Source organism: Sparus aurata, chromosome 22 (assembly GCF_900880675.1).
Source record: "Sparus aurata chromosome 22, fSpaAur1.1, whole genome shotgun sequence".
In the NCBI taxonomy this organism is placed as follows: domain Eukaryota; kingdom Metazoa; phylum Chordata; class Actinopteri; order Spariformes; family Sparidae; genus Sparus; species Sparus aurata.
Genome location: NC_044208.1, coordinates 24,317,601 through 24,876,817, shown reverse-complemented (window position 1 = coordinate 24,876,817; position 559,217 = coordinate 24,317,601). Strand labels below are relative to the sequence as shown.

The following is a 559,217-nucleotide window of genomic DNA, read 5'->3' as shown; positions in this document are numbered from 1 at the left end:
GACAAAGAGAGACCTGAGAGCACCCTGTAATATTCTTTTTTGACATAAACTTTTATAAGCTTTTCGCTTATTCATCAAAGTGTATTAATATTGAACGTGTCATCAGTCCAAATTGTATCAAATTCACCTTCTCCTCAGCCATCCTTCTCTATTGTTACCAGGCTGCATGTGTGATGATACACACACACACACACACACACTGATTTTATTTCTCCTTGTAATAAGTAAACTATCCACTCTGATCCCAATGTTGCCAAGACACAGAGTTATAATGTCAAGCACTTTCAATCACTTAAACCAAAATCCAAGCACTTTTCAGACCTTTAAAACACAACATTGAAATTCAAGCACTTTCAAGGATTTCAAGCAGCCGTACGAACCCTGAGCTTCAGCTTTCAACCAGCATTAGGAACTATTTGAATGTACAAACTTGTGTAAATTGTACTAATTTTCACCAGGTTGTTAGGAAGATGCTTGATTTGAATTTTTGAACATCTGGCACACTATAACCTAATATGCCTATAAAAGACTTCACAGCATTAACTTGCTTTGGGTCTAAGGACATTTTGCAATTGCATTTATTGTAATTTTTTTATGATAAAGCCTGAATTTTAGCTTGAGGTACATTGAAAGTGCTCAAATTTAGCCCTAAAAAAAATGACAAACCTTTTTAAATACAAGATAATCTGGAAGTAATGGTATGTAAGAACTTGTATTTTCCTTTGCAAGTTAAGTGACATCCAACATATATGTGCTTGTAAAATTATTAGTTAACCCTGATGACATGAAACACAGAAAACCATTCCATACTTAAGTCTCTGAAACAGGTTTATTTTACATTTACATGCAAAAGAAAAAGAAAAATACAGAGAATAAGGTTTCAGGGTGTCTCATATATACATTATTGACAAGCCGCCACATTTGGGCCAAAACATAAGACATTGTAATAACTGGTCATCGTTTCCTGTAACGTGATGAGACAAAGTAGAAACAGAACAGTGCAGTCCACATATCATTTTAACTTGAATCTTAACAAGGCCGTTGATTCTTTTCTCCCCCTCTGTCCTTTAAATGAAACGCATGCTGGCCAACGTTCGGCAGTTAATCCACAGCCACAAGCTCGATCTCGAAAATCAGCTTTGCGTTGGGTGGAATTCTGGAAGAGTTGGAGTTAAGGAAGGGACAGCTGTCGATGCGAATGACTGTAAACACATTATGAGCACTGACGATCAAATGAGCTTCAGCCACACAGAACTGACCAGCTGAAAAGTCCGCCGACTAAACTCAACTGAACACAAACACATATTTACACGACATGCCTCAACTCAGCCAAAGAAAAGGATACTTGTTTTCAGGGACACCCTTCCTTCCATAGGCCCACTCTGGTTCAATCTCCAATCGAGCCGTTTCACCCTTGCTCATCGTCATGATGGCCTCATCCCACTGTGAGAAACAAAGGATCAGTGTTGATGACATACTGTGAAACGGAAACAAGTTTGGCGAAACAGAACAAAAAAAAACATCATTACTCACTCCTCTGATGACTCTGCCCAAGCCAGCTTTGAAGCTCAGTGGTTTAGTTTGCCTTTTCTTTCTTGCCGCTGCAGAGAGAGAAGAGGGCAGGTTCAAACCCGAAGATCATTCAAGACGATTGCTATTGGCATTTACGACAAACACTGAATGGTTTCAAGTGGTAAACAAACTAGCTCGGCATTCTCAAGAATTGAATTGTTCATTTGTCATACCTGCGGGGATATTGGTGTCAAAGACAGTCCCGTCCTCCAGGGAACCAGTGTACCAGCAGCTCACAGTTTCGCCTTTCTTCGGAAAGTTTACCTTGTCACCTTTCTTCAGTACCGACTTGGTGTACTTGGGCGGACCCTGTGAAAAGCAGGAGCAGCAGAAGTGTGTAAGTGTGCACGGCCATAAATGGAAAATAAACTGCCAACAATGACAACATCGGCAAAAGTCGACACCCTGGAGCTGTACCTCGTCCACAACCTCTTTGACTTCTTTGGGTTTTTCTTCAATTTTGACAGCTTTGACCTGCTCGGTCACTTCTTCGATTGGTTCTGTGCCTTTAAACCGCTGCAAGTGACACAAAGAGAAAGAAATTAACATACAGGGCAGCACGATATGCCTCAAAAAGTGATACTGCAATTACGATATAATTCATGATTATTATAGATAATTAAATTGTACATCACAATTTACAAAGTCATTGAAAAGTAGTAAAATCAACATGATGTGGCATTTCTCCAGGTCTCTGCCAAACAAACATGATTTATTACACCTGGAGAAGAGGCTTTGCAGGCCAGAGCATCACTGCAGCACTACAGATTTTCATTAAAAATAAATAAAATAACTGCAGTTCTCACGATTTGGATATTGCACTTAGTCCTACTGCGATTTGGATTATTTTTCACATCACTGTGCAGCCCTAATGTGCACTTTTAAATGAGTTTACGAGCCAAAACTGGGCCACAATGTTCAACATCAGACATAATTATCATCACTTACTTTGCTCTCGAACAGCTGATTGTAGGCAATAACCAGTTGTTCTTTCTTTGCTGTTTTGGCAACATTCTTGATGTTTCCCAGCAGCTTGTGCTCATTGAGGAACTGAAAGGGAAGGTGGAAAAAAAGAGGGAAAACCATGAGAGCTAAATTTGTTTATCCAGCTTCTGCGTCACTTTCTAATTTTGGCTACAGCTAATATTTCACACAGTAAGCAGGCAGCGATTTCGGATGAAATAACGAGCTGTGGCGCACATGCTACTTCTGCAACACTCTTTTTTGTATTAGTATCACTCTGCATCGCCGCACACGGTGCCTAGCTGGATGCTAACACACACCATCCTTTCTTAGGTAGCTCCCCCTAGCTAACAACGCAGAATGCTGCAGCTCGAAAGTACGCATCAGCACTTCCACCTACAAATATTCAGACCAACACCACAAAGGGAATAACGCCAATAAACATACCGACTTGGCTGCATTGTCCTGAATGAACTTTATGAGGTCTTTTTTGGGCAAATCATCACTTTTGAGCTGCTCATCGCTCCACTCTCGTGTGGGTTCATCCGCCATTTTGAGAGGCGAACTGGTGAACTTTGACTGCCGTGACGTATATCAAACGTTTGGGTTCGGTCATGAATATTTATAATACGTATTTTATTTATATATTATATGTATTTCAATTAAACGTATTAACTGACAGGTGAAATATGCGACTATTTGACTTGTGGGAAAACGTGCAAAGGCTGAAAAAACCATTCAGCCTCGTCTAAATCAATCAATAATCATTAAATTAATGAGATATGGACACATTATTAAATATTACTCTATTAATGTGCTTATGGTTACAATTATAGACCCTGTTATCAGACAGTTACAGCCCTCTAATGTGTCCTGCTACTTAGTGGACACTACTGGTACTACTGTTATCAAATACAGATTTATTAAAAAACAGACAATTTACCAAATGTTTTCACTCATGAGTGGAAGAAAAGTAGTTCAGATGTATTATTATTATTATTATTATTATTATTATTGTTATTATTCTTTTTCATCATCCAAAATCTCCAAAGAAGAAATACATCTGATTATAACACAATTAAGAACACATACATCACTTGTTTTGCTCTGTGTAATAGTAGATACAACATATTATATATTTTCAGTGGCTGATGAGGCCTTACATAATTTGAAACTGTTGTACCTGGATCAATACAACAAAAAAACTGGGTTCAACTGTGGAATCATCTCATCAATATATGAAGGAACAGAATGAATGAGAAGGTTGAGTAAATCAAACACATAAGCATCATTTCAAGCCAACTTTGTCTGCTTAGTCTGACATATGAATTTTACTGGAGATAAATGTTTGGAGAATATCTCCTGACAGAGACAAAATGAATGCAGTAAGTCCGGCCCTGAGTCATACGTCACATCTGGTTTATCTGGCAGATCCTTATTTGCACTGCAGAGAGCAGCTTTTCTTTCCTCTGGCCATCGATGTTGGTTTATTCAAAAAAAAGTAGCCAGGAGAAAAAATTGATTGTGTGAGCTGATGTGTGATACGGCTGAAGAGGAAACTAAGTCTCCCTGTTCTTTTGTACTTTACAAATTATGATGATTTACGAGGTGGAGTTCATTTTCCATGTGACGGCTCGACGAAACCCTGAAATATCCACATGAATCGACGAGAACAAGTTGGAATGGTTGTTGAGTTTTGATGTGTTTGATGTCCAAAAAAAGTTGCGACCATAGTTCCTCGACTTTCTCTGTCATTTGTAAATGTACACTGACTGTGTTCGTGGCTCGTTTAATTTGGACTTGTTGGCCCGTGTCAGCTGGGCAGACTGACATGCAGCATGACGCAACAATAACAATTTAATTCCCACAATAGAATAAAGTCCCACGTCATCTGACCCCCTCTAACCACCGGAACAGCTGTATAACATCTTTACGATCTGAAATCTAATAATAATCCCAGACACTACAAAACATCTCTTAGTCACATTAGCACCACCTTCTGACGGAGTTCTTCTTTGGCCTCTTCTTCCACCCAAACAGTTTTCTGTTTTCCACATTTTTACGAGGGCATAGCTACATCGATAGTCAACTTCCTCTGAAGTATTTGAACATGTTGACTTTCATGTCTTGGTCTTTACACAACTGTCAAGAATCAAGTTTTCCAAGAACAAGTTGCAATCGTCAACATGCGTCAGCGTGCCTGAGGACACGGTGTTGATTCACCTTTACAATCTATTCTGAAATGATTGGATCCAGTGTTGGAATGTAACTAAGTACATCTACATTCCAGCTATAATCACACTTTACTTGAGTATTTAAATGTAATGCAACTTGTTACGTTTCCCCAGAAAACAAAACCAAAGCAAACTGGTCCCTCTGTGTCCAAAAGGTGGCGGTGGGAATAAAACACACAGCCACCCGCTGATTCTATTAACGTGACAGACGAATATAAAACGTTCGACCCAAAAACCAAATAAAGGTGAAGTGGGAGCCACTGAAACAAAATGTACAGAAACGGGCCAAAAGAAAGAAAAAACCTCAAACACACTCGACCCCGACAGAAAACGCAGAGAGCCGACTGATGGTGTCGACTCCCTGAAAACACACAACCATCTGCAGCCCCCTCCTTATGTAACCTCCCAGCTGACTGACTGCAGACACCTGAGGGAGAACATCACAGGTGCACCCGGCAGCTTCGGACCACCTGTGACCTAGATCCCGAGAAATCCCTGTTCACATCAGGACGTTTGGGGAATCTCTGATCCGTCAGTAACAAACTTGAAACTTCGACTCCACCAAACCTAAGAGGCCTTTTACTAAGTAACTTTGATGCCTGTTCCATAAATAACATTGCATGAAAGTACAAACATTAAAAAACCCAAATCTAGTGATACATGATACATCTGCAGCCAGTGGCGTGCACAGTCTTTTTGAAGGGCAGGGGCAAAAAGAAGTGCACTTTAGCGCACGTTTTGGCTCCCAAGAGGGCAGTTTATCATGTTTTAACCAGCCAAGGGGGCAGTTTAGAGTGTTTTGCCAACCAAGAGGGCACTTTGGCACGCTTTTTTGGCTCCCAAGAGGGCACTTTGGCGCACATTTTGGCTCCCAGGAGGGCACTTTAGTGCGCGTTTGTCAACAATTGGGCCACGAAGGGGGGCGACTGTACCCCCCTGCCCCCCCCTTGTGCACATCACTGTCTGTAGCTGTACTGAACATGAGCCGTTACATACACACAGGTTACCACAGCGAGCGCCTCCTGTTGCCTCTCTCGGAGTTATCACGTCTGTGTTACATCACCCGGCCTCTCTGTCATCATCTCCCCCTTCATCCGTGAGAGATCCATCCAGCATCCGTCCCTCATCGTACTGACTCTGTCTGCTTCTGTCCATCAATAACCTTTAAAAAGCCGCCGCTTCACTTGGAACGGGTAACAACAGCGGTAACTCTGTGAAGGAGGAGCTCGCGAGGAGGAGGAGAGGGGCGAGTTGGCTTCAGAACAGTTGGAATTGTTTTACACTCAGTACCTGATGTGCAAGAATGAGCAAAATGTGCCTCCTCTGCCTTTTTGGTGTCGTGATGTTTTCTCGCCAGTGTTTCTCTGTGCACAGTACAACAAGTGACAAAGAGCTTGTGGTTATCACTTGGCCACTGGGCCTACTTTAAACCCCTCTCTGTCTAAACTCCCTCTTTGATTGTCATGCCGCCGGCGTGATGTTTGCTTTTGCATTTCTGGAGCGACGAGCGTGTCTCTCTCTGTCTGTCTCTCTCTCTCTCTGTGTGTTTACCGGCGCCCGGATGAGACTGGCATCACAGGAAGTTTTCCGGAAGAAAAAGAAAAGGCGATTGAGGATTGTGTCTGGGCGTACCGTGGTCGTGATGAAGTACTTCTCAGGAATGCAAAGCTGAGGAGCTTAAATGAGCTCACATATCAAGCCAGGGAGGAATTCAATTTGATGCAGCTCCTGAGAGCTCTTCACATCCACAGGTTACACAAACAGGCGGCACACATTCTCCGAGATGCGCCTCTCAGCACAGATGGCAAACAATATAATCCTCAAGTAATGTTTGCAGAACTATGTCCTCAGATACACTCGATTCAAACACAGGGGCTGTCAGTCAGAGTTTACAGCGGGCTTTGTTTGGGCATCTGGGGCTCACTTTGATGCAGTGCATATACAGTTTAAGCAAAATCAGTCACTTTGTGTTGGGGACACGAGAGCGTCAACGTTTTAGGCAATATGATGGCCACATTCCATGTAGAGGAGCCGGTTCACTCACGCTTACTGGGACACGTCACAGAATCAAGCCGCTGCCAAAGTTTTTTGGTCGCACCTGAGCTTTTCCTGCCCGAACCCAACCTCTGCCCTCACTGGAAGAGTTCCCGCTGTCAGATCATTTAGTACATGGTCACTTTCCAAAAGCCCGAATTTCTGCAGACTTCGCCCAAGGGAGCTACCCACAGTTCATAGGGTTGCGCTGGTAAAAACAGGGATACCAGGGCCAAATGCTTAAATGGCACACAGCTATCATAACTTTCTTTCTATTCTCATATCTAGACATCTATCTGTAAACATTTAAAGTTAATTTCATGCTAAAAAATCCTAATATATTTAGGGAACTGCACTTTTTTTCTTCTCATCTATCTATATCTATCTATCTATCTATCTATCTGGGTCACTGCTTTTCTCGTCTGCTTGCAGTTCCACCGTTTGGCCTCCAGGGGGCACTATGTACAAGCCTTTGGTTGCGGGTGAAGCCGCTTTTCTGTCCCACATTTACAAAAAAAAAAAAAAGATTGATATTTTTCAATATATGAGCTTTACAACGAGGCCTGACAGCAGGGAAAATGGTCATGATTCACCCTGTTGAGAAGCGCAACAATAATAAATACAGCGTGAATAAATAACAGGTGCGCGGTGAGAGGTTACTAAAAAAAAAAAAAAAAAATACAACTAAAAAAATAGGTTTGCAATGTCGCCGTGCCCACAGAGCCAATAAATCAGCGTCTGGCTGGATGGTGTTAATGTAGTGTTTGTGGTTAAAGCACCTTGTGTTGCGCATGTGTTTTTACGCCTGTGCAAAAAGTAGTGGGAGTCGTTCTGTCAGCGTTCGGTTCGGTTTTGGCTTTTCTTTGAGAAAATCAGCAAACGCTAACTTAATCATACCCCGTGGCTGCACCCACTTGAAGTGACTCGCGCGTCGTTTTCGGTGACGCGTGCGTGTGCGCGCGCCTATCACAAATTCAATTAATGAGCTTTTCATTGAAATGTTGTTTACCAGCGAACTCTGCTGCAAGAACAGGAGGGAGATATCGAGCAAGGCCACACATCATGTAACAGCATGGAAAAAAAAAAAAAAAAAAAAGACCCATTCATTCGCAGGCCATGAGCTTCCTTCTGAGCCTTCGCTTAAATCCGTTTAGCAACAAACACCCCGAGGGTACTTGTGATTAATTTTACAAGTTTAAAAAAAGGAAAAAGAGAGCAGCGGCAGGGAGAGCCGTCGAGGTCAGACGGCCGGTCATTTGTGTTATCATCCATGTAATTACTCGTAAAACTGTGCCCGGGGAACCAACACCAGAATCCAGCCCCCTTTAACGCCGGCGCACGGGCCTTGGAGATATCACCCACCCATGCTCGAGCCAGGGTGCTGCTCCGCTCCTGAAGCATTTTTCCACAATTCCCCTGCCCCCTCCCCACCTCCCTTCTACTCACAGCAGAAGAATTAAAGGCTTTCATAATGGAAATCATCTCTCGGTGGCCTTGGTCCACTGTGGATAATGTGTTTTCTGCTCCGAGCCTAATAAGCTTCCCCCTTAAGCCATATGGCGAGCTGAGTTCACCTGCCTGCGCCCCGGGCTGTGAGAGCACATCTTTAGCTTCCTATGGAATATGAATTTATATGCCGCGGCTCAAACCAGCAGCACACTTCATGCGATGCAGGCAGAGCACCTCTGGGCTCGGGAAAGGCGCGATAGGTCAGCGGGTTGAAAACTCCACCAACATCTGGCAGCGGGGAAAGTTGGAAGCCGCTGCCTCGCTCCATAAAACTTCCACCTATAACTGCGTCTCCAGGGAGGCCGGTAAAGGTTGGATTAAAGTGCGGTACAGCAGGTGGGTCGGTCAACAGGGAGCGTGGAATATCTCGTAATCACGCTCCTGGTATCATCATGCAGCGAGGAGCTCTCCATCCTACAAGCTGCAGCAGGCTTTGGAACATTTCCAATCTAGAGCTTAGCCTGCAGATCTGTAGTCTCAGTACTAGCCCACGCCTGCCCTGTCAGATCTAATCTCTTGGCTGCATGCCGTGAAATGGGGCTTATTAAGAGTTTAACTGAGATCAGCCCAGCCCCCCCGATCTGAGGCGCGCGGAGGGAAAAAGGGGAAAAACCGCTCACCTGAAAAATCTCAAAATCACAAGAACCGGGTGGCATACGGGGTCGACATCAGCCACCACGGGCTTTGCTGTACGCCACCACGACGCGCCGTCTCCCTGCTGTCTCCGGGATGCATCATCTGTTAACGGCTAATTGGAAAAACCAAAAAGAAGAGATGGATGTGAGGTTTCAACTGGAAGCCGTCCCAGTATGATATCTCACAGGGCTTAGAGGGACAGACTTGTGAGCCACATGCTCCCCGAAACTCTTGTCTCCTCACATTACTCTCACGCTGTCTGCTTGCATTTAAAAGGGTGAGAGATTCAGATTCATGGCCGCACGCTCGGTGCAAATTATACATTTAAAACGCTTAATTAAAACTTCATCGGCAGCTCTGTGCGGGGTGACCACAGCTCATCTTTTCCGTTGTTCTTAGACCTTAAAAAAAGCTGTTAGAATACAGTTAGTATAGCAGAGGACGGATGGCCCTGATATATTCTCTCCTGCTATTACTTCACTTTTACTGTTGCTTAGACCGTCTCCAGACTTTATACAGCCGGAATTCAGAACTGCTGAATGAAATTGTGCACAATAGAGCAATTACATTGCACGCAAAAAAAAATGATGCGGCCTGAATGAAGTTATAAGCCGCGCTTGTGGCTCTGCTTTAGGGACGCCAGTGTCTGTCAGGTCGAAATATCTCAGAAGCGGCTGGACGGATGGCCGTGACACTTTGTAGAGACATTCGTTGCTCCCAGATGGCGAGCTCGAGTGACTTTGGTGATTATCTGACTCTTCCTCTCGCATATTTCTTGGTTTTAAATGTAGGGAATTTCGAAGCTGACACCTTCTAACCAAGGCACCTGTATTTGACAACCTGGGGAATGAGATATCCAGTCGACTATCTTCCTCCAGAATCGCCTTCCCGACATAGAAAGTGAAATTTCTCAACGGCTATCGGATGGACCGCTGGAAAATGTGGTACCAACATCCATCCAGGAAGTCTGCCCACACTTTTGTTTTTGACCAGATCTCTCCAGCACTACTTATATTCCCATCAGCCTGAACTGTATTTCGTATTTACTACTATTTAGTAACTAAAATCATTAACTTGGTCAACAGCAGCATCTTATATTTTGTTCCAGTCGACGCTGAAGGAAGTTGAAATGTCCAAATTCCGACCTTTAAGCGCAACCTGGTCACCAGGATATAATATTAAAGCCGTTAATGTTTCTACAAACCACAGATATCTCCAAGGCCGACATTTGTATCAAAGGTAGCATCTCATGTTCACATTATATGCTAATTAGCTGACTCTCACATCGGGAGCTGGAGGGGACCGTGTGGGCGACCACAGTTTGACTCTGTGGGGAGATTTACCACCATTTTTGTGGCGACCAAAAGACTATTTTGAACCACACCATAATGTTTCCCAAAACTCAGATGGTTTTGGTGCCAAACCCTAGAAATAGAACATTTAACCTAAACAAACGCAAAGTTCAGACCTGTTAAGTCTTGTCCGTAGCAGACACGCACGACTTTGCGACAAGTGTTCAGATGTTGACTGTTTATTGCGGGTGAATTGAAGAGATTTTGACCTCATTTGTCTGATTTGAAGGTTTGTTGTGTTAACAGAATACATGTTGTGTGGCTGTTGATGATGTTTAGTAGTCAGGGAGACTGAATAGCCTACATTCATATCACAAACCGCACACAGTTTATCATCGTCGATATCTGTGTCAACACTGGACTAATTTGATTCGACCTACTGAAGTATAAAACGACACATAAACTTCCGGCAAGTAGAATGTGAGGATTCTCAAAATGCCATCCGCGCAGCAGTGCAGCCATGACTGACTAAATATCTGACGGATGAAGAATGTGTTTTTATTTCTTTCCTCCGTCTTCGACTTTTAGTGTTTCAAACGTGTTTGTGTTTGAGAGCGACGGGTCTGCTCGGATGATTTATACACAACAGCGAACTGACACGATGCTGATTTACATGAAAATACTGTATATGTAAAACGGAGGCCGGCCCGCCAACGGAGATAACAGAACGCCTGTGTAGCATTTTAATGGGCCGCCCTGTCATAATTAAAGGCGATTGAAGACCACGTGGAAAACTCATGTAAGTGGGGAAATCAGATCTAATGGGAAGTGAGCGTTTCTGTCAGGGCTGCTGGAAAAACCGTCCGACTTGATGGCGGCTTTTTGTCCGCCGCAGCTCATCACGGACGAGCCCGTGTTTGACTTGCCGAAGCAGGAAAAGCACATGTGTAACCAGCACCGTTAACAATGGCTCCTTTTCCATTCAATATCTCATTCAGTGGCGTCAGCGAGTGAGCGTGCACAATACCAGAGCCCTGGAACCGGCTCACCTAATTGAAATGCAGCCGTCGTTAATGTTTTCACTTCCATCTTTGCTCTCCCTGCTTTCAGAAGTCGATATGTCGAGAAACACAACTTCCGTCACCGGGAAACCGTTTTAATGCCTTAGGTTCCTCGCAAAATGTCATTTAAAGAACAAATAAGTAGTAAAAAACAAAACAAATTCACGTACACGTTAAACAAACTCGACTCCTGCAGTGACGTTTTTCCCGGGTTCTTCCCCGGCCACGCAGCCTGAGATCGAGGGCCCCATCCCCCGCAGACACAGCCATCATCCAGGCTCCTCTCCCCCTACATTCATCTCTAAACACAGCTTTGGTTTGTGTTCATCAACCTTGGTTGCAAGGTCCCCACGCGTGTGTCCCCCCCAGCAGGAAACCTCAGGATGGAGATGGCTGATGCGTTCCGATGGTGGAGGGAACGCCGAGTGCACAAAAGGTTTTGAGTCAGAGGCAGAACTAAGTGACGTTGAAAGGCACATGTCAAGACTGCGCCGCCCGGATTATGAGCCTTTCCGTCTCCGCCGAGTTTGATTTGAATGTGACATGTGCACAGCGTGATGGAAGAGCGAGTGTTTTCTAATTCCAGGAAACAGAGGATGAGGAAATTGCCACATTTGTTACTTCGAATCACAACACCGATTTCAATATTTCCGATTTGTTTCACCTTTTGAAAATACGCCGGTTTTCACGGCTTCGTTTTTTTCTTTTTCGTTTCGAACCGCAGAGTTTTTTTTGTGGGGGAATATATTTCATGGCGATGCAGGCCCGCTTAAACATGTTAGCGGTACCCGTTTTTTTCATCTAGCCGCGCGTGCACAAAGGTGATTCACTCCCCGTATAAAGGCATAAATCATTCAAACCTTTCAGATAACATTCCAGCAAAAATGTTGTTTCTTCTGTTACAAAAAAAAGGATGGCGAACCCTTTTTCTTATCGGGAGGTCGAGTAAAACACTGAGCAATTTTGCTCTACTTACACCGAGCAAACTGTGTTTTCAAACTCGGGATGTGGTAACTTCTTTTTTCCCCTCCGCGTTTGTTCAGAGATTGCATTGCATTTTAGAGCAATCCCCGACTTTTTACAAGAACACGGACACGCACGGGCTTACGTGGCGTGCGTGAGGGTTTTTTTTTTTTCTTCTCGTGTAATTGAAAATGGGGTTTGCGTTCAGTAGATGGAATTCCATCTTCCTGCCTTTCGGTTCCATCACCGGGATGAAGCAGGTCTCACCTCGGCTGCCATGTAAAATACATCATGACTGCCGAGAGAAGGAGACTTATTGATAACAGAACATGTTTCTTTTACTTAGTATTTATGAAACGCCTCGTGAAGGTTATTCCTGAGGCAGAATCTACCTCTCGGCGGGGTGAAAAGCATAACAGGAAAGATGGGCGAACATGCGACAGATAGTGTCACGGAAGTCACGAACCCATTATGTTGTCTGCAAATAAAATTGTACTCCGCGGACAGCCCGGGCCTGAGAACGTCATTTTTCTTTCTCTTCCCTCCCTGAGTGTACATGCATGGGCCTGAATGCATACTTTGGAGAAGGATGAGACAAAATCGGGGTGGAATTTCAGGGATGAAGTGCTGTGTGTTAAATCCTGCTCACGCTCATCCTGTACGCACCTGGTGCAAAAAAACAAAAAACAACAACCACGGGACATTAAAGCACAACGGCTATGAAAGAGGTGACCAGTCATTTTGCTCCTGCCTCGTCCTCTCCAGCCAGCTGAGCCACTCAGCCCCGGAGTTTGATCAGTATGTGGAGCCTGACGCGGACGAGGCACCACGCAACGAACATGAAAGGCTCAGCAAACATCCAGGCACTGGCACGCTAACATACACACACACACGTACGTTTTTTCTCTTTCATGTGTCAGTCTCTCACAACCTTTCATTGCTCTGTTTTGGTCAAAAAGGCTCAAAACACAAAAACCAACAATGCACACACACTCCGGCGGTCCCCCTCCCCACCCCGCTCCAAGAGTCCCATTCATCTCAATAATGGAGAGGAGGAAAGTGCCGGCGCAAGATTGTCGGTGGCACCTCCACCAGCCTTGCATTTTTGAAGGTGCCAGCCAATCTGTCTATCCGACAAAATTCGTGAAGGCGCCACTTTTAAAGCGGAGGAGGAGGAAAAGGTCATGTTTGAATAATGAATCCGCGCGGTGGAATGAACTGCGGCCCCGGTGTCTGTCTGAGTTTTTGCAAATTTTTACTTCAGGTGGGCGAGGCAGCGACCACAGATCCAATATGGATCGAAGAACGACGAGCTAGAACTTGAGGAAAAACTGCTCAGACAAGGAGCGAGGGAGAGAAAACACACACACACACACACACACACACACATCACAAACGTATTAAAATATGATTTATGTCCTCCGGTGGCCTCAACATGCCAGACAGAAGAAAAATAAAGACGGAGAGAAATGGCGGTGATGAAGATGACTGCGATATTATGGCATTGTTCACCAGTATTAGCAGAAGGTCACACTCTGTCCTGACCAAAAAAAAAAAAAAAAAAAAGCTATTATCTGGAAGGGTGAGACGGTCCACTGGGGCCCGGGTCTCATCAGTATAAAGGACAGAGGGTGAGGCTGCAGACGGCAGATACAGTAGACAGGTCGAGGCGTCCCGAGACGGTAATAACAGCCCATACAGGTGGAGATGGGTGTCGTTAGGGATGGGCAAGGCTGTCTGGCATCTGCTTTTCTGGCGCCGACGGAGACAATACAATTAATTTAGGGCCGTGTCATCGGTTGCTCCTGTATATCTTGTGTTAAAGCCGCAGCAGACTCTGGATCTGCAGCCGTATGTGTGTACCCTTGTTCACAAAAAATATGTACCAAGTTAATTAGTTTATCGGTATTGACTTGTGTGTCCGTAATGAGACGGCTCTAGTCTATCGGGCGGTGGTGCTTCGATGCTTTAACTATCGATTGTTCCTCGAAGATTTGTCGCGCGGCGCCCGCAAAATACAGATTGCAAGCTGCATTTCAAAGACTCTCTCGGAGACGCGCTACAGGACGGACACGGCTATAGAGAACAGCCGGCGAATCACACATCCAGCAGACACACAAAGCAAACATCAGCATTCACTTGCAGCTGAGTTCTGGTCACTGAGTTTTCCTCTTAGCGCTGGTCTAGTTTCCATTAAAGTCTCATCATGCTTATTTTCATGTCCATGCTTTTATTTAGGGTGTCTGCTAGAAAGTTCACAAGCTTTGATGTGCAAAAAAACATATTATTTTCCCCATACTGTCCATTACTGCAGCATGTCTCTGTCTGAACGCTCTGTTGTCACTCCTGTCTCTTTAAGGTCCCGGCTCTGAAAAGCCCAGTCAGCTCTGATTGGTCGGCTCTCACAGGCCTGAGCAGGCTCGGTTCTTTGTGTTTCAGCTCCGGCTCTGTTGGTGCTTTTGCAGCCAGGACTCTGCTGTAGGTCGGTGACTGTTTACTCGTAACATCGCAACCACACAGAAGTCCTGAAGGTGTGTTTAAAGGCACAGTTTTCTGAATACGGGCTGCGTGCATTTCTCTTTTGACTGAGCGTTTTGATACTTTCACAGCGCAGCGTACAATCGATGTATCGCAGCCGTCTTTTACTTTTAACAGCCGTCATCTGTGAGCCAAAAACGAGGCCGAGAGCAGCGAGAGCGAACCAAAACATTAAAGCTGCAGGCTGTAAAACCAAAACACGAGCTGAAAGACACTAAAGAGCCGCGGAGAGCTGCGATCCTGTGACACCTTTTCACATTACAGGCAGTCATTGGATTTATTGGCAATATAAAAATATTGATTAGAGCGGCTGTAAAGTCGCTCAGCTGCAGACGCCTCATCTGAACTGAATGTAAAAAAAACCAAGACTCAAGCAAACTGTGGATTTGTGGAAGTGCAGGAAGCAGTGAAGAATTACTTCAGATGGATTACTATTAGACAAACCGGCTTTTAAGTTATGTATTTAATTAACCGTACTTGAATCTACATGAACACTACATTACAAATATATATATATATATATTGTTCCGCCAACCACTGAGTGAACTGCACGACATTTCATACTGAAAACATCGTCCGTGAGTCACTCAGGTCCCAAGATGCATCTATTCATCACAGCAGTATGCTGGAGTTTAATATACAGCACACACTTGAGAGGAGGTAAGCATGAAAATTAATTATAATCAGCAACCTGCAGAATCGAGTGTTGGCCTCTTGTGGACAAAAGCATCTGCTGACGAGGGAGTGAATCTATATATATGCTCGAATTAAAATACAGGCAGAGAAGAAATTAATACACGGTGACGCCTTCAGGCTCCAGCCACGACATCATCACTCACGCGCGCTGGCGGGACCTCGCACACTGCGCGCACTAAGCGTCTTGGCGTGATGTTTGATCGAGCCGAGGTGCCGCACGTACGGCGGTGAGAACAGCAGATTACATCATGCTGCGAGCGCACAGTTTCCATGAGTTAGCAGGTGAAATCATCATCCGTTTGACTTTAACTGCTTGTCTTTGCACGATCCTTTACCGAGGTATCGGAGTGATAAAACAGAGTGATGCAATTTTGTGTGCGAACCTCCCCCCCCCCCCCTGCAGGAATAATAAAGTGAAGGCAGGATGAAGTTCTGCTTTTAAGGCTTGACCCTGCTCCCTGGTGATACTGCATTCAGCCAGACAAGACTACAGCTCATCCTAATTATTTCTAACTGATGGGCCAATCCATCAAGAGAGACAGCCTAAAAGAGGGGAAGGGCGGAGGAGGAGGAAGTGGAGGGAAACAGGGAAGGACGGTAAGAGCTCACGCTGAGACTCGACCGTTCTGTAGGATCTCTCTTATTGCTTTTCTGTCCTCACTTTCCCAGAGTCGTCTCACGCGCTCCACGCGAAAACGTGCCCTCTTCAGTGTTCCTGTAATGTATATTTGGCAAAGCGCGGGGCCAAGTCGATAACACAAATACGCGGGGTTGTCATCCTCGTGCTTTATAATGCAGTGGCGAGCGATCTTCTGTCCGAACGAGTCGATGTGAATCCAGAGAACCTATTTAGCTTTATTCCTCATATGAGGATTCCATGACAAATGTCCTCGGTCCAGGCACATCGGGTCATTAAATTCAGATTTATAAGATTGATATCAATACTTATCAAAACACTAACGCCCCCTTATGCCATCAAAGGCCCCGGGCGCCCATTCTTCCCTCATGAAGGGAGAGACGGATAGGCCCGGAGAACGGACAAGAGCGAGAGAAAGAGAAAAGGGGGGGCGATGGAGAAGGAAAAAAAATGTCCTCAGCCACAGCAGCTGAGTGTGATTCAGCATCGTGGCATTAGCTGACGTCTCCTGATAACAATGGTAAGGGATTAATCAGTATTCCGCGCGTAGCTCAGGGCTGCACTAGTCCTTTATCACAGCAGCAACTGCGGTCTTCCTCTAAAGGTAAGGTTAAAATGGAGATTACGCTTTGTTCCCGCTCACCTCCTCTAATGAACCTTATCTCCCCTCCACTACCCATCTCTTCATTCTGTCTCGCTCAGCGCACCTCCTGCCCTCCCTCTCCTCGGTCTCGGGAGGAAAACAAAGGAGCGCTCTCTCCGTTTTCTGTGTCTCCTTTTAAGCGCGATGGGCCAGTCACCCTGTTGTCTCCTTCATTTCCGCTCCGAGTCATTCACATTGAGGCGTTTACACTTCTGGGCTGCTTAGAGTCCGTCCCGTCCGGCGCCTAAACAATTTGTCAGAACCCTCTAACCATGGACACATTTTGCTCATAATGCTTAAAATTGCTTTTGCCGCTTTAATCCAAAGAAGAAGAAAAAAAAAAGGCCAAAAAATAAAATTCACCGCTGCAAACGAGGATGCACTAATGCCTGCACTTGAGGAGGAAATCAATTTACTCTGACTAATTAAAACATGTTGTTGCGAGTCCAACGCTACCCGTCTCACATGCAGAGAGACAAACTAATTCACACGAATTCCGCCGCAGTTATAGAAAAATTGCAGAGAAGAACACCTGAAGGTGAAGAGATAATTCGCTCGCACTCGAACAGTTTAACCTTTTAGCATCTTGAAGAATCAGGAGTCGCAGCGGCTCTTTGTAGGCTCAAACGTGGCCTAATTAGAATGTCTGTTTACTAAATGGAGATTTTAGGCATCAAATTAAACACTTAAAATAATGCTAGCAGCTGGTTTTCACACAGAAATGAGGTGTTACGAAAATATTTAGGAGCTGCTACGTGTAATTGCTGCACTGACAACTAACGTTAGCGCGCTAACATTATACCTGTTAGAGGGAACAGAGGTTAATACGGTGGATCTATCTGACTCGACATCTGATCAAAATGCTGTTTAACGATAATGTAATCTACAAAGACTTTAAATTGCACGTCAAAGGCAAAAAATGTAAACGTGATGCTAATAAAATGATAAAGGGGCTAAAAAGTGTCAGTTCGGCTCTTTCAGTTGGATGTAACTCATTCTAAAATGCAAACTAACTCATGAAAACACAGAATTATTCATCTACACATTATAAAGATGCATTTAGGACTACAAAATTAAAGTTGCTGTGAGCGTTGTTGTCGTTTTAGCTAACTTCCTGTCTGTTTTGCAGTTAGAAATCCCCTCCCTCCTCTCTGCGTCAAACAGGAGGAGGCTTCTCTCCGTCCACGAGCAGACAGTTCTCTGTCCTGAGTGGATAAAGTGTGCATGGATACCAGAAAATGTCTTTTCTCGTTTACTACATGAGCAGAGGAGAGAGGAGGGACGCGGGTTACAGTCCAAACACTCGATAACAGCGATTACTGATGTAATTGTTCCGTACGGCGGCGTCAAGCGTAACTTCAACAAGTTTTTCTTCACGATCATCTCAGTTACACCGAGATAGTTCCCGGCGTATAATACCTGACCTTTGCTCATTTGTCTCCTCTTGTTTTCACTCACTGAAGGCTGAATCACACGGCGGTGAAACAAGCAGCAACCTTTCCGCCCGAGCAGGAGGCAGAGGTACGTGACACGGTGACGGCACATCGGGCCCCTTCAACTTGAAGAGCTCTCGGAGTGCCGTTTGTACATGAAGGTGGCATCTTTCAGCACGTCGACTCTGTGATCCTCTCCAACATCAACGGGATGAAGAGGAGTCGCGATGATTCACGCCGGCGCTGCCTTTATAGGGTTTCGCTTTGAGAGGAAAAGTGGCAAAGTGAAGAAGCACCAACATGTATACAGATAAAATCCAACCGCTGTATGTTAATATGAGATCCACTGAAATGCCCACTTTAACAATACGTAACAGATGGATTGTATGTGTACTTATCGTAATTATGTGATTAGAGTTGTTTTCAAAGCGACTTTGAGTTCGTATCTCTGCTGAGTGGACGAAATGTGTTATTGTGGTGCGCCCGGCGACGTCAAAAGCAGAGATGTAAGAGGGGTAATTTGTCAAAGTGTCCTCAAATATCAGCGAATGTTGTCATTTGCCAAATATCTATCATTGGGCTCGTCGATACCAAAACACTTTCTCCCCTCTTTGGAGGCCTCGTGCAACCTTTTCTTATCTTCTTAACTCTCAAAATGAGAGCGCTGGCGGAGAGCGGCTCACTGGATGATGAGGCAGTTTGGGACCGTTTCAGTTTCTCAGTGGTTTCCCTTTGCAGGAGTTCTCATCACGTCGCATTCAACGTTTCTCCATTCAGCTGAGGAATTCTCCTCATCAGCCTCTGAACCGCGTTCTCGCATCTCAAGCGACAAGAACAGGTGTGATGTGAATTCAACGCCGCGGCTAAAAAGAGAGCGGCAACTAGAAGATCAGGGACGTGCCAGAACACCTTTCTGCTTTAAAATCACCAGTTTTTGATGTCACATTCATCAGCCTACATCTGGAACAATGCTTCAGTCTCAACTGTGGACATTCTGTAAACATGTACTTTGGATCCTGACCCAGTAATGTGGTCAAAATACTGTGATTACAGAAACTGTGAACGGCGCTGGACTGCTATCGACATATTTTCCTGGCTGTCAAAGTATAGGACCGAATGTTTAGAGACATAATAATGATAATAATCAGAATTTAGACCTACTGTAAGTAAATGGCAGTAAATACTATCAGGCAGGCCAAATGTGGCCCCTTCCCAGATCGAAGGTGCATTTCTTTTCCTGTTCTCGATGCGGTTCTAAAAAGCAGTATCAAATCCTGGCGGGCTGCAGGACGGGAGCCACACGATGCTCCACTTTTCTAAATTTAATGATGGAGCAAGCGACTGTGGGGAAAGCTAGATTATTCAATCTCATCCCCAGGTCATCAAATATCAATGCATTGGGTCGCTTTGGTGTTTCACATCCTGGGATTGAGACTCAACTATCAACCGTGTTTCCTCCAGAATCGCCGACATGCACTCACGTCCTTGAGCAGAGAAGCTTTGGATTGCAGCACACACAGAGCGAGTGCGAATTAATTTTCTGCTCTGGACACCATTACTCCATCGCTGACATATTAATGTTAATGATCTCATACATGTAACCTTTAAAGCGAGCCAGCAGGGTTTTTTTTTCCTGGCCACTTTGGGGCAGCAGACACTCTGATCTTGTGGCGAACCCAATTTACACATCTCGCACGCACAGATGTCACGTTTTACGGCCACCGGATGAATATTAGACAAATATTCGGTCATGTTTTAGCGTTCACCAACTCCTGCCTGCTCAGTGCTCGTGTACGTTCGCATGCTAGACGCTAACCACGTCTGTTGACCCTACAAATTTAGAAATGAAAACGGTCTGGGGCTGTGAAATAAAAAGAGGTGAGCCTTCAAGACTCGAGGCTACGAAGAAACATAACAAAGCTGCATTTCAGACCACACTGTCGTCGGTTGAGTTGCACTGGGAGTCATGTAAGCACAAGGTTTTGACATGGAAGAAGAATGTGTAGAATTAAAAGACACACCGCTGCATTGATTTTGATGCTTTTTCTTCCCCCTTTGGTCCCATCGGGAGTCCGACAGCGTTGCAGGAGCGCGATGCCAAATGGGTCGACTATCATAAACTCGCTGGCAGCTGAAGCATCTACGTAAAAGTCCCGTTTTGGGGAAATCTGTAGAGGAGGATGGTGTCATTCCCTCAGCTCTTTTCTGCTCTGCTTTTAAAAGTCACTGGTTATATCGCCAGAACCTCGTCTGCCATTTACTCTTTCGATTTCTAACCCGCCTTTCGTCGGGGCTTCACAGGGTGTCGGTAAAGTTTCTCTTATGTGCAGCCGTAGACCTGAGCGTTCAATTTGCATTAAATGAAAAGAAGGGAAAAAAAAGAAAGAGTGCCGCTTCGGCTTCAAGGGACGCATCTTTCATACGTGCACTATTGTTCACGCTGAATCTTTGTGAAAAATGCTCGAGCCATTTCTCTGCATGGATGCCCTTTTCTAAACCAACAGGCTTTAGATGAATTCTAAATCACTCAATGTGCTTCACTCTCCACTTTCTCTCCGTCTCCCCCTCTCTCTCTCTCTCTCTCTCAGACCACTCAGATCCAGAGCTGGCATGATAAATCTGTATGCACATCTGCCAAACCATCCCTGTCTCCTCTCCCCCCCCTCCTCCCTGTTCTAACTCCACTCCCCTCCTCCTCCACCCTCCTCCTCCTCCTCCTCCTCCTTCCATCTCTCAGTCCCAGACTCATTTGATTTGGGGTGTAATTGCGGGTGCAGATCTGTGGCAGGGTGTGGAGAGGAGCGATTGCTGTGCTCCACTGAGTGCTGAGGATGAGATAGAAGAGAACAGTGCCCAGGAGACTCCATGCTGCTGTAGCTGGTTACCTAGACTTCGTACCTAGCTCCAAGAACGCTACAGCGCCAACGGGAAGCCGAGGGTCGGCTCTGCCAGTTTAAGTCTCTCTGTGTTGGCTTCCCTCTGTCTTGTTCCGTCGTTCACACTTGACTCTCTCCCCTGTGGTCGCTTTCTTATTCTCCTTTCACCTGTCTCTCCCATTCTCAATGTCCTATTTTTGTTTGTCTTCATCAACTCTATCTATCTATCTATCTATCTATCTATCTATCTATCTATCTATCTATCTATCTATCCTTTAAGTATCATATTTCTTTCTGTCTCTCTCTTCCACACTCTTTCCACAAGCATGCATTTTCAATTCGATGTGGACTTAGTTCCTGCAGATTTATCCTTGCCCGGGCTCGAGTCACCAATTACCACGCCAGGTGCTTCCACATTTTCGATTTCACATTCACTTGGCTAGAAAAGTAAACCCAAACACGTGTGAATGAATATTGCAGACGAGCGGCGGGGACGATTTCTTCTTCTTTTTTTTCTCCCCGAGCGCGCGGCCCGTCAGGGAGGCAGTCAACCTCGGACGCGTTTTACTCGGGAAAGCCGACATGTTTTTGTGATCAGCCGTGGAGCCTCTTCGTGCAATGGGAGCTCGAAGGTTTGCTATGGTGATTTTTTTTTTTTTTGCTTTCATTATAGTAGATGGTACGGTGGCCCTGAAGGTCCAAACACTAAAGCATTTCTGGAAACACAACATTACAGAAAACGCTAAACTAAGGCTACGTTTACACGATGACGGTCTGAACAGAAGACGCAAATGTGGCGTCGCGTCTTCGCTTTTTATTCCGCGTTTAGACGAGCGTTTTCTGGAGGAAATCTGCGTGCATACGGTGGCGCAAAAGTGTGTGGAATTCGATTGGGTATGCATGCCAGGCGGCTAGGTGGTGCTTTGATACACTATCACACAACTCCGCCACGTCTGAGCGAAGGCGTAGAATCTTCCTTCTTCTCTAATGTGCGCCGCGAAAACCAAAACATGGCTACCGCAGGTAATTACAGATCCTTCTCTGTTCAGTAACACTATCTGTACATATCCGGTACATTTCGTGTAAAGACTCCTGTCCGTTTATTAGAGCCGCCAGAGCAGCTTGAAGGTCCAATGCATGGAAATAATCCGACATGTTTGTTTATTTCCCTGTACTGGCGCATGTATGTAACGTAAACGCGTACGCGACGTGAGCAGATCTGAGCAGAGTTTTGCGGTGGAGCGTATTCAACTTTTCCACTCTGGAGGTTGGTTTGAGACTTTTGCGTTTTTAAGCCCCAAAAACGGCGTCACCGTGTAAACGAAAGGCACTTCCGATAAAATATTTTGTCGCTTTTACCCGCAAGCGTCCTCGTGTAGACGGGGTCTAAGTGTTTCCTGAAATGCCCTGCAATGCTGCTGTGATTTGGCCTTCAGGGCCACCGTAGCACCACTTCAAAACTCTTAACAATCTCTTTGGTGCAAGCTAGTAATCAAGTCCCTCAAACGGCATAATTACCCCAACAGCCGACTGTTAAAGCCCATCAGCCTCCTGTGGTTCCATGCCAACGTATTAAACAGAGGTATAGCCTGTAATTATAGTCAGGACAGATAGTGTAAGAAGTGGAAAGCCTATGGACAGAGGAAAATATTAAGCCAGGTCCCCTGTGAGTTACGACCCCAGCAATTAAGTCCCAACATGCTACAGTACATAGCGATCAGATACACTGGGTTATAGGGCTTAATTGCATGGCATTGACAGGCGAAGCTCTCCTCAAATTGGCTCCCATAAGAAATTAACCGCTGCCGCGTGTGATAAATATTCTGAGTGAGTCTATTTTGGTATGGCGGATATACAGACTCAGCTCCCTGCTCTCTGTCGCGGCCTTGAGAGCCCCACAGAAGACACTCAGGAGGGAAAAAGATTTTGAGTCCGCGAGCGGTTGATCCACAGGACACTCCAGGCCTTCACAGGAAATGATTTATTCAGGAAGTAAGTGTAGCAGCGGGCCATGGGGCCTCCCCGGCCATCATTTAGGTGCATGCGCCCGCTTCATTTATCCTCCCCCTTTTATTGATTAATTCATGGCCCTGATTAAATTTTCACAAGTTGCCAATTGTCCTTCACAACGTCTGACTCCCCTGTCGATCTGGAGCCGGTGGGGACGACCGCCCTCTTGAAACTGGGTGAAAAAGACGCCGCTGCCCGAGAACGTTGACTTCCTCACCACAGACGGGAGCCGGTCTGAAAGATCCCCTCCTCCCGCTCTGAATATTTTACAAATTGCAGCCCATTATAATCTTTCCTCTTTTTTTGGTCAGCCAGTGAGAGATTACTTAAATATTGATGATATGGTAATTCGTCAATAATTGCATGCTGCTGGGATAACTGCCCACATATGGGCAAAAAAAAAAAGAGAGTGTCAATTAAGCCGTCAATCATTTCTCATTTAAGAGAGTGCCGTGATTCTGCATTAGTCGAAGGTGTTTCACGGTAAGTTTGGAATTAACAAAGGAGTGGAGTGAAACGTCTGATATCCAATCTCCGTCGCAGAGATTTACCTCATTATTCGTCAGACCTTGAAGAAGTTCTAGCAGTAAAAAAATAATTTTGGAGGCAGATGCAAGCGGAAAGATGTCTTAAACTAATTATGCGGCTAGCAGCCATATTTCCTAGTGAGAAATCTCTAAGAAAAGCTGTGATTTAAGATGTAAATTAGAGTTGGGTGGCAGAGCTACTCACCTTAATACGGTTAATGACCATGTTTCCAGACAAAAAATAGAGCAGAAATGTTACGGGTTTGACAAAAAAGTGTGCTCTGAAAGTCAAAGAGAGAGAGAGAGGGAGAAAGAAAAGATGAGCATTGTAAGTTAACAAAGTTTCCACAAAGTAACAGCTGAATTATCTGACACGCTTTGGCTCTGTCTGCTGAACTCCTGCTACTTTCCCTTTCATGTCCCACTTCTCTCAAGGCTATGACATATAAAGCAAGAAAACCCTCCTGACTATGAGAAATCACTTTCATTTCTTTGCAATAATAGAGTCAAAACCTACAATTATTCCCTACAATTTTCTACCTGATTACCTGAGACGCAGCAGTGCACTCTCTCTCTCTCACACACACACACACACACACACACGTGCACACACACACACACACAGTCACAGAGAGAGAAAAGAGAGCAGCTACGCTAACTTTGCTACCGGGATAGAATTTGTATCGCCACGGCAATAGATCAGGCTCATTCCCATAACAAGATGATACGACTCTGTGCTGCATCATGCCCACGCATATCTGGATGTGACTAAAGAGAATGTGTGTGTGTGTGTGTGTGTGTGTGTGTGTGGTGGAATTATCAGGAGGCCATGACACAATAATTCTCAATAACTGGCAGTTAAATATGAATAAAAAAAAGATTATACCGGTAATGTTATTCAGCAGATTTAATTGAAATGGACAAGATTAGATAAGATAGGCAACATTTCACAAAAGGAATCAAAAAAGAAAAAAAAAAAGAAAAGAAGGAAACGTCTCACCAGCAGGTCCACTCAACAGCTGTTCTGAAGCTTTTGATCATATCGCGTGATCTCCCGCAGAAGACACAGTGGTCCAGTCGTCATGGAAATATGGATTTTCACGTTTAAATTGTTCTATGAGGCACTTTGAAGACATGTCATCTTTAAAGTGTGGGTTTAAAGTTCTAGTCTGACCTCGGAAACTGCAGCTGACAAAAACAATTAAAAGTCTCTGGGCGCTGCTATTGGACCTGGGCTTGACATTGATCAAGAGTCAAGAGAAGCATTTTTCAGTATCAGTTTGAACCGAAGATCATCTTAAGGAGAATCAAACCGGCTGCAACACCCGTCGATATGCTCATGTTCTGACCCATTACTCAAAAAAGTAATATATTACACATTACTCTCAAAAATAGTAATGCCTTACATTACATGATTACTCACTGAAGATAGTAATTAGTTACATTACTCGTTACATTCATGTTGCTCCACGGTTCCTTAGCAACAAGCTTTGTGTGTGTGCGTGCTGTCTCTGTAGGTGCTTCCGGGTGCTTCGTTAAGTTTGAGGTGGTGTTAGCAGCGGTGGAGAGAAGTTTCCAACACGGACAAAGTGTGCACCTTACAGTCAAGTTATTTTCCTTACGTTCAACAAATTCAAAGTAATGTTTGTCTCCCCAACCGGCAAAAGAGGCTTTACGCAGCGGGGGGACTTCAGGCAAGTCGCATGCAGCAGCATGTTCTGCTCGCGTTGTTGATGCTGCGATAGTTATCCCATCTCCCCTCGCGGGTGGCGACTAACCAATCGGTGATGGTGAAAGATACCTCCTGCCAAACGCCAACCAATCACTGTTCCATTATCGATGAAAACAACAACAGCTTTGCTAGTGTTGACAGGAATCATTGGAACTGGGTTACAGTGATCCGCATCTTAAAAAAAATCACTGGACCAGGGCCAGAAAACGTGGTACCAGTGGATCATTTTTACTTCCCACCTCTCTTTTTCATTCACATTCAAGAAAACACTGTCCTTATCACACACCCAGATGATACGGAGCAACATTTGTGGTCATTTAGACTCTGAAGTCCAGTATTCACTCTCTTTTAGCTCTGTTTTGGTTGCCACCGACGCTCTAGCTACCCGGTCGATCTCACCGGATGTGGACTGCTGCTATAAAATCTGCCAGTAGCTAATTCTGTAGCTTATATACTTGATGTTGTGTGAATCCACATGAAAAACCTTTGAACTAACAACCTGTCCGCTAATAAATGGCAAATTACTCGAACTGGTACGGACCAAACCAAGCTAGCAGCTCTTACCTTTCCTCCCCCCCCCCAAGCACGGATTCAGCGAGCAAATGTTCCGTCGAAACAAGTTCTCTTTAATACAAAACAACCACCTGCTGCTGCTGCCGGAGAACATGTTGATGAAAGAAAGCCAGAAAACTCAAAAGAAAAATCGAAAATAGACTAAAAAGCTTCGAGGAGCCGATGGGAGCTTTAGAGTTGGATGAAGAAGTTCTCTGTGGGTTTGTCACAACGAGGCTTTTTTTTTTTTTTTTTTACATTATCATAGCTTTAACACGGCCTCATGCATTATATGTGTTTTCCATAGACCATATAATAGACATAGACACTATAAAACTGTGCGTTTCTATGGCTAGGGGAAGTGTGTCACATCAAAATCCAGGCCAAGTATGTTAAACAACCCCTCTCCTGTTCACAGAAGGCACAGCATGGGAGCTGTCGGACGGGTGTTTAATAACTGAAGTGTTATCCAAACCGCAACCCTAAAATTAGTCACCACGTTCAGTTGCCATGGAGAGTATCAGACAGGCTTTGTCTGTGTGTCAGGGAGAAGCATAAATCCCACAGCCCCGCGATAAAAGCTGCAAGATTAGAGACACGGGGAATGTGCTGAATGCATCTTTTCTATCTCCCCTTTGTTCACTGCTCACTTTGTTGTTCTGTCCTTTCTCACTTCCCCTCATTCCAATTTCTTTCCTCTTACCACCTGACTGGAGGGAAAAATGGACTCTTCTCGCCGCCGCTCTCAGCCTTGTAGCTCTGTTTTTTTTTTTAATGCGTCATAGCGCCCTCCTGTATGAGCGCCGTCCTCACTTTCTTCCTTTTTTTTTTTCTCGCCTTCCTTCGGTTCCTCTCAGACGAAGGGGTTGCACAAAGCCGCCCCTCCTGAAGGCACCATCCCACTGTAAACGAATGAGTCTGTCACACCGCAAACAATCTGCATTCATCATGTCTTATCTGCCTGGGCCTCCGTGGCAGCAGTCATGATACCCCCGGGCAGAGCGAATGCATTCGGGCCCCGTGGCTCGCGGGGTCAAGGTCTGAGGCTCAGGGAAATAGTGCGAGCTCAAGGCTTATTTGGCGAGCCGGTGTTGGATTTAAGCATCAGGCTGTGAAGGAGGGAGGGGGGGACAGGCGGCTTGCCTTATCCTTGATCCTGGATAACGTTCCTTCTCTCTCTCTTTTTTTTTGTATTTGTCCGGGCATGGTTTGCTGACCATGCATGCTCTTTTTCTAGCTTCGGATTCGTGCAGTTTTGCGGGAGCACGTACGAACATCTGGCGAGATAATAGGATAACCAGAGCCTTAAACCTAAACATAAACAGGTTTAAGTGCCTTGCTTGAGGGCTTATCATAATTAATAGCTGAGATGAGCGGGGAGAGAGTGTTGCTTAATCATTTTTTCTCCCCTCCCTTAATTTGTCCTCCGGTTGCAGGATTCACTCTGGAGCAATTCCAGCCACATCTACTTTAAAACCACGCCGCATTCATGCTGCTGATCCTCGACAAAGTTTGGACTCCGAGAAGCTGCATTTTTTGCAATCAGTGTTTACGGCTACCAATTCCTGGGTGAAATATTATTCCGGCGAGGCATCATCAATCAAACAACACTTAAACGCGGACTCACTGCGAGTTGTCGAAGTAATTACCGCGGACAGAAACGCGCAACGCCGCTGCTGTAAACAAAAGCAGAATCACGGAGATTGTATTGATGGATTCGGTGATGAACATACGTTTAGACTGTCAAACGGCGCTTGTCAATACCAGCGGGATGGCTGATGGAGTTTCGGGACTTTACTGAATCCAATAAAGCGTTTGGGACCTGATGTGAATCTGAGTTTCAAAGCTAATGCTAATGTTGCACCAGCAGAATAACAAAAATATACGTGAAAAGCTGAACTGCAAAGTCTTTTCTCTTCTCCTTCAATGTGAGCTTCATCGAGATGCAGTTTCGGCGTTAAAGTCTTGACTACATGTTGGCCTCGAACTGCTAATGACAACAGGAAGAGTGTTTATGAGCGCCGCGTTTGAATGATGGCGGCAGGTTTGAAGGTCAGAGCTGCGGCGTTGACCGAGCAACAGAGTCACTGACTCCACCTGCTGCCTGCCCGGCAGACCTCTGGGCTACCTATCACTCACACACCCGGCGGACGGCTGCACCCTGGGTGACTGGACTACACCTCCCAGCTAGCCACTCCATCACCGCGGACAGTGCTCATGGGAGCGTGGGCAGAGGGCACGTTGGAGGTCGTAGTCGAGTGCACGGCCCGGCTGTTCCATCATGGGACGGGTGTGTGTGTGTGTGTGTGGGGTGGGCGGAGAGGTCAGGGGTCACGTGGACTCTTCTTTTGACGGACCGGGACCTGCGCGGCGATGATGAAGACGTAACATGGCAGAGAGAGCACGCGACACATGACAACTGCTGGTGCGATAATTAGAAAAACTGTGATGGATGTACGCAGCTGATCATAAACAGCACGCGCCAACACATATGTTTATGTTTATGTAATTGCTAATGGTAGACGCCAGCAGACTGCAGTTGTGGCGGCATGCTTTCTAATTAAAATCCCATCTCTGTGTTCCCTCTTCCAGTCGCTCATCCCTCAAACAAAAAAGGCAGATGTGTGTTGGGGAGCAGAAAAGAATAAATCTCTCAACTATAGTACACTCCGCAAATCAATTTTTCATTTTCCCCTCTTTTGCCTCTGAGTGAATTATATATAATATCCTTGACGTACCAAGCAGGAGTTAATATAAGGGCACTGGTTGTGCTGTGATTATTTCTATAGCTTGTGTGTCTGTGTGTGTGTGTGTGTGTGTGTTTTTCATCCTTCAAACCGCTGAGGGGAAGTTTGTCGCTGCAGGGGCCGTCATGCAGCACCACACCAGGAGCCTCCGCTTCCCCCGGCTGTATGCAAAGATACACACAAGTTAACAAGCGCCGCGAACAACGCTCCAAACAAATTCAGTTAACCTGAATTTTAATTCAATTTGGCCTTTGACTGAGTCTCTCATGCTGCAGGTTTTGTTTTTTGTTTTTTTTTGCCCAGCTGCACGTGCATAACTATGAGAAAGGTAGGGCTCGAAAAAAAAAAAAAAGCCTCCTTTTGTTATTTCGGCTCATTGTGCTCCCTGCTGCGATGTGAAAGGATTCACAGATGGATGCAACGCGAATAACAATTAATACAGATAATAGCAATGACCACTAGAGTTGCTCCCTGCACTTACAGTGGCATTAGAGTGTTTTGTATCCGCTCGTCATGTTGGTCTCCATAATGAGGCGGACACTATCTACAAAGCACTGGCCTTTAAACAGATTTTCATTTCACCCCCAAAACAAGCGCCGCGCTGCAGCTCGCGCGCACCGTCTGTGGCTGTCGACAGTGAAACGCGCTGTTATTGACTGATAGGGACACTGCTCCGCTAATGCACATTTAATTGTGTGAGCCATTACGACGCCGGAATATTTCAATTACATACGTGCATTACACTTTCCTTGGAGGAACAGCTCAGTGTTTAATTTGATTCCATATAATTACTGTAAAATGAATTTTAATTGTTATATCCAATCCTAAAATAAATTGGCATATATTCTCTGCTCCCCGCAGTGTCGGTGACTTTTCCATTTGGATTCGAACCATCACAATCGGACAACATTTGGCTAAACGCAGATAATGGAGTCCATCTAGATGACTCTGTTTAAGGGAAAGCATGGAGACAGACAGTCGGGCCTCTATTAACCCACCTTAGTGCAGAATCTAGCCCAGCGGAAGTATCATCGCTGAGGGGTGAAGTCTCTCGTAAGCAGAGTGGATGTAAATGCAGAAACGAACATTTTTGCGTAACCAAAATCAGACCGACCCTAATTTGCCGTGTTGCTTCTCTATTCACAGCTTTTGAGTTTCACAGCAGCCCGAACATCTGCCGTATTTATTACAGCTGGCTGCCTATTTCTGCTGCGAAATGACATTGGCACCTGGGTCTGTGCGGCTCACTATGAAAATTTCACCATGAGAAGATGAAATACACGCTCTCTATCTCTCCGCCTCGGTCTCTTTTTTCTTTTGTCGATGGCTTCTGTTGTCCGAGTGGATCCAGCAGGTTCCGCTGGGTAGAGATGAGCTTCCCCTGTTCGAAAATCAGGAGACACAGCCGCCTCATAATTAGATTTGCTTTCTGTGTGGCGCCAGTCCCTTCAATCTAATCTATTTATGCATTCCCTCTTTCAGGCCTCATTGAGATTCTATCGCCTTGTATTTGTACCCCGCCTGTCAAAACGGCCTTCTTTTCTCCACAATTTTGGGCTCATTTCACTGGCGGAGATGGGCGATGATTGCCCGCTGGTCTCATCGCAAATGCAATGTGCTGGAACTTAAGAGGCTTCTCTTCTCTCTTTAGAAGACTGGACTGAGCGTGTCTGTGTGTGTGTGTGTCTGTGTGTGTGAGTGTGTGTCTGTGTGTGTGTCTGTGTGTGTGCGTGTGCATGTTTGTTTAGCAGGATGAGACATATGCTTGGCTGTGGGATGTGTTTGTGTATCTGTGTACGTGTGCTGATATCCTTCTGTCTCTATAGTACTGGTGCTGGCATCAATAAATAGTGTGTACGCAAGTATGTATGTATGTGTGTGTGTGTGTGTGTGTGGCAGAGTAGCAGGGTTGTGGAGGCAGCAGGGAGGAGAAGGTGGAGTGTTAACGTAAGATTAACTTTATTGATCCCTAGGAGGCAGGATTGGTTTCTGTAGGGGCCAAACAATAGTCTATGGATGAAAATGCAATAAACTGAACATGAAGATGGGTACCGCTGAACCAAAATAGATCTCTTCTTGGCTTAAATTAACTCTCAAATAACAGATTCATGGAGTTCTCACAGTGGTCACTCGCTGTGCAGAGTCCTCCACTCAGACATGCTCCAGTTTTTCACCCTGCTTGCCAAAGAAGTCCTCTAACGAGTATCTATCATGTCTTTTCTCACAATCTTAAACATGAAATTAAAGTGAGACAATGTAACTTTTAGCACTGTGTATATAAATTATAAAGTCAACAAGCCTTATCAGTCAAACTGTTGAAAGTTTGCACAAAATCGAAAGCATCAAAATGTGAATCTGGTGCGTTTCCATAAACTGTTTCGAGCGACTGAACTGGGCGACGTGAAGCATGGTTTCATCAGAGGATGACGCGGTGTAGGCTACGTGCTGGCATGCTATTTACTAACCATATGGTCAGTGGTGTTAATGGGTTGTGTCTGTGTTTTTCTTGTGGTTGGTTTGTAAAACAGATACAGTGATACAGCGGTTTATGAGCTGTAGTTTCCCCAGTAAACACACCGACCTATTTGCCTGTTGCAGCTGCAGTGTCTCTCGGCTCGTTCGGTAAAGCTGACAGGACGGCGACAGCCCACCTTCTCACCGAACATCTGACCTGTTGGCTCTACCTAACGAGCCCGGCGACACTTTTGTAGTGACCCGAGATGTGAAGCAACAGACCATGAAGGAGGCCGAACAGGTCGGTGTGTTTACAGGGATAACTACAGCTCATAAACTGCTGTATCAGAACCAGCATGGAACCCGACATACACTACGAGTTAACAGTTTGAGTCAAGCGTACAGAATGCAACCAACGAAGGCAACCAGTCAGAAGTGGAATGGGGTGGGTTTTGCAAGAAAACCAATAAGATCCATGAAAAACACTTCCATCTACAATTTGCAAATATTAGATCAAATTAAACACCATAAGCAACTGGTCGTACCAAACCAAGAAAAAAATAAGACTGCTGCAGCAAACCCTCCTGAGTGTTGACTTGAACAAAGGTGTCTCTGTTTGCTCATGAATTAATTCAGCCTTTTATTTGTAAGAGGAAGAATGAGCTGTTTATTTAAAAGTTGCTTTGTTTTAAGCAGATGTTGTAGTTACACAGGAGACACGGTTTGCTTTGGGCTATGCAAACAGAAAAGTGCAATGATCACTTTGCCAAGTTACGAGCGCAAGAGGGCATTATCCACTGACATGATTGGAATCACAGGTGGAAGTAGCAGAGTTTGTGTGTGCGTGAACGAGCCAGAGTGCGTCTCTTAAGTGGCTGCATGCTCGAGTTGCTGTGTACATTGTTCACATGAGAAGGAGAAAGCCTCAAAGCAAATAGGATCCAGGTGACTTGAGGCGTTTTGGGCTGTCTCAAGTGCTTCACTGCGTGTCTGTCAGCTATGAAACCAGTCGCAGTTTGTTGCCAATCCTATCAGCGTGAATGGCAATGTCCCCAGAAGGGCATGGCAAAGCTTCAGTACATCCGAACAATAAATTACCCCGATAACAACAATGAATGTTTTTCCTGACAAGTCGCTCGCTATTTTATCATTGTCCAGCTGACACCATCTCCACTGCCAAGATGACATTGGTCCGCATTCAACCCAAATCAGGCTTTTGTGGTGAAGCCATCTGCACTGGAGGACATGAAAAGGCAAGGAAACTGTGACTGAAGGTTAAAGAACAACCGGTGTGATCCACCCAACATGTAGCAGGTGTTTTCATTAAAGGTGAAAAAACAAGAAGTCTTGCACAGAGGTTTGGATATAACTGCAGCACAGAGGTTCAGCTGTGTTTCACTGGCGTATGTATCAAAACCTGTACTATGTTTTATAAGATAAAAGAAAAGACAGACAGCAATGCACACACATTGATTTATGAATAGAACTGGATACAAAATGCAAAGATGGCGCCAATTCAGCCCAATAAGTATCGCCCGTCTGGTGCATATTCTGCAAAATGATTTTCTATCTTTCTGGTTATACAGCCGTCTGAAAATGCACAGCGTTGTTTCTGCTTCCGGCCACGTCCACGAGTTCACAGCTCTGCCGGCAGACTTTACATTGTGATGATGCCGCTGGTTTTAAAGTTTATTTTCCTTGGCTCAAGGACAGTTTGAAAATATGAAACCTCCATGGAACAAAAATGAATCATAGACTCATAATCAACCTTGTTTTTTGTTTGAGGTGTCATGTCGACAGTTTCACACATCTCTCTTTTATAATAGCGCTCTGTGGGGAAAATACTTTTTGGTGCCGCGGGGGAATCTTAAGCTGCAATTGCTTGAGTGGCCACAGGGCAGAAAATTGTCGCAGCTGTGTGCAGGTTTAAATGTGCACATCTGAGACCCCAACCTAACCCCATGGACCGGACCTGAAGCCATGAGAGGAACATGCTGAAAGAGACACAAAGGCAGCACCCCATTATCAAAATAACAGTAAAATTGTTAAGAAATAGGTTCAGCATGTAACTTACTATAAAACTAAAAATTGTCATTTGCACATCTGTCTGTCTGGGGACTAAACTAATGCGATACATCATGTTAATCAGTGAGCTCACGTGTTGCAAATGTATTTTTGAACTTGTGATTCGGTCGAACCAGCTGTTTCCTGCCTCCACTCTGTGTGCTGAACTAAGCTAATCACCTCTCAACTTTTGCTCAATATTTAGAGCACAGTTGTGAGAGTATTAAACAATCTGCTCCTCTAAAATTTGATCTTCCAAGATAGAAGGAAATATTCCTTATATGTAACATCCGCCGCTAGCGGTCTGTCAATCGAAACAAAGATGTAACTCGATGTTGTTGTGAAGTAGTGCGGGATCGTGGATTTGCCGTCTTCTCTGTCAGACAACTATACTTGCAGATAAGAATCTATCTGATGTATCGAAATATTATTCATTTTAAATGCAGTCATGACTTCCTTTTTCATTCTCTGATATATCACCTGATGTTTCTCTGGAAGTCAAAGTGAAAAACGACCAAAGAAAACGCAGCGTTTCCTCGAATAAAAGAAGCATTTGGAATAATATAAGTAGCCTGCACAACTCAGAAATAATACCTATTGAATCGTCGAGGTAGACTACATGGGTTTGACTTGATTGTGTTTTAACGCTAATATTTAGGACATACTGTATAGAGCAATATATATATATATATAAAAAGGTAAATTTAATTGGTTTCTCTAAATTATCTGTAGGGTTCGAGCCCCCCCCCGGGACCCTGAAAAGGATAAGCGGTTTCAGATGATGGATGGACGGATGATTATAGCTATTTGTTAGCAACTTGATTAGGTTATTGTGCAAAAACTCAACGTGGAGGTTTGAGCAATTAAAAACGGGACGGCTACACGTTTCAGGTCATTTGAAAGATTAACTCAAATGCTTTAGGAATGGAAAATTAATTAGTGACTCATTTATCACCTCCCCCCCCCCAAAAAACCGACTAGCTAATATCAGTCTGCCTTTAAGCAAGACTCATAACCGCAGAGTATAAACACAGCCAGTCAGTGGAGAGCAGCACGATGCTGCGACTAAAATGCAAAAATCCCCTTTACTGAATTTGAAATGTCAGACGCTGCTGTAAATGTTCACTCAACCTTCCCTGCTGGATCCAAGCGGTGGAAAAAAGCTGAGCATTCTATAGCAGCTATGCTAATTGACTGCGTTGAGTAAAAGCTAGTCAGTATGACAGTCTGCGTCTGTGATGCTTGTTTCCTGTGTGCATTCAGATCTCTTGGGCATGTAATGCAGCTCCGCTTCCTGAGAGCTGCAAGCAGCAGCACTGTTCAGCTGGTGACACCATTACAGTGAGTGATGGTCTGTCTGACAGCGGCTTCTGTCACCACTTGCAGGAGGAGTCAACGAACTGAACAGTCTCTCAGCGACGGAGGAGCGCTGCTTGTTGCCAGAGGGATAAACACTGTCACTGGTTGCTTTTAATTTTACTCTGTCTAGTTGAGCATTTGTCAGCTGAACCGCATGATTGTGGTTTCCAAAGCATTTCAGTCCACTATTTGACAAAGCATTCACTTCCTGTTATCCAACTGTGAGGGCTTTTTTTCTGGTGATTTCCTGGCTTCCCCGACTCGTCGAGTTACGTTTGGATGCCATGAAGTGTTCCTGTCTCAGATATGATAAATACAATATTCTCATCTGGCTGTTTGAATGCATTCGCGCAGACACGTTTATGTGTGCGGCTGCACGGCTTACCTCTGCGACATATCCGAAGTTCACGGGAGCACCTTGAACTTGCACCTCACAATACTTTGCAAATAAGATTAGAGCAATTTAATTAGGCAGAAAGCCACAGTAATAAAGCCATTAAATTAGTCGCTGGTGCAGGGCAACAGTGGCAAGGAATCCCACTAATTAACCTGTGTCTGTTAGACTGTTGCAGCCCAGCTTGTCATAATGACGAAGGCTTGATGCTGCAACGACCCAAATGTCCTGACCTTGTCCGAAGCACTTAATTTCTCATCTAGTTGCAAAATTGGCCGAGTTCATTAGCGTAGCCATAAAAAACGAGAAACATCATCCTGTTTTTTCCCACTGGACGTTTGATGGGTGTAAAAAGGAAATGGTTAAAGCAAGACGACTTCACATGAACCAATCGGTCTTAGCTTAGCTGATTGTTTTCTGCTTCCATCCTAATAAAGAATTAATTTGAACATTTATTTAAAAGAGATGTAGTCAGTTTTTTTTCCCCTTTCCTTTGTGTTTATACATGTCTATGCATGTAAAAGATCTTCAAATTGAAAAATGTAAAAGTCCACACTGACAGAGGCCCCCCTCTCCCACAGAAAGCACTGCTCCTTAAACGCCTCGTCAATAGTCCCGCCTTTAGTTCTGAGACTTTGTGACATCATAGTACGTTATCACGTGACACACTTGGAAATTAATGCATAGCGGCCATTTGGACTCATAAGAATTTGATTTAGCACGGATGCTCTTGTTGTATTTGGGGTTGCTGGCTCAGGCGTGTGTGAGCTGACCAATCAGAGCAGAGTATTTGAGAAGGGGGGCCTTTAAGAGACAGGAGCTAAAACAGAGCGTTTCAGATGGAGGGGAAAACAGAGCTGCAGACCTGGAAGGTATGAAAAAAAAACAGTGTTTTTTGAGCACCAAAGCATGTAAAGCTACTCTTGCCGTAAACCAAAATAAAATTATGAACCTGAAAATGAAAATAATGAGGGTCCTTAAAGTTTAAACATAATTTAATCTGAGGTGTAAAATGATATCTGAGTTTGGTTCACCGGCGCAGATAATCGTGGACTTGAACTGATGTTTATTTCCTCCTTTTCTGCAGCAGACACAACCTTAAAATCACCTCTTTGCTCTGTGATGCAGAATAGAAACATCATATTTTCCTTTATTTAGTGAAGCTGCCTGAGGTTCAGCCAGCCGTTTTTCTTCTATATCAGTTTCTGGTACTTGACCCACAGCCGTGCCCAAAGCAGCGCCAGCAAGAGTCATAAAAACGAGAGTGTAAAAATAATTCCCGGCTCAAAGTCAAAGCTGAGCTCGATTGCGGAAATAACATCTTGTGACTCATCACCTCGTGAACTCCCATCTACATCCTATCAGACAGAAAAACACTTGAAAGTCATTCTTTTCACTCTCAGATGGCTTATTGAAAACAAGAAATTAATTACGTCTACCTGTCCACTTTTTCCTTACACTGCAGCTAGAGGGCAAGCTAGCATAGAAAACCATGTTAGTGTGCGTCTCAGAGGGACGAGGGTTAAGCTGTGCTACTTTCAGTGGTACCAAAAGCCTGTATGTCAACATGTTATCTTCATATGATATAAATAAAGGAGGTTCTGCACACTTGCAGAGGGGTAATCCACTGTGCGTCGCTATTTATTGATATAACTCTAACAAAAGTAGAGGAACACAGGGTGATGCTTTTCTCTATTTTTTAAATGAGAAGCGGTGCACCCTTCAGATTATCTGACAACTCGTCCTGATGTCTTATCTCTGAGGCTTACATTCACAGATATGCACTTGCACGCAAAGCCCCTGCAAGAGTCAGCAAGACATAAAACATGACATCTTAAGGATTTAACATGAAGGTCTGAGCAGCTCTGGATGTTTCTGTTGGTCTTTGACACGGTATCCGTTTTGGGTGGGTAGTGCTTCTGGCACGCGTTGGCTGACTGCAGCACCCACGGGACTTTGCCTAGCCCCTGGCATTGTCATTCTTCATTGATCAGAGGGGAGAGGCTAACAAGGTCTCCAGGCTACATGCTGCTCTCTGCCTGCTGTTAGAAACCTGCTCCTACTGCTCAATCTGGGGCTTTAGCAGGTTTCTTGTGCTAAATCGAGACACCGTCTTATTCAGGACCTTAAGGGAAATTACGGTTAATGGCAGTTTGGGTCTCGTTTTTTTGTCGATATAATCATTTGTTCCATCAGTTCTGATTATATACTCACAAAGTTAGATGCTGAGATGTGGGTAAGCAGCAACAATGTTAGAGAGGAAGTCTGATAGGAAAAACAATTGGAATAGAAAACAAATGAAAAGTATAACCCCACCAGGACGTCAACTGTTTTTGGCATTGCTACCATCGCCATCTTGTTTTTCTTGTTCTTGTTTGGACAGGAGGGTAGAGCTGGGGAGGATGTCATGATGGGATCTGACCTGACCTCTGAACCTAAGAACACACCTTGGTCACGACTTGCCAATCACAAAGTGGTCCGGCCCGAAAGGATACGCTGCTTCATCGCCGTCTCACAAAATGAACATCATGCTGTGCCGAAGAGGACTTGTATCTAGGGACTGAGGCCATAAACTCATTAGGGGACTGTCTAATGAGGCAACAAATCAAGTGAGAAGTAGGACCATTTTCTCATAAGCTTACATACAATCGGACTTCTTTTTGAAACCAGTTGAGTTCGTACTGAAGTACTGTACTCCAAAGCACCTCTGTGTTGGCTGCACTCTTCAGACTCTTCAGAGGCGACATCCATATTTTATTCAGCCAGTGTTTTTAATGTTTCATCACAGTTCTCAGTGTAATTTTCCTGTGCAGTGACGGATTACAACCAACTTCCGCGCTCGCTTTTCGGTTGTGCTTCCAGATAAAGATGTAAAGATCATCTGGTTCAACTGCCACAGTCACAGAGGTACAGTAGTAGTTGAAATCTCCCCGTATAAAATGAGATTACCCTTCAGGACCCCGATCATCAGTAGTCATGGCATTTCTGTAAACAGATGTGACTGAACATTTCCAATATGCCGTCTTCGGCTGTGATGATTTCTCTTGGGTAACCATGGCAATCCTGATATTATCACAGTGCCGTTTATCTGATGGAAACGGAAATGCACGGACACTCACATTTCATTCACAACTTTGCTCTACTAATGAAGTCATTAAATAAAAAAAGACAGCGGCTTCAATTTCCTGACTACTAGCAGTGCTTTACAGGCTAATATTAGCAACTAGGACATCAACAAATAGACCAGTAGCGATTGTTTTATGATTGTTATCAGGAAAAGAACCGTAATAGATTGAATAGAACAACAGAGTTCTTATAACCATCAGTTTGAAGGGTGCCTCTGAAAAACCTCTGGTTGTAGGGTCATCAGGACACGCCGCCCCTTCAGACGGGTACAGCTACGTGGTCGGGGCGAGGGCCGTGTTGGGATTCGGCCTCCTTTTCAGTTTCTTGCTCTGTCGTAGTTTAAACGCCGGCAAAGTGTTCTCTACTAAAGCAAAATGACCATTAGCAAGGGGTACGTTGCCATTATGGATTTAAGCGAAGTTATGTACAGAGCATAGCTCATTAGATTGTCTTCCGCGCCATCAAAATCCAGTGTGGTGATCCCGGCCCTCTTACCCGCAACCTGCATAACAATCAGCCCTTTCTGTGACCTACTCTGCCGACCCGCCGCTTGCCCTCTCTCTGCCTGCTTCCTCATTAGTGGCTGGCTCTCAATGAGGAAAATCCATTAGTAATCCTACTCTCTCACACAGCGTGAATCTGGATTTTTCCACTTTTTCTTTTTTTACGAGCATTCACTCAATCAGCCTCTGCTTTCTCTCTAATTTGCATGCACACCAGCGAGGCGCACTTTTCACGCCGGCATGTTTTTAATTTTTGCAGCCACTATCTATTCTTATTCCTGGCATTCTGTCCGTCTCTCTCTCTCTCTCTCTTCTTGCCATTATTCCCTCTCTTCCTCCACATGTCTGTGAAATACCCAGAGAGCACACATACACGCTCCCTCCCACGCACTCCTCCTCTGGCGTGCGGTTGCACCGGAGCCGGGTGAAATCGTGGTCAGATGCCTCCGCCGCTTGGATCTAAATTGGCCAGTCCTGAACTCCGAGCTTCAGAGGATGGCCTGTGGTAACAAGCGGAAAGAGGTGAAGCCCCAACAATGCGCAGCGCCAATCATTCATTAAGTTTGCGGGGGGGAACTTTTGCTGCTCTCAGGACGAGGAGGAGGAGGAGGACTGTATAATCAGGCGCGTCCTGAATATTCAAAAGTACATATGTCTCACGTGAATATATTTATGTCATATATTTACGCAACGAGTGGAAGCGATTGCGGTATCCGAGTACACAGATGGCTGAGAGGCACGACTCGGGGAAGTCAGAACATTTTCAGCACGGGGAGAATAAGAGTGAGTCTAAAAAAGAACGCACTTAAATTACAGATAAGATGAGCATTTGCAGCCTGAAGACACAGATACGTTCAGCACTGGGAAAAGAAAAACTTATAACAAAGAAATGCTGCCTGCTTGGATGACACGAACCAGACGGGGTAATCATACAATTAATCTGTTTTGCTACCTGTATCATCCTCGAAGCTATACATGATACAAACCAGACCGAATTACACCAATTAGGTTGCTGTGGCAGATCTAGGCGCTCTTCATCTTCCGCCCCCTAATTAGTTATTTTTGAGCCGCGATTTCTCCTAATTGAAAACGTCAGGAAAATGCGTTTAGCGACGGTGCGGCGTGAGAACAGCGGTCGGAGGTGAGAAACGAATTAGCTCTGATGAGGAGGCGTGTGCGTGGCGTGTACCGTGTGTGGGCGCGAGTTGGGGAGTGGCTTCTTGGAAACGCAACACCTTCGACTGGAACTAATGGACTCTGTTTGTGGATCGTTTTGCACGTTAAGCCCGGTAATTACATTTGTGTATACTTAACATTACTGCTGACAAGTCTCTAAAAGCAGGCCATAGATTTTCAGATTGATTTCCTTCATCCTGGCGACCGCAAGTTTCCATATTTCTCAGTTCACTGTGACTCACTCCCTGGTTGCCTTCTAAATGGACCAATAAGGCTGTTACCAAACTAATTATAAGATCCTCTAAGAAAGAGGAAGTACGCTGGCTTATTAACGCCATGATCTTCTACTTCTACTGTTCTGATATTCAGCTTTTGTTGTAGATGTTATGGTGAGGTTATATTTTAGGACCCAAATGCAGACACACACACACACAGGAGGCAGGAAATGGGGGAAACAAAAAAGCGTTTTTTTTTTACAAAAGCTTAATAAATACTGAAAAAAACAGGAGCAGAAAAAAAACAAAATGACTCACGAGGACAAAAACAGAGTAGCAACTAACAGCTCAAACAAAGTGCAAAGAAGAAATGAAGTACAAATCAAAACGAGAAGTAAGAACCCAAAACCCAAAACATACCAGAAGGGAGACAGGAGGAACGACAGACCAAGACGGGGAAACAAGGAACGACGGAGGACATCACAAAACAAACTGACAAAGACCAAATACAGACACACTAATCACAAGACGAGGAACAGGCGAGGTGAGTGAGGAGGGAAGAGGACGGGTGAGGTAACGAAGGGAAAAACACAGAGCGAAGAACACACGGGAGAAACTGAAAAGGAAGAAGAGACACACAAGGGCATGGATTCAAGATAAAACAGGAAACATAACAACAAGGACACTGAATCATAACAGCAGATGTTTGGTTAAGGTTGGACAATTAAATGTATTTGGTACAGGTTAGGGGTTCATGGTTTAAAGAAACCAATGTCAATCGTTAAGCTAGCCTGCATCCAGAGCTCTGAACTGCTGCTCACGTCTCGGATTTGTTCGGTGGTTAGAATAGTTCTCGTGTTATGGCCACTGATGACGATCTCCATCAGTTGGTAAAACAACTGACCAATCAGAGTTTGGTAGATTAAGACAGGGGACAGATGGTTTGTTCACAGAAAAGGCACTTTCAAAATAAACTTGGCAGCTGATTGGATGAACCGCATGTCTATTGCCAGCTATCGGCTAACTTCAGCCAATCAGCTCAACGGTAAGAAAGCGCTGTCGTTGGTCAATCACACTCTTATCAAAGCCAGTCGAGAGAAGAGCGAAAACGTCTTTTGCATCAACAGTGGAATGGAATCAATCGCTCTGTTAAAACAGATGCCATAGCAGCATTAACGCTAACCTCTCCAGGAGCCGCCATTGTTGTCTTCACGTGTCACTTCCCTCACTAGTAGCCGCATCTAAACGACTCTCACAGCCGCCGTCTCTAAGCTAGCAGTGGCTCCTCAAGGGCGCACGGCGAGGTCGTGATCGCGCAATCGCTGGCTTTCAGTTTCAACGCTCTCGCCACCATTTCAGCTCATTACAGCCATCACAGGAAAATACAAAAAGCATGAAAGGAAATCATTCCTGTTTCATTTTTTAGTGCCAGTAAATCTTTTTCCAGCACAATGTTTCAATGCCAGTGTTCCTTGTTCAGTTCAGGTTTCGTTTTCAATGCCAAACTTTAATTTCACTTTTCCCAGCATCAGTGGGGTGGACGTGTCACTGGCGACAGACTGGTTAGTGCAAAACAAAACAAACAGGGTAATGGGAAAACACACACAAAGAAACAAGCAATCTTTTCTGATTATCAGGCTAACACTAACTGGAGTCTCCCCAGAGTTAAATTCAGATAGTTTGTAGAGGTAATGTCAATATTTTAGTGGAAAATGAGTCGGAGGATATTATAAAATGAGTCGGAAGATATTACAGCCGTATCTGAACAGAGTAAATTTTCCTCATACCAACAAAAGGCCAGATAAGGCTGCGAGGAGGTTCATTCCAGCTGTCACTTCAGCTGTGCTAACATATCGACTACGCCTCGACCTAACCTTGTCATTCTCCCCCTTGTGCCCACCACAGTTGGCCCCCCTCCCGTTTTACACTCTCAGGGGTTAAACGCACGCAGCCTTTATTCAATCTCGCTCTTGATCATGCAGATAATGACTTTAGGGAGCTGGTTAGGCCGAGGGACACGAGGAGGCTCTGTACGCATGACAGCCAGCAGACGGGATAAAGAGACCGCTGGCCTCGCCAGGATGACAAGCTGAAGGCGCCCGTATTCAGCATATAGTGAAAGCTCAGGTCCAATTCAAGGAGAACGTGGGCAGACTGTGCGTTTGGACATGTGAGGATTTACAGTGAAGCAGCGTGTGTTAAAAACTGCGTGTGGAGGCTGCAGGAGAGACATTTTTGCTGAACTCTCATTGTGCCATGTGTAATATTCACAAACACAGCCCCGGGGCAAGGTCAAGACTCCTTTTAGTGTTGTAACAAAAAAAAAAAAATCTGAAATAAGCAGTCCCGCTGTAGAGTAAACAGCGCTGCAGCCGTCCTAGATTGTGCATACTGTACTCGTGTAGTACTGTACACGCTGTGAGCGCATGAATAGTAATGGAGGTCATCTCCTATAAAAGTCACGACCGGGCAGAATTGTTCTGACACACACTTGTGTTAACTCCAAAATGTCAGAGCAAATTTACTCCTTCTCCCCCCCCCCCCACGTCTCCCTTTATTTCATGCCCTCTTTCTCTCCGCGGCTCCCTTTTTTTTTTTTTCTTGCTTGCACAGGAAATTTAGCGGCGATGCTCGGTTCTCCAGAGGCAACGCAATTTCCCTTTCTCCTCGCACCCCCTCGAGTCCTCCCAGTCAACATCTCTCTCACTCTAAATTACAGCTAGGTGGTGTCAGTGGCCTCGCCGTCATTACCGGTCGCAATCACGAGAGGGGAGAAGAAGTGGACGGTAACGTATGCACGCGGCGAGGAAGTGGCTGTCGAGGAGGGTGCGACACATGCAAATCGAGGCCTCGTTTTGACCCGAGTCCGAGCTGTTTCGAGACGGCGTTTCTTTTCTTTACTTCTGAAATGAAGTGGAGCACCACTTGAGTGGGACTTCAGTGGAAATGAAAGTTACCGTCTTATTTTTTTTTTGCGTACCCGTCCTCTCTTGTAGTAGAACCACTCTGCGTCTGAGATTTTACAGCCACTTACACACCCACCTTTGCCTCTCTGCTCCTCAGACGGAAACGACGAAGCGCTGGTGGCGTTCCGTGTTTTTCTTATCGTCCACAACCAAACACTCCTCACAAGTATATTTTACCCGAAGGCCTCATATAGCGAACAGAGCCACGACAACACATGAGTCACAGCGTTGCCCTGCGTGACTCGTTCCTCCATTATGATAAACATGCCGTGCTGAATTGTTGTTTTACATTCAAAAGCTCCTACTGAGGATTTCAAATGGAGATTCAATTGTCTGTTATGGCATCATCACCTTAATTAATAAAAAAAGAAAAAAGAAAATAAATAATCACCTAAGCACATCCCCAGTTTGAATAAAAGGATTAGAGAATTAAATGGAGCACATGCAGAATTATAGTACTTTTTAATTATTTCATTTGTTCTGGGTGCTGTTAGATTGCCGGATGCTGGGTTGGACCGAGCCACCGAGTTCTGGGAGCGAGACTACGAAATCAACGATGTGTTGACGCGGCCACAAATCTCTCCGCTGTTTATTCAAAGCAAGTTGCCCCAGTTTGCAGATCGTGTCCGTAACCACAGTCTACATCGGGCGCGACTGGCTGGAAAGAACCGACAGCAGAATATTCAAATTATCGCACATTTTTGGCATTATTGATCATCCAGCATACAGAGGGCAAAATGAGCACACAAGTAAGATTATTGTAGTGCATCTGGCAGCACCCGGGGTCAGGTTAGTCACTCAGAGTTGCATCAACGCATTGTTGGCTTTGGGCTTTTTTTCTGTGATTTGTTGACAATAAGGCAAAACAGAATAACCTCACAAGAAACAGGTCATGAGATCAGACATCAACATCATCATCGTCATCGTCATCGCCACCTCGGAGTGACGTGCACCCAGGGGACGTGTGTGCTTAATCCAAGACACAAGATGTGGTCATGCATGGTTGACACAGATACGCCGCGTTCCGTACGGGCCCGGAGAGCGCAGCGACGCGTTCCCCGGGAGAAGCCCGGTTTGCCGTGCAGATGGCCGCAGCTGTGGCACATTGGCATACGCTCCGTTCTGCTCTGGGTGACCCTCCCCTGTGCCGGCCGGCGTAAAACACTGCAGCTGTGGTGAACCACTGCCACACACTCTCGCTCTCCGATGCTCTTTAGCTCACACACACACACACACACTCAGACGAACAAGCTCTCGGTCTCTGGGGACGTATATCTTCATCTGTGAATTCAGAGGGAAAAACAAACCGCCATCAGAAAGCAACATATGGCCCGCTTCTGATGGAACACCTCTCCTGGGCTCTAACTGATACAGTAACGCGGATGGGCCCAGTGGCTTGAATGTTTTTCGCGACCGCTGTTTTGAGCTTTATTCGACAATTATATCAAGACTCTCGCTTGCACAATTTTCAGTTTTGCACCGTTGTTTATTTTTCTCGCGAGGATGATGTGGCTCCTGCCTTTGCCAGGTTTGAATCCCAAGGACAATTGGAAAAGATGAATTCAGCGGCATAGCGAATCACAAAACCCCCTTTTTTATTTATGCATGTAGGTCGGCGAACAACGAATTCTTGTTTAAGCGTAACCTTGGAGGAGTGCATTTTTTTCCTCTTGAGTGGGAAGGGGAGGAGATAAAAAAGTGACGTTCAGGCGAAACAAAAATACTCTGCACTGAGGGGAAATATTAAGACAGTGATAAACAACAAAACACACATCAAAATAACAGCAGACTGGCAGCGAAACATGGCGGCGGAATAAAATGAAAGCGGGAGGAATAATGAGAAAGGATTATGAAATAAATAATTGCGAGGCAAAAAAACAACAGAACAGCAGGAGACTAAAATCATTAAAAAAGAAAACCCTGAAATAAGTAAACTGGGGAAAACAATGCCACAGGCATGAGACCAATATTCACATTCTGTTTTGCAGCACACTCAATGAAATGTGCAAATGAAGACACAGAGTGGTATTTAAATCCTCACTCAATATTGAAAACTGTTTCCCTCCGTCTACAAACATTACTGCCGCGGAATACCTAAAGGCGCTGATGGACACCGACGCCGACAACACCTTGTGCATCCGATGTGCTCCAATTTTTTACGAAGAAGCAAATTGAATTTCCGGACTTTGCCGCACTTTTACAAACAAGAGGAGGTTGTGTCACGACAGGGAGCGAGAGGTGGTCTGATATGCAGACGAGCGTCTCGTAAGGAACATGTACAAACTCACATTTCTCTTTCTGGTTGCCTGAAAACAACAGTTGTGTCCCGACCTGATCACCACCGAAAGCGCTGGAAACAAAATGTTATACAGCCGCGATTTATTACTTGGTATAAAACACAATTCGGTCAAAGATGAGTTCTGGCTCGCAGTCGACGTTCCAATTTGTTCCATTCAACCAACAGACCTCACTGTTGTGAGGAGTTTTATTTGAAACTGACGATTTGGGATAAAGAGAGATAGTAGGGCACAAATAGTCTCGGGGCTAAGAGTCACATAAGGGCAGAAAATTAGGAGAGATATACGACTGCGTTAATGGATTTGTTGACAATAACGACGACATAAAAACAATGCCGACGTCGCCCCTTCAGAGGAGAGGAGTCACGTATATTTAAGCATCCAACTCATTCTGGTTTTATGGACCTACGTTTGTGCACCGGGACAATAAAACAATAAAACCAAACCATGAAAATTAGCTTCAGGATTTATGTTTGCCAACCCATGAGGTAATTTGCCTTATATCGCTGTTAATCTGAACCACAGCGTAGCATAAATGTATAAATATAACACTGAGGAACTGCGATTTACGCTACTCTTGGTTATCGCTTCTAGAGCCTTGAAAGTGCAGCTGAGTTATTATGATGCTTCACTTCTTACGCTAGTCTCACCTCTCCGGGAACTTGTGGATAGTTTGAAAAAAAAGGGAATTCATCATTGCCGCGCTAGACTGCAACCAAACCGCGAAGCCAAATGAGTCGCGTTTGTCATCCTCGACAGCTAGCGGACTTTCAAGATGAAATAACGAGTAGATTAGCCGCGCTGTGTTCGAATCAGCGAGAGAGGAACGACAGAAACAAACCTGTTGGTATTTTACCAACTTTTCTTGGCAAGGAGGATGGATTATATACGCAAAAAAGGCACAAAGGAGGACGCTACTAAATTAGTTGAGACACAGTTTTGGTTTCACAACTTCTAAATTAACATAAATGTATTAATAGCCGGGTTTGGGTTCAACATTTCTTTTTAAATAATAGATAACTCTGGCTTGATTCTGGGGTTGTAAGTTTTCAGAGTATTTCTGGGTTCTGGCTTCTGGTTTGGAGTATTTTTTTTATTTTTTTTTGTATTTTTTTTTTTGTAAAGCAATGAAGACCTCAAAATCAAAGCGCAGCTCACATGAAACAACCTGGCTTTTCCTTTCTTGACTATCAACACGCGCCTCGGTGTGTGTGTGTGTGTGTGTGTGAACTGACGGCATTATTTACTGCCGGTTTTCAGCTGAAATCAACCTCCTCAAAATGCCTCTCAAGCAAACGGGAATCTGCAGAAAGTAAAGAAAAAAAACCAAAAGTCAAACAATGAATCCGTACGAAAGAAGATGTCTCATGTTTTACGTAACGCAGAGGTGTGAGAAAAGGACAAGATCTTAAATAAAAAAGTGCAAACAGTGTAGTTTTGCCATGGAAACAAGATGTTCTGTTTTTTTTTTTTTTTCCTCCTCTACTCCAAGTAGTGGAGCTAACATTACTGTTTTAGTAGTGCTGGTTCAATACTGTGGTATGTAGCCTACATACGGCGTTTCATCTGACATGAAAAATTTAGAACATGTGTTATATCACCATCAGACCCACAGAGACATGAATATCAAAGCACATTCTCTTGGTTTTGTTTCGTAACAACCCCGTGTGATTCTCTTTCTACCTCTCCCCTCACCTGCTCTGACGCAACATATGAATTGCGTACTGTACTTGAACCTCGCGTGTCCAAGGCGATGATCAATGGTGAAGCAATGGCATCAGACTAAAAAAAAAAAAAAACAGCGCTGAAACCCTCCTCTCCCTCTCCGCCGTCATCTCCTTCCAGCTCCCAAATGAACACAGATGCCTCCTAATAGATTCTGCTAACTCAAAGACCATCTCTGGTGTAGCCAAGACAACACAGCTCATGATATATTCCCTCTTGATATTTTAAAACAAGTGGGACGAGCAGAGGGATTGTCTGGGCTCTCTTATCTGACTTCTGAGAGCCTTCATCTATTCCCCCCCCCTCACCCTTCCTTCCTCCCACCTTGCTCTCCCTCTTGCCTCCTCCTGCTCTCCTGATCGTCACAGCGATTACGCGGAGCGATGAAGGGGGGGGGCGTACGCTCTGCAGGGATAACGATGTGGGCTAGCTTCAACCTCCCCTCTCTACATATTCACCAAACCCCCCCGACGCTGTTCTTAGATCAGCCTATTTGTTATACACAGGTTTTTTTTCCCCCCGTTGTGCCAAGAGATGCTAAGAGAGACAAACTCCTTGTTTGATTAGTGCCAGTGTTGCCATGTCTCAGTTCGCCTCTGACAGCCTGTGGGGATGTGTGTGTGCGTGGCGGTGTGTTGGCCCACATTAGGTGCACCCAGTCTGCAGCGATGTTTGTGTGTTTACACCGGATGGATGTGCAAATTGGCAACTCTTCGTTTGTTGTGTGTGAACTCCATTTGCTCTCTAAAGGCTGGAACAACAATGAACACCTACAGAAGGTGTTGAGCATTTACTGCCTTCATGCAGCGTACTGGTGTGTATTTGTGGGGTTAAGGAGGTTTGATTTGTGGCTGCCCTTTTGTCCTTGGCGCCCCCATAAATGTCGATTATTGGGAACGCCCCATGTCTATAAACAGTTGAATGTGATTGGCCTGAAGCAAAATAAACATATAACCCGATCTGCCCATCCATGTCTAGGTGCCCCATTGACAAATGTGTACATATAAGACTGCTTTATATGTTTGCTTCCTACCCATCTTATCTAAATATTTGCAGTGTGCTTCATGCAGATCCTGATGAAGGCTGCCAGTGTTCATTTTGGCTGCCGTTTCAGATTCAGTCTTGAGACAAAATGCTTATAAGTTTTAGTCACGTTTTAGTCTTTTTAATCGACAAAAACTCAAATAGTCTTTTATAAGTTTAAGTCATTCAATTAGACAAATAAGCCTCTGCATAATCAGCAGCTTCATGTTTTTCAAACATGCCAGACAGTTTGTTCAGGCTGCCATTAATATTTCTACTTGGCCTCAGAGCTAAAAAAAATCTTAGAAATAACACTTTGACTGGATGCCTCGTTTTCCCAAATACAGCAATTAGCATTAGCTTTTGGCTAAATTACCATTTAGACACATTTTCTTGGTATGTTTCACTCAAACAACAGGCAAATATATGATAAAACAATTAATTTGTCCGACCAAAACCTGTTCCTGACAAGTTATTACATTAATTGCATAGCCCTGCTTTATTCACAAAGCTCTGAAGCTACCAAACTGACATTAGCCAAAACATTAACCCATCCAACGTTAGCTAAAACCTTAATCCAGCCAACATAAACTAAAACGTTAATCCAGCCAACGTTAGCTTTAACATTAATTCAGCCAACGTTAGCTTTAACATAAATCCAGCCAACGTTAGCTTTAACATTAATCCAGTCAACGTTAGCTGAAGCCACTCACAAGCTTTGAAGCTACCAAACTGACATTAGCTAACACATTAACACAACCAGGCTAATTTATTAATTAATTTGTGATCGACATTTTTGGGAAAATTCATACATTGACACAGCTGACTGCCCGGCAACACCAACTTAACGTTAGCTAATATAAATGCTTTGTTAACATTAAGACTTACAGTTAAATTAGCTATGTGTGGAACGTCTTCAGCTGTCTCTTCATGCTGTTATGAAGATATATATCTTATATGCATATTTTTTATTATCAAAGATCGTTAATGAGCATTTTTCGTCATAGTTTTTCTGAATGAATTTAACACTAAAGGCCACAAGCCGAGCATCGTAGCCACAACATTAAAATCAGTTGTTCTGCCACCATTGCTGCTTGAGCGTTGACCTCTCTGTCCTTGGAGAAAGCTAGAGGTCGAAGGAGAGAGCTTAAGTCCATAAACAGGTATCAGTCACACAAGCCACGTTCACATGTACAACAGGAATGAGATTAAAATTTGATTGAGTCGATAATGCATGTGAGAGAGAGTCCATGTCAACACCATTCTCTGATTGCATTAATTAGACCTTGCTCTTAATCTATCATCAGTAAAATATGCACAGTGCACAGAGTCCCGCTCCGTTTATAGACACGGCACACACTTTTCTTGAATTGTGATGAAGTTCTACATGATATCTGGAGATAAAGATTGGAATCCAACTGCAAGTAGCTAATCGGACATGACTTTTTGCGATGTAGATGTAAATAAATATAGGCCAAAATGTGTCTCGAAGTGTAGCCATCACCTCTCCTAAAGCATTGTGGGACTCGTGCTTTCAAAATTCAGAACGTGTTTATCTAAATCGACGTAAGATAAACAACAGGAGTGACAAACTCCATTACCTGACGTCTTTAATGTGCTATATTAAGGCTCGATGTTTCGACGCCCCGTAGGCTGCTGCTTATTTTTAGACTTTGAGCTCTGACCTGAAGACCGCCTGTCTGAGCTGATGTCCACGTGTCAATCACTTCCAATTACTGACAAAATTCAGCGCTACGTTACATGAAAAGCCAAAAAATATCCCTTAAAATGCACTTGTAAAGGGTGTTTAGTCAAAGAAACGGACCGTATTGAAAACAGATTCAGACGTTTTTCTTTGCTTTTTATCCGTCACTCACAGCTCAGACACAGACACAGTGGGAATATGGGCTCTGACTGATCAATTGACAGCTATTGACCTACAGTCAGTCACGAATTATCGACAAATTCCCCGCGTCAGTCGTCACAAACAATTTGCCGATCCCTGTTGAGACCGTTTGACCGATAGCCAATCATAGAGCGTGGCATCTAATCGTTATAACGTTCAGGTGCAACCGGTTTTCCTCACAGGAACCAAAATAAACAGAACATGATTAATGGCATTATGCGAATCATTAGTTAATATGGCTTATTCCTCTGTTAAGTTTACATGCCGCCACAGAAAAATGGACCAAAATAGTCCGTACAGTAGCTTTTTAAAACAAACTTTCTATTTCTATGTATTTTCCATTTAAAGCAACATACTGACATCCGTGCAGCAGCGAGGGGAAATAATATCTTCGTGTCATCTCAGCATCATTAAATACTTTCATGCAGCAACTCCAGCTTTTGCATTAATATAGATGGCGTACAGTAAACAAACAATTGAAAACGAATCATGTTCAAGACAAAGGAACAGAAAGTATGAACACAAACTGAAACCAAAATGGATTGCGACTCTTACGAGAGGGTTTTCAAAGACTCACTTCTGCTCAAATTTCTTGCTTTAAAGCTTTTGTCTCCAAATAAAACACACACTCGACCAAATAGACTCAAAGCTGCAGAGTAGAAAAACCTCCACCACTTAACAGCATGCATGCACACTTAACCTCACACACACACACGCGCGCACACACACACACACACACACACACACACACACACACACACACACACACACACACGCGCGCACACACATCTCAGCAGCCAGTGTTCCCTGCTTTGCATAAACCAATAATGTAATGGAGAGAGAGCCATTCCCTGATGAACACACTTATGAATAATTTAAAATAATACAGCTGAAAACCATTTCAAACTTTTAAACTCACTCCAATCACACATTTAAAAAAAAAAAAAAAAGTCCATAAAGAAACGTAATGTCAGTCAATAGACGTAATGTTGCAGAATCATTGTACAAATAAGATGAGTTGCTCGCATTTACATCCGATTGAATTCAATGAGAGCTCAGGCTGAGCCGGTTTGATTTTTGCTGTGATGGATTGCAGAGGAGCCCGCTAAGCACTCGGTGCTGCTCAGCATAGTGAGTTCGCTTCATTTGTGCTGTTCCAGCTTCCCCTTCAAGCCTCGGGGGTGAGGTGACCGCTGCAACCAGATAGCGGGACACATTAAAGAATCTTATTTTTGCACGGTGCACATGTATGTGCTGCAAGCGGCATGTAGATAGAGGTGTAGATAAATAACTCTCTGTGCGGCTGCCAACCAGAGCTAAAAACAGCGAAGGTTGGCACCGGAGATGCCTCGGGGAGCTCACAGTCAGCACTATCAAGTCATGAGGGTGGTCTATTCCTGACCTGCTGGCCACTGTTAAATGATGGAGTGCTCACTGGGGCCTTTGTTGAAAGAGAAACTGCAAACAGTAACAAATCAATCCTCTTTTTAATCCAGCATCCAGGAAAAGTTAGAACATGTCTGTCATTTTTAGTAAACGCTGAATTATTTGAAATGTTTCAATATCCAGTTATTGTAAATTCCACCTCTGTGCTTAAACAGACATAAAACATAATTACGCTCAGGCACAATTAAGTAAACTTGCATCAGACAGAATTAGCGCCGTGCAACAGTTTTGTTTTTTTACTACCAAGGATACAAAGGGTGACCTGGATAAAATGTTATGTCAGGAACATGTTGTGCTATTGATGACAGCACCAATAATCAAACTACATTTGCGTCTTAAACAAAGAATTTGTTGGACAAACTGGAAACAAAAAGATTCTTCTCCGTCAGGTTGTATATTGCAACCAACTGAACACCCCTCATCTCACCCTCACAGAGAGCCTGTGTTTGGTTTGTCTGCACCGGGCTACCGTAGAAACATGGCAATGGAGTACAAATGATAAGAGGTAATACTTTATTATAAGGGCACACAACACATCCTTAAGTACTGCATGACGAATGAGTGAGTCATGCTGATTTAATAACACATGCATTAATTTAGGATGTACTATGAATGCCATTAATAAATCATGGTGTCACTATCAGTTTACGTGCTTGGTTAATTCTTAACGGATCATCAATTAATGAATGTAAATTCACAGTTTGCAGTGGTGCTATCAAATGAGGAGGAACGCAGCTACGTGGAAGGCGACATTTTAGACACGTGCATTCGATTTGCAGAACCGTACCTGGTCTCAGGGAAACAGAGCTGTCGTTAGCATGTAGCTACATGAGGATAATTCACGTGAGAGCACAAACACAGCTTCATTTGTCTGTGAAAGGAGGAGATGATCCAATTCATGAGCCTGAAATGTATAATGTTTCTGTTTAACTAGATTCCAGCTCATTGTTCACGTGTGAGCGGAACAGTGGCTCAACATTCAGTCATTGATTTATATGGATGTTGTCAAGGTGAAAAGAGCCACTGATAGTATTAAAGCCTTTGTTAAAGACTGGGACACAACTCAACAGTTATTGAGTGGCAGTCCAGTCTGACTATAAAATTCTGGGAATTAAACGTGTTTCATATTCTGCTGAAGGTTCTTTTCTTTTCTTTTTTTTTTTTACACCAAAGCCAAAAAGTAAATCAGCCTTGAGACTTTTAAGAGAGATTCAAATGAAATATTTTATTACCAGTTACCTGTGTTTTATCGCTCAGTTACGTGCACCGCAGACACTCACCAGCTCTGTTTCATGCATTTTCAAAAGCTGAAAATTATTTGGGGCTAATCTAAGAAGCATGTGTGAAAAAATAAACGTTTAAAAGACAGTTTTTGTTCAATCAAATGCAGCTCCAGAAACATCCCAGGACCACTGACCTGATCATTTATGCACAAAATGTCCAGTTCTTTGCCCTTATTCTGTAAAAGACGACAATCTGTCGAAGTTGTTGTTAATGAAAATGAATCATCCACTTACATTCTCCTTTACATGCAGGCGTGCAAACTCAATACGATAATTAACATAATCTAACGCGGCGTTTATCACGGCTGGAGCCACTTGTGCCGATTCGCGTCTTTTCAGGATTCCAATCGGTGGCGGTCTCGTTTGAGTGTGCGAACACAGCCTCCCTCTGTCTTTCCATCAACCGCCATATTTTAAAAGGTCAGCGCTGCGATATTTACGTGCGTCCAAAAACCGCTTGATACCTCTAAGTCTTTGAAAGCGGACCAGAAATGTGGGCATGCATCTCTCCCCCTGTCAGTGTTGGCTGGTTTAAGGCCTAATTCTGAATATCTGAACTCTCTTTTCTTATCTAATCTCACGTTGTGACAATTCTGTGCTTCTGCTGTGGCACAAAGACCACTTGGTTATAGTTAAAAAAACCTGCTTTGGTCGCCTCAAACATGGCTGCAGTTCTTAAACACCCAGTTCTGTCGCCACAAACTGGACATTTTCCAGTTGTCTCCTTAGAAAGCAATCTGGAATAAAGGATGATGTAAACTGACACGTCTTCATCCGTCACATTAGTCCAGACGCTAATTTATGAGTCATCTTAAATGTCAGCGACCTCGATGTAGCACCCACTCAGGCGGTTAGAAAGAATGACAAACTGCACACCACTCAATAATCTGATATCACCCCCTTTTTTTTGTGCTGTCCAAGAAACTGTTCAAATGACCTGGCACTCTCGAGGGGGACACTTAATCTCAAAAAGCTGTGTTGAGTCCAAAATTTCTCCTGGGCTCACTCCAAACCGGGAGGGGGGATGGTGGCTTGGACCGAGATAACTTTTAAATTCCGTGTGATCCTTGAAAAGTTTTCTTCTGGCAGGGGGTGGCGGAGCTTATGGGATGTGGTTGTTGATGTTGATGTGCCTGAATAAACTGTGATCTGGTTTGTTATGTTTGGAATTCACCTCCAGATTTCAGCCCCACATCCTTCTTGTACATGAGTTCCTCTTCCTCTGCACTGCCTCCGTACGTGATATCTGTCTGTCTCCGTCTGACTGCATCCTCATTTACAAAATATCGATTATGAACTACCCTCAGCTGTCCCCCTAATATGCAGAAATTAAACAAGTTATTGGACAAGACACTGTTTTCTTTCCCTTCCTCTGTATTTGCAGCTGCGCTGATCCTGTTCTTGTCTTGGTCCTACAACACGGACATCCTGCTGTTTGTCTCTCCGTTCTATCTGATCCGATCAACAGGTTCAACAAAGCTGAGAGAGTTTGAGGGGGAAAATGTCAATAAAGCAGAGTCTGAACAGTCCAGAGAAGATGTCTAATCTTAGGCACAGTAAGTAAAAACACCTGTGTGGGTACGAGTGTCATGTGAACACCGAATGGGAAAGGATTCAAATCTTCTTGTGGAATTTGCAGTAGTTTGTCATTAATTAATTATGGATTCCAAATACTTATAACTTTAAGCTTGAAGCGACTTTGCTAGCCGGAGATGCAAAATAATGGGGAGGAAATTATGAAGTAATTATGAAATGTAATTAGAAGTCTAATTAGAAAACGTGGCGGCTGTTTGGTTTCTGTTCCCCTCCACGGCGGCTGGCTCGGGTTTATCAGGGACGATTCATTAAGAAAGTGGTCAATATGTAGATCCGCCGATATCTGAGGATTAATCATCGCACGAGCCGTCATTAACACAACCTCAGAATCTGTTATTGAGCTTTTTTTGATGCGGAAAATTTACACCATGCGAATTTGGATCGTCTTGTTTTTCACTATCTCTGCCGTCAAGCCGGATTTTTTTTCCTAAAAATAACGAAGGTCAAATTACGGCACAAAGGAAGCTTCCCCCCCCCGGCGGCTATCTCCAGGAAAACTGTGGAAACTCTACACTGCAAACGAGGCTCGAACGCTGAGATGAAGAGCGATTGAAACGAAGGTGAAAGCAGAGGGAATGGACGGATGCTCACTTGATGGAGAGCGCTGGTGTTGTGTCAAAGTTTGTGCTTCCTATTACCAACGTGACTCGAGACGCTTCAAAACCAACGTTCTCTCAACTAGACCAGGAAGTAACAAAGCCTTCCTGGTCACTAAAACAACCAGGTGTTTTACTATAGCAGCGACTGCAATTTCTAGGTCAAATTGGAAACGTATTATTGGTAGCTACTCCCAGTTTCTGCGTACTGTATTGTGTTAGGTGTCACTATTGATTGATGAGCAAACTACCTTATTTTTCCTTTGGTTCCGGTGAAAAAAGCGTTCAAAAATGTTGACAGTTTCTGTGCTTGAAAAACATATCGGCACCAATTTCCAAAGCTTCTCCTTCACAATGTTTGATGCTCTCTTCAAAGTGAGGTCGATCTGGTTGTTGAAGGGGTTCGAGAGGAAAAAAAAAAAATCACGTGCCACATCAGTACAATCTGCCCCTCAACCATCTGTCATCTGCCTCTTTCCAAAGCATCATCTAGCCTCTCTTTGACCGGCTGCCCTGCCGTACGGTGGGCTGGTCCGGTGGGACACAATGGAGGTCGTATCTGGAAGGGACAGTACATCAGCTGGACGCTAATCGGCTGACTCACCTTCACAATGCTCCCCTCTGGGATGGGCCAGAGGACTAGCGAAGGGGAAAGGCGGAGGGAAATCAGACTGTGAGCGATTAGGTTAATGAAAGAGGGAAATGGAGTGAAAGGACAGGAAAAGGTGGCCCTAAGGCAAATAAGTTTAGAGGAGAGCCGAACCGATCGCTGTGACGGCTTCAGAGCGCGGCGTCGGGACACTGATTGGCATAGAAGAAATAAGAGCCGGGATGCACTGTCAGCGGGTGAAAGAATTACTTTAAATGTCCTATTTTAAGAACCTCCCATTTCTATCAAGCGCCGGAAGGTCAATGAAAGCAGCGACATCACACAGCAGTCTTCGTTTTACAGCTGTCTGGTTTTACTGACTAACTGTACGTTAACCGAAAATCTCCAATAAAGTCTCCTTTTAAAAATTCCACATGGCTGGTTTTTATGTAGAAGCACAACAGTCTGAGCCAAAAGCCTGAAGTGAGCTGCGGCGGAGACGTGCGTCCAGTCAGATGACACTGAGGCGCCGCAGAGGACGATGATTTATGATCGTTATTCATATATTTGTTGGCTGGAAATGTCGCTTACGCTCTGGTGGTCGTAAATTTAGCAGCCCCAAAGTGTAAAAACACTCCATTGGTAGCAAAGGTCACGAGGTGTCTTGTTTAGGTTCAGAAGGTTTAAGAGTAAAATGTAGTTAAAGGGGCAATATGTAAGAATTTTAGGTATATGTGTGTGTATATAGCAGTTTATGTATGAGATATCTACATTTGTAAGCATGCTAACTAGCTAGCCCCAGCCGTTCAGGCCAAAGCTCTTACGTACTAGCAATGTAAACACTGAGGCCGAAGACATACATGCTTTTAACAACGTGTCTGGTTGCTGCCTCATGTATTCTGTTTGGAGCGTTGGCCGTGCACGTCCTTGGAAATTAACGCTACCAAAGGCAAGTTGCAATATGCACACGAATGTAAGGAGCAGCCTAGCACCGGTATGAGGATGTGGCAGGGTCTGGAGTCAATAAGCATCGTCAGCGGCGGCAAGGACAACACTTGGACGCCAAGGTGTCGTGTGCCATCTTGTGATATCCTCCAGTAGTATATGTAAGTATGTGAACAGCTACGCTCATCAGGCAGCCAGTCGTCTACATGAACATGTGGTGCAACAGCTAGAAATTCTCCGGCCCAACAGTCTCCTGGTCCCTCAGCTCCCAGTCGGAACAGCTAACTGAGCTAACTAGCTCGGGGCAGCTACAGCCGGGCAGCAGTTAGCAGCTGAATTTCACGGATGACCAGTCCTTACATATTGCAACTTCAAAGATTAGTCGATGGTTTTATATTTCAGCCGGGTTTTAATAAATAAACTTGAATAGAACGTAGAATAGCAAACGATGTCTGTAGCTTGGAGCTAGAATTAATGAGGCAGGTTGCTACACCGGAGTAACAAAACAGTTTACCTGATGTAAGGAAATACTTACAAGTTGATTTCCGATGAAAACAGGTTTGTATATTCTAGCTGCACAGACCAATTATTCACTTAAAAAATACATAAAACTTTAAGGACTCGGTTACAGACTAGAGTAAAATAACTCAACATCATTATTCAGAACATATTGTTACAAACCGATTTACTTAAAACAAGAATCATTTGATAAATTTAGGTCAACCCAAATCATAAGACAACCCAATAGGAAGAGTTAAAGAGTTAAATCACACAAGTATTGATCAATAATCGCTTGAAATATGAATAATGATGTGAATATGTGATGTGAATACTGTGTGTCAGTTCACAGCATATCAGCAGCATATAATCCACCTCTGGCGTGATGCTGCATGTCAAGTAAATAAAGCTTCACACGTGCTTTCGACAGCTTTTAAAGAACATTTTTGGACTAAGGAGAAGTGACAGTGATGATTATTGAGATTTGCACCTTTGAATTAATGTGTGAGTTTGGCCCCGGGACATGCTCCTGGTCGTGTCTTTGAAATGTGCTGCACGTTAACAGGCGTGTTTCCAGGAAGAGGCCTGCACCGAGGAACAGATTGGAAATTCTCGGTACTGGGGTGTTAAATAATGTTTAAATCGAGTCAGTCTGGTGGACTAAATTTGAATTATTTTTTGTTATAAATTCCCCCGTTGCTCCGCTTCCACAAAAGAAGACAATGGAGAAGAAAGAAATTGGAAAATGATGACACTAATAACTTCATCATAAGCTTATTTAGCCCATTGTTACTACATCAGTCAAGCTCGAAATTCTTAGTAATTTATGTGAACAATGGGTCCTGGCACTCTGGGACGGACTGAAACGTGCTTTTCATTTCTACGAGGCATCCTGTCGATTCTCTGAAATGACTAATCTTGCTCGCACACATTACCTGCCTAGCTAATTAAGCTAATGTAGCTTCATGAGGATAAAAAACATGGGGCTGTTTAAAATGAATAAATAAATACATAAATATTGCAATCCCTCAAACTAATGTAGTTAGGCTTACCTGATGATATCCTTGGCTTTTAAAGCAACACTTGGCTACAGCTTGAGGCGCTAAGCTAATGAGAATGCTAATGATAGCTTAGGTAAGAACAGACACACAAGGCTGCAAACACATCAGATGCTTAAAAAAAGAGCACTTCTTTCAGGTATGTAGGAATTTTGCATTAAAACATCATGTTATGCATTTTATCAAGTTGTGCACTCACATTACAAGTGTTCACTTAAGGTAACAGTGCATTTATTTCGTCACCTGTTGCTACTTCCAGGATTGGAAATTCAGCAAACGAGACTGCGAAACACTAAATATTACCTCGTCTGTGAACATCTGCGCAGTCATTTAGATTTAGCCCAGCCCTCCACACAACACTCTGCAAATGTCTTTAGTTTTGTTTCGATAGAGAGCCCCCTGGTGGAAGAAGTGAGACAACATTTAAATGCAATAAACAACTCTAATTTCTGCCTCTTGGTGTCTCTAAACGACAAAATCCAGAGTTTGCTTATGTTGTAAAGTGGTGTTGGATTATGGGAGTCGTTTTTGTTATTGCTAAACAACCACCATCACTCACTAACTATGTGACATACGTAAAACAAATATCATTTTCTCCTCCTTGTTCTTCATGTTGGCTCCGTCTCTTTCACGGTTTTCTTTCAGAGTGAAACTCGACTCTGCGAGATCCAGCTTGTTTCTAAGGCAAGTAAACAGCGAGTGGCTAAAATGTATTCCGGGCATTCATTATTTAGTTAAATGTCATGTCTGCACTTCAACCAGCTGCACAAGCAAGAATGTGGTACCTCAATTCTCCATTTAAATTCTAGGAACTATGTGGTTTCTCTTTAAATAATATAAAAAAAAATCCCCTTGCACAGCTTGCTTTTTTTTCCCATGTTGGATAAAAGCTTCACTCCAGGCATCCAGAAAAAAAGGACAATCTTGTTTGAATTCAGTGTAGGTGATGAGGTCTATTTGATTGCCAGTCCTGTCACCTTCGCTGAAGCCTCGGAGCATTGTTGAGATTGGGCCTGTCACTGCGCGGGTATTGGAAAAGCATTTATTTTGGTGATGTACTCCCACCATTGCTCTGTATGTGCCAATTTATCTCAAGGACTGGTCCCTTCAGATTATGCTGGGCTCCTCAGGACATCCCGGAATTCAGCGGGCGAGGACAAACAAAACAAAACCAACTCTCCATTTTCCTCTCGGTGCTAATGCGTTCAACAGACAAACAAACAAAAAGATATCTCGGAAACAAGAGGAGCCACACTCCAGGAGATGTGCTTATCGATTTTAAGAGAACTCTTCCTTCCAGAATGTAGAGCACGTCTAGGCATGTACGTGAACAAAACCTCTGAAATCCTCTCTCTCCACCCACCGACATCTTCCTTCTGAGCAAAGACAAAAAAAAAACAAGCTAAACAAGCGCTACTCAAATAAAGCCCAGAGGACCTCAAACCATCTGGACTGGAAAATGTGTACAAGCTGTAGACAAATAGCCGAGGAACAAACTTCCGTTTCCTCTGCGTGCTCTCATGAAATGTTTAAAAAAAAAGAAAAATTCACCTCACATTGCGGCGCTGACCCGACCCTCACCCGCAGATCCCCAACTCATCACAGCCCGACTCGGCAGCAGCTCCCCTGTTGTCCAGGAGACGGGAAAGTGTCTCGGCAACGACCTTTTGATCTGTGAGGAAAAACTCAGGCGTTCACAACCCAAACAACGCGTGTCGAGGTCGGCCTCGGAGGTTACGGACGGAGAGGAGCTGGCTGCTTAATGTCAGAGATGTTGAGATGAAGATGGAGAAGGAAGACGGGGAATTTCTTTGACCGAGAAAGGCAGAGTAACAGAACTCGTCTCTCTCCCTCTGTGTGTTTGTCTCGTCTCTCCTGGGTGCATGAATACTCTGCCGCCTCCTCTGTTTGTGTTTGTGTGGCCTGTCTGCCTTTTCCAGATCGACACGGTTCGGAGACGGTGGCGAGGCTCATGTGTTTCACAGTCTACAAAAAGGAATCTGAACTTTTGACATGATCGATTCTGCATGTATCAGCATCGAGGGTTTAGAAGCCCAACGGAGTCGATTACAGCAGCCCGGTCAGTCTGACTGATAGATACTCATCCAGCGTCACTTCTAGTTCAGCAGTATCAGGAAGAAGCAAAGTCTAAGTTAGGGGGAAGTTACAGGGAAATGTGTGACCAAGACTGAAGAGTGATTTGCATTTAATTCATTTGGGAATGACAGAAATGATATATTATTGATGGGACGTGACGTGAGGTGAGTTACTTCCCTTATGTAACTTACTTATGTGACATACAAGACTGAAAGTAGTTTAATCCTAACAAAGGATGTTTCGGATCCTTTTTTTGTGCCTAAACCAAACTAAAGCAGACTTACGACAAAAAGTCATAGTATGTGAAGTGTTTGTCGGCAAGCTTTTATTTTGAAAGGCCCAGGATATTGCATAATTCCTCTGACTTGACGTCACACGCACAACTTGCCAAGAAAGCGTCACAGTTTAAAGCTCAGCATGCTACTGAATTTGACCCGTCTGTGGGTGAGAACTTGGATATTACCCAGCGCAGACGTACAAGAACCAACCCAGTAAAATGCGTCAGTATCCGTCCTCGTGACGAAGAAAAATCCTCCCAGGTGAGCTGAGTGAATTTTATTCATTCAAGGTAATAATCTCTTTGAAGACCTCTCTAACTCTTGATCGAAAACATTGATCCGTTTTCCAATGAATAATAAATATATCAACCTCTGAACCCGCATCAGTTTCAGTCTTAAATTAAAGATGTCCTGGTAGTTGAGTTGGTTGAACAGATACAGATTACGATGCGCTCGCTCATCCCTGAGAACATCTACTGCATGTCACAGCGTCCCGGGTCCCAGCGGAGGCTCTCAGGACAGAACGTACTGATTTTGAGGCAAATTGTGATTCGCGATTGCGGCCAGAATCAATAAAATAGTCTGGAACATAAAGACGAATCCACAAAAGAGTTTGCAAGATTTTCCTTTCCTCTCCGGATTCTTTCTGATTTCTTCTGGCCTTACTTTTCTCCCCCCGGGCTCCGCTGAGGGGGCGGCAGGCAGCGAGTTAGGGCCACTCTACCCCCGGCACCCTCTCGGTGCACATTCACAAGAGTGTGAAATATAATTGGACACCTGCACCCAAGGAGCACCAAAAATAGCACTCCGTGTTTACACCAGAGCTCGGAGGAGGGAGAGCAGCACAGCGAGAGTATCACTGTTAGTCTTTGTTAGAGTCGAGGTTTTTTTTTTTCCTTCCATCGCGGTCGTGTGATTTGCCCGGCACTGAAATACAAATCCGTCCCAAGTTTCCTGAAAGCAAAATGGAATTTCAAGTGCTTTTTGGTGTCTTTGTAAATTCTGGAGCACGCACTAATGTCGACACAAATCTCTCAGGCCAGACTACTTGGCCTGAATTTGGTTTAGCGCGGCTCATTCAGGGGGAATTTTCCAGTACAATACGAGGATTAATTCCTTCAGAGGGAGAATAGTTTGCTCTTAAGTGAGAGAGCCGGCCATGGTACACTGCTTTTCCGCCCACTCGTTTTCTCTCACCCCTTGTCCTCCATCCTCCTTTTTTTTGGTTTTAAATGATCCCTGGTTTCCCCCTTAGTGAACCGTGATTTTCAATAATCTAACTTTATCTGAACACTGTCAGCGGAGGACAGAGAAGAGAAAGACTTTATCTTTTCAAACGCCGAGGAAGGCAGCGTGCGCTGAAAGCAGCCGAGCACGGCTGCATCCGTCCACATGCCCCGCTATTTACAGTTCTCTGCTGATCAATAGGCGCTGCAGGCAGTGAAAACCTCACTGAACCAGATCTACATCTCCACCTTTTACCCCGGGGACCTGGAGAAGGATTGTAGCGCACAATTAAAATTTCACACTTGACTGCCTTCCACAGACCGTCAATATAGGGAAAATGAATAACAGCAAAGTTTGCAGTAAACATGAAGTTAAAGGGGACTAATAACTTGTAAGGAACTGATACAGGAACAAGAGGTGATTAGTGAAGACAAAGCAGCTACAGCAGGCGAGTGTCTCTCCGAGGCGATACTTAGCCCAATGCTAACGCTCTTATGTAATAAATATATAGTTATCAAATGGCTGGAAGGTGTCCTGAAGTCTTTAGTCCAGTGGTTTAACATTTGCTGTCACGTCACTACCCTCCTCTTCCTCCTGACTTATAAACATGTGATCCCAACGTGCAAAACCAGGCTGACAACAAACTGTGTTACAGCTACAGCGATCCGAAGTGTTTTGATTTCTTTTTTTAAAGGTCTAATTTGCAAGAAAGCTGATTTTTGAATCTCATTACCAACTCGTCAAATACCTGACGCTTAGGTCATCCCGAACTGTCAGTATTTGATGAGCTGCATGAGACTCAAAAATTGCCTTTCTTACAAAATTGGACATTTAAGCTCTTATTAATTGTGTCTTATTAATTGTGTTGATCCGGCACAACAGGTAGATAACATAACACAAACAGCTCAGAATGCTACACGATGCAAAGACAATGATTCAAAACATTCATCCTTCGTCTTTGGGCAATAGAGGCTCCATAGCAACCACCATAGCAACAACAAATAATGAAGCATTTCAGCTGTTTTTCTGGCGAGACCTGGATACACCATCGCAATAACTCACAAGCTAAAGATCATACACATTTGAGGAATTAGGATTAGGAAACTAGAATATAAATATATCTGTTGAAATATTTGAATGCCGAAAAAAATACTGTATTTTCAACTGGTAATGAAAGAAACTTCAAGGTCACCCGACATGGAAACAGAAAAGGATTTTATAGCCTTCTTGTGAAAGTAATCCTTCTTGTGCTGTGGATGAATATATATTAAAGCATCCATGTTTTGCATGAAAGTACAATATCAACTTTTTATTCTGGGGATCGTCTGAGTAGGAGATCGTCGGTGAGATTCATCGTCTGGGGACCAAGAATGTCTGAACCCAACTTTGTGTCAATTCATCCACTAATTTGACAACATGTTTCACAAAATAGATTGAAAATAACCAAATCAACAAGCAATACATCCAGTATTTTGAGGAAATGTCCCTAGAAACCAAAAAAACTGGTTCTGTGCACTGCACAGCCTTGAATTCTGGTATTCTCTATTCTCAGTTGTTTTTCTTCACCCAGCTGAGGGTTTAGTCCTCTGGGAGGAAAGCTGGCACAGGATGGCTGCTTTGTTCTCCACACGACATGACAAAATGAAAGCCCCGCGGCGAACTAAGTCGTGCCTTTCTGGCCAAAAACAAAACGAATGCCATGTCACACGCAGTGACACATATCCCCTCGTTTTGAAGGCAGATATCAAATCCATTTGACCAGCTTGATAAATATCAAATCACATAAAAACAACAAAAAAAACACATGACACAGCGTTAGCGGTCCAGTACAGCTCCACAGCAAACCGTGACAGAAACAAACAAAATATAAGCAATTCAATTTCCTGAGTTGTCAGCCTTTTTTTTGGTCGGGGTAAAAAGTAGTTCACGATGCTGTGGGGCGGATTCTTTTCTCGAAAGGAATCGAAAGACCTTATCAACCTGTTAAGCGGAACCGGAGATCTTGCAGAACTTGTCAAAGACTTGGCATCGGTACATTTTTCAAGCGTTTTCCAGTCGACTCACATAGAGACGAAGGTTCAGCCACGCACGGAAATATGAGAGTAGAAAGATTTCTTGCTCCTGAAAAATTGCCAATTTTCACATCTATCTATCTATCTATCTATCTATCTATCTATCTATCGTGTGTTTTGGCAGATGCAATCGCAGAAGGAGATAATTGCTTCGTCCAACTTGACGTCCTCATGCTGAGAGCTACTCCACGTCCTGTGTCCTGTCCTTCAAAAGGACACTTGTGTTACATCAAAACCACAAGCGGTGAGTGCGGATGAAAAGAGGAGGCGGAAATTATGGATCGGAGTTTAAGATACTTGTCGAATTTCGGCACTTTCACATTTTCTTTAAGACATCTGAACGGACGCTTTTCTGACAGGAGTGGGGTTGACTTGAAAAACATAATTCCTGTGGGTATTACTCTTAAAAATATTTCCATCTCACTTAAATTTGGAAGACATAACAGGTTCTTGTCATCTGAATTTGTTGTTTTTCTGTCGCCCGCAGGGTGAAATAGCTTTTTTAAAGCTCCTCTAATCAATATTTTTGTCTGAACAATAGATCAAATCACAATGTGTAATGGAAAAGGAAGGAGTCGTTTGATGAAACCTATAAATATTTATCGCCTGACTCTGCAGTTTGTTTCCAATTCATGGAGATATTTGTCATTGTTGTCCTACAACTTTGCTGTTAAGCTTAAAAAAGCTCCGACAAATCCTCCGTACACTTCTGCCCAGCAGCACACAGCAGACAGACAGACAGACGGACTTCGTGACTTGCTGGTGAACAAAGTTGAGCATTTGGCCGCTGAACAGACAGATATTTCACTCAGGAGTTGGTGGAGACCAAAACAGAGCTAACAGGGGACTGAAAGTTGGACCTACGTTCATCAGATGAACACCTCTACATGAATCCTAATGTTTCTGTTTGTATAACCGAGCAAGTGTTTGTCATAAAAGTTGTTAACTTATGATGCATCACTACAGCTTGTTCCTGCTCCCAGGTGGCCTTCAGTTGTTAACTGTACTACGAGGAGTCTTAAAACCGTCTACATGACCTACATAAACAAATGAGACCATCTGCAAGAAGACTGGCTATTTCTGAAAAATGATTACAGTTATTCTAAATGTCTATCATCGAGTTGGATTCTGACATATTCGGGTTGGATGAGTCACAAAAATAAAAACATTTTCTCTCGCGTCTCACAGCCGGAGGTGCGAAGCTGCTCTGTAGTTTGGTACGCTACTAAAACCAAATTTACTTTGTTACCCCATCTTGTATTAATCTCACATAGCCCCAAGTAGATACATAAACTCATCGCCATGAATCCTGCAAACAGCTGTGTTTACAAAATAAAAAAAAAATAGTATTAAGAATGTGTTGCCTTTTTTCTTTCAATCGCTTCAAAGCAGTTCAATCCCTCATACGGCGTTTGTCCACAGGGGGCGCCAGAATCCAGAAAACACGAGCTGCCACATAGCTGCTTTAAAGCAACACTATGCAACTATTTTATCTTTAAATAACAGCTTCAAAATCATTATGTTGGTTCAGTGTCTTGTAACAAGGCCCCCCCTGTCACTGTGGCAGGTGCCAAATTACACAAAATGGCAATTTCTACAAAATGCTGCTTTAAAGCTGAAAGCTTACCTTGAACCTTGAACTCCAACTATCATCGCTGCATTTTGTATTCATTATTTTATAAGTACACTTTCTCTGTACATCATTAGTACTGATAGAGAAAACCCGACCACAGGTGATTCACAAGTTTTCGTTATTTCCTTGGAAACAGGAAAATAAAGGTTTTCAAATCTATTTTGAGAATATAACGATTATGATTATTAACTGAACTTGGCGACTTACGGTACAGATACAGTACAGATTGTAAGACTCTACTTTACTGTTAATTGGCTGACATCAAGTGATCATGGTCAGGGTGCCAGCTGTCAAACTTTTCGACCTACTTTTTGTTTAGAAGTCATGTGACTTCATTGCGCTGTTGAATGACTCATCTGTTGGTACCTTGGCGGCGCTCAACCAGCCTCTCTCAAACATCGTGTCAAATAAAAGGAAAAGAACACTAAATTTTTTCGTGCCAAATCAAATCTGGGTCCACTTGATGCGACGCTCCAAGCCGGGCATAATTCCTGGGCGCGTAGTTAATGGCGTGACCGCTCATAACAGCGGCGAGATAAGGGAGCAGTGGGGGTGGATCCTTGTGGCACTGTGTAATCAGGACGTGGTGATGAGAAAAGGTCATTTGTGCTAATGCAACATTTTTTATTCTATGAGAAAGACGTCAGCGCTGATAGATGATCCAAAGGTCGCCCGTGTCATCACGCCCATTCTGTCCTGCGGGGTGATGCAAAACAGATCTGATGACTGCCCTCCACACTCCACACTCCATCAGAGAACCGGAGAGCGAACAGCTCATCTGGTGGGCGGATATAAGGGCCTGGGTGGGGCTCGCTCGCTCACATGATGAACAACCTTGCCTGCAACCTTACTCAGGATGTTAACTCACTGACGGAGATTTGCAGAACCCGAGCACAGACGAGTTGAGGGAATCCGGTGCGTTCAGGGCTCAGTTGTTTCCACCTCGCTGACGTGGAAGACGTACCTGAAGCAGATTTATGCTCTTTTGATCTGTATCAGCAACTCTAACAGTAATGAAAAAGCTTGTGTCCTCACAGCCCGACACGCTGCTCGGATAAACACACAATTCATTCTGAGCAAATGAATCACCTACTTGATATGCGCAGGAGCAGTAATCATTATCTCGCTAGCTCATAAGTATTATACTCATAGCCTACCAGTAAACAAAGCTTATGAAATCCCTTTTTGTCAATTAGCTCTTTGAGAAATGATCCAGAAAGAAAAAAAATAAATAAATAAATGTGATGGACGTGACGAGATAAATTAAAAAGCGAATCTTCGTTCTTATGTCTCGCAAATCCATTGTTTTTTTTTGTTTTCTCAGGAAGGAAGGAAACTATACGTTGAGAGCAGAAGACACGACGGGAAGAGCTCTCTGCCAACAACACGCTGAGGGGAATATTTACTCTGACGAGCAGAATTAGACGTCTCATTTAAACTGACTCGTAGAATCAACAGCAAAATGAATGTGAGAGAAAGAAGAGAGCTCACCGGAACTTTGAGAAACTTTCTGCTCAGAGGAAGCGGCTCACGCTGTACCCATGAGGGAACTACGTGTAAAACCACCCCAGGAGGTGATTCATCATGAGATCGTATTACAATACAGAAACACGAGAGCTGAGGCTCATTGTCACCGTAATTGAATTAGGCTAAGATCAGCAGAAGTTCAGAATATCTCCGTCTATCGTTTAATCACCTGGGAGGGTGAAACTGAAACAATGAGGCCGTGCGGGCTGTGAAGGTGCTCTGGATCAGTCCGGCGTTAGCAATGCAGAACTGCAGAACTGCAGAAGTAATCCCCTCAGAGATGGAACTGAAGTGCACATGTGGAAAAGGTGACCACGGCGCTGTTTAGGCACTGTTTGGCTCCCCCTTTGTACATCCATCTCGTCGTCCACAACTCAAACAAGATCTGATGTCTTCCTCCCATGATGTGCGCTCTTATCACACGACACAGATGTCTGAGCGGACGCCAGCGGGGCTCAGAGTCTGTGATGAGAACTCCTAGTTATGCGCGGTGGCACCCGGTGAGAAGCGCTGGCTTTTCCGAAGGGCAGACAGATAAATTATTCAGCCTGAAGTTTTGCATCAACACGGCTCAGATGGCAGCACATGAGAGGGATTAATTCATGCAACATCCATGAGAGGGCGAGGAGAAGTCTCGGAGCCGTGAGCTGAGTGAGAGGTGCTCGTACGTCGGTGGAGAGGCGAATCACTGCTCATAATGGAAGAATTGCTAATTGAAGAGTTGCTGCAGACTGTGACATCTTTGTATTCCAGATGCAGGTGGTGATGAAAACAACAAACGCAGTGTTAGCTACAGTCTCATCTGCTTCTACTAACTTATATTGTGTTCTGTTGTGTGGAAACTTTTGAATCTTATTTCAAAAACAATATCTTGGGTTCATTAAGTTGGAAACAGAAATGCACCGAGGGGAAAAAAAAGTGTCCAAGCTGATGAATTAAATAGGATCCCAGCGGTGTGGTTCATTTCTTACTGTTATATATATAAAATGCTAATTCTCAGGGTTCATCTTTTTATTTTGAGTTACTACTAGAATAGCTTTACATGATTTAATGCTCATAAAACACATCGGTTTCCTTCTGCCGTCCAGGTCTGCAGCTCTGTATTCCCCTGTCTCTTTAAGGCCCCGCCCCCTCCTGAATACACAGTCTCCTCTGATTGGTCAGCTCACACACGCCTGAGCCAGCACTGCTAACAACAACAGAACAGCTGTGCTAAATCAATTCTCACGTGCCGAACTAGGCATACATTATGCAAATGAGTGACATGGTGACGTAGTGTGATGTCACAAAGTCACAGAATTGAAGGCGGGACTACTGACGAGGCATTTCAGGAGCCGTGTTTTCTGCGGGACAGATGAGCTTCTGTTGGTGTTGCCTTTTGAACCTTTAAGATCTTTTACATGCATATGATTCTATATAAAACCCCTAAAAGAAGCTAAACAAAAAAGGACACTAACACAAATTTGTTCGAGCACAACACATGTTGATTGCGAATAAACGAGGAGTGTTCCTTTATTGGCGATGTGTCGGCGCTGCTCGGGACACAGACGCGGGCCGCCTCATGTTTGCCTGAACGACTTTGACAAAGCCGGCGTGACTGAATAGATATTGTTTGACTGACACGGGGAGCCCTGTCAGAGGAGCATTAGCAGACCATTAGCATTCCGTGACATTTTCCCATCCGTCCAGAAAGCAGAGGTGGCCCTGTAAACAAAGTGCTGTTGCGGTGCATGGCAAGGAGAAAAGGGAATAGAATGTAATGTAAAATGGCATTGTTCAGTGGATGAGATACCAGGTGTGCATTCTAATGCGGATCTACAGGCCAACCTCTGGCTGGCGGAAACAGAGGAGGGAGGCGATAAGGGAGTGGACGGATGGGACATGCAGCAGGGTAATTGAAAGTGCTCGGGATTTTAAAGGCCAAATGCTACCAGGGGTTATCAGCCGCAGAAACAATCTGAATTTTATATGGGAGTAACTTATTATCCGGACAAAAAAGGAGGTTTGTCACGCTTCGCAGAGGGCACGCCGGATAAAACAAGATCATAAAGGCCACAAGCAAACTTTGGAGAGCCTTTACAGCACTGTAAAATTACTTTGAGCACCTTGTGTGCAGGAACAATGTTTGGATTATATACTCGGCACCCCTTTGGAATAAATGCGCTCCAGTTACCAGCAGCCGATCCCTTCACAGTAATTGTCCGTGTAATGAAACTCCATAATGTGGTGTTAATGTTGTTATTTCTTGTTTTTTTTCGTGAATCTGCACGGGGCTAAAAAAAAAAAGAGATCGCTGCTCGGATATCAGTAAAGAGGCTTACATCATCGCTTGTGTTACCACACAGGGCAAAACAAACCTGATAATACGGGCCGGGAGCTGCAGCACGGTGTGTTTCTGATCGACCATCCGCGAGCTACAAATTCCCACAACAGCGCCTGGGGAGGGAGGGGAAGACAGACTGAATGCCAAGAACATATATTGTTGGGACAAATAAAGGGTTTTCTTCACATGAGGATGCTGGACGCGATCACGTATGTGCGCGCCCACGCAACCTACACCAACGCACGCCGCCGTAGCGCTCTCTCTTAAATCGGTGGGCAGCCGTAGGAAAGCCCCAAGGCCAACGAGAGAGTGATGACAAAATCTGCATCTCAGAAAACAATAACACTCTCTGGCTGTTCCCTTGGGGCACACAGCTGAAAAAAAAAAAAAGCACAACTGGCAGATTCCTCCGCACGCTCATAAAAACAGCTCCCCTTTCAGCAGTATGGACACAGCTTGGCCTTGGGGGAAAACCGACTGCTGTATATGGTTTTGATTGCCTTCGAGCCCCGACAGCAGGGCTTGCAGTGTGTGGGAAAAGCCAAAGCGGTGTAAACGCATCGACCTGGCATGCATTACTGTATTTGTCTGCATTGTGTGAACAGCCGATTGCAGCCTGTTTTTTTTCCACAGCCTTTTAAAATTAGTTCCATATATTCATAGTTAGGAAATAGTAGAGAAGCAATATAAGGATGTAAAGAAGAAATATAGGGATGTATGAAGATATTCACTTAATTGCTGCGCTGCATGAGAAACAGTGATCTCATGTTTAAGAGACAGGAGACAAAATGAGCTTAGCTTAGCATTAAGAGTGAGTGCAGGTAGAACACGTGTAAAATTCAGATGTTTCACGAATAGTCTGTGGTTGTTAAATCTATAGGCTGCTCACTCTGAAGTGGTTTTAACAGAGAGTTACGTGTCGTCACTCAGTGTGTTTACATGCACAGCTTAGTCAGATACATGCTGGAGTAATGCGACTATCAATCGAATAATCTGGGTGCTTTAATTCGACTATGAGAAATCCGATCCGGTCCGATTTTAGTCAGACTAAGGTGTATACATGCGTCTTAGAAATCCCATCATAGTCAGACTAACCCAGTAATTCGGGTTTCTTGAGTGTCATGTAAACGCACTGACTATTTCTTGGCGGGTGGGTGCGCTGACTTCCTGGCATCTTGTTGTGACCAGGAGGCCGGGCGGATGGAAATGACTAGACTGGATAAAATGTCTTAAATAGCGAGTATAAAACCTGCTGTGTAAATCCACCATGATGTCAGCGATTGGTTTGCGGACTTCCAGTTTGAAGACTTGAGTTTGGCGTTTGAGCCGCTGCCGTCTTTGTTTGCTTGGAACCAGCAGAGACCACATTTGTTCGAGAGATTGACGTGTGTTTCCATGAAGTCCAACAAACATGTTGAAAGCATTTCTGTCCTCATTAAACATTTACCGTGTCAATAAGTGTGTTTACATGGTGCCTAATATTCCACTAAAAATCTGAATCAAAATGTCAATCAGAAGAGAGTGATCTGATCTGAGGTGGTGTAAACCTTTGATAATCCATTCAATGGGAAAATATTAGTGCCAATCAACCATGTAAACACCGAAACCAATCGTTTCTATCTGGTTGATGAAAATAACCTGTTTGCCTCATGCGGTGGAAACAGGTGACGATGCTTCCTGGAGGGACGGAGACAAGGCGGTACCAAAACAGAACTGGTCTGTCGTCAAATACAACTTTCTTGTAGGATATCTTAAAAGATTTAACGATTGTTGATCACAAGAAATCCACAAAACCACTGATGCAATCAAAATGTGATGGCCCGGCCGTCTATTACAAGTCTACAAGTCGAGGTGGAAAAAAGTGGTTCAGATCCAGCCAGAGTGTGAAGTCTGACATCTTTATATTTCCCTTTTTTCTGTTACATTTCCAGCAGATTATTTCTTCTGATGAAACGCTTTGGAGCATCTAAACACACGTCCAGTCGATCACTTCATCTAGCATCCATGTAAACAGTTAAAGGTGCAAAATGTGAGATTTCTTTTGTTAAAACATGCAGATATTAACCAGAAACAACAGCTTTGATGTTGTGTCGCAGACTATTAAAATTAGCATGCTAACCAGTTAGCCACTTCGTACATTAAGAGGTGATAGTCTGATAGCAAACAGCACCAACACATCTCTGGTGCTTTGAGCTCCCAGTCGGGTTGCTAACTGAGCTCACTGGATAACTGCAGCTACTATTAGCAGCAGCAGTTAGCGGTTACTCTTATTGCACCCTTAAGTTTGAACCATTGCTTCATAGTGCTATTCCCCAGAAACCTTTAAATTCAATGTGTTATTGTCACTGTGAGTGATATTGAGTCTTCATCACACCACTTTTTTCTGGCCAGGTGATTATTTAGAAGTTAAATATTAAAGTTTGTTGGTTTCCCCCTTTATATTTTGCATATCAAAGAGGCAGAGTGCACAGGAAAAAAACTAAATGGAAAGTCATTCCTGGCTGTGTACAGTAGCTTCTCCTCAGGTTGCCACTCTATAAGCTGTCTCAGTCGGGAGGCCCCTGCTGGCTAACCTTTGGATGACTTTCAAGTCCCCCCCGTACACCATTGTTATTCCTCCGTCTTTCCCTCAGATGTTCTTTTCTTGCCACAATCACTCACATGCTCTCAACTCTGAGAGGCGTGCGAGCGTTGCTAGCTCCTCAGAAGAACAACAAGCCGGGGAGTCCTGTCAAAAGGACAATTTGCACAACACAAAAGCTTTTGTTTCCGGCCCTTTGACTGGGAGACAGGTGGTCACTGTGGAAATAAGTTGGCGTTCCCTTTGAAAAGCTACAGGGACAAAGGTGTCAAGTACAGGGGAGCCGCAGAAAAACAAGAGGATTTGTGTTGAGGCACAAGGCGTATAATACGGAATGCTTTATACTCACACTACGCGACGGAAAATGTATTCGACACGGCACATAAAATATTCCTTTTCTTTATTTTTTCATTAGTTGCAGGTATGGCACAAAAAAAATGGGTGATAAATCCAAAGAAATACAGTGAAAAAGAAGCCTGATCATATATAAATATAGAGCACATAACAGAGAAGAGTGACAGGTCATCATTACAGGGTGTCGGCACAGAACAAGATAAATAACATCACTGAAACACAGCTTTCTCAACAACCTTATTACAGCATCAAATCTCATTGTTTTCCGGGGGTCTTTTCAAGAGCAGGGGGGGGGGCGGTGAAGTCTCCACGGCGGCGGACGTCTCCATCCTGTCATCCTGCACAGTCGGCTGCACTGATGGTAAAATAACCGGTAAAAAGCGCTCGCCTTGCTCCTGCCTGGCCTGCACTTTGCGACCAGAGCAGAGGAAAAAGAGAAAGGAGAGGAAAACGCCATCGAGAAAAAAGTAAGAGTCGCCAAAATTTCACTTCCAACGGCAGAGACGGTGAGGTACCAAGAGGTGGCAGTTTCCCCCACTGGTAAAGATGTCACGCTGAACAGCCGCGCCATCAAATAACGACACACTGCTTCTTTCCCCTGACAGACTAAAATGAGATCTCCGAAATGTGTCTCCCTCTTCCAGTTATTTAGCGAGACTGCAGTCAGCCTCCTGTCGAGAAGTCACTCACTGCTGCCTAGCCGCCGTGAGAAAGTGAGAGAAACTCACTGCATTAAGACGGCAATTTCACTCTTGAAACACATTCAGCGCAGGGGTAATGCTTCAGCTTTAGTGCGGCAGACATTTTGTTCCTGTTCGAGTGCTTTGTGCGAACACTTTCCTGAATGCCAAATTCACAGTGAAAGCCAAATCTGTCGGTGATGGTCGTGCCTAACCTCCCCCACCCCCCCCCTCCCAAAAAAACCCCTTCTCTCTCCTTCTTGGCACCAATTGTCTTTGCTGAATCAATACCAAGAAAGCAGGGTGTGTGTAGTGATAATGGGGCTACCGGCTGCAATTATGTCATGCTAGTGGAACTCAATAATTATTCAGGGGGAGCGAAAATAGCGCGATGAATGGCACAATGTGACAAAGCCCTTCTTAGGTTGAACAGAGAATGAGAACGTTTCCACTCTGAAAGAAATGTTGGGACTGTTCCTTTTTTTTTCCAAACACCCTCGAAGCCACTTGGTATTAAGCATTTAAATACACGGTGAGAATAATAAGTCGTTAAGTGGGTAAATGTAAAAATTACAGCTGGATTACTTTAAAAAACACCTTGAGAAACTCCCGTCGACTTGGAGGAACTTTCTTCTTCTTTTCGACAGTACAAGGTATGCACTTTCTAAGAAATTAAGGCAATACTTTGATTTAAATTACATTTTTCCCACATAGCAACTGGTCATGGTCCTACTCACATGGCTAGGTTTAATCAAGTTTAGCAAAGAACCTGGGAAATTGTTTCAACATGCAGCATGTTGCAGCAATTATGTTCAATCTGCAGCCCGCACAAGCCCCGACAGAACACCTCCAGAAATGCTACAGCACCTCCATTTTAATGCTATTAATGTGAGCGCCGGGTACAATCATGCACAGCCGCATAATTCACTTGTGCATTCATCAGTGCACAAAAGAAATAACGGATTTTTAAATAATCCAGGACAGACCGAATTGAACACAAGTCCGTGTTTGTTCCCTTGGTACCACAGCACCTTTCCATTTCCATTTCAGTTCAATTAAGACCAACATGTACCGTTTTTTGTCGCACAAGGGCAGCGAGTCGAATGTGTCATTTTATCAGTAAAGGAAGGTGAAACTGCACTCCTGAAGGAATCTGTGTGCCGCAGACTGCTCCCTCCTCCCACCTACCAAACGGTTATTGCCTTTTCTATGCAATAAAGATCGACTTGTGTCGTTTGTTTACAAAGGAAAAAGGCAATTTCTAGTGTATACTGCGGCCAGCACAATGTAATGCAACGCGATTCAGCTGACCCAAACACCTTGTTTATAATGTGCTGTATTTGTCAAAAACTACAAGGCTGAGCTCTTTACTTGTTCTTTTCCCTGTGTTGACTGAATTCTGTGCTGCATTTTCTGAATTCACCTGCGAGGGTTTTTAATGTGGTTGCATCATATTGAAAAGGTGCCCTAAAACCTTTCCAATCTCATTTACATTTACTGCGCGGAGCGAAAAAAAAAAACAACATCACAAAGTACAGCTTCAAAAATGACTACAGAGGTAAATTAACCCCTTTTCTGACACAGCAGCAACAACAAAGGAACTGAAGATTCATGCAAATGGTTACATGGTGTGATTTTGGTGAAAACGGCTCTGCTGGGAGAACGAGTCCTCCTCTTAATAAACATAAATATTAATGTTGAGACTTTGTTTAATTAATGACAGCAGAAAAATAGCACATGGTGAGGTTTTTTTTGGGGGGGTGGAGTAGTGAGCTGTTCACCTGCATGACATCCCAGTTACTTCTCAATCTGTCCTCACATGCGTCCAAATACAACATAACAAATGTTAGGTGACGTAGTGTAAAGAGTGAGGCAGCAGGGTGGAGGATGGAGGTGTAGGATGGGTCTAACACATGATGTTCCCACCAGGAGGCCGCTGTTCCTGTCTAATGTGAAACCAAAAGTCAATGCTAACTTGTTTTAACTTACGACTTAACATTTAAAGGTGCACTATGTGAGAATTGGCCTTTTGTCAAATTCATACTCAAAGGCTGCATATCACCAGAGTAACCACTAACTGCTGCTAGCTGTAGCTGACGTTAGCTAGTTAGCTCAGTTATCTGTGCGGCTAGTAGACGGGACTCTGTTGCTGGACTGTTGGTGGACCAGGACCGGGCGCGGCTAGCATGCTAATTTCAGTAGATATCTCTGCAAACCCTATTCGTTTACATTCTGTTGATTATCCATTTAATTTTTAATGTTTTCAAGAAAAATTTGAACATATTGCACCTTTAACTTTAACCTCACCGTGACAATGAAAGTGAGCTGACTATGGTTCCGCTCTTAATGAGGAAGGAAGAAAGGATTGGCGTGGCACCTGCATGCAAAATCAAAGTGTATCGTGTTATTCTGTATGCAGATTGATGAGACTGGGCTTTGCATGAATATGATTGGATGTTGCTCGTCAGCTGACGTCCACACAGCTGGAGATGAAGCCCTTGATTTGAGCATGACTGCTGCACTAACGCTGCTCTGCTCTGTGGTGTTCATCACCAGGCAGTTTGCATTAGATTGCAGCACAATTCTTGCAGGCCTGATAATAAATAAAAGAAACAGAGCCCTTTAACTTTTATGTTATCGTGACACTGTTTCAAGGACTGAACAAAATAGATTCTAAGAAAGGTCTACCCAGAGGAAAGGAGAAAAAAAAACACTGCTGTCATTTTGTTTTTGTAACCCTCTATTAAAATTTATGGCACCATCACCGCAGCTGGAGAAAAAACTCTTGTATGAGTGTCAAACTAAAGTGGCTGCTTTGAGAAACATCTGATACTGTGTGTGCTGTTGTTGGGGGGGGGAAACAAATGTCTTGGGCACCGGGTGACAACAAACCACTTGGCACACGTGGACACATTCAGCTCCAGAAAAACAAACTAATCAGCAGCCGCAAACGCCTCAAACCTCATTAGTTTATGAACACTTCACACCTTCCGCAGCCACAGGAGCCTCTAATCATCAAAATGAAGTCGGTAAAGACGTGTGCGAAAAAGAAAACTGTCACACAACACTGTTTACATATTCAAAAACTGTTAATCCCCTCCAATTGTACTTTGAAGTAGCTTAGAGGACTTTTATCTATAAATGGAGCAGAGTTGAGTGTGTAAGCCACTCGCCAGGCTCACATCCCTCACAGGGTGTGTGAATTGCACAGAAATGGAAATCAAGAATACGGGCGAGGGCTGTAATACCATGGAAACAAGCTGATTCACTCTTATGTCCAATTTCCGCCACGACTCTGGGAGAAATTAGACAATATATTCCTTCGCACAGAGGAATATTTTGCAGACATGTATGAATATACCCAGAATTTAGTAATGTACACCAGAAAAGTCGGGTCTGCTATAGTTTTTTTGACAGGCTTTTACTGATATAATTCCAACATACACCAAAGAAATAGTCATTCTGTTACTTCAGAGCAGTGAATTTGACACTTTGGGTAAATCCTCTCACGCTCTTTTGGCGAGAGTGAGACGAGCAGATTGATACCATACATAAGTGTGTGATGAATATATGCTAATTGCAGGTTAGCTTAGCATAACAACTGAAAAAAAAGGTAAACAGCTAGCTTGGCTCTGCCCGAAGCTATAAAAGCACTTCTAAAACTCACTGTTGAACACATTATATATTGTTTGCTTGATGTTTTATGTGCCGGACTATTTCGCGGCTGACAGCAGTGACTTCCATAACCTCCGCTAACTGCAAGCTTGTGATGCTAACCAAACTCAAGTTACTCAAACTTCAATTTATTGTTTTTATACCTGAAGTTTCGTATGAGTGAAACAAGCATAACATAAGCTGTTAATGAGTGAGCTTCAGAGGTGATAGCAGCCAGATGTTGTTACCTTCACACTTGTTTTCAGTCTTTATGCTAAGCTAACCAGCTTTCAGCAAACAAAAAAACAGCCCAAAATGTGAAGCTAATACTTCAAAACGTTTGACCTCGACACCAGGCGTTCATTTTAATCCAGCTGTAATTTTTAATCATTCATGTACTTTGAGGTGTAATAACTAATACAAGAGGATTCCCGTCATGGATCGACCAAGTGATCGGGGTGTAAAAAGGAACAACCACCAAAATATCTTAAGGAACTCATATCCATATTTTGTAACAGTGACTTCTGCACGGGGCACTTTGGCACTTTTCTTTACCTACTATACCACAAGGAGGATATAGCGACTAGCTAATGGATATTTTTATCTGAGCTTATATATATTTTTTTTCTTCCTGGAAATCGTGTCAAAGTCTGTGTCAAAGTCAGACGAACTTCATGTTCTTGATGTGTCCAAAACAACCTATGAAAGTCTGAAAGTTCTCATCATCAAAAGCAAACACACACACAAAAAAAACATATGTTTTTAGTAAAACCGTACATCTAGTAAGACTGTAAGAAAAGAACTCCCCCCAGAACTCCATTTACATTCATTGTGATCTGGGCCTTATGGAAATAAAACCACAGAAATGAAATAAAAAATAAAACAAACAACAGAAATGGCTAAAAGCAGATAGTAGCTGTGATCATGTCTCTGTAACATACAGACCATAATGATATTGTAAGGATGCCCTGAAATGCTTCATCATTTTGCTCTGTTTTGCTTTAGCATATTTATCTTCTTTACATGTTTCTTACACACTTAATTGTACACAGCTTTATGTTCACACATGTACATGACCCACTCAGACCAACCCAGGCGTTCACTGATAGAGAGGCTACATATGCTGAACAACCACAACACCAAACCGAACTCCCTCCGCTTTAAACTCCAGTCTGCATTCGTCAAGATGTCATGATTTCTCCCGACTGGAGTGTCTCTCCTCGTGTTCTTTAGTGTTCTGGTTGCAATATAAATATGAATGTCACGGGTAGAAAATGATCAGCTTGCTGTTAAACATGGACTTTGAGTGTTTTTGAAAAAAGCCAGTGGGAGTAGGTCACATATGTGCAGAGAAATATAAAATGGATTCTATATGTTGAGACCTTTAAACTGTATGTTGTGCTTCCTGTACTCCAAACATAAAACATTTATCATAAACCTTTGAATAGAGCTTCTTTAACATTTACAAGTTATACAGTTACCAAATTGGTTTTACTTCTTATGCTTCCATCAGCTTTGATACTTAAGCAATGCAAAGGGAGACAACAAGAAGAGAAAGGAAGTTAAGTCATCTTCAACGGAAAAAATAAGAAACAAGACACAAGTCCTCAAAACATTTTGTCATAACCAACAATGAACGGAATTTTTCATTTTCTTATTTTCTCTTTTTTACAATACATTTTTTAAAAACCCCGCTGGTTAAGGTTATGGTCTCAGGTAGATCTTCCACAGTCAATCTTCACAGTTTGTGTAAAAGCAGAGAAACATTCTCGCTAGAGTAATAAAATATCATGACTATTATTATGGTCATTATTATCTTTTATTCTCGTATTGTTCCATATAAATGGTTGGAGGACGGGGCCGAGGCGGATCACCCGAATGAAGAGCCTGCAGTCCCGAAGTTCCTGCTCTCCTCCCTGTACAACGCAATGTTTTATTCAGCAGTTGTTCTTTTTCTTTTGTTAAAAAAATGCTCGCCCGCAGGGAAGGAGAATTGTGGGAAGAGAGAGTGGGGTATATTCGTTCGGCGAAGTGTCTTTATCCTCCCGTATGATCTTAAACTGTCTTTCATCAAAAAAGAATCCAGAGCCGCACTTTTTTTTTCCCCGCTGTTTTTGATCCAAACTGTTTCCAAACCTGGTGTCTGCCGGCGCTGCCCTCACATTGAACTACGCACGTGGGCATCGGCATAGGCTTAGGCGCATGCACACACACAAACACACACACACACTCGCACGCACACACACACACACACACGCACACACAGACAAACACTCAGACAACGGTCCCATCAGGAGTTAAATCCGGGTGTAGCACAACCCCCATTCTCCCCCTCTGAACACGCATGCCCTCCCATCAGCACTTGTGGGGCAAAAGAAACATGTAGAAAATAGCCCATCAGAGGAAACATGAACGGAGATGTGTCCGATGTTGATTAACACCCAGGCTCACGATTCGGTTTGTAATCTGAAGGCACTTTGTTTCATGGCAGAAAGTAAAGTGGCTTCTGTTCCACAGGCGGGCCGCTGACTGAGTCTTCGAGTCGGGCCCTTCGCTACCTGTTCTTCCTCACCCTCCACTCTTCCTCCCCCCCCTTAAACGTGCCTCCTCTCCGCTCCATTTCCAACCTCCCCTTCTCGTTTCATTTCATCTCCGACTTCCCTCTCCCCTCCGGTCCAGCTGTCTACACCTTCGCTGTTTTCTTCTGCGTCTTTTTTTTTTTTTTTTTCTTTCCTTTTTTCGTTTGTTCTGCCACCATACCATCGGTTGGCCACTTGGACTCGTGAGCACAGTGTTAAAAAGATACATAGGCAGCTACAGGGGGGAGTAAGCAGACAGAACTAAATGTTGCTAGAGTCCATGTTATTCTACAGTACAGCACCAAGCAGATAAAGAAATGCCAGGGTGTGACGTGAGGCTGGGCCAGAGTGAAAAACAAGTGTCGGTGATTGGCATCTGGTGCAAGAAAGATGAAGGTAAAGATACACAGAGAAAGGTCTGATTCCGTGTGTTTGTAAGCGGGGAAATGTGATTTCCTCTTCAAAAAGTCAGCAGTGTCTATATTCCGCTGCCTTCCAAAGATATTTTCATAACTTCTTAAAATTGTTCTTGTGCTTTACAAACTGTCCTCCCTCGACGCTTGTGAACTCTCTCACCAAAGTCCAGGCTGTTTTCATCGCCCACCTGCCTTTGTGCTCGTAAAGATGTCCCGAGTCCTGCACCGAGGGATGTTTTTCTGTAAAAGAGGTCTCTTTAAAAAATTAGCGCATCTTCTTTATTACTTTTTGTGTAACGTTTTTTATCACTATTTTTCTCTCTCGCTCATGGATTTCGGTCCCTCCGTGGTCCGTCAGGGGTCCCCTGCTGCTTTCAGGATGCATGAATCTTTGGTGACTGGATGCCGAGGGTATAGTTCACAGACGGTGGGTCTGAATATTTGCCTCTGAGATGACAGAGAGAAGGGTCACCTCTGACCTTCCAGGAGGGTCATCACCATGGTGATGCATAGCAGCCATATATGGGAGGATGTGGACGGAGCCGTGGCGCTGAGATCTGCATCGGAAGGAACAGAAGATGGTAGCTGTTGGTTTTAAATGGTCCAGTCAATGAAATACAACAAACAGGTACACAAACTGTACAGAGCCAAGTGTGTTAAAGGAATAGTTCGCCAGTTTGGGTGATATGCTTCATCACTCTCCATAAATATGGAGCTAAAGACAGCAGCAGGTTAGCTTAGCTTAGCATAAAAACTGAAGATAGGTGCAGCAGCTGGTCTGTGTCTGTCCACAGATACGAAAACTGTAGTGTGAAGATGTCAGCTGGGATTTTACTCTCTGGGTTTTGTGCTGGATTATTTCTATGCTGGACACAGTAACTCCCTGGAGTCTCGACTGGTTGCCTGTCAGACTCACGCTCCAGAAAGTCACTGCTCCCAGCCAAGAAATAGTTGTTCACTAAAATCATCCGTGTTTTCTTACACTTTATGTACAAATTAAACAAACAAGATATAAAGGGATTAATTAGTGAGCTTCAGGCAGGCAGATTTTGTTACCTTTGGACTGATCCAGGTTGTTTTTAGTCTTAAAGCTAAGCTAGGCTAACTACCACCTGGCTCCAGTCACACTATACAGAGCAGGGGTGTCACGATTCTCTGATTGGATTTGTATTTATTTAACATTTATTGGTTTAATGTGAGGACAACTGTAAAATTCATTTTCATTTATCCTTTACACAGAAAAGCTACATGGTATCAAGTCCGATACAACCACCATATTTCTGTTTTGATGTAGCACACTGAGGCCGTATGCTCAAAGCTGAATAATGTATTTTGAATGTAATAACAGTAACTTATTTCACAAGTCAAACATAATGGAACATAATGTTACCAAAGCCAAGAATCACTAGATGGCAGAAGGGTACTGTGACTGTCTGGTGCTGTACGACATGTTTCTGTATTTTAGGCAGTGTGTCCTCTCAGAGTTGCCGTAGGGCTGCTGTAAGGTGGGTGGGGGGGGGTGCCGGATGGGGAATAGCAGCTCCTGCTCATGATTTCAAAGACTGATATTCAAATCTACAATCTGAATCGTGACACCCCCATCACTGAGAGGCATTAGATAACTGTGACACACTTTTTAAGGACTTCCTAGAAAGACGGCGTGTTTGCTCCAACTCACTGTGACAGACACGTTACACCTGTACTGATAACACTTCACTTGCTTCCCGTACAGTAGACGACACCTTTATTTCAGGCATTCTTACATAAAACCATTTGTAAACACAGCTGTTACTAATGACATTAACGAAGGTTCCGCTCTATTTAGGTACAGAGCCTTAATTAATGTGATTAGCAACACCTGTGTTTACCTGCTATTTTGTGCCAAAATGGCGACCGTGAAAAAGGCTTATTGATTTCAAGGTATCACCGTCTATTAATAAGACCCTGAAAATAAATCTCGGATCTCTCAGATCATCAAGCGCGCGTCTCCTGCCTCCTCCTACCACGAGTTTAAACTGAATCAAAAAATTCTGTTCTCTGGAACAAACTGCCCGCTGACCTGAGATCTGCCTTTTAAAAGCAATCATAAAAATGTTGCTTTTCTCTCAGGCTCAGTGCGAGTCTGTGTGATCAGTATGTGCGTAGGAGCAGGACAAAACACTGTATTTTATCTAAGTCTGTGCGTTGAATGTGTTCTTGAGAGATTATTTTATTTATTTGGAGGATTTTAAAATGTGTTTTTTGTCTCATTTGTGTCATGTTTTCTATGTTTTACCGTAAAACGCATCGAGGTCACCTGCGTATGAAATGTGCTACACATGATTGACACGTGGTTGATTTGATTATTACTTTTCCCCCCCTACATCACAAAGTCCTGCAGGACTCATCACTTGGGATTGAATTGATTATTCCTGACATCTTGTCCTCAGCATGGACTCCTGTGACACTAAAACAAATTAGCGTTGTTGCTTTGAATCATAATGGATCCAAATGATGAATAATCGTGCAGTGAGGACACGTCTTGCAGACAAAGGTCTCTGATTTTAATTCTCCTTTTAGATTCTCCTTGGTCCTAACAACACTTATCTGTGCTTTGCTCTCCTTGAATAACCCTCTTTTACCTGAGTGAGTGTGTGAAACATTAAAATAGATTACCCTGATTCATCTGTGGCATGTTTAAAGGGATGTCTAGGTATAAGAAGCCTCTGGAAATAATGTTCCTCCGACCACAAATGGCAGAAATAATCAAACGAACAGCATTTGTCGGCCCTGCCAGTGTCACCTCGTCAATTGCAGGCCATTTTCTGTGTCCTGTTTTATGTTTTTACCTTCTGTTTGTTCCTGCGGCGCAATTATAGTGCTCCACTCAGCCGGCATAGCTATCATTCATGTGATTACAACACTGTTGCTAAGGCAACTGTGTTTTTTCCCCCCACGAGATGGTAGTTGAATGCTGGCAACTGTCTAAGATTAGATCCCCTCTCTTGAATCTCGACTTGGTCGGGGAGAGGTGTAGTGAGAGCCCGGAGCTCAGATAAGAGGGACACGAGAGGGGTGCGCGGTGCTACTCACTGGGCGGTGGGTCTCGACACTCTCCTTCCTCCAGCGTGACATCATCGATGGCGATGTCTCCCTCGATGCCTGGTCCCCTGATACCCTCGAGTACCACCTGCAGAGAGGAAAAGCAAGCGTGTCTTTTAAATGTTCAGCCTTGACAGAGCTGAAAAACAAGAAAATTAGCAGCGCCGTGAGATAAAATCTCGAGGTAAGCACACAGCGTAATCTTGCTAAATTGGCCCTCATGAAATATATCAGCAGGTGGCAGGTGTTTGTTTCCGTTTCTAATGTCACAAATTTAAAGATTTGTGAATGCTTGTGGTTGGAGTGGGAACACACACACACACGGGCAAAAAAAACAACACACAACGGAAGTGCAGCTGAAGCTATAATTACTTTCCACAACTGCAGCCATAAAAATGATGGAGAATATTGCAGCTCTGTATTCGCCACTCACACAGATTAGGCCTCCTGATGGCAAAGCGTGAGTGATATTGCTTTCTCAACGGCAAACGCTGTCTATGGATCCCGTCCACTCCTCTGCTTAATATCGAGGCTTGTGGAGTGCTACATCAATATGCAGCCCCCAAGGAAACTAATACTTCACCATACAAACACAGTCAGAGAGAGAAAATAGAGGGCAACAAGGGGAACGCCGCTGCGTATTGGATTGATTAAGTTTTTTGCTCTCACCTGGAAGGATGCTGTCGGGTGGATGCTTACTTTGGCCTGCTTCCAGCGTTCACCTTGGTTACCGCTTAGCGACCACGCGGGGCCCTCCGAGGTTGTTTGGCCCTTCTGCTTAAGGAAGGCGTTTAGTGTTCCTGCAAGACGGAGAGAGACGCATAGAGGTCAGCGCTCGCAAACATGATTAAAATAAATGTATAAAAATTTGTACTGTCAGTGGTTTCCAAGCTCCAGGCAGTGAAGCCACAGCCGAGCACAGATTGTACGCTACTAAAAACAAGATAAATATGTAAAAAAAAAAAGAAGCTGAATAACAATTAAGTAATTGCACATGGCACTACATCGTAGGCTCTTTTCTGTCCTCGAAAACAAAATACTCGTATTTCACTTAAAGTAGGTCATCAGCACTCAAACTAACCAGTTTGTCAGCCTCACGTCTGAACATTCAGCAGTGCGTGAAATCTGTGTGAGAAGTGCGGCAGAGAGATCTGTCTGAATTTTATTTATTTGATAAGTAAGCCCAAAGAAATCCAACCCGGGGAAAAAAAAAAAAAAAGTTTCTGTTTACTTTTTGTTTTGTTTTTTCGTCTGTGCACGCCCACGCCGTCACCTGTGTGCTCTCCTTTCTCTCCCGCTCTCCCTCGTTATCTGACTCATATCAAGGTTTATTTGTTTTTTTTCAGAGAATAAAAAGAGACATGTGAAGATGAGAGAATAGAAAAGCAGACTCCGGAGCAAACCAAGAGAGAAGGTTGAGCGCCCCTGATCTCACCGATCCATCCGGTTTATGAGTGATGACAGAATGATTTAGGACAGAAAAGTGACATTTTTTCATATTCCAAAGGAATAAAACTCCACCAGCTTGAATCGGAAGTACAATATCTCCTCGGTTCATACGTCTTGAGTGTCGAACCCTAATCACTTTAATCAAGAACATCGCCGCAGGGAGGAACTCAGTGGCTTTAGCAGATTATAGAAAAGATCATGACGAAAGTGTGGCCACAAAAAAACCTTGCAGCGACACCGAGACAGACTCTTAATGCTTAAATATGGATGCACGCTATTACTGGAAAAAATTAACAAATTCTCAGGAAGAAGAAAATCAGAAGTCATTAAAGACCCTACATTATATAAGGGTATACATTTCACATAAATCTAATTCACCAGTGGTTAAAGATGTATTAACCCCCACAGGTCCTACTGGTGAATTAGTTATGAGCCCGACTTTAGAATGTGGAACATATCCTGAGATAAAAAGACTTAAAGAAGTACTTCAAAAAGGGCTGTGATAGAAGTTCTTCCTCAAAAGGTAGAAAACCAGAACACATTGTGCCGCACCGGACCAAGAAACACGCCCACCCTCTGATGGGTGATAAGTTGGATGGTGCTTAGTTTGGGCTCATCGTCAAAATTGAAACAGAAATCAGCTCTGCAGTCAGCTGGCAAAAAACGATATCGTACGTAGCGGCCATATGTTGAAAAATCAAACTTTAAAGGTTGCTTTAAGGTTGCTGACCACGGGCCTGTAATGTACACAGACAAAAGAAGGTATCGTCCATTCACAGTTTGGTTTTCATGGTTTATTTTCAAAAAAAGCACCCAGAAATAAAGAAATCACACATCCTGCATGCTTCTCCTGCTCTGCTAACAGACCACAGGTCCACCCAGGTGCATCAAGGTGCACCACACTGTGCATAACTGGGCAAACTCAATGTGCAAAATAAGGAGATGATGAAACTCGCAGAAGAAAATACTCTAAACTCGCCTCTAAAAAAGATCAAACCAAAAATAGTACTTGTTATCAGCAAAGTTATAACTAAAGACTAAAAACAAACAAACTGCTACACAGCTACAGTTTAATCCCTTTTTTTTTTTTTTTTTTTTAGGTGAGAAGTCAAAGCAGCGTAGCACCAGAGTCTTTTGTTTTGGTGAGATGCCCTTGGAGGAAGGAGAGAGAGAGAGAGAGTGGCGGTTCTCTATCTTGATCAGTCTGAACTCTTTGTGTCGGTGTGTGCAGGCATACAATAATGGAAAAGTACAATCTGCAGTTTAATCTAGAGTTATGTGGACACTATTAACAGTTGTAGTTTTGCAGTTTGTCACATAAAAATAGGGTGTATTTAGTAAGTGTTATTAAAGGAACGACTATCCTTGTGTCACACCATATAAAGCTCCTACTGAGCAAAGCATTTAAAGATTGTAATGCACGTACGACAACCTCTGTAGTTCCTGTCATCGAACAATTACAGGGTCATTGAGGGAAAAATCCTACTCCAACTAAACGGCCTGGAAGTCGAAAAAGCCGTTAATATGCGCTCTATACTTACTAATATACCCTAAATCTTATGTGCTGTACACACACTACACAAGTAGTTGGTAGTGGGGGGACAACAATGAAACTAGATCTTGACTCATGAGCTTAATATTCATCTCTGTCTCCTCACATTTCAAATTTATGTATTCCTCTGCATTCGAGGCCGAGTCGAGCCGTAGCAAAGGTTAAACTCAGGTCATGTGAATTGATACATTTATTAAACTGGGGTTGTGCAAGTGATGATAAATTATTCTCTAGCTTCCTATTAATCCAAATTAATTATCTCTAATGGGCGATGTGTGATGAGAATTTTCGGCAGGTGTAAATACTTCTCCCCGTGGGGAAAGAGTTTCTCCTCATTCATCATCAGTTTCAAACTGTTTCTGCTTCCTTCTACTGCCGGACTTTCTGCAGAGGAGAAGACGTCACGCCGCTGAAACTGATGCTCCCGGTGGAAATGCAATATCGCAGATCCATTCCGGCTGAATTCATATATAAGCCTCACAATGACGTAGAAATACAGGCTGTTATTGAGATAGAACAGACCATATACCAGGTCTGAATTGGAGACTCCCCTCGGTGGGACCTCTTGTCTGGCCCCTGGCTTTGATATAAAACTGTCAGATGATGACACCGAGTGCAACCACTTTACCCCCTTCTCCAAACACACCGATTGTGTTAGTTTTTCCTTCGCCATGCAGGAGAGGGAGAGAGAGAGAGAGCAGTATGTATCCGTCAGCCGCGGTCCAGCAGCAGGAGCGGCATCCAAAGGCCTAAATCAGGTTAGCATTGACACCATGGCGAAGCCCAGCAGGACCACCGCTCTGAAGTCAAGTGAATTTCACACGTATGGAGAGCGGCGCCCCCTTTGCGTTGACACAAGCAGGCAAACAACAACAGCAGCAGCAGCGACTGAGGATGCAACCTCTGCTTTTGGAGGCCTCCTTGCCTCAGCCAGGTGCCTCATTACCTTTAAGTTCCCCTTTGGAAAAAAAAAACTGCGAGGAACCTAGAGAGAGCTGTGCCGTTACGTCCCCGTCTATATTCTCTCATCAGCAGCGTGCGCGCTTTCTCCCGACGACAGCACAATCTCCAGTGAGAGATGAGCTCTAGTACAGAACATGACCCGCGGTTTCATCTCCCATTGAAGTGTTTAGGATGTAGGAGGATTCTTGCTGAGCTGGCTGGCTTACGTTTTTCTTTGAACTCATCGCGATGTAGGTGGTTATGTCAGTGTCATCACATCTCGAGCAAAGGCGCGTGCTGTATATTCTTTGGAGTACCTTTCTTTCTTTCCTTTTTTTTTTTTTTTCCTTGACAGGAATACCTGTGGCAGACACTTGTGAAATTTAAAAAGATCTGAGAAGAGAAGGATGCGGAAAAAAAAAAGTGAGAAATAGCTCCTGGAAATGTTTCAATTATGTAGTGAGGACAAGAGAGAGGGGGGGGTGGCGAGGTGCAGTACCACCCTCCTTGCTAATGAAAGGACGACTCTGTTGCTTCTCGGAAGGTCAGGCTTAAAACAGACTTGCTTGGAGTGGTTTGCTGGAGACTTAATCCTATAAACAAATGCGACACGGACTCCAAAGGCAAACTTTGATGTGCGGCTTCAGTAATTAACTGTGACCTTGTCTCAGGTATCCCCCCGCTAGCTAACTACGGAGGAGTTTCTTTGAGCCCGTGCCACTATTGGCATCAGCGTGCAGGCGAAACTCCTTATCGACTGATTCTGGCCTACAGCGCTGCCGTGCCGCGACTGTGACTCACCTCGGCAGCACAGTCCCCAAAAAGCATCAAACTCGCAGGATTTTCAGGACAGAGCCGCGCTACGTCTCCTGGCTTCATGACTCACCGCTCAGAACACCAAAAAAAAAAAGCCTTCAAATAAACAAAAACGACAAAGTTCTCTGCCATAAGGGGACATGTGCAATATACGTAAACATGCATTATGTGGACCATTTGTCAGAAGCATTCACCTCTCTGGGTTGGAAAATACCAAAAACCAACATTCTTGAGCTCAGGGGCGAATTTCTCTTGCAGCCGCAGAGGCAGAATACTAAATGGAGCGTAGCTATGGAGGATCTGAGCTGGGTTTCAAGTCCTTGACATTTAGCCCATTCATCATAACACGCCACAGTCTGGGCATGGGCTTCACCACAGACGGGGAGGGCAGGGAAGAGAGGGTCTGGCTGGCGATCAATTTGAGCAAATTGGAAATGTCACGGCCTACTCAACCTCGGCAGGGAGCCGGAGGAGCTCTCATCTCCCCGCTGAGTCGCCCCCCGACACCTCTATCCTTATATTCTCTCCCCCTCTCCGCGCCTCCACCTCTCCAGATGTTTGCTCCGGCCCCCCCACCTGGATACTTCCTGCTTGGCCTTTCCACTCCGGGCAGCTCAAAAGTAGCCTGGATAATTGCCAGACTCCGTGTTGTCAAGTCAATGTTAAACGTAAAAGGGTCAGTTAGAAATATAAAATTATGACCAAAGTTACAGGGGTATGTATCGGCAGAAATGCAATATAATGTTCCTGATCATGTTTTAATTTGTATATAATCACGTGAAATAAGAATTAATATGTTTATGTTATATAAGAAGAAGCCTTTTATATCTACAAAGAGTTAGAGATTCCAAAATACGATGAAGGTAGATGAAATGTTATATTCACAACAGTCCGCTCGGAGTATTCATAGTGACTTTTGGGGATTAAACTGAATAACCAGGAGAGCTCACCAGGTGGACTTCAGTGATCAGATATGTTGAGAAAATGGAAAAAAGGCTCATTTACAAAAGTATAAAAACAAACATCCGACACTTATTTCTGTAGTTTACCTCCAGCTGAGGTATTGACGTCTACTACAATGCTGTTTCCAAAAAAGTCTGGATGTTTTGGATGTTGTGTACAACATCAACAAAACAGAATGTGATAATTAATCCTTTCTCTAATCAACTCAGTTTAAAACAGCAATGAGTCACTATGTTTAATTTTCACTTCACCAGCTTCATGGATTTTTTTTTAAATAATAAGTTGGGACCGAGGCAACAAAAGGCTGATAACGTTGTAGGACGCTTCAAAAACACCCGTTTGGAAGATTTCCACAGGTGAACAGGTTCATTGGTGACAGGTGACGGTATCACGATCGGGTATGAACGAGGCATCGTCAAAAGATTTTACATTTATCGCGGCGTTTTTAACTTCATTGGGAGTTGGGGCTGTATTAATGCAAATAAGAGTCACTCAACAAACTTCAAAGGCAAATACTAAAAGTTGGGATGGCGTAAGAGTCAGGGAAGAAAACATAGCTGATTAAAAAGAATAAAAGCAAATAAAAGCCAGCGGGCTAAATAAAAAAATAAAAATAAAACAAAGAGAGAAAGAAGAAGAGAGGAAGCCGTGCGAGGTTGGAGTTGGAGCAGCAGGTCCAGCAGCAGCTCCGAGCCGAGCAGGTGGAGGGTGGAGATGGCGCTGATGCCACCGACTTCTCACTAGAATACCGAGGTAAATGCTGCCAAATGCTCGCTGTAAACATCTAATCAAAAGAGAGAGGAGCGCAGTCGCCAGCCTGTCGTGATTTCACAGTTTACTGAACGTCGAGTGCGAGTCAAACGAGCACAGAGGCGACGCTCCCCGTCCCTCTCTGACTGTATTCACCATCGCTGCTCTTTTCCCGTCGCCACTTTATTTTGCTACTCTGTTATTTTTGCATTCTTTTATTTGTTTCTTGTTGACCAGAATACATTTTTATTGAAGCCGTATTTTTCGTTACGTGGATATTTTTTTGAACTCTCTTTTGTCAGGTGTCACTGTGTTCTTTTCTTTAGGCCTTGAAAACATATACAGCTTTTTATTCAGAGCGACGAGGTCACACGCACGGACAAAAATAAAGATGCCAAAGTTTGAACAGGGTCGGTTATGTTACATGAGAGATTTCTGTATTTTCTGTTTTCTTTCTTTGCTTTCTTTCGCTGGTTTGAAGTCGGCGGGCCGCGGTTGAAAAAGGTGATGACATGTACTTTCATGCGCAAATCAGGATTCACTGATATTTTAATTTAGAAGCTAATGAAAGCTGGTGGGTTGTTCGGTCACTGTCAATCAAATCAGATCAAACAAAACAAACCCAGTCTTGATGAAGCAGCTCATCTCTTGGTAAATAAAGCTTTAACTTTGATTGCTGCTCAGTCTGTCATAAATATTTAATGTTAGTGCGGCTTTAAAGCTCCTTTGTGAAGCATTTGAACATTTCACACTTTGGCAGATCTTATCTGTAAGATGCAAAAAACACTGACTGGTAGAAGGAAATGTACTGCTTGCTCATCACTGTGCGTTTCAGCCTTAAATGTCACACAAACTGTGCCACAACGCTGCTGTGCTTACAATCTATGTCCACACTTTGCTTTCCATGTGAACGGATCACTAAGAAATGGGCTCCAAGTGTGATTTCACAGACCTGCAGTCCAGACTCTCGATCATGGATGCCAGATTAGTGTTGCCAAAACTGTAGAGTCAGTACTGCCAATGTCAAAGGTGCTTGTACACACCGCAAGACACCTTCAGTTTGCTGTAAGCGGTGCCCATGGTGGATAAGAATGTGACACATCCGGTGGTCGGGGCCTTGAAGATACAATATGTAACATTTCTGCATTAAAATGTCAAAAAATGTCAAGTTTGTTTCAATTTGGTCACCTGGAAATGTCCGATGAGTCAGAGGATGAAAGTGGGCGAACCTGACTCAACGTACCGGAATGAAACGTTCAAACATTAACTTGTCCGTGAAAATTTCTACCAGAGTCATGTCAGATAGACTTTCATTACTAATGGTGGTTGCCAACAACTCCCATAATCCCACAGTAGTACTTCACAACATCATCTTTTGATTGCCTATTAACAGCCCACAATATGATTCACCTACACACATCGGTGCCGGACAGATGACGGCTGATAAAAAGACTCCCCAGTTTCAAATGCACCAACGCAGGAACAACCATGCATGACTGTAGAAGCCAGTACGGGAGATGCCCGTAGTTTGGGAGGCTTTCAAGTGGCTTAAATTGGGCCAATTATCTGGAGAGTCTCTAAACCTTGGAATCTTGTTGTGGAAGATTTTTTATGAGACATATTGGGCAGCGGTGTAAACGACCACCACGGTGCATTGCTATCTGATCATTTAAACCACTTGTCGAGGTGGTGTCGGACACTTTTGAGCACATGTGTTTTGCAGGACATGATGGTCGTTATGGTGACAGGACGCAAGCTGACGTCATCTGTGAAACAAACAAGAAGAAGCCACAACAATAGGCAGAATGTATTACACGCTGAGTGATCTCCATTTGGTTGACTGTAATGCAAATTATGTGTTTTGGCTCTCTTACCCGCCACACTAAGCAGCAAATGTTGGTGAACACACTGCCCGTTTCAACGGATTAACTGCAGTCTCCTTCAGAGGAAAGACTTTAAGAAATTGCACAATTTCAAGAATTTTAAGAAAACAAGCAAAGCTAATTCTCGATCATTTGTGTCTTTGTGTGAATTCAGCGTGAAATGCAAAACATTAAGTTTTTTCTCTCCTTGTTAAAAGTCAGTTTGTCACGGCATCACTGCACCAGCCTGCTTCAGTAGCAGCTGTTTCTACTGATTTCATCATTTACAATCAATTTATGAGACAATTTTGATGATAAACATGGAAAATGTACAGATAGAGTAACTCATTTCTTTCTTGTCGCATGTTCAGAAAGCCCCCAGACTCCAAAACTGAGAAACTCAGAGAAACTTTGTAAACTTTGTTAAACACTGTCTCTGACAAATTCTTAATTATTTGGGCCTCCTTGTAAATTCGACATATGTTATACATGAAGTTTTGTCCTTCTTTGTGTCCAGCTGTCCCAGCGAGTCAGATCACCAGAGACAGATGCTAATGACTATGGCTGGGTATCACCAGGTACCTCGCGATACGATACTATCACGATATTTTGTCCACGATAACGATAATCTCACGATACAGCGATTCTGCGATAATCGATATATTGCAAGAAATTTCATCACGATATCTGTGTCACTGAAGAAATTCAGAATTTATTGACTGCACTGAATCCATTTCACAGGAATTACAAAACATTGTCAATCAATTTCACATGAATGACAGCCAAGTAAACAAAGAGTATATTGCACAGTGTCTCTTCTTAACACACACAATGACTACAACTATCATTAAATATCTATATGTGTGGGTTTCAGAGCTACTTAAACCATTTTTTAAATTTTATTTGGTTGTATACCTATGTTTGAATAAAGATAAAGCTGTCCTCCGAAGAGGGTGGTGGTGGTGGGCCAAAAAAAAAAACAAAACATTTTTTTTTTTTTACATTTTTAAATATCGATATTTGGCACCAGTGTATCAATAACATACCTTAAGACGAAATATCGCGATATATCGTAGTATCGATATTTTGGCACACCCCTACTAATGACAGTTATATAAACATAATCATTGACTATTTTTTCTAAGAACCAGATAACATGGGTTTAAACTACTGCAGAATCCCTATAAAATCAAAATGCATCTTATCTGTGGCCGTGAAAAACAGACACTGTGCTGACAAATTTGAGAAACCTTGTTTTATACTTTTTAATTAAATGCAGAACTACCTTTTGGCTATTACTGTAAACACTTAATATAGTGCTTTGAATGGAAACCATGGCGCCTAAACCTCATCCAAGCCCCGATGACACCATGCTGACCCTGCAACCCCACCCAGCCCTGCCCCTCCTCCACCTTATGAACCGGTGCAGTGGCTAATGATACAGGGTGAGGGCCGAGCTAGAGAAGTCGCCACTAGAGGCCTTCGACAACGTATAAGCCTGCTGTTTTTGTGCTTGAGATCCAATCTTGCTCAACACTCCCAAATACACAAGCACACAAACAGCATTCGCTCAGAGGAGAAGTGCTTTTTGGTCGGCTGATTGGGTCCCCGGTGTGGGGAGCCTGAGAGTCAGACGTAAGCCACAGAGTGCTCCTTCAGTCGCTCTGCCATCTTCAAACAGGCCATACGAGGTTGTTATCTACATTCAGAGAGACATGTAAGAGCTAATGCCCGGGATTTGCGCACACACCTTTGAAGGGGGTTTGTTGCAAAAAAAACAAGATTTTCTTTTTGCTTGAAACATCTGACAGCTGCACTTAGAAAATTTTAGCAGGGAAGCACAGAACTCCGTGGGGGCTCGCAAGTTCCCTCGCAATGACTGAAATTCTGATGCTTACAGGAGAAAGCTCTGCCGTTCTCCCTTTTTTAGTTTCGGCGTGACTCGTGTGTGTCCAAAGGAAATGTCGGACAGTTCTCACGAATCGGACGGACTTTCTTTGGTAGATGAAATGTGTTGCAGTGTTTCCTTATTGACTGTAATGTAATTACAGACTGCACAGAACAGTTAAGAGCATCAACATACTCTTCTAATATTTCCATGAACAATTCAGCAACGAATATAGAGGCAGATGATCTTTTCGGCTGTGGATGTAATGTATGGCAGATTAAAACCAGGAACAACACAGACCTTGGGACAGTGAAGCACACGAGGAATGAGACTCACCTATGTGTTTTCCATACATGTGGTAGAAGAAGCCGAAGCAGTAGGCAGGAGGGTTGGTGATACCGTAAGGGTTTTTAGGAGCTACGTTGAAAAACGGGCTCACAAGCCGAGCTTGGTCGCCTTCCTTTCGTGGTCTCGATGTCTCGATGTACATGTAGAAACCTTGAAACACAGGGACACGAAAAGTAAACATAAAGCATACGTATAGATACAAGGAAGAATCATCTTAATATACCATTCACAATCTGGAGGTTGCAACTTTTACTAATTCAAAGCAGAAATTTACTTTTTCTTTATCACAGCCTCAGTTGTATTCTGTAGATTTGGTCATCCTTCATATTAGTTTTGCTAACAATGAACTCACCAAGTCAAGGATGACAAGCATTCAGATGAGTAAGCAGGTTTCAAACACTTGAGCCAGATTATCTAAAGTGTTTATTTTGAGGTGAAAATGAGGATGACTGCACCCTCAGCTGCTAATAATAGATCATTGCACATGAGAGCTCGCCGTTTAAATGTAGGTTAAACTGACAGTTTGGGTTATTGTTTGTCAGTTTGCCTTTGCTTTCTCATCCAAAAAGGTCTGGCTGACATGGAGGTTTGTTTGGAACTTGTCTCACTGCTCACGTTTTTGCCCTGTTATCACAGATTTCTTTGTTAACATAACTTACAGTGCATATTTAGAGAATCTGTTCTGGAGTTGGATATACATTTTTGGAAACTTGTGCTAGTTCTTTAAAGTAGTTGCAGTTTTTATGCGATCGCTGGTTGAATCAAATGACCTTTTTCAGATTTTTATGCATTTGCTGTCATGTTGATGTATTAGGTCTGATGTGAATCCACTGCAGACACATATTACTAGTTACATAGATACCGCCTGAAGTCCTTACAAAAATATGTTTTCATCTTGTCAAAAGTGTCCACTGTTTACTGTATTATCTGAATGTGCCTTGTGGATATCCTCAGGACACAAAACAAAGTCATTCTCAGTGAGAAACTGCCCAAACAGTGGATGTACTCTTTGAAAAATATGAGAGTTTCCGTCAGACAGTGTTCAGAATCCCTCGGCTGCTTTATGGCTGCCTGCTGATACACCAACAAATTATTTGTCACTGTAAAGACGGGGGAAAGCGAGGCTTCCTCAGTCATGCTCAGTTGCTTTTTTCGACCAGTCAGTGATGGCATGATGGAAATGAAACCTTCCATATCAGAGATAAGAAGCAGGCCTTTCTTCGAAGGACAGTTCCCCTCTTACTAATAGCTATAACCGGGGGGCAAATCGAGACGATAACAATGGGGTTAGAATCCTGCTCCCACAGTCATGGACAGCTGCGGTGACGGCAGCGAGTCAAACAGCCCTCTGATTGTGTCTGAGCCACATAATCTGAGGCCAGTGTCTGCCCCGCCACAGGCGCAGAGGAGGGAGCTGGTGAGCGGCTCCACGCCCCTCCAGCCAAAATCAAATGGAATATCTCCCCCAGTTGAATCTTGTATCAGATAATTATACGTAAAGAGGAATGGGGCTGGTAATGAAATGCTGGACGTTTTGAAACCATTAGGTGATTAAAGCTGATGCATTATTTACTGCTTCAGCTGCTGCTGGTGCCACAGCACCATAATGGGCGCTTAATTCCACCACAGATACCTTCCTCTGATGAATTCCTACAAATCTAATTTGGTGGTTCTTTATTTATTTAGCTCTTGAAGATTGGGAACCGGCACATGTTTCTAACATATACTAAATACTGTGCAGATTCCTCCGGCTCGGGTAACCACGGGAAAAAAAAGACAACAGAGAGTCAGTGACAAGATAATCTTGAAAATAAATGATGAAGGCTGCTCATTGTTAGATTGTGCTGCATCAAGTCATCGGTGACACAATGAGCACAGCTGAAAATCATCTATAATGCAGCCGGGAACACTTGAGTCTCTCCAACTTATTTCAACATTTCAAAAGAAGTGGAACTTTTAGTGGGATGTTTGCAGTTTTCGTAAACAAATTACGACACGTTCATGATGCAGGGGTACTTACTTTACATCTTTCCGCATGATGAGGGAATAACATGATGGCACACTGCATGTATTCATGCATGGATTACATAAGGAATAACAGAGTGGTGTCCATTATAATGTGTGCCTTCAACCAACGTGTTTCCGATCCAGAGAGCAGCTTTAGTGTTGACAGCTGGATAAAAATAACCGCTACGACAACTGTGGTTTTTTTTTTCTCTCCCCCCATTGGTGCATCACTTTCATCCCAAGCTGAGAAATTCAACTAAATAACTTGCTCACTTGTCAGTTGTTAGTTCGCTTTATTATCTACCGTTACATGACGTGCATCCATCCATATATATCTGCTCTCTATACAGAAATATTCCAGTCCTTTCAATATGTGTCATTTGAACGTACAGAGAGACGCTGCGACTGACACAGAGACGAACTCTGATGCTGTCTGAGGTTCTGACGTGTTCATCGTGACGGCTGTGGAGCTGCAAAAAGACTACAAAGGAATCAGATTACTTAAGTAGAATGAAATGCATCGCCCTATTGGAGGGGGAACGTTTCTCTGTCCTCACTTTAAATATCGGCGGTTTACACAAATCTGGTGAAGCAACTCACAACACGCACTCCTCCTCCTCATCCTCCCTATACTACAACAACAACAGTCTAATATAGTAAAACAACAAGATTAGACTTTTCTTCTCTAACATGCTTATAATGGAAAAACACACTTGGATAAACAATGAAAAGGTTGGATTTGCATGTTTTGCTTTTGTAAAAGGTAGCAAGAAACTTGTATTTTTTGGTTGAATCCGGCAGCTCCTGTGGACAAACGCAGTGTGATCACCACTCCCTCCTGTTGTACAGACTTTTATCTGACTGCCGTGTGCATTTTCTTTTTTTTGCAAGAGTAAAAAAAAAGGATGCAATTTATTTTTTTCTTTTCTGAACACAGGTGTTTGCAGGATGAATAGTGATGAGGTAATGTCTATGTACGATTAATGGCTGTAATATGAGGATGGTGAAACGAAGAAAAACTTGAAGTGCCGTGAACACATCTGGGATACATGTCATCCAGATGCGGTTGCTCAGGAATGGTCATTTTGCTGATCTTGACCTGAAATCACACTCACCCTGCTTAGAACCACTGCGGTCAGCACTGGGCCCGGTGTTGGGTGTGTACTTGGTGTCGCGGGTGGCAGCACTGTGCCGCGTCCAATCAAAATCATCGTTCTTGTCCTGGGTGAACATGCAGATGGGCTCCTCTTCAAAGCTGCAGTGGAACTCTCCTGGAGAGCGACAGAGCAGAACCAGGCCTTAACATGCACTTCATTATACGAGAGGCTACAGTAGAAAGTTATGCACCGCCTAGACGATACGGAATGTGTGCGGTGTGACACCTACTGTATATTTATGAGGTTTCCTGGAGTGTGTCTGAGTGTCTGTGTGTCTCAGGGGGGTATACAACAGCAAAGTCCTAATTACACCACCCGATCGGGTGAACAGAATTTCTAAATTAAGATGTGACCTCTCGCTGACTGGTGGAGACGTCAATGAGAGTGTTTGGTTTGTCTCTGACAACGAAGTGCAGCTTGGTTCAGTTCAGAGAGGAAGTCTCTGCAGAGAAGAAAACACCCAATGGCAGTGTGTGTGCGTGTTCGAGTGTGTGTGAGCGTGTGTGTGTGTGTGTACGAATTGGCTATTCGAAGCTATACCATCACAGCCCACGACTGAGACATGGTGGATTGCATTTAATAAACACACACCCACACACAATTCCTCAGTAAATAATATCAGAACACAAAAAATGTTATATAAAAGAGGGTGGAAACACTAAACGGTGGCTTTTCTTTGAAGGTATTAACGCTTTTCTTGGCTCTCTGTGCATAAAGAGGGAATCTGCTGAGCTGCTAATGATTCTGAACAGCTCTCGTTTTTTCCATGATCGAAAGTAAAAATGAGTTGATTGTCCTTGGGTGTTTTGTAAAGTCTCAGCAGCAGTAATCAGTTTTAAAAATGGACGCCGCCTCCCTCTCTCTTTATCACTCTCCATCTCCTCTACAGTGGGTGTGCAGGTGGAGATATTAGGCGCCCCCCCCTCCCCTCCTTGCCCTCCTCTCCCCCCTCCTCGCTCTCGCTTCTCCTCCGTTGCTCTCCACGCCCCTTTGACTGCAATTTTTAAACCAGCGGAGTGTGCAGGGAGCGAATGAAACTGTAGGTTTTCGTCACCCTTTTGGGAAAAAAAAAGTATAGAGGTAATTGCAACTCCAGCACGAGGTTACGATGGGTCACATGTAGGGGGAATGTCTACCAGCAGATACGCTAATGAATAGACTGAGAATGAAGTGCGTGGAGCGCTAACCCACTCAGTTTAATGAAGGGATAGCGGCGGGATCAGAAGTGTCAAAACCTCCATTTAATCCGTGTAACAAAAACACAAACAACTAACCGGAGGACATGTTGCTGCTCTTTGCATGTCCTCAAAGAGATGGTAAAAAAGGGAGCATTTAGATTCAGGATGCAGGCATGTGTTCTGATAAATATTCATTGATTTATTTAAACGTAGCTGGGAGCATTTTGGAGTGGCGACCTTGAGGGGAGCAGAATCTGCAGCTTTTTACTCAGGTAATGGAGGTAACATGGACTAGAGGTAGGAGTGTGGGTGGATGGACCGAAAGAGGGCAATGATGCCGCGAAAGAAATAGAAAGTGAGAGCAAGAGAGAAAGAAGAGCTGGTTGAGTGGGAGAGCGAAGGAAAGGGGGCCGGGTTGCGGGCACTCTTGACTCTTCTCCTCACAGGCATGCAGATTTAAACGGAGGTCTGTCTCTCGGCGCGAGACACTAACGCCCCCGTCCACTGTGAGCTAAACTAAACGTTTTCGCCTTCTGCGCCCGGGAGAGATAGGAGGATTTGGAGGGAGGGGGGGGAGAGAGGAGGCGTGCAGGTAAGATAGCTTCCTTGAGGGATTTGGATAATGATGTTGGTGATTAGGATGTTTGTTATTATGTTGGCAATGTTTGTGTGAACACCCACCAAAATATATATCTATATGAATAAATAAGCCACAATGCACAACAGCACACTGCAGCACAGCAAACAATGATTAAGTGCGGATTCTCAAGGCGTGCATAATGTGAATTTGCAAAGTTTCAACAAAGAAGCGCATCATAAATGGGACTAAACATTAAAGAATAGAAACACACACTGCACAAACGCATGCATAAGTAATGCTCACAAAGCACAACGAGCAAAAGCACTCACGCACACACACGCACGCACACACACATGCAAGTACACTCCATGTCCTGCAGATATTTTCAAACTCTCAACATGTCAAAAAAGCCAGATGCAGCAGGACTCCTGAAGTCGTATTCATCATACTTCATTTAGTTCTACTTAAGAACACTTAGAAGGATCTTTCAGTGCAGTGTGACAGGTTGAGAGCCAGATCTCGACAGGACGTGCCGTTACTTTCAGTCTCCCCACTGTTCTCACAGACTGTGTTACGACAAGATGAGTTCGCTGTCTGGCGAGACATGCTCAGTGAGGTGCACATTACTTACTCAGGTGAGGGTTGATGGGAGCTGTGAAAGAGAGAGGCCGGGGACAGTCATTAGTACAGAATATCTTGGCTGTCTGTCAATACATGAAAAAACTAAAAAAGTGTTATCCGGCTGTTCGAATGTTTTGCGTGCTCCACTACAGCTTATACAGAATACAACACAAGGATGCACACGGACGCCGCTGTTTCTAACCTTTCATCCTGCTGCCAGCTACCAATTAGGCACAGAGCTAATAAAAGTCTACATATATAGAACTTGCGCACTTTGCTCGGTGTAGAAGTAAATGAAAGAGGCCCGTGGGAAGGTTGGAAATATTGTCCTGTGATATTAAAACACTGGAAGCGTATTAGGAGTGTGCGAGCTCTGCTGCTCTCCCAGCGTACAAACAAAAAGTAAACACTCGGCTAAAGAGGAAGTGAACCGCCGACACACACGCAATGCGATGATTATTGAGCAGACGGGAGGAGAGATGTCTGGGATTTAAAGTGGAAAAGGTGACAGCAGTCGTTCTCTGTCTGTTATCAAATGTAAAAGACAAGAGGGATTAGGAAGACCAGCCTGACCACATTAATAAGCTTATAGCGAAACTGCTTATCATTATTGCCATTTACCGGCATTGCTGATGTTCTTGTTCAAGGTGACTTCCACTTAGAGCACTAAGCCCGTTTTATACTTGCATTTAGAAGCCAATAAATCATAAAAATGAGTAATTATCACCGGCAGTTGTCCGCTAATCACTTTTTCTGACACATCCTTGACTCTTTCTGTGTTTTCAACACGGCCATTACAGAAACTCTTAGATCAAACACTGATGACTTGAGTCCATGCAAGGCTTCTTTTACATTCTGCCCACCTAACCGCGGTTCAATGCCTCCCTCATTGATAATTTAAGAGGCTAGTGCCGCAGCAAACACAGAAAGGTCAAGGGTATCACACGGAGTTGCAACGAGCCAGTTAGTCGGCACTTCACTTTTTGCAGAGTAAATACCATTTAACCTGTCAAGAAGATTCATGAGCATTTTCATGATCGATTGCTGACCGGCTGAATAGATGCGATACATCAGCTTTACCACAAAACTACGTTGCGGCGTGATTTATGAAACCTTGCCGTTCATGTGGGGAATTGATTTTAATCCAACCAATTAAAGTGAGTAATAACAAATCATTCCTACAAAGGAAAACATGTACTGAAGAGTGTGGAGGCACCGCAGGGCTGGTGGTATTGCTCTTTTATAAAGCAGGAACGCAAGTAGAGATTTCTGTTTATTGCTCTGCGGTTCATGGAAATGCATGTCCACTTGTTCGCTTACAGTGTGGGGGGAGAGAGAAATAATCACAGAGACACACACAGAGGGAAAGAGAGAGAGAACAAACCATTGCATTTCCAATTAAATCATATAAAACATTCAGTGAGCTGCAATGCTGCAGCTGAAGCCTCACCGTAAGGAGGGGGGTGGGGGCACGAGTGTGGAATGAACACGCTGCACACACTCACTGTACAAAAGCGTTTATATATTTTTTTGTGTTACCGAATGTGAAAGTACCTGCATCTAAACACCATGAATTTAGACCGGACTGCACAGAGCGAAGCTGATGAAATGAAAGACTCTGCAGAGAGGGAGGAAATCATCCGGGCTGTTGCAATGAAAATGCTTTAAATGACAACTTCCAGCCTCAGGCCCGTGAAACGGATGCTGAGTCTTCTGACAAAACTCTGTTCTTTCAGCCCACCTCCTGCTCGTCGGCTCCTTTCCCTCTCAACATCCCATTTCCTTAAACTTTCCTCACCCCCTCCCAAATGATTCCCGCTGCCCCCCTCCTCCTCCTCCTCCTCCTCCTCCTCCTCCTCCTCCTCCTCCTCCTCCTTCAAGACCACAGTTATGAAAATATGTTTTATTGTCATGTTTTTTTTTACCTGCAGCTTCCCCAGGCTGACTCAAGGTGCCTCAGTCCAGATAAATCTGTCTGCTCGAGCAATGTCTCTACCCCCACTGAGGAAATCAAGCTGAGCACAGACTAGGCCCACAGGCTACTTTACTACTGCTGTGCGTGTGCATACTCTAAAACACACACACACACACGCACCCACCTACACACACACACCTACACACACACACACACACACGCACACCATTTAGTTTCCAATTCAGATGACTGTTTTGGATATGAGTAAACAAACAACACATAACATAAATAATGAGATCTATTATTTACTCAACCATTAAGAAAGATTCTCTATAGATACTCTTCACTCCTGAAACATTAGTGGACCTCAGACACTCTCTTCAGAATGCATGTTGTTAAAGCATAGTGTGAAAAGCCCTCAAGGAAGCTGCAAAGGCTTCAAAAAACACCTCTGATTTCTTTCTTAACGCCACAGCACTCTACTCTCCCCTCGAGCTAAAGAAGCCTCAAATAATGATCGAGGATGAAATGTAATGTTGATGCTCCTCGAGATAAACAGTCCCCATTAATGCAGTGAAGTGAAGTGAGCTTTCAGTGCAGCTTGTTGGAAACTTTTGTTATGACAGGTCGTGCCCTTGACCCACGTAATGTGTGCATGCCCTCCTCCTCTCTGGTTTCAGGACAAAACAAACTGCTGCTTGATGCTTGAGTGCCTTCCATCCAAATTGCCTAATTTTGATTGAAACACAAAGTGAGCTCATTGACCGCCAAAGGACAGCGGTCCACAGAGGCCGTTTCAGATACAAACACTGACTTCATCTTGGCAGGATTCCCTGTTCACTGGCTTGCGGCTGTATTACGAAGCAGCAGACAATTCCATGGCGGCAGCCAAGTTTTCTCATAGACATCAGCAGCCCAGCTTCTTTTTTTTTTTTACTGACCTCATGTAGTCCATGCTACCCAAGATTCTCATCCATCATGTTTAGGGGGTCTGGGTGGGTGCCATGACGTTCTGAGAAAGCCCTGTCATGGCTTCAACCATCAGTTGGAGTAATAACAGCATGGACAAATGTAATTCTGCAATCTTCCCCTCATGTCTCTGTCAAAAATAACACGGGCGACATCACGCCATTGTGCCCCTCAATCAAATCATTGCTGCCTAACAGAGGATGTAAATGCTTTGCAGTAACACACACAACCCCACGGACACAGCCAGCCCATGTCCAACAATTTCCTCTGTGTTATCCTCATCTGCATCAGTGTGCATGGGACACACTGATGCAAGCGCGTCCTTAATGGACTTCCACATGGATTAGCTTTGCTGTGGTTTAAATAGTAGGTAGTGGATCGAGACAAAAATGAGGGAGGAATAACAGCAAATTGCCTATTTCAGAGGGAGAGTTAGATGAGAAGATGGATACTCCTGCCATGTCTTCACATTAAATATGAAGCTGAAGCTGGAGCCAGAGGGGGCATATGTATGTTCTCAAGGTCCTATGTGCCTATGATTCCATGCTACCAGGGTCTTATGTTCCCTGGTTCAATATGTCAACACACATTAATCATCCTATTGTGTCTGGGCCATGTAACCCTAACCCAGAGCTTGGGAAAACATTCAGTATGCTGAACTGGGAACATAAGAGCCTGCAAGGCCTGGGACCATGGGAACATAAGAGCCTGGTAACATAGGACCTGGGAACATAAGAGCCTGGTAACATAGGACCTGGGAACATAAGAGCCTGGCAACATAGACCCTGGCAACATAGACCCTGGGAACATAAGACACTGGCAACATAGACCCTGGGAACATAAGAGCCTGGCAACATAGACCCTGGGAACATAAGACACTGGCAACATAGGCCTTTGGAACATAAGAGACTGGGAATATATTACCTGGGAACATACGACACTGGCAACATAGGACCCTGGGAACACAAGACAGTGGCAACATAGACCCTGGGAACACAAGACAGTGGCAACATAGACCCTGGGAACATAAGAAACTGGCAACACCGGCCTTTGGAACATAAGAGACTGGCAACACAAGACACTGGCAACATAGGCCTTTGGAACATAAGAGACTGGGAATATATTACCTGGGAACATACGACACTGGCAACATAGGACCCTGGGAACACAAGACAGTGGCAACATAGACCCTGGGAACATAGGCCATTAGAACATAGACCCTGGGAACACAAGACCCTCGGAATGTAGGAATTACTCAGAGCCAGCAGCTGGTTAGCTTAGCTTAGCACAAAGAGTTCAAACCGAGGGGAGATACAGCTAACTATATTCCGACTATCATTCCTCTGAAGATAACTAATAAACAAATGAGGTTTCTGGACTGCAACACATTCTGATCTTAGATTTAACTTACTCTAGATCTTACTATGACCAATTGCGTCTCCTTGTGTGAGTTAAGAAATGTGGCCGGTGTGCGGGCTTACATGTCCAGGGGTCCAGAAGTCATTAGTCAGCTGTCTGTTAAAAGTAGCGAGAAGGCCAGGCCATCCTAAAGTACTAAAACTGAGTTTGACTCTCAGGCCAGATGGTGGGAGATGCCTAAATGTCTAGGTTCCCGTAGAGGAGTGAAAGCAGAGTTAGGTGATTTACGGGAGATGAGCTGGGAAACAGGTCAACTCCTCTTTCAGTCTATTGGATAGATGGACCCCCAATTTACCAAAGTGACCAATTAGAAGAAGTAGGTAGGTACAGGCGAAGGGACTCTAAAAGGCCCACGCAAGTAGAGAAGGGTGGTGGTCACTTGTAGAGGATATCTGATAGAGCAGAGGGCAAAGCATTGGGCAGAACTTTGCCAGGATTTGAGAAAACCCGGTTCGGACGCAGGCTTGAGATCTGTTTCAATAAAGATTGCTCTATTATTCCACTCGGCCTTGCCTCTGCAGTATTCTTTCATCGGCAAACTATACACCGACACCTTCGATGAAGACAGCCCAGAAACCACACATATTTTTTGTCTTTACTTTGATTGAACACAAATGTAAAAGCAAAGGCAGCCTCCTGTAACAGTTCCCAGGCTAGCATGTTTCCTCTTGTGTGCTAAGCCTAGCTAACTTGCAGGTAACTGTCTCCTTAAATTTGGACAAACAGACATGACAGTGTCATCAATCTTCTCCTCTACACAGCAATTGAGTGTATTTCCCAAAATGGTTAACTGTTCCTTAAGACAGTTCTCCTGAACACAAGAATACAGGGAGAAGATAGCAGCTACATTATATTTACAGTCCACTATGTAAAGGTGGACATGATGCAATCATTTTTCAGTATTTTATCACACCTCCTTCAGCAAACCTATGTTACAAGCTTGGGGCCAAGGTTTTCAAACACACATAAATTATGAAATATAACCCATTCAGAAACTGTTTCACCGAGTTATCTGGTAAACGCAGAGTTGAGACTGAGGCCAACAAAAGCTCTGACAGGGATTACACTGAACCGCCACTGGCTGAACGGTAACCCCAACACCTCGGCTCATCAGATCTCAGTATTTAACGTAAGATTTAGTGGGCTTTGACTTGAGGACAGACATCTCACAGTTTATGTCACTACGAGCTGCATAAAAATGGAAAATTAAAAAAACTGCAGTGTTTTCCCAACGACAGGTTTTCAACATTAAATCCTCCGTCTTGGAGGGAAACCGATAGAGAGAAAGTGGAGCGCTGTGAGGAAGCATCAAACAGATGCTGAGTTTGTCACTGCAGCAAAATTCAAAAGAGTATCTTTGGAGCTTGGTGACACAACCATCCTTCATCCTATAGCTAGGGACACTGTAACCGCTTTTGTGTTTTCTTGCCAACTCGCAGAAAAGCTGCTACCATCGGCTTTATGTTCATCAAAATGATCGCTTGGCCTTTTGGGCAATGATGAACAAACTACTTCGATTTTAAGGCCTTATGTTAAAACTTCCCAGAAGGACAGCAATACATATCCTAACAGGTAAAAAAAACAGGATATTAGTCATATTTCTTTAGTTTGCAGCTTGTTTCTACACACCCACATTCATATTCAGGGTCATGGGGAGCTCTAGTGAAAGACAGGAAGCACCGTGTTCGCCACTGCACAGTGAGCATACACACACTAATAGATGTGCAAACACAGAGGAACAAAAACTCACATTCACACCTGAAGGTTATCTGGACGCATAACTTCTTATGTGTTTTTAACAGGAGGAAACCAAAGCAAACATGGGATAAATGTGCAAACTGAAGGCTGAAGGCAAATACAAGCTCACAAGCAACTGCTGCAGCTCTGATGATAACCATCACTGACTGGTAATCCACAGCACTTTGCCACTTTCAGTTGTGTTCTGTTCAACTATTTGATTGTATTTAAAAGTTACATTTTTGTCACACACTCACAGATTATGAGGCTGTACTATAACGGTATATCAATTTGCTATAATAATGAGAATAAATGAGTAAAAATTTGAGTTCCTGAGTCCTCTGACTGCCAGTTAACAAATGTGCAGAGTGGTGCATTTCTTTGCACACCTGAGAATGGAAAAAAATGAAACCTCAGACAATCAAAGACCTTAAAAAATGGAAGCCGGGTTACTTCTAATGAATCTGGGATACTGTGGAGCTCAAACAGCCTGTTCAGGTCTCTGGAGCACTGCCTGCTATTCACATACTGTAAGTGTGTCTTTAGCTTAAGTGACAAAGTGTAAAATCAGAGAGACTCAAACAAGCAGCAGAAGATTTGGAGACAAGCCAAGACAAGCTTTTGCTGTTAACACACAAAAAAATTAACCTCAGTGTTTCATATCAATGAAAAATGTAACAAAATCGCCATCGACTGTGAACTTTTTCAAATGTCGGGGCTAGCTACTGTAGACTTCACCAATACACAGCATTGTGTTTTGCATTATTTTTGGGTTGCTGCCGTTTTGTGGAGTAGCTCCTCTAATTCCTTTGTGCACTGAATTGTGGGAGAAAAGTGCACAAGTGTCAACAGTGCACTCAAAAATCAAGGCTATTCATCATTTCACACTAGCTGTTGCCAGTCTACTAATTTTGTCACTTTTTCAGCTTAAACACATTTTGAGATTTATTATGCAGTACAGATTTGGGGCAAAGGCAAATAAATTGAGCTTTGTATTAGCTGACTGGCCTCACAATCATCGGCTGATTCACCAGCTGCAAAATGTTTTCCACTAAGTTCAGCTGATTAATAGGTAGATAAGTGAGCTTCTCAATATCACATTATCTAAGCAGAGATAGAATAAAGCCCAGATGTAAACTGATTTATTATGACCACATATAGCATAATTCAGTTGACCATAAACTTGCCAGTTCCCCACTGAGTGTGAAAGGAAGGCGACGACAGAGCTGATCGCGGACTGTATTTCACACGTCTGTCAGGACGCGCTACCGGACACGTTCTCAGAGCAGAGTGGTTCTGCTCAGTTTTGCATTAGACAGCTACAGTGACGCCGGGCTGTGTGTGGGAGAACAGAGCAGCCCTAGAGTGATAATTAGTCCAGTCTCTTGTTGGGCAGCCAATTCGCACATCAGCACTGGCTCTCCTTTTTCCTTTTTCACTTATATATATATATTTTTTTAACTTTCTTCCTCTGTGTCTTCTTTTTTTTCTCCCCCAGTCCCAACTTGGCTGCCTCCACCTCTCCTTCCATGCCTCTCTCTGTCTTAATAAGCCTCCGTTCTCTTCAGTTCACCTCCACTGAATTCAATTTGATTGAGTTCAGCAGAATTCAATTCAAGGTTTAGAGGGGAGCCCACACAATATCACGCACACGCTACAAAACTGAGATCAGAGAAAGTTTATCTGCCTCTCTCTTCCTCTTTTTCCGAATTCTCTTTTCTCCAGCCGTGATGAGCTGCAGTAAAACTGAATAATTCACCATTGCAGCAGATCCGCTCAGGAAACCTCAGCAGTCAGTGTTCGACAGAAAAACAGTCAGACAGTTTGTTTCTGAAAATGCACATCTCAAGCACCTGTGCATCTGTTCACTGGCACTGCTGGGCCGACAGTGGATACTAATGTAGCTTTTGTATTTCAGCAAGGAGGATGCACCTCCATTTGCGAGGAGCTATTTCATTCTGTAGAGAAAATACCTTGTGATTTGATGTTTTCTTATTGCCTATTGACAGACTGGCATGCCATGCAATGCAGTGCACATCATCTTTGAGATGTCCTTCTGCCTGCTATTCTATGACTAGAGCCCTGATTCAAAACTTCAACCAAATTATACAATATAACAGCAGTAAACATGTTATTGTCCTCTCGGGTTCGCACACTGGGATTCTATTTTGCGAGAAAGGCTATGTGGGGGTTTGGCGAGGCCATGGACCTTTAAAAATACCTGTAATATGAAATCGAAAAAGGCTTTTTGTTAAATGAAAAACATCCCTGGAGACAAACCACATCCTCTGGTGAAAAAAAAAGACGGAAAGGGAATCACACACACAAAAAATACATTGTTTTGAGGGAAAACTCAGGAAAGCGAAACATGACTCATCTTTGACCTGCTCTGTCTGGTCTTATGAACCAAAACTGCATTTTTGAGTCATCTGATGCTTTGATGTCATGGTGGTCTCTCATGCACGGAAACAACACGTTAGCTTTTGCCCCGGGGCTGGGACAGACTTAACTCAGCCAAAGAAAAGGTCATGAGGAGGAGACGGTTAGTCAGTTGATCAGCATTCATTCAAACTGGCAAAGAAGCGAAGCAAGCTGATTTCAAGCTGTCGTCTCCTGACTGAATGTGTTGAGATCTGATTCAAATATTATAATGAATCCTTCCTCATACATGATACAATGAATGATGGGAATCACAATCGCGGGGATGGTGATACCAGACTGAACTTGATGAACATGTGTCAGGACACAGACGCACAAACTCTAGAGACTAATTCTGAGTTAGCTGAAGGATGACATCACAAGCTGTAGTTGTAATTCATCCACCTGTGCAACCTCAAGATTAAAGAGAGTGCATCTCTCCTGCGTCTCCCCCCTGCCCGGGTTTCTCTACATTTCTCCTCAAAATAAGCCATATCTCTTGAGTTAATGCACAGCACTCACCGCTGTAGGTGACGATCCGGATGGTGGAGTCGCCCTCTCCGAAACGCGTGATGGGTGTGAGACGCACCTCGTAGGATTCAGGCTTTATGAGCTCGGTCAGGTTGTGTGTCATGAGCTCTCCTTTGTTGATTGCCACATCCACGGGGATCTCCTGCTCCCACCAGCGCTGCAGCCCCATCTGGACAGGAAGAGGAACCACAAGAAGTTTAGATTATTAAAATCAGAAGACACATAGAAGTTCCCTAAACACAAACACAGACAATTTATGCAGAATCTAAAGCATCAACAGCCTGATACTAGACATGTGTATTATGTATAAATTTGACCCATTGGTTTCAGTAAGTTGAGGTACAACATTATCCTATAACCTATTAGTCATTGTATATCGTTTTTGCTCCACTACTGTTCTGATGTAAAAGCTTTTTTGTTTCACATTACACTGACAACACACTGAAGACAAGTTACGTCCCTCCAGCATCGACCGATATGACCAAACCCTCTGTAACAGACGACAGAATTAGGTTTTCAGCTGTAAAAGCTAATTTAATTGATAAAGGAAGTCTAAAGACTGCAGGCTAAGACTCTTCTCGTAAGTTGTTTTTATCAGACACTGTTTTCATTGTTTGAAAGTCTGGGAAAAAAACACTGCGAGTTAACTTCGGCTCTCAAGGTTAATCAGGCTTGTGTTCGGTTTGGACCCAAAGGGCAAATGTTGGCAAACACTAGAACAATGATGTCATGAAACTAGAACTTCCTGATCATCTCAAAGACCATCTTTGTAGGGTTTGAATCACTCATGCCCACCGGAATAGAAGAAAATTAAATACCATTCAATACCAGCGTGAGAATCTGCTCCATATGTTCTGTATTGGCAGCAATTTCAATACATCACAATGCACATTTGATTGCACACTAAATGAAACATACTCCCGGCACTATCATCAACATGTTTTATATCAACAATGAATCAACTGACTACTTGCATGTAAACATAGCTGCAGATAGACTTTGTAAATGGTTAACAAATACTGTGTAGTTCCTTGTGTATAATCTATTTTATACCCTTCACAGATCACCTTATATCACATTCATATTTCGATCATGTTTGTTACCGATAAAAAACACGCACACACACATTGAGATGCATGCACGCACATTCTTATCATGTCTTCTCAGATATTGAGCGAGGCCTGTCGGCGTTCAGTCTGGCCTCGAGTAACCTCCAAGGAAGAACCCTGGCAGATGTTTCATGTTCCCACTTCTAGTTAAGCACGCACACGGAGTCATTCGATTGCTTAAGTGTGGTGCAATCGCCTTGTTTACGCCAAAAAGAATGAGTCACAAGTACAAATCCCCTCAAACGCCGCATGTTGCTGTTCTACACTCAAGAACTCATGAAACTCGTGATACTCGTCAGCTGTGAACTGAGTTAAATTGACGGGTGTCTAAAAGTGGGAGAATGTCCCCGTTGGTTAGTTATGCAGTGTTATCAAGCGGTCTCTTGTTGTGACACTGTGGAGCACTGAGCTGCGACAGAACCAATTATTTCCCTCAGGAGACGGTTTGAGACCAAAGATGAACCCTGACACCTGAACTCCAGATGTTCTCATTATATCAAGGACCAAACTGGAAATCAGTCACCTATAAAAAGGCACCAAGCCAACTTGCAGTCTTTTAACACTGAATCATAACAATCGAATCCTTCAATTCTCAATTGCATACTTTATTTTTTGTAGCTGTTTGTGATGCTATGTCCAACATAAACTTAACTAAAAGTATGTGTCAGACAATTGGACTCGAGTCATAGAGACTCGACTCGAGTCGGACTCGAGTCGCAAATTTGACGACTTGCAACTCGACTCGGACTTAAGGGTAAAAACTTGAGACTCGACTTGACTTGGAAGACAATGACTTCAGACTCGACTCGACTTGAGACAAGCTGACTCGGACGACTTGTAGCATGTTGTTTTTTTCATGTAGGCTATGTTTTTTTCCATGGGATATCATGTTAAAATGACCGGCAGGGCGGTCGTGAGCATCAACGTTACGCCACTCACCAGAGCAGTCGTGAACGCCACGCTATAAAAGGAGGAACGCTCAATGCAAGATATGCGACGCTAAAATCAACGACAAAGAGGGAACGACGTCAAACTTTATCCGCCACTTAAAGACAGCGCATGAAGCCAAGTAAGTGAAACCAAGCTAACACTATTCGATGTTGGTGTTGGTGATATATCGGTCGATCGTGTTTTGAACATTGTTGCTATAAGACAAACAATTACACTCACCACCGTCGCGAACGTTGATATGGGCTACTGTGACTTGACTTGACTTGACATAACCTTGTGACTCGACTTGACTTGACTTGCCCACAACAGAGAAACTTGAGACTTGCTTGAGACTTGGACCAAATGACTTGCTACTCGCTTCGGACTCGGATCGGAGGGACTCGTACAGTTGTCTGGTATGAGTGCAAGTAGAGAGCATGAACAGTACAAAGGACATTCTTGCTCTTGGGGAACATATTGACCACAGCAAGTCTGCATCCCCTACACCATGTTGTGTCCCATCAGAGAGCTAACTTTGTTTATAGATATTTGTATGATCTGACCAACATTAAATGCTACACAACAGGAAAACAATTGATTTTTCTTTTTTTTTTATCTCTGTAAGGTGTTCACAGCTAGCTGCTCATTGGCGACATTTACTTTTGAGGCAGCTTTCAGCCCCTGAATTTGATGACTGCCATTAGCGAGCAGCAGAGATTTTCTCATATTTGCTGAGAGAAAATTCCCTGATTCATTCCTCCCTTTAAAAGATATGCCTCAGTCGGCATTACTGTAATGCAATACAGGCATTTTGCTCGTACACTACGGACATAACCTTTCCCGCTCCGTGCTCGATTGTCTTGAAAGTTTTTTTTTCTTTAATCATGCTCTACAAAGTTGTGCTGTTTCTACGGAGACCTTCAACCGACAGCAATCTTTTATATCTCGTCCTCGCACAATGCAGAGCGCGCGAGCGAACCCGTCTATGGGTGACTAAGCTCAGGTATCACACAAAAAATTAGCTCACGCTTTTCATGTCTTGCGATACGATACGGCCGCTCGGAAGAAAATTCAAAGAAACAAAACGAGGGGCTTGTTGCTGCATTTGCTGGGGGCAGAGAGAAGAAAAGTAGGGTACATCTTATCCTTGAGAATCACTTTAAGGGGAAGAGCAGCACAAAGACAAGTTACAGCTTCTGCATCACAATTAGTGACTTTACGTGCCCTTCTCAGTCAAAGGAAACGAGGAAGCGTGGTGCTAGCGGGAGAGACAGAGATAGAGTGAATGAAGGTGTGAAAGCAGTGAAGCAGAGTCAGTGTATGTGTGTGTGTGTTTGTGTGTGAACAATACTAATTAAGTAATTACTTAGAGCCTGGATGATCCACAATTATGGGGTGCAAGTTTTCATCGCCATTAGTTTGCAGGTAAATAGAGTGTTTTGTCTGCCATTGGTAATTGCGGACGGAGCAGCTGTCCCTGCCTATCCTTTGAACAGTTTTTTGCCATCATCTAAAGTACAAAAGGCAGGGCAGCTAATTGCGATAAATTACACAGTGTTCTTCCCTAAGTGTATGTATGTGTGTTTAAACACTCTGGAAGGAGAACGTGTCTTTTTAAGAATATTTGATATTTAAAAAAATAGAGTGAGAAAGTAACCTTTTTTTATGCAAATGATGACAAAAACGGTAAACCTGCTGTCCACAGCTCGAGACGCACAACTGTGTGAGAAATCACTTTCTGTTTTGTTCATTTTTCGGCTGTATAGATTGTGTCTGCAGAGCGGTGCAGAGGGGCTGCAGGTGATGGGCTTCTTCTCTGTGTCGGCGGCAATTGGCAGTTGCAAGATTGACAAGCTACACATGACAAACTACATTATGTTTAGTTGTGGTGCACCTGTCCTCATTAATGTACTTTGCAGAGGGGGATTTGTTAAAGGACACACACACACACACACACACAAAAAGCAAAGGCGACGATGTGAACTGACGGCTTTGACCATCTGATCGCTGTGTTTTTGTTTCCTGACGCCATGAAGAGGAAGGTAGGCACAGCGTAATTAAAGTGGCCACAGCACTCGTTAGCGCAATACTCATGTTGGTACTTTAACGATTAGTCAATTAATTGATTAGTCTAGACTAGCATGATGATGGTTCATCTAATTTACTTTTTGGACTCTTGGTTTGATTGAAGAAGCAATTTTAAGACGTCAGGTTGTGATCTGGGGAAATTGTGATGAGCAATTGACAATGACATTGATCGTTAATGAAAACTGGAATGGCACTCCAGTTGATTGCATAACTCCACCAAGGCCCAACAGTTCCCCTTTAATTCAATCATACCTAATCCAATATCAAACGTGCTAGCCCTGTATCACTCTAAATCTTAAACGATCCACAACTGCTTAAGCATAACTTAAGCTCACCAGGATCTGCATCGAATTGTGCTCACCCGTAAATACTGAATAAGCTGAGTTTATTTTAAATTCCAGGTATTATTCTCTGAGAAATTAAGGAAAGTGTTGCAAAGCGTCTAATCTTGCAATGTTAATGAAAGTGAGATAAAAATCCTGCATTGAGACCGATCCCTCATCCAAATTGAGTGGAAATTCATTCAGTAGTTATTGTGTAATCCTGCTTATACACCAACCAACCTTTGCGAGGTAATATTTGTATTCGTAGCGCAACATCTTGAAAAGAAAAACACATTAGCCCACTTTTTCATCTTTCCCGGAGGAAATAAAACGAACCTAAACACAAACCAACATATCCCGTTTTGTTTGCGTATGAATTTGTGTTTGCTTTATTCTGATTTCTTCAAGTTTTGTCCCATTTATCGAGCATGAGTTTGTCTGAGGTTGCGCTTGTGTTATAAAATAGGCACCAGCTACATAATACATGCCTAACAATCACCGGCTTAGTCATCAAGTGCTTGGAGAACCAACTAACCGGGAACGTCTAGACCTATTCATGCTTGTGTGCAGTATGGCCATTATGACCCTCTATTTTCTACAGTCTGTCTATATGCTTCTTGTACTATTCTATTCTGGTTTTGTAGATGTAACCGAGGCTTTGTTCATGTCTGTGTTTGGTGATTATTCGCTCCCTTAAAAACTAAAACTAAACCAATCTATGTAACCATTTTTCTAGAAGTGATATTGTCCATTTGTTTATATTATATTTGATAAAACACAATTTATTTTAATTATAGAAAATCTCAGGAACAAATGAATTAAGATTTGGGTAAAATATTGAATAGTGTCCCAATTAAGCTCTAATGAAATAAGCAGTCTGTGAGTCCAAATTGGTACTTTACGTCTATTTAAATTGAGTGTTATTACTTTGTAAAATGAGTACAATGTTCTTCGTGCTTTAGTGTGAGAGAAAGCCCTTCATTTGCCTCAGGAAAAAAAACACATTACAACAGATTCAATGCCAGATTGTAAAGGGAGGACCCCGTCACTTGGAGGATGAGGATGTCTTGGGGTTTGTGTCTCATCTCGTTATTGTCCCTGCACCACTGTGCTCCGTTGCTTATGTTAGGTGGTGTATTGCTGTGAGCATGAATAAAATGTATTTATGTGTGCAGCTGTATATCAGTTTTAGAGAACAGTGTCTAATCGGGAAAATAATCTGTGTGTGTGTATGTGTGTGTGTTAGGCCTTGAATGCTCGTCTTGGCAAACGCCGCCTCGAGCTCCAAATAACAACCGGAAGAATATAGTTCCATTTTCCTCATATCATAAAGGAATTGTGCTAAAAGGTGCATATCAAATCAAACTCAAAATCGTGATTGAGAGAAAACGTCCAACTTTTCAGACATTTTGAACCATACATACACACTTCCTGCCTGTATGGATTCTGCACCTTTGTTTTCATTCCCATTAATGTTCACTGAATCACCGCGTCTGCGCTCAATTACAGTTTCTGTTTACATCCCATTACCTTTCTTTCTCCGCATTTTCCCCACAGAGGCAGAGAGCCATATTGATTTAATTTCATTTGATTGTGGTGGTTCAGGGTTTTATTTTTCAATTTTTTCAACTTCAAAAAAAACAGCAGGATTGATCAAAGCGATAGCGGGGGCCGAGCGAAAACACAGGCGTAATCAAAGTGATGGTGTAATCTTAGACGAGATGATCTAATGTAGATTGCCTGCATGTAATTAGTATGGCTCCTATTGATCTTGCTCGCACACCCCTGACTTGACAGATCAATTGAAACAGACGCGGGAGGAGGTGGAGGAGGAGGAGGCTGAAGAAGCAGCTCCAAGACCGCAAGACGTAGGTTGAAAAAGTTATCTAACTGGGGGGGGGATGGAGACGGGCAATCAAGCCCCTGGACAGCAGTGAAGGTTTTCTACAGTATCAAAACAAGGGCAGGTGTCACACCTTCCCTCTGGATCCTTGACAGGTGCGCTGATTTGTGTTTTGTGATTCTCGCCCGTGCATGCCTTTCAGCTAGAGCTTCGCTTCCATCTCCCGTTCTGCCAGACTGTCTCTCACAAGGTTACTGGACGGTATCACAAAGCAATCCATTACAGAGGCATAAGGTCCACCAGCTCTAAGTATTAATTCAAAGGTAGCGGGAGAAAATGATAATTCCAAGGGAATGGCAGGGGGAGCTGCTGCCGCTGGATCTATAAATAGATCGAAGTGGTGTAGACCACGTGCCGAGGTTTTCTTTACTGCACCACTTTTCCACAGTCAGGCCTGGGGTGTCTCTGCATTTATTTATATACATAAGGAGCCTCTCTCCTCCCACTCGTTTATCTCTTGTGCTCCCTCATTTCTTGCTCACTGCCTCTTTCCTGTCTCAACTGGAAGACATCTAAAAAACAAAATCTCATCATCAGTCCAAATCAATTCTCCATCAATCACAGAGGGCACACAGTTTAGCAAATCCCGTGAAGAAGTTTGCAAAATCGTGAATGAATCTCTTTTCATCTGAGACGATACGGGAGATGTTGTTATGCCAGGCAGGAAGGAAATAATGGTCACAGAATGTACCCCTCTTGAGATATCGAGGCAAGAAGGTGGCGAGAAATTAATTTGCCCCAAAAAACAATAATTGTCTGCTAAAATAGACTGTGAGGTTGCGATGTTCTCTTTTTTTTTGGATAGACAAATGCGGAAAAAGGTTGAAATGTTAATGCGATTTCTGAATTAACTGTGGGCTTCGTTCTAGCGCGGATGCAGACATAATAATCTATCAACAACAAAAAAATGTGCGCGGGGACTAGCTGAAAATGGGAAAAAGCAAATGTATATTCCTGGCAAGTTTTCAGACACAGGCCTGGCGAGCGCAAACAAAAACGCGGGGCTCTACGAGCGCAGCATCATTTATTACCGAGCAGACCAAGTGAGATAGTCGACAGAAAAATCATTGCGCTACACAAACATAACTGGTTTAGAATGTGTTTTTCAAGCTCCGATTCCTTGAGGGTGTAGTGTGAAACAAACATGAAATTATATTATTTATTGCAAACACAACTGTCAGGGTACGCTCACTAATTCGGTGCAGAACGTAGATAGATGTAGAAAACTGCAGCATGTGTTATATATATTTCACGAACCCGAAGCTTTAACCTGAAAATCTGCGGCGGTAATGGAGCGAGTTCACTCAAGAGTTGGTTCGTTTAAAACGTTGTGTAAAGTGACGGTGGTGCCACACCTGCTGCTGGAAGAGTAAAAGAGAAAAAACTGAAATGAAATGAAATGTGCTGCACACTGCCATGGGGAGAAAGAGAAAGAGAGTGAGAGTGAGAGAGAGAGAGAGAGAGGAAGGTACACATTGATTGGCAAAGAAAGAAAAATCTAACCATGCCATCCATCAATGCTGCAAGCCTGTCATCTGTGGAGTTTACTTGAGAAGCAGGGAAAACAGGAGCTATGCTTGCTCTTGCTCTCTGCGGGGTTTCCCCTCCACTCCTCTGACTGAGCTTCTGATGGAGAGCGAAAAACAGAAGCAATTCGCCGAAACCACAGAACTCATTGAAACGACTGAACCTGACAGGTTCTTAGTCATCCTGCCCGGCCCCGCACAGGCTCATTCACATCCTCAAAAACTGCCGAATAAGACAGACAATGAATCGAGAGGCGTAAGATTTGGCGCTGTCAAACGGAATAAAACAAGCAGGCGCAAGCTGTGCAAACACTTCTATAACATGCTCAAATTGGCAATAAGAGAGGCTTTTATTGCCCCGTAGCACAAAATGACTCTAATTCATCTATGAGGGGTCGAAAAAGTGGCTGACCAATAGCGATGACTCAAACTTTATTGTAGCAGGCGCCAACGTTTAAGGCTTTAGAAACTTATCTTCTGGTCTGCAACAAAAGAGCTCTGTGGGACTGAACTTTTCAGGGCAACAAGCATCTGAATGATGCAACTATACGTTAAACGGAAAAGAGGAGAAAAAATCGAGGTTGAGAGTTCAGACTGACAACATGCACACAGGGGATCATTTTAAAACGAAGATTTTTCTGTGCATTTTGGCATTTGAGGCTGCTGAAAATGGTAGTCTAGGGAAACTTCCAGTGTGAAGCTAGAAACTAGATTTTTGGAAATGAAGGCGATGTAGTGCACCCTGTAGTATGTGTTATGGTATTGTGGAGCATTGTTGATCTTACTTATTGCCTGTTTCAGAAGACAAACACGGAAAATGAAAATAAAAGGATGGAAAAGAAGGACAAAAACAGCTGCTATAAATGTTTTTAAAAATAGCACCTATCAAGAGGACGAGCCATCATGTCTCCCTGTCTCAATCATAGCATTTTCAGTATCCAAGCAACCAACCACCGAGTGGCCATATGAAAATGTTTTCAGGTGTGGTAGTATGGATGGAAATAATGGATAATGGACGGGGATTGTTTGCAAAAATACCTGTGTACATGCAGACCAGGCCTTAGTCATCCTACCTGTCTGATGCCTAGTCTGTAGGCAACAATGCGGTCCACGGCGTTGGGGTTCATCTGGGTCCACTGCAGCTTGAAGCCGTAGACTCTGGGCCGGTTCTGCCACAGGGGGCTGTAGGTGTCGTAGTAGAACTCCGGAGGGTAGGCCTTTCCTGGAGAGAGAGCAGATTAAACACTTATTGTACTTCCACAGAATTGAGGCACTTCGTAGCAGTTTCTGGTAGACTCTACAGCCAAGCTTCAAAAACACTGATTATATCTTTCCACAGCTTCCTTCAGAGCCACGTCAGTACAGTCACGTCCTCATACGTTACATCATCCGGGTTGTTCGTTCCGTGGCTACTCATGATGCTGAATGGAGCTTTTTGCGATGTCACATGCCATAAAAACCTGTCAGATGCTAATCCTACTAATCTTGCAGATGTCGGGCCATGGAGACTTTTTATTAATGCTTTATTAACACATTTATTGTTCCTTTAGGTGCACCGATATAGGTCAGGATGTAATCTTTGTTTAAGTTATAGCAAAATTTCAATTTGTTCAATCATATGCAAAAGTTAACTCTGTCTTTGAAGCAGTAGTTATAACAATCTTGTATAAGGAACCTATTTCTATTTTAACATTTCTCCATCAAAGCTTGAACCCAAACACACTGAAAGAGTTCTGGTCGAAACAGAGGCCAGAACCGCCCCCGCAGAGGACATTATACAACAGCTTTTCCAGTATTACAAGCCCTGATTGGTTTCCTGTTCCTGACATGTGAAACTGGTGAAGGGTCCCTTTATTTCTGGCCCTGTGGACTGAATAGTCCCATTATGAACAATCTCTTCTTATTATGCATTTGAATGAATAGTGACATAACATCATAACCTGAGACACGATGAAGGTCACTTATGAACGAGGAAGTTTAATGCCCTAGCGAGCATCCCGCTGAAGTGGCTGCGCAAGCTCGACGCTTCAAGGGCGGAAATAACAAACCTTTTCAAATCAATCTGGGATCTCTGTGTTTCCAGAGACTTGAATTTGCTGCGTGGAGCCATATTATGAGGTTTTCCATTCAGGTATTTTGTTACGTCTGAACAAAAAGTCCCCATCTCAGTCACATGTTGAGTAGAAGGCTGCCACGCTGTTTTGCTGCGAAGCTCAGGAAGCGTTTTGTGGACGACAAAACTTCACCTGACTTTCCATCGATATGGGAGGGTGAGGATAGTAATAAGTGAATTTTTCATTTTTTGGTTGAACTAATCCTTTAAGCAGCCCCATTACAGCTGTACCGCTGTCTCACAGTGTCTACCGCACTCGTTCGTGTATGTTTTAGCCGTAAAACCACAGTTTGTAGAAGGAATCACATGACAGATCTCGGGAAAAAGAGCTGATAAAGTTTTTGCATGATTTTGAAAAAATGGCTTAATGTTTTTATTTTTTAAAGGTCAGTGTAACCGGGTGTGTAAATAAGATAAGAATCATGACAGCACTTTAATTGCTGTTATTACAATTATTTTGACATCACAATTACTTGCTCGCATCGGCACACAAGCTGTGTTCTGCTGCAGTGGATTGTTTTTCACAGGCATTTTTCATTATACTCCAGTGTAAATGTTTCATTTGTTAACATAGCGAGACTTCTTTAAAGCAAAAAAAAAAAAAGAAAAAGAAAAAGCGTGCTGCATTAGCATGACAAAGATGCACACTGTCTTTCATCTTCACTGTGTTCTGGTTGCTCTATTTTTTCCATGTGACAAGATATTCCTTGAAGCTCCTACTGTAACGTATGAATTTTTCCTCGAGGATCATTAAAATTTCATTGCATGTTACGTGACATACAGTACTTTCATAGCGCTGAATCAAAGCATGCACCAGATTGTAGCATGTCTCATGAATATAATCCCACATTGTTAAGTGTCAATCCCACGTTATGGGAGATCCACTCCGGGTGCTAGACACCTGTTCACTCACACAAATAATTTGACACTGCTGGGTTTTGACTACCACAGAGATCACCTCAAATATTTTCTTTCAGTTACACTGTTTGCTTTCTTTGAATCTGTGAGGATTCATTTTTCCGCAGCGATTGTGCCGTTACCTGATTGAATCTTTGAAGTTTCCCCCGTTCGGTTTTACAGTCTGCAAAGTGATCCCTGACAGCTAAAAGAGGGAGCTGACGGAATATTGTATTTCAATCAAGATCAAGAAACAAGCTTACAGGATGACCTTCCAGGCATAGAACAGTAATACACCCCCGTCCCTCTGATATTTGGGCTTGTTTATTGAACGATGACAATACCCAGGGCAGCTGCTTTTTTAATAGCCACGGAGAAGACAGTAGGGCAGCCATTGTTAGCTCGAAACAAAAGCAGCAGCGGTGGGACTTGGTGCGACTGTGCAGTCATGCCGTGTATGTCAAGCAACTGAACCCACCTGTCAAGTGAGTTTATGTTATTGATTAGTTATAATGGTGTTCTTCCACTAAACAGTGCTGTGAGCCTCAGTGTGAGCAGATCCTAGAACCGTTATGAGTCGCTTTGTTTGATTCTACACATGACGCTGAGGAGCAGGGACATGGGAAGTGCGTCACAGGTGGTTAATTGATTTAATTACACAATTGTAAATGGTGCGCTAGCTTGATGTATTTGCATGAATTTGAATGAATTAGAATAAATGATATCTACCACTTATCAGCTACAATTTGACGAGGATGACGAGGTGGAGAAATTTCCCAGACTCCCTAAAAAAATCACTCAACTTTGTGAGTTGCTGAGTTAGAAGGAACTTGATAACTGTTTTGAATTGCTGTCTAGGACAAATTATGTCTTATCTGGGCCTTCTTGTAAATTCGGCAAATGTTATATTAAAATATAAGTTGCACACTGAATACTAAAATAAGTATAGTCATCCACATATTCAACAGTAATGAATGAGCTTGTGGCTGAGTGCCACAGATGTGGTAACTAAGTCATTAAAGTACTGAGATACAGACGACACATTGTTGTTTTTTGTCTTTCAATGGGATTTGTTGACAATAAGACAAATATAGAATAAATCCGGCCTAATCCTTTAAAGACAATTCACATGAGGTTAGCAGAAGCCAATCAGTGCTCGGGGAATCTGACTGAGTGCTCTCTCAGCTGCGTAATCATGCCACATTAGCTAAGTGATGTAAGATGCCAAGAGTATACATTGTCTTGGGATGAAATCCATACCGTGATGTGGAGCAAACACCTGCTGAATCTACAGGAGAAATCATAACACACGGGCGAATTTCAGATATAATCATTCAAACTAACTGAGGTGTATTTGTAGGAGGAAAACAACACAATCAGTGGTTTCTTTCAGCGTCCGACTGGTTTGATCAATTCTCATAATCGTCCATGAAAATAAGTCAGAATCAACACGGAGGGCATTTATTCTGCTTTTTGGAAAATAAATCAGCTTAATGATGCTCGGGGCAGCCGACTGCAGATCACTCGGCCTTTACATGGATGAAGCTATTTAAAATACAATATTGTAATCTGATGGAAAGGAACGCTCGTTCATCAGCCAGATACAATCATTCTAGAGAGAAAAACAACAAGCCAGAGCAAGAAAACACCGTTAATAATTAAACAATGTAATTCACTTTTAAATGTTTTTATGTTTGGGGTAAGAAATTCACATCACGAGGTTGACATGTTGAAGGCAAGTCGAATATTTCCGTCGGATAACCGAAGATGACGTCACGCAAACTGCCTCCGCGGCTCGCCGAGATGCTAATGCAATAAAAACAATGCAAGGACAAATAATGTCTGCACCTCACTTGGCAGCTCTTCTCTATATAGAGCCAGCTGTGTTTACAGCACACTGTACAGTAAATGTTACGTAAGCCAGCCTGGCACATACTGTCGGCTTCGTTCATGCAGTTCATCCCGTACAGTGAGGCAAGAGGCTGTAATTTGCTGCAGAGCAAAGGCAGGGAGGGATAATTAAACTGCCTCACGTTGTATGTTTTCACAAGATTCCCACACTGACTCTACTCGAGCAACACGCTGAAAGGAATCTCTCCGTACGAGCGAGTACGGTGCCTTCAGGAGTCTTAAAAACACTACACTCATTTAGCAAAGGCGCTTTCAAGTATTCTATTACAATAGTCGTGTGTTATTTTGAAATAAATCTTAGAAGATGCATTTCTTAGACCACATCTACAAATGAAGCACGGACACTCGCACATACTCTTGTTTTTCGAACACTCAGTGTAATGTAGTGGAGCAAACCCTCCAAAATAAAACGTCACGTGTGGTGAAGCGCATTACCTAACCCACTTAGACTCCTTGAAACAGATAACCCTGGGTGGGAGACATCAAACATAAAGTACAGAGGGCTTAATTGATTATTTTGAAATCCTGTTTATAACAGCAGAACCAATGCACTGACTAATAACAGCTCTGTGAAACCCCTTCAGGCAAGAAGTTGACCTTGTTTGCAGACTTCCCTACTCATTTTTTTAAGGGTTTGAGAAACACGTTTCCTTCTTCAAGAAAACACTTTGTCCCAACATATGGCGAGCCTCGCTATACGGTGCTGGGCCGATGTGTGACGTGTGACTTCTGCGGCAGAATTCATGCTTTACATATGGATGCGCAGCTGGCGGAGACTAACCCAACAACGCCGCAGTAGCAGCAACTGACTGCAGGGAGAAGACATTAGAAGACTCGGTGGTATTTGCCTGGTTGTGTCCTCCTGGGACTTAAAATGAAATCTCTCTGGATTTCTTTTTCTTTAAGGGCAACGACAGTGAACTTGTAACGAGTCACTTCCACCCATTCCTCCTGCCTCCTCGTCTAATTCACTTGAGAAAAAACAAACAAAAGTAACCCCCCCGATAGATTTCTAATCGTTGATCATATTAAGTGGGATTGAATTTTGTTTGTCCTGACCGGCTGTGACTCCCGATGTTTATCCTTCTTGGCCAGCACAATAGTGCGGCTGCTCTGGAGTGACTAATCTTATGATATTGTATCGACATAAAAAGGAGCAGAACACCGGAACATACGCCAGAAAGAAAAACAGAAAAAAAAAAAAACAGCAGAACAGATTGTGTCTGTCCTTCAGGCCTGACAGACTTCCAGCCTGATCACAGATAACATTATTCATATGCTGCCTTTTCACTCTGACCACGCAACGTCAGTCATTACTACATACAGGATCCGTCAATGTCAGCGTGTCTCTGTGAGCTGTGGAAAGTATTCAACATCATCCGCCGTTTACAGCGGCGGGGGAAGTTCAACCAAAGTGAACTTGGCACAATAAAGGCAGATAGCCGAGTTACTAAAAGCCGCGTCTGTTCACTGCAAACCAAGACTGATAAGGCTTTAAACCCCCGAGATAGAGGAGTGTGCCTGTTTGAAAGGTAAAATCAATTCAGTTTCTTGCTTTTTACTTGAAGATATGAAAAATGATAAAGACGAAAATAACACACGCATCAGCTTGTGCTACTCTTGCTTAAAAAAAAACCCCCGAGAGGCCTATTTTAAAACACACCTCAAAGAGCCAAACAAACATACAAAAAACAAATCAAGACGACAGGAATGTTACTAGAAACAGATGATGGATTAAATAATAATATATCAAAATAGATGTGCGATATTGGAAGTGTGTGTGTCTGTGTGTGTCCCACGAAGACAAATACGGTTTTTCCTCCTGAAACATATGCAGATGAGCTCATCACAGCCAACTTTTGGCTTCGTTTTCCACAATGTGATTGCTGCATCATTAGGAACAATGGCTACGAAAAAAGGGAAACTGGGACCATACGAGCTCATCGTTATGTCGAATCTGAATTCATTTTGTGAGCAAACTCACAAAACCCCCGCAGATGATGAATATGTGAACACTGTCCCTGAGAATTTTCTTCTTCTAATTCATGACCGGCTGCCAAAAGTAGGAATTAAAACGTGGGAGGAATGAGGAACATTGTTTTCCCCCTTTTCTCTGTGAATTTTTCAGAATTCGGGCAAAACACTGCAGGATGCTTTGTCTGAAGGACGAGTCACTGACGAGAGAAGAGGAAGGGAGAAGCGGGGAATTACTTTAATTCACTTTATTAGAAATCTCATTTTGGCAGTGATTACACAAATTAGATGCCTCAAAGCAGTAATCGACTGATTTTACACGTGAAGTTCAGTTTACTCAATAAACATCTGAGGAGGGTTTAAAAGTAACCTTGGTTTTAGGGCTGTGTGATGTGGTCTTCAAATAATACTGATAGCTTTAGGGTATATTGCGATAGGCAGTATAAATCTCAATTACGGGAAATCTCCTCAAAAGCACTTGATTAACGTTGGGACTGGGTGACGGAATCAAATATCACAATATTTTGACTATAAACCCTGAAACTGATATTGTGACAATGTCTTAGGTTTTAAGTTATATTGGTAATTTCACAAAATATATCAAGATTAGGTTTTTTGATTAAAAATCATAAGTAATTTGGATATAATATATCCCTCTGGAGCACATTTCTACTGGCCATTTCTTTGCAAAGCTGATTTGAGAGCTTCATTGAGGTTTAAGATTTAACTTAAAAGGTAGAAGCAGTAGAATTTGTTCGAGCTGTTCATAAACGCACCAAATTAATCTCTCATCTCTGATTCCTAGAACATCAAATACTAACATTTTGGACGAAGTGTCTTAAATAATCGATAATGCGTTAAAACTAAAGAAATGAGCCTGTTGTGAAAAATGTAAGGAGTAAAAGTAAAGATATGTGTGTCAGAATGTGGGGAGAAAAAGTACAAATTTGAAAGTTGTCCAAAAAATAAATACTTGGTGGTAAAGTACAGATACTTGGAGAATTTATGTCAGTACAGTAACAAAGTATTCATACTTCAATATCTCCCACTTCTGGTGTTCTGTGACCGGTGTTTCACCCGATCACCGCCTCATCAGCACAGATTGACAACCTCAGGACAGGAACTACAGTAAACGCAGACTTGTGCCTGAATCGACGGCTGCATCAGACTGGGATGAAATCAAAGGAAAACAAAAAAGCAGCACAAAGACGGTCAAAATATTTTTTTGCCTTCACTCTCACTCTCGCAACCCTTCAGAGGAGCAAGATTTCAGCATTGTTGAAAAAGCCATGTTCCCCGTGACAGAGGAGTCTGAGCCAAGACTCGGTGGTACACATTACATCCCTCCGAGGGGTCCCTCCCCTGGCACAATTTAATGGCCAACTTGGCCATTACAGCCGACTCACAGTTTCCACAGATGTCCCAATGGCTTGGCACATGGGCATCCATGCACATGCACACACACGCTGCTCTGGCACAGTGCACTTTATGAGGCGACAGCGTTCATATAAGCCACAGAATGGCCTCGTGCCCGACTTTGGTGAGTTTGCATGTGTCTGTCGGCATGGCAGCATGTATGTTTTTCATGGTATGTTGACTGGACAAGTGGATTTAATGGCTTCACGCCAGAAGTCCAGACTGATATGTTTGTTACACATCAGCACAGCACAGGAGGAGGAGGTGGTGAGGAGTGGTGAGAAATACCAGGGGTCCACCTGTCTTCAAACCACGATACTACCTTAACTGCTCGAGCCAGAACAAATATTTCATTAGCTCCATCTTGAAGTGAAGCCCACAAATTCATAGAGAGGAGCTGATATCAACTCCCCCTCCAGTAGATTATTTATTTCAGCCACAATACAGAACAGCGTTGATCTCGTGTTGTGGTTATTGAGTTTCAGTGTAGAATAACAGAAATCTTAAAGAATATGAGCTGGAGTTAAGGGAACGGGGCAAGCCAGATTTCACGGATGACGGCAGGAACCAAAGTGGATTTTCTGCACCATGCTTCTGCACTCAGGGGGTTACTAAAAGAGCCTCCATACCTTTGGCAACCACTGAGTCCAGATGGTGGGAATCTGGAGCACTGGGCGGGAGGAAACAGAGCGATGGCGGGAGAGGGAGAGAGAGAGGGGGAAGGAGGGATGGAGGATGAAAGGGAACGAAGGGGAGTGGAGGTGGGAAGATGGAGCAATAGGCAGGCAAACCCCAGCCCTGTTGAGAAAAACAAATGGCTGGAGGGGACTATGTGCTTCTGTCTATGTGCTCTACCTGCTTCACCGGGGACGACTGATTTATAACACAAACACACGGGAGGAGGGGTGTCCAGCTCTTTCTCCAGGCAAACTGGAGAGACGGAGGGCGCGAGAGAGACATTTCAAATGAGAAAGATGAACAACGAGGGGGGCAAGCAAACATGGCCAAAGCGAGAGGGAAAGAGCAAGGGAGGAGATGGAAAAATCAAGTGCAGAAAGGGAAGGCTTGGAGGACGGCAATGGATGGCGAGAAACAGGCAGTATCGGAGAGGAGAGCAACCTAAGTGGCAGAGGATCAAAGTGACAAATGCTCCTCCTGTGACCCTGCAGCTCCCGTCTCTAATGGGAGGTCTGGGAGATTGAAACCTTGGCCTGAGTTCCCGCGGTCACTCGGCGCGGCCAAACTAATTCGGTCCTGTCATAACAACCAACTAGGAGATGGACACTTGCAGCTCTTGATGAAAACGAAAAGGATAAAAAAAAAAAAAGGAGGCGATCTCTAAAATAAAGCGGCGAGGGGCCAAGTGCGTATTATCTGAAAGAACAGGTTTACTACAGGAGACGGAGAAAAAGCCACCGTGATTGACTGTCCCCATTTAGGAGGATCTGCCAAATTTATTTTTTCCCTTTCACTCTTCTTTTAAATTAATTATCCATCATCCATTGCCCGCAAGACAGTGACAGAGATGGTTAAATGTGTGAGGAGGTAATTTTAGCTGTCCAAAAAAAAAAAAGAAAAAAAAAAAAAAACCTCAGCGAAGACTCTAATTACAAACTGGAGTGCATATTGAAGAAGATGTTGACATGCAGAAGAGATGAAATGGCTGCCAAAAAAAACACAGCTTCAACACCACCACCAATATGTGCAGGATAATGAAACAGGGCGTGTGTACGGTAGGCTTCCTTAAAAAGTTGAATGGCAACTGTCCATAGTTTAGTAACTGCAACGAGGCGCGGAATGTCTTTAAAACTTTGGATTTCTCTACGTTGAAGTGGCACACATGGGGCTCCAGCGCAAGGGCCTTATTTAGACTAAACCTGTCCTCCTGCGAAAGAAAGCCTCTGCAGAAGATCGCATCCTGCTGGGACCCTAAACCGTTCACTTAAGAGCGCAGTTTGTGTGTCCTCCTACGCCACTATTCAACTCTGCGCTAATCGCCTCAACGCCTGATTCGGTCCGAATGAGGCCTGAGAGATATACTTTGCATTTGAAGGAGTTTGGAGGGTGTCTTCTTTTCTTTTCAGGAAACAAAAAAGAAGAGGGAGGCTGAAGAAACCGTGTGTTTTGTCTGCTTTAACGTGAGCTGCATGAGTTAGCATGTTTGGCTGACTACGTGGGGTTACTACCCGAAGTAGTCAAGGCCGACAGGAAAGTGATTAATACATATAAAGTGCGACAAACTGTTTAATAAAGCTCAAAATAGCACATCTGTTGTGTAGAAGCTGCCCAGGTGCTGCTTTCAGAGTTGAGGCTAATGTCAGCCGCCCTGATCCGCTCTTAGATCTATTAGATTCAAGGATGTTTACAGTCCAGCAACCTCTTCCAAACTCATTATCCAAGACGGCGTGACTTTCACCAAACAACATCAGTTAGTCATCACCCTAAAAGCTTTTTCTTTGTAACATTAAAAATGAAAAAGACTGAAAATACAAACAATAAAGCATAAACCCAATCTGTCGTGTTTGTCCAAGATAAACAGGGCTGCGTTATGTTTTGCAATCAGAAGCTGCTTTCATACCAGTGAAAAACAATATCAAGATAAGATGATGTGCAAGAATAGAAGGTAAGTGTCGCAAAGGGGGCCGGGGGAACACGATAATTCCATGAAAAAAGACTGAAATGATGCGCTCTCTTTACCTGTAACCTGGAAGGTGCATTTGCCTGCTCCGGCCTCATTAATGACATTGCAGGTGTACTCCCCCCAGCCGTCTCGGTTCAGGCTGCGTATGGTGTACTCCGTCTCATCTCTCTGGGCATCAAAGGCTCCGGCGTGGAGTAGCCGGTTTGATAGAAGCCACTCGAATCGCAGCACGCGGGAAGGGTGGGCTCGCAGCACCCTGCAGGTCATCACCACAGGCCTCCCCAGGCCCTGACGCATCTCCATGTAAACTGGCTCCACCGTCGGAGGGTCTGAGTGGGAGACAGATGGGCTCAGTTGAGTTCAGCTGACATTTGATAGGGAAAGTGTGCCAAGGATGAAAGTGCGCTGGGAATATGAAGGTTTCGGATAAAGAGGGCAAAGAAAAGAGAAAAAGAGAGAGTGAGTGGGAGAAGGATGCGTCAACATCTCTATGAGGCGGACGCTGTTCAGGCGAGGGCCGTCTCGGTCAGACTCGGTTATCTCTGAACCTATAGAGATGCTTAAAGAGAAAGAATATCTGAAATACAGAAAAGACAGTTAGTATACTGAGTCTAGAAGAGTAATATATGAGATGAATAAATAAATGCATTTAAAAATACAGACAAGGACGAGTTATGAAAAAGTGAAATACAAAAGGGAAACGGCTGAGAGCAATTATACAAAAGCAAACCCAAGACCCGAAAAGAAAAAAGCAGCTTTTGGAAGGACAACCAACCCATATTCAAAACATGCACACACACTGAACAGGAAGAGAAACATTTTTGAGAAAAAAGCCTCAAATTGCGACATGAACGGGAGCTGAGCAGGGCGAAAAAAGGGTCAGATTTAAGCATATTGTAAATAAGCTGAAAACAATCAGCCCTGCAGAGTCAATACGCCGCGGCAATGACTGAAAAAATGACGAGGGAAAACAATAGTGGGGAGAGAGAAGATCAATTTTGCAGAGAAACTAGAACAATGTTCTGAACGAAATCAGTCACGCTTGGTGGAAAATTGGCAACAGGATGATGAAGTGCACCTCAAGCTTTCAAAATGGAAAATTAATAACTTATTTGAGTATCTGACAGGCTTCACCTCCTCCCACACAGACAACCTGCCGGTGAATTATTTAGCCAAGTCCTCTCGGAGCGAAGTGAGCGGCTGAATGTGACCTCGGCGCGAGCTGAACCCTCCCTCTGCAACGTGTAATTTTATATTTCAGCCATTTTTGAATATGGATGCGATCAGAAGAGGTGTGTGCAGGACAGAATGTGTGCAAAATGCTTCCGCGTCAAAGCGCTGAAATGTTTATGAATAATTTCCACATCTTAAGCATCTATGCTGTTGACATGCTCATACAGATGCTTGACGGAAGTCACTGGCGGGGCTTGAAAAACAACGGCGAATACGTCGGAGAGCAGACAGAATGACACAGAGCCTCTTAATTGCCTGGAATTTGCATAATTCCTGACAGAGAAAAGGGGAGGCGGGTAGCTGTAGCCAGGCTGGGGATGTTACTTTTTAAAATGTAATATGTTACAGATCACCGATTACCTGATTGAAACCGTAATCTGCAACATAATCTTCTACATTATTCACACACTGTAATATAATCTAATTACAGAGCCTTCCAAACTCGATAGGATATGCAATTAAATGAACAGTTTATCAAAATTTACAGCATATAATTTGATAACACTATTAACGTCATTATCTAGAACCTAAATCAGCCAATTTTTTTTTTTTTTATAAAAGATGCTTATAAGCTAAATCTCTTCATGGAATCTAATAAATACTCGTCTGTTTTCCAGAATATTTTGCCTCGTTTTTCGGAGAGCTGAACTCTAGCTTGTTTTTCCGTTGCACATAATTGAATTAACCTCAGCCAGGTCTGTAGAGCGGGGCAGGTCCTCCAGGCCACAGAGGCGAGCTGGGAATTTGGGGCTGTAAACATCGTACCGTATGCCAAAGAATGCGGCAGCGTATAACAATCCAAAGGGGGATTTTTACCTCCTCGCCCTCAGTGCTCATTATCACACATCGCACACGAAAAACCAGGAATTTCGCACAGCAGCTACTGTGATTTATTGGCACGCCATTTGGTCAAGATAATGACCGGCTGAAATGTGAGAAATAATACATCGTTACACGTGGAGGGTAAACACAAATCTTTCAAGAAAGTTTGGCCTGAAAGGAAGAAGCCTATAGCGCGCCTCCTTCACCTGGTGCTGCTCGCAAGGTGGAGAGCAAAGTGGCTTTCATCTTCTCGAAATGAGCAATCAGTTCTACCCTTCAAATGAGCCTTGCCTGGGCTTTTTTCCCCCAAACCCGATGCCTTATCTCCGACTCCAAAAGAAGGGTCTGAATCTCTACTTATCACATTAAAATTGTAGGTTTAGTGTGTGGCGGTGAATCACAGCCCAGCTCCACAGCCTCCCTGAGTGGCACTAGACCAAATTGCAGTAAGTGCATTTCCATTGACACAGAAAGACAAATGAAGACAGGGTTTGGGTCTGCAGCAAATGAAAAAAGAATAAAAAAAAAATAAATCTCTTATATAACCAAAACATCCTTTAAACAAGGGCACATGCATCATCTTCCCCCCCCCCCCCCCCCCCGTGCATCTCCTGTGAAACAGCTGCCCAGAGAACATGAGGAGAAAGGAGCTAAAAGGTCTTGTGTGATATTCCCTGAGCAGTGCTCTCCATGGTTAGCGTAGCAGCGAGGGCGAAGAGGGCTCGGCGTTGCTGTAAGTCACAGGCTGAGGGAAAACCCTGAGCAGCGGCGGAGATGTAATCCATCATCAGTCACCGGTGGATACCTTGACAGTAATGTGGTGAAAAACAACATTTAGGAGCACAGAGGCCTCTTCCCTACGGTCCATACAGGCCGCCAATCCACAGGGGGGGGGGGGCGGACAGAACAAAGACACGGGCATACATGGGGGAAATACGCGTGTCTTTTCGAGTGTGTGGAAAAGCCGAAGTGAATTTGTGCGCATGCGTGCACCTGCAATTCCCGAGCAACTTGCTTGACTGGTTTAGAATAAACTTCAGCTTCAATCAGAACGGCTTTCATTTTTCTTCCATGTGCTTCGGGTGAATGCATCAGGAGAAGGACATGCAACTCCTGTGGGCCAGCCCGCCAGAGTAGACTGTACTGTACGCTCTGTGCATACACACATGAAGGGTGTATATGCGATTCCATTCCTCCTATATGGTTGGATGTCCATTTAGTTTCTCCTTCATCATTTTTTCATCCTTAAGGCGACAGCGTGTTTTCCCTCATGGCTCGGTGGGTGGCAGAGGGGGCAGGAGCACCTCAGACCTTTTCTCTTCAGTCAAAGTAGAGAAATTCAATAAAACGAGCACGATTTTGAAACGCGTTGGGGAAGCTGTTTATAGAAAAATTGCAAGAGTGAAAGAATATTATCCTTTTTACCTATATTTAAATTAATACAGTACAGAAAAAAAGATGTTAAATGTTCAAACTGATAAACGTAGTTGTCTTTTATTAATATGCACTCAGTGTAAACTTAATGCACGAAACGCGTTTCAACAAAGGTGCGACAGGGACATGTTTACCACTCTGTTACATCCGCTTTTCTTTACACTCAGTAAGTGTTTGGGAACGTTTTGAAAATTGAATTCTTTTCAGTTGCCTGCTTGATATATGACTTCAGGTGCCCAACTGTTTGTGGTCTCTGTGTTCATAAAGCTTGATGAAAGACAGAACTGGACCTCGGCGAGTCAGTGTCTGCAGTACTCGCACCCTTTTACAAGGAAGCCTTGCTGTTGTGACACTTGCAGAAAGTGGCTTGGCATGGCCTCGCTGTAACAAGCAGGGATGTCCCTGAAAAAAAAACAACAAATCGTCGTCTGGATGGCAGCATATGTTGTACACTTCAGCAATAATGGTGCCTTCACACTCTCACAGATGTGCAAGTAACCAATGCCATGGGCACGAACACACCTCTATACTATCACAGATGCTGGCTTTTGAACTATCTGCCGGTGACAATCTGGTTGGTCCGTTTCCTCTTTAGCTCCATGGACATGCTGTCCGTAGTTTCCAGAAACAATCTGAAATACGGACTCGTCAAAGCACAAGGCATTTTTTCACTTAGAGTCAGGCTGTGTGAGATAAGCTCGTTACCAGAAAAACTGGCAGACTGTTGATTATATTACTGATTTTTAATGCGGTGCCGTCTGCGAGAGATCGAGGGTCACAGGCATTTCATGTTGGTTTTTCGGTCAGTGCGCAGATTTATCTGGATTCTCTTAATCTTCTAATGATGATGGACTGTAGATGGTGAAATCCCTACATTTCTTGCAAAACTGTTGGACCATTTGCCCACACGTTTCTTTTTGAAAGTGGTGAACCATGCCCTATCTATGAATGTGAAGAACTGAGCTTTTCCAGAATGCCCCTTTATGACACAACCACTATACTCTCACCTGAGTGACTTTCCCAGTCTTTTGTTGCTTCTGTCCCACCTTGTGTGAAATGTGTTGCTGGCATTCAGAATGAGCATATATTTACAGAAATGCATTAAGTTGAGGAGGTAAAACAAGTTGTCTTTGGACTTTTTTCAACTGAGTATACATCAAAAAAGATTAGCTAATTATCACACATAAGTGTAAATAAAACGTGCTGTAAAAACAGATGTTACGCAAATTTTTTTTTTGTAGCTTTCTCCGCCACGAATTTAGAAACATAAATAAAAAAAAACCCAGGCTACTGTTGGGAATTTACATTTTGAATAATATTGTGCAAAATGTAATAACAGTTTACCCAGTTTAACCCCCTTTGATGGGTCACAAGGTGAATGTCATGGTCATGAGATGACTGAAGTGAAAAACATTCTGACATTTCTATAAAGTTTCTGGACATCAATGTTTGCTTTGACTCGAAATATCCGATGATTCACCTCTCTTGACTTCATACATTTAACTGAATAAAATCATTTGAGAAGTTTTAAAGGTAATTCACACTCCGACGGAACTGCGAGCAACTAATACAAGCCAAACAAGTCGAGAACGGCTGATATAATGTTATACAGCGAATTATGTTCTATGTCATGTAAATGTGGCGCTTAAAAATTTATATTTCCCTCTGAAATGTACCAGAGGACAATCATAAATAAGCATTAAATGGAAATCCTTAACAATACCTCAATGTTATTCTTGACTACAATACTTTCTTAGGTACTTCCCACCACTGTTGGACCATTTATTGATTGTCTTTTGACACGTGTTGGATTACCGCGTGACAAGCCAGCGCTCCATTCAGAAATCTGTCACGTTTTTTTTTCACACAACAGCCTTGAAGCAGCTGCACGTGGGAGTATAAAAGAAAAAAACAAACAAACCAGGAGCCTTGTTTTAGGATGGAAGCAAAAGCATTCTTGTGGGAGAAATAACCTTTGTAGCATAACATGCTCCAATATCAAGTCTTGATAGAAGAACTAACATTCATTAGGAAGTCAAACAGATATATACAGAATATGAAATGATAACCCGGATTCAACTGATTTATAATGAGTCCCTGTGTTGAATAATGTAGGGAATCGCTGCTCCGCATCGGCGCGCCCTCCTTCCCCCTCGCGCTGCAGCCGCTGCAATCAAACAATGAACTTAAGCACCATCTGCATTACCATATTGTTATTAAAACTTGAAGATAATTTATGAACTTAAACATACAATTAATGATAATCAATGGAGACTCATCAGTGCGAGGAGTGGCCCGTTGATCCGATAAAAGGTTTTGCTCAGTCACTGACCAAGTTATGAATTATTCTGTCTGAGCCGTGTGCAGCCTTATGTTTACAACCTACACATTCGCTGACCTTTTTTCCTGCCGTGGATTTGATACGGCTGATCAATTCAATATTGTTCCGTGAGAAAAAAAAAAAAGAAAAAACGGTTATTAAAATTTCATCCCCAAATGCGGTGTGTGAGCCCCGCTGTAATGCGAAAGATTAATTTGCTGGCGTTAGGCTAATGTGAAGCGCTCTAATATGATTCACATTAGAGTGGGCCTCGGGGGCCAGCATTGCAGACCTTCTTGATGCAGAGAGGAAAATTAATTAAAAACAATAATCGTGTAATTCTTCCCATTACTTTGGCCCAGACGGTAGCTCTTTATCCCTGTGTGTCTTTTTGATGTACGTCAGATAGCGAGTCGCTCGCTCGCGGGGACGACGGCGCGGTTGCATCAGGCAGGTGTCACGGACGACGTGCGGAGGAACAGACGGGAAAGCCTGGATGAAAGATTCCCGCGCATCTGGGCTCAAGTAGAGCTTGATAACTCTCACTTTGACAGACAGTGGTATCTAGGACAGGAGACCACTCTATACCTCCTTCTTCCGTCTATTTCTCTCTCTTTCTTCACTCCCTCTCTCAAGCCCCTGGATCATGCCAAGTCAGTTTGACTAAGAACATTAGGGTGTCACAGCTTGGGATTTGGCGTTTGCAATTCTATTAGAGCAACGACTCTAAAGGCAGACGTCTTCCATTCCCTCTACCTCTCCTCCCGGCGTCGCCTCTGCCAGCCAACAGATGCAGGTTTTTACATATCAAAGCTGTTGACTTGCCAGAGTCGTTCCTTCACGCCTCTAATGCTCTTTGCTTCAGAGGACTGTACCTCGGTCCCTTGATCAAGTTACTAAACGCGGCTTTGCACATGGCTCACCACCAAAGGCGGGCGGCTCACGCTGGGACCTGGAAATGCAGGCGAGAAAAAGCATCTCAGAGGGATTGGCTTGTGCTTACACACCACGAGACAGGCCAAGAGAAAGAGGGGCGGGGGCATACCGACGCTCGCGCTGAGCAAACAACAAAAGCGGGGTCGGATTGTGTTAATAAAGTAAATTCTCAAGCTGAGGAACAGACGGGCAAAGGTCTGTGTGTTTGGCGAACGCACCGGAGTCAACAGTGTGCATTGATGTGTACACACGGCGGACACATTTTTCTCAATATACCCAAATTGCGTCTAAGCAGACTAACAACTCAAGTGCGGATTTGTTTGTGCTTTTTAAAACTCGGGCTTTGATGCCAACTATGAATAAGTAACTACAGTCTGACGAGGAAACAGAACTGGCTCTGAAGTGAGAACATGGCAGAATGATTGATTTATCAACACCAAAGCCCTAACAACTCTGATTCATTATGTGCTGCGCTTTGAAGATGGAGAACAGATGAAAGTGCTGTACGACATCAAGATCTGCTTCGCGAGAGAGGTGCTTTATTAAAATAATACTACATGATGAGAAATAATTACGCTCTCCGAATACTCGCGTTGAAAGGAGGAGACTTATCGGGAGTGAACCGACGCGCTCCACTCGGTGGCGTTTTTCCATCCAGTGACGCAACCGCATGCCATGGCAGATCTTTTCTGAGAAAAAGGAACAGATTTAATGGCATGAGTCTTTCACCTAAGGCCTCGGAGTCTCAAGTCTCTTTGCCCTTTTGCCTCCTGAGGCATGTCTTCTCCATCTGAGTGTCACTAACAACAATCACTTGCTGTAAGTTACCCCTGTCCACTGTCGCTGAGATGGAGAGGAGGGTGGTTGTGTGTGTGCGTTTGGGGTGTGTGTGGTGATAAAAGATGACCAAAGAGAGAAATCTTGCCTATAAACGGCCCATTAAAACAATGTGGACATTCACAGGAGTTATGCGTTATGCTGCATAGGAATTATTTTAGTGTTCATTGTACATTCAGCAGATCGCTAAGGCCACCTGAATTTATAGTCTGAAGGTCCTTTTCCCTTCTCTCCTCCGTTATATCAGACAACAGAGCAATTTCTGATTCTATATACCAGACAGTTTTACATTTCTTTTACCTGCTCTTATTCTTATTCCCTTTCTGTTCTCTCATCTTCGCGATAACACTTCATTAAATTTGACTGAGGGGGCCTTGGTATGAGACATCTTGACTTCCCTCCTCCTCCTCTACACATTACTCCTTCTGCTTCACCCCGGAGCCAGTGAACACAAGTCTGCAGCTCATTTATGAACAATGTGGTGACAGATACTTTGCGGCTGTATTTCACTGTTAACAGTTTTTCTACTACGGCAAACTGTCTTATCTGCGTTTCATGAATAATGCACATCAACAGAGGGAAAGTTGGGACTAGGGAGCAGAATTGATCACATGTGTTTTGACTATACCGTTTTGTCTTTTAACTTTGATTCTGCACCAGATGCAGGACGGCGTCGCGTTGTTTCAAATGGCATCTGCTGCTTGTGATCAACGGGCACCAACACTTTATGAATAATCAGACCTGTTTTATAATGTAACATACTGCACGAAGGACTGACAGACCTGGAAGAAAAAGACAGACTTCTTCTCCAACAGTCTGACAAACATTTCATCTCATTTCGTTCATTACACTGAGCACAGTTTTCGTGACATGTGCTCATTATTACGTAATAAACTAATAATGCCAAATGGAATTATTCATTGAATATATATCATATTGCATAAGTGAAAATGTGAAAAATGTGTTTCATGCTGATGTATGTTGTTGTTTCAGCTTACGTCCTGTCCGTTTGGCAGTTAGCAATCTCCTCCGTCCGCTCTACGTCTGCACATTAGCATGGAGAGGTAATCTCCAGACATAGCAGCCAACAGGAGGAACCTGCTCTCTTTATGGAGCTCTCTCCTGATTGGATAAAGTAGGCAGGGATACCAGAACATTTCTTATCTCTTTTACTGCACGAGCAGGGAGAGAACAGACTTTGGTTACTGACCAAACACTCACCAAACAGTGATTACTGTTGGCTGCTTTTTAGGAGGAAGGATAAAGAATATTTTGTGTCTTTGTGCGGTGGTCATGTATGAGCAGCAGATAAATAACCAACTTTGACGAAATCAGAATGATTAAATATTCAATAATAACGTCGACTGTCAAATAAATACAAGCTTTTTCGTGCACCGCAGAGAATTTCACGCTTCACAGATGCGAGTTACTGTCGCAAAATTGATTCATTGCCTATAGGCAGAGAGAAAGCAGAGATAAGAGCCATAAGTGACACACTTTGGTTCACGTGCCTCGCAGACATTGGCACACCAGCCTGTGTGGGACTCGAACGTGACGTGGCTGCATGCAGTGGACGGTCTGCCATAATGTGTTAGTTGTGAAAGAAAATAAACAATAAATAATCTGCTATGTATGTTTGTGTTTCCTGCCCAACGTCATAGAGTAATTACATATTATAAATGACATATGTATTTTTGAATGTGTTGCATTTTTTCCGTGATTTAGGCTTGAGGACACTTTATTCTCTTTATCGTCAACAAGAATAACAACACTTAACTCATCTTATTTCTAATAACAGTTCTAATTATCATATTCGAGGATAGCCATTAACATCAGGCGACGGGAACGTTACGGGTGCATTTACATTTGTGTGAATGTTGATTCATGTACACTGTCCCTTGTAAAAAAATAAAGCATCCGAGAAGGAACCCCCCAGAAAGACCTTTTATTCTGGGCAGACGCTGAATAAATGTGTTGGTTATTTGTCGCTGATTTGCAGATGAAGCAGTAACACGTGATGTTCCTGCAACAGCAAGGGGGGAAAAAAGAAAGAGATTTTCACAATCGCTGCCTAATTGAAGCTGTTGACCAAAAAGCGTCTGGACAGTTTGTGCCTATTTGCTTTTTTTTCCTACTCTAATTGTGCTGCCCTGAGAAAAAATAGCACACAGACTACAGTGTGTGCCCCTGCTGCTTCCCAAATGGAGGGTAAGATCACTTTGACCTATTGCTGCTTGTGGCAGTAAACTGCTCTCTGCTGAGAGGGAGCAGCATCATCCATTCTTCACCTTTGGAGCAACGGAGGGCGGGATGTACATGTGCGTTAATATTTCATGTGGACTACTATACATCTGGTTGATTTTTTTAATGTAGCTGAAACAATTCGTCACTGTCACAACACGCCCTCTTTACATGAGGCAGTAGATCCACAAAGTGTTTCTAATTAATGAAGGGAATCTTAGAGTCCAAATCGTTTTGTTTACTTTTAAGTGTCAGCATCGGTGCGTAGCAAAGCCACTAACCTTTGATACGGGCCTGTCATCGCCGCATAATCATAATCAATTCAACCAAAAAAAAAATGTAACACGGTCTTCTTCAAAGCGCATCAAAACTTCGTTAATTCTCTTAACACAGCGCAGTGGGTAACAGCTAAGCTGAAACGTGGATGCCATAGCAAACAGTGCAGAAAAAAAACTGGAGACGGAATCGTGCGCTAATCCTCGTCGGCGAGAACAGAACGGGGGCTGCTCTTGTGCCTCTTCAATCAAAATATTGGATGTGGGTGTGTCAAGTTCAGCTTGAATCAAAACCCTGCTGTGCTGCGGCCGTAATTCTGTTTTATTGTTCGCACTTTGAAAGTTGCTGGATTGCGAGTCCAACGGGGAAGACACTTCAAAAATAGCAGTCAGCATGGAGCGTGTTAATTGCCTTTTGTGTCAGAGTAGTTCCAAAGTGACACACTGCACTGCTGCACAGGTTCTTTCTCGATTAGGGTGAATTGAGATGGAAGAACGTATGGATTAACTAAGTAGGCCAGGAGGAGAACAATGCGACTGTGGCTAAGAGACTCAGTTGATCCATTTCCTATAATCACTTGCCAGAGAATGGTAGCATCCTACATGGCTTGCTTTCATTTCCTTCCTATCCATCTTCCGGCCCCCTTTTTTTTTTCTTCCGGCAGGGAGAAACATCTCGAGCTCTTGAATGAGTGACAACGCTTTGAATCCCTGACGTTCATTCGAAAATTTCCATTCAAATCTCCATAAATGAATACAAAATGATTACTAGCGGGAATAAATTAGCCGCTCGCTAATTAGCCGTTAAGCCATCTTTGAATGTCACATCTTAAGGAGTGGAAGAGGCTTCTCAATGAGCGGCAGTGGCAGGGGGTCTAAGTCCCGGGGATATGGCACACAGTCTTTAGGTCTTCTCTGACACACACACACACACACTCACTCACACAAAGACAGACAGACCCTAATAAGTGTGGACACCAGTATCGAGAGCTTTGTTCCTCTGTTAATATTAGTTCTGCTCAGCTCACACTCGGCAGATAAAGTCCTCCCCTTAGTGTAAGAGGTGGAGTCGGAGCTGTTTCCTCTCAGACCTGACTGAGGGTACCAGGGGATCCGACTAATTTTACAGCCTTCAGAAAGAAAATTGGATGGGCGTGGAGGAAAAGAAATGGGAGAATTTTGGTCACACTGGACCAAAACACATAAAGATTAATTACTCTGCATACGGAGAAAGAACATCACAGAAACAATGAAGCGCCAGACATCGATATACACGCGTTATATCACTGCTACAAGTTATACCACGACAATTCAACATGTATATACACACAGACAAAAATACCCACAGTCTGTCTACTCACATTGTACGATCAGCTCCACCACGGCCTCCCGGGGTTTCACGTTGAAGCCATTATACTGGCTGGTCTGGCAGCGGTACGAGCCCGTCATCTCCCTGGACACATTAACAATACGCAGCACGCCGTCATAGCTCTCCATCTGCATGCTGCCATCCGGCATCGGCGCCTCCTTATCGGCTCGAGACCACAGGATGATGGGCTTGGGTTTCCCTGAAACAAGGCACTCCAGCTCCACTGTGTCACCCTCGCGGGCCACCAGAGGGGACTTGCCCCGGGGTACTGTCAGGTTGGGGGGAACTAAGAAAGAGAAAAACAGAGGAGGGACTGATATGGGGCTCTAGAAAGTCAGCAGGCGGGGTAAGAGGAAATGGTCGACTGGGGGAAGAAGTGGCGTGGAGGGTATGGGGTGGAGCGAAAAGGAGCATCCAAGTAGCAATGGCAATGAAGCTGAGTCTCAGCCACATACACAGCTTGTATGGAAGGACCATGCGGACATTAGCAGCGGCAATGGCTAACAGCTGGGACTGGACAATCGGAGCATGTACTTTTAGTCAAATCATCATGGAGGGCAGCGGCAAGGAAGTTCAATGCAATCAAGCAAATGGCAAACAATGAACAATGCAATGAAGAGCTGACAAGCAGATGCACCGTGTGACTATAACAGAAAAAGATAAACAATCGCTCTTTCTGAACAAAATGTTCCAGGTACTGAGGAGCCAAAGGAAATAAACACAGGATCGAAACCAGGAAGTGAAGTCAGTCAATCTTGCTGTTACCCACTGCTTCCAGTCTGGATGCTAAGCTAAGCTAGTTCTTGATTCAGTTGTTACGTTGATCTCCGCTCCATTTCCCTATTCTCTCGCATTCAAGCCTCCTCTACTTTACTGTACAGGTGTCGTAAGAGCAATGATTTTCATGTTTGATCTAAGCTGATATCAACATATGAATGCAGAATCTGTGGGCAAGAGAAAATAGTTTTTGGCACCGGAAGCGTTGGGTACATGCAGGTGAAGAGTCAGCCTGGAGAGCAAAAGAGGCAGAACGCATAGGCTGGAAATGTAATGTCTGAACCCATCGACTCCATCATGTGATGATTTAGCTTTTTATTAATAATATATTTCAACTCCTCTCTTGCATTTAAAGGTGCTCTAAACTATGACAATGGCACATGGAAGAGGAAGTCTTGGCCCAGATATCCTGGCTAAGTGGAAAACCCAGAGACATCTTCCGTTGCCCCCAGAGTAATCATCGTCTGAAGACAACTGATGGATTACGGGAATGTGTTGTATCAATCTGTTAGGTTCAGCACTCTAAACTGTTTGATCAAAAAGTACTACTGTGTTGCCACCAAGGCCACCGAGAAACACCCTAAAACCCAACATACTGACATCCTATGACTTCTGATGAAGAAATGCCTCCAGAAAATGAAAAGAACACACTTCACAGTTGTCACCACAGCAAGATTCCGTGACATAATGAACCCTTTCTTCTTTTCTGGTTTCCTTGGTTGCCACCAGGAACTACGGCTGAAAAACTCAATTGAATTCATGGTCCCTCCAGTTGAAATGGACTTAAGTTTCCTAAAATAGCTGCTGGACTCCTGGAACAGTTCCTGCGGTGAAACAGGGGCTATAAGTCACTAAATAAGAAGGTAATAGAATCCACCATAAATTCTACCAATAAACAAAACCTACCTAATCTTCCTACGCAACTATATTACATTACAGTTCTACGATGCCATCGTCTTTGTCACCATTGCCACTACAATCATCAGCATTACAGCATTATCATCATCATCACATTCTCAGCCCTGCCTCAACACGCTACTATTTTTCCAAGATGACTTTCACCACCCATCATTACGACATTCATAATTCTGGGCACCACCACAATCACTTGCATCATTACCATCACTCTCGACAGCGCTTTACTTCTCCGCACTCCTCCTCACGCAGCTACTCAATTTCAGCACAGCGTCGTATAATTCAGAGCGTTTACAGCAGAACCCTCCCAAAGGTGATATAGCATTATTGCTGGCCGTGTAAGAAAATATGACCCAATAAATATTTTGCCTTTGTTTAACCGACATTTTAAAGCCTGGCTGAAAGTGAACAATGAATAATAAAAGAAGTGCGATGTGCCAAATTGCGCGACACGTTTGCAGGTTTCCTTGAGTGTGCCAGTGTGTGTGTGTGCGCCGCTGTGGGTATTTATTCTATGTTTGGAAAGCAGGAAAACTAGCAGGTTGTATCAGGCACTCTGGTTCCCCATCAGGCATGCTGGCCAAGTAAATTTGTTTAATTAGTAAACCTGGCAAATTGCACCGGCTCCTAGAGTGCTGTGTGTGTGTGTTTGTGTGTTCCTGTATTTTTGTGCAAGTCCAAACCATCAGCAGACTCCGAGACTATTTTGTAGCACGGCTCCCAAAAATAGTTTACAGCCAGCGAGCTGAGGAGTGAAAATCTTCTCAGCAGTGATGAAACCGTGTCATGCTTCCCTGATGATTTTCGAATCACTGTCATTCTGCCCAAACAATGCTGCAGCTGGAATGAAGTCAAGCCACATTGAAGTTTCATGGTGATGAAATCACCAGCAATCTCCAGAAACGAAACAGAGTCCAGCTATATTTCTTTTGACCCCGTTTCTGGATGAGAGGTAACACTCCCACTGCCAGCTCAATTCTGCAACCGTCGGCTAATCTTTTGGTCCTTAAAGTGAGTCGACAGGTATGAACTTATTCAAAAGCGCTCAAACTGTTGTGTGTAAAACTGGATGTGAATTATAGATCAGAAAAAAAAGAGGAAAGGTTGGACATGCAGCCCTTATTCGAGGGATGTGCCAAGCCAAAACTCACTCATGCTTTCTTCGGTGTATAATCCACTGAAAAGAAGAATTGTTGAATTTTCATTACTTTAGAATGAGCCTTTTATATCTAGAGTGAGTACTCATCTATGGAGTCTGGCATGTTGCGTCACCATCTTTCTACAGCAGCCCAGAATGGACAAACCAAACACTTGCGTCCGAGAGGGCTTTTCACACTATTTAGCACCCATTTAGGTTCTCCTACATGCTTGGAAAGGGAGGGTGAGGGGAGAGGTATTCAGTTGGTTTTAAATCTGCAACCTCACCACTAAATCTTACACACTGGTCCTATAGAAATGATAAAATACCAACTGTAAAATGTTCTACCTTTGATCTACCAGGTTATGCATTGAAACATCAATTCTTAGGAAGAAGTAAGAGTTGGTCTAAACATTTTGAAAAGCAATAAATGGGGCACTTTCACAGAATCGCCTCAGTAAACTCTTTCCCAAGAGTCTTCAGCCTGTTATGTTTCTGGCAACTTGAGGCAAGCAGAAAGTGTAAACACAACACAGACCAAATCACTTTAGGTTGATATGGCAAGTTGTCAATGGCCTATTTACATATCCAGCAGATATGTTTTAAAATGTTGTGTTTCTGGCCATCAAGTTCAGCATTCATTATCCTTTTTAACTCTTTAGGTTTGCACTAACTCCTGAAGGAAATGTCTGGCACTCGCAGAGCGACATGCTGCACATTGGGCGTGAGATAGACTGCTGGTAGACCTTCCACCACCTGCATGTTACCATTATAAAATCCTGTCGCTATGGGACACAACAATAACAACCTCAGAGCTAGTAACCTGCACGTTTAAAATGGCAAGTTACCCGAACCACAACCTGGAGCCAAAACAAGCTAACCTCTTGCAGGGATTGATAGCCAGGGCTCACCTGTGCTTGTGCAAGTTCAACCCGACACTATTTTGCAGAGGCACTGTTGCTGCATCCTGAGTCTAGAGCTGCCCAAGACAAATGTGATTGTTTTAAAGAAATACAACCGAGCCAGAGATTTTTTTTTCCTGTAGAGTCACTAGCTAGTTGCTAAATTTGTCTGTCCGCCGTTTATTTCTGATCAGGTAGTGGTGATTATGTTTCTCAAAATTAATTTAAGTAAAGCTGCTTCTGCTTCTGTAAACTGTGCTGATAAGAGTGAGAGTGAAACGTAACTTTTAAGTTGCGGGCTATGAAACCAATGCAGTGTGATTAAAGACACTAAAACGCTGTAGTTGGGTGATAATTACTTGGGATTTAGTCTTCATGGGGGACATCCTTTCAAACACACATTTTATCCACTGTTAATATGAAAATATCGATCGCGCCAGCGCTAACCCAATTCTAGTCTATATATGATATACTGTACTGATTAATCGTTGTATTATTCCTGCCTTCTCAACAATTAAACAGTAAAGCTGCTAATTGGCAAGTTCAACAGTCATCTATATCATTTTGTGTAAGTAGTGCAGAAACATGTTGGTGTCATTAGCATTGGCTAATGAAGACTGGTCATTCACAGATAAGTCTTGGCAACGCCGTTTGGCAGCAAAGGAGCAGCAAAAATGATCTCTGCAAGAGACAATGACAGCAGACGCTCATTTCACTCTCATACATTTACTGATTGGTATTCACACAATGTCTCCACTGAGGCAGCCAGGTGTCAAGAGCTGACATATTTCTTTCCGCAGCATATTTTCTCCACTTTTCCGGACGTTTCCTTGGTCCGAACAGTGAAATGGTGAATTGACAGCGGCGGCATAGGAGGAGAGCAGCGGCAAGCATCCATTAGCGAGTGGAGGAGAGGTGTACTCACCGAGTTGCCATCATTACACCTGGCCTCTCCACAGCCCGGATTAGGCAATTACAGATGTCTGCCTATTGGGTTTGGCAGCACAAATAATGGCTATCAGCTGCCATTGTCTCGCTGTGCACCATTGTGGAAACGCAAACAGCCATACATGCACGCAGACACATATCGCTCTCCCTTTGCTCACTCTGTATCTCATTCTTCCTCCCGCTCCCGCTCTCTAAGCGAACACCCTGCCTCTGTGTGTGAGACTGACCACTGAGATGCTCAGCGTGGCAGATAGCCCGCTACTGGTCTTCACTGTGCTCTCATTGTGCCAGAGCCATCCAAATGCCAGTGATGCCTGCAGGGCATGCCCGCTGTGCGCGTATGCTTGTATAGTGTGCACTTATGTGGTTTTATGTCTCTGCATGTGCGCGTGTGTGTGTGTGTGTAGCTGAGTGTTTCTCCTCTCGCCCACGGGTGACACCCTGCTGTGATCCTGCCTCAGTTCCTCAATGGAAATGCTTCTCGTTGTTGTTGACTGTAGGCACAGCGTGTATGTGTGTGTGTTTTGTAGGTTTAAATTGGGGACTGGACCTTCTTGTTTGGCCTCAGTGGTGCTGCACATCTCCTGGGTCTCAGTTGGAATGATCCTCCAAGTGTGGAGGCTGATTGCTGGAGCCTTTCGGTGCAATGCGAGCCGACTGCAGAACGTGGAAATATCTGGCACTTTGCATTTTCTTACAGCGATGGGAGCCAGAGTGGTGTTTTTGAGAATAAACAACATTCCCGCTGCCCCCTTTTTCGGGTAAGTGCTGTGACATCACTCCCCATCACCATGGCAACACAGCACTCTCTCCACTACTGCAACTCCTGCAGAGTGTGTCTGTACGTGTGAGAGTGTGTGTTTAGACAGCTTGAGGCCAATGAATTGGTCACAATGTGACAGGACTCTCTGCTCCTCTGGGGACTGAGAGAAGAGTCCCAGAGGTCCACTGTGAACACATTTGTGAATCTGTGTGTGTTTGTGTGAGAGAGCTGCATCCATACCCAGAGTTGTTGAAGTGTAATAAATATCCACAGAAGTGTTAAAATTGGCTTAGTGCAGTGATAGACTGCAGCGACACACTGCTGAACACATTGACATAGTACTGCGTGTGTGTTTTTGAGCTCTAAGCTGTTCCCCCGAGATCTTATAACTTATCTTGCGATCAATCACACCAACGCCTCATGAATTCATATGGCTTTCAATACCAAATCTCTGGTGGGTTGCAGTTGAATTTGTGGCCACACTGCTCTCTGTAATGGTACCATTATGTTTTCCTAACATTTAACCAACCAGGCAGGGTAAAATTAATGGCCACTGCCCATTTTTAGAAACACACAAATACACGCCTCCAGTGCCACCACTTTCTCTGCTGCTAAGTACTGAGCACCTCCCCTGGAAGGACCAAAGTTTATGTACATCGCTCAAGGGACTTGGGCAGTAGTTAATGAGGGAGGGAAGTGTGTTTCTTATTCATGTTTCCCTCCCAGATTTGCCATCCCAGCTGGACAGGGAGGTGATTTCCCAGATGGCCACCTCTATAAAGCATCTCTTCAGGTGGCGCCGTTGGGGCTGGATGCAGGTACGGTGGGCATAATGTGCTGAGTTGTCAAGTCTTATTAACATATTTTATGTGCTTTACAATATACCTACAACTGCAACGACCACTACACTTCTGCCTGCCACCGTTTGATTTCTCAGACCTCCATAAATGTTTGTGTTTACAGACTCCAGCGTTGTTTTACACTGGCTGGTTCAGCATTTTCAGTCTCCCCCAGAAACATCACAGGTGTTGTTCTGACACGTGCTGCCAGGTGGTTATGTGCCTATCATTCTAGAAGTGGCACAGCAGTGGCATCTACTGTTGTCATATGGCAGATTTCCCAGGACAGTGGCCCAGCTTTGGGACAGCTGTTCGGCCCCAGTTCATCCCAGTTTACAGCTCACTGGGCCTGTTTCCGGACCTTTATTGGCTTATTAATCAAATGCTGTGATCTACTGCCCTCAGATGTCATTATTTTAGTCCAGTTTGCAGTTCCCCACTTAATTTTGCATCTCAGTGATCAGAGATATTTAATTTTAATTTTCTCACATAGTCTTCGTCATTAGCCTTTTCAGTGAATGGACTGGGCCGTAAGTAATTCATGTCGCTTTTCTCCGCGTTTCAATTTTACTTTTAAGTAAAGTATAGTCAAAGTAAGTAAAAGTATAGTCAGAGTCGTCTTTCTGTGGCAAAAACTAATCACCTGGGACCACATTAGCTGATATCAGAGGTGAGACATACATCATAACCAATGACAGGCTGGCCATCTGGAGCGCCCAGTGGGCTGTTTGACAACTGGGGCTGACGCATGGAAAGATACGTATTTTTCATAAACCGAGCTGCCGCTTGAATGAAGATAACCAAGTGCTGTGTGGCTGACTAGCCCAGGTGAGTGATGTGTCTGTTGATGGGTATCACATCTGTGAGCTCCTCTCTCAAAAACTATTACTTTTGGTCCATTCCAACTTGACCCGGGCCCTGCTCCTCTGTTTGGTGAATCAATTTAAAACAACAGGATAGATAGTGGAGAGATGGACAAACAAAAAGACTGAGGAGAAGAAAGAAGAGATTGGAGTCCTTTGAGACTGATGTGGCCAAATGTTTTTTTTTTAATTACAAATTATTCATTTGGTGCCATTATCAGTCAACCATCTGAGCATAGTGATCTTAAAGGAACTGACAGCAGAGGGCAGAGAGAGAGCAGCTCACAGATACCAGTATGACTGCTGGTCAAGGTTTTGCAGCCAAAGAAGAAGACAGTATGGATAAGATGAGCAAAGTTTGAGTAAGTTCTGACCAGCTACTTACATCAGGTTCCTTTTGCTGAAACAATTTGAACTAAAACTTCCCTTTTTGTAAACTGATTAATCACTGACTTGATGGGGCGGGACATAAAGAAAGGTTGACTTACAGTAAACTTTCGTCTGCGTAAATAGTTCTGATTACTGGAGTTAGTGCTTAAGGAGTAACGAGTATTTAAGGAAGGAACTCAACCCATAAAATGTATACATCTTGGTTATACATTTCTTAAACTGCTTTATTGTCCAACTGGAATTAATATTTGTCTTATATTAGGACATATAGTGAACTGTTATATGACATTCTAAGAAATATATTTACAATATAGAATAAGCATATTAATATTATACTAACAAGAAATGATAACATTTCAATTATACTTTTTTTCAAATGAAAAATAAATGTGAAAAGGCGACATGTATATTGCACTTTTATCCAAAGTGCTTTACAATGATCTGCAGCCAGCAAAATCAATAGTTGTAAGCTGGAAACGAGGAGACTGATTTTATCTTCCACTGCTTGAAATCAAGAACCATTTGTTTGACAGCCACTGAGGATTTTGAGCAATAAATCCACCTCTGCTGCTGTCAGCCACATACCGTGTGGAATTGGAAAGCTTGACAGGTGTAGCAGAAGTGACATAGATAGGATGAAGCAAATGGTCAGTTAAAAAAAAAACAAAAAAAACAGATCAGATTTCTTTCCACATCGTGAAAATTGCAATTGGACACATAGCAAAAGTAGGATACACTGCTTACGGAAGGTTTTTTTTCTCATATTCTTCAATGTGTTTTCAGTCAGTCTGTTTGACCAGCTGGACAACCAAAACCCCAAAAAGCGAACTGACATTTGACCGATAAAGAACAACATCCTGCGAAAACTCCCCATGTCCGAAACCTGAAGGAATACAGCAGAGAACAGCTTGTTTCCACCCACACTGACCAAACAGCAGTTGAACTTCAGCACCCTGTAGGTGAGTCAGGAGGCAGACCAGGTTTCTCTTTATCGAGGTCAGTGAATCCGCTGCTGAAACAAGCACATCAGTCCAGTCAACAGCCAGCGGTCATGCCGTCCCTATTAGAGTCACATGTGGTACGGTCACTCGGATGATGGCACCTCATGACGAATCAGAGTCAAACAGACAACGGGACGTTTGGAAGGAGGACAGACAGACACGGGCAGGCCTGCTGCGAGCCCCGGATGACTCAGGTTCAATTGAGGAAAGAAAAAAGAAAAAAGAGCCTGTACTTTGCGTTTATTAAACCCGCTCATTTTTTAATCAACTGAGCACTTAATTGATTTGCTTAATTCATTAACCGCAGTGATTCTCGAGATTGACAGAAACACTGGGTGGTGCCAGAGTTTCAGGTGTGAGCCGGATGCTAATTGAGGGGCTCATCATGAAAGGATTTATCTCCCTCGCGAGAAGAGAACGGTGACTTTCAATCCCAACACTTACTTTCATCAATCAGAGCGAGGATGAGCTACTGACATGTGCTGCTGCTAACGTGCATCACCAGAGACGGTTCTTGCTGCAGACAGCAATTTTTGTTTTGAACTGCAGAATCCGGTGTACTGCTTATAGTAATGAAACAGCAAATACAATAAGCAGGTATCAGCTCTGGAGATCAGGAACTGGATTTAAATGTCACAAATCCTTCTGTAATAACTCTACATAATATTCAAATGTTATCTCTAAGAAAGTCCCGGTGGAAGATCCAGGAGCTGCGCCAGGGGCAAACTCGGGATGTTTTGAGTAGCATTTCTGTGCTAAAATAATAATGATATTGTCAAAATAAAAACAGTTACGCACATATCATATTCCTTGTCTGCATCAGGTTGCTGTGGTCTTGGAAACTGTCTACTTTTAAGTTCCCATTCGGCGACTACTGCAGTGTGATAAGCTTCAGCATAGTCAGGCAGCTAGGGAGGGACGTGTCTCTGCTACTGGAGTCTGCAGTAGCCAGTAGGGCTTAATGTGAGTAACGCCCATCTGCTTCGGAGCCATCCAGTAGCAGACTCAGGATGTTTGAGCGAAACAAACAAACAAAGGGTACCACATATATGTGGGGGCACCAGTCGTCATATACTTATAACGAGGAGACAACCACGTTTTGTCCACTGGGAGGGCATCCTACTTAATCATGATTTTATCTACCATAGGGGCACTTTCGCAGCATTTTTCTAACATGAGGGCACCAGGTATCACTTATCAGTCCACCGACTCTGTCCAGACTGGTGACCAGTTCCACCCAAAATCATTTTCTTTATTTATTAAGTTGTGTTTTTGTCCAGTAATTCATGAAGCCCCATCCCCAGAAACACAGCAGTGTCCTTTTCATACATCCAAGGCACAAAACAACTTCCTGTGCCATCGTTGAGCCTGATACAGACGGATAGACGAGATGCAGAGCCAGACAAATGTAATCAAACAGTTCATGGGAACTTTAAACCCAGACCTCCTGCCTCACACCAGGTCCCGCTTTGTGAAGTGTGTCCCCTGTGTGGCCCCTGACAGTTACCAAAAATCACTGATCACAGCATCCGATGGAAATCCACATCGACACACCCACTAAACACACATTTAACACGCAGACTGACGAGAGGATTAATCAGCTGCTTCCTGTTAGAAGTTTACGGGGTGTTTAATGTTTTACACTAATGCTCGTAACTCTTCTCAGCTCTTCCTGTGTCTTTTGCTTCTTAATCCTGACAGCATCCAAAGAGGCGGTCTGTGGCCTCGTTTCCTGACCGCGCTCATAAATAAGCATCGGCCCCGTAATCTCTGGGAGTCCTGACGAGGAAAAAGAAGATGCTTATTTAATGAGCGCGTAAAGATAGTAAATATTAGGGCTGTTTTGCAAAAAGGGACGAAATCATGAAGGCTGTTGGAATCAATGCTCATCAAAAGTTGAAAGAATGGAGCATAATAAATATTCTCTTTTATAAAGTCGCGCTGCGGGCTGGGGCAAAGCCTCGGTTTGGAATCTGGAACTGGAGCCAATGCTGGAACAGCCAGCAAGCTCCAAACTGTTCAGACTAGAGACACTTTAGGCTCAATCGCTTTCCAACCACTTCCCCAGCACGAAACCCTGGCAGACCTGCAGCGTAATCTCCTCTAAACGCTTTTATTAAGACTTCTAATTGCAGCCCGGGCTCCCTCCCTTCAGGAGTAAGGGCAGAGGAACAAAAACAGGGCTTATTCACCCCAAAACAGGCTGCAGGCACATGGCAAAGCAGAGGCACAAGGCTCTTTTGTACACAGCTGCTATACTGTGCTGCTCAGCGTAGACACTTTCTCTGATTCGTGGCATTAACCTGAGTGGAGCACACACACATAACAGGCATTCTCCAGGAAAACAGCCCAGTCACATCCTGGTAAAGCAGGAGGAATTGTAACCGGCAGAAGCAAAATTCAATATATTATTCCCTATGACAGAAACAGCTCTATGACAATGCAACACTTTCATAATATTTCATGCCGGCACATCTGACTGGAACAATGAAAGCTTAAGAAGCAATCACATCTAAGCCTTAAGGAAACCTTTCATTTCATATGATCACAATAGAGTCAGTCATTTCCTCGGTTATTTCCTCACTCAGACAGCCGTATTCCTTTTGCACATTAAAGGGTGTGTGTTCATGCATCCGCATCGCCCAGGCACTCCAAAAGAAGAGACTGCACTACTTAAAAGATAATGAGGAAACAATCTTGGCAGGTGCGATTGATCCCACTGTTTTATAGCGCAGGGATTATCAAAGGATTATCTAACAATAATTATGCGCCGAAGGTCGACACACCGCTTTCATGTTCACGCTGTGAGTGGCAGCGAGGTGTGTGTGCCACAGAAAGAAAAAGCACAAGTCGGCGAGGAGGAGGTAAGGGTGCCGGGGTGTGTAAATGTGCCTGACGATGTGTGCGCACGCATGCATGAGAAGTTGAAAAAGGGGAAGTAAAGCTGGCTGTGAACTCAAAAACACAAGTTTTTCAAAAACAAGCCCACACGTCACTTATCAGTCCCCAACACACGGCGGAGAATTCAAAGCAAAAAAACAAGAGTTCTCCCGCGCCACTGGCAACGCCGACCCGTGGGAATCCCCCACACGGAACATCTGGAAATCTGGGATGAGAGAGCGGTGAGCAGGAGACTCCCAACTGCCGAGTCTCTGCAGGCGTGGAGTCGATTGAGTCACACCCCTCTGTGGAGCTGACAGGCGATGAAGTAATGTGCGGTGACACCGGAGCATTACCGCGTATTTGCCGCTCATTGATTGACCTTACACTGGAGATTACAGATAAAGACGCGGCGTGTTATCGCTCTGTCTGCCTAACCACCGCATTTCCTGGTTATTGTGCAACCTGCTGGAAGTGCAAACTGTATTGTAAACTGTACTAATGGTGCTAAATGCAGCAATCCTCTTAAAGCCGGGCTCCCTTTTTGTTGCCCTGTGAAGACTTTCCAGGCTTCTTTCTTAAAAAAGTCTGACACACAGAGGGCTGATTGATGTTACAATCTGAAACAATAGACAGAAAAACACGTTCGACAGGCATATTTTGTCTTTTAGAGATCAAACGCTGATTCTATTATCCGAGCACCTACGTCTCGCCGCCTTTTTCCGAGTGACTGGTACAATGGAGCAGCGTCGAACGGCTGCTGTAACGCCGCTCTGTTTCAAGGAGACTGCTCGGCATGCCATGACTGAAACTAAAATGATGCGGTTCAGAAGACAAGGTGGACTGGTATGTTGTGTTATTAACATGCTGCACACACGTATACAAACGTTAGTGGTGGAAGCAGCTAATTAGATGGCGGGACAATGGATGTTTAGTCTCTGATTAGTAAGACTGATGGAGTCAGCTCTGGTTCACAGAGATCGAGCGATGGTGCTGGCGCTGTGATGCAACTGTCTGTAACTAGAAATTGCAGGAGGAGACGGTGGTTCTTGAACATCTCTCAGTCTGGGACAGATTACTGGAGTTTAGTCAGGCACTCAACAACAGCCTAAAGAAGACACACAAGCTTTCTAATCCTGCGGAGACGTTCCAGGGAGAGGGCTTAAAGGGTCGCTTCACCCAAATCACACACACGCAAAGAAATCCGGCCAGATATTTTTGCTTATATCTGCTTAAGTTTTGATATTTTGAGTTTTTGAAGCCTTTCATACTTAGCAGCACAATGGCGGCGAATTGAGTTTTTGATATCAAAGCGCTAAGAAAGCAGATAAAAATACAGTGCTTATTCGCCATAACTGTCCCTGTTAGTCTGGATATACACAGACCTCACAGTCAACTGTAATTTTATTTCATTATTCAACTATTTTATGACAGGCAGAAATATTTTCAAAAATTAAAACCTTGAGCAGATAGACCAAAAAAATCTCTGCTGTGATTTATACCATAAGAGATACGTGTGAAAAGTTACATCAAGGGTGAGCTGATCATTTAAACGGAAAATCAGCTTTTCTTACAACTTGGTCTTATTTAACATTATTGCTACCATCACTGTACTAAACTGCTTAAATATGGGTCACCTCTACTGTAAACATACAAAGATTACCTGTTAAACTTTTTGTTTTTTTTCCTTCATCAAGATCTTGAAAGGTCCAAACCCACAGACGCTCCTCTCTCCCACAGAAAACACTGCTCCTGAAACGCTCCGTCAGTAGTCCCGCCTTTAATTCTGTCACATTGTGACATCACGCTACATCACCATGTCACACATTTGCATAAAGTAGATGCATAAAACTAGAGACTAGTTTGGCGTGAAATGATTGATTTGTCACAGCTGATGTGTTGTTGTTGTTGTTTAGAGTGGTTTGAACAACCTGACACAATAAAAAAATTGATATTAAAACAAGACTTTTTTTCATTTTTCATTAAAAGAAATTGATGTCCCAAGACTTATAGTTCAAAAAACACCGTCACGATCCTTTTTTCTTTGCTTTGTCTATATCAATTTCCTTCTAAGATCTTCTCAATCATTTGCGTAAGTCCAAAGTGAAACATCGTCTTTCACTCTCTGTGTGCGTGCTGAATGTGTCGAGGGAGGCGTGTAGATGCGTCGCTGACACAAAGGGGTGTGAGGCTCACCAGTTGTGGAAGAGATGTTGACGTCGATGCTGATCTCGGGGATGCCTCCACCCTTCAGCGCAGCCACACAGGTGTAGGTGCCAAAGTCGGTGAACTTCAGGTCTATGATGTCCAGGTTGGTGGTCCCGGGGGAGATGTCGGGGTCCGTCTGGGTGATGACCATTCGCTCCGAGCTCCGCAGGGCACGGCCGTTCTTCAGCCAGCTGAAAGTCAGCTCCTCTGGTGGGGTCGCCTCCACCTGGGATATTCAGCATGTTGTTATTTGTGTTGCAGTGATAAGTAACTATTACTTATTATGTTAAGCATACATGTAAAAGTCATATACTAGTTACTAGTGAATTTACTAATTGTCAAAAGTCTAGTCTAAAGTTGAATTAACTGTAATTTACTGTTTATTCATGACGGTTACAATAAAATGTCACCCGTGTGTGTGCTCACTCTACCTGGCAAGATATCTTGACCTCCCGTCCAATCTGGATGTTGTCGTCGTTGTGGTAGGGGTCCGGGGTGATCCAGAACCGGCCCTTCTTCAAAGCTGTGAAGAGATAATCCATCTGATGAGAACTAAACCGACATTTATACACTTGTTCCTTCAGCAAGTCTGCAGCAGCATTTACTGCAGGTTATAGCTCCGCTTGTCATATTGATGCGATTTCTGAGATGTGATCCCAAAAACAGGATTTCATAGATTTTTCAAGTGTTTCAACTTTTTTTTCAGCGTCCTCCGTTTGGGCCGTAAATCGCTGTGATACATCTCTGCGTAATGAATCGGAAATGTGACCGTGATCCTCGGACCTGCCCTGCTTTCGCACATTTAAAAGATTCGTATGTTTGTCATTTTACATCTTTGTATAACAAGAAAGAAAATTGTATTCCCTTTGAAAAATGAGATTATATAGATGGATTCATAAATAATGAGTCAAAAATAAACTGTTCTTTATTTCTGAGAGCAGGGAATGAGTCACAGCCTTGTTGAACGCACATAAAGACTGGATTGTGGCATTCAGCAGCCCATTTCTTGGTCATCCAGATGTGTCACTTTGGTTTCAGGGTTGTCATGAAAGAGTTCTCAAAGTGGCCGAGCTGAGAACTAAGCAGATGAAGCAGAATGCATTTGTTTAGAGCCCTGAACCTGCAGCATTCAAGCAGGTTCGTGGCACACACTCACACAAACTCAACTGCAGACACACACACTGTGAAATTGGAAAGATACCTAACAAAATATCCACCATTTCTAATCCAATTTGGTTTGCAAACTCCATTTTCAAAGCCTAGCTTCTCTGAATGGAAAAAAAAAAAGAAGATGATTTCATTATAATGCATGCTGTATTGGTTCCAAACCCTGCGTCTTCTGTTCAATTCATCTCCTCAGCAAAAAAAAAACAGAAGAGCAAAAAAAAAAAAAAGCTGACGGCACCATGGAAATCTTTTCATCTCGCAATTCCCAAGTGACATTATCATATTCAGTTTGGTAAAGGGGAAAACGAAAACAAAACCTGCGTGTCAGATTTAAACACAGGAAATTGAATGTGCAAAACACTGTGATGCCTGCCGAGCTGCACAGTGGGGGGGGGGGGGTGGTAGACGAGTGACACACGCCTCCTTGACATGATCTCTCTCCACGCCTTTGAAATCAGTGTCGGCAGGCAGAGAATCCTATTTCTGACGCGTGTCAGATACCAATATTACAATCATGTCAACGCTCTCACGGATTCTCGCAAACACCGCTGAGCATTCTGTATTCCCTCTTATATCCTGTGCATTCTTATTCTGCACGGCACCGACTATCAGTCGTGTTGTATATAATTTAATAGTGGCATGGAAAAGTGCGGCAATTAGTATAATATTGTGTGCCGTGTGTACACTATCTGTGACCTTTATGGAAATGAAGATAATACAAAGCATTACCCGCAACCCACGTTCATTTCTCATCTGCCTCTGCGCTGCATCACTGTGTACATCTACTACGTACACACCGTGATTCAATTTCCTTAAAGCCAACATGCAGAGTATTGGGTTAATGAGACAATGCGAAGTCCACGGAGGATTCCATTAAGTGAGTATATCTGGGAGCGCAGCTGTCCTTCAATCATACATGTCAGGCAGCGGAAAACAGCCCGAGACAGAGTTGTAGTCCTATCTTGACAGTTTGAAAAGGCTTTTGTGTCTCAGCGACATCCTCGGCGGAGTTGGTAGCTGCTTCTTAAGAAAGCATTATCTCATACACACGCGCGTATTTCCACACATCTGTGTGAGTCATTGTGCTGTCACAGGTGACAGCGGATAAACATTTGGATTAACTGCCTCTTCCTCTACACATTCCTCTGCCGCGAGTACATTCCTCTCCCCAACTCAAGAAACTCTAACGCGACCAGCCACTTAACAGCCCCGATCCGGCTCTGCTTTACTGCTCGGGCCAGGTTTAATCTTGTTTACGAAGTTGTCTGTCAGACAGACAAACGCAAGTCACCCTCCTTGGTTGTTTATAGTTTTTTCTATTTGTAGTCAATATCGTGAAACACCACGGGGATCGTATGCAGCTAGACATTTAATTGTACGCGTTCTGGGGAAAAAAAGCGGTGTGTTATGTAAGGCTGAATAATTTTCCAAAGCGCTGTTGACTCTCATTGTTCTTGCATGACAACAGGTGTTGTATACGTCTGTAAATAATGTATGTGAATGCCTCATTACGGAATAACTTACGATAGAGTGCTTACAACGGTTCAAGTTAAAATTACAGTGTGTAGTGAAATGTAATCGTATTTGGTGGTTTTGGTAATTATGTGTTTCGTAGTTGTGAGCACATTGAACAATTTAAGACGATCTAAGAAACAACATAAAACACAATAACCAAAGAAAATAACAATGTAGGCACTGGGGAAATATATCAAAACAACTTTTACTTCACTCAAATAAGTTATGGAGAATTAAAGATGTGTTTTTATGATTTAACATTCAGAAATCTTTTGGTTCAATATGTTTTGTGTGTTTATTCAGTAAACGCTGATGGAGGTACATGACAGATTTTAGTATCTTTTTTAAATTCATAACACAATTTAGCTACTTTTATAATTTCTTATGGTTAAAAAGCCACTTACATGACTTATTAGCTGAGGCTGTGCAGGTATTATTGTTATTAAGTGACATATGATGTTAAATTACATAAAAGTACGCAAAAATACCAATGTAATCATGACAGGGGAAACCCACGCAAACACAGTGAGAACACACTGCTCCAGCAGGAACTTGAACCCAGGACCTCGGTACTGATCCAGCGTGCTGATTTACTTGATGGAGCTGATAGTTTTGAGCAGAAGCTGGTCGGCCGCTTCAATCAACCTCCAGGTATTTAGTTGAAGGGTCTCATGTAAGATGAAGAGAGAATAAAGACGCATGGCTGAACTGCTGCGCTTCTAAAGCAGCAGATAATGTTCGCAATTCTATTTAGTTTTATTGCCGTGTTTATAGTTCTTTGGGATAACTTTGATTTGCCTAAATTGAATTTACAGTCAACTCAAACATTCAGAATGACACCCCCCCCCCCCTTACTCATTTACCTTCAAACAAGTCATCCATTATCACATTTCCATCACCATTACTGATAAAATCTCAACCGCCTTCCAAACTACAAGCCAGAGGTAAATATAGCTTACATTTGCTAATTTGGGAGGCTGCTGCTCCAGATAGGCATGAATTTAAAATATGCTTCAGAGGCGAATATTAACCTGCAGTTAATGTTACAACACACCCATGTTATCAGCAGGAAACAGAAAGATGGGGCCGCTGAACAGAATTGGGCCTTCTCGGCCAAATGAAATTCTGGCGCTGTGTAGATACACTTCACTGACCACAGGATGTGACGAGTCCGGCTGCCCCGTGGCCTCCACGATCGTATCACGGTACAATGTGGACCGTGTGCACTCGGGATGGGATGGCTCAGCATGCCATCGCAGCACATGAGAGAACAAACAGGGCTCTGATGTGTTACATCATTTACCTTCTTCTCCATCCATTTCTAACTGTCTGGTAACCACTTCCTATCCCTTATATATATAAAAAACTGTTTACTGACCAGCCAGATTGAAGTTGACACACACAAAGTTACATCAGCTGGTACAAATTAAACTAAACTAAGTCTACTTTGAGCCTTTCACTGAACCAACATTATTTATAACCTGAATTATTCAACCGTTCCAACTATTGAAGTTGAAAGAAGATTAATGAATACATCACAGACCTTCATATCATAACCTTGCTAATAAAAACGTTAAGCTCACACGGCAGCAAGCGCGAAGGTCTACCTCTTACTGCAGGCACATCAGAAACAGATCTTTGAGCCATGCTATCTGCACTATTATGTTAATTTGATCAGATTGGATCTGCATCTGTACTGACGTAGGCATCAGTAACTACGTACGCTGCTGACGAGGCTCTGAGCCACCCCTGTCACTCTGGATTTGACATTGTTGTTGTTGTGTGTCATGTTGTGGATTTGAGCAGTCAGAGCATCCAGACTGAGACGCATCTGACACAGATTTTGGGTTGGTGGTCCAAACAAGGCCTAAGTGATATAAAGGATTTTTTGCAGCTGGATGTTGTGGTACCGGTGCCGGAACAAAAGTATAAAAAGATGGACCACATAATTAAAAGGAGTAAAAGTATTATTCATCTACCTGCATATGTATGATCAGCAAGGGCTGGACTGATTACTGACATGAGGGAAGAAGAGATTACAGTCCACGCTGACCCTCGCCGCTCATGCTGCACTTTTTAATATCTATGATAATACCAGCCCACCAAGAGAGACTTGGTTTATTATCATACCAATCAGAACATGTCACCGCCCAGCATCAGAGCCAACATCAATTTTATTTTCATTAAAAAAAAAACACCACAGTGTCCGAATGTCTGCAACCACCTCTTTTCCTTCTTTGTGTTTAATGTTGTGCTCAGATTTCGATTTCGATTCCACAGCCACAGATCTTAACTAGTAGTTAAGTAGAAATGTGATTAGATGTTGATGGCCACTTGTTCGTCCCCTACTCCCCTCCCAGACGCCTGGTGACTCAGCCTTCCCTCATTTCCACACGGAGCTGCAGTGCAAGTCAAACTAGCCAGTGCTGCATATGTGCACTCATGCATATTTCAGTTTTGGTTCCCCTCCCTGCCGCCTCCACATTCAAACCTCTCCTCCTGCAATTTTATCTGACCATAAATATTGAATAGCAAGTAGGCATTCCTGTAAATCGACTACATTTGTGTACAAGAGAGATAAGTGGGCATTACTTCCCCTGGTTGTAGTAAATTTTGCTGGACAGCTGCAGTGACTAAAATGGTGCCTGTTCCCTTATGCATGGAGGCGAAGCTAAAACTGGAGGTATTCTGAAAGGGACTGTGGTGAGTGTGTGAGGTGTGAAGTGCAGAGTTGGGAGCCTTTATCGGGTGATGGTGCACTGTCACTCTTGCTTTCCCATTTCTGATAACCAATTCATGGAAAAAGTCACATGAATCTTTAAGGAGGGCTCCGCCTGGAAACAGAACTTTCCCATTTCCCATATCTGAGAGTAAACAGTGTTTGACGGACCGCTATGCGCTGAGAGATCCGAACAAGTTGGCCCGATTAGTCAGCGTCAACCTTGACAGGCCAGGCAACATTTGAGAACTTTTCCATGCTAAACTGTCCTGTTCGTGAAGAAGAAGGGACACAAACAGTTACGGTGCCACGAGAGTTTCCTTTAAGATCTTCATAGTGATATCGGACATCTGGTTACCCAACTTCCTGTTGGAAGTCAGAGGCTTGAAAGACTGATGTGACCTCCGTGGGCTCCGTAACCAGGAGCTCATATGTGAGCGATTTAGTCTATCACTTATTGTTTTGTATTTGTATAGCTTAACAATGCTGCTTCACACACAGGGTTTCCAAGAGAAAAAATGGGTGCTGGACCAGGTGTCCAAAAATGTTTAAATGTCCTGGACAATAGGGTGAAAATCCAGTCAAATGTTATCTGTTTTTACTCAACAATCCACTGTGTGCACTGATGTCATACCAGTCCAGAACATCTATTTGACCACCTGGAATTGAGACACTTATCACTTATCTTTCTCCAGAATCACTCTCTCTATTTTAAATAGAATTCAAATTGTGCTGTGATGTATTTATTTTCCACAGACATTATGTCGGGCTTCAGTAGATGGCCTTATCATTTCCTGATAGCGGATAGTACCTTTGCATTGTTGTGTCCTTACAGTGGAAAGCCAGACGCATGACTCATCTAATACATTCAATGGTAACAAATGGGAAGAGAGAGAATTAAAAGAGGTACTGTGGCAGTACTGAGCTCTGAAGTTCACATCAGGAGAGAGTTCACCTGGATTTAATTGACTCGTACTTCCGGATCATCCAGGTGTAAAAAAAAAGAAACCCCAAAGACATTGATTAATATACAGTCCAGCCAGTAAACGCTGTTAGTAGAAATCCCGTCAGTGGAAAGAAAACCTAAAGGTTTGCATCAAAGCGCAGAAGACCACAGAAACGCTGATGGCGCGTACATGATTTCCTTTGGTTGAGTGTGTTTGTGTTTTCTGCTGTTGACTTGTAAACTACATTCAAAAGAACAAATGGATTATTTAAGAATTACAGGTGACCGCAGTCAACTGATGATTCATTTGTGCACTTTGGTAATTGATGGTATTGCACACATACGTTGCTGTACAGTCTAAGAATGTTACGCAGCATTTGATGGAACAGCGTGGTGGTTTTATTCGCCTTTCAGGGGCATCACAGCAATGACACTGTGATCGTTATGATATTTGCCTGGTATGATCTACAGAGCTAAGTAGTTAGCAAATTATATGGTGTTTAAGCAGGCCTATGAACAGTATAATTTTATGGTAAGCATTTAAGAATGGTGGCCATAATGATTACATTTAAGATTAGATGTGTCCGTGAATCAATAATGGTTTATTTTGACTTGTTGTTTGCGTAAAGTACCAATAGCTGATGGGATGTGATGTATACTGAGAGAAGAAGAAATGAACCCACATGCAATTGTTTGGTTATAATGGCAGTGGCCATTACTAATATGAGTAATTTTCTCTTTCTTTATGTTTTTTTTTTTTCCAAACGGCTGTGGACTGGGAGAAACATCGACGAATACAAAAGAAGACGTTTCTCACTGTGTCCGAGTTTAGGCAGCCAATGAGGCACAAAAGCCCAAATAACTCGCCTTCGACTGTTACAACACAATTCTAAATTACACACATTAATTTATACGATTTTACAAGTGGATGTGTGTACAGTAGGAACTAGTGCGTCTCTATGTAAGTATGTAACGTTGGATGTAGGGGGGGCGCAATATCATCAACACCTTTGCGATGCACATATAGGTCTGTACTAAACATCAACCTTTGTTTCTGAAGATCACATCATGCGGTCTTATTCAGCGGATAGAGTTTGGAGATGGATTTGTTGACACGAGCGCTCAAAACCATCTCCAGGACTGGCGAGGGACGTCTTATGATGATTGCAATACTTAAAATGTAATTAAGTGAAACCAAAATAAATAAATAAATACATGTCATTGATTTTTATTTCAAACACTGAATTCTACTCCACACCAGCACTAGTAAATGTGGGCAGTGATGCAGTGGATAGCAACATCTTTTCAGGACTCAGGGACCGGCTGGAAGTGCAATTAGCTGCTAATTAGGGGCTGCATCCGAATCTGAATTGTTCATTACATGTCTTTTCTCAGGTTTTTGCCTCCTAGACTCAATTTTAAGCATCTCCATCATTTTCCGTGAAGTATGAGAAATAAAAAAAAAAAAGTGTCAGTCCTGCTCATAGTTCAGTAATGAAATCCTAGAGCACAACAAAGCTTTTCTCTCCTGCCTGCCTCCCGAAAGAACAGTGGTGACGATGACGGATAGGTGGCAGAGGAAGTGGAGCGAGCATCTGGTTCAAACAAAGTTTATCTGACATCAGTAACATCCAGGAACTGAGAGCATTAATGCAGCAAATGGATAAAAAAAACTACTTCTCTATTTCGATTAGCTGGTTCTGTACTAATATTATTCTGAGACATAACGAGCGGTACAAATTGTTGATATCTCGTGTTGCTGTGTGTGCAATTACAAAGCTTTAAAAAAAGGTTTGACTCATCAATGATTCAGGGGTTAAGTCAGGGCCAGTTTCTTTTCATGCAGAAATTTAGTGTCAGATCTGCAGCACAACAGCGACAAAGCCGATCCTCAGAGTGTTGTACTGTATCAGTATTCACACATTGATTAGTCTTTACACCCCTACGACTGACATGCTCTCAAAAAGCTCTGGGATATGGTCAGGAATTGAGCTAATGCACGTTCGCCGTTATGTAGCACAATGTTCAATTTGTTTCACTAGTTGCCAACTGAAGCGGGGAATCATCGGCGCAATAAGCAAAACACACATCTCGGGATCAAAAATAATGCAGCCTTACTTTGAAAACCATCGGCAGTATCACAGGCGCTGGGGCATGAAACACAAGTCAACATACGCACAAACAAATTCTACATGAATTATTGATGGATCTTGGAAGCTGGCTTCCTTTTATCACCATCAGAGCCTCCTGTCATTGAACTTTGACTATGGCAACATGCACAAGGAGTAAAAAAAAACATTCACTTACAGGACCTCCTTTTCTTCACGGTAATATTGGGAGAAGGAAAAACAGGTTCTGCCTGTGCTTACATTTGCATTACATGCCTCCTGTTTCCTTTCTCTGCCTGGGAGATTGCACGCGGTTCAATGATGATATTCAAGGCTTTCTTATCGATCGTTACCATACATATTAAAGTGTTCGCATGCTCCTTACTTATTTATTTTTTTCACCACCAAAAGTGGTGCCATTGCCTACAGCGAGCCTGTATGATTCTCCATAGCTTTAATAGCCTGTGGGAATAATGGGTGGCCTGTACATGAAGAGCGCAGATAATCACACAAAGAGAAAAGCCCCGGTTGAGGCCTTCTTCTACAGAGAGCTCATGTCACACGGCAGGATTACAATGCCACCTCTAGGGAGCTTCTTAGCAGGGCAAAAGTACACGCAGCCCTCACATATTGACTATGACACGCACGTCGTAGGCTCATAATGACAAAGACACAATGGCACGACTTATGCGCACACACACAAATGCAGCAACACTGCAAGAAAAAAAGACATTTGAATGTGTTTCCTCCCCCCCCCACCACCACTCTCTCCGGTGCATTCTCCCTGCCTTTGTCTGATAGAGAAGAAAGACGCGTCTCATTCTGCTCCCACTCTGAATCATTATCCTCCTGTCTTCCCATCAGTCCATCTCATTTTTCAGTCGGACCTGTCTGTCTGTCTCTCAGCAGGCGTCACACTGTGCTCTCCATTCTTTCTCGCAGAGAATATCAGCATGTGAAGGCGAGCCCGTCTCTCGGAGCCAGATGGATGTCTCCTCTAACCGCCACTCTGCTCTGCCTCATCCACTCAAGGTTAAACACAAAAAAAAGGACAGAGGGCATTAGCGTGGCTCAAAACACCAGGCATTCACACGCGCCCTGGCGTAGACACGCGGTCGTGCCCGCCATCCAAACACCTTTCATTTTCCTATGAACACTCTGTGCATCTTCACACCGGCGCGGCCACCCTCCCATGCATCAGCATATTTACAGTACCATGGCCACTCACACGTGCCCGTTCTTTAGAGGGAAATGAGCCCTAAACGCTGCTCTCGACCTTGAGGCCGACCTCCGGCTTTAATTTATGTTGAAAAGCATTCACGGGCGCTGAATGCACAAACAACACAGGTACGTGGACATGTACCTGCACAGTTAAATATGGGAGGCCGTTTAGGGTGAAAACATTGAAATATGTGCACATACACACTGAAATACATGCACATACACACTGAAAATGTTCACACACACACAATGACAATGTGCACGTACCCATTGAAAACGTGCACACACACATTGACAATGTGCACACATTGAAATATTTGCACATACACTGACATGATGTGCACACACGCACTGAATATTTCCACACCCTACCACCTTCTCAAACAGCGGGATATAGGCTACTTGTGTGTGTGTGTGTGTGTGTGTGTGTGTGTGTGTGGGTGGGTATCTGAGTGTGCGAGTAAAATGTCAGTGCGCCCGGAAGTTGTTTCAATGTAACCGGAAGGCACCGCCATCTTGGACCGCTACTTAATAAGATTAATAAGATTTATGAGCAGGTGATGTGCCTTGTAGTGACAGATTGTGGATCTAGGCAACCATATTATGCACAATTAATCACGTGCTCACAGATTTAGGAATAATAATAATAATAATAATAGTAGCCTATATCCCGCTGTTTGAGAAGGTGGTAGGGTGTGGAAATTTTCAGTGCGTGTGTGCAAATCATGTCAACGTATGTGCAAGTATTTCAATGTGTGCACATTGTCAATGTGTGTGTGAACATTTTCAGTGTGTATGTGCACATATTTCAATGTTTTCACCCTAAACGGCCTCCCATAGTTAAACACATACAAATACACCCAATCACTCACTCTCATACACACACGCACACACACACAATCACTCACTCACACACACACACGCACACACAATCACTCACTCACACACACACACAATCACTCACTCACACACACACGCACACAATCACTCACTCACACACACACACACACACACAATCACTCACTCACTCACACACACACACACACAATCACTCACTCACTCACACACAATCACTCACTCACTCACACACACACACACACACACACACACACACACAATCACTCACACACACTCACACACAATCACTCACTCACACACACACACAATCACACATTCACACACTCACACTCACACACACACACACACACACACACACACACACACACACACACACACACAATCACTCACTCACTCACAGTCTTTAGGGCCGCAGCCCAAGAGACAGGCCTGCCTGTGCCAGTTCTGGCCATCCAGCCATTAAATCTGGCATTCATGAATGGAAATATATTCAGCTTTCGACCAGAATTTATTCCAAAGCAAATTTGATAAGGGTCATTCACATGTTGATTCACATGCTGACAGCCAGGTTTTTACAAGGCACGTCATGATTGTTTTCTCCACACCAAACAGCCTAAATATAAGCAGCGGGGAGCTCACACACAAAAAAGATTGCATTTTTGCTTCTCTATAAATACCAGCAAGCCTCCAATCAGAGTTACAAAGCGTGGATTGTAGCTAGCGTCTTTATGCTTCAGTGTGTACATGCGTGTGGGTGTGCGGAGTCAGTCGTGTCGACGTTAGCAGGTCGAAGTGATGGATGTCTTGGGTGTAAAAGCTTCACACCTGAATTTGTCAGGAGCTCCTGGAGGAATTGTCGAGAAAATCCGACGACAACACAGCAGCGTTTGATTTTTGAATCTTTTGAAAGCTACTGCTATGCTCATTTCTCCACATCACACAGGGGGAAAACACATTGCTTTAGCAGGAAGACAGGAAGCACATGCACATGAGTCTGCTCGTGTGTGTGTGTGCAGGGAGTCGGGGAAAACAGAATGCCAGGCCGGCTGCCCATTTCAACACCATCCACAGACAGTTCCGTCTCAATTCACCAACTCTCCGTTTGAGAGCTGCCGACTCGCATTTGATACCAAACAGAAGAGAGGAAGAAACAACCAGCGCGGACTATTTTTGCATTGTCGCAGCAGATACATCACAAACTGGTGTGTTTGTGGAGGACTGAATGGACCGAAGCAGTAAGGGGAAACAGGGTATTCACCTGCATTTGACGACGTGTTGCGGACCCTTAATCCATAAAAAGGATCTTGTCAGCAGGGTGATGTGATGCCAGTAGCCTGCTGGGCTGGCTGTGGAGAAGGCCAAGCCCTGGAAGCCAGTCTGGCTGGTAGGACAGTATGGCCAGAGAAACTACCATCTGCTGGGGAGAGATGTGTGTTTTCACACACACAGCCCCCTTTGGCAACAGCAGTTTGAGAGGGCTTCTCAAGGACTGAAGAGGAGGGTGAACACGCTGAGGCAGGCATCGATGAGGCCACAGGATGACCCTGCATAACATGCAGAACCAAGCCAGTGTAGGCTGAAATAAATCAATTGGTATTTCATGTACACATGCAGGATTTTCACATGGATATCAACACAAACGCACACACTCTCAGGCAGTGTTTTCTTCACAAGTGCGACAATTCCAATTTCAAACTTTTCATGGCCACACATACACACATCATCAGCAATCTGCAGAGCATTTCTGCATTCTCCATTCAAAACCATTAAATCAAACTGTATTGGAATTAAAATATTCTGAAAATTAAAGCAACAGGCACATGAATATACATGAAGATGTATACAGACAGGCAGTCTCTCCTCCTGTTGCCTCCTTTTCCTGCACACACCCGACACACACACACACACACACACACACACAAACACAAAAACAAACGCACACAGAAATAAAAGAACAACTAAAGGTCTGCCTGTGCTCTCGCCTCAAGCCTGGCTTATCCTCTTTCAATTTTCTTTTTCTCCTCACTTCAAAGTATCACAACAGTAAAAAGTTGCCAGCGGAGTGACTGTGCCGTCACCAAAAAGAAATAGGCAATTCTTACACGCAACGTGACATTCATTTTCATTTCAAACTTGGCCAGCCAGAGTGGCAGCGATATGTGAGAAGTGCAGGAGAACAGAGCACAATGTTTTATCTTAATGTGTACATGGTTAGATTATAACACAATGTGTTTGGAAGGAGATACAGTACATTCCATTCAAGTGCCACGACTCAGTTATACAGTTTGCTGTGCGGAGTCAATCCTGTTATTCCAAAGTGTTTATTGTGTGAGGGCTGGTTTTGTTAAAAAAAAAAAAAAAAGTTCTTTACTGATACCTTGACTTTTTGTTTGATGCTTTTCTGATACAAAATCTGTAAAATCCATCTTGAACAAATAGAAAATTACATTTAATCAAAGTTCAACGACCTGAGACGGGGACAAACTGTATTTACCCTGCGCACTTATCTTGACCTGCATAACCAATGTTGTATTTAACTACATAAAAAATATGAATAACTGTCAGAGGGAACATTAATGTCAGATAGAAAACCAGCAGTATGCCACTGTAACGTCCAGTCTAACTAAGAGGAAGAAAAACAGGGAATAACTGTGTGGATGATGGTTGTGAAACTGGGAAATGGTGGCAAAGACCTCTTACTTTCTCTGTGATATTAGCAGCCAGGCAGGCCAGGTCTGACAACTATCCAACGTGTCATCTTCAGGGTGAGTTCTCTCCAGTTACCTGCTGGTCTCTAAGTAGCACTGGGTCCCCTGTAAGATACACTCTACACCTTGGCTCCATCTGCACTCCACAGCCAAAAATGTGGCTTTAAATTGTGTTTTTTATGATTATTTTTATCACTGGCTCTCTGACGCTGATGAGATCTACCCCTTAGGTATTGGAATTTACTATTGATGTGATTCGAGTGGTGCCCTAAAAGTATAAAAGTTCAGTACCAGGCCCTGTTCACGTGTAATTTCAGCAAAGTGTCAAGAAGACAGGTTCAAATCCATTATCGCCACTTCAACCTCACCCTGTTAACTCCACTTTTACTGCTTTCACTTGGAGGGTTTTTCTATTTTCAGGACCATCTCAAAACCAGTTAACAGAGAGTGGAAGTGGTCTGTACAATACACTGTAAACTCTGACAGTGCACCTGCGCTACTTGACACAGCAAAGTCCTCGTCTATAATGATCAGGGCTGATATATTTGGTTATTATCACAGATAAATCTGTTTGACTGTGTATTCCAGCCAATAAGTCACAAGATATTTTCACAAAAGATATTTTGGGATATGTCATCTCTCAACTAAAGAGGAAGTTAAATCTTCAAGGGCGAAATGCCTCCATCATTTCATATAGTGGTCATAATTCTCTAAGTAAAACGTTTGGGATCCTGTAAACATGTTCATTCATCTGCTAAACCCACTTCATAAACTGAAGCACACATGTTGGGAGAATGCGGCAGTAATCATGAATAATGTTCGTCTGTCTCGCAGCTTTCCAATATTAGTTTGGTCACGCCTCACAAGTCTGCATTCTGTACGCCGCCTTTTTATGTTGGCTAAGGACAAAAATAACAGCGAGGGGAGAAGTTAAAATCAAAGCCGAAAAACATCACTTTGTTTCTAAATCCAAACATCTAATAGCATCTGTGCTGATGGAAATTTCCAGCAAATGGTTGAAAATATAGCACCCTACGGGGCCCGCTGCATATAGAAAGACGCTTTAAGAGTGTGTTCATGCATCATGACACTGGGTAAAATTAGTAAGAAGAGATCAGAGGCAAGAGCAAACAATGGAGAAGTCGTCGCAGATGCATCACAGACACAGTTTGGTTCTGAAAAAGCGGGTTGTCAGACAGAATATAACCAACGGGACCATGAGCATGTCGGGCATGAAGCTCTGCGCCTCTCCATTACTTCCACTTTTCATGGCTGCCGCACTGCTCAATATGCAGCCAGTTCTTCAAGAAACAGATCAAATTCATGATATACTTCTACGTCTATCAAAGTACATTCATACCACCCACCCATGTTGATCCCCAAATTGCATTTGCCTCAGTGACAGCTCATCAGACTCAGGAGAGCGACCCTGGTGTCACGCTGAGATGTGTGATAACGTGTTGACGTCTGTCCCAGAGCTAATTTACAAAGATAAAAAAAAAAAGAAAAAGAAAAAAGACTGTCATGCTTTTAACTTTTAGAGCTTTCGTAGCTTCTATAAGACTTGGCTCAAATTTATTTTGACACCAGTGATGCTTTGTTGGGTTAATTAGACGTCATTTGTACCCACTCAGTTTGTTCTAGGTGACTACTTAATAATAACTGTAGATCCCCCCAGCAGCACAGCGAACAATGACTGTAATTTCTTTTGTCACATATTGATGAATCATGTAGCATATTTCGTTTTAGCGCGCCTAGATTTCTTTGGTTTAGATTGTTTTCAGCCCTAATTCACACTTCACGATGAGTGAGTTAATTTGCTAGGGACGGCGCTTCTTGTCAGTTTAATTTCTTTAGCCACCTCCTCTGTCTGATATCTTTGTCTTCTAACACCTGCACTAGACTCCTGAGTGGCACAGACGTCACTCTATTGGCTTCTAGGCTTTAGGAGAAAAATACAATGCTACTGATCGATGCTCATCACTCGATAGGCTTTTATCACGTAATGGAACTGTGTTGATCCGTGGAGATGCTCCCCTCCGATGTGGTTTGGATCGCATTTTAACCACAGATTTACTGCGTCATTTAAAATATCAAAGTGTGAGATACAGTTTCACTGTCGTCATCATTTCTACAGGACAGATGCGTGCTGTGTTTTACTGGGATTTTAATCGTAAACACGGCTCATAAGATTTGGAAGTTTATTGCAACTTCCACAATACCCGCTGCCTTCCTTCCCTTTGACGCTTCAGTTCCGGCTGCACACCGCGAAGCAGCTAGAGTCTCTTCGCCTGTCTCTGACTCAGTGGCCTTCAGTGTTGCTAGGCTATTACTCATAACATCCCACAGATATAGCCTTAAGGTGTGATTTAAAAAAAAAAAAAAAGAGTGAACAATGATATTATTAGGGTGAGGTTAAGGAGCAGAGAAGTTGTCTTAGGCTTTTATATCTGGAATGATGGAGAAAGAAAGTTCAGAAGCAAAGATCTTTGTTTGTTTTTCATGCAGCTCTCTGCTGCCCGACCAATCAATCGTTATGGATCCTGCGTGGCATTTAGTCAAGCAGAATAATACATATCCGTCTTGTTTCACTTTTAACAAGTGCCATTAATGCTCTGCAGCCTTAAAATGAGTAAAAATACACATTTTCGTCCTACCTGTAGTTTTATTTATAGAGTCAGACTGTTTTGGAGTTTTTGAGCTATCAGCGATGGAGATCATGCCGGATTTATTTTCTTCTGCGTGTCACAAGACCGAGTTTATCGTCCATGAGTAGGTGCATGCTTCCTTCTGCATATTGATGTGCTTGGAGGGTGTAGTTTGGTAGAAAGAGAGAAGTTCAAAAGAGTTTCTGTGGATTATCTTGATTAACCAGGTCATGATTTCTGGAGAAAGACATCACCTTTGAGTTTCTCTAAATGTTATTGTTATTGCACTTAGCCCTAGCCCACCGCAAGCCAGGTGCCATCTAGTTCAATTATACTCCAGAGAAGGCGGACATCTCTACGACCGACACTCAGCCACGTACACCAAATCAATCTACATGGATGAATAGCTCCTCAGGTACTCTTTAATTGTGACACGTCGGTGTGATTGTATTCATATCTAAGGAAGGTGGTGATTTTTGATCTTTTTTTTTTTCATGATATTTTGCCAAGATCCCATGAGAACCGCTGTCAGCTCCAGACGTATGACACATCGATGAGAGCGTTATATTTATTGCTTGCGCTGAGTGCGGCCCTGACTTATTCGCTGCCATGGGACACCTGACACCTTCTCTTTGATGTAAGCCTCTCGATTCTTAAGTCCTCAATGATATGGGCACTTTCACAATACAGAGAGCGGTTTTTATCTGTCAGGGGGGGCCATCAGAAATGATTTGCTGATGATTTGATTTTCATCCCGGGGAGTGTGTGGCTGCATAAATAAATGCCTCCAAACAGACTGAGCACTGAGGCGACCTGATGATGGAGCTGTGGCATAATCTCTGAGATGAGAGGAGGAAACTCTTTGAGGAAACTTTCCGAGCCAATCTGCTAAACTCTGATTCAAATGTGTCCCAATTGTGAGCGGGTGATGCTCCTCAGGAAAGTTTAAGATTCGAATTTGGATCATCGCATGAATGCCGTTTTTTTTTTTTTTTGTCAAGACTTCACTAATTGAAGCGTCTTTTCATTCACCTGCAAGAGGTTTGTGCAGTTTCACATTCAGGGCACTGGGATCCTCTTGTTATGTCACTGATGAAAGTCACCCTTAATCCTCGCGCTTAGTAACAGCAGTCGATTTAAGAATATAAAAAGTCGATTTCCTCGTGCATCCCGTCTCACATCAAAACAGCTTTTCCTTACAGATGGTAAAATTGCCTGTTTTGAGTATTAACCTTCAAAGCCAATCCTTTTTTTTTTTTCTGTGCAGTTTACTGTTAATATTAAAAAGCCTAATCATAAGTGCACTTCATCCTCTGCGTATTCACATTTATTGAGATCTGCCAATATGGCAAGTACGCAAAAAAAAGCGGTACTTTGATAACAGTTATTTTCTGTAATGAGCAACAGGAAGATCAGATGCTCTTCCGCCTCCTGTGCCACTCAGGTGAAGAGCAGCTTGGAGAAAAAAAAAATTGAAAACCCAGATAATTAGCCAAACAGGCAGCAAAGTCCCTGGCCCTGCTGCTTTTAATAAACTGGTGCTAACCACTCTGTGAGCCACTGCATTTTAATTAATGGTTTCACACTTTTCCTGAAAAATTAGTGTATATAAACAAACTTTAAACTAAAACATTGCTATATTGTTGCAAAATGTGATATATTATATATTATATATATATAATATTGTTGCATTTTGAAATAAAAATGTTGATGATAAAATCATATATATCTCTCATTTCACAATAACGTGTTGAGTTTTGATATTTTACTACATTATTTCACAACTAGCACAATTATAATGTTGCGTTTTTTTAGCTTTTGTAATTCTTAACGCTTTGTGCGGCTGCATACGCGTGTTTGTGCCGTCATGCCTCCTCACCTCGCACCACGATGGTAGTGGACTTCTTGGCTGGGTTCCCCACGTTGTTGCTGGCCACGCAGCTGTAGACCCCCGCCTCGTCTGAGCTGATGGCCGGGAGAGTGAGCGTGCCCCCCTTCACCACGCTCCTCTGTGGCAAGCTGTCATTACTGCTCACCCAAGTGAGAGTCGGGGGCGGCTCTCCGCCCGTGGTGATGCACACCAAGGATACCGTCTGGCCGGGATTCACTACGATAGGATCCTCCACCAGCAGCTTGATGGACGGCGAGGCTGTGGAGGGAGAGCGCGTAGAGTCTGATTAGAAAGACTGGCAGAAGATGGACAACTTTGGCAGATGTGTCAGTCGAGAGACTGCGCACCATTTCCATCTTTCCGTCTCCATGTCTGTTCTACTTTTATTAAGACGCCTTTTGTAGAAGTGGCTGTTTTATATTGCAGTCTACTCGAAATAATATCAAATTCACCTCTAAAACTGTCATTTCGGGTATTATATGCTTGTAAAATTAAAATAGTCATAGAATACCTGTCTTATTGGTGAGTCTGAAGATAACACTGCGGTCAGGGATCCCACACACATTCCTGACGGAGGCGATGCAGCTGTAGTTGGCGTAGTCCTGAGGACGCAGGTTCTTCAGCTTCAAAATCTTCGTTTCCCCCTGCAGCTCAGACCAAACCAACACTGGTATGCAAATGTGTGCAAAAATATCAACATAATCAAGTAAAAGAAATGCAAGAAAACTAGGTACAGGGAAGGAGATGACAAAGGCCAAACAGCTCCAAAGAAAGGTCAAAGAAATGAATATGTATACTGTTTTAATGAAGCCAAAATGAGAGAAAAGGTAGTCGAGTTCAAGCGTATAAGTGTAAAATCACTATAAAAAAGGATGCTGGTATATTCCAGGGAAATTAATGTGTCAACTTGCTCAATACCAACGCGCAGATTACTCTCCAGTCAATGGCCTCGCGGTAATTTCAACCATACAGCCGCAGAAATATGGATGGGCTCGGTGGGAGATCCCTCTACAGAAGCGGCTATCTCACTGAGAATGTGTTTATTAGATTCCAGCCGGGCCCGTCAACCGAGAGCCCCGCCCGGAGGGCTACGATGAGGATGTAAACCTTTGATCTGCCTGACTCCACTGTGTGGGTGTTGGGTTGGCGGAGGACGCGGCAGATTAAAACATGAGTCAGCCACATGCTGCGCCAGTCCACACAACATGACAATCACTCACGTCTATCAAGCGCTTTCATATCCAGTGAGGCTCATGGGTAACTTAATTGTATTAGATCAGCCACGAACCCCACACTCCCACTTCCTTTCTCTCTCTGTCACCTCCTCTGCTTTGGAGCAGATATCAGGAGATGAAGTCCGCAGTGTTCGGAGTGCAAGCTTTAGTCACAGCGGGTGGGTAGGGGGGGGCGTTGATCGGAAGGAAAATCTATTTTAGAAAATGCAAGGGGCAGAGAAAGGAATGGAAAGGACAAACACATTAAAAGGAATTGCACTGGGGGATTGATGGCCATATTGATGGAAAGATTGAACGCTAAAGTACACAGGAGCTTCAGGAACGGTACTTGTGGCCGACGGGAAAGGGCAAATACAATTTGGAGGAACCTATTGTCCCTGTCAGGTGAAAAAAGCACTTCTCCACTTTTGAGGGATTGAATTCTCATCTTTGGGGAAGAGCGATTCAAAACTAGCTTGATCAACTTAAAATGCATGGCGGCAGAAAAGGAAAAGGAGGACATTTCTCATGCTAGCAGCAGGAACATTGGTTGGTTGACTACATGAGGGCCAGAGAAGTGAGCGCCGAACAAAAGGAAAATATCAAAATTGACATAAATGTGATAAGTAACTCAAAGGGGATGATGAGCAATACGGTGCTACCTCGGTATTTAAATGGTTACCTCCTCAAGCACCTAGACAAAGCACTCAGAGAGACCATCACACCGCAAGGAAACATCATAAACATCACAACATATCGATTGCTATAAAGGTGTGAGAATCTGACGAGAGATGAGAAATGGCTCCATTATATCTTCGATAATTGGGCTATTCTCTGGCACCTTGTGGGTAAAATTATGGAGAGAGAGGTGAAGGAGAGAGAAACAGACAGCAGAGAGGACAGGGGATTCTTTCTTCAATAAAAGCACAGCTCAGGGCCGCACTTAATAACAAACCTGTTCTTTGTGCAGATTTTGAAATGCCACCAGTGCATTTTTTTTGGTATCAATGGGAATATAAAATACATTCGGTGGACTGAAAAGGGTGTCCGGGAACGAAGAATAATGGAGGGACGGAGGTAAAGAGACGGACTTAATTCACAAATCTGCCTGGCTAAAATGGAGGCCCGGCCGCTCTCTAATGGACTCAACTTGTGCCCGTGGGCTCGATTTCGGTCAGTTATGAATATGCGACTGAATTGTCTGAGTGTGTTTCAGGCAAGTTCAGACATATTGTCGAAATATAATGTTATTAGCCATTTATATGAGCAAATTACTAGGAGTTTAGTCAGGATTTATTTGGGGTTGGACTCAGACAAAGTTAATCTCTGGGTCTGGGTTGCGCTCGAAATTTCCAGACCCAATTAAAAGCTTTAATAGAGGGCAGGATGAAGGAGCGAGGGAAGGAGAAAAGAGCTATAAGGAGCAGGATGGAGAAGGGAAGAGTGTCTGATGAGGCCCAGTTGTGCAGCTTCTTCAGCCTACTTCGCCCACTCCATTAGTCCCCAGCCATCTTTCTTCATTTGGCCAAACATCAATTTCACTTCCTTTTTTCTCCCCTCTCTCTGTATCTTAAGCTGCTTTTCCTCTCCCGTGTGTATTTTTCTCTTTCTCATAGGATTTTCCCAATTCCCTCCGCCGGCCAATTCAACATACAAATCGCGTTCAGCCCAGTCAATTCAAAAAGCTACAATTCCGTTACTAGTGACAGGACAATCTCAAACCGGTCTTTGTCGGCTGCACAAGATCCTTTTTAGAACAAGAGCTTCTCAATTTTCAAATTGTAAGGAAAATCCAACCGAGTGTGCAGAGAGCCCCATCCTTCTGTGTCCGCAGTTTCCTCGTACGCCTGTAATTATGTGAAATCAGGTTTGTGAAACTCATAGAGGCTAATGGGTAGAACTCTTTCTCACCCATAGCACAGCAAGGGAGGGTGTCATGGTTTGGAGTGGGGTTTGGGAACAAAACAAAACATAACATAACACAGTCTCAACGTTACTAACTCATCAAATACAGCAGCCTGGTAAGTGGCCCAACACTTCAAAGTTTGGTGCTGTAGGTAACCATCAATAGTCACTTCTTGGAAGGTCCCTTTGGCTCGGTAGTATAAAGAGAGAGAGAAGTCCAATCAGGGGCAGTCGGGGTGGTGACTTACCCTCCAGACAACAGGGTTGCCCCATGTGAGTTAGTGATTCTAATTTTAATTTATGTAATTCAAGTAACATACGTAAATGACATTACGTTACTTGTGTTACATGATCGACATATAAGACAGAATGTTAGATATCATCTATAACCCAAAGTATGATCTTTTCCTAAACCTAACCTAGCGGGTTTGGTGCCTAAACTTACAGAGCCGCAGCCGTCTGACCACGTTAACAATATTCCAATATCATAGTATGTGAACTGTTTGTCAGCAAGTCTCATCGGATGTTGTATATTAGGTACTATCGTTAAATTGACAGCAGAGTCCCTTCATTTTGGAAGTCTAACTTGGTATCGTTTCTTACTTATGAGGAATTTCAAATCCAAAACTGATGCTAGATGTGTAGGTAAAGGGATTTAGTTTGAAGCTCAGTGCCACTGACCAAGCTGCCATGTTTGATGAGGAGTGAGAATGTTGTTGGCTGGAACATAAGGCGAATAAAAAGCAGCACAGGTAGGTGATATGGCCAAAATCCTCTGGCGTGATACATTTAAAGTTTCATCACAGTAACAGCATATATCACAAATCACGACTTCTGGATACATTCTACTGACGCACAGTAAATACGTCATCGACACCCAACGCTAAGTAGCAACACTGTTATTACAGTATTTCAATTTGCAGCTTTTCACCTTGTAACAGGATGTTTGTGCTGATTCATTAATTAGCGACTGAGGCTTACTCATTCCTCGCTGTGAAAACGCAGGAGGAGAGTGTACTGTGACAACATGTTGTTGCACTTCTTTTCTTCGTTGTCAGAAGAGGCTGATGAAGGTCGGCATTTACATACTTGCAGTGTCTGTTTAAGGCCCTGCAGTATGTAGAACATGATCCCACACATGATGCATTAAAATGTTGATAACAGACTTTTATTCCTGCGTGACTGCCTTCACTTCCTGTATCTAATGACTGAAACATTAACAAAACACAAAAATAGCTTTACACACATAAATTAACCATGAATCATAGTTACTAATTAATCATAGTTACTTGCAAACAGTGTATTACAAACACACTCTCATAGTGAGAGATCACTGTGTCAGAAGTTAACGAATTCCAACGCTGCTCTGTTGCTAAAACTGTTAGCTTCTTTCCCTTCTGTTCTCAACTAGTTGTGAAAGCCTCTCTTAATATGAGAGACCACTGTCTGAAAAATGCTTCAGCAAATATGGCCCCTGATGAACGCATCTTTTGTTACGCATTCAAAAGATTATTATGGTTGTTGTACACGCTTCCATTCTGTATCAGCCCATTTATCCTTCCTTTGTAGTCGGCAGTCGGAGGGCAATGGATGCATGTCTTCATGACAACCGGCATAAAGCGCCATTGAAGCAGACCTATAAGTCCTCGGCTTTCATGTTTGCCTGGTAACAGCTATAGGCCTTTACCCTCAAATAAAACAATACATCTTTCTTTGCAGCTACCGCTCCCTCTGATTCAATACTTTCATCCCTGTCATGTTGCGGCCGTCTTACCTGAGTGAAAAACGGCTCGTAGATCTCCACTCCCTTATCCGAGCCTTGCGTCAGGACCTCTCTCCCGCGATGCCAGCTGTAGCGGACGGGCGGGTTGGAGTTGGCCACACAGCGCAGAAACACAGTCCTCTCGTAGTAGAACTGCTCCTTAGCTTCTCCTATACTCTGGTGCACCGTCACCACCGGGTCATCGAGATCTGTGAGAGGGAGCGCAGAGACAGAGGAGGAAGCTATCAACAAACACTTTTCCACGAGTTGTTCAGTTGACAAAAAGACGTCTCGGATCACTCGGTCACCACAGACCACATTTCAGACATTAACATATATATATACCGGGCTATGATAACAGTAGTTAATACAATCACAATCTTCCAGGGTCCACGGTTGTCACTGTGGTTAAAGATCTGACCGAAAGGGTCAGAATTCTCATTGCATTAGCAGAGCCAGCTATCAGCATGCACGCTGGGGTCGATGTGTGAGAGGAGGTGCGACGCCCTCTGCCTGAACTACTTAAGTCAATAGGATGCAGCCCAAGGGCACATTGACTTCCCCAGTCAATGAGCGAGCCGCTGTGTGTTCCAAGTCACACTCCATTGAGAGCTTCAAACATGAGCGGGGATGACAAATACTGTGCGCAAAATGATGTTTGATGTCCGTCACTTCAAAGAATAACGTTTGGCTGGCCTTCCGCTCCGATTTAGGCACTCTGTGATTTGACACATCTGTTACTCTCCCCCATTTCCCGGCAGATCTGAGGGAAGTTTTACCCCAAACGCTAGACAGTTGGTTATTTGAGAAAGTGCTTGTGGTTGATTAAATGGATTCAAAGTTAATCATCTTACCCAGCTATCGCATTAAGCCTTGGCAAATGGTGTTCATCATAGCTGTGGTGTCTTTTAGCATGCTAATACTCGCCTTTTAGATTATGTCCATTTGCACGCTCAAAGAACGAGGGGAGCTAGCTGTTTCCCTTTCATCTCTGTCCGAGATGCAATCAGTTTTTAACACGAGCGAAAAAAGGCAATTTAAGGGAGAGGATGAGAGAAGCTAATGCAAGTTATCCCTCGCGCTAAAATACGCACTGATAAAGGCTGACCTTTTGCATATGAAGGGGGAAGTGATTGAGTGTATTAATGAGTGAGTTAATGTATCAGTGAGTGAGCAACAAGGTGGATGATTGAGTGATCGAGAGAGCCGCTGTGCGGGTATGTGGGTGAGGGAGTGCAAGCAGCTTACTGTAAATGAATACCCAAATGTTTAATGATTATAGGCCTCCAGAGAAAAACTACAAATGCCTTAGGTGTTATTAATGGATGAATTCATTGCTTTTAATTCAGTAGCGGTGGCCCGGCCCCTGGATTTGCTGAGGATCAGGTCCTAATCAAGGCGCCTGTGGGCCACAGTGCACAGCATCCAGCCTCGACGACGCACCAGCCAGAGAATGCTGATTCCTCAGTTTCATTAAAGACATGTTCTGCCCTACAGCCCCTTAATCAAAATCTAGCAGCGGTCAATACTTCATCCAGGATCCATTACAGTGTCTCAGGTAAGAGCAATTACCTTTGGGGGGCTGGGGGGAAAACAGGGGAGGGGAGTGACAGTGCTCCGGAGAAGACAGAGCGATTGCGGTGCCATTTTAGAGGAGCAGATTGCTCTAAGTAAATACACTGATTCATTATAGAGAGGAGGGGGGGGGGGGGGGGGGGGAGAGCATGAATCCTACATCTTATCTCCGACTCTACCCAGCGTCCCCCCTCATCTGTTTCCTGCTTCAAACAGTCAATTTACCGACTGTGGCAGAAATGGAGTGATTCATTGACAGCGCTATCTACCTTTGGGATAACACGTGTCTTTGAACGTCGGAACCCGAAAGGAGGTTGTCTTTTTCGCTTTCCCTCGCGGTGGCAAGAGTGCGAGGGCGCATTTCTGTATGTTTGTGCATTAGGTAAGGAGCGGCCGGGGCTATTAATAGGGCCGCAATGATATGCAGAGAGGAAGTGTATGCTAGGAGCGCAAAGAGATAAATATGGAAATATGGAAATGTACGCACTGGATTAAAATTTGATGAATTTCAAACAAAATTCCACCTCCACCATCAGTCTTTCTCCCGTAAGGATGTTTGCGTGCGTGCGCGTGCGAGTGCGTGTGCGTGTCACTCTTGTGCAATTAGCTTCTGAAGTCACGCTCGACTGATTGTGAAGCTTAAATCCCCGAGCCCAGAGGAAAACTGCGGTGTACAGGCCGCCTGCGCCAGAGTTGTTAGGGTTTGTAATTGCAGGTTTATGGGTTCACAGGCCGGTAAATCTGCCCATGTACAGCTAAACGCTCCAGCGCGCTAACCTTAGCATCACTCCCGCTCACTCCCACCAACCATGACGAGACTCAAAGCTCTGGGTTCCCCTGATATTAAGACGCGAGGGTGGGACAGCGTGACATACGAGTGTGCAAACGCATCGGCGTGGGAGAGTCAAAGGGTCGAAACAAAAAAAAAAGGTTAACATCCAGTTCACCATCAATCGTTTTGTTCCTCTCAGGTAAGAACAAAACCTGAAGATGTTGATACTCCCGTTTGAATAGCAGATGGCGCATTTTCCACTCTACAGGCCTACCAAAAACATTTGTTGGACAAATAGGCACAAGTGCGTGGTATGGATGAAAGAGAAGATAAAGATTAAAGAAGGTGCTTCATTATCACATCAAACCTTAGCTCCTGCCTTTCATGTCCCCCCCAGCTCCCACTCCCCCCCGCAAAAGGCAGACACCTGCAGACAAAACTCACACACGTTACCTCATCCACCGACCCACACCCGAGCCCGAGCCACCCAAGCACACTCGCACACACCGACGTCCTCGTACAGACCTTTTTGGGGGGCTGTCTCTCCGCTGTTAATCTAATGCGAGTTTCCCTTTCCTTTTTTTTTCTCGGCTTTGATGTCTTTCACACTCTCCGCCTGATCCGCCGGAGTCACCTGGGAAGAGGGCACCTATCGGGCTCCCAGGCTGTCAGCCATGAGCGACAGAGGCCCTGCGATTAATTTAACCTAATCACCGTCCCAGCTTGATTACCAGCGGGAGCCGCTGACCCGAATGCCATTTGTGCTGGCGTCTTTTAATGAGTAAAAACAGCCCCGTTATGTCAAATATAAGCAGTTTGCTTTTTATTTGTGCCAGAAGAACAACAAGAGACAGCAGGAGAGAGAGAAAGGACCGTGGTCGAAAACAGAGACAAAAGGAGGGTCGAGAGCATGTTAAAACTTCTAATTTGCTGCTATCCAGATGCGAGGTTAATGAGGTGATGATGCTGTATAGCAGCTGTCTCCTGCACTTACTCCAAATAAGGGTGAATTGCTCTCTTTGTAGTGGATTTTTTTTTTTTTTTTTGGGGGTCGAAATATGAGCATGAGGCATAAGCGATTAGAGAAGTTATTACTTGGCGGCCTGCCCTGTGAAGGACTTCACCTTCAAGCCTCTTTTTTAAAAAAAATTTTGGGAGAAGATGGAGTTTAAAAGCGAATCCTAAAAAAAGGCAGAGCCACCTCCACATAAATAGGAGGCGATAAGAGACAAATTCATTTTTCAGCTCTTTAGACATTCTCCATTAAACGTCCATCAGAGGTAACTGTTCATGTAGGCTTTGTTTGGATTTTTTTTAAAAATACCACTCGGAGCCAATTTTAAATAAAAGCGTCAGATAAATAAAGGCATTTCGATAATAGGGAGTGAGGATTAAACAGGAGATGCAATGTGTGAGGTATTTGCGCCGCTGATGCAGAATGCGTGGGACTGATGTGCTGTAAGGGGACCTAAAATCGCTAACAATATCCCACATCAGTTTTACCACGTGTAAACACACTGCATCAAATAAGACAGCACAAATAAAACATGATGCGGATATAATACCGGATGGTGTGCTATGATGCATTTCATTTACGCGGGTCTAAAGGTTAATAAGCCGTGTTGGTGATGTATGACATCCATCTCTCGCGGAGGCCTCTGACGGAATATGTGAATCCGCCATGTAATTTACTGTCAGAACATTTCCTTTTTCCTCCATCTCTCAACCCCCTGGCAACGATGACCTCTATCTCGTGGCCACACTCCACAATAACTAGCTGCTGCTAGTTGCATGTATTTGGTGTCAGCTGTTGCTCCACACGTATATGCGATCGCGGTGGCGGATGGATGTGTTCGGAGGGAGGTGGGCGAGGGGACAGTGCATCTATTTCCGCAGTAAGACCACTCTGTTGATGGTGCCTGTGTAACAGAGATATCTCAGCAAACTGAATATCATTCTCCGAGACGTGAGATACGAGAGCAGTCGGCTTCGTGTGCTGTCGGGGGGATAGAGGAGGGAGAGGATAGGATCCAGGGAGAGGCTCATTCAGTGTGTGTGATATCTGAATGTGGCAGGGTAATACACATTTTATGTTGAGAAAAAAAACATAAACAGTGACTGGACACGTCGTATAACAGGGGAGCTAATCTCGACACGCAATTTAAATGGCAACGTACGCACCACTGATGGACTACCTCTCGGCCAGAGGCAGTGACCTCCTGGATTTTCTGCTTCCTGCGCTGGGAAGCTCAAAGTGACAACAACACTCCAGGAGGACCTTGCTCCAACGAACAATTATGTTCATCGTTGATTAATATGTCAAGTGCTGTCTCGAGTAATCAATTAGTGGTTCGGTCTACAAAAAGGCAGAAAAAGGTGAAAAATGTAAGTCAGTGTTTCTGAAGTGCGAAGACGACATCCTATAATGCCTTGTTGTGTCCACAACACAAAGATATTCAGTTTACTGTCATATAGCAGTTAAGCAACTAGGAAAAAAAACACATTTAAGAAGCTGGATCACTCGAACTGATGAATCAATTATCCCGTGTTGGTGATTACTTCACGGGTTGACAACGAATCAGTTAATCTTGCCGCTCCAATTGTTTTTCTATATGGATGAACAAATGACGAGCAACATGATAATCAGCGAGCCTTTAAGGTTGTTGTTGGTGGATTTTGTCAGCGTTTGACTGAACCAAGCTAACTGGTACCCCCCTGTTTCCATACCTTGTGCTAAGCTAAGCTAACCGGGCAGCGACTGAAGCTTCACATTCATTGTACAGACATGACAGCGAGTGGTATCAATGTTGTCATCGAACTCTCGGCAAGCAAGCAAATAAATGTAAATCTCTACCTTGAAATAATATGATGGGTTACAAAGTAGAATCACTGCATGTCAGTGTTATTAACAGTATGTTCCATGTTGTATTGCTAATAATACTGCAAGCATCTACTTATATTAATCTCTTTTATTGTAAAAAATGTATTAATTTGTATTGATTTTCATATTAGACACAAGCCAAACCTCTGACTATTCACATGTTATAATGTTTAACAATCTGGTTTTGACATAAGATGAGAATACTTAAGCGCTTCAGCTAATATTTTTGATCTTATTTATTCTAGTTGTATATGTCTTTGATGATTAAAAGCTGATTATATTGAAATGTTTTCATAATGTTGGTTTCATGGTTATCTCTAATATGATTGTGAGTCATCACTGGAAAAGGATGTTACGGTCGCAGAGGTGAAATCCTGTCATTATAGCGCAGCACTGAAGGCATTCAACTTCCTGTTGTTTTTTTCACGTTTCACTAATGATGATTAAATACGAGCCGCTCAAAGCAAAAGCAGTGGCACACAGAGATAACACTGTGCAAACGTTGCTCACATGCTTTTGAAAACACACCTAATTAGCTCCTTCTATAATGAAATGAATGTCACCGGCATTTACCATTTCTGAATAAGAAAATATCTAAAAACAGAACAAACACTAAAAAATGAATCAGTGTTTTTGCTCTGGTTACACCGATAGAATAATAATAATCATGAATATCTGAAACCTTGTGTCACATTAATAAAACATTGCAGATTTATTAGGTTAGGTGGCTTTGTGTGTGTGTGCGTGTGTGTGTGTGTGAGTCAGTCAGACAAAATTCATTACACCTTATAACTCCCCATCCAGGCTTTAATATTTCAAGTTCGGAATTTAAATGTTATCAGTGGGTCAGTTCCTGGGGTTAGAAACAACTGTTTTAATGCTCTGTACAGGGGCGAACCTTTAAGACGGGGTGTTTTTGTATTAAGGCTTCTCTCCAGTCTCTGCCAGGAACACAGCGAGGGGGAGCTTGGACAAGTTGGGTTAAGGTTTGTAAAGGGCAACTCACCAACCCCTGCCATGGCTGCTGTTTGGCATGCCTCTGTGGTGCTGTGTCTAACACGTCCTGAATTATTCATCATGCTTTTTTTTCCACATTCCTGCTTTAACTTGAACTTAAATTTCTTCCGGAGGAGGGTTCAGAAAGCTTTCTTTCCCCTCTCTTTTTCTCTATTAAATCTTCTTTACTTGACTTCCCTACTCCCTTACACACACACACAAACACACACTAAAAACTTTTTCTCTCATCATTATAGGATGTGCATTGAGCATCTCAGTAACGCTAACTAACTCTCTCTCTGAGGCCACAGTCATCAGGCCTAGTTAAGTTTAATTACTGGCAATTAAAGGTAGCAGTGCAGAAAGGAACCAATGGAGCGACGGTGAACAATACAGCGTGCTACACCGCTGGTAGAAGCCTAAATGGATATAGAGGACAATGGTCTCGTTAGTGCTGCAAGACGAGAATCTAATGTATAGTAAAGTGGGCCCGTCCCCTCCAGCGACCGACTGCTAATGTGTTAAGATCAGAAATGATTCAGACAATATGCATGAATCTAAAAAGCCTTTTATTTGTGTTGTAAACAAACCTCCAGAGCTTTAAATATAGACTTTTGATTGCTCTCATTCCCTTGAAGTCAAAACTATGCAAATCGAAGATATTTAAGCTCAAAGAGTGGGTGATGTTTCCCTCCAGCCAGATGAAGTCATCCTGCACTTTAAGTGTGCTGTTTAAACGGCTGCTTTAAGAGCCGGAGCGGCCCACTTAGGGCTGCTGCACCTCCATCTTCCTCAGTGGCAGTGCTTTTCCAATTATGCTGTCTTCGGAGGAACACTGGGAGTCTGTAGGTGTGTGCACAATCGGTGTGTGTGCGTGCACATGGAGGATGTGTGTGATAAATGGCGGGGCAGACGTCAGCAGCCCCACAGCAGAGCCTGCAACCCCTCACTTCCTCCCAGTGATGGAGATGAGGAAATAATGAGGCCCAATTCGGCTGTGTGTGTGTGTGAGCGTGTTTGTGTGTTTGTGTTTGTGTGTGTGTGGTGGGGGTTGAGGAGTAATGAATCTCCTCTTCATCCTCTCGCCTTAGACAGTGGCGTCTGCCTCAGCCCATCTCCTCTCTAATTCATCTCCCTAGAAAACAAACAGGCCACAGAGCACTGATCTAAACAACGACGTCTAGAAAGCCACCATTAGGGTCGCAGGCAAAGCTCCAGTGACATGATGGAGTCCTTTTCTGGTTTCAGCCTAATGACCGTCTCCTTTTTAGGGTCTGCACAAAGAGCAGTTGGGAGATCTTTCCTGAATGATGATTAGAAAGCACTTTCGCTACCTGTAATAACAGTATTAGCAGCATAACCATGCAAAATTAACACTAATGTGCATTTTAATGGCTTACAAGGGATGTGATGGGTGAAGGAGGTGTAACAACCTGTTGTGTTGTTGTGTGTTAGAAAATAACAAGATGTCATTCATTATTGAGCCGCCTCCTTCTCGACAGCAGGCAGGCTTCCAGGAGGCCGATGCTTGTTTGACCACCACTGGCGCCACGTCTGATGTACCAGCGCGCTGCATTTCTTTAACGACACCATCGCAGCCGAAATTAGCATTTAAACATCCTGGCAGACTGTGAATCTCCAGCGGTGATCTCATTCTGTACCAGCGGGCGTGGACATCACGAACTTACCAAAGAAATCGTATATTTAGAGACAGCACTGCCCTTGTTGGTCATTAAAAGATGAACCGCAATTTGACTGGTTCACACTTAATGAGATCTCTTTCTGACGCTCCGTCCTGATTCATCTGACATTACATAATTCTAAAGGGAGAGATGAGGACATTTGTGTGTGTTTTATGCACGCCGCCAAGTTCTGTGACGTAATGTGTTATAAAATGATTACGGAGTCTCTTTATGCTCTCCATCACCCTCCATCAGTAAACAACCATTTCATTTCTCGTCTCTTTGGTCTTCTTTCATAGTAGCACCGAAACACCAAAGCTCGGCGTGATATTTGTTTAAACAACATCCTTCAACCGATTCTCGCCTCAGACCATTTCAAGACTTCTACCCTCCCGAGACTTCTTCAAACAATATTATCATTCACAGGCAGCCAGTAAATACTTTTTTTGCTCAATACATTTTCTGGTTTTATGAACGAGCGGAGCTCGGAGATCGATATAATCATTATTCTTCATGAGTCACGGAGTATAGTGGGATCTTGTAATTGGGGTATTGTTTTATATATATAAAAGTGCTGCGGAAAAATGATAAATACTAACTAGCTGCCAGCACATCATCTTTGGCCTTTCCTCGCCCTGAGAGGAAATGCTAAAAAAACACAAAAAACAGATAAGAATGAAATACTGCACAAGATAATCACATTAGCATACGCAAAACAAACACAGTGTGGTGTGTTTTAAGCCCCTGATGGGGAGAAAAACAGAGGCAAGAGATGAGGCTGACTCCACCGCTCTGATTAAGGGCCCCTACCAAGAGCAAGTCCTTGAAAGAGTAATGGGCAGTCGTGAACTGGCTTTACCTCCATTAACCAAACCAGCAAACATTTACATAATGTACACATAATGTGCTGATTCATTCTGTCCTGATTCAAACAAGGCTCAGATAACTCACCGTGGCTGTATCACACCATTCATCACATCAGGTCATTTACATCCAAAAGCACTTAAGAGGTACTGCAAATATATCTTTGTCTACATACATTATGGGATCTTTTCAGAAGATTGTATAATACATCATCTCGTATCACAGGATCGCATTATTCTGAGACACCAAGATGGCGGTCCTCAGCCTCTCTTGCTCTGTTTTCAGCTCGTCAATAGATGATGAAGAGGCCATGTGAGGTTTTCTGTTGCTTGAATTCAATTTTAAAGAGCACGGAAACAAATGTCCCTCAAACAGCGATGATCCAAACATCACTCAGTAAGAGGAACGATGCACGGCAGGTCTATCACACATCAGATTTCTCTACGTGTCAGAGCAGTGTGAATAGGGCTGAATTGAGAGTGAAAGGTGGTGTATTCTTTTAGCCTTCTAAAACAAACTATATACAAGCACAAAAGTGTAAGGATTTAATTTAAAAATGTGTTTATCTGCTCTCATGTAAATTGAAGACGTAAGCCTACCCAGCATACTAGCTTACTGACAGTGGTAACTGAGTGTTACTTCAAAGACTAAGGAGCTAAAATGTGCCATTTACAAACATTTTGGTTGAAAACATAAAAGAATAAACTTATATAATCAACATTTTTGCAATATTATATAGATGTCATTCATCAAAACTACTTCCAGAGATATCTACTGAAGTTAGCGTGCTAACCAGCTAGCCCGGCCTGTCACAATCCAAAGCTCCTGAACTAGCGGTGTAAACAACAACAATACTCCCACTAGCTTCAGGGCTAACTGAGCTAAATAGCTAATGGCGGCTACAGTTAGCATCATTTTGGTGATATGCTGCCCCCCAGTGATTTGGAATATGAATTTGACAGGTGGCCAATTCTTACAGTATTTCCCCATCCACTATGTTTGCTAAGTATTTCCCTTTGCATGCATGACCAAACGGCAGACCACAGTCGGGGCATGGTTCTATCCAGACCTGTGACCAAAGTGACGAGCTGAGAGCTAATGATTTTATTTGATTGACATAGGGGTAGGCTATTGGATTGCAATGTAGACATTATGAGGTTCAGACCTTTGCTGGGAGGACATCTGAGTAAAGTGTTTGAAAGCTAAGCTAACAGTCTGATCTCATATTCCCCCTTACACATACATACAGTATAATACAAGGATTAATGCGCTATACAGAAATACAAGAACAACACTATTTTTTCTTTTGGCCTCAGACATGCTGCTCCTCAGATGGAAACCAGCCAACCTCGCTAATTTTAGATATGCAACTGATAAAATCTGCTAGTGACAGTTGTATTTTACGCCTCATCAAGGGGCCAGTGGATGCAGCGTATCTTATTTTGTCAATGAAACTGTCAAAATAAAAGCTTACCATGATTTGAAGATGGCCCACAAGTTAACAATTATTTCTTCCTTCAATCTGAGTCATAACTCAACCTATTGAACCTGCCTCCAGCACCTGCTTCATCCAACTGAAACCACTAATCAATAGGCTCCCCTGAGATCCCCCTCCCACACACTTTCCTCTGCATATAGCCAAATATATTGCCTAGTCACTTTAACGTAGGCTCTCTGCAAATACCAATAATGAAGAGACGCAGGAATTAATAGTTCAAGCATCAGCCTGAGTCAATAGTTGATCTTTATCACACTGTTTTGCGTTTCTGTGAGTCACTGTTTCTTAAAAAACCCTCTGCTTCTCTTGCTTTTTACATATTTACTCAGGCACCTGACGGCAGGGGCTGCTGAAATTGGACACCTGATGAGATAGGAAGCGCCAGTTACACTGACCGACTGGATAAACCGAAGCCAGCATGGCCACTAAACAAACACCATCAGCCGCTGTTTGGTCTCTGAGCTCCTTCATGAACTCCATCGATGGAAGGCAAACATAAAGCAGACACACTTCCCCAAGTCTGCCTCACACCACATGCTGCTGCACAGCGTTGCACAGCTGAGGAGGCGTATGCCAAGACAAGTTAAGCCTTTGACGTGTGTGTGTGTGAGTCAGGACCTCACCGGTGGAGAGTGTGTTCATGCATAAGCATGTGCTTGAACCCAATGGGCAGCCTCTATTTTCGTTCCCTCTCACGCGCGTGAGCACACATAGAAATGGACGCACACATTCGCACATCTCACATCTAGATGGACGCCACTGTTGCCAAAAAATGATTCAAGATCAGGCTCTTGCCCATGTGCTCACAAACACACACAAACACACGGCCACCTCATTAAAATTCTCTGGCTTGTGCACCAGCAGTGTGGAGTAAGGGCTTTGTAAGTCCTTCCAGAGATAACACAGAGAAAGCAGACTATTGTCTCATTCTAATCCTTCTTTTGAAGGAATGTAGTGAGAATATCAGGGAAGAGTGAGGATGTGTGAGAAAGCCGACGATATATCCACAGTCCGGTGGCTTGTTTTCTCACAATATATGCATCACCTGATTCTTACCAGTTCACAGCTCCTGACAAACTGGCACAGACAACCTTAATATCATCTGCACAACATTAGCATACGGACATATTTCCTGAGAACTCAGGGAAACTTGGCTGCATGCTTTTCTTTCTTTCCCACACTCCATCTCTGTGTCCTCAATTTATTCAGTTTTGCCAGTCTTGTTCAGACCATTTTTAAAGTGAGTTTAAAAGTGCTCCTTTATCACAACCAGTACAGTAACTGCTGACCTGGACTGAGCAGGTTTAAGGTGCAGCAATTTCCATTTGTCCATCTGCTGAAATCATTCAGTTTCGCTCTCTCCGAGTTAATTCTACAACCTGCAGGCTACGTTGGGCACCAATGGCCGACTTGAATTATTGTCTGTCACCTAGAAGCTGCGAAGTTGCAACTAACAATTCCTTTCTTTAGCTATTAGCCTGTCAACCTTTCTTCAGCGAATTAATTAAAATTAATTTTGTCCAACCAATACATTCATTCAAAATTATATGAAACACAGAAAAGCTGAAATTCCTCCAATTGTGTGAAGAGAAGGAACATCCTTGATTCCCGAATGAATTAAAAGTATCTTGCTGTTTTTTGGAGGAGGGAGACCTTTTTTTCCTCGGAGGAAGGTTTTTTTTATTCAAATACGGAAATATCAAATATTTCTGAGTTTGTATTATCAACTTATCAATATTGTGAATATGAACCTTTCAGAGTTTCTTTTCAAAAGCTACATAGTGCACCTTTAATTTTTTTGGTTTTGTATGCATTCTAAAACTGGTGAATGAAGCCAAGAGTAAGGCTGCATGATCTGGTCAAGACAGTCATATTACAATTCCGATATGAATCATAATTTGTGACAATGATTATTTTTACATTGCGGTTTTAATTTTCACTGAAAGACTATTAAAATCATGACGATCAGAGATATTTGTTCGATCTGTACCAAAAAAACGTTTGAAGAAAACAACCTGTGCATCTCTGCTGCACTACAGTACTTCATTATAAAGGTGTTTTGCCTCATGTTTACCTTTATAAAAAAAAATGCAGCTTCTGCTATTTAGTTATTACACTGATTTGATAACTCGTTGTGGGAAAAGTTTTGCAAATGCAGTAAAATTTGCTTGGATCCTCCAGTACAAAGGAATATTTCATGCGACTGAACTTTTCCCCAACAGTAGTTTTTGTGGTCGGCGGACATTTTTTTTCCTCTTGGTCGCCTCCTTTGCCAAATCTCTTCTAAATATATTGTGCTGGCCGTTGGTCAGTGAACTAGTCTGAGCCTGCAATAAGCTGCCCCTGCAGAACTCTTAAGCCCTCCTCAATCAGCCACTCAATGAAACATTAGATGCTGCGGCAAAATTAATTCAGCCGAAATTAAATGAAAACACTGAAAGGACTCCCCTGTAGGAAAAAGAGGTGAGCATCTTAAGCTTCAGATCGATCAGTGTAGGAGTTGGGCAAGGTTCTTTATTAACTTTGCAGAGGCCCTTCCCCGCAGACCGAACCCGCCGACAAACACAACTGAAGCGTCAGCAGGTATAAAATGTGCTTAGATGGACTTCTGAGCTTTGTAAATACGTTAGCTTTGAGCTGGCTATATAGCTAATATCAGCTCCACTGGGCCGCGGAGGTCAGTTATTAACTGTAATTATCTCTCTCTGTTTTCATCTGCTGCTCACAGGCAACTCTGGAAAACTTTCACAGCCTGTCTGTCTGACTGTCTGTCTGTCTGTATGTCTCTGTGTTTGCATTTGTTCATCCTTATTTCCTTCATTTAATTTCTTTGAACAGAGTCAAGCAGGCTGCGGCTGCTTTTATGAAGAAGGATGGGGGGGGGGGAGACTTCTGAAGCACACTTTGATCTAATAGAGGTGCACATATGAATATGATCTCTCATGCTTAGTTTTTAAATTGAAAACAAGACCCTTGATTCCAGGAAGCAGAGGCAGATACATGGTATCAAATGAAAAAACCAAGGAAGAGACTTTAGAGAGATCATTCAAGCTTTAAGCCTCTTAATGTAAAACAAGCTGGAGAGCATCTTCCCCTTTGTCAGGAATGGCGCCGTGTGTTTTTCCTCTTCTTTTCTTATGTAAACAGAGTGATGTGAACAGACACACACACACATGCAAGACACATCTGCAAGAGACAGCGAACATAATTCAAGGTGTTGTTGTCGGGAGGTCCGGCTCCCAAACAGCAATTTTAATACTAATTAAAAAATTGTTGCTGCAAACCACTAAAAATAGCATGTACTGCAGAGGCCCATCAATTAAATTCACCCCCGGGGGACGGCTATAACATTGCTCAGGAGGAAATTATGTGATTTTGCCGGTTGTGCAACATAACACAATGCCAGCTAATGAAGTACAGGCGTACTGTGTTACAAGGCCGGCTGCAAGGACATCACTGGGAGAACAATGTGAAGCGCTACAGTGCAAAAAAGATATTATATTCATCTTGATTTGATTAATTAAGCATTTCAAGGTTTTTTTTTCCCTTCTAAATGTTTCACTACTTGCCCTTTAGTGATGCATTTGCATGGAAGGACAAAAAGATCTGCTAGATTCTACAGCTATATAATGACACTTTATTATTATTCCAATACTATTATTGTGTTTTAAATGATATTTTATGCTACATTCAGGTATTTCATTCTATGTCTGTACATGGCAATACATATTTAATAGCACGGCTGCGTCGATACACTCCTGAACTCCCCTTTCGATATTACTATCATGATACAGAGTTGCCGATTTGATATCTAACATTAATTTTAGGTATTGTGATTCAGTAATAAGATTTATTGTGTTTCTTTTTTTCTTTTTTTCCACACAAGACCATGGATGAAAAGTTCAATCATATACTTCTAGATGTTATAAATCATGGGCAATTTTTCCAAAAACAATGCACATCACCTGTCACTTTTATTTCAGCAGCATCACAGGATATGTATATTGGATTTGTGCTGCCCTCTCCTGGCACGCAACGTCTTCAAATCTTAAGCTTTGGAGTTTTGACCCTTTTGAGGTTGCTGTAGTTGGCCAGTGTGGTGGAGTGTTGAAGCTGCAGAACAGCAGATTAAGTTAACAATAAATAAGCTTGTTTCCACAGAGCATATGAAATACTGAATATGAGATCATTTGTAAAGCACTTAATAGAGAATTCCGATGATGAGTTAGCATCGCTCTAACGGACAAAGCACTAATTATACGAAATTGATTCAGGAATCGTAAAAGGAATCACAATATCACTGTTTTCCCACCCCGATTTTAAAGCATTGCATTATTAAAGTATTGTGTATTGTGTGTATATGACATATGCCGCTAATAGATATTATGATTTTTACATTTTTTCCTCGCATTTTAGCACGACTCACTTTCATAATCTTAAGTGTTAAATGTGTACATTTCATATGCTTTTTAATTTCAATTCTTCTTCAACATTTTTTTGCTGTTAATTTCTAAGATCTAAGATCAATAAATTCTTATATTAACAGCAATACTTCAAATACACAGTTTTGCATTGTTAATGTACTATGAAATAAATACGCAATAAATATGTTTTTAACAGCACGACAACTCAAACTTATGTCCTCAAAATGCCAGATGACGAAGCTCAGTGAAAATCTGCGCACTCTGATTATCCTCACGTCTGGCTCCGGTGTGCTATCTGGCTTCATTTCCACATCTGCTCCTCCAGCTCTTTAGAGCAGCCAAGGTGAAATGGTGCACAGAGGGAACAAGGCACTGACTGTCAGCTGCTGAGACGCGTTCAGCCTTTGCTCTGCTGCTCCACTAAGGCTTTCTAAACAAGGTTCAATTCCACAACCTCCGCCAGCGTCAGTCCAAATAAACAGATACAAGGATGTGGCTCACACACCGAGGGGCAGGAATAAGCCAGAGACAGGAAAGAAAATATGGGCAGAGAAAAAGAATAGAGCAGAGGCCCATAACTGCCTGAGTGTAACTCACAAAACTGCAGAGAGAGGCCAGGGTTACCACTCAAAGATGCATCAAATAAATGCAGGTTTTTACTGGAAAGGTATCATGGACTGGAGAGGGCTCAAGCGCAGCTTATTTACTGCAAACATGTTCTGCTCCACTACCTCTTTCTTTCCTCTGCGACTATAAATTGGATGTTTGGCAACAAATTAAGGGCAGAGAGGTCATCAATTTTCAAAGAGATAGCCTTTTTTACTTTGCAGCTTGGCATAAAAAGGAAGCAGGGATTGAGTGCTCCTGAAAGAGCGGTGAAAAATTCAGCAGGAGGGTTGGAGATCTTTCAGAGCCACCGTAATCGTGATTCCAAACGTATCTCAGCAGAATCTTTTGAAGCCGAACAAGTACAATACACCCACATATTAAACGCTGGAACTCCCACTTGTCGGAGGTTTTCTGAGGGTCCGTCTTTGATGAAAGGGCAGCAACTCCCCTGTCTCGCCACCGTTCGACCGCTCGCGAGGTGAAATAGGACAATCGATGCTGAATCAATAAAAGCGATGGCACTAGATTGCTGTTGTCTTTGATGAATGCTAATGAGCCCTCGCTGTTTGTCGTACAGATACTTTAAAAATAAAGAGGTTGCACTCACGGTCGATGACTGTGTCGGGATAATGAAAGTGTTTTAGCTTCATTAACAGTCTCAGGGGAGCGCAGGGGTCTCTTCGGATGCTCTACCTCCAAATAACTAAATTCAAACAGCAGAAATATGAAACGTTTCTGAGCTGGGCTGTAAGGTTGTAATGCTGTTACACGCTGATCAGCACTAATTGCTGTGCTGCAGCTGTCTGTGCCCACAGTGATATTTGTCTGTATTTGAGACATTTAAATAATTCTGGTCAAATTTAGAAAGTAATACTCCAGAACCTGTTTCATTTCACAAAATAATTTCATTCCTTTGACTTTAATGGAATGCAGAGTAATACATATGGACTGGTAGCAATTTAAAAAGCTAACTGAGCTGGCAGCTGCACTATTCTGTGTTTTACTACACTGTTAAGAGACTGACTTTATTGCATATTCAGAGCAGTAAATAGAAACCTTTTCAGGGTCATGGCTCTCTGGAATGTGTCCTAGCAGAGAATTAAGCAGGAGGCAGAGCGACACCGTGGCCACTTATTCCCATGGTAACACACATACAGAATCTGATGGTCTCGCCTTTGGGCAACATTTTACGCTTCACTCGGATGTCTTTGTGAACTTGTAAGAAACACATACTAACAAAAGGGAAAAAACACGAAACTCCACGCAGTAACAGCCAAGGCAGGAAAGAAAAACAGCTACGACCTTGTTACTGTGAAACAACAGGGGCAATTATGTTTGGTAAATCTTGTGTAAAATGTTTAGTTAGCCTTGCTTTCTAAATGACAAATGAAAAAATACCCGTTTTTAGGATGGAGGATTTAGAAAGGATTTTTAGAGGAGAGTAGACGCCCACCCTGATAGAGTTGATGTCAGGAAATCCAATGCCATTCACTGACTTGCAAAGGTAGCGACCGTGAAGCAACAGAGGACAATTACGCTTTAGTTAATCTCTTCGTCTTTCTTTCCAACCGACAAAAAACATCCATAAACTGCTCTAAACCAATTTCGAGGATCTAACACACTTACAGTAGACGTCCACCCTGATGGACTTGATGGCAGGAGATCCGAGGCCGTTCTCAGCCTTGCAGTAGTAGCGACCTCCCTGGGTCCTCAGGATCTTTGCGATGTGCAACGTCTCGTTGAACACGCTGGAGTCCTGGAAGCGGTCCGACACGCTGCCGGCTGTCTTGGTCCATCGAATCTGGAAATGAACAAATTGAGGAAATGACTCCACTTTCAGATTCGAGCGTTCGTCTTCTGTGGTAATGTGCATGTGATAGAGTAAAGGGTCAAACACAAACACAACTTTGGTTGGCACAGTAAGTAAATGTAAAGATTCTGTACAGTAATTTCATGCTACCATCGGTTCAAATGATCACTTCATGCATATTTTTTCAAATTAAAAGCCATCTGGAAAATAAAGGTATTATGCCCTTTGAGCCAGTGGATGGCTTTTAATTTGAAATGTGTATGAGGCAGTTTCAAATGATGGCCTTTCTGCATCTCAAAATAATGCCGTAATGCTGTACGTGTTTGCCATATTGGCTTGTGTTCTTGACAGGATTCAGTATTTTAGAGACGACTAAAGAAGAAGATCCTACTGTCACAGCGCAAAGGAGGACTTGAGAGCTAAAAAGTCTTCCGCTAACTTCCCTCTTCACTCTCCTCCACACAAGACTGACCTCCGTGTGGCTTTCTCAGCATGAGTACCTTTCACTAACTGATGAGACCCAGTTAGCCCATGGCATTGAGGTGTAATGAAAGGTGAAATGGTGTTACTCTCCAACATGAGGTTGTAATTGACTCTCCATCATCTGCCTCTCCTGTCCTCATTAAAGCATACAGCATGAACAGGTACTGTGACAACTCTGGCCTGGGGGCCACACAGCCAGAACTACGGAGCATGAAGCTCCATTCAATCCCTCATCCTAAGTAAGCCGCAGATGGACTGGCTTTGCCTGCAGAGCCTCACATATCTCTGTCTAAGCAGAGGAGGCTATGAATTAGAATCCAATATCGCCACACTGTATGGCGTGGCATCATCTTGGATACTGATAACATCCCATTTTACAGTGATAGCATCAGATGTAACAGGGATATCATCGCACCGAGGGATTGGGTGCTATCTTGGGATATTGCCGCTGTGCTGCTGTAGCTGTGGGGTTACACCCGTGTCGACTCTAGCCCGGGGTTACGACAGCTTGAAGTTTGGTCATTTTCCAACCGACGGGGGAAAGGGTGGGTGGCCCAAAAACCTGATAATGGCGCCCTGTTCCAGGGGCTTTTTTAGGAGCTTGGGGCGAGAGGATGACAAGGCCAGGAAGACTCACGCAGCAAAAGTTTATCAGAGGAGTTTCAGATTCTCGGTCTTGCTCGGGGTGTTACTGTTCAGCGTGGCGGCAATAAATTAGCTACCCTTAAACTCAAAGACTGTGTGTGCTGTCTCTTTTCTATATCACCAACCTCCTCTTCTTTGAAAAAAGTCTGCAGCCGGGCTCTGCCTCTCTCGCATCCCTTTGTACAGCCTTTAAGTCGATACATTACCATTAAAAATAAATGCCTCTAAATTAATACACTGCACAGAGAAGGCTTCACTCAGCCTGTTTCAGATGCATCAAGAGACATTGAGAGAAAGCACTCCAGGAAAAAGACCCAGCTCAGCAACTGATCGATGCTAAAGTAGAAAATCTGGGGCCTTATTATAACAGTCGAGGACATCATGAGTTCAGCAAAACAGGGCCTCAAGTTAAATAAGTTATGATTATAAATTAGATGGAGCAAAGTTTTTGAATTCTGTGTCGCTCTCCTGCAGCGCTCTCGATCCCCTCATGCAAATACAAAGCAAGCTGGCTTATGGCGACCTCAGCAGAATTCAATATTCTCCCAGCTTATACCCCCAGTCATTTCCTATGCCTTTTGTGTAAAGAGCTTTGAGTTTCAGGAAAGCGCAGTATCAATAAGTGCATTGTCAGAGTGACACTAAGAAGTGGGTATTCAAATAACTCCTCATACTTTCAAAAAGAAAAGTGGCGCCTGTTTGTTTCTCGGGGGCAGCAGACCACGTTATTGGTGAGCTTTCAACTCTTTCCGTGCCCTCGAGCTATTTTCATTCCTCCCCTCCTTTGACTTTCTACATCTGAGCACCTCTACCCGCAGGGGGAGTCCTGAAGTGTGCCTGGTGAGAACGGTTTGACCCTCTTCACTCTCCTTAGCACAATGCAAATACTCTTGATCTGAGAGGAGCTGGCGGATTTGAGCAATATGATAATTGCTCCTCCTAGCCCACTGACAGCCTGGCTCAGTGTTTGTTGGCTATTTTTTTCGCAGCAGTCCTCAGCTGAGACTCAGGAGGTGGCCGCAAGTAAACGCTGGGGATTAAGTCAAACTGCCCATAACGCCGTTTTATGGCAAACATGTATTATTCCTGTCGGTCTTTTGCAATTACATGCTTATTTTATCAGAGTGAAACGAAGATTGGGTCTGGTTATCATGTTTCACAGCGTTGTGCACTGGCGTTTGGCAGAGCATCAAAAACACCACTTAGTTCCACAAGGAAAAGAAAAGCCAACGCCATAATAACACCATTAAAAAGTATCAGACATCCCAATAGAAAGATCAACATTTGCTCACAAGGAAAGCAGAAGCTCGTCCAGATTAGTATCCAACTGAAAATCCCAGCAGTGTTTGAGACCACACATGCTGCGATGTCACGGCAAGACCTAATTAAAATGCGCCCAGTGTCTGTTGTTATGCAGGGATCATATGCTGGAGCACGCGTCCTCGGTGAATCTCCCATAATGCCTGCTGTGACGTTTCGCTCTCCCTAACTACAGACTGGTTTCTAATTGCTTGCCATCTTTTTTTTTTTTTTTTTTCCCCCCCTTTCTTTTTTCTTAGCCGCTGATGGTGGGTCTGTGCCGCTCAGTGGTGCAGCCAAGTGTGGCTGAGCATGACAATCAAGCGATCAGAAGAAGCGACGGGGGGTCCGGATCACAAATTGTGAGTGCGCGGACTCTACAGGTCTTTATTCAAACATACTGACCCTTGCAAAATCGGATGACGATATAAACCGGTCCTTGATGTTGGGAAAAAAATAAAAATAAAAAACAGGATAAAAATGTAATAAATCTGCCTCTATTTGTCTTGTCGTTCAACCACATACAAATGTTTGAGAGCTGCAATTAAAGTCGCTCGATGACATCTGAGCGTAAATGACTGCGGGTGCAACAAGGAGGGTGAAGTTCAAGGGGAAACTCTGAGACGGTGCCCATTCTGGTACCGCCGTCTGTATGGCGAACAGAACATAAAAAGAGAAGGTTAAATCGTGTTCGCAAAAAAGCACCATCTGCTGCAGACACCAGCACTGTAGGCTAACTGTCATGGGAGCATCCAAAACAGATCACATACTCCAATTGGTCTGTATAAAGCGAAATGTCCCAGGGCCTGAGGTCAGCTTATTTGTACTCGCTGACCCGTGGCGCCGCGAGTTGAATCTGGCCGGCCAATAATTGAAACAAAAAAAAAAAAAAGAAAGGTGTTTGCAATGTGGTGTTGCTGGCTATTGGAGCCTGGTACTCAAACAAAGTACTGTGGACATAATGGATGGAGGCCAGGGCAGGGGAGACGGGGGCAGATGGCTTCATCATCGGGGACTCTTTGATGTCTATTCGTGGCATCAAAGACGATGAACGAAAGCGGGAGAACAGTGGCCATGAAAGTATGAACAGATAAAGCTGTACATGTATGTATGTGGTGCTCTGACACAGAGACAAAGAGAGAGTGATAAAGACAAAGGGGCTTTGTATCTCATGCAGGCCAGGCTGAATGTAATATTCATTTTTTCAGATTTGATTTATTCATTACTTTTCAAATTAACAGTTTAATCCTTTGATCTATGAAATGTCAAGAATTCAGTGAAAAATGCTCATCACTAGTCTCCCAGAAAGCCCAGGAGACGTCTTTAAATTGCAGTGGTATTCAATTTCCATTTAGATAAAACACCAACAAATCCTCCCGCCTGAGAGGCTGTAACCTGCTAGAGCTCGGCAGTTGGGCCTGATAGATGACTCATTTATCAAAGATCTGATACATTCACAATAACATGTTCATTAATTTATTGATCGACTAATCATTTCGGCACTAAATAGAGGGAGAAGAGGAAGCGAGACTGTAGGAGCAGCACCAGCATCCTTTTTTTGTTTCATCCTTCAACTGTCAAAGTTCATTTTCCACCGACTCAACTAATTCTTCACTACTTCTACTTCTTTTACTGTAAGTGCGCGATAAAATGAAAAGGGTTTTTAATTTGCTTGCCATGACATTTGGTTGAGACGTCCATGTTTCCCCACAGGATGAATAAAGGTTGCATCACCATCAAGTGAAGAGATTTTCAAATATCTATAATTATATATATACACCTAAATACGTCTTTTAAGGATTTCTGCCACACTGATTTTTAGTTATTAGATGCAAAAATCTTCATAATATCCCATTCATTTCTACCTAGGGATGTTTTAACTACCAATCAATGAAATCAATTATTGCATGATGTCACATGACATGGAAGCTATCGAAGAAATACTGCATTTTCATGATAAATATCATATAAAATAGAATAAGCAGTAAAATGTAATCAAAAGAGGTGTGTTATTCAGAGCAACATTGGTATTCGATCCAACTGAATCGTAACCTTGTGAATCAGAATGATTCTGGATATCAGCGGTGATACTCAGCTCTAACATCAAGCCTGCAAAACCAATGACATCAGCCATCAGAACTGAAGTCGAACTTGACGTTTCGAAGCAGGGAAATCACAGATGGAGTTTCAATAAACGCGATGATGGCTGCATCCTATTCAATTTAGCTTGTTCAAGGTCTACGATAATGTGCGTGCTCGCTCACTGGGACACTTAACAGAATGGAGCCATTGTTAGTATTATTGGTCGCACCTGTGCCTTTCCTGTTTCGAGAAATCAAAATGCTGTGAAAATGGAAAAATTAGCAAATGCTAGCATGCTAACAATGACGACTACGTTGAGGAACATTGTAAACAACAATGTGACTATTGGCATGCTGACCTTAGCTTTTAGCCCCACAGAGCAGATGGCATAGATGAAGAACCGTAGTCTTGTTTGATAATTGGCATAAAAGATGAAATTATCATCAAAATTCTTTATCAAATCTTTGTCGATCGATTATTTGTTTGAGAAATGCATGAAAAGAAGCAAAGGCGCAGGGAAACTGACATGCTGGTGTTATACACAGATGGAAAGCAGAGCGAGAGACCGGCCCTGGCAGCAACTGAGATCTCTGTCTCATCCTCCTCCTCAGAGAGCCAAGTTCCACAAATCCTTCCAGTGACCTCTAGCATTATACATCTAGGAGAATTTGACTTCATCACTCCCCCAAGCCTGCCAGATGCCAACAGTCCCAGTCTTCCCGCAAAGCCCACAGCAACACCTTGAAATGCCAAACCCACAAGGCACAGTGAAAAAGCACATATTACACGGTGTGCCGGTGACTGACAGGAACATATATTTCTTTGACAATTAAATGGGAACGGAGGCAAGTGTTGCTGCTGCCACATGCGCGTGTGTGTCTGTGTGTGAGGCTGGACACATGTAAGCTTTTATTATTAGAAAAGCCTGTTTTTTTTTTTTCCCTCCGAGGTGGGCGGGCGGGCGGATGTGCACGGCGCTGACAGTGAGGCCCACTGTGAGGAAGCTGCTGCCTGGTTGGACGCAATCCAGAGACTCCATCAGCGAGAGGGCCTGAGGGGGCGTCTATGTAATTTAAGAAGTGTGCATATTGATAGACACGTGAGGAATTAAGCGGTGGCGAAATTGCCAACCGTGGCCCCATTTACTCTGTGGTTGGTCCTTTGTGGTGCTGATGCTGGACTTGGCACAACAACACCATCGCTCTGTGCATTATCGTGCGAGCTAGTAGCATCTCGGAGTCGGGGAGAGAGACTGAAATCTGGACATAAATGGTGAAAAAAGCAATTTTGTGATTTGCTAATGCAGAACTAATTGAAGCCATTTACAGTGATTGAGTAGCGGGATGGGGCCCCCTGTGATATTGTGGTGCAGATGGAGAGTCTGGTTTAAGTAACTGCTGGTATGAAGGGTTTTCAAGGAGACAAAAATCCAGAATGATTTCACAGGGAGACTATTTTTCCCACTAATCTTAGGTGGAGATCATAGGTGTTGAAAATAAAGGTCAGTGGTTACGTGTGAGGGGGATCTGGGGATCGGGGTTGGAGGTATATGTGAATTAGTGAGGATGTTTCCTGTACAGCACACGGACCTCATAGTTGTCACCTTGGTAGCAGCTAATGGGGATCCGAATAAACCTGCAGACAGTCGGACTCACAGCCCCTCATCAAATAATGGCGTGGCATATTGGCTATAATGATGATATGTTGAGTAACAACATCATCCAGCCTGCCTACATTGGTATCCAAGCATGGTTGGTCCTCACACGGTCCATAGTGACAATATTTGGTCATTCTCTAGTAGATAAGTCAAAACATGCTACACTAGCTCTGGTTTATAAAAACCTGAGTCTAAAGCAGTTTTAGTTTGTCCTTGGTCACGATAAGCCGTCCCCAAGCACCTGATGTAAGTGGTTCTTTGTTCTAGACCAGCAAAGTGTTGATGCTGCTCTGAAAACCAATTTTTCTGGCCCGAGAGTCAGTTCTTGGCTGGCGAAATGAAGAAGAAGAAGAAGTAGTCCCACAGAAGGCCCTGGCTCTGAACCAGCACCTGAACTGCCTCGGTCAAAGGTGGCATAAAGCATTTTTCTATGAATTTTTCTTGTCACATATTTAAATTGAAAGTCTACCATGTGCATCAGATATACAGAAATAAGACAAAACCCAAATATCTGCCTTATAAAAAATATGTACTCTGTGATAGGAATACTTGTTTTGGAACTTGTACGGAGCAAACGTAGCAAACATTTTTGCAGTATCAAGTTCTATGTGTGTGCAAGTACAGTATGACTGTGTGCATAGGGGGCAAATAGACTACTAAAAAATTGTCATGCCATTAATCAAAACAGGACGGATTGAAAGTAGCTGCTACGTTTGCAGAGAGTACAGATCACTTTTTTCTCCACATATGCTCTTGAAAGATGAAGAACGTCGACTCAATTAAAATTTGGAAATTTGGGGTGAAGAAAGACTCCGAACATGTTCTAAGGGATTAATATTTAATTCTAATGAAAAAGACGAGCTGTTTCTGCTGCGTTAACTTGGCGGGGATGGTTTTTTTTTTTCCGATGAGGTCGCATACGCTCGTGTTATTTCCACCAACATCACAAAAGCAGCCTACGGTCCTCTGCCACCCCAGATAACCTCCTCGGCTTCCGAAACCACTCAGAGTGAGCGTGCGCGTCCCCCTCCTCTCTAGGTCCCATGCCACTACCAGAGGGGGACGAAGCTGACACATCCCGAGGTCCGCAGAGACACAGCCGAGACCCGCCGTGCCAGGGGATCTGCGTGAGTCCCATAATGACTCGGTTTCAAAGGAGATCCTGCCTCTCCTGCCACAGCCATGCGGGGCTTTTGATCTCCCACACTCCTCTTCCCCCTCCTCTCCTCCTACCCTCGCTCTGCTCTGTTTTTCAGAAATTCTAATAAAGAGGAAAGACAAGAGATGATGAGTCTGAAGTTGCCCCCCCCCCCCCCCCCAAAAAACCGATGACAGAAGGAGATGAACGGCGCGTCTGAACCTCCCGCTAATTTAAGAGGCCTCACCTTTTCAATTGAAATATAAAAATCAATACGCTCTTTTGCTTTGGCATCCAGAGGGGAAGTGTACAAACTAATGGCCCCGTCTATCGATCAAAAGGAGGATTATATTAATTAATGTAAATGTGCTCCGGTCCTGTCCGGAGACGGTGCTGAAATCTGTGCAATTTGTGTTACCGAGCAAATTGGAGGCAACATTCGATAAGTGTTGGAAAGGTTACGGTGTGCAAATCCTGCCCGGATTAATATGAGAACAAAATGTGATGGTCAGGTGTATTGTGGCAGAGCTGACATTTATACCTGCACAGAACAAGTTGGTCGGTATTTTGTCTAAGCAACGAGACGGGATCTTGTTTCTTGGTTCATTCTTGCTTTTATCTATTCAGAAAAAAAAAGAGGTGTTTTCTTAATGAGTTCAGATCATAGCAGTAAATTAAAGAGTGAGGGGTGAAAACTCTCTCTCAGATGCAGAGGACCCACGTGCATTTGCATGACCCAGAGTCTTTTCCGCGGTGGCCTGCTTCTGGCTCGTTACAGTCGTGTTTTGGCAGATGTTTTTGTTTCCGTGTTCTCATTAGACTCGGAAGCTTTCATTATCAACATGCAGGTGCACAATGCAACCTAAACCATCAATAATTAAAGGATTAAACTTTTAAGCTGGTTTAGTGCAGGGGTACGTGGTGTGCCACTCAATGACGCTTATGCAGAATTAAAAGGAAAAGCTGCTGAAGGGAGAGCGAGGACAGGAGGAGCAGACAGGAAGGAGAGACGGGCTATAAAATTAGCATCTTGTCCTTGTGCAGCTATTTTCGTTCATGTGTCAGCGAAGGACGGGCGAAAAAGGTTTTGAGTTCCTTACCTGTGGTCGAGGATGCCCCGTCACCAGACAGGTGAGCTCCAGGGTTTCTCCCTCTCTGATGGTGTAGACTCTCTCCGTGTGCCTCTCCTCCTCAACATTGCAGGCATGCCCTGAGTGTATAATGCGGACAGTCGGAGGGGCTGCGGAGGAAAACAGAAAAAAAGAGAAAGCCCAAACCATGTTAGCATTCTGGTCATTTCTGAAGGAATGAGTAGTTTAGCACAACAGATGGCGTATTGATTAAGAGGTTGTCTCGATGAAAACAAGCATTGTGGTCACGTTTGTGCCGCACACAACACACCAAAAGGCTTTTGTTCAAGGAGAGAAGAGAAAAAGAATTGAGACTTTTATAGCATCCTTTCCGGTTTAGCTTTCAAACGCTGCTAGTATATCAAATACAAAGTGGAGGAAAGGTACTTTGGCAAAGTGTTTCACTGCCAAACAATGTTATGTATTAACAAGTAACTTGTGAAAGGAGCACTTTCACAGACGTGGTACTAATAGGGCTGCAAAGTGTGTTGTCATTCTTTTCAAAAGCTCTAAGGGCACAATGCACAATTTAAACAAATCGGTCATCCCACCACCAAAGAACAAAAACAAAAAATACAATTGCCGCCACACAGTTTAATATTCCTGAGCCGTGGTGTTGACTAACAGGCAGAACATATTTAGCCAGATATTATGATGTAACGGTGCATTCATCCTCTGACCTTCTAGATATCAAATGTAGTAACTTCATCAGTTTATCTTATTAGACGTTTGCTGAATTTTATCAGAAGTATCATATGACTGGCAAAAAATGTGCTTTGTGAGGTCACAGTAACCTTGACCTCTTGCCATCAAATTCTAACCAGTTTCATCTTTGAGTCCAAGTGTAAATTGGTACCAAATATGAAGACATTCACTCAAGGCCTCCTTGAGATAGGACATTTTCCATTCATGTATGTGAATATGCATCAGAAATCATCCCAACTAAGAAATATTTACTACTTCAGGAGTGTAATTATCGTGACAGTCCTCAAAAGGCCCACACGTTCATTCCATTTATTTGCCATTTTGAGACTAAATTTGACCTTGTGAGCATCATTAGTGGTTTTCTGATGCACCTTGGTCCTGGTCACACTATCTTGAAAAAGACAGATTATGGCAGAAGCGGTAACCAATCAGTATCTCTCCACATTGATTCAAAGTGACACTCAATTTGCATCCTAACCAAATTAGCCAGTGTGCGCAGCAATAATGCAAATGCAGTGTCAAGTAGATGACTGACTGTGAACAACTGATGCCGGGCCGCAAAACAAGTCATTTCTCTCGCTCTCTCCGTCCCCCTCACTCTCCCCAGTATCAGAATTAATTTCACAACTCAGTGTAATTACATGCCAGAAGGGTTCCATTACAAAATCTTATATATGTATATGCACTGTGCAAAAAGAGGATTATTATCCAAAATGGATCATTAATATCATGAAAACACTGACTACAAAAAAGGAATAATTATCTTATAAGTAAATGTCTTTAGATGATTTTAATATACTTTCACAAAAATTTCCATATTACCCTAAAATAACTCTGTCATTGAGAGTGGGTGTCCATGTTTAAATTGGTGGAAATCTCATTTTGGAAAAGAAACTCATCATTTAGCACATTCATTTTAGCACATAATCCTAATGTAATGCAATTAGGGATATAAAAATGGCAGGAAACTGTGATATGGGCGAATTAAACTCAGTATTCTGTTGCATGGGCACTGGAAAAACTCTAGACTACCCACAGCTGTCTGCTCACAGCTGTAACGGCTGCACTGGTGTGTCTCTCTGCCATTAGATGACCCCTGTGAACAATAAGGGACATTTCAATATGTCCACGGCTCGGCATGCAATGGGACAGAAGCTGAGGGAGTTAAACTGAAGGGAGGAACGAGTCATCTTAGGTAAACGTTCAGTTCCACTGAGCCGTAAAAGCGCAGTTGCATGTAACCGACCCCTGACAATACTAGCATCTGTTAAGCATTTACTCCTCTCCAACTTACATGATTAGTGAAGAGGTTTGGGATGGGATGATTTAGAGGGAGCGGATGCGGGATGTGATTAGGAGGAGGAGTACAAACTGGTGGAAAAGAAAGAAAAAAAAAAGAAAAGAAAGTCGAGCAGAAATCACAGCGAGTTGCAGACTGCAGCTCGCCTTTCATGTTGGAGGAGCCGCTTCCTGTGCGGGCCCCTCTCTCTCTCGGCAGACTCACGCCCGGCAGCAGACTCACTTCTACCTCTACGCAGGCTGCAATGCTAATGAGCGTGGCGACACTCCTCCCTAACGCTGCATTGGGAGTCTCAGCCAGAGTGTACCCTTAGCCACGCGCTAACCGCTCGTCCCCTCCCCTGTTGCCGGCCATGCTGTTTGTCTTATTCAGCTCGTTAGCTTAGTCTTGCTCGCCGAAAAAACGCTAGGTAGATTGATGAGCGCCGGTCCTAACTGGCTACTCATAATGCCTCGTTGGACTATTCTTGCTCTTACCCTTCATTCTCTCTCTCTAGCTGGAGATGAATACACTGGTGGTGAATTCCATAGGGGCGGATAAGGGATTGAGGAATAGGCTCAGTGTAAGGGAGCTTCACGCAAGGCTGCCACTTGAAACAAAAAAAAAAAAGGCTTAGAAACAAGACCCCAGGGCGCTAGCCTGAACAAAGTACTAATGCCATTTACTCCAATGAGCCAGTATCTCTGCAGCATACTATCAGTCCTGGAGGAAAGTAGGGAAACACCCGTAATTAATGATCTTCAACTGCTATAGCTGCTACTGCAACGGCTACACACACACATAAACACACACTCGTTCTTCGCGCAGACAACACTGAGCTCGCAGCGACAAAAGCAAATAACCCTCTCTTAAGCGAACATAATGAGCCCCATAATGTTCTCGCAGTCGCACACATATCCTCGCACGGCTTAGACCTGCTTTCTCAGATCACATGGCCTAGAGCATGAACCAAAATGGCTGTCATTACTACACAATTCCTTGTTTGTTTAGTTTTCATGAAAAGCCGCTTGATATGTGACAGTAACTACTCATAGAATATTCAGAAAAAGACATCTGAGAGCGAATGAGGAGACGTTAATGCAGTGGGACGCGCATAAAGTGAGATGTCAATGTGCTGTCGGGTTTCAGATAAAAGATGTCCGAGCAAAGAGGAGAAAAGGCTTTGAAAATATCTCAGCAGGCCAGACGCAGCTGGTTTATACCCCTTCACATCTTCACTGCGGCTCATACAAGTTCACCATGTGGACAAGAATCTGTCTTGTTCATTTGGTGCACTGTTCTTTAAGTCAGTGCACCAAACAAATTAAAGGACAACTTCGGTCGATTTAAACATGCAGCTTCATTGCTCAAGCTACCCTTGACTTGCCAGTACCGAAGACGCGAACACATTTGGTCCAACCATTACATTCGTTCAAGGAGCTCTGTAATGGTTGGACCAAATGTTTTCGCGTCTTCGGTACTGGCAAGTCAAGGGTAGCTTGAGCAATGAAGCTGCATGTTTAAATCGACCGAAGTTCTCCTTTAAGTGGAAAACAAGTGAAGTACAGGACAGTGTTAGAACACGGCCTGGTTTGTTTTAGGCACAAAACCCCACTCGGTTAGGGTTAGGAAAAGATTATGCTCTGGCTTAAATTACCTGTTTTGGTGATCACAAACATGGCTACGGTTGTCCCGAGGTTACAAACGCTTGGTTTAGTTGCCACAAGGCTGGAAAGTTCTCCAACAAAAAAATATCCAGCGGTGCAACACTCAACAAATGTTCAAATGCAGTCTCAAACAGTGGTCACTGGCTTGGCGGCCTTCTCACATTCTGATACAAAAATCAGGTAGTAACATAACTGTGTAAGTGTAAACAAAATAAATTGTAAAAAAGTAAAATTTTTGCCTCATAAAACAAGTGTGAAAGTATAAAGGAGCATAAAATGGAAACACTGATGAACGTACCAGTACCTCAGTATTGAACTTGAGGTAAATTATTTGTGGAATTGTTTCATTCAATCACTTGTTATTCAAAATGTGGACACTCGACACAATATTTACTGTAAACACATTGTGGTTCTAAATATTGATTATCAGCCTCCGTCATTACTACTAACAGGTATCAGTACTGAAAACACCATCATCGGTCAATCCCTAACCAGTTTGTTAGTAATGTTTTCTTGTTTCTTTTTTAAAATTTGTACTGTTTTGCTTTAATTTAAAATTGTGTATCTCCCAGTAGAGGGGCCAGGCTAAGGCTAAGGTTTTACCCTGGCAGCCTATAATAAATAAGTTAATCTTATTTCAATTTAACAAGACACTGACAGAAGAATCGACATTATTCGACTCGCTACACTTGTGCCTCATACATTTCCAAAATCAACAAAAGTTTGACTTCACACACAGAGCTGTGTGCTGCTCCATCCTGGATTTCAAACCAATCCTCAGTGGTGGAAGAACTATTCAGATCCTTTTCATAAAAGTAAAATGATCTGCTATGAGTCCTGCATTCGTAATTATGCTTAAAGGTGCCCGATGGAGTTTTCTTGTAAACAAACAAAAGTTATGTTTGCATCATTGGTACACGATACAAACAAATCGGGGACCCACTCATCTAAATATCCCTCAATAATTAAAAGTCCATGGAGGGCCTGTATGCAGAAACAAAGAAGCGTTGCCAGCTTAATGTACTGAAAGTATCCACACTAGAAGGATTCACAATGTAGGACGGCCCCATTCAGAGCGTAAACAAACAGTATATTATATAAATGGATTATTTTTACTAATGCCTCAGTGTATAAGCACCATTTCAACATTGTAACTGGTTCATCAAACGGAGTTAATTTGAACTATTTTATGTTCTGTTGTTGGGTAGTTTAAATTATAATAAAGCATCTGATGTTATAAAATGACCATATGTTCAAGCAAACTTCCGTAACTAGTTGTTCTTAAGTACAGTACTTTTGCAAAAATGAATTACTATTCGAGGAGACACACAGCAGATCCTCCCCCAGCAGTCCCTGCAATCTCTTTGGATAATCAGAGGCATCGTTCAAGTTACCACATGCACAGGCTTAAAGCCAATAAATCAATTATCAACTTTTCTAAAAGCACCTCCTTCTATCTCCTAACCCTCCAGAGCAAAAGTACAAGATGTTAAATGAGTGAGTGGTCATGTGTCATGTTGAGCAGCAGAGCAGAGGTCATTTGGGAGCAATGAGCTGAAAAAAACAATTCTGCTGGTGGCACATTTGGATGTTAATTAGCCGCTTTTTTCTGATCTCGTTTTTTTTTCCTCCTGCCAGTTGGGGAATTGGCACTGGCATAAAAAGCACATCTGCCACTCGCACTGATGTGAGAAGTGCAAAAGAGTGCAGGGAAGAAAATCAATGCTAAATATTGAGCTGATCTTTGCAGTCAAACTAATGCAGAATTACTCTGAAATCACTTGTGTATACTGCGCGACAAGCGCTGGTGATTAAACCGTGCTGTTGCAAATGTTGAGCCATGTGAACCTGTGGGTTAAGATGGATATTTGCATAAATGTGCATCTCAGGCTGCAGTGTCACTCCCCCGCACTTCTCCCGCCCACCCAACCATCTGCAGGCACACACAAACTCTCACTCACACACACAGCCTCCTGATAGCGTTACGTTTAAAAAAGGGGAGTGCAGGAGCTGCCGGCATGGAGCAGGAATCTCAGACGTGCCCCTCTTTTTTTATTCAATTATTTCATTTCCACAACAGTGACGTCATTTCTCTCTGCAGAAACACACTACAGGGACAGAAAAGTAAGAGATGGAGGTGAATAACAGACTTAGTTTAGTGCTCTCTCTGCATCTTAAGTCGGTGCACGCCTGTGTGTGTGTTCCTCGAGTTGTTTTTTCGAGTGTGCATTATGTCATTGTGTGTTGAATGAGCAGCTCCCACTGGAGTGCCGAGCCTTCCTTTGGCCTCAGTTGAGGGAGATGGAGACAGCTTTATCCACTACCGCCAATGGAGATTAAATTGGATTTGGCTAAAAGCAGACTTGTCACCACGGTTCTGGAGTGCCTGAGTGGCAGAGGGGATTCTTGGCAATGGTGGGGATTCTAAATTTGACAAACAAATGAATGGGGAAAAAAACCTCAAACAGCTGGTGCTCGTTGTCGCTGTGGGCTTAATGTCCTCAGACCAACCCCTCAGGACCACTAACCATATCCTTCTAGTTTTCTGGGCTCCACAATCACCTTCTCAGAATAGGAAAAGCCAGATAGTGATAAACAAGAGAGACCGAGGCACCGAAGGAGAAAAAGAAAAAACATATGCAATATGCATAATGTCACAATTTAAATGAGAATAGTTTTTGTTATCACACGAAACTCATTATGAATTCTCTGCCAGGTCCACCAGAAATAAACCTCTAGGTGGTTACAAAAGGGACAAAAGTCAATTTCAGCTGTGTGATAAAACTGCACAATGCCAAAATAAAAAAGCTTAGTAATAACATATTAACAAAATAAATAGGTTCAGTATTATTAGCCTGTTTGAAAAAAATAAAGGCAGACAAAGTCATTTCAGATGTTGCAAGAAATGAAATTGGGTCCAGAAAACATGGTCACCCCCTGCCCATCAATACCACTTATTACATATGATAGCTGCAATTGTTAAGTCATAACGAACACATGTTCAACCCATTCAAACCAGATTGCTGTCCCAGGTTGTCAGGTGTTATCACAAGACAAAACACACATCAGTGCTTGATCTAATATTTACAACAGACTGAGTAGAGACAAAGAGCTGTCAATGTCAAAATGGTTTGTACATGAGTGTCAACCTGCTACAACTAGGAAGTGTTTCTGTCTGCATTTTGCTTTTCTTGATGAAATATCAGAGTCACACTGCGTAAGTGTTTGTGTGTAACATGGCAGAAGGAGTCATGAAGAAAGAAGCTAAGTGACTCTTTGATTTCAGTGACACAGTGATAACAATCTAAAGTTGGCTAGCGTTGGTTACAGTAAGTTTCCGGTCATACCAGAAGAAATAAGACTCTGGTGGCACAACTTCACTCTAAAACATTATTCAAAAGATTACATTTAAACTTTAAGCCAGAAATAATTGGTTTTTTTTTCGTTTTGTTTTTTATCTCTAGCTTTATAATTAGCTTTCAACACAAAACTTACATACTGTTAAAACAGGTTTTTTTTAGCAAGCCTCCTTTAAATTAAAGGTGACCCGGCCTTTTCTGTCCTGGCTGCTCAGTTTTGGAATGACTTCCTGCAGGAGGATACAGAAGCTCACACACTCACAGGTGGAAATTATAGGGGGTCCGGACCCTTATACAGCTAACATCAATGTAAACTGTATAATAATATGCATTTAAAATACATAATTTAGACACATAACAATGTGCCTTTCAGTGTTTGAAGTACGGGGAACCCCAGTCATATACCTCACACTGGTTTGGTCCACTGCCTTCCAACCCTGCGCAGCCTCCCAGCAGATTCTCTGGGACTGTGTTGCTGCTGGAGGCTCTGGTAAGCAGCTACTGTGCAAAACTTAAAATAAAAGATGTGTCTGACATTTTTATTGATTTTCACCACCCAATGGAACAAAACCCATTTAGTTATAACCAGACCACATTATGTTCAGTCTGTTGAATCTTGATCTTAATAAATGTTACTACTACTGCTACTTTCGGCAGCTATGGTGTTGGTGCTTGAAAGGTATTTGTATGGTATTTGTTTTATGCTTATTGTCCCTTCTTAAAAGGGAAATGGAATACCTGCCCTTGAACACAGTAGCCATTTTTATACTGGGCAGCAAGCCGCCAATTTGGCCGTCCTTTTTGCAGCTAGGTCCACAGATTTAGACAGAGGGTGGTAAATCGGGGGTCTGATTTGGTCCGCCAATTTGCCGCTTCGGAGGGTACAGTTATTTCCACCTCCATTGCCATCTAAATCCGGGATGTCAATGTGCCGACAATTGTGTGAAATGGGCGGAAGTGTCGATGACGTGCACTGTTGTGCTACCCACAGCCTGGGAGTTTTAAAACCAGGAAACAGCTGATCACAGCAGTCAGTCCATCACTTCATCCGCAGACATCAAGCGTCCCCTCGGTCTCTGTAGCTGTTTGGTTGTGTCTGCTTGTTGTTGTAGCGGCAAGCTACGAACGGTCGCTACATTCAAATTAAAAGCCCCCTGCAAAGAACCCAGTTCTAAACTCCAAGCTCTTATTTTGAAGACAAATTCGTTGTCACTATTCACTGCCCAACTCCGTGCTTCACGTCACGTCACATGTTTATGTCCACCCCAGTGGCGGCCAAATGGCGGTTTTTGGAAAAGGAGGAATATCACACCTCCCTTTTAGATAGACAGGGCGGCACATTACCGCCTTTACCTTGCAGCAAATGTGCCGCCTTTTCTATCTAAAACGGGTTAGTGTCTCTTCTTTGATCTCAGTATTCTAGATACTTGCTTTTTACTGACCGAACTGTTTATGTTGTTGTCTTTACTGTTTGTTTGATCATCTTTCATTGCATTTTTATCTATAATTAGAATTCCTTATATCATCGTTGTTTATGTGCATCTAAAGCTCTTCGCAATTTGTTTTGAAAACCGATCTATAAACAGAGGTATTATTACTATTACATAAGCCCTGCTTTGGTCTTCACCAACTCCCGGCGGCTAATTTTGTCCGTCTGTTATTTGATGCTGGGAGGACAGCATCAACTGGGTTTATTAGAGCTTTTTCAATAAAATTAGCTGCCTGCTGCTGGTGGAAACAAGCTTGAAGAGAGCATTGGGACTCAACCAAAACAGTAGAGTTTCGGGTCATAAAGCCAAAATAATGAGCCAACTAAAACTCCTCACAGAGCCGACCATGTCTGTCACTACCTGCGAGTCTTTTCACAGTGCACCAGGGATGCAACTAACAACTTCAATCTGTGTTGATTAACCTGGATGTACTGATTAATTGATTGGCTCTATAAATACGTTGAATGTCTTGTTCCATCAACAACCCAACTATATTCAATTTACTGTCAAAAGAGGAGTAAAGATACCAGAAAGTATTCACGTCTTAACAACCAAATAATACACTATCAAAATAGACTTTGTTACAAGGTAATGGTTATTCTACGATAAATCCAAAGTGATCATAGAGAGGGTATTGAAAAAAAAGACTGATGTCATCTTTCCCCTTTCATACCACAGCTGAGCACACTCCACCATATCCAATTTGAACACGAGTTATGGTTGAAGACCGGGGTTGGCAGTGTCCTCTCAGGTGAAGCAGAACACTGGCATTTGTAAAAATCAGTGTGAATTCACTGGATTTTAACTCCGAGAACGGATAAACACGATCCATTGCCAGAGGCGTCACACTCTGGATTCTATTATTTTCGATGCTTCCCCCCTGCCTTACACTTTAGAAACTGTGTGAGCTTACAACACACCCGGCCCTCCCTACTGTATAATTGAGAAGCAACTCATCCGCGGGGTCATCCATGTGTGTAAGGCCTTGAAATGGTTTGCCGACAGCACATGCATATTATTACATCAGGGGTTGTCAGAGCGTATTGATTACACACTGTAATGCACTTGCATGCACTCCTCGGCCTACACTGTTATTGTAAATGAGACTCCGTATAGATCCGGCTTCGCACTATCAGCACAGATCATCTATCACACGGTGCGTACCCCGGGCTGCAGAACACAGACATTCAGACGGTGCAGAGTCTGCAGCATCACAGAAAACACAACATTTTCTTGGAGCTCAGCAGAAAAGGACCGACAGCCATTATTGCGATCAAGAGGGACATGTCAGGTGGTCCTTTTTTGTGGCACAGGCTTACTGTCATAAATCGGGTACTTGAGGAGAGATAGCTCATTAACACAGCAGAGGGGTTTTGTTTGTCATATCGTTCCAACAGACAAGGAAACACCGCAAGAGCACAAGACAAACCATGCACAGATGTGGCTCGCAGTCCTGCTATTTATAGAAAAACAGACGTGCACACACGCAGTAACGCAAACACATACCCATGTGCACGCACACACACCTTGTTGCTATAAAATTAGGCCATTGTAAATCTGCCAATGCACTGCTGAGAAGGAGAAAGAGAGAAGAGAGAGGATGAGGTGAGGAGATTTAGAGGACAGATTCATCTTTGCTCCCACATCTCGGCGCTGCACAGCAGGGGTTATGGACCTTGACTGCATACAGCTGCATCCATTATGTTCGTGCAAGCTTTATGTCATGCAAACTCGCACTGAGGGGAAATGACACAAAAACGAGCTGAGCGTCATCTGATGTATTACTTTAGAAGGCCGTTAGCAGATACTTGTTCTTTTACTCCAAATAAAAAACGTGTGAAGTTAACAGAGCAGAATATCAGGCAAAAACGCTGTGAGAAGCACTTTGGAGTTGGGCTTGGAGCGCTGCTGTGATGGCACTGTCTCTGTCCATGGTGCTGAAGCATTCAGCAGTTGTTATTTTAACCATGCAGGGAGAGCCCGCTGCAAAAAAACCACAGCTACGCCTGCTGCTGCCTACACAAATGTAAGCATCAGACCGACCAAACCGAACTGGCAGGAGTTATCGAATACAACACTGTAGCCTTATTCCACTCCGGCATATGCTATGGATAGACCAATTAGTTATCAAGGAAACCAATAACCAATACTTGGAACGTTTATACATTATAGCTCAGAGCATTAAGTACATCATCTTGGGTTCAATGACCCTTTTACTGTAACATCGCACTTTGTGCATGTACCCTTAAATATACAAGCTCTGCTTTGAGTAGCTGTCTGACCTTTTTATACTGAGATAAAATTATAGACCTTTTCCACAGCAGGCCTTGTGACTTAGCAGGAAAGGCCCAGGTGTAACTAATAATGCTAATTAGTGCTCTGTTCCAAGTGAGTCAGCCTTCATAATGCCACGGTCTGGATTTAGCTCACTTATTGTTATTAATTACACCTGTGCTTTTGCTGCTATGACATCTCAAAAATGTCTTCTTTGAAATGCAGCATTTATCTTTATGCTTCTCCACCGTAATATGATGTAATTATGATTAAAACGTCTTTCTGGAAGTATAATTTGAAAGATTATCAGGCTTCTCCTACTAAAATAGCATCTCATTTTAAGAGCTGTTTTTATTAAGTTTAATATAGCTTCATCAAATGTTATGCAGGAAAAAAAGGTGTAGAGCTACACAAACTACATAAAAGGTATCTGCCAAGTTTGCCCGAACATGTGTTGTAAACCCAGTCCAATCTGTTTGACTGAACATTGCTTGTTTTTGTCTGAAACGGGTAGAGATGTTGGAAGCTGTTGTTGACTAAGGGATGAATGTATTGGTGAGGCACAAACAAACGCTTTACACATTACCTACTGCAGCAGAAACAGAATGCTTTAGCAGTACTAAAACCTCTCTGCTATCCTCTGATCTAATGCTCATGTCGATAAGGTGCAGACGTGTGTTATAGGTCCAATAAAGTCAACATGAGCAGAGACCACTGACCACGTCCTTGGCTCGAGTCAGCCGGTACAGGTTTTATGAGAAGTAAACTTAAAGGCCTTTACGAGGACATGATAATGGTAAATGCACTCTCTCATTAAAATGAAGTTTAGCGTTGTCTGCTAGCTCGTGGTATTATTAAGAAAAGGTCGTCAAGCTGTAGGTGTTTGCCTACCGACGACAGCACACAGTCAAACACTCACAGCACGACAGCCAGAGTAAGTTAAGTAAGCCTTTGTGGGTTTTTCCAATCCCATTCTACCAGTCTCTCCATTCACTGTGCCATTTTGGCATAGTGGGGCCTGTTGTTGCAGTTTGATTTCCCTAAACAACACTAATCGGACATCTGTAGGGAAGGATAAAGCCCAGATTGGCTGAAACCATGCAGCAGTTCTCTGTCGATAGGCCCAACTCTGGCCAACACTCACACGATTGGCTGACGCGAGGCGGCAGCTTTCTTTATGGTTGGCTAGTAGAGGGCCAGCAACAGCTCACCGAGGATAGAGTATCTGGCAACTCTCTGAAGATTGGGTGCTTCCCGCCAAGAAACTGTCTTATGATTGGCTGTAGCGACACCAGAGTGAACTGATTGTCCTATCAATGCCCACAGCGCAGGCTGGCTGACGCAACTGCCTGCTGGCTAGCTTTGCAATATGCAGCTATCCATAACACCTCCAGGGGGCATATGTCCATGTCTGTGTGTGTGTGTGTGTGTGTGTGTCTGTGTGTCTGTGTGCGTGAGACTGTATACCATCCATAACTTTTCCATTGGGGAGGTGTGCAGCTAAGCCCTGCCAGCAGGCTCTAACACCTCATTATTCTAAGCCAGGCAGGAAATGGGTTTTAGAGATCTCTCACTGAGCTGTGCTCTTGGAAATGAGGGCTACAGGTCTCCCAGTATCAGCAGCACAGACCCAGGAAATGCCTATTTAGTTCATGTTCGCCACACTGCAGCACTCCACCAAAAATCAGGCCCAGTTGACTAGGCACGTAGTGTAGTATCACAAAAACACAAACTGTTTCAGTCTTGTGCAAATTAATATGGGTCTGAGGGTTTTTGAGATTTAATGAATTTGAAATTTTCCACTGAGTCTTGTTAACTGAAGGGTGCTTATTCAATGTGATGTTAAATACAGCTCAGCAAAATGATGAAGATGAAAAATAGCAGCGTCTAAAGCCTCATTAGGGGATTTTCTACATTTGGGGTGAAAAAACTAAGTAAGTAAGCTCATGTAGACCGACTGAGGCATTTAAGGAAGGAGGCAAAAAGAGGCGGGAGGGGGAAGATGCTTAAGAGACAGAAGAAAGAGAAAGGTTAAATTTTAACCACAATAAATAAAGAGTGTTAACAATGTGGGATTATTTGTCAACAACAGACATGATGTGGCGTTTTGTCATCACATATTTTGTCATATACGCTAATTTATTTATTCATTCATATAAAATGAAAATCACTAACAAACAAAATAGGTAAATAATCATTCTTAAAAGATTAGTTTAACATCAAGCTGCTCTGACATTACTTTAGGTCTAATACTTCCAATAATTTTACTTTAGGTAACATTAACTCAGGATCTGAAGAGCCACTCCATTAAAGTGTGTGTTGGCAGAAAAAAATACCATTTGTATGGTGTCAATGTTTCCCTGACTCCACAAGTATTCACATCAAAACGTGCCAAAACGGTTCCCCAACCAACCAGACCAGGGGTCGGTGAAAAACATCTTAATAAACGTTACAATGCAGATAAGACCTCTGCACTGTTGTTATTTGACACAAAGGGGTGTGTGCTAACGCTGATCACATGCACCACCCATTAGCTTGGGTGTGACTAAGCCATACAAACAGCAGAACACCACCTTTATTCACTGTTTACCCAGTAGAGGCTTACAGTTGTGTACCTGCAAACAGAGGACTTACGTCATGTTATTTACAAGTCCAAATTCTTCACAACACAGTTTACTCCAAGATCAGGAGAGTCAACATCCAACCATGAGGAGTGGTATTTCTTAAAACCCCATTTTAAACCCCAATTACAGAAAGTTTCAACATTAAACATAAATAAATCCTTTTTCCCCGTTTCAGATACAACCATAAGTCTATCCTACCTGTTACCGATTCACCTGTTTACCTGTGGAATACTGGCATATTGTTCTACACTTTACACTGATGGGAATGTTTTCAGGTTTAATGGTATTTGATCATTGAGCAGAAGTATTGGACAAATGATCACCAATTGATCTAAAACCAAATGAGTTCCAAGAGACAATAAGAAGAATGGAACTAGACAGAATGATCTGGAATCCTAGAATAATTTCTAAATCTATTTAAAAAAAGAAGTCCAGCAGTGCAGCACTTCTATTCATAAGATTTAGGCTACTTACAAAAAAGCAAACTTTTATTAAGTATATTATTTATTGGGCACCATATAATCTCCTGGCTCTCACTGACTCACATATCGACTGATCTGGATCTTCATATCCTGGGCTTTCATGGATCATTGCTCTCTTCTGTCCTGCCCTCTCCTTACATCTGTACGTTTGTACAATTTGAATCTTTATACATTCTGATATGTTTTGAGAAGAGCAGAGGATGCTGTCACTGTCACTGACGCAATGTGATTGTGATTTAGGGCTGTATAGATAAAACTGATTTGATTTGATGATCATAGATTGTAAAATTAGATTTTTAAGGGACAGACAAGGATAACGACCACAAAACAAGCTTTCCTGGCTATGATGAAGACGTGTTTGAGAAGAATAAACTTTTAAAATGTTAGATTGATATAAAGTTAACTACAACTTAAAGTAATTATATCATCTACAGTGAAATGCAGATAGGATGGTTTGTTTCAGAGGCTGTAGCCCAGAGGTGGAGGGAAATAGGCAACCGTTTCTCTAACATCATCAACTCCAGACGGGCGGGCGAGGGGGAAAGCGTGGGTGGGCAAAGTGGATGAGTCAGACTCTTCTCTCCTTTAACATCATTTTTGAGGGATCCTTGAGGAAGGGGCATATTGGGTTAGTGGCAACCAATAAAAGTGTTTCATCCCTGAAAATGCCAATAATACCCCTAAATAACCCAATACCTGAATGAGTTGAAGACAGTTTGCTCGAGTCGACCCTTTTTGATCAACTACAGACCTTGAAAGATGAAAACAAATGCAGGTTAAGATGTTCTCCTGTTCACTTCATCTTCTGTTTTTTTTTTTTTACTTCACTGCTATTTTCTCTCAGGACAAAAACCTTTTATAGTATAATTTCACCAAATCCAAACTCCTGACGCCTCATTCATCAAAACCTAAATTATACCCCGACCGAGCGACTGGATTGTGGCTTAATCAATTGCATTTCCACAATAATACACCTGATTTAATTTACTATTCGCATAGCTCTTACAAGTCTGGTAATTCGCGCCAATTAAGAAGGCGTTCATATCCAGTGTATTTGTTCCTGTTTGTCTGGATGTCAATTAGTATGAGCAAGATGTTTACATTCTCACATTGACTCCGCAAAGACACACAGAGAGGAGACAGACAGAGAGCAGCTTATAGTCTTCAAAGATTTCGTAGAAGACAAAAAAACAAACAAATAAATCCTAACGCTGTAAAGGGGAAAAAAAACAACATTTTACCCGCAGACATTAGATGAGAAATTAGTCAGCTTGTGGGGAAACAACAGGAGGAAATATCCGGCTTATTTGAAGCCTCGCTTGTAAAGAAAAACACAAAATGAGTCAGATCACGGCGGATGGCTGAAAAACGAAAACAAGTGTACAAAACAGTTAATTGTTATTTTGACATGCGGAGCGAAAAAAGGCGAGCGAAGGGGAGGGTAAGTAGGGCATCTGTGTGGGGTAGGACCGCGAGAGGGGAAGGAGCCGTGAGTGAGTAAGAAGCAGCGGAGCAGGCTAATGCGTTTCCATGTCACAGGGCGGTTATCGTGGCAGCGGACTTCCTGGCACACACTCCCACTGAACACCAGTGCAGCCATTCCAAATGTTAAGCACATTGTTTAATAGTCCATTACGTAAATTGATATTGCTCATTGACTGTTGTCCTTGGCTGCCCACATAGTGTCAGAGAAAGAGACAGAGATGTACTGCAGCAGACTGGAGGGATAAACGGGGGGGGACGCCATCGCTGTTGTTTGGCGTTCAGGAACGACGTGCCAAAACTTCCCATCAGCTTCACTTCCTCCGAATACTTTTTTTAAAGACTCAATAAATCAAAGTAATACATTTGCCACTAATGATCATTTTGGCAATCTGCAGTGTAAACTTTGGATAAATCATTTAGTTTAATGTGATGTCTTCAAGCAATATGTCTTCTTTGGAAAGGCTTGAATCAGACAGTGTTTATCTAGGTTGAAAAAAGATTGATCAAATATTAAGACCGCTGCCACCTGATGTCCTGGTGATTGACTAATCAACTGATTGTTTCAGCTCTATTCAGTTTACTTCCATACGAGACAAAGGAACAGCAAAGGCTCAGGCTGGAGAAGCTGGGACCAGTGAATGTTGACTCAAATGACGAATTAAATCACAAATCCCACCATCAGGTAATAGTCAGAGCTCTAATATAACACTACACTGCAAAATTGCAGAGTTACAGAGGAGTTATTTCATCTCTTGTTTGGTTCATTCAACTCCAATATGAGTTATTCCGCAAAAACTCCTGGTGTTGTTACAGGGAGTCAAACACCCGTTGATTTTCAGCATTTTGAAAAATGTCATCAATATTTCGCAGAGCCCAATGACATCTTCAAATTGCTTCTTTTTTTCCAAACAAAACCAAAACAGTCCAAAACCCAAAAACTCAAGGACAGGCAGCGAATCTGTACAGATTCATTAACCACGTAATGAATGCCCCCGTTTTAAGGTTCTTTTTCCAAAACGACATACCGAAATTAAAAGCATGACAGCTCCCACATAGTTTGAGACTCAGGGATGTGCTTGGTACCATTGGAAAGGTAACACCCTCAAGTTTTTTCTAGAAGTGTAAGTGTAGGTGTGATTCTATGACATACTGACACAGAGTTACAGAGGCTGGAACACAGGTTTTGGTTTTCGTCCAATTCAAATGTCAATAAACTGACTAAGATATAAGGGTTCAGGTATGTCTATGGACACAGCAGACACAATTAGGCCATAGCCACAGGTCTCAGCTTGCTACACTCAAAATTTGAAGTCAGAAGCCAAAAAAAATGATTTTTCACAATTTTCTTTCTAAAGGCATGTCTGTACGTTTTGCTTGGGTCCTATTTTTCCAAGAGCGCCTACTGAGATTCAAAGGCTTATAACTTGAGAACCCCTTTACCTAGAAACATAAACTTGGTCTCAAATGAAAGCATAAACCCTGCAGGGTTTCTTGCTGGTTCGACACTTGTAGCTAGTTTTGGGTAAAATGACATGGATATTCCCATTCTATGGACTCTTGGCGAACTATGAAAAAAAAAATTGTGGCATGACGTTGTAGCTGTGGAAAAAGGGAACACTCCGAAGGTGTGTAGGCATTCTTGCGGTAGAAGGCTCTTTCTAATGTTGTGTCATGGTGAGTTTAGAAGGCTATTACATGGTCTGGAAATAACTTTTTTGGGCTTAAAATAATCACGACAGTCTCAGCTTTCCAATATTGAGTATATAATGTTAAGATCTGATGCTTAAAACTATTAGCAAAAAAACGATTAGTTTTTACGAAGGGTGTTCGTTTAGTGAAGGGTGTTCCTATGTAGGAACGGTGTTCCTTAAGTGGTTAAGATCGTGGAACTAGCAAATGTTTGCATTTGTGCGACCCCGACAATAAAAAAATGTGTTGAATTACAGATAAAAAGAACAATCAAGTGTTGTTCCCTGCTCATTTTGAAATATCTGCATGATCATAGTTTATGTATAAGTCAATTGAACCCATGAAAAAGGGAGACTGAAGTAGGACAAGCTATACTTGAGACTGTGCTGTATACAATATACTATAGTCGTACCCTGACAAGTTAGGGTTTCCTGAAGCTTCTCCTCTGCCTCACAAACTGCAGACGTTTGAGGAGAAATTGAAAAATCTTTGTTGGGAGCACTAGACTGACATCCAATTGAATAAGATCTACTTCCCCCCGCAGTTAGAGAGGTATTAGGAATAAAGCTCAACCGAATGGATGGGTCATACATCATTGAGCATTACTCGTGCTGCTCCTGTGCCTCTAAAACACAAATTGGATTACCTGTGCACCCACGCGGATCACCCGAATTCGACAAGCACAGGACCATACAGGCAACACTCACACACATACACACACAGGAACATATAGACGTGCATGTGTAGACTGCATGATGCAAACATTGTAAAGCTGTACAAACCTATAGGGTTTTACTGGGCTGCAGTAAAGGGAGTTCACACATACAGCACCTGCAGTTCATCTCTCTTTAGGACAAACACACACACACACACACACACACACACTAGTGCAATTTTTGTTCCCTGATAATAAATGCCACATTATTGTGATGTACAGCGGAGGACCACGTCGTATAAAGGTTGCCGTGATGGAATCTCCGTTTGAAGCTGCCGGCCTTGACATGCGGAATCAGATCCTAAAACTGTTTATGGCGCTTTGAAGCCAGACAGCATCCCTCTTCTCTTGTAAACAATCCACTGGAAGCTGATGATTTATAAGCCAGGCGTCCAATAAATCTGAATACTCATCTCTCTAAACAACCCATTTCTGGATTTGGAGATTTTAGATGCCTGTTTTTTTCCGTTAATCACAGTCTGGGGGGGCCAAGGCCCGGCCGCTCCATCGAAGATCACCACAGATGCAGCAGCAGCAGCAGCAGCAGCAACAGCGGTGACTCAATAATAAATCCACGACTTTACAGCCAGTCACTAATTGAGTCATTATTAAACAACACATTTTTAAATGGAGCCGCACAATAATGCAGTGGGTCGCCTGCAGTGTAAACTAAAAAGCTCTAAAGGGCTGTAAAGGCCACAGTGGCTGTTTATCCCTGATAGTATCTTTAGTGCTGCAGTTGTTTGTAATGAAGCTCTTTGGTGCCAAAATTTGGATCAAAAAGCAAGTTTGTTCCGATACCAACGCTTCAGTAAGCCGTTTTTTTGGCATAATAAAACACACATTTTCTAGCTGGAACAAAAAACAGAGCAGTGTGGGGAGTAACAGCACGGCAGCTCCAAACCAGAGAGATGTTCAAAGCGGTGGAGCAGCTCCCCCCAGGAACCAACAGGAATCTAATAAGAAGCTTGATTTTTTATTCAAAATGTTAAAAACACTTTTTGAAAACTCATGTAACGAATTTAAGAGATGCCGATATTAAAATATGGTTTGACCAAGATGTTAAGGAGTTAAAAAAAGAAACTACAGAGCCAGCAAATAATTATATATTCATAGTATTAATGCAGCTGTGGAGGATGTTGTTGGAGATTGAGATTGGAGAGAGAGGGGAAGATGGATGTAATCAAACCTGGGTGAACAGGTCTACCACAATATTACCTTTTCAATGTTATCATTATATAGTCAAACTAAACATTTATTAATGTAAACTTAAAAACTAAGAGGAACCTCTTTATGTTTATTTTAGACAGGACAGGATTATTTTAATTATAGATTCATCTGCCGATTATTCTCTTGATTAATTAAATAAAATGTCATGTGAATGTGGCAGAGACTAAACTAACATCCTTAAATGTCTTGTTTTGTCCAACAATCAATCAAAAACACAACAATAATGATCTACACCTGACATAAAACAACAAATCAACTCATATATGAGAAGTTGAAACCGGCAAGTATTTGGCATTTTTTCTTAAAAAAAGACTGAAACGACTGAACAGTTTTCTAAATAGTCAATTAGCTAATCCATTAGGCTAACTGCTCAGCTCTAATTTCAAAACACAACATTCATTCTTTAGTACTGAAACAGTGTTTTTAAATTGCCATTTTTAAGGAAAGGAGGATTTAAGGCTGAATACACATCAATGCCTGTAAATCTATAATACGGCCACGGCGCTGTTTGTTTCAGAGGGTGTATCTGTTATTTTTGGAATAAAACTTTGGGACAGGCCCAGATCTCATGAGCGAACCCCCCGCTGGTTAAGAAGGCCATCTGAAATCTGATGCTAAGCGAGCCGACAGCAGCCCGTTTTCACTGTAATCCGCCAGAATAAGATTATCCTTGTATAGCGACAGTGTTCCAAGGGTGGGGAGGGCAGTCCCATCAGCTGTGTGTCTAAGACAGAGCCCATTGAACACCTACTGCTAATCTCTGTATAAACACACACCCTGACAGCACTAAATAAAAGCTCGGCCCCGACTGGACTTCAGCATCAGTCCTCGGTGAGACCAGTGAAGTCTTCGAAAGCGTCAACTCAAGCGTTCAGCACCTTCAGACAAAAAAATGGACCTGAGAACAACAGTTTCTCTTCTTCTGCTGCTGCTTCTGGGCCTCTGTAGCGCTCAAGTAAGAGATAATCCTTCATATATACTGTACTAGAACAGCCTGTGTGCAGTGTATGTATGTAATGAATGAAAAGTTATGTCCCACATAATGGCTGTCTATCTTGGTCCAGATCATTGCATTAGACTGAGTTTAAAATACCGTAAAATTGAGTAAGTGCTTTGTGGTTTTTTTTCCATTTTTTCCCCACAGGATCACGGCGCTGATAATGGTAAGTGACCAAATCTAAGTGCATCTCTTTGCAGCCGTGTCTAACAGACCAGATCGAACAGATATAACACTGTCTGTCAGTGTGAAAACACAGTTGTATAACTTGTGCTTTGCTTCCATTGATTAGAGATCTCGGTGGAGAAGTCTGACATGGAGGACGTTGGCGATACTATTCTGAGGATGAACAATGGTGAGTTTTCAAGAGAGATATTACAAGGAAAGCTCAACATCAGTTTCTCACAGAATTGGCGCAACTGCTCTGTGTAATAGAACCCATTTATTATATATGAAACACATTTCTGACACACACAGAAATGGCTTGATGTTCTGACAGATCAAAATGCGTTTTTCTTCCCAATAGGATCTAGTGATTTTCTGCTGGAAGGAGACGTGGTTCTTCCAAAAACCAGGAATGCTATGAAGTGCTTAAATAAAGCGTTCAGCTGCCTGTGGCCGAAGTCTGCCAACGGGAATGTGGAAATCCCTTTCCTTTTAAGCAGAAAATATGGTGGGTTTGACCTTTTAAGGTACCGCATCACTGGAAGCGGATACCGCATATTAACATGTCTCTTTCACACACTGACTGGACCATTTCACTGATGAAGTACTTTCTCCACAATTTCAGATGCCAGTGAGAAGCATACGATCGTACAGGCCTTGAAGGACTTTGAAACTAAAACCTGCATCCGCTTCGTTCATCGCGCAGCTCAGAGGGCGTACTTGAGCATTGAACCGAGATATGGGTGAGTCGAAAACGCGGTCTCGCACGTGAAGGGAAAAAACTGGAGAGAAAACTGTATAATTCCAACATTAACAGTGAACTTGCTTTATTTCACCTCAACATATCCATCTAAGAGCCAGGGGAATCAGGTTTTGCGCACTGGATAACAAACAGAGTGTCAGTGCGAGGATGCCCTCCTCTGAAAAACAACTTTCTCAATCAAAAGTCTTTGAGCTGCTGTAATGCAGACGGACATTTGATGCTACACGCAGGCATGGGTGGATTACTGGACAGACACAGGCCTTGGAGCCAGGCATCAAGGGGGCCCCTGGGCCTGAGCCTCTGTCTGAAGTGACAAGCCATGTTGAAAAGTCACAGATCTCAGTTCATAAGTAGTTCATCTTTGAATATTTACATGGCTTTAATGATGTGTCCTCCGCTGCTGCACAGCATACTAAAGCTACAGTAGCGTATTATTCAAATAAACAGTAACATTAGCGAAGCTGTTTGAATCAGTTTGACCGGAGAACTTCTCCGGCTTCCTCTGGTGATTTCTTTTAATATTTTGTGTATGGCAGTCCAGTTTAAATATAGCACATCTGCGCATAGGAGTGGAAACAAAGCGACTACAAAGGGGGTGCAAAATTGACCACGATGAGACACAAAACAGCTACAAAGAGATGCAAAATGACTACGGTACACAACAACACCAGAGGTTACAAAACAACCACAAATTCACATAGAACTTCACACAGCCCCAAAACTACAAAGGGACGCAAAACAACCACAAAGAAACATAACAACTACAAAGAGGAAATGGCTACAAAGACACAGCCGTGTTGTTTATACTCATTTTGCATCCCTTTCAGTCTGGAGGTTATGCTCCTATAGAGGAAGGGTGGAGGCGCAAGGTTTTCAATATCCGTCCACACAGGTTAATGCTCCAACCTGCATTAAGCTTTAACTACAGCCCAAAGTGCTTTTTTAATCCAGCCCTCTCCCCTGCAGTCGGTCAAAATGCTACCCAAGCATTTGCAGGTCCTCTCTGTAACCTCTCCGCCGTGAAAACAGCAAACAATCCGAGCCGAGCATCAGCTCACAACAAGAGCTTTAAAACCCAATGAAAGAGTTGGTAAACTGCAGGTTTAGATCCACGACAGCTGTTTTTTTTTTCCTGTTTGCACAAATAATGCATCTGTAGTTTACTCAGCTCCAAGCGACGCCAACAGCGATTAAAACATCATCGTAAAGCTCATTATTAAAGCATTTCCACACAACGTGGCTGAAAACGTAAATAGCATTTATTTATTAATGAACTGTCAAGTTTCGTGTGGCGACTTAATGTTCTCCGTCTCTCTTTCACTGTCATCTACACTATCAGCTGCGCCTCTTTGCTAGGTCGTACCGGAGACAAGCAGGTGCTGTCACTGCAGAGGTATGGCTGCGTGAGTCACGGCATCATCCAGCACGAAACTCTGCACGCACTGGGTTTCTACCATGAACACACCAGGAGCGACCGCGACCAGTACATCAAAATCAACTGGGACAACATCAATCCACGTAGGAGTCGATGCCGATTACGATTGATTGATTCAAATTGATATAGTCTGATTCTGACTGACTTTTTCTTTGCAACCAGATTTTACCTTGAACTTCAAAAAGCAGGACACAAATAATCTCAACACTCCGTATGACTACTCCTCTATTATGCACTACGGAAGGTAAGGAAGGACAAAAAGGTCTTGAAATAAGCCCATGTTTAATCAACTGTATTCCAATTTCCTGAATTATTCTTTTTTTTTTTCATTCCCATTGTTTAAATCCGCAGAACTGCCTTTGGAACACGAAGATCAGAAACCATCATTCCCATCCCTGACACCTCTGTTGTCATTGGGAAAAGGGACGGTCTGTCCAAAATTGACATCTTGAGGGTCAACAAGCTCTACAAGTGCTGGCGCTACATGGGATAGAAGATTACGGCAGAATGTTTTAAATTTTCACATGATACCTGTGACAATAAAGTAGTTATTGCATCAATTTCTTTGTCTTTTGTCATTTGAAGAGTATTAATTGTGCGCTCTATGGAAACAGGTAGATCTGTGTTCAAAGCAGCTGTCCAATTTGCTTCGATTTAGATTCTGAGCATTTTTGTATAAAACTTAGAAATGTCATGCTTATTTTCACATTTATGATTTCATTTTGGGGGTACCACTCGAACACGTTTACATGCTTTAACACTCAAAAAAAACATCACTTTCAGTCTCAGCAGAGCCGGGCCTCTGTCTGAAACGCCTTTTTAGCTCCCGTCTCTTTAAGGCCCCACCTCCTGTATACCCAGCTTGTTCTGATTGGTCGGCTCAGGCAAACATCCGGTTGGCGCTGTCCTGTTTTTTTTTAGCTTGCATGCATGTATATCATGTGTGAGCTGGTGATTTAGTCTGATGTCATGGTGTCAATTAGATGCAGAACTTCTGAGGAGGCGTTTAAAGCACTTCGGGAGAGAGGAGCTCCCGTTGGCTTGTGGCTTGACTTTTTTAGGATTCAAGACATTTTACATTTACAAGAACCTGTAATTACATATTAAGGGAAAGGCAAAAAATGCAATAGGTCTCCTTTAATCTGTCTCCTGCAAGCCCCCTAACTTTATCAGGGGGGAAAACTTAACTTACCAAAAACTTAAGAAGTTCTGACTCACTCTGTGTGAGTATGCTTTACAGTATGTACATCCACCAGTGAACAAAATAAGCCCGCAGGATTATGCTTGACTTTATTTCTTTTCTCCTAAATGTAATTTGTTTTCTTACTTCTCTTACTTATGTTTATTTATAAGAAAAAAACTTTATCGATTTTTCGCGCACGCTGTAAAATCCTGCCGCGCATAAAAAAATGTTTTATATTTGCTTTTATTGCTACATGCTTTCCTATTGCGCCGCATTACTGTCGGTACGAAACTGAAAAGTTGGGAAATGCTGGCAAAGGACAAAGAGATGAATTGAATTAGATGGGGAAAAAAAAGAAGAAAAAAAAGACTGTGGGGCAAATATGTGGCAATATCCTCATAATTGAGTTCATTTCCATTTCTGCTCCAAGTAATTAAGTTTGGGATTTGTACACTGGTTTAGTGTACAGCGTTTTATCAGGGTGAATCTGCACTGCAATGTATTCATCCAGCCAAACTCTGCGGGGCTGCCTCTCTGCGGAAAGGCATAGATGTGGCACAACCGAAAGATAAACCCCCTCCTCGTACTACTCCTGAACCCTGCAGAGACATTAGTTTCTCACTTGGCCACATCCCACACTCCTTCTTGAATGCGTTTTTTTTTTTTCTCTTTCTTTCACACTTTGAAATCCTACGCAGTGTTTTCTTCTGCATCACACCAGCGAGAGAGAGAGAGAGAGAGGGAGAAAGAGAGAGAGGGAGAAGTGTTGGGTGAGGAAGGAGTGGTGCGGGAGTGTCAGGGTGAGATAGGGGAGGAGCATGCCCCGGAGAGAGAACGGATTCTTATCGAGCAATTAAGCCTCCACTCATTATGTATGAACGCACCGACAATCATGACAGCGTTGCATGTATTTTCTCCGGTGTTCTGGCTTAAATGCAGCTAAACAAGCCCACGGCACGGACACAGTGCTCCGAGAGAAGCCAGCGAATCTGTATAGTTCAGATGGACACGGGGGCCTTTAATGTTTCATAAAGTAGTTTCAGTTCCTATCAATCGTTCCGCACATGAAATATTCAAAAAAATCTTCTTGTTTATTGAAATATTTAACGCTCCGGGCTCTGTTCACGCTCCAAGAAGCGGCGAGAGACTTTCTCGGGCCGCCTCTAAATTGAAGTATTTCTGCAAATCCTGATTAAATTAAGATTACCACTGAGAGGCAGGGATCCCACGACTCGAGTACAAACAGGCCACCAAAGGAACACAACAAAATCGGCGAACGTTTCGATCAAAGTGTCCAATGAGAGTCGTCCTTCTCTGAAATGTGTGGCTGACGTAAACTGAAGCACATCCAATGGAATATTTCATCTTTCCTCTGATTGTTGAAGTGTGACTCTGTTTTTTTTTTCCCTGTAGTTATTGAAACCTTTTAAAAGTTAAAAATATGAAAATGGAACCCTGATCTACAGCGTGTCTCTGTTTTATACTATTTTAGTATTACAAACTGTTATCTGATAACAGCTTTAAAGCATTGTCTGCAAGGCTTTTACAGATGCTCTTTGACCATACTTTAAAGGGCAGTGTGTTTATGACCGGCAGGGTCTCCTGAAGGATGTCCGTTCTAATGAGAGCAGGCCGAGCGGAGCCAAATGCGGTCTGATCTGTGATGTCACTGGTAATATGCTGGCAGGCCGTAACCGCTGGCTGGCTGAGCGGCGTTATTAAAACAGATCAGTGTACCTGCCTCTCTTCAAACATGATAAGCTTCAGCACACAGCTCTCCTCAGTTCACTGCCTAATACCCACCAATAGGAAATTAAAATGTTCCCTACAAGTGGTGCTACCATCTCAGCCGGTGCAGCCTTAGAGACTGTCTGTTCTGTGAGCAAGGTCTGGTGGGCAGGTTTCAGAATTTCCTGGAAAAAAAAACAGTCTTTCAAAAAAAAAGACCCTTTTAAACTGTGAGTGCTTTTAAAAGGATATTTTACAATAACACATTCCTACCGATCCACAAAATGATCGCACTCATGAGTCAGTCATCTGAACGCTCTCGGGGAAAATCACTGTCTCCAAGGTCCATCGTCAATTAACGTCACTAAATCCTTACACACTTTTAATGGCGCCACTTTGCCAAAATGCAAGCAAAAATAGACTTAACATGGCTCAAGTTAGGGGATTTGATATTTGTTGTTTTGTTGTTATTTTTGTAGGTTATTAACAGTATGTACCAGTAGATAGAACATCATGGACTGTCTCTCTCTCTCTCCCCCTGCCAGTGTTTCCCATACATAGACTTTGAGGGCTGTACATTTGGTGGCCCTTTAACATTTTTTATTTATTTTGTTCCAAGTCTGAGAGAACAGACAGAACAGGTGAGTAGACTAAAGTAGTTTGTGAGTAACAAGAAATAACCCTCTCGGCTGGGAAAGGAAAATCTCTGGCCGATGTATAATGTAAACTAGGGCTGGGTATCACCAGGTACCTCGCGATACGATACTATCACGATATTTTGCCCACGATAACGATAATATCACGATACAGCGATTCTGCGATAATCGATACATTGCAAAAAATTTCATCCACGATACATCACGATATCTGTGTCACTGAAGAAATTAATAATTTATTGACTGCACTGAATCCATTTCACAGGAATTACAAAACATTGTCAATCAATTTCACATGAATGACAGCCAAGTAAACAAAGAGTATATTGCACAGTGACTGTTCTTAACACACATACTGACTACAACTGTCATTAAATATCTATATGTGTGGGTTTCAGAGCTACTTAAACCATTTTTTTAATTTTATTTGGTTGTATACCTATGTTTGAATAAAGATAAAGCTGTCCTCCGAAGAGGGGTGGTGGGCCAAAAAAAATAAATAAAAATGTTAAAAAAAAAAAAAAAAAAAAAGTTTAAAAAATTTTTTTATTTTTTTTTTAAATCTTTTTTTTTTAACATTTTTAAATATCGATATTTGGCACCAGTGTATCGATAACGTACCTCAAGACGAAATATCGCGATATATCGTAGAATCGATATTTTGGCACACCCCTAATGTAAACGGCCACACTGTTTCAGGAACAGTGATGTATGACGTTTTAGGAGACGACCTATTCAGCCAGTGAGGTGCGGGGAAGTGTTGCTCAAGTTTTAGTCCACATGGGAATCGGCTCCCATCAGCTTATGTCCCCAAAAGCACATATTGAATAATGTATTTTCTGACAGTAAGATTCAGAACGTCCCATGCTTTTTATTCCTGGAGCACTCACAGCCCACTCTTTTTATTCAGATATGTGCGCAACTCAATTTCAAATCACGTAAAAAAAGCTTTTAAAACATCAAAAAAAATCATACAACTCATAAGCAAATTGATGGCATTTCCAGACCAAGCTATCTTGAAAATAATCGATGACGTGCCCGCAAAGAAAGAGAGTAAAAGCAAAGTTATAGAGTCTTTTGGCAAAATAAGAAATCCCTCTTTTTGTTTTGTTGCCATCACTTTTGCAGCAGCTCAGCAAAAAGAAAACAGTGTCTGGGGAAACACAAAAAGAGAGTTTTGTACAATAAAAAACAGTGAGAAGTGTTGTTGAAGTGGCTGAGTTGCGGGATGCATTTTTCGCACGGCGCTTTGGACTTCATCCCGACTCTTTTGTATCAAAATTGCATCAGAAAAGGGATCTCATCATGGGAAGAACGAATGAAAACACCATCTGTTTTCTTTTGCAAATGTACATATGGGCATGTATGCATTGACATCCTTTAAGACAGAATGTGTATTAAGCTGAATAAATAACATACGGCAGCTTCTTCCTGAATATATTCTAAAAACCTGATAAAAAACGGAATTTCGAGGGGGGAAAAAACAGATATGCTACAGAACATTTGACTGTGCAATCTGTGCTGTGCTTCTGCTTTCAAAGCCTCCTGGGTCACAAGCAAGTCAGCTGCTGAAAAGTGTCCCTTTTGAGGGAGATGAAAGCGGCCCTCGCCCCCCCCAAAAAAACCTAGTAAATTTAGTTAAGGAGGCAATCAAAAGAAATAACAGATTGGCATACAAATTCAGCGAGTCTTTGTTGTTGCCCTGCCGGACCCAGTGGAAACAATTAGCGGGCTGAGAGATCGAAGGCAGGCGAACTCTAACATTTGCTATTGTTGAAGCGTTCGTGAAGTTTCATTTAACTTCTCCTCTGCAGATCTGAGGAGGCGGAGGAGCCACATATACGAGCTTCTGAGACGTCTGAACCGAGAATAGCATGCTGACAAGTTACTGTCTGTTGTCACCGCATTCTCAAAACTCATAAATATTTCATGCGTTGTGTTCGCCGACGCTGACGTCGCGGTTGACGCTGCTTTACTCGGACAAGAGACAGAAAAGCGCGCGAGATCTATTAACCTATGTTTTATTTAGAGGCCACGTGGCGTCCTCTTTGCCTGCGTTTGTCAGAGAGAAATTATCTTTTAAAAAGGCCTTTGTAAAATGTGTAAATCAGACTGAGGCATTAGTCTACAATCCCTCTGAGCTGTGTTCGTGGAGCCGCACCGCATCTCTGTTTGTCAGCGCTGAGGAATTGCAGCTGTCTAGAATGACGCGGTCCCATTAGTGACGGAATCCGAGCTGAGACGGAGCCAGACAGAAAGCCGCTGTGGGGACAAGATGATAACAAGGTACTCATTGGAGATGTGAGGGATGGTGTTTGTGCATCGCTCTGTGTGTGATGAGAATGGGGCAGGAGGAGGAGATGGAGGGGTTAAGATAAAGAAAGAGAGTGAGAAGGCGTGAAGAATGAAAAAGAGGGGGGGGGGGGGAACGGATGGCGGAGATAAGATGAGACAAATAGAGAAGGGAACAATGAGACTCGGGGAGCAAGAGGGAGTGACTGGGACAGTAATCAGGGGATGGCAACACCAAAGCGGGCCAATCAAAGCGGACACTGAGGCAAGAGAGAGTTTGGCGAGAGACGGAGAGAGACACGGACGGCCAATAGCCAGAGCCCTGAGAGACTGGCAGGTTTATTCACAGGGAGTTACTGATCTCTCGTGCTGCAGATTGTCTCACCGCTGAGGTAAGCTGTGTGTAACGGAGCCGGATAAGGACGCAGGCATGCCACAAGGCCAAGGGCCGCACAGGAAATCACTACAACAGGCTGTGATCTCACACTCAGGGATGAAGCCCCTCGCCGTACATTAAGCTGTGCATAATGAGCAGGCAACGCAAAACTATCCATACAATCAACGGGGTCGAACTACAGTTTGTTAGCCGTCTCTTCTTATTATTGGAAGCTAAACGCGAAGCAGCTAACAGTGTCGCTGCTTTGGGAAAATTAATTAAACAGCAAGGTGATAATAGGTGCTGTAGGCCAGCTGCTGCCATGTCACCTTTCTTTGGCTTTTTACAGTTTACTGAACAAAAACACCCGGCGAGACTGACACTCTGCCATGTTGGTTCTCAGTTTAGTCGGGCAGCTGTGATTTATAATGCTTCACTTCAGCTCACCAAGTTTGAACTAGGCTACCAATTAAAGCAGTGTTTACTGCACTTAAAAGCAGGTCGAGACCAACCTGACAGGGAGCACAGGAGCCACTAATGGGCTGGGATGGGTATAACTGGGAACAGAATGTGATAATGTGCTGATCCTTTTTGAAAATCGAGAACAGTACAAAGAGAATTTATTTAATGTATTACCTCGTCAGCGTCAACTTTTTTTGTTTTGCCAGTGACATGTTGCAGTGTAGGGACAGGGGCAAGAATAATAATGATGTTCCAAACTGCTTTTTGAGCATTATTATTATCATGCCACAGGTAAACAGGTATCCTACAGAGGCTCAGTTGTTGGGGCAAGGTGCACCACTTTGTGAAACACATGACTATAAAAAGGTTATTACTACATGGACTCAGAAACACAGTGCTGCAACTCTTTCGCACAACAGCATCCACGTCATTTGACTTCTGCAGGAGTTGGGACTGTGTAGCTTCTTCAGGGGCGCAACTGTCAATTTTCTGTTGGAGAGGAGACTGGAGGGACTCGGGTAGAGCTGGAGTATCAATACTGCGAAAATGAGGGTTGGAACCTCACCAAATATTCAGTGACACTACGTTTTAGTTGCTCTGTACAAACGCCAAGCTCCAAATGTTCTGCTCACATGCACACAGAACAGGACAAAAACCCAAAAGGAACCAAAAATGTGATTCTGATGCACCGATTAGGCTGGTAATAAAAAAAAAAAAGGCATCCACATTGGAGCCAGCTTGTAACGCTTTATAATAACCATCAACCATCAATGGTACATTTATAGTTACTTAAACTTAAGTTATGTATCATTTATCAATCACGGTTATTGTAAAGCTTTACCAAAATGTGGCTGACTGCAGGTATAACTTGACCTTACAGCAACAAAACATGCGATAAAACAGCGTTAACATCTGCCTGAATTAGATGAGTCATCTCTATACGTGCATCAAAGAGACGACGCTGTCAAGAGTGACACGCAGGTGCTCAGGAGCGTATGTTCTCTAAGTGCCGAATGCTAAAAGAGCATGCTATATGTGAGCGGCGTATCGGTGCATTTGAACGCGCATACTAAAGGTGGGATTGTATAATTAATGCTATAAAAATATAATTGCAACCTTGCAATGTGGCAATTATATGAGGTAATTACACAGGTTGTATGGATCTGACTTCTATGAGCAGCCGAGTGGATGACAGCTTCCGATCCCCATGAAGTCTTGCAGGGCCCTTTATTTCATGTTATATTAATAGCACCTCTCTCGCTTTCATACGCAGGAAGCCTTGTCTTACAGCTTCAGCTAATTATCATGGCGGTGGGCTGTACTTCACTCTCTTTGTCCTTGGTGGACTTGCCAATGCACCCAGGTGGATTGTGATCGTCAGGCAGCTGCTTCTGATTGTCTGTTGATTATGCATCCTCTTTTTTTTTTTTTTTTTTTTTTTTCGGTGAGCATGCTTAATTAAGTTTTTGGTGATGGCTCCCAAATCACTTTTAAGCTGATAACATAGATCATCAAACTGGTTTGATCACAGCAGAGTCGTATCATGAGCGGAGACAAAAAAATCGAATGAGACGGGCAGACAATGACGAAATGACAAAATGATGAAGCACTAAGACATGATACATCATTAATACATGTACTAATTCATTATTACATTACATTATATAATAATCCAGCATTACAGAGTGATCCCCAAAGGTACGCCGTGTACTTCTTGTAAGTTTTGTGCATTTAGAATTCGAGCGCTCCCAGATATAGACAAAAAGGGGATATTATGTTCTTTTTTTTTTCTTTTTTTTAAAATCTAAACGTTTCTTCTTTCTCTGTTTACAACGTAATGTTCCTAGGAGGACATGTTATCCCTGCAGAGATGTGTTGCACATTTAAGATATTTTTAACTTAGTATACTTGTGTATCATCCAATTAAAGCCACAATTAATGCAGCAGCATTGTGCTTCTAGGAAAATGTGAGTCTTAACGCAAATGACAAACAAACAGCCAGGATCAAAAAGTGGGTAAACCATTGGAAAAACCAGAGCACAGAAAAAGGTCCAAAGTCTCTGATTGGGCTTTAAAAATGTAATTTCTTTGAAATTCACTTTGACGGCGCGTTTGCGGGCTGATTGTGTTGCCCCACACATACTCTCGCCCGCCAATGTACTCCCATCATCCTGCCGCAGACAATTGGAAAATGTAATTTCTTCTCGTTGGATGAATGGGTTGGAGAGCACATGATCGTCTGCTCGGGCGATGTATGCCTCTGTCTTGGAGCAAAACACACTGTTCGCAAGGACAAGCTAAATTAGCAGAAAGGTCAAGCTGTGCGCAGCAGAGATGGAGGCCTTTATAAGAGCACTTTTTCAGCCTCACAATGGTTGTCCAGACAGTTTCTGAGTACTATATGGCTATTGAAGCAATTACATTTTCATGGAGTGGACGAATAAGATTTTTATTCCTTTCATGTCATCCATTAGTTTGTGTTGAGCACGTGTCTCAAGCACATTGAGCCGACCTGAATTGTCGTACATTCCCCTTTCCACTTGAAAATATATGGTCCCATTCAGGAAGAAACTCCTAAGTAGGCTTCTTGTGTCTGGCCTCTGCCTTTGGCCTCATCGGTCTTTTTGTAGCAACCAAAGAATTTCTGCTTGTAAAAAGGGAAAAAAAAAAAAAAAATCCATTTGATCTGCGTTTGTGAAGTGGTTGGCACTAATGTGCTCGTGAGTTGTTAACCAACCACCGATAAATTCAAAAAAGGAAACCTCTCTGCTCCAGCAAAGGGAATGACAAAAGTGTGCAGTGTTGTGGGTACGCCCTAATGCTCCCGGTTCATCGCATCTGACACAAACCGGAACAAAGGAGCCCATAGTTCTTCCAGCAGCCCTTGACAGCAGAACAGGCAGGAGCAGTAAATAGAAGCAGGCAAGCATGTTAGCCTGTAGTCCACACATGCAGCGGGGATACAGTTGATGTGCTCCGAGGCTGCGGCTCCCTCCTGCAGCACCGTGTGCTGAAAAATGGTGATGGCGGTGCTGGTGCAGCACAACAATACACAGGCTCATTAGTGTTTTCTTCAGTTCACCAGTTCTGATTATTAAGCCTTTCATCACATCTTCAAGTGTGTGTGTGTGTGTGTGTGTGTGTGTGTGTGTGTGTGTGTGTGTGTGTGTGTGTGTGTGTTGTTACTTCCTGTGAGTTTGCATATGCGCTCAAACGTGAAAATGCCAACGTAGAGGTAGCCTCCTCGCCTGACTCAAAGTGAGGATGTTTGCAGTCTTCTTTCTTCTACGCAGTTATCTTTGACTGGCAGTCATGTGTCTTATGCCGGATTGTTGAAATGGGTTTACAGTTTTGACACATCTTCATTTTAGAAGTCAAGCTTCGGATTTTCTAGTTTACGTGGTTCAAACCATCTTTTATCTGGGTAGCTTCCATGTTGAGCAGGCAGTAACACCAGTTAGTACAAGAACATCATTGAAAATAAAGCACATTTTTTTTCCCTTCCCATAACTAACTTGACGTGTTGTGAGCCAGTATGACGCCTCATGCGGTGAGGGGCTCATTAGACCGTGAAATTAAGCTATGTTACCTAACCTTGTGTAAACATTTTCAGAGAGAAAAGGCAGAAAAATGAAGAGACAGAAAGAGAAAAAAAGCTACAGTACCAAGACAAATACTCATAATGAAAGGACACAAAAACTCATAGAGTCTTTATTCTTACGGCCCCTCGAAGGCTTTGACACTTGAACATTAATAACATTGTTTTGGGGGCATTTCTGGCAACAGCTGATTCTTCCGTTTTCTCTGGAAACAAGACTATAAAGACCTTGACCTCCGCTTATCTCTTTCAAAACACAACAGGACTTTTATTCTTATCACTCCTCCAAATGCTGCAGTTTTTACCTTTAGCCGGGATTCTCAAGATGATACTCAACCGGTGACTCAAGACATTATTTCGCTCTCATCAGTAAAATCGATGTAAATAATACATTACAAGGGTTAGATGAGTGGACTGATAACACTCATATGCCATGAGCTGATTGTTAATAGCTTAGCTTACAATAAAGAATAGTAATGGGGGGAGCAGCCAGTGAAACTTGGTCTAAATGGTACAAATGTGCCTACTGTAGCACTAAATCTCAGTAACAATCCTGTTTTGGGCTAGACTACTTCTTGGCCAGGAGAAGAGACCCCTGGGAGTGTTGTCAGCACAGAAGTCACCACACCCGGCCAAGAAATAGTCTGGCAGATAGTCATTTAAACATTTTAGCTTCTGAAAATATTGAACGAGTAAGAGATAACATGTCAGTGGGGGAACTCTCTGTTTTGTTAGATAGACCCTGGCTAGCCATTTCCCATAGTTTTCAGTCTTTACGGCGAGCTAAGCTAACTGCTTCTTGGTTAATCGCTTCATATTTAGCGCAAGACGTAATAATCTTCTCATCCATCTCTCTGGAATAAAGAGAGTATTGCATTGTATTTCCTACAACACAAAAAAATTTTTTTGATAATTTCCTGATCAAACCTGTCAAGAACAACCCTCTGAAATGCTCTGACTTTACGATTCTTACTTACATTTATCATACAGCAGCACCCAATACCTAAACAGCTCTGCATTTATAGCTAGAATATGTCCGAATTGTTGGCCGTTTCTCAAATCTTAAATGTTTACACAAAATCTTTTTTCAAAGCTGTCCCTGCCTGCATCATCGCGTGACAGAAATGTCATTTTTATTTAATTCTTTTAACATCCTATTATAATCCCACAAGGGAAATTCTTTTTTTCCCACTCACATTACACACACAGGCACGCACACACACACACACGCAATGTATGGAAGAGATTAGTGAAGGGGCTGCCACACTGGCTACAGCGCCGACGAGCAGTGTTAGGGGTCGGTGTCTTGCTCAAGGGCACCTTGGCAATGCCCAGGATGTGAACTAGCATTCTCCAACTACTAGTCCACATCATACTTTTTTTGGTCCGAGTGGGACTTGAACCAGCGACCTTCGAGTCCCCTTGCCAAGTCCCTGAGCTATTGCCGCCGCAAACTAAAAAGGGGGTTATTTTCATGTGCAGGCAAGTAAATCAAACCTCTGCGTTACAGAAAAAAATGAATGGGAATAAGTGACTGCCAAATAGAAAGGAAGTCTATTTAACAACTTCTAGGAGTGTGTTATACTTATAAGTGGCTGCAGAAATGTTGAGTATGTGTGATTAGAAGTGATTAATGTGAAAAAACCATTAGCAAGGTCCTTCAATCATACCCAGCAAGCTACGAGGAGACAGCTTTGTAACCTCCACGCCACCAGACTTGAAGGCTACATACACGAGGAACTGTATCCAAGCTGAATGAGCTCTGTGTCACAAACACCGACAGTCCTTGCACACCAACATGCTTGTGTGGGAGTTGTATCTGACCTGAGCGAGTAATAAACTTCCACCCCGACTTATTGTGCACTTCTAGGTCTTACGTACTGCAGAGCAAAAAAAACTGCAACATTTTGGAAGTGGTTGTGCGAGGGGTGTAGCAAGGTAATAAAAAAACACAGTGTTGCTCCATGGAGTGTAAAATGGGAGGGTTTGGCGGTGTGCAGAAAGGGAGGACAGCAGGGGAGAGGAGAAGGAGCGCGGGTCGCTGGGGTAATTCAGCTCTGATCGCAGTGCACCGTCGTCAAGCCCGGGGAGGGAGGCCCATGCATCACACTGTGGCCGTGTCCGGAGTGCACTCTTATGATTGATCACCTCACCACCCTGCTTTAATTTAAAGTCAATGGCATCTATAGATACCTGTCAGAGAGGAGCAACCTGTAATGTCTCCTCACAGGCCAGAAACCCCCTCAGTTCTCCAGGCTGAGGAGCCGCCAAACAGCGAGCGGGAGCTTTCGCAGCCCGGGAACAAAAGGAAGAGAAAGGGAGCGAGCCTGGTAATCAGTCACCCAGCTGTTTTATTTCTGGCAGCTGTGACAGAAAGTGTAAGGTGTTCACCGGTGATTTGAGTCCAAGATGGATGGCGGCAGGTGAAACCCAACGCAAGCATAATGGAGGTAAATCAGAGTTGTTATCCAATATCTACAACTTATGACTACATTATGTCATTTATTATCTCGGTTTTAACCTTCAGAGGAGGCTAACCAAACTGGCCAGAGTTTTTTCGTTGGCATTGTCGAACTAATTCATCTCTCGCAGCAGGTTTCTTCTACTCTTACATGCACTTTTGTCGCTGCCAGCTATGATTTAAATTGCTCCCCGTGTTCCTTTATTTTTCACCTTAATCTTAATACCAGAGGGAGTGGCAGAAAGACATATAGGGGGTTTTACAGATGACAAATGAGATAAGCGTATAGTAGTTCCCTCTGTACCTGGCAAGTCTGCAACTTTCTGTATTACAAATGACAGCAGGCCTCCCACGGACATCAGATCAGACCCATTAAATGATTCATATCCTTCGCCAATTACATTTTATTTTTGGCAACGAGCTTACGGGCCGTCTAAATCATCGAAAAAAGGAACAAGGAGGCGATACTGACTTACTCGAGTGCCAAATTACATCCTTTGATTTAAGATCATTTCAATTATTTTTCTAAGGAAGGTGGCAAAATCGTTTGCTTTCCTCTCGTATCATACTCATTCATAATACAAAGATGAATAAAAAAAAAATAATCAATTAAGTCTCTGTCAAACAGGTGTTGCAAGAAAAATGTTCTTTTCACTCGCTCATCTTTGCACCATCCCCTTCTCCTCTAAACAAGGCCTGGTTTTGTCCTGTGGAATCCATCACTATCATTGAAGAAGACCCTCAGGGTCCCTGCTGGCAAAACTGTATCCTGATGCGCCGTCCCTGACCTCCACTCTTGCATTTATAATGCACTGGGACCTTGCACCGGAGGGCATGACAGACACCTGCGGGGAATCAGGAAGCAAGTAGCCTGGAGCAAAAAACACACAAATATCTGACATCTTTTCAAGTGTAAAGGTTATGGAGTATGGGAGCTACATATCTACTCATACACCTGGGAGACCTTTAGTATGGATCCGTATGGATGTGTAGGACCTCTGGATTTTACTGTGAATGCTCCTGCATTTGTGCACGTGTGTGTTCACAGATGCACACGGTGTCTGCTACAGTACAGATTGCAATCGGCCGTTAAACTAAGGAATCCTTCTTCCTCCACAGATTATTTCATAACCTTTCTATTTTGTATTCCCTGAGGTTCATCTAGCGACCCCTCGAACAGGTTCTGACCACCATGATGGGAAACAACCCAAGATTTTTATGGAGAACGTTAATCAAAAAAAATATCATTTCATTAAGCTTTCACCTTTATCTAATATACCCTTTAAATTTGGTCTTACAGAGAGGAACTAAATCTTTTGTCTGCATCATACAGAGGGACATCACATGTTCCACTTGAGCAAACTCAAACTGACTACACCCAGTGCAGGGGAGGAGCATATGCCCATTTAATGTTAATTTCACGCACAGTAAACTGTGTCTGATTGTGCCATGTCACCCTGTTGCTGCGCGTGCATACCTGCGCATGTGTACAGGCGGTATGTATGTGCAGGCCGCAGAGAATCTACTTTTTGTTGGCTTCACTCCATTTCACTCCGTCATTCAGATAAGCATCTTTGCCCTGATCATCCATCCAAAAAACACAGAGGGGGGTAAATCAATGTCCAGCCATAAACCACTGCTTCCTGACATGCCTTCACAATTAAAGTTTTTGGAGCGATGGAGCATATGTGGAAGTGGCATTGCAGGATAATTGCAACATGGCTTTCATTCAACCGGATTTGCATGATTTGAATGATCAGATGTCCACTGAAGGGCTTGAATATCACCCAACCATCTTTGTATCGTGGGATGAAGATGGCCGTTTAATCTGCCTCTCTCGGTCAAGCCCGGTTTTTCCAATTGGTCTGCTCTGAGAAAATGCCCAAGAATTAAGTAATTTACCAATAAATAAACACATAATTCTTGATTAGCTCGAAAACCAACTTGCCGTTAAATTGGCTCATTTGGGATTGGCGCCCAGCATCTCTGGCACGCAGGAGGGGATATGAGATGAAAAGGACTCACGGAAATCCAAGACCGGACCATCACACCCACATCCAATACTACGCCCACCGACCAGCTTCTCATGATTTTCAGTAATCCTTTTGATTGCCATCGCGCAAACAGGTTCCACCAAAAAGCATCCTGCTACCCCGGAAGGCAAGTCTCTTCCCTGCAAGGACACTTCTGCTTCTCCAATTATGGCCCACATTGCCACATGCATATTAAAGCGTTTGACCTGATCGACCATCCAAGCAACCAACAGAATGACTCATAATTGCTTGAGGGTGCAGCTAAAATCATTGTGAAACTGAAGTGAAACAAACCAGATTAATGAGACATTTAAATGCCATTTAATGCACCAATTGTGCATTTTTTTTTTTTTTTTCATGCGGGCTTAACCAACTCCAACACTAAACCAAAAGACATGCCTCACAATGAGAAGCTGCTAATTATATTGTCAGCAAATTGCACATTTCTTCTTACACAGCGGCGGGCCGTGACATACAGTACAGAAGCACGCTGTGACATGCAGAGACATAAAAAGGCAACCATGTAAAGATATCTCAAGCCAAGCCTTGCCACTGTGAACCATTTTAACGCTGCCATCTTGACGGGAACTCTTCCAGCGGGAGAATTTTACACTCAGCTTAGTTTGCAGATCATAAAGGCTTTTATTGCCTCGCGCGTTGCAGTTCATCGCCATGCAAAGAACTGAATGTGAGCCTATTTGCATGTACATTACATGTCAAGCTTGAGAGCGTCCAAGCCAAACTGTTTCCTGCTCTGTACTTAACGGCCCACTCCACGCCACGGGCATGACAGAGCTTCTCTAATAGTCCGTGCTTAGTCAAAGTAGGCATCCCTGAAATGTGAAAATCAATCATGGATGACAGCTCATTTGGGCTATCTACCGAGGGAAGGCAGGGTGAGGGAATAAAAGGTTAGAAATTCCAATTACACAGTTGATGACCATCCGCTCCATGGATATGTGTAACCTCTGGCTGACGTTTGTTGACGCCTCCATCCACTTGTATAATGAGCAAACTGTGGGCATCACTTACTCAGAGTTTAGAAATCAGAAGAACAGCGAGTGTTGTGAAGAAGATCCAGGTGCTCCTGCAGAGCACTCGGTACGGTAAGAGATGAGATCAGAGAGGCATTATCTCGCTGCCACACTGAGAAGGGCAAATTATCCCATATTTCTGGTTGAACCTGACTAACTTTAGCTGATTAGAATAATTAGAGAGCAGCATGCTATACTGTCAAACACCTGTCGAAAGCAATATACTGCTAACAGTCCATTTTAGTGTGCGGCGCCTGAGACAAAAGTTCAAATTTAAATGCCAACAACAAATCAAAAGATGAGATCACCATGCCCCAGACTGACAGCGGCTTACATGACCCATTTAACCTTCTTTGCATGGCGTGCAAACCACACAATCTGTTCATTGGCCCTCCTGTCACCCGTGGACGGAGCTCCACAGCGGCCTGGCTATGGAGTCAAACTGCTCAAAACTAATATAATTTTCGTCTGGGCAATCTAATAAAACACAAGGGCCATTTTCCCTCTTTCCCGTCCCTCCTGCCCCCTTTCCATATATCCGGGCGGAACAGCTATGATTCATAAGAGATGCGGTGGCGGCTCTCAGTATGCGATGAGCGAAAGGCACCTTGGGGAATTTTATGATCCATGACGAAGCGTCCAGGATCATTTTGGATGTATGCATGTGTCACTGCATATTAATAATGGCCTCTGTCTCATGAAAAGCGCCAGCACACCTTCAAAGGAGATAATTTAATCTTCTCCCCGCTGAGCCTCCTCTCTTCTCACGCGCGCTTGCTAATACTTTGCCTTCCGAGTCCCAGTCAAAGGAGCCATCGCTTACATTGTGCACCTTGGCTTTAGGATAATAAAAAGAAGAAACAGGAAATGATAGAGGAAGTCAAGCCGACCATGAGGAGGAAATAAGCCGCAGATTCAGAACACCGCCGAGGAAGATAAACACAGAGCCGATGGAGGATCTCTTTTCTTCTCTTTACGTATGCAAATTGAGTGGTCATATAACATTACCAAGGAGCGGGTTGTTGAGGAAATTGACTTTTTACCTTTCTGGGCTATCTATCCACCGCTGAGAATCATGTGCAGCCACTAAAAATTTTGCTCATTAAAAATTACCATCCTGCGGTGCTCCCCTTTCCCTTCCTTTCCCTTCTGTCCCCATTTTTTGCACAGTAAGCTCGCAAACAAGCGAAAAAAGAAAAAGGCAGGGCACTCCTAAGTGAGCTCCATGTGCCCTTTATCTCACAGAAAGATCTCATTCTCTTTTAAGAGCCGGCGCCCCGCGGTGAAGCCAACAAATGAGGAGAGCATTGTCGGATCCCTGCACTTGTTTACGGGACACCATGGCGAGCATCGTCAAAGCCCGGGCTCATACTCATTATTCAGTGACTGCACAGCATACAGAAAGCTACCGCGCTCAGTGAAAGTCAACCACGCGGAGCCTCGCTTTTGATATACAACGCTGGGTCGATCTAATAATTGCATGTAAAATCAAAGTTGATGCGTAATACCCTCACGCGTCCCCCGTTTTACTGTCATACATGTTGTGGTGAGACACAGCTGACCTCCGTCCAGCGAAACCCGTCGTAAAAGACCTTCCATTATGTAAATGGATTCCCCGAGATATATACTGTTTACCGATGAGATGATCGCGGCATTAAGGCTGCAACACATTAGCGCGCATAATGACATACTGCTGTTAACAATAGGGTAATGTCAACTGATGATGTAAGTGCATTAAGAAGACTCGTAAAACCTTTTGAGAAGAGCCATTTATAGTCCATCTAGAGAGTATTCGACCGGAGGAAGAAAAAAAAAAAACACAGCAGAGTCAACGTCAAATATCAAACACAACATGGCACGGAATCGCAAATGAATGCAAATCTGGGCTAAATCCTTTCAAATGCTGCAAAGAACACTTAGCATATTAACACAAGAGCTTGATCTCTTGATCTTGACGGGTGTTGACTTAAATAAGTTTTAAAAGCTTTGCAGTGCAGCGTGTATAACCGTCGCCTTTGTGCACTCCTGAATGTCGGTGATTACTAATAGCTGCTTACTTTTCCCCCCCCCCCTGTATCGAGAATACGGTCCATTAATGTTCATCTTTATCTTTTTACAGCATTTGGAGTTCAGATTTCACAGAGAGTGCCAATGTATCTGTGTGGGAGTGGGGGGGGGGGGCAACCACTTAAAATGAATGTGAGGAACAAAACAGAGTATTATATGTTAAGGATTTCTGGGCGAAGGCGGCTGGGTTGCATTGGCGTAGTCGGGATTACGGGGCTAAAAACAAGCTGAGGAAAACACGAAGAAAGCCTTGCAAATATTAGGAAAAGATTTACACACAGCCTCCCACAAAAACTGCTATTATCGTGAACAGAGGCAGTAATCTACACATGTATATTCAATGAGGCCTGGGACATGAAGAACACGCTGCTATAAATCCGATTTATCTTTAACTCTATGTGGGAGACAAATGCCCAGTGGAGGAGTGTGGTGGAATCGGCATCTCGTGGCCGTTATCCGCCACAGGTGTCACTGCAGCGCGGGGAAGGATCGGGAAGGCTACAGACACAGTGAGAGCTGCAGTCAAGCCAGGTGTGTATCGGGGACCTCCAGTCACACCAGGAGGATCGGAGATGCGTATGGAACGCGCACAGTGGCTTCCTGCTCTTCTAATGAGTGAGAACTTTAATTATCTAGCGTTAAGCCAACATAAGCCGATTGACTAATACATATCCACGCTTCAGAGGCTTCAGAATGCCACAACAAGGCTCCTTACAAGATCTTATTGAAGAGTGAATATGAACTCAAATTTAATGATCTGGTTTTCCATACATCAAGTGGGTTATGAAACTTTAATGATATGAGATTTCCTCCTCATTATACGTGTATCACATCTGATTAAAGCGAACTCTTAAGATGTAATGTCATTTATTTTATTACACAAGCAATATCTATACAGAGAAAGACAGTTTTAGTTTTAGAAAAGTGTAGGTCTTTGTGCTGTGAATTATTAATGATAGCATACATAACAAGTGAAACTGGCTCAATTAAACATGGTAGATATGCATTTTATACTGTCCTGTATCTTTTATATCTTTTTTCACATTTAAGCATCATGAAAATCTTTAACAAAAAACTTCACACTGTACACACACCACAGAATACTACAGAAACATCTGGCAATAAACATTTGAAGTGATTTTCCAAAACGAGCACTTTATCACGATATATATCCAACGTTGCCATTTTTATACTTGACAGAGACATTTATTTATTTATATTGCTTAATTCTAATTACAAAGTTTAAGTGTCTTTCCAAAGAAATTCCAACTTCTATTTCTGTGCTCACTGTTGCAGCGGTGCGTCTGTGAGCATGCATTTATATTCCATGAATTAATGAGTTTCAGCCCATTAGATCATCAGACAGGGCAGTGAGCAATTTCCACATGCTGCTCCCCCTTTTGGCTTTTTTATCATCATGGCTGACTCCCACTTCCGTTGCATCACGTAACCTCGTAACATGTACAACAAAGCCACTTCATGACGAAACAAATGAGTCAGAGGCCTTCTCCCTCTCGTCTTCTCTGCATGGGTGTGTGTGTGCGAGAGAGAGCGAGGGAATGCAGGGGAGTGAAACATGACCAGAAACAGAAATCAACCCCATGCAAGCGTGACCCTTTCTATGGATGTGTGAATGAACTGCACGGTTCGGAGAGTGCTTTTTCATTCACCTTCATCCCCCTCGGTAAACCGTGTTTGTGGCAATGGCGAAATCCCCTGCCGTCTTTAAGGTTTCTCTCTGTCGCCACAGTCTCACCTCCCCTCAAGAGCGTGGAGGAGGTGAGAGGGAGAAAGCCTAAGCTGTCATCACAGTTTAGATCAGTGTCTTGCCTCCACCCCCGCTGCCTCCCGTTGCCCTCCACCCAAACCTCCAGCAACGTATTACGCAACTTCAAAAACAAGGTCACGGAAATATCCAGAGAGAAATCAAAGAAGATAAACAGGAAAAGGAAGGAAAGGAAGACCCTCTTCCTCCTCGATCTCTTTCTGCGTGCACCCGTTGCAGTGTGCGATTCGGCGGGGGGTCGGTCCACTGGAAGCAGAGAGCTCGCAGCACCAAACGCATACCAATGTCCTCAGACACACATTCAGACCCATGCACAAGCACGACGCTGACACGCATGCATATCAGACGCCGACAGCTCTAGAGATCGTGATAGCTTCAACAACACATGGTCCATCCTGTCACTGGGTCCATGATGTGAGGTGCATCATTATCAAGACTTGCTCTCGCCCGCCGTTAAATTTCCCTAAACAAGGCGTGCTCTTAAAATAGAAACCTCATTCTGACCCCCTCTTTGTCATGCATTATTAATAAGGCTTCTAGTTAGAAAACGATCCCTTGTGAGCTAAAGCGACGTCACACATTACTCCTGCGTTGCACTGGGGATTATCGAGAGCAACTACTGCGAGGCGGAAGAAAGACATGCGTAACTATGAGCCAGCTATATAAAACACTGGGGCAGAGGTAGAATTTTATAATGCTCCGTCGGTCAAGGAAATTGTAAAGTTTACAGCAATGCTAGCAGTTTCTGTGAGGCTGTCCTTGGTCAAAGTGGTGCTTTGAGCTAAATGCTAACATGCAAATTAGGCAAATTTACTGTATTTCCTCTGCTACCAGACAAAATTGAAATTAAACCAATGATTCAGATAACCGGATCCGATAATCAGTCAGGGCGAAGATTCATCCATCCCCATAAACAAGCAGATTACTGTAATGACGGCCCTTTGACTCTTTCTAGGCTAACGGACTCCTCGATAATGAAAAACAAGCTAGCTGCAGCCTCAAAACTGAAAACTAACGGGTCTTGGAATCTCACATGAAAAAAAGGAGCAATCAGAAGACATCTAACATGGTTCTGGGAAATTTTAACAACATTTTTTCAGAATATCCCGACATTCTATATAGATTAAAATCCACAGATCAAAAGGTAACGTATTGTGGTTGCGGTGATAGAATATACCAACGATGAAATGTTCACATGCTATGTCGTCTGTTTCCATCCATCATCACAAACACAGCAGCTCACATCGGAATGAATATTTAGTATGATAATGTGACACTATACAAATCAGTTAATTGCTGATTCTCCTGGTTGTTTACATGCTAATGTTGTCGTGTCGGCTTGCAGCCATGTTTTTTTTTGGTTTTTTTTAACATTTGCTGAAGCTGTTCGTCATTCTCAAACAGGGCTAATTAAATTCAGACAGACTCAACATTATGCTTGGGTTTAGGTACATCTCCACCCATCAGGGATAATTCAACACTCTTGATACTTCTGAGCACCTGCCCCAGAGCTGTATCAGCTCCACGAGAGAACCTCCCACATTAATTGTCGCTGAAAAATCAACAATCATTGGCTGGGAAAACTGGCGGTGAGCGGGCTTTGTTCGTCCCCAGCTGTCTGTCCCCCCCTACGAGTGCCACGCATGTGTGCGATCATGTCATTACATGTTAATGGGCCCTCCTCTGATGCTACAGCGGACTGGAGAGACGGAGGCTGTGAAGGAGAGAACAGGGAACCATTTGATGTTTGCCAGTTGAAAGAATAAGCCTTACTTTGGGTTGCGCTTTCCAACAGAGGCATGCTGGGATTGAAAGAGCGCTTGCCCAGGGCTAAAGGGGATTTTTGGTGGGCGTCACACATCCAATTACCTCGGCAGCATCGCTGAAATCCACAGGGGATGCACGCGCAAACAGACACATACACACATTCGCCTACGCACACGCTGACATGTAAGACACCCACTGCAGGAGGCTCTTACCGCAGAGGGGGCGCAGCCAAATTTCACTCTTCTGCTCCTGCTGGATCGCCTGCTATGGAATTCATGAATATTATCAGCATGTGTTGATATGTGCCTTACGATATAAATATGGATAGCAATATGGAAACACCATCCAGGTTCCACCCTCTTCGGAGAGCATTATTAATGCATTCAGAGAAGCTATTACCAGATTTGCATGGGCTCTTCTGATGAGCCAGGAAGGATCCACTGATGTGTTGAGGTTTATTGGTGCATTTCAAAGCTGTTTTGAAGATCCTCTGTTCTGTGGCTGGGGTTTCTAGCTGCCTAATATCCCCACCAACAAACTTTAATAACGACACGGTCCCACATCAGCACGCCAAACACGTAGAACCAACCAATCCAAGCTCATTTGAAACACAACATCCTGGAATTAATGCATTCAGACTTTTTTTCTCTACCCTTTTTTTTCCCACTTCCTCCTACACAGGTTAATAACTTTAATATTTCTTCTTTCCTTAAAACACGGGGCCTGAAGGGCCAATGGGAAATCACACCTCACCAGACATTACTATGAAATCGATTCGGTGGTACAGTTTTAATTATACAAGATTCGTCATTTCTTTTAATAACTTGATGAAATGGCCCGGAGCCCCGCTTCTTCCTTATTGAAGCTGATAAATCTCAGATATCTGTGTGGTGCGAAATCACCTGTGCCACCAGGGGCAAGATGGCTCTAGTTTGGTTAATACACCCACAATATAAACACATTTAAACCTAAAGGTGGGTATTTAAATGAGTTTTGGTCATAGCTTGTGCCAAACTTCAAATCTAAGGGAATATGGGCCACAGATAATGTTTCATAAGTCACATTTTTTAAAGTTAGTTTTCAAGCTATGTGCAATTTTTCTCCTCTCAACAAGGACTGGGCAAGATATAAATTATCATGTCAGACTATATGTCTTTAGATTTTGGATACAGTTTGACATAATGTTGTCCTCTCCTGGGCTTGAAGGCTACGTCAGCGCTTCCCACAGTGTATTTGTGATGGGCGTCGCTTTAACTGTCCACATTAATGCACACGCACTTTGCTTGCCTCGACTTCCTGTTTCCCTCACCTTTCAGTTTTCTCTCTACCGGCAACGTTATCTGCTTTCTTCGTCAGCAAAACCAACGTGCACTAAATGACATCACAACAACGACGGTTAGTTCGTGCAGAAAAACAGCTTACGTAGGACGGCGATAAATAGGAGACGTGTGCGAATAAAGTATGTGATTGACAGAGGACGGGAGGGGAAGAGCGATTGTCCGGTAGTTAATCAATCAATACCTGGGCGGACCACCCAACTAAAATATAAAGTACATTAACAGTATTACAGTAATGATGTTATTGTCTGAACTTAACAGACAGCTCTACTTGTTGTAATACCTTCCTTTCCCCTCTCAGTAGTAGATCTAAATTACTGATGATTATTTATGAACAATTTCATTGTTTTAAAATGTTGTTAAAGTACCAATAGTCCAATAATATTGTCACGTTATCTATATCTAGGAATCTTGTCAAACACAATGTGATATTTTATTTTGTCATCCAGTCCTTTGTATCACAATATGGCCAAGAATTATATAACATAGAGATATATAAGAGATATTCTGAGGCCAGATCGCTCAGCCTGCATCTTAACCCAGAACAAGCAACCCCGAGTTATACAAGCAACAGATGCATTCAGTGAGTAAATACTGGCGTTCTTTAAGCCGTTCTCTCAAGGACTGGCACAGCAGTTCCCAAACAATCAACTATCAATCAGTTACTGCCCTGCAATTTCACATAATCAACCGTACACCCAACTGAGCTTGGAGAGAAAAATGCAGAGCCTGGCTGTTGGCTCAAGAAAAAAGTTAATTTTCTGCTTCACACAGAAAGCTTTGATTTGAAATTTAAGAACAGTCGCATAAAAACTCGACTCCATTTCCATTTCGGCAACCTTCTCAAGGTAATCACGCCAATATGGGGTCACTGGAGAGGTCAACTCAGCTCTTTCCCTTTTATTAAGATGCTTTAACTGCTTCGAGACGATGCCGCTCTTTGAGGCTTTCGGTACACACCCAGAAAGGAAGGCGTAATATTATTGCGTGCAAGAGAAAAAAACAGTTTTAAGGACACAGGGAAATAAAATGGAAGGCAATGGGGGAGAAGCAGAAGTAATGAAAGAGGGCAGGAGGTCAGCTCTAGCTGTGAATGTGGCATTTGAGGAGGCCCCCTACAGGCTTCAGTCATCTTCAGATGAAACACATCTAACCGACATGAGAGAAGAGTGGAAAGGATTCAAAGTGTGTCTCTCTGTGTGCACATGCATGTGAGTTTGGGCACAGTTTCAATGTTATATGTATCACGGTCACGCCGTTGGAATACATCATCTTAACACATTAACTCACTGCATTGCGCACAGCATGACAAGATAGAATGAAGTGAGAATTCATTAAGTAAAAGCAGCAGATTTCTTACCAGAAGTCACATTTGCAACACCAGTTTGGAATTAACCCGACAGTTGATCTGTGTTTAACAAGCAAAGTCCTAATTTGGTAAAAACTGATGTTACTGTAAGAATGTCACTGTAATGATTTGATTCGACGATGAAAACATCTGGACGCAAAACATAAAAAGCGACAGACTCAAAGGGAAGGAAATACGTGCAGTGGATAGCTGATGCGAGCCTTTGTTGGGGCCAGTGGAAATCGAAGCAATTCAAGTGAGAATTTCACTGAAGGCGCAAAAGCGTGGGCTGATTCTTCCGCTGTTTGTGGCGAGGGAGAAGCTCTCCAAAAGGATGCACGCCTCACGCTGTGTAGGCACGTATAGGCCGGGTCATCAGCTCACGGGAGTGTTAAAACCGAAGGGCTGAAGCATGACTTTCTAAGATGACGCACCAGACTGCGAGGTGCAATACGCAAGACTTGGCACGTTGCTCTCAAGAAAGGGATGCATGGCGAACTCCATATATCACTATATATGGTGTACAAATATAACTCCAGGTAAAACGGTTATGAAGTGCAAAGCTTGTGCTGCTGCAGTCTGAACACAGGCAAGCAGAGAGTCAGCAGACAATCAGACCTGGGCGAGAACTCCAACATCTGCATTAAACCTCACTCTGAGATTTCTTCCCCCACTTAGGGAAATCTCAGTGGAGAGAAGCGCTTCGCCTACTCCAGATAACTCTGCTTTGCTTTGCTATAGGAAGCCATTAACTGACAGTACACGGCTTGAGGTTATCCCCATGGGTGTAACAAGCCTCTGGGATACACTGTGTCTGGCAGAGGGAAGATGAAGAGAGCGCATGACGCTAAAGAGATTAGCTGTTACATTGTGAATTTTCTGTTAGAAGAATAAGGTTTAAGAGACTATTGAGGGATGCACAGGAAGCCAAATAATGCAACAACAAAAAAAAGCAGCTCAGCAGAGAGCGAGAGATCCCTTTAAAAAATACCGGCTAGGAGGTTTAGTGAGTGTAAAAGCGCGTGTAATGACTACGCTGCATGTTCGCAGGCTCTTTGAGGCATCCGTGATGTTCCTCACTCGAGACGTGCTGATGTGTGGACGCGGTGATAAATCACATCGCTAAGTTAATATCTCAGCAAAGTGATGCCCTAGATAGATGGGAAAAAAAACACTTGCGCATACAGAAAACGGGTATACATGCGCTCTCTCACACACACACACACACACACACTCAAACTGTATGTTCATCTGTGAGGAAATTTCACTCTGCAGTTTCAGTCTCCTTTTGCCAGAAGGGGAGGTTTCGAGAGAAAGCGAGGGAAAAAAATAAGCCATGGATATTTGTTTTTTCCAGCCAATTTGGGGGGGATGGCAGGGAGAGGTGGGGAGGTCTGGATATGATGGGAGTCAGGGGTGTCTGTCTCCTTGTGGCTGCTCCCCTTGCTGCCTGGCGTTGGTTCTGAAGCTGGAGAATACTGAAGGCATCATTGTCAACACGTTTACATCGCCACTGTTCCTGCCTGTCAGAGACGCTTAAGCGTTCCTCGCTACAAAGATAAGTAGGCCCCTTCCTGCAGTCGCCTCACAGCAATGAGATGCTGGTTATTTTTGCAGAGACACATTCAGCAGTCTCCCCCCCCCCCCCATATATACCCGAAACCTTCTTCCCCCTCCCCAAACAGCAAATCTCATCTGCTCTCGTGCACAATTGTAAGGCTGCTGCGAGGAGCTTGCGTTTCTGCAATCACTTCACATTTGTTTCAGCGATTGATTTCCTGGCATGTGAGGGGAAGGAGAGAATGAGCGAGTGGGTAGGCAGCGAGGGAGGGAGGGAGGGAGAGGGAGGAGCGAGCAGAGGGAGGCAACAGGGAAGTCAGAGGATGTGCAATGCCAGGCTCACATACTGTCACCATGACAACAGACATCACTTCACAGGAGCAGCACTTAGGATGCCTGTGTGGGCTGAAGTGACATAGTTGAAGGTTGGCATTAGCCTCTTGTGGGTGCCACAACATACCAATCCTCTAACGGCTTTGCTTTTTTTTTTTGTTGTTGTTGCTTGGTTTCCGCCACAGCGCCGCTAAAAACGCGCCCCGTTGCTCTTACCAGCTACCTATTGGGATTGCTGAGTGATTTGTACTTTTACGTGTGCGAATGCGGGCCCTGCCAGTTTGGCTTAACAAAGACAATCCAATTGACTGAAGTGCGAAAAGGGAAGACGGGAGGGGAAGACATTCATATTCAATGATCCCCTTTCATCATTCGCGTCACTTTGAAGCTGGCTAGCATGTATAATTCTCTGTGATTTGAAGTGATGCCAATCATGGAAATGATAACTTGAGAAATGGAAAACACGCCACAGGCACTTAAAAGGATCCATCTTAGCAGCCAATTCTGCTGTTCATTAAGAAAAATCTGTATCACTTCATGAGGGTATACAATTGATGTTTTCAGATACAAAACTAAACCATGACTCGGCAGGATCTTATGCATGTATTAATGGGTTATATAATACCAGTTTAATATTAATAAATGATCGACTTTATGTAACGATTTAGCACCTTACGAACACTCAATCCAAAAAATGCATTTTAGCACAGTCAAATCATACATTAATTAGCATGTCATTACGGTATATTTGATATAAACCAGGCACAGGGATATAAATACAGGTGTCTCTGTGCAAACACCTGTTACTGCTCTTGTCAACATGCTGCATTTATACCTCACTCGCTGCAGTATTTATGAGCTGGCCAAACTGAAATGCAGTTGCATAATGAAAGCATGAACTAGCTGGATGGTGGCACTTCAGCTAATATCTTATGAGATGTTAATGAATGCACGACATAGAGGTTAGTTAATGACGGTAAAATTGTAAATTGAGCAGAAAATGAAAAACTCTAAAATGAAAAACAAACAGCAGCATATAAATGGAAGATGTCTACAGGGTTAAGTTTTTACTGTTTTATGTGCAATTAAATTTTTTTTTGTTAAATTGATAACCACAGAGTCTGCAAATCATGGAGGTGGTCAGTTTTTGTTTTTGGTTTAATGATGTGATGTTGGTACAAGTATAGTCAGTCAGGTTTTTAATTTCCTGTACTTTACTCGTGTGCTGCCAGTTAATGCCACTTCATGCTTCTACTTCCCTGCACCTGAGAGGGAAATGTTGTACTTTTGAACCCACTGCGTTAATCTGAAAGCTGTAACCACTTGTTAGATTGCACACTCACACAGGTGTTATCAATTACTCTGGCTAATTAGACCTCACCAGGTGCACTGGGTGGAGCGATGCTGGGAGTGACATGATGGCACCCAACTGGATGCACCACCAACAGCCATCAAAAGGTATAAAAACTTCTACAAAAGAGGCGCAGGTCTTTAAGCTTGTACATAAAAAATAATATGATCACTTTATGAAATATGTTGCATGATTAATGTCTACTGATTAAAGTTCCTCTTCACTGAGAAATGTGGTTTTTTTTTTCTTCCCATTCTGACAACTGAATCATCAGAGCTCCAGGGCACCACTGCTTTTGTCGCATGTGCAACCACAAATCTGTGTGACCACATTTTTTTGTCGCGCCTCTGCACCTGAGATTTCCGGGAGAATTGTCAAGTCTGCCTCAATACATGTGTGGAGTGGATCTTGAAACTACCAGATCATATCATTACTTATTTTGCATTAAATTCAAGGCAGCAGCAGTCTCTCGTCTACTGTTAAGAAAACTGGAGCTAATTTGAACAATGAGATTCAGTGTTCCTTAAATAGTGTCCTGTCAGTCAGAGCAGTCAGAGATCTCAGTGGATGTTAATCACCATCTGCTGACTATGCAGTACGTACCATTATGCTAATGTTGTGACTGTGAATTAGTCATGAAACCTATTTTCTTGTCTGTTTTAATTTATTAGGATAGTGTGCAGGATAGAGCAGACAGGAAATGATGGAGATGTTGTGTTGACCTCTGCACCAACTGGACGCCCTCCTTACTGATATATTTCATCGTTCAAGCGTAACAGTAGTGTGTATCCCGCCCCCCCAACAAAACTTTAGGCTATGAATTGCTGATTAACGTTGCTACAAATGATAAGGACGAGAACCAACAGCAACATAGTATTACAGCTCCACAGTGTAAATGTGTTTGTATGCTCTTATGTTAAACACAGACAGGAATGGAACGGAAAGGAGGCCGGATGTAATGCTAGCAGGAGTCTTATCCCAAGGATCCACGTCTGCTATGGGTCACACTCCAGCTACACAACCGCAATTGACCAGTTTGGCTTCTTAAAGCAAGATACCGTAGCTGTAATTTATTGCAGTTGGACCACATGTCTGTCAATAGGAGGAAATGAGCACTATTACAAGAGATGAAAACACTACAGATAAAAAAAGAACGCCTTCGCCGCCGCACAAGGTAATATTAGCAGGACCCCGGTTGACATTTAAGATTTAAATCTCGTTTTTTAATGATCCGGATGATGAACGGCCACTTCATTACAATGTCAGCAGACAAAGGGAGAAATATCAATTCCGGTTCAGTGCGGGTGAGAGGCCAAACCAGACTTCATTACAAGTGCAGAATTACTTTTGTTTCTAAATAAACCGGGGCAAAGAGGCTGGGTCTAGTCATGCACCGGAACACGACTTAATGAATGAATGACAACAAGATCATTAGCAGCAGCTTTCTGTCCTCAGCACTGTGCGGAGCTGGACGACTAGCTCAGGGTTTGGGGATGTGGGCTTAACAGTTGAAGCAGCCAGCCAGGTTACAATAAGCTTCTTTGGTCAGCAGAGGGGATTTGGCCTTGAATGATCCAGAGGTAAATTGTGTTCCTGAACTCATCCAAATCCGCACAGTCGAAGGAAAAAAAGTATTACAGTCGTTCATGGTGTGTGCAAACTCGCCAAAGCTACATTATACTTTCCACTTTGTTACTTTTGAACACAAATCATCAGAAAATATGAAACTGTGTATAATAACTGAGTGAACATCGACTCTGAAAAGTATATTCCGTTCACCACAGCGGTGCACAACTCCATCTCTGCTTTGTACTATGAATACGCAAAAAAAAGGGATGGATTTGATTATTTTCCTGTGCAAAGGAGGCTGCAGTAGCTGACAGTGCTGTTAAAAAAATCCCAATTACAACCCTAAAGCTCACAGCTCCGTTTTTCCGTCTCACCTACTGCCAAACTACACACAGCTACATCTTTCAAAACAGCTAAAGGGAGCAGAGAGAGGGCAAAACTAAGAGTGGCATCCTTCCAGTGCGGAGTGTCACCCTGCAACACACACACACACACACACACACACACACACACAGAGACACACACCTTGCATAAAACACAAGCAACGTGACCTTTTGGCTTCACAGCCACACAGGATGTTGCAGGGATAAAATTAAGGTGGCACTTATGAGACTTTACACATATGAGAAGTGTGACTCATTTCTTGTGTGGCTGGAGGTGGAGCCTTCTGAAGTCTGAGAAAATAACACTGACGACGATGTGATTTAAAGTACACAGAGAGGAAGAAAGAGCGAGGAGAAGAAGTGCAGCACACTGTTCTCATGCTAATGATGACTAGACCGGAGAGATGAACATGCCATCGTTGGCGTGGATGGACTCTTTAGCTTGTCTTAATCTCAGGTGGGAAATCATCGGTTGTCTCAGTGGTATTGGCTGACAAAAAAAGAAAAAAAATAGTGCATCCCTAACAAAAAGTTATGATACCCTGGCCTGAGTTGCTTCGTTATTGTCCGTGTGCAACACTAACTTGGTGATGTCTCCCTCCGATGTGAACTTGGATAAAATCTGACATCCGGTTTCCAAAATTCACCATACTGAACAAAGAGCCGACTCACTTTAATACCCAATACAATGCGATTAAAGTAACACTGTCACAGATTATGCGGCGAATACAGAGCACAGCAGGAGCGCTTCAGACTCTAAGTTCAAACATTGTCTCTGCGGTGTATATTCAGTGCCAGTCTCAGGGGACTCGGCCCAAAGAGAACTGACATTCGGTATGATTAAGTTGATGCTATCTGAAGCCCCACCCAGGGGTATGTAATAATCCCCAATGTGCACCTCACACAGTTTCCACTGCGACGAATCATTTCTACTGCACCGTACCCTGCTGTATATCCTCATTTGCCTCTGATTGAAGCACATACGCCGTAGACGTCCGTCCTCTCTTCTGGTCCCCCGAGGGAACGGGACAGGGAGACAGGCGGAGGGGAGAGAGAGACAGGCAGGGAGACGGGGACTGAGAGTGGGAGGGAGGAGAAGAGATAGAGTTATCCGTGGTCTCATTACGGTGGGAAATGTGAGGGTCCCGATCCAAGGGAATGATGAAGGACTCTGTGGAGGAGGCCTCTGAGAACCAACAAAGACGGCTTTAGTTTCACTGGCAGAATGCATTTGCATAGCTTAGAAGCCAAAGCGTCTGAACCGGGGCTCATGAAAAGGAACCCAGGCAATTGGTTGGACTTCAATGCAAACGAGAGAGAGAGCGAGAGACAGAAGAGAGAGAGAGAGAGAGAGGGGGGGGGAGAGAGGAGCGTTGGTGGCGGAAAAAGCAGTGGGAACTTTTTTCTCTTCGGTAGCGTCGCACAAAAACGAGATCGGGGAACATCTGCACATCCCATGGAGGTTGTCGCCGACTGACTTTGATGCAAAGAGAACATACTGAAGGCGGTACATCTCCAGATAAAGTAACAAGCAGAAAAACACTTCCACCCTATCATACAAGTCATGTTCCATTGAAGGCGTCTGATATTATTATTTAGCGCCGTTCGGTCGTCAGCAACATCGGAGGGAAAAAAAAACGCCACGTAGGAACATGAAGAAGGTTTGTAGGTGCGTCCATTCGCTCCGATGGAAGAGTTTGCCCAGCGGAGGTCCGGAGAGCAACAAAGAGATGAGCAGAGGTCAGGATAATAGAGCAGTCTCCTGCAGAAGGGTGTGTGTGTGTGTGTGTGTGGTGATGAGGAAAGAGAGACACATACTCAAGGGGAAGGATGAGGGGGGAAAAAAGAAAGAGCGGAGCAGATGTTGTACTTTATGGTGTCTCTCTTTTTCCCTCTGTGGCCTGGAGTCATGGAGGGATGACTAGCCTTCATCAATCCTCTTTAATGACTCTGGCAGCACCACTTAACGCACTAGTATGTGATTTCTTCATTACCACGTCGTGATTCCGCCAATTTAACTTGGCGGCGGTGACGTATAACGACGCTCGGGGATACAAAAATGATCGGCGGAAGTCTCATTTTTGCAAACTGGCCTATTCATCTGCTCTCGGGTCGATGTCTGGGGAAGGGACGAGATGATGCGGTACGACCGGAGCAAAGAATTCAAGCTTTGCCCTCGGTAGAAACCTCTCGTGAAACTCGCCCACTTCGAGTTGCTGCCAACCGTTACGTGTTATCCTCTCAACAGGCCTCGTTTTATTCAGCCACACGCCCACTGCTCTTCACCTGTGGTGCATGACACTCCATCTCACCGCCCCCTCCCTCCATCCCTCCCTCCTTCACGTGTCAAAACCTTCAGAGAATACAATGGGAGGCGACCGACGTGCATGCTAATGTTTTGCCCCCCATCAATAATAAAAGCTGACTTTTGAACCCTGCCAATAATTTTAACTCACACCGGCTCCCTAGAGGTGTTCCTATGCTTTAAACATGAGGCGGCGTTACAGGCGCGCCGTTTGAAGAAGAGTGAGATACAAGTTTGAGTGCGTAAACGTGCATCGAGTCCATCTCCTGTCACAGTAGAATATACAGCAGCGACATCGGCAAGAAAGCCGGACCTATGTAAATTCTTACTAAGGCACACTTGCTGTAGGATAGGTGAAGGGAAAAAAAGGGGGGGTGAATGCGCTCACATGCATAAGACAGTTAAACCCTCAAACAATTCCATCTGCTACATCTGCCTGTCTCTTCTTCTTCTGCTGCTGCTGCTGCTCTTGCCCTACCAGTCCACACATACCTCTATAGCAACGCCACATATCAAGCATTATGGGATATGATTTCCTCTAATGAGCTTGCATCTTCATCCGCACGCTCGCGCTGAAAGCGTGGACAGCTCGCTCGTGCCGACAATCCGCAGCTTTGATCTGACGTTCATGCGATTGGTGTTGATGGTTAGCGTCATGCCCGTTCCTCCCTGAAATCTCTCTTGGAGAGACCAATTTGGGAGATAAGGTTATCGACAGTGATTCCTCCAGACACCGATGTTTTATTGGGGGGTTGTGCCCTCTGGCTGAACGCATAACTGGAGGAATTTGCCAGAACTCCAAAACAACAACAACGCCTACGTACAGATCCTACACCGCCTGCGGGGCGCTTGGAGGTTTGTAGATTAGGTGTAATTAAGAGTATGCTGTGTTTTTTCGAGGCGTTTTTTACGGTGAAACATCTCTGCAGCAGATGTCAGAGGGAGAGACGTGGTGATCTGGGCGACTGTGCTCATACGCTACAGCTGCCGAGACATGTGCGGTGATTGATTGTCTTGTTCATCCTTCTCCCTGTGGAGCAAAAGAATAGATAAAATCCTGGCGCACCATTGGTCAGGTGCAGCACCGTCGACTGTTCCCGTCATGCTCGCACAGTAACCTTTCAGTGCTACATCATCTCCATGTACGCACACATCCACACACATGAACGACGGCGACAAAAAGACCTTTTTAAGTGCTTGGCGTCGGCCTCTGAAGCACACCAACCCACATCTTTACTTGACCCCGTGTTCTCCCTGCACGACCTCAGCCGACAGGTCAGGGCTGTGCAGCTCAAGGTTTTTCTCCTTTAGCCACATGTGCGCATGAATCATTATTTCTTCTTCATCTTCTGCTGCTGCTGGTGCTGCTGCGAGCATGACGGTTCATATGAGACATCATCTGTGCCACTGGTTGCACAAGCAGGCAGGGTAAGAGACAGAAACGTGTGCATGGGAGGGAGAGACGGAGCGACTCAGACAGACAGACAGACGGACGGAAGAGGTAGGCAGATAATAATTCATGACTGTGCATACTAAATGCCACTGCCTCAGACACACACATTACAGCCCGCACGGTGACATTCAACAATACATATAAGGCAAGAGCCCCGTCGACCTTTTGAATGGTAATTAGCGTTGATTTCATGTCTGAGAGGCCACATGCATCAAGACTGAATCTACCAGAGTTCCAGTGTGATAATCTACGACTGCACAACACTAAATTTAGCCTGCGCACCGACCATCATGACTGATGGATTGGATGAGAAAAGGGGGGCTGTGCATGATTGGCTACGCGCGCGCTTTGCTGTATAACCTCAGGGTTTGTGGCAACATTTGGAGCCTCTCGCTCAAACGTGACATTCAGAGCTGGTTCGTCACCCTCACATGAGTTCATGTGGCGTGTCTTTTTTAAAAGCAAAATCATACGAGTGTGTGAGTCGAGGTGGTGGGTTCATGTGCGACCACCGTTTCACAAGGTCATGATCACGTTTGGTTTCAGCAGGGGGAAAGCAAAAATAAAAAATAAAAAAAAAAATTGCACACACTCACCGTACACTCCTTGGCAACGGATGCCCTCCACGATGAGCGCCAGCAGCCCCAAAACACAGATAATTAGATCCATCCTGTTCACGTTAATCTCTGCATATCCAGCTCTCAATGGCAAGAAGTCCTTTCCGGGGCGGTGTGGCTGAGGTGCATAGACACACAGCGCGGCTCCGATCCACGCGTCGATTAATGTATAGTCTGGCTTGTTAAAAAAAAAAAAAAAAAAAAGGTTTGTACGCCCCGCAGGAGGCAACACACAGACACGCGCACGCACACACACACGCACACACACTCAGGTGGTTTTGATGTCCACTGCCATGTAAGGGGGAGAAGAAGAAGAAGAAAAAAAAAACCGCGGGGCGCTCGCGGCACCGGAGACGCCGCGCGGTGAGAGGGGTGCGGGGACGCAGGCGGGCGCGGGGGAGTGGGCTGCAGAAAGCCCGGCCTTGGAACAAACAGCAACCTCCTCTCGAGTCCAGGTGAGGTGCGCTCCGCTGGTGACTTCAGCGGAGACCCCCGAGGCGGCACACGGACGGGGCGCGCTGATGCTGTCGACTGGAGGCAGACGGCGGCTCGGTACCCACGGGCATAGCTCCTCTCATCCAGCTGTGGTTCACGGCTCGCTCCGCGGATGCTGCTGCTGCTGCTGCGTTGACTGCATGCTGTCAAACGGAGCCATCACCTCTGCCTCACACACGCACACAGACACACACGCGCGCACAGTCAAATTCTCACTGTTTTCACCCTCGGGTGCTGCGAAGTCGTCAAGCTGCCGATGTGGAGACGGGCGGTCACATCACGACTGCGCCCCGACGCCGCGCACTCGACTCATCTTCTCCCGGTGGCCAATGACAAGGGGAGGGTCCAGTCCGGCGGACGGCTCCTCCACAGCTCCTCGCCGATGCCTTCTTTTTTTTTTTTTTTTTTGCCCGCTTGTCTCCCGCGTTATGAGACCACTCGCTAATGGATTTCACGCGACGGTGGGAGCCGGATGTGCCCCGCCGTGGAGCCTAGTTGAGCATCGGTCACGTTGCGCAATACGTGCTACGGAGACCGAGTGGCACCGCAACCGGTCTGTGGCTACGTCAAGAGGTGCGTGGCTTCCAGCGCTCATCTGTATGGGAGGCTTCGCTCGGCGTCAGGAAAGGCATGAGAGGCGCAGCTGCTGGATGCTGAGAGAGAGGGAGAGGGAGAGAGAGAGCGGGGAGAGAGGAGAGAGGAGAGAGGGGAGGGACGGAGGGGGGGAGGGAGACCATTGGAATTCAGGGGATCGAGCTCTGACAGACCTTTGCAATCAACACCAAACACACAGTCTATAGTCCTGTCTGCTCATGTTTCATCAGACAGACAGGATGAGATGCTGTCTGTCATGTAGCGCGCATCTGCTGCATCACATTCCTGTGGCTTGAAACAGTGAGATGTCTCTTTTAATAGTACACACACACACACACACACACACACACACACACACACTGATGCTGCCACAGGCCTACATATTCTTGCCAACTTTTTCAGCTATACGTGACTTTTAAAGTTTTGAAGAGGTGCAGCTAAGTGGTTCCCAAATGGGGTCCCAGGTTTTGCCCTCGGGGGTCCTGCTGGCACTTCTGTGGGGCTAACTGCAAAAATTATGAAATCCATTTCATTATGTCCAATCTTGCCCGTTTTCAGTAGGCTAGTAAAACCCTCCAATTAAAACTGTGTAAGAGGGATCTGCTCTGACCACAGGTCTCACCCCACCATCATCCTCCGAGGTTCAGTCCTGACTCAATGCTCATTCAGACCATTTCAAAGCAGAATCAACACTATAGCATGTGAATGAGACCACTTTACTCTGTTTCCCCGTTGAAGTGTTTGGTAATGTTAATACGGGGAGGATCTCAAAGTTGGACTAAAGCTGTTTCCTAGCAACACAATTTTAATTAAAGGGTTTTTAATTAGCATAATATTCTCCCCAACAGAGGCAAATATTATACGTTTGGGACGAATGGAGACGAATGTCAAGAGTCACAGTTTGATTCCTGATCAAACGTACAGCGTGACGGCACGCAGCTCTAGCCTCGACACATTAGGTCTCCCTGTGATGTCGAATAATGTAGTTTGGTAGAGAGTCATTGTTCATTTAGTACTTTTAATATGAAACCCCCCCAAAAAAATCTCATCAAAGACACCATATTCAGACTGATTTTTCCTGTTTAGTCACTCAAATTGAGATTTAGCTTAACGTATTCCCCCAAAAATGTAATTCATCTACCAATCATCCTGTACATCAAGTTTTAGAAAATAATTATCAATACATTACAGAACAGAAGCACCACCTGAAGCACAGACCCTGTCCTCAGAGGGCCTCAGCAGGGGATCAGATGCAGAGGGGACTGCTGGAGTTCTGGTGGCTGGGTTTGGCGCCCTCTACAGGACTTTGTCAAACAGATCCATAATCATTCGGCCATAGGTGGTTATACCCAGAGTTTGTGGCCAGGCTATAAATATAACTGTAAAGGTGAAATAAAGATGGAACCGCACCGCGTGATGCACTGTTATTGAGCCGATCTGTCGATACGTGATCCTTGGAGCCAGGACCAGACATCTGAACAGAGGAGTAAAATAAATTCAGCAGAGTTAATATTTGATATTGGCTATTTTAAATTTAATTTCACAATCTAAATGATTAATCCCGTCCGTCCCTTTTATACTGTCATTAGTGCAGTGCCCCTTGAAAGCCTGAGCAGCGGAGCGGTGTAGATGGCGACTCGTGTTTTAAAAAAAAAAAATGTTTCAGATCTTATTGTCCGCCAACGACCATTTAATCTCAAGAGCTCTTTAATTGTATCTACTCTAATTCCAGGCATTTAACCGTCTCTTGCGTTGTCATTTCACTCCTCCCCTGTGGGAGTAAACATCTCTGTCCTGTTTTTTTTTCCCCACTCAAGAGTCAGACAAAGGGTGATTTTCATTGCCAGAAAAAAAAAAAAAACCCATTCAACACTGAGTGTCCACTTGAGGATGAATTCTGGCTGAAGGCTGTTTGGTAACAGTTTTAGACGGGTATATAAACCAGCTGAATGTCCTGACAAGTAATGACATGTGTGACGCGAGTTTATCCCTCCCGCCGGCGTGTTCGTATCATTACTGGACCTTTGCATCGCCTTTCCAATATGGACTGGAGCAGGAGACCACCAGAGAGCTCAGAATTTAAGTCCCCATCTGTCTGTCGTGGATATTGTGCTCTCAGATTTTCCTCCACTCGCTCAGTCGTCTTCTCCCCTTCATCAGAATTCTTTGTATTCTTTTATCCAAGATGCCTAATGGTACCGTGCGCTTAGGAAGCACATTGTGAGTAGAGAGTCTCCATGTAGCATCATGAGGGGGGGGTTATAAATATAATATGCCCCTCACTAGTTGGAGCCGGATGACATTTTACTAAATGTATTCAGTCGTACAGTGCAGGAGGTGTTGGATATGGTATGAAACAAGACAATCTGGCATTTGGGGGGAGGCCTCAGCGGGTTTCGCGTTCATCGTCAAACGCAGGGCCAGGGTCAGCCGGAGTGTGAGAGGAAGAACAAGAGGGGGTTATGGCTTTGGTAGTCTGACAGTACTCTGCTCTGGTTGGCATCACACATGAGAAAATCTCAAATGGAACAACAGAAATGTTTCCATCTCGCTGCCTTAAAAAGTCATATAACAGCAAGTGGCTACCTGTGGAAACTGATGACTGTAGCTCAAAGCTTGTCAAGCAATGCTCACTTTTTTTTTTTTCATTTTGTCCCCTTTTGTGGTTCGGTTCCTGTTGCTTCATTTAAATCGCCGGCGTCACTGTTTGAACGTGTCATTTGAAGCGAATGATTACTTTAAACTTCTATCTTGTGACAAAGAGCCATGTCATTTGGCAACCCGGGGGAATTTGTTTGATAGAAGTGACACAGGCCTGAACGTTCCCCATTTAAAAAAAGACTTTTAACTGCAATTACCTTTTCCCTCTGAACGATCTGAAGACTCATTAAGCGTGGTGTTGAAAAATTGCAACATCCAGGGCACGAGCACCCACAGGGGTGGGGGGGGGTACAGGAAATACAATTTTGGCCGTCACTCAAAAAAATTGCACATGCCCGACTTCCTGCCAACCACGGCACGCATATTAGCAACAGCATACACACTGGCAGGACACGACCAAGCCCCCCGGTGTGCCACCGTTGACGAATGTTTCACTTAGAAATTAGGTCACCTCCGAGCTGGCAGGAAGAATTTAGGAGGGCCCAAATTTTAAAGTAGGCACATGATTTAGTTTGTCCGTGTCATGATTCGTTTACCGAGCGGTAATGCCTTGCATGTGGCTTATCTGAGAGCAGCTGGAGGGAAGAGAGCCGGTGGGTCAAAACGCATCCAACAAGAACCCTCACGACTCCTCTTCCAGGCTGCACTTGAAAACGATGCAGGGCGATCCTTACTCCATTGAAAAATGTTTGCAGCCATGAGTTAACGCACACTTGATCTGCCGATTCTCCCTGAAAGCCACAAAATAACCTCCTTTTATGTCGACGGCGCCATCTAGATCACATCTGTTCTTTATGCTCCTCCACGTGAAAAGAGCTGACTCCGTTTAGATTCAGCGTGTTTAATTTTCTGTCGAGGGAAGCAGCATCTTCAGCACGCTCTTTTAGCATGGACTAGTGTTAGATCTCGTGCTGAGACAGGTTTTAGCCAGACAGAAAAAGACAAAAGGCAGCTCTGACAGGCATGACGCATGTTTCTATTCTACAAATGTTTCCTCAGACACCCTCCCTCCCCGTTTTTTTCCCTGGGTAGCGGCACTTTGACACTCTCGGTATTCACGGCAGCAGGAAGCCTGTCGGCACTATTTACACACATAACTGGGGTGAAAAGAGGTAGATTTCACAATGAGGTGCAGCGGTTTGTGTCAGCTGGTATCAAGATGCCGTCGGAATCCAGAAAACCGCAGCCCTTTGTGATGGTCCCCAGTGTGATATCGGGGGTCGGTCTCCACAGAGGTTGAATTGTCAACGAATCCATTGAAGTGGTGTGAAGTTACCTGCACATTTCAAGCCTTTGTAAAACTTGCGAACGCCGTGTGAAAAGTGCAAAGCTGAAAACTGTCGTTTTGCGACTCAAAGCGATCGACTTTATCCGTTAACTTTTTAATGACGGTCTTCGGCATCATAATCTGATTAAAGGCTCAGTTCACTCATCTGCATCTGGAAAACCTTTTGTCTCTCCTAATTGAACTGTGCTGCAGCTGTCTATTTTTAACACAAGGGGACTTCCTATTGGCTTATTGATCAGCTGCTGTCCCGAGTGATTTGCCCCGACTCAGACTGATTCTCTCAGGGCTATTTTGGTGAGACAGCATATATAGTTTGCATGGCTTCTAAACAAGCTGTGTGATCCTACTTCACTAATTAAATGGCCCAATGTTTGACATCATGCACAGTGTACTAGTTCACTTCAGAAAGGTTATAAAGCAGGAAATCAGCTAAATGGACATTTGAAGATGATCAGAGGATGAATCTAAAAGAAAACATGCTGCAGCAGATTTTTTCTACACATTGTTGTCACAGGAACGGCAGATTGCTCAAACACAATCTGCTCAGTCACAATAATATTGAATAATTTATCTCTCGTGTCAATATTTTTCAGTAACATTCTGTAAAACCCTTCCTGCTGGGCATTTATGTAAAGAAAAAATAACTCAAATAAATGGTTTATAAGATATATACCACATTTTGATGTCTTCAGAATGTATAAACCAACAACTGTAACTCCTGTGAAGCATCTGGAACAGATGTATAATCATTTAATGATCAACCCTTCATACAAATACAAATCCTTCACACTATTATTTCTTTGCCCAGCCAAGAGTATTGCAAGAGATAACACTACTCCTAATTTTACAGTCATTAATCCAAGAAGAATGTCACAATATCAGGTTTTCACTAGACTTTCACATGGCCACAAGAATCCAGGATATCAGTATTATCACTCCTTTTCTCAAATGAATACCACTTGTGATAAGAGGATAGGGAGAAGCATTTACACTTCATGACTGGTGAGAAGGCAACACAATGAAGTGAGAGAAAAAAGCCCCCCAACATCTGCCATCAATACAGTGTCAAATGAAACCGGATCCACTGCCGGGGAACAGGAGACAGAGAGTTTGTGTGCGACACACTGCGATGCACTAATGTTTGCTGCCACTTGCTTTTCTTTTCTCCTCCACCGACTCAAACAGTGTTTACTGACCTGAAGCCCCAGCTCTCTCCCACGTCTTTGACACTGCCTAACAGTTAACAAGGAGAGAGAAAGTATGTCCGGCGCTGTGATAATTTAGCTTCAACAACACAACTCCAGTATTATCATACATGCATGCTGTATGAGCGTTAATAACCAAATATATTAATCTTAAATATCACCGTTATCGCCAACACCCGTGATTTTTGACACCCCTGAATCCAAGTAATGCTGCGTTACTGTGTTGCCAGACTGAGATTTGCTTTTGTTTCTTGCAATAATTGAGCAATCCTATGATGACATGTACGCGCGCTAGGTCATGTTGGCTACCGGCCAAAACTAAACGAAGGCTGGAGGCTGAGAGCGAGAAAGAGAGAGACGTACTTTCAACAAGTCATCTCATTATTTTTAGTTTGTCTCAGTCAAAGATGCACAGAAACACTGTCATCCATTGTTAACTTTGTGCGAGCAGCAAAATGCTTTCAGTCACCAAAGATACGACATCTAATTCATTGAAGCATTTCAGAAAAAGAAATGAGGGAAAAAGAAAGTGACACTGACAGGAAGGACTCTGCAGCCAGTGATGCATGTGCACCTGCTCAACAAAAGAAACTGGAATTCAGGGCTGGAGTGGACGAGAGCTACACAAGCTCATTGCTGGGTGTATCACACAGGAGATGTTACCTATTTCCACAGCTTCAATCTCATTCTTCACCCTCATTTCGATGCGCTGTGTAGAAAATACGCACGGAGAGACATTTCAAGCTGCCGCGGAGAAAGATGTTGGCCGGCCACCTCGACAGAGAATAGGCAGTGATGGGATCAAATCCGAAGGCCACACTCTGAGAGGTCGACTTCGTTTGCAGCGCAGATGACATCTGGACAGCCAACAACGGAAGTGTTCTGGGTGTTAACAGTTCACTGGATCAGCAGCTCCAGACTGGAGCACAGCAGGGCCACCATAACATGTAGGCAGACACCCATTTTTAGTTATTGGCACAGAGATGGAGCAAATTCATTCATCATATGGACTGCTTGGCAAAATTGTAGCCACTGTGAGACCCCCACATCGCAGGTGTGCACTGTATACAATTATTACAGTTATACGCATTTAGTTTCATCACAACATGTAGAGGAAGTCGGGCTGAAGAAAGCCTCCGGTGCCGTCATTCACAAGCTCAAATTCCTTTTCCAGGTACGTTGCGGGAATCTCTTCGACGGTGCTCTTCACTGTCAAGGAGACCAAATTCCTTCATGAAGCCGCTTACAGCAGCACCAGACATATTATGAGCTGTTGTTATAGAACTTTATTATCAAGCCACCAACTCAAGGACACTTTCCTTGTAAGACAACCTCTCAAGGACAACAGCTGGGCTCCCACGTGTCTTTGTGAAGGTATGCCTGTATTCCTAAACCTCTTATCTTTTTGGTTAATCTGTTTGGGCGGATTAAATGCATCGCACTATTCACGAGCAGAGGAAGCCAATCTTACCGCAGTGTTTGTTTTGGAGTTATTAAAACAAAAGTAGTGGTCAAAATAATGATTTTCATCACAGCGACAGAGGAATTAAAAACCAACAAAGGGGTCAATAAATCGCCTGAAACGAAACTGAGTTGAGACTCTGAATTAGATATTTTATGGAGTGTTATAATTTCTAACACCACATGCAACAAAATGGTATGCTTCTGCTTAAACATGCAGCATACAATGTCAAAAATAAAGTGATACCTCTGTTTCCATTCTTATACGAATATAGATATAAAAATTGAAATTATAAAATGTTTAGTTTTTTCTTGCTATTACAACATAAATGTTAAGAAACAATGGTTACAATAAGTAATATTTTTGTTATACTATGTCAGCGTATTGATGAATATATGTGTATGTTGTTTTATTAAGAAAAATATCTATGTATCAAAATTAGCTGCATTGGCCAAGTATGTTTAAAAGAGAACTTCGGTCGATTTAAACATGCAGCTTCATTGCTCAAGCTACCCTTGACTTGCCAGTACCGAAAACGCGAAAACATTTGGTCCAACCATTACAGAGCTCCGTGAACGGAGATTTAGCATTGAACGCTAACAGCATGGGGTCAGAACTTTACACTGGGTTTTAAGCGTCTTAACATGCTCCACATCTCACACCAAAAGTTATGCAACATCAGCAGACACCTTACAACACAGCACTGTAGCGTTTATGACTCAAAATGAATAAAAAAGTAGTTAAAACAGTGTGTTTGTGCAAGGAGCTACTTACCTGTTTGTTGACATCCGCGTCTTCCGGTAGCTAGACCAAACTAGCATATCCATCGAGTGTGCACTTAACAGGCTTAACAGGCTATTGTAAGGCTCATGGCTCATGACAGGCTGTAACATGGACATGTACATTATGAACATAAACACGAAAATGCTGGAATACGTTTCCGTCTCCGCCAGTGAGGGAGTAAGCGCACGCTCGACGGATTGACTAGTTTGGTCTAGCTACCGGAACACGCGGATGTCAACAAACAGGTAAGTAGCTCCTTGCACAAACACACTGTTTTAACTACTTTTTCATTCATTTTGAGTCATACACGCTACAGTGCTGTGTGCTAAGGTGTCTGCTGATGTTGCATAACTTTTGGTGCGAGATGTTGAGCATGATAAGACGCTTAAAACACAGTGTAAAGTTCTGACCCCATGCTGTTAGCGTTCAATGCTAAATCTGCGTTCACGGAGCTCTGTAATGGTTGGACCAAATGTGTTTGCGTCTTCGGTACTGGCAAGTCAAGGGTAGCTTGAGCAATGAAGCTGCATTTTTAAATCGACCGAAGTTCTCCTTTAAGTGTAGTGGCTCAGAAAGCACTTTCAAGAATAATGTTGAGAAAGTCATGTATGTATACATATTTTGTAACACCATCACAGTGTCCTTTTGTGAAGAGAGAAAGACCTTGAAGAATAGAACTGGCATTACAATGAGACACTGAGTGGATTTGTTTTTTCACATGGCGGCTGTTATGCACTGCAGTGCATTTCCGCTGCGGTGCTAATCACAAATACCATGATCTAAGCAAGCACAATCAGGCTCCCAATTTAAACCCCTTCAACTGCATAGAAAATGTGATTTCCAGTTTAGTATGCAGCGCTACTTGGCTCAGTGTCTGAGAATGTAATTATCTCTCGGTAAAGAAGGTAAAGTGAAGCCCATGTTAGCCTTCGTGTCCTTGGCTGCACCGGGGCAGGAAAATAAATCTTCAGAACTGATCTCATTCCGGGTACATTCATTACGCGGTACACATTGCACTCGACAGACAGTAAATTACATTACTAACCCTTCTTAAAATTGCAGGTAAAGAGTGACAGTGAGGAAATCCTTATTCAAAAGTAAACTTCAAGCATTGGTTTGTATCTCTGCAGGCCTTGAATCAGCGCGAAATTACACACCAGTCCAACCTCAACCACTCGAAGGGCCATTAGTAATCACTGTTTGTACCTGTGTGAGTGTACAAACACATGCAGATAATTGGGTGTTTCGTAAGAAAGATACCATTAGGGTGTAATTATTTTCTTTATCTGCAGCAGATCCTGTGCCTGATTCTGTGAGTAAAGCCTCATTGTGAATCAGAGCTCTTTCTGGAAACCACAGCAGGGCCGGCGGGCGACAGCAGAAAGCAATGAAGTATGGGTAAAGTGGTGTGTGTGAATGAAATACAAATGCCACTCCATTCAGCAGGACAGAGTTTGCCATAGATATACAACCGAATGAAAAAAGGGCCACAATCACTTTAGGCTGAGTTGCGAGCAAACAAATTAATTATTTATAAACAATGAATATTGCATATTGCTCTCAAAATTGTTGTTGCCTCTCCTTCATAAGCCAGCCGATTTGATTTACAGGGCTGGATATTCACTTCCACCGAAGCTGAATTCTAATCACATCTTCTTACGTCAGCACACGTAAAACGGGAGAAGCAGCCAACGTGGAGTTGATGGTCGTGACGCGAAACATGAAAAATGGATAGTGTATGCATTTTTTAAAAACATACCCATGTTAATCATTTGTTTTTTTATTTCCGTGACATGCAACATAAACACGGTCCCTCCGGCACACTGGAGAAAGAGTGTTTTTCACGTCGAACCGAGTCATGTTTATGTTCCTATCATCAATGGCCGATAAACAATGTTTCTCCGGCGGCGGCGCATCATGTTGTGTCCCTTATTTTCACCCAACATTGCCTTCTGATGTGCCCACTTTACAAAGTAATCGAGTGGTCAAACAAAGCTTGAAACAGCCGCTGTGTTACATTGGCTCTTCTATTTTGCACCGCGGTTCAGATGTAGGGTAATAATGGCTCTGCCATCTGCTCACCCGGTTGTCCTTTAAATTGTCTTTTTTTTCCTCTTTTTGCTATTGGCTTAAAACAAAAACCTGAGTGCACGCTGCTGTTTATGCCTGGCAAGCACTCACTCTGGATTTAAAGGTACCACCACCAACAAAAGATCATTTTGAAAATATGAGTGCACACATGGGTGCTAGAGGCTGATTTCACCTGTTTTTATAAAGCTTTAGAGAAGTCAGCTACACTGATTCAAAGCATTTATCCTTTTAAAATGAAAAATACATGAATAATATGCAACATCACTACAAATGTAAATAAAAAGAATCTTTTCCTGTGTACAAATAATACTTTTCTGCTTTTATTCTGTATGTGCCATTACAGACGACGTTTTCTCTTTCTGCTCTCCAGGGTCGGGGGCAGCAGCCTGAACAGGTCACCGGTCTATCACAATGCTAACACATATAGACAGACCACCCCATTCTCACCTACATTAATTTACTGTTTCCACTTCACCTAACCTGAATGTGTCTGGACTGACTGAGGCGAACTCAACACTCAGAGGAGAACATGTTTACTCCACACAGACAGAATCCAGCTTGACAGGGCGGGTTCAGATCCAGGGCCACTGATTCTTCCATCTGTCACTTAATGCTCATTTCGATGGAAGCAGACACACGTAGGAGTCACAAAGACAATACTGGCTCCGAATGGATCACAACATTTTTGCCCTGGTAGCTCTCGTTCCGAGTGTTCGCTAACAGTTAAAAAAACTTCCAAGTTCAAATTTGTTTAATCACTTCTTTAACCTACATTTATCAGCTATTTTGGCTACTCTGGGGCGGCACGACAAGGTAAAGATGATGTGACGAGCCTTAAAGGAGAACTTCGGTCGATTTAAACATGCAGCTTCATTGCTCAAGCTACCCTTGACTTGCCAGTACCGAAAACGCGAACAAATTTGGTCCAACCATTACAGAGCTCCGTGAACGGAGACTTAGCATTGAACGCTAACAGCATGGGGTCAGAACTTTACACTGTGTTTTAAGCGTCTTAACATGCTCCACATCTCACACCAAAAGTTATGCAACATCAGCAGACACCTTACAACACAGCACTGTAGCGTGTATGACTCAAAATGAATAAAAAAGTAGTTAAAACAGTGTGTTTGTGCAAGCAGCCACGTACCTGTTTGTTGACATCCGCGTGTTCCGGTAGCTAGACCAAACTAGTATATCCATCGAGCGTGCACTTAACAGGCTTAACAGGCTATTGTAAGGCTCATGGCTCATGACAGGCTGTAACATGGACATGTACATTATGAACAGAAACACGAAAATGCTGGATTACGTTTCCGTCTCCGCCAGTGAGGGAGTAAGTGCACGCTTGACGGATCGACTAGTTTGGTCTAGCTACCGGAAGACACGGATGTCAACAAACAGGTAAGTAGCTCCTTGCACAAACACACTGTTTAAACTACTTTTTTATTCAGTTTGAGTCATACACGCTACAGTGCTGTGTGCTAAGGTGTCTGCTGATGTTGCATACCTTTTGGTGTGAGACGTGGAGCATGTTAAGACGCTTAAAACACAGTGTAAAGTTCTGACCCCATGCTGTTAGCGTTCAATGCTAAGTCTCTGTTCAAGGAGCTCTGTAATGGTTGGACCAAATTTGTTCGCGTCTTCGGTACTGGCAAGTCAACGGTAGCTTGAGCAATGAAGCTGCATGTTTAAATCGACGAAGTTCTCCTTTAAGCAAACTGTTACCAACATTACCAGTCATTTGCAGTCAGTTTCTGGTCACCAGGTCAAATATTTTCTCTCCTTCCAACTTTTGAGAAGAATATCTGGCTCTTTGGTTGCTGATTTGCTTTTTGGTGGTGAGTAGGTGACATCTAGCATCAAACAGCTGCAGTCAATGATGCTGATGAGAACGAACCAAACATTCAAGTTAAATGATGAAAAAAACTGAACAATAAGCTCAAAGATATTATAACGACTCTTTAAGTTATAGTTTCGGTCTTTTGATGTTGGGTTGCACGAGATACTTATCCCTAGTCGGTGTGTTACCTGCAGTGCAGTCGATGACTGTCATCTCGCCGCTGGTGTGGAGAAGCAGCCAGCAGCACTGGCAGGCAGCAGGGCTTTGTACTGTGAAATTGTACCAGTCTGTCTTTTCACCACCTTAAATAAATCCCACCTGCCCGTACGTAAGAATACAAATGTTTTACGGTTGAGGGTGTCCTTAAGTACCTCATACAACCCCAAATCAAAAGACCCAAACTATCCCTTTAGAGCTGTGGGGACCTACAGAGTAGAGTGATAATTCTCAGTGGGATCGTAACTGATAATAACATTAACAGGAGCAGCTTTAATCTAGAGATGCGTGATATATATATCAGGCCAGATAATGGCCAACCAGCAGTGATATTTTAAAAAGAGCTCATATTACAAAACCAAATTGCCTTCATTGCCTTAACAAGGGCTGCATCTACACACAGTGTTACCTCCGAATACGTGATGGTAAGCACTGTTAAAGTTGGTTTTGCAATCCGTCAATCAACAAGAAGGAGGAGGAGGAAGACAAGCAGGAGAGGAAAAGAAGCTGAGCACACCGATGTGGTACTCATGATGTCCGACTCCTGCACTATGTAGAGCCACACAGCGCAGACTGGACAGCCAAACATGTGGTCACCGATGCGACTGCAGTCTGAAAAAACGTGTTCCGCAACGGTTCAGCGAGAAGGAGAAAAGTCTAGTTTTAACACAACAAATTCTATTAGAGCCATGTATTATTAAACCACCCATCTTTGCTCAACACGTCTTTGCCTTTCTTACCCTAGGGTGTGCAAAAACTAAATATTAGAAACTTTTTAAAACACAACAAAGTGAAATTATCAATGATCCCACTGGCTCAAATAAGTCCATATGGTGCATCCCTACTTTTAGCCTTTTAGCCTTTTCACACATAAATTAAAGGAATATAAACTTCAAACTGCTTAATTCATCTTTTTTTATTTTTTTTTTTATTTCCCTGCACAAAGAGAGACTGATTTCGGGATCAATGTGAACTGATAAACACAAACATACTTGGCTTGTCTGGACTTCACATCAGTCAAACGTTGCTGCAGGACTGGCGTGACAGCAGCAGCCAAAATGTATCCAGGGAGACAGAGCCCGGGGGGATCGTCACTTTGCAATGTGTCATGAAATTTTAGAGGTGAGATACTGCTCACTTTGTGGCAGGTGACGGATAAGCTTTAGACCAGGTCCACTCCTTATTTTTTCTTATGTGAAATGCTTTGCTGTCTGTGGACCTTGGCTGTAAAGTGATTGGTTAAAGAGAACCGTTGTTCATTTAACACACTGTCTTCATTTATGTTGCAACACTCAGCTCAGTGACACCATTGGTCAAAGTCTTGTTACACCAATTTGAGTTTGGATAACCTCCAATAAATACTACAACTACTGATAATATTTTAACATAAACGCCATATGTGTGTGATACAATTCATCCATTAGTGATAAACAACAAGTGCATGGGTATGCTCATTTCCATGCCTTTGTTCATGTACTATCAGAAATCTGGCAGCGTTTGCTGATTTTTGCAGATCTACCTTACTCAACCTTCAGTTAAAGTGGGCTTTTGGAGGAGCCACATGAGCCTGCTTTAATGTGCTCAGCCAACATCTCAAATATTCATGATGTTGTACGCTCCACAGTAACAGAGAACTGGTTAAGCGAGGCTGCGGAAACCTCATCACACAGCATCTTCTCTCAGACCACGTCTGAAAATCTAAATCTTCACCCAAAGCAACACCTGGGATGTGATCTGCTTTTTGGTGTGCATAGCTGAAAAAAAAAGGCGAAGTAATTTTTAATTCAGCAACAAACTTTGCTCATTCAGCTTGTATTCCCTGTGTTCTGTGTCTACCGTGGCTGTTTCTAACTGTGTCCAAGCAACTGAGATGTAATTTTCATGATAACAGACATTTGTGTGAGCGTCAGGTGAATCCTCACTGATCCCAGGACTGTAAATCTTCCTGCGGAGCTCACTGGGAAATTAGATTTAATCTTTTCCCAGATGTTAATTCAAATTGCATCTCAGATTAAGCTAGCATTGTTTTTCGCATCACTTCATCCGGATGTTGTTGCAAGCGTGCGCACGTACCACACAACATGGATGTTGAAACAAACTAAAATTAACTGAATCTGGAGGTGGATCAGGTGGGATGATGGAATTCAATCACGTCTGTCTTCCCTGTATAAGCATGTACTTACTTCCTATCATCATTCATCACATTTCCAAGCTGTCACTTAATTGCTGGGCAGGCATCCAACACTGTAGACTTATATGTAGCTAATAGATGTAAAATGAGAACAGACACCGGTGGCTGCATAAAGGGGATACCAAGGCAAAAAGTTGTTACAGCATAGGATTTGGCAGCTTGACAGCCTGCGCCATAATCAAGTGTGACTCTTCACAAACTGATTACTTTGATTCTTTCATGCCTTTTAACATGAGAAGCGCTAAAAGGACGACATGTACCTTCACTTCATGTAACACTAGACAGAAATATCAGAGCATGTCCGTGAAGATTAATCAGCAGCAGAGGTGCATCGTGGGCTTAAAAGTGCAGATGTGCGAGCTTGTTTGTGAGTGTGTGGGAGTGTACTTTCACTCTGGAGAGAAAGTGTGCCTGTGTGTGTGTGTGTGTGTGTGTGTGTGTCAGAGGGGTTAAGGGGGAGGGGTCGGGTGTCTGGGGTATGTGTGTCGACATGATAGCGTGTCTCTTGGGAGCACAGCCAAGCAGAACTGTGATATGTGGTGGGGGGGCCTAATTATGGTGTGCTGCCCTCAGCACTGCTGACCGAACACTTCTAATGGGACATGCAGGTGCCAAAGAACATGAGAAAACGCAAGGAGGGCTGCTTAATAAATAGATAATCACACCGTTTCCCCCCCTTCTCCTCCTCCTCCTCCTCCTCCTCCTCCTCCTCTCTTGATCCTGCTCAGACTAGGCTTCATTAAAGAGCACGAGCAGCATTACTCTCGCTATAGGAAGCTGACCGCATTGACACCTGAATGTGTTTCCCTCGTTGAATTGTTCTGTTGTCATCATAAATGATTCTAAAAACAGTGTGGTGCTGGGGATGTGAGCACGCGCCCGGATGAGAGGATGGGTTAAGGAGGCATTCTGCAATGAATAACACTCACCGTCTGCATACAAATCGGCGCGAGAGGCCGACAACAGATTTAACATCTCAGTGAGCGGGTGAAGATGGTGCAAGCTGGCAGCTCCCATCTTCTCCCTCTCCCTCTTCCCTCTCCCCGTCTTCACTCAGCCGGCCTCCCTGGTGATGATGGCGGTGGCTGCCGAGGAGCGGTGGTGATGGCAGTTCCAGCTGGCGCCCCGTTGGAAGGGCAGGTTGGGAGGGCAGCCAGCACGAACTGTCAGAGGCCTGCCAGAGCCGCGGAGGGGCCGGGGCGCTCTCTGTTCTGCTTAACACGATGCATTAACAGGGAACACACACACACAAACACACACGCGCACACACACACACATACATACAGCAGATGTTTACAGTATCACTATACAGCACATACAGTCTCCAGCGACGTATCCTGTAACCATCAGTTAAAGCCTCCTCGCTACATGCTCACTCACTGATAGCAGAGTCGCATCAGGATTTAGAAAAATATTCAGACCAAAATTAAAGTTGTGCAGCCCTTTGATTAGTTTTAAAGTTATAACTTTGGAGAACTTTGACCTGTGAATTTGTGCCGTTGACTCACAAGCTGCTCTGACACTGCAGTTTTGGTTTTTTTTGGGAAACACAGAATGAGAGAGGACAAGGGCTGTCCTACATACTACTTGACGAGCTTTGAAGCTTCAGTGAGAATTTCCTGCAACTAGTTAAAGGTTCTGTGGGAGGGTGGAGGGGAGGGGCACACACCACACTTTCCTCAAACTTGCAGTCATTATTTGCTTTTATACTTGTCTATCACTGTAATTAAGAGTCTACTGAGGGATGAGGACAGGAGGGGAGGACGGCAACTCAAAAGTCAGCACGACGGGCAAGTTTTCAGACAAAATTCAAGGCAATACAGGAACTATAATTTCCTTTTTCGTCTTTTTGTAGCCAACAAAAGTCCCCTTCCCATTCACAAAAAAAGTCAAAAAAACAAACCCTGAAGCATTCAAAGACGGATTTGGACGTCAATAACCATGGCAACAGTGGAAAGCTTCAAAGCTGCATGATGTGGTACAAAAGCAATCGCACTGTAGACTTAAGACTTTTATTCATCCCACATCTGGGAAATTCACTTGTTACAGTAGCAGTTAGACAGACATATAATAAGTACAAGACTTAAATAAAAAAGGAGAAAGATACAAAATAAAAAGGACTATATGCTTTGTGCATTATATACAGGAAAAAGAGGCAATGTGCATTGTGTACAGGATTATTTTGATTTATATTCCAATTGCCAAATAATTCACAATTAACAGGAATGTTTTTGCATCACAAAAAAAAACTCATTTGACATTTGTTGCCTGCGCCAAACAAACATGTTTTCTTACATCTGAAGGACAGGATTTGTAAGCCAGCGAATCTCTGCAGCCCTACAATACTATTGTGATACTATTATGATGCTGTCTTGTCAAAACATTTTAACTCTATTCAAAATTTCCAACTTCTGCAATATGTGTATTGCACTTGGCCATATTCAAATTTAAAATAACTCATGCTGCTAATTTTTGGCCTGCGAGATCTAATGCATAACACTCTGTTCTCACCTCTGTGCAAACCTTGACACGTACGACTTAATGTTGTCTTCTAGTCAATATGAGAGTTTACCTGTTTACTGTTTTTTTCCCTCACTGCCTTCGGAAAACCTCAAGATAGAATATTTTTCAAAAGTTACCATATTAGTTGTTTCCTATCATCTAGTTTCATATAAATTCGCTGTTAAATACATAGCAACAAAACTTACCACAACCTGCTGTCGTCACTACATCACAAAGTTTTCAGCACCGACTATGTTGCAAGATCAAATTACCCTGTTCCACTTTTTGGTGTAATTCATCCTAATTTATACCTCATTCTAATTAAGTATTGCGCAAATGTGCCCTGCGGTTTTCACTGAGTTTGTGACCGAAATCTGTGTGTAATCAGCCCATTGCGCACTCAGCTCCTGGTACTAAACCTCCAACACAAACTGAACTACGCTTTTAGTTCAGAGGTGGGATTTTTATGGTTTTTTTTTGCAAAACAGATTGGCACGGACATAAACCTGTCTGTCTTTCTGTCATGTACTCTGTCTGTCCGCTCCTGTCTGTCAACTGTCTCGTCTGTCTGTCACTCCGTCTCTCCACTCATTAACAGGGTTGTGTCTAGTGAGGCTCAGCGGACATTACATGCACCATCTATTTGCCAGATGTTATTGCTTACACGGTGGCGATTTTAAAGGTGCTGTGACAATTTCATTAACTTGGGGGAAATCAGATTCTTTCCCAGAGACGGAGAAAATGGAGAGGCAAAAGGGGGGGGATCTGAAACGACGTTACATTGGCAAGATGGGGGAGGAATACATCACCGAGGAATTACTGAGCACAATAGACACGGCAGAGCCATTCTCCTCTATTTTAATGAGATATGCCCAGCTCAGGCTACCTGCAGTCCTGTAGGTAAATGAAAACGAGCCGGGATGACATGCTGAATTGTTACTGACAAGAGCCTTGATCTGTTAGCGATGCGGCTGATTTTCCTTCCAGCCCCAGTATGGATTCAAATTTTCAAATTGAGAGTTGTCAGGTGATATCAGATGTATCCCGTATCAGGAGCATATTGTGCCCACAGAGTCGGCTGAATCACCGTAGGGTTTGAGAGGAGAGAGATTGTGCTGAAGCGCCACGGTCACATGGTTAATGGGGTTTCATTGAAAGCACAAGACGAGGGGTGATGGCCCTCCCTGATCACATTAGTCACATATCGATCAAGCTCCTCTGTCTGCTCGGTAAAAGGTGAACATACGAGACGTAATCCTGTTAGCAGCTCTTTCCCCAAAACACTTGCCCAGATCGAGAGGCATCTGTGATAAGGCTTTCTTATCTGCTTACATCTAAGGTTTCGCTAGAAGAGCTGTTTACAAGCTGCTTTTACTCATCATGCATCTGAATTCACAATACGCTGTTATTTTTTTTTTTTCTTCCTGAGGATCAGAAATGCCCAAAAAAAAAAAGTTGTTGTCTGTGTCTTTATCACTTTTAGAGTCTGTATCTTATCTGTACACACACCTACAGCACACATACATGCGGCGGTGGAGTTATTACAAGCCGCATGTGCACACACGCATATATAAAGTGTACATAAAGAGAAAGTCCTCGACAGCAGGGTGCGATTGCTGAAACAGATGAAGAGATAAAGGGGATTCATCAAAAAGCACGACGCTTAAACTCAGTGGCCAGTGATGCATAATTCATCGCTGATCAAATTTGACAAGTTCTTATCTTCCAGTTTGAGGTTTGTTGTGGAACAATGCTGCGACTTTTCTTTCCCCTTTTTTTTTTTTTTTTTTCCTTTTTCATTTTACGGCTGCATTGTCTCAGGCTGCTGCGAGAGTGCGAGTAGTCTAATTTCCATTTTTGCACTCGGGCTACATTAGCATACATTCCTCCATGCAGTAGAGCAGGAGGGAGCGGGGGGCAACTGGGGTCCTCATCAGATAGGATTAAAGAAGAGAGTCTGCTGGAGCAGAACAGATTTAGGCAGAGACAGGCAGAGATAGCGGGGAAGGGAGAGAAGAGGTGTACATGAGGGATGGCGAGGAAGGGACAGAGAACTAGCTAGACCATGAAACATGAGTCTTCGACCTAGCACATGGCTCCTCTGCAGTACATCTGAACCAGTTATTAGATGGTATTTGGGTCTCTTAGTGAAAAGCTGCGTCTGCTCAGAACTAGATCTTTCTTCATTGTTAAAATCAGTACCACAAAAGTCCATTCTCTCACCCAGAGTCACCCCATCACATCAGTTCATATCAGACCTTGCAGCTGAAAGGGTACAGGAGGTGATATTCTGCTTGCGTGATTTAACGTCAGATTTGTTCTTAGTACAATGTCGGTTTGCCCTTGTAAGGTACATTTGCAAAAATGATTTTCTGCTGCAACTCAAAAACACAGGCAATTTAAGCTGCACTCATACGATGCCAGACAAAGATATTTCATAGCGTTCAAAGGCAATGGGCTGTACAGTGGCAGACAGATGAGTTTTCACACTCAGGATGACTGATTTGGATGCTGACAGTCACACGGGCTTGAGCCAAGATGAATAGCCAACAATTTAAAGGATAATTCAGAGTTTTTATTTCCCCAGTTTCTGCCATCGCGGCACTTCGGTCGAATGTTGTCAGCTACGAAAGTTCTACCTTTTCCTCTGGTCCACAGGGACCCTTGTGCAAGTCAATCAAAATATAAAGCTATCAAAACCTATCCTCTTTCAAAATGGTTCTTGGTATGATATTTATAACTGAAGTAACTGTACATGATTAGATTTCCCCTAAACTCCATTGTATTTTAGTATAGTCTGGCAGTCCAGCCATCCCTATCTTGTTTTTTTGGAGCCAGAAGTGGCCATATTTGGTTCAGAGGGTGGAGCTTGGTAGTGTATCCTGATGGAGGACATCCCTTGGTGGTGTCAATCAAAAGGTAGATGCACTCTAAAGCATACACTCCTTTATCATCTTTTAATCTCACTGGAACAAAATGTACATCATGCTGTATGGAAGAAGACTTGAACCCGTTAGGAAACTGTTTGCTGAGGTATTAAATCAAATGAGAAGTAGGGTCATTTTCTGACAGCTCCATAGATATTTCATAGAGTCAATGATCCTGCAGCCTTGATCGAAACATGATGTTTTGATCACATGGAAACCAGTGGTTGAAAATAGGGGTGGGTGATGGGAAAGTCTGACCCCTGTCTTTGTTCAAGGGTGGCACTTTTGACATCTTCTAAGTCGATGCCATGTTCATTCAGTGGCCAGATTCACTAAGAGAGTGGTGTCGCGCGAATATGTGCAGCGATTCTCAATGACTTTGTGGCTACAATCTGCGTGTATTCAGATCATTACACAGTCAGCTCTTGAACTGAGCCTGACCTCCAGACACATTCTGCAAGAGAAGGAGAGCTCACTGGCATAGTTCAGTGGTGGGAATACTATGAAATCACAAAGCTCATACAGGAATGATAATATAGTGATCTTTATTCCAAAAATATTCGCCCATAAAACGACGACATGGTATGGTTTTGGTACAACTATATAATGCCAATAAGAGTCTCCCATAAGAGAGTTTGTTTGTTACAGTATAATCAGATATTGTGTTCAATGGTTACTAATCTATTTTCTACATTCTGAGAGTCATTTAGTTGAAGCTCTATAGTTTTATAAGTGCACGCGTTTTCAAATAACTGAATTTTGAATATATTAGCAATGTGATTACTTTATGTCTAATGAGATTTCTGCAGTATGAAGTATTGTTTCTCTTCCCAACAGACCCTTTTCTTGTAAATCCAATCTTTCCACGCAGAAGTAAATGTATGAGTATCAGTCAACACAGCAGAAAACATAATCATTCTCTGTGAACATGTCTCCTGCTATTATTCTGCTCTTATTATCTCTCTTAGTGACGCTCCCTTAAATGCAAAAAAGGAGAGAGGCACCCAAAGACGTGATTTCCATATGCCCTCCTCACTTTTGAAAATCCTATTTTTATCTCACTCGCTTTTTACAGTTTCATAAATAAAACATTATTTATTGAGTTTAAAGGCTAATCGTTGACACTGTAAAAGGAAGATGGAACGTTTTGTCAAACATCTTTCATGTCATGTGATTATTTGGTTAGTCCATTAAAGTGTGGTAGTTAACAGTATGTGGCTTTTTTGAATACCATATATATACTCTTTATGTATTGTAGGATTATATACATATATTTTTATGTATTGTAGGATTATATAGGATTTATTATATAAAATATATATTGGTGAATCTTTATAATCCATCAGAAAATGTGCAATAAAATAATATATTTAGATTTGAAGAAAATGTGAGACTTTAAAAGGTGGTCCAAACACATTTTCATCATTCATTTTATTTATTTATTTAATTTATTTAATTTATTTAATATATACAATTTGTATTGTCATCATTATCAGTGTTGTTGAAATTAAAGCCAACAGATACGGACAATAAAACTGAATTGCTTTCATGCATTTTATTTTCTGGTGTGCATAAACTACAGGTTTAACTTCTTTTTTTAAACACAAAAATTTGAAATTATTGGTAAGCTTTCTCTTTATCGGCCATGAGAAGCAGGCAAGTATCGGTATTGAATGAAAAAGATCCATATCTAGCATCCCTAACACAAAGCCTCTACCTCTTGCGGTAACTTAAGAAGGTTGAATTCCAAGTCTTTTCAACTTTTACACAGAAGCAGTAGAAATCATCCTGACTGGAAACCTCACAATATGGCATGGTTTGTGCACGGCCCAGGACAGAAAGGCTCAACAGTGGATTATAAAAAAATGCCCAGAGCATCACTGGTACCCGTTTACCTCTGTAGCCTCTATGCCGCAACCAGTCAGAACCAAATCATCGTGAATTCCAGGAACCAAAGGTTTTCCAGCATAACAGTGGATTGTGAAAAGATGATCAATGTTTTTCACTTCACATTTCAGTGGTTTTTACTGTTGTGGCTACATGGTTGATACAAAAAAGGATTTTGTGCAGATTCTGAAAGTGTCAATAGGAGAGTTCATTCCAATCATACAGTAATCGATCCAATCAGTGAGGTTTTTTTTGTGAAACTGAATATGTATGGCCTTCGAAGACCAATATATGAAGAAACAAATATGTGCAAACAGTTACATTTGCTCATGCTTTCCTCAAATCAAATCATGTCACAAACTTTTCTGACTGCACGAGGGTCTTGATAGTAAATAATTTACAAAAGCATCACAGCCAATGAATAGCACAAGAGATTTTTCCCTGAACCCTTCACAGATGGGCAAAAAAACAGACTTTGATGTTAATATGCCATTTGGATTGCCGTGATAACACACACACAGAGGGGTTACAAGCAAGTGTGATAGCCTTTGCTTCCTTCAAGACTAGGATTATTAGTATGTTGTTTAATAGTAAGATAAGACTAGTGAGTTTGTGTGCAAGCATCACAGAAACGGTGGGACTGACAGGGTTAATTCCATAAAAAAACGTGTGGGTTTTTTTTGCTACTCCTTGCACACTATTCCTGCAGCAGCATGCACAAAAGAGTGCAAAGAGGAAAGACACAAATGGATGAGTGATCAGCAAAGCCTTTGAGTTTGTAGAAATCAGAGTGAGAAACCCAGCAGTAGCTGAGGGGCAGGTGGGGAATCCAACGCTTCATATTGAACGTCCTTAAAAGATGCTCGGTTGATGCTCAATACTTCTCTTAACATCAAGCAAATACAGACTGTACAAAGCGTTCCAGATAAATTGCCCTCCATTTTAACCCAGCATTTCAAAGATTTTTTTTTTTTTTTTTTTTTTCAGAAAGGTGTCGACCATTTCATCTCCAACCATCCATCTTGGAAACAAAATAAGAAATACAGAAGCTCAGCTAAATTCAGTCAGTCTGGCTACAGCGCGATTTTGTTTACTCCGCAATATCAAACGGACATCAAACAATAATTCTTTGGTGACAGAGCACAGCGAGCTCCATTGAGTGATGAATATTGCATTCATGACAAGTAGTTTTCCAGCAGTGATTCATTGCCATATTTATGAGGTCAGCGATTACAACACTATAGGCTGCAGGCATCATGTGGCTTTACATGATGTTGTGCCACCCATCCAGTACATTCATGGCCCTGGTTCCTGTCTGTCTTAACCTTCACCATCACTCATCAGTGCAGGTCCATGCACACTCTCTCTCTCTCTCTCTCTCTCTGAAGAGCTCACACACACCCCTCCATGATTAATTCACCATCTCATTCCGCCGCTCCAACTGGATCTGTTGGGCGCATCAATTATGGACCTGTGCGTTTGTGTGTGAAAGTTTGTTGGTCTGACGCACCTGGATCGGACAAGACCATCTGAAAAATGGTCAGCGTTGTGGTGTGTGTGGTAGAGAGATGAGAAGAATCTGACAGGATTTAATTTAATGCAAAAACTTAAAATATCTGCTCTGAAGTATTCCTCAGAGCAGCTGCGGCACCTGTAGATGTAAAGATGTAGTATTTATTTACCGTATGTAAATATAGAAATTTAAAGACAGAAAGACATTCAAAAACAAACAAACCACATCATTGAACTTAGAAGTAATGATTTCATCATAACAACTTAATTGTGTCTGACTAGAAACTGTTGATTCTTGTTGCAGTATGTTGCAGATCTGTAGCCCACTGTGTTGGGAGATATGAGATCACTGTATTCAAGCAGTTTAAACTCTTCGCAACTAAACTCAAAGTTGATCAAACTGCTTGTTTTCCATGTAAGACATGTCTCCCACTTTGTGTGTCGACTCTTTAAATCCGTCGGATGCCGAATCTAGGTGTTTGTTCAAAAATATTTTCTTACGACGCTGTTGTTAAACCTTGACTGTGCCTCTTAAATGAAAGAGTTTTAATATGTAACCAATATCTTTCCATTTTAAAAACATAAGATATGCAAACAGACCCATTTGCTTCGAGCAACGCAAGCTTAATCTTTTAAGTCTTATTTTCCTAATTAGTGAAAAAACTAAATGTCCACAATCTCTGTCAGGTTAATTAAATTATGTAGATCACTAATGGAAAACACTGCCGTTACTTACATACCATCTTGCATTTGTTGAAAAATTATTTGAATTAAGTTTCAATTAGAAAGTTTAGTCATCAGCCAAAGTTTACTCAAGATACTTGAAAAATACTGTTTTGCTAGACCTCGCTATCATGGTTGGAAAGGTTAATTTAACATACAGTTAATTATTACCTGTTAAAAATGAAGTCTGTAACCAAGTGGCACAATATTAAAGTCATTTAACTCACTACAATGCCAAATATTCAAATAAACACAAGAGAAAATAAATAACTTTAACTGTACTGTGATATGTCAATGTTCTCTGCTTTACAGGCAGTTCAAGCATTTTTTCACCAGCGGCCATGATGAATGATGAATGAAATGGCAGCTGTAAGATTAGCTACGGTTTAACTTGAGGCTGCAAACTTTTCGACGGAGGAGAGGGAGAGGACACGGCTGCAATACGTGCCGTTGATTCTTGTTCGCTTGTGTGCCGTCAGTCTTCTCTATTTGCACCGTTATCAGTTATACATTTGAGAAAATGGACATGAGAGCAGCATAAAAGTGTGAGCTATCTTTGACGATTTAAAAAATCTGTGGTTTAGATATATTAAATAAGTACAAAAGCTGTTGCATTGAAGAAATGTATCAACAGGTTTTAAATACAATAAATAGACTTTCTATGCTTTCATTGGAGGAAAACAGCAGTGCATTTATTGTATTTATTGTTCCAAAACGTTAGACTCAGACGACAGAATAGTGTAAAAGATCTGACTAACAGACATCACCGTGAACTTCCCCAGTCGATTAATACTTTCTGTTCACCAGCATGAAAACATGTTGTAGAAGTAAAAAAAGGGAAAAAAAAACCTCACAATGGACCGGTGTATAAAAACAATGTCTTTGCCTGCCGTCTCTGGCCTTCAGATGCGGTGGCGGGCGAAGTGAAAGACGCTGGGACCTTGCTGAAATTAATCTACGCTTTCTGGCACAAAAGAAAAACACAGGCATTTGCAGTTGGTATAATACACCCACTGTAGCTATAATGGTGTTACACCCACAAGCAAAGACTTGCCCTGTGGCCAAGGACTCTCCATCTTTGCCAGGTGAGATAATCCCATGGAGGGTATTCATCAGATTGAAAGAGACAAGACTTCACTCCATCTTTCCATCACAGCGGTTCTAACTGGGAGCCTCGCTTTTACCAAGAGCCGGGGGGGCGAGGAAGTCTGTTCAACTTTTAAGTCAACTCTTCAGCTCTTGCGATGGGATCTAAATTAACATTGCTTTGTGAGGTGCAAGGCATATGGTTTTTGAGAAAGGGGATTTATGAAGAAGCTACCGGCGCGGAAGCTTTATACCGGACAGTTTGCATTTGAGCCGTTACGCTCAGTTGAAAACTTATTTCTCGCGGCATCAGCTCTTAGAAACACCAGGGAAATCCTGGCGGTACGGAGCTCTACGACGAGCGGGATTTCATCTTGGCAGGGAGAGTTTTAGGTTTAGTGACCGGTACTTTTAATGCAGTGACAGCAGCAATATAATGAGTCCTGAAGATTGCTGATTCCTCTTTAATGTGCCCCACACAGGAAATCACCAAAACTCTAGCTGCTCATTATCCACATGGCTGAACATAAAAATTCTCTACGTTGATATGAGTTGTAGGAGCACGAGAACATACGCAGACATGCATGCGCCCGCACGCACACACAAGCACACAAATAGACCTCACCCCTCTACCCACTCTTTTCCATCTTATATTTCCAGGATGACTGAGCTTACCGCATTCCCCCACAGAGCCCTTCTCCAAACTTGCAGAGTGCTTGAGCAAACACTGTGTACCGGGCCAATTAAAACTCCTGTGGCGTGGGCGAAGGGGTATGGCACCATGGGATGGATAGATGGGGCGTAACGACCCATTTGGGTAATGACCATCTTTTTCCCTCACCCTCCCTCCTCCTTATATACACCTCTCCTTCATCTCCTCCCCTCTTTTGTATTTCTGCTCTCCCCCCCCCCCCCTCACTCCTTTCTCTCTCTCTATCCATGTTGATTGTCTGTCACTCCCTCGGTGCTCCTGGGAGCCGCTAATTGCACCTCTTGCACTCCCCCGCTTCCCCTCGTGTCATAGGATTCCGATTGTTGCGGGTACTCACTTTAAGCGATCAATGGCGCAAGTTGCTAAACAGCCCCGCACAGAGCTGACTGCCGGGAAGGCGGCCGTGGTCGATGCGAGGCGCTTTATGCGGCGTGTTGTTTATGCATGTCAGAGGAGCCTTCGCACAATGCATCACACGCCACACATCACCTTCAGCTGGAGCGCTCTGTTAGGCAAAGAGCGGAATTTTGAAAGTAAGCCCCTCCATCCTGATAATGAAGATAACCCAAATGTGAAAAAAAAAGGCTAAAATAAGTTGAAAGTACGAATCGATCCAAGGGCATAAACACTTATTCTTCAGTGTGGAAGAGGCTTAAATGGAAAGTTTAAACCTTTTCAAATCACATGAAAGGATGACATCTTCTTATGTGTCGCTGTCAGGTGTCATGGCGGTTCCAGCTGACAGTCTTGCAGCATACTCCGGAACAAACAGTGAGTCGGCATAAAGGAATAATGACAGAATGTGACAAATTATCACTCTCAACTTGTCAATCATCCACACCCAGGGGATGTTTGTTGTGACACAAATAGCAGCAGTAAACTTAGTCACAGGGAAGATGACATTTGCAAAGGTTTGGGTTACGTCCTTCGCATGCAAGGAGCTGTTTTTATTCCACCAGCTCTCTTGTGTGTATTAAAAAACGGTGGAATGCTCTCTCAGAGGATCGAGGCCACGTTTCACACAAAAGGGAGCGGATTGGTGATAATGATGTCTCGTTATCATCCATTCACCCTCACATTCTAGCGCAGACACATCCGACCGCATGCAAAACAAACACCGCCGATGATTGCGTTCACATTACAAAAGTGCATTATAGTTCGTCTCCTCCAAGTCTTTATTTTGGCAAAATGTCTGCTTCAAGACGCCTCCTGGCGCATCGCTAAAAACAAGAAGGGATCTTTTTGGAGTTAAACACATTGCAGTTGTGAAAGAGCTGTCACAAATGATCTGCTAATGTGATTACAGAGTGATACCCCTGAGCGCCGAATGTGAACAGTTGAAGAGGAAGCGAGGAGGAAGAGCGTTTTTTTAAAGTCGGATGATGTTTGGCAAAACGCTTTGACATGGCAAGGAAAAAAAAACAACAAATGAGAGCAGGGTGAGAGCAAACGTCTTTCAGCACAGAGTGATTTGCTAACATCGTGACTTTAAAAACCCCCGACAAAATGAAAAATGATCACAGCGGAGACATGCTGCTCTACCTCTCCCTCTGCTCACTCGTCCTCACTGCAGTCCTACTGTAAAGGCTGACATTATCATCGCCTAATTATGCTCTACGTCTCTCATCAGTTTTAAATCTAATCATGTAGAAAATTAATATTTCAAAATCATATTTTCTGAGCAATATTCAACTCTATTCATGTTTGCTAATGAGAGAGGCGTAGATACCCTAGACAGGCTGATGTACTCTTTAATTATCCCCTTCTTGCCTTCTCCCTACATTACACAAGATCACTTCACTGACCAAAGCATGGAGCACAGTTCGTTTGTGCGAATTAGAGCCAAAATTGAATCAGAAGCTGGTATCTGTTTGGTTTAATGTAAAGGAAGGATCCAATTACAGCACATACAAACAGAGTTGAGGTTGTGTATCAGAGCAACCCGCAGTATCATGAACATATCAATGTATTTTGAGGATTTTGTGTCCCGTCATGTAAACTTTGTTGCCTCCGGAATGAGAAAATGTAATAACAAATACATTTGTAGAGTTATAAAAGGCAAATAGAAAAGACCTGCAGCGTCATTAGGAGGTTGGAAATAATCACGGTGTGTTTGGCTGATCATGCGTACCAAATGCAGATCAAGCTAATTGTTAAGGGAGTTGATTCCGATCACCCGTTAATGACACTAACCGTTCAGCTAGGTGCGTGAGGTTCAAAGAAAAAGTCGTGTTCAAACTCTGTATGCAGATAAGAAGAAGGCAGTGGGTGTCATTAACCTGAGTGTGATGGTTCAAGAACCTGCTAGTTTACAAGCATCAACCCAGCTGAGGTTTTGTTGTAAGTTGTAATTTGAACTTGTAAAACTGCACTTAACGGAAAATTATGGTTTAAAATGTGGGTCCTTTCATAGTTTTTTGTCATTTTTACGAGTTATAATAACATAGTAAAAACCTACCGGATCAGGTTTGGGGCCAATATCAATATCATCAAGCAGACTGAATATCACCCATCCATTAAATACAGTTTCTTCATCTATGCCAAATTGCAGTGTGAAAAAATATGTCTGCTATCAGTAGTTTATTATTTTTTAAGGGTAAGTCCAGCAATTTTACACATTAAAGTGTGTTAAAAGGTTTTGGGGAAAACTACTGCATATGTGAAGAAGTAGTATAAAAGCCTTTTGTGGTTCCAGAGGAAACTGCACAAAATCTGATAATATGCCTCTGGTAACCTAGATTAGTGGCTAAATTGCATTGTGGGTATTGTAGGCACCTGGATGAAGAATAAAAAAAGGCAATATCTCTGGTAACGCTGTAGCAATTTCAATATTTCTTTAAACTGTCCATAAGGAAACCAACAGTGATATAGGAGTGCAATCCTAGACCGGTGGATTGTTTTTCAAAGCCTGGAACTTACATTACCCACAATGCCACTTAGTCACTGAGTGACATCACTGCAGGATGTTTATTAGAATACATGAAGCTTCCTCTGGAGCCACAAAAGGCTTTATACTACTTTTTCATATGTGCAGCAGTGCTCCACAAGACCTGTAAACACACTTTTAATGTGTGGATTTTGTAGAGTTAACCTTTTTTCAAGGCAGGTTGTTTCTGTAGCACTACAGCCATCCCACACAGTTCAACACAGTGTGCTACACCAATTTTATATAAGAGAAATAGAGAGCACTCAGAGGGCACTGGCAGACTAATTTGCAAGTGTGTATTAGTCTGATCCCGCTGAGTTAATTTAGACATGACCAAAATGTCTCTGTACCCAGTTGGATAGCATGACCTACAACCAATCAAAGCAACAAAACATGACCGACAATCAATCATCAGAGCAAAGACACATGTGACGATTGCCGAGTGACATCTGCAAGTTGAGGCAGTTCCTGGTATGTTTACAAGCAAGCAAAAATAGTCTGAAAGGTTCTCAATTTGCATCGAAACAATACATTAAAATGTGTTTCTGTACCCTGGCAGGAAATGTGCCCAGACAATAATCTCAAGGAAATCTGTCAGCACATGAGGGTGACCAGACATATCTGGCAAATGAAAACAAACGAGTGAGCCCATAAACGAGCTGGTAACAAAAAGTTTCATTGGAAAACTGTTAGAATCTGGACACTTGGAGTCTGTGCAAAACAATGTTTTCTTACATCTGAAGGACAAGATTTATCTTTGTAATTAGCTTTATCAAAACATTGCAGCTTCTGTGATTTAGGCATTGCACTTGATCATATTGTCCTTTCTATGATATTTTTATTAAGTGTTCTGCCAAAACTTGGATTGGTTTGGGCAGATATTTTAAATTGTGGTATCATAATGCATTTCTACATCCAAGTAATCACGAAGCTCTGGGAACATGACGACATTTTTACAAATTTAGCTCAACTGGGTGACAAACACAAATGCACAGATGGTCCAAGTTAGGGCCGACTATCTAACCCACTTTAATAAAAGGTAAAAACAACGGTGATTGTACCCAAAATGTTGGTAATAATCCCTCACTGGACAGGAATACTGTGTGCAGAGTGGAACCAGAACTTTAAGTCTTTAAATTGGATGCTATTCAATGTGCAGTGTGGAATGTAATTTCACCGTTTGCCTTTGTTCCTCTTCCAAAAATAATTTTGGCTAACCTGGGGGTTTGTTTAAACCTGTCTGCTCCCTATTTCTTGCCCAAACTTCATTTCAGGAGCATAGACATATTCCAAGATCTTAGCAATTAACTTGGTGAGCACACCCATATTATAACCAAAAGGAATGACTGCTGAAGTTATAATAATAGAACTGGAATCTACCTTTGAAGCCAGTCCAGCCTGAAAAATGGTCTTATCTGATAACTGATGCTGCTTTTTTTAAGTGATTACTTTGCTCTAATTAACAGGAACACCTTCTACTTCAACCTCTATGACCAAGTCATTTTGCAGCTTCCTTTCTGATAATTTCTAGTATGAACTATTGGAAGTTTCACCCGAACGATAGATGAATGAACTCTCAAAACGTCCCCTTATATTAATGAGCTGTACAACAAAATGCATGTAACTCCTCTTTGTGCCCTTTCTACAGTACAAATCAGCTAAATGGGCAAATACCGTGCGGTCACCTTGCCAGGGTTTGCTGACATGGTGGTTTGTAGCCTTTCTAATAGGTCCAAGTCGTGAATATACATTGGTTTCCTGGAAACACTGTCACACTCGAAAACCTTTGCCTTGCCAGCATCACACTTTTGTCAAATTGTTTTTACAGAAGACATTCATGGATGTTTGCAAGTGTGACGTTCCTTCAGTGGAAACATCAATCATGTGTAGTAACAAGCCAGAAACAATGAGTAGAATTTAATTACTTTAAGGTTTCAGGACCTGCAGGGAATCAGGACCTTTCTTTAACAGGTAATCAGAGAAGATTATACTTCAGAACCAGCGTCTTCATGTCACCATTGCTTTAGCATTGAAGGTAGGTGATTCAGGCCAGGTGTAATTCCTCCCTCCGTCCTCTCCTGGTAATTAGATAATGCTTCACTTCTGCTGGCATCTCACACTTGATGAACGCAGTCCTGGGAGATTACTTCTCCACAGCAGCAGACAGGCTGGATTACCTAGACAAATTAATGGCTCTATAATTTGATTTTCCCAGGATTGCAATGCCTAAGCGACTCCAGCAGAGAGCAACGGTCTGAATCAGCCCTGCTGTGTGGTGGCATTAGCTAATCACATCTGCATGCTAAAGAGACCACTGGGCCACAGGGAAACAAAAGGCTCCACAGAGGTAGGAAATGGGAACGAATGTCTCCTGGAAATGATCGGTTGGTTGAACCAGCAGGGTCCTTGGCTCAGAGGTGCGACTCGAGGTTTAACCGAACAAGGTTCACACCGAAGGAGGCAAGAGGCAACGTAAGAGGTAAATCTGTTGTAGAGGGAAGAAGGACAGTGCACTCTGGGTGATCACTCGGCCCTGCCAGAGTGTCTGTTGCGCCTGAGATCAGCCTGCAAACACTTGTCAAGTGTTTCTGTTGTTAACCATTAACTCCATTAGAGAGCCACAGATGTGCACACAGTACAGCGTAAACACAAGCAACTAAATCCTCAGCTGAACTGACACCTTTTCTCTGCTATGTGTTGCTGAATACAAGCTGTTTTCCCCTTGCTTTACAGACACAAGGTTTACAGCACGAGTGCATCAACTTCCCAAAATAAAAGCATTAGCTTCCCAAAATAAAAGCCATACATACTATATGTGTATACCTTCTATGACCCACACTGTTGTACAGACTGTTGCAAGCCCATGAAAACAATGACATTATATAGAATTGGTGTTTTGCTGGTTCACAGTGCTAATAAAAGTTGCAATGGCAGCTCTACCACTTGCACAAGTCCCAATGGCATGTAATTAAACTGTCTCATCAGGGAATCCTAGGCCTAATGAGCATCTCACATTTCAACAAGTAAACTGCTGCTGCGGAACAGTTGTGAGCTCAGGCAACCGTTCCCAATCCATTCCCGGGGGTAATTCTCTCTGAATGAGAGTTTTGCAATTTACTTGGAAATAATTTGGCTTCTCTGAAGCCCGCTTCATTCTTTGTATGTGTGCGTTCCATATGACTGATGGCTGAGCTCTGAGTGACTGACGCTGACTGACAGCCAATCAGGGAGGCAGCTTTGCCCGTCCAGGAAGTCCCATGTGTGCTGACAGCGCAGATTCGATCGGCCTCCTGCACAAGGTTTGTTTGCACGCCGCCCACGTACCGATGCACTCAGAGACGATGGCTTATCAACACCTAAAACGGGCTAGCCTTGCAAAGTGTTTGTGTTTCTTATGTAACAACAACAGTATCTTGTGTAAGCGTTTAGTATGGCCACTCTCACTGAAGTGTGCAAAAAGCTTTAATCCCCATGGCAACGGAAATGATTTGGAAGCATGGGGCTATATTCATCTCTGTGAACATGGTGCTGTAAGTGTCATTATGCAAGCATAAAATTTCAGCTTCATACAGGCACCGACCCATCAGGGGCTGGATTCCAAAATTCATGTCGCTGCTTCTTTGTTCTTCTCTGGCCCATGTGTATTCATGGTTAATCAAATGCAAATAACTTCTTTTAGTAAAAGCCTTCATGCATGCAAACAACACATTAAAAGATGGCTCATCTTTTTTTTTTTAATCATCAGTGTCGTGTGGCTTTATGATAGCTGTTTACACATGTGCTTTAGGTGGGAGACTTGCTTTAAACTAATGCACATCTCAGCTTTTATTTAAAAACTAGCCTGACGTTATTTCAAAGAATGTAAGCAGGGAAATAGTATGCCACACCCCTGCAACAATTTCTTCCTGAAAAACCTCTTGTGCAGACACTAGAGCAGGACTGGCAAATCACAACAGCACGTCCCCAACAAAGTCTAGCTGTCAGTGGGACACCACCAATATCAATGAGAAAAGCACAGGTGTTATCCTCGAGACCTCCATCAGTCAGTGATCAGCAAGCCTCTTCATCCTGGCACACAGTGTGCTCTGGGGAGACCTCTGCTGACATTCTCCTTCTTCTGTGGTTCACAACACTGAATTGTGGCCATTTGATCTCTGCATATTCCCTAAGGCACAAAACGGCTCTGGCATTTGCAGACAACGAGCCAACGAGGAGCGCTGTGCCACACAGCAGTAAGGAGGGTCAGGATGTCTGGACAGAGCAGGGATGGCACTGCAAGCCTCCTAAATACTCAGATACGAACAGGGAGGAAGAAAAGAAGAAGCGGAACGAGTGCAGATGAAGCCGCCAGCAGAGCTCCAGCAGACATGAAAGGAAAGAGCGTCACTCAGGGGCTTTGGTTGGAAAATGTTCATAGATAAGAGCAGCTAGAAAGTGCATGCAATAGTTGGTGGGCTTGGCATAGCATTTGTTTTCTGGAATCAACTTACATTGTATCTGAAAGAAGATTGAAGATTTTGTTGGGTGCGAAAAACCTGCATTTAGTGATTCTCCAGCCACATGAGGGCTGCTCAACGAGCTGGAAACATAACATAATACAGGGTTCGTACACATTTTTCAAGGTCAAATTCAAGCACTTTTCAAGCACTTTTAAGGGTCATTTTTAAGATTTTTCAGCACCTTATTGCTAGCGTAAAATACGTATCTAAAGAAATATATATACTTGTGATTTTTTTCTTCACTTTTTATCACAATTATGTACAATATATTATGCTTTAAACATCTAAAATGATATTTCATAACAGCAAAAACTTCAGAAATTAATTATCCAGTCCGATCCCAATTTTGTGAAAGACACAGTTATAATGTCAAGCACTTTCAAGCACTTAAACTAAAATCCAAGCACTTTTCAGACCTTGAAAACACAACACTGAAATTCAAGCACTTTCAAGGATTTCAAGCACCCGTACGAACCCTGATAATATCACCTTATATAGTTGCTATGGCAAATGTTTGCCTAACAGCCGCCTCGTCTAGCAGATAAGGAGAACTTTACCATTCATTTGAATTTATTTTCATGCTTGTGTCTACTGATGAATGCTTCCATCTTATTATTGCTCTTGTGTGGTGTGCATCATTTCCTGCCAGGGATATATAGCTGCAAAATGCTTCACTATGTTCATCAGCTAGTTGCTAACTACGTCTGTAGTTTGGTCCCATCTGCGAGTGAACCAAACCAGGAAAGTTGTCGGCCATAAAACCAAAACGATTACGCTATAAAGCTTCAGAGTGACGAGGGGAACTGCAGAGTACGATGATATTTCTCTGGGGGTTTATCACTACAGTCAACCCCTTTCATATTTAAATAGTCATTTAATACCAGCCACATTAAACTGATAAATTGGATAAGGGTGTGTCAGGCTGCGACCGGCAGCTGTACAGGTCCCTCAAAAGTGTCCCCACTCTTCAGCAGCCACAAATTCACCCTAGGAGGCTGAGATTTGGGATGGAGGTCAAGTGTGTGTGCGTGTGTGTTTCTGTTCATGCCACTTTGCTAAAAGAGGGTGTGATAGTGGGAATGGCCAATTACAAGATGGGGCATAATACATACACACACACGAACGCACCAGCACCAGTTTGCCACATTTGTTTGCAACATATTGCAAATTCACACTTGTTTATTATCAGCTTTACTCACAGTGGTGGAAAGCAACAAACTGGATTTGCTTAAGCTTTGGACTGAACTACAGTTTAGAGATACTATTTGCATGAGTTGTCCACTTAGTTCTGCTTCATTCTTCCCGGACATTTCTACTTTACAGCTGTAGTTAGTTCTTACTTCAGAGATTAACATTTTATAGGCTCATCTTATTAAACATAGTGTATATAATATACCCAACAGAATAATGAAGTAGCCAGTCTTCTCGCAGATAGCCTCATCTGCTTATATACTGTAGGCCATATAGAGGGATTAGTATGAAATTGAGACCAGTTAAAAGTTAACTGTGGTGTGTTTAAGTGTAGGATCCAAATACTTCTTTTTGTGATTAGAAACTAGTCGTTCAAAGGGTGTTTTCTCCATTCACTGAAGTAACCATTGTCGTAAAAAGACTTCTCTTTTCTCGGTTGGTCCAAAAGATTTCAAAGATCAAAAAGTCACCAGGAGTCTTCAAGGCTGAGTGCAGTAGGACTTTATTTGCCGGCAAAAAAGAACGGGATCAGACACAGACAGAATCCGTGAAAAAACCAAACTGACCCGAGGCTCAAAGCCCCGAACATCCTCTTTTAAAACACAGAAAAGTGGGTGTGTCCGTTCGGACAACATGGCCTCAACCAGTCATTATTCAGCTTAATTTCTGCTGACACTGTTATTTCTCCATGGAAAAATACCATATTTCTTATGGAAAATCCCCGTACCTCTAGTGGAAAAACCCTGTACTACCTTCTGCGCTTGTGCGAAGATTGGCATACGTGCAGAACTGCATGTCGACCAGTTGCACCTCGCCTCGCTTTGTTTTTTTACATTGGGGCTTTCTCTGCGCCGCTATCACCGGCTCTTAGAAACTCTGGCCTTGAGGCCTTCAGGTTTTTGATATTTCACTCCCCTCCTTGATATATCCCATTATATCTGACCACTCTTGGCACTGCATTTTTAAACATAATCAAAGTGTTACATATTTGGTTATATGACCCAATTCTTAGATCTGTTGTTATATTTTCACACTTCACATCATCTGACTATAGCAGCTTTAAACAGTAGATGCACTTTTCAGTCACCTGGTGCCCAGTAGTATGTTTCAGCAACTCTTTCACACTTGTTACCCTTTGTTTCTTACTTTTATCATTATAACAGTTATTATCAGTTACCATTAGTCACTATTTACTAACTGTGGTTATTTTATACTGACCACTATCTACTAACTATGGTTATTTTACACTACACCATCACGTGACCAATAAAACAGAATATAGAAACTACTATAGAAAATTCGAATTGCAAACTTTTCCCTTTTCATTTATCAAGATGTGCAATTGTCATTATATGATGCACACAGTCCACCATCCTGGTCGAAGTTGGCAGATTCAAGATGTGCTGATTAATTCACAACAGAAGCTCATACACTGAGTGACATGCAAGAAAGCAGTCAACCTTAACCAGAAGCTGTTGGTAGGTGCCACTGTATGACCCGTGTACCAGGCTCTACTACTGCTTGGGCTCACTGTAGTGTGAATGGGACCATATGCCAGGTATTTTTTCCATTTGGAATAGTGAATGTGAAGTTTTTTTTAATGCACCTAAGGTTGTTTAGTTTAATCTTAAAAGTGTATACAATGAGAAAAACTAGACAAGCTGTTTCATTGCACTCAGAAATTAAATTACTGTAGATGTTATCATAATATGTTAATTGTAAAGTTAACATTGTGTGCATTCCTTCTTCTGACCTTAAAGGAATGAACAATTCCTCAACAACCAGAGAGACATTTCAACAATTCTGGCCATGTCAATGTGTGAAGCATCTTATAGGCCAAAGATAATTATTCATAATGTTCGGCTAGTTTATGATTATTCAGCCCATCACAGTACAGTCACACACCGCATTGTCACACATCACATCACCCACCACCAAAATTAATTTGTCAACCTGTGGGAAACACTGACTTCACACTTCATTCTTCTTTGTCAATCATTGTTACCTCCTCTAATCTCTCCATTAATATTATCCCACTTTCCTCCATTATCCTATCAGATTAAAAGCTAATATGGAACTCCCTCCTGGTTCACACCATTCTTCTCGAGTAAGCGAATACAACCACTCACCTCACTTACCCACACGGGACTCAATTACCGAATAGCATGGTCTTTATAAACCCAATTAGCTGCACCTGAAGTATGTTGCATCCAGATCCTATTCTGATGCCATCACACAAGCAACATCCTTCTCCACCTACAGCAGGATTTAGACTCTGTCCACCGTTATGGCGAGTTATGTTGCTTGCCTCGCTCCCATTATCAAGAATAAAACACAGGTTGATTCAATATTACATTACGTTTCATTAAGTATTGACATCTATAAATTGCTCTCTGCAGAAGTGAACTCCTTTAGCAACACGCTGTACTTTGCCCTATTACAGCAAACCATGAACACCGTCTGCACTGTCTGAGAAAGTCTTTGAATCTTTCAGAGGAAAAATATCTTGTCCTGTCTCAAAAGCAATAAAATACAGTACAGTCTCACAGTTTTAAATCAGTCCACCGGTATGTCTGACACTTTGGCAGACACATCATCTCGAGGTGAAAATACCACTGGGACTGATATCAAAGCTCGGCGATGATACTTGGCAGGTCTTTCCACAATTAGAAAACTCTGTGACTCCTCAGCATTTCTAGCATCTGTAAGGAGCAACATCAGCACCGCCGTTGTTTGAAATTTTGACCCCAAAAGGCAGCGAGTCAAGGCACACGCCGCGCAAAAAACTTCACCACCTTACATCTAAAAAATGGGGGGGGAAAAAAATAATCGAGAAGAACATATTATTCTTGCTAAGCTTCGAGGAGAATTGGTCTGTCCAAAATGCATTACTGCATCAGCTCACTGAAAGAAGCGTGATGAATATCTTTCCAATGTGTGAGGGAAAAAAGAATTTCTATTAGCAAGCTGTTCAGATAACCTAGTAGGAGAAAAAAAAAAATCGTCCAGCTGGCTGAGTGTAAAGCTCTGGTCTCTTTTGTGTCTCCTGCTCGCTCACATTCGCTCTCCTCTGAGGTGTACTGTTCAATCAGCCTCCATTAGTAAATTAGATGTTATCCTCCCTGACTGGATCGATAAATTAACACATAACAAGATGTTGGACCATGATTTGCATTACTGGCCCTGACAGCATGTTACAAACTAATTATTTCTGAGGGACCCCTCGCTCTGCGTGTGACAATGTGGTAAATGGAGCCGAGACATTTCTATGACTCGCGAAATGCCCAAAGAGCTAATACAAAGAAATCAAACCTTAACGACGTTAAAATCAAGCTACAAGACATTGAGTCCGCAAAGGGAAAGCCAAGGGCGCCAATACTGGAATAAAGACATCTTCATTAGAACAGATCATCCTATTTTCGCTCCCTGTACTCTCTTGAACTGTTTTATCGGCTTAATAAAAATAGGATATAAAAAAGCATTTTGCACTTTTATTTCCTTTCATGTTTTTATTACACGGGCCTATTGATTTTTCTAAAACTGTTTTTATTTCCAATACGGCTCAGTGAATATCTTCATGTCTTTTCATTTGAGTTTCACTGTATATTCAGGGTGTAGGCTAAAGTTGAATACAGAAAATGACAACTGTTGAAATGTCATTTAGATTAAGGAAATGCCCTGAAAGAGCAGCATGTGTGGGCCTGTATAGCTGGGCAGAGGAAACAGATACCATAGCAACAGTTAATATGTTTTCCCCCATGAATGATGACATGTCTGGGACAATCACTAACTTATGTGTCACCTCTACATATTAGCTCATGAAATATAAATTGTGCCCTTTTAATTTTTTACACCATCTCCCAGGGAGCAAGAACTGAAAGAGATCGCAGAAGAATTTATTGCCTTCATTTTGTCCTCAAAGTTATGATATTGTTGTTTAGTCATGGAGTTGCAAGCTCAATTTTCGAGAATGTTCCAACATCCGAGATCAGATCGTCAGCTCCTGAAAAGCACTGCACTGTAGAAATACTGTATATTAGAGGAAAATCTACTTCGGAGACAAGGAGGCTCTCACAAATTCATGGTGTTTGTGAAAGAAACTGATATGTTACGCTGTGCAACTACAGAGCTAAAACATTTGTTGAGTAAAATGTTTGGACAAGTATTTGTTAAAGCTACAGTTCAATTAGTTTTCTCTGTGAGGCGCACAGTTGCCAGCTCCATAAACCGCACTGTGTTCGTCATGAAATAGGCTGTCGTTATTAAAAAGGGGAACAAAATCTGTTTACAGGTCTTTGGGACGACTACTGCAGGTGTGAAAAAAGTGTATAAAAGGCTTTTGTGGCCCCTGAAGGAGCCGTGTGAAGTCTGTTGGATTGCCTCAAGCAAAATGAAAAAATCTTGGATGTTTTTGACAAAGAACTATTTTGCAACTTTTTTGATGATTGATTTCACTGATTTTCAAACAAAAATAGATAAAGAGTCTCCCGTTCATGGTTCGTTTTACTTGACTGTGAACTGTGAGTATCTTTGGGTTTGAGAGGTGTGGTCTGACATAAGGAGGACTTCACCTTTATGTCTGAGAGGTTGGGCATTTAATCCTTATTTTTTTTACTATTTGGAGACCAACAGCAATTACCAACTGAACAATAACTATTAGTTGCAGCAATATAAAAAGATTATATCTCTGGTTCTGCGGCATCAGTTTTGATGATTCATTTAACTGTCCAGCAAGGTACGGGGGAGCAATGCTGGAGATGAGTGATCAACACAAACTCAATCTACAAGAATCTGTTTATATGTCTGTCTATCTGTCTGTGCACAGAGGGTTGAGATCAAAATGAAGGCCGAGTTCAAAAATGGCCACAATTGAAGCAAAGGCTCTGGAAGAAGGGAGAAGGGGCCATTAGCTCCCAACTTAGTTGTGCATCACTGGAATGATTGGAAATGGGATTCAATCAACTCTAGCCAAGCAAGTACAGGTGTGCAATTGAGATAAAAATGAAGACCAAGTTTGAAGACGGGTGTGTTGTGGCATGTATGATTCCACCCCAAGATGGTCTTTAATTTACAAAACTGTAAATTAATTTCACATCAACAGGCTTGGATGATGATTGCCCTAAAACAATCCTCAGGAAAAAAAAAACACAAGAACAGCAAATCTGACCTATTTTATAAGTTTCAAAACAAGTAAATAAATGCAATCTCTGTCCACAGGGATCATGTGAAAGAAAGTGGATTGTACAACCATACAGCAATTAAGGTCAACTGAGAGAATATAAATAGACCTGGTGTACTCTTTTCACACTGTTGAATAAATGGGCATAAATTAATAAATATGCCTTACAGACTGTTGCTTTAACTCACAAATGAGCCCAGTTTGTGGCAACACAATCGTTAAAACAGCAAATTAAAAAAGAAAAAAACACGAAACTGAAAACTAGACTCAATCTGTGCTGCACTTTGCTGCAAGCAACAAAAAACACTGTAATCGGCTGTTACGTCAATATCATCGTGTATCCTTACTACACATTTAACAAAACACATCTGCAAACAACTAAACAGGGCATCCTCTATGATTTGGATATTGCACTTGGCCATATTGCAATAATACTTTGTAAATTCTGCAGCCCTAGTGGCAGGCCAGCATTTTTTCTTAGGATGAACACTGACTGCTTAGAGAGAAGTGAGGAGACTGACATACAGAAAGGGTTAGAACTGGGAGTGTGTGGTAGAAAAGATTGAGGTGGAGAAAGGGCTTCAGAGATATGTGGGAGAGGGCTTTTGTTTGACTGCCAGCAGCTGTAGGGGAAGAAAAAAGGGGATTGCTATATTAGAGGGGGAGAAAAGAAAACCTGTAAGCAAAAGGTATAAAGTGTCTGCCCTTATAAAGTTAGAGAGTGGGAGAAGGACACAGTTGACGGAGAGAGGGAGAAAGAGAAGAGAGAGAGAGAGAGAGAGAGAGAGAGGGGATAGAGGAAGGGATTGAAAACTGGAACAGAGAGGTAAAGGGGGAGGGAGACACCAGAGAGTCTCAGGCAGAGAGTAAAGAATGTGGGATTGGCTGGTCGGGTAAAGGGAGCTTTGGTCCCTATAAAGTCACATTACTGCAGGCTCATAACGCAGGGAAGCTGCTGCCTCCACAGATATGAGCAGTGGCTTTGGTACATGAATAATTCAGCCCGCGAGAAAGGACACAGGGATCCGCGGATACAGTGGCATACGGATGGGCCTTTGCAGAGGCCCTGAGAGACGCAACGCAGCAGGAGAGAGCACAAGTTAATCCACATCACCATAAGATCTGATCTTACACACCCATGAAATCAGAGCCCGTGGAAGAAAAAACACCATCCATCCATGCACCTCTTCTTCCTCACTCTCCGTATTGCACGAAAAACTCATTAGGCGGTGCGAATTGCGCATCATGTTTTACAACAGGTTTGTTAGCATGTAAATGCATGCAAAGCCCCAGTGTGGGAGAGACGCTTTTTTATTAATCCGGAGAGGAGAGAGTTAATGTGAGAGTTCCTCGGCGTGCATTAGATAGCGGCTGTACTAATGGGAGGCAGGCTGCTAGGAACCTGGCCGACAGGGATTAGATAGAGAAGTGATCACAGGGAAGACTTCATCAGAAATGCTGAGGCACCAGGCAGCTCATTACCACTGTAGCAGCACAGCCCCAGCCCAGTGGTCCTGCTTCTGCTCGCTGCAGCACCACAAACACACACACACACGATGGAAATACAGTATTGATGCAAAAACACTGGGAGGCTTCCATACAATTAAACCTACTATTTATGCACAAACACACACATGTAAGCGTTACAAGCAGCGCTGGTCCCATTCATAATGAAAAGTGCACATTACGCCTTTATGTACAGTACTGAAGACTCTTGCCCTCTGATCCCCGTAGCACTAAAGCTGTGCTCAGATACAAACAGGCACTAAAAAAGATCTAAAGCACACGAAACATCATCCCAAGCAGACTTCAAACACACACACACACAATTCATATTTCACAATGTGAACAAAAAGAAATTAACGCTGCTTCAAAATATATCAAAACACATTTTCAGGACTCTGAGGAGACAACAAACACAAAAACAGCTTTTTTTGTATGTATGTGTGTGTGTGTGTGCGTGATTTTGAAACTGCTCTCAGGAACTATGGCTTCTTGTTTGAAGGGGCATATCGGCGTTATCAAGTTTTCTGCTTTGCTCTAGTGGCCAGTGATGGCTTCTCATCTACCTCTCGCAGTTCTGGTTCCATCCATTGCCTCAGCAGAAACAGTGAATTGAGCCGGAGTTACATCATACAGCAGCTTCACATCGAGCACTACCTAAGCACTTACAGCATTCTCTGAGAGACTGTATTTTTATATTTTTATTAAATCGACCTAGGAGTTAGCTCTACCTGAATCTTTTTATTCAAAGTAAGAAGTAACCTTCTTTATTAACTTCTTTTTTTTTACACATTTTCGTTGTCAGTGCAGTGGTGATTTAGAGAGACTTTTTAAAGGATGTTTCTCAGTAAACTTACCAACCCACATAATGTCAAGTTATCAATCTCTTTCAATTTCAAAAGAAACTAGTCATTACTTATCTAGCAGTCTCACATAGCCAGACCTGTCTCCAGAGAGCTTGTGTTGTAGAAAGGTCTGGCAGCACCAATTCTCATTTCAGTTGAGGGAGAAGAAAAAAAAAAAAACACCCCGGCTTGTTTTCATATCTTTAAACCAATCACAATCATCTAAGGTGGTCTGAAGTGGGCTGACTGTCAGACAACCCACTACTTTAGTCCAGATAAAAAATATCTCAAAATGCATTAGAGGAGTTGTCATGAAATCCATGGCCATCCATCCTTTCCAAAGAGAAATTCTAATTACTTTGGTTATACTTTGACTTTATCTTAAGTGCCACCAGCCAGACACATTTTTGGTTGTTAATGAAAAATCTCAAGAATACTGGGAGGATTGCTGGGAAATTTCAAGGCCCCCAGATCCCCTTACTTTTCATCCACAGCCATAATCCGATAAAAAAAATTCAATTTGTCAAATATTTTCATTCGTGCTAAAATGAATGACATTCAGATTACTATCAGCTGTACTTTGTGTCCTTATTTTGTTTCGTGTCCTTTGCATTAAGCAGTAAATACAATGTTTATCATCATTTCAACATTTCTGGTGCCAGATATTTTGTGCCAGCTCTATTGTAGTCTATGGGAGATGTATGTACAAGCAGACTAAAACCCAACGTATTTACATCGTTTGACGTTTGATAAAGGAATGCACGTACAAAATAAAAGGACAGACTTCAGATAGAGTGATAACTAATGACTGATTTTTTGCAAATGGGATACTAGTTGGCGTTGGCCTTCAAGTATCATCCAAACGCGGTTATGAAAATTCCTTCTTTTCATTTCGATATATAGTTATGGCGAGATTAGGGATACTTGCCATTCTTTAGCTTGTAGATTCATTGCTCAGCGGTCACTGTTGTTGTTTCCTGTATAGATGGAGAATGCTGATGGACATAGTTGCCCAATTGCAGGCTTATTCCAACAGTGCGACTACGTATAGAAAGCTGCGAGTGAACATAGTTTTATCCATCAGATGTCTGACTAACAAAGACCGACCCAGAAACAGCGGGGCATGATTGCATCTATTTTACATAAACACCTTTTACATTTGCGAAATGATAATTTGTTTCCATTCTGTGACACCCAAGACAGGATGGAGACAACAGGATGTTTATCTTTGAACGCCCCACAGCCAGCAAACACTTTTGTCTGTTCCGGATGACAACAGGTTCATCATGGCAATTGCCCATCTCCTGCTCAAAAGACGAAATGACTGCCAAAGAGAAGTGATGGCGGGGGTTGTGCTGTGCGAGAGGGTTCACAAGAGACAGCTTAGCACTGATGTGGCAGAGGGGGATTGGCGAAGGCATTGTGCGACGGAGAAGAGGGATCTTTTTCTGCTGTTGTTTTGACAGACTTTCATATTTTCGGCTATGCTTCTCCATTAGGGAGGCCAATAAGAACAAATGTGTTAGCCTTTATTACATACACAGACACACAGAAAACCACCCAGAACAGACAGTAGACATTAGCCATCATGTTTGTCACAACGTGGCCCGACAGATTGTGGGTATAAAACGATCACAGTCTGTAAGACAACAGATCCGGACTGAGAAGTCAGTTGCAATGCGTGTGATAAATAAAGACAGATGGATCAAACAAGTGAGAGAAATGTTAGCTTTAAACAAACAGCAGCAGAACAAAATTGGAACAAAAAGGTCCAGTCCAACTAATCTTTGGTTGTTTGAAGACATTCAGAGTCGCAATCGCAAATGTACAGCTTCCCAAATCTACATTATGTCAGCACGAGATTTTACCAAGAACATTTCATTAGCAGCATGGCTCCAAGAATGGCACCGTCTGTCAGTCAGTCAGTCAGTCAGTCAGTTACTTCGGTCCAGTTAAAAATATCTCAAAATGTATTAGATGAATTGCCATGAAATCCATGGCCATCCGTCCATTCCCAAGAGGAATTCTAATTACTTTGGTTATCCATTGACTTTTTTCTCCAGTGCCACCGGCCAGATGCATTTCTGGTTGTTAATGAAATATTTCAAACTATTGGGTGGATTGCTGGGAAATGTCAAGGCGCCCAGAATATGAATTCTAATATTTTTGATCTCCTGACTTTTCATCTACTGCCAGCATCAGATAAAAAATTCAATTTGTCAAATATTTTTATGTATGACTAAATACCTAAAGAACTAACAACATTCCCCTCAGCATCATTTGTTCTTTTGTGTTAAGTGCTAATAAGAAAATATCACCAAGCTCAAACACAGGTCAACTTCATACCTGCTGAAAAATTATATGTTGGCACATTAGCAAGCTGATGTTTGCATTAAGCTCGAAGCAACGTTGTGCCAAAGTACTGCCTCACTGTAGACTCTAGTTTAAAGTGGAAACTGTTTTAGCACACAGAGCCATCCAAAGTTTAATTGACCTGTTGTGCTTATTTATGGCTGCTAAACCAAGAGTGGGTAAATGCTGTTTATGGGAGGGATTTGGCGATGGTAAGTTGTTTTGACTTTATGGAGTCTTCAGTGACCATTGTGTCTTGTGCCTCATACACCTGTTGTTTTTTCCCCAACATAATCTTGCAGGCTGTGTCAATATAAGCGACTACTTTGATGTGCATAAGGGCACAGATGTTATCATCTTTGTTCTGCAGCAGCCTGCTGTGGCTGTGTGTGATTTAATAAAGTTAACCACACTGGATCTGGCATGCATTACTCGATGTGTGTCACTCAAATTAGGGACTGCAGATGGAAAACATACCTGTCACCTTCAGATGTCTGTAAAAGGAGTTGATCAGCTGAACAGGAAAGAGAATGAGGGATGCTGATAAGAATAGACATGAATTCTTTACCCTGCCTTCCAAGCATTATTGCCATAATTGCTATGAAATTGTATTTTTGCCATGCATTTCGATGTGTCTACCAGTTGATGAATGTATTGTGAGAATGAAACTGACAAGCTAAATATGCATGGAGAGGGTTTGTGTTATTTTGGTGGGTTCTGTGTAAGTACGTTTCCACCAATTAAAGTGAGGAAAATCGCACAGAACACAGTTGCTGCCTGTTTGTTGACCTTTTGACCTGGACCAAGAAGGCATGCAGCTCATGCTGCAAAATGACACCAGCACTGTAGTGAAGTGCCAACAATGCACCCCGCTGCGCTGCTTTTCATGGTGACTCACCAAAATGCCAAATAGATGCAGGCGGGGGAGAGACCTGGCTGCTCCAGACAAATACTGCTTCAATGGTTCAAAGTTGCGCCTTGTGTTACACAACAGGTTAAAATAGAACCCTTAGCCTCAGAGGGATTAAATGGCACTGACAAAAAAAGAGAGAAAATAATAACTTCTTAAAATTAAGAAGCGGCAAAAGATGCAGGTTAAATGCAGCCAAGGACTGTTCAAGCTCTGTTTCAGAAGGTAGCATTTCAATTTCCTGACAGCTTAAACGTACTGTAAGATGGACCTAATTTTCTTCTTCAATTAACTCTTGCTAAATTATTGTGGGGTTGTGATCATCTTTAAACTATATTAAGAAGTAATTGAATAACAGAAAATTTGTTCCAGGGTCTGATTATGAGGGTAATTGTACCTGGAGATCCTGCACATCGATATAAGGCAGAAATCAGCAGCTGGAGTTACTAAAAAGCGCAAACTGATCTTGAGTCCATGGAGGTGCGAATTAAGTTTACACATCTCACTTTCACCTCTAAAAACAAGTCACATTTTCTGTTTTCTTGTTTATTGCCATTGTTTGTTACATCCCGCACCAGCGCTATAAATCCATAGGGATGTCCTCGTAGCGTGACCGTGTTAAATAAAAACCTGAAAGCTACGCCCAGAGAGGCGGCCTGCTGTCAGCGATTTCTGCTTGACATGCAGAAGGCGAAGGAAGGGAAGAAACTGGGGAAATTTAGCCGAAGCAATCCTCGATCACAAATTCAGTGAATCATTAATGTATCATATTGCAGTCAAGACTGCTTTCCATTTCAATTCATTCTTATTTAGACACCTCGTTTCATGTGAAAATAATCACAAAAATAACCAAAAGCAGACATAATCATATTCATAACCGCAGTAGTGAGCTGGATTGAGGGGGGACCTGCGTTGCTTCGTGGCAGAGCTGAAGGGAACCGCCTGCGTTCACCTCGTGTTGCTTTAACATTTCATCACTTTTTTGACTTTGTTGTGTCGGCTAAAGAAAAACTAAAATTTGATATCTAGGTGTAAACAGAGAGGTCACAAGTCATTTCATTGAAACTGATGAGCCACTACATTAAAACCACTAACATTTAAATTGTCCAACATTAATAATCTCGGATCAATGCAATGTTCTGCTTGGAAACCATGGGTCCTAACATTCACGTGGATGCCACTTGACACACATTACCCACCCAAGCGCCGGTACACCCCCCCATGACAGTGGCACTCCCACATGGCTGTGCCCCACCAGCAGGCGAATACGCCCTGCCACACTGCAAAAACTGCTCAGGAAAGAAAGGTCAAGGCATCAACTTGGCCTCTGAATTCCCCAGATCCCCAATCAAACTCAGAATTTGTGGAACATGCTGGAACAATTGCAATCCATGAAAAACTCACTGTGGATCCGACTTGGCTCTGACCTCTCGAGGCGTGAACAGAGATCCCCTGGGAGTGTCTCGTGGAGTCTGCCACCAAGGCACTGGCAGTCGATCCTTTGAGGCCTGTGCGCTTCGAGGTGGCGTCAATGGATTAGACTAGGTCCAATCCATCCCGTAGATGCTCGATCAAATTGGGATCTGGGGAATTTGGTTGACCCTTCAGCTTTCTTTCCTGCTCCTGGGGCAATTCTTAAAAAGTAACTACGTAGTGGCAAGGTGCACTGTCCTGCTAGGGAACTACAGCCATCAGGGAGTACCATTGCCATTTGGTGCATGTAAAGGCATCTGCATGAATTGCAGGGCACAAAGGTTCCCCAGAACACTGCATTATAATGAGTTGATCAATGTTACTAACGTTACCATACAGGTCTGTCCTTTAAGTGTTGTGGCTTGTCAGTGTATGATGTCAATAAAATGTCAGCTACTGAGATTTTTCAAGGCATCCAACTTCAAATTGATCAAAACAACTGTGATGGGATTTACCCACGCACCACCACTCCACCATTTTCCTACACTGGAACCTCTCATTGCACAAAGTCGTGCAAGACATCACCTGTCCGTAAAAATGCTGGCCAGAGCACAAATGAATTCAGACTCGTGCGCAATCGGGGAATGATACACATTAAAGTGACAGAGGGACAATGTCACTGTTTGCAGCTGTTCAAACATGTCATCTACTCACTTGTTGGGAGCTTCCCATGTAATTACACAGCTGTCACACTGTAATCACTCTAATCTCTGGTGAATCACAAGGAAATAGCAGGGGCCACTCACTCATTGAGAGGCATGCCTCCTCTTCATCTGCCATGTGTTTGTTTTATAAACCTGGAGAGATAATCTCCTTGTCTGTGATGGGATGAAAAATATACATTTCATCACTGGCATTCTGAGAAGAAGTAAATGTAAACACAGCCACTGCCAGTGACAGCTTGTGCGAGATCACACACACACACGGAACAAAATGTTAGCATAGGGATCAGCAGTTCTATGCAAGGTGTCTTCCAGGGATTGTTAATCTCGTGAATTAACCTGTTGTCAGCTTGAGTTAGTGCAGTGTCCACGTGTTGATGGTTGAGAGACTTCGCGCAGTGCTGACCATGAAAGAAGCGAGCTGTCAAGTTGTGTCAATTAAATGCCAGCTGATGTCCTGAAGTTCAAAAGCGAAGGCATTAAAATGGAAATGATTGCTGTCATATGCCTTGGAGTTAAATAACAACTCACAGTCTGACAAGCACATCTGCAAAATTTTAAATGTATATGATGATGTCTTTGAATCCCCATTCCAGTATATTTTGGGCATTTTTATGATATTTAACATTTTTCTGGGACATTTCCTGACTATATAAATGAGCCACACGGTCCACCAAATGAGACAACTTACTTTTGTGCTCGAACTTTAAATATATTGGCTGGGACAATTACCTCCGTATCTACGTGTCATACGTCACGCTTCAAACTTGCTCAGGCACACTGAGTAAATCTGTTTGAGAAACAGTAGTGCTCAAGTGTATATGGTGTCAAAAGAGTAGCATGGCTCCTTTAATACAGTAAATCAACTGAATGGAAATGAAATCGCAACTATAAAACACATTTCAGCCAAAACATATGTTTTCATTTATCCAATAAGTGATATCCACACGTATATGGCTCAACCCATGAGACTTCACAAGCAGAGCAAAGCCCACAAGGATAATGGACAGAATCCATCCCGTGAAGCTGGTCCATCATTGCGTCCGTGCCTACCTCCGGTCTATAGTCAAAACAGTGTGCATTAGAGCAGAGTCTTAAATCGTCCCAAAGCCTCAGGAACATCCTCAATTATCGCCATTCTCACCATCTGGATGGAGAAACCCCAGAGTGGCTACTTCCTGCCTGACTGTTAACTGCTGACTAATGAGCAGGAAACTGGCCAGACCAGAACCAACTACAAACGGACTGAGATGAATTGAACTTTTTGGTTGAGGATCTTCATGGTTTGACCCTGAACTATTTTGCTATGGGAATTAAATATCCTAAATCATGCTGTGTGTATTTTGTTTTTGCTGAGGGGTTCATGAGCAAGGTTTTAATGAGGTCTGACAAAGCTGTTGACTGTCAGACTGCTACAACAGCAGCAGACGTTTAGAACCACGGATGTGTACTCCATAGTTATTTTAAAAAAAGATTATTAATAGCTGTAGTTTTCAATCTTGCCGTACCTGCAGGTAATTACAGACATCATAGCTTCAGTTCTTATTGAAAAATGCTCTTTTTGTGAATGCAGTATGTTTGTCAAGTTTTGTATGACAAACCCACATGGAGCCTTAAGAAGATTATGAAAAGACGTAGATGCGGATGTAGATTAACCATGGTTTATTCTGTCTAAGTTCTAAATTCTGTCTTCAGTGGTTAAAATCTTAAATATAAACACGCTCATATCCGTGCTTTATGTACACAGGAGGTTATTGGTTACACACAAAGAACAGCATCAAAATCTAGCGTGAGAGAGCGAGTTCGTGAGGTAAAAAAACTGTGATCTTGATGCTCAAAATACATCAGGAGGTCGATTTTCAATAAATTGCATTGTTCTCTTTATAGAAGCCAAGAATGGCCGTGCTTGCAATTGTTTTTTTAATGTGGTTATCCTGAGATCACAAGTACATTATTTTGTTATCTCCACATAACAAAGCTTGTGTTGTCTTGATAATGGGTACATTTATCTCGTTATGGGCTGATTTCTTAAGATAACAAGATAATTTGTCACGAGAAAATGACTTGTTTGGACCAAGACATACAAACACTGCTCTGTGTGGTGGGTTTGAGTTTTAAAGCACACTGAATGAACTTATTCTGAACTTTTACCATCTGTTGTAGGAAGGTTTTCACACGATTTGATACGATGTTGTTTTTACATCATGGCCAATTACTGTAAAAAGACAGGCTCGCATTGAAGCAGATATGTTACTGTCAAGATACTACGACTGTCACGATTCTGCACCAGTGTTTTCTCTACATTAAATCAACTCAAGATTAGAATTATAATCTAGATAACAAGAAAAAGAAAAACAATACACAAACAACCATAAGGCCAACAGGGATGTGGGACTTGTTACAAACACCATAACCTCCTACTACTACTGCAACAAAACAATTACAGAGTAAACACTGATCTGAACACACTGGTGGGTGTATGAATGGAATAAATAAATCACCTTTATGGCATGGTTCTGGTTTTTGGGTAGTCATTTCCCGTTGTATCTTGGAGATTCAACCTCATGTGTGTTGTTGTGACTTTTTACTGCTTGCTTTTGTCCCTTTCATGCCTTTGTCTGTGGAGAGCAGGCTTTCATTTGTTCAAAAAACATTCTGTATTTGGAGTTTGTCTTTTTTTCTTCACTCTTTGTCAGTTTGTCTGTTTTCCCCCATCAGTCCTGTGTCTCTCCTGCATTCTCTGTGCACTGGTCCTGTCTCCACGTGTTTTCTCTGTGTTTCTGTCTGTGTTCCCAGTGCTTCATTGGACTCTACAATATTTCATTGTTGTATGAAACAGTTTTCGGATTTGCCCCAGCCTGCGTCTTCGTTTTATGCTGTCTGCCAGTGTGTTCTTTACATCCTAACACTTTCGTTCTCTTGCAATATTGGTTAATTATTTGATTATCTCAAGCTAACAAAGCTCTTAAGATAAGCAGCACAGCCATTCTCGTCTTCCATGCGATAGCTTATATGGTCAAATTTAATCAGTACATCATGATATCTTTCTATTATCAATTTGTGAAAGAAGGCAACTGCATATTCTATGTGGCAAAACACAAAAACAACCTTAATGCTGCTCAGTATGTATTGAGTTTGCAGATAGATTGCCAGTGGCAATGCGGAGAATGAAGATATTTTTGATGGTCTTACTCTAGGAATGTTCTGCAGAGGAGAGGATTAAACGATGGTGAGGGTTTTAAGGCCACACACCTCCAGGGCCTTGAAGAAGTTAATCAAATGTTTTGGGGAAGTTTATTTATATGTGCTGGTGCGATGTATGCATTGGGAATGGTAATGTCATTCCAAACAACCCATGGCTGTGTGAGCACAACTTACTTTTTTACAGCTGGTATTCCCCATACATTTGTATAATTTCACTCCTCACCATTGAAAAAAAGCATACTCTTCAAAGGGGGTTGTATAAATTGATTGGGTAAGAGCTCTTTCTATTCCCCACCACAGCAATATGAACACCAGTGCTGTGCATCAGAAATAGACATTCTTTTCATAAGTGTGGAGGGAGGAAGTGGGGGGTAGAGGAGAGAAAAAAAAAATGCATGTATTCAAACTGGAGGCCTCGCTGAATTGATGGGCACCAGGCGTGGAGCTTTTCTGCGGGGAAATAATTTGCATAATGGGAAAGTGGTTGGAGTTGGAGCCGAGAGCTCTCCTCTTGTGGGGACAGTCAGTGAAGTGGAAGGGGAGAGCTCCTATCAGACAGAAGGCCAATACCAAGGTGCTCCGAGAGGGAGATGTGTGCTTTTGATATGCTCTTTTGCCTCCTGTCATCTGCAAAACAATTTACCAACAATCTCTCCGGCAGCCAATATGTACCTCGTGTGCTTGCTTTTGAAAAGACTGTAGCAGAATTGCTCCGTCTTCATTCCGCTAATGAATCTCACACAATATCTTCCAGTCAACTTGCTATGATAAAGAAAAAAAGAAAAAGATAAAAAGAAGGCCAATTGATTTGGAAAATTGAAATCCAGCCAAATTTAATTTGTGAACGCTGCATCTGTGGAAACTGAAGCAAACTTAAGCTCCAATCTAACACACAGGCTCACTCTATTACACAGTAAAACTCTGCTCACACTTCGTGCTCAGTCAACCATAGCTCCAAATAGTGATCCATAGCCGGTCCTGCTGTAATAAATACACAAGACCCTAATTTTAGAAACAGTCCGTCGCTATATCGAAGGGCTAATATTTGTGCACATACATTAGAGTGGTGCTTATGAAAAATAGCTTGAAAGATATGGTGGATACGAAGGACAAAAGCATATAGACTGCAGCGCTGAAAATGTGTCTTACTGCATGATTTATAGCCCTTTGGCTGTTTTATGCAGTCTTATGATGTATGTGTGCACTTACCAGAAAGGAGGTATGTAGTGTAGGCTAGGAATTGAGGATCGAAGTGAATGATGCTTCAGTCATGCATTTTTCAATGGTTTTGGAGGTGCCTGGTGGTTTGCTGTTGCCTGGAAAGAATATCAACAACAGCTTTGCAGATGCAGGGAGGGAAGTGGAAGAAGAGCTTATACATTCTACCAGGATTTGTAGTAAGGATATTTCTGCTGCTCACAATATTTCTTGCAGTGTGACACACTTGCAATGCAAGTATTTGGGGATTTGAATCCAAACCATGACATCCACTATTTGTCTAAAGTTATACCTTGTGTTTTAAAATGACAGCTGGCGTTCAACTGTTGACTGCTGAATATTAATAACATAAAGCCTGCCAGCTAGTTGAGGCAGAGAACCTGAGTGGTGCTGCATTTTGAATCAGCTGAAGCTTAATTCACATCTCAGCTGACTACTGATACATAATGCATTTAATATCAGAGTTATGTTTTCAGTTATGTGTTTGCGGCTAAATGCGGGTTGTTTTTATGTTTGGCAGTAATTGCTAGGTACAGTCTGAGATTAGAGGTATATTTTGAAATATGGATGAGATGCTGCCATTCTGCTTGTTGACACCTCGATGACAAGCACATTCACTCAGCATGCAACACCGTGTTGTTGCACAGTGACTGGGTACATTTAATGGCACTGAATAGTTTTGCATTCTCTCAATTTATTACAGAGACCAACACTGTCTGGTGTTGGCAAATGACTTTCTGTTGATTTAAAGGGGAAAATAAGGAGCTAAATTCAGTTGACCTGAGCACTCCAGTTTGTTTCCTAATGCCTGTTTTAATCAGCAGCTGTTTGGTTCTCCAACTTTAATCAGCATAATTACTTTAGACTCAAACGTCCTAACTGCTGACAAACAAATGGACAATATATGCTCAGCAGAAGGTGCTGAATATTAGGCTGCACTTAATTTCCTGCCTCACTCTGGATATCAGGTGAACTCACATTAAGGAGAGAAGCAGGATATCTGACTGAGACGGCTTTGATGTTCAGGTTCAGGATGTAAGTTTTGGGCATCCTTAAAGGAAAGGGTGTGACTATTGATCTGTAAACTGCAATACGCAACTAAAGCTCTTCATCTAATCAATTCATTTATGGCTACATCATCTCTCTTGCATGATTTAAAATTGATCTGGCAACACAGAAGCATTGAAAATGTCTACATTATTATAGGGGCTTCAGCTGACAAAACTGGTGTTTGGCAATTGTACAACATACTAGCAGCATGTGGCTAGCTAGCAGAAGCCCCAGGATAGTAGATTAGTAAGTGGTGCTTTGCTTATGTCTTGATATGATGTACTAGAGCTGGAAGTTGTGCCACTATAATACTCAGATCGACATCCACAGGAGAAAACTTTGATCAGTAACAAGTCGCTGCAGCTCATTATCGTTAGCTGATGTTTTTATAGCCTGCAGAACAAGGCTCCGTTTTGATCCGCTGTCCTTATATGCCCTGTTAAAGTTACAGCATTACCCTACTAATACAAACTCAACGCTTTCTATATCAATTTCTTAACAAGCAGAAATCTACGGAAAAAATATCAATGCAATCATTTCCGAAATACATAACATGTTTTTACCTAACGAAATATTCTGTTTAAATATGTGTTTAATGGCAAAAACAATATTTTCACTATGGTAAAACAAAGTTTGCTCTCAGATTTCCACAAGCACCTGACAGCGTGGTCAAACAGTAATCTAACAACATGAGAAATAACATCTATCGGACAACATCGGACTCCCAGGCGGCTGGCAGCCAATCAGATGGGAGGGGGAAATCGAAGCGGCTTTAACTGTAAGTCTCATATCAAACACATATTTGGCAACGCTGATGACAATAATCTAAAAAAGAACTGTATTAATCCCAAAGCAATTGTGCTGGAGATTGCTCAAAAAATGTACAGTACAATTGGAAAAACAATAACAACCAGTAACAACCAGTAGTTTCCCTGGGTCAGGGTCACACACTGGGACCAGTTAAGACAATAAAGAGCGTGAAATATGAAAATAACAGCACTCCAATAATGTAGGGCAGCACAGCGAGCACCACAGCTACAGTCCACTAATCTGACACTGTACTTACTGTACAAGTGAATGCTACAGCGCCGATGTTCATCTCAGTGAAGCAACATGTCATTCAGCGCAACAGTGTGACTCAGCGAGGTCTATTGCACAAAGGGAAAAAGACATCAGACCTTGGATACGCAGAATATTAATTGGATTTGTTGTCAATGTTAAAAAAATAAAACATTTCCAACCTTACCTTTCAATAATATAGAGTAAAGGAGATATAGCATTTACATGTATTGTGTAAGATATACACGCTGTAAATAAAATGTACAGCTCTATTGCTGCAAGGACTTGAGCAGTTTTCACATTCAAAACACATGTTGTGAATCTGAGCACCCTGAGACTAGCAATTCAGCCCCCCCCCCCCCCTTTTTTATAAGGAGGCCACTGCCTTCCACAGGATGGTCTGCACATGCTTGGCCTTGGCCTTGGGGTGTGTGAGCGAATGTGTGTGCTTGTTAAATACTGATGTTCACTCAATAATTATGTCCAGAGCAGAAAGAAATGCACTTGAAACATATAATAAAGGCTTGTCACTCAGCATTAGAAATAACACTGAAAGAATAAATATAATGTATAGATTTTGCCTACCATAAAAGCATTTCTGTCACCTTATATATCAGATCATATATTTTGATATGCTCCCTTCCCTACGGTATACTGTGTGTACCTGCAGAGTTTGACAGCTCTTTGCATTCTATGCGTCACCACAGAAAATGTCACGTTACTTGACATTAACACAGAAGGACGTCAGGCCCACTGTTGACTAATATGCAGAGACAAAATCACAGTGATGACGGCAAGGAAAGGACGATACTGTATGCACTTAGCAAGGCAGGTTTATTTGTGTGGCATATATAATAATACATGAAGGCAATTAAAAATGCTTAAGTTACACATGGAAATAAAAAAGAAGAACAGCATCAAACAATTAAATACAAAAGTAGCACTAGCAATAGCAATAGTTCTCTAACACACTGGAAGCCAGTGAAGAGATCTGAGATCTAAACTAAGCTGCTGGAAATTAAAGTATGGATTATTCTGTATTTGATTTGCAGACTTTGTAATTGATTTGATTGAGTCCAAGATAACACCAAGATTTCTGACATGCAATTTTTAGGATTTCAGTTTGAGATGAGCTCTGCCTTTCAGCATTCGTTCTTTTGCACCAAAGACAATTATCTTTGTTTTGCTAGTATTCAGTGAGAGAAAGTTCAGGCACATCTATCATTTATTCGTTTAGTTCCCTAGCAGAGAGAATCTATGAGACGGTAATTACTTGGTGACCAAGCAAGGTAAATTTGGGTGCATAATTATTATAATGAAATGTTAAATAGAAGATGACCGCGGAGGATTGAGCCTTGGTCTTGCAGCAGTCATAATCCTTACAGACATAATGTTTTCATTGATGAATAATTAATGTTATATGTCCAGTTTATAGGTATAGTCACAAATACTGTTCAGCAACCTTTTATATTGGTTGTTTATGACTACTTTTCAGTTTAAATGACACAGAAGCTCATGTAAGTTGCTCATCTGAGTTTCACTGACAGTCTACCCATTACCCACCACACATTTGTCAATAATTATGATATGGAGCCTTCAGTGAATGGAAACGACTGCTTGATTTTTATTTCTGGCATTTCACGGCGAGCAAACATTAAACGTAACACATACTACCTGTATGATGTTCTTACAAAACACGTGACTCATTTTTGCTGCAGTCTTGTTCTATAACAGATCATTTGTGGTACTATTTATAGAGTGGCTGCCAGTTGCTCAGCCCAAGACATACAAAGGTTTGAGTTGCCATGGCCGAGTATTGTGTTGTGTTTACAGATCAGGAGTGTGGTGTCTCTCGGTGTGGCTGACAGTGAAGTGCCACCTCCTGCTCACGTCACTCAGTCTGCTGTAAAAGGGTTTGAGTTGTTGCACAGTGCTTTTCTTGTGACTGGACAAAATGTATGTCGTTCTGCTTTGCTAAGATCAAAAAGTGGGTTAACTGTCAAACGCAAAAAGTGAAAAGTGTAACCGTCTTCTGTCAATTTCGTCTTCTGGTTTCCTGTTTTTATTTTTGAAATTTTACTCTCCTCTCGTTTCAGGTAACTTGCCCCTTCCCCTTGTGTTTTTCCCACCAGTCGGATCGTCTTCCCCGCCCTGATTGTTTCCACCTGTTCCCCATTACCGTGTGTATATATGGTCTGCATGTCCCTTTGTCCGTGCCAGTTCATCTTGTCTTGTGTAGCAGAGAACCAGCTCCGTGCCATCATCATGTAAAAATTTGTCAGCGTTTGTTCCATGCCCCGTCTCGTCAGGTTTTTTGCATGTTTGTTATCTTTAGCCCTTGTTTTTGTTAGCAGGTTTTCCCTAATATGAGTGGTTTTTCGTTTATTAGCTGTTGTAGCGTTTTTTCCTCCTTGTGAGTGATTTTCAGTTGCACTTTAATAATAAAAGATTTGTTTATTTTTCACTTTGTCTCCCGAGTCGTGTGTTTGGGTTCAAGTCCTAGTTCAGTTGTGACAGACAGTAATGATGAACATGAGGCAAGAATGTCCACAAAAGCTTCTGCTCAAAGAAAAACAAAGTTATGCTTACTGCTCGACACTGTTGATGACTTCTTTTGATAATGTTGTTTTGGCAGCTGTGGGTCAGCAGGTAGAGCAGTTCGTACACCAATCTCAGGGTTGGAGGTTCAATCCCCAGCTCCCCCTGACCACATATCCTTGAGTATCCTTGATTAACACACTGATCTGAAAGTCTACTTGGTGTGAATGTGGGTGAATGAGAGGCAAAATTGCATATATATGAATGCAGTCTTTTGCATTTGTTTTCTTTTAAAAGTTGATTCACTTGCCGGTTTGCGTCTGTGGTCGATAAAGTTTTTTTTAAAAACACAGATGCAAACCGAAAAGGCTTTCCCACAACCTGTCAATAGCAGAAATTATGCTATTGAAACCAGCTCACCACTGGACGATGTGAGATAAAGTTTGAGCTTTTTGGTCTTAAATAAGATTTCTCCCCACATGGAGGTCCATCAGGCAGGGATTTTGTGCCTTGGTCAAGGACACACCGGCGGGGCAGTTTCTTGACACACATGCTCGTCCACACTGTCTTTGCAGAATAACGTTTCATTTCTGAATACTAAGAAAACTGCAAGGTAATTCTTAATGATCACTCATACATCCAACCTTTCATTTCAACTCCTGCTCTCTCCTGCTCCCCTCTGTACACCTACAGATATATATAGACAGAAGGATACTGTATATATTCTGAGCAAGACATGCCCACAGCAGTAGTACAGTGGCTAAGTATTAATTCACCACTTTCTTTCCCCAACAGCCACATGAGAGATTTGGAGTCTAATGATTTCTGCTGCAGTAGCAGAATAATAGGATCTTTCTTCATGCCACCCTTTGAAGTCAAAGAGCCAGATCGTCAGGGTAAAGACTGCCACTTATGATGTGCCTTAGGTACAAATGAGAGGCATTAGTTTGCTGGACCCTCACATGAATAGCAATAGCTTGCTTTATGGACTGGACTTAGCCTGCCAGTCACTTGCCTGTTTCCTAAAATGGCCAGAGTGTTTAACATCAAAGGTATCAAAGGTTTTACCATCTAGACTAGTGTAAAATGTCCTTTAAGTCATTGAAATTATCAAACAATTTTTAAATGCCTACCAGACATTTACCTAGTTCTCTCCACTGAAGTCTCTGGTTGACTGGTTGCAGCCCAGTCGCCAGGATGAAATGTTGGCAGTTACCATTTCTAAATAAACAACTAATACGTTTACAATTGTATTCCATGTACCATATTAACATTTGATACATGTTATATCACATTTACATTACATGTTTATGACTAGACTTCTGTATCAATAGGTGGAGGAGATGGTGGTGAAGGTATAGGCAAGATGAATGCCAGTGACCGCAGTTTGAGACCTTGCTTCAGCATTTGTGATCTTGATACCACCGGATATTTTTTGAGGTGACCTTGGGACAAATTCCAGCCATGTATGTGGCTACAAAAAAGAGATTGTTGTGCCAGCTGTGTTTGTAGCAACCAAAACGGGTGTTTGATCTCTTTTTAACCTGAATCATAATTAAAACAGATTCAATCAAAAAAAATGTCAGAAAAGAAAAACATAAATGTTATTAATGCACACAACATACCTCATACAATCATGTGAGCGAGCTAACCTAAAAGAACGCTTAATCATATGTAAATTGTGCAGCAAACTACTCAGCTCACTGCATTTTATTGAAACATATTGGCAAACTTTCTGTATAAATAGCAGAAAAAGTGTACAGACTTTCAAGAGCCACAATGGATTGTTCGCCGACATACCCTCCACCTCAGAAAGCACTAGAGAAATTGCACAGGGTGCTCCTGCAGACTGGTTTATACAGGGCACTAAAGGCGGTCCTACATGTTTTTGCAGGCATTGTTATTGCGAGTACAGCAGCCCGTTTAGCAGTAGTGACATTAGTTATTCATTCCCATTTCTTTTGTTTCTCTTTGGGATTGTGAAAACTCTCATAAATATAAAACCCCATGACCAGTGAAATCTCCCTGTCACAATAAAGGAGAAATCAAAGTGAGTCCCACCTTCAGGTTGCCTGTTCTTTGATTCAGTATTTCTAAAGCTGAAGCTGGGCTGAATCATACAGAGATTTGTGTGCGCTTTCAAGCACATTTTTCGAGCCAGGCGGTTGGAAGATCTTTGAATTAAGTTCATTAAAAAAGGAAATGTATGAAATCTCTAATGTTAGTGTGAAAAATGTTTGAATGTGATGTCCATCGTGAGTTATTACATAAGTGAATGTTTTCAACACAGTATCCAAGGTGCAGTTTTCATTTCATACTTTTTTAATTACTGTCTGATTATTTAGTCTTAACTGAATAATTATTAATGTGGACAATTTATAATGTAGACAACACATCAGTAATGGCATGCATTCTTAATTTACTGATCATTACTACTTACTATATCATTGCTCATCTGTAATGATCATGTTGTCTGTGCTGTTAAGCAGAATCTCCTTCTGATAAGAAGAAAAACATTAGTTTGTTCGTAATTTACTGTATTGTAGTTCAAGTCATGTTTTATTGTTGTATCTCCGGAGTGTTGACGTCCATGCTGAAGAGAACAGTATGGTGTGATCTCTTTGGTCTATCACCTCGTGTGACATGTGCAGTGAGTCTGCAAATATCACAAAATTGTGTAAGTCATAGTGTGATATGAGCTTAAATGCTACAAGCAAGGTGATAAAATCCTCAACCACATGATATGTCATTTTATATAAGGACATCAGAAAATACTGTAATGTTGTACATCGTTTGTCAAGATCAATGCAAAAGCTTTTTTTCTGCAAGAATAAAATATAATAAGCTATACATTTTTCCAGATTGTTCGAAGATTGTGTATAAACTCTTGTTTTAAAGTATAAAAACACTGTGGGGACGTATAAAGCTCATACATCATATCTCCACATGACAGTGTGCACTGGAGCGGTAAACCCTGCTACCAGACACAAGCACACGGTGTATCTAAAAACTATTGTTCCATTACTGACAGCAGTCCAGGGATCAGGGTTCTGCACTCAACTAAAACAAAACTTCAGGCATTTACTTGAAGCATTTTATTAAGCACGTTATCATAAGATTGCTTCATTGCACTGCATATTAAATCACAACTAAATAACACATGTATTGATGGGCTACAGCTTTTGATTACTTCCATTGCTGACTGCTCTGTTTGATTAACTGCTTATAGCTCATCCTCCTTCTCAACGGGCTTCTCCATGTGCTTAGTCATAGCTCTCAATGGCATGCGACTTCCATTTCGAGGTGCAGTTATTGAATTAGCTTGTTGAATCCCTCACCCTCTACCACACTGATTGGTAACATACATCTCCTCAGACCAGCATGCACACTTTCTTCCTCCAGCTTACAGCGAAGTGTTATAATGCTTATAATACTAAACCGAAGAGTAACATCTCACTCAACTCGACTTTGTTGCCTTTCTGGAGGAAACGTTCCCACTCTGAGCTTCTTTTAGCATCGCCTCATTGCATTGCATATTAAAACAAAACTAAATATTTTTATTTTGATGTTCTGGCAAAACTTTACAGCTTTTATCAGATGGGCAACAGCTTTTGATTACTTCCATTGTTGACTAATCTGTTTGATTAACTGATTAGATTTTCGAAAAAATATCAAATAGTTTTCCAAGATGAATCCTAAAATGTCTCATTTTGTCTCTAACCTGAAGACATTATTCAATTTAGTGTCACAAAGGAGAAAAGAAACATTTTTTTACTCCATTATATTAGTATTGGCATCTGCCCCAAAGATCCAGTATCGGTCAGGCTTGAAAATTAGCTACTTTGTGCCACTTGTATCTTAAAACTGTTAAAACCTTTAAAGGACTGTGTGATGCACACTCATTTGATTGAGTTTATTGTATGTGCATGTTTTCCTGGCCACCATGAGGTAGGGAGGAGCAACCACAGAGCTGACAGGGACATCTTTCACTACTCATTGCATGACTCCAGACTCCATCTTTTTCAAACCATTTTCCCCATCACTAATTTTGGTCTCATTGCATGCTGTAAAGCAGCGAGAGACAGCAAAAAGACAGATGGGATAAGATGTAGCAGTCATGAGGTGGATTTGAACAGATGATGCTGGGGGCTTGAGCCTGCCAGTGCACCTGGACAACTCACAGCGACAAACCCGACTAACCACTGCTATGAATGTAATGGCAAGCTAAAAGACTGGGCTGGTTGCACGGAGATGTTTATTCATATATTTTTTGGCCTGTTCTACAGCAAGGATGTGTGCGTAATGGAAAGACATTTGTATTCTTGAGTCCCATCTGGCTTTAGAGTAACTCCCTGGCATTAAAACAATCACAAGCTAGTGGTAATGTGTTTTTTTTTCCTGATAATGTTATCCCACATTCATATTATTTCTTGTGGTTGGGTAATGGAGATTGGATAGAAACATATAATATATAATATAAAGGCAAATCCTCCCTGCAGTCTCTCCCTCCCTCCATCTTCAACATTTCAGTCCACTAGCATTAATTTAATGCTTCGTCTATCTAATATTGTAATCCTATAACATTTTCTGCTATTGTAATTTTGCCCTCTGAATCACGAAGAGCAGACCTATGAGTTTATATTCCCACGGACTCAAACTCCATCAGATTGCACTCTCTTTTTTTTCTTTTGTGCAACTGCAAACTTTGTGTGCGTGTGCGCATGTGTGTGGGAGGGTGTGTGTGTTTGTGTTTGAAAAGAGCAGGCAGGTTGAGGCTCAGTCTGTTGAGAATGAGGCCTGATCCGATCCCAAGAGACGTAAAAGGGCGCAGTCTTACGTGTACAACAGAAATCGCACACGTAAACATACAACCCTTTCTCCGGCAGCACTTCCTGTCCCCCGGGAAGTGGCTACATGAGAATAAGTGAGTGTGAGTGCTTGCGTGTGTGTGTGTGTGTTTGTGTCTGGATGTTGGGAGGTTAAGGCTGAAACGGAGATATTCAACTGAGACCGGGCCAGAGCACAAACTGAAAACTAGTGCAGGTATAACAGGACACAGTGGCAAATGACTATATCACAGAGCTAGACACTCCTGGTTTTCCAGCTGGGTGAATTAACTGGAATCTGCCTCTTTTATATGGAAAATAGGCCGCAAATTACCACCTGAGATGAGCTTTGAGCCAGTGAGCCAGGATGCAGCGTCCCGACTTTTAATATGCATTAGATAACCTGATTTTGACATTTTATTAATAGGGAAACTGTCAGGACGGGGATACAGCATTCTTTATTTAATCACTGTTACATTACTGTGGTGATTGTGTATCAAATGAAAAAATGACACAATAATCACATTTTTATGACAACGGCATATTAATGTATGCCAGAGAGAACGAAGCTATTATTGTGGCCTGTTTATACCCTGCTGGTGGGTTACAGCGTGGCTCTGCTGTCCTTGAGGGAATCAATTGCAAGACATTGATATTGCTTAAGGATAAATAAGAGTAGCACAGAAACCAAAGGCATACGCTCTCAGAACAACAGAAACGTACACCTCCCTGCTCATTTAAATCAATAAGCGAACAAGCGTCGAAAACATCTCAAAAAAATGTGAGCACCTTGGTCCCCTGGAGGAGCTAAAAGCACATTTTCAAAAAGGACAGTTTTTATTAATCCTCTCTATGATTAAAAATAAAAGCTAGTGTATCATAGGAATTCAAAAGCAAAAATGTCTGGCTTACAAGACATGTAGCAAACAGCTCTCTGAGGAAGCATCCTTATGCAGAGGCAAAAAAAAAAATTGCATGGTGTTTCTAGCATGTAATAATATTCCAGTAACTTAGAAATTAGCACTGTTCAACCCAAGCAGTCATTATTACCCAAAACAAACCGTTCAAGGACAAACAGTGAGTGACAGCTCCATTATCAGGATGTAAGTTTAAGGACAACACTTTCAAAGATCTGCCGACTTCTGCTGAGACACTCACTGTGAAGCATCCTCCTACGGATCCAAACAGCAACAAACTTTAGCCAGAAGGAGGATTCAATGATTCATCAGTACTTTATTTATGAAGTACTTAGTGGGTACATGTGTTCCTCATCTCCTAATATGCCATTAATTCCAATGTAATACAATTAGGGATGCACCGATCCGACTTTTTCAGTCCCGATACCGATACCAATGCCTGGATTATGTGTATTTGTCGATACCCGATACCGATCCGATACCGTTATTGAAATAACAATAAACTGTATACCTTCCACCGTATACCTTCCTTCCACCATGTGGAAGAGACTAAAGGCACCAGACTTTCCTAACTAAACATTACTTTCCTAACTAAGACAAAATAATCAAACAGTTACCAAACATTGTAAACATGTGTAACATTATTATTATCATTATCATTATTATTATTATTATTATTATTATTATTATTATTATTATTATTATTATAATAATAATAATAATAATAATAATAATACATTTAATTTATATAGCGCCTGTCAGGGTACCCAAGGACACTTAACAAAGTGGAACAAACAAAACAAAGAATAAATGGAGCGCCTGTCAGTCAGCACGGAGGAAACACTAGCACTGAAGTCAGTAGCACCGTCCGTATACAAACTAGTGTCTGGAGGCTCTGTGCACACAGCAGGGGCGACGCAGGAGACCGAGAGATCCAATCCAAGCGATGGAGCCTGGGGTGAAGTGACAGCAGAGGTCCAGGTGCTCCTGTGTTGAACACCTGAAGACTCCGCCAGCAACGGCGGAGTAGCGACCATCCAACATTGCTGCGAGCTGGGGAGACCGCAGCAGCAGAGGAGAGCGACAAAGGAGCCCGGCGGTGAATAACCCTGAGGTTGTGGTGGAGGGACGACCAACGGAGCAACGATGGACAGCCCACAGAGTATTGATTACATCGGTTTGAAAGTTAGCGTTGCTAGGCTAACAGCTGATCAATGAAGCTAAAAACTGATGGCGGGGCTAACAGCTAATCAGCGGAGAAATGTGACATGAGTAATTGCAACGTCCTGCAAACAGGAATCCAAAATAAAATATAGCAGCTGAACCTGAGAATAATTATTAAGAAATAAAAACACAAACTGACAGGAACCACAAGAGGGGCTTTCAGTTAAGTCTATCGACTCAATGAGCTCCGTTGCGCTGCATCAGCTTCTTGGTGAAGTTGTCATGTGCTGGACAGGGAGGATCTGAATGAGGAGCACAATAGTCTCGCATTGCTGGAGCTATTTCCACACTTTGTTTTGTCGCTGTGTCAGCACTGGAGAGAGACGCACACTGGACTTCATCTCCCAGTCAGCACTGCTTAAGTTACAGGTAGTTGTGAAGTTAACTTTCGTTTGTGAGAGCTGTCACTTGTCAGAGCTAATGATAACTTGTCTGCCCCGGCTAGCTTGACTCATAGCTCATCCTCCTTCTTCTCAACGGGCTTCTCCATGTGCTTAGTCACAGTAGCTCTCAATGGCATCCCACTTCCATTTCGAGGTAAGGTTATTGAATTAGCTCTTTGAATCCCTCACCCTCTACCACACTGATTGGCAACATATATCTCCTCAGACCAGTGCGTACACTTTCTCCCTCCGGCTCACAGCAAAGTGTTATAATGCTTGTAATACTAAACCGAAGAATAACATCTCACTCAACTTGACTTTGTTGCCTTTCTGGAGCAAACGTTCCCACTCTGAGCTTCATTTAGCATGCATTACTTTACCTCAGCCTGCTCTCACAAAGCTGGTAGCCGACACTGTGCCTGTATGTGAATTAACCTGTGGGCCGACATGTGCAAGTGGTCAAAAATATCCTCGCTGGTAAGCATACCTAAACGACAAACCCTACAAAAAGGATCACAGCAATGAATGATAATTTGTTAAAGAGTTTTCAAAAAAATCCTTCAGTGGTGTCAATTCTTATACAATACACCTCAGTACAGTGATGCTGTAAGAAGTAACAGGGACTGGGTTCACGTGTCCCTGCAGGCAGAGACATTGAAAACATAACAAAAGCTGTGCAGGTCTAACAGAACAGTGAGTTGGAAAATGCACACGTAAATCATTATCTGTCCGTATTAACTGTTTGCTCATGTATTGATTAGTCAGTGTTACAAACCACTCTCTTAATATACAGTTTTTTCTGAATAGCACTCTGCTGTTGGCAATATTGTATGGCAGTAAAGCTGTTAGAGCAAAGATTCGGCCCAATTCAGTCAACTTATTCTTTGATTGATCCTTTAAAAGTCATTTCACAAGAGGACACAAACAAACAGTATTTCATAGTTATTATTTAATCAATCATGTAACTAAGTTCAGCCCTTCCCTGACATTTTTAATTCCCACATATTAAGCCCTGCAGCCAATAAGTATAGTACATTTCATCAAACCACTCATCGATGCTCTCAGGGAAGCAACCTGCTGATGGTTTTCAGCATACAAAAAATTAAAATGGGTTGACCTTGCAGTGAGACTGCTGTGGAAGGATAACTAAAAGCTTTTAGAATTACTTAATTTTGGATTTGTTCCGATAGAAGGACACTGAAGTGGAGCACAACATTTGTTTAACTTCAAATTCATCACCTAAACTCTTCTACCAGTTATTCTGCATCATTTCAACTGACAGCTATGGTTAGCTAATTATGCAAGGAAAGTAGTTAGTGAATGTATGTAGCTCCAAAATGTACCCAATTTCATGAAGGAGCAGTTGTCTGATGTCACACAACAATGGAAGAATCCATGGGGAAGAGGTAGGATGTCTTTGTAGACGACACTATTTGTATGAGGCAAGTGAAAAGAATACTTAGATACGCTTCCAAGTACAAAAGTGCTGTCAAATAAAATGTACAATGGCGTCTGTTACCTTCTGTTGTTTTTCCTCCTCTCTTTCCTTAATATATTAAAGGAGGCTGAGAATTCATCACAATCAGCCATGTTTATTTGTTTTGCAGTTCAATTGGGAAATTCCAACCTCCGATATTGACTGGAGTGAAGAATTAGTGCTCAGTTGCACGTGGAACAACACCCACCAGTATTGGCAACATGAGGTACACTTCTACATTACTGCAGCAAAGTGAGAAATGAAAGGACTGAAGATCAACAAATACTAGTTTTTCTACAGGTTTTAATTTGTTCTCCTGTAAATTACTTGCAAAAACGTTGAAAGAAAAAAACTACTGAGAAGAATTAGAGCCTAAGGCTTTTTGATTTCATATGTGCATACTAACAATTTGTCAAGAAATTAGAAATCTGCCGCCTTGCAGGTGGCAACGTCTGAATTTGCAAGCTCCATTGTAAACTATCTAAAAAGACAGAAGCACAGTGCCTATGGACCACCACAGCTACACTACTGTTTAACCTTCTTTAATACTCCTGGTTATAATTTAACTCTTGAACAAGGAAAGAAGAAATGCAAATAATACAAAATTGTTTACTTTGATCTTGTCAACCTGAACCACGAAATGAGAGGTTTAAAGAATCCTTTTCAGTGCAACGCTGTATCTCGCTCTATTTCCCCAATGTATTTTCTGCCTGAATTTTGTATACTGAGCGAAAAAGGATTATCCTGTGGTGTTACATTGTGAAATTCACAGGTGAGTGTTCCTTGATAATCACGCAAATTAAGAAAATTATGTTAAGGATTGACAATCACAGAGTGTGAGATGACTTGCTAATCTCTTTGGATGTGCACACAGTGTTCACTCAAACACACACACACAATCTACATATGAACGGTCTCTCAGTTAGCAAAAGTAAATCGATGGCCCAAATTCCAGTAAGGTTTTCATGTTCAGCCTGAAGAAAGTTCATCATTCCGATGTTATTTATTCACTTGCTCTGAGATCACAGAGGAGAAGAGATAAGAGAACGTGTTGCAAAGTAGTTTTTGCCCCCGCTGCAGAAAAGTTATTCTTTCCAGCCAGTTGTTTTGTTGTTAAATATTCTATGAAATCAGCTAGTGTGCATTCGATTGCAACAACAAACGTGATTAGGATTCAGGTGCTCCTCTCTCTGCTCCTCCCACACACACACACACACACACACACACACACACACACACACACACACACACACACACACACACACACACACACACACACACACACACACACACACACACACACACACACACACACACACACACACACACACACACACACACAAGTTCACTCTACCATGCAGACAGCCCTTGCTCTCTCCTTGTTTCTAATTCAAATGGGAATTGTGCGGAGAGTCACTGCCAGAAAAAGAGGCCTCATTAATGCTTTGGCTTGATGACACTCTGTTGATATCAATAATCAATCATGAAACCTCATGCTACGATCTAGTCAGTTAAGCACTGGTACAAATCAATACCATGATGAAGCGACTTGTCCCTCGGGCACACCCCACTGCTAACTCTGCTCTGTGGAGACTTTCCCCAGCCGGACATTAATCCTGCCGCACTGGATGCTCCTCAGCTGGTCATTTTCTCAACACTACTTCCACATTTGACTTCAGTTGGTGTGGCCATTGTTGGCTTAGCACACACCAGGACAGTTTCAGCAGCGTCCTGCGACACCTTCACTATGACAAAGAACAGCCTGTTTGAAATAAAACCACAGAAAGAGGATAAATAAGGAGGCGATAAACGATATACTGTAAGGTTGCTATTCTGTAGGTCACATTCAGTTCAGCTAAGGCTTTAGGCTGTCACACCATATTTCACACTTTTTTCCTGCCACTGTACGCTACTTCAAAGTGTGCGCAAGTGTTTCCGTGCACACAGCTGGGCTGTGCTCTTGATGTCGGTGCATATGTCCTACAAATGGAACCCTTAGTCAAAGTTCTTCACTGTAAAATGAAGGTGAATATCGATGGCAATACCAGTGGATTACTTTTCAGTGCTGATGGTCAAAGAACCGCTCAATTAAAGGTGAAGAGATGTTTGCAAGTACGTAGACTTCTAGTGTGTGTGTGTGTGTGTGTGTGTGTGTGTGTGTGTGTGTGTGTGTGTGTGTGTGTTGAAAGGTGGTTAACATCCCCATATTTAGGATACATTTTTGACTTTGCAAGTGTAACTATAGTTAACATATTTATCATTTCCTGCTGATGGTAATACAATTGTAAACTAACACACATATTGTTTACAGAACATACAATAAATATCAAAAAGGAGAACACCAACCCTGTTGGAGAGTAAAATTAGGAAGCCAATTCTCCATCCCATGTCCGGTTTCCACTACAATCCAGGGGCTCGTTTCTGCCTCTGTGGCCTATCAGAGCTCTGCACTGTTGCCATAGCAGCAACTTTGAGCTCTTCAGCTCTTTAGCTCAGTGACAGAGGCAGTGAGCTAAAGTCAACACGAGCAAGAGCAAATGAAGCTCATGCAAAAGAAAATGCGACATATGCACAAAAAGCACAAATGTGTCTCTTAATACTTATGCTTATGTTTATGATCCTCCTTAACTAGCATGCCTCTTTCTATATATGAAATGGTGCTACTCTGGTGTTTGGTGCTACACTGCAATAGAAACCATGTCTTATAATGGGTGACACACTGTATGCGGTGTCATTGTGTGAAATAAACAGTTTGACTTGTTCTCAAAGAACCAAGGTCTCCCTCCTGAGCATTATGCCTTATATATAGCCTCTTGCTGCCTCTCAACAGAGAGATGAGCTGCTTTTGTAGCCAGCTTCAGTCCTATTCTCTCATGTTCTCCACAGAAAAAATTCTTCCAACTGTATGTTCAGATTTTCACTTAAAGAGCTCTGTCTCAGTTTGACGTCTTTATTGCTTAAAAGGGGTATTTGACCGCTGGGAAAAAAGTTCTTCTCATAAAACCGAGTTGTCTATGCAGTGCAAAAATGCAAATATTTTAGACCATAAAAAAAGTTAACTTGTTATCTGTGGGTTGTGTTTGTGTTTTTTTTTTTGCTGTTTAACAAACAGCAATGTGGCTGGTGCAGCAGATTGTGAGATGACGTTTCCTTGTAAAATATAGTGAACACTGAGACTGTCACAACTGCTGCAGGCCTGATGCAGCCCCCCCCCCTGCAAACAGCTGGCCGGTCCACCTTTCCGAATGAGCCAAGGGACACTCCTGCAATGAAGGGCTACTCCAGAGATAAGTGACCCTGAGAAGAGCAGCGGAGGGCTAGTAGAGAAGCCTAAGAGGTTGGTGTGTTTACCGGGAAAACTACAGCTCATGAACTGCCATATAAGAACCACGAGAAAAACAGACCAGAGCTGCTGTGTGAGTTAAGAGTTTGAGTAAAGAATTGAAAATGCAACCAACAAAGCCAACCATTCACAGGTGGTGAGTAGTAAGGTTGGTGTTTGGAGGAAATGCAGTGATCCATAATAACACAACTCTTACCGTCATTAAACATGTGTATCGTATATTTTACACACTGTAACGTTGCCATTTTACACTTTACACTACATTGCTGTCCCTATCACACTCACTCGCATCCCTCTCAATCCAACTCTTCATAAATGCTGGCATACAAAAGGAGTGAATGTACAACCTTCTGGCAGACTTTCGCTTGCAAATGAGCCGGGAGCTCTGGGTGCAGGCAACATGGGAGGTTAAATATTTTTCATTTTGCATAAACAACCCACACTGTAATGACACAAAGCTGGTTGGAAATCAGCAAGGTTTCACTTTAACAAGGAGATGTACTGTGGGCAGTGACTTTTTTAGGGGGATGAGTGCAACATTAGCTGAATCTGAAGATGAGAGCAGCAGAGAAGCGGTAATCATCTCCTTAAGTGCTAATCGGGGCTGATTTACAGCGTGGCTCAATGTGCACCGCTTGCCACTCGATCACATGAACTCGACACAATACAGTAGCTGTTGAGACAACCAACCCCGTCCCTCCACTAGTTCAACAAGAGCAATTCATTAATATATTTATCTGGGCACTCACAGGAGCAAGGCCATGGAGAAACAGCGGAGGGAGCTTTTTAATCAAGCCTCAGCTCCCAACCGGCTGACTGATGTTCAGCGACGCGTGTTTGTTTATCCAGGGCGCAGCTGCCAGAGGGCAAGGTGACGAGGGAATTTCTCTCTCTCGCTGTTGCTCACACCCTACACATTGAGAACCGTTCTATAAGAGAGAGCGAAAGAAGAAGAAAAAAAGGCAAGGAGGATCTTGAACTTTTTCTAACGAGATCTAAAGCACTGGGTGTAATTAGAAGCTGTCTGGAATGAGGACAATTAAGTGCGGTTTTGGTGTCCCCCAGGGTTCTCTCAATGGGCCGAATTAGAAAACGGGTGCAAAAAGATTGATGAGTTCAATGTTTTCCAAATGAGCAGCCTTATACACATAATTACACCACGGAAATGAATGGATCATCACGATACAAACTCAGGCGAGGGTATGCTAATTGCTCATCAAATGGGAAGGCTGCGGTGTCAGCTACACAACTGCAGTATTCACAGTAAAAAAAAAAGAGAAAAAAAAGGAGATGAAGAGCTGGGGAGGGGGCTCTGCTGCTCAGATTAATGTGATCCATCTTCCTTTTGTCTATGTTCATTATTCTATATTCACACTGTAACCTCAGTTATCTAGTCTGTGCCAGTCAGATGCACAAGGACGTTGCAGCACTTCTTACAGTCCTGTATCGTGTCTGCCATTAAAAGCTGCTTCAATGTGAAGCAGGATTCCTCAACCTCAATGCTCTTTGACGTGCGATGGATGGTGAAGGAAGTGCAAATTAAACATCCGTATGACTGTCTTTCATTTCTTTTCCCTTCGGCAGTCAATTTCCTGAAGGATGAGATTTGTTGACGTCTGCCAATATTTTGATGCTTGCATAGTTAGTACATTCAGCTCAACTTTCCTCAGGGTTTGCAGTGACACGGTCAGTCGGTGCAGAGGAGGACATTTTGTCAAAGACCAGACATCAGTAAGTAATATTTAGTGGAGTGATCTTGGGGATAATGACATGACTAATTTGAATAAATCCCCTCTCTATGGTATGGGGGTCATAATTATCATCAGAGGTTATAGGACTTCAGAAACAGCTGCCAGAGCGCCTGTTAAGTTGATGGAAGGAGTCCAAATGAAACTTGGTTTTAATGTGAGGACATTAGACCTTTGATCATACTGTTCTGATTTTCTTTTTCAATATCCACACAGTTTTTTTTTTTTTACTTTGCACTGTGTAGCTTAAAGAAATTCAGCATCATCTCAGCCTCGGTCCTCACTCCAGTGTGATTTACATAAGAGATGTTTCATTTTCTACAGATTTTTATTTAAACGTATTTTTTTAATTCTGAACCAGTCGTCCAAATGACCCATCAGTGACGTCGTAGCCAAGAGTGCCATGAGTTCAAATCTTAAAATCACCAATCTGTACACTATCACCCAGTGCAGAGTCCACCCAACTAATTTCCGCTGCCCATCGGACCTTTGATATCCTCATACTAAGCCCGAGGTGTCACTGTTATAGGGGACATGTCGGCAAAGGTCTACTTATCAAATCCCCAGGAATGGTTCACAAATCCTTTTTTCCCTGACCTTATCTGATATCTTTCCTGCAAGCCTTTCAGCACACTCATCCTGCATCACATTAGACCATATGGCCTTGGGCTTACTGGGCCGCCGTGTATCCTTCCCTCCTTCCTCCCACATCCCAACATGAATAAGTGAGTGTCCAGGAAGGGTTGTCTAGATCTCTTTAGATATCCTCTGGGATGCCCGGTCTTGCCTTGTGGAACGCAGTCCACTTAGAGATGCTAGAAAAGGCAGGATTCACACTGCAGTGGGTTGCTATGAAAAAGTTCATGCTGATTGGACTACATATTTAATTAGTTTTTCTCTGGTTCAAGAGATATGCTAAGACACTGAAACGCATGAAGTGGAGTTAAAAGAGAAAGGTTTAAATTTGTGGACTGAAGCAAAAAGAAAGATGATTTTGAATGTTACAACAAAATACATTTACTATGCTGATTGAACCTGTCAATAAAGAGAATATGAAAAAACTAAAAATTGTCCTTTGGGGGGAATGCCATGACATGTTTTGATGCAGCCAGCACAACAAAGAAAGGCGTTTCAAAGAGATCCATGAAAGGCACGAGTAGAAAGGCACATCTGTGAGTGCAGACATTAGGATGCGTCAAAACCTTCTTCTAAATTAAGGTCACAGCCTGAATCGGTGATGTTATGGATCACTTGATATGAATATTTCGCTGATACTTTGAATGGGAGGCACTGCTGGTACACATAAATATATTGACAAACACATGATGTAGCAGCAATCATGTAAAAAGCCAGGAAACATTCATAGCGGCCATTACTGAGTAGTTGTTCACACGATGCCAGCGGGCAGTGAAAGGAACATGAGGACGGGACAAATACTGGCAAACATGTGTCCTTGTGAAGGTATAGCATGCAGTTATGTCGAGCTGGAACAACAAGTCTATTACAATGCAAGAAACTGAGAATTTAGATAGATGGAGGGCTTACATCAGGTGGAAACAAGACAAAAAAACTGTAAGGTATCACTTTATTCTTGTGGACATATTTCATTATTTTATCATATTTTAGAACAAACTATCAATTTTGAATTACGGCAGTTTTCAAGAAATTAAACAACAGATGAATCATTAATAAAATCAGGGACCTGGCTGGTTCATCACTGTCAGCCAAACATAAAACAGTTTAAGAGTCATGTAGTCAGTGAACTGACTCAGTCATGCACACGATAGAGCAGTGGTCTCAAACTGATCCAGTAAAGAGCCGCTGTGGCTGCAGGTTTTCATTCCAACCAAGCAAGAATACACCTGACTCGACTTATTCAATCAACTGAATTGTCTTTACACAGTTGATTTGTTGGATCAGGGTCGGTTGATTGAATAAGTCAAATCAGGTGTGTTCTTGCTTGGTTGGAATGAAAACCTGCAGCCACAGCGGCCCTTTACTGGATCAGTTTGAGACCACTGCTATAGAGCAATCTATCCGACATCAGCCAATAATCCAGCCAATAATTCGTATCCGATCAAGACAGCAAAACTCCTACATTTGTTTTTTACTCTTTGTGAAATCAACTATTCCTGATAGTCTTTAAATTACATCTGGCAATTTACTTGTTTATTCATTCCTCCATTGAATTATTCATTGAATGTTTTTGTTTTAAGCTATGAGGGAGGTTAAGACAGAAATGCTCTTTGTCACTTGGAGTTTTCATCAACGAAACCACAGTGTAAGTGCAGCCCATTAAGAGGTCAAAGAGTGGCCCAGAGTGAGAGGAGCAGAAAAATTCAGGGAGGCCTCTGAGGTGAACATGGACACACTCGGCCTCAGGGGTCTTCCCCTGACTTTCCTCCCAGCTGCCACATTCAGATGGTAGCCTTCAGATTAAATTCCGACAGAACTAGGAATCCATTAATTAGTTGTAATGTGCTGTTTGTGTGTGGGGAAGACAGTGATGCAGCAAAACGGTGAGGAGGAAGTGAGGAGGAAGAGAAAAGAGTGTACCGGAGTTAATGGGTTGTTAATGGAAGCATTTGCTATTCAGGACCACGGACAGCGCCACAGAGAAACTCCAGCCAAACTTCAAGCAAGGGCATAATCCAGACCCTTATGAAGGAAACTGGAACCAAATTAAATGCACACTAAGGCTGGTGAAAGCACAGTGGGGTCTTGCAAAGTATCATTTGCAAGTGTATTTATGCGTGTCAGACACGCAGCTTTCCAGAGACCTTCAGCGAACTACACCCAAATCCATTCCATGCAGGATTTCAACAAAGAGGGTTGTGACTAATAGTTTGGACACATGTACTCCAGCTTGTGACAACTGAGCACCAGTGTTAATTATGTCTGGGTTTAAGGATCAAATGAATAAACATGAGCTTTGTTTAATTATGGCCTTCACTGGAGAAAATTCCTCAGATTGGGAAGGACATAAGCTGTCAGAAGGAGGATAAGCTCTCATACCTGCTGGATGACACATATTCTAAGTCCCTTTAACAAATATGTCCGACGCAAATCTCTTCACTTTAAATAGGGCGCAGTCTTATAGACTCCCTGTGTGAGGATGGAGGGGAAATGAAAGAGCAGGAGGAAAATATAGAGACAAAGAGACACGTCAACAAGACAGAAACAAACAGGCAGAGAATGAGCCGTGTTGCCACTTCCTAACCTCCATGCTCGGAAAGGTTGCTCGTTGGTCGGGTTAACCTGCCGGCTGTCTCAAGGCAGCTCTTCAACTCAACGCCCAAATGCTGGTGTCTGCCTCGGAGCTTATCAGGCTTCCCCAGATGGTGATTTGAGCGCATGGAGGGAGCGAGAGGCGCACTGAAAGGGAAAGGGGAGTGGAGAGGAGTGGAGGTGAGTTTACCAAGATGAAACAGACTCTACACTTGGGGTCAAAAAAATATGTGACTTGCTTTTTTCTTTTTTTTCCCCTTTACTTCTTTGCTCCATTTTTGCCAAGGTGCCTATGGATTCATTTCTGCTGAAACAAGGAGAGTTTGTGTGATAAGCGCTGTGAAGTCTGAAAGCTCAATAAAAGTATAACAAGATGTTCCTTAAGGCAAGAAAAAATTAGTCCCTGCAAGGTTTTGCGTAAACATTTCCGCACAAGTGAAGAGCAAGTCATAGTGTATTCACTGAGGTGTTGTAATCAAATATTTACACTATCAATGTACTCGGCTTTTTCCAGTCTGCTGATTGACATAAATAAAATACGTTACATATTTGGAGCAATTGGAAAGCCATCTTACCCATCATCCAAACGTCATTCTTCTTCGTCGTCATTCTTATAGATGTTGCCTTAATATTTCAAAATTGCCATTACATAATACACGAGCGCCATTTGTTTACATAATGCAAAACATGTTTGACCGTGCTTATGACAGCAAAACAGCGAGTGTCATCAAGATATGCGGGGGTTCAAATGTTGCGTTACTGAATGCGGTGCTACAGGATGCATCCATGCAAACTCGAGAGCTAATTGACTGTAATGTCATTTTATCTGCTTCAGCAGGTTATTGACAGCAACATCCCAGAAGCCTGTTCATCCTTCTGTCAACTCGTCAGCATGGGAGACGCCATTATCATCTCATTATGGCTCACACTTTCATATAATCCTGACATTTCCTCCTTCTCTCGCCCGCTCTCTCTCCGAGCTTTGGGAGCCGCGACGCATGGCTGTATTGTAGTGGTAATAGTGCAATGTTGTGCGTGCTAGTGTGTGTGAATTGAGTGTGGGTGGCAGAGGATGAGAATGAGAGGTAATAAAGACAGTTTTAATTTCCTGGAGTCACTCAACAGACAGTTCTTATCCATCTGCTACTTCCCTCTAACAACCTCACAGTTTTTAAATCTCTACATTCTTGTACTTGAGTTAAAAAAAACAAAAAAACAACAACAACTGCAAGATTAAAAACAAGGGATTGCTGAATCCACATCAACAATTTGAAAAGAGAAAACAGTGTTGCCAGTGCTGTTTGTGGAGAGCGTAGCCTTGAATGATGCGTGGTTATTACTGAAATAACCGTTGTGCAGCCGGCAAAGGAAAGGTCACCGTCAGACATGAGGAATGGGAGGTTTGTCGGGGCGATGGAAAGAACTCCTGTCTGGGATTAATCTTGTCTTCCCAGAGTTACCTGGGGAATGAGAACATGCTTCATGCTGAGAGTGGAGAAATATCTCGCACAAAAAAACAACAACAATGGAGTGCGTGTTTGTGTGCCTTTGAAGTGAGAGATAAAACAATGTGTTAACGTATCAGCCCACACCAAGTTTGCCCATGTGATGCGGGGTTCACATGCTCTTTTAAAGGTGTGCGGGGTCTACAGACGACCTTCTCTCTGAACCGTGTTTCTTTTCATCTGCCGTTTCCAGCGACCCTCCGCTGTGCCCCTTATTAATCTTCCGTGGAAAAAAAACACTGGGTTTCAAGCGAGCGCTGGGTGCTGAGGGATATCAGAGCAATCGATGCGAGGAGCTTCTGTAAAGGAAGCAGCAGCAGGCCCCGGTGATGTGGGCGAAGGTGAGAATCTCAGTATGAATCCTACAATTTATCCTGTGCAGCGCTGCAGAGAACAGAGGGAAAGTTCCATATTTCCACTTCAGCAGCCATCAATAGCTCACAGGCTGTCTCCCACTGCACTGCTTCATGATTGCAGCTGTTATAGGATGGTTAGGTGTTTGTCAGGTGAAACTGAGCAATATCCAGATCAGTGAGCGCTTGTGCAGATGGCATAAGAAATGTAATGTATTATCTTTAAAACCTTTAATTTGCATAATGTGACCTTGCATTATTTGTTTCAGGAACATTTAGGTGAAGGTAGTTTAAATAAGGGTGGAAGATTTCAGATTAATCATGAAGGCATCCACATTCTACCATTCAGATGAATAGTAGATATTGTGGTATTTCATGTCCTCTTCTGTTTCTAAGCTTCACAGTCAACAAGATGGCTATGCTGACTGGACGAGTTACTTCACAAACAAAAATACACTTAGATTGTGATTCCAATTCGATAGTAAGCGTTGGACAATATAAAAAATTTAACAATTACCCATGCCAAATTAATTCCAATTCACGTGAATAATGCTATAATCAGCAAAATGTGCTTAAAGCCACAACATTATGTTCAAATCTGCATTTTGTGTGATTTGGCGCCCCCCACAGTTTCTGAGTGCAACTACACCGTCATAAATACAAATCCCAGGTCTGTAACAGTTTCTCAGATGCAACGTAGGTGCCATCCACAAACAAAACTCATTACATCCCTTCACTGATATGTGTCAAAAACTTGTATCTTAAAAAGGACAGATTTTTGTGAGTGAACCTCCTTTAAAGTAAACAACTCATAAACCACAAGGTCCTCCTCTACATTTATAGATGATACATTAAATTATCACAGCAATGGAACCACCTGCAATAATACTATATACTCCCATCCCTATTAAATAGATCAAGATATTACTTTTTTGGCCATATTGCCCATCGCAAGCCCTCAAGGACACTCTTAAAAACTGAACCATGTTACATCAGAAGCAATAAAATTACAGCTAAAACAGCAACTGAGATTTTTTTTTCCCCAAAAAAGGTTTGAGAGCAAAAGAGTTCTGAAAGTTTCCATCATTCTACCATCAGGAAAATTGTTCTCAATTTTCACATCAATCTATATGATAAAGTCTGCAGAGTTTGGTGCATTTTCATTTAGCGCTGAGGCAGTGTGTTATCAAAAGAAATAATACATCACTGAAACATGGCGATTTATCTTCGTGACAGTGGATCTGTTGTGGTAGGTAGTTCTGGATTGCTTCTCTCCATCTCCGGCATGAACAAAATGCTAAAGTTCAAATAGAGTTTTCAACCACTGGCAGCAATTGAGACACCTGCAGAACTTTTTTTTAACCTTTAAGTTACCACCAATTCAAACTTCTAGCTGCAGCTTATTAATTTTACATCAACTATGCTTCACTTATTTTTAAATAGCTCAGAAAGCTGTATGGCTCAAGTGTGTAATAACAGACGGATTTTGGGAATACATACATGATCCATCAAAGCATCGCTGGAATGGCCCAATTTACAGTAAGACAGTAAGAGTGGATTGGGACATCCCCATAGAGCTTAATAGTAATGGAATAATAGATTTGAGTAACCTCAGGAAAAATACAAATCCTAAATATAAACATATCCCTAACCAATAAAAATTAAAAAAAAATCACTCATTTCATGAACCTGTCCAGGGTTCTCACAGTCAAAGTACAGTGTAAGGATTTTTCAGAATTCAGAAGACAGCTTATTATGCAAGCCAGCTCAAAAGCAGAATAATTTACTATTAATGTACAGTGCACACATGCACAGCAACATAAATATTCTTTCCTTCAGTATTTCACATCAGCAGCCAAGAACTGAACTGACAGATGCAAAGATACATATCAACATAGCAAATCTGCAGGAGGAATATATTATTCTTAAGGTCTGACAGTTATCGGTACATGGCTTTGCGTTTCACTCTTGCTTCCGCTGGAGAACATTTCATTGATCACACTTCTAAAACCTTGCAGGACAGAGAAGCCTAAGATGCAATCCATATGCAAGAGACAGGATCACAGTACAGTTCAGTTGGACTTGGCTCTGGGATACACTGAGATGATATGAGAGCGAGCGCATGCACCACAACGATGATGACATTTTCAGATTACTATTGCAGTCGCCGGAATCACATTTCCATCTTTCCATTTGGGCCGCTTTGCAGGGTTTATTAGCAAGATAAAAAATATTATGATTATTCTAATTTTTCTGCCTGCACACAAACACTGAATTTTCTCTCTGCAACATTACCAACATTCAAAACATCACACACGTTTATATGATCTCATTTATTTCAACCCTGACACATCAATGCCAACTCGACTACGGAAGAAAAACATTAAATCCTGTACCAAATGTGCGACAGCTTGCCATAAATCCACATGGCATAAATTGGACCAATTATTCTCCTCCTGTCATGAACACGCAGCCCATTCAGTTGACTCAGAGTCTATGCATAGCCGCTGTTGTTTTTTGTACTGCTATTCTAATGTGCCACCACAGAGCTGCGTTCTGCAGATCTGCCAGACTGCCAGGAAAGCTCAGTTAGCCAGCTCTGTCCTATCAGGAATACCAAGTACATGTTCAGACTACTCAGAGGACGTGGATACAGATGCCTCTGTGTTCAGCCTCAGCTTGCAGGCTGGAGGCAGAACGCCACCATATTCCAGAAACAAAGCCTAATCGCCAGACTGTGTTGCTCATCAGAGGAAACATGACTCCTCTTGTTCTCCGCAGTCAAGGCTAGCTTCAGCAGGACTTCACCTCCACATGCATGTATGCATGTAAACACAGTCTGTGCACATATAGTACGTACTTAAACATATGGGCACAGGCACACATAGATATAAGTGCATACAGTGTGCAGTCATTATTGTATTCCTCAGGCAGCAGAGAGGCCAGTGTGCCCCGGCTGTCATACATGAGAGAACATGAGTGATATGGCTCTGTGCCTCCAGGCCTGGCTTGTCACTCTGCTAAATTGTTGTAATTTTCTTCTCCTGGACTGGCCTGCAGATGTGTAACCTTCTACATTTCACCTTGCCAATGTCCTGAGGTCAGAGAGGCACTAAAGGCTATATACTTACACATCTAATGTGGGCAAGAATGGCTTGTCGTGTTGGAGTAATGCATGACATTTTTAACTTTTAAACCTCTATTTCTTCAGATGATCTGTAATCATACATGCTCTGCAGTGCAGTATTACCCAGTAAATGTGTATCTGTAACATAGACAGTACAGAAGACAAATTGCAGCACATTAGGGCATCATGTCAGCTATAAATGCCTCTCCTCCCCTTCATTTTTCCAAAGGCTGCATACAGTCTATGTCCTCATATGCAGTTATATCTTGTGCAAAGCGACACACAGAGGCATAATGGCCATACAGAGAATCGTAAGTATACAACTCAAACTGCTCTATATGCATTGCTCTCCAGTTCCCTACTGATCTGACTACAGGTGATGGAGTTGTCAGTTTCTTTAACCCAAAGGTTCGATAGCATCTCTCACAGGTTTGCTTATCTGTGCTCACCGCAGAAGAATTAACAGAGTGGGCCGAGGCACAAAGCAGACACCTGATCTTCCTCAGCTTATTTTAGCACGGGGCTAGTTTTCAGACGTCTGTAACGAGTCGGAGGAAACGGCTGGAAGGAGAGAGCAAGGCAATTCGCGAAGTTCTGTTTGCCCTGGTTTTCTAGTCGACTGCTCCAACGTGACTCAGTGAGAAGGATCCAATAACACCCACTTACTGTCAAATGAAAGATTTACTGCAAGTTGTTTTTGATTTCTACATGCAGAGTGCAGCTTTTGTCAGAAGATGCTGCACCCTATATGTGGTTTAATCTTTTTTTTTTTCCTACGAACGTAAGCATGTAAGTTTGCAAGAAGTATCATCGGGTGTGTTGGGAGCAGGCTGGTGTCTGTTCATCTCTGACGTCAGATTGAAGCTCTTTAGTTGCATTGACTAAAAGCATGCAAGGACTGTAAAATGAGATTGGTACACACCAAAGAGCGTAATTACTGAAAAGAGTTACCATCATTACACGTGCAATAATACACTCGACATCAACTAGACAGCACAAAATCATGAAATATGCCCACAGAAAGAGAATAGAGTTATTGTGATACATAAAACCTTATATCAGGAATGTTACAATTTACATACGTGAAACACTGATATTCTCGTGCATGCATGCATGTCACTGTGTGTCAGTGTTTGGACAAGCCATCAATGCTGCAAGCAAAGTGTCAGAAATTATGTGAACAAGGGCAGATTTGTATGAGTTTCTTGTTTTTGCGATCATCAGTAGGTTGAAGGAGAAAATGAAGACAGTTGGGGAGTTTGAGTAAGTTGGTAACTGACTAGCTGCTTTTATTAAAAACCCAGTGGTCTTCATACTTTTTACATAATGGCGAGGCTGAATAATGGCACAGTATTATCACCTTGAACAGGCTGTTTAAAAGGATCTTAAGAGAAGTTAGAGCACTGATTGATTGTCTGTCCTGGAAGAGAGAGTGCTCCTCTGTTTTCCAGCGATTTCTAATTTTTTTTCCTGTTCAAGGGGTTTTGGGGGGAATTGTTCCTGATCAGAATCAAGGGTCTAAGGATAGAGGCTGTAGTATGCTGTGCAGATTGTGAAGCCCCTTGAGGCAAATCTGTGATTTGTAATATCGGACTGTATGAATATAACTGACAAAAGTAGGATGAGGGGGAGGGTTGGGTGGAGGCAGGATGAGGCGAGGAGAATAGCAAAGAGTCCATGTGCGCCCAGTCCTGTACTCAGCTGCTGAGTGCAGCTCTCAGGTTGCCATTTGTCCATTCCCTGTTCCAGAGAGAGGGGGCAAGGCGCTGAGAGAGACTCCCTGCAGCAGATGGCAGAGTTATGCTCTGCAGAGGTGAGAAACAGCCCATTAGCCTGACCAAAAATTACAGCCTGCCTCCTCTTTAGTGCTCAGCCTTGAGTACACCTGACCAGATTGGGACTGTGCCTGGCATGATCATCACTCTAATCATACTGTTGCTCTGTCGACAACAAAGACTCAGTTGTTGATCTGCTCTTGCTGTCCCTATCCTCACTGTGTGCGTATCAATTGAAAGAGGAGAGATCCCCTGGAAATAAATTACAATATTTATGAAGTATTGAGAGGGCAACACAGAAACATTTTGCCAATTACAGCCCATTAATGCAGAGCATCTTCTCTCTTGGACTTTAAAAATGCCTTCAGTTAAAATTCAGGGGCTGACTGCGGTTAAGGCATTCATACTTTCCCAAAACAGTAAGTGGTAGAACGTGAGAGAAGATCTGAGGTGTCAGCTAATCTTTAAATATCTACATCTCAAATCATCTCTGACTAAACAGTTTAAGCACATTTAGAAACTTAGAAACTTAGAAACTTAGAAACTTCACTCACTTTGACTTTAACCCAAGGCTCCAGGACGCAATGTTTTGGTCGCACATGCATCCAAAACATTGTCATTGTTCACCAGGTGCACCTGAAATTTAGCAGGTCTAATTAAAAAACTATGTAGCCTATTAAAATAGTTTTAACAGACAGCAACTGGGTGTACAGATAGTAGTTGCTTTCGAAAAAATATTACCCTAAAAAAATGTTTTCTGTACATATTTTGTCAGTGTATATCTGGATTTGATTTGGGAGACCACTCTCTGCACTGCTTACACTGTTCATGCTGCCAAACGACCACGGTTCCTGTTTTTTATACCACCCCAATAATATTTTAGGGTGATTTATTTATTTGAGTTTGTCCAGCACGAAAAACATCAGCACTTTTTTAACTTGAAATGTTAATTGATTTAAGCAATTATCGCAATTTCTTGCTGTGTGCTGTGATTTAAATGAGGAATAACATTTCTCTGCAGCTTTATTCCTGTTTACAATTTTAATTAAAATATATTATTGGATGTATCTAAATTATGCACTGGTGCACCTAAAAAAACATTTGGTGCACCAGTGCAACCAATGCCAAAAGTTAGTTTGGAGCCCTGGTATAACCTCTAAAAGATAACCCATCAGTAAAATCTAAGCCTTTCCCCGTGGTATTTATGAACCTTGGATGCAGTAACAAAATGTAAATGGTCCTTCTGAGCCCCATTAAATGAGTCTGCTGTTGCCTAAACTATCTAATCAGTTGATAAGAACAGCCAGTGCACACATGAGAATATGTAATCATCTCGTTCTTGAGGATTTCTTCAAGAGCAGTCGGTTTTATGGATCCTCTTTTTAAATGTAATTCTTTCAAAATTACTGAAATAACATTTCTATTCATACTTTAGGTATAGCCATTGGGGAGTGGCACAAAAGGATGAGGGACTTGGGAGACTTTTAATGCCTTCCCATTCACAGAACAAGGTGAGACTGAATTAATGCGGCAGCTTTCCAAAGCAAAAGACACAGTATTACAATATGGGGACTTGACAACCGTGTAAGGATTAGCTTGTGTTACACTGGAAGTCGACAATTCAAGGAAGCTGCTTCAGAAGGAATTAAAAAGCCATATGCAGTATATGTTCCGACATGACTCTGCGTGTTTATGTCAGGCACCTCTGACCATTTGGAGGAAACTCTGCACAGCCAACAGAGGAAACTGCAAACAGCAGCACCCATCTTATCTATTGTTTTCTGTGTTTCGTTTTACAGGAGGCAGGAGTCAGTCTGACAGCCAGGGGGCACAGATTGAAGATGTATTTTTTGCTGTTTTTTTAGGAAAAGAGGTAAAACAATACAATTCCAGAATCAGAAGATAAAAAAGCCTGTTTCGGTCTGCTAAAACCTGCATAGCGTAATCAATTATGTCCCATTCATAAACACATCTATTATGTCACACAGGTCAGCTACATTAATTTAATGGAACATTAGAAATGTCGATTAATGTCATAAAGCCAGGTGTTGCAAACTGATAAGAATTTTATTTAAGCGATCAGATGTTCACAACAGAACACACAGGGTGACTGCACACATAATGTTCATGACTCGTTAACTCCAAACATTTAGTCAAGGGAACATGAGCCGCTACATTATGTGATCAACAGTAATGTGTGCCATACAGAGCAACACTACAGAGCCACATATTGGTTGTTTGTCACCAATTACTCGGCACGAGTGCCCGCTGATGACGTCATTAACCTGAACTCAGACGCTACAACTGTAAACACCAATAATGGAAGTACACGTTGGCTTCAAAAGTAATGAAAACAGTCTTACATGAAAATAACGCCCTCTTTTAATCTGTGAGTATCGCAGCAACAATGTACAACCTCCAAGGTATACCGTGTATAAAACTGTGTATCATTCTGTGAAGTGTTATTAGTTACATATTTGTAAAGACATATTATATTGAAGAATCATTATGAAGTGTTTGTTCAATTGAATCACAACTCATAATAATGACAAGAATAATTGTGTAATACTATTAAACTTGAAACCGTGATATTTTCAGAGATGGTTATTGAACCATGAAAAATCAGAAACCGTTTTATCCATATCTGAAAGTGGCAAAAAAAAAAAAAGTCAAGATATCCAAAGAAAGGCCACATAAATATAGTATTCCAAAAAACAGTCAGCAATCTGGGCCAGTATGGTACCAGGTGGTACTTTAACCTTGAATGCCAGTTAACCTTGAACCTAAAGTGAGTGTTCATTCTAGCTGTGACATGTCTCAGGAAAAGTCAGATAGCCCATCTAAAAACACAAGGTCTAAAGTAGGACAGACATTTCAACACCAAAGTTAAGATTGGGATCAACCACAACACCGCTGCTACTGTTCATGAATCCCTTGCTAATGTGTATTATAGACTATTTTGTATCTTAACGCGAAACTCTCGCCAAAAAGCAACCAAGGCTTTATTTGGGATTTAATATAGTGAATAACTCTGTCATACAATAGGAAGTCTATACATTTAAAAAGATACCAATTTATACATTAAAATGTCATCTTTAGATGTAAACTGTTTGAGCCACACTATTATAGTGGTACAGCTAGCACTACTTCTTTCTACATAACTCGGAAACAAAACATGGCAGCACTTCCAAAAACTTAAAGGAAGTAGTGTTAGTAAGACACACACACATAGATAGTTTAACTCACATTTGAATTCCTCTGTACTTTCTTTCATGGACGTGAAGTGGTTTTAAATCATCCATTATTCACTTGTTGTCTCCTCCTCAGCTTCAGCACCTGCATCGCTGCTAGCAAGCTAGCTTAACGCGCCGTTGCTAACGTCAGGTCAGTACTGGAAATACGAGCTACTTCTTCCGTTTGTATGATGTGTTTGCACGTTAGCTAGCTAAGTTAGTAAACTTCTTACTACTTCTTTGGAGTGAAGTCAAACTTTTCTTCTACACAGTCCGGTCAATTAACAGCGCCACATTCAAATGTCCGCATCTCACCGTTTGATGGTAGGTAACTGAAATCATGGTAATCAAAGAACATGACCCTCACCTGCGTTCTCTCCAGTGCCTGCAATGCCCCTTTTCACCACACATTCTAATGGCACGGGTAGTGCAAACTAGAGGGGGCGCTGTTTCACCACTTTTTAAAAAAACACAATAAGACATGGGGGGGGGGGGGACAGCAACAGAGTTTAAGTAAAAAGTGTGAGTTATGTGGCAGAAAAATGTGTTTAATAGACAGATAACATTTTGAGCTTTCATTTTAAAGATGCTCCACAAAATATGACATCTCCTAATATCATGGGACCATAACACAAACACGTAATTTCTCTGGCTTAGTGGTGACATTCGATAATGACACCAACCTGGATTGCTTTTTTTATTTTCACAAACTTTTCCCCCTTCGGAAATATCCCCTAAATTTCCAGCAATTTCTAAAATTAAAATTAAAATTGAATAAAATAGATAAACGCTAGCTGCCAGCTGTGTTTGGTGATTGTACAACAATTTATTCTATCAGCATACCCTGAATAATTTGGCTAATTAGCGGTTTTTGATATTAAAAAGGAGTTGGCAGCAGATGGTGCAGGGGAGCCTGGCGTTAAGTCTTGCAGAGACAGTTGCATAGCATCCACAAAAATCAATTTTTGGTGTGGTGCTGAGAGACACAGTCAGGTCAATCAATTCTGCTTCAGACACTGAGATGTCTCTCCTCTATGCCCGTGCATCACAGGCAGAGGAAATGTACAAAGCTGGCAGCTGGACAGTCAGCACTGCAGCGTGTGCGATTCGAGTTCATGTTCTATTTCCGCAAATCTCTCATCTAAACTCACAGCATCCATCTGAATTTTTCAAACGCACAAAATGCTCTTTTCAAGCAAAGCAAAAGGCCCTCGTGCAATATATCTTTGACTGTCCGCGCTTTGATTATTTCAGATACGCAGATTTGATGCAATGAAACAACAGAAATCCCTGTGTACACTGCAGCAGCGAGCGCAAGAGTTCAAAGATGTAATATGAATATCAATAATATCCCAAATGACGGAAATAAAACACAAGCATCCGACAATCCGGACGCTACACGTTAAGGTAAAACGTAATGATTAAAGACACTGCAACAGCTATAGAAGATAAAATAGCTGCAATAGTCTCCATGGCAGCAGAAAACTGAGCCATAGGAGGTATTAACCTAAATAACAACGAAAGAAATAATGGAGCTGAAGAAAAAGACAATATAGGCAGATTTCCCTGGGGCTGCTGTTACCTGTGCTGAGCGTATACTGCATCGCTGGAAGGCTTTTACTGTTAAACAGCAGCAGGAAGTATTGCGATTAACATTGCAAGGGAGTAATGGACTTTCATTAACCATCCAAGGGGAGCGGAGGCTGCTATCTGTGTGATGAATACAGCAAAAACGGAGGTGAATAACTCAGCTCCCCAAAAAACAGCAGCCCTGACGTCAGGGCCGACACGCAGCACTGCTGAATGCTCGACAAAGTGAGCCTTCTAAATGTCAGCGTCTCTCGCTTCCTGTCCCCTGCATGACCACATCACACTCTTGAGCCGGGCCAGTTGACCATGATGCCATTACTTTCTCGGTCCGTGGGGAGAAGTTGCCGAGCACAACGCGGCTCTGCTCGTGAGCAGAACACAAACAAGACTGTACGGGTGGGCTCAGAGATCACCTGCTGAGAATGTGAAATGTAGGCGCAGTTTGGCACGGACGGCTAAAGTGCTCCCCTCTTAATAGCAACATGATGTATGTGATTAAGTGTAGCATGTACAAAGTGCGCAGGGATGTGTTCCCCCTGTAATCGGTCTACAGAGGGCCATGCAGTTACATGAGTGTAGGCAATTAGAAAAGCACACCATACTCGCCAACGAACGTGTCACTGTGTAAGGTGCACCGGGTATAAATTGAACTCATAATCAGAACATGACATGTGCACGAAAGGGTGCAAGCAATGTTGTGTATCTGGTCCCCACAAAGGAAGAATTTAATTGTAGGGCTTGATGATTACAAAGTCTGACATGGAATGTGGCTGGCTATGTGAAAAACAGCAAAAGCTCTGTGGGACTGCTCCAAATATGTTCTTTTTTATTGTTTTGCAGATGATGGGATGTTCAACAAAAGCTCAGGGTTTCCTGTCAGAATTCTGACATCTTTTAGATCCCCGATGGTTTCTATCTCTAAATGAAAGGACCGTTGGCACTGGAAATTTCTCCCTGCTGTAATGAAAATGTACCCAACTGCAACTCCAGCGCTGTGATGTGTTATCACTTTGTGACTTTGCTGAAATGTTTCGACTTCTGCGGGGTACATTTTGTGTATCTTTACTCTTTTGAGAACAATGTTTCACTCCCACCTTAAATGATTTAACAGCGGTATGGGTATCCATACACAGTCTGGTGAGTGTAGGAAAAAGCAGCGGGAGGAGGTGAGGAAAGGTGATAGAAGGCATTTTTATTGTAAGCGCACATTACTTTGGAAACAAACTCCCCACACAGCTTGCTATGTCAATCAGAGTGTCACACCCCCGTGTACAGGTTGGCTACCTTTCACAGAGTGTTCAAAGGAAAACATCTTGAGTTCAAACTCCCTAAAGGCATTGGTTTAATCTTTTTTATTCCCTTTTTTCATTTTTTGGAACTACTTTACCACGAGATACACTGATAAATAATAGTGTAACTTTCCCGGGGCATTTTAAGGTGAATTTGTATTTTACAGTGTCACCGCAGTGGTCAAACAGAGTGTCCAACATGTAGGAGGCAGGATCAGTAAGGCACGTACAAACACAAGTGTGGCGGAAGCAGCTGTAATGTGTAACATCAATCACGTCTATGGATATGAACCAGTGGTTCTTAGAGGCCATCCACACGAAAACGCTCTTTTGTGAAAACGCACATGTATTGCATCTTTATGGCCGACCCTCCACACGGATCCTAAAAAACGCAGTTTTTTGAAAACAGGTTTCAGAGTGGAAAAGTCCGAAAACTCAGCCCTCACGTTCTCGTGTGGACAGCGAATCCACATACTTTCTAAGACGATGACGCCATCGCCCCATCCGTCGACCTCTAGCCTCCGACCTCTGAACCCTGCAACGTCTCATAACAACAACAACAACAATGGCGGACTACATGCTCGTGTTCGTGCCGCAGAAGATATTGAGCCTTTCTTGCAGCGTACTCGCCTTGTAGTCGAGTGTGAGTCGCAGCAGCAGTTCAACCTCATTATCGGTCTACACGAGCGATTCCGGTTTCCTTGCGCTAGCCATTTTCGTCTTCTTCTTGTTGTGTTCGGTTTCTCCTTCTACTGTTTGTTTGTTTACAGCGCACAAGCTTGTTGCGCATGCTCTGTCTCTTCTTCTTGAATTTCAAGCGCCACCTATTGGCCTGGAATATGAACTACAGCGTTTTCGGTCGTTTTCAGTGGATCCGTATGGACACAAATATTGTTGAGAAAAATGCAGAGGAAGAGGGAGGAAAAAAAGATTGTTTTCGTACGTGTGGACGAGCCCTTATACACACACACACACACACACACACACACATGCACTTAAAGGTGCAATGAGTACGAACTGGCCACCTGTGAAATTCATACTCCAAACAAAACGGGGGCAGCATATCAACAGGGTAAATGCTAACCGCTGCTAACTGAATTCTGTTTATACATCTGCCGTAGCTGTTATTAGCTTGTTAGCCATAGCCATGCAGCTAGCCGGACTCCTTGGGGAGTGCTGGTGTTTACATCACTAGCACTGGAGCTTTGGAGCAATGGGAGAAAGCTGTAAGCTGGTTAGCATGGTAGCGTCAGTAGATATCTCTCTAACCATCTGCTGATAACTAAAGTTATTGAATGTTGTAAACCAAAATTCCTTCATATCGCCCCTTTTAACAGACACATGGCCGTAACGTTAAGGCTTAATTGTGGTATAACATCAAATAACTTCAGACCGTGTAGCCAGAGGGACCTGTGCTGAGACTTTCCCTGTTTCATTGTCAGCATTTACATATGTTTCCTGTCCTCATTTCGATGCAGAGAGAGTGGACAAACATCAGAATCAATTGTCGGTGCTGCTCTGATTCCAAGTCCCCAGGCTATTTTTGCCGCCTTGCACGTGTTAACTTTTCAAAACATTGCCTTAAAAAACCTGCCGTGCGGATGTGCGCGCGTGTGCGTACACACACGGTTCAGTACTCGCCTGAAATTTGTACTGTATGTACCTGTGTGAGACTTATCTGTTCTCACATCGCTGTCTCGCTGTTGTAAGCTGCAGAACTTAAAGAATAATCTCGTTCTCATGCAGGATTCATATCTGGATGAAAAATGACAGTTTCCCTTTGAGGCGTCTGCAGATGAAATACTCGAAAGAGAAACTGTTCTAATATTAAGCCAGAACACTGAGGCCAAGCAGGACAGAATCTGCGAAGCATTAACCACGGCGTCTCTGTTTCTCCATTTTGAGGGTCCGACTCAGAAACATTCGCCCGTGTGTTTCATCTTAAGCATTAACACCCTACAGTAGCACTGTCTTCGTTGCAGTCATTCCTGCAGTACCGTACTTCCCTCGAAAGCAGTCTAATTAGATACCCAACCTGAAAGAGACTCCTGATGTACCATAAATCCAACGGAAAAATCTTTTTTCATAACGAGTTGCTTTCATGTCCTCAGGTCCTCACTAAGGCTTTCAAAGAAGATTGCCTTCAGGAATGACAGGGGAGGTGTACGCTGACCTATTTTAATGCCCTCAGCATCAAGTTAAACACCAATTTGAGGTGCTCTTTCAGTATGAAATGCAGCTCCTCTGCTGATAAAAGTTGCCGCAGTGTTGCAAGCAACGATTCACTGCCTGCTGAGGTCCAATCTATAAAGAACCCACCTTTTCCTCTGTGCTCTTAGTAATGGGAGAGAGGCATCATTCACTACACTAAAAGGCACAAGAAGCAAAACCGGTTGTCCATTAGATGATTCTTTTTTCAAGTTACGGAATATGTTGCTTTCAAGCGATCCTGACAACCCTGTATACACTGCAACCGTATTTATTTTTACCATATAATGTTCCCCACCGGTAATGGATGCCTCTTTTGTTGAGCATAGTTTGTCAAATGTTCGTTATAAGAAGCTGTTGCAAACGTTTTATCCATTTGCGAATCCACCCTTATATCACAACGCAATCTGTCGCTTATTTTTATGACTGCGCTATGAACTGTGAGTTTCTGTTTTATAACATGCAGGCCCCAGCTATTCTCCGCTGGCAGTAATTGCTTATAGGTTGTGATGTACTAAAGCACTCTCAATACAGGAAATTACTGTCGTACTGGATACCGCTGGATGGCTGCAAGGTAATAGGACAGCTGAAAAGAGAAGAGCGGAAAGAAACATTTTCGAAGTTCAGTTTTGTGACAAATACTCAAGATTGAGTCCGCCCTCATCAAAAAAATTGCTAAAAACAACTGTGAAAGGAGCTTATTACAATATTTCTTGTTAGGTGGTGACCTCTAGTGGCTGTAATCATTATTACGGCAAAAAAGGAGGAAGTCAGGTGAAGCAGAATGAAGCAAGCCCCTACAGGAAGAACGTCCGGCTTTGAAGCTAATTTGACATAGTGGCCAAAAAGTGTAATTGCGATGTCATGTGACACACTGGGGCCCAAAAAGACTTTTTCCAGTAAGCTTATACTGTGAAAGAGCAGCTTTAAAACTATTTTTCAGAGATAAACCCCTGTGTAATGACTTGAATCCCTATCATAATTTGTTCCACTCAGTCCGATAACGTGTGGAAAGTGTGTAGAGCCGTCCATGGGGCTTACCCACAACCCAGAAGATCTATATACGGGAAAAAACATTCTTGGCTTCATGCGCCGCTGAGCAGCATTTATAGGAATGAACAGGGCTCTGCCACGAAGGCTGTAGCCAGATTTTCCTTCTTATATCCATGGGAAAAAGTCTGCATAAGGAGGTGGATTTCATATCCTTTCTTTGTCTGTTTTCCTGCTAGATTTGCTCCTCACCGGTGTTATACTGTAACATTGATCAGCCCCTGTGTATTTAAGTCCATATCTTGTCCTTCCCGCATCATCCCTGGTTTGTACTTCGCCTGTTGGTGTGTTCTTTGTTTAGCTTTTGTGTTTTAGGTCTTTATATTTTGTATTTTATGGACTTTGGCTAACAGCTTTATTTAATAAAACTCGCCTTTTGTTCGGTTATCCGCCTGCCTGTGTGTCTTCGGGTCACCTTTGTGTGAACCTGACAGTAACACTGAAGTATTATCACCCTGATACGGTAATCAAGTTGCCTTTGTACAGACCCAACAGAAAGAGAAAAACATCTTTTGGACTCCACTTTCCAGCCACCCATTGATTGTGAGCCTAATGCTCACTCTTGTTTTTTGCTCTGCTTTGGTCTCCACGTCCAAGTCCATCGCAAAATATCTGTCTCTTTAGCTGCAAGATATTCTCCACTGATGTTTGTCAGCAAGTCGCTAACCGTGTCTCTCACTTTGTACTGGCAAGGTAAAGGCACAGTCTATCTCTGGAGCCTTTTTGATGAAAATGGCTGCCTGCTGTGTCGGGAAACATGGCAAGAATGAATCAAAAGAGTAAAGTTGTGAGCTGTTAAAACCCAAAAGCTAACAGCAGCTGCAGAATCAGCTCAGAGTGTGTCACTTCTAGTGAGCCCTTTCAAACACAGTTCGATATTGGACTCGCTGTTAATGTAAAGAAATGTATTATGTCAGCTTTAACCCGACACAATATGATAGTCGGTAAGTAGATTCTCTATCCTTCAGGAGTGAAAGGGAGACATTTAAAGCGGCTGTGTCTGTTACCTGGGGCTTTAACAACTGTGAGCTCCAGTTCCAGAATGTGAATAGGTTCATTGAGTAGAAAATATTCATTTTCTACATCTGTGAAAAACATTGCCTGCGGACCACGGACACCGACAGCAGGTTATAGTCTCAGTGTGGCTTGTGCTCACCGTTGCCGAGTCTCCTCTCTGTATGTTTAATAATTAATCACACACCCAATTGGCCACAATAAGCACGGGACTATTTACTTCAGAAAATTAGTATCTGCTCTCTTCATATGCTCTGCACTGCATCTATTGATTAGGCATCCATCCATTCAGCATCTGTCTCTCATCTGTATTAACACGGCGCTTCCTTTTCCTTTTTTTTTTTAATGAAAATCCAATCTCTCAACACCTCGAACATAACATTAATGGCTACATGTAAATGTTATTACCATAATATGATGCATGGACTAAAGAAGAAGACAGATTTGTGTTACGTTAATGAACTATCTCACTACAGGAATCATGTTTAATTTATTGCAGCAAGCCAACTGGATTCTGTGATGTTGCTTCACATGACGGAAAAACATCAATATTGCATAATATATGTGTGGCGCCCTCAGACATGAGTATCTGCTCCTCGTCTGCTCTTCATATATCGATTGGATTTCTGTCCAATCAGCTTCTATCACTCATTCTCAGACATACATGCACCAACAGGGTTGTCTTGCCTTCTTTATTAGCAGACCTTACAGCCAGGATTTCATTGAAAAGGGGGAAAATAAATGAGGTTTTTTTTAGGCAATTAAGGAGTCCATCCCCTCATGCTTTGTGCCCTTTAATTTCTCTATAATGTAAAAAATTAATTAGGAAAAGGGGAAAGAGGAGAAATATATATATGTGGGTATCCGTCTAAGTTTTTACAAGCATTGTCCGTAAAAAATAATATCCATACTTTTGTGCGTACTGATTGCCCATGTACAATGTTCCTTTCCCCGGAGCAGAGAGAAGTTATCAAGATGCATAATAAGTCAATCCCATGGCCCCCATTAGAACGGAGCTTAGGTCTGATCAACTGTGCTGCTGAACTGTATCGTTCTTTAAATCCAAACTTGTCTGTTTCTGTCCACGTCTCCACAGTGCCCCCCTCAGGGCTCCACAGCACTGCTGTTAATGCTACATGCTGCCAGACTTATTATGGACATGGAGCTGTGCAGTCCATAGTGTGAGCAGCGCTGTAAAAACGTCAGTCCCAGTTGTCATTGTTGCTGTGAACTCACCCATTCTAATTAAAGCTCAGAGTCTGCTGGTACACACCACACATGCAGCTGCTCTTGTTTGTTTGGTGCTGCCTCAGGATTCTTTCACCAGCGCCAACCACTTGTTTTGGTGCTGTTCAATATGTATCCGTGGGGAGTCAAGTACTGCTAAGTATGTTTGTGTATGCCAAGTGTGCTCCGCTACTACGGCGAGACAGACACAGAGTAAACAGAAAACTTTTAAAATCTGCACTGCCATGTCATGCAGACAGAGTTTTTATCCTCGGAGTAAACATGGCAAACGCAGCATGAAGAAAACATCTGAGATGCATTGACAGGATTTCTATCAGAGGTTCAGTCACACATTTGTACATGAATGACGCATGAACAAACTTTGGTCCTCTTTATTTTGACAAAAAAAACAGAATGACTGACCAGAAAAATTTAGTTGTTTTTTTGTGTTACAGTGATATTTTTGGATATATCTGGGTACATTTTGACATTACTTGAGTTTGACTGGATTATTCCAGCCGTAGGCTGCTTTTATAAAGGTCCATGCTAACAGACAACCAACCCCCACAGCATCACTGAGCCTGTCGCTGCAGATCTTACCCGTTACGTTCCCACCAGATCAAGCCGTACATCACAACTTCTGGAAATTAAAACTAGATTTACAAGTAAGTGCTCCTTTAAATGTTGAGGAAAGTATCTACATTAAATAAAGCTTCTATTGAAAATGCATTGTCACAAAGACCAGGACAGTGTAGCTGTATTTAAAGGTAAAGTGTGTAGGATTTAGTGGCATCTAGCATTGAGATTGCAGATTGCAACCAACTAAATACCCCTCGCTCACTCGCCCCTATGGCGGCAGCTAAAAAACATTTTTTTAAAGAGCCCAAAAACCCCACAAAAGGCCATCTCTAGAACCTGTGTTTAGATTGTCCATTCTGGGCTACTGTAGAAACATGGCATACTCGCCACGTTACACTTCCATGTTGCATCATGGGAAAGGAGCAGCTCACTCTGTGGACATAAAAGGCTTCTTCTAGGATAATGAAAACAACAATTTGTATTTTTTTAACTCCTGAAAACATAATTAGGAATTTTATATTCTATGTTTGCCCACTAATCTCCCTAATTCATAAAAAAGTAGCTTTAACCCATGAAAAGTTGACATTTTTGTCTATTATATTAAGTAATGTGTATCAAACGTTAATGTTTGCTAGGAAGTTGTTGACTGCTAACATTAGCTGTTGCCTAATGGAAGCTAACAGGGTATAAAATATGTTGTCCTGCCTCAATTTACGGCCAAATATCTCTCCAGATTTTCACTATCCATTGTCTTTTCACTCTGTGATCAATCAGGAAGCAGAGAAATGTTAACAACTTCTCACATTCCCTGCCTTTATAGGACTTGAAACACAGCAGTTTGACATTTGAGCTTCGCACCCTCAGCATGATGTTCGAGGAAAATGGGTTGCCGTGTGAATGTGGTATATGACTGTGTAGTGCAAATGAACAGGCAGGCGACAGGATGCTTTTTGTTCAGATGTTATCTTAACCAGCATGATGGCCTTTTGTGGTTAGAATGACTTCAGGATTAAGTGGTTCAAAGAAATTAGGATTTACTCAAGAGTCATTATTGAAAAGCTTTCAGTGGACATTTGCCATCAAATCAACCACAACATCTAACTGCAAAATCAATACATCATCAATACTGAGACTGGAGACATCTCATCAGTGCAGACAGATTGTCTCCTGATAGCTTCTCTCACTATGATAGCGGGATAATATAATGCATTTATGCACCGCTGTTTGATTGGTGTTGTATAACCTGGCCTGGTGAACACAGAAGCCTGACATATTCCAACTGACATAATGAAATATCACAATGTGATCTCCACACAAATGCATTACTGGTAATATCGCAGTAATTCTGATGGTGAGGGAGACGCTGAAGAACTGATGAGCTCAGCTGATAATCAAGTCTGGGGTTGAAGGGTCATGTTCTGTGCTGTCTGTGCTCGACACAATTACCACTGAGGGGCAACGAGTGAAGGCAGCCGACATCCGACACATTAGACAACTTCTCTGGGAGAAATTAACTTTACCAGTGGTTAGCATCTGCATGCTAACAAAAGCATGCATGCTTATAAATGAGCATTGTGTTGTTGGAGCAGACTGGCACAATATGTAGCTAATCACACTTTGCAGTTAAAATCTGCAATGAGAGTATTATTTGGGTACTTTGGGCAGCAGAAACAAGCTAAGCACATTGACATACTAACTGAATTTTTCTCAAATGTTCTCATCCTTTTCACATTTTGCCTTGAACGCTCTGTTTTAGCTGCAGTGTGAGACATCTAGCCTATGTTTAATCTTTAGTGAAAGTTACTCATGCACATTACTTAATGGGCAGGATGTAGCCAATCAGAGGCAGAGTAGGGCGGGTCATGCCGAGTGAGGTAGTGTGATCGAAAATAACGCAGCTACAGCTGTAGCAGCTGTATGTCTGCTGACTGACTGGAGTGTATATATCTTAAATATATAGTAAGATATATATTTTTATAATGCCTGTTACACAATAAAAGGAAAAGGCAAAAACCCAAAAAGCATAATATGACCTCTGTAACACCTTCAAGGGTTTTGTTCTACAACATAAAATATGTCAGTCAACACCACACATTTGACTTACAAAGTATTTATATGTCTTTTCAAGGTGGTTGCTAACAATTGGCAAAATAAGACTACAGCTTCGAAAATCATAAAGTTGTGAAGATTACCTTGCCGAAATGTCTTTTTAGATATCATAACTAGAGTTAGTTTTTACAACAATTCAAAATCCATCTGAAAAATCCCAAAGGCTTTTTGTCCAGGGAACCAAGACGATGCTAACTTCTGGGTTGGCCCACAAAAAGACGTCATTTGGTGCAGGTCAGCTAAAGGGCAGTGGATTTATCTGAGCTTTTTTACAATAAAAAACAGCTACCTACATAATGTACAAGTAGCCATGTGATCCAGAAATGGGAAAATATTGATTATAGCCACTTTAACATCAATCTTACTGAACTGATCTACCCTCACTACAGCATTTTAAGGTAAGCCTCTCTTTTACTAGCAGGTCATGTTTTATCACTGCACAGACTGTTCTCCACTGGGTCCATTGATGGCACTCCATATGTCTGCTTTAACACTGCAAAAGTGCAAACCATCCATATTGTACATGTGTTGCCTGGTATTCTCAGTTTTTTCGACTTATTTCTTCCACTTTCTCCGTCCCGCTGTTTTCGTTTCTCTCTTTCTGTTCCCCCTTTCTTCCCTATTGCAGCTCTTCCCCTTCAGCTCCCCGCTGACAGCTGGATTACCATGTATCAATGCAGTGCCAGATACTGGCTGCCAGACAAAATCATGTTTTGTCTCATCCTTGGCTACTGCAGTGTGATGAGGACCAACAGTGTGTGACATTGGGAACAGGAGAAAGAGAGTCAGGTGCGACGAGACACAAAGTTGACGGGGAGGTTTACATTTCCATATGGACGTACCTATGGTTACAGCCTAATGCATATATGCACATGAACATTGTGCATTTGTGCTCGTCTGCCTGAATGTGCTGAACATATGACGGCAGAAAGTAATCAGGTACAGATTGCTAATGACAGGCTTTTATTAGTCGTCTATGATTCATGTTAAAGGTTGTACAAGAGTTGTGTGTGCACGTATACGGCACATCATGGTCTACGTTAATGTCAGGGGAGATGTCTGTATGTGCCTGCGTGTGATGTCTGTTCAAGGGATATAAATGCTTATTGTCCCAGGGACCATAGTGAAATTGCAGAGCGATGAGAAAGATTCTCACTGGCTTGCAGGCTGAATATTGGATTTTCCAAAAAGTCAATAAAGGGCTTGATCATTAAAGTGAATAAATATTCTCTCTCCTCAAAGCTATTTCAAGACTTGCAGTTTCCTATCGCTACTGTGGCCGCTTTTATTATTTACAGTATTGTGCTGACACACACACTCTTACTGCATGTAGTGTCTTATATGAAACTGAAAAGCGGTGCAAGGAGAGAAAGTTGCCAATAACACAGAGACGGCTCTATTAAAATGGATTACCTCCCCCCCACTCTCACTCTTCCTCTACACTCCCCAAAAATAATGTATAAGATTTCTGTCAGGGCATTTGCAATAGATTGGCTTTTTGTGTATCTGTTTCCCAGGGGAGCAGGGGAGGTTATTTTGGAGCCGTTGGTAGATGGTGGTGGGTAGTTATAGGAAATGATTTGCTGAGGAAGTAAAAAAAATATCATGGGGGAATATATAGTATTGCGGTCATTACCAGCAACCCGTTCAGCAGTCTCAATCAGTGATTTTGTGCTGCTGCTGCTGCGGCGTGCTGACATAAGATACAGTAATGAAACTAATTATCAGACTGTGTTCACTATGAGAACGACAAGCAAATTTCAAAATTTGATAAGTGTCGCCTCATTGATGTTTAAGCTGACAAAATGATTAGAATTACTGTCTACTAAGCCCCTCTTTATAAAGGATCATAACTAATAGCTTGCCTTATCAATAATAAATCATTTACTAATGCTTTGTGAGCCATTAAGAGGAACAACGTGCCGCAAAATATCTCTGGCTCATGTTTATCCTCCTCTAGATTGACGCCTGCTCTGTCTTTCTTTATGCTTCAACAGACAGCTTGACCTCTGATCTTCTGGAAAATAATCACTGTATGAATAAATCATTCATAAATGCATATCTGAATAAACAAAGACGTTTTTGGTCCAGATGCCCTGTAGCTCCTTCCCGGGAGGTCAGAGGTCGTTCTCTGGTGATAAAACAAATCTAAAGTTGTTGTTGTTGATGAAAGTTCTCAGTCATCAAGGTCATGGTAATTCTGTGAGTTCTGTATTGTAGATAACTGGACTTGTGAAACTGAAAGACGTCCGGTTGCCTACAATATAGCACTCTGCATGAAGTTGTTGGTGTTTTTCTAGCGGCAAAATCGTGTAATTACAACAGCACTTGATGCACTGCGGCCTAAAAGTACTTGTTAGCATCAGCTTGCATAAAGAAGAAGAGTGTGTAGAACAGTAGATAACAACCCTCATTAAATTAATGGTTTCATTATCATAATCTGATCCTAACATTCAAGTTAGCTAAACTGGAAGTTAGGCTGCACAGTTGGATGAAGTCTCCAGTGCACCTTCCTGCAACGCTGAGTAGCTTTAAAAAGGATTGATTGAGGCTTTGTGTCCAACACAGTATCCAGGTTTCTCAGTATGTCCATGGTTAGGATATTAACATAATTTGCAAAGAGGCCATATTCACATGGCGGCCATCTTCCACAGACATCACACTCATTTTGATCTGATGTTGGCACCAGATATAAAAGCTAGGGAATCTCCAAAGCTATTACAACTCATCCTGAGAGAGACATTTACGTCAATGCCAAATTTGCTGGCGATCTGCCCAGTCGGTGTGGAGACACTTTGCTTTCACTTCCAAACCAAAAATGTCATCCTCACGATGGCACTACAGGAAGTCAGGGGATCACCGAAGCCATTATGAAGCAATTCCAAAATGTTCGCGCCAATCCAGTAGATGTCAAGATACTGACTGAACAAATGAAAGCTATGACTAGCTGCTGGTGCTAGAAGAAAAAGTCATGATAACCAAAGTCTTGAACGATTCATTCTATGTGTATCATGAATGTCTGAATAGTTTCATGACAGCCCATCCACCAGTTACTGAGACTATTTGAGAAATAGACTGACATTGCCATCCCTAGAGCAAAGCCATTAGCATTGCAAAAACTAGCCTTTGTTGGACCCTTAATTGTGTTTTTCCCATTCAAATTATGTTTTCTTAATCATCTAATGATTCTCGACTATCAGGGCAGTGGCAAATTAGCAGTTTAGGGATTCAAGTGATTGATAGGAATCATCATCCCTGACATATTGCCCTTGTGCTCGTGGTTGAAGAAGGATTTTCCAGCACATCTTCTCCCCACTGACGATTAACGGTGTCACGAGAGAGCTTCCCAACTGTTCATCCTTGTATCTCTCGGTCCTTTGCGATACCTCTTCTTCCATTTGCTCGAACATTGTTTCTGATTATTTACTGAGCTGCAATCCCCTAAACCCAGACAGACAGGAGATGGGGCTGATTTGTATTCATCTGGATCTCCACACAACGTGACAGGGCGGACGGAAAGGAGGAGTGAGTGGGCAAGAATATGTGAGCGTATGTGTGTTCGGGATATATATCTCAGGGTATATGTGCGTGTCCAGGTGTGTACATCCCTGTATGTGTGTGTGTTGGGAGGCCTACCTCTCCTCCACACACCCACACTGCCCAAGTTAATTAGTTTATTTATGAGGGAGGCGAGCAGCAAGAGGAGGCAAATGAAGACTTAGTATTGTTACTTATCCTGACAGAGCAGGATAGTGGAGAGATTAACTATGTGAGTTCAAGATACGACTCTTGTGGATTGATGACTCCTGAGCAACTCTGAGACAACAGCGTCCCATGAAAACCTGGTTTCTAACGAAGTGACCTCATCTCCAACATACATCAACTGTCACGCGACAGAAAAATCTATTTTCTGTTACATATGCTGACATTTTTAAACTGTACATGCCTTTAATGATTTAATGTCACTAACTGATAATTAATTACTGCTTTCATTTGTTTGTCTTATACCTTTCCAGCAGGACATCTGTGATTCATGTGACCTTTCCTCTGCCGTGTCTTGTGGAGTTCCCCAGGGGCCTATCCTCGGTCCATTGTTGTTTTCTGTGTGTAAGTTCTCTTCATGTCACATCATCAGCCATCTTTCCATTACTATGCAGACGATACACAATTGTACATTTCAAGTGTTATAAATGGTGCGCAAGGTTTATACTTGCCATTGAAAGTCGCCCAGATGAATACGCTTGAGTGAGGGTATCTGATGTTAAATTGACTTAAGTCTCAAAAGTACAATTGGAAGTAAATAATACCTATATTTACACGTACGTATTTACTGTCTACCATGGGTCAATCGATCACCCACCCAAATAAGATCCTTCCGTTTACCTCAAGATCACACATGCTTTCACAACCTTAGACCATTGTTAAGCAGTTGTCAGGCTTATAAATGGACTCCAGCTCTTCCTAAACTCTGCTGTCAGACTTTTAACATTAGAACAGTGGTCCACACATAACACTTCCATTTTACAGTAGCATCAGTACACTGGCTCCCAACTGTTACAGTCACACTCTCCTTCATAACGAGGTAATTGGATTCGTCACATACTTAAAACCCAACTCAGATCTAAAGGGGATCAAGATTTTCTTAGTTTGAATTTTTGGATTGCCTGGCCAAATTGCCTCCGTTAATTCGACTGCAATTATTGTGCCAATTTCCTCATGTCCTTTTATACTTTTCTGTTATGATATTCAAAATTTGTTTCTATAATTTATTATTCTATTGTTTGTTTTTTAATCTTTCGATGAGACCATTTCTCAGCTTCCCCTTTATTCCAAATGGTAAGCACTTTGTAAACCTGTTGTGTTAAAGCACTAAATAAAGAAAGAGTATTACTATAATTATTGTAAAGTCCTGTTTTCTAGCTCACCGTTTCATATAATCTTCTGACTTAAACGCTTCTACCCCGAACATCTTTTCACAGGCTCCAATTCAAGCCAGATTGGATTTTAAAGTGCTTCGGTTGACAAATGTCGTGCTGTTAATCATTACATGGGCATTTTTTTCTCTATCATTCAACCTCTTTACCCTTCACCCTGCCATGTCTTCCAGTTGCTGGATGCTGAATCAAGAAAAAATCTGCAAGCGGCAGAGCATTTTATTTCCCCAGTTGCTCATCTCTGGCACCAAATCCTGTTGAAGTTCAAATGTAGCGGATACCCTCAAATCCCAAAAATCAAAACACCTCCGTTCTCACTGTGCTCTTGTGACCGACTGGATGTGTGTGCGGGGGAAAAAAGGAGTGAGGAACCATGTGCAGACACTGAGGCAGAAAAAGGTCGATGTGAAGGTACTTTACCGAATCAATGTTCAAATTAACAGGCTCACAGTCAGGCACAAGAAGGCAGTCCAAACAAGCAAACAAATCCGGAGGGGAAAGTCTGACGTGCAGCTCATAAACAGGCAGCAGGTCAAAACGTGGGGGAGCAGATACCAGGCAGAAAATCAGGAACAGGAGAGCGGGAGCGGGTACAGATGGCTGCAAAACAAGAGCACAATATTGACAACATGGTGATCTGGCAGAAGGAAAAGGCTGTTAAGCTGGTTATGTATGCTGAAGGACTTGCGAGATAATGAGGGGCAGGTGTATCAGCAGGTGGGAGGGAAAAGGGAACGAACAGATGAGCAGTTGAATGCGGAGAGTCGGGAGATCAGGATGGGTGTGGGGGAGACTGTGGACATCTGGCGGGCAGGTGGAGAATGGCAGGTCTGGAGTTGGAGGAACTGTACATTTGCTCGGCGTTGCAGTCTGGGATGCATGGTGGTAACTTGTGTTTTTTAATCAGCCATCGTTCTTACTCTCTGCTCCACCTCGTTATCTGCAGCAGTGACACACTCCAAAGCTGTGTGTTCGGTTGTTTGTCAGCCCAACATTTGGGCCATGAATACTACCTGTTGCCTGGCTTTAATCTCCCCTTCCATCGCTGTGATCTCATCTTCTAAAAACCTTAATTTCCGTTTTCGGTCCAGGTCTATTTCTGATTGAACCCTCATTTGTGCTGGCTTCATATAAGGGGACAAAACAACGCAGGTGCCATCAGTTTATGTCGATCTGAGATTTTTAGATCACAGGTGTGAAAGTTAAAAAAGTTTAAGCAAGGTTTTTTTGTGCACACTTATCCACCATCAGAAATCATCTTGTGACTAGATTCAAGTGTAAATCCAGGAATATTTTTTATAAATGAGGACTGGGGTCCAATATTAAATCCGTACACAAACATTCTGCATACTTACCTGTCTTAAAATGTTCAATGTTCAAATGCAGAGACTTATTAGGTTGTTTTTCGTTGTCATCTATGAGTTTTAAACCAGAGCCTTGAGATTTTTGAAGTTGATTATCTTGACCCTGTATGTATTTTGTAGGCAATGTGCAGCCCAGTCACCAGGATAAAAATGTTAGCTGTTAGCGTTTTCCACAAACCACAAATACTTCCATGGTTGACATTTGTACCAGGCATGGCATGTCATGTTGACGTCGTATGTTTAACGGCGGACTTTGACATCAGGAGGTGGAGGGAAAGGAGGTGGTGTGGGGACATTTCAAGCCATTTTTCACAGGAAGTTGGACCTTTTTCCTTGTGCCAGACCCTAACTACAGCATAAGTACAGCGTTATGGCAAGAGAGAAATAAAAAACTGAACCTTGAACATGAATACAGGTTCATTTTGGACTACTTAGCTAACTTTTTTTTTGCCGCTTGGGTCGCAATATGCTGATTAAGCTCCAACCGAAGTGCTTGTTGGCTTTTTCCACGAACCACAAATACTTCCATGGTTGACATTTGTACCAGGCATGGCATGTCATGTTGACATCGTATGTTTAACAGCGGACTTTGACATCAGAAGGTGGAGGGAAAGGAGGTGGTGTGGGGACATTTCAAGCCATTTGTATGTTTGACCAAAAACCAGCTATTTTTCACAGGAAGTTGGAACTTTTTCCTTGCATTTTGCAGGGTGTTTTTCACAGCACGGTGGACCATCTCCTGCTGTTTTAACATCTACCAAATGTACCTATTTTTCATGGGGAGTTGGACTATTTCCAGTTCCTTTTGTGGTGACAAAAAACTTTTTTTTTAAGGTTGTCAATCTCGTATCAGACCATCTTCAGGTGCTTTTGTGGTGACCAAAAAAACACTACTTTAAGTGTTCCTAACCCTTACCAAGTGTTTTTTGTGCCAGACCCTAACTACAGCATAAGTACAGCGTTATGCCAAGAGAGAAATAAAAAACTGAACCTTGAACATGAATACAGGTTCATTTTGGACTACTTAGCTAACTTTTTTTTTGCCGCTTGGGTCGCAATATGCTGATTAAGCTCCAACCGAAGTGCTTGTTGGCTTTTTCCACGAACCACAAATACTTCCATGGTTGACATTTGTACCAGGCATGGCATGTCATGTTGACATTGTATGTTTAACGGCGGACTTTGACATCAGGAGGTGGAGGGAAAGGAGGTGGTGTGGGGACATTTCAAGCCATTTGTATTTTTGACCAAAAACCAGCTATTTTTCACAGTAAGTTGGAACTTTTTCCTTGCATTTTGCAGGGTGTTTTTCACAGCACGGTGGACCATCTCCTGCTGTTTTAACATCTACCAAATGTACCTATTTTTCATGGGAAGTTGGACTATTTCCAGTTCCTTTTGTGGTGACAAAAAACTTTTTTTTTAAGGTTGTCAATCTCGTCTCAGACCATCTTCAGGTGCTTTTGTGGTGACCAAAAAAACACTACTTTAAGTGTTCCTAACCCTTACCAAGTGGTTTTTGTGCCAGACCCTAACTACAGCATAGGTACAGCCTTATGACAAGAGAGAAATAAAAAACTGAACCTTGAACATGAAAACAGGTTAATTTTGGTCTACTTAGCTAACTTTTATTTTGACACTTGGGTTGCAATATGCTGATTAAGCTCCAACCAAAGTGCTTGTTAGATTGTCTGAACTTCTCCTGAAACTGAACGATTTAACATTAACGACCACTTCATTCAGAGCCTGACAGCATGTTATACAAACCAGTCCTTTTTGTGCATACCAACACCTTAAAAGCACCAGCATTCAGCTACGATGGGCCCCGGCAGACAAAACAGCTATGGTCCTCAGAAACCAATCTGTCGTTCTACTCTTGAGTGCAACCCTGAACCAGGTTGTTTTTATGTCAGTTAGTGCGTGATGATTTAAATAAACACCTCTTCGTTTAAAGGAGGCCCCCCTCTGCTTAGACAGGACCTCATGTTTGGATACGAGTGCAGGAGCCACCTTGGGGCCCTTTACCATTTCAGTTATTAATTGTGTTTGATGGAGCATGATACCAAAAAGGATTGGTAATTAATCAAATTACCATAAATTGCCACACAGTCAGGCTGGCGGGGGGGGGGCAGTTGCTTACTTTTCTTGGTTTGTTTTCCAGCCTTGAAAAGAAGATGATGTATCCGACAGTTTGCCTCATCTCACTACAGTGCCACTCATAAATAACCTCTGCTGCTGTTGTTTCAACTGGAAGTCTGATGGTGATAATATAACGCTCCTGGGGAACGAAGGCGTCCCAGCGTCTTAATGTTTTAACGATCCCATAATCTTTGCCCATATTGTTTTAAATGCTTGCTAAAATATATAACAAGATAGATATGTTTTTGCCCCGGTGAGCAAACTTTAGGAGCATTTTATGAGCGCGGTGGCATTTAATGAACTTTCAAGGGCGTTTGTCCCCACTAGGCCTTGTGAACTGCCAAACTTGACGGGGATAATATACATGCTGCATTCACCGCGGCCGGCAGTTCATTTACCATCCCGCTAGATGCACTTTCTTATTCCAATAAAGGGCCAACAAATAAGGCTTGGGACCAATAAGCGCAGGTGTGGAGTGATTGAAGTGCTCCTTTTTTGAAGCGGACAACGGCAGTGTATTTAAGTTAATGCTGTTGAATAATTACCACCCCGGTGAACAGGCTCAATAGCAACTGCCACTGTTTGCATTCAGGTCGTTTGCCAGCCAATTACTCATTATGCAAGGACTTTAAGCGGAGGGGCTCCGGATGAAACGATCAATCAATTCTTGTCCTCGCTAGGCACCGAGATCCATCTTGCCGAACTAACAGTGCACTGGATACTTTAAAAACAGCTTGGAAGAGATCTTTTGTTCACATCCCAGCCATCTTAGGTCAGTAGGAGTAGCGGTAAATGTCCCTCTGTTGGCTGTTGAGCTGAGGGAACGGCAAGTGCTGTCATTCAGCGCTATTCTGTATCCATAATAGACCATCTGTATTCAGACGTGAGCAAGTACACACAGGTACACACAAACACAAACACCTACGCAACACTTGGCACTTAAGAATGACACAAACTCTTCAGTATTCTGGGCCACTGTCAGAGGCCTGACTTGAACACTTTTGCTACAAATTACTTTATAGAAAAGATAGAGTTTGAGAGTATAGTTATCCTCCCACTCCCTGTTGTAATGGGTTCTGACGCCTGATACCTAGGAGCTGGGTAATGACATGCAAAATGCACACTGCGGAGGCAAGGTAATGGATAAAATCTATTTTCTTGTTTCATACATGCCAATTTGGAGTTGTTGGAGTGAGTTGTTGGGCTGGAACCATCTACGGCTGGCGGAACTGACAGTAATGAGCACATCAATAAGAAACCTAAGATCTGCCCCCTCAGCCCTCCTGTCCTACCCTCCTGATGAATCGAAGTCTCCAAAGACACTCGCATCTGGGCCAATTTATGGATATAATATGGCTTCCTCCTCAATACTGCTGAGTGGGTGCTTTGAACGGCTGCATATGAATGAAGAAATAAAAATATATGCGCTGTTCCCATCCGAGGGGTTTGGAAATGGAGAGTGATTTCATTGCATCTCTCGGAGCGACTTGTGATCACAACTGTAACTAAAGACCTCTTAGTTGGAGCATTGGGATGTTGAGTTTATGAGATCGTCAAAGTAATCTCTTGGCCATTTGGGGAAAGGCACTCGTTCGCTTTTCTTGCTCAGAGTCGGACGAAAAGGTTAATAACAGTTGCACGTCTGTGTGGTTAATGATAAGGTATAGACAGGAGATGGTTAGCTTAGCTTAGCATAAAGTCTAGAAACAGAGCTAGCACCCACCCATACATCCAAAACTTTTGTAAAAGCGGATTTTACAAGGTTGTTTTTATCCATCATTTACAATGCCAGGGTAACAAAATTAAATCGGGTTGCCTTTTTTAGTTACATCACAGAAGAAGAACCGAAGAACAAAAAACAACAGTGTGTCTGACCTGGTGACAGCCATTAACAATACCAATAATATAAGGAAATAGCCAATGTTCGTGCTGATGGTCGGGTTTGCTTATATACGTCATGTAGAGGCATCAGTTTTAAAATTAGACTGTTTCACCAAAAGTTCCTTGTCAGAAAGATTCGAGGACCGTTGTTTTATCTTGTCTTTAGAGACCTTTACCCGACTCATCCCCATTAGACTGAGATTGTTTTCTAACTCTGAGGGAAGTAATGCAACGTTGATAACAGGTTGGCTCATGAATCACATTTACAGAAATAGCCAGAAGTGTCAGCTCTACATTGACACATACTGGCCATGAAATGGATTTGTTTGATTACAGAGCCGGGTGTAAAATTGGCTGCCTGTCACATTTCACACATTCGTAACTACCGCCTGACTATACCCATCAGGTCTCCCGGACAGAGCGGTGTCGTGTCCGAGCGCGTCACACGCATGTGTGAGTGCGTGTTAAGGGAGAGCGATACAGCCTGTGCACACATGTTATAATCAGCATGCAAATAACAGGGTAAGCGACATTTCAATCCCGAATCAGCCGCCAACGGAGCGGTAATGGCAATGAAGTCATAGCGATAATGAAATCTCGAGCAAGGGCTCAAACCGAGATTTTTCGCGGCTGTATATGTGTGACTGTGCGCGTTCATCCACTCATGCACCGAGGCCCGCTGTGGGCGCATCTGAGTGAAATTAATATCTAGCCAGAGAGGGGCCTCCAGTGAGTTCCGGCTGGCTCAGTGTCATTCGGAGAGGCATATGCAATCAGGCACACTGTAAAAACTGACATTTCACTTAAGCTCGCCCCTGCGCGACCGGCTAATGCATGCGCGCACATCAGATGGCACCTGTCAGAGCACTCAACGGAAAGCAATATCACAGAATCAACTCTGTTCTGATAAATGGATTAGTCCAGATTAGCTGGTGTCCACTGCAGCAGTCTGACTGAGAGTTGACCGGGTTCACAAATCCACAGGAAACTCTCCCAGATGGTGCAAATGGAATGTGGTTCATACTGTGATTACCATATTGGATTAAATATATAACGTGCATGCATGTGTTTGTCAAATATTAACAGGAAGCGCATTACACACGTACCACAGATCTACCCTTTACTATGATTGAAGCCCGTTGTCTACAGGTGACACGCGTCGCAGTTATCATCTCCGGTCTGCTATGCAAATGGGAAACTTATCTTCTTTTAGTTGTCTCCAGTTTAATAATGATCCCAATTAAGGATTCAGATCAGGTAGGTGATTGAGCTGTTGTTATCTCCATTGAGTAAACAAGGTTCCTTTCTTCTCAACCCCTCGGCTTCATTAGCAAGCACAACACATGGCTGCATCCCGGCACCCGCAAAGACATGAATCTATACTCAGAGTGGACTCGTACACACAGATATAGACATGCAGAAACTCAGGCACGAGGCTTGTATTTGAATAAAGGCTTAAAAAGCAGCGTCGGTCCTGGAGCGATCGGTTGATTGCTACAACAGCAGCAGCGTTTTTACCCACCTATCTCTCATCTAACGTAACTCTAGAACATAAAAGAATTGGAGGCATTTCTTTTTTTTGAAATGCTGTGAAACTCTACGGGGAAACAACAGGTAATGCAACTGCTGCTATAGGAGGAAACATGAATGGTTTTTATGCTCTACAAGGTCACATATCTTTTGGTTGCGCCCCCGTCGCTCTCTCCGCTACACAAACAGTCAGTCAGCCACTCTTTACGAACACGCAGAAATCTGAGAGACAGCACAGAGGGCCGTCCACACCCAGAACGATCACCATAACCATTACTGTAACGACGTGAGCATCCACACTGATGAAAGATAACGTTCTGTAAACAGTTGTGCCGGGCACACACCGCACCCCAGCTGTGTCAGCAGCTCAGGAAAATGGATATTGATGGCCTGTTATTGCTGTACCTTACACAGATGAACAAACAACAACAACAATAAAAAAAATAAAAAAAAACAGATTGATGGGGTTTTATGATATTCCGTGTCAGGGGAATCCAACACGAGACTCATTTCATTCTTACTATCCGCCTGGTCGGCATCAGAGATGTTTATGACCGTCACAAAGTTCATCAAAACACCAAAGACCATTTGGCATAATGTCTCAGGGAAATTGACTTTTTTTTTAATGTTTAACTGGCAGCCTAATATACAATTAACGAGCGTTAAATAAGTTGCATAATGGCCAGGACTCGGGTATTAAAGTAGACCAACTAAGGAGTGTTTCATTAATTCAATTAATTAGCTTTTAGGCTACAGCTAGAAACTGATATTATGAGCACTCTAAATGTCCTCAGAATAAAGCGTATTGATGGACTTGTAAATTCAGAAGAGCTTTGATTGTTTCTATTGTTCAACAAATGGCTCTGAAGGTGATCCGCTCGCTGTGGTTCTTATAGTTGTGTAACACTGTACCGTTAAAGTCGTGGTGTTGACAGAGCTGGACGAAATGCAGGCACATTTCAATATTTGGTAAACAAACCAAATTACTTAAATTCCACATGAATATTATACTATAGTTAGGTATCTATTTCAGCTAACTTTTTTATATATTTCGGTATCAAATATCGGTATTGATACACAGTATGTACTGAAGAGTATAGCTAATGTTGTGTGTGTTTTAAATGGACTAAATAAAACTCTAAAATAGAGATTTAGACATTTTCATTTTTTTATATATATTTGAATATATGTTAAACATTATTTAAAGTATGTAGTCCTTTTTCCTCCGTCTGGGCCCCCTAGTGGCAATAAGGTCCTCTGCCTAGATCCTGTCACACTTGAGCTGGAATTATTTTTAAGTTATATAGTTCTTGTTTTTAACGTAATCACAAGGTCGCTCCCCCGGCTGCATGTCAAAGTATCCTTGAGCAAGATACTGAACCCCAAAGGTCGGCACCTTGCATGGCAGCCTTCACTGTATGTAATGTGTCTTTGAATGTGTGAATGGGTGTTGTTAAGCGCTTTGAGCGGTCAATAGACTGGAAAAGCGCTACAGAAATGCAAGTCTGTCCATAAAATGTGTGTGACGACAATGACGCCTGGGATATGAAAGGTATAAGAAGCAACAATAACGTCTTTGTTTCCAGTTTCCTCACAAATTTATGAGGAATACTGTAAAAGTACAGCTGATTACAAAAACCTGAGATTCATCAGTCCTTCTAACCTAAAGACGTACCTTAACCTTAACGACCCTGATATTTAAAAAAAAAACTGATGCTTTCCATCGATGGCGCTCCATTTCTTAAACATTTAACGGACAACCCTTCCTCTTTTATCGCTCCACCCCTCCCTCTCACTCTGCCTCTCTCTGTGTAAACTGGGAATGCTTTTCATGCTTCATTAAAGCCAGCAGTGAGTTTCCATTTAAATCCATTACTTTATAAAGCTCAGCGATACACAGTGGTGATGATGTTCTCATAACCCCATTTAAGATTCCATCGCTGCTAAAATGAGCTCTGCTGTAATTCATAAGTAATAATGACATTTGGACCACTGTCGCCGCCGTTTTTGTGCCTCTTTCCAATTTCCACGGCAGAAAAAAACTCAACGGGGATGCTCCGCCAAAAGAGCCCATTCGCGAGCGTCTCCGTTAATTCTGCACAACAGCAGCTCCGTGAGAGGACGCCAACACAATGTGTTCCTCATCAACTGCTGGGAGGCGCGCTCATGAAAGCAGCACTAACTCCCAGAAATGAGCTGAGGTAATATCTCCAATCGTTTCGCAGGCTCGGGTGCGGTGAAGTCCATTTGGACGATTGAAGGCCCCCCCGGCTCCCATCTGATAGAGGCTTGCAGAAGGAGATGGCCGCCGCATTTATTAACACTGATAAACCTCTTACCTGTACATTCCCATCCCCTCCACCTCTTAATAAGCTCAGTTCATCTGAATTCCATTTGGCCACAATCAGCCGCGGTGATTTCTCTCTCTCTCAAGGCTAAATTACGCCTCGTACATCATCATTTCCTCGAGCCTAAGCAGATGCTCCGAGCAGGATGAGGTTGGGAAGGGTGCATCGAATTAATCTAAATAATTGGTGCTAGCTTGTTTGAGCGGGGCTCTCACGCTGATCTCGGACAGCGTAATGAAGTTGCGACCTCCCCAAAGATGAGGCTGACCAGTCGGGGGGCCCCCCCCCGCTCATATGTAGCACGTGTCGGAAGTGTAATTAAGTGGTTTACGACTGAGGTGAGGAGCCATGCAATGACAGCGTACCCCTGACCCCGGCGCTCATAAATCACAAACTCTGTGTTGTCGCCCTAATCTTGATTAAAAATAACACCTTCAGGTCCGGAGCTGCCGAATTATCCGTGTTTAACTAATAGAGGTATTTAAAGGTACTCTATGTGTCCTTACATGTGAAATGTGCACGCTTAATCCTAACGACTCTCGGGACGTGTGCAAACGGGCCTCAGCGGACGCTAATAATAAGAATGAAGATGTATTCCTGTTCTGAAACTACAGCAGAAAGAGGGCCAAGGCTGCTGTCAGGCGGAAAACACAGCATGATGCTGAGCATACAATTGCGATTTGATTCAATTGTGGTTCAATCAGGTGCCGTTACTTGGCAACTTGCGATGTGTCTCGCATTGTCCATTTTCTAAATGGGGGCTCAGTGTGTCGGTTTCATCTGGATACAGGTACTGGCAATAATTATGACTGAAACATAATACAGTGTAAGTAATTTTGTGTTTGTGGTGTCCTAGAGATAAGGATTCATCTTTTAACTTACATTTAAATCGAAGGCAAACAACAACAACAACAACAACAACAACAAAATAAAATGTCTTCACAGGCAGAAATTGTCAGTTAACAGTAAACCATACATGCTGTTCAATTCAAGGTTAAAGTATATTCCTTAACTAAACAATAATAACAAAAAAAACTATATTTAATAATCCTAAAGGTGTCGTTATAGAGCTATGAAACATAAAATGTAGCTTTGTTTTAGCCGACGAACCTGAAGCTTGCTAAGTGACATTAGCTTGGCCGTGGATAATTCAGGTGTACCTTAATCCAGCATTTAGTTAGCTGTAAATGACAGCCACATATTCTATATCATAAAAAGTTGTATCCACATGAAAGTCATTTGCATGCTAAGCTAATAACCTCCTTTATCCATGAATACGGAACGCAGCTGAACAATGTGTCTTGGCCGCTGCAGGGCAAACCATCACCGCTCTTAAATATCTGCTGTCTCTTTTTTAAAGAGTACGTTGGTAATCACCAAAACTGTCTCGTGAGTAACTTCATCGTACATGGACAGGTATAACAGGACGTTGGCTAGCTGGTGCATGAACCCAAAAGGACTTCCCGGCGATCAAGATATCCAGATCTTCCGTGTTGTGGGGAACATAAGCTAACTTCCGGTTTAACGCCCGGCTAACTTGAATGGCGATACAATAATTTAATCGTGTGGCTCTTCTAGACTTTCAGATGGAGTCCATTTCGCAGGGTTTGTAAAAAAAATTGTAATGCATTACTCATGTATGTAACCATCATAGTAAGTAATATACACTGTACAATATAAGCTATACTGTCTCTGTAACGTGAGGAATTCACAACATGCACTATCAAGCTAATCTGGCTTTAACTAGCTCAGGCAGCCGTCAGAGAAACTTAGCAGCAGCATCAGGTTTTAGCTCATTGGCTGAAACGATAAAGACTATATGAATATATTATTAGCCAGTCCCCCAACTAATGCGTAAGCTACAGGTATCTTAAAGCCCATGGCTGGGTTTCCGTTTCACAGCGGTCAGGGAGCGGAACAGAACTCCTCACCTCGGGCCGCCTCCCTCCGCGGGAGAAAGGATTAATACAGATTGTTTCGAGCGGGTAAACAAGGCTGTCCCATCTGGTTCAGATGTATGTCAGGAATCGAACCGCGGGGTCTCTGCGGACGCTTTGTGTTGCTGTTTTCCCCCCCCCCCCCGAAGCAGCTTTGATGAAGCGTGTATAAAACAGTGATTGATACGGAGCGGCTGAATTCGAGGGGGGAGAGGTGAGGACAAACCGGGATGATCAAAGAGATGGCGGAGAGGCGAAATGGGCCCTACATGGGACGCTTCCCTTTAAATGGCTCTTTATAAATAAGGCTTTGAAATTCCCTCAACCCTCTGTCAGTGCCCCACAGTGATCCTCTCTGACATCTATGAATTAATAAAACAGCCTCGGCTCTTCTGTTTGTAGGTTTGTCCGGATACATTTTTGTGTGCGCCGTACTCGCCCCGTTACTCCTTCCTCCGACTGTAACACACATTGCGTTTTGGACTCACTCACACATATTCAAACCCACAGTGGGGTGGGGGGGGGAGCACATTCTTGTTGGGCTTGCTCTTCCTCGCTGCCATGTGCACAACCGTTCGCATGTATACAGTGACATCAGCTACTCTAAAAGAGGTCATGACTTATACCAGATACATAATGAAGAGAATGAATGTGTGTTCAGTGAAAATGCCCCATTTTGTTCGGCTGCACTGTGCAGCTCAAAAAGAGAGAGAGAATGGATAAACGGAGGGACCTCTCGCTGTTCTTTGAGCAGGAGGATAGAAGCATGCCGAGCGTTCCCGTGATTTGCTGCGACAGCCGTGCCCCGGCGCAGCGTTCGTTTTTAAAGCACAGAGTGAGCTTTGTCCATTTGTTTCTGTTAGTGTGTGTACAGGAAACAAGGCGAGAGACTGGATGAGTACGGAAAAGTGTGCAGTTTCCCAGCCAGGTGGAGTCAGACTGTGTCTTCTTTAAATGACAGATGAGCTCGGAGACCATCTACATACATCATGCTTTGCAAGACTGATCGGCAGAGGGAGCGGGAGCGAGACGGAGAAATCCCTGGCGCACGGGATTTTGGACTTAATAATTTCATGAGAGGCTGAACACTGTGAGAATTACCTCAGACAGACAGAGGAGCCGGCTTATTTTCAGCACCAGTTGGGTGGTATTTTTTGCTCAGACTCCCTCTCTGCTTTTTTTTCGCGGTTGAAATACATCACTAGGTCAGACACACTGTGCTATTCCCCTCCATTTTGTCCCATCTGTTTAACATGGTGCATTACTAACACAATCAGCGGATCTTGGCACGCTACGTGCCAGACGCTGGTGGAACAACTGCCACAGAGGCCAGCGTTTTTTAACACCACAGTTTTTTTTTTTCTGTGTCAAAGGATTCATTTAGGAAACGTTATCACCCCTGTAGGGCCAGAGGGAATCTGTCATCTGTCATCTGTTCCTGCGTTACACACTCAGCGGACATCTCAGGTCAAGGACCGGTCTGTTCATAAGGGGCTTCACAAAAAAAAACCTGGACAAAGTCCATCATCATCATCATCATCATCATCAGTCATCCCTTTACCGGAGGCCCTTTGACACGAATCGATTATAGTTACTAGGCAGAAAAATGGGATAAATCTCCTGTCATTAACTGACCATGTGACTACTTTATGAAATTAGTTGATGACAGCTAAAATGAAGTAAATGCTCAACCGTTTGCTGTTCTGGATTGATTATCTCTAGCCATGGCTCCTGGGTCTTTGGAGGGCCCAAAATGACCCTCTAAAACTTAAAATAATCAGATGGGGGACCTTTGTCCTGGGCATGAGGAGGATTATCAGCGGCCCTGCCACCAGCTGCACAAGAATGCCAAATATGTTCACGTGTACGATGTCTTTATGAATTCATAGTTGAACTAGCAAAAAGCACTGACATATTAAAACCTAGGAAATGTTTTGGCTAAAGACTTGAATTTGGGGTTGTATGCATACATGGAGAAATACCCCATGATGCTAACCTAGCAAAAAATCTTCCCGGAAACAGCAACAACCACCTCCAAGCTAGCAACGTACACAGGCTAAAAAGGGCAAGTTACTCTTACACTAACCCATTTGGTAACGTGAACAAGCTATTAACTTTTCTCTTGCAGGAATTTTGTCATTTGAATGCTGGAGCTTGCCTCATCTCTTGCAAAACATGCAACACCCCCGATACTATTTTACTGGGGCACCATCGCTGTGTCCTGGTTTGAGCGCCGCAGGAGACGATTCCAAATCGCAGTTTTAGTATTGTGATGTCTGTGTATTGCGTTGAATCTCTACCTCCTGAAGTTAGCATGCCAACCCGCTCGTGTAAACACCAACACTCCCCTTGCTCTCACACCGAACTGCTGGTTGCACGGCTAACCGGGCTAACTAGCTGACGGCAGCTACATTTTGCAGCAGGTGATGAGCTGCCCTCTATTTGTTTTGAATGTGAATTTGACACGTGGACTATTCTTTAAAAAGAAATACAGACAAGCCAGAGAGGTTTTTTTCCTCCGCTCTGTGAGAATCCTAATAGGTGCAGCCAGACCTTTCTCCAGCGCCGTGGAGACTAATTTAGTGCCAATCTACCGCACTAGAAATGCCTCATAACTTTTATTCCTTTGATTTATTGATCTGTTTGTCTCTATATTATTATATTCTGATTGAAATCATATTTATTTTCCCCACCCACTGTTTTTTTTACTGTTCTGGGCCTTATTTAAAGCCCCTCACTCTGAAACGGCGCCATGATCGGTGTTATATTTCAGCATTTTTGGGACTTTGAGGCTCCGCTTTTTGTTTGTGCGCGCTTGTCTGAATTCCTCCACCTCCCCTATCTCTGTTGGCACTGGCCATGTCCGTGGCTCCGAGAACCATTTGCTATGCAGGTTCATGAGATCAAGTGGGTGTTTGTCATTCCCAAGCTCGCTCCTTCACAGTGGTTGGCTGCCTGTCTCCCAGCGATACCACATCGAGGGGAAAACAGCATGACACGGACCACGGTCGTCTGCCTCACACAGAGGGAATGTACAGAGGCCACCGCTCGTATGTTGCTCTGATTTGCTCCAATGTTACATTGATTTCCCGGCAAGATGGCCAGGCGGACGGCATTTGCTACAGCGGTGTGATTCCGCTGTCAGTCATGCAGCAGCTGCTCATGCTCTGCTGGAGATAAAAGAGATGCACGCTGGCGAAGAGTGTGCATCTCCCCGCGCAAACACGCGAGCGCTCATCGACAGTCACAGCAGGCCCCGAGTGTGACCCCACAAATAGTGATGAGGTCATTACAGCCGACACGGGCAGAGCTGGAGCCTGGAGGCTGATGCTGCAGTAAAACAGAAGAGAGTACAGCATGTTCTTCAGAAAGGCCAGAGGTCAGGGCGTGCTAGTCCCAGCGCTTGTCCTCAGCGGTGGATACAGAGGACGGGGAGCCGGTGACATCACACGGGGCCACTCGCGGTGACTCGCAGACACTAATTATGGTTTCAACCTCCTGCTCTCGCCGAGTTTGACTCCTCTCCACCTCGCCGCTGACATTTCCACCTGCGACATTTTGACAATCTCTCTCAAATCTCTCGTTCTCTCTCGCCTGAACCTCTCTCACCTTTCCGTCTGAGTGTGTCGCCTCTCGCCGTCTCTCCGCGCTCGCACATCCTGTATGCAACAATTAAATGGAACATTTGTATTCCGTTTCGGTTCGTGTCATCCTTTTCTCTCCGGCTTGCCTGGCTCCCTCGCACGCTCGCAGCGGACCTTCCCCCCCCTCCGTTTGGAAGGCACATTTTTAGCTCCTGTAAGAGCGGAGAAGCAGTTGTGAGCTGCAGGAAAATGGACTGAATGGACATAACACTCTCCCACTTGACAGGAAAAGAGGCAACATTTGGTGGTGGTGTGAAATCAAGGCCTTTTTTTTCTAGTCGGGGTCTGTTGATATCCCATTAAGCGATGATTCAACCCACATCCTTTCCAAACAGGTGAATGGAAAGCGGTGGAGGGGTTACACAGTGAAAGGGCAAGAAGTGGAAGGAAGAGGCAGCGAGAAGCGGTGGATATAACCAAGGATATAAACTTTGTGAAGAAGCGGTCTATATATAGAGAGAGGACGCGCTGTAATAGGTAGGGTTTGGTCTGCGGCAGCAGTGGGTGGGTTTCTGTTTGCGCTCCCGGTTAGCTCTCAGCTGGCTGATATGAAGGAGCCTTGGCAGAGCAGTCAGCCAGCAGCCAGCACACCTGAGGAGTAAACATGACAGATGCTGATAGACCCTGACACAGACAGATAAGCGCTCTCCCACAATCCCCCAGTGCTGTCCACGGCGGTGCAGAAACCTTATCGTGCCGTGCACCATGCCAGGCCTGCCTTCCCCCCTCGAATCGCCGCCATCGCAGCCAGCGAGCGACCACCCCGATGGGCGGGCTGCAGCTGAGCGATCCCCCTCCCAGGGTGTGACGTAAAAGGCTGAGCACACTCAACCTGGTGGGGCTGGAAATTACACTTGACTCCCGCGATTATTCATCTCATCTCGGTAACCAGCATATTTTATTAACATCCCGAGGCTTGATTGAGCACCACTCCAAATCCAAGTGTAATGATGTAGAGCGGCCCATCATAGGCGGAGAAAAATGAGTGATGAGACGCCAACATCACACCAGTTCTATGCAAATTGGCTAATAAAGATATCTCCCTATAAAATGACGTGTAGGCCGAGGAATAATTAAAGTCAAGTAGGCTGCTTTCTGTCAAAAATGTTCCGTGCAAGGAGAGGCAGAAGTAGAGCTGAAGCACCGGGAGTAGATGTGCGACGCCCCGATCACAAACGGGAACATTTCCTGCACGGGGTCACGTGTGACAGCGAACAGAGATGAAATTCAGGGAAAATCTCAACTGGCATTTTCCCAACATAAGACCTAGTGCTATTTCAGGGAAAGCAGCAGTGTTGCAAAGACAAGCAGTAATGGGTTTCATCCTCTTTCAAGTGGAGAGAGTGAACCTACCTACGTAACTCTCCTCTGTATCTTCCATCCGGTTCGGCAGCCAACACTCTTTTAATGTTCCTTTAAATCGATTGACGGACGTTTCCGATTAAGGTAAATCACAAAAAAAAAAAAAAAAAACATTAAATACATTGGTACTGGATGAAATGGCTCTTGGCTCGTCATATTCCTGTAAATAAAATGACAAAAAATATCCTTGGCAACGTGCACGTACGCCACATCTCAATACACCATGCTTTACACATTTAATTCATGGTCATGAAGTCATGAAGTTAGTGAGAAGAGTTTGCAACCGAAGTCTGCCTGTAAACTGGGCAGGATGTCGGCAAAGGGAATTTTATAGGCACATGTCGAGGGCTTGATTGCCACAAGGGAAAAAAAAAACATCATCTGCCTGCGTCAAATAATGTTCAACATATATTTTAGATGTTTAAACTACAAAGAAGTGGTTTCACCTCATGGAAAGAAGGAGAAAGTTTAAGCAAATATAAGTTTACCATTTAAATCTGAATGAGAGAGGACACATTAATTAGGGGGCTGTACTTTTTCTGTTAATACATGATTAACCAAAAAATAAATAGATACGCAAAAATACCTACTGAATTAAATTAATGAGAATAATATTAAAAAAATCATCTGGCAGCTGAGACATTTTGTTTGTGTGCCTGTACGGGGGCCGTCTTGTGTAATCTATCTATTTAAAAAGGTGCAATATGTAAGAATTGGCCACCTCATACTCCAAACAAAACAGGGGGCAGCATATGAACAGAGTAACCGCTAACTGGCCCTGCCATTAGCTGGTTAGCTCAGTTAGCCGTGCAGATAGTGGGCCGGATTGGGAGTGGTATAATGAAAAGCTGTCTATGATCTAACATCAAAAAGATTTCGTTTTTAAACTAAATATCTTACATGTTGCACCTTTAATCCAGCCCTAAACATAATTCAGCCTCTTAACATAAAGTGTTTTAAAAGCCACTCACATATGAACGTTTCCCCAGCTCGCGTTAACCGAACACCTGATTATTATAAAACCCGAAAAAACCCACTGACTTCGAGACGCGGCGACTTAAATATCTGTGCTTCGGGACTCGTTCTCGCCGCATCCCATTCTGTTGAGTTTAATGGCGGCTGGCACCTTTAAGTGTTGCATTAGCACCGTTTGCTGGACCGTCCTTCCCTCGATCTATTCTGGCATTTCCGTGGCATTCTCGTGGAGGTGCAAGATGGAGATGTTCCTGAGTGCAGCGTCACCCGGCGGTGTGAAAAGTGAAGTAGCTGTGACTGAAAGGTTACCCTTCGCTTTCCTGTCGGGCGCACTTCCTTTCACACGCGTGCTGTAATTCAGGGAGCTGCTGCTTAAAGTCAAAAAGGCAGAAACGAGAGTACTTTTCCACGCGGGCTAAATTAAGGCCCCTTGCAATAATCCATAACACCTTTTAAACTCTCTGTGTCACTTATTGGTGCTTGTTAAAATGCTTATAATTTCTATCGAGCGTCGCCATCGATCTCCGTATCTGTTTACATACACACACCAAATCAATTGTGACTTGGCTCTAACTGATCCCTATCACTCTCAATTACGCCAATCAGAGTTCGGACCGCTGATACCCTCCGGCCTCTAAATATGTGGACTCTGCATCGTGTTAACCGTTATTGGATCTTCTGGTGGGCGGAGATGGGCGGGAATCAATAAAAGCGGAAAGGATCCCAGGGCGGCAGCGGCGGCGGCAGCACTCAACCGAGAGGGGGGGGGCAGGTCGGGCTGCCGCAGGGCGAACAGACAGTGAATCCGCTGGGAGAGACGTATCTCAGCTCCAAACAACAGTGTGCCGCGCAGCCATTTTCTGCGTGACTTCTTAATGCCGCACTTGTCATCGCTGTGGGCAAGAAACCGTTTTGCCGTAGCCCAGCGGTTGAACTTCTTGCGATCCCTGGCGTCGTGGAGACCATCTGAGGTTGCAGTCAAAGGAACGTGAAGCCATCCCGGGGAATAAAAAAAGACAGGCTGTGCAGTGCTTTATGGTGTGGAATAATACAGAATGAAAGTTTATATAACCTCTCATCGAAAGCACTGTTCTTCACAAGAACATGTCATTACAGCCAAAATTATAGCTTTGAAAGGCGCAGGAATAATCTGTTCAGTCTGGTGGGAAGAAATCCTCACAGCACGGGGAGGCTTTCATTAGAAACTGTTAAAAAGCCTGTGCGACAGGAATATATTCCCATATAATCAGGTTTAATATATTCACATCCTAGTTGTTTTCTACTACATGTGTAAATTAAACAGCGTCATGTCAATATTTTCCCCTTTAATGACATATTAACGCTGATATCAAGAGTTGACACAGACTTGACACATGTTTGAAATGAGTTTTATCCTCAAATGTAATGAAATTTATATTTATATTAAATGTATTTATGAATATACCAAATGAGGAACACGTTATAATAACCATCATTAATAAATGGTGCGTTAAACAACTGCAGAATTATTTATAAAACAATTGTTTTTTTTAAGTTGCAACTTGTTCATAAAACTGTACAATTGCTTAATAAATGGTTTGTTAAGCATTTCATTGTAAAACAGTGAAATAGTTATTACTAAAGTTTAATTTTATATACATACATATACTATAAATCAAGGAAGCGTATTGCATTCACTTGAAAAGAAAATGTTTTGGTTTGTTTTCAAAGTCATTTATTTTTTGGTCTGTTTTTCGGGGATTTTTTTTTTTTCTTCTGTTTTTCAGAGTAATTTATTTTTATGGTCTGTTTTTCGAAGTAATTTGTTTCTGATTTTTGCAATATTTTTTTTCCTGAGTTTAGAGAGAGTTTGAAACAATAGACGCATTCATCTCTTCATTGAGAGCTCAATTTAATGGAAACAAACATGACCGGCTTGTTTAGTTTAATCAAGTTTTACTTCGATCGGGGTTTAAGACACTGGGAGATAGTCTTGTCTTTGGTATTACCATTAGTTTGTTGACTTTACGCAGGCACCTGAGGACTTTGCGGTTGTTCAGAAGGAAAGCCCATTCAGATCTGCTAGACACAGCAATGTTTCTCCAGGATCAGTTGGACAGATTTGACATGCTCCACGGATACAAGATGATGCATTTGAAATCAGGAGCAGGAGTCACTAAAGGTCCATGGGAGTCACTTGCAGGTTGGAGGTTCTCGCGAGGGTTTCAAAGTATTTTGATATTTCAGAAACAAAATGACTCCAATAAACAGAAAAAAAATTATTCTGGAAAAAACGAAAAAACGAATTAGTCAGAAAAACAGGAAAACAAAATGTCAGAAAAAACAGAAAAGAAAATATAAAAGAAAACAAACCAAAAAATAAATTACTCAGAAAAAACTTTTTTTTCGTTTTTCGAAAAAACTTTTTTTAAGTGAATGCAATGCGCTTCCGTAATAAATGTACTATTTGTACAATACTTGAATATATTAAATTATATATTCTAAATATATTCAAAATAAATATTAGCTAGAAATATATGCAAAATATATTTAAGGCGATAGATTTCTATAAATATATGTTATCGAAATGTTAATTCATTCAGTCTACCTTCACCGAGAGGGTTGTGTTGTTTGTTGGTTTGTTGGTCGGTTGGTTGGTTTGTCAGCAGGATTGTTTGTAAACTACTGAACAGATTTCTGTGAAACTTGGATGGAGGATGGGTCAAACTTTCATTAATTTCTCGATCTTGCTGAAAAAGTCAGGCGTATTTAGTATTTGGCTATGAGTACAATTTTAAACAGATCCTAGATCTGGGGAGCTTCAGTTATGATTAGCAGTTAAGGGTGGTTTGATATTTAAAGTGATGAAGGACTATCGAGTCTGATATTAAATAAGGCTTGATCGAACTGAAGGCGATTGATGGTATGAGCTCTACTGAGTGACGTTCTAGTTTGTACTGTATTCTTGAATCAAAATGAGAATATCATGACATGTATTGTCAAATATATGTGGACTCCTTCCATATATTAATATATATATATATATATATGTGTGTTTTTATAAACAACTTTTAGTTTTCTACATTAAAGGAGATGGTTTCATGTGGTGGGCGTGTTGATCTGAACTTTAAACGCAGCTTTATGTGCGTCGGTCAGAAACCTGCTCGGCCACCACACAGAGGTGATCCCCCTCATTAAAGTCCCCATCTTTCTGTGTCTGGATCCCGAGAGGCCTGTAGGCGCTTCTCTGAAAGCAGTGTGAAAGTAAGATGACTCAAACGCTGCATTAGGCGTGTTTGTCTCCCCCCCCTCCCAAAAAAAATGAGCCGCTCTGCAGCATCCTCCATTTCACTCAAGAGGAAAATGGCCCTCTCTGCAATGATGGCATAAGGACTGCATGTCATATTTAATGCCAGTCATTTTCTGACATGTTGGTCGGTCTGCGGGGATGTTGTGCGTAACAGCCAGAGGCGTAATGGTTACGGTAGGAGTGGGGTTAATAAAAAAATAAGAAGGGCTGGAACTGGAGTGAGCAGGAAAAGCCTGCTCTCTGCGCCTCCATCTGAGCTGCTGGGTGTTTTTTTTTTATTTTATTTTTTCACTCTGCTCCCTCTGATCCTCTCTCTCTCCGGCTGCATCATTCGCACATTCATCCTGGAAAAATAGAGCCGCATCTGTCACACTGTCGCTCACTGAATCGTCCTCCATCTGAATTACCTCCTTCAAACATTCAAAAATGGGTGAAAAAGAGAGAGAGAGAGAGAGAGAGAGAGAGAGAGAGAAAACTCTTGCATGCCCATTACTCTAAAGCCCTCAGGAATAGGTGTTGTCACAGAAACCAGCAGCCACTTTTAACAATCCAACGTGCGTGACAGTTCATTTTCTCTCCTGGATTACAAGTGAGAGCGGGAGAGACGGGGGAGGCCCGGGCGCTGGCGCAAAGACACGCCGCGCAGCTAGCGGAGGAAATTAGCGACTGCTAATAAGATCAGCGGGCTGGCAGATGTTCGCTCCCCGTCTCCAACATCTGTTTGCCACATCAAACAATTCAGAGGAAGGGATGACAAATGTTTACATGTCGCGGGGGGGGGGGAGAGAAAAAACGGAAATCAGGTATCGATCCGTCGCACCTCCTCCCGTCATCGTCCCACCGCGCCCGCCACCAAGAGAGACATCCCGCCTCTTTAATATGCGCCTAACTATAACGTCCATGCAAGAATCGCGTTAAATATTCACGTCCACTCGGGCTGTTGGAAGATTCATAAACGCGGGTAATGAAAAAAAAAATGTGCGCACGGGGTCATATTCAGGCCAGCCGTTGTGAATCCAAAGGTTAACATCCAGACCGGTGTACAAAAAGAGATTGACGGACGTGGTTATGAGCATGATATTTCCTCATTTCCATAAAAGGTTACGGCGCTGTCTAGCCTCTCGCAGGCATAAAGTCTGAATACACCTTAAGCACGGCGAACATGTGTGCCGCGTATGTGCGTGACCGTAATGCGGGATTACATTGAAGGGGGACCACCCAGTAAAGTATACGGTGCGATTGGCCGGCCGTGACCTGTGCGAGGAATAAATCACAATGCCGACAGAAGATCACATGCTCTTAGCCCCGAGGAGGGCGAAAAAAGACGACGGGCTCCTCCGTGACACCATTTCTCGGCGGATTGCTAAATGCCACTATTTGATCTTTTCCTTTTATGAGCAATATTTTTTTCCCGCCGCCGCGTTATGGCACCGCGCGGCGCTAAAAGCTGCGTACGCCGTGGCCAGTCAAGCGCCGACCTCCAACCTCCACCGTCGAGTTCGAGGTTGTTTCACTTCCTCGTTAAAGTCAAAGTTGCCTCATTGTGCGATTTCAAAATCGGGCTGAAAAGTTACGACTGCGCTCGCTCCCTTCTCCTTCACCTTCCACTTACTCGCAGCCGTCTCTCCTTCCTCGCGCTGCTCCTCTCCGACGCCGCCACCAGCGGCGCGTACATAAAGACAGTGGGGAGATGTCGAACACAAAGCAAAGATCAGGGCTATCTGTTTGAACATCTTCTGTGTTCACTCTTTGATTTGTCTTTTTGTTTGGTGAAGGCTGCTCTCCCGCTGAGCCTGCCCCTACGCTCGCTTCTCTTCTCGGCTCCAGCTCTACTCCAACACTTCAAATGGCATGGCGTATTCAATTAGATGTGCCCCGAGCTGACAGCCTGATCGAGGCTGCATCTCTCTCTCTAGTTTTCTGTTTTTTTTCTTCTTCTTCTTTCGCTCACTGTGACTGGAGTGCTCCTCCCCAGAGAGCAGTGCAGCACCTCCTGTCACCTCACCTTCCAGTGCTCCATGCCTCCTCATCTGTGCCACCTGCAGCTTCAGCTGTGGTGCCACACTGCCCCCACAGGTAGGTTCGGGGTTTTGCGGCGTCTTTTTTTCAAACTCGATGGCCGGGGTGCAGGCTGAGATGTGAAATCCCATCATGCAAAGGGGTCTTTCTGTTCATAGTTCAGAGTGTGGCGTGGATGGAAATCTGCCTGGCACGACTTTTGTTTTAATACACGGGGGTCAAGTGCAGCTTATGTCTTACCAGTCAAACACAAGCTCATTTAACTTAGCTTTGCACAAACAAGTCCTCCACAGCTGTGCACAGATGTGTGATGGGTTTCTCTGCACGCCCGGTGTAATTCGTGAAAGTTAGTAGCGCGCCGATACCAAAAAGGATCTTGCAGGATCCCTTTTCCATTCGTCGTAATTGGCAAGCAACGCGTTTTTCATGTCTGGCACTTCGCATATTACTTCAGCAGTGAAACTACACAGTAACTAGGAGCTGTAAGTGGAGATCATAAAGATGAGACCGTTCATATTCTCCAGTCATCTAACAGGTCAACATCCTGCTGATTAATATTCAGGTGGACACTGTTACGGAATGAAGTTATTCGTGCGTCACAGGTGGATCATTTTGCTTTCCTGGAAAGTTGCAATGCAAAGTGTCTCTTCCTCAGTTGCATTTAATAACTCCTCCAGAGGAAAGATATGTACATACATTAGAAATTCAAGGTAAACGCTAAAATGGTCAGATGAGGTTTGACTTTCCGAGCTGAATCTTAATGTCTTGTGATGATGATGAAAGCTTTGATAAAAATCACAGGAAAACTACTTTGTCGTCATATTTTATTTCGCATTTCACGGTGGGGCATCGCAGGGCTGTAGCCGTGAAGTCAGCATGGAAACATTAGAAGAAAAATCCAAGTTTCAAACCTTATTACCTACCATTCCAAAAAAATAATTAAAATAAAATGAATCTACACATGAGATGAACAGGGTGGAACACAGTCTGACAATAGATCTGATTGGATGAGCGGTGTCACGTGACATGATTTACAACACTTCCTGGTTTTGCAGCTGCGAGTTCCTGCTTTTCAAATCGCTCCAGGAAAGTTTCACGCGTATCAAAACCCTCATGGATCCAAAACTTCATTAACAAGAGTCATAATTTAGCTTGTTTGGGAGATTTCTTTGCTGCAGTACTGTGAATGGCCACTGGGCAAAACTGAACGCGTGGCGTAGCATTCAAATCCAGGTATGTTTACATTCACGAAGTCTCTCTTTCGGTCGATGGTGCGTGGTTGCCTATTCCAGCACATCAAAGAGAAACATCTTATCATATGTAAATTTTTTAAATCAATTTCTTTATATATTTATCTCTGCCTCTAATTAAAGGAGAACTTCGGTCGATTTAAACATGCAGCTTCATTGCTCAAGCTACCCTTGACTTGCCAGTACCGAAGACGCGAACAAATTTGGTCCAGCCATTACAGAGCTCCGTGAACGGAGACTTAGCATTGAACGCTAACAGCATGGGGTCAGAACTTTGCACTGTGTTTTAAGCGTCTTAACATGCTCCACATCTCACACCAAAAGTTATGCAACATCAGCAGACACCTTAGCACACAGCACTGTAGCGTTTATGACTCACAATTAATAAAAAAGTAGTTAAAACAGTGTGTTTGTGCAAGCAGCTACTTACCTGTTTGTTGACATCCGTGTGTTCCGGTAGCTAGACCACACTAGCATATCCATCGAGTGTGCACTTAACAGGCTTAACAGGCTATTGTAAGGCTCATGGCTCATGACAGGCTGTAACATGGACATGTACATTATGAACAGAAACACGAAAATGCTGGAATACGTTTCCGTCTCCGCCAGTGAGGGAGTAAGCGCACGCTCGACGGATTCGACTAGTTTGGTCTAGCTACCGGAAGACACGGATGTCAACAAACAGGTAAGTAGCTGCTTGCACAAACACACTGTTTTAACTACTTTTTTATTCAGTTTGAGTCATACACGCTACAGTGCTGTGTGCTAAGGTGTCTGCTGATGTTGCATAACTTTTGGTGTGAGATGTGGAGCATGTTAAGACGCTTAAAACACAGTGTAAATTTCTGACCCCATGCTGTTAGCGTTCAATGCTAAATCTGCGTTCACGGAGCTCTGTAATGGTTGGACCAAATGTGTTCGCGTCTTCGGTACTGGCAAGTCAAGGGTAGCTTGAGCAATGAAGCTGCATGTTTAAATCGACCGAAGTTCTCCTTTAAAGTTGTTCCACAGACCCTATTGGAGGACTTTGATAACATGAGGGCGGCTCTATCAGGTTTTAATATCACCAAAAATGGATGAAATGTTCACAACAGCACATTTGCACCAATTGGAACACTCACTGACTTATATGAAAAATAAAAAATGGTTCGCTGCTCGGTGACCTTGCGGGGTCGCACTAAACATCTCCAACCGCTTCTTCCGTGTGATTCTTCACGGCAGCCATTTTGACTCTTTACAGCAGGCACAGCACAGGTGTAACTAATAAAGCTAATGCCTGCTCTGCTCCATTGAGAAGCCCCCCGGTGAGCCGACGTGCAGCAGCACCCTGGAACTAGATCACCTAAATGGAGAGCAGCCGCCATTAGTGTCATTAATTACACCCGCGTGCTTCCTGCTGCGGCGCTGCGAGCCTCCAAAGAGTCGGCCACTTCTTCATGGGCTGTCGTTTTAATGTAACGTCAGCCGAGAAGATTATAGACACTTTCCCTCTGATATGAATAAAGTCTGTGTCATTGCACGTCACCGCAGGAGCAATTTCTCACATTTCCATAATCCCCCCCGGAAATCTATGGAGAAATTAATGTTTGCGAAAGTCATCGAAGCCTAAATTGAGGGCTTTGTGGCGGGAGAATGATTATTACATGGCGGTTTTGAGAATTAGGACCTGTTTGACTGGAACAATTGGGCCGGCCGGTGCTCCACGCTGGACTGTAATAAAGCTCAGCGTGTTGCACAGCTCGCTTCTCGAGGGAGCGAGCTGAAACGGGGGGAAATATCCTCAAAAAACGCTGTGTTCTCGGTGATGTCTGTGGTTAAAGATACTGCTGTTTTGCTTGTAAAGAGATAAGTAACTGCATTACTGAGGATTTTCCTAACCTATCCACATACCACTGCTGAACGAAAACGAGGATATAGCGACCAAGACATCCACCAATGATTACACTGTAGCCTGCATAATTTCACAGTGAGAGCAAACTGCTCCTGCCTTTACTGTTTCTTCTTGGGTTTTTTTTTTTTTGGTTTCAATTAATCTTTCTGTTTGTTCTGTCTGTGTCCAGCGACTGCACTTTTTTTTTCTTAGCTTCCCTTTTATTTGCCCTAACTCAGCCAACAACGATCCCTCTCAGTCGAAAATTGAAGGCGAGCGAGTGTGTTTGCTCGGAGGCCTTTTGAGGAACCTTTGCAGCGAGAAGTGCCTCTTGGCCCAACAATTGAAAAGCAGGTAAGCCAAGCGGAATGTTGCCATGCCGACAGCGCGCCGCAACATCTTCAATTCACCTGTAATATTTTCCCCTATAATCTCAGAGATGGATGGGACACCTCTGCGACGTGCGTCTGGGAGAGGCCCCCCCCCCCTGAGCCATCACACAAGCTATCCCTTCTGATACGCGTCGGTCTGACTGGTGTTTTATTCAGGTTTACTTTCAATGTTAACATGTGGTCGTAGCCACAAAGTGTGCGCTCTAATATATTTATAAGGGGAGCGTGCGCGGGCTAAACGTGCACACATGGGTGCACACAGACAGGTCTCACACAACCTGCAGGAAACTGATTTCTGTTTTTTCTTTTTATCGCACTGCAACAGCAACGCTGCAACAACACGAGCAGCCACTGTTGTGGCGCTGGCCTCGACATGCCATTGGAGCAAAGAGGAATAAATGATGTCGGTTACAAGATGCACTGTAAGGAAAATAATCAGTGTTTTTATTGGATATTAAAAGATGATGCACGTGCAAGATCGGTGTCTCGCGGTGACTCGAGCACGCAGCTTTTTTAGCCTCTTTTAGCCCCCTTGTTTTGGTTTTTACAGGTCGGTCCACACACTTACTTATGGATTGGGCTTAAGACTTGAAGTTGCTGGGTTTGAAAGACACTGGCGTTTAACTGCCAGGGGCCGCTGTGGCTCAGGGGTAGAGCCAGTATCTTGTTGTCAGAAGGTTGCTGGTTCAGTCCCACTTGTCTGCATGCCGAAGTGCCGTTGGGCAAGATACTGAACCCCAAGCTGCTCCCGATGTGCTGGGCGGCACCTTCCATGGCAGCCATCGCCCTCAGTGTATGAATGCATGTATGAATTACTGTAAGTCACTTTGGACAAAAGCGTCTGAGAAATGCCCGAAATGTAAATTCGGTGTTCTGTTGAGTTAAGGACAGCTGAGGTGTCCTTTACACCATCAGTTCATCACTGCATCAAATCTAATAACACAGTAAACATACTTTTTTACAAGTTACCTAAAAAAATTGTTCCTTGTTTCTTCAGTTTTCTCAAATTAATTGCAGAAAAACAATAATGGGCGTATGAATAAAAATAATAAGGACTGAATATTATTGTAAGTTATTAGGATTTCTCAGCACGCTTGCTCTTCCTGAGCTGATTTTGGGAGGCCGGCTTGTGTTAAACAAACCGAGAAAAGCAGAATTCAGTTTCCTCTCTCAGACTTCGTCACGACAACCAAACATCAGTCAGTCCCCGTCCGACTGATTTATATTCATCCTGTGCTGGTAATTATGTCGATGATTAGTTGAGGGTTTGGGAAGTCCCGTCAGTAAAGTAATTAGAAAAACAACGTGGGTTTAAAAAAAGGGTACTAATCTTGCATCTCACATGAAAACAAAGTCCATGTAGGGCTGATTTGAGGGTCCGGCCTGCTTCTGTCTGTGAGTGGACTGCAGCAGAGACTTGAGGTTCCACACGACACCGGCAGCTGCTCTGACCTCACAAAGGCGTCCAACAAGAAAGAGCCTTCTTGAGGAGTCTCAGGTCGGATGAAACAGACTTTTTCAAGCGGCCGTCACATTGGCTGTGGTGTTGCTGAGGAGGCAGCGTAACAAGAGCGCTAATACGCTGGTGCAAAAAAAAAAAATATTTTAAAAATGGAAGGCGAACATCAAAGACAACACCTTCCTGCCGCCTCCACGGTGGACTGATGCAACGCTGGAGCACTTGTGTGTTCAGCTCAGCCTGTCCAACTCTGACAGCCTTAAAGCACACACACACACACACACACACACACACACACACGCTCGTCTTTATGCATATTAGTTTGTGCTTATGTAACACACGCATAAAGTATTTATGCACACAGATACAATGCACAATCCATTCAAAGACTTTGCTGGAATCACGATGCCCATACCCGATTCCTCATCGACTTATGAAAGTGAACATCCTGTCTTCTTTTTCTCCGCACATGTGTCATATTCATTGACGTTTTTTTTTTTTTTTTTCATTTTGCAAGTACATTGAGTTTCCAGTGAGTCATTATAAAGAGGAGCTACATTTCCAATCTTGTGCACTGCTCTTCTATTCCTATTCATCTGTTTTCGTATGCAGCGTGTTCCCGCGCCAGAGCTGCAGGTCGCGTGTTCACTGTAACCTTCACTTCGCTGTGATTATTATTTATTCTTTTGCCGCAGTTCAATTCCCCCCCACTGGGATCATTAAAGTTCCATCTTAATCCCGCTGTGCACAAAGAGATGCGCTGCTTAAGATAAACAGAACTTTACCAAAAAACAAAAAAACAAACACCATTTATTTGTCGCTTTGGATAAAATGGGACCAAAACCCAAAACCTCTCCGGGTGATAAATCATCAAAAGTGCAAAGGCGTGGTATAAATACACACTGTAGATTCTGCATGAATCACAGTTAACGTAAAAAAATGTATTAAAATGAACACGTGTGCACCTTTCAACCCGTCTTCAAGAGTCCCCTTCAGCAGCCTGCACCCAGCCTCACGTTAACCACACGCTCAGTGACAGACGAGGGCCTTGGGACGATGAGAAGGGGGTTAAAATGGCTGGTTATCTGCATGTGATTTATGCTGGAGAACATCTGAAGGCATAAATGGCATTTCATTTGGCCATTTTCATCCCTGCTGGTCTTGAATCATGAATGTGAAGTGCTGCTGCCATCTAGTGCTCCACACTTCACCTTGAAGCCAGAAGTGAGGGGAGGGGGAAAAAAAAAAAAAAAGGACATGAAATACCACCAACCGAGGGGGGCGACTGCCGACTACTGATCTGAGAGTGCACAAAACTCTTCTGATCACTACTCAGTCTCCAGGACAACAGCTGATGGGCCGGCGCTTCTGCAGCGCTGACTCAGTATTTTGAGTTTGGGAGCCAGGGTCACAAGGCGCCGAGCAATTAAGCACGCTGCAGGGGACCTATTAGATTTCACTCGTTTTGAACCGGGCCAATATCTCAGCAGGTTACCAATTCAGGGATGTGAGGGGGGCCGAGTCGTTTCATGTGAACTCATGCCGGCGTGGAAATTAATCAGTTCCTCTTTGCTGCAGTGCCATTTATTAATATATAGACAGCTGCAGGGGTCCACTGTGCCTCCTCTGTTCTTTGTTAAATTGCTCTACTAACATTTCTCTAAGAGTTTGAAAAAGAAAGGTGACCTTTGATCACCAGAACAGCCTCAAAGTTCAACTGTAGTTTTTCCTCCATGTCACTCTTATGCACTAAACCCCTAGTATCACCCATCATTTACATGGATGCCTTATATATATATATATATATATATATATATATATATATATATATATATATATATATATATATATATATATATATATATATATATATATATATATATATAAAACCCAAGGTGCATAAATAAAAACACATTTTTGGAAGTGATGTTCCACACCTTTAAGTATGCATTTGTACTCATTTTGTCAGTAATTTCAATGTTGAAGCAGTCTGAATAAATATTGACATTCCAGATATTTGTTTCAAGGATTTATCAGGTAAATTTTGTACATTCTGCTTCCCATTTGGGACCTAACGCTCAAAACCTTAATAAAAAGGAATTTAAAATAAAGTCCATCCAGCCGTCATGGGAGAAGTGTCTAAAGAAAACAACTGCCTTAAGTTTATTTTCATCATTTACGTTAAAATACTCCCAAGTACAAGAATAGTGCTCTGGTGAAAAAGCTGCATGTGATTTCTAAAGTTGGCTACAGAAATTGCTGATGTATACAATTAATGAAGCACACAGGATACCTTTAAAGTTTGTGTTTTAAAACTTCTGTGACGGCTAACAAGCCTGTGTTTCTGTACCCTCATCTTAGTCCATTTCTCACCCATGCCCAGTTTTGTGTCACTGTTTAAATGCATTGCATCCTGTAGCTGTCAATACACACACCCAGGGTCTGCAACTGTTAAATTAGCCGGGAGAGTTAGACCACAGCTTTTACAGACTTGTCCATTAACACGCACACACTAAATTTCAACTGTATAAATATATTGAGTCTTTCCTGTGTATTACTTAGAACCATAATCCAGCATCATGGGTAAATAAAACAGACAACATGCATGAATAAAAACACAGCAGATTTAGCTTGGACAAAAAACACATTTATTTGCAGTGCTGAATTATCCCATCTTGGCCAGCCTTCCAGAGATCACTCGAACCGTCTGAGGAGGTGTCAAGGCGAGACATCTAGTCCAGCTGCGAGAAAACAAAAGTGAAACAAGACATTAGTTCAGCTGAAATGTAGTCAGTGTTATTGCCAAGATCATACCATTCATACAAATTAACCCCAAGTGCATTAACAAGGCTGCTTAATTCTTGAAGGAGTGCACAACCAAATGACAAATGATGAAAACCTGATGCTTAACATTTTAAAACTAGTTCCTTAAAACAGAAGTTTGAGAGAACTACATTAGAAGTATACTGGTCATGCTTCACCTACACCTCAACAACAGTGTTTGCAATGAACCTCAATTTAGTCAAAGATACTGCTGTGTTGTGAATCATACTTTCATTCATTAATTGAGGATTAAAAGCTCATCATCACTTACCTTGACGAAGCCGATGTCCTTAGCGTACTGCCTGAAGCACTGGCGGCACATGTTGAGCCCGTATTTACGGATCAGACCGTGTCTGTTCGAGCATACCCGGCTAAAATTACGTAAAGCAGAGGGGTTAATCTTAATATCTCTACATGAAAGTAACATATGTGCAGCCATCATGCATGCGGAAGTTCACGCAAGCTCAGAGTTCATTTACTATGTATGTGAGCATCCCGGCTAACAGTAACGTTAAACATTTCCTTAAATTCGTAACAGCGTGTTGTAAATATACAAGGAAATAAAGTTTAATGCACAACTCATAGTTAGAAGTATTTCAGCTTTCTGGAGACTAAACTACAATAGTGTGGTTTCAAACAAACGAGCGGCTAACGACACAATGCTAGCACTGCTAAGCTAACAGGGAGCATCCATCCTCCACCGCCATATTAGCTGAGGGGCAGCCTCCATGCGGTGCTCTTTTCATCACTAATTCTCAAGTCCATTCGGACACAAACACCTCAAAACCGACCCGCTTCAGCACACACATCGACAATCGACACATTTAGCTCGGGACTGACCAGGATCTGGATCCCTGACCGAATTTTCTAGGGTGACTCCAATAGAGCTGCTGATGGCCCATCTTGTCTCTTTCGCTCGAGCGTCGGAAAGGAAGACTAACTGACGCGCCTGCGCAGATGAAGCTTTGTGAGGCGGCGCTTCCGGTGGAGGTTTGCTGTTCGGCGCCCCCTGGTGGTGGAGAGCGCTGCTGCATGGAGCCACACGGCCTGCTGGGGGCGTCACAATGGAGGAGAGCAGTGTCAGAGAGGAGTTTAATGAGCAGACAGAAGACAAATATGTCAGGTTGAATATGATGAAAAATATTATTTATACTTTCAGATATTGAGTAGGCCTCATTTGGGCACTAATTTCATTGTGACTGACATGTTTTCTACATTTAAACTCGACAATATATTCGTTAAAAGAGAACATTTTGTATCATATGAGACTGGATGCAGTCTGAAGAGTAGCTATTATTATTCAGCCCTAATCATTATTTTTTAGTTATTTATTTCTTCGAGTTTTTTACGAGTTATCTTTTCACATTTAAGACAGGAAAAAATCATATTGTTCAAAATATTTAAACAATAGAAATTGTCAATTAACCTATGATACTTGAAGTAGACTAATTTATGGGGTCTTACATCATCAGTTCATACTTGTTCTAGCTGAATACAAAGCGACTAAAGCAAATTATAATGACTAAAACTATCCAGGCAAAACCAAGATTTTTGGTAACTTTGTGCGTAACAACGACCTTAGAATCATAGCCTACTTTTCTAGAGAATGTTTATGTTTTTGTAATGGACTGGTCCCCTATAATATAAGTAATTTACCTTTAAAAAGAATTATTTATTTTAATATCTTTTATTTAAAAGAAGATTTATATGTATACAGGTATCAATCACAGTTTAAGTAGATAAAAGACCATGATATGTAAACTTCACTGTTTATGATTACTGCTATTGCTATAATTATAGTTATGTTGATGTTTTTTTTATTTTCATGTGTTAACAGTGATTTCATGTGATAAATAGCAGCTACGATGTTCAGATGAGGGCTTGAAAATTGTTTCTATTTTTTTCTTTTTTACTTTATCGACGGTGATATGTCATAGTTTCTGTCTTGTGACAAAATGTACATATTGTTAGTTGCTTTGGACAGAAGTGCCTGATAGATGCCTGTTATATGTTTGTGTCTGTGGCTTTTATAATGTCTTGACTTTTTTGTAAAAAAAAAAAAAAAAAAAAAAGAGAGAGGAAAAAGAGAAAGTAGACAATTTCTATCTATTTTGTTGTGATGAAGGTATTAATTAAAAGTTCTGCTGTATATTATGATTATGATTATTATTATTATCAAACTAATAGGCTACTTAATAAACTTCTACAGTAGACTTTTCACAGCATCCATCTTGCTTTTACCACGATATATTTTCACATACACATCTTAAACTATATAAGATAATATACACTGATATAAAGTATTGATTGCTCTGTTTTCTGATGGAAGGAGTCAGTATTGTCTGCATGAACTGACCACTTTCACTTGACGAGCTGAATCCAGTTTTAAGGTGGATTTTCCATGTTTTTAAAAAAAAATCTACATATGAAGCCTCAGTGTGAACCTGAGAAGCACTTAAAGGTATAGTCAACCCATTTTGGCCGGTAACGAGCCCAACAGGACCGTCAGCAGCGGGGACACATGATATTTAAGGTGTCTCGGGTGCCCCCCGCTGGCCCAGTGCATTGTGGGACAGCGGCAGGCAGTGGTTCCGTATTTGGGATTTTTTTTTTTCGCAGCTAGCTGACAGTTGCGTCTCCATGCAGCCCGCTGGAAGGTATGGAGGAGAACGGGGACTCTTCCCTCCTGATGAATCCCGCTGAAAGCACCGCACGGCTGCCCCAGTTTTAGGTCAGTAACCGCCGGTTGTTGTGCTTTTTGCGCCATGGACGCTGCTGTTGTTGTTGTTGTTGACGGGGTTTGGTCTTGCTTGTAAGTTGCTAGCCGAAGCTAACTTACTGTTAGCATCTTTTTTTTTTGTTATGTTCGGGATGCTCGCTGACATAAAAAAAGGGAATATTAGACGTCAACTGTTGTTTTCGGTCGTTGCGGAAGGATTTCATATCGGCGGCGGAGAGGAGGAGAAGGAAAAAAAAAACGGGCGACGGGATGTCACGGTAAAATCGATGAGAGCTGGCGGTGGCTCGGTGCCTGGCGGCGGCCAACACATGACCGAAAACTAACGCTTAGTGAGAACATTTCACATTTACACGACAGACAAGGATACTTTTAGATTAAAGCTGAAAAAAAAAAATAAGTAAAAAAGCAGCACGGTGGGTTGACACAGCTCTACTTTCAGCTACGGAACAAACGCATCACTTGATTTGCCAAATGTATGGAAACCATTGAATATAGAAAAAAACGTATATACACACAGCTTCTCACTGTAAACGTAGCTGTATTGGTCTAATCAGGCATTAACTAGCCTCTACCTAAAGTATTGTAATGTGATTCTGCTTGCTTGGTGTTAGCCTTTTCTCTACTTTGTTGTATTCTATAGCAGCTGCCAGGAATACATTCATTAGGCTGTGGTATATGCCACTACATGATCACAGACTAATGGGAATCCGGATGCCTGACTCCAGGCAGTGTTTGGTGATCATTCAGCTGAGGGAGTCTCCAGCTAAGGCAGAAGACGGATAAAAGGGTCAGGTAGGAAGCCGAGACAGAGAGAGATAGAGAAAGAGACCGCTAACTCGATAACAAATAAATGATGTGAGGTGTGTTGAGCAGAAAAGGGCTGATCGATAATGATAATGCAGTTAAGAAGAGAGATTTATGCAGGGGGAAAATATAGAAGCGTATGGGCCAATGATCAGCTGATAATGCAGCCAGAGAGGAGAGCGAGGCAACGTCGTGAAACCATGTTTGTGGTTTTCCGTTATTCCGTTTCAAAGTGACCAGCGTCCTTCTCGTATGAAATTAAATCATTGCTGTTGTTGTAAGTGCACTTCCATTAGAGCTCGATGAATCAGCAGAGTCATCATCATACGATCTTTGATGTTGTTATCGTCTTACAAAATTTCTGCTGTCCATTTTAAAATCCAACTAAATTGGTGAAGTTCTTCGCTTGTTTTCTATCTCAACTGCACGTCAAGGCAAATGGAGTTTGCACAGTTGTGAAGCTGAAACGGATGACAGAAATTATGATTGCAATATGATTGATAATTAGTGCAAATTGCCAATTTTGCATCATTATTTTCATATTTGCTGAAAAAACAATTAGAATCATGATGATGTGACCAATCGGGGCATCTCTGCTGCGCCACATTGCTTCATTATATTGCTGTTATTAATATTTCAGTAGATTGTTCAGCCCTTGAAACAATTTATTAGTTGATACACTGAAAACTAATCAGCAATCATTTTAACATTAGTTTAATCGTATCATTAGTTTATGGGGAAAAAAACTGCCCAACTTTTGTGAGTTTTAGCTTGTGAAAAAATGCCTCTTCTCTGTGGATTATATCATAAATGTAATATCTTCAGTTTGTGGACTCTAAATATTCACCCTTGCGCTCTCAGAACAGGTGCTGGGCTTTTTGCTTGCCCTTTCCATACAGCCACCTCAGTCACACCCTGCTGCTGTCTGACAAAAGATACAGAAGTATCCGCTGACGTACCATCAGACTACAGAGCAGCTTCTTTCCTCAGGCTGTGACTCCTGAATTCATCCTCCACACGCCACCATAAAAAATAGTTTCTCTCGTGTAGCATAAAGAGACAACAACTTGCATTTCGTTGTACAACCCCGTGTTGTAGAATGATTAAATGAATGAACCTTGATTGTGACATATGGGTCAGATAAAATCATTATGAAGACTGTGATAGTGATTTTAATCGTACTGCCACAATGCGCCTAACGTTATTTATTTATTTTTTTTTTTTTTTTGTTTAGGTGGTTCATGCTCACTGCTACCCTGCTGCCTCCCAGTTACCGTCATGCCTTATGGAATACCCATCCGCCATCAATGACATTCCAGCTGGATCCATGTTTACAACAACAGTTCATTTTGCCAACAATTAGCCCCATAACAGCTTCTTTTTAACCCGGCTTGCTCCCCGTTCAAAGCACATCACTGCAGCTGCAAAACTGTGCTTTTTCTTTCACGACAATCGACTTCTCTCCCTTCGCAAGAGGCTGACCCCCTATCATGAGATTCCGAATCTACAAGAGGAAGGTGGTGATACTGACTGTGGTGGTTGTCATCTGTGGCCTAGCTTTTTGGAGCAGCGGAAGGCAGAAGAAGAACAACGACGGCGGGTCGCTCCCCAAGGAAGCAGAGATGGTGAAGAGAAGTAGCAGCATTAGCAGCAGCAGTAGTAGCATCAACAACAATCCTGTCCAGGTGCAAGTCACACCTGCAGTCAGCCGGGCGCCTGTTCCACCTCCCATTATACAAGCAAATGACACGCATCAGGAAAAAGCAAAGGAAAAAGAGAAGATATCCAAGCCAGAGGTAGATAATACCACTTTAGTCTACCGTGGCATTGTCTTCCAGCTCAACTTCGACCAGACAGTAAGAAATGAGGAAAAGTTTAAAGCAGCGCGGCAGAAGGAGGATCTGGTCGTGGTGGTTCAGGTCCATAACCGCCCAGACTACCTAAAGCTATTAGTGGACAGTTTGCGGAAGGCCAGAGGTGTGGAGGGCATACTGCTGATATTCAGCCATGACTTCTGGTCCCCTGAGATAAATAAAGTCGTGGCCTCTGTTGACTTTTGTCAGGTACTTCAGATTTTCTTTCCCTTCAGCATCCAGCTGTACCCTCAGGAGTTCCCCGGACATGACCCCAAGGACTGCCCAAGAGACATTCCCAAAAAAGAAGCCTTAAAGCTGGGTTGCATCAACGCAGAGTATCCTGACTCGTTTGGCCACTACCGTGAGGCAAAGTTTTCCCAGACCAAGCACCACTGGTGGTGGAAGCTGCACTTTGTATGGGACAGAGTCCGGGCTCTGAAGGACCACAAGGGCCTGGTTCTGCTGATCGAGGAGGACCACTACATGTCCCCGGACTTTATCCATCTCTTAAAGCTCATGTCAGCTCTCAAAAGGGAGCAGTGCACTGACTGCGACATCCTCTCTTTGGGGAGCTACAGCCACATCGGCTACTCCAGCAAAGCCAATAAGGTGGAGGTGAAGGCCTGGAAGTCCACTGAGCACAACATGGGGATGGCTCTGAGCAGAGAGACGTACCAGAAGCTCATCCAGTGCACCGATACGTTCTGCACTTACGACGACTACAACTGGGACTGGTCCTTACAACACCTGACTGTGTCCTGCCTGCCCTCCTACTGGAAGGTCATGGTGAGCGAGGCGCCACGTGTTTTCCACGCCGGTGACTGCGGCATGCACCACAAGAAGGCTTCTTGCATGCCGATCAGTCAGAAAACGAAGATAGAGAACATCCTACAGAGCAGCGGGAACCAGCTGTTCCCAAAGAACCTCCTGATAGCAAAGAGACTGCCAGCCAACGGGGCCGGAGGGGTGGCCCCGCATGTGAAAAACGGGGGCTGGGGAGATATCAGGGACCATGAACTCTGCAAGAGTTATGTTCGATTACAGTGACCTTAATTGCTACTATTATATATTATTGTCTCTTTTGCATCCTCTATAAAGAAAAAAGCCTTTTAAAAGTAAATCTTTATGGACTATTCTTCATATTGCCTGTTTTATTGGACTGTTCTAAATAAAGACGAATGTTGGATTTTTGGCTTCTTTAACACAAATATGTCTTTACATCGAATTATTTAAGTGATTCCCTGCAAGTCTGCTTTGTTTTGTAAGTTGTGATTAATAATATACTAAACGATATATTGTTGTGTTTTCTCTAAGAAGCTTTTCTTTAAGTTGCCAAAAATGGTAGAACATCTGCTCAACAGTGGTAAAATGGGAAGAGAAGGCAAGTGCTCATCAGGGCAGTCATAACTTCGGTGAATCTGTGGATTTAGCAATCCCACTGTGCATGCATAATTAATTTGAAGATATTTATATCGCACAAAATTGCTGAGATCAAAGGAGATCCTTAGAGACACCTTGTTCCATTTAAATAATCTCCCACTTAACTTATTTTCAACAGGTTTTCTAGAGCACACCAAGAGTCTTATTAGTCCTGTGACAGCACGAAGGATGTCACCTCCGGGACACACATTAATAAACATGCCGCTGATACTTTACATCATGGGGAACATTGTATAAACTACAGTGCTTTTTGTTTTGAGACAGAAGGAGTGTGTTGAGTGCAGTCCATTTGTTTTATTTTGTTGCAATGCATCACTGTCCAGCGCAACACTAAAGGGGAGAATATGCCAACTCAGGCACCTGTGTCTCTGTGCAGAGATTTTGATTTCACAGATAAATGCACACGATGCACCTGGAGAGATCCCAAGACACCGATACAACTTTCTTGTCTGTGCTGTTGTTGTTCAAGATGCATTTACATTTTAAGTGCTCCGGCCTCAGCTCGGTATCGATGGTTTCCGCTGAGGACCGAGCTCAGTGGCTTCTCTGAAGCTGCATTGATTCCCTCCGTCCCCGTCCCCCCCCCATCCCCCCTCTGGCGATGTACAACAATCAGTTCTGCACACTGTTCAAAATCTGGAATAACTGCAGAGCTATCGCTGACTGGGCCCTCCCCACAGTTCACATTAAATACAGACTCTGCTGGAGGCCTTTGAGAGGCTCAGCCCGCAACATAAAATACCCAAACATTGCATGAATTAAATATGACATGCTAAATGTAAGTCATAAGTACATCCTGAGTGAATCTGCTCAGTAAGACAACCGATCGAGACTGAGCAACACTGATGAGCCTAACAAAGGTCCCTCTGTGGCGAACTATCACGGCAGGGTAACAAGTCTCGTTTTATTTCCTACGTGTGAACTTTAATTCCTAATGCAGTGTGAAGACGTGACTCTGGGGCTGCTGTGCCGAGGTCATGTGACTGATTGTGCAGCTGCTCCCATGGTGGCGGCCCAATTATTGGGCCCACATCTCAAGGGAAACGCGGCTGAGAATAGAATAGAGAATGGGAGGAAGTGGTGCTGTGCTCTTGATTCCTGGTGACTAATGGTGAACTGAAGCTGGAGCCCTTGAAACTGTAATATACTGTTGCCTTCGAGAGCGCTCCACTTGATTTGATATTTTAGGGAAAGAACGGACAGAGAGACCCACTCTTTAGTCGAGCATGATATCGTGTTTTGGGCCGGTTATGTGTACCGCCTATGAATCAGTTAACCTTTAGATTCATAGCGCTTCATGCTGAAATAACACAAACTCACAAAAGAGGACAGCTTGACCGCTGACACAGAGATAGACAAACAGAATTGGAACATCAAATCACAAATATCACAGTTAAGTAATAAAGTCAGCCAGTCCGAGGGGAAAAGAAGTTTCTGATATACCTTGAATATCATAACTGACCTGTGATGTGCCTTGAGGTAGCCACAGGGTGAATCATTCCTCTGAAGTTACTCTTGCAAAAGTAGAAAATGTGTGGATTTTCACTCATATGTGGCATAATAAGCTGCTGGAGCATTCACTTCATTCACTCAGTCAAAACACGGTCTTTACAGTGTGATACTTGGTGTTTTTTAATGATAGATTGATTCCATAATTAAGTACTCAAAGGATGTCAAAGCAGCCATAATGACTTTCAGTCACTCTATGGAACATTTTGATGTATTTAAAGGATTTACCAAAATAAAAAAAAAGGTAGTGAAAAACATTATGTCTGTTACAAGGTGCCTCATAAAACAAGGAACTAAATTATTAGTCCACGAGGAAAGGACTGTTTCACCAACAACTGAAGAAGAAAAAAACAGAACGCTACGTACGCTCCAAAAAGTTCTGAAAAGATGCCGTTCACACCTTTTTTTAAAGCTGAAATCTTCTCTGTGGTTGTTAAGGTGAAAGTGTTGAGTGGGTGCCTTAAGTGCAAGCTAGACTGGGTGTTAAGAGAGTTACTTTTTTTTTTTTAAAATGCATTAATTAAAATGGGATCTTGGTGCTTCAGAAGTCTTGAATTACACCAGGACGAGCTGTATGCCGTTTTAAAACAAGTCCTCAGCTGATTTGTGGCCCGCGAAACTTCATCCGTGTTTTCATCTGCGTGGAGGTGAGTAGGTCATGACTGAAGATTCATTTTTGGGGCAAGATCATCCTTTAGTCTGATTGTTCTGATTTTCCAGCCACAACTTTTTCTAGTTCATTCTATTTGCTCTCATGGTGTCCTTGTTGAAAGGCAGCTGCTAGCTTAAAAAAGCTAACTACGAGCAAGCAACCAGTTAACGAAAAAAGCACCAAACAGCAAACAGATGTGGTAAGCAGCGACGGTAGAACATTAAGCAGCTGAACAGTGTTACATTCTGATCAAGAGTTGGTGGAAACCAAAATTAGACAAAAAAAAAGGAAATGGAACATTTGATCTCTGCTGTGTCTCAATTCAGGTTCTGCATTCTTCGGAGGCCACATTTGAAGGCCAATTATGTCACAACGTCACGCGAAGGCTGTCCCAATTCGAAGGCTTCTACAAATGCGGCCTTCTTTTCACTCTTTTTGGAGGATGCACCGCTGCTATCCTTGGCGGGCTCCTATATCCCAGGATTCTTTGCACGCCCGTAAGAGATGAAAGAAATAACGAAAATGGCGACGTCGCGTGGCGTAGATCGTCACTTTTGCGGGCCTGGGCGGCAAAAATCATGACGTAAGGGTAAAATCTGGTGACGCAACCAGGAAATGCTCGAAGGCTAGACCGTCCCATTTAACAACAGCTGGCGCGGCCATCGAAGGTCTTTCCGAAGGACTCGCCTTCGAAGACCGCAAAGGCCGGGTCCTTTGTAGGATGCAGACCCTGAATTGAGAAACAGCACTTAAGTAGACAACTCAAAATGTACAAAAGTGCAAAAAGGTGTTTGCTAACAAGTTCACCATAAAATCTTTACACTTTATCACGTTGCAGTCACAGGTAAGTTCTGCCAGGTAGCCACAAAAAACAAAACAGAAAAATGGTTATTTTGATGTTAAAGATTTGAATGTGAGTATTTTGGTGGTTTAGCCTATTAGCACATCCTGTTTAGTTAGCAGTAGGCTAGGCTTTGGTTTTGTTGATCCAAACATCTGTACACCCTTGTAGACTGTACCTATGTTTTTGCTGAACAGTTCCTAGATACACAGATAATTATCGATTTCTTTAATTGACAAGGCGCTGGGTGGAACACTACGTATACGCTGGAGTCCATTGCCATCACGTTTGCCAAATGCAATACATCCACTTTGGCGAAGGAGCTTGAGTTCCAGTGTCCTATTTCATTTATCACCCAATTCATTATCCTCACTTCTTCCTTCATGTCTGAGCTCACTACAGGTCTCATTAATAGGCTAAATAAATATCCCTGTGGAATCTGCAGTGGGGGTAAAAAAAAACTTGGTTAATTTGATCATTTCCATAATCTGACATGGTTGTTCAAAGGGAAATCCATCACCGACGTAAGTGGGAAGTCATTTTGCGAAACTTAAATGCATGCGTTCATTTTCCCAGTCCATTATCCTCAACTGCAGCAAGATTTTTTTTTATTTTATTTTTTTTGCACAACACATCGAATGCTGCTCATTCTTTAGGCCTATAGCTCGGACAGGCCATATTAATCATTCATAGCCGTTGCACACATTGCTAGGTAAACAAAACTCCAGGTCGATATACGGAGGCATGCGCGCGCGGGAACTGCATCAGATGAGAAGATGATTAAAGCAGGGACCCCACGGGAAGCGATTGGATTCTCTCTCCATCTATTGAATTCCTATCAAGTGGGACCTATTTCCCAGAGGATGCAAGATGAATGTGGCTGCTTTCCCCCGGCTTTTACTGTACGCCACGGTGTCTTTTTCCGATTGCTACTCAAACGGTCAGTTAGATTAAAGGGTGGTTGGGTTATGTATATGATAAATAAATGGCTGACAGCATACGTAGTTCAGAGAGAGAAAACAAAACAAGAGCGCGTAGGGTACAAGTCGACGTGATGGGGTTTTTTTTTTTTGCGTCACACATCTCTCTGTAAGCACAAATCCTGATTGATACCTGCTCAGCATTGATGCCTGCAGCTCAGGCGGAGGGATCAGGCAGTCAGTCAGTCAGAGCCTGCCATGTGCTGAATGACACCCTGACAGGATGATCAGGCCTCTCCATCCTGCTGATCACACGCCCCGGCCCTTTTCTCCCCTCACCATAATGCCACGGGCTACTGGTTTAATGGCTGCTCGTGCTCGTATTTCTTCTAAAAGTGACTCATAAATTATGGAGAAGCAGTTTTATCCCCCCCCCCCACTTGGAGTATAAAATATATATGAAGTAGTAGGATGAAGTAGTAGGCATGCACTTGTAAAGAAAGAGAGAGAGAGACAACAGGGTGTACATAAAGAGACAATGTTTCCCCACTTTGATCAAGTGATAGCTGTTATCTAATGTAGGCTCACTTAATGGGTATGGAGTGGGGAACTCTCAATTTCTCATTTGTCTGAGCAACACTGACACCTACTGGACAACTGTAAGTCAAACATGCCACAAGCTGCAGTGAAGGCAGTGGCGTCACTATGATATATAATGTTTTTGGATGAATATTAATGCTGAATTATTCCCTATGTTGCATTTTACTGTTGCAGATACATACTTTTGGACGGTTGCCTCTGACATGCTGTTTCTTTCTGACGACACTGGTGATTAAAGCAGCTCTGGCAGGTCATGTCGTTACATGATCAGCGTCACCCTTAGAAATGAAAGGCACGGTGACAAAGGCTCATAACAGGAGTCGGATGTACATCATCACGTCTAAGTCGTGAGCCAGTTCTTCCCGTCAGCGCCTCCGTAAATACAATGAGCACAGTTTTTCCTTAACAAAAGGAGGAAGCAGAGTTATTAAAGGCTCTGCCACACAGGTGCTTTCAGTGAATCAGACCTCAGCTCTGGAGCTGGCCTTAACCCAATTTGGAAACCGCCTTGCAAACCCACACAGGTGTTTTCACTTATTATACTGGATAAGGTCACCAAATTCATTCAACTAATTATTATAAAGGTAAGAGTGTAATTTGGCCCACCTTACAGGTAGGTGGACTCAGGGGGACGTGTCAATCAAGCACAGCCGGTACAAGCCCGCACCTTCCCAACAGGAAGTGTGATCAGGCATTATAGGTGGAGACACCTGTGCGGGTGGGCTGGAGGTGTGTAGGGCTTTTCATAAGAAATGGTCAAAGTGCTTTATGTAAGACACCGGGAGGGAAAACTGAGCTGTTAAAAGGAGAGTTACGATGACATCTGACACCGCTCAGGCGTGAATAACGGCCTAAAATTACCGATGGCTGAGTTCCATTTAGCTGTGGGTTTCCTCGCTGCTGTTTTTACTATCAAAGCTTTTAACTCGGCGAGGTTCTATTGAACGGCCAATTATCCCTCAAATATAGTTGTCATCAACGCTTGCATCAGTGCACTCACTGGGAATTGAATCATTATAAATTACCCCAAGCAACTTAAACAATAAATAAATAAAGGTTTGCGGCATTTTAACTTGTTCACCAAAACCTATTGTGGATATCTCTAACAGGCCAAAAGAAGTGGCTGGCTTAGCGTTTGTTTTCCTCGATGGCAACCACTTCTGAATAATTTACTTAAATGAATAGCGCATGGGTCCAGAATTACATCAGTGTAGCCATGGATCCTCTATAAGTGGATTTTATGGAGATCTGTGGTTCATTGTGTCATAGAATGACAGGTCAAATGTTCTCATACCAACAGGCATTGGCTTAAGCAACTGTAATAAGTGCCAGTGGAGTACTAGGAGTCACCTTTACCTTAGCTCTTGCCTCAGATTGGGGGAGGGGGGGAGCAGTAGGCTACATGAAGATACCGACTCGTGTGATGCGAGTCCATCACACCCAATAAAGTAACACAAACGGAACATGTAATCTGTCAAAGCTGTTTTAATTAGGCGTCACATGGAGGAAAAAGGCTCCCACTGTTAAAATCCTCAGTCTTCCTGCGTGGGTGCTTGAAAAACACACTCACCTCAAGCATTTTAATTCCATCATCAAGCGCTGACATGAGTCAGTTCAACACAGTGTCAAAAAGTTTGTTCACAAGTTCAGCATCAGTTCAGTAATCATTACTCACAATGACAGGCCTCACAGATCTCGGCCCTGTCTGCAGAACAAGGTTGTCAGTCTTATTTGTTAGTTTAAGTGAATTCACACACGCTGCTGTTGATGGATTAGACTAGTGAGGGGAACTATGCCGGCGTTAGTCTTCCCGTGGTTTACCTGAGCTCGGAGTGATGGCTGAATTAGACCGCTGCGTCTGCGCCTATCTGCCTAGGTCGTAAAAGGAATCTGCAGCGACAGGCTAGCTAGCGTTTCAGCACTACCTGTTAGATAAGAGGATTTCATAGACATCTCCTATACCAAACGTTTCATTAATAAAAATACACCTGAATTCTCTTTATGTACAACAGAAAAGAAACAGTTTCACCTGCATATTCAAGGTTCATTTTAATATTATGTATAGATTTTCTGTATTAGAAATATCACTATTTTCTGAAACAAGGATCTAATGTAATAATGATCATTTCACCCATAAATCATTGAAGTACAATATTTACATATATTACAGACCCCATTTAATCTGAAACAATATTAAAATAAATGTTCAATAGATACAAAGGTTTTGTTTTTAAATTCTATTTATATTTCATCCTTGTCAAGGAGTCCTTACACACTCCAAAAATGTAAAGCCATTCTCCTCTAACAAACTATTAAGTGCAAACAATTTTTTTTTCCATATAAAAAACTATGATTGCAGCATCCAGCGTTGAGACAGAGGGCGATAACAAGCCATTCCCCCCCCCTCACAAGTGCTTCCAAAGCTGTCTTCAAAATTCTTATGTTCCACCGTCATGAATTCAAAAATTGGGGGGAAAACAAGAATGAAACAAAAATCTGTGCAAATTCACTATAGAGTGTGATACCTCTGATTAAAATTAAAATGTTTTTAAAGGAAGTAAAAACCTGCGGTCTGTCTTGAACACGTGTCCAGAGAAGACTACGGGGCAGCACAAGGGATCGCCCAGGAAGTGACAAATGAAAGACATTGGGGATATGCTGCTGCTGCTGCTGCTGCTCCAAAATGTTGCCTCATCCGATTCCCTTTATCTGTGAATACATTTGATGAAAGAAAATATAGGGGGGAAAAAATGTCCAAATCAAACCCATATACAAAAAGGTTAAGTTGAGGCATCACCACAATGCTTACAGTGTGTCTAGTCTTCGAAGATCTACAGGCACAAAGGATTGGGTACTAGAGTTTTTTTTTGTTTTTTTTCCCAGACTAGACGCCACTTGATATGACCACAGATGGAACAATGAACCGGTCAACCCCTTCCCACAAACCTCCTGGACGATTTAAAGCTTGCACTCTTACTTCCAATAGCACCCTTATTTTTAACCCCCCGACAAAAAAGGGGAGGTCGAGTTTCTAACCCTGGCTTGGCCAATACTGGTTAACTAGACATGAGCAGTAACACAAAGAGAGCTGGGTGGCTGTAGTGACGAGAATGAAGATGACACTGGAGGTCATGTGGTGTGTGACAGTGTGTGAAGAAGCGCTGCAGGGCCTTGGCCTTGGTCATCCCCGTCTCTGTTGCATGGAGCTGTCATTAGCAGCACCAGCACTGGGGCTATACTACTGTTCCACTGGGGGAGTTGGCTGGGTTGTTTTGAGATGATAGCAATCCCTGTGGAGAGACAGATAACACACATTGATAACAAACAACAGTGTTACTTGAATGTATTTTAAAAGAGGCAGAATAGTGAGGCCATGAGGTTTACTGTCGGGAGAAGATGTGCTATTAACCATCAGAATGCTGAGGGTTTAGTATTAATCTCTCGTGAAATAACCAAAAAAAACCTTTGGCTGCACACAGTGGCGTTAACAGCGTCTGAATGCAGCGAGACAAAGCAAGTTAAGAGGTGTCACATGACAGTATCCTCGAGAGGCCTGTCACTCACCACTTTCCCAGGCCTAGCCCATGTGCAAACGAAACCCTCCTGACAGGCTGTTACCAGACAGTCCTCAAGGAAGATTAACACAGTGAGTCTCTCGTGAGCAATCTTCTTGCACACCAGCGGCTCGAGCAGCGGCACGTCCTCCATGCGCGGGCACAGCGTGGTGCCCAGAGTCTTAGCTACCTCTGCTTTTGCCGTCCGCGACGAGCTAAGCTGGTTGAGCTTGTCGCTGCTCTTGCTGCTGATGTGACCCATGCTGTGGTTTCGCTTGTGGTCCTTCTCGTGGCGTTCCTTGCGTGAGTCGTGTAGCGACAGAGTTGCGAATTTGCTGACCCCAGTGGCGATGAAAGCGCTGTCGATGATGCTGTTACCCTTGGTGGTGCTGCTGCTGCTGTTGTTGCTGCTGCTTCCTGTGTGACTGTTGGGCGTGCTGCCCCCAGTTGGGGCGGAGGAGTGTGGCAAGCTGTTGGACCGGGGCAGAGTACTGGGGAGGGAGTTGGGAGCTGGGTTACCACTGGAGCTACTATTGCTCAAATTGTCTTTACCATTGGTGCCACTGGGATTAGTGGTGGTTACAGTAGTATTAGTAGTTTGTCCAGTGGCTGGAGGGCTTGTGGCACTCATAACATTAGTGTGAGTCCTAGTGCGGGACAAAGGGAGGTGAGGGAAGAGAATGTCCTCTGTAAGGTCCCACAGACACAGCTGTGTATCCTGGCCCACTGAGCCGAACCTGTAGGTCACACTAACAGGCCTACTGTCTGTTGAGTTTCTCTTAGAAAGCCGAGAATGCGCGCTGTTAGCTCGATCTCTGCCCGCGCCGAAGTGAATCTGCTCATGGAAGTCCTCGTCACTTCCGCTAAACTCGGCGGGTGGGTCACCGTCCTCCACGCTGGTGGTGCAGTGGTCAAATGCCACCACACTCACCCACGACTTGTGACCGTGCCCCCGAGCGATCACTCTGCAATCTGAAAATGACCACACAGTCACCAGGTCGTCCTCCCCTCCTGCCACAATATATCGTCCGTCCGGGCTCCAGCAGACGCACAGTAAGCCACCGAAGTAGCTCTTCATTGTTCCATGGAGCTCTGCGGCGTCAAAGCCAAAAACCCGCAGGAAGCCATCCTGGCTCGCGCAAGCCAGAAACTTGCCATCCGGGGAGAAGGCAAACTCATTGAGCGCCCCTTCACCCACTGTCCAGCGCAGTAACGGGTTACGAGCAGACTTGCTCTTGCAGGTATGCACAGCATAGTTTTCACCCTGCTTAAGGAGCTGGTAGTGAGGTGCCGTGGTGCCACAGGTGTTTTCCACATTGTATAAATACATGCTGCCACTGGAGTGAGCCACCAAGAACAGGCTCTCTGAACCAGGAACCCATCGTACGCACGTCACTCGTGACTTGTCTATAAGTCTCTGGAGGTGAAACACAAAGAGAAAAAACAGAGATACTGGTCAGCTAGGCGTTACTGTATTTTAACAACTAAATGATAGTGTGATTTAAAATGTCCCCAGTATCTTTCAGTTGGCCTTGGGAGTAAAACATCAGCCGCTAACTGGAACCCACCTCCTCATTGAAGAGTTTGCTGGTCTCCTTCTTTATCGGGTCGATGAGCTGCACCTGGCCCGCTGAGAAGCCCACGAGCAGGGAGACGCTCTCTGCTGTAGCTGTGAGGGGGTTGAAGTCATGACACGTGGGCTGCGTTCCTTTGTATATCCTCTTGTCTATGGGCTTACTAAGATCAGCAGCCTGGAAAAATGAGAAATGCACATAAATACTTGTTTATAAAAAGATTTCTGCTGCCAGCCATTTTGACACTGTTAGAAGGAAACAAAAAAGCACTGGGTGTGATAGACACTGCCTCAAGACGTTGTCTCTCCTCCAAGGTGACCTCTGATTCTTAACTCTACAACTCGGCAATTATGTTCATCTCGAAGCTTTTCTCCAAAGACTCACTGAACACGAAGATTTACACATAATCCATTTATACCTCAGTCTCGGTAAAGAACATCAAGCCTATAAATTACATTTGATTCTTTCAGATACAACCTGAGGACAACTGCTCACACACCAGAGGAGAATGCCAGAAACGGGGTCGATTTTACTTTCAGATGACAGAAAAGTACTTTTCTAACTTAACCCTCGCAACAGTCGGTACAAACACCTCAAGAGCATTGTTAATGTTGCCTGCCATCTACTCTTTGTTGTTGCCAACCTAATGTTCCTGATGCATGATAATAATGGATGGTGACACATGGAAAGACATCCAAAAATAGAGAGGAAGACCAGCCCAAGCCTGACAATGTAGGTTAACTGTTTGTCTTCCAACAGGTGGTTATAAACACTCAATTTAATCTTAAGTATGGCCCAAACTAATGATTATTTTCATTGTTGATTATTTGGGCGATATTTTCTCAATTGATCACTACATTGTTTGGTCTATAAATGCTGAAAAGTGTTGATCAGTGGATCGGTGAGTAAAGAAACTAAGAAATAATCACATTTCACATGCTGAAATCAAAGAGTATTGACCTTTTTTTCTGTTCTATAACCAATCAATTGACTATCAAAATAGTTGATGATTAATCTAGTAGTTGAAAACAAATATATTAATTGCTGCAGCTCTAAACCAACCATGACACAGTGATGTTTACGTGACAATAAAATGTGTTTTAAGTCAATTTTCCCACAGATACTCTATTTCCATACATATGACACAGGTTTGAAATCCCTGAGCTCAGATAGAATGGCCATTGTCCTTATCATCAAGTTGCAAGTAGACAAATTAATTAGCTAAACCTGTACTGAGTCTAAAAGGAAAATGACCACCGGTATATAAACATGATAGACAGAAGTGCTTATCTAATCGGAGTGTATTCAGCACTGGTCCCGTAACAAGGTGATATTTGTGCCAGTTTTATTCTTTCTCACCGAAACTCTCTTGCGATCTATTTTTATACTCAAAAAGAGGTAGAGAGAAACGCTGAGTGGGTGCAACTATAAAGCTGTCAGTGTTGTCAAAGTGAGGCAGCTCTAAATAAAACAAGGTTCTTGGGAGGCCTTTGAAAGCGCAACAATGATGCTAAACTTGACCTACTGGCTGCCAAGGTGTTTCATACAATCTTGAAAATGAATAACCCAAGAATTGATCTTGCTTTTGTCAGAAATAGTTGGCGTGGGGCGCCCCAGTGGCTCAGCTGGCAGAGCAGGTGACACATGTACAGAGGCTTTGTCCTCACTGCGGCGGGCCAGGATTCAAGTCCCACCTGTGGCCCTTTTCATCCTGTTTCCTGTCAGCCACCAATGCTGTCCTATCAATAAAGCCATGAAAAGGCCCAAAAATACATTAAAAAATAAACGGTTGGCATGTTGCCAGTCAAGTTCAGCTACTCAATGAAAAATCCACATGACAGTAATTAAATCAAACACAAGCTGGGTCTGGACTACCAGCTGTATGCACGACAGTAAAGTTTTGTAGGTCATCTCAGTGAAGGAGAAGACTGTCAAGTGTCTAACAGTAAATATAAGAAGGGACACCCTGAATGAATACATATTGAGGTAAGTAGGTAGGCCACATACTAATGTGGACAACTTGTAAAATAATCCCTACAGCTACACTCAGGCAGGATTCGTATACTTCGACAGGGATTCACTGACTTTCATCTAACAGTTAACAGTCTCCATGTTGTCTGGAACGCTCTCATTCACCGTGCTATCAGAGCTGCAGTGACGCCTCAGATGCAGTGTTTCAGTGAGGCTGAATTATTACATGGGAGGAAGAGTAAAAAATGATGAAGTCGCAGTGAGTTAGCTAAATCAAAAGCTGCAGGGAAGAGGGGCTCATTCAAATTTGGGGGAACGTTCCTCAACATCATCGAAGTAAACAAACATCTTTTACTCTCACCCACATTTACTGATCTTAACCCTAAAGACAAGCAATCACTGCCAGTAGTGCGGCAACTACCAGACCATCTAGTCTCAATTTATCTTATGTGATGAACTTTTTTTGTGAGAAGATGATCCCAAATTTTAACAATTACATTGGCTGCTACCAAAATGCAGTATCATTCTTACAACAAATTAAGGCACAAAACTGGATGTGCTTGACATGAGCCAATTTTAAAGTTATCAAAATGGGGAAAAAACATACCAGATTTTGATTATTTTGTATTATATGCAATTGTGCAAGAACTTGATTATCAAAAATACAAAAGTCATAATTATCTGCACTGAAAGCTATTCATAAATAACTAAATTAGCTGATTCTGACTAATAAACTCAGGCCAGTGAGTCAGAGCACCTGAATTAGTGAAACAGCAGCAGATCTCTCACTGGCACTCGAGGCTGCTATTGTTAGATTTCCATAATTCTGGAGCTGATGACAAGCACATCATCAGCACGATCACCCTGTCAGTCACCATCCCTGCTCAACAAGACCAAACGTGACTCGCTCGCAGTGACATCATCACAGTGTGCAAGCAAACAGCGGATCAAATTGCATCACATCCAGACCCTGACAGGAAAGTGCACACATCATTACATCACGAATCAACAAACAGCCGCCACTACCACTCCCAAAGCTCCCGATGTCAACACCGAGGTCTCTGAAAGAAACTCCCAGTCTGACCCTGCTGCTGGGGAGCACAGTTGACAATCTGCCTCTCATATGTAGCTTTACCATCCAAAGACCGAGGATAAACAAACGTATCACAGACATGACATGACGAGTCTTTTCTCACATTATCCGACTCATCGGAAAACCCCATGTGACTGTTTGAGACTGACCAGGAACTCAAACAACTGACGGACTCTGAAGTGCCCACAAGTCACATCGAGACAAAAAAACAACTACTGTGGCGATGTTAGCTAAGAATGCTAATTAGCTCCTAACTTAGCTAGGTCTGCTACATGGCCTTGTCTTGACAACCTGCGCACTTCAATGACAGAGGCTAAGAGAGTTGACAGCTAAGGCGCAACACGTTTGAAGATGCCAAATCAATGGGCTGCTCCCGGGAAGCGCGGGCTCCGTCGCTGCAGTCATTACTGTTTACCTTTCTCACGCCTTTGTAGATATAAAAGTACAGTTCCCGGCCCACATTGAAACAGATCCTGTCGCCGTTGCCGGACTGGTCGTTTACATTGACGAAGGAGACCTTGACGGGATTGGAGCCCTGCGAGTTGAAAGGCACCCTGTTCGGGCGGCTGTATTCGGAGTGAGTGAGGAGTTTGTAGACGCCTTCTCGTGTGGTGAATTGAGTTTTAATTTCGTTCATCTCCTTCCCTCCTCCCTCCGCCGCCATCTTGGAAATTGGCGTTCATCCTTGTCCGAGCCCCGGATGTTAGCAACAGCGCATGCGTCCGAGCGCTGAAGTCCTGCAGCCATGCGTACAAAGTCATGTGAGGCGAAACTAGGAAAAATAAACTGAGTGTTAATGTAAGAAAACGATCATACCAGGCACCAGGAACACTAATGTTGTATTATGAATACACCTGGCAGACTACTACATATTTAATACAGTTTAAGTGATATTTTATTACATAAAATACACAATGTCTTTAATTAAAAGGCACTCCAAAGTCGTAATTGTATAGAAAATATCAAATATAACTCTCTTATTATAATCAGAAGGAAGGTGACACTAATGTTGAATATGTTTAAAATTGTAAAATTGATTTTTTTTTCATTACCCAGATTAAAATGCACAAAACACTATAGTTTAGTAAACTATAGCTAAAAGAAATACATCAGGATAGACAGAGAAAATTAAGAAACATTCTCATAAACAGGACTTTAACAGAGATTGGAACTCATGGACTGTAATCAGATTAATTAAATAAGGATATCTGGTCACAGACACCTCAGGATATACAGTACACCTCCCATCATCCAGCTGTAGATTCCAGAAACATCCACATTTTTTATCCCTGTTCATATCACACATGCACAGACTTACCATCTTATTCTGGCAAACTATCTAGGCTATAAGAGAACTGGCTCTGTGCTTCAGAAAATATCATCTTACAGTGATTGCGACAGTTCTCCATGTTTCTAGGTTACATGGACACTCAGCGTCTAGCAGTGTCTGCCATCAACAGGGAACATTTCGATTACATAACAGATCTGTATCAAATGTGATATACTGCCATCCTCTGGCCAGCTGATGTCATTATTACCCACAGTGGACCAGAAAATTCTAGTCTTTCTGCCTTCTAAAGGTTGTTTTCCTTGTGTAATCCAAAATGTGAAAATCTTTCAATTGTTTATGGTATATTGCAAGAATTACGGGGGGTGAGACATTCAAATTACAGTATCCCAGCGAGCCGGCATCTTTTTCCCTTCCCTTTTTGCAGTTTTTCAGATATTAATTTAGAGTTCATTTCTCTTCCTTCTCTTTATGCCATTCCGTGGCTTCCCTACCGGCCGTGTACAGTATGAGTTAGTTTTGAATCATGTACCAAATTGTCCAAAACAGTCATATTTCCTTCAAGTGGTTGTTGTTTAACATCCCTCTTACAAATAATTGACATTAAAAATCAACATTTTGTGGTAAATTCTTAAATTAGTACAAGTAGCCATAAGAAATACACACGAAGGCCTGTGGCAAGGCCTACGTCACTGAACTTCAAAGATCAAAATACACTTAATGTTGGCTTTGGTCATCAGACAAAAGGCCTGCTAATTACAAAACACACATTTGTAGTTTTGGCCAACAAACTTTGAGAAATCTTTATGTTAAGATGGCTGATTCTGTTTTCAAAGTCCATCCGGTGTTATAGGTCACAATACCTGCTGGAAAGTTCTGGAAAATGTCAAATTGTTTGACCTCATGCTAAAAAAAATCTTCTAACTGCCATGATAAAAATATATTCATTCATTCATTTGATGTGTGTTTCAGCTTCTCGGGGATATACTGCCCATGAGTTGATGATCTGTCCAACAACTGCCTCACAATTGTGAATCCTCTGAGATTCTCCCCAATCTTTCACGCCAAAAAAAGAAATGGGCCTGCTGTCCATAGGAAGCCCTTTGGTATGTATGTGTGTGTGTGTGAGTGTGTCCAATGGGGCACCATGACAGCAGCTGATAGTAAAGGCCCTGCACAGCTGTGATGCTTACAGGGGGGTATGGGGCCTAAGAGCTAGACAAGCTATCAGGAAAGCTCTCACTGTGAGTGACAGGCACTCCTTGTGACTCTGCAACCCTATAAGGGCACATAAACTTTAGGGCTCTGGTGTATCACACGCCGTCCCCCCTTTTCCCAGCCTTTCCTCGACACCTCCCTCACCGTAGTGAATGTATCTTCTGGAAGCTTCTGAATGGGAGCTTCGAGAAACCCCCCCTTAAGTATAAAAAGACAGCGGCCTGTCCCGGGACTCTGCAGAGAAACGATACCCACTTGGACTCACCAAGAGAGACTTACTGCCCACAGGAGCAGCAGCAGCTGAAGCCCACATTCGGAGCTCTTCAGGAATAGAAGCTCAGTGCTACATTTGAAAACTATCTTCAAGAAGTGAAAGACAGAATATTCAAGGTAAGACGGGAACACCAAGAGTTAAATACAGCTAATTTTTTGCTTTAAAAAAGAAGGAAAACTGTAAAATTAACAGTATATTGGGTGCTTTAAATAATAAGAGCACAGGCAGAACAGCAAGAATCCTTGCAACCAATTAGATTACATAAAAATGAAACAAGCAACTGATAAAATTGTGCTTCATTCTTGCTTATTTATTTTCTTATACTTGCACACATTGCAACAGATTTAGAAGTAGACTTAATTTAGCTTCTCAATATCAGTTATTTGTAGAGTGGCAGAACAGCCTCTTAAGGAATAGTATCCAAGTGAGACTGTAACGTGCAAGGAGCACATGGCAGGCAGGGTGACCCTGAGTGTGAGAGCAATGGCGGGTGAGAAAAACCGGTTGGCACAAAGAGCAGATACAGCAGTTTCACACCTTGTTAGACTAATCTTGTTAGCTAAAGTAGCATCAGACAACATTTAAGTTGTTGGGTTAATGTTTGACTACAATGGAATTACAAAGATACTAACTTTTGTATAGTAGAGTATCTCTAGAGTTTATAACCTGATTCTCCTGAAGACATATTGCTACAAAGTTACTACAACAGTTGTTTTTACTGCTGTTAAAAGCCAAATGTAGTTTTTTTTCAACATGTTTGAATTCCTAGCTGCTTTTCCTTACTTTAACATAAAGGTGTTGGATGACACATGGTGAAGCAATCGGGGGTTGGGGAAAGCATCAGAACTCCACCCATTAGCCAAATGGCAAGTGTTTGATTGACAGAAGTAACATGTGTTCGTCTGCCATCAGCAGTAGCTCTCCCTCCTCAAGCCACGAGGCTATCTTTAAGATGGGGGAGAAAGAGATTGCGCATATAGCAGCAGAAAATGATTTCCAAATGATGTAATTGGCAGATTAAAAGTTTACTTTACACCACATCACTATTGAAGCACAAGAAACACAATTATGAAGTGAGAATATGATTTGAGTAAACCTATTAAATCTTGCTTTCCTTTAGATGCCTGAGAAAGCTGGACATGTCATGGAGGAGGATGTGGAGACCTTCGCCTTCCAGGCTGAGATTGCTCAGCTTATGTCCCTTATTATCAACACCTTCTACTCCAACAAAGAGATCTTCCTTAGGGAGCTTATCTCCAACTCCTCAGATGTAAGTAAAACCAGCAGTTTATCGCCACACCTATCTTTGTTTTTCACATGTAAGCAGCCTTCATGTGTATGGAAATGAAAGTAATCTAACAAGCTTATTTCTTCGGGACAGGCCTTGGACAAAATCAGGTATGAAAGCCTGACAGACCCCAGCAGGCTTGAGTCCTGCAAGGAACTGAAGATTGAAGTCAGGCCTGACCTGCACGCTCGCACGCTGACCCTGATTGACACAGGTATCGGCATGACCAAGGCTGACCTGATCAATAACCTGGGCACAATCGCCAAGTCCGGCACCAAGGCTTTCATGGAGGCCCTGCAGGCTGGAGCTGACATCTCCATGATCGGTCAGTTTGGTGTTGGTTTCTACTCTGCCTACCTCGTGGCTGACAAGGTGACGGTCATCACCAAGCACAATGATGACGAGCAGTACATCTGGGAGTCAGCAGCTGGAGGGTCATTCACAGTCAAACCTGACATCGGTAAGTTTGATTTCCACAATTACTAAATGAACCAATTCCCAGTGATTTGCATGATGAATAATTTTACTGATTGCTGGATTGCTTTTATCATCTTTTAGGAGAGCCCATCGGCAGAGGCACAAAAGTGATCCTTCACCTCAAAGAAGATCAGACAGAATACTGCGAGGAGAAGCGCATCAAGGAAGTTGTGAAGAAGCACTCGCAGTTCATCGGCTACCCTATCACACTCTACGTAAGTTCTAGGTTTCATTACCAATATGAGTTTGCCATCTTGAAACCTAATATTAAATGATATTGACACACTTTATCATATATTCAAGGTGGAGAAGACCAGGGAGAAAGACGTGGACCTTGATGAGGGAGAGAAGGAAGAGGAAGTTGAGAAAGACGCCGCCGAGAACAAGGACAAACCTAAGATTGAGGATGTGGGCTCTGACGAGGATGAGGACACAAAAGAAAGCAAGAGCAAGAGGATGAAGAAGGTCAAGGAGAAGTACATTGACGCTCAGGAGTTGAACAAAACCAAACCAATCTGGACACGTAACCCTGACGACATCACCAATGAAGAGTACGGAGAGTTCTACAAGAGTCTCACCAACGACTGGGAGGACCACCTGGCTGTCAAGGTAAGCTAAGATTAACATGCATCCGCCTACCTCTTCCCAAATATTATAATCACCAAGTGTAGTGCACTTTTAAACCAGTGAATTCATATTTCTTTCTTGTCCCTGCAGCATTTCTCAGTGGAGGGCCAGCTGGAGTTCCGCGCCTTGCTCTTCGTTCCCAGAAGGGCTGCTTTCGATCTCTTTGAGAACAAAAAGAAGAAGAACAACATCAAGCTGTACGTGCGCAGGGTCTTCATCATGGACAACTGTGAAGATCTGATTCCAGAGTACCTCAGTAAGAAACTTATATCACTAATCATTTACATACAAATTCTTGGTCCAGTCCAAGAGACTAAAGGCCTTAAAACTATGCAGTCTAGCTCATATAAGTCAAAATTATTAGTAGCATTATGCCGTTTGGCTTTGGAAGGCTAAGTAGTCTTTATTTTTTCTGCGTAGATTTCATCAAGGGTGTGGTGGACTCTGAGGATCTGCCCCTGAACATCTCCAGAGAGATGCTGCAGCAGAGCAAGATCCTGAAGGTCATCCGCAAGAACCTGGTCAAGAAGTGCCTGGAACTCTTCACCGAACTGTCCGAGGACAAGGACAACTACAAGAAGTGCTACGAGCAGTTCTCCAAGAACATCAAGGTAGGCTGATCCATCTCATGATATTACTTTAGGTCGTATCCATCAGATAGAATATTTGAATTTCACATTTAATGCTCAGGATTAATAACGCACCATTTCATGTTTCAGCTTGGCATCCATGAAGACTCTCAGAACAGGAAGAAGTTGTCTGATCTGCTGCGCTACTACACCTCAGCCTCTGGAGATGAGATGGTTTCCCTGAAGGACTATGTCTCTCGCATGAAGGACAATCAGAAGCACATCTACTACATCACAGGTGAGCTAATCAACTTTGTTTCTTTTTATACTTTTACTTGACAGTGTTCTCAAAAGTGATTCAGTAGCAATGATTCATTGAATTTACATCAACTTTCACAGGTGAGACCAAAGACCAGGTGGCTAACTCTGCCTTCGTGGAGCGCCTTCGCAAAGCCGGCCTTGAGGTCATTTACATGATCGAGCCCATCGATGAGTACTGCGTCCAGCAGCTGAAGGAGTATGATGGCAAGAACCTGGTTTCAGTGACCAAGGAAGGCCTGGAGCTGCCTGAAGATGATGACGAGAAGAAGAAGCTGGATGAGCTCAAGAATAAATTTGAAAACCTTTGCAAGATCATGAAGGACATCCTTGACAAGAAGATTGAAAAGGTAATGACAGAAAAAATATATAGTATATTTTAATGTTTCACACTATCATACTAATTTACAGTAGTTTGGCCAATTCTGTTAGATCATGAAGATCATATAACATTTCATTAACAGGTCACAGTCTCCAACCGCTTGGTGGCTTCCCCATGCTGCATCGTCACTAGCACCTATGGCTGGACAGCCAACATGGAGAGGATCATGAAGTCTCAGGCTCTGAGAGATAACTCCACCATGGGCTACATGACAGCTAAGAAACACCTTGAGATCAACCCTCTGCATCCAATCGTCGAGACCTTGAGGGTGAAGGCTGAGGCTGACAAGAACGATAAGGCTGTGAAGGACCTGGTTATCCTCCTGTTCGAGACTGCGCTGCTGTCTTCAGGATTCACACTGGAGGACCCTCAGACGCATGCGAACCGCATCTACAGAATGATCAAGCTGGGTCTTGGTACGTTTTCTTCTCCCTGACACACAACATTACAGACATAACAGGAATTATCTGTTTATTATACACTTTAAGTGGCTTTCGTTTCTAATCAATGCATTCTTGTTCACAGGCATTGATGACGATGATTCTGCAGTTGAGGACCTCATTCAGCCTGCTGAGGAAGATATGCCAGTCCTGGAGGGAGACGACGACACATCAAGAATGGAGGAAGTTGACTAATGACTTAGTAGCCTACAATCTTTCCTGCTTGATTCATTTTTATTTTTGTAAGATGTATTGCTTCTTCAAATCGACATTTCATTCTAACACAACCCTCATCTTCATTAAACAGTATTAACTGGTCAACAGAAGTTAATTAATGGAATTAATGTAGGCCACAATGTGGCTTAGTCTACATCATATAAGCTGCTTTAATAAAACTACTGACGACAATTAAGAGTGATATAAAGCCACTGGGAATTTGGCTTATGTCTCTTTTTGTAACTGTTACATTTTTTCTATGAAATGTATTCAAAATTTGTAATAAAACCTATTTAGAAATCAAGCCAATCTTGCTCATTCAGCCTACTGCATGCAGGAGTCCATCACTTTGATTGATTGGGGAATCTATATTGATAATCCAGGTGGAACAACTCTGATCAATCAACTTTATTCTGGTTTATTCGGTGTTCTGGAATTTTCACTCAGCACCACATGGTTCATGACTGTTGACGTCGCCGCACGCCTTCCTCACCCTGCTATTTAGCCCCGCCCCCTTCTTACAGCTGCGACTGTAGAGGGGCGTGGTCACAGATGAAGATTGACAGCTCACCGGGCCTGTCAGCGCTCGCCGGCAGAGCGGTTGGGAGGAAGATTCCAGACGGTTCTGGAAGCTCAAGTCAGGATTTCTCGAATGGTCGGCGAGGGTACTAAAGCAGCCCAGCCACCCTGTCCGCACCAGACAGCTCTCTAACCGGATAGTCTGCGAGCGAGCCGACGGCCACACGTTTCTTAACGGAGGTTTAGATTCACTGAGGACCAAGGTAAGGAAATTAAAAGCTAAACTAAAATAGCATGTAAATGTAGACGCAAACATTTATTGATAATGTTTGCTAATACGAGCTTTTTACTTAGATAGCTCACTTAAGCTTAGCCGTTCTCCACCGAACCATTAATTTATCATGACAGTGATTATAAAATATTATGATATGCCTGAATGCAAATAGGCATCACTTAAGTGGAAAATATCCGATTATTGTAAGTGTACACCGTGTTATAATCAGCTCATGACAGTATAAGTATTGGTATTTTTCACAGTTTTTACATTCATGTGTGTGGCCAAGTGATTTCTCCGGCTTATCAGCCTTGTGTGCTTGTGTCCAAACTTTTTATTTTGCACCATCCTGTCAACTAGCCGGCTCCATCCACATTAGCTGCCAGCGCATCGCTCCAAGCCGGGAGACACAGGCAGCCACATGGTGCGTTCGCGGTACACTTGTCAGGCAGGAATTATCTTAAGCAGCCGCTAAATTTAATGGAGCCAAATCAGATTTCCTGAGCAGGAGAGCTTATTCTCAGATTTCCAGTTCCATGCTCGATCGCAGCTGTCACAGCGATTGAATGGAGGTTCGGTGAAGCACAAGGGGCATCATTCACAAAAAATCTCCCCAAAGATGATGATGGTGAGGAGGAGGAGGAGGAGCTTTCGATTCCTATGGAAACTACTAGAGAGTTCTGCTCGCTCGGTACCTTCTAGAAACGTGCATTGTACCCAGGAAACCGGCAGGTGGAGTCATTAGTCCTGACGCTGATACGCGGCTCTAGCCATGTGCTCCTGTCTGATCAACCAATAACTAATCATGGCAGTTGCAGCAGGACAAGGTGACAGTGACAGTAATCACCCTGGGACGACATTTGTGTGTTGAAATACAGAAATTCATCATGTCATGAAACCTTTAGAATCTAGATTACATCAGCTGAGTACAACTTTTTATACTCTGCACATATGCTTTTAATACAAAATAAAAAAAATGTGTGTTATAGAGCTTGCATAAAGGCATAAGCAGACAAAATGGATTACAGGAAGGTGGAGCAGTGGGCAGAGCTGGACCGTCTGTCACACCACCTGCCTGCACAAGTGATACCGGCTCACACATAAGCTTTCAATTACTGATGCATACCTCAGCGCTTCTTCATATGACGGAGACAGTTGATTGCATTTTGATAATGGCACTGACAGCTGATGAATAAGGCGTTGACTAAACTCTAAACGTACCTGTAATTTTTGCTGGTATTGATTTTATTCTATTATCTTGTAAGGTGTAACTTGCATATTACCTGAGGGTAGGGCTGGGAAATCATTACTACATCATTATTGTGATATGAGAACAAATATTCTCTTAGAGTCATCCCTACAATACTATATAAATATCAAGGTATTTGGTCAAATTATTGGCAATATTCTTTCAAGGCCATATCACCCAGCCCTCGCCCGAGGATGATTGGCAGCGGTTGTTGTTGATGTGACAGCCTAGTGACTCACTGTGGTGTGTTCACAGAACAATGAACGTGACACAGGTCAATAGCACGCCAGTTTAACTGCTAAACAATAGATGAAAGGAACACAATTATTGGGGCAGATGTAAGTGGTGCAAAAGCGTCCAACATTATGTGCTCTCTAAATCTAATTTATATAATTGTGTAGGCATTTGTGCATGGTGCTTTGGGGGGCCAGATGGTGCCAACTGGTAGGCAGCGCCATTTATTTTGTGTGTTTGCATTTAAAGTCCATTATATACAGTGTGCATGATGAAAAATAATGTAACGTGCTTTCTTTAAGATGCCTGAATCGCACGACCAACCGATGGAGGAGGAGGCTGAGACCTTCGCATTCCAGGCTGAGATCGCTCAGCTGATGTCCCTGATCATCAACACTTTCTACTCCAACAAAGAGATCTTCCTCCGGGAGCTTATCTCCAACTCCTCAGATGTAAGTTTGTCATAGTATCAGTATGAGGGTAATTCCTTAATCTCATCGTGTGTTAAAGATGTTAATTGATTTTGTTTCAGAGGGAAGGGTTTGTTATATGAAGTGGCTATGATACAGAGTTATATGCTGAGAATTAAGGAACTGGAAAATGACACGCCCTGATTTAAATGTATCATAAAAAGTTCCATTAATGAACTAATTTTTCCTCCAGGCCCTGGACAAAATCCGCTATGAAAGTCTCACCGACCCTTCCAAGCTAGACTCTGGCAAAGACCTCAAAATCGAACTCATTCCCAACAAAGAGGAACGCACCCTGACCCTGATTGACACAGGTATCGGCATGACCAAGGCTGACCTGATCAACAACCTGGGCACAATCGCCAAGTCTGGCACCAAGGCTTTCATGGAGGCTCTGCAGGCTGGAGCCGACATCTCCATGATTGGTCAGTTTGGCGTTGGTTTCTACTCGGCCTACCTCGTGGCAGAGAAGGTGACAGTGATTACAAAGCACAATGATGATGAACAGTACGCCTGGGAATCATCTGCTGGAGGCTCCTTCACAGTTAAAGTGGACACCTGTAAGTAATCTAAAGGCTTTGTTGCTAATTGATAATATTGGTTGTTTTTTGTTTGGTAATTGTGCCAGTGACATCTTTTACTTGCACTGACACATCTTTTCTCCATATAGCTGAGCCCATGGGGCGTGGCACCAGGGTGATCCTGCACTTGAAAGACGACCAGACAGAATACCTCGAGGAACGACGAGTCAAAGAGATTGTGAAAAAGCACTCGCAGTTCATCGGCTATCCAATCACACTCTTTGTAAGTACTCATTTAAAGTGTCTAATAAACTGCAAAAAAAAATCCAAAAATGATGGCCAGTGATTTGAGCTCTTTTCTTTTTGTACAGGTGGAGAAAGAGCGTGACAAGGAGGTGAGTGACGACGAGGCAGAGGAGGAGGAGAACAAGGAGAAAGACAAGGATGAAGAGGAGGACAAGGACGAGGACAAGCCCGAGATTGAGGATGTCGGGTCCGACGAGGAGCATGACCACGACCACGACAAGTCTTGTGACAAGAAGAAGAAGAAGAAGAAGATCAAGGAGAAGTACATTGACCAGGAAGAGCTGAACAAGACCAAACCCCTGTGGACCCGCAATCCTGACGACATCACTAATGAGGAGTATGGAGAGTTCTACAAGAGTCTTACCAATGACTGGGAGGACCACCTGGCTGTCAAGGTAGGTCTCATAATGATTTGTATTTACTTGAGAGCTGTCCAAATTGTTGTTTTTTTTTACTGTATAAGTTATATAATCAAATTTGAAAAGGGACCTTATATCTGACCTAAAAAATCTCTGTTTTTCCTCACAGCACTTTTCAGTAGAGGGTCAGCTGGAGTTCCGCGCCCTGCTCTTTGTGCCTCGTCGCGCCCCCTTCGACCTCTTCGAGAACAAGAAGAAGAAGAACAACATCAAGCTGTACGTCCGCAGGGTCTTCATCATGGACAACTGTGATGAGCTAATCCCCGAGTACCTCAGTGAGTATATACCCAATAGCTGGATTACTGGCTTATACAGGCTATTCATATCATTTCCAAAAATGTGAATACATTACTAACCAGGGTGTCTTTATCTCTCCTGTCAGATTTCATCAAGGGTGTGGTGGACTCTGAGGATCTGCCTCTAAACATCTCCAGAGAGATGCTGCAGCAGAGCAAGATCCTGAAGGTCATCCGCAAGAACCTGGTCAAGAAGTGCCTGGAACTCTTCACTGAACTCGCAGAGGACAAGGACAACTACAAGAAGTGTTACGAGCAGTTCTCCAAGAACATCAAGGTTAGTGTCTTCATCTTGCAACCGGTTTGAAACACTTCAAATGGTTTCCCTACTGTGTTAGCAGGATGGAGCTTACTTCTGGTCAGAGTGCAAAGCTTCCCAAGTAATTGTAGTTAACGGTGACTATAAGCTTGTGAGCTTTTACACAGTGGCCATCTGTCTGATCCTGTGGCCATATTGTCCCAATGTAAAGCTGCTTTGAGTCTCTTTTTTTTTTGAGCTCGTTACTGCCATCTTCTGTTTAAATGGAATCATCCAACTATCAGTGTTGACACCTTATGGCATGGCTGACAGTTCTAAATTCAACTGGGCCATATGTTAAATCAGGAAATGTAGATAGGCAGCCAGACATTTTCAGCATCTTTTTTTTTTTTTGGCTTTAAAAATTATAATTTTTCAAGAAATACACACAGTGAAACATTTAACTGTTGTTGTTGTCACCTTAGAAATGAATGTTTTTGGTCACACAGCTGGCCCAGGCACACCAAAAGAAACAGAAACAGAATAATAAAGAGCTATCAGTGCACAGAACTATTTACAAGTGGCACTGACAGTTACCACCCTCATCAATCAGCAGATGTGTGTGAGATGTACATCTAATGCACTTACGTTTCCAGATTTTGTCATTCAAAAAATGAATTCAAAATTCATTTGCCACTTTGAGGTTGCTTTTGGGCTAAATGTGGTCTGCGGGCAGCCAATTGAGTCTGCTGGCTTTAACTAACACCAGTGTATTTACACATTAACAATGGTATATTCAATGGAAAAATAATGACATTTTTGCCAGAACTCGATTTCAGCTAAAATTCTTTCATGTGCATTTTATTGACTTTCAGTTTTATTTCTCTTTCAGCTTGGCATCCACGAGGACTCCCAAAACAGAAAGAAGCTGTCTGAGCTGCTGCGCTACTACACCTCAGCTTCTGGAGATGAGATGGTTTCCCTTAAGGACTACGTCACACGTATGAAGGACAGCCAGAAACACATCTACTACATCACTGGTGAGGATTCTCCTCATCTATAAACTGTTAGAATAAATGAGAAAGAAGTTTAAAGTGATCTAAATTAGTTAATGTGATATTATATAAATGTGTGATAACATGACCATGTCTGTAATTTAGGTGAGACAAAAGACCAGGTGGCTAACTCTGCCTTCGTGGAGCGCCTTCGCAAAGCCGGCCTTGAGGTCATTTACATGATCGAGCCCATCGATGAGTACTGCGTCCAGCAGCTGAAGGAGTTTGAGGGAAAGAACCTGGTTTCAGTGACCAAAGAAGGCCTGGAGCTGCCTGAAGATGATGAAGATAAGAAGAAGCAGGAGGAGAAGAAGGCTCAGTTCGAGAACCTGTGCAAAATCATGAAGGACATCTTGGAAAAGAAGGTTGAGAAGGTGAGAAGATTAATACATCAAAGCAATAAAACAAGCCTGAGGTGTAAGAGTGAGAATGGTATTAATTGTTGTTCACCCCCACAGGTCACAGTCTCCAACCGCCTGGTCTCGTCCCCCTGCTGCATCGTCACCAGCACTTACGGCTGGACGGCTAACATGGAGAGGATCATGAAGGCCCAGGCTCTGAGGGACAACTCCACCATGGGCTACATGGCTGCTAAAAAACACCTGGAGATCAACCCTGACCACCCCATCGTGGAGACACTGAGGCAAAAGGCCGAGGCCGATAAGAATGACAAGTCTGTGAAGGATCTGGTCATCCTGCTCTTCGAGACTGCACTGCTCTCTTCAGGATTTACTTTGGATGACCCTCAGACACACTCCAATCGCATCTACAGAATGATCAAGCTGGGTCTTGGTGAGTGTCGATGTAAAGCTTTTGTGACATTTGTTGTGTTAATAGAATGATTATATAATTATCGGGCTTCACTGACTCATAATCGTTATCCCTCCTCTTTTAGGTATCGATGAAGATGATGTGACACCCGAGGACGTCACCTCTGCTCCCACTGAGGACATGCCCCCTCTTGAAGGGGACGATGACGACACATCCAGAATGGAGGAAGTGGACTAGTCCTCTTTCTATTGCTGCTAGCTAGCGTTCAGAAGTAGTGTAATAAAGTTTAAAGTTTACTGTTGAAAATCAGCCTGGAGTGTGTCCCCCCCCTCTCAAACCCCTTTTTGACCAAATTCACTTTATTTCCCCTTCCATCGGATCATATGCAGTTCAAATTCATTCCTTTTAGAACTTTATTTTTAAACTTGTCACTTTTTGTATTTGAGTTTTATGAATTAATGTATTTGTTTTTGTATTTTTTGACATTCCAATGTTCTTTGCGTGTACTTAAACTGTAAATATGTCAAAAATTGATACTGTGACTTAAAACAGGATGAGACTCATGAATAAAGATTTACCATGTTAACAAGTCAAACTTTGTTCTTCCCTAAGTTATATCCTTGAAAATAGGTAAGGGCTATTTAAGGAATAAACTGTTTACTAACTGAACAGTCATGATGTAGGTATATAAACTTTGGTTAAATGGAGCTGCACAGCAAGTGAAATAGAACATTTGCATGTTTTATTGGCCAGGGAGCTCAGTATCGACTCCACAAATTGCACATGACAGGGTTGCAAAGTTATATTCAAGGAAATTAACAGTATTTGAGAAATTACGCATTTTTCATGCTGTATCCATAGAGACAAGTGGCTGTTTCATTGTAGCCCTCGGGAATCTTGCAAAAAAAGCGTCACCCACTAGATCATTGTAACAGGACTGACAGTAGTCATAAGGGCTAAAACAAAAATCAAAATTGACAATCATTCGATGGCAGAAAATTTAAATTGCTTGCAAGAAAGAGATGCCATCAGGATAAGGACATGAGCAACAGGAAGGGAAGAGGTGTCCAGATCACAGAAGCTTGTTTGAGTAGAAAAAAAGCATTAATGCCTCTGGTCTGTTCAAGCATCACAGTTTGTGCTCTCTCACAAAATGAACTGGAATTGGCAACATTTCAGTCGAGTACAGTTAAGGGGGAAAAAGACCTTGTAGTTGACAGTAAAATTCCAGTAGATGGCAGTGATGCAGCACTAGGGAGGCCAGCTGCTGCGTTCAAGGATTTACCAAGCTCTTCAAATATTCTAGAAAGCAGTGTGCATTTACCAGCCAGAGGGAAACAGAGGTTAAAGTCAAAACAGGAAATGATATAAAATGTTCCACAGTGCAATGAGTAGATAAGCTTAACATGCTGTGGAATAATGTGAGAGATATTCAGTGACAGGAAAAAACACAATGATGAGAAAGGGACACTTCTTTATTGATTTTAATCTAAGGGTAGCCATGATCATCACATAGAACACTGCAATAACATACATATAACATAATGATACAGACATACTGAATACAAATCACAAATGCACCATCTTGTGTCTTCCCTCCCTCCACAGCACGCCTGCTCCACATTCACTCATCCAGTATTTTCTATGAGCCCACACAAGTAATCCAATATTATGTGTTACAGGTGTTGGTGGAGAAGGAAGAACTGTGACGAACACAGGAAAAAACAAAACAAATGACTGAAAAATAAGTGGACATTTCAAATTGATAAAATAAAGTATTTTATATGAACATTTTATTTATCTTTTTATTTGTATTTAACCTTTATTTAACCAGGAAAGACTCATTGAGATTAGAAATTTCTTTTTACAAGAGTGTCCTGGCCAAGACAGGCAGCAGCATAATCATTCATACACACAAACACAAGTTTGACCCAAACATTAAGAGACACTTAGCAGCCAAAACACAAAATCACAATGTGCACAGAAAATATGGTCGGAATGCCCAAGTTGACATCTTCAAATTGTCCGTTTTGTGCAGTCCAACAGTGTAAAATCTAGATATTAACATTATAAAAAAGTGCAGACCAGAGACCTTTTGACATTTTTGCAGAAAAATGGCTAGAAACACACCCAGGCTTATGAATTGTAGGCTAAATTTTACACCCACTTGTGAAATTTTGAGTTCTAATTTGAGTCAGTACAAAGTACAACTTGAATGACTCAGAGTAAATGAGTGAAAAGATTTTTTTGTTGGAATATGAACATGATGATGCCTGCTGCTGCTGTGTACTCATGTGTTGTAATAGCCGCCTGTCACCAGCAGGGGGCTCCCGCTGCCCCTACTGGTGATGCTCAGCGCGTCAGTCTGAGCCGTTGGGGTCAGCTGACGGACAGCAGCCAATCACAGGGCGACGACGGGCTGGAGCCGCCTTACAGTGTGGTGCCCTGAGAGTTGTCAAGGTTTTGATTGTGGAGTATTCGAGAGGGGAAGCAAGGGCGGCTACGCTTGTACAATGCCGAATAAAACGAAAAAGGACAAGGTGAGTTGGAGAGAGGTTATGACTGCTGCTGCAAAGTTTGCATGAGGTGCATTTGAGTGTGTTTTATCGATAAACCGGCTTCATTAGAAGACATTTAGCAACGGGCGCAGTGTCCCATCACATTAATGTTAGCCAACCAGCAATAATCACCAGCTAGCCGCTACCCTGCCAACATGTTAGCGCTTGGTACGCTTTACCTCTTTTATTTGAAAGCGTTATCAAAAGTGAGATATGTTAGAATATTAATGAACGTGTTCCTTGAAAATGTGTGTTTTTTAAAAAAGTGTGAATGTATGGACTTTTGTCTTTTTTATAAAGCTGGAAGCCGGGGTCGTATGAAAGGGATTGATTTTGAAGTAACGTTTGCTAGCTAGCAGCAGACCTGCCAGTGTATTCAAACAGGAGTGTGAGACTGGGTGGGCAGGCGTGCTATTTTTAGCAAGGATTCTTCCATGGCTGCTGCATTCATTGATAGACTGCTCGCTGGTGTTGTCAACCTACTTATGTGGTAATGTCCCAGTTGACTTCGGTGCTTTTAACTTTTTTTCTTTCAGGAGACCCCCAAGTCTGGCAAAGTGGGCAAGAGTGGAGGACAAGAGAATACAGATCATGAGGTAGGCTCACAGTGAAGCACCTGCAAAACAGTAGGACTTTTGTCTGACATAAGTTCAAATGCCACTGATAATACGTGTGTCTGAGAGAGGGCTGCCTTATCAGTGACAATGCGAATTGCCACCCTGCACTATCAGTGTCCATTGCAGTGATTCAGGGGAAGGTCTGTAAAAAGAAACTGATTCTCAGATAGGATGAGACCATGCCCTTAAAATCAGTGCTAAATACGTTGTTTTCCCTGCCTGTTACGATTTTTATAGATGCACAGTATATCATGTGAATCACAGTTTATAAATATCACAGGAGGTGGCTGTGCAATCTGAAATGCACCACAATAACCCCCACTATGTACAGAGCTTATGTTGATATTTTCACTGAAACAGGCCAGCATGGTGTTGATACAACTATGGGTTATATAAATAAAATGCACTTGACTGTTAAAGCAGGCACTCAAATGGAGGACAGTAAAACCTCCTCTGGAGTGGGGGGGGAGAAAGTCTTGCTTGATGTAGACCTCATGATTCTTTGAACATGCTTCTCGCAGCCACATTTTGTCACATAGCAAGCAATGTGTGTTTTTGATCCTCCATAGCTTTTTTCGACTCCTGTCACATAAAAGTCATCAAGATTTGCCCACACACACTACTCGGGCTCAGATGGTGGTTAGATGTGCAAGTATACCCTGCTCATGATGTCTCGTAGCAGCTGTAATCCTGTGTAGTGAGAACCAAATCACAGCTTGGGGCATTTCATGTACTCGCTTGATTGAGTGGTTCTTGGTGCAAAAGCTACCATCAGTGAAATTGTGGCTGAACTCCTCTAAATGAGAATCTCATGAAATCACTGTGCTGTGGATCGTTTGGTTGCTGGCTTCTGTTGGTGTGTAGAGCATTCATTGACAGGGCTGGATTGTACCTGGGTTATGGTTGCCCTTCTCGTGACTCACACTGCAGTTTGTTCATAACCTGGTGCTAAATTACTTGCAGATGACATCAGTTTAGGGCACCAGCCATACAATCAGGTTTACAGAGATTGCTTTCTTATACTGCTGCCATGCACATGCAGTAATATTCTGCATCGGGCTGCACAATCAACTGAAATGTAACCGTAATTGCAATAGACCCAAATGCAATATCCAAATTGCAAGAACTATGCTGTTCTGTTGTACTGTCACACAACAGAGACTCACTGGCTTATAGATGTTGTTCTCTAGATAAATTAAACGTGTTTGTTTGGTACAGTCCCCAATGAATGTCACATCCTCATGATTTTAATTCTATTTGAGTGAATATGAAAATTGTTAATGTAAATATGATCATTCCCACAAATCTTGAATCGTATTGCAGTCATAACATCTGTCTGAATAATCGCAATATAATTTTATTTTACCATATTTTGCAGCCCTATTTTTACAACATAATTTTTACAAAATCTTAAAGATATAATGAAGATTGTAGATAAAAATGTATGCATACTGTACAACCTACTCATAAACCAGGGGACAGATGAAATGACTTGAATATTACACTAATATGATTCTTTTAACTTAACATGAAACAATCAATATAGTTCTAAGGACATTTTTTGTCATACATACAAGAATGCAATATATAAAATGTGGCTAGGAGAATGTACTCACGAAAAACATGTGAACAGATTCCAGTCTACAGGATTGGCGCCTCAGAAATTACCATCTGTCATAAACTCTGCATCTCAAGGCAGGAATTTCTCATGAGATTGCCAGAAACAACTTTTATGAAAAGCCATTGCACTTAGTTTTTTGGAACCTGTCAAGGTGTATAATGAAATGTTGAAAAAATGGTAACACATCTGGAAAAGCCAAAAGCCTTCAGCCAATATTAAAAACCGTTTAACATTGTGTTCATTCTGTAATAACATAGACATCTGGCGGAAATCATTATGTAACATTCTTGCACTGCGTACTGCATTTGTAAAATAGCACTAGGGCATTCAGTGGGACCAGGTGCACAGTATGGTCTCAAACACCATTCTCATGATTTTTCCTCTCTTCCATTATGAAATGCATCTGTTAACAGATCCTACAAACAACAGATCAGACTTCTTTCATGACCTATGTAGTCACCATATCGAAACATCACTGAACCGTTACGGAACGATTTCCACTTCCTTCAACCTTTAAAGACCTGAAGGCTTTTTTTTTTTTCCAGGTCTGCTATGACAGCTGACAGCAAAAGGTGGCCCCCCTACTTACAGGTCATACAATATTCATATTGTATGTGCTGGTCACCATCTGTTTGTATTTTAGTAGCTGCTGTAATACACTGTTCTGTTTATTGTTATTAGAAATGTGCGCCTGAAGTTAATCCCTTTAAGACAATAGTGTATATTTTTAGAGACGTACAGACACATTTTTTCCCTTACCAAGAATAAAAGTAACCATGCATGTATGTTTTGTTACCGATGTGCTTGAAGATACACAAGTTTTCAGAATGATGGATAGACGTGTACATATATTGCGTATATAGATATGTTCGTCTGCTGTTGATCTTTCTAAATTCATTTTTTCCGACCGTCTGTGGTTTCCGCCACCCACCCATCTTTTGTTGGATAATATCAAGCAAGAGCAGAAATCGATAATTCTGATGTGTGTCAGCAGCCTTTTAGCAGAGCTACTCTTGCACCAGCCGTGTGACGGATTGAAATAGCTGCAAGCTGTTGTTGTTACCCCCACCCTTCCTTTTGTCTCATATACACTGTAAGTAGAAGTGTTTAAGATTGAATGAAACATTTATATATATAGCTATAGGACAACCTCATTTGCTTTGGCAAACATCAGTGATGAGGTACATCCAAATCATTCAAATTAGAGAATCATAGACAAATTTTACTACTTTAACGCAATGATCAAACAAGTAAAAGACTAAATTCCTATCTTTGTAAGACATACAGATGTAATCTAGTTCGTAATGGAGGGCAGCTCAGCTTTATTTCCCACTTCCCTCGACAGCTTGGAAGTGGCCCAGGTCCTAAGCTCCCATCTTGTAGCGCTGCAGACTGTGGCCAACTTCATCTGGGTCTTAAATGATTTTTAATAATTCCCCGGTGACTTGGACTGACGCAGCTCCAAAGCTGCATCTGGTGAAGTAAGCCCTGTGCCATCAGGTGTGTGTTGATGAATGGATCCCAACAGGCAGGTGGGACCAGCTGTGAGAAACTTGTCACATTCAGTTGATCCCACATCAGGATTATATCCAGCTCTACAAACCCGCCTGGGTCTTCTGAGACACAGCTTTGTGGCTTTATGAGTGGATAAGAAAATCACAATGGTTTGTTTTTTCAATGCTAACTTGAAAAGTCCCAAGTAGATGTACTGTACTTTTGAATATTAGTATTCATCCATTGGGTAAAATGTGGTTTTGGACCTCAGTAATGCATGACCCTGTTTAAGTGGTGATATACCTAATAGAATAAAAAGGTGTATGGCAGTGGAGCTACTCGGCTAGTGTTGACATACAGTCAGATTTGATCAGATTCCTCCTTGAACTCTCATTCACACTCAGTTCACCACATGTGCTCGCTCTACCACAGTGTCACTAATGTGGGTGTTTTTCTCTTGTTTCAGCAGAGCTCTAACAGGAAGACTGGCAACAGTGTTCCCCCCACCACTCAGCTGCTAAAAGGGAAGCAGCCAGGTTCCCAGACACCTGTCAAAAAGGACAAGAGGCAGAGCTCCTCTCGCTTCAGCCTGAGCAACAACAGGGAGCTACAGAAGCTGCCTGCTTTCAAAGGTATTTACTGGTACAATAACTAAATCCTATCATCTAATCACATAATCATCTCACTGCCTCAGTGCTCTCAGTTTTGGAGTTGTTGCCTGCAATACATGCAAACACGGTTAGTAGAGCTGCTGTTTCCAGGCTGGAAGGGTCTGTACTTGGATGTGGAGTTGTGGTTGTGGAGCAGACAAACTACCATTTTGTGGGCTAAAAAATAAATGTAAAATGTTTTGAAGCTTAATTCAAGACTCAACAAATTGCCCAGAAGCTATATATAGAGCAGAGTTTTCCTTTAGGGCATGTGGGGTAAGGAGTCCCTGTAATCTTCACACAGGTAAGTGCAGGCGTCACAGATATGCATACTTAGAGCTACGCAGGCAGTTATTTACTCACTCTTTCCAAGCTATGATACCTATGAACATCCCCTGCTGCATCATTCTCAGTTTAATACCAAGCTGAGCATGACATTACGCAATACATGGAAACAAACAGAGGACATACATGGCATGGACTTTGCGCTGGATTTAACCCAAGCGTCTATATTTAGTGGTAATCCAGAGATAAAGCTTTAATTCCACGGTCCTTGTGTTTCAGGATGTTGCCAATGACCAGCAATGTCTGGCAGGCATTCTTCTATTCCTCCTCTCGTCCCCCCCTCGTAGAACGTAAACTGGTCGGTCTCTGCAGATGTATATTGATGTTTAATGTCCGAGCTCAGTGCCAGGATTGCACCAGATGGAAAAGTGAGAGATTGATGCTGTTGTTTGGCCCCCGGGCACATTATCTATGCATGTTTCTGTATATGCATGCATGAATAAACACACAAACAGGTTGTCCGCTAACTTTTCCCAGTGCTAAAAAAAATAATTATATAACTTGGCAGTGCAGCCTAAATTGTATTGAATGTGATCTCACTGTTTCATAAGGTGAACAGTAGCAAACATGCACAAGCATCAGTACACTGTTTTTCTGTGACAAGAGTAGGAAAACAAAACAGTGTAGGGCTGCAACTAAGTATTATGTGCATTACCAATTAGTCTGCTTTTTATTATTATGATTTAGTTTTTTACAATTATTAGATAAGTCTATAAAATGTCAGAGTTGTTTCTTTCTGTCTTTAGAAAAGAGTGGCTTTGTTTTTCCTCACTCTTAAGTCTGAATACCCTCCTTGCAGTGAGCATCTTGTTACAACACTTAAGAGCAAAGGCAGCATTCCTTTTCAGGGAGAATTAGCAAATGTTACTTCATTCTTTGGAAGACTTTGCTTATAGGACAAAGTGTCACTATCTGTGACTAAAGGAGACAGCCGCTGTTTTATTGTGTACCATTTGCTCCCAGATCAGTTGTTTCCGCAGGATAAGATTTTATTGAGTCTCAACGGCGTTAATCCTACCATTAAATATACCTGTGTCTTTATCTTAGTTAGACATTAGCTTTGTACTCTGCCAAGAAACCAATGAGTCATTTCTGATTAAAAGAAATAAATAAATAAAAAGCTGCTCATTTCCCACACACCAATGAAAGCTTTGATAACATTCTGCAAAACATTATCCCACAGTGGCCCAGTAGATGTTATCACTTTGTCCTGTCCAAACATGCTCCTCGCATGGCCTCTTTTCTCTCCAGGCATGTTTACCACCTCCCGATGGAAACACATGTCTGAGAGGCTGTCCTGCAGAGCCACAGGGCTGAGGCGAGACTGAAAACCGTGACCAGGAGCGGCCCCTTTCCCCATGAACTCCCCCCCGACCCCAAAAGCAGTTGTGCTTTTTGGGACTCCAGAGCACTTTTTAACTGTCCTAGCATTTGTATATGTTAGCGTGGCAGTTTTAAAGACATACATATCAGGAGATTAATGGGCCTGTTGATTTTGTTGTGGTCTCGTATTTGTATTTGCCAAAAAGCCCAGAACAACAACAGTTGTCGCCTCTGTATGTGTTCTCTAGTAGAGCAAGAGCTATCCTGCATGAAGCGTCTGTCTCACAGGGTTTATCGCCATCTGCTGGCTAGAGTGTCACATTTTTTTAGTTACTGTAACGTTGGTTAACTGGAACAAACAGTTCAGTAGTCAGATGGTCATGTAATTTAACTTACCCTGAATATTTTAACAGTGGAAAACAAACAGAAAAAGGAATTCTAATCAATGAATTTAAGTGTTTTTGCATTCAAAGGCATTTTGTCAGGGTTAAAGTTTAAAAAAACAAGTCATAGAATAGGATCTGCAAAATTTTGGAACATATTATATTTAGTGCAGCACATTTATTTTTAAGTTTTTGGATAAACCACAGTGATTATTCGATTGAGTGGACTGGAAAGAGAGGGATATTAAAGGAAACGTGGGGAAACAATTCCCATGTTGTATCAGTTACTAAAGAAGTTACACCACTTTCCATAGAAACAGAGTCTCTGTAATATTGTTTGCTTCACTTATGTGTGGATGATACATACAGAGCCAAGAATGCTCAGAGGTAATCCCATCTTTTTTATTTAATTCCTGTATGTCTTTTTAAAATAGTTATTGTTCTTTAACAGCCATTTCTTGCAGAGCAGAAAGGCCTGAAGTGACACTGAAACTCACGCTGATATGTTTTTTTACCGTGGCTGGCAGGATGCAAAAGGGCAAGGCAGGATTCAGGGAAGGGTTTCCTGTCCCACTCCTGCAGGTGGTAGAGGAAAAGACTCTCACACCTCATGAGAGAGACTTCCCTAGTCAAACACTTCATAGAAACACAGAAACATAACTTGGGTTGATGAGGCTGTAATACCTTGCAATATTTTGGCATGAGTCTGCTACTTTAAAGTAAAAAGATGCAAACACATCTTGTGCTTGACCTGCACTCAAATGTTTGTGCCCACAACGGTTCATTATACCCTTTTGGTAAACATCCGGTATGCATTGTATATATCGTACCATAAAAATATTTGTAAACAATAGTTCTCACTATGTGTGAAAGGAAATTGGCAGCTTTTCATACAATTATTATAAACTGTTTCTCAGTAATGTTGCACAGTTTTAGTTGCAGTAATTATGGTGATTGTCATTGCGTGTGTTCAGCTTTCATGCAGCCACAGGTGTTTCCACTTTGCCTACATTTGTGATAATGCTCTCAGTTGAATGGCAGCAGAGATTTTGAACTGTTCATATTTGCTGTCTTTATGTGACAGAGATACAGAGCAGCCATGAAGAACATGGCTTGAATTTGAATGGATCACTTTGAGAATTGATCTAGGATATAGATAAAGCTGTTTCTGTCACTGAAAGCTGCTTAGGGGGAAAATTAAGTTCCGCTGCCGTTAAAAGAGCCCCAGCTGTATAGATTTAGGCCTTAAGTGCTTGTAAAAGAGGAATCATGACACTGAAGATCAGCAGACCTTTGAATGAACCACTTAACTGGCCTGCTGCTATCAATGATGACTTATGAGAAAGCTCTGCTATAACACAAGCCAGCACGCTCTCCATCCCATCCAGGAGCAGACTCATGATGCCTCACAAGTTCGCTGTCTTTCCACCGACAGAAATAGCACAGACAGCAAAAAATGCTCAAGCCTGTCGAATGCATGTGCCAAAGGAGCATTTGGAGAGCGTTTGTAACAAGTGGGTGTGTTTGGCGATGTCTTGTCTTGGTCAGAACAACAGATCTTCTGATGGGAGGTTGCCTCATGACTAGGGATCAGAATGGCAAGAAAGAACCCTTTATACGCTCAGACTAGACCCTGCTGCTGAAATACCCCAATATTGTATATATTAGGAACGGACAGACTTGATGTTAGAGTCACACTGGAATGTTTTGCTTGGGATTCAGTCCCTTTTTCTGTCTTTTACCCTAGCTGAAGACATTCAAGGTTGCTGACTTTGCTGACGAACACAAACAGCTGGTTTAGAGTTTGCAGCCGGTGCAGCAGAAGCAAAGGCCAGTCAAACCAAAAACCTGAAAGAGTTTGATTAGGGAAGAAACACAGAGAAATCAATCATCCTGAGTTAGCTTTTTCTTCTGAGTAAGCTTACTAGCTACAGTTGACTAACATGATGTTTTTCCTTACATTTGACCAAATACGGTTTTGTGAAATCAACCATTAGCTGATGTCGTCCTTCTATCTGATGATCATTAATTAAATGAGCAGCACAGATACATAGGTGAGATCTTAAGTCATCCAGTTGCACAAAATCAAGCTGTGATTGCCACAATCATTGAGAAACAATGTAAAGTTCTATTCTGCAATCAGTCGGATACATTACAACAGTCAGATGGGGAGACATGAGCAAATGCAAACAGACCATAGAAATTTGGTGCTTTTGTCAAACATGACGTTCCGACTTGAACCACACGAACATCTCCTGCACCTTTTAAAGCAGAAGTACAAACCCGCAGGGAGGAGCTGTGACACGATATTATGTGTTGAAACAGCTGTGCTTCTAAAAAAACCCTGCAATGAATAAATTTTTTTCACATATTACACATGACATAAAGTAAAGTTAGATAAAGTATTTTGACTTAGATCACACCTCTTTGATTTTGAAACTATGTCAAAGTTACCCAACTACATTGAACCAAAGTTTGTTGTCTCTTATTTTTGGCGTGTCAAACAGATACAAAGGATGCTTTAATATGATTATAATGCAACAAGACTTGTCCTTTCAGACCTTTATAATCTTGACAGGCACTGACATTCATGAGGAGTAAAAAATAATTGTCTAGTGTGAAATGTGCGAATGTGTATAAAAGTGCAGACTGTGAGACTTTGTACTTTACAAAAAAAGGAAGCATATACTCAGGTCAGTACTACACAACCTCTGTTCACATAAACAAGTGGGTGGACTTTCTTTGGTACAAAATTGCTAATCCTCATGGGGTAAGAAAAAAAGTGCAAGTGCAAAGGAAATGGCCTTTACTTAGTAGTGTCTCGCTTGCTCTTATTTTAGGAGTGCCCCTCCTAGAATGTGTGACAGTGCAGCAAGCACTGATAACAAATTTGGGACTATACGTTATCCTTCTCCAAAATGCAAAGAACACGCCGTGCTTTGCATTTGCATGGTTTTGCATGGTTCTTAGTCGGGCAAAACGTGTGTGTATGTGTCAGTATGCATGATCCTTGCGGCACGATGACACACAGTACACAGGTATTGGTGATTGTATATGTTGTGATTGTGGGTGGATGCGCACTATTACTCAACCTTTCCACCCTGATTGTGAGAATAATTGTCTTGTTGCTTGATTTGCTTCAAAAAGGGGGTTGTTTAATCACACTCGGTCTGTCATGATGGTTTTAGTGTCAGCACCACCGTATATGTGCTCTCTTCCCACAAAGCTTTACAGTGCAGGGTTTTGCTGCTGAGGCAGACAGAGTGCTGCTCGCTACATATGCACATCCTGTCTTGCTCACATTGAGACTTCCTGCCTTCCTGTTTCTCTGTCACATACACCTGGGCTCAGGCTGTGGTCCTGGAGAGCCATCTGTCACGCAAAAAGTCACACGCATGCACACAAAGACGGCACACGTATACAAAGGGCTTTTGTCTGACGGTGTGAAACAGTCTCTTGTCTTGTACAAACTTGTACAAGTAATTGTAATTGTTTAATTATGCCAGTTGTGGTGTTGCGGTTAGTTGTTGTCATGTCAGGTTGTGAATGAGAAATGAGGAGTGTCCCTTTACCTGTCTTCTCATTCACAGTGGCTACATGTTGGATAGTTACTTATATTTCTGGGCCTTATTCTTGCATTTTAAATATAAAACGGGTTAAACTGGAGTCTGTTTGTAGTTTTGTGCTTCAAAACTCTTGACAGATGTAGCTGCTCTCTGCTCCAATCACAGTAACAGTCCCACCCCTTTCCCCCCAGCCCACCAGCCAATCCCTTCCCTCATGTTTATGTATTCTGACAGCCAGCCCCATGTGATTGCAGCTAGCCAACCGGGTGGCTGCAGAGAGCTATGACATCACTAACTAGCTGGTTCCCTCCAGCAGCAGGGGAGCTTCATTTTCTGCTCCGAGTGTTCGTGCTAAAATGGAGGCTGGCTCCTCGCCTTAGCCCGGGCTGCCCTCTTCTCCCCTGTCTCCTGCCTCAGCCCACTGATGTTGGCATGTACTAGAGCCGCCACTGGGATGGTTCTGGATGCACCGAGCTCCAATGGGCCTTTCCAGCCTGTGGCCCTCATGCATTTTAGAGGTGAGAATAGGAAATTTGCCTCCTCTGCTTGTTCTGTATTTCTGTGTTTTCAAGGGGGAAATGAGCAAAAAATTGTTGCCATATACTTTGGAATTTTGCACAAGAGAATAATTGTGTCAGAGGACTTTTCTAAAAGTTGCTGTGAGAGAGTGAGAGCTTTCACCCTCTTAGTGCTGGTGGCAGGAGTATTTTTGGAGGAGGAAGCGGGGGATTGTGTTTGTATGTCAATGAGGAAGGGTTCTGCCAAGACGGTGCATAGCTAAGCTTGAGTCAGGGAGGGAGGGCGAGGAGGAGAGAGTGAGGAGTGCTAGTTTTGAGTCTCCCATCCCCCCATCAAGGCTGCTGATGTCATAGGAAGTGAGGTCAAAGCTTGTTGCCAATATGTGCGTTTGCATTGTATTGTATATGTGGTGTCAGCTGACACACGTGCGACGCTGAAATGCTCCTCTGGCTGTTGTTGAATCTCCTGTTGGCTTCTGAGTTCCGAGCCTGAAGCCGGGACCCTCAGCAGGTCTCCAGCTTGTAAAACAGAAACAGACTCTAGATGCAGGCTAAGAGTGAGTGATGTAGTGTAACAAATTCAAGACTAATGTTTGTTCATTTATCAGTTTCTCTGCAACCAACTTCTCTCTAGAAACAGATGTGACCATGTACATTCATCATGTAGCTGTTCTCCTATCTGTTAGTCGCATGCTGTGACTTGCGAAGGCATTCTTTCAGTAAAATTGTAGGCATAATTAAAGCCATATAATAACATATAGCCACCTGTCCTAATGTGCACCGGTTGGCATATATCCACATTGACACAGAGTATGTTAAAAATAATTAAAGGTGTTGCCAATTTATTAGTCAGTTAATTATATAATCACCAGCTGTTATTGCAGGATTTTAGATTGGGAGTATTTTCTTTCCACGACCGGTTTCCTGCGTGCATGCTGGCGTCTTTAGATGAGTAAAGGTTATTTGCCCATCCATGCAGAGAGGCCTGTGTGTGAAGTCCGCAGTTGCACAGCATGTCACTTAATATTTTAGGCCTGTTCAGAAACCCTAGTGCTGTTGTGTAACAGGAGCTGGTAGACCTCTTGGTACTCGGTGTTTGATCAGCTGAGGTGCTTATGGATGGCCCTAACTTTCAGTTCATTAGTTACAAGCACAGATCTTTCAGGTGCGGGTGAATTCAACCCTGAAATCAGTCGGTACACTTGGAGTATTTAACTTGAAACTTGGAGACTTCCAAAAACATTTAGCTTTTGAGGTGATGAAGTTGGGTCGCCACAGTTAAAGCACTGAACACTTTTGTTGTTGTTGTGTATTTAGATAAATACTAAGAGATTTGTATGCACCTTTTCTTTTCCTTGTCTAAAACGAAAAGGGCTTATTACTTCCTGTAGATATTGTACCTGCCAGATCTGTAGCAGGGAAACAGTAAGCGACAATAATCGACACAGAAGGCGGTAACAAGTATTCTTTTTATGTTGCAGCTTCACAGTTTAAAATGGCAGCTTTGTTGGAAAGGAAGACAGAGCAAAGAAAATACTCAGCTGTGTCTTACATAAACACAGTGTTGAAACAAAAACAGCTCCCCATTAGGGTTCTCCACGGATGTGGTAGCCAAAGCTCAGGGGTGAAGCAAATTGCCAGCTGTTCGACCTTTGATGCGGTTGATTAGATCTTGTTTGTGGCCAAAACTTTGGATGAAGGGAAATAAAGTATGATGTTACTGCAAAGCTACTTACAGGCTTGTCACTATTCAACACTCCGTCTGAATATAGACTTAAAAATGTTTTGTATTCAGCTGGCTCGACTCCAGGTTTCAAGGTACGGCACACGATGGCCCTAAAGGCTGATGTGCGCTTGAAGAACAAGTTGTACGATTCCTTATCCACAATTGCTGGAAATCCAGATTTTGAATATGTTTCTATGAGGGCTCATTTTTGGATTATAAAACCAAAGTACTTTTGGGTTCAAGAAATCAATACATAGGATTGAGAGAAGAAAAGTTTGCATGTACAGGTAGCACACAGGTAGCTGTATTTTGTGTGCATGTGTGTTGAATACCAGCCGTGACTCAGAAACATGGAGGTGGAGGGAAAGACCGTAGATGGTGCTGTGAGTCCCAGGTGTGGGAGTGTGCAGAACCTGCAGTACTGGATGTCTTAGAATTAACTTATTTCAGCAGTGCCAAGTAATTACATTTTTGTTTGGCATCAACTCCGATGTTTGTACCAGTGCCTCCACATGCTGTAGAGGCCATAATCACAAGAGAGCTGTGTAGAAAATACTGTAAAATTAATGATTAAACATTACACTTTCAGCTGTTTCCAGATAAGTTTGAGGAGTATATCAGCTGGCAGACAAAATGTCTAGTGAACGATAAAAAAAAACAGCTCAATATTCTGGTGACTAAAAGGGAGATTTTATAAATGATGGTTATGTGGCAAAATGCTACTTAAAAAGATGTCGACAAAACTAATGCCATTTTTTGTTCAAAGATTGTGCCTACATATGCAAGTGGTGTGTGTGTGTGTCTGTTTCCTGTTGTGAGAAAGTACCTAGTCAGACCTGTCAGTTGCTTTGTGGGTTCACAGAATCAGTATGGAGATTTTTTTTCATTCATTTTTCATCACTTATCTAGAATCTGAGTTTCACAGTTTTGTGAAGTGCAAAACTTTTCGTTGAGGCCGAAGCTTGTTGTTACTATCTGATGTTGCCGCTGTGGTTCTGTATGTGATGTGAAGTTAAAGTAAATCGATTGATGGCATCCACACGCCGATCACTTTTGTCAGTACAGGTTCATGTAAGAGTTGAGTGTTAATCATTTGAGTCGTCAAGGTTGTTTCTGATATAATCAACCTCATTTTTATTTTATTTTTTAAATTATGAATAAGTTCAGTACTCTTAATTACCTTTTTTTTAATTATAATTTGTCATAATTTCTCTTCTAATTTTGTGTTCGTTGTGGTTTGGTTTTAGGATATGTTTCTTAGGAACATCTTGGACAAGGATAAAGCTGTGTTTTATGTGAAACCTGTTGCAGTTCTTACCAAATTCCCAATATGATTTAAAATATATATATTTTACGACAATTTAATGGCACAAAATGGATTCCAACACCTCTGCATTTCTACCATTATATTAAGTGTTGTAGAAAGTGCTGACCTATTCATGTTGGGCATTCTCCTGACTCCCAGCTGGTATTATCTGTGAGGTCAGTTTGGCTGACACATCTCTTGGCCTCAGCTGATGGCCACAGCAAATCGGCAGCATATGATTTCAGTGTAACAACAGCAGCCGCAGCAGCTTGCATACATCTTTGATTAGGAGCGGCCGGTCACCCCCCGGTCCAAAGTCCCATCCCTGCCTGTAGTCACCATGGTGATGTGCAGTACACATGCAGATTGTTAATGGGGAGACGAGACTGACTCATAAATCACAAGCTGGGATGAACAAATCCATGCTGCCCCAAGGCATAAATCCAAACGTTGGACAAAAATGAATGAGCACCACTGCACTCGTTTTTAGTTTATGGTGCTTTTTGTGTATGTGGAATCTGACCAACTGAGGCTGAATGATTTGCAGGAGAAGCTGTTTGTCTGTTGTCATTGCTTACAGGCTGATACGGACATTTGTCTGTGTGAAAGTGCAGTAGTTATACCTTTGGTGAAAGCAGTGTGTCCCATTGCAGAACCTCCAGCATGACGGAGTGTGTTTTACAAACATTGATTATAGTAATGGTGTCTTATCTGGTCAGTCATAAGTCAGTAACAACTGATTTAAAGCATACAAAATGGCTATTTTAAAATCCCTGCCATGTTTACTTGTAGTTCTAGCGCAGCTCTGAAGCGCTTTTACTTGATGTTGTACTACGTGACCCTAAGCACCTTATGTCTTCGAAACATTTTTGAGTATGGGAACACCTCGAGGTTCTTTGGGAGCAGACTTGTAAGTGCAGAACAAAAACCCTCTGGTGATTCTACATGTAGCTCCTGTGCTCCGAGCTCATATTAAGGGTTGCTGAAAGTTGCCACATTAAGCAGAAAACATACCTTTATTGAGCAGGTCTATATTTTAATACTTGTCTTATTTTCTAATAATGTTTACTTTATTGATTAATTGATGGTGCATCATATCGCGAATAAGTGTTTTGGATGATTGGTACTAATCAGTGATTTATATGAGGCAGCTGTTGAAAGAGGATAATGCATGCACGCTGGCACGGAATGGAGGCTGGCTCATTGACTGAGTGTGCAGAAGCTACAAAAACGTGTAATGACTTTTAAATTGCAGGCTAATGATTATACACACACACACGGACAGACAGGTGTGGCTTAATTTTCCTGGAGGTAGATTTAGAGCCTCTGCAAGATTGATGTAGTGTGATGCTGTCGTTATTGATTTATGAAGTCTTTAAATGCAGTCTCTACATGTCACCACACGAACTCCACAGCAGCAAATTACAGCTGTGCTGGACCTATATGACCGTAAAGATTTGGGACAAATTGTCATTTACTGCGAAAGTCGGGGTGGTGGGAGAACTTTGAACAATGATTTTTAGGACTCATCATCAATTATTATCAACTTTTACCTTTGTTGTTTGTTATCTGGTCCAGGTTTGGATTACTTTAGTTCAGCATCTGGCCTGTATAGTGTTACATGGTTATCAGTGCTGTTGATGATACTGTGAAAAAACACAGTTGTTGATCAAACAGTGATTGTAGGTCAAACTAGTTTCTCAGAGTTATTTAGGGCTGCAACTAGCCATTACTTCTATTGTTGAGTAATCTGTTTTTATTTTCTGTTCTGTATGTTTGGTCTATAAAATGGTAAAACAAAGTGTGTTTCCAAAGCCCAATGTGACATCTTGTTTTGTCCACAACCCAAAGACATTTACTTTACTGTCATACAGGTGTAAAGAAAATAAAAAATATTCAAAAGTTTGAATCAGGATTTTGACTCTTTTTTCCACCCTAAATTACTCACATGATTATCAAAAGGTTGAGCAATTAATTTAATAGGTGGTAATTAATCAAATAATGTCTACAACTCCAGTGGTATTATCCTGTCCTATTAAGATTTACTTTCTGTGTTTTAAGGAGAATTGTTTTCCTGTTTTCTGATAAATCTACACAAAGAATTGAGGCCAGTCGATTCCAACCGTCTCTCTGTTTCTGTCTGACAGATGTTCCCCCTGCAGAGCAGGAGAAGTTGTTCATCCAGAAGTTGCGACAGTGCTGCGTCTTGTTCGATTTTGTCTCGGACCCACTGAGCGATCTAAAATGGAAGGAGGTGAAACGGGCGGCACTAAGCGAGATGGTGGAGTACATCACCCACAACAGGAACGTCATCACAGAACCCATCTACCCCGAGGTGGTTCACATGGTCAGTATTTAGAGGGATTGAACAACAAACTTGGTCATTAATTTTGCATCCAACCAGGTTAGCAGTCATTAATATTATTTTATTTTAAGCTCTCAAACATTTCTTTAATGCTCAGGATGTCATTCGACTGTGAGGCAGTGTTTCCCACAGAATCCCCTTGAGATGTACTGGTGACTTTGATTTCACCAAGGACTATATTTAAAAGCTTTTATTAAGTTCCGTCAAAGTCTCTATTGCTTAGGCTATGTTACGTGAGAGTGGACAGACATGGATGTCAACTTCAACTTGACTGGCGTGCAGACGCATACAACCGCAGGGCGACGATAATAGTTTTATGAAATAAGCCTCCAGTAATAAGCTTCATAAAGCAAATCATGCCGTTCTCGTGGGTCTGGCTTAGATAAGTGTAGCAGCACAGCAGGTCGCTAAGGTTTAAGAATGGTCACCTATATTAATGCCTGAGTTGTCATGTCATTTAGGTGAAAAGGATTTTCTGTCATTGTCTGTAAAGCTCTGTGAAGCAGTCTTGTGAATAAGGCTGTGCTGTGTGTCACTGAATGCATGTGACCATGAGGAGCCATTTTACACAGTAGAATGTAGTTATTGCTTTTATATTCAATTAGCCTCCGTATACAGATCTGCTATTCGTTAAGGCACTTATTTCTTCCCCATGGGAAAAGAATGTACTGTGGTTTCAACTGGCAGCAACACTTACTGCTTTAGACCCATTTTGTCTTTTCTTTTTGGCTCTTTAGTTAGTCTGAGAAGGGTATAGGGAGCAATCACCCCCCAAATCATATAGATTTTTAGGCTCATCTCAGAGAGATTTCTGCCTTCTGACAAATATATAAACAGTAGATGGCACTGCATCTCGTCCATGATTATATGCACATATCCTTCAGAAAGAAAATTAACTACACACAGGTCTGTGAGTAATCGGGTCATTATTTCTGGAAAGAGATATCATTTTTGCCGCTTTGAGCAGCACAACCCAGTGCCATCTTTCTTTCCGGAAACTCAGCAACTCACACCAAACAATCTAAATGGATAAATAACACTGCGGCTAAGTGGAAAAAAAATGTTTCTGATTCAATGAGTGAACTGTCTCTTCAACCTAAATGAGGTCACTAAACCTACAGTACAACGCCTGTAGCTCCTACCTGTGCAGATCTCAACCTTTCCATTCTTTCAGGCTGTATTCAGCGTGCTATTATTGAGCGCCTACTGTATATTTATTAGAGACGTGCTCCACTGGGGTTGTGGCCTGGATGTGTTCATGGTGCCAGGTTTGCTTTCCCAAGCCAAATTAAAAAGCCTTTGATGTTAATCAAAGCCCTGCCTCAATGCCACATGGTAAACTGCAGGTGATCAAGGTGCAAATGTACTCGCATCCTCCTTGTCGTGGCTTCATTTGATCAGCAGAAAATGCAACAGAGCTGCCAAATCAGCATTAAAATATACTCGTATTCCTTGCAGCCCCTTTCCTCTGCCAAAGAGAGACAAAGACTCTTTGAAGTCCACTGCTGGCTTTCATCATCAAAGTATGGAGATTGACACGACAAACTCGTTTGCAGCAATAAAGAGTGTATTCTTATGTTAAGGTCGTATGTATTATTTTCTCCCATAAGCCCTTGTTCTTCCAGGCCATGTTTGATGCCTTGGTGCTCAGGCTTTAGAACAATATTTTAACAGACCTTCGGATGACACGGCAGCGCTTGTTCCATTAGACCCATTCTCTGTGGAGGGAAGTAAGAAAAGGTTTCTGCTAAGAATATAAACATGATGGTGAGTGAGTGTGCACTCTGGAGGGACTGTCTATAAAGTGAGAATAGGCTGAAAGGGAAAATGGATGGATGCTTCCAGTTTAGGGAATTGAATTGCCATTGAAACAGCTGCTATCTCAGACAAGCGTATGGCAAGAGGGAATATCCAACCATAGACACATTTTCATTGATTCGTTTTCATAAGGAAAATAAAAGATTTTGAAGTTGGGTTAACATGATGGACATCCATTTGACGAACCGTAATCCTGTTGGTTAGTGTCTTGGAACAGTTGAAGGCAGTGGAGTGCTGGAAATCATTTTTTGCGGTTGAAACAAGCTAAGTTGTTTCCAAAAAGCAAACTCAAAACTGAAGATAAACCAGTTTGCAGGGGCTACATAATCTTGCAGTGTGTTTTTCGTGTATTTGCACTGTAAGCGACAGTACAATAGCCACCAAACTGTATCTCACTCTTAAAGTCCGTGTTGGCATGGCAATGTTGTAGCAAAGAATGTTCTCCTCCTTAGTTTTTAACATCAGCTCCCCTGAAGCTCTGTTGATTATTTGTTGTAATAGTGTGGCACAAGAGACTGATTGTAAATAGCCTTGTTTGCTTGTCAGACACTCTGGCTGATGGATCTCCGAGTCTCCCCATCAGCTTCATTATTTCAGCCGTCAGATCTGTTTTAGGAGCAAACATTTAATCAGTGGCAGGTAGACAAATTTAACAGCCAGAGCTTTTGTTCACCAAGGTTTGGCAATAGCAACTGTGTTTTTTTGTCTCACCCTGGCTAAATGCTGCATAAAAGGTTATTGTAGTGTGTGCATTGTGGGTAAAAAGGAGTGTTTACTAAAACACAAACCAGTGACACCTGTTGAGCATCCTATGTAAATAGCGAAAAAAGTCAGCCGCTTCCATCTGTTCAGCAGCACTTACAGAAAGCAGTGTTTGCAGTTGAAGCATCGTATCAATAATCACTGGATCACTAGTTTATTGAGCTGACCTACCCGTCTCTGTTTTTACTCCCCAGTTTGCTGTGAATATGTTCAGGACGTTGCCCCCATCATCCAACCCCACGGGTGCCGAGTTCGACCCAGAGGAAGATGAGCCCACGCTAGAGGCGGCATGGCCACATCTACAGGTACGCAGCACACACACAGTTACACAGACGCACAGACACGTAGGTCTTGCTTCTTTACTGTAAACTGATGACAGTATATCAAAGTCTTGTAACCTCTGCTCTTCTTTCCTCAGCTTGTCTATGAATTCTTCCTACGGTTCTTAGAGTCACCAGACTTTCAACCAAACATAGCCAAAAAGTATATTGACCAGAAGTTTGTAATGCAGGTGAGCATAAACTGATAATTTTGCTTGCATTTGGTTGATGTTTGAGTGTGTTTCTTTACAGATCTTTGTATTTGGTGCTCAGTTGCATTTGTAATTCTTAGTAATCCTGTTTTTTTTCTGTGTGCAGCTCTTAGATCTGTTTGACAGTGAAGACCCCAGGGAAAGAGATTTTTTAAAGACCACTCTTCATCGCATCTATGGCAAGTTCCTGGGCCTGCGAGCGTACATTAGGAAACAGATTAATAACATATTTTATAGGTGAGTGAGGTACATTAGTGACACATTAGCGCCTGTTGTCCTTGTGACTAACGTGAAGTGTTTTGTTCAATGTAACACTGTGTTGCTGTTTTGTAGGTTCATTTACGAGACTGAACACCATAATGGAATAGCAGAATTACTGGAAATATTAGGCAGGTAAGATATTTTTGAGAGGTGCACCCATAAGAAAAACAACTGCTGTTTATGGTTCACAGTGTCCTTCTGTTTTTGCGGTTCATTTCCATGAATGTTTTTTCAGTCCATTAGTTTTACGTACAACTCGAGCACTTCTTTATCTCACGAACACTTTTCTTTTCACAGCATAATCAACGGATTTGCGTTACCACTGAAAGAAGAGCACAAGATATTCCTGCTGAAAGTTCTGCTGCCATTACACAAAGTCAAGTCTCTGAGTGTATATCACCCACAGGTACCCCCCTTAAATATTGTCTTTAATATTGTTATACTTTAAACAATAAACAAAGTCTTCTAATATCAGCATTTACAGTGCTGCAGTGTTGAAACATTATGTCCTGTTTCTCCCTCAGCTGGCCTACTGCGTGGTACAGTTCTTAGAGAAGGATAGCACCCTCACAGAACCGGTAAGATACGATTTATTAACGGGGTTGTGTCGTTAATATTGTTGATTGAAATTTCCTTCAATATCCTGTCTGCTCACGATCAGTTAGTGGCTGTTTTGAATCCGAGGACTCCATTGCCAAAGTCTGGTTTTTCAAATTTCCTTCGTCGACTAGAGTTGCAGTGTGATTTTTCAAATACAAATGATTTCTTTGGGATTGCCTTGTTCGTTATTAGTCGGACAAATTAGATGTCCGTACAATCTTTTTTTCTTTTTTAATAAGCCGTGTGTCCTTTGTGTGCAGACGGTAATGGCTTTGTTAAAGTACTGGCCAAAGACGCACAGTCCAAAGGAGGTGATGTTCCTCAATGAACTGGAGGAGATCCTAGACGTCATTGAGCCTTCGGAGTTCGTCAAAGTCATGGAGCCCCTCTTCAGACAGTTGGCCAAGTGTGTGTCCAGCCCTCACTTTCAGGTCTGACATCATCCTAGTACACAATAACACGTGGTTTAGTTTGTTAGGCACGTGTTTCTTTTCTATCCCACATCTAACGATGTCTGTGTAACGCAACGCTGCTGTAAACTATCCTAAACTAGGTAGCAGAACGTGCTCTGTACTACTGGAACAATGAGTACATCATGAGCCTGATCAGTGACAACGCCGCCAAGATCCTACCCATCATGTTCCCATCTCTCTACCGCAACTCCAAGACCCACTGGAACAAGTGAGTCACCACCCGGGCCGTCCCTCGGGTCTATCTCTGTGTTTCTCCACCAAGTCCGTAAATCAAAAGACCTGTGGTAATCATTGTATGTGTGCAGGACGATCCACGGGTTGATCTACAATGCTCTGAAACTCTTCATGGAGATGAACCAGAAGCTGTTCGACGACTGCACCCAACAGTTCAGGGCAGAGAAAAGCAAGTAAGTGACAACCGAGCCGTCCAAAATCTCAAAGTCTTGCAGCGCAGCCACAGCTCTCTTGGTTTATTACACAGTCACCAACGTCATAGAAAAGGTCGTACAAACATCATTAGAATTGGAAAAAAAGACTACGCAGGCGAGTAATTTAGAGATGTAAACTGGGCCATAAATGCTTTGAACATAACAGATTCATGACGTCAATGTGTCTTTGTGTAAATATTTCCTCCTGATGCCGTCTCTAATGGTTTTGCCTGTTTTGTTGGGATTTTCAGAGAGAAAGCCAAATGGAAAGAGAGAGAAGAAGCGTGGATTAAGATTGAGAATCTTGCAAAGTCAAACCCACAGGTGAGCAAAGACATTTTAACCTAGTAATATATTAATATTGACATCTTCTTACTGACTGAAGCTCCAGTAAAAGTAATCTTTCAAGCCAATTTTATGTTTCTGTTATTACAACAAATATCCATTATACTGCAGCCATTGAATGCAACGATAAAGTTAAAAATAATACAGTGTTGGAGACGCGGGTAGAGGCTCCATATATGTCCAAATAGTCCAACTTGAGTGTGTATTTAAAGTCAAAGGCAGGAGTGTCTGAGTGTGGTGTGGTGTCGTGCTTCTAACCCTTCCTACCCTCTTCTTCTTTTCTCTCTGTACAGTTTCTGATGTACATCGACTCAGGAGGTCCAGACGGTCCGATGGACATGGAGACAGACGGGCCGCTGCTAGATGACGTCAACGCGCTAAAGAAATCAATGGAGGAGGAAGCCACACAGGTTAGGACTGGTTGTGTGTGTGTGTGTGTGTATAGTGTAGTATGGCAGTGAATATTGGGGTGCTTAGATGTGGTTGTCCAGACTTTTCTGTTCACCTTTGCAGACAAGCCACTGTAAAGTGAAATGACAGTAAGAAGGGTTAAAGTGTGTGTTGGTTGCTGAATGTTCTCTTATCTCCATGTGTCCAGATCGAAAAAAACCAGCGTAGAGAGCGCCCGTTGATGCGGAGGAAATCAGAACTCCCCAAGGACATCTGCACCGTCACGGCCTTGGAGTTGCACCGGAGGGCAGAGGAAATGTTGACAACTCACGACGGCCACTAAAGAGACCACCCCAGATCCACCGTAAACCAGCAGCAGCAACATCCAACACCACACAGGCCCGCCAAGGCCAGCACAACAACACGACTCTGGTATCTCAGTCCAGCCCAGCACAACACAGAACTGAAAAACAGTCCCAGCTCCACCTGACACAGAAAATGTCTAAAGCCGCACATCTAAGCCTGGTTCGGCTTTTTCCGGGATGGGCGGTGCTCGGTCCAGCGGAGATGTCTGTGGTGCTGGACGGCCCTGCATGACCGCGACACGCACCGTGCCCTGATCTTCACCCAACACACTGTAGTGTCTCCTTTCCCCTCCCGTTGTTTTTCTCTTCTCCTGTACGCTCAACTGTTCATTTCGGGGTGCTGTGCTGCCCCCTTCTGGTCATTTCTCTCAGGTGTTCTGTTCTGTGTGCGTGTGTGTGTGAGCAGTTCTCTTCTTGCCTCTTCTTTATAGATGTCAGGTGCTTGTACAAATAATATGAGCCCCACACATTAACCTCCACATAGGACGTCGGTGTGATTTTTTTTTTTAAAACAAAACATTGATGAGATAAACTCATTTGTTTCTATATATTTAATATTTTTCTCATAACATTTAAACAATACAGCTGTTTATATTTTTTCCTACATAGTATATCAGGAGCTCCTCTCTGAGTCAAACACACTTCCTGTTCCGTTTGGAGCTTGTTATTTTTTCCCCCCTCACTTAATTTTTCCATTAGCTGTGAAGACTCATTGATCGCTCTGTTAATCAGGACGGGGTCATCTGGGACTCCCAGTCGAGTGTGTCTGGATTAAAAGCATCACAACATCAAACAGTGCTGGCCTGACGGAGGTCCAGGTTTTCCGTTTTTTTTCCCTTTTTATTACCAGATTCGGTGCCATCTTCTCTTATGAATTTAGCTCCTTTTCTTAAAAAAACAGACCCTTTTAAATGTGTAGGCAATAAGTTCACGCAGGTGGCAGTTGTGCGTCGGCAGCTCAAACAATGGTCAGAGAGTTTATTACAGGTTCAGATCCATTCGATCGGCCGTTGGGATTAGCCTTGCCGCGGCAGTTACATGAGAGGGGATTGTGGGATTTATTTTTGGGTTGCCCGATGCATCCAGCCGTTGTAGGAGCGTGTCGAACACGGTCATTAGCATTCAGTACAAGCCGCTGTCATTCATGTGAGGCTTACGAGAGGTCAGAGAGATGTAGTCGCTCGTCTGGGATTTCCACAGTGTCGCGTCGAGAGAAGTCAAACGGGGGGGAAGAAACTGTGCTGATGGCGCCGATCGCTTTTTTCTACTCTTCTCAAGCAAGACCCTTTTGTTTATAAAACACTTGTTCGAGATCAGACCGCTTCATAGATGAGGTATGTTTGGTTTGAAGAGGTCAAACATTAAGCCTTTCTTTTCACAGTGCCTTTTATAGTCTAAGGGGATATTTGCTCAACTGAGAATCGAGTAGTAGCATAAACTATGATGCCAGGTATGTTTAAAAGTCAGTTGTAATAGTGGTTTCCAAAAAAAAACAGATGCGTTTCAAGTCCGTACTTGACACACTTCCAGATGCTTGGACTCCAGCACATGCCTTGTCGAAGCTACAAAGTCGATTATTTTTTTCGTAGTCGGAAGCTAGAGAGGAGAAGCAAATGAAGCACTTCCTGATAAAACTTGAAAGAAAATAGAAACGCAACTGAAAAAAAAAAGAGTTAAGAATTGAAATCCTTGATGCTGTCTGTCTTGGTGTGTGGGTTCACCTCCCCTGGGTGCCTGTCGATGAGAGCACAGGAGAGGAAATCGCCTCCCATCGTGACTTTTTGTCCCATTCTGCTTAAGATTCGTACCATTGTTTGACCCCTTCGGCCCAGACCTGCACACTGGCTGTAACCCCTCCCTCACCACCCTGCAGGGCTCGTTATTTGGACACGTGTTTGATCTGCTTCTGGATGCTTGCAAGTTCTTTTTTTTTTGTTGTTGTTGTTGTGGTTTTTATTCTTCCTTTGCCTGCAGAACCTCCCTATCAGTGTTTCAACTGAATGTGCAAATTGTAAATAATACAGTCGCGTTGTTCCGTTCTCTCCATGTTTGTCTCGAAGAACAACTTTCACCACAGGCCTTTAAGAAAACTCCTTCAGTTGTCCACATCCTCTGATTGCTGGTTGTCCCTTTGGTGACTGTTGTTCTTCTCGAAATGGCTTTAATATTGGCTTCTTTGGAGCTCTCTTCGTTTTACATAAGCTTTGTTTTCTTTTTTCTCTGAAAAGAATGAAGTGTCCTTTAGTATACGTCTCATACTAAATGGCTTCATCTAATATTGTACATATAATGTACTTTTATTTTATGTTATAACTATTATTAAATGGTAGATTTCATATTTTGTACAAATCACCCAGTGTACAGAATACAGAGGTTATTAGCAACTGCAGACAGTTGGTATGTGGCACAGACTTCAACACATGTGACTATTTACATTTAGAAAACCGTATAGAATTTGGATAGTTTTTTATCTATTTGTAATCTGACATCTTTTCCGTTTTTTGTTTTTTTTTCATCTCCAGACATGTGTTGAGATTCTACATACATGAGCTTTTTGTGTGTGCTTTTAACCAAATCTCCAGTGGTGTACATCTATCTATATACAGCAAATAAAGAGAACATGTGAGTTTTATATTTTCATCCTAAAACAAACTGTTCTGCGAGTCATCATTGGTCATATTCGAGTGTTTTATAAAAAACTGTATTTATATGGATTAATCGTGACACTTCCGCCTACGATCCTGATGATGGTAACAAACTAACACAACCACACACACTCTAATTCAGATAAGCAAAGTTCTGGTGGTGATTTGATGTAGGTGAATCCTGTGTTGATCCCTCTGAAACACGAATGTCAAATATTCAAAGACAAGTCTCTGTTTCCGTCTGTCAAAAAGTGTCCAGAAAACGTGTTCAAGTCGCAACAAACTGGTCTGTTTCAGTGTAGTAGCCTGATTATAGTAAATATAAAAGTGATTTAGTATCAAACATTTTACCCAGGAAGTAACAGAAGAAACAAGAACAGCACTAAATAGAGCGCATACCTCTACTGAGGCCCAACAGTCCCCTTTTATACTCACTCATAGATACCAACCACCTAATTATGCCTCATTTCAGCAGCCATGCATTATTGCCTGAGAAATGAATACATAAGAAAAAAATCACAATGTTGGAGAGAGTGAGAGGAAATTCCTGCATCCGGCTCTTTTTATACTTATCCGCCAAAAATTAATGGGGTCTATTCTGCGCCGTCTTCCATCGTTTCGTGGAAATCAGTTCTGTAGTTATTATATAATCCTGCTGACAAATCAACTGACCGACACACAGATGGGTGAGAACATAACTGCTTTGTCTCGAGCTAAGATAACATGACTGTCTAACTGTAAATATAAAAAAAAACAAATTTGCACCATTTTAAATTGAATGAGCAAGTCAAGTAATCAATTAAAATATTGTATGAAAGTGCAACGTGTTAGTCAACTGGTTATATAGCAGAATGACCCCAAAAAACAAATAAACGACGTCTTACTTGTAATTACATATATCTTTAAATTCTTAAAAAAATTTATATTCATGGAGGCTAACACTAATTACTCACATGTCATATACAACAACATGAAAACCTTCAGAAAGGAACCAAGTTTCCTTTCCTAATAAATCTGAATTGTACCGACCTGTGTGGAAATCGACTAATTTACTTGTAAATGAAGTCCTGTGCTGCCACCTGCTGGACAAACTTTTTAAATATACAACAACCATGAAAGCCGGATGATTCATCTCAAAAGGATTATCGTCATGATAAATATTACTTCAGTTATTACTGTTAGTTACACCTGAACGTCACAACTACACTTACGTTACCAATGGTGTAAATCAAGTGGTTCTACATCTCTGTACTTCTACATAGACTAATATTTCTACTTTAGAATGGGAATCTTTTAATGAAGGTTTCATGGTTGGTAGTTTAAACACAAAGAATTACAGATCAGTGTCTTACTGTTGACTTTATTTAAATTGGAGTATCTTTTCCATGAATTATGAAACCTTTCAACAACATATAGGAGATCCAGGCGGTGTTTTTTCATGGTTTAGCTCTGTTGTAGAACAAGACTTATCACCCTCTCTCTAAAAGATGTGCTGTGCCGTCTTATGTGTCAGTACTGAAGTAGGTCATATTATGCGCTAGTTTTTTCTGCCTTTCCTTTATGGTGTTAAGAAGCATTTTTGTGCATGCAAAAGGTCTGCAAATGAAAAAAATCCATGCCAAAGGGAGTCACTCTCTCCCAAAGAGAACACTGCTCCTGCTGTCCCTGAAGCCTGGTTTGGAGTTGAAACTTTACTTCCGTAACTTATGTGCATCACTTTGTAATAACAACAAACATATATATATTTTATATATACATTTACTATAAAATATATACACTTCTGTCAGTCAGCGAACATACAGTTGCTGTTCGGGTGTTATTTTAGATCACACTACCTTGCTCGGTATGACTCGCCCTACTCCGCCTCTGATTGGCTACATCTTGCACGAAAGATGTCTCCCTCTGTAGCTAAAACGGAGTGTGAAAAGAGATGCTGCAGTGATGCACCGTATGAGACAAATGATGTGTTTTTGTTTAAATTAGAGCATGCAAAATTTTTCTACTCGGACCCCCTAAATAAAGGCATGTATCTGAAAATCAGCATCACGTGACCTCTTTACGCACGCAGCAGTATTAAATGAGGACACCTCAGTTAATTCATGCATCTCTGCCCGACCTGGCATTGATATTGCAGTATAATTCACAAGCAGTCATTTTCACAGAGTATCGTCTGAAGGACACTTATCCGGCACTTCTTTTTCGGAGATGTTGCTAGGTGCTGCCATCAGCCACTCACAGTTGCCCTAACGCCGGCTCGTCCGAGGTCACCTAAGTTCCTCTATTCATCTGAAGACAACAGTGACGATTGGCACCCGCCCACCCTCTTGTGTCTAGCACCCCTGCTGGGATCTGCACTGAACCCAGATGAACCTGCGGGGGTTCAGTAAACAAACAGACCCGGACAATTTGTAGCCTCTGAATTGCAAAACGTGCGACGGTGATGGCGATGACACAAGGGGGGGAAAAAAAAGAGACACTGCACTCATTCATCCGTTTGATTCATGACTGTGTTTTCATCTGATGGATCCCACACATCCTATTTTTAGGGTCAGACAGTTACTATGTTTTTATTGTAAGGGAATTAAATATTGTAGTACAATAGGCTTTGTCTGTAAATGACAGGCCTAATGAGGATGCAAGCTGTCTCCCACAAAAAAGCCAATTTGCCTCATTATCGACACATCGTAGCCCAATTACCTAAGAAAAAATATTCCTCTGGGCTGGATGCGCCATTGAAAATCCAAATACGTCAGTGGGTTTTTGTGCGTGGTTAAAAGACTCTGTGTGTCTCTCTCTCTCCCTCTCTGCTCTCGGAGGAGGTCACTTGGGTTCATTGTTTTTTTTCGCCTGCAGTCGGAGCGCTGTACTGTCGTTCCGGACTGGAAAACGTGGTGCGTTGCCTTTCCTTCCCTCGATCAGGATGTTCTGACAGCCGTCTCTGACTGTCAGTGTTCAAATCTTCCATGTAACCCCCCTCCCCACCACCCCTCCCTCCCCTGGTCCCTCAACCAAAAGGAAAACATAAAAATAAAAAAAGAAATAAGAAATCTTGTCACGACAGGAGATGTCAGAAGCTATCGCCATGGAAACAGTGCTCAAAAGTTTGGAGCGTCGACCCCAGTTGTGACTGCAACCAATCAGATTTTAGGAAAAAGCTTTCAGCGGTGCATTACTTTACTCTGAAGTGCGGTGTGGGTACATCTGCGTGGATCTGGTTCTGTGTGTGTGTGTGTGTGTGTCGGGTGATGTTTGTGAGGACTGGGGAGCCAGAAAGTGACTCATCACACCACCCTGGGGGTCTCAGATGGTCTCGTATCCAGCTCTTCATCTCTTCCCCTCTCTCGATGAGGCTCTGCAGCACCTGAAGTCCTCCTGAGGTGCTGACTCTTGAGCGAAGTCACACCTTGCACCTCACCCGTTCTGCCCTGCCCCCCAAAACCCCCAACATCCATCCTGGAGGATGGAGGACAGAGGACGGAGGGTTGGGGTGCAGCCCAGTCCCAGTTTCTTTGATGCTTGACACTCTGCTTCAAAGTCCTCGGCATCAAAGCCGGGGACTTGGGACCGAGCCCAGCAGCTACCCGTCATCGAGCCTTACACACACACACACACACACACACAAACACACACACACACACACACACACACACACACACACACACACACACACACGGGACAAAAGCTGTCTTCCCTTAAGGTTTCGTCCAGATTTAACAAGAGGATCTTCCCCACGGGGGGCACACGACAAGACAAAGTTAATGAAATTACGCTTCAGGACTAAAACACTGAGCTCGGAGTGTGGTGGAAGTCATTTACTTGAGGGAATAAAAAGAAAACGAAGCTGCACAGAACTACAAAAAAAATGTAATTAAGATAGAAAAATGAAAATAAGATATAAAGCTCTCACAGCGAGGATGAATCACTGAAATGATTGTATTAAGATGTGTTTGAACTGTGGATGAACAGAGTGAAACCAGCATGGCTGTAACGTTGCCTAAGAAATACTTAGTTAACACGTATTACTAATATAGCGACTGTAAAACTAAAATACAGATTCTACTAATAATTAACAATAATATTAAATAAAATACTGTAAAACATATATAAATATAATAAAATACAAGAAATATGTTTCATGGTTGATAATCTTTAGGTCTACAATCAGACAATGTGTTGCCCGTCGACCGTTTACAGTTATCTTTTTTTGAAATTTCACTATTCATATTGTTTATAGATGTAAACCAGAGAGCAGCCGAGGTTACAAGAAACATTGGAAACACTAGAACGGCCCTCAGTAGATCGCATACCTCCGCCACGGCCCAGCAGACCCTTTAATACTCACTCATAGACACTAAATACGCCAGATGTTTTCCCCTTAGAAATGAACGACAATGTCCAAAAAAACAAACAAGCATAAAAAAAAATTCCTGGATAAGGCTCTTTATCCGTGTCCGCTCCAAAAGTTCACGGGGTCTATTCTGGGCAGAGACCCATCCTACGTCCAAGTTTTGTGGAAATCCGTTCAGTAGTTTTTGTGTAACTCTGCCGACAAACCGACAGACAAAGCGTAACTTCCTTGGTGGAGGGAATGACGAGCGACAATCACAGCACATCAAATACTTGAGTCAAAACTCTTCAGCTGTGTCGTTACAACGTTAAAATGTGTTCACATGTGCGTACTTTACAGTTCCATCATTTCATTTCCTTTCATTCTGGACTCTACAGACAGAATGAGGCTGACAACACGGGTGGCTTAAAAGAGATAAAAGGTCAGAAGGGCGAAACTCAGACGATGGTTGTGACGGACGACAGTGGAAAAAAAAAAGAAATCACGCTCTTCACGCTCACACTTTAGCTCGATGCTAATGATGCGCTACGAGCTGTTCATGTCGTTGGTCAGACTCTGGAAAGATGCAAAATCTTTTATCCACCTGGACGTGAAAGCTGGTGCATATTCAAAACCGACTGACACGGTAGATATAGTTTTAGCTGAAGAGGCTCCGCTCTGAACGACCAAGCAGATGGAATAAAAGTGGGGACCATGTAAACACGAGACCTCTCCGTCAATTCCCCCGGACCAGAGTCCGTTTTCAGCGGGGACAAACAGTCCTATTTCTTTAGTTTCCAAGGGGAGGACAGCTGATAGCGTATAAATAGCACTCTCTCTATATGCATATCAACTGTTCTCAAGTGGTTTTTGATTTTCACAGCACAGTTTGAACATGATAATGATGTACCATCGAGGTGTCACCTCCAGAGTGCCCTGGTGACACATGAAACAACACCGTGGTTGCTCTTTATAGCAGATTACTGGATGTTCAAGATATTTTTTATTTTGGCTCAGGGCTGAAATGACGAGTCAGTGAATTGATGAATACAATTTGGGTTAAAAACAAACAAAAGATGTTCTGGTTCTGGCTTCTTCGATGAGAATATCTGCTTTATCCCTGTTCTCATTTTTCATTTTGTCCTCTGACATTTAAAAAACCAGCGGATTAACAAAATGATTCAAAACATCACCGGTCAACTGCTAATGGAAACTGTTAGGTGGAACTGTGTTAAATTTTACAAGCTCATTTAGCGCTTTTAGTGTAAAAAGAAAACAAACAAAATCAACTCACAAAAAAATGTCGAGAAATTAAATATTCTTACACCTATTTTCCTTACTTAAGAACAAAAAATATATCTGTGCACCTTCTAGATTTCTAGACTTCTAGAACTGAATTGCTTCATTAACTCGTCATAAAACAGACTTCGTACCACTAGCTGCGTGGCTGCTCTATTGAACTAACAGCTAGGTGGCTAACGACCTTCAATGGGTTACCAATTTTTACACATCGCACCTCTCAACAGTCAGTGAGAGGGCCTGAAGTCTGGAAACATCTTAATGCTAGTCTGAAGAAATAATTTGATGCGCATGTTAACCAATTTTGGGCAAAAAGTATCAATTTCCTTTCAAGGTATATTTCTCAGAGATGACTGCGATCCATCCATGGATCAACACGTGGACATGGATCCGACCCTGATTACAATGTTGATTCTCTCGGGTATGTCTGCGCTGTAAAGCTCTGGCTGCAGATGAAGAAGGATTATCGGAGTTACCACCCCACACTAAATGCCACTTCTGCCTGATCAAAAATATATGAGTGCTCACATTGTTAGGCCGTCCCCCCTTCGTCAGTCAGTCAGCGTGTTGTCGGTCACGTGCGTCTGGGAGATAAAACTGCGCTAACCTCTCGAGCAGTAATCCCGCAGCCTGCCGGCTCGGGCTCAACAGGGCCGCGCAAGGATGCTCCACCAACGTGAGTGTCTGGATCGCACACATAACCTTTATTATCTCCCAGTATCTGGGCCGCCTGGGGACAACCCCATTGTCTGAAGCCACGCAGACACGCATAAGCCCTTCGTCTGTAACGGGGGCACAGGTAGCTGTCCGACTGTATGTGGGCCAGATGAAGCGGAACGGTGTAGACACGCTGGCCTCACCTGACCGTCTGCAGCCTCGCCGCTCTCGGCACACAAGGTCAGCACACACTTGAGCGACACGCCGGGCGGAAAACGCTGAGAGCAGAGCGGCTGGCGTGTGTTTGGAAATCAGACAAGGAAGACGGAGGGAACCGGAGAGAGCAAGAGACAAACACACGCACACACACACACACACACAGAGGTCTTTCACACCCTTTTGCTCTTTTTCCACTTGGCTAAGCGATAGACGGATGTGCAGAAAGTGATGGAGGCAACCTTTCGCAGAAGAGGATGTTCAGATGAGAGACTGAACACCACGGGTGAATGATTTCTCTCTCTCTGCATCTGATGGATGCCTTTCCGGCTGTTTTTCACTCACTGTGTTGGTAGCCGAGTTTATACTCTGCATCTAATTTGTTTTTTGGCACGTTTTTAACAAACTACATCTCTAACGATGATTTGGCCGAAGGGGGATTCCAATTTCAAGTCAATTTCTAGGGCCTGTTCTTGGCGCCGGCTCCCCGCGCGTCATTCCTCGACAGAATTTCTAAGAAAAGTAAAGTTCCAGTCCAATTAAGATACTCACGTTGTAAATAAAAACGAGCATGCGAGGTCCAAAGTCGAAACAACAAACGGGATTATGTTCTGCAGTTATTGGCGAAAGATTCTGAGAGAATCACGAGAGTCACACTGCTGCACGCGATCTTGAAATAGAAGCACTGTTGAAAGAAAGCAAAAACCGACGGGACTTTCTAGGGTTTTCAAGATCATTCGTAGGTCACGGTCATTTGCTAACACTGCACGTGTTGTTTCTGGAAAACATTTAGCCTCGGGCAACGCCAGGATCTCGTGAGGGACGCTTGCACGCTAGCCGCGGCTCAGAATGAGAGTGCGCCAAGTTCGACAAAACAAAAAAAAACAACCATGCACGATGGTTGTCTGGAAATCATCTGAGTAAATCTTTTTTTATGGATTGTGTCGGCCAGAAAAAGACCATAAATTCATCTTCAAAACAAAGATTCAATCCAAGTTGTAAGCACTTTCAGACGATGTGCAAAACTAAATGCAGATCTTAGGTGATTAAATCTGGTCCCAATCTAGACTTTCGAGGATTTTGCAGATGCTCTTTAATATTTAGCCAGCAGTTTCTTCGACGGTGTTCATGTCGACGAGCAGCACAAGAGAACATCGGTCGATTGGGTGAACGCTCCCCCTTTGACTCCTCTTGAGTCCTACCTCTTCACAATCTCAGCTCCTATATAAGCTGCATCGTGCTTTCACTATGATGTTTTCTGTCCGTTTCACCACGTTGACACTCTCGGCGTCGGCCCGGTCTCTTGCGCTCCATCAAGTTGACAGCTGACAGATAAAAAGACTTTGAATGAGTCGTGCAGCTGTTTTTCAAAGGCAGTACACCGCAGGTTATATTGCGTGGTTCAGCGAGAAACTATTTCAGATCAGATGGATTCTAACACATCCGGATCAACTGACTCCGCAGTGCAAGCGGGTTTTTATCACCTCAGCTTGGCTTTGATCTAAATGTTAGATCTGAGTGAACGCGCTTAATTCTGCCTCGCGCAGTGATGACGCTTCATCAACATCCGGTGGTGGCGCGTCAATAAAGACAGAATTTTGGTTTTATTTCTGGATACAGTGTTGGAAGCAGATTCCTGTTCATTCCTATGGAAGCTGCTCATTGGTGTTTTAGTGCCAAAAACCCTCGACTGCCCAGCAACGAAAAAATACCTGGATGACCGACCGAGCCGGCTAACTTTGGGTTTAGCGCCCCGCTCACTTGAAGGGATATAAAGTAATTTAATCGTGCAGCTCTTCTGGACTTTCCAAATGTTTTTTGACTGAATGGCTCAAAATATGACAGCGAAACAAATCATTTTGCGGGAGTTCTGACACTCAAAATTATTTATCTTCGTGGCAGTGCAGATAAAAGATGAGCTGCCTTAAAAAAGTAAACGTTAGCGGCATTAGCTAGCGACATGATAAAGGTAGATCGCTGTGGCTCTTTTTTACTTCCAGACGTATACGGTCTTGTGAAAGAGCTCCGACCTTCCTGCTGGATAAAGGATGTAAATCACAAATCAGATAGAAGTGTGACTGGTTCTTCTGTCATGTGTAAATGCATGTTTTTTTAGTGGCATGCTAGGCTAACTCACAGGCTAACCCTGCTAGTCCACCGTGAAATTAACACATCGACCCCAGATTACACAAATAGAGACAAATATGTAACTGTTCATGTTGAACATATTTCACCTGAACAAGTAAAGATTAGAAAAAATAAAAGTCCTTATGCTAACGCTTTATGACTTTCTTTAATGTACAGATACGAGACGTAAAAGGAGGGAAAATAGAGGAAAACAACCGAGAGGAAAGAAGTTGGCAGCGAGCTACACTGCTAGCTACAATGCTACATTGGTTGTTTTGGGTTCATAAACAAGGGCTGCAATTACGCGTGAACACATCTTTACACCACTCAACTGATACCAAGTGACACTGGACTTACCTCTTACAATTATACTTGTCTTTAACTCACCTCGGTTCAACTCTTTACCTCGACATGCGACATTCCCACCGCTACAGCCCCTCCACCTACACAATACGCCTACACGCTGCACTCCGTAAGAGCTTTCTCCCGGCTAGCACGGTGCTGGCTACAGGTGGACGGTGCTAAGAGAGCCATCCACATGGACTTGGTGTACTTACGACTTTTATACTCCAGCTACTAGCGCTTTAAGTTTTGCGACCACCTGTGAGGACATTGTAGTGACTTACTTTCACTCCTTTGAGGCGAATGCTAACTCTAGCTATCCTTGACGTCACTCTTAACCGTAACCCCATGCATGGACCAGATGTTTTTGTCCCTGCATGGGAGCTGCTCAACCACCCGCGATGATTCGATCACATTTGAGCCATTTTGTGATGACAGCAGAGGAGCAATAAATAGATTTTTCAGATGCTGCTCAGGGGTATTAACGACTGGAAAGCAAGTAGGTGGCATTCCCACTTCTGTACAGATCCACACGTCAGAGCTGCAGAGACATGCGTCATGCAGGGGCAGCGCTGTGCAGCGCAGAGGCTCTGAAGTGGAGGAGGATAAGCAGAGGAGCGGGAAGCTGGAGGGGAGAGACTGTGTATGTCATACTTTGATCTTGACTGGCATCTCATGGTATTCATCTGATGTATGGAATACACTCACAGGGTGCGTTCGGGTTCAGCTGTTCTGACTGAACGATCAGAAGAGGAGGGAAGATGCATCAAACCGCGAAGGGATCCACAACACGAAAGATACCCCCAATTTGTCTGACACTTGACTGACGTTTTTCTGTCTCTATTAAAAATCTCTTTTCCCGTCAGAAGTATGAAAAGAGCGTGAGCCTTAACTGACTGTAATTTGACCGAGGCTTTTGTTGTTGAGAGCAGCACCCAGTGACATCTGCAACTGCCAGATCTCCAGATAAATTGATCTCATAGCAACAGCATTGCCATGGCATCCAGGATACAGATGCCATGCTGAGGTGATATGCGGAGGGACTGGCAGCCAGACCACGGACACTTTTTACAAAAAAAAGGAAAGAAAAAAACAAAACAGAACTGAATGATTCATCTAGTTTCCGTCCATAAATTATTGTCTGCATCACTGGCCTTCCACCATTTCCTGCCTGTTCTTCTTGCACTAATGACTTTTTACCATTTCTCCAAAGCAGCCTCCTCTCACAATAATTGATGTTCCCTTTCAATATGGATCAGGGAACATTTGTAAGTACTTAATTTCCTTTTCAATTATTAACTGTGGATGTGGATGCGCCATGTAAATGTGCATTAGACATTTATGCACACATGAGAGCTGCGTTTTGTAAAGCGGGCTCAGTTTCAAACATGTTTCCAGACGGTGTTGGGACTCCGTCAGGGTTTTTCCCTCGTCTCTGATCCTGTTGGGGATATTTGTGGACAGGATCTCAAGGTGAAACCGTGCTGACGAGAGTGCCCAGATTTCGGAAACCTCCGAAAATAATCTCTAATTTTTGACTGTGTTGGCTTTTTGGTCCGTGACCTCCAGCGGGCACTGAGGCGATTTGCAGCCAAGTCCAAGACCATGATCCTCTGCTGGAAAAGGGGGAATTGCCACCTCTGGTTGGGGAGTTAACGCATCTCGGGCTCTTGTTCAAGGATGAAGGGAAACTGGACCGTGAGTTAGACTTCAGCAGTGTTTTGGGCACTGGGCTGTGGTGAAGAGGGAACTGAGCCGGAAGGTGAAGCTTTCAATTTACCAGTTGATCTATGTAGATGTGAACAGAATGAGATACAAGCAGCTGAAATGGGTTCCCTTCCTACGGGTGGCTGGGAACACGTTCAAAGGAGTCAGCTGAGGTGGTCCGGGCATCTGATCAGAGGGCTTCCTGGGCTTCTAAATTTGGAGGTTTTTACGAGCACCGCCAACTAAAAGGAGACCCAGGGGCCGACCCAGAATGCACTGGAGGGATTACATATCTCATACGGTCTGGGAAACGACCTCGGGATCCCCCAAGGAGGAGCTGGACAACGTTAAAGGGACGTCAAGACTAGCCCGCGTAGCCTGCTGCTGACAATTCATATTTTCACCGGCAGATTCTCTAGAAATTCAGTTAAAATTTGCACTAAATTTCATCAGGCGGATCCTTAGAGACTGTCCCTTTGTCCCTCATCTCTTCAGATGGCTTTAGGAAGTTATCTCTTGGAGAGAAGGAGTGTTGATAACAGCGTCCAGGATTTTTGTGGAGGTACCGTACCGTGACGGACTTGAACCAACGCAAACACACCTTTTAAAAAGACAGCGGATCTGAGCATATGCGAAAGAACATCCACGACCTGAGCACTGGCGGTAAACCTTTCGTACGTTAGACTTAACTTAAATACCGGCATGCAGTCGCCTCAGGTCGAGTGACTCCTCACCGCTCCTCCGATTCTTTCATTAAAGTTATTGTTGCCCCTGCTGTGTGCATGCTTTATGAAACAGACTCAAACGCCCCAAGTGTCATTGTCTCGTCTGTTTTATTCATTATTCCTGTGTGTTGTTCTCACAAGTTATATTGTCTGCACTCCCCTATACATTATATGAGACTCACATCTTGTCTCCACAGTGCTCAGACTTGATTTGATTAAAAAATTCTGCCCAGCTCCTCAACATCTTCATGCCCTCTGTATGCCCTCTGTTATACTTGTTGAGTAACGTGAACCGGTCTCCGATAAACAGCCACGATCAGTCCACCAAATAAAAAAGTAGTCCTGGATCACTTAGGTCAGGGCATCTCAAGTTATAAAGTGTGTTAAATAGTGTGTCTCCCCACATGGGAATACTGTCCCATGGTTACAAACCTTGTTTTCTACATCATATGACTTCAAGGGCTCGCAGCTAAATGGAGAGTCATGAGATTGGCCAGATGAAGAGATATCGCTCCCGACAAGGCATTTTTTTTTTATGTCCTGTGAAATTGAACCTTGTCTCAAACAACAGTAGTGATTTAATTCTGTAAACTGTACAGTACATGACAATAGGGGCTTGGGACTGTCTTCTGACACGTGCCGGGGTCAACGCTGAAGACGCCGGTTCAGAGCAGGAGGGGGCGATGTTTTGTGTTACACCAAAAACACAAGCCTCCTCCTGTTACTGACTGTGAGGAGGTGAGGGGGAAAAACAGGAATATGTGCGCTTTAAATCTACAGTGCAACCTACAGAAAACAATAAATGCAAAAATAACTGCAAGAAGTCTACACGTCTACTTTTAATCCTGTGATATAAGCTGATGAAAAAGCAGATAATAGCAGTTGATGTGGGGAGAAGTCTTTTTTTGGCGTTCTGTGCGTCAGTCTGCAAACACAGCGCTGACACATTGTTACATTGTGAAGCTGATTTGGTTTGAATGTGTGTAATATTTGAAACATCCAGCAGATAACAGAGCGCAGAATATCGTCATCCGCTTCGGGTCAGGTGCTCTCGTTTTGTTTTCCACCAATTTCTGAGGGAATTTTTGTCTCTTGTGCTGCAAATCCTCCTCGGTGAAGATTGTCAGTCATCCAGGACACGGTCACTTAAGTGCTCCGTCTTAGGCAACTGGAACGGCAGTTTCTTGAGGACGTTTCACCTCTCAGCACTGAAGGAGCTTCTTCAGCTTTGACTCAGCAGTGGGGACTTAGGGTCGCATACGAACTCTTGAGTGTCATAAACAGAGGAGGTGGCCTACGACACTACTAATCAACCATTTACAATTCTATCCTGAGTTTCCTCACCAGACATCTCAACACCCATTCACATCCGGTCTCACCTAGCTGGTTCAACTCTCATGGGACCGTAAAGACTCAAAACTCCATACCACAAGGTGGCAGCAGTCTGAAAACCGTTGTTATGGTAAATCAGCATAGCGCAACAGTTTATCTCAACAGCCAATCATAGTGATATCAATCCCTGACCGGCTTCTGCTTGCTCAGTCGGTCGATACGCCACTGTCAAGGTCCTACTAATGCCAACGATGCGGGACATGTCGTTGAAATTACGGCCAAAGATGATCACCGACGGCCCGACATTGGACGATGGTCGTCGCTGGTGTGTTGGGGCCCTTACAGAACATTGTAAAAGGCGCTAGAGCCGTGTTTGGCTTCTTTGTGGGTGTTCTGCCACTAGAAAGGTCCGTTATCGTTGTCGTATGTTGTCGTTCAGTTCTTGGCGAGCAAATAGTCTTTAGGCTCTAGGTTTATACCTTGTGATCTGTCCGAGGCCCTTCCAGCACACTCATAAGATGCAATATATCAGGTTATTTCTTTATTTTGTGTAAAAGCCTTTACCGGTAAAAACAACACATTTGGCATAAATGATGCACGGGTGTATTTGCGTTTAATGCCGGGTGGTGAGCTCCAAGACAAGTAGTCGCTCGAGATGTATGCGGAGACGCATCACGTCAACAATCGCTCAAGACAGTGGCGCCGCCAGGATTCAATTTCAAAGTACGCACAGAAACGGCAAATGCAACAAATGGAAAAATGCTTTTTTTAAGGCAAAATCCAATGTTTTCAGTATCAGTGAAATAACAGATTGCAGCGCCCGCATGATCTGTGAGACTGTGGTTATTCTGACACGAGTTAAATGGCTGCTGTGTGGAAAACCACGCTGTGGTCCATAATCGCGGTGCAGACGAGTGAGTTTGGAGCTGACCAGAGGAGAGAAAAAAAGAGAACCATATGACGCGACTGTAGCCGCCATGATATGACGACGTCGCCCCCGCCGAGGAGGAACTATGAAGAACTCAGTTGTGATGGAAAAGCGCCTAAACTGGGTCGAGCAGAGCCGAGCTGTATTGTGTAGTGGAGAAGGGGCAACACACGCTATGACGATCGTCCTCTCAGATGCGGCTGCGTCTCTCCAGCTCACTGTGTGAGAGAAAGAAAAGCTCTGACTTGCTTGGGCAGACGTTGTTTGGTGTCACCCGCTGATTTGCATAATTTAAATATCTAGCCCGCCGAACCTTCCAATCCGGCCCCGGTCCAGCACCTGGACAGCGCACTGCAGACCTGCAGCATTTGTTTTCATCCAAACTTTGCAAACGTGGTCGGGATTTGTAAGACATATGTATGTTGCTCACTAGCCTATGCTGCTCCTATAAATAAATGCATCGCTGTGCAGAGAGGGATATAGGCTATGAAAAAGTGATCCCAAGTCCCCGCTTTCCCGCTAAGCAGAGGGAGAGAGAAATTACACGGAATACAAATTGCTTTATTATTTTTTTTTCACCTTCAAAAAAAGTACGCACAGTGCGTACAGGATTCCGGCTGGCGGCGCCACTGGCTCAAGATGCCAGTTAATGTCAGAGGTAAACTGTCTCAGGCTCGCAACCTTAAATGCCCGAGCTTCGCCGTTGAACCAGGGTTTGTCATCGTTACAACTCAGCACCGAGCGCGCTGGTACACAGTGTTCCACACAGAAGCTGGTTGTAATTCTCTGTGGGTTTATCTCTACAATTGATCCACTGTTGACATAAAAATATTGACGATACAGCTTTAAATAGACATAAAGCGCACTTTTGTGAAAATGCATCCGAGCGTGGGGGACACATGATGGGTACTCGGAGCAGAAGCTGCTCTAACACTCAGAGGCTGGAACATCTTATCTAAGACGTTTTTGCAATAATTGATATTTGAGAGTCCCAGGTCGCCCCTCCTTGGAATTCCCCAACGAGCTACAAAAGGGATTACGAGTTAAGGCTTTTTTATGTGTGTGTTATTCAACAGTTAATAACTTTATCTGACCAGAAAATGCCCCTCTGAGATTAAGAACCATTTGTGCTTCGGCCAAGTGGAAATTGTTCGGTCTAAATCAAATCACATTTATGACACAGCGAAATGTCTCAACAACAAAGTAGGACGTTCTGGCTACTTGCTGCCTGGTGCCTGAGAGTCTGGGAGATTGATGTAGATAAGCAACATAATTGGCTAAATAAAACACAAAATGTCCCCAAAGTTTTTTTTTTTTTGCATGTATGTTCAGTATGATTTGACACACAGCGATACTATCTTACCATCAAAACCTTTAGTTGTCTTCTTTTTTCCATTCGTAGTATAGCGGGGAGAAAAAAAAAAAGGTCATCAGATTTTCAACAAACAGAGACTTTGACCGACCAAATTTGAAACAGTGGTTGCTACTTATAGAGCCGAGTTGACATTGATTTTGTTGTGTAACTTTGAAACAGCTAAGTGCCTTACAGGAGGACGAAGTTAAGTGTGTGGAGGTTGAAGCCTTTTTTGCCCACGTGTGTAATGTTATAACCACGACATTCGATGTTTAGGTCATGCAGTCGTCGGAGAAGAAATAACTTTCGTTTGCTCGCAGGAGTCGAACCCTTGTCCCTTCAATATGAACTGAATGAACTCAGTCTCACTGCACGGGGACCTTGAAATAATTGTTTAAATTGACGTATTAGTTTGGGTCGTTTGATGTGGAGTTGTATGAGGTGCTTACGGCACAAGCGGCTGTCTGTAATGCTACGCGCTGCTTCTCCACACAGGGGAAGAGTTGACAGTCACCTAGTTTAACCGGCATCACGTTGACAGGCGAGGTGAATAAAGTCACGCTCAGTATAGCAGTTTGACAGTTAACTTTATTTGAGACCACACTGTATCTGACTCCGTAGAGGTGACCCAGCGCTAAACCAGAGTTTATATAGTGGGTCGGCGTTCAGCGTGCGGTGATAACAAGCTGCCACATGTGGCGTATAAGAGGAAAGTTCCCCGACCCTCCTGAAAATGACGTCGGCGACGGGGAAGCGCCTTTCAGGGTCAATTAAAAAAACTGTCTTTGCAGTTGCCGTCAGCTCGAGTGTTCTGGCTGAAGTCGCGTCCTGTATGGAGAGAGAGACAGAGACGGAGAGAGAGAGAGAAATATATTTGTTCCAGCTCTCCTCCTGCAGATCTTAATCTAAATAAGACCCTGGCGCTGGGTGGATGAACAGTAGAAATGGGAGCTAACTGGAACGGAGAGCTCAGGTGTGCAGGAGCGGAGCCGGATCGAACACTTCCCGGGGGCCACATGTGCTCGTCGGACCCAGTCGAGAAAAAAAAAAAAAAAAAAAATCCTCTGACGTTCAGTGAAATGAATTGACTGTGGCACACGATATACTGAACAGGAGATTGAGTTTGACAAACATAGCAAACATGCCAACAGCATTCTAGATAAAAGTGTGTCTTGACATGGCGCGAGCAAAATTTGTGGGCTAGTCTTCTCCATTATTGCATGAAACAGAATCAACCACAATGGCCCCTTGTGATAGACCAGCCGAGGACTGCGGACACGTGGCTGGCATCGTACCTGTCCTCTGCTGATTTGTGCCTCGGCGTCGGTGTGGGCGCGACTCCAGGAAAAAGACAAAGAGGCCGCGAGTCATCCAGTCCGAGACTTCTCTCCCGGCCGAGATCAAACGTGTGCCCGAGATTTTATGCCACAGCTGAGGAACTCGAGTGAGTTTTTTCAGGCTACCAAAAGAGGAAATATAATGATTCACGTCACTTCACCTTTTGTGCAGCTTGTCCCCACCGAACCCTGAAAACTTTCATGAAGCTGGATGTGAAACCTGCATCAAGGACTCCCTCGGCCTACATGGAATAGCTGATCCCGCCCGCATCTTTTCCTCAGAGCCTCCGCGGCTGAAAACTTTCCCCCCTGCAACGCTCTCGCTCCCAACTCTGCTTACCACCCAGCGCACGTAGCACGCATCTCCGCTGAGTGGTTTAATGTATTCAGCTTCTGCGATGCCTCAGATGATACTCATTATATTTCTACATGCATGTCCTATATGGCTGTGTCCTCATGTAGCACGCTTCATTAATGTATGAGCCGAGTTGGGGGAACTGAGAGCGGAGGAACTCGGATGACCCGTCGTTCCAACCTGAACACTCTTTCACTGTTGGGACGCAGGAGGAGGGAAAAAAGAAACAATCTGCCCTCGTTCACCCTGTTTAAACCTGCCTTTAAAATCAATTGCAGCCCTTCAGGCGCATATGCAGCGATAAGAGGGTCAGCCAATCAGTGATGTCTGACCAAAGAGCTTTTTTGAAATGACCTGAAACTGACTGATAACGCGGAAAAGAAAGGCTATCATTGTCAAGTGGGACAAACCTTCGATTCTCTGCAGAAAGCATTTGCGCTGACCGCAGAGAAGCTGCACGGTTTTACTGCCTCATGTTATTTTCATTCGCCTGCATGCCTGACGCCTCGACGTCACGCAACAGCTACTTTCCCTCATGTAATATATCAATACACGTAAACAAAAACAAAATGCACATTTAAAGCAATATCGCGAGGCAATAACAGCAAGAACACCCGAGGGAGAGCGCAGCTTCCAAACCAGGTAATAATATTTCATTAAAATGTAGCGGGATGGGGACTCCGTCGATCTCGCTGCTCACTCTGAAGGTTTCCCGCCGCCGCCGAGCGAGGACCACAAAGTGCCTCCGTCAGCAGTGACCCTGTAATATTTACAGTCATATCAAATATAAATTGGTCTCTGCTACTCTGGAGCCGCGGGTAGTGAACGGTCACACTCAAGTTAAAGTTGCCGTCACACGCCGTCGTGAGAGGTCGTCCTTCTCGCCGGCGCGTTAGGCTAGAAAATCTGATCACATGACGGGACGGTTATTGTTAAAATTGGTCCTCAACATCTGCAATTTCAAAGCAAACCTCCCTTATTTAAAAAAAAATAAAAAACTTATCTCAGTGTGTTATGTATGTTCACGTCAAAGGTCTTGAAAGTGAAGAAGGTCTACGTCCTCTTCCCCCCCAACACTTCTCCTGAAACGCCTCGTCAGCCGTCACCGTGTCACACATTCACATAATTTACGCCTGGCAGCTGGTTCGGCGCGTAGGAACCGATTTAGCACAGCTGCTCTTGTTGTCGTTGGTGGTGCCGGGTCAGGTGTGTGAGGGCGGACCAATCAGAGCGGAGTATTACTACAGTGGCAGTACTTTACATGCATGTATTAGGCAGTGACCAAACAGGCTTACAGGTTTAGGCAGAAGCAGAATGTTTATTTATCACGATCCTACCATTCTTTTCAAAAACCAAAAGTGAATAAAACATTTTAAAATGTAAATTATTACTGTTTCGGCAAAAGAAATATGTCCTCTTTTATTCCCCTTATTTTCTAATTGATTAATACATCATTCAATGTTTTTGTAAACATACAAACACCTCTTTGTTCATATCTTTCTGTCCTGTATTGAGGAAAACTTTTGATTTTGCTGTGGATGTTTTTTGCATAATTTAATAATCGTACGAGTCATTAAATTTCACAACATGGGACTTTGGAAACGGTGGATTTATGCGAGTATAATAATCAGTCTTTTGTAGTGAGACTACGTAGGTTTATATGACAGCAATAAAGCGACAGCCACAACTTCAACGCCGCGTCAGTCAAACAACCCCAACGTCATATCTGCTGTTCGTCCGCTCATTTTTAATTAGTTAATTAACACTCCTGGTTGAAACTGTGTGTCAGAAAATGATTTACCACCGTCTACCAGCTCGTCCAGCAGCTCATCACTGAGTCTGAAGCAAACCGCCTCTGAATGTTTCGACAGCTTTGCATCACTTTTGTAAAGCCTCGTTTGAACGGCGGTGCAACAGGTGGAGCACAAGGCTTTCTCAGCCGCCTTCACAGATGTAACAAAGCTGTTTCTAATAGTCGAGACAAACCTGCTTTTAGTGATCGTGGCAGCTTTGTCATGGTCAAAACACCTGGCCGGAGAATCAAACTCCGTCAGGTGGAGAGGCTCAGTTTTAAGATCAGCTGCAGGGTCTGATCTGAAGTTGGGTAATTGTTTGACATCAGCTCCGGGGCCTACTACCACATCCTGCAGCCGTCTTATACCTAGCTGCAGCAATGTCGTCTCTGTCTCGATGTTGCCTGGGTTGGAAGGGCGAGAGGATCGTGAGAAATGACAACGAACTTTGGTCGTTTAGATCTGACGGAGTCTTGAAACAAACCTGCAGCACGTCTGGAGCCATGGAACAAAACAGGCCATGTGCAGTGAAATGTGACAAACAGGGGTTATTTTCTCCGGTCATGAACATTCAACGAGCAAATTAAACGACAGCAACACACTTCGGTCCAAATACCATTACCCAAAAATGTTTAGAGAATTGATTTAGTTATTTATTTTCCACTAAAAACTGCTGGTGCCGGTGGGTGCAGCCTCCCTCGATACACTTCCTACATCCATGACCACGTGGGATCTACAGTAATCACATCGTTCTCTAATCCTAATTACATGTGGCAGTGTGTTTGTGTGTGTGTGTGTGTGTGTGTGTGTGTGAGGATATATGTATAGGAGCCGGGGAGAGAACAGTGGAAACGAGAGCGATTCTGGAAATAACGATAGAGAAAAGCAAGGAGAGAAGACGAGGCTGGGCGGATTAGAGTCGCCGCATCACAGCACATAATCAGCTCAACTCCCTTTTTGTCTCCACGTACACAGAACGTGTCACGGCTCTGTGTAGCTCCACATAAAAGAAACATTTGATCCAACAGGATTTCTGTATGCCTGTGTGCTCTGATTAACCGTGAGTGGGTGTGATTGTCCTCCGGACATATCACTTTTTTTTTTTTTTCCTGATTCAGATCAGTAATGACTTAACTCTATTCCTCAAATTAGCTGCCCCCCCTTCTCCACACACAAAAAAGAAAATAAAGAAAAGGGAATATCTACATTCAATAAAGAGAATACATGATATTAAATGATCATTTCTTTCCCCCCCTTAAAATCAAAGCTGTTTTTTTTTGTGGAACAACGAAAAATAAACTCTCTCTGGGATCATTGCTGGGTGTCATGAATCATGACGAGCTGTGTCCATTAAAAGTTGAACCTCCTGAAACTTGTTTCACAAGGACGCAGTATTTACACGCTGCCGTAGATTGCTACGCTAACTAGCTTTGACCTCGATAGGCTCAATTAAAGGTGCATTTTGTAGTTTTTGGGGGAAGAAATATTGACCTGATTTCTCTAAACTAAATAAAAAAACAGACCTTGGAGGACAACTCATATTTTAACTTTTTTGTTTGTTTGTTTATGTGGCGGACCCCGCCACCTCTCCGGCTTCAAACAGTGAAACCTTGTTAATCCACCCCAGGACGCCTTGTTTATTCAGTTATATGGGAAGAAAACAAATATATTAAATATGTCTGAGTTTGTATGATGTTGTGAATATTAAAATCCTGAGTTTGAGTGCCATCTCTAAAACAAAAAAAAAAAAAAAAAACCACATGGCGCCCCCCTTTAAAAATGATGAATCAACAGGAGTAACAGTGAAACAGACAGGGTATGACGTCATCAGATTTTGGAGCAAAACCACACAAGTTTCAGTTAGGAAAAAAAAACAAATAAACACCTCAGAGTTTTTAAAAGATCCCTCTGGAGGAAAAGAAGAAGCACCCAGGGGATTAACTTTTTGTTTTTAAAGGTGCTTGTTTGCGTCACACTCGACAGGTGAGGTCATCATCAGGGTGTGATCTGACATTTATTGAAAAACAGGTTTTTTTTTTGTTCAGTTACATGTTTTTTTTTTTTTCCAACAATACATCGTTTGGCAATCGATCGTGGACTCCAGGAGCAGGAGGAGGAGGAGGAGGAGGAGGAGGAAGGCGTCCTGCTGACACACGGACCCGGTGTCAGAAACATCAGTGTCGGTTTTCTGGCGTCGCCTTTTAAAAACCGAACTTCACACAAACACCAGAGTGAGATATCAGCCTGAACACACACACACACACACCTCTCTCTCCCTCCCTCCCTCTCTCTCTCTCTCACACACACAGACACGCGCACACGCACACACACACGCACGCACACCGGTATTGTAGAAAAATAGAGTGATCACTAAATTGAATCCAGTCTGAACGGATTCAAGACTTTTCCATAGCCTACAAAAAAAACCAAACAAACATGAAAATAAAAAAATAATAAAAGACAATCGCTATGAGCAATTCATTTAAGGTCGAGACGAGCACAACAGACCAGCCTACAGCCCGGAGTTAGGCTTCAACATGACTTGAGGCTATGTGTCAGAGTCCTGGATATCTTTACGCAATAAGAAAAAAACAAAAAACAAACAAACAAACAAACACACACGTAATGTGCCATTTGTGAAACATCTGATAGCAGCATCTGAATATTTTGCACTGTAAGTTGGACACTTAAGCGGAATGGTTCAGCGCGTCGGGCAGTCCAGCATCTCCTCACTACACATGGAGCACCGCTGTTTGGGAATTCACCAGACCGTTCCTGTATTGCTCCAGCCAGTTCCTCAGCTCGGAAATACGGTATCCCTCCGGACCTCTGCCCCCCTGGTACACCACCCTCTCGTCCCTCACGATGTAAAGTCTCTCAAAGTACGCTCCGTACGCGGCGTTGGATGAGTTGTCCATATTATCCACCACCACGTTGCTCCCCGGCACCTCGGCCAGCATCAGCTGAGCGGCTCTCAGTCTGTCCTCCAAGCAGCGGTGCTTGGGGATCTGATACGGAGCGTCCGAGCTCACCCAGCCGTCCGACGGATGCGCCTCCTCGATATATACAACTAAAAAGTCCGCAATGTCTGCGTACTGGCTCACGACGCGCTGAAACGCCGCCAGGCGCGTCATGAATGGCGGTCAGGAGCAGCTCCCAAAGTTAAGGATGAGCGGTCTCTTCCCTTTCATGCAGTCCAGGATCCGGACCTGTCTCCGCTCCTGGACCAGCATCACCTCGGTGTTGGGCGCAGTGCGCCCGAGGTGCGCGGATTTGAGAAAGTCCAGTTTCTGGCCGTACCACACGGCCCTGAGGGACTCCAAGGTGAACATCTTATTGGAGTCAGAGACGCACACCGGGGGGTCGTCCGGCCCGTCCTGCCTCTCTCCCATTTTCAGCAGCACTTTTTTCCTAATGCACAAGAAATCCAGGAGCCACAGCATGACGGCGGCCAGCAGGAACCGGGGCAGCAGCATCAGGCACAGGGCTGCATGTTTCAGCGCCCTCGCCATTTGGACACCGCCGGAGTCGTGCATCATCTCTTCCCCTGCCGATAGGATGCGACTGGGCCGGCGAGAGAGACAACTAGTATTTAGTCACCTTTACCCATTGGAGAAAACTATCTGACGCACGCAGGCACTCTTTTTATAGGTACAGCAGCATTTGAATAATAGAGGAAAAAAAGAAAAAGAAAGAGAAAACCACGCCTCCGGTACCCGCACCGCCTACTCACATGGTGGGGATTACCTCCCGTCCACTCTGGGCTTCAAGGATCCAGAGAGAGGCAGGCAGGGAGAGGCGCTGGAGACAGCTGGGAAGACTTGTGTCCTCAGTCCACACCGCTGGATGGAACATGACAGCTGATGGACGTTGTTTCATATCACCGTCAGACACTCGGGCTGGTTTTAATTGGCTTTAGGTGAACGCAGGCTCGGTCCTGAGAGTGAGGGGAAGAGAAAAAAAAAACCCCATCTGAGTTGACTTCAGTGAGCAGGTTCACTCAGACCCGGCTGGAGGCAGTGCAGTAGCCTCCGTCACCACTAGGCGGAGCTGGACTCATGCGGACTGTGCAGACTGGATGACTCATTGCCTGATCTGCCAGGGCCCCTCGAACATCTTGTGAGGAGCACAGGCAGTATAAACCTGCCACCACCAGTCTGAGAAACTGAAAGCTATCCAGTTTTTTTTTTGGAAAGAAATGAATCAATGTTTGTGTCTTGTATTCATTATTTCCTCTTGACATCTCAAACAAAAATGAACATTATGCCGTCAGACATGTCTGACACATTGAGACAGCTGTAAACTCTCTGTAAACATTTCTAATTGTCTCTGTATGTTGCTCATCTGATCCTGTTTTGTTTCCACAGTATTTCTCTTTTTTTTTAAATTGTTTCCTCTGAATTCCCTTTGCAAGAAACCAAAAAACAAAAAAACACAACATAACGGCCTCAGCCTCCGTGGGACACATCTGCTGAATAAAAGATGAAGCGAAATAAAAAATATTCAATTATTTGCATTTTTCATGTTTCTCGCTGATCGATAGTTCACATCTGACTCGGAGCAAGGTGTGATCTCGTCACCTCGCCCCAGACGCATCAAAAATCTGCTTACCAGCACCTCGTCATCGCCGCCGGGTTGCCAGGCAACCAGCCAGAGACTTAAGGAATTTACCCCCCCCCCCCCCCCCCCCCCGGTTGAACCACAGTGTGGTCTTTGCAGTAGTTATCAACATTGCTAATAAATGAGCTGGTGGATGTTATCACCTATGGACCTGTGGATGGAGCCAGGCTAGCTTTATGCTAAGCTAAGCTAAGCAAACCGGGTGCTGGATGTAGCGCGTTCAAATTTGCACGCGTCACAGGATAACATATTTATACGTCCACAGAACACGTCAGGTCACGTTAATCACCTGCCGTTCATGTGGAAAAGTGTGAGAGATGGCGGTGGAGCCATTGACGGCAGTTCGAGTCTGTGTTTCACTTTCTGGTGGGGTGATGCAACTGGAGATTTTTTACAATGACCGGAGAGTTTCAATATTTGTAAGATTTCCAGCCATGGGTCTAGCGACGAAAACAAGAAGTTGAAGTCACTGGTGAACTCGTCTTGGATGCCCCTGTGGACAGAATGTGGTGATGTACCCTCCAGTTCACCATTAGTGTATCATGACCTTCTTTAAACTGGTTCCCTACAGCACATACAGCTGGTGCCCTTTTTTTTCCACCCCGCCCCCGTCCCTCCAACACCCTGAATCCGCCACTGTTTGGAGCCAAAACAAGATGTTTTCTAAACCTAATCCTGAGGCTTTTGTGCCTAAACCTGTCCAGAGCATAAGCACACAATTGAACCTTAAGATGTAAAGTTGCAACATAACGAAATGTAGAATTTTAGCTTATCTGTGGTTTCGCGGAATTATACTTTGCCAACATTTATTCTAGAGATTGTGTTGCAGACAAGAGAGTGCCGGTCTTCTTATCTCACTCTCTGAAAAGAAAGTGAAAAATGCTCTTTTTTTCCCCCCTAAATGTCAAACTGTCCCTTCAACGTATAAAACATGTCGTCTTTAAGCTACATCACTTCAAATGTCAGAGTTTGAAATCAGCCGTCAGCTCCTGTGATAACTCGATTCATTCAAAGCAACAGTCAAACCTCTGAGGAGAGTTAAAATCATACCGTAGAGGGTTCAGAGCAAAACATTCTGGCTTTTTGATCATTCTGTTAGCAGTGAGCACAAAAACACTCTTATTTCATTCACGAGAATCAAACTGACAACATACTTCTCAGATTTAAAACGTGGATTCTTCTGAGGTTTACAGATCACACAGGAGGAACGTAAATGTCCTTGCTGCTTCACTTTTTAAAAAAATTGCTCCCTGCTTTAGAGGACAACTCAGATGTGTGTCATCTTATTGTCTTTTCTTTGGCCGTCATGCTGGCAATGAAATAAAAGCAGTCAGGTGTGACAAAAAAAGCCAGTCAGACTTCTTGTGAAACAGCTGAGCTGTTTTTTGTTTTTTTTAACGACTTCACTTGAAGACAAAACCAAAACGGAAAGCGCACAAGAACTGTATTCCGTGGAAACATGTTGCAAGTGTGTCAAAGTTGACGGCAGAAGTCATCTTGGGACACGAGCTCGCCGCGTGCTCTGTGGGGTTTGTTTTAAAACCTGTAATGCAAATGATGCAGAACCGGTGCTCAACCACGTGAGAATCAAGCGGTGACGAGCTGAAAAAAAGATCCTTTAATGCGCGCTCTCCGCTCAGACGTCTGGCGCTGACAGGAGGCACCTGGAACTGCTTAGCAGCCGTCGAACTCGAGGCCTCTGGTGGTGTTTCTGGAGGACTCAGCCGACGACCTGGTGAGAAGTGGCCGTAACAAACCAGATGTGCAGCAGCAACGCGCCTGACGGCTTGGCTTCTTTTACACAAACATCTGGCAGTGTGAGGCTGGTTTTTTTTTTTTGTAAACAAAGTAGTAGACAGGCACGCCAAGGAGAGATACGATTTTGCTCAGCCAGCACATTGGATGTAATAAAAAACATTGTGCACCACCTTTAATTTTTTATCGTAGTGATATAATGTTACGGCAGGTCGTTATTCAAGAAAACTCCAACACTTTTAGTTCGCCTTTCTCACGCTGTCACAGGGTTTTATTCTTTTCTTTCAGTGTCTTTACATATGTATGCATTTAAAAGAGCTTGAAAGTCGGCACCAACAGAAGCTCCGCTCTCCCACAGAGTACGCTGCTCCTGAAACGCCTCGTCTGTAGCCCCGCCTTTAATTCCGTGACTCTGTGACATCGCACTTACGTCGCCGTGCCACACATTTGCACAATTTATGCCCAACAAATTATTCTAGCACATCTTCTCTGGCGTTGTTAGCGGTGCTGGCTCAGGCGTGTGAGAGCTGACCAATCAGAGGACACTGGGTATTTAGAAGGGGGGGTTGGCTTAAAGAGACAGGGCGTTTCAGACAGTATGAGAAAACTGATGCGTTTTCTGAGCAATACGGCATGTAAACTCATTGTAGCAGTAACCCAAAAATAAAATGATGATTCTAAAAATGAGCGAAATACGTCTCCTTTAAAAGAAATAAACATCAGGCAATAGAGAAGAAATAAAAGATCATTTAGGGGCGTCAAATAAGATTTAAGCCGACTTTTCATCACAACAATGTGACTATCAGCCCCTCTAAACAATCTAAAAAAAAAAGATAATTCGATATATATATATTCTCTCCTGAGTGAAGCACATTTGATTTTCTTCATTATGTCATTAATCCGACACTGCCGGAATGGTTTAACTGCTCTCCTGTGACAGGGCGCTACAAAAACAACTCTGGCGTCCAACATTACGAAGTTTGCGCCTCGCAGGAAGGTTTCCTGTTAACGCCCGGCATGCACCTTGCATTATGCAAGTCGAAAAAAAAAGGGTTACCATGAGATCCCGGAGAGAGTCGACAAACCGAACATTTACCAGCAGTATGGATGTGACTCAGATGCTGATGTGCCAAATGCAGCCGTCCAAAAATTCCCGCTCACTGATGACACACATCATTCTTACTCAAACATGCAAACTGCGTTCGTATCATACCAGTCTTAGCATGACCTCGATTTCGCACAATGATGCACTTCTCTGCAGAGGCTTTGCATAAGACAGCGGCGGGGAAGAGGCTTGATTGGTTTAGATACTTGAAACTGAATTAAGGCGATGATCTAATGGCTCTCGGGCTCGACGCCAACCTCGTGTTGCGCTTTAACCGCCGAAGAGACGGAGAGGACACAACATCGACGTGTTTATCATCAGATGTAATATCACACTGATAGGATTTGTGTGAGCGGTCGTTGAAACGCTGCCAAACAAGCTGTTTGTCATCAAAAAAAAAAGAAGTTCCCATCAAGTACAAAGAGCGTGTGATCCTAGCCTGTAATAGAAAAACCATCCCATCAACGTTCAGCGCTCTGTAATCAGAGAGTTCCTGTGAATTTGGTCTCTCTCTCCACACCAGTCCGCGACGCTGCTGCTGTGATCTGGATTAGACCACTGGCGTCGTTTGGTTGTTTACATGCAGGCTAAGAGGAAAGAAAAGAGCATGTGTGCAGGCGCGCGGAGAACTCGTGGCCGGAGTGTCGCTCTATTGGCCTGAATGTAATTTTCCTGGAATCGTTAGGACTTCTAAGATCAGCTCGGGTCCTGCCTCGTGTGACCCGATGCTCAGAGAGGTCATCGCAGAAATAATCATAAGCTCATTAACGCTACAAATGGTTGTCAACATACAAACACTCAGACGTAAGTCCCCTTCAAACCAAACGGGGACACACACACACTCTAACCCTAACCGCGGAACACCTTTCTAGAAGCACATGATCGCAAATGTGACAGGATGACTGACTTTCCCTTCCTAGATTATGCTGGCACCCTCCTCCGACGTTTCACCCTCACCTTTACCTTTCGGGCAGCCTTGAGTCAATCAGTTTGATCGGATTATCAGGGAGGTGGTGCCAATTTGTGTTGGCGACGCTTTCAGTTGGCAAAATGTGCGAGATCCTGATTAGACTCATGATATATAAACACTGCGATCATGCCTACATCGTACCTTTAGGGGTACAGCACCCTCTAAGGTACCGCTGACTTTAGGGTTCTTATTTGTACCCCTTTGGTTTTCCCTTAAAGAGCCCAGTCTTGTGCCTCAGGTGGCAATTTTGCACCTTAATTTAAAGGTTTTACGGAAATGATTTTAATCAGAAGAGAAAGATCTTCATTGGATTTTTTTTGCCTGAACAGATTTCGATTTTGCGACGGAATAAAGTGAATAAACAATCTGAGCTTACAGATCCACACAATTGTTGGTATGTGGCGGACCCTGCCACCCTTCAAACAGTATTCTGGGGACCTTATTTTCCTCGGCGAACAACTTGTTTATTCAGTTACGAGAAAAATAACAGTTGCATATACGTTCCCTTCACCTTTAGCTCCGGTATTTTGGGGTGCATTAGTTCAGACCGTACCACAGAATTGGACTCCTCCAGTACACCCACTATTTCTGACCGTGCACACACAACAATCCTCAAAAGAAAAACAAGAAGAAGAGATGATCGCTGCGACCACATTACTTGAGAGACTTGAGAGTCTGTTTTGCCTCCCTGAAAAAAAAAAAAAAAAAAAAAGAACCCTTTTCATTGTTTGAATGTCCCTTTCTCATCTAAACCCTCCGAGTCCGCCGCCACAATCCCACAGCTACTGCTACTTTTCACATTCTCGACCGCCGGCTTGACAAGTATGGCTTAATGAAACACTGAGCCCTGATTCTGTTTTTTTTTTTTTTCTTTCTCTGAAATAAACTGCTGGAACCCTACTTTCATTAGACACGGCCTGGATCTTGGCATGGGAGCGCGGGTCATGCAAGGACAGCCCAGAATAGGAAAAACAGCCCTGACGGAGCCTGCAGCAAAGCACTAAGAGTGGCAGGCATCCAGCATAAACCACTGTTAGTACACTGGCCACTGGAGAGTCACTGAATACACACACGTCTCAGGTAGGACACACACACACACACACACACACACACACTCAGGACCCGTCTGATGATCGCCGTGACACGTATATATCACCGTTGTATATAGTTTAAGGTGGGGTGAGGTTGCGATAAAAGCAGTTTGGACTATTCATGGTCAAAATTCAGCCCCGTCCCTTATGTTCGTCAAGCATTTGAGTAGGTTCGTAGTTACTAAGCAACCGTCATGTAGTCCCTCTCAAGCTAATCTGTCTAGGCCGCTGTGGCTGCATGGAGCCTGCGATGCACACTGATACATCACCTCGGATCACCAGCGTCCTTTGTCCACAAGAGCAGCGCCCGACACGCCGAACTGGCCGTCTTTTTTCGAGAAGCCGTGCTTTTTTTTTTTTCTTCTCCATCGCGCCACGCGGCCCGGTCATTTAGCCCAGAAAAAAATAACTCATCTGTTGTGTTGATAAAGAGTCAGTGCTCAGGGGAGATAGGTAGGTCTTTACACCGTGCGCCTCGCTGTGGTTTATCAGTCTGCTCAGAGGCGGAGGCGAAGTCGTGCTGCCTCTTTTGACTTTTTCAGAACGCCACCCCCCCAAAACAACTAAGCAGATAAAACCTGACACGGACCGCGCCGGCCGAGGTCTGATATGACGAGAGGCTGCTCTCAAATGTCAAAGCACAAAGTTACCAATCCAGAAGTGATTTCTTCTCCGGCTGCTAACGTGACATGTGGCGAGTTTTTTAAGTGCGTGTTTTGAACATTGATTGCAGTTGTCGAATGATGACAGAAGGTCTTCCTGGAACTGACAATAATAATGGAAAAAAAAATTTTCCATTATTAAAAAAAATAGATTCAAAACTGATTCCCGTAAAACAGAATCCGTGCCACATAGGAGGTCTATGGGAGGTCATGGATGAGTGATGCAACCATTTCCCTCTCTTGAGCACGTTTTGCTGGATGGTGATCTCGTATTTTTTATTTTCCTCGCTGTTCAGAAAGATTTCCTTTCATAATCTCACCGAAACACTCGACCAGCTGAGCCTTCACGGTCACAAAACGATGGGGAATACAGCACCGAGGACAAGGACAAGGACGACGTGAACTCAACAGAGAGGTTAGAGAGAGGAAAGGGAGGGAGCTCTTATTGTTCCTGATAGAAAGGGGACGAGCTAACTTCAGCACACATCTCTACCACAACGACACATGGACATCTTTGATATAACCAAATAACGATTACTTCTTGAAATTTTGAAGGTTTCAAACAAAAGAAAAAACTTGACTAACTTAACTTGCCGCTAACATCCAAGATTGAAAGAGGTTTTCTTTTGTTTGTCTCCAATTAATAATCTTAAAATCGGTGTTGAAATTTGTTGCAGCGCAGAATTTTCTTACCGTACTTGTTTATATAAAGCAAATGTGTTTCACCATACTAGACACACAGATATTCCTGGAAGCGGATCATTTGTTTTTTCACCTGACATGTTGAGAAATAGATACCACGTACGCTTTCTTGTCGAGAATTAGATACATATATCTGTACTCATCTTCAGCCCGTATGAATGAATAGTGAAACCAGGAGAGAACAGCTGACAATGACGCGTCAGAATCTCACTGACGATCAGTCATGAGTTTGATCTGTGGGAAAAAAGAGAAATGTTAAAAATGCCCCATACTTGAGAACTGGGAAGCTGAACCGGCCGAGACTCCAGGAAGACGCTGCCGTTTCAGAGAAAGAACCAGATTAGCACATAAAAACCACAGCTTCTCGTTTTTGTACTTGAGACTGTGCAGATAAAGTCACACTCGCTGTTTCCCCCCCATCCCTTTCCAGTCTTTATGCTAAGCTAAGCTAACCAGCTGCTGGTTGGAGCTTCATATTTACCATAAGGACACGAGAGTGGTGTCAAAATCATATCAATATGAAATATTTTCCAACATTTCTTCGACTGCATATATGTTAATTAGACGAAACGAAGAAAAAAAGAATCATTGTCTTTGTATTTTCCCTGTGATTTGACCTGATGTGTAGGTCAGTTCCACCATTCCTGAGAGTGAACACTGGAAAGAGAACATAATAATTCACATGTGAAAGTTTTGACAATATATTTTGAGGGATTTCTCCACTTCAGGAGCCTCACTTGTCTAAACACAGGATACATAGGATAGGAAACTATATTTCTGTATTGTCTAGGAACTGAATGGTGAACCTGTGTATTCTCATCTGTGCATTAAAGGCATTTTTTTTCTTTGACAGGATAAATGTATAGTTTATGTATAACGGGGGCAATATTTCCAAAATACTGAAATCATGGGTTAACATGTAAGGGAGTTTGTTTGCCAGGAGTCAGTAACATTTGTAGAAGACCAAACAAATATTTTTCAAAGGAGCAATATGTAAATTTTGGTTGAAACAAAAAACAAGTTAACTATCGACAGAATGTGAAGAACTAACAGTTATGATGTTGGTGTACTGTGTTACGGAGATATCTGCTGAAGTTAGCATGCTAATCAGCTAGCCACTGCCTGTCCCGTTCCAAAGCTCCGGTGCTACAGTGGTGCAAACATCAACACTCACCCGGTGCTGCAAGGCTAACTGAGCTAACTAGCTAGCTGCAGCTACATTGAGCAGAAGTTAGCGGTTACACGACCAGTATGCTGCCCAGTGTTTGTTTGGGGTATAAATTCAACAGGTGGCTAATTCTTACATATTGTACCTTTAACTATTAATGTTATCTTTAGGAATGAATGAATTCAGGCTGTACTAAATGTCTCGTTTTTATCGAATGTTTGTCTTTAATATAAATACTAGTTGACTGACTTTATCATAGTGCAGCTTTTCTCTTTTTCAGTGCAGGCAGCTGGTGATTTTCTGTGAGCATGCACCGCTGCCAAGGCTGCATATTGTTCTAAATTTATGAAAGATAAAAAACATTTGAAACCTGTTTTTTTTTTTTAAATCTCGACTTCCTGATTCAATTTGAGCCGCTTCCCCTCACAATGCCTGTGAGAACCTGTGTGTGTCCAGCCCCTCCGGTATCAGCATAACCAGTGGTTATCTGTCAGGTAACTCACAGTAGCTGTCAGGTAGCGTGTGGAAACCACGAACCTGTCAATTAGCAACAAGCATCATAAAGTTGCACCCAGAAACCTTTGCACTTTAAAAGGCTGATATGAATTTCTTCAAGTAGTGGAGCTGTGCAAAGTTTTGTATAATCTAGAGACCGCTTTCCTGCTCGCGCGTGAGCTGTTTTCACCCTACCTGACCTGAAGACTGAGTAAACAGAAGGGAGTACAGCACACAGGTGGGACTGCATTTGTTCCTTTCTCGAAGCTTACCAGTTCAATTTTTAAATCAGGATATCACATATTAACGAAGATCTCCAAGAAGACGTGCGCACACAGCTCACACACATCTGGCAAACATTACGCAAAACACACGACACAAATATAAAGTTTTAATCAAAAGCAGAATAAAGAGAGATCATCAAAGCTGCGTCTTTATAACAACTTTTCAAACACGATCTCTGATGCAGACAGTATTAAGACTGAACTCGTTCCAATAAAACTCAACGATTTCGGGACTTTCCCTCCAAATAATAGCCGTAAATACTCTTAATACAGAGCCACCCAAGCGTAAGGGGGGGTTTTCCTACATGTCAGACAGGACTTCACGGAGATTATAGCATTTTTACAATAAACATAATTTATGATGATTTATGATGACTCATTTTGTTTTGCGGAATTGAAATATTAAAGGTTATAGCTGAACAAAAACCGGCTGTAAGCTCACTGCGGACAGGGGTGTGACCGCGCTACCATAACCCGAACTAACACTGCGAGGGAGAGCGATAGATGAGACAGGAGACACTCAAAAGGAAAGAATGTTTCTTCTCCATGAATCACTGTATTATCAGCACAGTTGCAGCCACTGACTCAAAGGGAAACCAAAACTTCGTTTGAAGTCAGCAGAGGCTAAAAGAAATTCCCCCCCCTCCCCCCAAATACAGTGTTTCCTCCTGTCTGAGCAACATTCGCCCAAAATCCAAAATCTACAATGCCCAGCTGTTTTTCTCAAAAGAATGCATAAACTTGTGATGCGCTTTTAAAGATTCACATGTTCGGTCGTAATGAATGTGCTCAGGGCGAGGGCCACAGACGGGCAGGGGAATTTGGGGAAGTATTGAGAAACTGTCTAATACACTGGTGCTCTTCATGTTTTTGCTGATGGTATAAAAGAAGAAAAAAATTAAACGCCGCCAGACTTATCCTTTAAGGCTCGGGCGGAGCAGTCAGTAATCCTGTTTCCCAAGAAACAATAATCACAAGAGAAGATTTCCTTAATTCAACAAGACGCAAAACAGATCCGAGGCAAAGCAAAGCAGAATTTGTCAGGCGTCACTGATTAATGGCCAAGTCACAAGTTCAACTTTGGTCAACTTTAATGGGAAAATTTGCTCAATTGACCAAAAGCTGTGCTGTCAGTTCTGACCATTGACAAGAGAACTGAGTCCAGATAGGATGAAGCTATTGTATATATAGCTACTCACTGCTGCATCATACATTTTAAATATATTTAACCCTCCTCGGTATGAACTGCATCTTTAAAATAAGAGAAGAATACTTTTATACGTCAGCTTATCCAGTTGCTAAACTAAAATCACTGTGACGATAACTTATATATGACAGTCAAGACTGTGCGATGTACGTCTGCAAATATGTGTAACCGTATGTTTGACCTGTGTGTAGCTAAACTTCCATCACGGACCTGCCCGAGGATAAAAAATTAATTACAGCGTGAGAGGACAATAGACCTCAACAGCACCAGCACGACCTGCAGATGATGGCGTTAGTTCCATTGGAAAACCATTCTATGGGAAGCGTTTTGTTTACGTTGTGTTAATTGGAGAGATGTAGGCGAGACGCCTGCATTTGGTTGAAGTCTCGCCAACATCTTTCCAATTAGCAAAACGCTCCTACTTGTTTTGGGCCCAAGCACGGTACACTTTCCCGACCCTGACACAGTTGGAGGAGGTGTGCTTTGGCATGGTACGGTTGCTCAGGCACGAGCACAAACAATTAAGAAATCCAGGGAGGTTAGAGGGCCGTCTATGACCAAAATGACACAGAATATGCCACAAAAAAGTCAGTATAGTCACGTTCCCTGTGCACTACGAGGTGATGGTGTATGTATAAGAAGTAACGACGTGAGTGCAGGCCAGAGGGGGACTGCGGAGGAGGGTCCGGTGAGTGCGAGTGCTCCCTGAGAAACGTCCCTGGTCTCAGCAGGACACGTCTCCAGGACATCAAAAGCACCTTAACTCCAAATGGCAGGACAGTTTATTGCAGGATGGCACCAGCCTATCTGATAAACTGCCATCAGTTCCACCTCTTCAGACATGGCCCAGAGTTCACAAAGACGTGTGAACTGCCCTCTCAGAGCCTCGGACCCCAGGGTGCCGTGGCCCGTCTAGATGCTAATCTTTGATGACTCCACTGCCAGCACCACTCTCCAAAGTGTGCATGAAATGGAGTGAGAAGGACAGCGAGAGAGGCAGGACCCCACGCCAGCCTCCATCCTCCCTCCTCCGTCCCCTGCAGCCTTGTCAACCTTCCCAAGGCTTGAATGATAAGCATAAGAAAACAACAAGTCCAAACTCTCAGCTTTGAACGATGCAAGCACGGACCGTTTTAAGGTTCCTCTCTTCACCTTCTATTGTGTTCTTGAGCACGGCTCCATTTACACCTGGTCCAACCCCCCAGGAACCTCTTTGTCTTTGTGTAATGTCTCGTTGCCACGGTCCACTTTGCGTTAAGTTGTTGTCACGTCTGCTTCTTTAGATGAGTAAATAAGTGTTCAACCAGAAAGTCGTTGTTTGTGGTTTGCTGCACATTTTACAGCTCGGTCACTGAGCTTTACATAAATAACAATTCATTATTTCCCTTAAATTAATATGTGTGTTAACTGACCCGCTCTTACCTGATCAGGAAGAGGCTGATACCATATTGATAGTAATATTTTGAGCTATGATTGTAATCTTACATTATGTATCACTGATATGATGATGCAGGTGCATTTTCAAGAAATCCTTAAAATCCTGATTGGTCAGCTCACACATGCCTGAGCCAGCGCCGCTAACAGAGCAGCTGTGCTACATCCACTCTTACAAGCCGAGTTATTCGTCAGGCATAAATGATGCAAGTGTTTTTTTTTCACGGTGACGTGGCGTGATGTCACAGGAATAGAGGCGGGACTCCTGACGAGGCGCTTCAGGAGCAGTGTGTTTTGTGGGAGAGGGGAGCTTCTGCTAGACTTTCTCCTTTAAAAACCTGGACTGATTTTTATCTTGGACACAAAGTTGTGATTAATGTGGTTAATACTTTTCATAAATCTGCGAGAAAACTGGATTTTCACTGCTGTTTTTGTATTTCTTAGGGCTTGCTTCAGAAGTGATGACGTCAGCGCTTCCTGGTGTTTCTGCTCTTTTTGAAGTTGAAATTGATTTCTGCAGAGCAAAAAATTTATATATATATTTATACTTCATTTCTTCAAACAGTCGTCTTTTCGTTATTAATTCAGCAGTCTCATTGTGCTTCAAGGAACATACTGTACCTACACTGGCACAACGGCAGAGGGGATCATGTAAGGTGCTTGATTACGTAAAACAGTGGCAACCTCTCTCTATGATTTCATCAGAACATCCCCGACTGAGCTCTCGCATGCATTTCTTATGACGGCCATGTGTTTCTGACCCTCGTGGGGGCATCCATGACAGGCTGCTGCTTCTTCAGATGTTCGCAGCCTTTACGAAATGAGACGAGGCGGTCTGAATACTGAGCAGCTTCGGTTACCACAACATGGAGCCAGGGGGTGTTTATACGGCTGTTACTATGGAGATTTGCCTCTCCACTCTCTGTTATGTAATAAAGTTTTAAAATTCATTTATCTGAGGATGAAAGAACAGTGAGCCTCCAACCCCTCAGAGGGAGGTAGACGGAGAGATTCAGAGGGTGTTAACAAAAGTGCTCGTGTAGCCGCCGAGGTTGTTTATGATCCGAGCAACCTTGAGGATTCTGGTAACTCGCTTTCAAGTTCACTCACCGTACACGTTCACACACCGTGACTGGATTTCATTGAGCGGGATTTCTGAATTAATTTGTTTTTCCTCACTGTTCATTAATGATTTGAATGAATCTGCATCTGTTGTTTTGTATCCGTGGGTGCAATAAAACTACAGCACAGCACAGCACAGTGAAATATAAATTATTTAAAGTCGGTGTTCCTGATTAAGACAAAAAAACGAGCTGGAGGTTTGCGGAATACTCAACCAAATATTTGTCTACTAGTACTGAGTACCTCCCTGCAGCAACATTACTGTAGGGGTTAAATATTTGACAGACTCCTTGTCGAGCAGCTGAACCAACAGTTATTTCCTTACGGCGGAGAAGCTGACGGGATGTAAGGGGAAGCAAAAGAGAGAGACGATGACATGCAACAGAGGTCCCAAATAAGATTTGAAACCGGGCCAGTTGCGGTTGTGTGGTGTGTGTGTGTTAGCGCTGCGATGTCATTTCGTCTGTTGCAACCTGACAGATCTATTGTTAAACAACAGAGCAGTCACTTCCTGCAGTAATACACCTCTCCTCTGTTGCATTGTTGTTTTGCGGTGTTAATTTTAAAGACATTCTGCAGAGCTTCTTTTAAAAGGAACACAACTATGCTTGTCCACCGTCCCTCACTTTTTTGGTGATTTTGAAACCTGCACAGCTTCTTCTTCTTCCGTGCAATCTGTAATGTTCATCTAATTACTGTCATCATTAGTTATCTGATGGAAAAAACTCTGGGTCTGACCAATTTGACGACAGGGGATACAGTATGGAGGTGATTTACAGCCGTTCTGACCGGGACTGTGACTTCAGGGACCAGAAGACACGGCAGGCGGGGACAGGAGAGAACTGGACCACGACCAAACCAGCAAACCAATATGGTGTTGGTGAGTTTTTAACGACAAGTTAGCAAGACAACCAAGCTAATCTTAGTATGGTAAAAGACAGAAACTTGCATTCAGATGGTGTGCACATGTATTTTTCTGTCAATAAAAAATATTTCCTTTCTTGACATTTTGTGAGGTTTTTTTTTTGGACTAAGTAGCAAACTTTGACATCGGTGTTTACATCTTCAAGCTGAAACTACAGGGGTTATCAGACTATCAGCTTTTATGGTGCAGTTGTATTACGAGACAGGACGGGCCGGGGATAGCTGGCTAGTGTGCTAAACTTCAGCTTCTCTGCAACACATTGTGTAGACGATGTTCACATCATCATCGCTGTTATTTCTTCACATTCTGTTCATAATGTTGTGTATAAAAAAGTTCTTCATGAATCAGTATTTGTTGGGTTTCCATCCAGACATGTTGGCTACTTTGTCAGACTGACGCAGCCGAACTGCTGCAGTCGGCACGTGTTCTCACAACAACAGCGATCCACATCACATCTCCATGAGCGGCTGCTGAGGGGAAGGTGTTGTTTAAGGAGCTGCTGAGCATCTGTTCCACAAAAGGTTAAAGAGGGATTACTCATCAGTGTTCTTGAGAATTAATGATTGAGTCACGGTCCTTTCAGTGAAACAAACAACTAAAAGTTATGTGAAATGAGGACGAGTGTAAAAAAATAATTTAAAACTTTTCCAGGGTTATCCCCCCCCCCCCCCCCCCCCCCTACACCATAAAGCCTAGCTACAATGCACTGGGAACTTTGTTCAACAGAGATGGAGTTAACAGGAGGGAGCTTCTTTTTTCTTTTTTCTATTTTTTTAATCTCACAGCAGGCTCCTGCTCTGATCCACGGGAAAAGCAGCAGGAAGGAAGAGGCACGGAAGTAGAGATTTCGCAGAAGGCGCGGGGTCACACGAGGACGGGTTGTCTCTGAGGAGCAGCGGCACGGAGGCGCTGGAGTACAAGGCACAGGCGGAGGCGCGTGGCCGGGACAGGTGACATGCGAATCAAAAAATAAATAAATAAGCAAACTGACAGGGATGGATGTAGAGTGAGATTAACCGAGGGGAGCAGGCGAGACTAGATGAGTCACAGGAGAGGCAACGAGCAGAAAGAGTTGTAGCTCACAACCCCAGATCTTATCAGAGGGAAAGTTCCAACCATGCATCCCAGCTGCCGTGATGTACTTCATCGGCCTCTAGAGTGTGACGCGCTTGGGAGTGTGAAGACTGCACACACACACGCATACTTACTCCATATGCACCGCAGGATGCAGCAGCACTGGAACAATGCTTGATTAATTGTGGTTATTTAAGAGCACTTAAAAAACTACAGCCACGAAACACTTGTCAGAGCACGCATGAGTTTATTTGGCCTGTTTCACATGGCATTACACAGTGGCTTTTTTGTGAATGTGTTTGAGTCAAACCTTGATGTAAAAGCATAATTACGACAAAAGAGGCACTTTTAAGATTTACCATGTTTTAGTTTTTGGGTCAAACTCATTTTAAATGGGAGTGCTTGAGGCAAAATTAGCGATAGCATAAAAATCGCTATTTTTAAAACACTAAGAAGACTCGACAAAACATGAAACTTTGCTTGTAAGTATCACCAGGGACTCTACACATGAACACGAGCACTAAGAACATTGTTTGTGTACACAGAGTTTACTAAAGACGGTTTTTGTACAACCTTAGCAGTTGCTTTGACTGCTAGCCACCATCCTGCCAGCAGAGTAGTATCGATCTCAGAATGTGACGTAACATGGAGGACAGTTAAGGTGGACCGCTACTGTCTTCCGGCAACAACTATCCACGCAATATCTCACGTGACTCTTCCAGCTTTAGATTTTAGTATTGTTTCTTATATGAGGCTCCTTTTTCAAATTCAAGGTCAATATTGTTTTTCGCTAACGACTAAACAACGAATTATCTGTGCACTTATATGGAACTAAGCTTTAGGAGCGGTCCACCTTAACTGTCTTCCAGGTTACGTCACATTCAGAAATCAACACTTCTCACTGGCAGGACGGCAGCGAGCGGAGGAAACATCTGCTAACGTGAGTTGTTCAAAAACCTTCTTTTTAGTAAACTCTGTGTTCACAAACAATGTGCTCAATGCTCGTGTTCATGTGTAGAGACCCTGGTGATACTATGAGCAAAGTTTCATGTTGTGTCGAGCCTTCTTAGTGGTTTAAAAATAGCGATTTTGATGCTACCGCTAATTTGCCCGTAGCACTCCCATTGAAAATGAGTTTGACCCGAAAACGAAAATACGGTAAATCTTAAAAGGGCCGCTTTCATCGTAATTATGCTTTTACACGAAGGTTTGACTCAGGTACATTCACAAAAAAAAGCCTTGGTTGCATTTTGGCGAGTTTCACTTTAACTGAACTGACACAAGGACGATGAAAGAGATAGGAATAAATGGAGCACAGGTGCAGTCCTTGGGCCGGGCGTTGTCTGCAACACCGACTGACATATATTCTGTACTGGTAAACACAGAGAGATTAATGAAGAGTCGGCATCTCTTCTGAGCAAAGCCGGTGTCGAACAAGGTTTGTTTACCGTGTGAGAGGGAGGGCCTGTTCTTTAATAATGAGATTGAAATGACGTAACGCTTTGTCTACACACTCAAGTGAACCATGAAACAACACATTGACAGCTTGGCCCGGTATTCGAGTGACAAGGAAGAGCAAAGGAAAAAGAACATGTAAGCATAACTTCAAGTCGCAAATCTTCCCGAGGTGCTGCTCCGAGCTGAGCGTCCCTGCATGTGAATACTCCTTCACTCCTGCACTCTTTGTTGATTTCTCTATTTTCATCCCGTGCGGCGGCGTTCCTCATCTGTTCCCCGGTCTTGTCTTCCCGTCGTGTTTTAACTTCATTTGCTGCCATGTTACACCAGTTTGTACTTTGTTTTTGGTTTGCACTACTTGTGGACTACTCATGTTTTGTTGCTGCCCTTCGTTTTGGACGTTTGATTTTCAGTTTCTGCATTTGGATATTCTGGACTCCTGCATTAAAGCTGGGTTTTCGTTCTGTTACCTGCCTGTCTTGTGTTTGGGACCATTTTTGCAGGGCCGTGACAGCAGAGCACCCTGAAAATAAGAGTTTGTTTCCAGTTGTGTGTGTTTTAAAGTCCTCCTTCTGGAATTCCATAAACAAAACCGAAAGAAAATCATTAATATGTAAACGTGTAAGCAATGATTGATTGGACTTCAACTTGTTCAGTCTATACATTGTAATCTTTACACTGTAGGAACATGTGAGTCATGTGATGTTTTATGAGCAATAACAGACCTCTGCCTCCCAGGTGAGTGGTCACATTGTTGAGCTGTTAATGTGTAACCATTAACCAGAAAGGACCACATAACTAGGACACGAGGTGGCCATCTGTACAAGAAAACATCATGCAAAGTGTCGGACGCATAACAGAAAGCAAAGCGAGGAGTAATATCTCTTAGGTTTCGCTGCTTGATACTGCTGTGTTGCTAAAAACATGCTGTACAATTTGAAACTGGGACAGTATAAATAGATATTTGGGAGAGGATGTCACTGATTTTTAAGTCTCAGAGCACAATGCACCCTGCTCCATGTAGTTAGGCGACAATTATACCACACAGCAGGGAAACGTGAGCTCCTTAAGATCATGGCGCTGAATTCCTATCACGTGAAATCCCTCTTCAGGTAACTTAAACAGATTGGACTAAGGCGGGTGAGGTAAAGATACGGTCAAGTTTAATATAAAACAGGCAGCAACTATAAGCCTGATCGACGCAACAGAAATAGCCTAGACAATCCTGCCTGCTCCTACTATAAATACGTAATACTGCGAGGATTAGTGCTTGGTCACCTTAAGTGTACGGAAACAGATCAAAAGGTCAGATTATTTGGCACGAGTAGCCGGCTACTTCTCCACCTAGTTTAATATGTTATAAGGGACTGACCTACAGACATCATGTGATCTAGATATTTATTTTAAGACCTTGCATCAGGGTGGCCTCAAGGAGGAAAGTCTCTTCTCAGAACACCATGGTTACATATGTAACCTGCCTTTCTCTGTTGTATAATACTATTTCCCCCTAGTTACATATCCAATATATAGTTTACCAGACAGGAAGCTGACTGAAAAACGTAGGTGGCCTCGCTAATCTTCAGACCACCTCGAGCCAGGGACAATGGTGATTGTGAGCCAGCCTTTGACAGTGGCAGAGCAAGGTGCTCTGGCATGAAACAGATAAGCAGACCTGTTTTCTGATGGGCTGAATAGATTTCTTTTTTCCTGATAGTCAGGGACCACCTAAATGAAAGCAATCAACTCAAAAAAGGAGGAGAAATGCTTTGTACCAGGCTTAGGTAGCAGCCCCTGAGCAGATATAACAACCGCTACAGTAACGGTTACAATTACAGCATGCATAACAAACAAGAGAGGTGGACGAGCATACGGTACGGTGCATGTAAGCGTCTCGAACTGTCGTGGCAAGGAGAGTACAACCCTTCTGCTGTGCTTAAAAGCTGTTCTGAAACAATAAAAACAGAAGAAAAAGGAGAGACGATTAAACGAGACAAAGAAAAAGACTGTGTGGCTGACAATGGGCTATGGTGAGTTCAAATAAGACACAGGAGCCTGCTTTATTCAAAGGCGCCGTGTAGGAAAATTAGGCCCTATGTTCCCACATTTCCTTAGGGTTAGGGTTTCCTTAACCCCTAACCCTCACCCTCATCCTAACCATTAAATTGAAGGGAAATGTAGGAACACAAAACTAATTTTGAAAATATCCTAGAAATGTGGGAACATTGAGCCTAATTTAAAGAAAGATCTAAGAAATGTGGGACCATTGGGCTCACAAGTCCAACATCTTACCGGCGCTGTTTTTAGGCAGCCATGGTAATGCTTGGGCAAGACCTCGGGGCTTCAAACAAGTTTCTTTCTGTAGCTTTACTTTGATTAAAACAAATCTATCTATCTATCTATCTATCTATCTATCTATCTATCTATCTATGTATGTACTATCTATATATCTTTCTGAAGTGGGTGGTGCTTGAACCAGACATGGGCGATACCAAGCCGAAGTTGCTAATTTAATCCTGAAATTGATAGAGGTTGATCAGAAGTTGAATGTATTATTTATTAGAAGGAAAAACTTGAGTACCGTTATTGACATATTTTACTTGTATCATACTCATTCTGGGAAAAAGTACCTTATCTGTGCCGTATACTTGTTTCAGCTGAGTAATTGCTCAGCCCTGTTACTTACTTGTCTACGTCTTATGGATTTGCTATTTCCATTACTCCTAAAGAGCTACGACCTCAAAACCGAGGTACATACGGAACTGTGACTTTGGTGTACAGCGTACACGCCTTCTCTAAAGCCATGTTAAAGGCTCTGCAAGCTAAAAGCTACCATCCGCATGCTAAGCAGGTCTTGTGTTTACTGTGTTCACCACCTTTGTATAGAAGGTTAGCACGCCATCATTTTAATAACTTTTACTGATGGTGCTAGGGGAAAAGTCTTTCCAGTTATTTAGGATTCATCCTCTGGGAAATATTGACACCTGTGCTTAACTGCATTGCAATAATCGAATAGCTGTTCAAATATTACAGTCTGGACCGAAGCGGTGGAGCAACATTCCTCTCTCAACAGCCATAGTATGACTGCAAAAAAAAAAAGACATTTGGTGTGCTGCACAGTTCATTGTTCATTCAAATTCATTCATACATTCATGTCAGATAAAATGAAAAACTGTAAAAACCAATGAATGAATATCAGAGAATGAGGTAAAGCCAAGTTCATCTGAGGTGAGTCTTTATATCAAGAGCACTACTAAAAGTAGTTTGCCCCACAGTGCCCTGGATTTCACTTTTGAAATGCTGCCAACCTATCAGGCCTTGGAGTGTGTCACGGTACGCTACACGACCTGGAATATAAATGTGTGTGTGTGTGCACTTGTACCAACACAAACAGCTGTTGCAAGTGTATCTGTACGTGTTCATGACTGTGTTGTGTTTGCCCCCACCCCCATCTGTGTTTCAGCAACCTCAGCGAGTACATTCTGTGTTTGTTGTGTGTGTTACATAACCTTTTGCAACTGGTGATGCGAAGAGATCTGAAGTAGCTCCCGTCACTATTTTCATGTCGGATGAGTGTGTGATGCTATCATGGAACTCGGTGTCCCGAAGGTTGACTAGAAATGCTGTCTGACGGCAAGAGTAAAACTTCCGTCAGGTTTCCCAACGTTTGAGTCATGGGGCCCTAACCACATGGGTACTGATACTGTCTTTGAAAAATCTGAGGCATCTGATGTAAAATGTTTCCAGGATTACACATGTCGCCTTCATTTTTATCTATGATTGTTATCTTTTTTAAAGTATCACCTGGTCTTGAGGAGCACCGGACGTTTGAGCACAGAGCTACACACATTTTGGTTCTTGAACTTTACCCCCATATTGAGTGTGTGCCCAGCAGGATGAGAGAAACACAAAGACAGCGTTCACAATTTGCATAGTGTGCATGCATTCCATTCCTATATAGATGTCCTGTCTGTAATCAACCCATCAACCCACATCTCCCCTTTTGAACAAAGCAAGGAGTGGCAATGTCACTGAAACATTTCCATCACATAAAATTATAGTCCTGGATGCCAAAAGTGACACTCTTACATGGTGTGCGAGTGTCACCTAGCTCATTCATTTGTTGGCTTTTGATGCTGATAACCTGAGTCTTACTTTTAGATAATAATTACTTTATACTTTATAGAATGGCGATATGTCGGAGTTTCAGATGAAAACATCCAAAAATTAACTTAAAATTATTAACAATGATATCAGAAGATAACAATTTTGTCATTACGATGTATGTATTGTGTGGAATGTAGCATGCTAACCAGCTAAGTTTGTGTACAAGTGATGTAAACACCAACACTCCCCTCATGCTCCGAGCTCCCAGTCTGGACAACTGGTTGCACAGCTAGCCAAGCTAACTAGCTTTATTTTAAACACATAGACCCAGAAAAACCTGATGAAGGTCGAAGTACAGAAACGTTGTTGTCAATAAACTTAATTGGAAGTGAAGTGGACAGTGTGCGTCTGAGTAAAGTCTTTTTCCTGATTTTGTCGGCCTTCCGTCTTCTCCAATGCAGATCGTGGACGTGCCTGTTAAAGGATCGATTTTCATATTAAAAGTCTGCATTGACTCAAAAGAATTGCAGCTCAATAGGAACTACTTGTCCTCCCAGCTGTCAGAATAGGATGAAGTTACGCAGTGGTGGTGTGACATGACAGGAGCAGACTTTAATCATGAAATACACTGGCACTCATCCAGGTAAAGAGAGAGAGTGTAATTATTTGTACTGTTTATCTCTGCCACTGACTGTGGGAAAGTCATTCACATCCGTCTAGCTTTCTGGTTGTGTGCTTTTTTTCCAAAAGTGAGTTTTGTATCGGAAAGGAAACCAGTGGTATCGACATCTCTAGGAGTCGGCGCCCCAAGCAGTGAGGATTTTCCGTGATTGTTCATGGGCACCTCGACAGTGCCTAGAGGGTGAGGGGACATCTTTCTGGCTGGCTAGGTGGCTTAGCTTGACTCATTGCATCATCTCAGCGCAAGAGCACAAGGGCTACCTTCTTGAAGACTTCAACTGTCGACATGCACGTCTTGAGTCGATTATGTTTACTTTCTGCACCATGCAAAAGTTGTTTGTTTCTAGCAGCCTATTGTTCTGGTTTTTGGCAAATTTTGCTTGGCATGGACTGCTACTTTTTATAAACTGAAGACTGGGACGACGAACTGGAACTAGAGGCTGAAGAGGAAGCCACCACCCTTCCCTGAATGATGACAAAACCCTTCTGACGTCAGTTGCTTGGAGGTACTTCTTGTGCCCAACTCAGTGTGTTACACCTGGTGATGGGAAATGCAAATCCACCTGGAATGGTTTGGTTCGGTGCAGCAAATAATCCCAAAGGAAAATTCCTATTAACTTCGAGCAACACTTTTCCCTCTTCACCTCGTCTTTTAACAGGCATGTCACTGGGTAACGATGTATCTGCAATGACTTCTGGCACTACACGACAATAAACCATGGAATACCTTTATGTGTATATGGAAGGCGTTGTCCAAGCCGACCCCATAAAGAACTACTACCTGCCCGTGCTTGTATAATCCAGGCTTCTGCTGTCAATTCCCTTCACCTGGGGTTTTACTGTCCACCTCCTCACCTGGATCTCATCCAATTCATTAGCCCTTAAGTATTTATACCTATAAGGTCAAATTCATTCATTCTCCATTCAGTCTTTGCCTCACTTTCAGTCGGTCTATATTTTGGGTTTGCCTGACCTTCCTGTTCAGACCCTTGCCTAACTACCTGGACTTCTAATTCCCTGGCCTGCCCCTTATTTGTTTTATTTTCTTGTCGGACTGATTTGCTGGTTTTGACCCCTGCCTTTAGTAAACGAAACTTTCTTACATTTAGTTGTTTTCACGTCGTGTTGTGGGGGTTAAACTTTGTCTCAGGACATTCCAGTCTTATCTTCTTATCAGTGTGCAGCACCTATAGTGCATGCTCTCAACATGCAGAGCAGGCAGAACACATAGATAATGGCATGTTCCAAATCACAAAGAAAGAAAAAAAAATGTAACAAGGGTATATTTGCAGAGTCAGAGTTCAACACACTGTTCAGATGAATGGACAAGTAATATAAGTCAGCGCTGGTAAATTGCGGACAAGTTGTACCCAGTAAGGTTTTACCTTACCTTATCCAGTGAATTTTACACGTCTACATGGTCTTGTGCAAGCCCTCATTTCTGTAAATCAACAGGCAATTATATACATTAAAGTCTGCCATGTCAGCAGCTTTTGTTTTATGAGGGTCACGTGCTCCTTTGGGGATCCAGGTGGTCAAGACATCACTTTTCAAGGGCATTAAAGCAAAGCCATACATTAAAAAATACTTTTACAATGTGGGAAATACAACTGATGCCAAACTCACATGTCTGTTCAACATGAGGCCAGTTGCAGGTTAGCTTTACTTAGCATGAAGACTTGCTCAACATGTTATTTGTGTTTGAATGCTGAAATGTTAAAGCAATAACTTGTGTTTCTACAAGCGACCGGGGACGATGAGACAGGCTAGATGTTTCTTGGCTAGGCTAGGCTAACCAACCTTTAATTGACAGATATAGTGGTGGTATCAATCTGCTTATCTAATTTTGCAAAAACATGGATAACTGTTTTATCCCAGATGCCTTTTTTTAATGGCTTTATTGAAAAGAACAGCTGCAAAAGGGAAGAGGGAAAGGGTGGAAGACACAGGTCAAGAGGCTCAAACACAGCCTCTTGTAGATGGGGCGCATGCTTTAGCAACTAACTTACACACTGACACCTCCTTGTTTGTAACCTTTAGATACTCTTTCATGAGAATGACCAAGACATCAAACTCTGCGCGTGACGATTCAAGTGATTTCGAATACTGAGAGACATCGGGCTGGAGGCACACTGGCAATCTCAGGAACAGCTGGCCTCCTGGGTTTTTAATAAACATTTCGTGAGGAGTTGTCCGTCACGATGGCCAGAATAGAATACACATACACATACGTGTACAATGTATATTAACAGTAGTACATTATGTCCTTTTTCATGATTAATGTCCTGTCGTTGAAATTAAATCCTCCAACCTGTCGGAATCTTGGCTCCGAGCGAAGTGGAAACCAGGCGTCTCTGCAGGCACAAATTTGCTCACTGACCTGCCTGTCAGGTCACAATAAACATCTGAAAAACGCTGCATGCTACAGTCAGATATCAAACTTTCCCAGCAGTGTGCATAAGGACTTGTTGAAATAAGGCTGCGGATGAGTCACGGCACGCATCAGACGCACATTACAACATCCTCTGTCCTGGTGTTGTCGTGATGTTTATGAGAGAAGACTGTTCTGTTTTTTGAGGACGTGAGACGTGTGCTTATTCAGTATATCACCACTTGACCTCAGCTAACTCCATCTGCTGAGAGTAAATCTTTCAGTCCTTTTGAACTTTATACATCTCCAGAGCTTGGGGCCCCCGCACTGAACGACCCTATCTCATCCCACCCGACGACAACTGTTAACACCCGCTGTGCAGTAAATCTCCGTGCCGCTGGAATGGGACACATTCCAAAGGTGGTGGGATTCGCAACAATAGGATAGCTGTGATAGCCGTCAAACGATCGAGGTCATCCACAGTGAGCTGGAGTCGCAGTTCATGGTCTTTTCAGCTGCTATAACAAACTAATTAACAACACAGTTTAGGTGCACGTAGGAGGTGGCGGTGGTGGTGCTGTGGGTGGAGGGGAAGCGGGAGGTGTTGTGCCAGGTGTCCTGCAAATGCACCGGAAAATTACTCAGCTGCAGCGACTGTGAATCCACGCAGACGCTGTGATCGTTTACAAAGCCAACATGCCCTTGCATTTCCTGTCCTCCTTTTTCGTCCTCTGTCCTCCTCTCAACTTTCTTCCCCTCCTCCTTTCCTTTCCTTTCCTTTTTGTTTTTTTCTTCTCTCTCCGGTCACATCCTCTCTCGCTTTCTCTTCCTGTCTTGCCGTCTTTAACCCCTTCCGACGTGCTATCCTGACTTCACCCTTCCTCTTCGGCTTCGGCCCCACAGATGTTAAACCACTTGCTCCGCTTCGTGGGGAATCCTTCAGACATAAAACACACATAAAACAGTCTGGTTGATGAATAATGGATACCATGTGAAATTTTATTGTCTCGCTATAATATATGTATTATATGTGTGTGCTGCAATAAAATGTTTTATGGAGGCCTTTTCTTGTATGTTTAACATCTCACTGCCAGTGCATCTGCCAGAACAATTCCCATGTAAACAACAGAGCCGTTAAAATATGAGATGGTCTGTTACGGATGAAATTAGGACATTCTCTCAAAAACATGTTTGTCCCTGTTGTGGTATCCCATGCCCCCTCTCTGCTGGTATTCTCCCACCCGCCCAAACCTTATTCGCAAGCCAGAGTATTTGGACCCAAAAGGGACTCTTGGAGCCAGCAATGGGGACACAACCCCAAGTGTTAATTCTTTTTGTTGACGGCGATGTTCCTTTTTATTGATGTGGCTTTCAAGCAGTGTCACCGCGGCGGGGGAACAGGTTCACCTGAACTGACCCCGAAAAGTACACAAACAACCGCAGCGGAAAAAAACACTCTGACGCCAGATACGTCCCCATCAACATATTGCAACACTTGATTGAGAGATAGAGTGAATGAAACTGGGGCTGAATCACGTTTGGAGTCTCTTGTCAACCAACAATGATAACAGATCGTACTGATGTTTTAAGACAACGTGACGTGAGAGTGGAGCGAATGGTGCTGGCTGGTGAGCGGTGACTTCCCTCTACTGGGACTGAAGAAGATTGCGACTTAATTGCGTCGACATCAAACAAAGTGATGACGCATATTGGCCGTGTCCATAATATTAAGCCCAAAGCTTACTTTCATTAAAATACAGGGGCATCAATATGGTGGCTTTGCTTAGGTCAAAAAGGCAAAAATTCAGTTTTGAGATTATTTCAGTTCCCAAATTTAATGTGTTGGCTCAAATTACCACACAGACAAAAATGGAGCAAGGCAGTTCATTTGCACAGAACGTGGGAGACGGGGGGTGGGGGGGTTTTAAGTGGCCCCATGATAACATTTTTGACCTGAGCTCCTGAAGCACCAAGCTAACTAGCTTTATTTTAAACACATAGACTCAGAAAACATGATGAAGGTCGACGTACCAAAACGTTGTTGTCAATAAACTTAATTGGAAGTGAAATGGACGGTGTGCGTGAGTCTTTTTCCTGATTTTGTCGGCCTTTCGTCTTCTCCTACGCAGATCGTAGACGTGCCTGTTATCGGATTGATTTTCATATTGAAAGTACGCATTGAGCCAAAATAATTGCCGCTCAACAGGAACTACTTGTCCTCCCAGCTGTCAGAATACGATGAAGTTACGCAGTGGTGGTGAGACATGACAGGAGCAGACTTTAATCATGAAATACACTGGCAATGACATCCCTTCATCTATGACTTACGTGCTGTAAATCAGACACTTAATATCCACCATCCCCACTCCCCCACTAAATGTGTATTTTAACAGGGCTTATCTACTGTAATTAAACCTCTCTGACCGTCCCCCGCACTCTTTTCCTCATCCTGACACTGTGATGAGATGCCCAAGCAATGCATCTGTCAAGCCGCCACCACCGCACACCGGACCTTTGTGCAGTCTATATGTAGGTGTTGACAGCAAATGCCCAGCACTGACTAGCTCCACTGACAAAACCTATGTTTTCAGTTTTATACAAAAGCAAAGCTGACATTCCTTCCAGTTTCCCATGAGGAGTGGGATATTACATTTTCTGATTTAAGACCTCTGAATGCGTCGGCACTTTTTGCAATAAACTCAACCAAGTTTTTTTTGTTCTGCTGGCACGTGACTTTATTTGTATTATGTGTTATTATGATTTTGCATCACATGTACAGAACATTTTTAATTTGATGATTGTTTTCTGAGCAGCTTTGGTTAAGTGTTGTGAAGAAGCTTCCACAACACAGATTGAGAAATCTGTAGGATTTCCAAAAAAGCCACCATGAAGTAACAACTGTGAGCTTATGAGTTGTGTAATTGTTGTTTTGAATGTTAAATAACACTCAAAACTTCTGGGTTTTTTCAGATGGCCTATTTATTGATTTATTGAATTTGTTATGACGTCCGTGCAAGTGTAGTGAAATAACACAACAGATCTCTAGATTTGCATGAATGCCTCGTTTCTCAAACTGACTATATGCAATATATGTTTTTCCTATTTAGTTTCTATTGCCAGAGCAGACCTAATTCTACTGCATCCACTATAATATAAGAAGAAAGACATATGACCTACATGTTTTCATCTTCACGCTACATCTGACCCTCAGGAATTTGCCATAATACCCAGGACATAGTTAACTGCTCGAATACCTTTCCCTGCATTGGGTAAACTTCATGGCAACTCATCATGCGTTACGGCTACAGTTAATAATTTATAGGAATATAAATCTTGCATGTATACATTTCCATAAAATCTTGAAATGTATGTGTGGAAAGCCATAAATATATGATGATTTTATGATATTGCAGAATATTCAGCTGGCAAATGAGATCTTTACTTTTCTGGTCAGAGTGTAAAAATATCAGTTCATTTTGTTTCCATCAACATCAACTTGGCCACTGTCACCCTTTTCAATTTTACAATTATTTGTTGATGCAATTAGTAGTGGCTGTGTGGTTGGCAAAAGCCCAGCTTTGCGGTTGCTGACCGTCATGACCTCTCTCTTTTACTCCCCTCTAATGTATGCCACATGAACACACACACACAGACTAGACCGGGAAAAATGTGGCTTTAAGATCATATATACAGATGAGCGATGCAATAATGAAACTGTGTATGTGAAATAGATCGAATTATTTACAGACGGTGAAGGAGAAGCAATGGATTTGCATGGAGCTGCAGGCAGCCCATTCATAGCTGTGGCCTTTGGTCTGGTCTGAGTGTGCTGAAAGCTGGTAGCAAGTGGGAATTAATCAGCTTTGTCTGACCTGATTATTGTAGAATATTCAAAGAATTTAGACCAACTGGGTATTGTTTTATAGTTTTTTTAGTAAACTTTGTGGGCCAAAGAAAACACAGATTTTGGCACAGCCACAGCCATGGGCCTGAAAAATGTAGCCAACACTGAAGTACCAAAAACTCTACAGGGGTGAATTTTTATAAAACTAAAGGACTTTTTGGTGTGTGCCGACTGTGGTCTGATTCTAAACTAAACACAGACACACACGGTTGATGTGGAGTAAGTTATTTCACTTTTTTTGGGTCGCTCATATTAAAACACATTTTTTTGTGGCAAAATTTGCTTCTCTACATGTGTGATCACAAGCCTGTTTTAGATAGAAAAGGTGGCACATTTGCAGCAAGGTAAAGGCTGCAATCTGCCACATTGTCTTCCAAAAAGGGAGGTGTAATATTCCTTCTTTTCCAAAAAGCTGCCACTTGGCCGCCACAGGGGTAGGCCTAAACATGTGGCGTGATGTGAAGCACGAAGTTGGGCATGAACAGTGAAGCAGGTCGAATTTTCAAAATAAGAGCTTTACATTGCACCCCATTGGAGTTTAGAACTGGGTTCTTAGAGGGTGGTGTCAAATTGGCGGACCAAAACAGACCCCCAATTTACCGCCTTGTGTCTAAATTGGTGGACCTAGCTGCAAAAAGGACGGCCAAATTGGCGGCTTGCTGCCCAGTATAAAAACGGCTACAGATAACTTGTGCGACTTAGCTAGCTTTGTAGCCTCCAGCTTGATGGTCTTATTCAATTAACCAGGCTCGCTTCAGCTCCACCCACGCTCCACCTCTTCGCCTATTTTTGATGAGCCAGAGTTAAGCGTAGTCAGACAGCCGCTGGTACCGCCCATTTTGAGCTGCATTCTTGCCCTTCAGAAACCTGCGGGTGATGATGATGTTGATCTGCCCACTATTTTTGGAACAAATAGTTTTAATCAATTACCTCACACAAATGTCAAGTCTTCATCCAGAGACTTTATGCTTTTTTGGGATATGTTTTACATGTTTGAAAGCGTAGTTGGAGGGGAGACTTAATCTTTCTGCATTTGGAGTGATTACACTCAGTGAGTTTGACAGATGTTTATATATTTAATTTTGAATCTGCTTACTTAACTGCGTGTTTATCTGATAAAAAATGGTAATCCTAAAAGAGACTTACAAAGGATTTGAAGTATAAAGTGAGATATTTATTCAGCAGTTAGATTAGTAAACAAATAAATTCACGGGTGACATAAGAGAGTTAATTATTCTAAAGCACGGTATTTGTCAGGAAGAAGGATGTTTAAAGATAGAGTTTAACCCATATCTTGCTCTCTCCTTTGATTCAGAGATGTCCACAAACATTTCAGGGTGCTGCCTAGATATTGCACCGTGTCTCGCTTTTGTCATGACTTCAAAAGCCCTTGAGTTTGCTTTCTCCCTCTGATGTTTATATGGGTGAAAGCCCTTTTCTTTTTTCATTTTCTGTCTTAAAATGTTCTTTGATGTAGAATATTCCGTTTGACAAATCAGAATTATGGGAGGTTTGGTTTTGCAAAGTAAAGGTCACTGCTTATGTGCCAGTTCTCCCTTGGTATCAGAGACTGTTCTATAATATAAGAAAGATGTCCGAAGATACGGATAACATTATTTCTTTAAGATGTTTATTTTAGTTGACCAATTGATCAGGCTTTTGTTGAGCGTAATGCTGCCCAGTGCATAGAATAATGTTAAAGGGACAGTGTGTAACGATTTAAGCAATTTATTAACTCAAATCAACGTCTTCGTTCATAAGTAAGTCCTCATTGGTGTACAATTACCTCTGCCAACAATATGACTTATCCTCCTGAGCGAATAAATTACCTATCTGAATATACATAGCACGGGCAAGCTCTATGGGGTCGCCATGTCTTTCCTGTTTTAAAAAAACTATGGACTGCCGAGAGGGACACAAAGCACTACGTGGTACTACGTAGTAAGGCTAAACGCGTTTTCGCTCAGAGACAGCTTGACTGCGGAACTGAGAGGGAGCTCAGTGAAAGCGCTCGTCACTAACTAACATCTAACTAACTACATCTTTACCTCATTGCTTGAATCAGTAGAAATACTCGACGCTGTTGGGAAAAAGTCCATATTTTGAAAATGAGTTTCTTGTCCGTCAGGGCCACCGTAGCTTCCGGAACGTCTCCAACGTCTTAAGAATGGGAGGGGTGAGCAAAAGGGTGTTGCAATGTAGAACCTCACAGCTAGATGGCGCTAAATACTTGATATATTACACACTGTCCCTTTAATGTTTAGTGAAATAACGTTCATGTGAATAATGGATAATGTGCAATTAAAAAAATTGTACTTGGATAGCAACAAGGTTCAATAGAATAATGATTAGATGTAACAATGTAATGGAATAATGTTATTGTGTCTTTAAAAATTGTTGTTGTGTGATTAAACAATGGTAATAATTCACTTGGGGCCATGTTTAATAGATGTAATGTAATGTTTAACCAAATAACAGTATTGTTTCATCGAATAATGTTAACAAAAAAATAGTCATGTTTAATTGAACAATGGTAATGTTTAATAGAGTGATGGCAATGTGTAATTAGATAAATGGTAATGTATAACTGAAAAGCGGCAGTGTTTAATAGAACAGTGTTAGTTAGATAGTGGTGATGTTTCATAGAGTAAGAGTCAATAATCAATAATGGTAATGTTTAACAAATTGATGGTAGTTTGCAATTGAAAAATGGTAATTAGTAATTAAATAATGGTAATGTGTAATTGAAAAGTGGCAATGTGTAATAGACTAATGGTAATGTGTAATTAAATAATAGTAACGTTCAACCATTATTTAAGGTGATGTTTCATAGAGTAATGGTAATTTGTAATGAAAAAATGGTAATATTTAATAGCCTTATAGTAAATTGGTATTGAAAAATTAGATTGTGTAGTTAACTAATGACAGTGTAATAGAGTGATGGTAATGTGTAATTGAAAAATGGTAATGTGTTATTGAATAGTGGTAATGTTTAACAGAGTAATTCATGTGTAATTGAATAGTGCAATGTTTAATATAATAATATTAATGTATAATTGAATAATGGTAATATTTAACAGAGTAATTCATGTGTAATTGAAAAGTGCAATGTTTAATAGAGTAATGGTAATATGTAATCGAATGTATGACTGAATAATGGTAATGTGCTCTACAGCAGTGAAAACAGGCTTATCCTATTGACAAATTACTTTGCCCATGAGTATAACTTGCAGTCCGTACCTGTCAATAAATGTGAACTTTTTTCTGAAACAAAGCAACTCTGTCTCATAACTAAATAAATGATGCTCTGGCCAACCCTCCTCCTGTGTATCCCGCTTTGAGTTTTTTTTTCTTCACGTGTGTACGTGGTGATTTAGCGGAGCTGCAATTCCTCTACAGTTTATGGGTTCTGTGTGTTTCTTCCCTAATGAGGCTTGGGTTGGTGGTCTCCTGATGAAAAAAAATGGAAAAAAGGCCTGTTGCTGGCAGGGAGCTATTTACAAAATAAGGCCCTGTATGTTCAAGTACAACAGTATAACAAACAAGCTAATTGAGCGGTAGAGGTTGAATCAGGTCATTTAGACGGAGGTTCATTGAGCGAGTCTAATGCAAGTGGGAATAAACCCCCAAAAAGAATCAATTTAGTCAAAGTCAATCAACGTTGCTGTCTGTGTTTGGCCATGCCACAACGGAGCGACAGTGACAATTAGGAATAATAAGGCCCCTCCATTTGTTCTCACGTTCCTATAAGGGGTAAAACTGAAAGATAATGTCGGCTGATTCTCTCATGCTGCACTGACAGTTGGGCCTGGTTTCAAAGAGTTGAAAGTGTTAAACGGGGCATAGAGGGTTTTACATGATATACTGCCTGTTTGCTGACATGAAAATCACAGCAGCACTGGTTGTATGATGTAAGCCTGCTGTGTCAAGCCTTTGTATAATTGAAACGTCTGGTGTTGTGACCTCTTTACTCGCTGGTATGTTAACCCCATGGGCCTCACTGAAGGCTAACCTCGGTCCCAGGCTTCCGTGGCCTTACTTCAACTCTGTCACATGGAAACCAGAAAGAACATGGTGTACTCTGTTATTACTGTTGGTCATTATCAATCACAATGTGAACTTGTTACTGTGTCACAGCACTAACCCTAACCTAAATACATAGATGACCTATTATTCCAAACTGTAGATTTCAAGCATTCATCTTTGTGCTAGGGAAACATCCATGCACTGAACAGTGCCTGTAGGTGGTTTTGAAAAAGCACCAACTATAGGCTGGTCCTTCTTCACTTTTCTTTAGCATCAGTAATGACACCATTATCACTGATGTTTTCCACACTTTTTCCCCCAGTTCTGCAAACTGTGCACAGCTTGAGGCAGGGAAGTAATGACAGTACCACAGCTCTTATGAGACCAGAGGCCTATTTTTTTTTGTCCCTTTTGGCCGTCTGTTTGGCCGACCTGTGCCAGGTCAAACTGGTAGCTGAGCTTCAGCCTCAGCTACCAGTTTGATCCTCTCTGTACCTTCTATTCCAGGGCATTACATTTTCTTTGCCACTTGCTTTGGTTCAGATTAGCCCGTTTGTGGCTTTTTCCTTGAATTGTTCTTTCAGCCGACTCGTCTTCTTCTGACATGTCTCTCATCCCCCGTCAGCCTCAGAGCTCCTCCAGCTCTCACAGTGCCTCGACCTCTTTTCCCAAACACCTGCCAGCCTTACATCGCTCGATGATTCCTAATCAATAATGTAACAATTGTAAAATGTACCTTGTTTTTTATAATGGGAAATGTATTCTTAACATTTTACATACTGATGGAGAGACTTCTACTACATACTTTTCCTTTTGAGTTTTGAATCAAGGGATTTGGTAACACTATATAATAACCATCATTAAACAAAATGTACATCTATAGTTAGATAAACTTTGGTTAAATTGTGCTTTTTACTGCAATTTATAAACCGGTTATTAAACAATTGTAAAGGTTTAGAAACATCAGTTACATCTTTATAATGGCCATCAAAATAATGTTTATAGAGAAACAGTAAAACAATTATTAACAAAAGCTCAATTAACTAGAAATGTATTGTTTGTTAATGATTGGTTGGTATGAAGTGTTATCGGTAATACTATTAATCACATAAATCTTTAATGGAATGAACAGGAAGATGGCCGCCAGACCAGCAAGTCTGGTTCTACTTGAGGTTTCAGATCGCTATACAAATAATGACTGATGAATGATTGAACATACATTTAACATGAATCATATTTTTTTTAAGTATATGAAGGGGGCCAAACAGTAAAAACACCTCTGTCTATCTTCAGTACAACCAACAATGACCTCAGACTGCTAAAGCATACAGTATAATGAATGAACACATCCCAACAAGTTGCCATTAAACGTTACAGGCATCATAAAAGAAGTTGTATTGGACTGAATAAGAGTGAATATAGCCGCTGAATGTACATTTAAATACTCACAAAAACAAAATGTACACTGACGCATCATCAAAGCAGTGCAAATATAAATGTAAGCCTGACCAAAAGAGACGCTCTCATCAGTATATTCCTCTTTTGATGATGAAAATGTACCTACTTATGGCCAACAACGTTTCTTTGTTGTCTTTTCTGTTTCACGTCAGATCCCCCACTGCGCTCTGCAAAAATAATGCGGATGAGAACAGAGAAAAACAGTTGGATCTCTCCCCCCAACCCAATTAGCTTTTCAAACACTGAAACTAAAATACAGCTATGAAGCACGTTTCAAGCCCGCGCGTCACAGTTTCGCTCCAGGCAGTGAGACAAACAAGAAATGTGACATGACGCATGGTGTGTAGTGTACCTGTTTCCAAGTTCTGATGTCCACAGCTAGAAATGTTTTGTTCCAGTCATTTTAACTTCTCTGGCTCCGATTGTATTTATTTTTATTTTATTTTTTTAAATTTTGCAGCTGATTTTCCATTTTTTTTCCACTCTGGGCTGTTTATAACTGAGATTCCGCTACAGTAAAACTGAGATAATGATACGCTGCAGTATCTTGTACCTGTAATTACCCACAAGTTATGCACAGCTACAGTGCAGCACTGTCAACAATGTCACTTGTCTTTGCCGGCCTGCTCAGCTGCATTTGGACACTTTCTTCCACAGCTGTTACAGAGCTCCTCTGAGAAATTGCTGTTGCCGTACATATTTTGAAGTGATAGGTTGGTGTCTAGTGCTCATGTTTTTCGGAGGAAGGCGCGGGACTTCCAACTATGATTTGTCATAGATGTGCATAACATCTAATGACTAAGGAAAACACAATGTATCACTGTTTGTCTTTGTCCTTTCAAACGCTGGTGTGATTTGTTGTCTTCACGAAAGGTTTCTGGTAGAAAGTTAACTTCAGCTCCTCCGGCTCGTTTGATGTTGGAATGAAAGTTGCTCTTTGCCAGGGTTGTTTCAGCTCCTCCTGCTGTGCTGACGGACACCTCCGCACACCCAGATCTGTCCAGCGTCGTACGATTATTCCTCGTCTCAACATTCAAGCAGACCCTCCATCCTTACCGCCCATTCTCACTTCCACGTTGGTTGTTCAGTGTATGCCTTTGCGACTTCCGAAAGCGCTGATTCCATCGCGGATGGTGTGAAATTAGTGAAAAACCTCCCGCAGAATGTATTTATTATCCTGTTTGGACACCACCCTGTCTGCAAATACTGAACGGTAGTGTAAATATGTCATGACACATCAATTCTAAGTATATGAAACCTTTTCGATGGCACATTTTCCGCAATATTGTTTGTCAGATTCCCTGTGTTTGTAGGACCTGCAACGAAATTGGAGCTTCCCACCCTGAGCGTGATATCCAAGGACGGTCGTGGTTGTGTGAATATGGTCTATGCCCTCAAAAAGATGCAATGCAGGGCCTCAATTTGGTAAACAAGCGACTGTGCGACAGCGCTCCAGGACTCAGTCAGGGTGGCTCAGGACACAGTCTGCCTGAGCACCACACTGATCGTATCCATCCCCGCGCCTTGCAGCCTGCTCATCGATGTCATGGCTCGCTTTTGTCCCTCAGACTGAATCTTCCACCCTCAGCATCATGAGACTGAACTTTGTCTCGAGTAGCCGTGCAGACTTTGCAAGAGTATTTAGCTCTGAAACGCTTTGTAAAGCCTGCTAATGAACGGGGCTGCGAGATTATCAGACACCACACACGACTGTGCCCCGAGCTGCCTTACCAGTGGGCTCAATGAATATCCTGCACGGATACATGTTCTGGTTCTGGACATACTGTTCAGGAAAAAACCACGGGGTACATTTTTCTCAACAAAGGTTCCCCTTCTCCTGGTTGAATGTAATTAATCCCCTTTAGCTGTGGCACCGACAAGGATGTTACTGTCCGTGCTCGCGCTAAGTACCTCATCTCGAGTGGTTTCACTTGCAGAGGTGTGATGACTCTGTATGGCTTCTCTCACAGTCTTCTTGAGGAGACATTGGGATGAGGAAAATATCACACGCTCTACTTATTCCTGAACTGCCGTCTCGGTTACATGAAGTTTAGTTTGCACCTTTTGGAGGAATAATGCAAAATTATGGTCTAACTGGGCTCTTAAACTGCCATCGTCACAGTATCTGCACCTCGGAAAGATTGAATGCATCTGCGCTCACCCGCTGAGAGTCCCTCAACAACACATTCAGCAACAGTAATGACGTTTTTTTCTGCCGATATAACGTTTACATCAGAGTCCGAACTACCCGCATGTTTTCTCTCGACTTCTTCCGTGACTCCATGAGCGGCCAAATAGTGTTGCGTTCAAAAAGAGCTGCTGAAAGTGACTCAAGGCATGGAAAAAAAAAAGAGAAAGAAAGAAACAAAGAAAAAATACACTGCATCCTTCACTGGTACTCATTCTGCTGTTATCTTTATGAGATTGTGGCAGTTGTATCATTGCATAAAATGGCTGAAAAGTAGGCTACAAATGCAATTGCAGAGACATCTGACTCTTGAATAATTGCCCGTGTGTATAAGGATAAAGAAGTCCATTGAATCATCTGCAGCCTGCAACTGCAGTATTAAAAATGAAAAATGATCTGGCAAAGTTATTGCACTGGCTAATCAGATACAAGTAGACATTCCTGGTACATTTAATTTAATAATACATTAATAGGTTAACTTGAACTTTTTTTTCTGCTTTCCATGGGTTCAGCCTTCACCGACTTTCCAGATGTGTCATATTTACAATTTACAGAACACAGAATAAAAGCTATGGCAAATGTTATTGTCTCGATATTTAGCTAGCTAAAAATCTAAATGCGGTACATAACTTAGAAATACTCCGAGGACTTTTATCCACAATTTATTGCACTCTGCAGGAAGACAGAGAAACATATGCAGGCCTCCAGGTTGGTGACTGCACATCTGGACTACACTATATGGACAAAATGACAAAAAATCCTTTATTTCCTCACATTTCTTCCATTTTTTAAATCTAATATACCTCCCTGTCTTGTTTGATCAAAAATTGCATATTTTTATGGGTGTGCTACTCTTTATGTAATTATTTATATCCAATATAGTCAAAGCTTATGAACATAATAAAGAGTTGAATTGCATCTGAGGTGTAATTGGATGAGAATAGGCTGCTATGAACAGACGATTCAAGTAGATCGACAAAACTTCCTGCCTGGAATGAAACACTGACCAACAAGTAGCCACAACACAACCAGTTTAGAGATTTAATCTGTAACCAGCCCAAACCGCTTGGCTCAAGGATGTCCATGACCTGATGTGTTGAACCAGTGGAACGGACGGATGATACTTCAACTGTGGGTCAGCAAGCTGCAAAGACACGTGCAGGAGATATGATGGTCAGCATTACCCAACACTTCGACAATTCAACCATTTTAAATGCTGTATTGTGAGACAACTTCATCAAAATGTCCATGGAGAGACACAATAGAGACATTTTATGAATGAAATTTGTTGCAAACACATTTTATTTTTCAGTGTTTCACATCTATCTTGCCTCTCTTCTTCCTTCTCTCTACTTTACCCTGTGAGTAGGTCAGCTGGACTGCAAGACACAAAAGAGGTCTGATTTATAATCAGGCCGCCATTTCATGTTTTATGAAAGCCATCACCAGAGGAATGTCACCCATTGACCGCGCCAGCCTACATCGGCCATACGTCCCGTTCAGTGCATCGCCATTGGGCCATGAGAACCCCATTATTTATTTCAGCTTGGATCGAAATGTGGCTTTTCTTCAGTTCATTATTAAATACTTTGGGAGAAGTGATTCGATGGCTCTCAGGATGAGCCTGTTGCGCTGCCCACTCGCCTGCACTTTTAAAAGTACAGGAGCAGAGGTATTTCAATTTTAGGATTCCTTTGTGGTTTGTCTGTCTAGATCTTTTAGTGACATTGTTTCAAGAAAGGACATCATTTTAATTTCTTAAAATTAATGACTGAGTAGACGTGAAACAGCACTATCTTTAAATCAAAGAAAAACTCATCTGTCTCAAAAGAGGACATGGGAATGTACAAACGCATAATGACCTCACATGAAAACTAAATTAATGCTGCCAGTGCCAACAATGTATAATTGAGCATTACGATGAAATGGGCGCTACTGCAGAGGACCTGATATATTCTGTAATTAATTGGGTCCAGACTTTTATTTTGACGTTGAGTGGAGGTCTGCTTCAGAAGCTGCGCCGAGGGGAAACAAAAGGCTGCGGCCTCATGCGTTCTTCCAAAAGGATACAAGGCTTCTTTGTCAAGGAGCCCAATGTCCTCCTGGGCTCGGGTGGAACTACGTGGGTTCATGTGAGTACAGCAAACAGTCAGGGAAAGAACAAGGTCATAGTTGAAAGAAACCAACTTTGACTGTTTTGTCGAGGAGCCCAATGTCCTCCTGAGCTCTGCTGGAACTACCCCCCCCCTACCCCTCACACCTCCAGGGCTCCCACCACATCTCATCCTGTTTTCCCTGTGCATCATGTACTGAATGTAGTTTACTCCATATAACCTTTGGCTGAACTGTTGGATATTTACTGCTCCGTCACCGCAGTACACTGTGGATGCAAACAGCAAAGCATTAAATGTGAACTGGATTAAACTTTCATTGACTAAAAAGACTTCACTCAATAGCATTAAAACAGCAACAGGTTACGAGCTGCAGTGTTTATTTTGCTATTCTTTTCAAAAGTGTGCACAGACTTCATTTCCTATCAAAGATGCAATTGGAGCACTACAAAGCTTCCACATTATTCCTCTTTTCGTGTGCATTTATTAATATCTTGGCAAGTACAGGAGAGAACATTATGTTAAACTTGACGTGAACTGAACTGACCTTAAACTGGTGAAATGTTTCAGATGATGTGGAATGTTATCGAGGCCAGTTTAACCATGTTAGAGCTGAAATGATCAGACTTGACTGACAGTAAAGGAGACCTATTGTGTTTTTTTTTTTTACCCCTACCATTCAGGGTTTTATATGTTCTTGTGCATGTGAAAGATCTTCAAAGTTAAAGGAGTAGGAGAAGGAGAAATCGCAATTTCTCTTGTTAAATCATGCATATTGGTGTTGGACCTCAGTTGAAACTTGCCTGAAAAGCTGGAGTTTGAAAGTGGCTCAGTTTTTTTGCTTTGGCTCTTTTTCCGAACAGGAATAGCGCACAAGGGTGCGCATTCCTAAAGCACGAGATTTTGACTCTGCTCCTGTGGTGACGTTACCACAGGAGGCTACTTGCATAAGCTCGCATAAGCATCGTCTCACAGCCGTCCTCAGCCAGACTTTCTGAGTGAGCACGCCGAATCTGCCTATTTCTCTGTCATTTTTACGCCATACATCTTGACCACCAGCATTAAAACTCAGGTCTTACATGTAAAACACGAGTGTGAAAAGTAAGAAGGAAAAAAAAAAAGAATTTACCATTCAGAGACATCCTGCTGTAAACGTGTCTCTTCCACCGTCTCTGCCTCTTCACTCTCCCGTTCGGGTTCCGACTCCGGCTCGTACATAAATGCCTGAATTCCGTAAGGTTCGTCATTTAGTGTGTGCGCCATGACAGGGGGCTGTTTATGTTTTGGAGTCTGTGTGCATGCAGGCTAGCCCCCCATTCTGGCTCTTTCCTTCCTGCGGCCAATCAACGTGTGCCTCATTACATATTAATACAATGCACATCCGGACCAGTCAAAACCTCGCGCATAATCTCGCGTGAGAAAATCGCGGTATGAAAAAGTGTCAGAACAAGCTCTATGTTTGATTTTTTTAATTATTTGTTTTTCTAATAAGTTTTAAGAATTGATCCAAAGTGATCCAAGGGGGACTGGATACGTAAAAAAACAGGTGATGACTCCTTTAAAAAGGTCATAGCCCACATCGACAGAAGCTCCTCTCTCCCACAGAAAACCCTGCTCCTTAAACGCCTCATCAGTGGTTTTGTCACCATGTCAGAGATTAGTTTGGCATGTAGAAATTAATTTAGCACAGCCGCTCTGTTGTTGTCAACAGGGCTGGCTCAGGCATGTGTGAAGTGACCAACCAGAGGACACTGAGTATTCAGAAGGAGGGGGTCCTTAAAGAGACAAGAGCTTAAAAAGAGAATTTCAGACATGCGGGAGGCCAAAGCTGCACCACTGGACACGATGAGATGTGTTTTTTAAGCATTAAAGCCAGAAAACCTACTGTAGTACAAACCCAAAATAAAAAGTATGAACCTAAGAATTTGCATAATATGTCTCCTTTAAATGGATCCAGGCGCTTAAATTTCAGGATAGTTTGCGTTTGCTTCCCTCTCAGTGATCGGCCTAATTTGTGTTGCGGCCTTAAATAGCATTGATTTATGGAAGTAACTGCTGGTCAAAGATGTTCATAAACACCAATCAGCCACACCATTAAACTTGACACGTGAAGGTTATAACTTCGAACATGTTGTTGCAATGCAATGTTCAGTCAAGAAACGTTGGGTTTGTGGCGTTTATGTGGATACAACTCCACATGCACCTTCCACCCAAATATTATAGCAGAACAAGTACCATTAGCAATGGTTCTCCCCAATAGCAGTGACCCCCACATCAGGACAACTGGTCGTGCCACACTGCAAACACTGCTTACGAATGGTTTAAAGTCGACCCGGATCCAAACTCCCCAAATCCTAATCTGATTGAGCATCCATGGGACATCCTGGACCATTTCTGATCTGTGGAGGCCCAACTGTGGATGGGACTTGGCTCTGACCAACTGAAGCAAGGACACTTCGAACAGATCCTTTGAGTCCTGGGAGTTGCAACATTGGGGCCTCCATGGGATGTCCCATAAAGGCTCGATTGGATTGGGATTTAAGGATGGCTGCGTTGAAATCTTGAGCTTTTTGTCACATTCCTTGGGTCAATTTTTGCATTGGGAGGGCCACTGCCATCAGAGAGTACTGCTGCCATGCGAGTTTGTACTTGGTCTGTGATAAAGTTTGAGTGGGTGTGGGTGTCAAGTAGCATCCGCATGAATGTAAGGGTCAACGTTTCCCAGAAGAACATGCTGTGGCTGATTGATGTTCAGATCCTGCTTCGTCTGCATCACCTTGTCATATGAACGTGCCTGACTGTCATGTTTGCTTGCTGCGTTCCCAGATGACTGTGCTTTTGGAGGAAACTCCCCAACCACATTCTGCTTGTTAAACGTGAGGCTCATTTACAGAACAGTCCCCATTTGACATCAGTTTGAACATTTACCTCAGCCTGGGAATGATTAGCGTTTGTCCTTATTGGGGATCCTGTCTATAGTCCTAAGTTCTGTTTCATGCCAAATGTTGAAATTTGTAATTATTACCAGGGGCACATGTTTGAGGTCCTGTGTCCATGTCAACATAATGTGCAATGTACTTGTTCTGTGCACTTTGTACAACCTCATACTACAGTACAAGTCAGATGTTGCGGTACAGGAACCAGTACAGACTTGAGCATTCACCCGACAGACACACAGACGAGGGTTTGTGCAATTGCCAACACATGTTGAGGTGATATATTAGAACCATTTGACAGCTTATCATGTTCTGGAAAAAGTCCTTAAAACAAAAGGACTTTTGTTGGTCAAAAAAACATCCTTTCGGTTAAATGTTACTCATTTAGAGTAAAATCAGAAGTGCAAAGATTATTTATATGACGAACAGCAAGTCAATGAAATGTTTTCATCAATCTTAGATGTTTGAACAGTATTCCAGCGTGGTCTGCCGCCAGAAGTCATCATTTCATACAGGGTGGCCTTCTTTGTATTTCGATGCAAAGCGGGAGAATCAAAGCTCTGAGAACTACAAAAGAGACCAGAGAATAAAGGAATTTTTCTTTCCACCCAGTCCGTGGTAAATGCCACATAAAAACAGCGAGAGATAAGTCGTGATTTTCTCACATACGTTGTCCTTTGAACGGTCTTGCAAGTGCAGATATGCCTGAGTTCACACAGAATCATTATTCTGAGTGGAATAGAAAAATGCAGGTTTAGCTACACTATTAATAACGACGCGCTTCTCTCATCTTTGTTGTTGACATACGAGAATCACAGTTTACACAGCTGGAGGTCCTTCTCAGATAAATGTGACATAAAGTAATTTTGAGTACGTTAACAAAGTCCAGAGGGACTTAAATATTTGCTGGACAATGCGGAAATACCTACGTTTTGATTTTCATTTTTCCTTCTCATCCTTCTTTTTTGTCAAGAAGCTGCACACTCGTGGTAAAATCCAGTGAGGCTTGCAGCTAATGATCTTTGTGTTGCATTAATTAGCGGGGAAAAGACAGAAAAAAGACAACAAAGCATCTTTATTGTTATTTTTATGTTGCCAATTATGCATAGCGATTCTTTGATTCTCCGACTTTGCCGACCTTGGTTTACAATAGAAATCTACAGTGTGGCGTCTTGTGTGAGTTTTCACTGCAGAGAAGATGAATTAATTTCATCATCTTGTGAAACTTTAAGCGAACATTTTCTCCTCAATAAACGGGGGAATGTGGAATTTATCTACAGCAAATATCGGGCTCAACACACGGGCTGGTTTGAATGTTTCAGGTTTCCTTCCCCTTGCTCTCTGCTGCTAACGTGTCATCAGAGACAAGAATCTCCTGCATGTTTGTGTGTGACTGACCTGGCCTGAACCCTCCACCGATGCACCAGGCTGTCAGAGCGAGTAGGCGATCAGAGACGTCAACATCAAGGCAGCTGAAAGGCTCGCTCCCAGCGCTGCGTGACGGCTCCCTCCGTTCACCTCTCTCCTGGTCTTACATCTCGTCGTTATGCCTCCCCTCCTCTTTGTTCGCCCCTCTCTCGCTGTCATGCATGTCCTTCGCTTGCCGCCGTGTACCTCTGCCTTCCCTGCCCTCTCCGCCTGCTCATTATCCCCACACAAAGCCTTCTTCTTTCTCGCAAATTTTCTCCATGTTTCTTAGTGTACTCAATTGAACAAGCGAGGATCTGCAGTGTTCACTTTCTCAAGCACTTCCCGTGCTATTGCTCCTATAAGCAATAGCACGGGAAGTGAATGATGTTGTTGCAAATTACAATTGAGGCAATTCTCAGTAAGTATTACCCATCAATATTTGAGGCTGGGGTTGGCTTCCCTCACTCTCTGCATGTTACGGGTGGTCTGTTTGCCTGGTTCAGAAACCAATTGCCTATGTAAAGGGCTTAACTATTACTATAACTCTTTGCTTCCTCAGGCATCCACTGACCTCATTAACCTTGAAGATTTAAGATTAAAGCATTATTAGGCTTAACAGTAATCGTTTCGAACCTCCAAATCCTTTCGATTATTAGTTCTACTTGTGACCGGTCTGTTTCGTCTGCTCCTTGTATGTCCCTCTGCCCCTAATGGTTCTAGTTTGTACAGTTTAGGCATAGGCAACTTTGTTTTTCAGCCTAGTACGTCCCGTTGCAGGATCCGTCCACAACCCGGTTCCTTCCACCTGTCGCCTTCCCACATACACAACACAACCATGGGTGTAATTTAAAATGAAAATAACATCTTTCCATCCATCCAGCTTATCCAGAGTCGGGTCGCAGGGGGAAGCAGCTTCAGCGGCGAGCCCCAGACTTCCCTTTTCCCCGGCCACGTCGGCGAACACTGACTGGAGAATCCCGAGGCGCTCCCAGGCCAGAGAGGAGATATAATCCCTCCACCTGGTCCTGGGTCTACCCCTAGGTCTCCTCCAAGTTGGACGTGCCAGGAACACCTCCATAGGAAGGGGCCCTGGTGGCTTCCTCATCAGATGCCCGAACCACCTCAACTGGCTCCTTCCCATGCAGAGGAGCAGCGGCTCTACTCCAAGTCCCACCCGGATGGTTGAGCTTCTCATCCTATCTCTAAGGGAGACCCCAGCCACCCTGTGGAGAAAACCCATTTCGGCCGCTTGTATCTGAGAAAATAGCAGAGTTTTTTTTTTTTTCTTAGCTACCTAGCTAACAGTGCCTGGGACGAGGATGCCATATCTACTACCCTCCACTCAGTCCTCACACACCTGGAGAATGGCAACAGCTACATCAGAACGCTGTCTGTCGACTTAAGCTCATCATTCAACACAACACCGATGAGGCTGATTGGAAAACTTACAACACTCAACTGCAACTGCAACTGGATAACGAACATCGCACCTCCTCTAGGGCCTCTACGGACTCCAACATAGCTTCTTTTTTAAACCAGTGTGTTTTTAAAAATGATAATGAATTACCTCTTAGCGTTGTATCGAGTTGATGGAAAAGACAGTAGTGAAGGACTGGACTCCAGTCTCCATTCAAAGGCGCACGCCTGCACACGCATGACGCAGATCATCCTCAGCATGCCAACTGTTACTGTTAAAAGTTATAAATTACTGTCACTCCCAACAATGTTCACTGATATAATGACTTGGTCAGCTCATTACATGCAACTTCTTTACTTACTTACATCTTAAGGGGGCACAGTGTGGTTGCAAAGAAGAAATACAATTCCGAATTTTTATATTTACAATATTAATGAGTCACTAAAACAAACTCAGACATATTTAAGTTTTTCTATAACTGAATAAACAAGCTGTTCCCAGAGGAAAATAAGGTGCCCAGAACACTGTTTGAAGCTAGACAGGTGTCAGGGTCCGCCACATGTAAACAAAGTATAACAATATGAAACTGTGTTGTCGTTTATTCAGTTTATACAGTCATGAAAACCAAAGAGAGTTTGCTCATTTGGTTTGTTTTTGCATAAAGTCATGCATTCAGTCGATGAAGATCTTTCTCTTCGGATCGCATTTGCTTCCTCAAAACTACATAGTGCTCCTTTAATGCCGACATGAAATTCTCACCTGAGTAAAAGATACGGCACGAGCGTGGACTTCTGCACCTAAACATAAGAGACGCAAGCATCCAAAATAATATGTGCACTGGGTGTTTGCGTCCCGTCAGAGTCAGTCTTTCAGCAGAAGAGAGGAGGAGGTGTTGAATTGATTTATGCAAACTTCTCGGTACGTCGACACAACTCCACTTCCTGAGAAATCTGAATACTTTATTGGGTACATGTGTGGTGGCGGGGATGCTTGCATCACTGTTGTGGCTGTTTACTGCTCCGTCTCTGCAATTAAGGGAAGTGATGGAGAAGATCAGGAATTCATGGTCGCCTCACAGATCTTCTGAGCTGCTTATTATTGGTCACGCAAACCTCAACTGGGTTTTCCGGCACACATACGAGCAGAACGACCTCTGTTATGAATCAAATCTGTCTCAGCTGATATCCCAACCATGCAGACCAATTGAACGAAGAATCTAGTTAAATCAGTCTGACTAGATATTATTCTGAGAAACAAATCACCCTTTTCTTCGGATGCTTTCATCCCCGTATGTGACCACCCTGCAGTGTGCGTCAGTAAAACTAGAAAAATGAAAAAGCCACACTCCTGCCAGCGATTAATTATGAATCTCAAGGATCCCTCTGGAGACTGTAACTCAAGACTCAAGACTTTAATTTATCTACCTAGGCATCACTTGTACCACCAAATATTCACTCAGGCTTGTTACATGCTCAGTTAGTTAAAGAGAAAACAACGACAGTCAGCTTGTTCTGTGACATCACTGCAGTAAACCGCCTTAACATCCTTGAATCACTTTCATCTGATCAAATATTGACATTAAAGAAAAAAGTAAAAAGAATTTAAGAAAATAGACTGTCTGTTTCGGCCTTGTTACGTCTTTTCAGTCTCACTTCACCTGCTGTTTGTGATTTGCTCCACATGTTGCAGTCCGTCTTGTGATGCTGGGAAGACGCAGTGCGATGGCGCCTAATTTAAAATAATTCCCCACAAAGACTAAAGTAACAAGCTTGTTTTGAAAGGCGTGGAAAGAACAGATATTTGTATTCGAATGCAGGAAGTAAAAGTAAAAAGCTCTCAGAAAAATAAATACTCAAGTAAATCACAGATACCTGAAAAATCTTTTGAAGTAGACCAGTATTTGTACTTACTTCCCTTCCCTTACTTGCTAGCTAGGATTTAGACCTTATCATAGCACTTCTGCAACACTTTCTTATGGCTTGTAGCTCACTTTTTTTTTTTGTGTGTGTGTGTGGGGGGGGGGGGGGGGGGGGGGGGGGGGTTTCTGAGAAAGGTGTTCCACAGGGATCCATACTGGGTACCACGTCATTCAGTCTGTAGACCAACCTCTTTTTAGTGACCCTTTCGATTACTGCCGTGCCTGATCTAAGTCCCAGTTATCAATGACATGACCGCCTGTTGTTTACATTTATAGTGGTCTGCAATAACTCTATCTGACTCATGAAGGTAGGAAACATAATGTGAATGTTTTAATGGGATTGAGATCACTTACGACCTCTGAAATGTAGGTGATACTAGTCCTGTGCGAATAGGGCTTAATGTGGCACAACCCAGTGGCGGTTCTAGACCAGTTTTAACAGGGGGGCCAGGTTGGGGCCGGCTATTTTGTTAGGGGGCACATACAACCCGTAAAAAAGGATAAATCCCTCATTCAGACAAAACAGTGTTTACAATTTCAGCAATTTTGATTGGGTAGTAAACTGCTGAGACACTTTATTTCTACCTTTCCCTTCAGAACAAAATCATTGCAAGAAATCTGTCATTGTGTTATTAATGCACACTCCCTGTCAGGGGGGCCACAGGGGGGTCCAGACTCAGAGTTACAGGGGCACTGGCCCCTGTTGCCCCCCCCCCCTAGAACCGCCCCTGGCCCAACCCAAACTCTCTAAGAGCATCTTCTCTCCTTCACCACTGAGGCGTCACACATCGAATAACTCCGTGGGCGGGAAAATACTTTCAGCACCTCCAATCACAATCCATCCTGAAATGTGAAATCATAATGACAAGCAACAACTTACAATTAGCCCCAGTATGCAAATGAAATGAATAAAAAAAAGTCAGCTCCAGGAGAGAAAACTCCGCAAATTATATAAACAGTGACCAACAAGACAGCTAATACAAACAGAACTGATCCACAGAATGCACATTATACAACACAACATGTATATAATGGGTTCAGGTTCAAAAACATGCTCATTAAACACATCAGACAATTACTTCCACTTCACCTGACTGTGCCCACCAACTCATTACTTCTGGAAATGCGTCACTGACAGGATATCCCTCATTACGAGCCGCGGCATCTCTCTCTCTCTCTCTCTGTCCCTCTTTGTTTTTCTTTGTCTGCAACGTGACCTCTCAGTTATCAAACCGCATGTCCAAAACTACAGACCACTGGCCGCTGACCTCGCCATCACCGAGACAACTGTCACGTCAGCAAAGGAGAAAACATCACACATGTGTTCCCTCAGAACGTATCTCAGTGGGGATTTTAGATTTCAGATCTAACCACACTGGGTCTCTTTCGTAATCTCATTAAATGAACCTGTGAACTAATCTCTCCTACACAGACACACACACACACACAGACACACACGCACACACACACACAGACACACAGACACACACACACACTACAAGATGTGCACGCATATCCTATAGTCCATAGGATCTATCCCCGATAAATGTTGCGAATCTCACAACATGCTTTACTTTCCTTTGATTCTTAGATATTATTATCATCAACTATTATTCATATTAATTATCTACCTAATATATCTACAGTTGCTATTTTTATTGGCTTATTATTCTTTTATTTATTTATTTCATGACTACAACTTTTGTTTGCCACATCTCTTTGGTTATTCTATTTATCTATCTTTCCCTACTTTAATTTTCTCTCTTTCCATCTGTCTGTCTGTCCGTCTGACCGCCTGTGTGTCTGTTTCTGTCCCTATCCGTCAAAATATGTGCAGAAGTCATTAAAGCAGACATATAATGCTAATTTTCAGGTACTTTATTTCCTTTTCGGTTACTGATGCAAGAGGTTTTTAAGTTTTAATGCTCAAAAAAACAACATAATTTTCTCATTCTGTCAGCTCTGTATTCCCTGACAGTATTCCCCCTCTGAATTAGCTCCTGTCTCTTTAAGGCCCGCCCTCCCTGATACCCAGTCCGCTCTGATTGGTCAGCTCACACATGCCTGAGCCAGCACCACTGACAACAGAGCAGCCGGGCTAAAATCAAATTTATTTAAAGAATTAAAGGAGGCACTACTGGTGAGTCATTTCAGGAGCAGTGCTTTATGTAGGAGAGAGGAGCTTCTGTTGGTGTGGATGAATGTTTACTTTTAATAATAATAATAATAATAACAATAATGATAATAATAATAATAATGTATTTTATTTAAAGGCGCCTTTCAAAGCACTCAAGGACACCGCACATAAGAACAACAGCACAACGAAAACAGGAGACAATTTAGTGCAAATGAGGAGTAATAAATAAACTAGAAGATGCAATTACATAGTGCCAGGAGCTCAGCGCAGAATTCATACTCTGCAGTCTTCACCATACAGGAAGTCAACCGGGCCGTGTTAGGCATTTTATTACACTGAAGCAAAAGAAAAAATGATAAATCATAATCCTCTGTGCAGTGACCGTAGCTGTGGTCGAGTAAAGGTCATTGATTGATTTTTCACGGCTAAACAAACAAAATGAACAAACTCTCTTTGTTTTCATGACCGAATAAACAAACTGACCTTAAAGGACAACCCAATTTCATACTGTTTTACTGACTTACTACTTGTGTGGCGGACCCTGCCACCTTCTGAGCTTCAAACAGAATTCAGGAGGCCTTAATTTCCTCTGAGAACAGCTTGGTTATTCAGTTATGGGGAAAAAAATGAATATCTTTTTTACTATTACCTGATTAATATTGTAAAAATTCTGAGTTTGAATTTCTTCTCCGAAACTACAGAGTGCCCCTTTAATGGTGACACTTCTGACCTCCTGCACAGGCTGGATGATGCTTCGCATTTTTTTACCCTGCATTAGTTATCAGCAAACTTAATTAGACAGATTTAATTTCACAGCTAATAACCAGAACTAGAAACTCAACAGGTTTCCAGTTCTGTGTAACTGGAACGAGTCGTCATAGGTCTTGAAAGTCTTCCGAGTGAGGAAAGTTTTTGAAATGCTGATCATGTGAATAATATCTGTGGCTGTATGTGGGAGCAGGTTATGTTTAACTCTGATCTCAGTGAGTATTCACAGATAAATAAACCTGCACTGGATGATTTTAACGGAGGGAATCACTTTAGGTATCAGTGATGAGACGAATGATGAATTCTTCCCCGTCTCCTGAGAACATTTCCATTTAAAAGCGCTGTTGCTTGCCATTAGGCAGTCTGCCACGCAAGAGACAAAACAAGTGCAGCACAAACACATTGCCGAGCGCGTCATTTAAGGCACAATTTGCACCGAGCATCAAAAAGATTTATTCAGTGTGTCCTTTCCTCCTTCCCTTTGCCACAGTTAGTTCCACTTGAGTATGAAGTACAATAGCGCCCCCACTCCTCCACCTCCATTATCAACATCATCACTCTTCCCTACACTTGTTAGTCATCAGCAGGGGAAAAGAGTTTCTCATGAATGCATCGTTCATCTCTCTCTTCAGATTAAAAAGCCTTCTTTGCCTTCCTGACTGTTTCTATTAGATTACTTTGTCTTCTATTCTTGCCATTTTGAAAATCATCCCCTCCTCTTCAAGCCCCGTTCATCTCCTGATGTCATCTCCCGATAGTTGTATATTTAATGTTTCCACTCCACCTCCGCCCCCTCTGTTCCCCTCTCCTTCTAGCATCTTCGCTGTTACCCTTCCTTCTCATCCCTCCCACCCCTCTATGTTCTCCCGATTGATGCCATCTGAGGTTGCAGGCCCAGGCCGCCGGAGCTGCAAATTTACCCAGCAGCACACGTCACTAGCAGGGGAGCGCAGTGCTCCCAAAATAGCCCAAACAGCAATTGGTGAAAAGGGGGCCCAAGTGGTAGTTACCGAGGACCGATTTCTGACAACAAAATGAAGCTTTCTGAGCGCCATGTGAACACCCATCATTTAATCACCCACGCAAAACCCTGCTGGTTGATTTATCATGTGTTATGGCACTTGTTTGGACAGCATTCGAAAGTTGCCTAACATCTTATTCCGAAGCCACTCGTCTGAATGAATTTGTTCCTCCTGACAGCCGGGGGCTTGTGACGAGGGGAACCCTGGCTTCTGTGCCATCCCCGAACGCACAACACAGAGCGACACAGACGCACATACTGCAATCGAGCTGAAAGACATGAAAGGCTCCTCTGATGTGAGTCATGTGCTCGAACTCATTCCACCCATTTGCTTATTAAAATACCACCAACACAATATTCACGACTGGGGTAATAATCTGATGCATGATCTGCTTTGCGCAACAGAAGCGATATGATCTTGTTACTTTAAAGTCGACTGAACATCATCCAAACGCGGAGCAGGCCAGGTCACAAACGGACCCTTTTTGACCGATGCCAAGTCCTAAAAACACACCGTGTCGCTTGTGTAGCTGTTGCTTTATCCCCCGGGTCACATGCGAGCAAAAACACAGCAACACCGAAGCGAGGCGAATGTCAGATCCTGGTTCATGATAGAGAAGGTGTCACTCGATTCTACTAATTTCATGACCAGCCAGCGTGTAACGTTACTCAATAAGATCTTTAGATGCTTGCATAATTGCGGGCCGTTGTTGCATAAGGGGGAAAGACATGCAGGGTTTAATTAAAAACAGCTAACAAAGGCAACATTCAGGGGTTTTCTTGTTTCACAGTATCGACTGCGATTCCAAGAATTTCAGCAAGTATCCCATTGTGGAAAAAAACAAGAAGAAGGAAAAAAAAAGGAGCCCGGTTTATGAAGCTCGGCGCTGGTTTGGAACGGAAAGAAAGGCGTACAGATCTTGCACGTTGCAGCCCTTTATGTATGGCCAAACCATTAGCCCCTGTGGACCAAATGCCATGAACCAAACAAAACTTCTCCTAATTGTTCTGTTAGGTCACTATTAACTAAATAACACCAATTTGTACCTCTTCCAGTTGAAAAACGACGGATCGAGGCCGTTTTTTCAGTCAAATCTGCAAAAGTGGGCCCACAGAGGCAAACTCAATCTGCTAAAAGACTAATTTTGTCTCCACTTTGCTCTTGTTTGCAGCTTGTCAACCGAAGTCCTGCCACGCAACCGACAGAAAACATGTCCCCGGGGTCTCACCCGACATGACCCCACTTCATCCACTGAGCAAATCTGTTATTCGTAAGGCAATTAAATCATCACAGTTGAGTTCCTTATAATAGGTCTTTATTGCACCCATGGTGGGATAAACATGAGCCAATTACACACGTAGAGCTGATGAAAACTTTACTCTCGGACGTACCTCACGTGGAGTTCAGTCCGCGCAAGGGCCCTACGAGGGCGAGAGGGGCAGAGGGAGTAAGAACGTCTGGGCCGGTCGGAGGAGCGGTGGCGGTTCACTCACTCAATCAGCTCTTAAAAATGTTTGCTAGATTCCACTTGACATTGCTCGCGGGATAATCTGATTCGGCTAATTATTTCATCAAACAATAGGCTTGTTTGTCCGTCTAATTTAGAACCTGGCAGGGAATACAAGAGGTGGCTGTCACGTTCAAGAAGCTTTTGATTTTCGGGGGGAAGTCGAGACGGACGGTGACTTTTCTCCGCACTCAGCTTCCAGGTAGAATGAATCAACATAGACCAGCAGGTCCTTCTTAGAAATCAGTTAAAGGTGTATGTGAAAAAAACAAAAAAAAAAACAAAAAAACAAAAACGCTAACTGCTGCTTACCGTGTTTTCCCTTAGCTGCTTAGCTCAGTTAGCTGTGCAGCTAACGATTCTGACTGAGAGCTGACAGGAGTCTTATAGTTCGTCTACGTTTGAAGGAGCAACAGGTTCCATGATATCTTCACAGGTGTAACTGAAAGTGATGAATGACTGTAACACAAGTACCCTTAAAAGTGACAGAGATTAAAAACTGGGTTCCAAATGTATTAATGATCCACCCACCTCCATATCTTTCAAATAAAGGCAGACATTCACACCATTTCTTTGTAATGTGTATGACACAGATCTTTGATTCTGTATATCACATGAAAGAAACGGAATCAGTCAATCAGTCAGTGAGGGTCTTTATCTTGTAAAGGGGAACAGTCTTAAATACAAAAGTGTTTTCACCGGCTAAAAGACGGCAGTGTCTGCTTAACTTCCAAGCTTTTTCCACCGCAAACATTCTGCGTCTGTGAAACCACATGCGTTGGTTTTGTCTCGTTTGTGCAGTGACGTCACAGAAATCAACACAACATTTAATCGCTTTGTAGAACTGCCTTTATTACGCAAGGCACAATAAGCATCTCCATCATAATTATATAAATATACATATAATAATTGAGAATTGTTTTCCCCTGGTCGCTCAGAGAACTTAAACCAACCTTCAGCCCTTAAAATGCATACACAGATCAGTAGCTGTACTTATTGTACAAATGTGTATTTGTATTATAAAAGTACAGTTCTCAACGTGTTCAAGACAGGGATGGAATAAAATAAATAAGCTAACATGGATAATGTTTGCTTCTTCTTCAGTCTGTCCACTGAAATACAAACATTCAGCCTGATAAATCAACCCTTCCTATCATACTACCATTTATACAAACACCCTTTTTTTTTTTTTTAAGTCCAGTTCATCAAGGGTTAAAATATTAACATATGGTGTTTCATTAAGATTATCCAGCTTTGCCATTTTGCTACTCAGCTGGAAATAAACTGCAGCGGCGCTTCTGATGTGCGGACGTGCTTGCGTGGGCATGGACGGGTTTCATCCTCGCTGCTTTATAATTGTGCGTGCTGCAGCTCATTCATAAATTCTAAATTCAAAGCAGCCCAGTACAACAGACTTCCTGTCATAAAACAGAGAGCAGAAATTAAAAAAATAATAATAATGTAACAAGCTGGCCAGGGGTGCCATCTAGTGGTCAGAGCCCCGCTGGTCCAACCTATGGTACAACCTGTGACCATTACTGACAATTACTCCTGAGTGTGTAATGATACATGACCCTTCCAAACGGCACATTAGACTTGTAACAATCATTCCTTAAAATCATCATCGCAACTCCACTGACATTTTCCTGCTGAGTACCTTTGAAACAAACAAACAAACACGGACAGAAAAACCCGAAAAAAACACGAGTCGTTGTGTCTCGAGGTAGTCGATACTATTCAAACCCTAAACGAGGCGGCTCAGCGCTGTCAGGTCCGGCCTGGAGGACGCCGGTGGCGAGCTCGTACGCGGTGAACACCACCATGTTGACGGGGAACGCGCGCAGGTAATTGATGCCCAAGCTCCTGAAGAACACGCCAGGTCCCTCCACCCTCACCGTCTCCGCGATGCAGTGAAAAAGACCTTTGTATTTCCTCGTCCCCCGAACGCCGTCCATCTGCAGGCGGGCTTTGATCACGTCCATGGGGGTTCCTAACGTCCAACCTGCGATTCCTGCAATTCCCCCGGCGAGCATCACGGCACCCCAGTCTGGAGGAATTAAGAAAAGACCGTGCGGTGACATTTAAACATTTCACATTGGCATCCACGAAGATAAATTCAAAGTGCTGGCACATATAAGCAGCTGTGGAATGTGATTGAGTATTTCCAGTTTTATGCAACGTGATACTTGCACTTCACTACATCTCAGGCAGATATTGTACTTTTTACTCTTTTTACTTTTCAGATTACAGGATTTCCTACTCTTCCATTTCGGTGATGACGAGTGCGAGTTGTTTTCCTTCGCTCACCTGGTTTCGTCTTGCCGCTGCCCGTCAGCATTTCGCAGACGGTTGCGTACGTCAGGAAATACGTGGCTAATGACGGCCCGTCTCTCAGCATGAGCGGGAGCACTCCCCTGTACAGCCCCCTGACGCCCTCCTCTTTGATGATGCTCAGTAGACAGTGGACTGGACCGTGGTACTTGGGTTTGGCTCCACTTCGCTTGGACTCTGTCTGACACTGCAGGCGTACTTTCACTAGGTCACCTGGACACATCACCGATGTCTGTTGGAGGCAGATAAATAGGAGTCTCAGTGGCGGGAGTCTCGACAGCGAGCACTAAACATGTCTTTTTTTGTGCGTGTTAGGTTAAGTAGAAATATAATTTCACACAACTTGTACAGTGTAATGAAACACATTCTGCACGCGATTCAACGGCTTTCACCCGGTTTGTAAAGTTGCATGAGTTACCTGAGCTATACCCCCCGCCATACCGGACAGGAAGACTTCTAGTTTGGTGTTTGGACCGGAACCACCTCTCCGCATCTGGCCCAGACACTGCAGGCAGTTCCTGTATGTGCCAAACGACACCGAGGACGTCAGAGTGACTGTGGTCAGGGGTAAGGACATGCCTTTGAAGAAGCCGTGCGCCTGACGACACAAGCGAAAGAAACAAAACATTAAAACATTTCTGACTAAAGAGCAATTATCTGTTTTATTATTCTGACGTGGGCGAATTGTATCCGAATTCCAGAACCTTTCTTCATACAAATAGGTTGCTGAAAATGTGTAATTCACATTTTGTTTCACCTTTGACATTATTATACAATCAACAGTGACACAGTCCGACCTGCCAACCTTGAAGGAAGTTTTGAAGTACCACCTAATGCCAAAAACAGTGGTGGACAGTAACGGAGTAAATTTACTTGAGTACTGTACTTAAGTACATATCCAGAGGATTTGTACTTTACTTGAGTATTAGATTTTTTTGGTACTTATTACTCTTACTTTTAATACATTTCAAAGACAAATATTTTTACTTTTACTCAAGTTAATTTCTAGGAAGGCTGAAAAGTACTCGTTACTTTCAGGTCTGCTCTCTTTTTTATTTTTTATTTTTTTCTAAAATACTATTGGACACAAGCTGTGTTTGTCAAAGAAGGAAACCTATCACCAAAGTAACCGTGCTCTCGACTGCGTTTGTCAACACAAAACCGCGACAATGGCTGCATCAAATGTAGGTTTTTGTAAAGCAGTGATTCTCAACCAGTGGTCTGGGGACAACATTGGTCTTTGAGGGGGTTCCAGTTCCCAACTTAGCTAAATGATAGAGTTAGTTGGACGGTGCAGGTTCATTTGGTTACAGTTTTAATGATTGTTAATAAACATCTGCATCTGCAACATCTGCTGCAGTGATGTTGCTAGGTACGCGTCCTGCGTCCCTGACGCATTAAAATCTGAAAGGACGCACTAAACTCACTATCCATGCGTCCCGGTGACGCACCTCATTTTTCCCATGAAAAACGATACATTGTGAACATTAAACAACTCGTGTTTAATCACAGTAACTGGCAAAAGGAACCTTATTGTTAGCAGACCGGACAAGCGCTGTTTCAACCCTCTGCGCATCTACTCGGCACAAACGTGATCCCCTGTACAAAGTATCGCGACATCCTAATTTAGCCGCTACCAAAACAACTAGCACGTCACCGCTGATTTCCTTTCAACCAAGGGCGTCGCACCCGTGGGGGATGTGTGTGTTTTAACACCCAAACTTTTCCCGGTGAGAGGATTCAACACCCACACTTTTTCTGCAGTTTTTCTGCAGTTTTGCAAAAACGCCTTACTGCGGCCGCTTAGTCTGCAGCTGCCTCCTCTCCCCCTCCCTCTCCTGTTGCTGCTTCAAACTTGACACCGGCTTTGGGACTGACCGGCTGATGATTGGCTGTTCTGCCCTAAGTCCCGCCTCTCTTGCTAAGTTAGATTTATTTGTCTCAACCACTTAACAGACCAGGCGTTTATTTGGGACAGGCGTTTAATTCCCTCCTCACAAAAATCCGGGTTGAAAATGTCACAAACTTCTCCAGCTTCTCTGTGAATTCTCTGGAAACGGAGAGCAACCAAAAACAATGTCTGTAACGTTCTCTGATGATTATAAACATTGATTAGTCCTGATACGTTCAGTATACAGGTCGACACCAAACCACATGATGTGTTTTATAATGTGTTTATGTGTTTACAGCTGCTGATGTATGTAACGCTGTTACTGTGATGACATATGACAGTTAAATATTTAATCTGTCTATAATAACCACATCCTGACATGTAACTGTGATTTTTGATAATCTAAGTACAAATAAAAACATTCATGGCAAAAAATTAACAGAGACTGCAGATCAAGATAAGAAGCTGTAACTGGCAGTGAGCAGCTCTCTTTTCTGTTAGCAGTGAAGTGACATAGTCCATGACAGAACATTATAAAATATGATAATGTATAAAATAACATTTAATGGTAAAAAAGAAAAAGTACAATTTCAGTAGGCTTCTATTGTAAATATTATAATTAAACGAATGTCAGGGTGTGGTTATTAAAGACACAGATTTAATATTTAAGTGTCATTTATCATCATATATCCGTTTATTATAACCATATCATACCACCATCAAAGGAGTTTAACACTCAATAAAATTTAAGAAGGAGAAAAATATAAGAAAGAAATACATTTTTTTAACTGGGGAGTCGGGACCCATTGAATTTCCCAGGGACCCACTCAACTCACCACCTGTGTGTCCCGGGGACTCACTACATTGAAAACCTATCAACATCACTGTGCTGTCCTCCTGTGATCCCATTCATTGTATTTGTTTTTATAGGTGTTTCTGCAGGCTTTATATAACATTGTGGTTCTAAAAGCAAGCACATCAGTGCAGGTGGTTTCAAAGAGTTAATTCTCAGAAACAAGAGTTAAAAGGTCCTTAAATTCATTTAGAAAAGATTATAGTAATTCATTGATGTGAAAAATAAGAAATTTACTGTTACTCTTACTCTTACTTTTACTTAAAGTAAATTTAAAAGCATGTACTTTTGGATACTTAAGTACCTTTAAAAGCAAGTACTTTTTTACTCTTACTCGAGTAACATGTCGACTGAGCTACTTTTACTTGTAACGGAGTAAATTTTGACCAGTAGCATTTGTACTCTTACTCAAGTTCTGGGGTCGAGTGCTCTGTCCATCTCTGGCCAAGAAAATGTCCAGCTCATGTGAATGTGGCTAGAAATCCAATATCTTATCGTTCATTTAAAGGAGCAATATGTAAGAATTAGCTGGCTGGCAGTAAATGTATCTCTGCATCACAATGCAGAGGAATAACAACGTCAAAATGATTAAAACTATAAGACATGACTACAGCTGAAATTCAAGAGGCGCCACATTCTTTCTGCATACTTCTGAGTGACAAATCATGCTATCATGAGTCGGGTGGGCAGGTCTGCACATGTGCCACACAGGCTTCTTTTCCAACATTGTCCAACTGGTCCTGCAGACTCTTTGGGTGTGGCCACATTAACCTGGTTCGGACCTTCACGTTATTGTCTTATAGTTGGTCGCCTCAGTTTCTCGGCTTACATAATACTCCCTGTTGCTTTCCTTCTCAGCAAACTTGTTAGAACAATTTGAGAAACATTCTATGACAGGCACATTACCACGACAGCTCCACCCACCCCTTCTTTGGAAAACGTCGTCGCCACACAATGCCATATTCCGCTGAACTGTTTCTGGGTTTGGATCCGGACCTGGAAAGATGAAGCACATGGTTGACTTGACTGATGCTGTGAACAAGGAATTTGACATTTTGGTTTACATTTCTCTCAGTGTGCACAGATACAGACATACAGCTAGCAACGAGCACAACCAACACTGAATAATAAGAATGATTAAAGGAGCACTACGTGGTGTTGGGGAAAACAATTTAAATCAGAAGAGAAAGACCTAAACAAACTCAATAATGATAATGGAAAATTGAGATGATCGGTTTTCGGCCGATAATGAAATTATAGATGATAAATAGAGCCAATAATACAAAGCCAAATTGCTTTAGACGACTTAACAATTTACACACAGTATGTGCTGGTGTGCACCTTTAAAGTCAGTGCGCCAACAACGCCATCTTAGCGTTGATGGCCTAGAGCTGCTGCACCTTTGTAGAGCCACATAATGTAGCGATATGTGTTCCGCAAGTTTTAAAAATCTACTAGTTTCACAAAATAAATATCACTAGGGCTACCATTAGGGATGCATACACTACAGCTAACCCTTCGTTTTCATGACTGAGTAAACTGAAAAAAAATATACTGCTTTACTTTGTTTACATGTGGCGGACCCTGCCACCTTTCTTGCTTAAAACAATGTTCTGGGGACCTTACTCTCCTCTTAGAACAGCTTGTTTATCCAGCGATGATACAAATAATTTGTATTCGTTTGTATTATCACCTCATTTATAATGTATATATTACAATTCTGAGTTTGGATTCCGTCTTCAAAACCACGTAGTGCTCCGGTACTGTGCTGGCGGATAGCATGTAAAAACAAAGTATATAAAAAAAACAAAAAAACTCTTTATACAAGCCAACCATTCTACATACTGTACCTTCACGGTGTCCAGAGGGTAGCCCACTACGACTCCACATGCCCCTGTGTGTTTCCAGAGAGAAAACAGCGTCAAGGACACATCTGGCACAGAGATGCTCAAGGTTGCAGGTTTTTTTTTTATATATGAAAGTGCAGCTGACAGGGAGGCCAAATGTGACGCTGAGGAGATAATTCAACCACAGCAAATCTTCATCTGTTTATTGCATTCTCCCTGATCCCATGACTTTACTGTAATTCTGGACCTGACACACAGGTGTTACTTTAAGGTCACAATGTTTCCATAAGTTTTCTGATCTCTTAAGTGCTTGCTTCAGGTGTTGGTGCAATCCCTTTCCTAAACATCAAATAGACTTAAATGGTTGAGAGCAAACATGGCGCCTTCATTAGCCTACAGAAATACAGTACATTCTAGATGTTTAGATGCCACAACTAACAGTTTGACGCATCCGAGTTTAGGTTTATCTAATCTCCTCACACGCTGTCGTCCTATTGTAATCTCGCCACGCATACACACACACAGTAGCTATCTCTTTAGCAAACAGCTCATGCTAACGAGCCACGAAACAAGCTAGCTCGATTACCTGCAAACGATCCAGACACAAAGTCGGCGATGTGCATCCTCTCAGATGGTGACCGCCCGGCACACAGTTGTCAATTGAGAGCCCATTCTTGTTCCAGCGTGCGTTTGCGGAGCCGTAACCTTGTGGGTGTTGCGGTGACATCACGTGTAGCAGATGCTTATGTATGTCTGTGTGGGCGTGACGCGCTACCAGCCAAACAGCGTCGACCTCGAGCGTTGGACCCGACTTTAGCCGAAGATAGCCGAACGTGACACTCTTCGTAAGCGGGTCGTCAGCGCCTGGAAGTTGCTTATTATATGATTAAAAAAATCAAATGGGAGACATTTTTAGAGCCACGTCATCGTGTTTTTTTTAAATCATAATTCACCCTTTTAAAAACCGTTTGAATAAACTCATCACATATGATATTACATGTATGAACTGATTTGGAGTCGTTTACTGGAGCTTTATGCGAAACAGTAATTATCATTATTATTATGAGCCTGCTGTAGATGTTACGGTACATCCACGCTTTATGTCCGTGGTTATAGCAAAGGTCAGAGAATGACATTTACGTGATCACAGTGTTATTATGTGTTTATATTTAAAATATCCTTGATTAGGCCTATAATTGGACACTAGACTGTTATCAACATGATTTACGGATGGGTTATGTATTAAATAAAGAATTGATCTTTATTGCAATTATCCTTATGACTGTCCATTATTTTACCTGCTCTGTGCCCTAGATTATAACGAATCCAGTCCTTTTTACCAGTTGAAATACATTTAAAGCGCCAATATACTCATAAAAGGCAGTATTTCACCTGCAGAAATCAGTTTCTGGCAGACTATCACTGTTCACACCGGCCCGCTCCAAAGCAAAACATCGCACAGCACGAATGACGCGTTTCGACACCGGGAGCCCCGTGTGCACTCTGCACCCAATCAGCGACGAGGATTACGTCTGGAGCGAGGCGTCGGCGTCATCCTCTCGTTCGGAATGGATAAAAACTCCAACGTCTCCGGTAGTCCCCGCCCCTTAATAGTTACTTCCTGCGACGCTAGCTTGGCTGCTACAGAAATAAACCTCCTTGATGTACAGGCAGCGGGCAGGGTGTCCGCATTGACTGTGAGCGACACACCGGTTTATGGAGGTCGTGTAGGTCCAGAAGATAGTTCTGTTCGACTTAATAGTGGGCGAGCTCGGTAACCGGACATAGAAAGTAAAATTGTCATCATTTGTGGATTGTCAGGTCTTAGAGGAGGGGAGGGGGCTCGTAACCTAGCTAGCCGTTGCAAGCTAACAGAGACGCTAACCGAAAGTGTCAATTAAAACGTTAGCTAAACAGAAACGGGCATTGACAGCTGTACGAAGTAAGAAGTATTGTTCAGAAACAGAAGTGCACTGAAGTGTCGAGAGCTTCTTTAGCTAGCGTAAGGTAACATTTAGTCCCTAAGGAAGGTGACGTGCGGGAGCGGTGATGGACTTCGTTGCTGGATGCATCGGAGGTAAGTCAGTGCATCCGCACCTTATCTCGCAACTCGTTAGATGAGCGAGTCACAGCTGCCAAAGATCCTGCTTCATTTGAGAGACATTATAGGTTGATGGAGCTGAGGGGGAAACGACAATCTGTTCCTGTGGTATCAGCATCAAAACACAAACAAACTGATGTGATGCAACTCTATCATGACATTGCAAGTGCATTATCCAGATTTCACCGCAGTTGGCACACTGAAGACAATACTGCCAATTCCCTCAATACCACTGATGGATTTTCCCCTAGTGGCAGAATTTGACGTTCAGTGATTGTTTAGTTGTGACTCTGTCATCCTGCTTCAGGCACAGGACAACTAGAATTTTAAAATGTTGAGTTTTGATTCACTACAGCAGGTTTTTTTTTTCCCCCGATTGCTAAAACTGACCCTCCAGGAGGTTTGGTTAAATATGTTTACCTTCACAGACATATTTAATTGAATTCACCAGGTCTGTTTATGTTCATCGTAGATCCTGGTACAGGGTTTACATGGGGATGATGACTGTCTGTCCTTCCTCACAAAGGGTGCTCCAACCTTCAGTATTTCTCCCTCAGGCCACTCGCTGAGAGCTGAGAGCATGCAAACACAACACATGTGCAACCCGAGCTGGCTGTTCAGAGTTTCCACACAGCACACACCCCTTCTGAGACCAATCCCATGCAGACCATGTGGTTTTCCCACCCTCTCACACTGTGTTGGAATTCAGGGTATCATCTGCAGTCAAACAGGAAGTTGGTTGTTGCTGTTTAGGATTAGCCTAGTTTGTGCTTAGCTTCACACTCAAACTGAGGTTAAGCAAATGGAATAATTTTTCAAAACTGGTAAAGTTTCATTTCAAGCCTGCGTCCCTCAGACAGTAAACAATGGGTGTTGTCATACTGATGAGATTTGTGGTACCAACCATGATGCAACATCCTCCTCTGCTTGTTTTTCCTATACTCAGATCATACTAGTATATGGGGTCAATGACCGCTCATCATTGTGTCAGACACACGCCTGCCTGTGTTCTTTTCCTGGCTTACAGCTGGGACTCATCCCTGATTGGCTCTTTTTTTACAAATGAGTCAGGTGACAGAGCAGGCGCTTATGTAGGATTAGCCTGCTGCGGTTTGTTTACACGGGTATGCCAGTACACTCAAGTTTATTTTTGTTTGAATATAATGTAACTGTTTTCCTTTTATGATTATGTTTTCAACTTTATAGCAGTCTAATTATATTTTTAAATGATTTTTTTCTCAAACAAATTAAATTGTAAACAACTATGTTTGCCAACTTGTGACGGGCATTTGTCACTGTGTTTGACTTGTTATTAACTAAAGGATTAATGGAGAGATAACAGTAATAATAAGATCAGACATAAAGAAGAAGCTGTCATTGCTTTATGTTGGTAATCATTTTTGAAGAAGTGGCCGTTAATAGGAATTAATGGACAACCTGGATGCCAGAGCTGCGGTGTAAGGCTAGTTTTATTTCAAACTGTTAATTTATAATATAATCATGCAGAAATGTGTGTTTTTCCATTATACAGCAAATTAAATACCTGACAACCAATCAATGTGCAGAATTACACCATTGCTTAAATTATATAAAAGTCATAATACTGTCATAAAGCAGTGTTAGTCTTTGATTCGCAACATTGCCCACGACAATCTAACACACCCACAAATATTTTAAGACAAATCAACATCATCACATTTCCTGTTGAATCCTTACACAGCTAATTATTTGATAATATAGTCACTTCATGCCTTTCTGTATATACTCTTAATGCTCTTTGCTGTCAACTTTTGTAAAGTTTTAACAGGTGAGAAACCCAAACTGGCATGACAACATGTGCAGCACAAGCCAAGGTTATGTAACTTTCAAAGGCACCCTAAAGAAAGTTTTAGAGGTTGCTGATGCCCAGCGAGCTGGCTATGGCTCGATAAGGCAGTGTTACCCTGGAGGAGATGGCAGCAGGCTCTAAAATTACACAACAGTGCCAACAGCAGGAGCTTTGGCCTTCAAAGAGTAATAGGTCTGGTGTGGCATTGGGTCCAGATTTCTTAAATAATAAGAAACGGTGTCACACACAATCAATGTTAAAGCTTACACAGATGTCTGGGAAAAAAAAGAATAACTCACATACAAGGTAATAACAAAGGCACGCTGTCTTCTTTTGATATGATTAAATATTCATAATTTTTTATGTATTTGTCTTTGTCTTTGTCTCCAGGTGCGGCTGGAGTCTTGGTTGGACACCCATTTGACACAGTAAAGGTGGGCAAAGGTTTAATTTGAGGAATAACGTAGTTAAAGTTAAACTTTCCAGGCCCCTTGAGGTCATTCTTCCATATTCCCATTCAGTGACCGGTCCACTATATTGTTGGAGGTTGGAAGGGCAAATGAGAAGGTCACCATCGTTCAGGTTATCATTCTTCTTCGTCAGTGCCAGTGTATAAATCATGGTGACATGTTGTATTGCAGGACCTGCAAGAACTGTTATTAAATGAAAGATAAAGACGGACACTCCAAAAATGCTGTCTTAACAATTATCCTGGGAGATTTCTTCCTTTCGTTACCTCATCCTGGTTCCCTCCCGGGATCACATTTCTCCTGTTTTTCTCACAATTTAGGACACATTTTTCTACACCTTTTTTCCTTGTTTTCTTTTAAAAAAAAATGTGTATAACACCTGTTTTCAGCATTGTACAGCATGTATAAGCCCTACAACCACTCTAAAAGTCTACTTTTTCTACCCAGTCAACAGTACTGCCAGCCCAATTGTACTAAAGTATAAATGCTGTTGCACAGTACTCGTTTTTTAAAAGTCACCAGAATGCAGGAAGCATGTTGAGGTGTCAAGGTTGGCAAGTATGCCTTTACGAAAAGCACTATAGCATCTAAGCCACCTGTAGGGACAATCCTACAAGAATGTAATTGGATGTTGACACATGACAGGATAGATATAAACGCTTCTTGGCACGTGCAAAAAGGCACTTCAGGTCAGACACTACCAACATTATGAACCAGCTTGGTTACTCCCTTTACCTCTATTACGATGGATTGAATGTCAGCAGGGAAATGTTTTCAAGGTGCAACTGTTCACAGAAGTGTGTCCTCTTGTTCCAGGTGAGGCTGCAGGTCCAGAGTGTCGATAAGCCTCTGTACCGTGGGACATATCACTGCTTCCAGTCCATCATACGGCAGGAGTCGGTACGTGAATAAATTAAATTGTAAATCTAATGCTGATATGCACAATCAGCAAAATCACTGATACATGCTAATGGCAGTGTTATAGATTCCAAAAAAGTTGGGATTCTGTGTAAAACAAATAAAGCAGAATATTATTGTTTGCTAATATTTTTTTGATACGCACAAAACAGTACGAAAACAACATATTTAATGTTTTGCCTCATCAACTTCATAAATTTCTGTAACTGTATGAATATTCAGAGTGATCCCAGCAACACATTTCAAACAAAAAGTGACAGAGTCAACAAAAGTTTATAGAAGTCAAGTAGTGCTCCAAAAACACCTGTTTGGAACATTCCACAGGTTACTACGTGTTTGGGGCAGTAAATCTGTGACCTGTCTGCTTAGTACATTTTACATTTAGGGCATTCAGCAGGCACTTCTGTCCAAAGCGACTTATAGTTATTCATACAGACGTTCATACATTGATGGTGGTGAGGTCGTGTAAGGTGCCGACCAGCACGTCAGTAGCAGTTTGGGGCACAGTATCATGCCCAAGGACATTTGCTAGCTCTACCTCTGAGCCACAGCCGCTCAACTACTGCTCTTGATGACATGTACAGTATGTAATATTTGTGTTTGACAGAGTCTATCTTTAGTGGGGTCCACTGAGCGATAGATGTTATGGTCTGTGAAATCTGTGAGGTCAGAGTGACCTGATAGTGGAGTTACATCACTCTTGGTCATATGACTGAAGGCAGTACTTCAGGTGTGAGGCCAAAGTAGGGGACAGTTTGAGTTGGGGTAGCATGTTGTTTTACTGAATATGGTCGGACTTGTTTGGTTAGGTTGTGCTTTTCCCACGTTGACCTGTTTAAACTTTCTTTTCTCTTGAGTTATTATTGTTTTTAGTTTTGCCGTTGTTTTTAGTTTTGCCGTTTATTATTCATTCATTTATTATTATTATCATGTTTTCTTCCAGGAAACAAAGATGGCTATTTTTAGCCCGAGAAGTCTATTTTAAAATCTCATTTATATTATAGGATTTGTTATTATACAAATATCTCCCCTTACCATTACCCTTTCATGTAGAGAAAAAAGGTTAAGTCAGACCTGTTTCAGCTGTTTCTAGGGCCATTATTTAAATAGCCTCAGGTATTCACACATTTAACTGCCTCTGCGCCAGTGACAGTTGCAGCCGTATGCACATAGTTGGGTGTCTATACATAAATATTTCTGTTCATGACATTCTTTTGAAAGTGAACATCCACTTAGACTTCTTGCCGACAAAGATTAAATCCCTTCCGTTCCCAGTCATTGGATGAGGCATACAACTGCAAGGCCAGTAGTTTCAGTTTCACTTACTTTAGTAAAGAAAAGTATTACAAAAAGGAAAGAATGGCCATCCTGAAAAGATAAAAGTACCTGTAGAGACTGGTCTTGTACTGTATAGATAACAAAGATAAAGGGGAGTTGATGAAAGGAGGAGTCTCTTATTGTGATGGAAGCACAAGTCATCCACGCTGTGAGATTTTATTGACTGATTTAATTTTATGGGGATGTGTTCACACATCTTGTCTAATGTGATGTCTCCTACCCTCTCCACAGGTATTTGGTTTGTATAAAGGCATTGGATCCCCCATGATGGGACTCACATTCATCAATGCTATAGTGTTTGGTGTTCAGGGAAACACTATGCGGCTGCTGGGAGTTGACACCCCCACAAACCAGTTCCTTGCTGGTGCGGCAGCAGGCACCATCCAGTGTGTCATCTGCTGCCCCATGGAGCTGGCTAAAACACGCATGCAAATGCAGGGTACCGGAGAGAAGAAGTCCTCCAGGAAGCTGTACAAGAACTCCTTGGACTGCTTGGCACGCATCTACAAACGGGAGGGCCTGAGAGGCGTAAACAGAGGCATGGTGACCACGCTTATCCGCGAGACACCTGGCTTCGGTGTGTACTTCCTGGCCTACGATGTGCTAACGCGCAGCCTCGGCTGCGAGCTGGACGACCCTTTCATGATCCCCAAACTGCTGTTTGCAGGGGGCATGGCTGGCATCGCCTCCTGGCTTTCCACCTACCCTGTGGACGTGATCAAATCACGGCTGCAGGCAGATGGAGTGGGTGGAGTCAACCAGTATAGCAGCATTGCTGACTGCGTACGACAGAGCGTCAGGAGAGAGGGCTACATGGTGTTCACGAGAGGCCTCACCTCCACGCTGCTACGAGCCTTCCCTGTGAATGCAGCTACCTTTGCCACCGTCACCCTCATCCTAATGTACGCCCGGGGGCGGGAGGAAGGACCTAAAGACTGTGAGCCGGTTCAGCCAAGCCACCACGCACAGATCCAGCAGCAGGCCCACCCCTCCAGCCTGTGACGGCACAGAGGGCCTCACCCTCAACCTGGGCACTTTACAAGAGCGTGGGAAGACAAAACATACATAAGGACCCATTCATTACTGTCAGACGAGTCATTCCCAATTTTAAGTCAGACTGTGCCGGGTTTATATAAACTTCCATTTCAAAAAGGAAGCAAAAGAATAACACATTTATTTTAAGCACTAGTTTAAGTTTCTGGTTTGCCTCTGAAGACGCAGACTTGTAAAGGAGATGGTGTTACCTCTATTGAGAGAGGAGCTATGAGATTCATGAAGGTTCTTATCTGCAGCTTTTATCTATGAGAGACGTCTTGTATGAGGCTGATCTTGTTACAGAACGGATGGTGATGATAGTGTGCACACTGTAGACACTGAAGGTTGTCTGTCTCTCTTGACGACATTTATCTTGAAACGTGCAGTGTTTAACTGCTCCTGTATATATCATTGATCTTGATTCTTTTTTTAATGTATGTTGGAAACATTTTTCCTGCCTTATAAGATTTGTGTAAGGAAGCTGAAGCAGCTGTTTGTACCTAAACTGTATCCTCTGAAGAGCCAGGCAAGAAAGAGAGAAGGAATGTAGCATTTGATAAGTGCGTGGAACTTATCACTTGTGTCTGTTTTGTAACCAAAACAACAAACTGCAGCTATAATCAAATCGTCACTAAAGCACTGTTAGTCGACACAGGACAGGTGAACAGAATCCACTGGTCTGAAAGGCTGATTAGGGACCGAGTGCAAAGTGTGTTTGTGTGAGTCGGGATCATAGATGGCACTTTGTTTAATGTATTGTTTGGTTGTTCGTCTGGCATGTTGTGTTTAACCGAGTTATACAAAGTTTTGTCATTGTGACTTTACTACTGTATTAAAGGCCTGATCCAGAGGTGGAACATTTTGTAAAAAAAAAAAAAAAGTTTTATTTTTTTTTTATTCTTTATTTATATATGTATACATATATATTTTAAAGCTGCGCATGATACATTACTGCAAGGTTAAAAGAAAATGCAGGGGAGATCCTTCAAAGTTTTCAAGGCAGTTGAAACTGAGGGGCCAACAAACTTAAAGCTGTTGTAGGGTTGTTGTTGTTATAGCTTGCCTCCTGTATACTTGGCGGCCGGCCGGCCCCTCCCTCCTCTCCATATCACCCTTCTTGCACCACTCCAGCGTTTTTTTCTTCTTCGCTTGCTGTGCTTTGTAGTATAATCAGTCACAGGGAGTGCTGGAATTGGAGGCTTACCTTTTCCGCCATTATCCGTAAACTGCAGGATGCTCACGAGCAGACAGGACCGCCTCTTTATGGACTTCTCTGTCCTGATTGGATAAAATGAGCAGGGATACCAGATAATTAATTTTTCTGTTTTAGCGCATGGGCAGGGAGAGGAGAGACAGGGGTTACTGAGCAAACACTCTGTAACAGTGATGTTTTAAAAAGAATAATAACGCTTACAGCAGCTTTAACTTGATCTCAAATTTGAATGCAAGACCCATGATGTTCCCCCAGGGGTCACTGTGGTCATCTGAGATGGTTTCAACTGCATTCTGATCGGGGGCAAATTTGAATAAAATTGATTATTGCTGCCTCGTGGTTCAACTAAAGTCTGAGGAATTAAAAACTGACCCTTTAAATTGTGCAGAAAAATTAATTTCTTGATTTTAGTTTCTGTTCATTGAGCTAACAGATGTCCCAGTGGAAGATTCTGAATTTATTTTATTTTAAGTTGACCAATGTGTATTTTTCTGTACGTTATACTGTACCTTATCTGGATCGGGCCTTTAATTAGACATATTTATTTTTGAAGTTACTATATTATACGAATAATGTACAAGTATTGTTAATGAGTGGGAGTTGTCTGCTTCCTGCATGTGTGTGATCAGTATCAGATGACCTTGTCTGCATTTTAATGCCTGAATGTTGAATGAACTTCTCGCTGTAAAGCAATCTCCCGTACAAATGCATACGTGTCCGTTCCCCTCGTCGGTACAGCTGATGATCCGAGTGCTTTCTGGGCTTCGTCTGAAGTTGTAAAAGCTTGCAAACAAATCAAACTACTGTTGTCATGAAGATATTGGAGGGAAGGAAATCCCCAGATGCACTAAACCCTTCCGTGTGTTGAATGTATTATACCTGTGGTCACTCACAGGTGTTTGGACTCTTGTTAATCATATTTAAGTCAAATGTCAGCTGTCTGAGTCGTTGAAAGCAGCCGAGAGTCACTTGAACGTCTCTCACGTTATGATTTCTGGCTTGATGGCGGGTGGTGGTGTTGTTGGTGGTTATAGCGGCAAATCGAAGTGAATAAGTCTGTAGAAGCTGCTTGTGTTTAATCAGTAATTCCACCTCTTGAACTGTTACCTCTCGCTAAAAAGGTCGGAAACTCGGCGATCGCCATTTGACAGCTAATATTTAGTCCTGCTGATGTGAAGGATGCAATATGTACAGGATGTAACTTTATTAATGTGAGATCATTCTGAAGTGGTACTGTAAATGTATATATATATATATATATATATAAACATACATATATAACATATATTTTTCAGTCTGAAGTAGTCGTGTGGTTCCCTGAATGTCTGAGTTTGAGCAGTTTTCAAAGTCTCTATTTGACCAGTTTGCGTTGTTACACTGGAGAGATTTTACCTGAAAAACTGAGATATTTTTGTAACATAGTCAAACTTTAACCTGTTTGTCTAGTTTTGTCACTGAGGATCTGTACAAATGAATAAAAATGAATTCAGCAGCTGCTTGTTTGTCTTGATTCTCTAACGCTCTCTACTGCTGTGCTAATGAAGACAACATTTTACATTCTATGATAAAAATTGTCCTTGTTGGTTAAGATTTCAGGGTGTCGCAGCTATTATACTTTTTAAAATGACAGATTTTGTCCCTTCCACTTTTGCTGTGTTGACAATGCATCGACCTCTTCACTCAGCTTTATGATAAAATCCATTCTACCTTTCCTATTGGGGAAATTCCCAAATCAATGAAACCATCACACATTCATTCTGCTACCTTGCGCCACAAAAAGCCCTGAACAAAGACAGTAAAGTCGGTGGAAAGAAAGGGAACATGACAGGAAAGAAGGAAAGGAAGAGGTGAGGAAGAAGCTAAACAAAAAAACAATGAAGGGTATGAAGGCAGGGACGAGCTCTAGCTGTAAGATTGTATTTTTTAGCTTTTCATTATTATCTTTGAACTCCCTGCAGTGCCTCTATCACATCAGATTATACAACTGGGCACGTGATCACTGTGTGAGGTTATAATATGTATTAACAGAAAACATAGAAAGCCATTGTTTGTAATTAACTGTGTCTCATCAAGTTAGATATTTATTTAGATCTTTGTGTTGAAATTTAAGTTATTTTCAATTTGAAATGTTCGCAAATATATATTTTTAGTCAAAAGACTGAACAGTACATCACAAACACGGGACCAGTGCACCATTTAGTGGAATAAAAATATCTAGATCTGTACATCGCATGTAGCACAACCATTTCCCATGACCCCCCTCGCAAGCATCTTTTTACAAATGTACAACGACACGTTTTCCTCGTACCTAGTGTTAACTAAGCGATTTTGGAAACGTTCACAAATCTCAGTGTGCATTCAGAGATTGTTGGACACATCTTTGAATATAAAAGGGCACACAGGCACAGTTACACAACTCTCCACTCACATTTGTAAATTATAAATGTAAAAAGCTCCAATGATGGGCTCATAAAGATTCATACTGTCACATGAACAACCAGAACAGTGACTGTGGTTTTTAAAATCACTGGAGCAAAGCGCCATCTGGTGACGGGTGGTGGTAAATGCAGCGACGTCTTAAAAGGGTCATCCAGTTCATCGAGGAATAAAGGAGGTGAGAAAGAAAGAAAGAAAGAAAGAAAGAAAGAAATTAAGACTTCTTCTTCTTCTTCTCCTCCTCCTCCTCCTCCTCCTCCCTCTTAAATCCTCTTCTTCTGTTTCTTCTTCTTCGTCTTCATTTTCAGTGACAGTAACAGAAGTAAGGAAGGAAACCTCAGCTCCACGGTCAAAGCAGCATCTCTTAAGGTTTTCCACATCAGGTTGGTCGAGGATGTTGGCAAATGCAGGAAGTGACATTTCAGTCGACCAACGCTGAGCTTAACAACACTGAACCTCCAGTGTGCTTCTCATAACTCACAGATTGCTGCGCAGGATGGCCGGACTCACTGACAACCTCACGAGGCTGCTGCTGCTTTCTTTTATCAGAACAGGCAAGTGAAGCGTCAACACAATCTCATCCTGTGATCTTAGGTTTTTTTTTTTTTTTTTTTTTCTAATCTTATCTTGAACACTCCCTTTTTATCTTTCTTTTTCTCAGGCGCAGACGGGGATGGTGGTCTGTTATTTGTTGGACAGAGCTATAGGATCACGTTTCCATGTGAGGAAGGTTTAGTCTGCTTTCACCTACGGCACCTCAGCGCCGGGGAAACAAGCGCATACATCGCCATCGTCATTGTTGGAGAGATCCAGAGAGCTGAATCAGAGGAGGAGGGCTCTGAATGCTCCATGCAAATCGAGGATCTCACAGAGGAGGACGTCGGAGGCCATCGCTGCCAACGAAGGCCTGACGACTTCTCTCCCTACATAGGTGGGTGCTGTGAAGATTAAAGCTCTATTGCTGTGTGGGTGGTTCTAGAATCCATTTCACCTGATAAGGCTAAGGCAGAAAAAAGAGACATAAAAACATTTTTAAAAACATACATTATTTTTTTATTTCAGCCCCCTCAGCCACCCCAGAGATGAACCTCATGCCGGGCAAAACGGTGTCACTGCGGTGTTTTCTCCTGGGACACTGCCATACACAGCCGCAACCGGTCAGCCTGGCGTGGGTGGATGAAAGCGGCGCTGAGATACTAGAGGACTCGCAACATCAGATTAAAAAGCAGGATTCTTGTGATATAACTCTGTTTGTCACCTTTCAAAGTCCTCAAGACAGGAGGTTTAGGTGCCATGCGACTGTGGGCGATCAAGTCCAGACTTCAGAAGAGCTGCGGGTCAGAGTCCCGGGTCTGTAACCACTAGATCCTGACCCGTTGACTTCAAGGTGGTGAGTGCAGAGGACTGAATAATAACAAATGTTAATTTCTTTGTAGCTCTTAAAGGGAGAGGACGAGGATTAATCATAGATCTGGCACCTGAAGATCAAGGTATGTAAACCAGTGATACTACCATGACAGCAAAAAGGCTGAAATTAAAGTAATGCTGTGATTCTTTTTTAATTTACATCCAGGATGTCGCTTACCTATATTACAGTGAAAAGCACTGTGTGATCTGCATGTCGGGTAACCACTTAAAAAGGGATGCCAAAAAGTTTTCCCTCGGATGGTCATGAATGTCACGGTGGACCACGGGCCGAAAACAAACATCTATTGTATTGTTTTGTTTTGTTTTGATGGAAAATGGCACCAGGACCCCGACTTCCCTCAGTGGCAGACTTCCTGTGTCACGATGCCCACCATGCTTAGTTTATAAAAATTATAAAATTCAGATTTGGGGCCACAGGCCTCGATTTGGGCGGCCCTGATTTAAAAAAAACAAACACTGAGCGGCACTGGTTTCATTTGAATTTAAATATCAAAGGAATAGTTTGACATTTTGGTAAATGCAGAGAGTTCAATGAGAGGATTGCCAGCACTATCTCATGTAACATGAGGCTGGAGACAAGACACGCTTAGCTTAGCTTAGCTTAGCAGGAAGTCACTGCTTCCAGCTAAGAAAATTTAAACAAATTAAATATTACATGTCATCATGTGAGCTTTCGGTGATTTTGCTTTAATCAAGCTGGCTGTTTCCCCTTGTTTACAGTTAGCTAAGCTAAGCTAACTGGCCGGTGGCTGTAGCTTAGTGCAGACTGTTGTCAATCTTCTCGTCTTAACTCTCAGACTCATCCTTAAAAGGTCAGATATGGTTCGATGTTCCGTCATTATTATGTTAAACGATGACGTCCATTTGGGTTTTCAGGTGACAGCCAGGACCTGACCGGCGCTGCTGTGGGGGTGGTGGGATGTGTGGTTGTGACTGCGCTGGTTGCAGTGTTTGTTGTGAACAAAAGGAGAACAAGTGAGTCCTCCTAAACATCCTGAACCTAAAGAAAATGGTCTGTGGAAATCACTAGACAATGCAAAATTGTCACATACCTGTTAACCACACACCAAACCAAACACGCACCTCCAAGCGTGTGTCCACATGACCACCGGTCACATTGCACCACTGTGTGCACTGTGTGGTCTTTGGGGCAATCATGGGGGAGATGTGCTAATATCCTACAAGTTGAGCCTCCACTGCTCCAGCACAGTTTGTTGTAAATTATGAACGTGTGCACTTGTATATTTTATTCTAGGAAACCAGCTGCCTGATGAGTCTAATAACACGACCAGCACCATCAACGTGAGTCGATTCTTATGCAAGAACACACACGGGGAGAACTTTTCGTGCTTTCGGCCGCTTTGAAAGTTAACGTCGAATGTGTGTTTTTGTTTTTGCCTGCAGGTGACGAGCGCAGACGATGTGATCTACGCTGACGTTATCCTCCCCGTCGCCTCTGGCTGTGTGTGGACCCGCGAGAGCGAGAGCACTGACTACGCCTGCGTCCGGTACAGATAGTCTGCTGTGCACATTCTCAATCAGAGTGTAACTTTTCTTTGTTTTTGAGCTCTGACTGTGTCACTGCCGTGTAAATTACTGTGATTTGCTCCAAATTAAATCCCCTAAATTGTAACTCTCTGCACAGCTTGAACCTCAGGTCTTTTGCCCCTTGACTCAGCCACTTTGCATTTTGACTTTGGATGAATGTTACTTGATGTCTACCTCAGCACACGTTACTTATAGTTGACCTGTACGTATTTCTTGACTCTCTATGTAGCCTGTGAACTGAAATCAGCATCCATTGTCATTGACGTTGTTTCTTTTCTTTTCAAAACTTTGCTCAGGTCTACAATAAATCAAAACATGACAAACTCGATCATTACGTTTCTGCCGTTTCGCCTTCATAAACATGCTGAGTTAAACTCTGTTTGGAGCCGTCGTCAGTCTCCAGCTCTGTCGGTACACACACAGTCACACCTGCAGACACACACACACACACACACACACACACACACATACATACAGGCAGACACACTCAGTCACAGCAGGTGAGAGACTGCCGGAGCCGGTCCCAGCGTTGCTCTATTTGCATTTTAAATGTTGCAGCCAGCCCACTACTGTGTTCACAGTGCAGCGCAGCACAGCTAATCTACACACCTAAGGTGTGTGATTGGCTACAGCCGAGAGTCTGAGGGGGTTGAAGAGATGGTGTGCAGACACAAGAAAGGGGGAGATGAATAAAGTCGAGCAGCTGTACTGGCAGAGGTCCCAGTCGCCCGATGCGTATCGCATCAAATTGAGGCAAAAATGCTAACACGATCGAGGATGTGTTAATTTCTTGATTTTATATTTTCAAAAACATGCAAAGGAGGAAAGTAGACAGATTTTTCCTCCAATTTGTTTGCAGCATTACAGTGAGAAGAAGATGAAGGCAAGGAGTGAATGTAAGAGAGAAGCAGCCATGAGTAAGATTTAAAACACTGTACAGGTATCAAAGTACAGAAACTCTCCCTGAACTCACACTCATGTGGCATATTCAGTATATCTGGACACTATTACATATTGAAGCAGTGAAGCCAGTCTATAAAATCAGTGTAATGACGTTGGATTGAAACGTGTCTGGTTTAATAATGAATTAAACAAAAGACTGCTACTGGAGCTCAGGCCTCCTTAAAGGATAAGTTCACCCCAAAATGAAAATGGAGTCATTATCTGCTCACCCACAATGCTGATGGAAAGTCAGGGGAAAACATTTCTGAGGCTTTACAGAAAAACAGTGTCGCAGCATTCTCCTAAACAACTGAAAGTAACTGGGGACTAAACATGGACATAAAATTGCTCCATAGCTCATCCGGTGAGTCTACGGAAGACCTGAGATCCCAAATTGATTTAAACCCCTTTTTAAGTCTTAATCACTGTAGCTACTAAGCTGAAATGGCTAGCTTGTAGCCCTAACGTCTGAAGTGGGTGCATGAGCCTGGAGACTTGGACTACGCTGTATGAGCTGTATGAAACCATTTTTTTTTATTTAAAAAACTTTTCTCTTACATTTTAAAACAAATCCGAGAGTGTTTAACAGAATGCTGCAACACTGTTTTGCTGTGAAACTCCCAAAAATGTTTTGTTGTTGGCTACAAAGCTTCACCTGACCGTCCATCGATGGTGAAAATACAAACTCAGACATATTAATCTTTTTCATAACTGAATAAAGAAGCTGTTCTCGGAGAAAATAAGGTCCTCAGAACACCGCCTGAAGCTAGGAAGGTGGCAGGTTCCGCCACGTGTAAACAAAGTAAAACAGTATGAAAATGTGTTGTCCTTTAAGGTCAGTTTGTTTATTCAGTCAGTCAAACAAAGACAAGATCTTTCTCCTCTGATTAAAATGCCTTTCCTAAGAACTACATATCGCTCCTTTAAAATGAAAAGCGTGCTGATGGTGTGACCCCTCTCACACTCCACTCCTCAGACACTTTCCTTCCGACCGTTTCCCGATAACCCGTTTCATCATTCGGAGTTTTACACCGAGTCAGAGGCGACCTTGCCGCTCGCGTTTCAACAGACTTTCAAGTGACTTCTGAGAGATTTTCTGGGCTGAGAGGCGGCAAGTGAAGGAAGCTCTTCATTAGGAGGGAGAGCTCTGTGCTCACACACGTGTTACCATACCTCTTAACAAGTGGGTGTCTACATTATCTGAGCTTGCAACGTCAGAAATACAAACCAGTGGTGTGCTGGAATTGTGCCCATTCTTCTGTTAAACCCCCCACCACCACACACACACACACACACACTAATCACACTGATAAGCTCCAGGTCAAAGCCTTGAACCCCGGTGAACTCAGGCACCAGCTCGTCTGCCAGGCAGTGCTCGGAGTGGACGGATCAGCGGGGGCCAAATGCTGCTCTCCCCCTGGTGTGTGAGTGTGCTCAGGGTATACAGTAATAGAGGCGAGGCGGCGTGGGGGTTGGGGGACAGTGGCCGGGGATTGTTGTGCGTGTGTGGAACAAAAGGCCTTGATGACTGAAATCCTGCAAAAGGCAGGAGAGGGAGGTGTTAAAAGTGATACAGTGGAGGAATGAGCAGACATGGAGCTCAGGAGCCCCTCTCTCCTCTCATAAAGTCCACACCCTGTCTGCACATCTAATCCACAAAAACCTGAAGGGGAAAGTGGCCGACTGAGGACAGAAAATACAAAACCGTAGTGCAAGTTCATTGCTCCAGACGCCTCTCACACTATATTCTCCCCATTAAGGAGGGATTTCATCGAGGTTAGCCAGCATTACAATTAAAAAATATAGGCACAGTATCATTTTGCGCAACCAAATGAGAGCGAATACGTGAAAAAATAAGATTGCTCTTGAAAGCACTTGACAAATAACCTTGGAAGTGACCTGTGGACATCTGGAGAGGGCTTTGACAAAAGGAAAAGCAGAAAAAAAAACAGAAAAACCAACATGTTGATAAAAGCTTAAAGCACCGATACCTGTTAAACCTACAGGCTGCCTCTGTGGGCCCCTGATGACACGTTGGCTTTTGTTAACACTTCACATTGAAATTGACCCTGGCTGGAGTCTACTGGAGGAGGAGGAGGAGGAGGAGGGAGGAGGAGGTGTTTCTTGACGACAGGGACAAAAAAAGCGAATCGACGATTGACAATTTCCTGGAGGGAGGTGCTGCTTATCACTCCCGAACATCTCCCTGCGCGGCTCACCGGAGGAGGACAGGACACACACCGGGGCTGGACGCGCACAATGGACTAAAACTCCCAGAGAGCGAGAGAGATCAACACTTACCAGCTGAGAAGCCGCCCGCTGCAAACAAGCCACTTTCTTTCAGTCTGTGGACGTTCAGGTAGGAGCACGATTGTTTTTCCTCTGTTGTTGTTTTCTCTGCATTGCGCCCAAACGAGCAGTCGTCTTGTTGCGTTCAAGTGATACCAACTTAAAAACCCTCAAGTGGTACAAACGTCGCAAGTTCAGTGAAGTGTTTGAAATTACGCACGGCGAGCCTCAGACGCACAATCAGGGCGCAGCACAGAAGTAGGCCACGCAGTTTCAGGTAATGACTTTGAAGTTGAATTAGCTTTGTTTTAACAATTCACACTGGCTCCTTTTTCAGAAAAAAAAGCCGATAAAACACACTATCATCGATTTTTACTGACATCTGCTTGGATGTGATTTATTTTCAGGCCTAACATAAAAGACAAGATAAACCTTTAAGCGGAGGAAACACAGCTGCGGTGTTGCTGAACAGTTAAACTTGCATTTAAGTACCTCATATATCACTTTAATTATTCAGCATGCAGGAATGAATCCAGTGCAATAAATTAGCGAGACGCGTTTGTTTCATTCTAAATGCACCAGCAGCGTTTAATTAAAGGGGCACTATGGAGTTTTTGGAGGAGAAACTCAAACTTTAATGAAGCACTAATACAGACTCAGACACACTTACCTTTTGCATAACTGGATAAACAAGCTGTTTGAAAAGGAAAATAAGGTCCATAGAACACTGTTTGAAGCTAGAAAGGTGGCAGGGTCCGCCAAATATAAACAAAGTAAAACAGCATGGAACTGTGTTGTCCTTTTAAGGTTTGTTTGTTTACTCAGTCATGAAAACAAATAGGGTTTGCTTATCTAGTTTGTTTATGCATTAGAAGAAATATCAGTCGATGTCGACTTTTTTCTCTTCCGATTTAAAGTTTCCCCAAAACTTCATAATGCACCTTCAAAGCTGCAGCTGTTGTTATTTTCTCTAGCGGACAAACCACAGGAATCTACATAATCCAGTCTACTGATAGTAAAAGGCCTGATGTAAACATCTAACTTGAGAGATTCACAGAACCATCTGTTTTTACTCATCACCATCACAATCATTCCTCGTCTCCTCCCTCCTCCCTCCCTCCCTCCAGCTCTCATCAGACCAGGTATGATTCAGAGGAAGGAGGTCGTGCTGTCTGTACTGGGGGAGCTCCAGGAGGCCACGGAGAGCTCAGGCCTAGACGCTCTGACCAGAGCGGCCCTGGAGGTGGAGCAGGTCCTCGCTCCCTTCCAGCTGCCCGGGACCCCCTGCCAGGAATTCCCTGAGTGGGCGGGCGTTGACGATGAGGCCCGCGGTCTGTACCCGGCCGACGCACCCATGGGCCTCCTGCCTCTAAACTGCAAAGGAGAGGGCAACCTGTTGTTTGATGCAGTGAGCATGCTGTTGGTGGGCAACACTGATCTTAGCTTGGAGCTACAGGTGAGCGGTCATTGTTTATATCTTGCTTTCTATTATCTAAATGTATATTGTTGCACTACATTACCCACAATGAAATTTAGCCACTGGAGGCACAATATCAGATTATGTGCAGCTTCCTCCGGCACAACAAAAGGCTCTGTGCTACTTTCTCTGCACAGATGCTTAAATGTGTTAAAATTGATGGAATTACCCTTTAAAACAGTACTTTATGATGGTAATATTAACTGCATTGTTTGGTCCCCTGCAGGTACGGACAGTGGTGGAAATGGTGCTGTGGAAGAGATACTACCTGTCTGGGATGATTGATTCAAAAATGATGCTCCAGGCCGTTCGCTTCAGTCTCTGTGCCGAAGAGTCTGAGGACATGCTCAACCTGCCTGTGACAGTCTTGGAGGCCATCTTTGATGCAGATGTCAAAGCGTCCTGCTTCCCCGGCTCCTACGCCAACATGTGGCACGTGTACGCCCTGTCATCTGTGCTGCAGTTTAACATCTACTCCATCTACCCCATGTTCAACTTCAAGATCCGACCCTATTTCAACCGTGTCATACGCCCAAGGACCTGGCCTAATGACTCTGACCCGCTGACCCTTCATGTCATGTGGTCTGGCCAGCTGCAGTCTGAGTCGTTGTTCAGGCCAAATTATTTTGTGGCACTAGTCCAGACCAATGACCTCACGTTTGGAAGCCCTAATAGCGAGCAGAGAGAATCTCCGATCGACGGGGAGGAGCTCTTGAACCCGGATTCGCAGCTGTCATACCCGAATTTGAAGGACAAGTACAACATCACCAAGAGGACCTTCTACCGCTGGAAGAGGCAGACGCAGGAGCACTGCAAAAAGTCTGCTGCCAGGTACGAAGCAAAGTACTTCTTGCAGGCCTGCTACTTGGAGGGTAAGCTCATCCCTCTGCACCAGTTCAAAGAGTTTTTCCCAGAGATCTCAAGGTCATCTTACTACAACTGGAAGCACGACCTCCTAAAAACCGGAGGGAACTTCTCCACCTCATCATCCACCGGAGAGATCAGTCCTGGAGAGAGCACAGAGCAGGAGGCCTGGTCTTCACCGGAAGCAAAGCAGGACGAGCCAGACCACCACGACAGCGTGGCCAGTATGTTTGGCCTCAGCGTCGGCAAGCTGGATCTGGAGCGTGCCCAGAGTGTAGCTAATATGCAGGAAGCTAAGCGCTGCCTGCAGAATTGCATCGCCATGAATGCCTCGCTCCCCTTCAGGGTCTTCAAAAGAAGTTTCCCGGGGATCTCAAGATCCACCTACTACAACTGGAGGAGAGAAGCCATGCTGTTCAACAGAGGCTACAAGGGCAGTGTCGGCAGCAGCGAGGACAGCTCCGATGCAGACAAGAGCCAAAGTCCAAAAAGTCTGTCGCCAGTCCTGCCTAACGGCAACCAGCCGGTCTTTACCAGAATGAGGGTCTGCAGGAGGAAGCATAGAAGTTTCAGGCTGGCATACATGAGTAAAAAGCAGCTCCGAGATGCTGCAAAACTGCATGTCCAGAAGTCCAAATGGTCCCTCACAAAGTTCAAGCTCAAGTTCCCATCCATGTCCCCCTGTTTCTACTGGCTGTGGCGTAGTGGGCAGAAGGGCAAGAAGAAGATGGTCACACAAGACTCAGAGATCCACCTTCCTGAACGTCTTGAGAACACTGCGACAGAAAACAACGCTACGGAGAGAAGGGTGGATAGTCAGCATGGGCTTCCATTTGCTGAGAGTCCTAAATACTTACAAAGTTCCTCCATGCCCCCCTTTGATGCCCCACATTCAAAGCACACCCTTCACGGAATGACACCCATAGATGAGCAGATGTTTGCGATGGATGTTGTCGCCCTTGCCAACTTCAAGGCCAAAGCCAAGCTGTTCCTGCAGCGACGCTTCGAGGAGAAATCCTTCCCTACGTTCAAAGAATTCCGGTCCTACTTCCCCTACACCCCGCGCTCGACGTACTACATGTGGAAGCGAGCTTTGTATCACGGGGTGTCACTGGTTCAAGGGTAAATATGCAGAGCTTTAATCCCATTTAAAAATGGGCTTTCAGGATACAAAAGAAATCTCTGTTGAAGAACTTCTTGGCATTCAACCCTCTGCCTTTTTTGCCGAAAACAACGTACCTTCACCTTGTAGACGACACGTTCTTAAAGACTGTTGAGTATGCCGGCTTTGCATCCAAATGCATTGTGTCCTCCCTCTGTCCCCCCCTCCCCCCCCTCCCCACCTCAGCTCAGCTCAGCTCATTCCTCCCTCGTGGACATTTGCACGTGTGTGAAAAGAAACTTGGTCCGCTTAAACTCTGCATGTTGCCCTCCAGGCAACAGGCAGTTCAAAGCTGCTGCTGTTTAGTGGCATTTTGTTTGAAGCCGTTTCTCCTCCATTCTCCTTTTTAATCCTCGCTCAGCATTGTACTTGTGGTACTTTTTTTATTTTTTCACTTTTCTTTGTAGTAAGATTGTTAATGCCTAAATGTATGATTTTTGTTTTTGTTTTTGTTGATGCATTTGATACTGCTCCAGGAGAGTCATGGTGGTTTGTTGATTTTTGATTACTTGAATGTAAAGAGCTGCCAGTATTTGTTTTCAGAGATGGGTTTACTCGCTCTTGTTCAGACATCTTCTGCGTAAACAGGTTTCCAGACTTTTTCTCATTGTCCCCTCCCCCCCCCCCCTTTTTTTGGATTACTGAATGTAAACACCTCAGGGATTCACTTTGTGCACCCAGGTTTTATGTGTTTTTGTGCCATTTTAAAGACCAACTTTTTAAGATTGCCTCTTTTTCTGTGAACATGATATAAACTGTGAGTTTTGTCACTTTATTTGCACTAAAATAGTTCCCATCACACTGTTGAATGTATTGTCTTAACCATCATGCACCCTTTTGGTTAAGTTTGGTCTATTTTTGAAAAATGTTTACTTGGTTTCTTTACTTGAAAAAAAAAAAAACGGAATATAAATGAAGATATTTTATTTTTTGTACGATCCTTCATTTCAGAACTACCTATTTCCTTAATATGTTGGGGAGTATCAGCCTTTATAAGCTACCTTGGCAGTTTGTTTTTCAGCCACTGTTACACCTCCTGAAAAATAGATTTCAGTTGGCATTTGTACTTAGTGTATTTATTTTTCTTTTTCATTTCACATCTGAAATCAGTACTTTGTGAGACTATAATGTTTAACTGATGCCTTCCAGTCATTCAGTCGGTAAAGGAATCTGTGCTGTCAGGCTGTATATCAATAAACCATCAACCAGCATCACACTGCTTCATTCCTGCTTAAAAAATTCTCATATCATGGGCTATTTAACGCTGCATTTTGGTGCCGGGTGTCGCGCACGACCTTAGGAAATGGTGCTTCGGCGTGTCAGATCATTAACACAAACCGTGCCCGACAAATTGTTAAAGCCAGCGCGTGTTTTATGCTCCACAATGTCGAAAGAGCAGGCGTCGCAATAAGTCAGGCCACTGTAAAACCTCTTTGTAATTTTCCTAAATCAATTGATCGTCCTTCCAAGTGAGTGAGCCATTGTTCTGGCTGAAGTGATACCAATAACCCCTCGCTAAGCACTTCTAATCTTCTGCCCCATCAGCTGCATCTTGATTTGATTCTCTGACTGGATAAATTGGACAGATGAACACATCACGCACTCGTGGCAGAGGTCTGCAGGGTGTCACGACCCCGAAGACGTGCCGGGCCTTGCCAAGTTAATTTATGTGGCCATGCAGTATGCTGGTGATATGATGATAATGATAAAGCAAAAGACAAAATGAACAAAAAATCCTGAAGTGCAAACAGGCAGGTCAACCCGAGCCAGTGGCTAAAGAATAGCAATGAGCTTCGAGACTGTTTTTCTGTGTTGTGGTTTTTGCTCACTGCCTTTTCTCTGTTTAGCTATTGTGCTTATGGTAATGAAGGTAATGGTCAAGAGGGTGGAATTAAGTACATACAGGGGGGAAGGGGTTAATTGTATGCATGGGGATAGAGGTGTTTGAGATAAGACCAGGAACATCCAAGAGTTTGGGGGGAGGGCTGGAGGTGTAGAGAAGGAAGAGGGGGATCTGTGATACAGACTGTATTGTCTTAAAAATCAGCACGGAAACCACGTTTGTTCTAATAATACCAGCTGCTGCATGATCGTACAGCCTTTCATCTTATATTCATTGCCACTGTTTATGTCCAGGGACAAAAGAAGTATCTGCATCTACACATGTATTTAACAGAAAACCTCAGTGTGAACAATTTAGAAATTATGTGTGTGCATCAAGTCTGAGCATCAACCAAGAACAATTTCATTTTCAAGGTTAGGGGATTTTTTTTTTTTTTTTACATCAGAGTTGTGGAGCAATATTATTTTTTATTTGCTATGTTTTACATCATGCAGGCAAGGTTAGCCTGCACCGAATTGTACTACACTTCAGCATGTTAACTCCAGTCCAAGTTAAGAGCCTAAATTTCAAGGGTGTTGTTTTTATATACGTGATTAGAAAGTGAAAGTAATCAGATTAAAGAAATTTATCTCAACTTGATAGAATACAGAAAGATAACCTGCACATATTTTAAATCAGTCACTCAGCGGGGTTGTTTGTGGGTAACGTAGGTGCCAGGATTCCAAAAAGGACCAAGAATGGGTGCTCCTGGGAAATCAAAATGAAAGGAGGCTCATTGATAAACTCCCTGGTTCTGCTCAGTTCTGTTGGGATGAATGAGGACTTTTAATTTGCTTCTTTGTTTATGGTTTTTTTTACAAACTGTGTTTTTCAGGTGACACGAGGGATTCTGTTCCCCCTGTTGGGACGTTTCTGCTGTGCTGATTGTGGTTACCTATAATTACCTCACCTGAGTATATTGATTGTGAAACTTCCAGAATACATGCTGAGGAATTGCAGCCTTTGTGGCAACAATTAAATAGTCAAATGGGAGTGTTCTCGTCTTTCTTCTTATAGGCGAGGCTCCCATTTTCCAAATTAGTCTCAAAACATCCCTCCTCTGCCCAAATTACCCTGAACAAAAATGCAATACCTTAACAGTCTGAGTTGGAGAAAGGTAAATGAGTACCTTCAAAAGTTTCTGCACTTGTAATAAGTTAATTGTTTCTCTTTTTGTGAAACACTAACAATGAATTTCATACAGCAATGACGTTAACTTGATTTGTGTTCATCTGCTGGTGCCTCGTGTTAGCTCCAGCTGAATTTTGGAGTAGTCTTGTTGAGTGTTGGTGGTCCGGTCTCTCGTGAAATAGTCTATAATCCAGGAAGTCCAATTAAAGTATTAAAGGCTTATCAGTTGCCAAAACTGATCTCTGACCAGCAGACAAGATTATACAACTTTAGAACATTTTTAAGGCGTCAATTACAGGTAAATATTGTATCCTTTAATACCAACAGTGGAGGTAGGAGCACGTATTTGAATGGCCAATGCAGCGATTTGCCGGATTACGCCACGTTGCATTGTAGCGGGGACATTGGGACTAAATCAGACTGGCTCAATGAAACTGAATGAGATGGACGTGTTTTTCCACACAGTTAAAATGAAGGAGTCTTAGGGGCCCGCACAAACAAAAACCAAAGATCTCGCAGCTACGAAGTCGGACTGCCCCAGCCAAAACGCTGTCATTGAACACACCACGGAGACTACAGCTGAAAGCCAGCGAGGTCAAACGGTCTGCAGCCTTTGTGAGAAGAAATAACTCTCCCGTACCACCAGGTGGCTGCAGTCTGTAATCGTTAATATATTTTTTTTTTTGTGCCAGCGTCTAAGAAAACACTGCAAAAACTAACGCTCATTGACAACCCTGACATTAACACGTTAGGGCCTTTACAGTGCGATCATGTCAGAAATTGATCACATCAGATCACAGCCATCGTGGACCAGAAGAGCGGCTGCAGATACCAACTACATGTTTCATGTAACATATGCGACTGTTGTTTGAAGACAAAAAAACACTCCGGCGAAGATGAATGCCAACATATGGAAGACAATTTGATACGACAGCAGGTAATGTGTCTGTCAAGATTTGACAGGCATTGACAGCGTTTCAAACTTTTAAAAGAGTTTATTTATATTTTAAGGACTCGTGAAAGCGATGTCGAAGATCCACCGAGGCACCTGACCTTGGCATTAGAAAATATTTGATGAAGCCTCTGTCTGTTTCTTTACCTGTGGGTCGGTTCGCCATCTCCGTCTTCATTACGGCATGATAGGAGGAAATCTCACCGGCACAGAGCTACTCCACATTGTTTATCTCAAAAATAGCATGAAAATAATGAGGGTTGGCAGGTGGGAGCGAAAGCCTTCAAGGATTAGCATACTGCAGTTGCCTCGGAAAGACGGGGCGGTAAAGCAGAGAGGCGTCTCAAGGATGCCAAATTTTCTCAGTAAACAAAACAGACCGGTGGGACTCTTTAGGCTTGAGGTTTGCTGCCAATTACCCTCTGACAGGAGCAGAGGTGGGAACCCACAAGAGCTGAGCTTGACCTTCGTCTGGGTAAAGTGGAACGGCAAACTTCTGTCCTAAAAGATTGAAATCAGGCGACATTTTGAAATCTATAAGTGCACTGATAATGATCGCAGCTCCTCATATGGCAGTGAAACACGTCTTTTGCCAGATATGTACTCGTCCCTGGTGAATCTCGCCACATCTCACACAAGAAATATCCTGCAAGTTTCTTTCTTTCACACACATAATCCAGGCAAGGGCTCAGTTTGTCCACTAGGTGGCAGTGGTCTGCTTCAGAACGCAGCCTCCATGGTTTTGGTTCAGGGGCTCACTTCAGCCACACACACTGTGGTTTGGAGACGTAATCACAGTTTCTGCATGGATGTGCACTGCAGATATCTCCAGTGAACTCCTTTAACATACATAATATAACACTGCAGCCAGTAACGCATTAACCAGACTGCATCTTGGGAACAAATTAAAGGAGCAGTATGTAGTTTTGGAGAGGAAATTCAAACTCAGAATTTGAATATTTACAATGTTAATGAGGTGATAATACAAACTCAGAAATATTTATCTTTTCCATAACCGAGTAAACAAGCTGCTCTCGGAGGTAAACAGGGTCCCCAGAATGCTGTTAGAAGCCAGAAACGTGACTGTTGTCTTAGTGCTTCTGTTCCAACTTGGCTGAAGCGATCATGTATGATAGTCTGCTCTGTTACAGGGAGTTGTTGCCTACCTGGGCTCATCGTCTCACGGCTGAAACGCTGCCCAAAACTCCCTCTTTCAGTGGGCTGCAGGAGCTTGATTTACAATTCAGTTTTCACAGGAAACTTTCATGAAATGACTTGAATGTAATTCATAACACCCGTTTGTCCTTCTTCATGTAACCGAAGTCTGTATGTAAAACCCCGTGATGTTGACCTAAATACTGTAAAGATGTCTCAGCTAAGCAGACCGCCAGATGTAAGCAAAGTAAAACAGTATGAAGTTGTGTTGTTTATTCAGTCTATTCAGTCATGAAAACTAAGATATTTAGTTTATTTAGGTTTTTTTTTTTCGCATAACAAAATCAGTTCTCTTCTGATTAAAACCTCTTCCCCAAAACTACATACTGCTCCTTTAAAGTGTGCAGACATACAAAAATAAAAGAGAATCAATGTTCTTGTTATGAATTATTTTGTAACAGATCACTTCTGACTGTATCCATGTATCAATTATCTAAATGGTTATTAAATGCAAAGACATAAAAACATTTATATTTTAACATATTTGCATCAGGCGTCAGGGTTTCACAGCGAGCTTCAGGTAAGATGTTAGATCCAAAGTTTATGATGACTCAGACTTGTGCTCTCATGATGTGCACCGGTGCACCAAGCCACCAGGAGGACTATTCACCTGCCTCATAACCCTCCATCAACTGTGTTCTCCATCCTACAAACCAACAATGTTTTGTGCTCTTGTGCCACGAGACGCTGTTCAGAATCGATAGTTCTTTATGAACCGAGGGAACTGAGACCAAACAGGGTGTTTAATAAGTAAGAGTAAAGAGTAAAATCTCACTTTCTATGCTGCTGTAATTATTAACTTTTACTTCTGAGAGCAGCCAAGGTCAAACACAGTCTTATTATTTAATGTGAAAGTAAAACAAAAACCATGTAAAATGATTTCCACACACATCTGTATAGAGCAGAGAGCCCAATTTATTTAAAGCACACTTAAATTTTTCTCTAAGGGGACAATTCAATCCAAAACAAAAATACATATTTATCCCTCTTACTTGTGCTGTAGTGTAGTAACGTAATGCTGAAAATATACATTTGTAAAAAACTCAGTAGCGATGTCTCTTTCCAGAAATCATGACCCTGTTACTCAAGATAATCCACAGACCTCGTCGTGAGCAGTTCCATGTGAGAACTGTCTTTTTTCTTCTGACCTACACCCACTAACCGTACCACCGTGCAGGAGGAAGCGTGCATCTACCCGTGGACGAGAGGTCCGTGCTCGTGATGGCGTGGGATGTTTTACATTACATTAATGGCGTCCCCCCCCCCATTGGCTGAGATCAAGTCAAGATGTGTGTCTTGTCACTGCCATCTCTGGTGTGGTGGACTTTTCTATTTAAAAAAGCCTGAACGGTGCAGCATGTAAGAATTTTCATTGTAAAAAAAATTCAACAGAGTATGAAGAAATAACATTTTGAATTATTTTTGATGTTGTGAAGTCCGTGTATTGTGTTGCCGAAGTTAGCATGCTAACCAGCTAGCCCCAGTCTGTCCTGACACAAAGCTCCTGTGCCAGCAGTGCAAACGTAGACGCATCCCGGTTCTTCAAAAACCTCTGAACCCCCAGTCTGGACTGCTAGCTGGACAGCTAACTCAGCTAACTAGCTAACAGCAGCTACAGTTAGCAGCAGTCAGCAGTTCCTCCAGTGATACACTGCCCAATATTTATGGTATAAATCCAACAAGCAGCCAATTTTACACACTGCACCTGTAAGTGATTTGAACCCTCTCGATAATGTAACATCAGCTAGCCTAGTAAGCTAGCTTCTCATCCCTAATTAGAAGCACACTTCCTACTGTGCTGTGATGCGGTTGGTGGATGTAGAAAATAGTTCCTGGGTCATGATTTTGGGAAAAAGACATTACTGTTGAGTTTTGAAATGTATATTTTTACGGTTGAGCACAGTCGAAGTCTATCGTATATATGCGAGAGAAGGCAGACACATCTGCAGTCGACATCTCAAAACTCAGCACACCGAAACAATTTAGAGGGATAAAAAAAAGAACACTGGTAGGAGGGAGGATATGTATTTTTGATTTTGAGGACTGAAGTGTCCCTTTAACCTGCTGCATTTTAATCACTCGTGGTCTGAGACTCTAATATCCATATTTTCATCATTACCAACTGGCACAGCCTAATGTGATTCAGCATCACGTCACATTAGGCAGCAGAAAGCAGTGCCTCAAAACAAAAGAGCGGGGCAGTCGCAGAGGGACAATGTGACTCTTTGTTTGCCTTAGAAATGAGGTTTGGTGCAGATCCATTCCTCTCAAGGTGTGCGTCTGCTTTTGCGAAATGGGCTTCTGAATTGTTCATGTCAGTCCAGGAGACAAGGCGCCTCTTATGAATTTTCCATGAGTAATGTGCAATTTGTATGCTTAATTATGCACAATGTTGTGCCTGTGAGCATGCTCAGACCTTGAAGGCACGGCGAGGAGGATTTTTTGTCCTAATGCGGACCCGCGGAGGAGGGCATTAGTTAATTCAATAAGAAAGTATTATTTACTTACTGCTGCCTCGCACTGCTCTGATCAGTTTCCTCTCACATTCATTCAGAAGTGATTTACTGTATGGTTTGTTGTGTCCAGCACTTCCTATTTCATCTCTCAGGAAGTAAACAAACACACAGACACACACACACACACACACACACACACACACTACAGCTGCTGATCAGAGACCTGCACTGACAAGTAAATCAATGAGTGACAAGCCTTGACTTTTTTTTTTCCTGCACCAATTGTTTCGCTCTTTGTTTGCACTGAATCAATAATCCTGTGATGCTTTTGTGATGATGAAAGTGGGCATGTTTGTTTGTTTATGTGTGTGTGTGTGTGTGCATGTGCGTGAGAGAGACATGAGGGACTGTCAGTGTATTAACACGAGCAGTTATTGCAGCCCTGATCCCGGCTGCTGCCAGTGCACCAAGACCACATGTCGACAGATGATAATCGGGGCTAAAGGTCAGGTAAATAAAAAGCCCTGATGGTTAATCCATGTTTGCGGTCACGTAATCCTTTGTGTATGTTTGTGTTTTGCGGTCTCGTACAGTTGCGCCACCTGTTCAGTTCTGATTTCCACGCGAGCCGGTCAGAGCCAGAGACTTGATCCCTCAACGCAAACGTCCAAACTGTAAGTCGGAGAAGCTGAACAGCCGGGCTGCGAAGCTCATGAAGCTTGGATCTTAAGATAGTAGGAATCATCCATCCGCGCTTCCGCCCAGCCGATCTCAGGGCGTACCCACAGGAGCTGGTGGAGAATCACGGTTTGTGCGTAGTGGGAGACAATTATGTATTCTTCTATCAATGTTTTGTTGGAAAAACCTACAAAAAAAAACGGTTCACTTTTATTTAATTGGTTGTTACCGCTTTCATTTCTACCACATGTGTTTTTACACATCATTAACTGCACCTCTGTACAGAATGTTCCATCTGAAAGAAAATACTCTTATATCTTTAAATATGTGTATTTCTGCTCTTGTATTGAGACTTAGATAAACACACCAGTACTCTCCTATGGACTTGGCTTAGCTTAATTCCCTTAACCGAAATTTCAGCTTTTAAGAAAGGGTTTTTCTCTTGACATGAACTCCATCATGGTTTCACGGTTAAATACTGTGAACCAGTCGGTGTCCGCACATCGTATGACGTGCACTTGCCCTCAGCTTCCTACAGGGCTCAGTGTTACTGCGTCCTCCCGGGTGGAGGCCTGGATAACCCTCCGTGTCAAAATGATGGAAAAACTATCCCCCATATTCGCCGCTAATGCCCTCTTTTGATTCCCCATGTTAATAAGACAGCCTTATTAGTAACTTCAACCTCGCCAAATGAACCTCCCATAATGACCGTGTGGGCTCTATTGTGAGCCGGGTGGGTGTAAGCACAGCTGTTGCTTTCCCCCTAATGGCTAATGTCCGGGGTTGTGATTAAAAAGCACCGTGACCATGAACCATGAACTCATTTCAGCTCCAGCTATTGTCTGCAGAATGAGAAGATAAGGGCTAATTGCTAGATTTTGTTTCAGCACGAGAAAAAAGAAGAGGCTGGCGAAAAAACTATGAAGTATGGGCTGGAAATTGGACTCGGGGTAATGACTGGCTCTCTGCGTTGGCAACTCCCAGCGAACACACTTTAAATGAGAGCTCTTTGCATTTGTGACAGCAGAGTTTTGACTGCCGGCGTCTGCACAGCTTCCTACTTGTTAATATTACTGAACTCGCTCACTTTTAATGTTGAATCCTGAGTCCTTTTTCTTTATGTCGTGTCTTAGAAGACATATCAGGTGAGAATCTAACTGTCATCGCCAGACCTCCTACTTCTTATAGCCAGACAGCGACAGCACGACCCACAGTGAAGGGTCTGCCTTCAAGTGACCCAGCATGTAAGTCCTGTGACAAAGACAACGGAGGTCAACAGCAACGTGTGCTCCTCTGAGATCAGCCAGCAAATTAAAAGATTTAAAGGAGACATTATGCTCAAATTCAGAATCATTATTTTGGGTTAGTCCTAGATAATGTTTATATACGCATCAGTTTTTCCCATATTGTCCAGCTCTGCAGCTCTGTCTGAAACGCTCTGTTTTAGTTCCTGTCTCTTTAAGACCCCGTCCTCCAAAATACTCTGCTCTGATTGGTCAGCTCACACATGCCTGACCCAGCACCACTATCAACAACAGAGCAGTGCTAAATCAATTCCAAAGGCTTTTGCAAATGTTACACTGTGACATAGGGTGATGTCACAATGTCACGGAATTAAAGGCGGGACTTCTGACGAGGCGTTTCAGGAGCATTGTTTTCTGCAGGAGAGAGGAGCTTCCACTGCTGCGGACTTTAACCGTTTCAACTTTTAGTATCTTTTACATGCACAAGAACCTCGATTAAACACAGAAGGAGAGGGGAAAAAAATTAAAAAGCATAATATGTCTCTCTTAACAATGACCACGCTGGAATTCTGCAGCAATGTTTCAGATGAAACGAAATACATCCCTCGTGCCAATTTAAACCCATTGCTGAGCATATTAGCTTGAATAATTGCAGATGTTTCAGCCGTACAACATGTCAAGCCTCAGTCACGCTGCTTCTGGAGAATAATTAAAGAAATTTACCGAAGTAAGGAGATCTTAAATGTGTGCTGGGGGGAAATACATTTTCACCTAGACGCTGAGCATTTTACAGAAGTGGCCTTGTGAGAGCTATATTCGTAAAGTGAGGCGCGTGAGGCCGAGGGGGTTCGCACACGAGCAGGTTTATATATTATGTACACTCACAAGAAAAATGATCGTTTTATATTTGTTACAACATGATCCATAACCAAGCAGGAGCAGCTCCGTTTATTGACTAACAGATCTGAGGAGATTAGAAGAACATTAAGCGTTTTTTTTTTTTGCACCTCAAAGGGTGAAATTAAACCGAACGTGCCTCTCGCAAAGTGCATTTCTCGCATTGATCTCATCAGGTCAGCACATTTTTCCCCTTCGACAGAGGGAAAAAAAGAGAGCATATGTCTCATCTGTGCGTGTGATTTAGTCCTTTTTAATTAAGATGCCCCCATTTAATCTAAAATCGTTACTAATTAAAAGGTGCATTTTCCGAAATCGAGGCCACCAAACGTATAAATTCTCAGATGCAAGTGAGAAGTACATACGTAAAGATTGAGCTAATCCCCTGTAATTCTAGACTTTTCAAATCAAGCAAAAGTGTTTCTAATTGGGCGCCGAGTCTCGTCTAAGCGTCTTTAGAAAAACACCACCTCTGTGCTTTTGTTTGTCTGAAACATTAGCAGAATGTCACCGCTCGTTTTCATGCACTGTCACCACGCCAGCAGGCTGTAAAATTATAAATGATATGATTTCGCAGCTCTAATTAGCTTAAAGATATACTGATGAAAATGTGAGAAAATGACTCGTACCTTGCAAAAGCGCCCATATGGTCTGTGTGTGTGTGTGTGCATGTGTGAATGTGTGTGTGTGAGTGTGTGCCGGAGCAAAAGGCTGGTCCCTCTCACCATGCTGAATTATAGCTGTGTCACTTCCAATCAGGTCTGTAATATTTCACGCAAAAGGCAGAGGAGTCCCAAAACCCCTCCGTCTGAGTGCATTTGTTCGTCTGCCCGCTCCGAAAGCAGAACTCTTTGATTGTATCTGGAGAATTGGAACATATTGTTTCTTAAATCACTAAGGAGGAAAAAAAAAAAAGTCAATTTTTTTTTTTTTTTGTATCCAAAGCAGGTAGATATGGATATAATTTCACCGGCAGGAGAGCCTCTGATGCTTGTGATGTATTAAAAATGTGCTCTGGGATGGAGAGCTCACTCCGAGGCTGGTTTGGGCATGAGTGTGTAGGTGCTGGAAGGATGAGGGCCTGACAACTTGAAATATTGAAAGACAAGAAGCAGGATTCCTGTCGGTTCGGGCGCCTGCTGGGTACATGAAGTTCTACGTCTTACGCAGAGATCAAGGTGATGTGAATCCACGGCGGTTTATAATGGGTGCAAAGAGGGGGAATAAGAGAAAGAGAGGATCGGTGTATGTAGCTGATGAAGACGTCGGGGCTGCCCTGGGTTTTTTTTTTTGCTGCGTCTGCATCAGTGCGGAGTTATTAACTTCTGGTTCTGCACACCGAGCATTGAGATTAAAGCACGGGCCGAACTCACGGTCACTCAACTAAAAACTGTTGGGATTCTCATTTTCCACACATTTGAGCTCTTGTTTCACGCCGTCCTTCTGCCACACGGCGCCAAAGGAGGAAGACTTCATTGATTTTTGTACTTCTCCACATAGATGGATCCTTTATTGATCCCCAAGGAAATTTAGACATCCAGTGGCTTAGACGACACGGGCAGAACACAAATACAAACGTATCTTAAAAGAGAATGTAAAGAAGAATTCATAGTATGAGCGGAATATGAGGATAAAACACACACACACAGCAATTAATTGATAGTCACAAACTGCACGGCAGTTCAACTGTGCATGTTATACTGATTAAAGTGACTAAAGTTAAAAAAGAATTGTGCAAAAATATGAATACAATATACAAATTTGTCTACGCTTATCCAAAGATTAGCTTGTCTGGCTAAATAGCACCACTACAGAAATTAGCAGCTGAATGGTACGACTGCATTTCACATGTGTCCCTTTTTCCATTTCCATTTTTTCAGGTTCCAGTTTCAGGAAAAGAAAAACATTGGCACCATAGTGTGGTGACATTTCCCCACTGCCGCTCAAGTGTGCTGTGCAATTCAAGAACCCTGTTATTTCTTAATTCCCATGTGCTCTGCATGGATCCACACGAGGACATCAGCAGTTCTCGCTCTGAAATGTGGGTTTAAACTGCCGCCAAGCGTATATTCAAGAACCGTTTCTCATTTAACCACTCGTAAAGCTGATGTTGGCTTAATTAGCGTGTGAACTACAGCTAACTTATCCCGTTAGCAACATGTCATTACAGCTGAGAAGTGGCACATAGTGCTTGAATAAGGGTTGACATGTCCAGATCATCTTGTCACTAAGAGGACGCCTGTTCTCTTTCATGGAGGGGTTTCGTTCATTCAGGAAGATCCAGGTGAGCGACTTTAT

General features: G+C 42.9%; 14 protein-coding genes across 26 annotated transcripts; 8 read left to right on the top strand and 6 right to left on the bottom strand.

Moving 5' to 3' along the window:
• Positions 1-810: 810 nt before the first annotated feature.
• fkbp3 (FKBP prolyl isomerase 3) lies at positions 811-3,121 on the bottom strand. Its single transcript, XM_030404360.1, has 7 exons — positions 2,983-3,121; positions 2,521-2,622; positions 1,990-2,088; positions 1,746-1,881; positions 1,534-1,601; positions 1,346-1,443; positions 811-1,156 (listed from the first exon to the last, which is right to left on the bottom strand). Exons 1-7 carry the CDS (start codon positions 3,085-3,087, stop codon positions 1,102-1,104), a joined length of 663 nt encoding a protein of 220 aa, XP_030260220.1. The 5' UTR covers positions 3,088-3,121; the 3' UTR covers positions 811-1,101.
• A 68,874-nt stretch (positions 3,122-71,995) lies between these two features.
• Positions 71,996-339,964, bottom strand: LOC115574070 (MAM domain-containing glycosylphosphatidylinositol anchor protein 2). 10 transcript variants are annotated; one of them, XM_030405288.1, is made up of 19 exons: positions 339,956-339,964; positions 329,588-329,742; positions 199,578-199,717; positions 190,990-191,164; positions 174,075-174,271; positions 169,693-169,828; positions 169,170-169,439; positions 151,832-151,923; positions 151,389-151,626; positions 137,769-138,089; positions 126,366-126,638; positions 116,431-116,579; positions 107,470-107,647; positions 98,500-98,520; positions 96,069-96,224; positions 92,935-93,096; positions 83,046-83,176; positions 82,368-82,464; positions 71,996-79,852 (listed from the first exon to the last, which is right to left on the bottom strand). In XM_030405288.1, the coding sequence occupies exons 2-19, from the start codon at positions 329,721-329,723 to the stop codon at positions 79,764-79,766; spliced, it is 2,961 nt and encodes a 986-aa protein (XP_030261148.1). In that variant the 5' UTR covers positions 329,724-329,742; positions 339,956-339,964; the 3' UTR covers positions 71,996-79,763. The 10 variants fall into 10 exon arrangements, with proteins under 10 accessions (XP_030261148.1, XP_030261142.1, XP_030261143.1 ...); XM_030405282.1 differs by lacking the exon at positions 339,956-339,964 and adding an exon at positions 339,602-339,936; XM_030405283.1 differs by lacking the exon at positions 339,956-339,964 and adding an exon at positions 339,602-339,936 and having other exon boundaries at positions 169,693-169,825.
• Positions 219,439-222,494, top strand: LOC115574071 (low choriolytic enzyme-like). Its single transcript, XM_030405292.1, has 8 exons — positions 219,439-219,561; positions 219,751-219,769; positions 219,896-219,958; positions 220,130-220,276; positions 220,394-220,511; positions 221,871-222,049; positions 222,129-222,210; positions 222,318-222,494. Exons 1-8 carry the CDS (start codon positions 219,499-219,501, stop codon positions 222,457-222,459), a joined length of 813 nt encoding a protein of 270 aa, XP_030261152.1. The 5' UTR covers positions 219,439-219,498; the 3' UTR covers positions 222,460-222,494.
• A 45,708-nt stretch (positions 339,965-385,672) lies between the features above and the next one.
• Positions 385,673-386,869, bottom strand: rps29 (ribosomal protein S29). Its single transcript, XM_030405736.1, has 3 exons — positions 386,711-386,869; positions 386,142-386,241; positions 385,673-385,788 (listed from the first exon to the last, which is right to left on the bottom strand). Exons 1-3 carry the CDS (start codon positions 386,770-386,772, stop codon positions 385,780-385,782), a joined length of 171 nt encoding a protein of 56 aa, XP_030261596.1. The 5' UTR covers positions 386,773-386,869; the 3' UTR covers positions 385,673-385,779.
• Positions 386,870-388,395: 1,526 nt separating this feature from the next.
• mgat2 (alpha-1,6-mannosyl-glycoprotein 2-beta-N-acetylglucosaminyltransferase) lies at positions 388,396-392,573 on the top strand. Of its 2 annotated transcripts, none has more exons than XM_030405734.1 (2): positions 388,396-388,601; positions 390,649-392,573. In XM_030405734.1, the coding sequence occupies exon 2, from the start codon at positions 390,905-390,907 to the stop codon at positions 392,315-392,317; it is 1,413 nt and encodes a 470-aa protein (XP_030261594.1). In that variant the 5' UTR covers positions 388,396-388,601; positions 390,649-390,904; the 3' UTR covers positions 392,318-392,573. The 2 variants fall into 2 exon arrangements, with proteins under 2 accessions (XP_030261594.1, XP_030261595.1); XM_030405735.1 differs by lacking the exon at positions 388,396-388,601 and adding an exon at positions 389,279-389,402.
• Positions 392,574-398,699: 6,126 nt separating this feature from the next.
• Positions 398,700-406,834, bottom strand: wdr20b (WD repeat domain 20b). Its single transcript, XM_030405733.1, has 5 exons — positions 406,743-406,834; positions 405,840-406,196; positions 402,355-402,537; positions 400,797-402,203; positions 398,700-400,522 (listed from the first exon to the last, which is right to left on the bottom strand). The coding sequence occupies exons 2-5, from the start codon at positions 406,086-406,088 to the stop codon at positions 400,466-400,468; spliced, it is 1,896 nt and encodes a 631-aa protein (XP_030261593.1). The 5' UTR covers positions 406,089-406,196; positions 406,743-406,834; the 3' UTR covers positions 398,700-400,465.
• A 1,185-nt stretch (positions 406,835-408,019) lies between these two features.
• Positions 408,020-412,825, top strand: hsp90aa1.1 (heat shock protein 90, alpha (cytosolic), class A member 1, tandem duplicate 1). The gene is made up of 11 exons (XM_030405732.1): positions 408,020-408,320; positions 409,325-409,474; positions 409,586-409,952; positions 410,051-410,184; positions 410,273-410,578; positions 410,687-410,852; positions 411,017-411,207; positions 411,316-411,463; positions 411,565-411,833; positions 411,948-412,281; positions 412,391-412,825. The coding sequence occupies exons 2-11, from the start codon at positions 409,325-409,327 to the stop codon at positions 412,498-412,500; spliced, it is 2,175 nt and encodes a 724-aa protein (XP_030261592.1). The 5' UTR covers positions 408,020-408,320; the 3' UTR covers positions 412,501-412,825.
• Positions 412,826-413,135: 310 nt separating this feature from the next.
• hsp90aa1.2 (heat shock protein 90, alpha (cytosolic), class A member 1, tandem duplicate 2) lies at positions 413,136-419,468 on the top strand. Its single transcript, XM_030405730.1, has 11 exons — positions 413,136-413,303; positions 415,100-415,249; positions 415,461-415,827; positions 415,938-416,071; positions 416,160-416,489; positions 416,623-416,788; positions 416,896-417,086; positions 417,940-418,087; positions 418,208-418,476; positions 418,561-418,894; positions 418,998-419,468. The coding sequence occupies exons 2-11, from the start codon at positions 415,100-415,102 to the stop codon at positions 419,108-419,110; spliced, it is 2,202 nt and encodes a 733-aa protein (XP_030261590.1). The 5' UTR covers positions 413,136-413,303; the 3' UTR covers positions 419,111-419,468.
• Positions 419,469-421,285: 1,817 nt separating this feature from the next.
• On the top strand, positions 421,286-445,971 carry ppp2r5cb (protein phosphatase 2, regulatory subunit B', gamma b). 3 transcript variants are annotated; one of them, XM_030405565.1, is made up of 16 exons: positions 421,286-421,413; positions 421,968-422,027; positions 425,633-425,795; positions 437,128-437,327; positions 440,120-440,230; positions 440,344-440,436; positions 440,564-440,694; positions 440,791-440,850; positions 441,016-441,124; positions 441,243-441,296; positions 441,579-441,749; positions 441,872-441,999; positions 442,097-442,198; positions 442,471-442,543; positions 442,858-442,974; positions 443,163-445,971. In XM_030405565.1, the coding sequence occupies exons 1-16, from the start codon at positions 421,387-421,389 to the stop codon at positions 443,295-443,297; spliced, it is 1,734 nt and encodes a 577-aa protein (XP_030261425.1). In that variant the 5' UTR covers positions 421,286-421,386; the 3' UTR covers positions 443,298-445,971. The 3 variants fall into 3 exon arrangements, with proteins under 3 accessions (XP_030261425.1, XP_030261424.1, XP_030261426.1); XM_030405564.1 differs by having other exon boundaries at positions 425,630-425,795; XM_030405566.1 differs by lacking the exons at positions 421,286-421,413; positions 421,968-422,027; positions 425,633-425,795 and adding an exon at positions 431,719-431,948.
• Positions 445,972-466,405: 20,434 nt separating this feature from the next.
• On the bottom strand, positions 466,406-468,418 carry LOC115573513 (thyroxine 5-deiodinase-like). The gene has a single exon (XM_030404280.1). The coding sequence runs from the start codon at positions 468,000-468,002 to the stop codon at positions 467,196-467,198; it is 807 nt and encodes a 268-aa protein (XP_030260140.1). The 5' UTR covers positions 468,003-468,418; the 3' UTR covers positions 466,406-467,195.
• A 50,906-nt stretch (positions 468,419-519,324) lies between these two features.
• Positions 519,325-526,215, bottom strand: slc25a47a (solute carrier family 25 member 47a). Its single transcript, XM_030404382.1, has 6 exons — positions 526,002-526,215; positions 525,419-525,462; positions 524,493-524,564; positions 521,243-521,422; positions 520,801-521,056; positions 519,325-520,540 (listed from the first exon to the last, which is right to left on the bottom strand). Exons 1-6 carry the CDS (start codon positions 526,036-526,038, stop codon positions 520,227-520,229), a joined length of 903 nt encoding a protein of 300 aa, XP_030260242.1. The 5' UTR covers positions 526,039-526,215; the 3' UTR covers positions 519,325-520,226.
• An 813-nt stretch (positions 526,216-527,028) lies between these two features.
• On the top strand, positions 527,029-535,814 carry LOC115574393 (mitochondrial basic amino acids transporter-like). Its single transcript, XM_030405894.1, has 4 exons — positions 527,029-527,492; positions 529,735-529,778; positions 530,631-530,714; positions 532,302-535,814. Exons 1-4 carry the CDS (start codon positions 527,465-527,467, stop codon positions 533,070-533,072), a joined length of 927 nt encoding a protein of 308 aa, XP_030261754.1. The 5' UTR covers positions 527,029-527,464; the 3' UTR covers positions 533,073-535,814.
• A 325-nt stretch (positions 535,815-536,139) lies between these two features.
• On the top strand, positions 536,140-540,058 carry LOC115573855 (uncharacterized). The gene is made up of 9 exons (XM_030404901.1): positions 536,140-536,165; positions 537,063-537,137; positions 537,238-537,308; positions 537,416-537,685; positions 537,817-538,104; positions 538,191-538,244; positions 539,059-539,157; positions 539,438-539,484; positions 539,587-540,058. Exons 1-9 carry the CDS (start codon positions 536,140-536,142, stop codon positions 539,698-539,700), a joined length of 1,044 nt encoding a protein of 347 aa, XP_030260761.1. The 3' UTR covers positions 539,701-540,058.
• Positions 540,059-542,822: 2,764 nt separating this feature from the next.
• On the top strand, positions 542,823-547,678 carry vrtn (vertebrae development associated). The gene is made up of 3 exons (XM_030404606.1): positions 542,823-543,031; positions 544,089-544,417; positions 544,665-547,678. The coding sequence occupies exons 2-3, from the start codon at positions 544,106-544,108 to the stop codon at positions 546,426-546,428; spliced, it is 2,076 nt and encodes a 691-aa protein (XP_030260466.1). The 5' UTR covers positions 542,823-543,031; positions 544,089-544,105; the 3' UTR covers positions 546,429-547,678.
• Positions 547,679-559,217: the final 11,539 nt, after the last annotated feature.

Coding starts and splice junctions, on each gene's coding strand:
- fkbp3 (XM_030404360.1), bottom strand. CDS start 3,087: ATGGCGGATGAACCCACACGAGAGTGGAGCGATGAGCAGCTCAAAAGT. Junction 1,882..1,989: donor TCAAAGAGGTTGTGGACGAG/GTACAGCTCCAG, acceptor TGCTTTTCACAG/GGTCCGCCCAAGTACACCAA. Junction 1,602..1,745: donor TGACACCAATATCCCCGCAG/GTATGACAAATG, acceptor CTCTCTCTGCAG/CGGCAAGAAAGAAAAGGCAA.
- LOC115574071 (XM_030405292.1), top strand. CDS start 219,499: ATGGACCTGAGAACAACAGTTTCTCTTCTTCTGCTGCTGCTTCTGGGC. Junction 222,050..222,128: donor CTGGGACAACATCAATCCAC/GTAGGAGTCGAT, acceptor CTTTGCAACCAG/ATTTTACCTTGAACTTCAAA. Junction 222,211..222,317: donor TCTATTATGCACTACGGAAG/GTAAGGAAGGAC, acceptor TTAAATCCGCAG/AACTGCCTTTGGAACACGAA.
- LOC115574070 (XM_030405282.1), bottom strand. CDS start 339,657: ATGGATGATTTAAAACCACTTCACGTCCATGAAAGAAAGTACAGAGGA. Junction 98,521..107,469: donor CCGGATCGTCACCTACAGCG/GTGAGTGCTGTG, acceptor TCTCTTTCACAG/CTCCCATCAACCCTCACCTG. Junction 82,465..83,045: donor ACCCGACAGCATCCTTCCAG/GTGAGAGCAAAA, acceptor TCCTCTCTGCAG/GTGGTACTCGAGGGTATCAG.
- rps29 (XM_030405736.1), bottom strand. CDS start 386,772: ATGGGCCATCAGCAGCTCTATTGGAGTCACCCTAGAAAATTCGGTCAG. Junction 386,242..386,710: donor GGTCAGGGATCCAGATCCTG/GTCAGTCCCGAG, acceptor ACGTAATTTTAG/CCGGGTATGCTCGAACAGAC.
- mgat2 (XM_030405734.1), top strand. CDS start 390,905: ATGAGATTCCGAATCTACAAGAGGAAGGTGGTGATACTGACTGTGGTG.
- wdr20b (XM_030405733.1), bottom strand. CDS start 406,088: ATGGCGGCGGAGGGAGGAGGGAAGGAGATGAACGAAATTAAAACTCAA. Junction 402,538..405,839: donor TCTACAAAGGCGTGAGAAAG/GTAAACAGTAAT, acceptor TCATTTTTCCAG/GCTGCTGATCTTAGTAAGCC. Junction 400,523..400,796: donor GGGCTAGGCCTGGGAAAGTG/GTGAGTGACAGG, acceptor GTCTCTCCACAG/GGATTGCTATCATCTCAAAA.
- hsp90aa1.1 (XM_030405732.1), top strand. CDS start 409,325: ATGCCTGAGAAAGCTGGACATGTCATGGAGGAGGATGTGGAGACCTTC. Junction 409,475..409,585: donor TTATCTCCAACTCCTCAGAT/GTAAGTAAAACC, acceptor TCTTCGGGACAG/GCCTTGGACAAAATCAGGTA. Junction 410,185..410,272: donor GCTACCCTATCACACTCTAC/GTAAGTTCTAGG, acceptor CATATATTCAAG/GTGGAGAAGACCAGGGAGAA.
- hsp90aa1.2 (XM_030405730.1), top strand. CDS start 415,100: ATGCCTGAATCGCACGACCAACCGATGGAGGAGGAGGCTGAGACCTTC. Junction 416,072..416,159: donor GCTATCCAATCACACTCTTT/GTAAGTACTCAT, acceptor CTTTTTGTACAG/GTGGAGAAAGAGCGTGACAA. Junction 417,087..417,939: donor AGTTCTCCAAGAACATCAAG/GTTAGTGTCTTC, acceptor TTTCTCTTTCAG/CTTGGCATCCACGAGGACTC.
- ppp2r5cb (XM_030405564.1), top strand. CDS start 421,387: ATGCCGAATAAAACGAAAAAGGACAAG. Junction 440,437..440,563: donor ACCAGAAGTTTGTAATGCAG/GTGAGCATAAAC, acceptor TTCTGTGTGCAG/CTCTTAGATCTGTTTGACAG. Junction 441,297..441,578: donor ATAGCACCCTCACAGAACCG/GTAAGATACGAT, acceptor CTTTGTGTGCAG/ACGGTAATGGCTTTGTTAAA.
- slc25a47a (XM_030404382.1), bottom strand. CDS start 526,038: ATGCACATCGCCGACTTTGTGTCTGGATCGTTTGCAG. Junction 521,423..524,492: donor CGACGTTTTCCAAAGAAGGG/GTGGGTGGAGCT, acceptor TTGTGTCGTCAG/GCGCACGGCTTCTTCAAAGG. Junction 520,541..520,800: donor CAGCGGCAAGACGAAACCAG/GTGAGCGAAGGA, acceptor TAATTCCTCCAG/ACTGGGGTGCCGTGATGCTC.
- LOC115574393 (XM_030405894.1), top strand. CDS start 527,465: ATGGACTTCGTTGCTGGATGCATCGGAG. Junction 529,779..530,630: donor ACCCATTTGACACAGTAAAG/GTGGGCAAAGGT, acceptor CTCTTGTTCCAG/GTGAGGCTGCAGGTCCAGAG. Junction 530,715..532,301: donor CCATCATACGGCAGGAGTCG/GTACGTGAATAA, acceptor CCCTCTCCACAG/GTATTTGGTTTGTATAAAGG.
- LOC115573855 (XM_030404901.1), top strand. CDS start 536,140: ATGACAGGAAAGAAGGAAAGGAAGAG. Junction 538,105..538,190: donor GCTGCGGGTCAGAGTCCCGG/GTCTGTAACCAC, acceptor ATTTCTTTGTAG/CTCTTAAAGGGAGAGGACGA. Junction 538,245..539,058: donor TCTGGCACCTGAAGATCAAG/GTATGTAAACCA, acceptor TTGGGTTTTCAG/GTGACAGCCAGGACCTGACC.
- vrtn (XM_030404606.1), top strand. CDS start 544,106: ATGATTCAGAGGAAGGAGGTCGTGCTGTCTGTACTGGGGGAGCTCCAG. Junction 544,418..544,664: donor ATCTTAGCTTGGAGCTACAG/GTGAGCGGTCAT, acceptor GGTCCCCTGCAG/GTACGGACAGTGGTGGAAAT.